Source organism: Anoplopoma fimbria, chromosome 4 (genome assembly GCF_027596085.1).
Source record: "Anoplopoma fimbria isolate UVic2021 breed Golden Eagle Sablefish chromosome 4, Afim_UVic_2022, whole genome shotgun sequence".
Lineage (NCBI taxonomy): Eukaryota > Metazoa > Chordata > Actinopteri > Perciformes > Anoplopomatidae > Anoplopoma > Anoplopoma fimbria.
The window spans coordinates 10725364-11300200 of record NC_072452.1 but is presented as its reverse complement, the minus strand read 5'-3'; the positions used below and the strand labels follow the sequence as shown (position 1 = coordinate 11300200).

Sequence of the window (574837 nt, the reverse complement as noted above, 5' to 3'; positions counted from 1 at the left end):
TTGTAATCTCATTGATGGGGGATCAGCAGCTGGGGTGTGAATTTCTCAAATTACACTAATTACAAAAATTTCACTGTAAGAAAACTGTGAAAAAGAAATGGCCTTATGAACATCTCATCCTACTCCTGCACCACAATACACTTTGTCACGTTTTATCTATAAGCTCAGTTTGTTCTTAAACTTATTTCTACATTTGCTCTAAAATATGACAAAACAATATGGCCTATTATATTCAGCGTATTTTTGGCATTCAGATGGCCATCAAAGAGATGGATAATGCTGCAGGAAATATGTGATAAGTTCATATGGTGTACTTGATACCCTTTTTCCATTGTGAAAATGGTAAAACTATATATTCCAATGTAAGCGATTGAATTCAAGTAAACTACTGTTCTCCAACAATAAGGACACTTTTGAAAACACATTTTGGATGGAGTATCTCTTTAATAACCAAATAAATCTTTGGTTAATGTGATTAACTAATTGGCCTTGCCACCAGACAAGCTGTGCAGGAAAAACATAATGATTTCAAGTTGTTGATGAAAAATGTGTCAGAAATTGGCCCCGTCTTAATCTAAGGTATTTTCCACCTTCAATCTATTTATGTCTCGCAAATACATAATTCAGTGGCTGTGAATCTAATTAAGAATTGAACATGCACAGATGGTGCTCTTGACCTTCTGTGAGTGCAGTGCGTTGTATGTATATGCTGCAACAACTGACACACGTGTCTATGATTGCATGTGAACATACTGCACTTGGGTGTGTCTATGTGTTACTGTATCTGAAGAATGGCATTCACTCTCAATGGCAAGGACACACTTTTGTGTATGTAGCCTATTAATGTTTTTCAGTGTGTGAATGTACATTCCTGTATGTTTGCGTGTGTTTCACAGCATGTAATCATAGTATGAATTTTACGCTGACAGATGAAGAGAACCTTTTCATTTGCTGTCCCCCTCCATTAGATTGAACTAGTTAATAAGCCATCATGCCAGTGACAGTGACATTTCAACTACCTGCTCTGTGAGCATAACACACTTGAATTTGTGACTCTGTGTGTTTGTGTAAGTGTAGGTGTGTGTGTAAGTGTAGGTGTGTGAGTGTGTGTGTGTGTGTGTGTGTGTGTGTGTGTGTGTGTGTGTGTGTGTGTGTGTGTGTGTGTGTGTGTGTGTGTGTGTGTGTGTGTGTGTGTGTGTGTGTGTGTGTGTGTGTGTGTCTTCCCCACTGTTTTACACTACCCACTGAACGGGACAAACAGTACAATGACACAAATAGCGTGTGGGGAACGGGAAAGGGAGACCAAACTAATGGATGAAAGAGAACGGATTGATTGAATAGTAGATGTATAAAGAGTCCATGTAGTGGAGGCACACAGTGTTCACAGCAAGCTCAAGCTCCCCAAGGTTGTTTTGATATTTTCGAGCCACTTCCTTCAATCCTGTTGCTTCTGTATACTATAGTTATATGGATTTATAAGTACACCTTAATTGTGTGTGTGTGCAGGCATCTCTGTGTGTGTTTGTACACAGTATACAGGGTTTGTGAGCATGGGCATTATCAGAGGTTATCACTACCATTTAAATGCTTCAGCCCAAAATGCACCTACCACGTTGTGCATTGAAACAAAAATTGTTTAGGTTTAGGATACAAAACAACATAGTTATGTTTGGGAAAAGATTGTGGGTTGAGTCATTTTAAGTAGCCTTTGATTGTTACATAATTTTCATATTCTAGGTGGCTTTTTTACAAATACTTGAGAATTTCAAGCGTGTGAATTCAGCCAACCTCAGAACCCTACTCAAATCCTTACAACCAATCACAAAACACAGAACTTCCTCTTTTCAACACCTGGTCACTAAGAAACAAAAGTTTAATCATCAATTAATTCATTACTGACAACTACCTTCATATCCTCTGTTTCACTGAAACTTGGCAAAATATCTGGATTATTATCATCATTATTATGAATTTCTGGAAATGCTTAGATGCTTAAACTTCACACAGCTCTTCAACTTCCCCACCCATAACCGCGGTCACATCCTTGACCTGGTCTGTTTCACTGGAATCACCATCAACCACCTCTCTGGCTCTGACCTAACCAACTCCGACCAGTTCATTGGTATCAATAAATTCAACTCTGACACAGTCAAGTATCTCAATGTGTCCCCCAAGGTTTGGTACTCGGCCCCCTCCTCTTCATCCTCTACATGCTCCACGTGGTAAAAATCATACGACACCATGGTCTCCATTTCCACTGCTATGCTGATGACAGCGAGCCACTTTCAGAACTGCACCCAGAACTCACGTATTTCAATCTGCTTTTAACCTGCTAGTTATGTATGTTTTTTTTTTTATTGTTAAAATGTAATCTATCTGCTTTATTTATATTGTTATTGCTTTTATTGTTTCTAGTTTTACCATGTAAAGTGGCTTTGAGTACCTTTTAAAGCTCTATACAAATGAAATGTATTAATAATATTTTTGTATTATTACTTTTACTTAAAAGAGCTGTATTAACCTGCTGTACATAAAAATAGCAACGAGCACAGGGCTGTGATACGCATGAGCTTAACTCTCCCTACGCGCTCAATATTGCTCATCACTTGCTCATCACTTGCTCGACAAGTTCACTTTTGAGACATTGAAGGCAGCGATGGAATAGACAGTGGCTGTTATCTATGCTACTTTGATTGCACTAGCCATGCCATGTGCTGTAAATCTTTGTGTGCCGCGTAAAATACATTGCGAGTGCGTATGCATTGTTAACTCACGTTAACTCATTGTTAACTAGGTGCATGTTCACACATGAGTCCATTCAGAGCGCATTGATGTGCAACACTGCAATGAAAAAACTGGGAGCATACGAATCTGCATGCTTTATGTTACAATGTTAAGAAATACAATTTTAAAATGTATGGAACCTTTTTTCCATGCTTAGTTAAATCTTTAAATTAATTCGCATTTTTTTAATCTAAAATGTTTGGCCTTGTTCACATTATATGCCAGAAGGAAACATTTTCTGCCTGCTGCCAGCTCCTTCCTCTTTTATTGCAATCCATCACTCTCTCCATCTCCCTCCCTGTCAGCCTCAGCCTCTACTCTTCTCATTTAATGTCTGCTATGTGCTGACCCGATCAATAGTCTAAAACAAACATGCACAGACACAAACACATAAACACACCTGCACACTGACGTACAGGCTGTGAAAAGAACAAACCACACACACATTAAGGGAAAATATCCGGGTCCTTCAACTATAAAGGGCTCTTACTGTGGGGACAAAGTTGTTTCTCACTGATGTTTGATACAATTACAGCACCTGAAAAATAAGCAGGGGAAAAGTGACCTGAATTAAAAACAACAACAGGCAGATAGGTCGACTAAAAACCATCAACCAGCAGCACACATCCACACAGACGGCATCAGCCAGAGAGTGCAGGGCACCATTAGCATCCTGTGAATGTGTATGATCGGAGTGGAGCTGAGGTGAAATGACTTGTGTCAGGTCTGCGGGACCACTAGTGGCTGACGGCCTCATCACACAGCCCCGAGCGGCCCGCATGCAAACTGTGCTCACCCGCTTGTGTAAGCTTAAAAAAAACAACTGATAATGACTTTTTAGATTTTCAGATTTTCCCTTTCCCTCGCTCTGCAGCGGATGCGCCCAGTCACAGTTACTCAATCCAGGCCTCTAGACGATTAGGCACCATCTCACTCCAAGCATGACCGATTCTTCTGCTCCCCTCTCACACACTCTTCACTCCGCGGCGAGGTCAAGGGACAGACGAGCCGAGGACTTCATTCCTTACGCTTCTGTCGTTTAAATCAGGTTAGATGAGTGTCATCCTCCCCTCCCCTTTATGGTAATTTGATTCTTTGTACTTGTGCCTCTATCCGCTCTATTCTCCTTTGCCTCCAACTCTGGGTTTATCCCCCAACTCTGTCTCTATGTCTTCATCACGGTTGTGTTATGATTGAATTATGGCCTCTGGAGTGGCTCTATGAGACCCTGTGTGGCTGCTGGGCTGTCAGCAACAGACCTTCATCTCCACTTCATGTGCCCTGGCCGCTCTCTCTCTGCCTTTACACTATATGCTCGCTTGCCCTATCCACCCCAGCGCTGCCCTGTCACCTCGGATCACAAGGGAAGAACGAAGAGACGGACAAGAGGAAAGAAAACAAACACTGACCTCATGGCAGCTTCGTTGCCTGCAACTTTTATGCATGTGTAAAACTATGACCTGTGGAAGGAATGGAGAAGCCGTCTGGTTGTTGTTATCAGGAATATAAAACAGTAGAGCAATGACCATTTTCTCCTTCTCTGTCTCATGTTCTTAATCTGTTACTGTAATTTCTGCAATGCCACATAGCTTGACCCTGACTCGAATTTAAATGGCTCATAGCTGCATCCTTCTCATTCTGTTCCCTCAATTAGATGTTCAGGATTAACAAATGGAGTATAATATATTTTCCTGCTATCTGTTGCCTTTGCTTGAACTGTAAAAGTAGATATAATATCTGTTACACTCTGGCTTGCATCTCTAGTTACATGTTCTCTGTGATACATACAAAGTACAGACACAAAGAGATTCATATGCACAAATGCACCGATAGACATGCAGCAGTAATTTGAGGAGGAGGAGATAGTATGAGGGGCGTAGGGAGGCAGAGGCTATCCAAACAGGCTGGTTAGAAAATGTTGTCTTAATTAGGCCTGACAGCATCCTCAAAGAACATGAATAAAAAGCATGGAGCCCCAGACCTGGACTCATGCATAATGGTCTAGTGCAAGGAGTGCCAGGAGAAAAAAAAGTGTGGCTCACATTTCAGACACATGTAATTAATGCACAGATTAAGGCATTAATAGTGCAGAGAGCTGCGAGAATGAGTGTGTATGCAAATTAAGTAATGTAATCTTTTGACTATCTTTGTACATGAGAAGAAAAAAAATATCTCTATTTTTCCTATTGATTCCTCCACTTTAAAAGCTCTGATAGCAACACAATACTTGTTTCATTGTGTTCAGCTATTTTCCAAGCTCTCAGAAAAGAAGCAACTTATTTTTTTCTCTCTCTTGAATCGCAGGCATCGCAGAGTCGTGGCCTTTGATTTTCATCACACTTTATCAGGTTGACCAGAGGGTCCTTGTGTGACTTACCTTTACTACGCTCGCTTCCTCTCTCCCTCACTACCGTGGCTCAGAATAGTCATATGCTCGTTTCCAAGGCAACCAAGCAGGACCTGTGTCCAGGGAGGGTTTACAGAGAGACATGAAACAGTGGCTGCTCTCGCAAAACGCCAATACCTTTTTATTAGACTGTTGCAAGTTAGTTATATGTTTTTGTGACATAAAGAGTAGCAAAAGTTCTACTTAATTGCTAACATTCTTTTATTCAGGATCTATTTATATTAACGCCTTAACAAAAGTGCCTGGTAAAATACATTTCCCCTCGCCAAATGAATAACGCAAACTAGGATTTTCGGGATAAGCTGCAGCCTCCCCAGAGGACAAAATACTTCATTTTCCTTCCCCCCTGGGTCACTTCACCAAGTAAGCCCCATTAATGTAACGAGAGAAATTAGAGGCTTACAAGAAGTGAAAAGAAAAACAAAACTCAGTGGGCTAGCACTAAGAGAAAACACTGCTATCAGTTGTCTAATTAATCTGTTGGCTCGGTGATGTCCAGGGAGCGGAGGGAGGGCTGAGGAGCTGCAGCGACAACGAGAGACAAGAAGAACAATAGCAATCTCAGTCTCACACTTCTTCACTGGGGTGTTGTATAATCCTGTTATTTTCAGCAACAGAAGGGGACAATTAATAACAGTGTGCTCAGTGTAAAGCGCTTCAAGGGGTCAGAGATTTTTGGATTATTTTGTGCCCATTCCCACTAGGATGGCAACACTTATACACAAAATTAAAAGTTCCACTTAACTTAACTGGGGTTGATGTAGACCAACAAACAGACAAATAAATATGAGCTCAGATCATTTTCAGGTCTTCCCTCGATGAAATGCTGTTACTCTCCAATAGGGAGTGCTGTTTTCTGTCTTCTCTCGTCGCAGAACTGTGTGTTCAGGCCCCTCAATTAGAGAGAGAGAGAGAGAGAGAGAGAGCACAGGAGCTGGTGGACCAAGTTACCCATCGAAAATTTATCCCAGCGGCAAAGGTTACACAAGTCCCCTAATGGACAATGTAAGTCATGCCTAAAATGTCTGTTGATTCTTCTACTCATTCCATTAAATTGGACATTATGTAGGGAGAACAATGGTGTGAGTAGGCTGCTATGGTGTCAGTGCAGGTGCAAGTTTTGATATATGTCTCTTTTTATTTTTCCAAAAGCACAGGGATACAGGGATGAGGAAGGGGCCCCATCTCTCTTGGGACTGTGATGCTCGTTTTTAATGCAGTTGTTTTGTTTTATTTTATGTATTGAGTTGATATTTATGTGTATTTGTGATGCATATTAAGTTCATTATTCAATTTATTTAAATTGTAGAAAGTGGTAAGATCTGCCCACTATTTTTTATTCTTGTTTTGTTTTCTTAGTATTTGTAACATATTCATTAAGAAATCTAAAAATCTAAAATAACTGCAGACAAAAAAGGGAAAGTTCACTAGATGTGTTGCTTCTTTTCTTTCTTATTTAGGTGAATAAAACAAAAAGTCCCATAACGACCAAAACTCAAACAGGAAAAGTATCAGAATCATTAACATTTGGCTCTGTTTTATCAAAGAAGCAATACTCACCACTGGCTGAATACTATTCTGTGAAGCATCATCCTGTTTTAAAGATAATAATCATGTTAAAATCATGTTAACAACAGCCAGGGGACCCCATAAGACCAACACAGTGAAGTCACACCTGGTGCAGTTAAATCTGAGAGAGGGGTGAGGGAGAGAGAGAGAGGCGAAGGAGAGAGAGCGAGAGAGAGAGAGGAGAGAGAGAGAGACATATAGAAAGTGAGAGAGGACGATGCTGGTGGCTAATTTCCCTGCTGTTGTTGAATGGTGGCTGATAGCTGATATCCAATCAGATTTAATTTGCAGGGGATGTTTTCATTATGCCTGGAACATCAGTCAATATGTCTGGCCCGGCTCCGGGAGATAAGACCTTTGGTGCAGACCTGGGTTCAGGTGCACACACTTGCAGAGATCCTCGTACGGATCTTTAGAGAAAACTTTCCCCCAGCTTGTGAGTAGTTTTAATTACTGAAGCAATTATAACTGAAATTAATAAAAAAAAAAATAAAAATAAAAAAAAAAAAAAAAAAAAAAAAAAAAAAAAAAAAAAAAATGATGTCTTCTTTTCATTGTCTCAATAATTAATTGGACTTAGTTTCATTTAATTACCACGTTATATTTACATTGACTTGAACAAATGATTCAATTGAGCCATTCTGGAGTGGGGAGTGCAAAATGAGAGAAAATTCTCCTTAAATTTTTGCTGAACTGAAGTTCTTTGGCACGAAAGTTAGAAATGATTAAGGACAGCCAGACCAAGACTTTCTTTTGTCAATAAGGTCCTCGGGTTTCTTCTTTTTATCCAAATAAAAAATAAAAAACAAATAGAAAAGATTAAAATTGTGAAGGAGAAAAGAGAAGCTGCTCTAAAAAGACGCTGTGTTCTCAAATTCAGGTCTTGTACGGTATATTAGGAAGTCAGAGTCCTTCAGTTTTCTTAGAGTAACCCTGCATTTCCCTGTGATGAAGTCTTAAAGATCTGAAGAGCATCAAGAGACATATCTAAGAGAGCTGCCTTCAGTTTTTATTCATGTTCCTTCCCCTTTTTTTTCAAGTGATCTGCAGCTTCAGAGAGAGAGAGAGAGAGAGAGAGAGAGAGAGAGAGAGAGAGAGAGAGAGAGAGATAAAGAGGGAGAAAGAGAAGTGTTTTCCAATAGAAATGAGGCGAGTCGAAGAAGACTCTTCAGTCGGGCTGAGGCTGTCACTGTTCAGTTCAAAACATTCTGCCATGCAAAACAGCCAAAAGCCCCCAAAACCTGTTACATGACTTCACTTTGAACATCGGGGGAAACTCATTCACAAGCAGGTCAGACTCTTTCAAACTTTGAGAATTTTTAAAATCCCGTTCAAAGAATCGGTTAAGGAAGGTTACATTTTTTGTGGTAATATCTTTACAGCTATACTTTTATTTATTCGTCCAGAATTTTGTTTGCCGTTTTATTTTCCTTTGTCAATGAAGATCATTGTCTCACTTATTGGCAAGCAACGAGGAGTGAATTTGTCATAACCGCAAAGCATTCACTGCACACACACACACACACACACACACACACACACACACACACACACACACACACACACACACACACACACACACACACACACACACACACACACACACACACACACACACACACACACACACACACACACACACACACACACACACACACACACACACACACACACACCTCTCATATTCTGGAGGACAGCTGCAAGGGTGTGGAAGCCTTGGGAAAATGGATCATGGAATAAGGCCAATCAACTTCCTCTGTAGCCAGCACCTGTTTGTCTCTATCTGCTGCTGACAATTTCACAATAGGAAGTGATTATGAAAATATACAGAGATTAATACACACATTCTGTAAGAAAATACAATAGATTAGTATCACAAACATGCCTTTCTTCATTTTTTTTTAAAGATATGTACAGCGATCGTGTACGATTTTCTGCTTGCGTGTTTGTCACAGAGGTTTATTCAACAGAGATTATGCAAATTTGAGACTATTACACTTCCTGCCCTAATTCACTAAACCCTGTTATAATTAAGACACACATCCACCATGGAGAAAACCACACACACACGCAACAATAAAGTGTTACCTTGAAATATTTCTCTCGACCAAAAAGAGAAACGCTAATACGCCTTGATGTTTTTGTCACATAGAAAACAGGCAGGCTGACTATGTGTGTGTGTGTGTGTGTGTGCACATGTGTTAGTGTGTTTCATGAGAGAAGCTGTGCATGTGTGTGCATGTGTGTACGAGCCGAGGCAGGGGGGTGGGTAGACGATCTTCTCTGAAGCGGCCCAGGCAGGCATCAGCACTCAATCATCCCAGATCTGCCAGACGACACCAGCAGAGAAAACACATTACCCGTGTCGTGTCGCCTCGTCTTCTTCTGTTGTCTTCTCTTTATTATATTTAGGGCTGCCTTGCCTCAGGGTCAGGTGACAATCTGCATTCTCTTTCTACAAGTTTTCTCAAAACTGTCTGGAGTTTTTTTATTTTTATTTTTTTTGTATTTCTTTTTTCAACATTTTTTTTCCTACCTCTCTGTGAAAGGGGAGCAGTTGATGGTTTTTAATCCCTACATGAGTCCCTTTGCAGATGACTCTGCTGGCATGGTGTCAGAAAGAAACTAACACAGAGCAGCGCTACGCATTAGACAAAAGATGAATACCCTCAGAAGGGAGGGAGGGAATAGAAAGAAGAGGCAAAGAGCCTATTTGAAGTGTCTGTCTAAGTTTTAGTAAAAAATGAGTTCTTTATAACAGCATATAAATATATAAATGAAACACTTAAAGACATTATCAGGCACTTTCATTCCCCAAGCCTTTTGTGTGCTGGTTGAGGTGGGAAACAGAAGGGAAGTAAACACATCTGCATATCTGAGTCATTGGTTCCAAGGGAGCTGTTATGGGCTGTCTCTGCAAATCTCTTCTCTGCGTTGCTTACAGCCCACCAGCAACAAAATCAACCCCCTGCACCGCTGATGCCAGGTCAGATAATTCAACCGACCTCTTACTGATGTGGCTAAAATTGAGGGTGGCAAATCTGATTTCAGATTTGAAATGGCAGTGCACACTTTTAGTTTATCTTTTCTCAGGTTTGAACACACGTGCCCTCGGTCTACAGCAGAGGAAGGCGTTGTATGTGTCGCTGCTGTTTAGTGTCCACTTGACGGTAAGTTGGCACAGTTGGTGTAACAGAGTGGGCCAAGACCGGTCAGGCCCTCTGTCTCCACGGTAGCCATCACCTGGACAACCAAGCGTGCCAAGCCTGTGGTCACATCTGAGGGATCAGAGTAACGGCATCAACTGGCACCACCTGCTTCTTAGCATGCTCATATATACAAACCGCTCACACAACTTTGGTAGAACTTACGATTATAGCCTTCAAGGTACAGCGCAATCCAGGAACCCATCGGCTTTCAAGATTGTATTTCAGCCAATGCGTTCCGCCTCTTTTGCTCTCCACACCGACAGTTTCATGCATGCAACCAAAGTCCACTCAAACATGATTGGTTGCTACTCGGACTACAAACAGTATACAAATAAAACCAGAACGCTTCAAATACCAACATTTTGACCCATTGCCCACAAGGTAAAGCGTAACTATATCCAGTGTTAGCAAGTACCCTATGATTTTGAAATTAATAACAGCAGATTTAATAAAGTGCTACCAAATCTTCCCCAAAACTTCCAGCTTTGCTCTGTACAGGTCACACTGTATCTTGTATTATTAAAATAAGTACAATGAAGTTATAAAGTTCCTCCCAAATGCCAGATTGTTGTTCAGTAGGTCATTTTTTACCCAGAAATAGTGGTCACAGTTAAAAAAAAACCTATAGTTTAACTCCCCTGCCCAGTTCACATTGCGTTTCTTAGACATCCTCATTCCAACTCGTCACACACTGCCGCTTTGGGTAGCCCAACGCACGCACAGTCGCAGTAAACATGATTTTGATTATAAACAAAACATTGGGAATTCATACAAAGACACTTGCACAGATCTAGGCCAAAACACTCTTAGTTAGGTTGAGGAAAAACATCATGGTTAGGCTTAAAATAACTATGTAAACTAAGTAAAGCGTGAACTATGTAACTTCACGTCACCAACATCACTAAAGCAACTTCAGAATAACTCAACACTTTGGGAAAGAAGTCCGGTCTCCTGTCGTTGTGTGACCCAATCACCCCCTCTCACTAGTGCCCTGTGTGGGTTATTTTCACACACAGGGCCATCACATCACACAGAGCATTTTCCTCTCAGCCTCTAAGAAAGCCCTGTGCATCTCACACAGACGGATGTGAGAAAGCTTCAGTGTTTGGGGTGAAGCTAAGTACGACCGAACGTTGAATAAGACAAATATAGGCGATGTTACAATTAACTTTCATCAACTGGAAAAGGGTTAAAGTTCAAAGAAGAAAATGCAGACAACTCCAAGACCAGACAACACTGTGGTAGAAACCTGACAATCCCAAGGTAGCCACTCCCTAAAGCCAACCCTGCTTTTTGGTCTTCGTTACTCAATATGGGACCATAATTTACTAAATGAACATCATGCTGTATTGTGAAAGACTTGAAACTAGCGATTGCGACCACAAACTCTTGTTTACAATGTTTTATGAGGTAATAAATCTAGTAGGAAGAATGCAATCAGACTTCTTTTTGCAACCAGAGGAGCCTGCACCTGATGGCCAGTAGAGAGAATGCAAGTTTAAGGGACTTCTGCTTTCACTTTTGCAAAAATGGAGGTTGCCCCTTGGTGTCTCCATGTATGAATCTGTACGGCTGAATCTGAATCTGTATGAATCTTGAAAATTGAAAACGTAAACTAGGAAGAACTACGCTGTGTGTTGCGGGCTGAAATCTAAAGCGTGACAACAAATATATTTGCAGTTAGTTGAAAAAAAAATACAGACTGATTGATTGATTCTATTACTGTACATAACAAGATCTTAGATCTTAGCTCCTTTATGTGTATTTCTTCTAACCTTGAGATCCTTCGCCGTGTCTCTTGTTAACTGTTTGTAAGCATTTGCCTGTGTGTGTGTGTGTATGTGTGTTTATTCCTTCTGGTCAGTGAGAGGACTCTTTCAGTATGGCTGTCACCCCCAGGACCAGGCTCATACAACAGGAATAATGAGCAACTATTCTGCTCCGTCGCAGCAAACCAAACAAGGTGTACAAAGAGGAAGGACTCCGGGGGTCAAGGCTGAGCGCTGGCTCTCTCCCTGTCTCACATAAGCCACACACACACATACACACATTTCTTTATGACTTCCACTTTCTTGCGTATGTCCCCAGTGTGTAGGGGTCACCATGGTAACCTTGTCCTCTGCGGCAAATGGCTGGGATGTTGTTATGGGGTCTCGACCAAAGTTTATTGATCGACAAGATTTGGTGCCTGTTTCAAAGAAAAATCCTGTTCTACGTTGTTGAGACTTGCGATCGATAAGAAGAAATCCCTGGGAACAAACTTGATGAATTCATACTCTTGAGATGGTCATAGTTTATGGGCTGTGTTTATGTGTTATTTCTAGCCTTTTGTATGTTCCAGCAGATTATTCAGAGCCTGTTTGGTTATGCTTTTGTATACTGGGTGTGTATGTACAAGTGTGTGAGTATGTGTGTTCCATGGGTACTTCCTGTGGCTAGGTCTATGCAGCAGAGATGATTCATGACTTTCAGTGTTGTTTCAGAGAGAAAATTCTCTCTCTCTCTCTCTCTCTCTCTCTCTCTCACACGAATAGACAGAAATGAGTGCATCTTCATTTATGCTTTTTGGCACAAATGAACCATAAATATCCTTAACATGCACTCATTTCCTGTAGCTAGGAGCTCATGATTGTAGTTTATAAATATCATAATCACATAACACAAGGCAAGATTTACTCAGTGGTGTCTTATAAATTCATTCACATAAATAAGCAGTTTATATAACTGATTACTTTCAGAAATCTGTCTCTTAATTCAACGCTCTGCTGTGCTTTATCAGGAAACTCTGCAGCACATTTGTGATTATAGTACAAAGGATAAAGTCCCTTTTCTGTGTTCTTCTGTGCACCCTGTGCTTAGCGGAGGTCACAGCAAACAATAGCCTACGGGAAGTGAGAGCAGCTAGAAAGGCACGAGAGTTTGTGAATATAAAAGACAAAAAGAAAGGATCTATATGTGTTAACGCTCGTTAAAAGTTATTTTGGTGTCGAAAACGTTATGCAACAAAGCACAGAAATTATTCCAGTGTTAATCAAAGTAACAACAGTAATAATAGCAGCAGTCTGGTGCTCACCTTATCACCACTGCCTATCCTGTTATCTTAAAGGGGAAAGTCCGCACACAGGAAACTTACAGTATCCAATTACAGTTCAGTCAACATATTTTCCTTTTTCAAATGAAGCCACAACTTCCTCATTGCTGATTTTCCACGCCTCTCTGTTGCTCTCTTTCTCTTTTTTCCAAACGACGCGTCACTGGGTTGTGGTTTTCTCACTACTCACAGTGCACAGGAAGTGTGTTGTGGCAAAACAGGTCCTTGTCACTGTTTCCACTCCTCACTGAGGACCACAGAGCTAAATTTAACACCAATAACAAGATCACAGGTGCCTAAAATACTCACTTCCACATACATAGAGGTTTAATTTACCTACTCTGAGCTATTTATAGCTAACCATGTTAATATACTTATGTCTAGGCTGAGGCTAAGTTTACTGTGTGACGCAGTCTGCCACAAAGGAAACAGACCAAGCCAATTAGCGCGCCTTGGGGTTAGAGAGGAGCTAGTAAAGTCAGGACAGTTAGCCACTAAAGCTTAAATGCCCAAGATGATCTCATGAATGAAGTCTGGTCAGCAAATAGACTGATCGGCAACCTGACTCTTGACGGCGAGCCAGCGCATAGTTTTGACGTAAATGTGGTCGTCACCAATCAGTTTATGGGATTAGTCCTTTACTTCAGCTTATAGTCTCTTTAAGAAAACACAACTGTTGACGTCTGTTTGTATGTAGAATAACGCGCATCATTACAGAGTTCAAGTCAGTCCTCTTCACCGGCAGTCAATTTTGGGGAACTGAAATTTCAGCCACCTCAAAACTTGGTCTGGTGTCACATGTGTGTGTAAGAATAGAATGTGATCAGCTATTTTAACGACATGTATGGTTGCTGATTTTCATACAACAGAAAAAAAGGAAAGGAAAAAATGTTAGCTATAAGTAGCCTACGATGGTAGTAGGCCCTGAATGGAAAATGCAAAAACGAAAGAGAATGAGTGGAAAAAGAAATATGTGAAATAAATAATATACAACAAGCTACAGGGAGAAGAAAAATGTGAAAAAGACCATGGATCAATCTCCCTAAGAGGAGACATGACTGAAGCCGTGTTACATTGTTGAACGCCTTCAGATCAAATCATGTCTGAATATATCTGTAAAGGACCGGCCGTATCAATATCAGCCCCTTAATCTGGAGCAGCTCCTCTCTCCACTCTGTCTTTGTGTCGAGGGTATTGTGAGCCCTCGACTGAACCCACCTCTGTGAGCTACCAGCGTTTGCTCAGTATCAGTGCAGCAGAGATGAGGAGGGTTGAGAAAGAGGCCAGTGGACTTGGACCGCAGCCAGGGCCAGAGTGGGTTTAACTCTGGCTAAAGTTACGCACTGCTCACTGTGATCTGGCTGGGATCAGAAGCCAATAGCTGGACAATTACCAGGTGTAAGTTCAGCCACGCACACCTACACCCTCGCTACACATTTGCTGATTGCTACAAATCTGAGAATGTGTTTTGACTTTCCTACTTAGTTAGGAAAAATCCTCTTATTCCGAACTGTCTGACATTGTCACATATACATTTTGTATACTGTAACAGCTTGTTTTTAGATTTTCACTGAAGCTCTCTGATGTTTGCACTATACTACAATATTTAAACCCATCTATTTTTGGCTTCACCATCTATGAAATGGAAGATTTGCTATATATTGTGCAAAATTGTATACACATTTTCCCCAAATTCAGCCAGAGATACCTGGTATCTTTGAAAATTTTGGAATCTCCATTGAAATAAATAAAAAAAAAATCTTAAAAGTCCCTGAGAGGAATGACTGTCTAACTTTAGAGACAATCCAAGCGCATCATTTTGGTTTTAAAAAATAAAGAAAAGATGAACATGTAATCAGAGGCAGCAATGCCTTTTTCTCTTAGATTTTATTTCTTTGTTTTTCTCTTTTTTTGTCTCTGTTACTTCCTCCCTCCTACACATTCCCTCTCATTTATTCCCTGCTCTGTGTCTCCATCCCTAACTCTAACCCTCCCTTTCCTTATGCTAGTGTGGGTCTATAGATGTTAGGTAGATGTGGGGGGGTTTTGGAGAAAGCAGATAAGCTCTTTTTGTTACTGGTAGAAAATGAGCCAGTGGGCCTGCTATAAATAGGCAGATTTAGTCCACCCCACTACTCAAAGCTCGGCAGGAGATCAGACTTGAGAGTGCAACTTTAAGGCCAGGGTCAGTGTGTTACTATGGCGACACAGCCACAGCTGTGTGTGTGTGTGTGTGTGTGTGTGTGTGTGTGTGTGTGTGTGTGTGTGTGTGTGTGTGTGTGTGTGTGTGTGTGTGTGTGTGTGTGTGTGTGTGTGTGCGTGCGTGCCCCCCCACCCTTTTCTCCGGGTCGCTCCAGCATCAGCAGCAGTCTCCCAGCCCCTGTTGAGAGAGAGCATGTTGGGTAACGGCAGTCTGGAGTTCCCCTGGCCTCGCTCCAGACCTCCTTTCCCTTCCCTCCTGCCTCTCTCCCACAGTCCTCCCCTCCTTCTCCCCTCTCACCCCGCTGGCTTTTTCACGAAGGAGAGATATGGGTTATGCATGTGTGTGTGGAGAAGCTTGGCTATTCCCAACCGTCCATACAGCACAACTGTTGGTTTATTTGTCCTGTTCACAGCGGGTCGTCTCCTTTTGACATTTTCAGTGTTTTAAACACCGCCTTTCCTCTGAACTGCTGTTGGACCATCTTTCCATTAACCCCTCTAGGCAGAATCTCCCAAATTAAACCATTATGTGGAACTGATCTGGAGTTGGTGTCTGCGTCTCGACACATCTGCTCTGACTCATTTTCTCTAGTTCCCGATTCAGAAAATGAGAAATGAAGCCTGCTTTCAAAACAATTTGTGCCTATTTGTGGCTCTGACCAAGCCCAGTCAGAATACCATCATCAACACAATCGCCGTCATCATAGCAACAAATGTTGGGTAATGGATGATGAAACACATGAGCTCAAAGTGTGTGTCTCGGGGGGGTTGGCAGAGTCTTTCATAAGTCCCTTCAAAGGGATTTACGGTAACATAATTCAGGTACTGAGAAGGATGTTACCTTTTTTGAGCTGAATCAAAAGTTCAACATTATGGTGACATTGAGATTTTTTCCAATTTAAAATGCTGAAGTTTGAATCATCTAACCGCCAGATCCCAAATATATAAAAGTAGAGATGGTATGATGTTAAATACTGAGAAAAAGTAGGTGTACAAACTTGAAAGCTGTCAACAAGGCAGCACAATTACCAAGAGGGACCTGTTTTAGCATGTTTACCTGCACCCACTCCATTCGGTGTTTAGCCTCCATGCCAGAGGAACAAGCTGCCGCACGCTTCTGCCACAAAAGCACACAACAGTAACTCACCCTGCCTTGCACCCAGCGCTGACAAAGCACAGCGTCACAGTTTCCGAAACCTCTCCTTCCCCGTTTGCATCACCTTGCATGCGAAAAACTGAAATGTAAGTGTGTTTGGTGTGAACTAGCAAGTCACCGGATGTTTGACAGAAGACTGAGTTTTATGGTTGCATACAGTACATAAAAGGACTGTACAGAGGATATTGAAAACACACATAATCTCTCATTTATTTTCCTTTTTCATTAATTCCAGTTATTGAAATTAACACGGGAGAAACACAACTGAATTAACTGGAAGTTATTTAGAAGTTACACAACGTGCAAGAAACAAGAGACAGATATAAGATTTAGCTGAGGAAATGTCTAGCAACTGCTGACGTCAGCAGTCTAGTCCAAAAATATGTATGATTATAAAGTTTTCAAAAATAATCTTTATACGTGTTGATTCAAGACAGTCATCTGAGGGTAAAGCGGGAGATGAAGACAGTATGTTTGTAGCCCCACTGATTAAGTAGATAAGTGACTTAAATTGGATCAGTTTATTTGTCTGGCTGGCCTTAAACAAGACCACAGAGTCTGGGATGTCTGAGCCACAGCCACTGAATGAGAACGAAACACAGACAGCTTCCTCTTTCCACCCATCAGCCGCTCAGCCGCTCTTCTCTCTGTCTCTTTTCTTCCTTTCACTCTATCGTTTTCTCCGACTAAGCTCAGTGATATCACGGAGCAACGGATGTGAAGTCACTTCCTGTTTGGTTTTCAGTCGCCCTGCCAGTGACTACAGAAGTAGCAGCTTGCTGACAGCTGTGAGTGGAGCTCGGAACATGCAAATAAACGGGGTCAAAGGTGACGAGTTGCTGATTGTAAGTGTTTGTAACCTCTCGCAGCTGCTTTTCAACGCCACATTAAAGTCACTGAATTTTTTTTCGTTGGTGTTTGGTATGTGGCTCAGTTTAATCTTGTTTTCTGTGAGTGCACAGCTTTTATACAGGTGTCTCCTAATCAACTTCTCTAACAGTACAGGTGCACAAAATCATTGAAGGTGAACTTTATGCAAAGCACAACGAGCAGGGCCACATAGCTGGAGGACAATACTCTAATTTACTGTATAAATCTCTCCTGTATTATCTCCTGTATTATCTATTCTGCAAAAAAGAACAGCAGTAAGAAAAAACTGCAACTCCTTTCCCCATCATCTGTCGCTAGTTGAGAGTCTCCTGGTGACAGACAGGCTGTGACACCCAGCCCTGGTAATAGAAGGCAATTATAAGCCCTGGCGAGAGCTGTGGCAATTGGGAAAACTTTTATACAGCCCCCCTCCTGGGGCGCTGACATGCAGACACACTGAAATTAATTGCTACAAAACATCAGGCGAGCTTGACGCACACATGCGCATAGTCAAACTCCTGGAAAGGAGAAGAATGAAACAATACACATCATGCAACGTTGCATTGATGCTCGTGAGGAGGAAGAAGAAGAAAGAAAAGGCAGCAAAGAGAAGTAGCAAAAAAACAAGTAGATCTCTTCCAACAAATCATGTTTTCATCTAAATAAAGAAGCCAAAGACAATAGACTCGGGTACCTTGGAGACCAGGAGGACTATTTCTCCATGGCAACCAGTGTGGTGTGTGACAATGCCGCAGTGCGAGGGTTTGAACTGCTAAAGCTGTCTGGGATTGCAGAGATAGATGGGGAGAGAGAAAGACTCGGAGAGTGAGACCCATGGAGGGCTGTCTGTGTGCTCGTAATGAGAACACACACTGTCACAATCCCACTGCGAGAAAAATGGAAGTTCACGACTTTCCAACTCACGCTATATTCTTTCTTTGACTCTTTAAGTCAATACAGAGAGAAATCCTGTTCCTAAGTAAATTATGACACTAAGCATGTTTATGTTTCCAACAGTGCATATCCAAATATTCTCACACATAAACATTTCTCTAGTGTTGCTATGGAGTCGTTCCCCTGTTTGGCTGTTAAAAAAAGCAGCACCATGTGGCCTTCATAGGAGATTTATTTTAATTGTTTGGTGTATTGCGGCCAAGAGAATGTCAGGCTATATGCTGGGTGTGTGCCGTCAGCACACTTGTGGATACATGTAATCATGTCGGCCCTTGGACGTGATCATGTGTGTGTGTAAGTGGGTGTTTGTGTTCAATACGCCACGTGCAAGCTGTGTTTGGATAGTAAGACAAACACAAATAACGGAGCATGTCAGTGTGTGTCTTTGCAGCAACCTGTGTATGTATTCTTGTTAAAAAGTGGGCGATGAAGATCATTTAAAAGCTTTCCACTTCCTGTTTGATGACTCCTCCTAATACATGCGTTAAAATCCTGGGATTTATTTGAGATTACTGTTCCAAAATCTCAACTCTTTTCAAAACTTCAAGTAGACTGAGGCTTCTAGAAGTCTTTCACAAACTGTACACTACTGCATGTCTCAACGCCGTCCTCACCCTTTTCTCCTTGTCAGCATCACCCGACAACCATCAACATGCAATCTCCTTTGTGTGTCTTTATTTTTATTTGCAGTGCGCTTTATAGAAATTCATTACACTGTCTGCCGCCAGCGTAGGCAGAAAACGATTCCCTCAGCTCAGCTGAACTCTCACCCTCCTTTAATGTAAACACTGCTCCTCAGTCACGTTTCTCCCATTAAGGTAATGCCTGCATTATGTATGAATCTAATCTCCTTAATCCAGTTGCACCATTAACCTCCAAGTCCTCACATGAAGAGAGAGAAAGAAAGACAACTCTTGGTACTTTGTAATAGATAATGTTAATTTAAAGCAATAGAGCAAATTAGATTACTTATAATCACTTATCACTTAAGATGCTTTATTGTCTGGCTGGTGCAGAGTTTAAGTATAAAAATATGTTTGTGTATATCTTCAGTCCAACTAACCCTAAGTGACATTTGGCCCCTGAGCCTAAACTCTTTAAAAAAAACCATAGTCCCATAAGCCAAATGCTTCTGACAGTTATTCATTTATTCATTCCTTCCTCCTCCCATTCTTAGTTTTTTTCCCCCCATTTTCCTTGGAAGCATATAAAGGGTGTTGCCATTACTGTTGTTTGTCTGTCTGCCTCGTCAGCCGTCATCTCTGTTGACGCATGGCACTCGGAGTTAAATGATTACCGTACGATTGTAAAGGGTTGCGGGGCTTTCTGATGGAGACCTGTCTCCTCAGCCCTGTAGGCTATCCCACGTCTGCAGTCTCCAGCTGGGGTGGAGGGGAGGGTTGAGGCGTGGGGGAGAGGTTGGGTGAGGGTGGGTAGGAGGGAGAGGGGCTTACCTGAATCAACCTGTCTTACCTGCCCTGAGGCCCCACCTGTCAACAACCCAGCGACAGTCACTTTCTCTTTCACTCTCTGTCACTTTCTGGCTCTATCTTTCCATCACTTCCTCTGCCTCTGTATCTCTCCTTACCCATTTATCTCTCTGCCTCTCACCCTCTCTACTCTTTCACTTTACCTTCACTTCGACACTACAAAACAAATAACTCTCACCTGAGCAGATGTGCCTCTCAACGCCTGTCATTTTCACTTCACAGCAAGTTATTGGGAACAGCTTTGGCCATTGGACCCAAGGAGACTATTTGTCTTGGCAAGTTCTGATCTAACTCAAAACTCAAATAAACTCTGGAGAACAACTTAAAGGTTTGTGAGCCTTGCCTGTTTGTATAACACCAAGTTTAGACAGGTCATCCTTTGAGAGACAGGGTGATTTCAGGGTAGGTTTACCAAATTTTCAGTAGCTCAGGCTCTGTGTTTATAGCTCTTGGTTCAGAGAGGAAAAGATAAAAAACAAACTATCTGACCTTTCTTGCCATTCTCTCAAAGCATGTCAAGGGCCAAGGAGTGAGCAAGGGTGATGCCGTGACTGTTTGATGCAATAATAAACCCACAATGCATAAAGCCGCTCTTCCACATAAACAGATGGCAGTGGCACCGGCAGAGCGCTACGTGACTCTGGACTAAGGACTACTAAAGCAAAAATGTTATTCCCAACAATAAATCTGAAGACCGTAGTAGAATAAAAACTGGTCTGTGAGTTTGGATGTTTCCTGTCTGCTCTGAGTACGTATGCACATGAGTCACACTCAAACGTGTTCGCTAAAGAAAACAAACCAGTTGCTGCTCAGTCTGGACGCCGAGGCCACATCTTTCTGCCTCCCTCGCTCCCGGTTTTTTCCTGTCTGTCTCTCTGTCCACATGAAGACGTCAGCAGTGTGGAGAGCATTTGGTTTGGGTCAGCTCAGTCAATCAGTCGATAAGGATCTTTGTCACAGTGCAACAAGGTGCAACATCCAGGCAGCTTTGAAGTAAATTTAGGAGGAATCTGGTCTAGTCTGTGACTAATTTTCTCCTTCACAAATTGACAGACGGCTGATGACTTAAGTAAAAGTACCAACGACACAATGTAAAAGTATTGATTTACAAGTAAAAGTCTTGCATTCAAAATCTTACTTTTATTATCAGTTTTTTAAGTGTAAAAGTACTTGTTCTGCAGAAAAATTGCCTCTTTAATTGATATATATTATAACAATATATTAAGAACAGCATTTCACTCCTTTGGATGGTAAAAGTGGAGTTAGTTTTAACTACTATTTTGTTATTATAGGTAGTTTAGTTCACCTCTCACAATCATCACAACATCGATACCAGCACAACAGGCGACTTTAGGCTATCAAACAAATTCAATAGCATTTTTTAAATAGACGTTTTTATTTTGAGCAGTGGCCTTAGAGTTCATTGACTTGGTCTGCTGAGCTAATACACTAGCTTCTCAAACCCCAAACAATAACTTAAAAAGGACAGTAACACTGCAGATACACACCCACATGCATCAGTTATATCAACATGCTTGGGTCTTGCCACCCACAGATTATGGTATACAAGGCTCAGACAAACACAGAAAATTGTTTTGTGGCAACCTTTAAATGTTACCCGTTGTTGTACTGTGACCGCTACACGGTGTGGGGAAGCCCCGTTTTTCAGTGCACTGCCGATGACTCATCAGGAGCTGAAAGGTCAGAGGTCGGATCTTTTGTCACAAGCATCAAACAAACAGGCCGGGGGCCCAGTGAGTCACACATCCTCTGGGACGCGGTGGGGAGGGCTTTGTGCTGTGTTTGGTAATTGTCTCTCTGTCACCTACCACCTTCAGGAGGCGACAACAGGCAGATAAGCAGACAGAGCGGCCATTCGATGCCAGGCCCTGTTTCTGTGTGATACGCTAACACCTATCCTGCTCCGTAGCTTCGGGGGTAATATGACAGAGAGGGACGCCTGCAGTGACTGTGAAATGCGAGCAGATTGTTTTTCAAACATCGTCACCGGGGCCTTAAGCTTTAGTAGGTCAGCTCCCACAGTAAAAGAACTTGTGATCTTAGCCACATAATCATAGCTACGCCGCTAACACAAGGCCAGCATTCCACGGCGGCATTCCTGGACTCCTCTGAACGGAGTAGAAAACTGTCTGGCTGCTTCAGCGCAGCAACAGGTGGTGTGATGTAATCTCCTGCATTGTATTGTAATGGGCTGTCTTAGATTTCCAATAAGTGAGCCGAAGTTTATGATGAATGCTGAGTCGACGTGTCAAGTATTTAAACAGATAGACAGTAATGGATGTCTGCATCCATGGTTTCCAGAATCCCATTAGATCCATTTGGCTTTTCATGCATGTCAATTAGTCCAAAGATTTTCACCAACCCCCTTTACATTGTGTCGTACTGCTGGCAGATTTTTATCCCTCTAATGCCAGTTTGTCTTTTCCCTGGCGCATCTCACCCTGCGTGTAAAAGGTCAGGCCGTACATTCCTGCTGGCAATACTTTAAAAGCTGGGAGAAAAATGACATTTATCAAATAGCCTCCTAACTGTTCTCTCCTCCTCTTCACATCACTCTAAGGCTATGGGCTAATAGTCAACATGTCACTCTGCCCAAGACGATCAGGCCTCCGCTTTTCTCCCATTTAATTATCAACTCTCCCTGTGTGTTCTAGGCCCAAACATTTCATTTTTTATCATCTTAAAATCCTCCCCTCTCTCCCCATCCCGCTCGGCAATATATAACTGTGATAGCTCCAAAATAAGCAGGTCCTCTCTCTCTCTCTCTCTCTCTGTCATCACATTATTCCCTCCTCCCCGTCCTCTCTCGCTACATTATGTAACATGCAGGCTTTGGCAACTGTCATCGTCCACCCTCTAATCTTGGTCCGCCCATCATGGGAGCACACAAAGCTGAACACACCTGTATGCTAATACAAGGGGATTGCACCACTGGCCGGTGTGGGAGTCGCCCAGGAGGAGAGGAGGTGTGACGGAGGAGAAGGAGTGTCTGTCTATCTGTCTGTCTCTCCTGTCTCCCTGACTGACTGCCTGGCATTGGCTGCTGACAAATGCCAGCAGAAAGCTTGGTATTTGCTCCCACGTACAGTATGTAGGTGTGAGGATTCTCTCTCGGTCTCTCTATTTTCTATTTTTCTATCGCCCTAACCCTTCCTGCCCACCTTCTCCATCTCTTTTTCTAAACCTGCCTCAATCTCCTCGAGATTTATACATCTCTATTCTTTCATTCTCTCTCTCCCCCTCTCGTTTATGTTCCAATTCCTCGTTCACCACCTCTCTCTTTTTTTTTGGCTTCCCTATCTACTTCCTCCAGTATCCACCAGCGCTTGTGCAGGGTGTGTTTGTGTATGTGAACAGGGGCGTGGTGGCTGCGTAGGTAAAGGGAGAACCTTTCTTTCTCGCCGGCTGGCAGAGCGTTGGAGTTTCATCAGGCGAGGACTCCTCTGGCTGGTTTGTGTGGGCAGCAATGGGGAACACACTAAGGAGAATGAACTGGCTGACTCAAACACACACACACACACATATCATGCACATCTACATCCATACACACGCAGACTAATTCTCCTTCCCCTGCCCTTACAGCATCTGGCTTCCACCCCCTCTATGCATCAGAGTGAAGGGAGGCCCAAACAGCCAACGTGAACTGTTTATCATCTTTATTACTTTATTACTTTTCCGACAGTTTTCCCTAACCTGATTTTATTACATTGTCATCAGATGATGAGTTTCTCATCTGCTCTCGCTGCTCTTTCTTCTTTGCTTTGCCACAAACTTATCGACCTTGTTATAACTGACGCAGGAAAGCAGCGGCGGATGCAGACAAGAGTTTAGATTTGGAATCACCACCGTTGCCACGCAGTTACAGTCTCTTGGTGCAACTCACCATCATTACGTCCGGAGCTTCTGGACTTTGTTTCACCAGTTCTGGAGACACACTGGCTTCTCTCTCTGCTGAAAAACAAAACACAAAGTCAGGTTTTTGGAGCAAGTGCACAGGGAGCACCATTTTCCTTCTAAAATCCGACAGTGCTGTGCAGTGCCACATTCCTTCCAAGGTGATTAGATTTGAGCATTTATATGTATCTCACTGTATGAATAAACAACATTACACATCCTCCAGCTGCGCCCTCTACTTCAGGCTTATTTGGATTTTGTGACTGAGCCTCTGCTCCACATCATCCATAATATATGACAGAATTTTGCTATCAGTCTAATGGGGGTAAACAGAAAGATTTGCCAGAGGCTCAATGGGAAACGCCTGGGAGGGAATCCAATCCAGTAAAGACCAAAAACCTTCAGTGGTGTGTGTACCTGAATCATGTCTTGTTTCCATATCCGTCCACTCATCCAGTGCAGTGAAATATTATTTTATACAGGAAAAGTCTTACTGTGATAATTGTGACACCAGCCCCTGTAGATGAAGGGCAGTTAAACGGTTTAAGGGCAATGCAATCACTTTTTTAAAATCTTAATCAAATTATATTAAAAGAACGGAGAGTCTCACCTGCACTGCCCTCTCCAAAGCAGCATCCCTCTTCCCCCCCTTTCTCTCTCTCTCTCTCTCTCTCTCTGGCCACTTCACAAAGTGTCCTGCCCGCGATGTTTCCCGATGAGGTTGCTCGCATATAGATCCAGTCAGCAGCAAGGGAAACACATTGATTTGCCGTCAGCATCCACCGAGGAGTGCTGGCGCGCCAGCCGTAGCTGGAGCAGCCGAGGGGGGACATCGGCATCCCGCAGGCGTCCTGGCAGCTGTGCGCAGCGTTGTTAATTCGGCCCATTAGGCCGCTGAGTGGCAGAGAGATTCCCCGAATATTGAGCCGGGGACACCCCTCAATTAGACGGATCGCCCCGCACCTCGTCAGCATCCGCGGCTATCTGTTCTCATTAATCAATGACACAGCCGAGAGAGATGGAAAGTTCATTTAGAGCAAGTTTGCTACCAGCCAGCAGATTGCACAGTATTATATTTTTAAGCTCGTAGCCTAAGAAATGCACCCGCTAATATCAAATGAAAAGAAATACATTGAAAAAGTCAGCTTATTATTCATAATCAATAAGCCGAGTCCTATATGCATGGCAATATAGCCTGCAACCATAACACCGTGTGATAATATGTTACAGTGTTAAAAAAAGAAAAGTTAAGTCACTTATTCATCGACTTATATATGAAGTTGTATTGTTTATTATGGCTTTCTGGTGTGTATCATAACATAAATGTTGCATTGGTGGTTAAACACGTTTTGTTTGGCGCACAAGCACGCCGACTTCACCTTTCAAACATTAACCAGATGAATTGAGTCTAAAGCAGTCCGTCTGCTGCACAAAGTCTTTCACATAAAGTCGCATAGTTCAGCTGAAGCTGTGCTTTTAAACAGAGAAGCGGGATTCTGCTGCTGACATTAGTTATTATGAGCGCTGGACATGATTTGCACTCCAGCCTCTCATTCACTGCCAAGCAGCGATCAGCGCTGCCTCAGGAAGTTCCAAATAAGGACAGGGAAATGGAAACCCACCGGAATAGGTCCTTATGTAGTCACGACCTTATAAGGCACGGCGGAGCCGGGCTTTCCGGCAGCAGCGGAGCCTGCTGCACAGATGGGAAATCCAAATCAAATCTATGGTGCGACGGGGACAGAGCAAGAGTTATGCTGCTGTCTCACGGAGCTGTTCGGCTATGAAGATACATTGATTCAGGGCAGAGGAAGAGCGGCTTTGTCTTCGCAATTTACTGCTAGAGCTTAATATAAAGTCTCTCCTCTCTGCTTTCCCCAGGCCAGCGTCATGTGTCCTCCGCTGCAGTGCCTAAATATGGGCTTCCTCCACTCCATATATGGACATCTACGTCACAGCAAGAGGGTATATAACGAGCAGGGAAACCTCTCAGCTCAGAGAGAGCCCTGAGAGCCCACAAGAGCAACTGTTAGAGCAGAGATAGATAGACAAACACATAGAACTCCCTTTCTGCGAAATATCACAACAAAAGTACAAAGTCCATTCAAAACAACATCCATCCAAGAGGGTCAAAACCTAACTGGATAAGTCATTTAATAATTAGATTAAAAAGTCAAGATTTATCTGTTGATTCATTTCGATGGATGTTAGGGAATGAGTATAAAGGACACTTTTGATTTTTTCTAAAAAGACAAGTGGATCTTAACGCATCTCTGAGAGAAAAAGGAAAACAACAGGACAACTGGAGAACAAGAGTCACGGAGCAAGACAGAGAACGGCATCTTCCCCGACATCAGCAGAAGTGTGCAGCGCTCCCTGAGCTGGGCGAAGTGATTACCTCCACCTGTGAGGCACCGCTCTGCCAGTGTGCGTTCAGCCTCCCCGCACTTATCACCAGCACCCAGCGCAGCTCCAGCACCAGCAGAGGATGGCTGCAGCCAAGACCGAGATGATCCTCCCAGCCCTGCAGATCTCCGAGCCTCTGAGCTTCCCTCACTCCCCCATGGATAACTACCCCAAGCTGGAAGAGGTGATGATGCTCAGCTCTGCAGGGACCCCCTTCCTCACCGCCTCTGCACCCGAAGGCGCAGGCTTTGGCTCCGGGGAGCCAGGAGATCAGTACGACCACCTTGCTGGAGGTAAGATCTGGAGATTTGCCTCTTTTGCCTCTGGTTGTCTGTGCTGCATGTACAACTGAGTTTAAGATTACAGCACATCTGCTGAGCTAAACTAAATCAAGAGAGGAGTAAAGATGAATAAACAGCCGCGTAACTTTACTTACTTACTTATTTATGTTTTGCTGTGTATTATTAATTCACATTATTAATTGATAATTTTACTGCAGCTGACATAAGATTTTTACTTATAAGTCTAAATTAATTTGTTTCATAATGGCTTGTGGTGGGAAATTTTACACATTTGGATTTTAGCTGACCAAACACATGAATATAATAATAATAATAATAATAAAAATCCACAAGTGAACAGAGACAAGGAAATTAAAAATACATCTTAGTTAATATAAATGTATTGACAGCTCTAAATCCATGTCAGCTCTTGTACTCAAACACTGCTCAGTCACCGCATGCCTCTAGACACTCCTACAGCTCAATTCAAATTGCATTCCTAAAACCAGCTGAACTGCAGTTTCGGTAATCAATTGCCTCGGGCTCTGTGATGGGCTTCAAGAATGTGTGTGTGTGTGTGTGTGTGTGTGTGCAAGACAGGAAGACAGAAAAAATAAAAGAGAGATCGAGAGAGTGTGAGCATAGGGAAATGCACAGCAGCTCTTGTCGAGGTTTGGAAGTGTCCGTTTTAGAGTTTAGGGGGGAAGAGTTTAGTTGTAGGGGGTTTCTCTGCGTGGGCACCTGACTGATCCGTCTCAAAAGAGACGAGTGACACACTGTCCATCGCTCTGGCAGGATTCCCCCTCTACCTCCCTCTGGATATTGACAGTTTGATTAATGTCTCCTCTTTCTCCTTGCTCCCTGCAGATACGTTACCTGATATCCCCTTCAACTGTGAGAAGTCAGTGGGAGAGCAGACCTACTCCACCCAGAGGCTCCCCCCCATCTCTTACACAGGCCGCTTCACCCTGGAGCCCGCCACCACCTGCAGCAACAGCCTCTGGGCGGAGCCCATCCTGGGCCTGTTCACTGGTCTGATGGGCAATATTACCCCCAGCTCTTCCTCTGCTGCCTCACAGACCACCTCGTCCTCCTCTTCATCCATCCCGTCCTCTTCCTCCTCTTCTACCTCCTCATCTCAGAGCCTCAGTTCCTCCATTCACCACAGTGAGCCCAACCCCATCTACTCAGCCGCCCCAACCTACTCCAGCCCTAACTCTGACATCTTCCCGGACCAGGGACAGTCTTTTTCCAGCTCAGCTGGATCAGTGCAGTACCCTCCTCCGGCTTATCCCAATGGCAAGACCTGCAACACTAGCTTCCCTGTGCCCATGATTCCTGACTACCTCTTCCCTCAGCAGCAGGGAGAGATCAGCCTGGTGCCCCTTGACCAAAAGCCCTTCCAGAGTCAGTCAAGCCAGCCGTCCCTCACTCCTCTGTCCACCATCAAGGCCTTTGCCACCCAGACTGGTTCCCAGGACTTAAAAAGTGTCTACCAGTCCCAGCTAATTAAGCCCAGCCGCATGCGCAAGTACCCCACCCGGCCGAGCAAGACACCTCCTCACGAGAGGCCCTACGCTTGCCCCGTGGAGACCTGCGATCGCCGCTTCTCCCGCTCTGATGAGCTGACTCGTCACATCCGTATCCACACGGGCCAGAAACCCTTCCAGTGCCGCATCTGCATGCGCAACTTCAGCCGCAGCGACCACCTGACAACGCACATCCGCACTCACACTGGTGAGAAGCCCTTCGCCTGCGAGATCTGCGGACGCAAGTTTGCCCGCAGTGACGAGAGGAAGAGGCACACAAAGATCCACCTAAGGCAGAAGGACAAGAAAGCAGAGAAGGCAGGAGCAGTGGTGGTGACAGCGGTGCCGGTGTCAGCTGCTTCGCCTGCCTCCAGCTACCCGTCTCCCATCACCTCCTACCCATCTCCAGTGTCCTCTTACCCCTCTCCCGTCACCTCCTGCTACTCTTCTCCAGTCCACACTTCCTATCCATCTCCTTCCATCGCCACCACCTACCCATCAGTGTCCATGTCCAGCACCTTTCAGTCCCAGATGGCCTCCTCCTTCCCCTCCTCAATCGCCTCCCACATCTACAGCTCCCCCATCCCCACCCCGCTATCAGACATGCAGACCACTCTCTCCCCAAGGACAATCGAGATCTGCTAAGAAAGAGAAAAACTTTTTATAGTCTCTCCGCACCTCTCCTTCCTTAAGGTTCTTGGAGGGGAAAGAAATCAGCATCAAAAGACTTTGTTTTTTCTCCTCCAAAAAGCACTTTTTTTTGTCTGCTCCCTGTGCAGTGTTAGGTGAATTTTGAGATTTACCTGAAAGAGAGAAAAAGAAACACGTCAAGGACTGGGCAAAGACAATAGAAGATGAAAAGGGATTTCTTTTTGTCTCTGTAAAACAAATGCAGCTCTTCAAATGCGTAAGGGACTCAACAGATAGAGCGTAGAAACCGCCACTGACAGGTCTCTACTATTAGGTACACAGAAACCAAGAGACAAACAGATTGCCAGCGGTGGTGGTGCTAAGGCACGAACGCCCTTGAAGGCACTCCATACAGTAGGCTACAAAAGACATTGAATGATATACATAAGCTACCATATATGTATATTGTACATGTGCCATGTTTCGTTTTTATCATTCTTTGGTACCATTGATGTGAAAAATGATTTGCATATTTGCATTGTATTATTTGAAGTGAGCAGGGCCATATTTTCTACATACTTTCTCTATTATGTAGTGATGATGCTGTGATACGTTTTGACATTGTTTGAAAAAAAAGCACTTAAGTATTCAAGCATGAGTAAGAGTGATGTTAGTTTCTGTTTGTAAATATCATCCACTGGTACTATCTCTTTCTCTCTTTCTCACATGTAACGTATCGCTCGGTTATATGGAAAAATAGAGAAAAGAAAAAAAACATTTAAAAAAAATAACTAAACAACACAAACGCTCCCGTTATTTGGTGCCTTTTTGTGAAGCCTTGCTGATGTTGTGACTCGGCTGCGTGCGAGAGAGGATGCACTGCATCTCGCCTTAAGGTTGAGGGAATATTTTTGTTACAGAATGTAAGTCATACTCAGAGGGAGGAAAAGGGACGAGCTATGAGGGCACCGCTTCATTTCATTAGAATGTAAGCAAAAAAGGAGAAAAACTATAAAGTATATTTTTGTAAAACTTAAGTGTAAATATCCACATCTTCAAGAGCTGGAATGTTGAAGTTACCTACTGAGTAGGCATGGGATTCTTTTGTATGTTATATACATGCAGTTCATTATTTTGTGGTTATCTTAATTTTGTATTTGTGTTTGTTAAAACAAGTGACTGTTTCTGGCTTCTAAACACATTGAATGCGCTTAACTGCCAACGGGATATTTGGTGTAAGATATCCTCCCAGAAATGAAATATAAATAAAAATATAAATATATATGTATATTTGTTCTCCACTTTATTGTCCAACTTCTGTCCTTTCAAAGATTTCCACTGATACTTCAAAAAATGTCATACGGAGTCATTACAGTACATCCTACCCTTCATTTCATCATGTACATCCTCATACATTAACATCATACATTCCGTCATCTTATACGTTAATTGCATGCATATTATAAGTGTAGATTAAAACCACAACTTCCCATCACTGAGCGACACCCTTTGATTTGAGGAAAATCTGCACAGCATGATCTTATGGAAACTCTGTTTCAATCGCTGTTCTCCAGTTGAACCCCTGTATTAATGATAAAACTAACGCATGACTCCCATGCCTATAAACACTGGAGATGAGGAATTCTTATCTAAATCCAATATGCTCTTGAAGATATTAAGCTTATCTAAATTTCCATTTTATTTAAGATTTTATCATTCACACTGGTCCTTACTGTTGAGCACATAGTGTTGCAGCAATATGATCTTAAGGCAAAAAAAATTATAATAATATATATATATTTTTTTCATTTAATTTGGAGAGGGATATTTTTAACCGACTAGGCTTAGACATGCACAGGGTTATTTTTCACAGAGTGCAGGTGAAATCCATCACATGATAATTACCTTCTTTACTGCAAATGTGCTCGGAGAGAGGCTGTCACCCCGTAGCGAATGAGCTGTAGCACACAATTGGGCAATATCCGCGTAGGTTAGGCTGAATTGTTGCACGAGTGAAGCTGAACAGACTGGCCCTGAAGGTTTAACCGCTGTTTCTTTTGGTTTTTCAAGTAGAATATAATAACAGCCTCTTCGTACTGTCATTATTCATCTGCCATTGTTCCCTGGGCAAGACATTCTTTCTACATGTTTTGTTATGAAAATAAAACAGCTCAGGTTTTTTTTAGCCTATGTAGACAAGAACCCTAAGTTTTTCTTTTGGTGATTTGGAGTAATTTTGTGTTGTGAAATGCACTAACCAAAATACTCACAAATGCAAACACAGCTAAAATAGAAAGCTGGAAAACAACTAGAAGACAGTGATGGAGGGAAAAGGAAAATAATTAAGATAATTGGTCTCCTGATCCCAAATTGACTTTCTAAATTGGGTCTGATGAGGTGTGTGTGTGCGTGTGCGTGTGCGTGTACGTGTTTGTTTGTGCGCACACGTATGCAGGCATTTGTGTGCCATATACATTGTGACCGCATATAGACTCTGACTAATGTAGTTGTTTCCTGCTGTGTGTCCTCATGCTGCTGCGATGATGTGTAAGTGTGTAATTATTTGGAATTTGCCATGTTGGCAGCCGCTGTTCTGCTCTGTGTTTTTTTGGTTAAAGCTCAGCATCCCCATGAAACAGATCAACCTGGACATCCCCCGCTCATCTGCTGACACAGTTTGCAGGTGTGAGTCTGCGTATGTGTATGTACGTCTGCTTGAGTACGTATAAATACAAATGATACAGCGAAAGGTTGCAGAAAAAGCAATGGAATGTAACATTTTCTTGGATAAAATCTTCATTACTGCTACAATTTAATAAATTAATTAAATGCAAGAGGATGTACAACAGCAAAACACAAATCAGCACTTTGGCTGACCCTCCGAGTTTAATCATCTTGATGTTTAAAAAATGATGCTTCTCACTCAGAATCATTTACAGCTTTTCTGGGCAAATCTCAACCCTCCTTGTGTGGATTAAATTCCTCAGCAGCTTTTGCTTCAAAATTTACCCATACTGCCATGTTTTTATTCAAGGTGAAAACCACAGACTGTGCTTCTCTCAGCCTCTTCTCATGTAAATAGACAATATTTCAACCAGCATTGTTATCGTCCATTACCAAAATGCTAGAAAGACAGACAACCAATATCCCTCAAAGTACCAGGGAATTGTGCAGCCCGTCATATCTCGCTCTAATTTAAGGCTCTTCCTTTCATATCAAAGCTCACGCGCTGAGCCTGTTCTGTTTAGGGAGGTTTGAGAGGAGCGCAAGAGGAGTTGGGAGTGCAGTTGTGTCGTGGCTTCACTCTGTTGTAACCCACAACGGAGCCACCTCACGCCCCCAACAGGCTTCAACTTCAAGAGCCCTGCCTTTGTTCAAAAATGTATTTGTTCTCTTATTCTTTTTGGGAACTATGTAAAACAAAAAAGGACGAATGGCGAAGAGAACCGTTCCTTCTCCCACAGCCCTCGAACCCCACCCATTACCGACTTTCTCCCTATCTCCCCTTGTCTATCTCTACCTTGCTCTCCCTCTCTGGTAGTGCATATTTTTTGCTGGAGATGCTAATGATCCCCCCCCCGTATTCTGATGCAAGGTCTGTCTACACTTTTCCCTTTCATCCACATACAAATGTGCTCTTATTGCCTCTTCGCCCTCGGGCCTTTTAAGATGCCTTTTTGAAATATGCCGTTTGATAAGCACATCATTGGCGAGGTCCCCGCAGTGATTAGAGAGCTCTTTAATGTGAGCAAGTTAGAGAGTGAATGAGGGGCTTCGGGGCCGGTAGCTATCTGTTCTCCTCTGCCCTCACCCCTTGACATCTCCCTGGCCGCTGGGAAGAGACCAGTGTCGGGAAGGACGACCCTGAGCACCGCCGGCCATCCTCCCATGCTTTAGCTCCACATGGAGATGAAGCATGGGAGGAAAGATACTGGAGAATCGGCAGCATAGAGACACGGTACTGTATGCTGGAAGGCTAGATTCCTGTACTTTGTCACAGAGTTATGACAGGAGGACTGCTCTCTAATGTCTTTTAAATATGCTCCATTGATCTAATGTTCAGAACCTTTCTTTTGCCTTGCTGGGATGTGCTTTTTATCTTGCCAATAGGGAACGCTGATACAGTCGTCAGGTGCTTTCTCCTGCTCTGCGCCGAGCACTCGACACCTGTTGAGCCTTTTGGGATAAGTAGGTTATATTTAAACTGCTTGATTTCCAGCCTGCTCGCGGTTACATTTCAGGTAGATTGCAACATTTACCCAGACACAGCGTTCAGGAGACGTGCTTGGCATATTTCTAAACAAACATCAGTCAAAATTTGTAAGTACGACAAAACTGGACGAAATGTTGCAGTCCGTCTCAATTCAACGATCTCCTCCTGCTGTGAATGAAACACACACAGACCAACCTGAAACAACCCATGCTCAGATTTGCACATAAAGACACACACACACACACAGACATTAAAGATGATCAAGATGTCACAGATTTGCTCTCCATTTTCTAGGCTAAGATGTGTGAGTCTAATGCATGTGTGTCAGCTGTGTACCTGTTCAAACCACTCCAGATGTAAGAGCAGCACAACTCGCAAGCATCTTTGAAATTATTTGTGGCACACAAAAGAGATTTTTGACGCATCACTTCCACAATAATCTACAGGTGTCCTGGCAACTTTAGCTCTACTTAATAAGCCATGCTTGTTTGAAGTACATGGCTTTGAACAGACAACAAAACAGTGCATGCTTAAGTACTTCCAAATATGACACCTCTTCAACTCAGCATCAAGCACACTACCGCTTCACAAAAGGCACCTGGGTGGCTCTGAAATGCAAACAGGCCCTCATAAGTCTTTATGTGTTAAGGCTAGTAAGTGGGCTCGAGTTGTTTTCTTTTCTGTCTGTGAGTCTGACTATCATATGCAATCCCTGAGCAGGGTCTCTCAGCCTGGGTAAATAAATTCAGTCATGCCTCTCAGAGACTTGTCTGTTTTCATCAGAGGGGTGCATGTTCTACAGCAGATGGCTTCCTACTGCAAATTAGAGGCTTATAAAAGCCCTGTGCAAAACATCCATTCCTAAATAATTCAGACAAAACAATCATAGATATATTATAGTAAATATTTATCAATGCTAGTAGATTAGCAGCTGTTAGGGCCTTTATTAGTGCTGTACTGTTCTGTTTCTATTTATACCGCTCCACATGAAGCAGTAGAAATGCATTTCAGGTTCACTGGTTTTGCTTAAACTGTAGTTCAAGAGTTCAGAACAACCACCCATTTGTCACAACTGCCCAGATTAGAGGTGAGAGCTACAGTGCTTTGAGCATGAGTGAGTATGTGAGTGTGTGTGTGAGTGTGAGAATGTGTGTGTGTTTTACTTGCTTGTTGGGACATACATGTGATTATACAGTCACGTTGTGGGGACTCGCCTTCCTTTTGGAGACAAAACAGGGACAAAATGCACATCCCTGTCACATAAATCATTATATTTTAAGGGTGAAGACTTGGTTTAAGGTTAGGGCGAGGTTAGGCTTATGGTAAGGGTTAGTATTAGGCTGGTAGCGGCTGTGGTTAAGGTTTGGATAAGTCTCCAGGACATGTTAGTCAATGTAATGATTGTGGTCAGATCAGGGCTTCCTTTGTCTTACTCAGATAGATCAAAAGCTGGGGAAGAGTCAGAGACCCCCCTCCAAATGTGCCTTGTAGTGACTTCACCACCTGTCATTTAAAAGGCGGAGGCCAGGTGTGTGATCCATCTCCACAGCCACCTGTTCTGAAATTGCACACACACACATACAATCCTGTAAGTGCACTTTTCCTCAGTATAACTGCACTGACCACAACTTAATCAGTATTTTGTCCCTTGTACTGCCAAAAATAATACATAACTCTCTTATTAGGTAATACCAGTGGCCAATAATAAATGCAATCTGCCTCAGAAATGAAGCTTTAGTCACACAACTGAAAGAAGAAAAACAATGTTACTGGTTTGAGGCCAAAGATAATAGAATCAGGAGGAACAGCGGTGGTGAGAGACATCCTTTGTCTTGGTGTTTTATAGTTTTGGCTTACACTGAAAACGCTTCTGTGTGCTGTCGCTGCTCTGCTTTCATAATGCAGCACCAGGTATAACAAAAGCAGCGCTTGTCATTCTGCTGCTGCTAAGCCTCATTTAAAGGATGACCCATAATCACATACAAAAAACTAGGAGATTGCTGTGTGGACAGTATGTAGAATTAGAGTGTGTGTGTGCGTGGGTATATATATATATATATATGCATGTGTGCCTGTCAATGTGCCTATATGCTGCAGACATAAGGTGTTATCAGTCTCAGGGGTGACAGCGTGATCGTGAGGGAGTGGGAGAAGCGGGATTTGGGGAGGTGGGATACAGCGAATGTGTATCATCATCTGGCCAGGTTTCCTTTCCCGCCCCCTCACTACAGCTGTCCTCCACGTCTGATGAAAGCCTTGCACTGCTATATTTGTCCCACAGTGATGAGGTGGAACTAATGGCCACTTTCACACCAGCCGATGTCATCAGTGTGCTGCGCCTGGGGAGCAGGAGAGTGGGAGTGGCCGGGATACCTGCTGGGTGGTTGTGTTGTCCACCAGCACAAACATGTTTAAATGCTTTACATCAACTTGCTCTATATAATGTTCTCAGGGTAGACTTTCAAGTCTGCACTCTCCAAGGGTCTGCAAATGTTTCAAGGAATAGTGTGACACTTTGGGAGTGGCTTACTTGCAGAGAGTTAGATGAAGACTGATACTGTCACAGACACTGTCATGTCCGTTGTAAATATGAAGAAAGCGCCAGCAGTCAGTTAGCTTTGCTTATTATAAAGACTGGTAGCCTAGCTGGCTCTGTCCATGGTGACAAAATCCACCTCTTCATATTTACCGCACAGACATGAGAGTGCGATCAGTTTTCTCATCTTTTTCTCGGAGAGAAAGCAATAAGAGTTTTCTCCCAAAATGTCAAACTATTCCTTTAATGTAACCTAATTTACTGACAATTTATTTAGATATAAATCCAAGCAATCCATCCTCTTTACCTCTTTCTCTCTCTCTGTCTATCTCTCCTTGTCTGCCTCCCTAACAGCTAGTTAACAGTATCAGTGTGCCATGGCGAGCCGAGCACAGCCACATCTCTGTCACATCCACACCGATGGGTCCTCATTTAGGGCCTGTGACTGCATGCAGTGGCATGTCAGCATCTGTCAGCTCTGTCAAGTATATATGTAGGCTTTTTACGCTTCCTAATGTGGAACAGTTGACAGGTTATTACTGCCAAAGTGAAGTCGTGAGCCCTGACCACGGCTATAACCCAACTTTAACCCGGGAAAATTTTGGCTCAGCATTGAAATGCTTTGACAAGGTGAGGCAAGCAAAGTTTTCTATATAGTTGACAAACATCCAGCCTAGGGTACGCTGTGCATTATTGTATGCTGGCTATCTTGTTTCCATTAGGACACATCTATGATCAGATCATGAACTCGGTACGCTTTTAACGCTTCAATCGTTTGGCTATAAATACCTCAGATGCCCCCTCAGTGAAATTACCCCTTCAGCGGCCCTGTCTCCTCCTGCCCTCCATCATTTTCATCCTCTAATGTACGTGAAGCCGCCAGTAATGGTGCTAGATTACAAAGAGCGTGCGTGACTTGTGTGTGCGCGTGTGCCTTTTTTTGCAGCTCGGAAATATCCCTGCAGTTAAGTATTATTCACACACAGAGGGCCACACATTTGACCTATGCACATGCACACACACACACTTTAGTGGGCTCTCTCTTCACCTCAGGGTGTGTGTGTGTGTGTGTGTGTGTGTGTGTGTGTGTGTGTGTGTGTGTGTGTGTGTGTGTGTGTGTGTGTGTGTGTGTGTGCATTTAGCTCTGTACGCTGCCGCTTAATAGAGTCCTCCATTGTGAGTAATGACCCCAGCCCTACTCTGTTATTCTATCCAGACCAGCGGGCTAAAAGTTGCTGTGAGGATGAGAATGAAAGTATCTCTCTTTCTCTGAAGCAGTAAAATGAGAAGAAATTGCAGTTAAATTAATGGTTGTTTACTCACTGCGTTGTTCCCAAATACACCTCATCCATCTTCCAGCACTTTTTACACCACTCTGTCTGGCTTTTACCTTTAACATACATTATTGCTCTTATTTGTCTATGCTTTTAGCCTCACCAAACACTTTGAGTGAGGCCCAGGACACATATCTTTTTACATCCATACATGTTTAACAATATGCTACCTATAAAAGTCTGCTCATGACTACCCGTCCGACACACACACATTTTCCCTGGCAGCCACAAACACCACCATCACCACTCACTCACACTTTGCCGGTGATGCTTTGAAGCAGCGGGGCACCACTGCTGTGTATTATGAGGTAATCACCCAGAGAGACATGACAGCAAGAAAAACACAAGTGTGTGTGCCTCTTGTTGAAGTGTGGATGTCAGTGTGTATAAATGTGTGTGTGCACGTGTGTTTATTTGTGATTGTTTGTGTCTAGGACTGTATTTCACACCCTGCTGTCTGTCTACTGTCCATCCTCTCTCTTTAAATGCCTTTTCCTCAGTCTGCTGCTTTTCCTTAGTGTGTGTGTGTGTGTGTGTGTGTGTGTGTGTGTGTGTGTGTGTGTGTGTGTGTGTGTGTGTGTGTGTGTGTGTGTGTGTGTGTGTGTGTGTGTGTGTGTGTGTGTGTGTGTGTGTGAGAGAGCAGGTGCAGGACCTAACTTGTCACTTTACAGATTTATGTCTGATTGGAGCACTCACTGTTTACCAGGAAACATCTGCCTGTCTATCTATCTGTCCATCTGTCTGTCTGTCTGTTTACCTGTCTGTCCGGGAGCAGTGGAAGTTTATTGTCAACACAAATGCACAGATGGCCAATCAATAAGCAATGAAGCATGAGCTGCCAACAAGGTTTCAGGCATTGACAGAGAAGTGCCTGGGTATGATTTTTTTGTAGCCATTTTCACAGCTTCAGAAAAGGCAAAGTGAGGAGGAGAGCGACCAGGTCACCAGCGTCATGAACGTCAGTTTACTGAGATAGAGAACTGAAACACAACAAGCACATGTGTTTCTGGACGTTGCCGCAATTTAAATGAAAGCAGGATGCACTTTGAATGTCAGGGCTAAAAATACTCTACAGTAGCAAGCACTTAAAAGGGAAATTTGAATAATTTTCCTTTTCATCATTGAACACATTTTAGGAAAATAAGCGGGCCTTTCCCACTATCTAATAAACTAACAATCCAAAATCATTTCATACAGCGACTGCCTTTAAGTAGTGGACATAGTCATCGTGACCTTACCCATTGGTTTTGTGGACAACGTTTTTGAGTCACTGCCACTGTCTTGGTATTTGGCCGTCACCATTTTGGTTTTTTTGGCACCAAAAGGGGGAAACGAGAGGGTGGAGCTTAGTACAACCGAACACTGAACAAGACATTTTTAGGCAACAAAAATGTTACATACAACTTTCATGAACTGAAAACACACTGAAGCTGCATGAAAGGGTTGGAGTTCCATGAGGAAAACACAGACAACTCCCAGACCAGATAATGCCGTGGTAGCAACTTGTCAATCACAAGGTAGCCACGACCGGAAGCATACCCTGCTTTATGGTCTAATTTACTCTAAATGGGACCATCATTTACTAAATGAACATCAGGCTGTATTGAAGAAGACTTGAAACCAGCGATTGAGACCATAAACACATGTTTACAATGTTTACTGAGGTGATAAATCAAGTGAGAAGTAAGGTAATTTTCTTTGGAAAAACTTAAAACTTAATTTTGCAACCAGAGGAGTCGCCCCCTCCTTGCCAGTAGAGTGAATGCATGTCTAAGGCACTTCCACATTGGGTTCACCTTTTGAGACCCTGTGATGGCTGCCTGCTTCATAACTGTGGTATTGCAGTATCAAGTCAGGCTGCCACAATTCTGGTGTTACACTAGAGACAAAATAAACCAACTTTTGCTGTAGCCACATGTCATGGGCACACAGAGTGTTTCTAGTGGTATTGACGAGTAAGGAGCAAACCAGCAGCTAACCGGACCAAAGTGACATTTGCAGGTAAGCTTACATGAAACTGATGGGGATGTCATTAGTTTAGCCCATTAGGTCATAAACCAAAATATGGACAAATAAAAATGTTGACCTTTAAGAAGAAAAGTCAGAGGATCACCAAAATCATAGGATTCATCCAAAAGGTGTGGACCATCAGAACAAATCTTGAAAACACATGAAAAAAATCAGTGAATGCAAACGTTTTTTGCACAACTGTCATAGTAACACATTGTTATACGCAGATCCAATCCACATGTTCACCATGCTGTCTCTGCCCCCCTATCATCTATGCAGTAAATACATCATTATGCTAATAAAGCAACCCTTGTCATGTTACATTACAGACTGCACAGTGGTTTACTGTATGTCATCGACGCAGAGAATGAATACTGCCCTGTGAAGTGTCTGCTACAGCAATAAGCCACTAGCTGCAGGCTGAATAGAGAGCGAAGCAGAGCAGAGGGAGGGAGCGCTGGAGCTGAAACCAGAGAGCGGGCCCAGCCCAGCCCGACCGGCGGCCCACCACCACCTCTGCAGCCTCCCTCAAGCCTTCATGTGATCCCCTCTCCAGAAGCCAGCCAGCAGAGGAAATGTCAGTCTTCTAGACAGCCAGGAAACCACTATGCCCAAACAAGGAGCTTCCTGCCCTGACACAGCTCTTCCTGTGGGCTATGTAAGGACTTTCCTGCCCTCTCTCCCTCTCTCTCTTCCCCTGTTCTCCCTCGCTCTCTCTCCCACTCTTTTGGCAGGCTGCCCTTCGGCAAGCTGCCTCAGTACAATCCTTTTTTTCCCTTACCCTCATACTAGGTGTGTGTGTGTCTGGTGTGTGTGTGGTGTGTTTGCATGTGTGTAATATTATGTTACGCTGGTCCATCCACTTGCAAAACAATGCAGCAGGTTGCAACACAGTTAGAACAGAGAAAGAAGAGACAGAAACTTTATACATTACATACAATAATTTACTGTAGATGGGTTATGTATCTTAAGGGAATATCTCAGGAGGGCCTGCTGTGTTAATGGAGCAGTTAACCTCATCTTGCTCTTTCCAGTCTTCTGTTGGCCTGTTTTACAGACTAGTTAATGTATTATAACACCACAGCTCAGGGTGGAACATGCATGCTACTGTCTATAACATAACCATAATATACGGAAACACTTGTTTTGGCTAAACTCCCGCCCACCTGTGGAACTGTCTGATGAGGCTTGTTTTGAGACAGACTTCGTAAGTCCCTCTGCGGGTTACACTGCACTGTCCTTAACTTGAAAAAAGGCAATTATTTATGTTTTTACTTCTACACATATATTATCGAAACTTGAGGGTGTGTATAGGACGTTTTATAACCAATTATGACACCCAGGTGTTCATATTATTAATTGGCCAGGTCTACTGTCTTCTATGTTATTTACAGCTGATGTCATTCCCTGGTTGGCACCAACAGTTTCTGCTTATATACTGCGAGAAATTGCTGGAAGAGATTTACTTTTTATCCAAGTTAGCGGTATGGTTCCACATTCATGGTCCCCAGAAGAGGAAGCCTACTGACTTTGGTGTACTACTTACTTTTCCTTGCCAGCATGAAATCAACATTTGTGTTCTTGATTTAAATGTCTCAACAACTATTTGATAGATTGCCATAAAAAAACTATTTCAGTCATAACCACTTCATGATAAAGTGTAATACATTTTGTGATGTATTCATTTTTTCTCTAACGCCACCATCAGGTCAAATTTATTTCCAATACTTTGGTTTTTCACCAAATATCTGCAAAACTATAGACATTACCATCAACCTTAGTTGTCATTTTTGATTTATGCGAATAGGCAAATATATATTGCTGACATGCTGAACTTAAATGTGTTAGCGTATAGCTCAAAGCATAACTGTGGCTCGGTACAGCCTCACAGAGCTTCTTTTGAGTGTTGATTACTTGATCCCAGATGTATGATTGTGCCGATTTTGATTATCATTTATCTGAAGATAACAAGTGAATGCTGGAACACTGGCCTAATGTACTGGACTATAACTGTTATCAGCTATCAGTTCCTCAGTCAGTCACAAGCTCCACACGATTAAATATGATAGTCCACACACAAAGACATGCTGTTGTGCGTGTGTGCACACTCAAGGTCTATCACACAGAGACAAATCCCTGTCTGCCACCACAGCAGTATGTGGCACAGTATTTATCTTGCAGCTGTAGTTAGCCCCGAGTGGTACATTTCATCTGTACCACTTTCAATTGTATTCAGACGTGGGAGTGGGAGCACCGGGTTGCCTCGCTGTATCTCTATCTCTCTCATAAAGCACAGCAGCGTGCTACTGTTACATTATCTGATTTATGGTAAAGGGGGGCGAGTGAGAGGCTTTGCAGCTCAGAGCAGGTTGGCAGTGTATAACAACTGGGTCTTTTGTACAGAACAGCGGGGTCTTTTTCTTCTGAAATCCATTACTGTAAACACTATTGATAGATGGATGGATGGATAGATAAATAGAAGCATTTTATTGGCCAGGACTTGATTGTGAAAGAGTGGAAGGCAATTCATCCACTTCTCATCCACTAGTTTGCTGTGCTGCGTGTTCATGCACAATACTTATAGCAGCATCTTAATAATCAGGCTGTTCACCATTAAGCACTCATGCTTCCCTATATAGAGTAGGTCTGCTCTAAGGTCTGTGGTCCTGATCAGAGCTATTATGTGACTTCCTCTCACACTCTCCTTCATTGCCAAGTGATGCCTTGTAAAAGCAGTGAGGAAATCATGCAGCCTCTACCTTGCCTGGATAGTTCGGGGAAACACGTAACATGACAAAAGGAAACAACAGCAAACTTGGTATGTTTCAGTCTGCAAAGGCGGGGGATGAAACCAATAAAAAGGGAATTTACATGGCCTTTGAAGAGACACATAACTCCCGCCGCAAAGAATCACAGAGCTCCACTGACCTCGAAATATTTATATGCAGAAGAGCGAGATGTAAACAGGGACGCCTCCTTTTAAAACCACAGCAATGGTACTTTGCTAGAATAAACAAATTAATTAAAATCCAAAGGAAGAAAAAGATCTTTTGATCTGTGCAAATGATTTTAACAAAGTGGTAAACAGGCATTTTACAAAATGCAGCCGTGTGTAGCATCAAAGCTGTTAAGATTTTGTTCTGAAGGTGTTGTGGTTTGACAGGACATTAGCTGGCATACTGTTACAGCACCTTGGATGGCATCACCATCACCATCATCAGACTCTTTCTTTCCTTCCCCCTCACACTCGCGTGCACACATTGTCGACATATAGGCCTACAGTACTCACACACCCCGACGCACACATAAAGTAACATGAGTTCTCTCATATGGCTGCCTGTCTTGCTGCAATTACATGATGTACGGTAATTGCCAGTCTCTGAAGCGGGCTCTTCAGACACACTTCAAAGGGAGCGGAGCGCGTCCACGGACGCAATTAACAAGATCAACGGAGCCCAGATGAGCTGGCGGGCCCCGCGCTCCTCTCTCCATTGTTCTCATTTTCACTCTCATTAGCGAGTGCGCGGTGTGTGGTGGGTGGTGTGTGGTGGGGGTGTGTGTGGAAGGGTTGGACACCTGCGGAAAAACGGGGTGCATGGTGTACGGTGCCGGGAGAGAGAGTGACATGGAGGAGCTAACACTAGTAGCAGCGCAGGGACATTGGTGTTAATGATGGTTGTCTAAGCTACTGGAGGGAAGGTCACAAACAGCCAGCTGTGGGTGTCGAGGCATGTGAGGAAGGGGAGCCGACTCCTGAGAGACAGAGGTGTGTGTCCCTTTGTGTGTCTGAGAGAAGGAGGGAGACGGAGTGTGTGTTTGTGTGAATGTGACTGATGCACCTGGGAGAGGATATCACCACGGCAACTGGATTTAGGCTGTCAGTGCACCGGAGAAGCTGCAGCTTCACTTTTCACACACGCATGGACGCACACTTTGAACACATACTCCAAGATAAGTCAGCCTCGTCTGGTCCATGAACATCTCTAGTGACACCTAGGGGACACCAGGCAGATACAGACAGACAGGCAGGTATACAGACGGATGAGGAGACAGCTCTGGATACTGTTGATTTACTGTCCAGCACTCATGTCGTTTCTCAACTGAAACCAGTGAGGATCTTCATATTTTCCAACATTTCCCTGGTGAAATGTGTCATTGCTCCTGTTTGGGGTAACTGGAGGTGATCCTTAGTGTTGAAGACAGTTAAAGTATGTGATGATACATCACCGTTCATCAACAGCTCCGCAAACTCTCCATCCTTCACTCATCTGTCTCTATGGCCGACCAGCCACGCTGAACCAGCCCCCTTAAGATCTGAATATTACATCTTGGTGGCACCAATTCAATTTCTGCAAGCAATAAACCCAAATGAGTATATATATATATATATATATATATTATATGGTACACTACAATGCATTCACCACCACCAAAAGGGAAAACATTTAACTTCAGTTGTTGTATTCTTTCAAAGCTGAATTTCCTGCTGTCTAGACCACTTTAGTCTTGGTTTTATTCGAATGCAGCCTTGCAGGCTTGTAAAAGCCAATTGGTTAGAGATTTTAAGAGAGCCTTTCATTTGTTTCTCCTGAATGTTTAATGCTACGAGGCCCAGTGGTGCATAGGATGACTTAGAAATGTGGGGGGATGAATACTGAAATGTGACAGCAGCAGCCGGTCAACTTTTATCTTGTAGAGGTGCATTAAAATACATTACTGCTGTTCTGCTTCAGAGTACCTCCGAGATAAATGGACTAGAGTGATGAGGGGAAAGTAATCACACTAACCTGACGCTTTTCAGCAATTTCCATCCTTGCCCACTGTGGGGGAAACCATCCAACTCTCAAACATTCAATGTGCAAGAATCCTGCAACAAACACAAAGGTGTGATAAGGAATGTGGGTCATTTTTCGCACAATAGCAAAACTGGACTAAGCATTGTATTCACATTGTGCAGTGCAGACAAACAACATCAAAACATCTAACCCTGACCATGCTCTTTCTATCCAGTCTTACCCTGCCCAGACCGCACGCTTCTGGTGCCAAACCACAATTGGAGGAAGAGGGTAGGGGAACAGGGACCATTGGCCTTTTGCAATAACACCAGCCTTAAGAAGACTTTAGTTTAAACCAAAAAAGGCTGGTTTTCTTGTACATGCAATTGTTTTTGTCATTTATAAGCTGGAGTGAGAAACTGCTTGTGTGAAAACAAGGTATTAAAACTGTTGGATGTGTTTCTTGTCTTGGCAGTTGGCCTGTTGATGGTAATAGACTGAGCTAGCTATAGTTGGCTGCCTGGCTGTGATTTGTACAGCAAGGCAAGTGCTTTGGAACAAATTGTACCATGCGGCTGAGAGTATAGAAATTGCAGCGTTATTCTGGCTGCTTAAAGCAGCTCCGCTCCATGTGTAAGAAAGAAAATCTTGGCTGATGTACGAACACGTTCCTGCCTGTGTGTACACAGGTACACACGCACACACACACACACACACACACACACACACACACACACACACACACACACACACACACACACACATCTTGGCTGGTACAGATATGCGACATACAGCACAGTTTGGTAAATGTCTGTCTCTGCAGCTTAGCGAGAAACAGAACACTGTGTGAATGTGTGTTTACATCTCAACTCCAATGCTGTGAACTTCATTTCACAGCGGCCAGATGGAGATTTAGAATGTGAACATAGATGAAAATACACATAGCAAAAAGGACTAAAAACAGAGAGTCTTGCTACTCTGATCAGGTATGACTGAGTGCGGCTTTTGAACTGGGGGGAAATGTAGTCCATTACAAGGTTTTGGAAACTCATGAACAGCTGGGCCACTCTAAACTCAAACAAAATTTCTCCAACCAACGGATTACAAACTTAAACAATAACTTAATGTTCTCTAATCAATCACAAACACATGCATTAAAAAAATGAATTAGAGTATAACACACACAACTCCAAAGTGATTCTTTCAGGCGGTACATCTGTAAAGAAGAAGGAAAAAAAGAGCCGAAGAAATGTTGTTTGTTTAAATACTTAAATTATGTAATAGACCGTCAGCAGTCACAACATTTTAAAAGTCCTGACAGATGTAGAAAAACAAAACTTTTGAGCCACATCCAATCTGAAAGTTTTCTGGATTTTTATGAATGTGTGTGTGTGTGTGTGTATGTGCACGCTCGTGCATGTGTGTGTTTGGATGTGGATGGGAGTGGCCATGACTGGTAAGGGGACCAGCAGACAGACAAACAGAGAGCGCGCCTCAACTTTAACAGGGCCTGTGTAATTATGGTCAACCACACTCCCCACCGCCACCTTTATTTATAGGGTTGCAAACACACTGGGGCTTCAGAGTGCTTTTCCCTGCGCATTCCAGCACTTTGGGACTTTTTGGTGGGGGGTATAAACAAATGATATTTTAAGTAGACTGTAAAGGGAATGGGATTGTGTGCATGTGTGCTTGTGTGTGTGAGTTCTCAAATTTGAGAGTTAGAAACAAGATCTAAATGTATTTGGGATTTCCAAGATTCCACAGTATGTCAAGGAAAAACTTGGCTAGTACCAGATGTTAAAACTGAAATGTATGTTCAGTGGTTATCACAAGAGTGCCTCTCTATGTTCATCGGCTTTGGGGAGAACTTTGATCGAGATGGAGAGTAACTCATGCTAACTAATCTGGACAGAACTCATCAAAGAAACATGGCGGTGAGGTTCGGTCAGAATCAATTGGGAGGGACGGCCTCTGGCCACTAAGGGAAGAGGGCCCTTTCGCCTTTAGGCATGAGCCACAGTAGCCCGAGCCAGCCGTCACCTTGGGGATGCGGCAGAGCAGAAGCGAACAGACATGCCAGTTAATGTGAAGAGAAAAGAGGAAACACATGGAACTGTGAACTGGTAGCCGGCTATTTTTTCATTGGTCGATTGATTGAAGTTCCAGCTCTCCCTCTCTTTCACTTTGTGCCAGTCGAGCACATCTGCTGCACAACTGAAGGAAATGTAAAATGTTCAGGATATCCTGCTGTAATGAAACTCCAGGTTCAATGAAAGAGAAGAAGGTGGGTGTAGGAGGGGTCGCTCATGTGTAATGCCTGCTGGTGGACACACGTCACACTGGTGACGAGGCTCAGGGCCGCTTTGGAGCACAAGAGCAGGTCCTGCAAACTGTGTGTGTGTGTGTGTGTGTGTGTGTGTGTGTGTGTGTGTGTGTGTGTGTGTGTGTGTGTGTGTGTGTGTGTGTGTGTGTGTGGTGTGGGTTGGGGGGGGGTGAGTGGGGGGGCTCATATTGAGTGCAGGTGCGCTGTGTGAGACTGAGATGGGGGTGGGGTTATAAGATGTGAACAGGGAAAATTAGGGGCTTTGATGAAAACCAAGGACATCTGTGATTATGGTGTATGTGTGTGATCATGCGTGCCTGACATATGCTTGGCTGTAGCAACCTCAGATGTTCTTTCCTTCTGTCTGTCTGTCTATCCATCATCAACTTGTCTGGGAGCAGTGGTGTTCTTCACAATCAGGCAAACCAAGAATTCTTTATCCCAAAGGCGGCTCATATTCAGAGGGGAGTGAAAGAGATGGAGATGAGGTGTCATGAATAAATCACTTAGTATCAGTTCAGTCTCCTGAGCGAGGCTAAAACCTCGATGCTCAAGCTGGTGGCATCTCACCTCGGCCAATGAGCTGGATAATTGATGGAACTCGAAATGATTTCATGTAATATCAAACTCCTACGCTCACACGCACCGCCGCCCCTTCCCAAGCCCTCTGAGGACCGGAGCTTTCATTCTTGCGATGGTGTAATTTCCTCTGTAATGCACTGACAGAGCAGCTGACCCAGCTGTAACAAAAGCTTCTCTGGATTTTAAACCAGAAGGTGTATCGCGTGTCTCTGGGATGTACTGCTTCGGCACAATGCTTACTCGGCTTTGTGTTGCAAATACATAAAAAGAATACATGCAGTCTTTATAGAAGACAGATGGCTGACAAATAGGAAATCATACGAGCCACACAGATAAACACGGGAAAGAAAGACAGGGAGGGAAAGTACTCACTATAACAAGCGGTGTGTCGTGAGCCTTTTTCTCAACGGTTGTGTTTACCCTCGCTCAGTCCTCCAGGGGTAATTTGGGGAGAGGAAGAGAGACAGAAAGTTAGACAGAGCACAGAGAGACCAAAACTAGCAAATAACTGTCAGGAGGCAGCCTGTCTCCTTCAATGTTAGGTGTTTGTGCTGACAAACACACAAAAGCAAGAACACAGCGGCACACTGATACATCACTGCACGCACGTACCATACTTTTTTACTTTCTCTTTCCAGACACGCAAACTCTCAGAACTGAGGCTGAGCTTTACAGTACATGAGAACGAGGGTTGCTCTGTAGTTGTCGTTTGGCAGAGAGAAGTTAACGATGCACCTTCAAACTTAAGCATCAGTGACAATGTCTCACTCCCATCCATCTCTTGCTGCTGGCTCGCAGAACTGAGCACAGATTCTCACCCTCTCCTGGCCTGTTCTTAACCAGCAGGAGGATGAGAAAATACCCAGACCGGGGTCAGCCGTTGGGTCAAGCCTCTGCCGCCAACTTGGTCCTATCTGTGTGTGAGCCAGTCAAGGTGACATGGCGGGGGAGTTTTTTTTTTTCTTTTCTCGTTTCCACAGAGAGACATTGAGACGAGAGTCAATATTGACCGTCAACTATCCGTGAGCTTGGCTGGACATTGCTTGACTTTTCAGACTTCAGTTCATTCTTGTTTAACAGGGGGAGGGAAAGTCAGGGGAGGGGTCTCCAGCAGGGAATAAAACCAGGATTAACAGCACACATACATTCACACTCACACACTCACATGCACCAGTCTCAATCTGCCATCTGGCGAAGACAGGCAGGTATGAGGAGGCTTCGTGGTGAACTGTGTGGGAGTTGCAGTGGTTTGGGCACAGTGACAGATAAGGTGACAGAGAGAGAGGGAGAAAAAATTAGAGGGAAAAAGAGAGTGTTGGAAGGAGAGGAGGAGGAGGAGGCAGTGAGATGTAAAATGGGATTATAACAGCATCACTGAGGCCTCTTATATTTGTTTTAACTGGACACGGTCAAACCATCTTGGCTGCCAGTTTGTCTTTTAGAGCGCCTTTTAAGTCTGACCTGGCAAGCCCCTCACCCACCTTTTGGACATGCATGCCCTCGACACACACACACACACACACACACACACACACACACACACACACACACACACACACACACACACACACACACACACACACACACACACACACACACACACACACACACACACACACACACACACACACACACACACACACACACACACACACACACTTTTGTGAGCCCAATCCCTCCTGAGACCACAGTGTTGCAACCTCTGAGGTATGGCCCATAATGCTCTCCTCTCACTAGCAGAAAGACAGAGGGAGCAGTTCTTGGCCAACAACCACACTACATAAAAAAATAAAGAAAACACTAAAGACACCGCCTCAAACCAACGCCACTCAAGGGGAACTATGCTATGGCTGTGCTGGGACAGATTAAGGTTTTACTTAACATTGTCTGAGCAAACTGAGGGGTTCAAAATAAAAACGGACACGCCGGCTGGACACCCGCAGCTCTGATCTGTGAGCTCTTCATAAAAGTTGTTGCAGCTCAGACTAAACAAGCGGTCTGCATTCAGCCCCTTGTGAAGCCTCTGACAGTACATGAGAGGAACACATGAATGGGATGAACGGTCATGTCTAGATGATAATCCCGGATTTGCAAAACTCTTACGGAGATGGTTGAGGTTAGGCATTGACCTCGAATGGTTAAGGTAAGGAACGGTCGTTGGGCAGCAAGAGTTTTTACACCTTTTTGCAAAATCTAGGGTAACCATCTAGACATTCACCAGGTGAAGCAAATAAAAATGAATCAGATGCTGCCAGACTTCATCATTCAAGGACATTTTGGCGTTGCAAGAGGGCCAGAATATCCAATGTCAAGCCTGTTCCCACTGCTTGATAAACTCCTTTCAATAACTTCATCTCTTCATACCATTTACGAAAGTTGCGTGTGAAGAAAAACAGGAAAAGATAGAGAGACAACAGAGAAGGAGGGAGAGGATGAGGAGTTACGATCATCTTGGAGGGACTGCTCCTTTGTTCTGTTGCATTAATCTGCTTTTTTCCCGTTCCCCTGCTCGTTCTTTTGATCCGCTGTTGGATCATCCCCTTGATGATTCACTAACAGCAAAATAAATTAAATACATCGGATTGACGACCAGCTCCCCCCCCCCTATCCCCGGCTCTCTCCCCTCTTCGCCACCACTACCTCCCTCCTCATCTCCTTCCTCCCCTCTTCTCCCCGAGGCCCTCATTTCTTCAATAGATAAGCAGCGGATCCGTTCTTTATCGCTTCACTCTCCATCTCTATCCTTTTCCTTTCTTTCCAGTTTTTTTCCTCTGCGCTGTGTTTAATCCCAGCCTTGCGGTGGATGCATGTCAGAGATGTAATTCCATTGTTTAACATGCTCCTCTGAGCCCCCACCCCACCCCAAACTCAGTCACTCTTGGGGCCACATGCATATTCATCAGCTATCAAAAACAAAAGGCAGATCACACTGTTTGTCATGTACCGCAACCAGCGCTATTCAATTCTCTCCCTTCTTTGCTGCTTCTGGCGGATTAGTGCATGTTAAACATATCTCAGACACACAAATCCTAAGCACTAACATATAGACATTCAATCAGAGAAAGATAGTCTGTAGTTTTCTTAACATGCAGGCGAAAGCTCCTTATGGTTCCTCTTATGTGAAGATACTGGGAAGTCTGGGAAGAGTGTGGTGCGCAGTGATAGTTGGAGGCAGTAGACGACAAAATCAAGAAGATTTCAGAGCAATGTAGGAAAAAGGGTCAGTTATGCAAAGGGACATGCATGGCTCTGTGAGACTGTAGGCCATTCATCAGGCAGTCCTGCACACTCGGAGCTGGGGTGAGATTCGGTCCCCGGGGTCCTGCTACAGTCTTCTGGCTGATGTCCACGATGCACCGGCGCACAGCTCTAGGTTCCAGGTTCCAGGCTCCAGGGCCAGACAGATGTAAACACGGCCTGACCGCACACAGAGGCGCAGTGCCAGCCTGCCCTCACCTCGCACATAAACAACCAAGGAGGCCACACTGTGGGCCAGGGGACAGACAGCGCTGAACTTGGCTGGAGGGAAGGGAAGAGAGAGGGGAGGGGGGGATGGAGCATGGAAGAGGGAAGGAAAGAGAGCGAGGGAGGGAGGCAATGATTTTATGCTTGTTAGAGCAGTTCACATTTCTGAGAAGAAAAAAAAAAACTGTGGCATCTCGGGTTAGTTGCCTTAACATTGTATACATTCTATTATTATTATTTGCCTTCCTAATTGCAGTTCATGCCACCAGCGGAGTGTGCATTCAGGTTGATCTGCTTAGATATTCTTTCTCCAACGCCCTGCCTTGACAGATGCGCTGGGCTTCTCAGCGCCTGTTTGATTCATGCGTCAGGACAAATATGGGTCAAAATGAAACATCCAACACGGTGGCTTCTTCTTGCTTGTTCTTCTCTTTTCTTTTTCATTCCCTTTGCACTTTCTTCTTTTCAAAGCTCGGCTCAGCGGGACCGTGTGTCTCTGCTGCACCACTACCAGGTTGTGTGTGTGTGTGTGTGTGTGCGTTTGTGTGATGAGACGTGACAAGCGCCTTCATCCTCCCCTCAGACGCCGCATTCCACAACGCTCCGCCACTCGCTCCGTGTGGCGGGCTTTTCATCTTTCCCCTACCCGCTCCTTCCTTATTCTTCTTCTCCCTCTCCCTTGCTCTTCCTCTCCTCGCTCTCACAGGTGTAAGAAAGGCGCATGGAGGAATGAAAGGGACAAGATTCTAATTAGAGGAGGAGGCTGAGACAAAAGCAGGGGGGATAACGAAGGGAAGCAACGATAACACATGTAAAACACAAAGCCTTAATCTTAGAGAGCGTTTGGAGGGATCTCTCATTTCTCTCCCTCTGCTGTGAAGCGAGGCGGGGGGGGGGGGGGTTGTGTGCACGGGAACGCGAGGGGATATGATGTGATTATGAGCACAGAGCTGACAGACAGAGAGATTTGTGTGTGTGTGTGTGTGTGTGTGTGTGTGTATCCCCACAGGGCCTTTGGTTCCCTCTCTTCATAGGGACCAACTTAAAAAAACAGCCCTGTAAAAACAGCAGGCAGTTGTACTTTTAGCATTGTTTACTTAGTAAAGTGCAACAAAGTACCAATTGATTTAAGTAACTACATCTTCATTCAACAAGGTAAGTTGCTCTGCTTTATCTACTGTGTAAGGTTATCAAAAAATGGCAGTAAAGAAAGACATCAAGTCCACAATCCTGATTATACTTTTCATCGCCACCTCCGCTTGGCCAAAAGGAACCGCTGGCTGCTTCTCAAACTCTCTTCATCCTTCCCTCCAGTTTTGCTCGCTCTGCATGTGGATTCTATCTATTTACTTGTTTGAGTCGCCTCTGAGCTTCTCTGACATGCCGCTGCACCTCCAGGGTCCTTGGGTGATGTGATAGGGCTCAGGGACTGTGGTTTCCTTGCCACTGCTGTGAAACTCCATTCAGATGATGAAACTGCGGTGCAGCTGTGTCTGCGGCTCACGGTGGGATGCTGGTGTCTTTGTCGCTCTCTGCGAGACAAATTCTAACTGATGAAAGAGCCTGCAAATGTGCCTCTTTAGCCCAGGCCCATATATCTTCTCGCTGAGAAGCCACTGTGACTGTCATCTGCCTCTCTGTGTGTGTGTGTGTGTGTGTGTGTGTGTGTGTGTGTGTGTGTGTGTGTGTGTGTGTGTGTGTGTGTGTGTGTGTGTGTGTGTGGATTTATACAGGCTAAAAAGTCCACATCATTCTCTTAAGATCTTCTTTAACTGCCTCACACACACACCTTTAGTAGCCACACGTGTTTATACGCATGTGTACATTGTTAATTCATGTGTGTAGGCATTGGAGTGAAGAAACAGGCTGGACAGTTTGTCAAATTGTGTTTCAGTGTACATTGCACAAATGACAGACAGGTGTCGAAAATATATATTTTTTTTAACAAATCTTGCCACAAAGTTTGGATCCTGTGAGTCACAGGGAGACTGAAAATAACAGCGAAAAAAGATAACCTGGCAAAGCACATTTCCACAGAGTCTTCCCTGAGGTGATGCAAGACTTTAGACAAATGTCTTGTTTGTTCACCACTGAATGGCCATCTTTCATGGAGTGGCATGCCAGTGCACACACACAGATTTACACACGGGAGCAGATCATTTTTCTCCCTCATGAAGTAGGTAGTGAGAATATTACAAATCAAAATCATAATGCATTGCCTTAGGCCAGAGGTCGAACGGGGAGATGCAGCTGTGCAACAGACAGACAGACCGACAGGCTATATATGTGCATCTGTGTGTGTGTGTGTGTGTGTGTGTGTGTGTGTGTGTGTGTGTGTGTGTGTGTGTGTGTGTGTGTGTGTGTGTTAGAGAGTGACAGCAAAGAGCCTTATCCTCCATTAATAACAGCCACTAATCCCCTGATGTGATTACCTCTCCCTCCCTCCCTCCTCCTCTACTTTACCCCCTCTCCCATCATCCCTCCTCACTCTTTCTCCCATTCAACAGCGCCAGCCACTTGTCTTCCATGGCAGAGCTCAGCTGGTCCAATCCCCTGAACAGATCCAAGACTTCCACTGTGTTCAGCTGCCAGGACGATGGAGGTCTTCCAATTTGACGCCTCTCCTTACTAGAACTCGCCTCTGGGCAGGTGTCTAAAAAAGCAAAAAGTCAGTGGTGTAGCGCAGAGAAGGAAGCACATTTAAACAGATTAAGACCCATGTCTCTGTTCAAAGCTCTGACACTTAATGCTGCCTGAATGAGAGGTGACGTGTGATATGAATCGTACCAGATATGGTTTTGGATGTTCAAACGTTTATGGAAATATCTGCAAGCATTAAGGATTATGGGTGTGCAAAGGGAGGCAACAAGCATGTCAGTATAGCTATTTCTGTCCTCAATGAATGGCTGCCAAATTATTTTTTTCAGCATTTGATAAACTCGCTACATCAATACAAAGTCTAGTGTGTTTCTATGGAAACTTAGACCTCCGAGAAGGTTGAAATTTGCCACTTAGCACAAGATATGCTCTATAGTAACTTATAGTAACATATGATAAATCTGTAGAACATGTTTAGATAACATATGCATACTAAGAGACAAATAAATAATGTCGACTTTATGCATCCACACACATGCGTAACACACAAAAGCAGGCGGTTTGAAGGATAAAAGCATGCAGTTACATTTATCTTTTTTTTATGCGTTAGTAACAAGCAAATGTCATTTGGATTTTTTCAGACAACTTTAAAAAGTATTTTGTTCAAAAGTTTTTAAAAGTCTCTTCATGCTGTAATTCTCTATTTGACTTATTAATAATTTCTCCAGTAAAGGGCTGAGGAGCAGTAAGAAATAATCAGAAAATGAATCTTAATGCCTGTGTAGATGCTCTAAAGCATACTGCAGAGTGGTAACTGAAAATGACAGACAAATGGTCTTATACTGGGCACACATGCACAACCATGCAGACACACACACACACACACACACACACACACACACACACACACACACACACACACACACACACACACACACACACACACACACACACACACACACACACACACACACACACACACACACACACACACACACACACACACACACACGCTGATGCAGGTCCCTCGGGGGAAGCGACAGTGCAGTAAAACGCGTACTTGGTATACTTGGTCTACTGGTGGTCTCCATGGTAACTGTTATGTCTGACCTTCAACCATGTGCGCTGCCTTCCATCTGGCTCAGGTTGGCTAATCAGATCACATCAACACACACACAAATGCACCGTCAGATTTCATCAAGAATGGAGAGAATTTTTGGCAGATTTTTGGAGCGTTCTCAACAAGTTTCTTAGCAGTCAATGTAATATCAAAATTTCCTTCCCAGCTCTATCTGATTTTGGGTTTGCTACTTGTTTTCATTCTGACAGGCATGCTGTTGCACTAACAAGATGAAACGTTCCCTTTGAGCTGCAGTAGTTTGCAGGGGGTTTGGAAAAGATTTGATTCAATTAGTGTGTCTTTCATCAATAAAAAGGCCATACCCCAGCACGTTTTTACCAACTGGCCCCTTTCATTTTTGTTCAGTTCAATTCTTTCATCCGTGCTGCTGTTCGCAAATTCATAGGGCCCTCCAGAGGGGCCAACATCTGGCAGCTCCTTAGCCCAGAACCGTGCATCCGTTCTGGAGCAACAAGGCCTGCAGACCAGCCCCTCCTGTTGAGCTCAGCCTTTGGTGTGTGTGGTACCGTTCAGGGTCTCCACTTCCTGAATGCTGGTGCCTTGATGTGGCCAGAACCATAGTGCATGATTTATTACAGTACTAACTCTGTCCCCAATGCTAATACTGCCATTATTATGACCATACACTCTCCTCTCCCCCTTCCTCAATCTCCCACCTGCAGTCTCACACTGAAGCCTTTACCAGATACAGCTGACACCGCTCTGGCTAATGGCTTACATAAGGAGCGTAGTTTTGTTTCCTTGATGGATGTTTGGTCTCAGAGGATGTTTGAAAAAGGGCGGGGTGGGGGTGGGGGGGTCCATGCTGTGAACGAGGTGACAGAATTGTTGGGGCAATGACGCATTTTTGAGCAAGATCAGCCGTTCACATTTGTCTCCCATTTGTTGTATTGGCTACTGGTTTGTTGCCTTGTGTGGTTTACGGGTAGCAAGCATGGTCCAAGGGGAAGGAAGAGAAGTGGGGGTGGAGGTGACTGGGAGGTAAACAGTTTTTTTGGCTGTGTGGCCATGAAAGCGACCTCATCAAAGCCACCAAACCATCGCTTCCCACAACCTTCCTTGCCTCTCTTCCTCTGTTAATGTAAGTTCTACACATTGCAATCAGCAGGGCTTAAACTGGGAGGGAAATGGATAAAAAGAGAAGAAGGTGAAGAGGTGTGGAGATTGAGGAAAGCACCAGAACAGAAGGGCACGGGTGTTTGTGTTAGCAAAGCCAGAGTGAGGAGGCAGAGGAAAGAAGGGAGAAGGACAGGGGACAGCGGAAGTGAGGGGACCTAAGAGGAGGGATGTGGTAGCGTTGTGTTTACAGGCCTCTGTCTCACGGCGCACTGTGGCTTTGTTCGTCAGCAGCTCCGAGTTTGTGATGTATAACCACCGCAACAGAATAATCAAGCCATATTTACAAAACTGTAGGCAAAAAGTCAGTTTCTCAGGAAGTGTGACACTTTAGCATGCAAATGCAGAAGCAACAAAAGCAACAGTTTTCTTCATCGGTAGCTCAGTCATCTGCCTCATTTAGAAAAAGATTTTTAAAAAGCAGAAAAGGAAGCTTAAGGCCTTTTTCAACACTCATTCATATATACATCAATCCATACACATCCCTATTGTGCCATGTAGTCCCCGCTGAGACACAATCTCGGGTATCCCCCCTATGATCCCCCATTAGTAAGAGACTCCCTCGCAGGCAGCTGCCTCAGAGCCCCACAGAGGTATCAGATCTCCTCCTCTTCCTCATCTCCTTAATTAGGACAATTAAAAGATTTACAGGACAGATGGATGGAAATCCAGCTGGCTGCCGTGCCTGTCTCTGAGGACGACTCTGACGCTGATGAGGTGAGATCCAAGTGATCTGACGAGCGCTTTAGAGTATTAGATCAACTCACTGGTGGCACTCTGGCTCCATCTTGTGGTTTTAACTGGACACTGGTGGTCAGTGGTTGTGAGAAATGCAGGGATAAAATGGCTGCTTTTATTATTTATCAGGAATTGGTTGGTTTTGTCCAATAACAAGCAGTTAAGGGTTTGGGGTTAATTGAAAGAACCGATTGGTTAAGAACATCAGTTATGTGTGTAGGCTTTTTGACAAGATTTTAGTCGGAGGAGGAATTTGGATAAGTTTAGCTTTAATTTAAAGCAAAGAATGGGAGAGATTTTCTTTAAATGCAACTTGATTTTTTCTTATCTTATCTCAACTTCATAAACTACCTTTCATCATGTTAGTATCTGTGGTTGGACTGTTTACACTTTTACCATTTGATTTCATTGAGCATATTTTTAAACAGTCACATCTGGTACAGCTGCTGCTGGTAACTTATAAGTAATGATTCATTTTCGACATGACACAAAATGTTTAACCCAATAAAATAAAGTTTTGCTGAACAAACGCTGTGGATGTTTATTGTTATAGCCTAAAGCAAAATGGTATTATTTCATTACACAGGAAGTCACATAAGAATAGTACTATAGTCATTTAATGACCTGTTGAGGGTCTTTACTCTCTGCTGCTGTAAGCCTGCAAATTTCCCCGCTGCGGGACTAATAAAGGATTATCTTATCTTATAGTGTTAATATAGTGCTAATATATATTGTAAGAAAGAAAGGAAACAACAAGAATGACAAACTAATACAACAAATGCTGCAACATAATATTGGAAATAAAGGCAGATCTCATCTTAACACTGCATTCGTGTTGTGATTTTAGCTTCTGTTTTGAGTGTTTAGAAAAAAAGATTAGTTTTCTTTTTGATTAGTTTGATCAACTCAACACGCAGGGGAAGTTTCATATCTCAATGACATAACAAACAGATGTATATATAACCTTATTTGACAAATTTCACAAAATGTAATCTAGCCTACTGCTTATTTGTGTTGTCGTAGCCTGAACTGTGGAGTAACTCATAGTTTTACAGCTCTTGTAGTGGCTCGGACCCTCTGTAACGTAGAGATTCATTGGTCAGCCACCTGCACACAAGAAAAAGTTATGGTTCAATCAAGCAGAGGCAATAACAGTTATTTTTAAATGACTTAATTCTCTATACAAATGTGACAAATACTGCAAACAAATACTACAAACAACTCACATGCTCATGCTGCCTTTTTTCTGTTTTATTCCTATATGGACAGAGACAGTAAGGATCAAATCAAATAAAGAAATTGGTCGGACTTGTTAAGTTTTTATTGTTAGGAATACTCACGTCTAAGCTGCCACATGGTTACTATGGCAACAACCGAGACCAGCAGCACCACTGGCACCACGATGGCTGCTCGGTGACCATTCTGACTCTCCTCAATGCTGGCCTAGCAGAGACGATTCAATGACAGTTCACTGGAGATCTTATTTACACTAAACTTGCAATAACAGATATTTGCCACTAGGGGGCAGAGCATCAAAACATGCTAACAGATAAACAGCCTCAAAGTCACCAGCTTCATCAGAGCTGCTTTACTATTAACGCTGCCAACAGGGGATGATGTGCAGTGGTGAAAAGTAACCAAGTACATTTAATCAAATGTACTAAGTACAATTTAGAGTTACTTCTACTTTACTTCAGTATTTCCATTGTACACTATTTCATACTTCTGCATCACTATGTTTCAGACGGAAGGTTTGTATTTTTTACTCCACAATTCTGAAATGGGACATGCTGCATAATGAGTTTGTTTACTTTGGGTACCTTAAAAGGTGCAATGCGTAGGATTTGGCAGCATCTAGCTTTGAGGTTGAAGATTAAAACCAGGCGTGTAGGAGTGTTCTATGGTGGCACATGCGATAAAGTGACAAAAATGATGGCTATAAATAGAGCCAGTGGTTGGTTTGTCCATTCTGGGCCACTGTATAATCGCAGCAGGTGCAACACAACAATATTTTGATGCTAATACTTTTACTTGTAATAGATTAAGAGATTTCTACACTTTGGTATTGCAACTTTTACTAAGTGAGTACTTCTTCCACCACGGATTGTGAATGTTTAAATCTCAAACATATACAGTAAATGTGCGGGCTGTAAAACCAAAACAATGCTCTATCTGTGGGTTTGTCACTGTAAACGAACCCTTTAACATTAACTTGAACATGGTCTTTTGATTTAATGTTAAAATCCACATTGTTTGTTTGTGAAGTCATTGTTTTCATACTTACAGCAACATGAGTGTCAGTAGATATGGTGGTAAGGACGTCAACTCCCTGATGACCTGTCAGACACCCACAAAGGAAAGTAGCTAAGAGGAAGTTTTGCTTTTCAGAAAACTACTCAAGATGCAAAAAAAACAAAACATCTATGAAAATAATTAACAAGGTCACTTTAGGCGTGTTTCCTGTTCTTTGAGGGAACTGTGGTTGTGTAATAATGAAAGTTTTATTCATTAATATTTTTGGCTGACTCGGTGAGTGTGACCAAGGGCCACAGAATCACAGTAACACTAAAGGGTGTAGCAATAGAAACACCAGTCCTGTTCCGCCTGATGTACCACAGTCAAAAACAACAGACACAATAAGACTAAAAATAAAAGAAACATTAGTTAGAATCAATAAACAACACCTGCTTCTCCAGTGGTGATGGTGAGGACATTGCTAGCCTTACTGGTGCCCAGACTGTTCTTGGCAAACATGCGGATGTTGTATGTTGAGGGATTTATCTCTATTATTGTGGTCTCTGTCTGGTTGGGGCTGAAGAAAACAACTGTCTTCGTGTAATCCCACGAGGCTGTGGAGGAGAAGAAAGATACTTTTTTTTTAACATTATATCACCAGATGCCAAAGGGATTAACAATGTGAATTTAGTGTCAGCAGTTTAGTTACAGTGAAGTGGCAATGATCAAATGACTCCATTAAAAATGTCTCATACCGTTAACTGCTTTCCACTCCAGGTAATAGCCAGTGATAGGGCTGTCACCTTCAAACCCAGGAGTCCAGAAAAGGGAAATGGTATTGTCTTTGACCTGCTTTAATTCAATCACAGGGGGATCCGGGGGCACTGGAAAACACACAGCAGAGACATTTAGCGAAGAATAACAGAATCTTTCACAATGATCATGTCATGTGCAGACAAACTAGAGATGTGAATAACGGATCTATTCTTATGGGACACTATAACAGCACATGTGATCTAAATTGGATTTGGGCACATTTTGTGATTCACAGAGACTGTGGAGGATCTGCATTCAGATAAAGTTCATGCCAATGTAATGTCTAAAATGCAAAAGTATGTAATAAACAGCAACATTAATTCAGTGTCAGTGGAAAAAACTTATGAAACCTGATGTGATACTTGTGGTTCTTTCTCCCCAAACAGTGGCAGCAGTGACAGTCTCAATTGTTGATGCTGTTCGAACTTGGGACAGAATGAAAACAAAACAAAAACATTTTTAGTCAAAACATATTTCTATAATTCTCAAGATGTTTATAAATGATTTAGGAATAAGATTCATCTACACAATAACACATACCTGAAGTGAAACTTGAAGTGTTTTGTATCCAAATTGTGGCCGCAGTGGAAGAAGATTTGATTGTTGTAGCCGCAGTGGAAGATTTGATTGTTGTAGCCGCAGTGGAAGAAGATTTGATTGTTGATGCTGTTGACGTTATGTGAACTTGAAAGAAAATAAAATCCAACCTATGTAAATTACTTGATATGAAATAATAACAAAATTAATGTTTGCGCCATATTTTGGCATCTTCTTGTGTTTCCCATCTTACCCTCATCAAGAGTTGAGCAGAGAGGTGCATTTGAGGAAGGTCCTACTCCTGCACTTGTTATGGCCTGTATCATCACTCCGTATTCAGCAGAAGGCTTCAGGTTGCTCAGGACGACGCTTTCTAGTTCCCGTGTGGCCATCACACTTAAGTGCTGCCACCTTTTGTACGTTCTGCCTGCAGGGTCATACTGTCTGTAGCTAATGCTGTAACTCCGGAGAACCCCGTTTCTGTGTTCGAGCCTCGGAGGCTGTTCAAGAGAAAACACTCTTAGAGTTGTAAAGTATTTGCACACAATTTTCTTTTCAAATATATATCATGTAGGATCAAATCATCACAAAGCCTGGGCTAAATGGGTATAATCCATAGCCCTTTTTTTTTAATGAGAGTGTTTTTTCAATGTGTCTTTACCTTCCAAGTGACCTTGATACTGTGAGAAGTGAGGGCCTCCAGCTTCATATCCAGGGGAGGACCGTCTGGGGCTGTAAGGAAAACACATCTTAAAGAGGCCATCCGTCAAAAATGATGTTATATTAGTTCTACACGATTCTAATCATTGCTAAAATTATAAATAATGAAGAAAACTACCTGCTTCTTTAGTTGTGACTGTCAGGACATTGCTGGATTCGCTCATGCCCACACTGTTTATAGCAAACATGCGAAGGTTGAAGGACTTTGCCGGACGCAAATCCACCAAAGTCAGCTGAGTCAGTTCAGGATCTGAGACTTCGGTACTCACTGCAGTATCCCAGGATGCTGTTCAACAATGACCCGAAGAAAAGGTCCATTCATCATTCTCCAAAGTATATAATTAGCTGCCAAAATGTTCTGATTCTATTAAGATTATTGGGATAATTGTCTGCTGCTTACCCTGTTTGTTTTTGAGATCAATCCTGTAGGCTGTAATGGGCTTGCCGCCGTCAAACACAGGAGTCCAGCGAACAGTGACAGTTCTCTCCTTCACCTCTCTCGTCTCCACCGTCAGAGGATTAGGGCGTACTAAAAGAAATAAAAACTAAGTTGAAGGCTTCATAGTGCTTAAACAATTAGTCGATTAATAAATCACCAGATTAAACCATGTGCAAAGCAAATCAAAGCATGTGCTTGTTCCAGCGTCTCAAATGTGAGAATTTTCAGATGACGTCTTGGTTTTTGTGAAGTCGTGAGGGACGTTTTTCCAAAAAGTAGGGAGTCCCTAAGTATTTCCAGTAACTCAATTTGCCACAAATGTTAGAGTTTGGTCTCTCCCTTACAGATTATACAGTCTCCCTGTTGGTCTCACCTGCCACTACCGTCAGAGTCAGCTGGTGCTTGTGATCATTGAACCAGCCTGGTATGTCCACACGGCAGCCATACGTCCCGGAGTCGCCCTCCTCAACATGCCTGATGGTGAGCGACACATCTCCCACACCAACATCACCCTTGAGCAGGTAACGCTCTGACAGTCTGCTGATCACTGATGTCCCGTCTGTCTTGAGCACCTCATTGGCACAGCCCCTGTTGGGGATGTCTCCCCGACCCCAGCATGTAGAAAGCTTGCCGTAGTACTTGGCGTCATAGTTGCATATCAGAGTAACATCTTCTCCCACTGTGGCTATGATGCTTTCTGCAGACACACAACCTGAAAAGATAGCAAGCCCCAATGGCATGAAGGAATATTTGGGAAGGTATATAAAAAAAAAAAATGTAATTTTCATTTTAACAAAAATGCAAATCATACTCATGACTGTCTTACCCAGGAGAAGACAAAAGAGGAGATTGCAACACAGAGAGAGGTGTCTTAAAAAAATCATTTTACTCCCGTCTAAGAATCACTCAGGATTTGGTCCACCTGCCAAGCCACACTGAACCAAACCAGTGTGGTTTCGGCTTTGAAATCCTTCTAAATCACATGATACTGTCCTTGATATGCTCACACAAACAACTTCTGCTGGCAAAAGAGGAATGTAGAAAGAGACGTTTCCTTTTCTGTGGTTTTGGTTCCTTATCCTAGAAGTAACACACATGTTTCATTCTTAGATTAGACAGAGACAGAATCAAGGTTATCAATATACTGCCTTCACTCCTGTTGTTTGTTCTCACTCCTTGTAGTGACTGAAGGGAATTTAGGAAGTTTTAAACATTCAAACTCTTAACTTATTCTTTGATGAAGAGCTTCCACAGAAATGCTGCAGTAAAATGTGCTTCTTTTTTAACGGAGCACACACACCAAAAAATGTTTTTATTAAAATATTCAAAATAACTCTAAAGACTATAAAAATCTCTGAAGCTAACTTTAATGCTAACATTTACCGTTTACATAAAACGGTTGTAGATACATAATCTTCATCATCAATTCCAGGAACATGAACTCAATATGTCCTGAAATATATCTCTTTCAGAAATAGAACGTCTGGTTTACTCAAGGGCCATAGACATGTGTGTGTTTCTGCCGAGTAAGCACTTAGGTCTGGTGGATGTTTAGTAACCAGCACAGAACTTCCTCTTCTTATTTGCAGAGTGAGATGACCAACTCTATTGTACTTGTGAACCCGGGTACACTGGGAAGAAACTTAAGAGAAACCGCTACTATAAGAAAACTTGCAGACTTTCCACAATTCAGACAATTTTCTCATGAAATTTCAGTAAACACTATCACAGCCATCATTTCCCTTGCGGCCTTAATAAAGATGCCTTCCCCTTGATTTAGTGGATTTTACACTGGTATACTAATTCATAGAGGGAACAAAATCAGTATTTATAAGGACTCTTAGATTAAATCAATATTTGCACAGGTTTCACAGTGAGATCTTAATAGAAAAAAAACAAAACGTGTTTCTTAACACAGCATTGGTGTTGTGATTTAAAATGTACAATCAATCCATTTTGATCATAAACAAAGAAGTGAAAAATGTGATTAAAATTCAGCAAATCAACATTCATCATTCTTACATAAAAATGCACCAAGAAACTGGGGACATTGATAAGGGCACACTGTACTCAAAGTGAAACACTCTTCTCTAATATGTTGACTGTGTGTTAAACCCAGTAGGTGGCATTGTGTCCAAGTATAAACCATCCCCAAGATTTTCATGCTGCAATATGTAATTTGAACAACAGAAATAAAAGCAAGACAAGGAATTAATTATTCCCCAGGATATTTTTGCATCTTCTGAGCCTCACATGACCCATATTTGCCCTTTCTAAGTAAAGTGGGACCATATAAGCTGCTTCTGAGAAAGTTATAGTTTTTTTCATATTGATTTAACAGACGAGTGTTCAAAAGGCTTCCCTCTAAGGCTGAGGACATAAATTAATTAAACATACGTCATGACAGACATGTCTTTATTCAGGTGATCCTCACTCAAGCTTTTGGACACACAAAACTGTTCTCAGGATGTTAAAGTAGGTTTCAGAAAAACATTAATTCTCATAGAATTGTCGCTAATCATTATATAGCTTTATCGGTATCGCAATAAAAATGAGGATGGTGTTTCAAATGAAAGAAGAGTGCTCATAATCATACTCACATGCCTGCGTAGCTGGTGGGAGGGGTTTAGGACAGAGGGGAGAGAGCTGCAGGATGAGGGCTGTATTTTTTAATTCTGGCGTATTTTCGCCTTTTCCAGAAAACTGCCTACGCTGGGGTAGCAATTTGATTATTCTGAAAGGCCATTATGGAATTTTTGCCAAATGAAAAAACTGCCAACCTCAGCTTTATAATTACATAATTCTGCAAAACTGGATACGGACAAGTTATGACTGTTCAATGCCAACTGTTTATGTATTGCTACAATGTCTGCGCACAGAAACTATGTTGGAACAGTGAATCTTTATTGTAAGGGAAAAGATTGCAGTTATGATAAATAAACCATGGTTAGCTTAAAGTTAAGGTAACTAAAAGACTTGGCTAAGGTTATTGAAAGATTGTGGTTATGGTAAACGTAGTAAAACATTTAAACAGGAATCTGATGGGCTGAATTTACGTGCTGCTCTGCACCCAACCAGACCCACTAATGTTGGCATTGGAAGTGAATTATACTCTGCAAAATCATCCACTATGACCTGTGTTCCTAAAACAGACGAAAGAAGGAAGGCCCACTATCTTTAATGTGTAAAATTAATCTGAATGGCGCACGAGTCACAAACTATAATCCATTCCACACTAATGGAAAATAAGGTTGAGGAATATGGTGAAGAAAAATAAATAGCTGCCAACCGTTAATGTTTCCCACTTCCAGGCTTTGATTTTCCTGCAATGAAAATGAACCTCATCATGAGGGATGGGTCGATAACAATTGGCACATAGTCTTATATTTGTGCCATACATATGCAGTGTATTCAAATATATTGTATGTTGAAAACTTTAATATCGCTCTGCACTCTATTTCTTGCTTCCAGGTTCCACACCCACATAACTGCACATTTAAATGAAATTTAACAATTATTGAAAAAAAAAAAGTATGATGGGAAAGCTCACTGTACTATAACTTTAAACTGTCTCTCCTCCAATCTTAAATCAGTCCTACTTCCTGTGGGAGGTAAGTGGGTTGAGCAAGTCCTTTAACCAGAGCAGTGGTGGTCCCGGCTCCAACTGTCCGTATGTCAAGTGTCCTTGAGCGAGACATTGAACTGGAGTTGCTACCCAAACGCTTCACAGCAGCCTATATGCTTAAGAAGGGTTAAAAGCAGAGGTCAAATTGAATTTATGTATACGACGTGTAATAAAGTTTAAGGTTGATGTCGGCTGCATACTGTTATCCTATGCATGATTTGATCTCTTGCTGCTGCTTTTTGTTTTACGTTGCGTTTGTATTGCCCAAAGCCTGTGTGCTAGTCTGCATGTCTTCATGTAATGCTTGTTGTCACATGTACTCTTGTTGTGACTGTATGCCAGTAATGGGTGAGTTGGAAATGTTTGGATAGGTCTTCATTTGACCTCTGTTAGCCCCACACCATTCCCTGAAGAGGCTTTGCCTTTTTCAAACCCGCCTTTGCAATTAAGAATTTTCTCTTAATGACTCGCCTGGTTAAATAAAGGGTAAATTTAGGGTTTTTATGTTTCCAGCATGTGCATATAACCACACATTGTTAATCACAGATAGAACAATATGAACTGTTATTTTATTATACAAAAATAAGTTTTAGGAACACAACACAGAGGTTTCAAAAATATTCAACTGAGAGTACATCACCTGTTTTTTCAAAAAAGTAATATTATCTGTATAAATACTAAGTGCGTTACCAAAAATGCATCCATTGTATCCAGAGACTGATGGAAGTTGAAACTCTGGACTTCTGTATGTTTCTTAGACTGCTGAGTAAAAATTTAGGTCCATTAGATGTTTAGTAACCCAGCACAGAACTTCTACTTTGATCACTCCCACAACTAACTTCTACAATATAAAAATACAAGTGAGTATTTAGATTTTTCCATTTCATTAACTTCAGATTAAGGCAGAAAAAAAATATTAAAATGTATGAATAATTACACCTGTTAAGTGTAGTTACAGACCAGATCCAAGGAGATCTATATTGAGGTAGAGGTGATAACCTTTGTTTAATTTTGCTCATACAGGGTATCAATAATGAACCTCTTTTTTTATGTAAGATCTTGTAAAGTCACAATATATGTATGCTTGTAAAGTAGATAGGTGCATATAGCAGCAAGATTTTTTTTAAACATGCAAAGTTGAAACATTGATATTCTCACATCAGCCATTGAATATAAAGCTGCTGTGTGCCCAGTCGCACTTTTCATTTTGCTTACATAGCCAAACAAATTCCTAGAAAAACTGCACGCCAAAAACTGGAAGAAGATTTGTGTTTGAGTGACTCCTCATATTCTATAAATTCTCATAACAAGGAGGTCCAACAGACAGACCAAATATCTTTCACCTCACTGGGACAATTTTCATCCAGTGTTTTACTGTGACATTGAGTCATTGATAAATTTCAGCATAAAATAAATAGACATAAATGTGGTCCAAATGTAATTTATGTGGACCTGAGAGTTAAGAGAGGATTTATCATTTTCATATATCAGAACAAAAATTTTGTTTTTTAGGTTATTTTTAATTTTACTCTTTGCTGGTCAGTTTTTCAATATTCTGTTATTTCGACTTTTGAATAAAGTCGAAATCGAGTAGGAACAGACATTTAATAGCTTCAAACTGCGTGTACAGTGTATTCATGGTGGAATCTTCTCTAATATTTTGATAATGATGCATTAAGTCCAATAGGTGGCATTGTGACCACAATTATAAACCATCTGACAGCACTCAAGGTCTGTGAGATCCATTTCGCTATGAAACAAGACAAACGGCAAATAATTTAATCTGCACAGTATTTTTTGCATTTTCTTAGCCACATATGACCCACATTTGCCTTTTTTCAGAGCAATCTGAGAGTGGTGGGGCTCAGTAAGGTGCTTAAAATGGGCTCAAAAGGCTTCCCTTTAAAGCTGAAGAGGTGGATCAAGTCAGCACGTGACAAGCAGACACATTCAGCAAGCAGTCTCTTATAGACTCAGTTATCCTCATAATGTTGGGACCTTTCATTGTATTTCATAAATGTTTTCAGCAGTTGAGGTGTGGAGATGTTGAACCATCCTCTTCGGCAGAAATCGTCTCCCTGGTTTGAAGAAATACAAACATTAAATTACATTCTCAGTTTATAAAAGGAAGACGCACTCAGTGACTTCAACGGCTCGATAGACGCCCACTTGTAATGTGTAAAATGAATCTGAATGGCACATGAGCACAAATTATAATCCATTCCACACTTACTGAAAACAAAAATGAGGATTATGATTATGCCGGAAAGGGAAATAGCTGCCACCCTGCCAATGTTCCCCACTTCAAGGAAGGCTTTGAATTTTTCCTGAAACGAAAATGAACCTTATCATGAGGGATTGGGTCAATTATAATTGGCCCTTAGTTTGTTATATATGCCATGAATATACAGTATATTGATAATACATGTAATATCAAAAACTGTAATATATCTTTGTACTATTTTCTCACATCTCACCCAAACGTGCAAATCCTAGCACCGAAAGTTGAGGTGAAATTCACACACTTACAATCATTCTTTAGACAAAATGTTCCTGAAGAAGGCCAGATGTGCTTTAATATTGGTTGCAAAACATGTACTATTGCAAGAGTCATGGGTGTGCAGCTTTCTTCCTCTGTATTTTAAAGTTTCATTGTTGACAAATACCTCCTGAGATTAGGTGTACATTTTTCTTCAGTTGTTTACATTTTTTTACTAAAACAGCTCAGACTCAAACCACTATATTTTTTAATTTAAATAACATCCTATGCGCATTGTAGAAAGTATAATGATGTGCAAACATTTTGTAACATATTACATTTCCTCACTTTTGAATAAATGAAAAAAAATTGTACAATACCACAGTTGTTGTGAAACCAACTTCTACATTTTTAGTCAAGGATGTTGTCATTATTTCTGTAAGGAGTTGAAACTGTCAGTTACTACCACATATAAAATTAAATGTATCCTTCAAAATGAAATGCAATGAACAAAATTATGTTTTATCCCCGAACACAAAACATTGCCAATAAAATAGCTTAAAGGCAATTCTGATCAACATGACCACTATTCAACATTATCAATTTGTTCACAGGTGGTTGCTCACCTTGTCTCTCCGCTGCAGTAAGTGTCCAGTCCTGGGTAACGGGTCGTTCCACAGGAGCTTGAAAAACAAAATACCTTAAGGCTGGATAACAGAGCTCATAATGAACCTGGATGATTTCCATGAGTGTTACCTTCCTCCAAGACCAGTTCTGTGTTGACCTTCTTGTCGTTGAACCACCCTGCGATCTCAATCCTGCAGCCGTACACGCCGGCATCACTCCTCTGGGCATCCAGGATGGTCAGTGACACATCTCCGTCTGTCACCCTGCCCAACAGCTGGTACCTGGGCATCTGCCTGGAAAGCACAACCCCATCCTGTGATGAGACGATGGTTTTGGAGCATTTAGACGTGGGCACCATCCCTCGACCCCAACAGAAGCTCAGGACGCCGTGAGTTTGGCTGTCATAACTACAGGCCAAAGTGACATTGTGCCCAAAGTAGCCAATGACTTTGAGGGTGCTGGAAGACACTGTGGAGCACAGCAATTGATCAAACTGGATGATAGAATGCAGATTGTAATTAATAAATGTGAAGCCCACGAATGCATCCCCACATGCACGCACACATCAGCACTCTTACACCCACAAGGAAACAGAAAAGCGCAGAATATCGACTCACCTTGGGTCAGGATTGAGAGGTAAAAATAACAAAGACCACGCATCTGTGTAGGCTATTGTATAACAATGTATGGAGAAAATAAATGTATCCCCCCACACACAAACTTCAGTCTGGATGGTACCATGCACTGAAGTTTCAACTTCCCCTTTTTGGAAAATCAGGAAGGAAATCAATACTAGTCATACTACATTGCATTCTTGTGTTGTGCAATGGGCTCACATGGCATCTGCTGTTATAGATCTCATCTGAGATTGGTGTTGTCCATAGACACATCAGCTCTCACCTATTACACATTTTAACTCACAACATGCAATCCCACATGTATTCATTGGAGAAGAAATTTTTTGAAGCCCTCAGCCTGTCCCTTGGAGGATATTTCATACAAAGTTTCTTTAAGATATATTACAATTACTCAGTGCAGCAGTCTGGTTACTGTCCATCTTACCAAACCCCATCTGAACCCTTCTTTCATCCATTGTTTAAAATACGCATTTTCTATCCTTTATGAGTGAACACAATACCCCTTAGCCAAATCCTATTAGGTTTAAGAGATTTCTCAAAGTGACTAATAAAGTTGAAATGATCCATTTTATTAGTTTAGACCCTTAAGATACTGTAGACCACCATGTCACTTTTTATGTTGTGGTTATATTGTAGAATAAAGCTCTCTACCGGTCAGTTTCTGTCTAAAGGAACAATTTGGATTAACAGTCTGTGAAAAGGCATAGTTTTCATCTCTGTCTTACTCTACTTTCACACTTTGGTAGAATATTTATTTTGCAAACATGATATGATTGTTCACAGGTAAACCAATACACTTCACAAGCAGTCAAGTTTTAAATGTATGGCAAGATAAAAATCACCATTGAGGGTTCCAGTTAGTGTCTTTGTGTATATGCATGTGTGGATGTATGTGTGAATGCTCAAAGGCCATTGTTGAAAGACCATTACTAACTGTGTGTGTATGAGGACTGCAGCCTAAGAAAAACAATTTGTCTTTGCCTGCCTTTATCTGCCCTACGTTCTCCTCTAATAGGCCTATCTCCACCTCCACTTGTCAACACTGTCAGCCAGCATTGAGCCGCTATAGTGCTCCATAGATCACTGTCCTCCCACAATGATGTCCTGTGTTCTGTCACTTCTCTTTCTCAATGCTCTTAGCTGTGACTCTATTCTTAGATTGTCCCAGACTTCCAACAAACATAAATAAACTGAAACTGTTCAATAGATAGGAGAGGGCATATTTCATACAAATAGCTCAATCCCATTCAAATTAAACCGTAGATATGATAAAAAGCAGTTTGTTTTCTATAAAATATCATGAAAATAAATGCCAATGTGCCTGCACTACAGCAGGGTGTTAAAGACCACTGCTCCCTCAATTACATTACATTACATTACAGTCATTTAGCAGACGCTTTTATCCAAAGCGACTTACAGGAAGTGTATTCAACATAGGTATTCAAGAGAACTACTAGTCACCAGAAGTCATAAGTGCATCTCCTTTCATAAACAAGCATCTCAAAGCATAAGCCAGAGCAAAAGTATAGTGCAGAGGCAGATTACTACGAAAACAATAATTGCAACAGACTAATCCGAATATAGTAAGTGCTACAAACTACTACGAATAGGATAAGTGCAGTAAACAAATACAAATTCAATAAGTGCAGCGAACTGATACGAATACAGTAAGTGCAGCAGCTAATACGAGTGCAATAAGTGCTACGAGGAAGGCTCCGGGTAGTACTTCTTGAGTACTTCTTGAGTACTTCCCTCAATAAAACTTTTAGTTGCTTGCTCAACTTTGCAAGAGGAGTCTTGTTTACTTTGATTTCCTATTAAGGTTCAGATTATATTGTCAATCTTTATCTGTACAGATAAAGGTTTAAAAATGGCATTTAAAGCTGAATTCCTGGTGTGGTTCAAAGCAAAAAGAGCCAACACTGGGAAATCTATAGCTGGGCGACCTGCTGATGTCTGATAAAACCTGCAGCAAACAGAAAAGGAGAATTGAAAGTCTGAGGTCAGAATTTAGACATTGTGAAGGAGGCTGGTGGTTGCTGCATGGTAAGCTCTATCTCTGGAGGAACTGAAACACAGAGAGACTGAGCTTGAAATGTAAAATAAGTGAAGAATTATGGGGACACTAATACAATACACTCATCATAGTTTCATTCTTTGTCAATTTGAGGTTCATAAGTGATTCATCACAGCAAGCAGACAAGAGAACGCTTCGATTTGCAATACTGCTGACATTAGAGGATCTTTATTACCTTTGGAACAAATATGCTGAGCTGTCAAAAACGGCTTCACAGTCCGTCAGATGACCTCTAATCCCCAAATGTGTTCGTCTGATGAGACACCAACCCTCTGTTGGACGAGATATGGGACAACAGCATGCTTGACGATGGAAATACTGCCCCCTATTTTTCCATTATACCTCCTCAGACCGATTTAACACGTTTACCGCTTTGCATATCAAGGTAACGTATATAACTTAAAAAAAGGAAAAACACTGTCTAATGACATTCCTTTGGTATGCATGTGATGTTTAATATGCCCATATATACTGTAAAAAGGTTGTCGATATATGAGCATTACTAATGGAAAGGACTTTATCTGAGAAAAAGTAAATATTTCGACCTAAAATAATGGCAATGGAGGTTGCACTGCAAAAGGTCAGTGTGAAATGTATTTATTCATTTATTCAACATCTGATGCCCTGATGAAGACCTTGCCTTCGCTGTGTTGAACAAATATTTTGGTATGACAGCTCTTATCTGCCTTCTGCCCCTCTCCATTGACAGCTTGTTTTTGCCTCCACTTGTCAATGCTATCAGTGAGATAAGATAAAGAGGCCACAAAGACCACCACTGAGCTCCTAGAGTAAATATTGCCTTACTTAATATTGTGGTCAGCTTCACAATATTGAGCTGAGACCCTTTTGAACACTTTCCTCTCAGCTATCTCATGGTGTATTTATAGTTGTGCGTTAGGGTGGTTACAGTGTAGCTTTGGAGCCTAACACAAAGTGCACAAGTGACCAGAATTTTTACATGTTAAAATGACAAAGCCCTTTAGATGTGGTAGTAATTATGATGGTAGCAAAGGAGAACGTCAGTTGACAGAAATAAAGAGCAACCAAGTGAGGTGGAAAGATCAACAAAACATCAGACTTTTTGTCAGATTAGCTGTCTATTTCCAGTTTCAAACCCACAGTCAACAATGTGTCTTTTTAAGCATGACCACAATCGTCCCCTCACCTCCACGAAGTTAAACCCAAATTTTAACCCATAATCTTTCTGTAAACTTAGCCATGTCAGTTATACGGCAGCTACAGAGATACGGCATGGTGACAACAAAAGCTGGGATTGGTCAGCAGGGCCACTTACGTTTGTCGTACAAGTTGCCGGTAGAGATTACTGACTGAAGAGAACATGAAGCCAGTGGAAGGAGAGTCAGTAGTCTTTGGCTTTCCAATAACGCACATCTATCAAAGCCATGTTCACAAACCTCTGAGACAACTGATCAGAATATTCAAATATTAAGTAAAGAGTCAAGACAAACATTCCTCCTGTTGCTTGTATCATAATGTAAGTGAAATATAGTCAAGCAATATATACAACCGGATTACAATACGATTCAACATATTTGTCCAGTGCTGCATTGGTCATTGGATGAAATCCAACAATAAACCAAATTACAAAACCTAACTCATCTCATGGTGGAAATAACCTAGAGGTTGAAGTCCCTGTGGCACAGAAGTTAAAGCGTCTCCGGCTTCTGTTACTGTTTCAAACATTTAAAAACTCATCCTGCACACTCAGACTGTGGCCGACTAGCTAACCACAGCGGTCATAGAAACCCACAATTCTACGTTTGTGGATCGTAGTGGCTAACAGAGCAATATGAAGAAATAGGCAGAAATTTGTGTTTGGATATAAGTGGAAACACATTTTAGCAAACAATGTGGCTGAGGTTTAAATAACTGAACGGCAACATTGCAGTTCTTCAACCGCTCACTGCTGTACATGCAGAAAAACGTTTGCCGGTTGGCACAAAACGACCAATGAGCCCTGCTCATCTGCGTTAACTGCAGTGACAGTGAGCCGGTTGGAAATAAAATAAAGTTACATTTTTATCTCTCATTCGTCCTCCTCCTGACTAACAACAGGTGAGGCAGGTGTGTGGAGCCAACAATCCCGTGTAGCTCCGAAGGTTTCTTTGTCTCTTATTAGTCAGTCAATCACTTTCCCTCCATTCATTTATTCCTCATTTCCTCTTTAAGAACAATCTGTGTGCGCTGTCTGTGTATGTGTGCGATTCACGATGGATTTATGGCTCCCGGCGACTCTGGAGCCCCAGCCCTTTCCCCACTTCTTCCTTCCCACCCTCAGCCCTCCTGGGAGTGTGTCTCAATGCCCCCTCCCCTCCTCTCTCCTATTAATATCCCGCTAGGGAGACCAGAGCTCATGGGGAGTTTGGGAGCGGAAACGCCTCCAAGCACTCCTGGAAGACACAAAGCTGGGTGAGGGCGACGAAAACAAAGAGCAACAAAGATTAAGGCGAGCGAGGAGAGAATTTCTGTCTGAATGCGTGAAAGAGGATTAGAAAGCGTGAGTAAGGAGAGGAAACAGGATAGAAGTGAAAGAAAGAGGAGCTGAATTGAGAATGAGCAAGTTGGCACAGGACAGGATGTGGAGATCTGTCCCAGATAGAAATACACCTTACACTCACCAGTACAGTTGAATGTAGGTTTTGTCAGTAAAATAAATAGTATTTGCATTTTCCTGTGTTCATTTTCTTCTCTTTCTCCTCCCTCCCACAGTGTGCTGGGACGCTGCCATGAATACCGTTTCTATTACTCATTGCAGCATCGTCATGGGATACGGTTGCAAACAGTGTTTTCCCACAAATAATCTTTTCTGGATCAATGCCTTATCACTTGAAGATGCTTGCAGTCATCCGTGTTGTGCACTTTGCAGCAGACTGTGGTCTAAAAATGGGCGTGAGAAAGGTAGGATGCTGAGACCGTGTCTCCATGCACAGTCTCTTCTTCACTACACAGCGTGAGGAAGAGAGCTACTGCAGGATATGAAGATACTTAGCCAACAGCATTTCTCATGAGTTCAGTCTCCTTCGGCACAATCGAAGGAGAAATATGTGCAAACATAAACATGCCCTTAAAGGAAGATAATTAGGGATGTACAGAAGAGAAGAAGTTCTCCTGACCCGAGGCTCCAACTCTTAGGCTCCGCTGGGAAACAAAGTCCTCTTTTCATTTCTCACATGGCCTGGCCGCCCCTGCTACTAACACAGGACGGAGAGATGCTGAGAAAACCATTCGAGGACATGAGTAGGAGACCAGTATGGGAAAGATTATCCTGGAGCACAAAGTCCCCTAGTGGTAGTGATCTTAAATGTTTGGAATTCTTTTGTTCTTACAGGTTTTTGGATAGCTAAATCTCCTAATTCAAGTTTTATGAGTTTAGTTTATAGTTTCCCCTTTCAAGACAACTCTAAGCTTGAAACAGGGAAAACAGTCAACAGCAAGTGCAGGTTAGAGGTTTAAGTCTTGTCAGCTTCTATCAGATTGTTTTTTCCTGTCTTTGCATCTGAGCAGACAGGGCCTGACTCGGCCACAATACTGTGAATCATGCCAAGGCCATGAGTCCTCATCACTAAACACAGCAAGAGTCAAGGTTCATGAGACAATTTGTGTTCTATCTCTGTGCAAGTGTTCATGCACACACATTCTTCTTTGCTGGTGTAATGCATATGGTGCATATTTTTAAAGTCTATTTAACAAGCACTGCAGGTGTTCAAAACCATAGAACATGTACAGCAGTGCGTACTGAAGGTGACTGAATGCAACATGTTCTGTTAAAATGTAGATGCTTTGATGAGGTCTTGCAATATGATGTGAAAATCTCAAGGGACTGTTATGAACCACAAGACAATGGTTATGCGACAGACATTGGCAAAGATTTTAGGTAAGTCGTATGTGGAAACATCATCTGAATGGACAGGATAGCTGCTGATAGTAGACAGTAATCAGTGAAGAAGCACATAGCACAACTGGTCTTGAAAAATAATTAAAACTCACTATAGGAAAGGGATCACGCAGCAGAGCTCGCTCAATTGTGTTTTGACAAAGGAGTATATTATCACTCCAATTTAAATACAATCAATACAAACAATCAGTGATAGCTTCCATCAACCAGCCATTAAAATGTCATTTTGAATAATCCTTGCACCGTTGTATTTTTTTTACATTAGCTTGCATAGTCAATAATGTTCAGCTGTCAGTAAACTTGCGGGCAATTACCTTGCTATGGATGTACAAACAAATCTTCAACATCCAATCTTCAAACTCACATTTTATTGAACTTTGAATTAGCATAAAACATCACAGAAGTATGAACGCTGATGTGTTTACTGATGTCTGTACTTCAGTGCATTTGAATGCTGATAGGATCTCGTAGCTCTTGAAAAAAAGTGAACAAACTACAAAGTCATCATGGACTACAAATCTTTGAATGAACCCCTGAAATGACACTGAACCGTAAGAAACAATTTGAAACAGCAAAGTGACCCCCTCATTGAAAGTCGTAGCAGTCCCTCAAGAGTCTATAGAGAATATGATTTCTTCATCAAGGTGTCAAGGCATAAATAATGTATTTTTTCTATCAAAAGGTTTAAACTTTGAATTCCTACCTTTCTGACTTGTCAATTCCGATTCTGTCCCTTTTACTATCCACACACGGCCACTGGCTAAAGAAGAGCAAACAACAACAACAGTCCAATCAATAGTTGCATGACTGAGAAAGATTGCTTCTTTTTTTGCTGCTGTTCACCCAGTTCTATAATCATTCAGACCAGACCAGTGGGAGTAATAGAGTCATTGTTATAGACAACGGGTGGGCTGATTTATTTTTTAATTTTGTCAAGTGAGACATAGGGATAGAAGGTTATTAAAATTCCAGACTGAAACTTCAATCAGCAGGGCCAAGATGTAACAAGTCCAACATTATGGTGGGAGGCTTTAAAAGAGCTACAGGAAACAATTTACTGCCACGCCTTGTCAAAGGTTAAATCCAGGCTCATTCCAAAAGGTATTTTAACATAAAGTGAGGTTTTTCTAGAGCTTCTTTTAAATTAGGATATGAAATCTCTGATTTAAAATGCCTCTCAACATTGCCCCTCTTTAATGTTATGTCAATTCTCACATCACAGCTGGTTGTTCCTGCTGTGACAGAGTCGGGGGTCAGACATGGAATCTGTACTTGGAACAAGTTTACCTCCTCGAGGCATTTCAGAAATTTTCACACACATTTGATCTTCCTCAAGTCGTCTTGCGTACTGACAACATCATCCATCTTCAGCAAATACTCCCTGTTTAATTGGATAAATATGGGGACCCTACACAAAGACAGGAAGGAAACATACTGTCTGCATGGACGGACACAATGGGGAGCTGGAGGAGAGGGCACAGAGTCAGTGGGAAAAAAACTCACCTGAGGGCAAAGGTGACATTCCACGCATCTAAGAGAGGATAAGGTTTAGAAGAGATGTAATGACATTTATTTTATTTTTGTGAAATGTTTTAAGAGAATTTCAGGTTACTTATGATTAGTTTCAAATAACATTTTAGTCACCAATTTATTTTGGGGAAATTTGGAGTAAACAGCTTTAAAATGTGGAATCTGCTAGGGCATGAAAGACAATTTAAAGAAATTCCTAAGTTAATGCAATTATAAAAGCCATTTATTTGCATCTGAAAACAGAAATAAACATATCTAAAATGTCCATTTCAATGATTTACGGAACAGTGTGTAAGTTTTAATGGCATCTAGTGGTTTTCGGCAGGTTGCAACCAACTAAATACCCCTCAGCTGAGCCCCTCCCTTACCAAGCGTGTTGGAGAACTACAGGTGTGGATAAGTGTCTTTATGATTTTAGAACAACTAGGAGCTACTCTTAGCAATATTCGGTTCTTTTACATGCCTAAATAATTTATTTTAACAAATACAATTTTAAAAACAAATTAATTCAGAACAGAATTACAAGTTATTTATAATTTTGATATAGAGCAGCAACAGTTATGTTTACAACAGCAAAGTCCCTATATAAAGTAATTAATGTCTCACTATTAATGTCAATAAATTAATAGAATTTCTGAGTGAAGTTTATAAAGAATGAAGAACACAGACATCAGTTAGATCAGTCTAGATCAGTGGTGTGTCATTATAGTGGGAGTGGATGAGACTGCCGACAGAGCTGATTGAATTAGGTTTCACTTTCATTTACATGTCCATGGTCGTTGCACAGATGTATTGATTGAGTATCGGCTTTTTACTCGCAGATATTTTTATTGCATGTACAGTAACAAGCGTAGTTGCATGGGTACCCATAAAAATAGGTTCTATGGGTACCAACGAGTCAATCAGACTTCATAGAAAGAGAAAATCAACAATCAAGCAGAGGGGTTCTCAGAGAACAACCTAAAGTTCAACGTCAGTAAAACCAAAGAGCTTATTGTTATAAAAGAAGGCAAAGACACACACACCTGTCTACATCAAGGGAGCTGAGGAGGAGCAAGTGAACAGTATTAAGTTCCTTGGAATCAGCATCACAAACAACCTGACATGGTTACATGGATGGAGATTACACATCTCCATCCTGGTTGAGAAAGCTCATTTAGGGTCGTCTTTCTTGAGGAAACTTTAGAAGGCAAGAACTGTGCCAAGTTCTTGTTAACTTCTACAGAGGAGCAATAGAAAGCATCCTGACTGGAAATATCACAATATGGTATTGGATGTGAATGGCCCAGGACAGGAGGACTCTACAGCGGTTGATTTTAACCGCCCAGAACATCTTTGGTACTCATCTATTGAGAATCTGTAAGATTTGTGAGAAGAGGTGCCTGCTCAAAGCTCAAAGGATATAAATTGACAATGCCCACCTCAGCCACAGCCTATTCAACCCGCTGCCGTCTGGCAAGAGATACAGAAGTATCAGCTGCTGTACCACCAGACTACAGAGCAGCTTCTTTCTTTAGGCTGTGAGACTCCGTAATTCATCCTTCACATACAAAACAGTATTGTTTGTTTTTCTTATGTAGCAAAATGGGACTACAAACTTAATTTTGCTGCACAACCCTGTTGTTCAATGATAATAAATGACGCTTGATGCTAATCCCATGCAGTTTGGGGGAAATAAACAAGTAGTTTATTGCATGCAGAATAAATGTGTTATTTTCACCTATTCTAAAATGGTATATTTGAATATTTCTGCATAACGTATCCCCTAAACAGTCTTGGAATTGCATAGGTTGAGTATGGCTATAAAGCTGAGACTCTCGTGGATCCAATGAGCCCCATTGTATTCATGTGTGAATATTTTAGTCCCCATTGTGGCCATTTCAAGTCAGTTAAATTGGATTGACAGTAATGAATAAGACATTTAAAGTTACATTTTAAATTACGCTGTTTGGTTACATTTCTGTTCTTTACAATGAAAAATTGCATGCAACTATGCAGACATCTCTGTATCTCTGCAGAGTCAAAATATTGCGAAATATATTTAGTGATACAAAGTGATTAAAAACTTGTCTTTCAGCCAAAAGTTAAGGCTACATTAATGAGTTTCTAACACTCCATCAGCACATGGTGGGTCTCTTTCTCTCTCTTCTCTCAGTTTCTGCTTCATGTGTTCCTCGTTAAGTGTTTCAGGCTGGACACTAAAAACCGACGTCGAGTTATGCAATCAACCTCGCGGCTCCACTGCATTGTGCTGCGCCCTGTAGACAGGGTAAAAGTATGAGGGCACTTCTTTAGAATCACGATGCAATCTCCTTGGAAACTCTGTAGCTGCAACTATGCAGCTCGCTTGGCCCCGGGTCTGGAGAGAGTTTCTCACAGACGCCTGTTGCATTTCAATTAGGCAAAAAAAAAGGCTTCCACTAAAGACACACTGGCAGCTATTTAAAAAACAACTGAGTTTCTTGTATGAGACAGGCAAGTGGGATAGCTTTTTTTTTTTACAGACACAAACGATATCGTTTTTACACCATCATATGAACTAAACCAGAGAGAGTATCACATCACAGTACAAATCCAAATGATGTGTCCCCGTGCAGCATCCAGGTTTACTCCACACTCTTCGTTTATGGCTTCAGATATTAACAAATCATTAGAAGAAAAGAGATTTGACCAATTGCTGGCTTCTCCTCAACAACAATTTAATTTGTCTTAAAAGCACAAAATCCCTGGAAGATATACACATCTTGTGCTATAAATTTCTTACATCTGTCAAAAATACACTTTGCTATGCTTTTTTTCACCTCCTTTCTCATAATAAACACTGCTGCCAATAAGAGCTGAGGGGGAGCAACTGTGAATGAGGGATGATATTGTACGACCTTCTATTGTATTGCTGTTTATTCTGGCAAAAGTCTATGGATTTCAAAAGACAGTTTGTACAAAGAGTCTGCAGTATGTCTCGTCTGTGACTCTTTCATCAATGGGGACTTTAAACAAAGGTCTTACGGTTACACGGTATGTTTCCGCTCAGAACATTTTGGACTACATAGTCGACTTAGGCAAGAAGCTCACGGAACGCTCTAATGAATAAAAGATTGTGCAAAAAACCCATTTCATCTAAGCTATTGTGTTATTTACACATGTGGTACCAGAAGGCTGGATAAAACAAGAAATAGAGGCTACGCTTTTTTTATTTTACCGTCTCTTATTAGGGTGAAAAATGGTGTAACAATAGACCCTATATATTTAATACTGTGAAGGGAAATGGTGTGCAAAAGAAAAGTTAGGTTAAGTAGAGAGATGCTGGACAATAAAACATGCCAAATTTTGATGAATAGCCAATTAATTAAATGATTAACACTATCTGTCACTATTAATCGTGCTGATCTTTACTTTGGAAATATTGCTTGATTACCACGAGAAGCAAAAAGCTTCAGAAACTTTTATTGTTTAATAAATGCACTTGTCTGTGCTCATGTTTACATCATGTATTATATATAAAAGGACTCATTTTTGAAGAACTGTACAGCCTGTTTAGCGGCTGCCCTTTACAGCTTTCTCCCTCATAAGAGGACCATTTTCAAATAAATGTTGTGTCCATTAGTGACTTTGATATAAAAACATGGGTTAAAAAAGTTAAAAAATACTGATGTTCCTTTAAAAGGAGAGTCCACCTTATGTGAGCCTGCATCAGCTAAAGTTGTTTTATTTCAGGGCTCACCTCCTTCACTTCAATCAGCAGGTGGGCAGCAAGACACAGGAACTTGGCTTGGGTCTTTAAGAGTTGCAGCATTTATTCATTGTGAAATATCCTAAACCGCACACACACTGTACCGCTACATTCATAGCTAACATAACCTTAATGCTTACTTTTAACTCTCCATCACACACTCTCGCTAATGTACGCACACAACCTACGCACTTAGTTATTCCCTTAAAAAGTTTAGTTAAAAAAATCAAAAAATTGTAGAAATACATTTTACCCAATGCTCAGGCCCGGCGTGCCAACGAGCTTGCATCACACTGGCGGAAACCTATATGATAGACACTTGTGTGAATAATTAACATATTTCTATGCATTTTTTTCCGACAGATTTCATCGGATCCCATTTTTTGGGCAACTGCGCCCAAGTGTCCCCATGGTTACTGTGCCAACCATATAACCCTATTTGGTTTGATTGTTGCATGTCACCCCCTTCTCTCTCCTCCTGTCAACTTCTTTACCATCCAACTGTCCAATAGAATTCTAGGTTATCTAGTAGACAGTTGAGACCGATTAGATTTCCTTTTAAGATCAGCAATCATAATGACTAATGGGCGATCTGTAAACTCACTGATCAGCTTCAAAATGTGACAAGCAAGTGTATGCTGTAAAAGCAGCTCCACTGTTTTGAATGCTGTATCTAATCTTTTAGAAAGTACGCGAACATACACAACATTCTGGGAAATGACAAAATGTCAAATGTTTGACATGTTTTTCTTGCTGACAAGCCTTAATTTTTCAAGCAGATATAGTCCGACTGTGATAATGTAATGCTGCAAATCTGTGGCCTTCTTGCCGTCAAGGCAGTGCTCACCAGTGCTGAATATGATGGATGATTTAGCGAGGCACCCGGGCCTGGGAACAGCTCCCCTGCATTCTGTTTGTCTGGGTGAAAGATGCAAAGTGGGAGAAAACAACACAAATGCTTGTCTGCACTATTTCCTGTAATGACAGTAATTAAAACAGAGAGAAGATAGCAGCTCTGCTCCCAAATGGCATGCTGGCACATTTTAAGGTCCAGTGTGAAAGTGTATATGTGTGTGTGTGTGTGTGTGTGTGTGTGTGTGTGTGTGTGTGTGTGTGTGTGTGTGTGTGTGTGTGTGTGTGTGTGTGTGTGTGTGTGTGTGTGTGTGTGTGTGTGTGTGTGTGTGATGAGTTAACTAATGCAAGCACGAAAGTAATCGCCCTGAGGTGTTAATTGCTTTTGGATGTAGTGTGAGGACTGTCAGACAGATAGCAACAGCACAATCTCAAAAACTGAATAGTTTCTTTGTCAAATCGCTCACTCTCACATTATACTACTTTGTGTGTTCTCCTAATTCGTTCTACCAAGCACTTCCTTGTTTGTTCTTGAATAGATTAAACAATAAAATTGCATTGATATAATTGGTTCCATTGACTTGCTGCAAGTCTGGCTCACTCTTCATGTGATGAGTGGGCACTTCAGTCAAGAGGATCTGGAAACAGCCCAGCTCATTAAATTTCAGCCTCTCCCATTGGAAATCCCCCTTGTCTTGGCTTCCACTTTATTATGAGTGTACACATTAGTGTTTAAACAATGATAAGAGCCACTAAGCTCCTAAGAGTGTTTTTGTTTTATTCCAGGTTCATGTGGGACATTTATCAGACACTGACATCCTTCATGGCATCCTCCATAACTTTTGACAATTGTCATTTTTATTTTGACAGCAGGGCTTTTGCCAGTAATGTTTAATATATACACAATGAATTAAATGTATCTATATGTATAATTAATTTAAATTAAATATTCTGGATACCTTTAAACTGTTGCTGATAATGGATTTGAGATTATTTTGCATTTAGTCCAGGCATAATTAGGCCTCTCACAATTACTGATTTAATTGAAAGATATATTGTCCCAGAAATATATATATATAATAATATAGAACACCACTAATACCAACAGTCACATCAAGTGTTATGCTCAACAACAACTAAGGAGAAATAAATCTGCATAGACGGGCAGGTCCGTCCTCTCTCTCTACTTTGTGCCGTCATTTTTACTTGTACGGTTAATCCGTATCATAGCAACCGACGAAACCAAAGTGTCTCAGTTTAAAAAAAAAAAAAAAAAAAAACCTGCGCCTCATTGCCTTTCTGTGTTCTGCATTTAACAATAAAAAAAGCAACAATATACCTTATGCTAATCTAACAAAGCACATTTATATAGCACTACAATTGAGTTAAAGGAAGTAATTAGAAAAAATAAAAAAGGTGATGATACAACAAATCGTGCTGTTGAGCAAATCATCACCACCACAGCAGAAATTCCTTCATTGCGTTAGTCCTAATTTGAAATTTTGTTGTTGGTATATTTGAATATACTCAAAATACTTTCTTCATCATTTATTAAACATAAAAAACTAATGCAAGTAAATACATCTTAAAATGAAGAACATTATGCCTACACTCATATTTCACTATTATTTTGAATATGTCAATATTCCGAATTTGATATGGCTCATGTAAACATCATATTCCGTTTCGGTATTCTGAATTAGGCCTTATTCTGAATGGAGTATTTTCTGTGTAAGACATGTGGGATTTGCCAATATTATTTGGGTTTAGGAGCATTTTTTGGACATGTATACATCGCATTTGGAATCTGCGCCTCAACAGTGATTTTAACGGCATTTTGTGACACGACATCTTTCATGTTTACGACCAGCTCTTTGTGTTAAACACTTACCAACTATCAAATAGTTTGCAAAGCTGGAGTTTGAGATGCAAGCCCAAAAGAAAAGCCCACATTTCTGGAAGAAGGGGGTTAAAGGAAAGGAAAATGAGAAGCTGTCCAACAAGACCGCTACTGGTGGAAAATATTGAAAATAAACATTTTAAGCCTCCTACCATTTCACCTTCCATATTTTGATATATTGTGATAAACGACGTGTTAGGGCATTGACCTATGTCAAAATCTGCTGAGAATGGCGTCCAGTGGGATTCACTGGCCCTGGTGATGAGGATGCAGCAAGAGGTTGTTTTATGCCAACTGAAATATGCACGGCTGCATGTAAACGGGAAAATTTGTGGATTATTCATTGTCATGAGCCATGTTAATAGCTTATTAGGAATATTGTCCTTTTCGGAATAAGGGCAAAAACTGAATTTATTTGGTGCATGTTAACGTAGTCAGTGATTTTTTTTAAGCCCACACTATCAGTATTTCCATGATTAAGTTCACCCCCCTTAAAGCAAAATCTGGGTAGGACCAGCTTGGTGTAATGGTGGGCCCCAGGGGGCCTCGCCCGCCCACAGAGCTGCTGTGCCCACCCAAAGAGTCAGACGCTTGTGGTGTGTGTGATCCCGTGCTCTGCAAACTATCAACATTAGCAGGGGGAGGGCATGTGGAAACAGCTGTTTGCAAGTCTCTCTCTCTCCCTCCCCCTTTTGTTGACCGTCCCTTCACTCCCCTAAAGTTCTCTTCTTATATAGGGCCGAAAGTTCTATTTATAACCACGACAAGCAAGCATACTTCTGCGGTAAAGCTTGCGTAGAGCTGAAGAGGTGATTTGTGGGGCTCACAGAGAGCTTGTAGAGAGCTGCAGCACCGCGCACCTCCCAAAAAAATTAGACTAGGCGCCAGGCACTGCGGACACCTCAGACGTTTGATTGGACATCAGAGCTGAGAGATGGGTTTTCCGGACAAGTACCTCACATTCTGATTATTAATTCTAGACACGGGAGATCCTTCTCATCATCCAACACTTACATCATTTGTTTTTTCCAACAATGTAGGCTTGTACGTTCCCTGAAATACTACTAAAAAGGAACTTTTGGTAGGATCATATCTAGGCGATTTTCAAAACTTTCCCTTCATACAATTCCTTTTAAGCTCTCATTCAGAACACAAAATCCATTGAATTTGATATTGTTGCATTTTGTGCGAGGTTGGCCCACCACCAGGAAGTTGGTGGTGCTTAAAGTTGCCCATTGATCAAATACAAACCTGAGGCTGCAACATCTGCACAGATTTATTTACACCGTAATCAAGTCCTGGGTTTCATGAGAAGGACATGTTTATTGGAGTTAAAAGAAAAGTTTCTGATTCTTTCAGCCTGGAAATATTTGATTGAAAAGGGGCGGTGGAGAAAAAAAATATATAAGATGCTCATGGGAGCAACAGCTTAAGTCCGTCCTGTACAGAGAGTTTAGAGAACGGCATTTTGTGAAGAGCGAAGGGAAAGTGTTGCTGCAATCTCTCATAGAAAAAAAAAAAAAAAAAAGAGTTCAGGCCTGCAAAGACATTTGGCACCACATTAGACAACAATATTCCTTTTCATATGCTAACGCACTTTTTCTTCGTTTTCTAATAACATACATTCTTATTGGCTTGCTAATTACATTTGTGAATTAAATAACTTTTAAAAGAGCACAGAGAATAATGTTGACATCTAAACATCATTTGTCTGTTTCAGTTTATTATGTACTCTGTCATTAGCTTGTACATTAGTATTACTGTCACTGTTGGGTTTATGTGAGGTCAACCAGGGTAATAAGAAAAATGAACTGTCAAAAAGCAGCATGTCATTTTGTTTAGAATTTCCCTTTAATCACTTGTCAACATTGTAGTGGGGTTTTTTTCTGTAAGGAGTTTATATGGTACATCATAGATGGTCCAAATCTGTGACAAGTTTCACTGCCTTTACGCCAAGTTAAACTTAACCTCGGGTGGACTTGGGTGACCCTCTGCTCTTAGCAAACCAAAAAAACTCTTAAGAGTGCCCTTTAACCCACTGAGTTACTACTTTAAAGATAAAGCTCTCTCTTACATTGATTGGATGCATGTCACAGTTTTTGGAGATAGAAGGTTTTTTTTATCTTTTTTCAAACAATCTTGTAAAAAATTTAACAAAAAAGACCACTCTTAATCTCTACAAAATATCTTATTTTTTATCTGATCTCTACATCTGTATGTTTCTGTGTACTGAATGCAAACAAATATCCCTCTGAGACAAATACATTTAATACAATATACAATCAGTTGGTCTGGAGTCTCATTAAAACTTCACACTAATAATAAAATGACACTGATCAGCAAAGAATATACGCAACAAAATGTGGAGCAATAAAATGTGGAGCAATAAAATAAATAAAATACACCCCTAAAACATGACACAAGTATTCATACAAATCAAATATTCTATATGAAATTGACTTACTACTTTAGTATATTATGGCATATTGTCTAGGATAATGTTTCCCAAAAAAGTGTGGACCAACTTTTTTAAAATGATAAGCCATTGGGACCCAATCAGGAATTTGTGCATAAATGAACCACCCTAACCATTTTCACTGTCATTAAGTCATCACTTATATTATCTTGAATAGGTATACAAGTCATCTCGGAGAGAAGTACATTTGATAAATCACATCTTCGGCACAGACATGGCAGAATTAACTTGATGTTCTCATTGATTAAGATAAATGGGATGTGATACGGGTCCACACAAAAAAGACATCGGTGTGTAACCGTGCTAGATTTTTGCAGTTTACTGCCCTGTTTTGCTAATCTCTCTCTAACAAAAAGGTATAAAATTAACCTTTCACTGCTATGCCTGAAATGTAAAATCTCAGTAAGTACCTACACTCACTGTGTCTGGTCCGGTCCTCAAATCTAGGTATATTTGGCAAGATATGGAAATATATTTTGCGTGGTTTTGCATATGAATCCTTATCTTTGCTCCTGGATCATCCAAATCCAGATGCAATTGTTGGTGCTAATTCTGTCAGACTGTACGATATCCTTGAATATACTGCAAGGAAGCATTTTTGATCCTGCAGTGTTTTACTGTGGAATATTTGACCTGCACACTTCATCTTCAAAACACTATCCTTTCATATCAGATTCAATGTTATAATTAGGCTACAATTATCAGAACGATACAAACATTCAGGATCCATCACTTGGCTCAAAGGTGTACTGCAGATCGAAATGTTATATGATAGGCAAATTTTTTTGCAGCGCCTAATCAAATCTCCTGTAGATCTCGACCCGCTCTGTGGGAATGACTGGTCTAGAACAATAGTCTCCATTTGTAGCACCTTGAAGCTGTCTTTAATCATCGCTCCAGACACTTTCACTTAGTTACACCAAGTAGTACAAATTCAACCCGTCAGCAGTTTTTTTACACATAGACTCATACTCAATGTTTTATGCATTTTCTATGCATTACATTGACATATATTTATGGAATATCAATTGTGTGAATTGTGGGACTGTTTATGCTTTAACTTATCATTTTCTTGGACGTTAACAAGGTATTTAAGCTTATTTTTCCAAAATATGTCTGCTTGAATTTGACTTGCGCTTCTCTGATCATATTCCTTGAAATTATACAAATTCAAATGATGTATGTGTATTATTTCTGTTTTTCATAATATCAATGATCTAGATATTATAAATGCACCTTATATAACATAATAACAAAGCCTCATGGTTGACCTAGAACATAGATGTTTGACAAAATTATCCCCATTACTGATCTTTTCCAGAGTTCTTCATGAGCAGATCACCAGGTTAGTGTGGTCTAGTGCTTGCGATGCTATGAATGAAGTCATACTATCTCTTAGAAGACAACAAGTAAACTCCATCCACCAATGGAAACAGTGTGACACGGTTAAAAATGACAGGTGGGCCATTTGGGATGGTTTTATCAAACTAATTTCATTATGTGTTTTTTTTCCTGTATCTCATATGCTGCATTTCTGTAAAGACGTATATTCTTCACAAAATGAATGGAGCCCTGTTCAAGAAAGCAGGTTTAGTGAAAACTCTTGAGTTAATAAACTCTGGGATGAGGGAAACTCTGGGTTTTCAGTTCCAGAAAGAGAGGTCCCCTTTAAGTCTGGGTCTGTTAAACCTCCTATTCAAACACAGTATTACACAGTGTCAAGTCACCCTCAGCTCAAAACCTCTGCATGTCCTTTCTTTAGTGAGTGGAAGTTATATAAATATATAACACTGTGTCTCTGTGCACATAGATGATGTCAGCTGTAACTGATGAACATATTTCTTACAATATTGGAGATTATATGTTAATATTTTTGAGTGAGCAGGATTATGGTGCTGCTGCAGAATTTAATTTGAAAGTGCTGTTTTTTTTTAATAGGGTGCATGTAGTAAATGTGCTTTAACAGCATTTCAGTGACGGTGTTTAACTTTTCTACACTTCTCAAAAGTAGCTGAAATAAAAAGTGAATGATGTTGAGCCAAGATCCGAAAATATATGTCTAACATTCAAAATCCACTGCATTTTAACTTTTAGATCACAAAACATATTATTACTGGATCAGATTGTGAGTTTACAATCATGTCTCTTATGTCTATTTTTTTTATATATTTTTCAAATCTTCAACTATATCTTTCATCTAAAGCTGATCTAATATATTCAGGATGTAATGAAGGCTGCAGCCTCATACACAGTCAGGTTTCACCACTAAAATAGTCTGGTTAATGATAAAATAATGGACAATACTGAATAAAAGTTAATTATGTTGATTTATTAACACTTTTCCCCTCTCTGACTCAAGCTATTGTTTGAATACAAATGTTAACAGTCCATACATAGTTTACATGCATTAATATCTCTTATTGATTAAGATGGAATCTCTGCCTTTTATTTACCTGTTGCCATGGTGAATCAAGGTATCGTAGGTCCTTTGATGATGACTTTTTTTTATTCACCGTTCCCGAGCTTAACCCAGAGTGAACAAACTCAGATCAGCTCTTCTAGAAGCGAGTGTTTTCCATCTCTGGTAAGTCAACTCAGAGTTCCGGGTTATGCTCAGCATTTGTTAAACTTGCTTTCTGGAACTGGGCCTCGGATCTATCGAGCCAGTGTTGTATGTTTTTATAAATGATTCCTATGAATTATGGCAGCCGTACAAGGAGACAAATTGATTAAGACATCTGTGGAAAAATCCTGTTCACTGATTGCCAAAATATACTCTAAAGACACATTCTTGCTCAGTGTATTTTCGGAGACAAAGTCCAAATATAAACCCATCTTGGAGGGAGGGGAGGGCACGTGTTACATATGCACGTACAGTCATCATCTCCTCTATTTGTAGTGCAGCATAACAACCACAACACAAGAACATGCGAAGTTGTGTGTTTGATTGGAGAAGTTTATTTCCAGGATTACAAGCTGCAGACACGTAAAACACATCCCAGCTTGGCAAATAAATAGACCACATGCTGCGTGTGAGGAATGTACACTGCTGAGACGCGGACTTACTGATCAGAGACATTATGACAACAGAAACAAAATATGTTGATGCACAATCCTCCTGCACTGTTAGTTAACAAACCGAAACGAGACACATTTATTCTAAAAGCATCAACAAGTCACACTCACAAATGACAGGAGAAAAAAAATTACTCTCTATTGATCATCACAGAAATGTTTGATTTGTCCTGCTTCACTGGACATGAGGAAAATAAATACTGGAAGCTCAGTATTGTTTATTATTGGGAAACAGTGCTGGACAGTGTGCACAATCCCTGTTGGCAATCGGGTTGTTCCCCCTACCTAGTGCTCCACTGATGAAGTCTACACAGACGCATTGCGCAACAAGATTTTATAGACGCAAGCCAAGACAATCAACTAGGCTATCAAGTCTGTTAACAATGAGGCCACTCGCACAAATACACAACCACGCTACGCCCCGCAACAGAATACACACAGCACACTTGCCTCTCTCTCTACACACAAACACACACTTGAACCAGACACACACATAACTTGGCTCGGCTTCCTATCGTTGCCGTGCCGGTTTCCAAGACGAGGAGAGACAATGTCCTGCTTAAATACAGATTCTCACGAACAGCATTAAGTCTACAAACAGAAGAGAAGACTAGCTCTCTTTGGGCAACCTGTTGGGCACTGTCTGGTTGTGATATTTACTGTATTGTATGTAAATAGAGTAATGAACACTTCTGGGTATAAGTTATCTTATAAACAATGTTTTTTGTGACAACTGCATATGACAAATACTTTAAAAAAGATTTTACAGACCCCCCTAAATTTTCTTCTTGAGGCTTTTATGGGGTCTCAAGTGTCCAGTCAAGTCATGCTTAAGTAAAAGTAGTAATAATGCAATGTAGAAATACTCAAGTAAAAGTCCTGAAGTATAATAATCAAAATATAGTTAAAATGCCAAAAGTTAAAGTAATCATCATGCTGACAGGCCCATTTCAGAATTATATATATTTTTATATTGTGTTACAAATACTGTAGACATCATAATTTATTTGTATTATCTTTTGTATTAATGATTTGAACCTGCTAAATGTATGTAGTAACTAAAGCTGTCAAATAAATCCAATGTAGTTAAAAGAACTATTAATATTGGCCTCTCAAATGTAGTAGAGTACAGGAACAGTATAAAGAAGACACAATTCACTTTTACAAGTCATTTCAGTTTTCAGGGACATTATATTCCACTAACTATCCAAATACTGTTGCACGACTATGCAACTTTATTCTTCCAACTTCCTCAAAAAGAAATTTAGATCTACATCATCTTCTCGTGTCGTTTGATGGATGGTCGCTCAGGTAACATGCTAAAGTGTCGGCTATGCAGACTCTTGTATTAGCCAATGGACAGTTTTCACAGAGTTTAAGTACAGCAGCTCCCTTTGTGCCAGTACAAACTTTAAAAGAATCACTTAATTGGCCAAGTATAGTTCGACACACACCGAGGGATTGATTCTCTGCAATCCAATATAACTATAAGTAAGTGGTGGTCAGCCCTTCTCTCAAAGCCTTGAGCAAGAGCGACGCCTCCAGACTCAACGGAGCCTATTAGAAATTCAAATTTAAATAATAAAAATAAATAAAATCTGCGGATACCCAACGACAAACCGACTGCAGTTTCTGTGTTCTTAAACTCGTAGCTAATAGGAGCGCTGGCTCTGGTTTCACAAAAGTCTAATCATGACGTCATTACAATATTTCTGATATTTTATCTACATCCCCATTAGTTTGATGAACTAGAGACCTGTCTACAAAAGATTTGTGCAACAGTGATGTGAAACACAGACTCAAGAAGTCAGAGTTCAAATGTATGTGGTAGCAGTTTTAAATGCAAAGCTGTCAACACATTTAACAATTACTATTTAAAGATTCTTAGCTGTATTGTTGTCTCCTTTGGGCAATAAAATGTGAGATACATTTTTTTCTAAAACTATGATTGATTTAAAGGAGCTATTTAAACAAATCTCGTAACTTCCCTCTGAATGTGTTTAATAGCAACACACTAATGTTGTACACAGAAAGTAAGAGATTATTTGGCAAATTTACTGTATGTTATGGTCTCTTCCAGAACGAAAAGGTTTTCCTTCCTGAATGTTTCAACATGGAACTGAAGGGTCAATTCTGCATTGTCTGCAGGCCAAACACAGGCCTGGATGTTGGTGTGGTTTTATGGCCCACATTAATCACTCATTATGTTTGTCCAGGGCACTCTGTGACCTAACATTGTTGGAACTAATGAGGACGCAAGAAAACAAAAAAGCCTCCTGCTGTTCTTTGTCCTGATTTCACACAGCTAGTGCCGGTGCTCAAAGGGTAATTTCAGCTGTGAGTCAGTGATGTTCAACTCTGAATGGCTCAGTTTACTTCAGACCACAAACACGTGGAGATTATAATTCCTGTTGTTCTGCTGCGTTTGTTGTGACCAACGGCAAAATGAAACCATATGCTATATTGCCACTTTTTAATTAGACATTTCTCCAAAAGTTGTTTCTAATGTTAACATAAATAAACAGTTTATTTATTTTAATAAATAAATAAATAGTGAATGAATCAGCTTGTAATGCTTTATTGATCAGTTATAACGCATTAATAAGAACAACTATTTGGATGCCAGGTTTTTTAGCATAATGCTTTGTCTTTTTATTTGTTCTTTAAGTCCTCAAAAAGATCCTCCAATGAACAGTTTGATCACTTACAGTCTAGAAAAACTTTTACCTGATAAATGTATTGCTCACTAAACCAGTCCCCCTTAGATACTGTTAAAAGGTCTCTTTAGGGCGGGGTTACGAACTTAAATAAATGACATAGTACCGACCGAATTGTTTCAATAAGTATCGAGTATCATAAAAAGCTTGGCCTTCAGTACCAAATTTCAATACCTAAGGCGTAAATCTCTGACTCTGCATCTGTGAGCCCATAAGCATGGAGCATGCTTGAACCAAGATCTTAAAGCTGGTGATTGGCATGCCATGGGGCTCACGTGTATGTTGTTTTGTTTTCAGTGGCTGGACTGAAGTGTGCGTCATATATGTGTAGAAAATGTCTTAGAATAGATCAAAAGTGGGGCTAGATAGGTTCATATATTGGGTCCTGAAATTACTTTTAAGTGTTTAAAAATACCAGGCTGATAAATAAAGCTGAAGATCTGTACCATAGTGTATGTTATTTTATTTTTGTTAAAATAGATATTCTAAAATTGGTATCGAACAAAATATCGTTCAGGAATCAGTATCGAAGTCAAAGTATTGGTATTATAAACAATAACCAGCCCTAGGCCTGTCAAGCTTTCCATTCTTGAACGTCATAAATGCAGTTCACAGTAATAACAGTGGCAGATTCAGCAATCAAAAGTCTTAGTAACGCTTTCAACACTGGGTGTTAAATTTCACACAGAGGTAGACAAAAGCAGGCGTCTCATTAGCCGGCTGAAATGAAAAACATTGTTGCTGGCAGATTTTATTAGCTGTAGCTAGCTGGCTAAGTTAAAGTTAGCTCAATGAGGTGGTTGGAATGCTGTAACCTGCAGACTTTTAATGTTTCCAGCTGACTGATTTCAAAGAAAGGCAACAAGCCAACATCAAAATGACTGCGTGCATAACTGGGGAATAAAGTTGAGTTGAATTGAGTCCGCGTTAAATTGTGTGGAAAATGTGAATAAGTGCATTATATCAAATTGCAAAATTGTGTTTCTGGGTTTTGCATCCGTCCAAAGGAGTTGTTGCCCCGCCATTTTTCCCACCTAAAGAGAACACTGAGCAGAGCCATGGCCTTGGCAAGCCCAGTCAGTTTTCATATGGGAAGACTCGAAGAGACAGGAAGCCACAAATGAAAACAGAAGCCGCTTATTTGGCCTTGTGCATACCAGACTGTCCACGTACATGCTCCGATTACCCTCAGGGCAAGCGGTCAGAAGCCCCAGAGCCATAGACGACTGTTGTGCATGTAAACATATTTCCAAATAATGTAATGTCAGCGTCTGTGTGCACTCCCAGCAGGTGAAATCAAACTTTGGGGCCTCACAGTACATTTTTACCCAGGGGCCCTTCAAAGGTTATTCCACTTGTATAGCTGTGAAGAACAAATGGCTCCTGAGTGACCGTTTGGGGTTTAAGGGTTGAACAGGCTCATGCAGCTGAATGCTTATCTCCTCAAGCATCATGCAGAGGAAACATTATAATGTGAGAGCCTCCGAGGTCACACCGTTATCCACAGGGGCAGAATGTAATCTTCTCACTCTAAAGCAACATTTTTAGATGGACAGATTGATTCTAGGCGCAAATCAGTCAAAGCCAAAGAGCATCTTTTAGAGCTTGACATATTACACTTCTGTCTTGTGAAGCGGGGCAAGTAGCAGACAAGAAAGAAGACTATGCTTGTTTTGCTCGCTGCAGTTTTAGGCAGGAAAATGCATTTTTGATTTCTCAGCCTTGTCTAGTTGTTCAAAAATCAGTTTCATAACGAGAACACAGATGCTTAACAAGCTTAAGAATTTCCGTAGTTTGGGGCCGGATGCTATTCCAGTGTATCTCGCTCCTAAGGGAAACCAAGCTGATATATCCCTTGGGGTTGTGTTTTGAGAATGTCAGCAGCAGCCAAAGAGGTTTAAAGGGTGTTTTAAAGTATCTCTGTAAAAATGTACTTCCTGGTGTGGACATCGGATAAAACAGCCCAAAAAAAAAACAAAAACACAAGACAATGTTTACGATCGTCCAAGAACTTTTGAAAGTTTAGGGTGGTAAGATAAGAGCATCCTCTGAAGGATCAAGGCCAAAGACATGTGCTTAGATTACGATCAAGTTGGCTAACAGTTCGTAAAATTCAACAAAACAAGCAGAGGAGGAAAAACCCAAACTGGTCTCAGTGCAGCTGCTGCCAAGTCTTGCGAGTTCAGTTAATCACAGTGGCTGTGGTCTGGAAGCAATTACTGCTATCGCCCTCTGACACTGAAATTACAACTATTACTAAATGTTGGTCTAGAATAGTAGATGTTGAAGGTAGCAATGAAGTTCGCTCGTTATGATTAATTTTGACCAATTTCAGAAATATGAAAGGCAAATGAGTGAGGCATTAAGTGTGTGTACAGACAATCATGCAGTCCCTGTTACTTATATTCATGTTTCGAATATTGCAAGGCCCGGTGCTGAAATCACATGGAAATTTGCTAATAAGGAAGCCATTAAGGGGCCTACTGTGTGTAATCGAGTTCATAAGCAGTGCAGATGGGTGACAAATTACATTAAGTGTCCAACTCAGCTGGAAGATGAACTCCATTCTTCCAAAATATATTCTCCCATTTGGTGTTTTGATGATGGTGTTCAAGAGCGCTGTCTAACAACAAATCTCACATATGTGTTTGGTAAGGTTGAGAGCCGGTGGCAAAGAACATAAAAAACAGCAGTAGGCTATAACAAAACAATGGACAGCTGATGCAGCCGTGCCACACGTTATATTTAATCTACGTTGCTTTAAATTGAAAGGCTCCGATGCAAGGAAGTCTCCATTTTTTTAAATGCCTGTTGCCTTGACTCCTCTCAAGCGCCTCTTTCCCTCGCATCTCCCCTCGGCGGAACCAAGACGCGACGAGAGGAGGCAAGGAAAGGAATTAAGAAAATACACACTGGGAAATATCCCAGGGAGTACTGCTAGAGAGGGAGATAACAGCAGTTGAGCTGAGAGGGAGGTCGATGACAAGATGTTTTTTGATTTACTTATTATTATGAAGTAAATTTTAATTGCACAATTACAGAATAATGTCACCATCGGCGTCTAGATTTGCTCCCTATAAGCCTTGCTTTCACAATGCAATTCTGTCTGCATCCGAGTACAATCTCCCAAGAAAATGAAGGCTTGATTTACGGCACAAAGGAGGTGTGTCAAAAACTGCGGAACCAAAACAGGAAGAGGAAGGCTTTTGTTTTCCCCGGTAGGCATCGGTAGCTATGCCCAGTTACCAAAAAGTGTCAATGTTCTTTGCAGTTAATAAGCCCAGTGGAGTAAATGGAGGAGGGTGGACCAACCAAAGTAATTGTGGAAAACTTAATGCAGTATGTCCCGTCTTTGTGTGTTGGTTCAAATTGCGACAGGGCCGTTTTTATTTTCTAAAGGTATTCATCAGTCAAACCAATGAACTTCATTCCAATATATCAAGACTTTTCTACAAAGTTTAAAGGGAGCAATATATGATTAACCGTTTTCCATTTCCGTCAGAAATGTATCACTTACACGCTGTTAATGAAAATGAATTTCCAGTTATTCAAGCTCACACTGCCAGCTCTCCAAAAACCAATGTTCCTTGAAATTAGCCGGTTGTCATTGCTATCATCCAGGGCATTGATCCATTACCTGAGCTCAAATTGAACGCCACCTTTTTACTGTAATTAAGAAACAGCTTAATAAGCACACATCTGCCAAATGGCAAAAAGAGACCAGAGAAAAGAGAAGGTGTGGTACAACTTTCAGAGAGGGAACAGCACAACAAAGAGGGAGGAAAGGAAATAAAAATGTTTGAAAGCCATTTTGTACTCCTCATTAAGCGTTCGTCAAGCAAATAGCATTAATTCTTTTTCCTTCCTCAATCGCCCAAAGTGACTTTAAAAAAGGAATAGAAGACGTGCTGTCAATCAGCGGTTCCATTATATGAGGCTTGTAAGGACTGAACACAAAGCTCTCCAAGTAAATCAGTCTTTTGAAAATGAAATTAATCTGGCGTGAAAAGAACGATTTCTTAGGAAACTGTCATCAAGTCAAATCAATTGTTGTGTTAAAATCAAAATCACAAAGTAAACTGATTGAAGTGCTGCTTTACTGTTCATTAATTATATAAAATCTTATTCACTCGCTGAGAGTTGAATGAGAATACCACTCTTTTGTCTGTACATAAATATGAAGCTACCCGCACCATGTTAGCTTAGCACAAAGACTGGAAAAAGGGGGAAACAGCTAGCCTGGCTCTGTCCAAAGCTAACAAAATCCACCCACCAGCACCTCCAAAGCTCAACGGGTTACATCTAGTTTGTTAAACCTGTACAAAAAAGGTGTGAGAAACAACAAGTGCTGTGTCACAGGAGGTTATGTATCTGACCATTTCTAACTTCCAGGAGTCACATTGGCCAGTAGTACGCACACATACAGTACCCATGCACACACCACACACAGGCAGCAGATGCACTCAGTGCTGGAAGAGATGGCAGACATGCACAATGGCAAATGTGTTTGTATATGTATGTATTGTTTATTCAAGCCTAAGTTCAACCATGTCTCCTAATAGAATCTGAGCTTTTCCCAGCTGATATATGTTAATTTGGTTACACTGATGAGGATGTTCTCATAGGGAAGATGCACTGATTTCTATGAGCCCATATAAATGCCTAAGCTACTCCTGAATTGTGGATGAAGAATTACTTCATCATGGCCCGAGCACTTTTCCTCACCCCTCACTCCTGGGAAGAGGCATAAATTACCAAAGTGATGAATGACACTAAACAGGAGTGGTTTGGATATCTGTGATTTATCACTGGCAAGGAGCAGCACCTGAAATGAGTTTCCAGTGGGAGCTGAGTTTGGAAACTTTGCTGCATGTCTCAAAATTAGGAATTCAGCACACGCTGCTCATCCATCTCTGAGCCCTCAGTGGCTTTGAATGGGTCCAGACCTATTTTTCGCTCCTCAACAGAAATACTCTTAAGTTCCCTGGTCCTCCTTGCTGACCAAGGATCTCATGGTCCACAACAACTCTCAGGATGAAAATATCCCACTCCTCACAGAGGTTTGGCCATGCTCAACGTCAAGAGAGCTATCTGTTTGGCATTATTTTGGGGCTTATTTACAAACTTCCACGAGAAGTTTATTTTGACTCATGTACTTTTTCCCCTTTTGGCAAGGCCTCCTCAAAGATTCTGAGATTATCACAATGTCTCACACAAACTTGTCTGCTATTCATGTTGTGTGTTCACATGTCTCTTATGTTATGTAAACTTTTACAAACGGCAACACAGAAATTTAATTTTCCACAGTTTATTGGAACGGCTACAAATCACTCACATCATCATCTCGGCTCATGATTACTCTCAGCAGCAAATCCACATAATCTATTGTCAGTTATCGACTCTGCTGTGAGGATGCACTTCATCCTGGGAGCTGAGATGTATAAAAGCAGCAAAAACATATGACCCTATAAATATACCGTCTACCTTTGGGAATGATAACTCTTTCCAGCGAGGAAAGCATCTCTCTTCTCAGACTTTATATGAAGAGGTCTTCCAGCTGGCGGTTAGGGAACATCAAAACACAGCGCAGCCTCTTTGCAAAGATTCGAGCCACAAATAAAGCTTCCAAAAGACAATCGAAGGCATTTAAACAACATTTGGAAAGATACAGATTGCCTGAGGGTTATTTATTTAAAATCTAATCACACTTTATAAACCAGATTATCAATTAAAGGAAAATTCTGGTTTATTCTCCAAACCTCGAGCACAAAAATGTATATCGTATGTATAGAATTGTATTTAGCCTAAGGCTTTTGGAGCACTTGTATGGATTGGAAGAGCATGAAACTCTTCTGGTTTGCCATGGCCACAGGGCCTGAGGTTCACGGGTATTGTAGTAGTTTGAGCTGACGACAAACTTGATTTCTCAGAAAAAAGATATTACTTAAATTCATCAAAAGGAAAGAGTATGACTTCATACTAATGCTCATGTTGCTTATGTTTGACATTACCAACATAGAAGGTGGTAATATGATGGTATGGTAATATTTTGTGTTCACAGCTCATTTCTGCCCCAAAGTGGCCAAAAAGTCAGCATTAACCATCAACACTTTTCAAAATATAATAAAAGCGGTTATTTTTGGAGCAACCAAGCTAGCCCTTCATCGCAATAGTTAACATTAATCGTTTCCTTTGCACTGAATGTAACAAGATTCTACTTTCAGGTAAAGTAACATTAGAAAAATGTCCAGAATGGCTCATTAGCAACAAAACATAATAGATTGTTCCTTTACATAAAGCATGATTTAATCTCGACAGTAACTACTTTAACAACATGCTGTTAAGATTAGAGCCTTACATTAAAGTACAGCTTCTTAGGATGTGATGAAAAAATGCTGTAAGGGCAACGACCTCCAACTCAAGCTGAGCCACAGCTGTGTTGTAGATATTATTTAATACAATGAAGACAGCAGCGGCTTTGAAGAGAATCATGTTTGATGAGGAAAAGCAAGTTTTATATACCAACAATTTGTCTTTCTAGTCAGGGGGCCTGGTGTGACCTCACTGCATCTAAACAAGCCTATACTTTGAGAATCAGAATCACTTCCCATAGAAAATGTATCATTATCTTCTGCAAAAGAGCGTCTTGTTTTTGCTTTTAATAACAATGTGTACATTCCTTTTAAATATATAAGACATTTTCCAAAGACCAGGAAACCATTGATGGGTTTTAGTATCTTAAAATGAACCAATTCTCCTGAGAAAAGAAAAATGAGTGTGGGAGGACCACAGTGTACCTGGACCTGAAGAAGGACAATGTGTTCCTTCTCTTCTGTGAAGAAAAGATTATTTGAATAGACATCTTCTGCAGGTCATTGCTCATCTGTATTAACCTCTCTGCCTGTTTCCGGAGGAGCAGTTGTTTCACTTGTTTGTTATGTCTGTTTGGCTTCCTAGAACACTGCACACCTAGGGACGCATCTACTAGTTTTTACAGGATGTTCTTAGAAACTGAGAGCCATTGACGCAGTCTGACTCACCATCCTTTTACCCAAACTCAATAGGTTGTCATTAAGCCTTCAGAGCTGAGGTGATGTGACCCATCTTGGCTCTGTTTTCTTTTGGATCAATGAACCGAAATGGGTTCGCTCACTTTAGTTTGCTGAACAAGTAAAGCTTCACAGCAACTGATGTGGTGTGCACAGATCGACTATGCTGACAATTAAAATGTTTTTTCTACATTTTGTGCATGTAAAAAAAAAAAAAAAAAAAAAACATTGAAAGGACAAACCTTTCTAGAGGGATTTAAGAGCAACCTGTGTCACTCCTACGGGGTAAAACAAAATGATGAACAAAAGTCAATTTGCAAATCATTTCCAAAGTGTCCACTTTGTTTATGCACATTGCTTGACTCTTAATGCATAATAATGACCCATGAGTTGCAACAAAGCCAATCACTATTAATCATGAGTCATTTCAAACAGTATTACAGATAAGAAAATTAATTTATTGGAAAGTAGAACAGTGGACTATTGCAAAACTGTCACCAAATCCAACAAAGTCAGCCAAATTCTACAATGATCCATGGCACACAATTTAGGCAGAATACTCTTAAGATGTATTCCATCTCAGCCAAAAGTACACTAAGCACTTGCCAAAACCAAATAAGTGTGCTGAAACAGTCGACCAATACAGACAGTCAGATGAAAACCTACAATCATGATAGTTACTCAAGTCAATTTATTCAATGCCGTCACGTGAACCGACTTTAAGAAATACTAATAATTCATTCATTCATTTTAATAAACACTGCGAGTTGAAAACATAACTTACAGCTACACTAGCAGCTCTATGAGGCTTAACTTAGCACAATGCTAACATGGCCACAAATACAATGCTAACATGCTGATATTTAGCAGGTATAATGTTATATTTAGCAGGTATAATATTAAAAATTTTCACCATCTTAGTTTAGCATGCTAGCATGATAACATTTGCCAACATTTCAGCCTGTGGTGGAAAGATCAACCGACCGACTGACATTGTCATCCCTACAGTGTGGCAAAGAATGCTAGAAAAAGAAGCACATAATTGACTTTCATGATGAGAAATCCCTAATGTGTATAACTCTTTGTCTTTCTCTTCCTCTTCCTCTTCCTCTTCCTTTCTCAACCTCAAGTCGTTTCATGCTTCTTTGTTGTAACGAGACAAGCGGGACAACATCAACATTTCCTTGATATATTGTGAGTGCATAATTTGAATGAGTGGCTTACACTGACGCAATTCATTTAACTCAGAAGGCCCTGTACCAAGTTTAAATTAAGTTTGTGGCACAACATTAATTAATATACAAGGAGAGATGTGCTGATCATTAACCAATCGATTCACAAAGGTCTTTACTCCCTTTTAATTTTCCTGATGGGCTGAGAAACAGGTTGAAGCCGGATATAAGCACCAGAGCTGAACGTAACTGTTTGAGTCATAGTAAAGTCCCAAATGTGTAATTGTCTTGACTTAGTTTTCAACAGTTTTGATGTCAAAGAAAGATGAATAAAGAAAGCTGGAACACCATCATTTATCTGATTTGTTCTTATTGTCAAGTCAAGATTAGTTTTTCAGCTCCAATTGTTCTACAAAGTACATCTGACAAAAAGAGCACTACGCACACACTAAGAGGCCAACATTTACATGCTACGCTCTCCTTAATCACAACCTGTGACAAAGTGACAATCAATCTTAAGTTATAAAGACAAAAGGAGGCACCTGCTACTTTGAATATGGAGAAAACACTTCCAAGCACAAATTGCTAGTTACTTCCAGGTGGAATAAGATGGCATTCAAATAGATTGCTAGTATTCAAATTAGATGATGATGTGCAGCTCAGAGGCTTGCCTGTGGAGCAAAATTGCCATGAAACACATTTTTTTTAGATGGAGAGCCTGAGGTAGCTACTAACATACTATTTGATAGAACCAATCATCACGTCTCTGCAGAGGTGAAATGGTAGTTTCAAGACTGGGAATTTTTTCTTTGATTTTATAGGAGCAGTAATTTCATTTAAATGCCATACACCAAACAATCACCTGAAGGCTTCTCTCATTTGAAACCAAAACATAACATATATTGGCATTTCTTGCACAGTGGTCAGAAAACATGAAGAGGACAGTTTAATGAAGTTCCAAAGATGTTGTGGTGGATAAGAGACCTCATCATCAGGATCCTGGGGGGGAAAACATTGAAAATAAAAAAAGTCTCACTCTCCTCACAAAACCTCAGAGGCAATCATCTAATGGTTGGGGCTCACCGCACTGTTAAAGTGCCCACTCAGCAGCACTCTGTATGTAAAGCCTGGGCTCCTGCCAGGCCATTTCCAGCTTCAAGCATCATTGGCCAAGAATCTCCTCCAATGAACGCTCCTTCCTACTACAGTATAGTCCAACAACATCACGGTCAACCCCTGCACCGGTCCTGTTTCGGTCTTTGTAAAACTACCTGCACCGACACAGTGTTTTTGCAGCGATGGCCGTTTCTGATGGGGTCAGCCAAGAACCATGCCAGTCCTTTATCAAATTCATGTGATGCGGCTCTCCCTTCACTGCTTGCGATTCCCTTCTGTCACACATATATAGTGCTTAAGAAAGTGCTGGACTTGCAGTTCTTTCTCACCGAGGGAGGAAATCACTTCTTTGCCAGCTGTGCATTTCCAGCAAGGCAGGTACCATATACAGTGGGTACGGAAAGTATTCAGACCCCTTTAAATTTTTCACTCTTTGTTTCATTGCAGCCATTTGCTAAAATCGAAAAAGTTCATTTTTTTTCGCATTAATGTACACTCAGCAACCCATCTTGACAGAAAAAAACAGAAATGTAGAAATTTTTGCAAATTTATTAAAAAAGAAAAACTGAAATATCACATGGTCATAAGTATTCAGACCCTTTGCTGTGACACTCATATTTAACTCACATGCTGTCCATTTCTTCTGATCCTCCTTGAGATGGTTCTACTCCTTCATTGGAGTCCAGCTGTGTTTAATTAAACTGATTGGACTTGATTAGGAAAGGCACACACCTGTCTATATAAGACCTTACAGCTCACAGTGCATGTCAGAACAAATGAGAATCATGAGGTCGAAGGAACTGCCCAAGGAGCTCAGAGACAGAATTGTGGCAAGGCACAGATCTGGCCAAGGTTACAAAATAATTTCTGCAGCACTCAAGGTTCCTAAGAGCACAGTGGCCTCCATAATTCTTAAATGGAAGAAGTATGGGATGACCAGAACTCTTCCTAGACCTGGCCGTCCAGCCAAACTGAGCAATCGTGGGAGAAGAGCCTTGGTGAGAGAGGTAAAGAAGAACCCAAAGATCACTGTGGCTGAGCTCCAGAGATGCAGTAGGGAGATGGGAGAAAGTTCCACAAAGTCAACTATCACTGCAGCCCTCCACCAGTCGGGGCTTTATGGCAGAGTGGCCCGACGGAAGCCTCTCTACATTCTACTAATTTCTACATTTCTGTTTTTTTCTGTCAAGATGGGTTGCTGAGTGTACATTAATGCGAAAAAAAATGAACTTTTTTGATTTTAGCAAATGGCTACAATGAAACAAAGGGTGAAAAATTTAAAGGGGTCTGAATACTTTCCGTACCCACTGTAAGTGTGTGACGGTAAATGTCCCATCGCATGGTGTGTATAGCTGTACGAGCAGTCATTGTGACTGTGTGAGTAGGTATGATAACTCATCCTGGATGGCAAAGTGTGAGCCAGAGAGAAGCTGAGCTAAAAGATTGTGTTTTTAGGTATAAACTCCATCACGCCACAGGCTCTTTACAAGCAAGAGAAAAGACTATTCATCTGCTGTTTTGTGCAGCCAAAACAGTTTGGTCTTATCTGGCACACTGGCAGCTTTGAGGAAATCCATTTTCTTCTCTTTTCATTACTCTTTACTGACTGATTTCTGCTGCTGAGCTGCCCTGAAGCTGTGATGTAACCACCAGGATCTTGTTGTCTTTGAATTATTGTACTGCTCTGGTCCAAGATCCACAAGTACGAGTTTCAAATAGTTTAAACTACTCCGATTAACATTCGACAGAAACGAATGAACGGATCTGATCAGATAGATAACAGTCATTGTGTCAACAGTACTGTTGCTTTGGATTTCAAAGTCCTAATTTATTGCCATAAGCATAAGCAAGGCATTTGCAAAATGTAATCAACACACAAAAATAACAAGAAACCAACAGCAATAATAGGACAAACTAACCCTAATGGACATACATACTCTGTGTCATAATAATACGTGTTTTTAAACATTAGAGAAAAAAAGGAAAATGAGAGAGAATCATAAGCAGGATCCTCCTCCAAGTGTGTTTTAGAGCGGTTTAATGTAAAACAACTTCTCATAGGCTTTAACTCCGCTGAACGAATCCCAGAAACTGGATAAGGAGTGTGAAATGTAAGAAGATTGTCTGGTTGCTGTTAATACACAACTTTCGGATAAGGTGAGCTGGGAGAGTAATGTGTAATGCACACATTGTAAAGTATATTAAATCATAGCTTGTCACGGCTGTGTACATAATATCCACCGTCTCTGCAGGTATTTCCATTTGCAGCAGAGGCAGCATAAGCAGATCTGCATTCATAAAACATTAGCAAGCAGTTTGACTTTTGAAAGGTGTGTGTGTGGGGGGGGGGGGGGGGCTTCTTCCACAGCAATTTAGCATTGCAGTAATCATACCAATGATACAGTGCTGTGGACTGTAACTAAGTGAGACAGAGAAAGACAAGTATGTCTGCAAGAAAAAAAATATGTTTTGGTTTAATGCAAAAGACGCTAGAAAAGAAAGTTAATGCTGCACGTGCTCAGTTTTTCTGAATAGTTTTCTGATATGTTGGCATTATTAACCTTCTCTGCCCATCAAATTAATTCCCAGCTAAGTCCCAAAGGACACTTTGACTTCACTTCCCATTTCAAGTGACAATCTTTGGAGACTTGGACAGATATGTGGATTTCTTGTCCAAAATATTTCATGTTGTCCCAAATAAGAAACATTCAGCAGCAGCTCCAGATGTCAGTTGTCGGGAAAACAGAAAAATGAAGTCGGCTTCTGACCCTGCTCTGGTTTCTAGGTTGTTGTTATTGGGAAAATATGCTACCAGGTGGCTTTGCCTGTCACATCCATGAGCTGAGGTGTGAATCCTGATCCTTTGATGGAAACCAGATGGGATCGCCTTTCTTTTTTCAAGGGAGAGTAAGAGGTTTTGAAAGACAGAAAGGAATGTCATTGTTCAGTCCAAGTATACTCTAAGGAAAACTTTATGCAGCAAAATGGCATTAAATATTGGAGACACATAACTTTATCAGATTACAAAAACTAAATTTTGCCAAGAAAGTTTTGAAACTTACTTAAAGCAGCATTAACAGATTTTTCGGCCTTATTTATCTCTGTTTTGGTGTCCTCTAAATGCACTACTATGTTGACCAGCTAACTTCAGTCGTTAATTGTGTCTGCACTGATCCTAAAGTCATCACTAGTAGTTGATACTAACCACAACAAAGCTATTTATCAGCTCCAACCCAGCTCCCTTCTTGCCACATACACGAGGTAACGCTTCAAAGACACCTCCCTTTTATTTGCTCTCTGTTCAGGGAGGTGAACAGGGTCACCAGCAGAGGAGATGAAAACAAAGCTTGAACTAAGGTCATCATGGTCATCCACAGCCCAGTCTGACGGATCACCTCAGCGTCGGTCAGTGAAAGAGACGGACGGTGTGTGACACTCTTTAGTGATTTACTGTAGCAATGCCCCGATACTGACACTGATAACGGCCTGATACTGACTCAAATAGCTCGATCGGGTATCGTGATAATAGGCTAATCTGGTATTGTATATCAGTATTTTAGTACACAACAACTCAGTACATTTATATCTATGGATTAATTTGTTATATTTTATTTTACAGAGTTAAGAAAGAAAAAAGAATGATCGTAGTCCATTCACAGTAAGGCATATAGCTTATTAATAAAATACTGGTATCGGATCAGTACTTCATATCGGCAATACCCACAGCCCAGGTATCGGTATCAGTATCTGGGCGGGACTGAAAAAGTTGTATCGGGGCATCCCTTATTCGGTTTGCTTGTGGTTTTGTCTAATGTGGAGTTCATGGACCAAAGTCTGTTCTGTTTTTCTCACTTTCTGCCCTTCATGCTCTCTGTGCTCAGTTAAGTCAAGTTATTACATGTAGGTCAACACTAAACAAACCTGCTGTGAAAATGAGACTGGAGAGGTATAAGATGTTGGTGATAAGCAACACACTTCTAATTTCAAGATTATTTCTCTGGTGTTCGGGAATTTTGTTTTCCTAAATGAAGATGACGGTAAGCAAAGCGTATTGTGAAATATGTGAATGCCGATTAAAGATTTGGTCTCTCGCACAATTGCATTACGGTTGTATTAACAAACATATCTAAAAATGCTGAAATACAACTTCCTCTGAGTGATGGATACAAGCTTCAATCCTTTCATTACTCAGGGTATCCTGTTATGACTTTGAAGGGCCAAAATTTCACTCCGATGGAGTACTTGAAGAAAGAAAAAAAGTGACAAAACAGGAAGATGTAATCGTGTTCTCTATGTTTGAGTCTATTTATGGTCTTTACAAAATCATATTACTAATCCCACAAAACAGTTATACAACAAAAAGTATTTTCTGGCTCTCGGCTTATTACACAACGTTATCCATATATGGTGTGGGAGAGACTACAGGACCAGGCAGCATGAGCCCACTCACTCAGGTGGGCCGCTATAGATTAGATCTAATGTGTGGGCTTCACTGCCAGCTGGAATCTATCTGCCTACCCATGGGATAAAAACATCACAACTATAAGAGGAGTTTTGCCAAAAAATGAGAAACTTTGGGTTATATAAATTCATGCTGATGGTGGACCACTTCCAGACTTATTTGCCTTCTTTGAGTGGTCAGAGGACTAGAAAAGTACAAGTCCGCTTACCAGTAACCATTGACGCCACATTTTTTGTCAGAGTCACTGTACCACAGGCAGGTCAACAGCTAATAAAAAGCCCATCATTATTTGACTGTTCACAGTGGTAATAAATAGAATATTGAGGTACTATACTTTTTATGAGTATTTCCATTTCGTGCTACTTTTTACCTCTAAATTAGTATATTTCAGTGGTCAATATTGTATTTTTTACTCAATGACATCTGTGTTTCCCGATTATAATATCTAAAAATAAAAAGTGTTACTTCAGTTAAGCAGTATCTAGTTGGAGCCCCTTGTCACATTTCAGATGTACGAGTTGTTGCAATTCTACCTTTTCACCTCTAACCTTTTCAGATGTTTTCACTTAAAGAACAGTTTAAGGCCCAAAAAGGGAAATTAGCAAAGATTTGAGAAAAGTCTTATATAAATACAAAATTTGGGTAGCAGAATTTAGGGTCTTTCCTACCACATTAATAAATCAAGTAAATAATGGCCCACCGAATGTATTTTGTGAGACTTTGGAGGGCTTCTGACCCGGAGTTTGCAAATCAATGGACATCTATTTAACTGTATAAAGTAGTTTAAAGATGCTCCACCAATTAGTAGCCACAGTGGCCGGAGTATTTTTACTTTTGATATTTAAAGTACATTAGGCTAATAATACTTCTGTACTTTTACTTAAGTAGGACTTTGAGTGCAGGACTTTTAGTTGTAATAGAGTATTTTTAGATCATAGTGGTCCTAAATCAGTCCTGTGTGATATAGGTATTTTTCTCTTGTTGAACTGGATAATGCTCAACATGAGGAGTCAGAGGGAACATTACTGCTGTGACCGGACTCGTTTGAACAGAAGCACAAGGTCAAAGAGAGACGCTGACCTCTCACAGCAGGAAAAACATTCAACGAAAATCGTTAAACTCAAACAGTTTAATGGACAAGATCTGGACATTGCCAAGAAATAAAATGACCTATTGTCCCACGTCAAACTAGAAACCTCCCTCAGTCTCCCAAGCTTGACATAAACCCTTAAAATATTAACCTCAACAGAATAAATAAATAAATCTCTGACATAACAAAACAAAACTATTATAAAACATGGAAACAATTTTATCTGCAGTCTAGACAAAACATCTCAGAATCTTAATCTTATTTGATTAATGTTAAATGGATTGAATTAATGACAAATTACTGTGTAAATCCAGGAGCCATGTCTGTAAAAAGAAATTAAATGCACCATGTCTTATGTAATTCAAGATTTTGTTTTGCCCTGCCGAGAAGAAAAGTTGATCCTCTTGAACAGGCGAATCCTCACCACTGAAGCTCACAGAAAGACCGTGGATGCTCTTGTTGCAGTCAGAGATATTCATCTTTTCTCTCACCCGGAGCACTTGGCAGCATGCTAAGCAGCAGAAGCTTTTATGTCATGTGAAAGCTCAGGGTATTCAATCAAGTGAAATGGGCAGTGAAAAGCACTTCATCCCAGAACGAAAATCCAGTTTAAGATATGAAGTGTTATAATTCCAAGTGATTCATCTTTTAAGAAAGACGGATGCTCATGATAACTGAGATCTCTGTTGTCTGTTGAAGGGCTGAAAGGCCGTGTGTTAATGCCAGATCCTCTAAAGGAATGCTGTCCCACACTGTATAAATGTAGGGATCACTTAAGGATTGGGTTACAGCTATTATAGCCTGCGGTATCTAAATTATGAACTCAAAACATCCCTTTACCTGGACATGACACCAAGAAGGAAGTTTACTGGCATCACTTTCGCGTTTTAGTTGCACAAAGATTCTTCCATTCCCAACAGGATTCCTGAAAGTAATGATGCTTTTATTATGAGCTGACTTTGACATGATTATTGGAAATAAAATGTTTTGCCTCTACTGTCTTTTATTAAAAAGGACTTATCCACAGAGGATGGAAAGAGTAAAAGTACTGTTTAAAGAAAAATGTCTTTGAGCACAAGTAAAATTTACTTAGAAGAGGTGTACTCTGAGTAAAGTACTCATATGATGATGATGATGATGATGATGATGATAATGTTATGATAGAACCATTAAATAAAAATAAACACATGTCCATGCACACAATAGTGGAACAACAGAGCCCCTATTTCCAAACCAACAATACATTAATTTCTATTGAAAACGTTCACAGTGCAGCCTCACAAGAATTAAAACAACGATTAAACAAAAATAATAAAATAATAAATAATAAACAAAAACAGCTGAGTACACCACGGCGGGTGCAACAACGTGGAATTAAATAACCTGACATTTATTATGGAATCAACAGCGGAATAAAACTTTGCCAGAGGAGAAACACAGATGTACACACAATATTAAAGCAACATCAGAGCCACAAACACACAGGAGAGACGCACAGATTTGTTGCACAACCTGTAGGCCACTTACGTTAAAACAGACACAATGTCTCGTTTCTAGCAAACACAGGGGTTGTTGAGATCTTGTCTGTACAGTGAATGGCTTTCATGAATCGGTTTGTTTGTGTACTCACCTGTCTGAATGGCATCCTGCGTGGCCCCTGCACAGTGAAGTCCTCCTCAATCATGTGCAACACATGACCTGTCCGCTCAGCCTCCCTGGTCCCTGGAGATGCTGATCCTCGTCACAAACACACCTGTAAGGTAAAGCTCCAAATCAAACGGAGCAGTCAGTGCCGGACGGGCCTCCACCCAACAACAGGAGGGCTCCTCGTGTGGCCTCGTGTTGGAGGTAACATCCTGGGTGTGTTTGATTTGCGTCACTTGCCGTGCTCACCGGGTGGCGCGTTAATCAGTGATCAACAAGATGCGACCACCTTTTTGTAGCCTCATAATTTAGAACAAATCATATATACTGAATGAATGCTTAACTAATTCAATTTTGAAAAAAGCATGAATTAATGCAGATTGTATTATAACCTCCTGTTCCTCACAATTAGTCACTATGACTTGCGGCTGTGGCGTAGTGGAGAGCAAGGTAGTTCTCCAATCAGAGGGTCGGTGGTTCGATACCCGGCTTCGGCAGTCGATGTGTCCTTGGGCAAGACACTTAACCCCAAGTTGCTCCCGAAGGCTTGCCATCGGTGTGGACTGGATGTTGCATGAATGTTAGTTAGAGTCTGATGGTGGCACCTTGCATGGTAGCCTGTCATCAGTGTGTGAATGGGTGAATGATATGTAATATACTACTGATTGTAAGTCGCTTTGGATAAAAGCGTCTGCTAAATGACTGTAATGACTTGTAATCAATCACATAATGTTACTTCACAGTTACTTCATTAATTGATGTGGGGCCAAATTAGTTGGATTCCAGTTAAAGTTATTTTCCTACCTGTGCATTCGCTCAGGACAGTATAGGCTTCCTACTCTCATTGAAATATCTGCTTTTTTTTATCAAGCTGGTCATCAGATGCAAACATGCTAAATAATAACAGAATATGCAACAACATGAATTGTTGATTGAGGGTTTTGATTAGTTTATGTGTTTATTGTGTTTGTGTAGTGGTAGAACAACCAGAACGATGCACTGCAACCCAAATCATTTAGCGGGTGGACAATTACAGGAGAATAGACAAAGAATGGAGTGGAATTGGAGAAAAAAAAAGGCTCCATATTCCTATGAGAGTAGGTCGTGACAAATGCTGGATATGCAGGAGGTGGAAGCTGTGAATTTACAGCTTAGACATGAGGAAACTATTCATGTTCATTTTTATGACAAATCATCTTTTATTAGGTACATCATCAATCCTCAGCCACAAGTAGGCCTACATCTCTAACAAAAGCACATTTTGGTTTTACATGTGTTTTGTTTCTCCTAGGCCTATAAAAACTGAACTTGATGAGCAGCAGAGTACAGATGCTTTAAGTGATTCCATTATCCGGAAAGAATGTAAAAGTAAAGAAAAAAAGTTTTCATTGGATAAAAAGAAACATCTTCAACCCAAAAACATTGCCTTGAGAGAGACTTAATATTATAAGATAAAGACTGGAAATTGAAAATTGTGAATAAACATATTATTCTGATTTAAAATAAATGAATTCAAATTCTAACATCCCAGACTTTTGTGATGACCTGGTGTAAAAGATGGCCTGATCCGAAGCTATAAACATTCCTGGTAAAACAGACAAATGTGTACATGCACTCTGGTGAGTGAATAAAACAGCTTTAAACATTCTGTGGCATATAAGAGTTTTGTTTTTTTACACTTTTACACAGTTGCAATTCTGTGACAGGCTATCGAAAATAAACTGTTCGCTAGTATCCGCCCTGCAGTGATACATCATGAGAGGGGAAAAGGCTATTAAACAGGAGGAAGCTCAGTTTAAGGAATGTGCTTGTGTCTGAACTCAGCCCATTAAATCAGTCACTCCTCACTAACTCAGATTCAAAGTGAGGTTACTTTCAGGAACTCCTGCATTTGACCAAAATAGGCAAGATCTATTTTGCAAGAAATGCCTGTGACAGCAGAGGAGATATGTGATTTTGGTAACTACTTTTGAAGTTAGTCAATTTGACCTTTAAGGCTTAACCTTTTAAGTGTACTGGCTGAACATCCTAATTAATTCTCCTGCACGACAAACTGAGTGGATTCTATTTCAACGTTCATTACACTGAGAGGTGCTCAAACATACCTGAGCCACATGTTTGTAGTATCAATTATCATGTTCTCTATGCTCAGTAACTATACAAACTAAAAGATGACATCAAAGTGAAGGTAGCTTTGGCACACACTTCTCTCGCTGATAGTTGTCACGTTAAGCCCCCTCCCACAGAGGACAAACCAAATAAGCAACAACACACCAAAGAGGCTCCTCTCCCAGAACGCGCATATTTATTAAAATGAAGGAAATGTCGCCTATAGTATGCGTTTTGAATGAACGGTTCTTCCATGTAGTTATGCGTAATGCGTGCCAATAGGCTGGTGTTTGGGTACATTTGGCCATCAGGCCTACATGGGAGCTGTGTGTGGTGCAGAGGAGGCAGGGGTGACTGCTGCCCCCCTCACTTCTCACTGAGCCCTCAGGAGAGTGGAGGGAGGACTGCACGGGGACAACACGGCTGCACAGTGAAGGCTTTTCCTCTGACAAACACCTCGGCAGTGATTAGGAATCAACATGTCAAACACGCGGTGAAGCCATGCAGACTAAAGGACATTTAGGCAAGTTTTTTTGGTTTTGTTTTCATGCTCAGTAAAGCTCTTTCGTGAGTGACCGTTCCTAGTGATCTGAAGCCTGCTATGGAGGACCTCTTGAGTCAAAATGAGTCTGAGCACTGACAATGTCACAAACTTGTGGAAAAATGGTTCCTCGGAACTCGGCGGGATTTCGGGCGCGTCCTCCTCGGTCAACTTCACCAACAGCTCCGGGGGGAACCACACGGAGGTGGACCTCACCCGAGCCATCCCGCTCGGCTTGGTGCTGGGGGCTTTCATCGTGTTTGCCATCGCGGGCAACATCCTCGTCATCCTCTCGGTGGTGTGCAACAGGCACCTGCGGACACCGACGAACTACTTCATCATCAACCTGGCCATCGCCGACCTGCTGCTGGGCACCACGGTGCTGCCGGTGTCCGCCACTCTGGAGATCTTAGACTACTGGGTCTTCGGCAGGATCTTCTGTGACATTTGGGCCGCGGTGGACGTGCTGTGCTGCACCGCGTCCATCATGAGCCTGTGCGTAATATCCATCGACCGCTACATCGGAGTGAGCCACCCGCTCCAGTACCCGGGCATCGTGACAGAGAAGCGGGCTCTGCTGGCCATGCTCGGCGTGTGGGTGCTGTCGGTGGTCATCTCCATCGGACCTTTGCTCGGGTGGAAGCAGCCGCCGTCGCCGGACGACACGGTGTGCCCCATCACCGAGGAGCCCTTTTACGCGCTCTTCTCCTCCCTCGGCTCCTTCTACATCCCTCTGATCGTCATTCTGGTCATGTACTGCCGGGTGTACATAGTCGCCAAACGGACCACAAAGAATCTGGAAGCAGGTGTGATGCGTGAGAGGATGAACTCCGGTGAGCTGACCCTCAGGATCCACAAGGGTGCTCAGGTGCAGGAGGAGCCCGGCAGCTCAGGCACCGGCAAGGGCCGCGCACACCAAGCAAGAAGTTCCCTCACTGTAAAACTTCTGAAATTCTCCCGGGAGAAGAAAGCAGCGAAAACTTTGGGAGTTGTGGTCGGCATGTTTACGCTTTGTTGGCTGCCCTTCTTCCTCACCTTACCCATAGGTAGGTACAATAGGCCATTGTGGTCTGTTATAGGGCTATACAGTCATGAATGAAACATTTTCCTCACAAACCAATCCAATTAAAAAAACGTCATTGAATTGAATTTATGAGATCTGCAGAAAAGATATGACAGACATCTCAATGTGTGTAGGAAGTTAAACTGAGGGCTACGGGCCTTGTTAATCATACCTATAGCTGGTCTCCTATTTACTGCTCTGAATCATCACCAAACCTAAGAGCGTTTTTGATATACTGTGGTGGTCATTTTACAAGCCTACTGCTGGAATAAAGAATAACACCACCCTTATATTATCGAGGCATCCTATATAGTGCAGTAGGACTGGATCTATATAATTCCTCTGACTGCATAGCCTCTGTTTATGTAATTAAGTTAGAATGCATCATAATTTATGATATAGACTTTGAATTTGGGCCAACTTTAAAATTGTCCAACCTTTCATTGCCAAAGCCAACACTGATGTTGTGATTTATAAACTCGGGGCCTATAATGTGGGAGTAAACATGTTTTTCAGAAACAGAGGAATTCTTGACAAGCGTATTCAATCATTATTAGTGTTATCTTTGCATTACTCCCCGAGTCTCAGTTAATCTGCTGGTGCAACAATTACGTCAAGTGAATAGTAGTGCTCTGGTCGCTGTAATTGAAGGCCTGATGTCACTGAGACACGCAAACGTTCAGCACTGTCATGGCTGTTTAAAAACTTGCAGAGAAAATTAAACAATATATTCTGAGGTGAAATGCTCTTGTGTTTGTGCAGTGGCGAAGAGGTTGAAAAAACATGAGGTCTTTTATTTTGTGATGGAGGCGCACTGAACAAAGTCTGACCTACAAGCATGGCTGCTGTGTTTTTAATGCGTGTTTGGATGAATTCATACTATATACTACTTGTTGTTGTTGGATGTGAGTGAGTATTGGCATGAGCCTGCACATGGACACATGTACGCTGGTCATATGGGAATGTTTTTATTCCCCCTGGCTTTGAGCTGCAGTTTATCACCTCCTGACGTAGACACTCACACAACACTACCTAGGGCAGCATACGCAGTGTCATATAGCAAAGTGTTCTTAGTGAGATACCAAAAGCATATAACAAATGTCATTTTCCATAGTTTGAATTAGATCTGACAGGCTTCAGAGGGCAGATTTATTGTACACTCATTAAAATGGTGCCAAGAAACTCACAAAGGGTATACGTTTCTCTGTACAATCCCTGGTGTAGCACACTGATACACTGTGACAGAGCAACAAACAGCCTTATTTCAAGCTAATTTTGAACTGGTCAGTACAAACATATAGTATATATATACAGTGGACTTATCCATCCACTACCAAATCATGACACTGAAACTGCATCCCAGAGTCGCTGCCCATCTTTAGGCGCAGGCTGAAAACTCACCTCTTCAAGAAGTACTACCCGGAGCCTTCCTCGTAGCACTTATTGCACTCGTATTAGTTGCTGCACTTACTGTATTCGTATCAGTTCGCTGCACTTATTGAATTTGTATTTGTTTACTGCACTTATCCTATTCGTAGTAGTTTGTAGCACTTACTATATTCGGATTAGTCTGTTGCAATTATTGTTTTCGTAGTAATCTGCCTCTGCACTATACTTTTGCTCTGGCTTATGCTTTGAGATGCTTGTTTAAGAAAGGAGATGCACTTATGACTTCTGGTGACTAGTAGTTCTCTTGAATACCTATGTTGAATACACTTCCTGTAAGTCGCTTTGGATAAAAGCGTCTGCTAAATGACTGTAATGTAATGTAATGTAATATTGGCTAAAGGAGATTGTAGGAAACCTGGTTGTTTATCAATTTAACTCTGTGGCCCTGCTCTCTTGTGACTCTTGTCTGAACTTAAATGCTAAAAGTGTGAAAGGGCAGCGTCTGCCATCACATTGCTCCCTGAGTATTCATTAGCCTCCACCCACAGTTTGTGATTTCCTGCCTCACACTTGTTATTACCCTGCTCCTTCCTCTGCATACCGTCACTGATATGTAACGTATGTGGAGGTTTGGTTGGCGGTGTATGTGCGCTGGCGTCAGTGAATGGCACGTGTTTTGTTTATGTGTGTGTGAGTTGAGGGATTTTGAAAAATGTATGTGTTTATGTGCAACTTTTTCCATGCGTGTTTTGGGTGACTATGTCAGTGTGGCTGCAGATTTTTAAAGAGTTTTAAAGCCGGCAAAGGTGAAATTGAGACTGATAGCTGCCAGCAAGAGTCACTGTGACCTCTGAACCCTGAACTCTCAACCTCAGCACATGTGCAGCCTAAGAAAATATGTGAACTCTCACTTTCACAACTGATCTGACCTATCTGATCCAAATTCTGAAAACACCTTGTTTTGCTTTTTTTCACAAAATGGCAAGCATGCAGCTACCAATCCCACAGTCCTTCATTTTTCAGGTTCTGAATTATTGTGTCCTTTTATGCCTTTTACTTGGAGCAAAGTAAGGTATACAGACCTCAAGATTATAAACACTACATCAACGTTTTTCATTTACTGTTGTTCCAGGCAAGTCTCCTTGGACAAAAAGCAGCCCCTAATTGCACACACACTCACTGAGCGCTGTCTAACTTAACTTGTTTGTCAGAAAGGGTGACGTATCTAAACTTAAAGTTATTTCAGAACACATTCTTGCATCGCATTATGAAAAAAATGACACTGTAGCATTTTAATTTCACATCAATAAGCAGAGACTAGTGAAGAAATTCACCAAAAAGGCTTTTTGAGGGTCACAAAAGCAGCCAAAGTTTAACAAAAATGCTTGTAGACCTTCTATATGATGGAGCAGTTTTATCTTTGACAACGCCAATGTAGTTTCATTGACACTCTTTGTTGCCTTTCAAACTGCACCTGTATCACCATCAGCTCTGTATTACAACAGTATGTTGAGCAGCTAAACACAGAGACATTTATTCTAAATTCCAGAAAGCAAAGTTTCCAAACGTAAAGATAGATTAGGTTAAGAAAGCTTCCGTTAAGCACAACATTGCTGCAAAGAAATACCAAAAAATCATGCAACAAGTAAATAAAATCAGACTCAGGAGACTCCAGTTGTCAGCTGCTACACCTGCACACAGAGCGGAAAACAAATGAACAGGAATATGTATGCATAGGGTAAACATACAACTGGGGCTGCAACTGTCTCCTTGTCATTGCTAATTATTCTGCAAGTTGTTTTCTCCATTAATTCATTCATGAGATGAAATATGAAATATTTAAAAAGAGTTGTGCTTTCTGTTTGATAAACAAAGAAATTGTTTTATTATCGAAACCATTTCCAATTAATTTCCTGTCCATTGACTAATCAATTAATTAACTATAAACAAAGATAAAAGATAAGATAAAAAGAGTAGAAAGATGTTCAGTTTCACCTTCTAAAATATTAAGATACACTGTAGGGACTCGTCTAGATTCTACGTGTTTCAAAAAGCTGTTTCCTCTTGTTCTCATCTCAGCCGGATTAAAAAAACTTCCACGGATACGTGTTTTATTTCATTGCCCACATTGTCCCACGGCTCTTTAACACCCAGCGCAGGCACTAATGTGCTGTGAAGGCCTCGCATTTAGCAACTGGTGCAAGCAGTGGGAACCAACACTCTGAGGTGTTAACCAATTGTTTCCGTGTAGAAGTGTTTTTGTAAGAGATACTGTGCATGTGTGCATCTCACACAAGCATGTGTGTTTTGCCTTTATGAGCTGGCCTGCCCCTGCACTCAGCCTTGGGGGTAATTGAAATGGTTTTTGAAGGGGAGAAATAATGAGATTGCTAAGCGTCAGAGCGCCAGAGAAGAAAGGGGTGTCAGGTCTGAGCTGGAGGGGCCACAGGGCAGCAGGGGTGAAAGTGAGGGTCCTCAGGATGTCAACTCAATTTTCCAAAAATAGCTTCATGCAATGGTTCAGTTGAAAGCAATATGCGGGGACAATAACTTCTGTCCTTTTGGATCAAGACATATTAATCACATTTATGTGTGTGTTATGAAACAGGATGTGTGAGTTTTTGGAGAGCAGAGTGAGTGAGTGTGTGTGTGTGTGTGTAGTATAGGCATCACTTCTTCCAATTAGTGTGAATAACAGGATGCCTTGTTTTGTTAAAATGTTCCTGTGTTTCCTAGTGTGATGTACGTGTGTGTGTGTGTGTGTGTGTGTGTGTGTGTGTGTGTGTGTGTGTGTGTGTGTGTGTGTGTGTGTGTGTGTGTGTGTGTGTGTGTGTGTGTGCGTGTCTGTTCTCAGGAAGGAGTGTAAACATGTCTCTTAACAGAAGGGACAAGACCACCAACACAAATTCGTCCCACAGTTATCTCTAAACCATTGTCTCGCATCCTCTGCTGTTTTTACATTATAGCCTTTCAACATAAACACCTTCAAGGAACAAAAGTGGACCACCTTCACACAAAACTTAAACATACAAACATGTACCATGTCTGGCAACAGGAAGGTCTGTTGTTAACCAGATTTATTTCTGTGTTTCCTGCACTTTTATTCTGCACTTTTGTAGAAGGGAGGCACAGTGTCCCACCTTTTGGTCTCTGTTGGGGCCTCTAGATGTTTAAAGGGCCACACAGCTGTGTTTGCCTGTGCAGATGGCACTGTTAAAGCACATCTGAGAGGCTTATAAATGAAATGCAGTAGTTTTTCTCTCAAACATCTTAACTATTGACTAAACCAAGAGAGCCACAACCAATGTTACAGCTATGCCTTACCCATTTCAAACCAACATAGGTGTTAATCAGTTTGTTATTTACAAAGGAAAGAAAGAAAGACAACAAGGTAACCTAAGGATTTATCATGGTATGGAATAAAGCTGATTAATCCCTTAAGTAAATGTGTAAGTTAGAAATGCAGCAACATTCTGGGGCGACCTCTGGCTCACCCGGTGGAGCAGGGCCCCATGTAGACTGAGGCCCTTTGCTGCATATCATCCCTCTCTCTCCCCCCTTTCCTGTCATCCTCCAGCTGTACTAATAAAGGCAATAAACACCCATAAAGAAAATCTCCAAAGAAAAATGCCACATGTTTCTCTGGTACTGGCCTGTTCAGTTTGAGTATTAGCTGCTTTTGTGTGTTGTAAATTGAATATATTTTCTTTTGGGGGGGGGGTTTACACAGACAATGGAAAAAGATTTACTTTGGAGTGGACCACATTTTAAGAGAATTGCCATTACAATGATTTACTATAAAATACAATTATCTTGTTAGAAAATAAATTTTTGATTAATCAGTCAATCATCATGCTATGCAATAAGCTTAATTGACTGATCATTTTAACATTGTTTTAGTCATTTATCATGTAAAAACACAAAACATTTGATGATTATAGCCTTACAAATGCAAATGCTTGTTTCTTTCATTCTATATTTGTGATCTGCTAGACCATAAAAAGAGAAAATAGACAAAACTAGAGGGAGACACACAATCAAAGGGAGAGGAGAGGAAAGAGTGAAAGGGAGAGAAATAATAGAAAGTCTAGATTCAATTCAGCTCCAAACCTTTGCATCCAAATCACAAGCATAACTCACACGGTTATGTAATCACATACAATCACAAGTGGCTGTCCAGAAGCTAAAATAGCATGTGAAAATACCAGCCACTGAGAGGAAACCCATTCATCTAAAGAACAGGAGGCCAAGACAAATTCAGACAGCCGTCTCTAGTTTTAACTCACAATCTGGCAACCGGGACACACACACATTGTTGTGCTGCCATTTAGGAGCCACTAATGATAGTTGAAAGTGACATTTCCTCATGCTGTTGCACTCATAGCTTTCCTCCAGGTTAATAAATTGACTGGTGCATTGTGTGGGTGTGGGTGTGGGTGTGTGCGCGTGCATGTGTGTTTTCTATTTATCTTGAATTTAAGAAATCTGTGATATCGACTTTGCATAGTTGCAGGTTTGTGCACAGGGTTTTGTGCCATCAAACCAAAACAATGGAGATTTTTGGGGGAATTTCCATCTCATAAAATGGACACAACTATCAAGCTCCCATCATTATATGCAACTAGTAATATATTTGGCCTGTTGGCTATTTATTATATAATGAAGGTTAAAGCTGCTGATGTGGTATTCATGAAGAAGCAAGCTGAGATGTCTGTCTGCCTATAATATTACCAGAGCTAATTTCACACTTGAAAGCCTGAGATATATATATAGTGCACCTTTAGTCTCCTGGAATGCAATATTAATTTAGGAATGTGAGTTTGTGGAAAGAAACACAGTTTTTACTCAAATCTGCCCACACACAAACACACAAAGTCCTTGTTTCTTTTACATTAATCCCCCACTTGCTGATTTTTTTTTTCTTCAAGCTTCCCTCTCTCACCTCATTAGCTTGTAAGATATGCTTCCTCTGCTTAAGCTTGGCCACAAGGGTCAATGAACGCAGTGTAATGCAGGACAAATCTCATTAGCCAACATGTCAAGCCAGCTTCAGAATCTTTTGTAAAGTTGACCTTTCCATGATTAGAACTGCCTCTTCCTGAAGAAAATGTCTTGTTGAGTCTTACAGAAGGCGTACCTCCCCAAATGCACACGTGCATTCAGCCGTGTGCTGTTGTGGTAGAGAGACCTCACTAAACTCTCGGAGAGAAGTGGGGCCATTTAATTTCAACTGTCTGCCCTTTGCTCAAAGCGAAGCATGTCTCCCACAGTGTATTTATCTAAAAGGGGACTCAGGGTCATCACACTCTCTCTCTGTATTCTTATGAAGGTTCTCCACATGAACTGCAACAGAGTGACTGCATTGTTTTTTGAAAAGGGTGCACTTTATCTGCCTCTGAAAGCTTTCACATATACAAGGTCTTTCCTTATTGATAAATAACATGTGGAACTGACCGTCTTTAAAGGCGCTCTTAGCCTCACATTCGGTCTGCAGGCAGTCTGACTGTGAAGCCCGGTGTTATTATTAATCACTGCTGCCACCTACTGGGTAAAATACAAACTGCAAGACTCATCATCAATTTATTATGAGCAGGGATGCACTGATCCGATACCGCCCTGATTAAACAGATCAAAGATCAGTATTTGGAGAGAAAAAGTTGGATCTGTGCATCCCTAATTGTTTTCCCCTTTTGGTAGCCTTAAGGTTGGCAAAATATTTTCTTTCCAATGAATGAAATAATCAAACAAGATGGTAGTCATGGTTTTAAGGCTGCATCATTCCTTTAGATGGAAAAATGTTTCGTGTGTCAATTTATACACATTTCCCCCAAATTCTGCCTGGCTCTAGCTTGGTACTTAACACACATACCAAAGAGTGATTTTCCTATACCTATGTCACATGGGTTTCACCACTGGCCCTTAACTCCAATGAAATAAGTGAACTTGAACACAGATTATGATTTAACCTTTCGCTACATAGTCAGCAAAGTAAATATTAGACATATTTTACACAAACACCATATTCTCAGAACATTTTGACACTAAAATGGCATTTTTCCAACACACAAATCAGGAGAAATTTAGATCAAATTTGATCTAAATGTTGCTAAATTGTGACTATTGCACAGAAGTAGGTGACTTAACCTTTTTCAAACTGAGCCCTCATTGAAAAGAGCACAGAGTAAGGATAATAAGGATGATCTTAGCAAGGAGCAGTTTGGGAAAAAAGGTTTCCGGGACCTTTAGGAGGTTAATTTGAGGTTTCATGACTAAGCCATTGGCCACTAATGAGAGTGTTTCCATTTTCTCTCTTTGTTCCACTGTTTCCAGGGTCTTTTAATGTGAACTTGCGCCCACCTGATCTCCTCTTCAAAGTGATCTTCTGGCTGGGCTACTTCAACAGCTGCCTGAACCCCATCATCTACCCCTGCTACAACCGCGAGTTCAAGTTGGCCTTCATCCGCATCCTACGATGCCAGTGTCACCAGCGTAAGAATCCCGGCTGGAGGGCGTATAATTACCGCTCCTCCAACTTCAGCTCCTCCGGACACTCGCGCAAAGGCTCAGCGGATCACAACTCCAGCTGCTTGAACGGTAGTCAGCGTACTCTGCCCTCCTCAGCCAGCCCGAGCCCCAGCTACCTGAGCAAGGGTCTCCCACCTTGCCCTGAAGGGGAAACATTGTACATCTGGGGGGGCACCACTCCAACTCCCTCCACACCTAACCTGCTGCCTGGCAGCCCCGCTGACTGCCAGCAGGGAGCTCTGAGAGGGGAGGTAAGAGGAGGAAAACCAGCTGAGACCACTGGTGGTATTTTCTCTTTCTCCTTTGGGAGGAATAAAGACAGGAGAGGGATCAACAAAGACAGCATGGCGCCTGATGACATGGTGTGACTGCTGAGAGTAACTGACATGTAACTCCTTCATTCCTTACAGGGATTTAAGTCACAGAGCATGGATGTCTGATTTCACAGGTTTGCTGCATTCACTGTACATGTTCATTCATCAGTGGATTGTCGCTTTCATTAGTGCTCCATGTAAAGGTGATGGTAACTGAGTATTGTCTATGCTGCTGTATCAGAGGTATTTGTGTACTATGTAACTGTATATGTGGTTTACATAGACAGGAGGGTTTCGCTCAGTGAACAGTAACGGGTTCAAGATCTTTAGGACGGAAAAAGACACCAGTGCATGCATTTTGATGAAACAAAATACATTTGAACTAAGAGGACACATTTCTTTTAGAAACACAACAGTTTTCCTCTCAGTTAAAGCCCCATGTCTGCCCTGTAAAAACACTGACAAGAGCCTGACTCATGATGTAAAATGTGTGACAAGACAAATGATCACCTTTCTGTTGCAGTCACTTGATATCTTCATGGTATGTTGTGAAAATAAAGTATAACCTGGTTTATCTGCCGTGCGCACAATAATGAGATGTAATTGTTTGTATGTTTGATGTTCAAAAAGTTCTGAATATCGATATGAGAATCGTGAGTGATACATGAATAAACATAGAATGTTGATCAAATGTCGCTTGGAGGCATCTCTGTAACTTGCACCTTTTTATATGATCAGAGATGGATGTTAATGTTGATCTGGTGATAAAAGACCTGCGTTTGATGTTGTGTGTGTGAGGTTGGGATGTGTGCTGAGTGAAGAGACGGGTGTCTGAAGTACGGAGCAAACATAATTTAAATATGGTTTATGGCTTAGACAGACAGAGAAGTTCGATCTCTGCTCAGCTACTACTTACGTCACGGTCCACTGACTCCTGCTACAGTAGATGCCATTTAATAATTTACCCCCGATGGCATTTGTTTCAACAATGGATCAATACTGAACATTTGCACGCGCACACACACACACACACACACACACACATGATCAGACAAAGAGTCACATCACAAGACATGCAGCTCCTTTGGGTGAATGAACAGAGACATATAGATTAAGCAGTGAGATAAGAGCCCACTGAAGGGAAATGCATCCACTTGATGAACCCCGTGGATTTATATCGATTGGCTGAGGTTCTTGCTGCATCATGATCTCAATGCAGGGGACTAACACCTCAAACAATCACTTCCTGACTAATGACTGCAGCAATTCTGCTTTGCTTCAAGGCCCCTCTGTTAATGTCTGTGTGCTGCACCGGCTCCCACCCATCCCCAGCTTTGCCACTATGGGAAATCTTGTCATCAAGGCTGCAGCGGCACGTTTCTAAAGCCTCCAGACGCCCACCAATGCTTTTGTGGTTTCCCTTCGCTGTGGTGGACTTTCTGGTTGCCGTGATGATGCCTTTCAGTGTTCACATTTCTCCCTGGATGTCGCCTTCTCTCTACATGCTCCATTTCTAATCTCAGCTGTGTGACACTTGATCAATAAATAGCAGTTTGCAACCAGCTGCACTACTCTGCCCAAATGTTTCCCAGATGTGTGGCCATGTTGCTGCTGCTCTGCATGATTCTGCCTCTGGTCATCTCTTTCCTTTGCGTCTCTCTCAGCATGATGCCTCCTGCTGAGGTAAGCAGCAGCACAAAGCATCCTCAGACCTGTTAGAATGTGTTTACTGTCTCCTACACATTTGCAACCTTGGCTATTTCCTTCTTCATCCAATGGGTTTCATGCTCTTTGCCTATAGGAAAAATCTTCAAGGCTGCACAGAGACAAGCGAGGCAGAGCAATGAAATCAACCACCAAGCTCGGCAGCTTCAGCTGACTACCATGAGGACAAACTCCACCAGAGTAAATATCTTATATGGAAAGATATTTTTTGGATGAAGGAGAGGAAGGCTGCTATGACATTGGATCCTTCTTGTTCTGTTGGCTTCCATTCTTCTGTGCGAACGTGGTCCACCCTCTGAAGGACTACTGGGCCAGCCCCTTGGTCCTGTAGGCCTCCATGTGGCTCCGATATGCTAACACTTCTCTCAACCCTTTCCTCTGTGCCCTCTTCAACAACTATTTTCATGATCATTGTGTATTAGCTTGATAAAATCAGACAATGTCTTACTGGGAGGGAGGCCTTTGCACACCAGGGGTGTGACAAATAAATGAAACAAAAATTTGAAATACTTCAGAACATTTTACATCAAAACTATTCATATTGCCAGTGATGCGGTTTTGCTAGAGCTACAACACTTTTTTAATGAAAGACTTTGAATATATTGATGAAGGCAGAGGACAGAATACCTGGATCCTATGAACCCAGAGCAGCGTCTGGCAGTCTGACTGAGGTAAACAGTGTAAATGTAAGGACCCTATGGAAAAGTAACAACACTGTCTCCGACTGTGAGCATGTTGAAAGAAGCAGAGTAACTTTCTCTTTAAGCACGGCCACAAAATCAAGGGTCAAGGGTCGTGCAAATACCATGAATGATCTTCTTCTTCACAGATGTTTTTCGACAAATGGTGAAAACTCAACTTCTTAACCCACCAGTGACCTTTTTTTTTAACCTCTACAGAGCTTCCAAAAATTCCACCTCATTTGACAAAATGTTCAACTTCTGACCCCCATGTCGACTGACAGGAGGAACACCTCATAACCTTGCTCTGTTTGTTGTTATGTGAATAAACCATATACTTATACTTTTATTTGTTTTCATTCTGTAGCATTAACCTGTGTAATGTGTTGTACTGTCACAAAATACAAAGGAATACCATACTGGTACCATAGAAGTTTTCAAAAAAATGTTTATAAAATATTTATTGAAATGGGATTTCAAAAGTTACTGCAAACAAACTGTATTTTAAGTACATGTAAGGAGTGAATGTAATTAGATTTTAAGTCAGCTTCTATATAACTATATATATATATAAGTATATATATAATTTCAATAAAAACCTCTTTCACATTATTTTATCCATTGTTAATACAAACATATTGCTTAGTGAAGCTTTAAATCAATTGCTTAGAGTTGATAAAACATATTATCAATAAAAACATGAATCATGTCTTTTACCTGATATGGCATTGCGTAACGACTAAGGGCCTCTTCACTTTCTCTGTCCACATTGTATCAGCAGCATGGATGAGTATTGATCCTCTCCTTGAACACTGTAGGAACACCAAAGTACAATATCACTGCTGTTGAATAATAAATACACTTTAAACATTTTGATGTCAAACAATGAGACAATAAAGGCCCCTCTAGCTCAGGCACTGAAATATAAAAGACCACAACCTAGTTCATCAACGTAGACCAGCTCTGCTTAGAGGGACCTCACCTGGCTAAACAGGAAGTCCAGAGGGGAGCCCCAGCTGAGTGGAGAGTGTAGTGTCTCTGCTTTGAAGATGAGTAAATATCTTCCTGCTGTGTTCTTTTCTCCTCACCATGTCAATGAGGCAGCGTGTCCTGTCTGCACTGGTGTTTTCCTCCTGAGTCTTTCTCTCTTCATTCAAGACACGATCCTTTAAAAAGGTCAGCCAGAAGCTGATTAATCAGTTCTCTGGAAACTTTCTCCACAAGTTTAGACCCTATTTGGAATCTCCTCTTCTAAAAGAGTAACGTGAAAAAAATGAAACAACTCAATTTTGGACTCTTAAGGTGGTTCATGTTGCACAGATACTAAATAAATGTAGTTACACTGTCATACTAGTGTTGCCCATGTGGAAATTAATCCTTAATGTTACTGTTTATTTTCAATCTCAAGATTCAGCGAAGCACACTGTAAGCTATTAAATAATTTAGGCAGGATCCAGAGGGAAACATGTAGTGTGAGGAATGCTTTGTTGGTCTTGTATGCTCTTGTATGGTCTTGAAAGCTGAGAATATATTTAAAATATAGCATACAAAATGAACTGTAAAGTGTTAATAACTTTACAGTTAATTTGTATGCTATATTTTGAATATTTTCTTAGTTTTATGGGGCGTCAGACAATTTTTCTAAACTCTCTTCAAAGCTACAGACTCAGTTGACAAAAAAACAGTATAGATAATTTACAAATATACAAAATAGCGTACACTTAAAAGGATATGTTTTTAAGGTGGGCCTTTTTTTAAGGTGGCTAAAAACGTTTTGTTGCTTTCCCAGTCCATAACAGCATAATGCTTTAGTCTTGTGCTTGTACTCCTGCCTGCTTCTCTAAACTGGGGGCGTACCGACTGCTGTCTACTGTACACAATACACTGACTATGGAGATGCTCCTCATGCAACCCCACTTCAAAACACCAGAACTATCCCTTTAAATTAAAGTTGATTAATTTTGGCACTTAGGCTGCTGTCTGTGCTGATCAAAGACTGGATGTCGAATGGTTCTGGGATGTTGAGCCTCTCCATGGTGGCATAGCAGTTGTCTACTTTGCTGTAACAACCTGGTTATTAACAAAGTCACAAAATGATACGAAGCGGGCAGTGGAGGCAGGCAGACCAGATAAATTGATTGATGTCGGGATGTAATCAGAATTTCCACAAAACGATTTTTAAGGAAAATGATAACCCTTCCTTTAAATAATCTTGTTTCAGCAGGGCTTAACTTAAATTTGCTCTTGTCAATATGGAAGATGGTTAATACAAAATAAATTGAGATAGTATATGTCAGCAACCAAAGCACTAATATCAGAACAAACCTGCACCTGCACATGAGCAATTCCCCCCCAAAATTGTGAAACGCACCAACATCACTCAAACCACAAAATAGTCACTATTAAACATTTTAAATAAAATCAGATGTTCATGAGGTAGGCCACTAGGCGTAGCTCCAGTTTCATCCAGTGAAGGTTGTTCATCAGTTTATTCTAATGCGATTCATGCCATATGAGTTTTACAGCCCTTGAAGGAATGACACGTGACCACTGGAGCAAAATAGATTATGTGTTAGATTAAGTGTTTCGATATGTTTGAGCACGTCAATTGCAAGAAAGCATCCGTCAGATGTTTGAGTTGGTACCATAAAGTTTATAAATGACCATTATCGCTTAGAACTTGCTTCAGAGTCCGGCTTCAAGTAACACTGGTCTCATTCTGCATCAAAGTATTTAAAAAAAACTTTATCTGACGTGGTGGAGAGTCAGTTTTTACCCAACTAGGAAACTCACGCTGCTAGATAACAACAACAACTAAAGTGCACACAGGATGACACGTATGGTGCCTCCAGTAACTCCAGTTATATCAATAATGCCAGCAAATTGGTACAGAGTGATTGAGGCTACTTCAAATCTTCCTGACTGTCTATGCACATATTTAAGGTTACTTTTAAAGTTTTTTTTTATTTTATTTTAGGAGATTGTTTTTGTTGCTGCATGAATTGATATAAAAAGGTGCCTATACATTACTCAGAGTGATTTATGTTCCTATATTTTTAAAAGACAAAAAAAGTAGGCTACCTGCAACTCAATAATATATTTATTGATGACTGACAGGTCTGTACGGTAAGTAGCTGAAACATTTAGAGCTTATCATAAAGACTGGAAACAGATAGCCGTCTAAAAGATAGAAAAACTGTTTACCAGCATCTCTATGCTCTCTAATGTACTTATTATAGGCAATCTTGTTTGTTGAAGCCATACAAAAACAATGGATACACAAAAGTGTAAAAAGAAAAATGTACCGCCGGTACTGGCTGCTGCCTCAAGATAAATAGCTCTTGGTCTATTTACCATTGAGACATAAAGTGTAATCAATCTAGCTAACTCAATGCATCGACTATTCCGCTTGTATTTAGATCTATTTGTCTCTGTGTCTGTCTTTCCACTTATGTAATCTCAGTCTTGAAGCAAACCAGTACTACTGTCATGACTTTGTTCATGTACCAAGGGAATATTTTTCAATTCAAACTCCTCCATGGGAAAGATAGATGGCTCTCCTGAAAAGTTCCTAATCTTGGTTCAGATGGGAGCCATTATCATTTCATCTAACACCTTTCAGACACATGGTCTCCTTATGTGTTGCCTCCACTTGCACATTTCCAGTGTACTGTAAGGTCAGACTGTTTGGAATTTAGCAGCTCTGTGAAATGGTGGTTTTTCACTATAATATCTCACATTCTATTGACCAAAACAGTAAATCAAGAAAAGAATCAGCAGAAACGCCAATAATTAACATAATCATGAGTTTCAAACCTGTGCAAGACGGACAGATAGGAGAACTCTGACAAATTGCTCAAATGCTAATTGTCCACCACGTTATGCTGGTTAAGGTTTATTCATGAGTTGTTTTGATCTTTTTCCAAGCACTTGTTCGCCTTAAATACCTTAACTAAAAGTGCCAACTTCAATACAAGGATGTTATTATTAGTAAGATGGTATTTTCGTATTTTGAAGTTATTATGAATCATTACTGAAGAAAGAAAAAGAGATATCAAGCTGAAAGTACATGCATGCCCCCTTGGTAACCTGTACAAAGACAGTGTATTTTATATTCGAAGTTTGTTGCTGCACCATACATGTTCCAACTTGCAATCTGGGGCAAAACCGGGAGAAGGAGCAGGGGCATATTGAAACATGGTGAGGAATGACAGGAGAGAAAGAGGTAGTTAATGCATTGGTTCAAGAAGAACATAAAGTATGTTTAGCAGGCCACTCCTTGTTCACTCCTTCCTCATTTCTTGAGGTCTCTTCTCTTTCACCATCATGGCTTTCGCTGGAAAATATGAGCTGGAGAGTCAAGACAACTACGAGGAGTTTCTGGAAGCAATTGGTATTAAGATTTTTTTTTTATTATTGATACATAAATCATAAATGTGAGTCGTCATTCTTTTACAGTTCTGTATTTGGAATTTCACCTGCTTTTCACAGGGCTTCTCAATGCCAAGACAGACCAGAAAGTGGTAACAGAGGTGGTTCAGGACGGGAATGACTTCACCTGGACACAAACCATTCCCAACTGGACCTGGTCCAATGAGTTCACCGCTGGTAAGCAATGTGAGCTGACAACAATGACGGGCAAAAAATTCACGGTGAGTTAACAACCGGCACTGGAGAAAATCATAATTTAACTGCAAATCTTCCCAATCTCCACAACTTGTGAACATGTAACATAATAAGACTCACTGGACATTTACCTGTTTGACCTTTTGTGACCTGTAGGCTACTGTCACTGTGGAAGGAAGCAAGATGTCCATTCCGTTTCCTCAGTACCACCTCACAGCAGAGGTCATTGGGGATAAGCTAATAGTGGTAAGAGAAGTAACCACCTCACATGTGCTAAAGCTATAAAAAAAATACTACTCAGTGAGACAAAACCTCTCAAAATCTTTTCAACAACCTGAATTGAAATTGTAGTTAGTAATATTTTCATCCAAGATCATGTTTATCTTTCCTTTGTGTCCTCTAGAATTGCATGACTCCAGGGGAGAAGGGAGTGACTTTCAAAAGGATTAGCAAAAGGATCTAATGCTGACTCAACAGGCTTTATTGGAAAAAGAGGCTGCACGGGGGGGGGTAAAACAGGTCATGAAAGTGCTCGCAACAATGACTGAGGCAAAAATAATAAATTAAGCAGATCTCTTGGCTTCACAGGATTGTATTCTGTTGTTTAACCTTCAGATTTGAACCTAATCGAAGTGTTGAAACTATGTAACGTATTACTACAAGGATGAGATAATATACCTGTACCAGTGTCAATGTTTGATCCAATATAAATCACTGAATACGGCATGTTACGACCCGCACTGAATTTTTATTTCATTTGTATCACACCATTGATGTTGTGTTAATGCTCTCTGACATTCTGGGTGTAAAAACGTTTTTCCTGTGTAACTTTCAAACACATCCACTGCAAATAAAAAGAGTTATGTTTATATGTGTATTATCCTGGGCATTAGATTTATTTAATGGTAAACATTTAAAATCATGTTTAGGATAATAACTGATATTGAAACCTCAAACTTGACACAGACACACCCAGCTAATTTGTGCTGAATAATTGGAAGCTGGTGTTATATGCATCATCTTCAAGTCATTATTTTTTCATGTCTAATGTGCTGTAATACAGTTTTCTACAGGATATTTTGTATTCCCTTTTAGTTTGAATTGCCATAGTTCCATTACTTTGAATAATAAAGCAGATATATCTGGTCAAATTTGTGAATGTGCTTATTTAGTTATCACTTTTTCATTGTGGGGGATGTTTTGATTTGGATGTCTATTATTGTATTTACCTAAATTTAAAACATGTTAATCAAAAGAGACCCACAGTAGGATGCAGCATAAGTATTTGTAAAGTTGAGATGTGGCAACAATAGCTTAAAAAAAAGTGTCATTAAAATGCTTTATTAAAAACAAGTTGAAGTCAAACTGACGTGAAAAAACATGCAGACTGTTTACGCCATGATCTGAACCTTTAAATATTACAATACATAAGCAAAGCTTATTCTATTGCCATTATTATTATAGTCAATTATTCATCACCATTTCCTTTATTTGTAGCCCTGTAGGACAGTGCACATGGTACAAAGCCATTGATCAGTGAGCTGGTTCAAACTTATTGGGCTGGTTAGAAGCAGCATGGACACTAGTGGCTACTAGCAAGGCTTTGAAAAAGGGTGTAACTGGAAAACAGTGTCTTGTGAATGGTTTCCACATTCTGTATCAGAGATTGTTGATTAAATCTCCAGCAAATATGCAACAGCCCTTGATATGTATCAGTTTACACACTGTAGTCATTTGCAACTGATCCGTTAAAAGACAATTAGACAAAAAAATGCAAAGATAAGAATATTGAATACTTAAATTAAATGATTTATTGGACATTAAATTAATTTGACATGACATAATTTTGTCTTCTTACTAACCATCTTTTTTGTAACCATAATGGTATACAAAAAGCTGTCACATCTCTGACACACACATTTTAACATTTCTCCAGAGTAAAGTTGTACGTACCTACCTCAACAAGCTTGTCACGAACCACCTCAGCAGTATTTGACAAACTGAATCTTGAATTTACCTCCATCCAAAGTGACAGCAGTCTAAAATAAAGACAACCATGATCAAACACAAGCTGAACAAAAACTGTTTTTAAACATCTATAATATAATAAAACATTTAATATGAAACAAATTAAATGACCTTGAATGTCTGACCATCCAGAGTTTCCAGTTCCCTCTCCTTCCCAATGAAGAACATGTTGCTCCAGGTCTTGTCTATTTTACATTTGCTCAACATGAATTCTTTATTCTGATCTGTTGTGATGTCACTCTTGGGGTTAATTCCTACAGAGAATACAACGACACACAAGTTATCAGCACTAATCAACACATTTAAATTCAATACTTCTTATATATCTATTTATGTAAGTAAACACATGTCTCTTACCATGAACCTCATTTGAACTCATTGCAGTTCTTCTGGCTCTCCAGAACATATTTCCCTGTAGAAGCCATGATGAAGCTGCTGCCTACTGCTGACAGTTAAACTTGGACCTCTTCATATGCTGGTCCTTTTTTTTCACCAGTTTAGCCAAATTAATTGAAATATTTAAAGAAAAACATCTCTAATTGTTGGTCTGCTGTCCGTTTCTTCCCTAACATGCAGCTTATCATGCAAATTGATAAAGGTTTTCCATATAAATGCAAGGTAACCCTTATTAAACTTTCAGTACATAAATCATAGAACACTTGCACACAGAGAGCTATGTGTCACAACGATTTGTTGAGCTCAGGATTTAGATCAGCCTTTTTTTATTTTTTTTATACTAAATAGAAATTGTTTCTTTGTTTACTTCTTTTTTTCAAATGTAAACACAGAACTTCATTGTCTTAGTAATAACCTGATTGGTCACACAGAAATCCACAGTACAAATAGCCCACAACCGTAAGCAAGTAACACTAGCTTCTAAAATCAGCTGTCATCTCTCATGACACCAACATGCCTGCCTGTGTACTCGTTATTCTGGATCAGCATGCCCTTCGAATACCAAACGCTGGAGTGAAGGATGGAAATGCTGAATCGCACAGCTCCATTATAAGCTCAACTGGCTGTCACAGCTCGAAGAGAGAGACAGCCGGTAGATGCAACTCAAGCAAGAATGCTGTTTGTAGACACATGATTAGACGCAAGCCAATACCTGCTTATACCAGTGCGATATTAGGAATCCAAGGAATCCAAGCCCCCCGTGGCCTGCTGTAGCAGTACTTTTGGAATACAAAAGGCAACATTTTACACATTAATTATAATACCAAAGCATTCACTAGACACAGAGGGACATGCAGCTTCTCCTTTCGTTTGCATGGGACAGAGTGTACCAGTATGAGCAGCAAATAACAGCTGGGAATGTCAGTCCCTATATCTAATATTAAGCAAAAATGAACCGCTGCAGTCTGAGGAGCTGAGCAAGGCTCAGGTGTTAGAATTTATTTTAATAGATATTTGACTAATGAGAACTGTACCTCAGGAGCTGTCTGGTGTTACAATATCACCTATGCAAACAGATACAATGCTAGACAAATGATTGCGACCAAGTTAATTGAGACATGGGTGTCGGATATATTATATTGGCAGGTTAAAACCTAATTCACTTTCAATTATGTCATACCGTCTTAAATGAGGCCTATCTGCCTAAGAGCTTGCCTCTCTCTACCTCCTGTGGAAACCGGCCCTTCAGCTTTCCTGTCAATGTTGTCAGAAGCAAAGTCATACATTTAGGCCTTCAACTGTTAGATCCCAACAGACAGAAGCAAAGACAAACACAAAGACACCTGCCTGGGGCGAAATGTAGTAATAAGTATCTTTACCTGAACTTCCCAGACCAGCGGGGTGGGAAATCTACATTTGCAAATGTTAAACTTATTTATTGCAATAAAACTCTAAACTCTAAAAGGACAAGCTCACTCTTTGTGAATTGATCATTGAAGTGCCAACACATTTACTGAAATGTGTTGTGTTGTATTGCAGTAAATTGTATAGTCTCATATTCAGTTTTTATTTTATTTTAAATACAACATACACACAGCCTGGTTTCAGGTTTGTGGAACTTGATATTGGAACAAAATTGGTATAAATGAACACTGTTAAAAAAAAATTCTCATCCGACCTGCATTAGGAAAGAATACTTCACCTGGGCAAAACGTTTGCCCTTAACAAGACCATCTGTTGCCATGACTACACAGCTGCTGATACTGAAATGAATTAGAAGTGTTCCAATCAGCTATATTCACATATTACTGCTGTTGAGCATTTCTGACATCGACGCTTCTCCTGGTGAGGAGCTGCACCTTTCCATTGTCACCACTAGGTGGTGCCCTCACCCCTCAATAACACACCAGAGGGAGTTTGCCCCTCAGAAGTCTTTGAATGTATTAAGAGAGAATGGGTTTCTACTTTTTGCAAAAGCGATTATAAAATGTTTTAAAATAAATAGCTGTACAACAATGACATTTGGTAAGGTGTCATTTATATTGTCAATGCTAATAATAATCACTTATTCCTCTGTTCTACTAGAATTGTGGCATACAAATCTTCAACTTCTACTTGTTTAGTAGTCAGCAGTTTGCTTCTCTTCAGGAAGAAATGTTGCTGCACGGTGGAAAAATGAAGGACAAGAAGTCTCCACTTATTAATGTATGTTGTGATAAAACTAACACGTTGCTCCCTCTGTAATAGATAGTCTTGTTGACGTTTACCCACTTGTCCTTGACATTTGATAGGCGTCATTTCACCATGAAAAAGAAAATGGAGAACCTGCTCTTCAAAGAATCTGTGGCTAAGCAGCTTTTGTATGGCAAAAACCTTCTAATGGCATCATATCACAAGGTTCCTGTTTCAGAGCTGTGACATCACACATGGAACGGAAGGAGGAATGTTGGCTTTATTTTTTAAGGATTAAAACTGAATTTTAATTATACAGACTGGACATTTTCTTAACTGAAATTCAGTGGCCTGTTTTTACTGTTTTCATTTTCAAATCACTGAATTGGAGAGGGGACATAGTCTCCTCCTTCTCCTAACTGAGAATAACAGAAACATCACCTAACAAAGGCAAGAGTTTAAGAATTTAATAAAACCACTCAAATTATCCCTCAAATACTAGGATGATCCTTGTTGACTTCAACTAAAATGAAATAGAGAAAATGTAACTAAGCTTATAATTTGCTTAATAATGTTTTCTTCATAGCAACATGAAATACATATGTTCATTTTCATCATATCAGGTTCACTGCACCGGGCGATTGCATCCACTACATCTAAAGGTTTACCTGTTGAGTACAAGATGGGTTTCATATAAGCACCCCTGCTGATTAAATGTTGTATTGTAGGTTTAAAGCAAATGTATCAATACCCCCGCAGCCCCACCCAACACACACACACACAAACAAACAAAAGGTGAGCAGCCCTCGCTGCACCCCCAACGGACCTTTTCACAAATTCTTCCTGGAGGACACATAAAAGGAAGCCATCAGCTTCTTCGGACCCCCGAAAGCTTACAGGAGACTGTGAGAATAATCCATTATCAGACTGACAGCCCCCTCGTCTCCGCCCCTCCAACTCTCCTTACAGATGGGCCACTTTACATAAGAGATCTCGAAAAAGTCTCTTCAATCTCAACAGCAGCACACTTTTTACCAGATGTTGTTCAAAATATACAAGTCATGGAAATAGTGTGCCTAATACTGATTACTCTTTAATCTGTATGCCAAGATATTTATGTTTTGATAAGCCTTAAGTAGAGGAACATTGTACTTTTTTTTTTTTTTGATTTTGTTATTCAACTTAACGCTAATGACATGATTTGTGGGCTGATGTGATTAAGCATTTGGACATGGTTATTTTGCTAATGTGTGACTCGGGGGAAAAAACAACTGAAAAACAACTCCTTAGTTTCAAATTCAAGAAAAATATTCTGCTGTGTCCAAGAGGACAGATCTGAGGCAAAAAAATGTCCTCAGTCCACTGTGCTGTGTCCAACACAAGAGATTATATTGCATTATATTGGAGTATAAAGTCTCATGTGTGAGGGAGAGCCCAATCACTGAATAGTTTTCTATACATCAAAATGCTTCAAAACATAGAAAGCTCTCACAGAGCTGTGGAGGCGGATTTAAGAGGCAGACGAGACACTGAGCTTGTTTCTCAAATACTGAATAATAACTTTGTCTGCAGTTGGAAAACCAGTGCTGCTCATGGATGTACTATTCCACCCATAGTTCCCACAAGTGAGGGAATGAGAGATTAAATTATTCGTTTTTGATTTGACCTCAAATACAAATCAGAAAAATGTAAAGTAAATACAAAACTTTAGTAAAAGCAGTTAAAAGAAAAATATAGTTAAGAGTATAAAAAGTTAAAGTACTCCTTATACATCAACATTGCCCATGTTTGTTTAGTTATGCATTCATTTTTGTTGTAGCTGGTTCAGGTTTTAAGAACCTTTTAAACAGTTTAATCTTGAGAAATGCTTCACATTTGATAAACGTTCAACACTAACAGCTGCCATGCAAAGGTAGAGGTGTAAAGAGCAGAATATTCTCTATGAAATGTTAGGGGAACATGTAAATAGAAGAAAATAGCAACATTTAAGTTGTTGTTTTTTAGCTGAGCTTGGATAAATATACTTAGTTATAGTTCCCCACTGCTTCAGTGTGGTTTATTGAGACACTATTTAAATGGATAATGTGTTGCATTGACAGCATGCAGTCACAGCTGGAGGATTGTGTGTAAAGCCTGCGGGGCTCATCGCTGGAGCTGCTGCATTGTCTTCCCTTTGAACCAATTGGAGCAATGCAGCGGAAACCGTCATTTCCCTAAAAGCTGCAGGCACTTCGGTAAAGCTTCCTCAGAAGAAACACGCCCCTCACAAACTCAGTTCACTTGTGTGTTTATTTTTCCGTGGCACATTATGATAAAATAATTCCTTCCATTATTCGGTGTCACATAAACCAAACCTACAAATTGTTACAAAATAATACAAAAATATAGATTGGAAGTTTGTGAGTTTCATTACTATCACATTAGAGAAGTGTTGTTTTGGTGCGAGTGACATCAGCACCTTTCACTGGAGGGAAAAATGCATCTTCTCAAGCTAAAAGACAAAAGCATTCAGTAATATCTATCACTCAAAGAAGGTGGCTGCAATATGCAACATATTAATTGTGTTCAGAGCCCACTGCCCTCTAGAGGAGATCAAGCTCCAGCAAGTCAAATCACACAATTATCAAAAATAAGTTACAAAAGATGAACCAGTGGTGTACACGAGACAGTGATGGCTGTGGTCAGTTTAAACAGGAAAAAACAACATATTGCACCTTTGACACCTCAGTGAGAAGTTGCTCATGAATTATGAGGAAAAGAGCAAGTTGAACTCTATAAACAAAAATCTAGTTCACACCAACGGAATTCATCAGGAAAATCACAAAATGCTTTTAACTAAAATACACTGAAAAGGAATGTAAAAAATATAACAAAACTGTACACAAAAAGTTAAAACAAAGGCATAGTATCTTAGATCAAATCACTGGAAGGAAAGCACATCATCATGTCCTTTTCAGTGGAGGGAAAACAAACGGATGTTTAGCTGGAAAAGGTTTGAATTGGTCTGAGTGTTAAAGAAGGCTTCATGTAGTGTTATCTGAGAAAAGCACGTCTTACTATGAATTTAAGCTTCACAACTGCTTAGGACAAGGCATGACATGGTACGATGTACAGTGTCCGGAGAAATCTGTCAACATCATTCCAGAATTTTGGGTCCACAGCAGAGCTGTAAGGATTATTGTACTATTTGATTAGACCATCGAAAGAAAATAAATCAATTTGGTCAAAAATGCCCCAAATTCTCTGGTTCCAGTTTCTCAAATATGAGAATGTCACACTTTCCTTCGTCATACGTTTTTGGGGGGTTTTGGACCGCTGATGGAATAAAACAATCCTTGTGAATATATCACATTGAGCTTTGGGAAATAGAACTGGCATTTTAGACCATTTTCTCATTTTCAGACAAAACAATTAATCAGGAAAATAATTGATGGATTAATCAGTTATTAAAGTCACTCATTTCATCCCTAATTCACACAAAAACATCCCAGTACGTGTGGTCCACGGTCATTCAAGGTATCACCATGGTAACCAGTGGGCAGTCCTTGTGACCGACACTGGGAATCTGGATGTGTTTATATGTTAACAGGAAGTGGAAGATCGGGGATTGCAGCTTTAGAAATCTGGGAAGCAATTACCGTGGACTGCACACAGATGTGTGAATGCAGTGACCACGAGGTTGTTCCACTGCGATACTAACAGACGGCTTCATGCATTCAGTTACTGACTTGTCAGCAGAGTATAGTCCAGTGATGAGGAAGGGGAATATTCCAGCCCCCACAGATGCTGCAAACGCATCCACTTTAAAGCATAATAGCACAGAATAATGGGAAGGCTGCTCGTTTCAGCCTTGAAACCTGAGCCTGAATAAACAGTTTCTATAGACAGGTAAAAAGAAAACTATAATTAATCAATGGTGTGTTTCTAGGTTGGTATAAAAAGCTACACTATATCAAAACAAAAGTGAAATAGGAAAAAAATAAATGAGTCATCATAAATAAAAAGCTATGGCATGTTTCAATGGCATCATATTCAAGTAATCTTGTTCAAGTCCCTGATACTTAGTGGTTCATGTAAACATTGGAGTCCTTAACACAGACACAGAACCAACAGTTCATAAGAAGGCAGCAGCAATTCATATGTACAATACACTAACAACATCCACGTCTCCTTCACCATGCTGGTCCAGTTTGTGTTAAATTCTTTGAGTGGTGCCGGAGACACTGAAATTAAAACTTTAGTATGACAAAGCCTGCAGCTGCCCGAGAGACACATTTTCACCCGAGTGTGAGACGGCTCAGCCACAAGGCTCGACTTTGGAGATGGAAGAGATGATGAGGGCAGACGGAAGAGGAAAGAAAAAAAACCCAGAAAAAAAACAAAAAACAAAAAAAACAGCTGCGGACTTTACCTGCTGTGCTTGAAGTAATAAATTCTTCGTCCCTTCTGAGGGCTTATGTGATGAGGAATTCCCAAAGCGACCGTTCAGCTCCAACCGACGCTACAGGAGTTAGATCAATGTTCACTGACACAGACGAGAGTCAGCGACAAGCCTCCATTTATTCTTCTTCCTCTCTTAAATGGTGGCTCAAGAAAAAACACCAGCCAATTTTTTTTCTCTCTAAAATGGGTTAAATTTTTGGGATTAGAAAGTAAAAAATAAAATAAAAAGATCATGTCAAGCAGCAAGATATCCTAAATCACAGATACTTTGCATTCTGTGCACTTCTAAAATTGGCTCAGCTATCACACGACTGAGAACAGGCACTGAATGAGGTGGGTGTATGATCACACTGCTGCTGCTGCTTTCATCTCATTCACAGTGATGACAGTCTCATAATAACACAGATCTATAAAACCAGTTCAGAATACGGCAATAACGTTTCTGCATTGCTGCAGTATTTCAAGGTGGTGAAACATTTGTCACGTCAGTGTGATGACTTCCACCGGGTCTGTCTTTCCTTTGGACCTCTGCTTGCGTTTGAGGCGTCTCTGTGTGAGGGACGGGGGAGCTGGACGAGCTGGAGGTGTCGCGGAGCTGACGGAGAGAGAGAGGAGGTCTGTAAAGGGATAGTTCGGGGTAGGGAATTGAGTCGGAAGCATAGCAGTGCACTCCCGCAGGGGTTCGTGTTCCCTCTCCGTCTCCTGGCGTCACCTGTCAAAGCAGCCCGCTGTGAACGTGTGATGACCCCCCAGGTAGCCCCCGCTGTAGGCCATGCTCAGACAGTGGCGCGGCTCTCCAGCGAGGGCCATCTGCACAGAAATGGGGCCCTGGAGCGGCAGCGCGCGAGGCCCCGGCTGGAGACCCGAGGTCAAGCTTGGGTAGGAGGGGAACCCACCCACGGGTGTCATGGAAGCAGCGCCAGTGAGGAGACCCATCCTGTGGCTCTGAAGGAAGTCCTGAGACATGTTCACCACAGGCCCCAAAGCCTGGGAGTCAGCTAGCGCCTGTAGCTGGGACAGGGACGGGGAATGCTGGGAAAGGTGTGGGAAGCCGTCCGGCTGAAAGAGCAGCTGTGGTGTGGAGGATGTGGAGGAGGAAGAGGAGGCTGGTCTCTGGATGGCTGACATGGGAGAGAGGTGAGAGGTCTGGGGCTGGTGCTGCAGAGAGGAGGGCCGGTGAGGAGGAGTGGATTTGGTCTTGTTGGCCTCCTTAACGTCATTGTCATGAGCACTGTGGAGAGGAAAGGTACACATAAAAACAAATTAGAAATGAAACAACAAACATGAAGGCAATTGTATTAGAACTAAAAGTATCCTTGCATTTCAGGGTAAGAGCAAAGTGTGTGCATACCTGAGCAAAAATGGATGCTCAGTTAAATCCATCTTTTTATTCCCCCAGAATTAGTGAGAACTATGTAAACAACAACATTTACACAGATGCACACAAACAACCACACACAGCTGCTGACCAAGAAATGTAAAACTGAATTACTTGGGTTAAATTACACAGCATCAGCCAGGATTATGAGATAGACAGGCTTTGTCAGATGATACAAACAACATTCAAAGCCTCATCTGGTTTAAGCAACGGGCCTCGAATAATCCTAAACCATGGCAACCAAAAATAGAGAGAGATAAGGGCCTCATGTCATCTACCTTGAGCAGCCCACTACAATTTGAGAGGCTCGTGTTCCAGCCTCGCTCTCCGTTTGCACCTTTTTTCTTTATGTGTGTGTGGTGTGTGTGTGTGTGTGTGTGTGTGTGTGTGTGTGTGTGTGTGTCCCTTACAGCAGCATGAGCTCAATGCACTGGGTCAGGTGGTCCCACGTGTAGCCCGTAAGCAGATGCAGAGCGGTCGTCCAGCTAGGGGAAATCTGAAGGCAAATACGAGACGCTGCCACACACGCAGCAGCAACCTGGGACGGTCGGAAGCTCAAGAAGGCGTGGTCTAGAAGAACCCAGAGACAAGAGTTTCAGGAAATATTTAATCAAACGTTCACCACAAGCTGATACATTCATGTTCAACACCTCTGGAACGAACCAAGCAAAGTCCAGTTCACTTTCTTCCTCATAACTCACCTTGCAGTGAGACCTCCAGAAAGTAGTGAGTGTATTTGTCCATGAAAGCCTTGGTCTTTGAGAGCGAAGAGAGGGGCCAGCCGTTGTATAGGTCGCCCTCCTGCACCGAGGCATGGAGGTAGTAGTCAATAAAGTGGGCTGGTGTGGGCATGCACAGATTCCAGCCAAATGTCTCGAGCAGCAGAAGCTCCATTTTGATCAGATCCTTCTTGTTGAGAACCAGGTTCAGGCTGCACATAAAGCCCAGAGAGTTCAGCTGCTCCAGTTTGGGGACCCGGTCCTCCTTTTCCTCAAATTTACCTGGAAAGAAAGATGGGAGATGCAGTGTTTAGTGCAATAAACACAGTTTGACAAGATATGTCACCTCTGAAACATCAAATACACATGAAAAAGAAATGTTTGCAGGGCAAAAACAATCCAACAATTCAAAAGGAAATCAGTCTGCGATTTAGATAATCAAATTATCATTTTGGTCAAGTATTAAGCAACATTAGCAGACATTACAGCTCTTAAAATGTGAAACAGCAATTTTTCTTTAAAAAGTGAAAAATCTGGTATTTTTGATCGAACTAAAAAGTAATTGTTTAAACCCGTCTACTTTGGCTCTGGGAAACTGGCATCGCTCTAATACAATTGCCTTCATATTTGTTGATTCATTTCTCTTTCGTTGTGTGTGTACCTTTCCTCTCCACAGGCATTTTTCACTATTTGACATTTTATTCACAATACACAATTAATGGATTCATCAAAAAATAATCAATACATTAAGCAAAAATGAAAACATGTGTTGCAGCTAAATTATTGGTAAGATGATATTTTGGAAATCATAGCCACAGAGGTCAAACTTACTAACAATTATTTCAATTAGCAAATTAGACAACTAGCTGTAGAACTTAAAAAATAAAAAAGGAACAAGGAACATGTTAACAGAAAATGGTGTCTTGTTCAGAGCCAAAGTTAGAACCAGTCATCTTGTGTGGTGAAGATGATGCGTCCTTGCTTACTTTCAGTATTACAATGAAAATGAGCACCGGTAGCCACATGGAGCAGGTTTATGGTCAGCCCTAAAGAGCCTTACTCCAGCTTCCACAAAACCTAACAAGTGCCTGCAAAGCATTAGCAATTAAGCTGGCTATTACTGAACATCTGGCTATAAAGCTGAGCTATTACGCTCACAGGGAAACATCACTATAGGCTTGCAGAGTGTGGGGCACTAACTGTGAATCATACAAGCTTAACACTGTGAACAAACACCGTCAGCTGGATCCCTGATATTTCTCAGCCTCTCACTCACTCCATATCTTGGAAGACATTGCAGCAGCATTACTGTGAGCCCCCTCCCCATCCAAAGACATCCTCCTTTCCATGGCAACAGCACTGAGGCCTCAGGGGTCTGTGTGACCAATGGAGAGGGGTGACTCTGCCTTTAATCCAAGGCTCCAACAGGCCTCCTCTGCTCAAACTTAAAGAATGAGGGCGAGGAGGTGTCAGGTTACTCCGATACAGGCTTCCCTCTAAAGCATGTGGCTCAGCTACACACAGCTTTAAGAAGGCCGAAGCGGGGACTGATTGTAGATTCATAGTGAGGCTGAAAATTGTAGCTCTGCCCTTACTGGATTTTTTTAGGGTGATGTCAATATTTGAGAACACAATAATGATATTCAGACAGATGGGTATTTTGTTAGATTAAAAACAGTTGCAAATATTATATTTTTCTATGATTTGTCCAGGTCTGCTCAGAGTTATTGTGGAAAAGCATGGATGCTAGTTGTTCAAGTGCTCAAGAAGCAAATAATTACTAATCAAGGTTTATAAACCCATTTACAAAAATACAGCCAAGTGGGGCCTTCAAAACATCATATAAACACACAAACAATCACGTACATACACACTACTGCCCGCTAAGTAAGTGCCACTTAGTTGCCGTTGCAGAATTAGTTGGCATTATATCCACTGAGTCAGATTATAAAATTATGTATTTGCTTTGTCAAAATATGCACCCAGTTGGGAATAACAACAACCCTTCTGTTGGGGGTAAATCTTGCCCTCTAAGCTGAAACCATGGCAACTTAAAAAAAAAAAAAGTGGAAAAAAAGGGCTTTATTGACTTTTCCTAGCTGTAGTTAAAAGCGGATACATTGGTTACTCCATGCAACAATTGTCTGCAGTGCCTTTCATAAGGACCTCATTTACCTCTCAGTAAGTGGAGTGTCTTCCTACCAAGTGTGAGTTTTACCACTGGTGTTGCGACCCACCATTAAGCAGCGCAGGAGAGAGGATAGGGGGGGAATGGTTGAGAGAGTATTAGGGGAGGGGTGGGTGGAATCTACAGCCCAACAAGCCAGAGGGGTAATTAGCACAGAGGCAATAATGGGAACTCTCCAGCAGAACAGGAAGCACTGTGAAACAGGGCTGATTACACCCACCAGGGCTCGTTACACAGCCCAGCCCACACTTGCCCCATTCTCTTACCCTCATATCCTCTGGATCGGGGCTCTGTCTGCCGCTAGACTGCTATGTCCACACGGACGCTGCCATAAAAAGGCCATCAATGTCCCCAATCTCCACACAACCCCAGCCTCTTTGATCTTAAAGAGAGACACGGCGCAAGTCAATCTCCTCTTTGTGCTCTGTGATTACTCCTCGGGTTTACTACTGTGGGTGAGCGGGCACGTGAGAGACATGGGATGCCCAAAAGCTTTGAAAAAAAAGAAAGAAAAAAAAAAAGCAACTTCAGAGGGACCTACTGAAGTACAGTATGATTAGAGCCACAAACCGGTTTGACTCCTGTGTGCATCGCAGCCTGTATAACAAAACAGTGCTCCCATTCATTTCAATGAGTTGCCACAGCAGGAGTGCAGCAACAGAGCGCTCCGGCAAAGAAAACAAGTTGACTCTGGTTCCACTTTATCTGCAGCACAAACCAACAATAGATTAAAATGCTAATTAGGGCTGCCACTATCTATTATATAAGTAGTAAATTATCAAAATTGCTGCTGATACATTTTCTATATCCACTAATCGGTTCATCTCGTGCCAATGTTTCAGTACTGATAGCCAAATAATATTAAGGAACAAACTGTTTTCTACCAGACCCTTACGGTTGTCAGTGTGAATGTGACCTGAGAGGGACGGTGCATACCTCTCCTGTGAGTTCAGACTACCTGGAATGCAGGCAACAAAATGATCATATCAGTACACAAGTAAGCGAGCAGGGAAGAGAGACACTAAGGAAGAAAAGGTCAAAACAGCTTTCCTTTGTTCTACCCAAACTATCTTTCCATACACTGCAACTACAGGGCACCTATCCTTCCTCATGGCACCCGCAGGTGATGGCGACGATGAGAAAAGGCCAAGTAAACAGGGAGAAGTTAGAGGTCAGGGGTTATGGAGAGGTAAGGTCAGGATGCAGGGCCTCCTCCCAGGTGTGCTGTTTGGGGAAGAGGTGGAGGTGGGGGGGCAGGGAGGGGTTTAGAGTGATAGGGGCTTTTAGGAAACCTGAGAGCTGTATTCTCAAATGGAGACAAAGACCTCAGTTTCTGTTGCTAGTCCATTTTAATCACAACTAAAAATAGTAAAGTTACACTTAAAGAAATGTCAGGTGACTTTAACAAAGTTATCGTTGGCACCCAAAACACAGGACAAGTGGCTAATTTCTTAGGGAAATGTTCTAAATGGAAAAACTGACTACGAGACGCACAACTGGAATAAAAGTGAATACAAAAATTGATGTCATTAAAGATTTGAAACAGGCTAAAAATGTATCCAATGTGAAACAAATAGATGGATGTATTTTTCAAATGTAGAAGTTTTTTTATGTTACCTACTGTTGACATTTGATGTTGATACTATTTTGCCATCTAGCGGTGAGGCCCCGCTACCTTTGTAGATATAAAGGGCTCATCAAGCTGCCGAAAACATAACAAATTCTCAGTTAAAGGTGATCATACACTAATGAAAATAGATCCCCCTAAATGCTACACAATGGTGCTTTCATTGGAGGAAAAAAAAAAAAACACTGTAGGCAACCTTCATTTTCTTCCATATTCTCTACTTATTTTTCGCCTTGACTTGACAGCCATGGAGGAATTTCTTCTGCTGTTTAAACTCCTTTTATTTGCTGGTTCATCTTTCATTGGGAGTGTGAAATTGGTCACAGCTCCATCACAGAATCCCCATGTTACCACCCCTAGCCCCCGCATCTCTCACAATGCAGACCAGGGCCGACCCTTGACCCCTGATGCTAATGCCTGGATGACCAAGGAGAATCTTAGAAACCCAGCTCCGTGTATTTGTGTGTGTGAGTATGTGTGGTGTGTTTTGGGGGGGGGTGCCGTATGGGTGATGAGGGCTGACACAGGGAGAGTGTGGGCAAACAGAGCCTCAGGCATTAGCCTATATAACAAAACATGGAGTATGACTTCATGCTAACACTTGCATAATAGTCTGTGGATTACAATTAAACACGAGAACGCAAATGAACACACATGTGAACGGGTGCTTTGTTGGCGTCTGATGGCAATAAATATGTACTTTTTCAAACCCATCCGAACATCTTTACATAATTTCTTTAAATATGAGAACCCCACATGACAATAGTTCAATCAGAATTATTGTCAAACCTGTGAGAGGGGATAAAGGGGAAAGTGGGTTCTACATTTCGGGGCACCCTGCCGGGTGATTCAGTTCTAACATGTCCCAGTTTGCAGACCACCACCTCTCCCTCCCTTTCTACCCTGTTTAACATCAGCAGTCGACCTGCCTTTGAAGTACCGCTCCACTCGTTTCCCAACCCCCCAGGGATGTGGGGCTGCTTTTACTGGCCGTCCTGTCCCAGGCCTCGCTTGCTTTGCCCGTCTCTGACAAGGTGAGCCAACGAAGAGGAAACAGAGCCAGCAGCCAAAGGTAAAAGGACACCACCAGAGCCGGTTAAATGGTAATGTGGCAGTAAAGCACTGCCTTTCCAATGAGAAATTCTCTAATGGATTAAAATTTAATGTGAATCTTAATTTGATGTCCATAAAAAAATAATTCATAGGTTTATCACAAGGTTGCCAAAGCAACCATCTCCCCATTTAGCAATGTTAGCTTACAGCAAATCTATACACACACACACACACACACACACACACACACACACACACACACACAACACACACACACAACACACACAAAACACAACCTCGGCTCCCCTCCCCCTCTCTGGGAAGGGTCTGGCTGCAAGGCTGGCTGTCCTGCTTGCATTGACGAGCTTTTGTTTGAGGCCTGACTCGGAGAGCATATGGCAGGTGCCCCTCAGCACACAGCTCCTCCCCACCCTCGGGCTCCGAGGCCTGTCCTAAGTGCACTATGTAGTCAATACGACTGAGCTTCTTGTGCGATCCACAGGATGCTCTTTTTATGCTGTTAGGAGGCCCTTTGCTGAATCAGGTTCACTAAATAAAATACATTTAATCCATTTTCAAACAATAACTTGGCGCAGTACACCAAGCACCCACTGATTGTAATCAAGAGCCAAACAACAAACTTAAACAAAATTTATAAATAAAGAGTAAAACATTGTGACAACGTATACTAGCTGGCAGCAGAGACACGTCCATGATGTCATTTAACATAACTAATAGACGCAATATGCAGAGCTCTGACTTCAGGGACTGAGATCTGGCAGGAAGACTGATGTGATCACTGCAGGACTCCATGGAATGTAACACAATAGAAACTTTAGTTTGGGGATTTGGGCTGATTTTTCTGTGGAAATTTGCAGTGCATTCAAATAGTGAATACTGAAATTCACATTAAATTCCACAGGATTTTGGTTTCCTGCAGTAATTGGATTCTCTGGAATGAAGTGAGGTCTCTAAATAAGCTCCCAACAGTCAATAAAACTGAAAAACTGACCATAATCTCACTCCTGCAAAAGAAGAAGAGCTCATCCATGAACAAACACATGCAGACAAAGCATCCACAAAATACACACACACACACACACACCCACAACAGAGTAACAGGATTAAGCATCGACTGCTGAGAGGCACAAAAGAGGTAGCGATTAATTAACAGAGCGCGGAAGCCAGACAATTTTAAAAGAAAGACAATGTATGTGCCTGTCAAAGGCAGGCAGTGGGACCTGGGGAGGCCGTTCAATAACTAGGCCAGATTCCAAAGCACCTCAGGACACATAAAAACCCAAGACAACTTTGAATCAAACGCCCTTTCAAGCCTTCATCAATCATGGCTGCGACTCCCTTGAGTCCTGGAGGAGTCAGAGGCAGGAGAGCAGAGAGAAGAGAGCCCGACTAACAGAGCCACAATCAAGATGTTCAATAGACAACCACATTAATCTATTAGACAACAGAAGAAGCACCTCTGTCCAGATTGGCTTGATAATATTTATATCACTCCATGAGCAAACTCTCAAAAGCTATTCTTGGATTCTCATGAGATTGCTTTAAAATAAAACCTCTTTCAAGTCATATTCAAATTCATCCCACCACAGAGACTCCTCTGATTGCAAAGATGGCCTGTGTGCGACTACTACACACACACACACACCCTCACATACACATAAACACACACACACACACACACACACCCTCACATACGCACACATAAACACTTACGTACACAGAGCCCTCCCAAGTGAGCGAGCCCTATTCCAGACTCCCACTTTGACGGCATCATTAGTCTAATTACCCATGATGCCAAGGGCTGCACCAATGTACAGAAAACCTCACAGTCTGTTAATCACAAGACAGACACAGAGACACTAATAACGACCACATAACCTGCACCATGCATCAGCAGGGTGGAATGATTAACATACCTGCTTCATACAAAACACATTTTAGATTTTACAGCAGAGAAACATGGTGGTTACTATTCATCATCAGTTCTGCAGAAACACACGAAAAGCAAAAATTACCATCAACCAGTCATCAGTCTTGGGAAGAAGAGATATTTGGGAATTTAAATCCAAAGCTTAACTTGATTGCTTTAAAGCTGCACAGTCCAATAACCAAGTATTTAAAGGACAAGGCTGGTGATATTTTTATCTTTTTTATAACCAATACCATTTTCTTAGTTCGTCTCTAAATAGCATTTATGACAGCCAGACAGTGGATGTGCTATTGAGTCTAAATACACTACAGAGCTTAAACATGTCCATCATAAGGACGAAACATGACTACCAGCAAAACAGTGTGAAACATTCATGTGTTTTTCATAGATTTAGGACAATAATGGAGCTGCATCACACAGCGGATTAAACTTCATCATGCTTTGGTTACACAGGAAATAGCTGTAGATAGGATCAATTCATTTTTGGCAGAAATAATCTTTTTTTTTTGTCTTATTGCCAACAGCTAATACATATTATCCTTTAAGTATGAAAAGAGGCTGATTGCAGAGAAAAGTGCCATTGGAGAATTAGCCTGTCGACAAAACAGATTTGTATGAGGATTGTGGTTACGAAAATCCTCTGCAACCAATCAGATGTATTCAATGACAGGGGGAAAAGGAGGGGAGGGAGAGAGAGAGAGAGAGAGATAGAGAGAGAGATAGATTACTTTGCATTCTGTGGCTGCACATTTCCTTTAAAAAACGACAACAGAAATAAGCAAATGTGCTTATATCACACCTTAAACTGGAGGACATTTTGACCGTGGCAGGTGTTATACTAGTTATTTTCAAACTGACTGGATGGGACTAAAGTAACAGCAGCATCTCCAGACATGTTTTTTGTGTAACCAAGATCAAAGACACCAGTATAATCCCCAACAGTTCCTCCTAAAACAATGACACACTCATCCTTCCACAAAGGAAACCTTGTTGTTGTCTTTTCCAAACCAACATTGCAGCAAATTGTGGACACAGGCTAACAGATCTGTCTAAAAAGTGGAGCTGAAGAGAAAAAATACCCACATGGTCTCTAGAGCATAACTTAAATTAGCCTGTTGGAGGAAGTGTTTCACCTTGTGCCATCTGTAAATACACTGTCACCGCTTTACTCCTAGCACAGACGTTTCACAACGTAGCTCTTGTGCATTTACAGAAAAAGCCACAGTACAATGGTTTTCAAGGCGAAACGTACAACCTTATCTAAGTTAAGCACCTCTGTAGTAGACTGAGGTCTAGATTAAAGCAATGGAAAGGATGGAAAATGTATTTAAAGATAGATTTTTCATCTTGATTGTATAAAAGGGAGGAGGTGGAAGGCTGAAAAATGGACTTACTGGCTAGGAGCAGACACGAGAGGGCGATGACATAGAGCTGCTTGACGGCCACATCGTAGTGGTCCATGAACAAGTCCAGCAGGTAGACGGCGAGGTGACGCGCTGTAGGACACAGCTGGTAGCGATTGCTCAGGATGGCCAACAAGTCAGCAAAGTAGCGCCGCATGCCAATCTGTGGAGAGTGGGCTCGGTAGACCGGTAGCTTCAGCTCCTGTAGAGGGAGAAGAGAGAAGGAATGAAGGGGGTAACCAAACAACAGGGGTGTGTGTGGGGGGGGGGGGGGCAGTGGCAAGACACGGGGTTGTAAAACAATATGCGTAAAAAGTGAGCCATGCATTTCCCCTGCTGACTGGGTTTAACTGCTGTCAGGAGTGCTGCTGTGTCTAAGATACTCAAAGAACAAACCGTCAGAAATTCTTGATTATGATCCAGTCTCATTTCAATTTCATTTAATTCACCATTGCTGCAGAGAAGAGGAGCTAATTTGGGTCATTGCATGGGGTCTCAGAGTAATGGAGGGTGGCCGTGTGTTTGTGTGTGTGTGTGTGTGTGTGTGTGTGTGTGTGTGGGTTGTGGGGTGTGGGGGTGGGAGGCACAGTCCTTCCAGTGGAGGTTGAGTAGTAGATAGGATTAGGTTTAACCCCTAGCACATCTCCTATTCATGTTCAATTAGCTGCATGCGTTTCAAAGTGGGAGGAAGATACTCGGGGGCATTAGCATTCAATCAGCCTCAGGTATCTTTACAATCAGCGACAGAAAACAGGAGCGCAAAAGGCTCCGGTTTCAAAATCTGCCTCAGAGGAGAAACAATAACTATGAAGTACTAGATGTACAAATTCACAGTACATACTTTCTATGTATTTAAGCTGCTTATGTGAAATTGTTTTTCTTTTTTTTCTGTTGCTCTCTGGGAATCTGAATCAAAACAAGGGCTTTTGATTTGGATTTAATAAGAGATTTAGGATTGATAGATTAATCTTCTTAAACTCAAAACAGTGAGGGGTCCTTACTAGAGGAGATCTACAGAAAACATCCCCATCATGTCAGGACTGTTGCTTAGAAACATCACTCACTTGAGGATGGCTCAAATAGTCCCAATGTGGCTTAAGAGCTTCATATTTCAAAAGAAACACATTCTACAGTCAGACAATCCTTAAAATAATACTGTTTACTGTGAGGGACCACTATTTATTTTGAGCTGAACTAAGACAATAAGGACTGATACTTCAATGGAATCTAAAAATAAAGCGTACACCCCTCCCAAAACCACATATATCCTCTCACACCCAGTACCAAAAACCAACCATACCACCCAATCCTCCCCAAACTCTCCTCTCCTCCCACTGCTTCAGCCTCTGCCTCTGGTCCATCTGTCTGTCTGGGGGTACAAGGGCAGCAGGAGAATGGGGGGTGGGTGTGTAGGGTGGGGGCCTGCCGGAGTCTGGAGGGGCTCCGGGGGGGTCTGTGTGGGGTGGAGAAGGTGCCTTTGTGGGGGACCCGCACCATAATTAAGGATTCCACAGCTGCCTCTGCCTGATTTGCATGTCTGATCATTTGCCACATGCTACACACCACAGCTATCTTCCACATCAGGGCACTACCGCTGCAGCAAACGTCTTTACGGCTGGATGACGCGGTGGGGGAGCAGGCGCCATGCCGGAAATCTGAACACTGTGTGAGGGCCTTTTATCACACAGCGCTGATACTCATTTCAACATTCCTTTCCATCACAAATGTGACTTTGCTTTCAGCTTACCCACATCTAAAAACAGCCAGCCATCAAATGTTTGTGAAACCTATGAAGCATTTTGAGCACTTTTATGGTCAATTATATTATATTACATATTAAAACAGAAAATATAAGGGAGGCAACTGATAATTATTTTAATTTTCAAATAAGCAGTTTTAATGTTTTTGAGATTAATTGTGTGTATAAATATATTTTATTGACCAAATCCTTTATTGATCGATCTAGAAAATAATCGACCAACTAGCAAACACAACAACAATTTACAGTCATGTAGAGAAATGCAGCAAATCTTCTCATTTAGGAGCAGGAACAAGAAAATGTTTTTCCTTCACAAATACTTCAGTGTTCAGTAGCAGGACAACCTGCTGTTATAATAAATAAATGTAAGCTTATAGTTGAAAGAAATAAAGCCTTTATTCCACTGAGGCATGAAAAGTATCTCGCATGCATCGTGAGAAGAGCTCCAACAATTAATCGAGACAATTATCGGCAGATTAATTGTTATATGGCGGTCAGTAGCAACCCCCATTCGTGAGTTACACGATCAAAAGATATTGAGAAGCTAGAAAAAAAACGCTCTTAAATGATCCGACAGAACTTCTGTGAGTTAAAACACAGACATTAATGTACAGCATGGCGTTTGCTACAGGCGCAAAAATAAAGAGATCTACTCTAATCTTTTAAGAGTCTCAAGCATTTCTCAATCCAACACAAGTTACTTTGCAGTATTGACAATGAGGGCATAGCCTGCATGTACTGTGGTGAGCCTGTTGTTTAGGATTTCACCATAATGCTGAAACAGGGCAATCAGACCTAACATTAGACCGACTATCTCTCTCTCTCATTACAGTATGTGAGAGAGGAGTGGGTGTGTCGTTTAGTTTCCAGCTCTGCATGCAGAAACTCCGTCTGCTTGATGTCTCACTCTGAGTCAGACTGTTCAGCATGAGTAACCTGTGAGTAAATGACAATCATATACTGTATATAGGGCTCAAACAATTGATGCCCAATCTGATACACTGCGGATCTCACTCTGCACATGAACACAATCTGGGGTGCATTCAGGCACCTGATATCTAAAACCTGATCTGCATTCATCTCCCTAGCCATGAAGCTGGCAGCACAGTCCCAGCCCAAAGATGCCAGTCGAGTGACAGATGTCTCCATTAAAGTGACACATGGGAAGAAATATGATCACGCTTCCGAGGTTAATTAAGCGATTTTCACTTAATGAGCCTTGAATCCTCCATGTAATCTAATTCAGATCATATTTAAATATACAACAGGACCATGTAATTCTATTTACTTCCGAACTTTCAATACATTGTGAGGTGTATAACATGCTAAGATGCTGCGGTTGGATATCAACACAGGCCTGTTGGTTCAGGCTGTAAATACCAAGTGTAGGGCTGCTAATAATTATCATGAACAATAAAGTTGCCAGTTAATTTTCTCAACAAAATCATTTTATCCCTTATAAATCAGAAAATAGTGAAAAAATAGAATGTGTCTCTATTTTCTATCAATTAATTGGCTGCATAAACGATACAACTAATAATAATTTGAATTATTGGAATATCTACTGATTATATTCTTGATTAAATCGTGTGGTCCTTAAAATGCTACAAAAATTGTAAAATAAATGTTCATCACAAGTTCCGTTTTGACTTTTTAAAATGTATCGTTCTGTCTGGCAATCAGTCAAAAACAAAGATACCTGAGAAAACTGAAGAAAAAGTGTATGTTAAACAATTCATGTCTTATCAAAATAGTGGCCGATTCATTTTCTTTTGGTAGACGAATAGAAAGGATTAAGACATGTAATGGTGTTAATGTTTTTCAATACAAAATACCAGGATCTGTTCACAATCAAAAACAGGTTTATCTCATACTGTCATAAGAAAACAACACATTCCCATCAGTGATGGCTCACCTTGATGCGGAGCGACTGATGGATGTCGGCAGCTAGCTGTCCTTTCCACCATTGCAGCTCCCTCTCCATCTTTCCCATCCAGAGGACACTTCAAGAATCAAGTTTTACCTGCTGAGACACAAAAAAACAAACAAATGACACAAAGTTCAAACACTGCTGAGAGGCATGCTGAGTTGAGAGGGGCCATAACAACTGGAACATGTATATAGTTTAAGAACAAGATATGTACTGAGAAAACTGAGTGTGAAGTTACATTACAAGTGTTTTCATGAAATGGATTCTAGGATTTAAAATCAACTATATGTTTGTGTTTATTCTTATAATCCGGAGATTAAATGTGTTGATAAAGCCCGCAGCAGAGGTCTCTTTCCCTGCATAGGCCATTTTCTCTGCTGGGGAATTTAAATGGCTCAGACCACGCTGTAGGTCAACTCAGTCACAGCTGGGTTTCCCCCACACACACACACACACTAACACCACATTTCCACACGGTCGTTCACTTTCAACAACAAATCCTTAATAAATATCACACTTTGATTATCATCTAACACGCGTCGGCGCCACGAGACAGCGGCCAAACAAGTTGACTGCCCCCTCGAGCTCACAAAACACTCGCCTTCGTTATTAAACAAACACACTGCGATCACACCGGACGGATCACGTCTCTCCACCGCGGCTGCGACCCGGTAAACTTTTCCTCCTCGGTGGTTTAATATCTCGTGTGCCACTCACCGCTCCGACGGGAATGCCCCCCAGACCCCTTTGTCTCAGTCCGACATCCTGAACCAGAGAACTCCTCTTCGGCTCAACTTTGAGAAAAAACACCTCCTTTTTTTTCCTCGACCAAAAAAAACCACAATGTTCGAATCCCCTGATAAGTTCATCAAATAGCTGCCGCCGTCAAATCCCGGCAACAGGCTCGTCTCGAGTCCCCCGACTGTGTGCGCTTTTTTTTTTTTTTTTTTTTTTTTATCCGAGAGGTCTCCGCTGCGCCGTTTCCTCCCCGGTAGCTTCTCTGTAACAAAGTAGCGCTCGTGCTCGTCCTCGGCTGCACCAGCTGCTGCTGTTGCGGTGCGAGGCTTGTGCGGATCTACGTGAAGGGCCCTTCCTCCGGCCTGGGAGTTGTAGTCCTTTAGTCTTAGAGGTCAGTGTCGGAACTACAAAGGCTCACATGTTCACAAAAATGTTTTTTTTGTTTTGTTTTTATTTGTTTAAATTTGAGCATTATTTTATTTTCTATTATTTCATTTTTACATCGATTTTTATCACTTTGGTATTTCCACAATTATAACATAATTTCCATTTAGAAGCACCCCAGATTGTGTTCATGTGCAGAGTGAGAGTCGCAGTGTATCAGATATATATACAGTATATGATTGTCATTTACTCACAGTTTACTCAAGCTTCTGTAGAAATCGTTCAATTGATTAATGCCAATAACACGGTTTACCTAGAAAAATAGTCAATTAAAATGCTGTTTTCTTTACATTTTTGGACAGGCAGGGTTGGGTCGGATTACTTTGAAAAGTAGTCGTTTACTTAATGCAAATTACATGGCATTTTTGGAAATAGGATTACTTTCGGATTACTTCAAAAATACACGTTGACATTGTGGCAGTTCGTGGTAAAACATGCATACACATAAATACTTGCTCTTATCACAAGAGGAGCCCTTACTCAAAGTGCTGATCTTATATTTTCAATATAAGTTAAAAGAAATACAAACCCCATTAGACATAAATCATCTTACTTGTAACATACATACTGACATAAATGTATATTTTAAAGACTTTATTTAAAAATGTAACCAAGAACTCCTCGCCAATGTAACTATAATCTGATAGAACATTTTTCAAATGTATTTTGGTTAATGAGTTACTACATTTTTTAATCTTATTATTATATATTTTTCTTATTATTGGATGTTTCATTTTAGCTGTGATGTATGTGCGTTTCACTCTAATACTTATAATGTGGCAACCTTGGAGCTCCTGTAAGATAAATAACAAACAAGATGGATGATGATTATTCGTATTATAATCAGGTTGTATCCCAAAGATATTTAGTCAGCAAATGAATGATACTGCAGATGAATCAAAGGGCTAATGAATGTTAAACATTGGTTCCTCAACTGAGGTTGACTTTTCTTTCCTTGTGTGCCCCCTGGTGTCGGATTTTGGTTTCAAAACATTTTAATATGAGATCCACCAATATTTAAATAAAAGTTAAATCATCTCAGGATTAACCATCATCCCGAGCGTTCGCTTTTCTATCAGCCTCATTGAGATAGTCCTGGTCAGCATAGATAAGAAAACCAGTGAAGGTGCTGTCCGTCCAGAAAGGGTCAAAGAAGAGTCCGTTCTGCTCGGAGTAGAAGATCTGCAGCCAGACCTGGTCTGACTGCTGCAGGTGGAGAACAGTGGAACCAGAGGCCACATCGTGGTTCCCTGTGTTTGCATCAAATGTCTTGATCTTGTACTGTCCATTGTGGACCAGCCCAATGGCCAGGTGCTTGTTTGCCAGAGTGATATCATATTTGAAATAGTAGACCCCGGGGACAGCACAGACGAACTTCCCACTGCTGGCGTTGTAGTGATCCCCCTCGTTCAGCAGGATCCGGCTGAAGCGGATGGGCAGTCGCTCTTTAGGGTAGCTCTTTGTAATGGCCACAGAGAAGGCGGATCGGGCCACACTGCCACAGTTACATACCCCTGGAGCTCCTTTCAGGCCCACGTCACCCAGCTCTCCTTTATGTCCTCGTTTTCCAGCTAACCCAGGTGTTCCTCGTGGTCCCTTCAGTCCTCGAGGTCCATGCTTGCCGATGACACCTTCACGCCCTTTCACACCTGGCTTACCTGGGTTCCCCGTCCTCCCTGGATCACCTGATCAAATGATGCCAGAATGCTTATGATGTTACAGCACCCTAATCTGATGTTTATTTCACATTTCATTTGCCCCAAAAGGAACCTGCATAAACATTAAAACGGCCTCTATTGTAATAAAAATCATAATTTACAATGTGTGAAATGATAGATAAGAGAACATGAGGCATCAAACTTATATATGGTTAACAAAAAAAGTACAACTCCATTCATACTGTACATTCACATCATTGTATCAGGACATGTGGTTATAAAGCTTTAAATAATAATAATAATAATAATAATAATAAAAACAAAAAAATATATAAAATGACAATAATATAAATTATAGAAACACAAACATGAAAGAGTATGTAGGCAACACATCACATTTACTTCTCCACTAGCAAACGTGTATGAATATATTTCCTATTTCCTATCATTTGGATAGACTCATAGTACCTTTAAAATTCAATCTTGAAGGGTTCAAAAGATGGTCGAGAACATGACAACTTTGCTTTATGGATGTGAAATTTCCTCAATAAAATTAATAAATTGACAGTATGCTGAATTTTCAGGTTTTTGTTTTGATAGTATTATATCACATCCATGGCTTCCCACTTAATTAGATGATAGGCTTAAAAAAAGTCTGCTCAATTATTTTTCAGAATCCTAATGTGTACTGACTTTCATAAAATAGATAGTTAGTTGTTTCTTCTTCATTTTTACAAAGTTCACATTTGTTGTTGAGAACCAAAAATCTTGAGACATATTTATTAGTTTGAACAGTGGCTGTACTTCCTAGTATGTTTCCTTCATTGTGACGTTACTAATATTTGGGGTCACCAGACAGGTCGAACACTTGACGTCCTTTTAACAAATGGTTCTAAAACTCCAATAACAGAAATCCAGATAGACTTGATAGATTTAGGAAAAGCAATTATGTTTTTTGTTTTTTTTAAACTACTGTTTACACCAATCATAGATGTAACGCATAATTAAAGTTAATTGTATTTAATAATGTGTTTCAGCTGGTGTCTCTAAAAGCCCAAACAGAAGTAATGTATCTTTGTAGCAGACTTTTAAAACATGTCATCAGTTCAAAGCAGTTCTCAATAAAATTATTAAAAGACACAAAGTATCAAGTTGATAAGACAGTGTGAAGTATCTTATTTGAGCTGTTGAACATTGGGGTTGGCATTAAAACAGAAGAGAGTCGATCGATAACTACCTCGATCTCCCTTTTTTGCCTTCTCTCCATCCTTCCCATCCGGGCCATCCTTCCCTGGTGGCCCCATGGGGCCCATGGTCCCTGGTGATCCTGGCGCTCCGGGGCTTCCGGCAGGACCCGCTGGACCTGGCAGACTGCAGACCAGCTGGGAGGAGTGGATGGTGATGTTACGTCCCTTCTTGGACGAGGAATTTGTTGTTTGGGAGAGGACACCTGACAGCGAACACAACATCACCAACATCTGGAGCATGATGATCACTGTGATGGTCATTAGAAGACAAAAGAAAGTAAATGTTTACAACAACAAATGTGTTTTAGTTTGTGAGTTAGATGCAAACAGAACTATTTAAACAAAAACATTAAATCTGCCAAAAAGACTGAAATGGAGAGTGGTGCCAGAGTACATGCATGCTATCTACAGCTAGTATCCGATTAAAAAACAGTTACTGTCTTAATGGTGTAGTCAGTTTAATGCCATGAATCAGTGCCTAATAAGAAATATGATACATACAATTATACACAAGTTAAATTAAATCAAAGAATGCTGCTTACAGCATGTTTCTGCAAAGGGATTATATCAGACATTTCACAAACACAAAGAAAGAACTCACCCATTGAGAATTTAGGACCCATGGGCATTATTCAACTCCTTTTTCTTCACTATTCAACTCCTTTGTCTGCACCAGAGTGCACAAACATGATTTTACAATAATCGGACTAGATAGCATTCTTCAAGAGAAGAGCTGCAGAGAAATGTGCTGCCCAGTGACTCACGGCCCATAACATCCGCCCTGTTTAGCAAATAGGCCTACTCTGCCAACAAATACTTTAACCATGATGTCATTAAATTCAAGTCAGTGCAGCCGTTGTGCTCAGCTGAAGTGGTGACACATCAATCGTTCACAAATCAAACTGTGGGAAAATAGTATGTTTAATAACAGACATGATTAAAAGTATGTAGCGTGAAGACATTTAGGTTTTGTTTAAAATGCCCAATGATTATTACCAGATGTGTTTGTGTTTATTCCTGTGCTGCAGAACCAAGAGACCAATAAAACTTTCCAGCTGCTGGATGAAGCAGTGCCTTGTGTTTAGAGATCTACAGTATTCACCTTTAACTGGAACCATGAGAACGGAAATTACATAACAGGTTATGTGTTGCCTGTTTTCAATGAGACAGCAACAACAAAAAAGAGATGTGATCACATAAATCTGCTTATAATCAACATGTACATTTAGTACTGTAATGTATTCTTGTGTTTAGCTTTATCTGTGAAAGACTGAATATGAGTTGGAATGATATTTAAATTTTGGGACGGTGGAAAAGAGTATTGAATATTAAAAGAGAGAACATGAGTTAACTTCTAGATTTGCATCCTATGCCATTTATGAAGCAGAGAAAAAAAGCATAGAATGCACACATTGATCCACTGCAGCTAACAACATCTACTCCTAAAGTCCCAGCAAGAGAGAATTTATTAGATATATGTCAGAAAAATATTACCAGTGTCCTATTTCAGTTACTTTGACATAAAAATACTTTCCTATCCATCATTAATGACCACAATGACAATTATGATAATCCATGTGCATAACATAAAATCTTCCCAAGACAAAGTATCCAGACGAATAAAACTGTATTTTTTATTATAAAAACGATGCATTCCCCCTAAAAGTAATTACACTGGGACTGAGGGAGGCTCCCAGGTCTAAGAAAACTATCTTTTCACATGAAACTGTTTAAGTAAAAACAAAAGCATAGATCATCATTGTCGTATGGTCTTTGGACCTGTCGCATCTAAAACAAGTTTTCAAATTGATATGAACAAAACACTGTACACGGTTTCTGTCACGGTCGTAACCAAACAGAAGTCTCCTGCTGTAGGTTCACAAGATGAAAGTTGAGTTGTTGTTTTTTTTAACCGAGCAGCAGCTCTGGCACGAGTCCTTGAGGAGACGTTAAGGGAGTCAGCAGGTCACTGTCCCAGGAAGGAAGCCATGGGATCATCTTCGCGGCAGCGTTTCATGCGGAAGGCCTCCATCTCCTCCTCAGTGGGTGCCTTCACTTCCTGTAAGCTGGTGTACGGCCTCTTTCTCTCCTCCACCTGCATTATTGCGTCAACGTGCTTCACCCGCTTGTCCTCTGCTTCTAGTGCCTGGGAGGTCGACACAGGTCGGAGGTCAGTCACACAGTAATCAGTTAAACCAGATATGGAGAATTGATCACAGAATCACTCTTTCTCTAAAACACAAAATATAACTACCTTTCTCAGCTTCTCCTTCTTCTTCTCTTCATCCTCTGAATCGCTGCTGTCAGAGCCGTGCTTCTTGTTCTTGTTTTTCTTATTTTTCTTCTTCTTCTTCTCTTTCATCATCTTATCTCGATGCATCTGTGGTTTAGAAACATCGACACAATTAACATTCTACGTTAACAATCTACATTAAAACTGACAATAAAAACACAAACATGATCATTAACGACAATATTATCTCTCCGGCGTCACTTACTTCCAGCAGAGTCTTGGGCTGCTCTTCCTCCTGTATCTCCGTCAGTCCCTCATCGAATGGAACACAGTCTGAGTTGTTCTTCAGGTTACGAAGACAACGAAAAACAGAATGTAAGTAACAAAACAAAGCCTGTGTATAAAACCAAATCTATTAACACTTGTAATGCATCTACTTACAATTCCAATTCCACTCTCTCCTGTGCAGTAACTCTGTTTGACCATGGAGTGACAACACTTGTATCCCCAGAAGCCATCCTTCCAGAAGGAGCCCCAAATACACTAAACAAGAGATTTGTTTTAGAATACAAACAAACAAAATGGGACAAAAATATGGCAAGATATTTTCTTTCAACAGCGTGTTCTTCCGTCCTCACATTGTGGTTATTGATGATCACGTCCTCTTCATACTTGGAGCGAGCCACGGCCTTCTCAAGTCCCTTCAGTACAGCACCGTGACGAGAGTACTCCACGTAGTCTTCTGTCTGGGCCAGGAGCAGCTCCCGAGGCGGAGCGTCCAAGTGCTCTTCGCCTCCATACTGATTGTCACACAAAAAAGCAGAAACATCTGTGAAGTTTTCACCCAGAATGAATACTTAAGCCCCTATACAGATGTTTGGGCTGAAAGATACCGCAGCGTAATTTAAGGCTTGAAGGTATTATTGTTAACACAATTCACAACCCAAAATCTAATTGTTTCTATCTCAAAACCATTCCCAAACACACTTTAGTTGGTTCACATTTCAAAAGAAAACTTAATCAACACAAAGAAGTACAATGTCCGCTTAATCATCACAACAAAGTACACAATTACAGCACAGTGGGCCTGTTGCTCAGCTGTTTACCTTCTCTAGAATGCCGTCCCTCTGTTTCTCTTTGAAGTCTTCCTTCTTGACTTTGAAGGACCGATGGAGCAGCTCAAGTTTGGTGGGGTCGGCTTGCAGATGCACCTCAGAGCCTCTCTCATAGGCCTCCCAGGCAAACACTGTCAAAAGGGGAACAGTTGAAGCATTGGTGATTATTTACATCTTACAGAACCTGTTTGAGAGGGAATGTAGAGTGAGTGAGTGAGTGAGTGAGTGAGTGAGTGAGTGAGTGAGTGAGTGAGTGAGTGAGTGAGTGAGTGAGTGAGTGTGTGTGTGTGTGTGTGTGTGTGTGTGTGGGGTCTATCTGGTGTGTGAAAGCAAAGAATGTATTTATTAATAAACTGTGATCAATGCTGCCTTTGATGTCTCATCTTATTTCTTTCACGGTATTTATCAGAACAGTAGACATGCTTTGGCCGGGAATATAATTCCCATAACATTTACAGTCTGGATTTTTTGATTTCAGTAACATGCAAACACTATGGGTACTTTGATAGTAAAATGGTTTAATTTAGTTGTGTCTGTGACTGCAAGTTAAGGCCATGTGACTACAGGCTGCTGCTGATTAAAGTAATTACAGGATTTACCTTTAACAATGTAAAATAAGTAACCACAGGTTGGAGCAGGCTTAACCTGAGATAACACTGTAGCCTTTAATCTTAAAGTCGTTGCAATATTTCCTTTCTTGATCTCACTCTAATCCGTTTTGGAGGCAATGTGACTAAAGCATTAGAGGGGGGGAAAACACGCCAATGTTGAAGAGGCGCTGACCACAGTGAACGAACAGGTAAAGGAAAATAGTTGCACACTGGTGGCAAAGATGTAAATTAAAAAAAGAAAATGAGTAGTGAAATCTTCTTGAGACTACTTTCCTTCTCAAATGTGACAACTGCAACCAATTGTCTTGTCTTTGAAGCACATTCAAACTTGCAGTGTGAAAATGCCCCTTTGCTAGAGAACACATTATTTATTCAATAGCAGGGGATTTAATGCCACCAGTGCTTTTACGTCACGGATGTACCAATAATCCCTGCAGAAACTATATTCTCTTATCACTGCAGTAGTAAAAGTATAATTACAGAAACAAAAAAGCCTTTTACTACTATTACTCTGATTTTGCAATATCAGGAAATTACAAAACTTAGAGTGGAGGTTGTGATGGGCTGAAAAGAGATGGAAAATATCTTGGTGACTTACACTGTGTTTGAGCCATGGTGATGGTGGCCCCACTATAGCGAGCAAAATTGTCTCCAGCATACCCCACCCTGTCAGACAAAACAGTTAACAAAAACATTTCAATGTAGGCCAGTCACAATGTTTGAGCTATCGGGAAATACAATAACAACAACTTACTCATCGGGATTCATGCCGGTGTTGGAGTACGGGTTCTCTCGCATAGCTCGAGTCTTTGGATCATAATATGCTGAATTTGGATCCAAATTCCTCAGGTACTGTAAGAAACAGAAATGAGGAATTGTTTAAGTAACAGTCACCTCCCACTTAAATCAACAGCTTTCACAGCGAACCTTAGAGGCAACCAAACGTAGTCTGAGTATCATTTCAGAGACAGATAAATAAAGGTGTTCAGCATTAAGCAGTTTAACTGTGTTTCCAGATGTGTCTCTTACTTTAGCTGTGTCTTCTCTGATACGCAGATTCCTAACAGTGATTCGTCTCTTGGAGTCAAAGTTCTGACCCGGCATGTCGATGTCATCTGCATATTTATCTTCATCCTCATCCTCGCTGTCGTGTTCCCGCTCCTGTAGAGAAATGATTAAAAGAATTTAAAGTAAGTCTTCTAGAGAAGAGACTCAGTTTTATCTCATAAAGTAGACAACAGTGTAATTCATATTTGTTATGATCTTGACCGAACACTTACTTGATCCAATTTTCCAGAGGCCAACTCATCCTGAAGCTTCTGTGCTTTCAATGTCCTTTTGGCCTGAGAGGCAGAAATAAATACAAAGTCTGATTCACGTGGTGACGGAAAAGTAGACGACAATAACAACAATTTACTCGACACGTTATAATGACTTTGTTCATACTGGCAGAGATTATATGGTGCCAGCAAAGTTGGTTTTTCCTTTGACTCAACAAACCAAATAAACCAAGCTTTATTCACTACTGCTTACCAGATCTACTTTGGCGTATTCTTCCACGATGCGATGGTGGTCCTCAGGGTTATACCCATTCCAGCGATCTCGCTTCCCATCATAGTCCAAGTCAAGCTGTACCTGACTGTGTTCATCTGGGGCTATGCTGGTACCCGTGAACCTCGCCCCAACTCTTCTGGGTCGCTGATGAGACAAAAGGGAAGGTCAGGTTAACTTCATTTATGCCAGATATAACATTATTTTAATGCACAGTATTGGAAATGAGGGAAAGCTCATCTCTTATGGAAGATGAAAGATGAGTTATCAATTTTACCTCCAAGCAGTCCTTCTTCTTGTGAGTTATGGCACCACAGTTCTCACAAGCCCCCTTACGAAACTTAGTGGTGACAGCATTCTGTTTGGGGGAAAAAAGAGCTTTAACTTTGAAGTGCTTTTTGTAACGACTGCATGAAAGTAACTCGTTGATTCCTCCTCACCTCTTGCACTCCTCTCTTGTACCACTCTCCAACACTTGAATATGGCGCTTCAGTTTCATCCTGTGGTCTCTGATGCTTTAGTGTGGGCCTTTTGGACGGGTCGATGTACCATGGCACCGATGAAATATACTGTGGGATGTGAGGGTTTATGTCCCTGAAGAAAAGAGGAAGCAGCATGAGTGGGTCACATTAATATAACAGCAGCTTCATTGAAATTATTTCAATAAAAGTGACTGGTTGTGTAATTTCTTCTGTGGCTTTGTCTGAGGAAATAATGTTAGGATTATCTCAGCCTCCGCTTGGAGACTTCAAACTTGAAAAAAAAAAGTCTGTTACAAACCAGGGTCTTGTGGGCTTTCACACCAGAGTTGGTTGTGTGAGGGTCAAAAACATTGTGCATTGAAATATAGAACAATTTCTAGACAAAATAAGAGACTTTCGGTGCAGGCTGAAAACTCACCTCTTCAAGAAGTACTACCCTGAGCCTTCCACTTAGCACTTATTGTATTCCTATTGGTTTGTTGCACTTATTGCATTCGTATTAGTTTGTTGCACTTATTGTATTCTTATTAGTTTGTTTCTGTACTTTCGCTCTGGTTTATGCTCTTAGATGCTTGTTTAAGAAAGGAGATGCACTTATGACTTCTGGTGACTAGTAGTTCTCTTGAATACCTATGTTGAATACACTTATTGTAAGTCGCCCTACACTTATTGTAAGTCGCTTTGGATAAAAGCGTCTGCTAAATGACTGTAATGTAATGTATCGCTTTTTTTCTTTTTTTAAAGCAGTTCCATGTTGTGCTTGTGTTATTCAGATGAGAACAGTATTGATTTAAGTCAGAAACTGTTATTAATATAAATCCAATAGGACATAAATGTGACATTTACCATGTAAGAGCTAAGACAATATACTCTGAAATGAAAACAGTATCTACCCAGTGTTTTAGGCCTTTAACACAAATTAGGAAATCAAGTCAGAATATCTCAGAATCTGCACCACTGACGTCGACCACTGCTTATTTTTGTTAGTGTTTTTATCTATGGAAGTGCACATGAGTCATTTCTGAGTGAACTTTTGTTGAAGTTGTATCATGTCGCTTTGCAATGCCAGCCAGTCCTCTCAGACATCCAGCTGAGCTGCAGACGTGAACTCACTTCCCCTCCTCGTCCACCTCAGCTGGAGCGTTTCCCAGCTTCCTCTGCTCCTCCAGCTCCTTCTTCTTCCTCCAGTCCTCCCTGGTCATCTTCTTGGGCTCATCGAGGCCCACGATGCCCTCCGAGGCCACCGTACTCTCCTCCGCCATGGCTGAACCTGTGTGTGTAATAGAAACATTCATGTGCATTAATATATACTCCCATGTGAGTGCACGTATTTCACTCTATCTGTTCTGTTATTGGTTTATTCAACGAGTAACTTTCTCACCTTGTTAAGGTCCAACAAATGACACAGTGGTAGATAATGTTGTAGTGCTTTTCTCTGTGTTTTAACTCTTCCGTTGTGTTTTTCGACTAACACACGACCGACGCCATTTTACAGCAACTGCAGCTACGTCACGTCCTCTCTTCTTCTGTGGTGTTTAAAAAGTCACCGCTGGAAAGAGCGACGCCAAGTGGACGCTTTGTGCCATTGTTCGCTAAGATTCAGCACCTCGACCCTGTTGTTTCTGTGTGGTACAATATTTAGATGTTATTGGATTTGTTCACAACACTTTTGTGAATTTGTCAAATTTAAATGACTGTCATTCACAAAAGTAAATTGGAGGCAGAGATCTATTAACCCTTTGTTCCTCACAGTGTCTGCAAAGTGTTGACTTTGTCTGTGCTATAATACCGCTTGGCTTCATTTGCTGTGCAATAATTTAATTACATACATTGATTAAGGCATTTGCAAAAAAAGGTGCAGAAACTGTAAATGAAAATGTCTTCAAACAAAAACTAACAAGCGCACTTTGCCCTGCTGGATTATTAAATTCTGCAAATTTCCCCGCTGCGGGACTAATAAAGGATTATCTTATCTTATCTTATCTTATTACCAGCAGTGGAAAGCGTGCAACAAGGAATTAGACTTCCTTGTTTTTGTTTGAAGACATTTTCATTGTGCAGACACTGAGGAACAAAGGGTTAATAGAGCTCAGCAGCTCACTTTCCCAGGGATCCCTTGAGAGATAACTCTGACCATGACTGATAAATAGAAACAGTCAACATTAAGAACTGCTCCTTATCAATAGTGGCTTATTATTATTATTATTATTATTATTATTATTATCTCTATTTCCTTCATTAACAGTCTCCCCAGACTGGTGCAAGGTTTATGATGGTAAACCATGAAATGCGGGTGAACAGGAGAAAATATATTGTAGGATGACGCCTAACTCCAAGTCACAGTTATCAATAGTGTGCCATACTTAATGTGAACATTTGAGCCCTTGAAGACACAACTTGTAGAGGAAATTTAGAAGTTAATACCTGCAGTTCTTTAATTCCCTGTGCTGACTGCTGATTTTGCTTGCTTATCTATCTAACATGTACACTGACAAAAACTGTGAGGTTGCATTGGCAAACATAAATACAGTGTTGTGATATATTGACTTGATTCTTTGAGAAAAGATGTGTTTGCCAGATGTGACTGTAAGGGAACAAAATACCAGATACCAAGGGGATATGTACTTTGATTTAATTTTCTAACCTAGTGAATGGGACCGAAGTGATGGATGCAAAACAAGTGTTAGTTATATCTGTGATTAATTTAGAAGATGTAGAATGTCATGACGTTACTTTATTTCTCTGATATCTGACCCAACTGTTGATAGAAACTGTAAAACACAGAATGAACAGGCTGTTTTTGTAGTGAGAAGAATCATCTAAAGTCTTGATGACTCCAGTGGGTTTATTTTTGCATTCCTCAGAAGCACCAAGCAGGCATTGTTGTGCCCGACTGTAACATGGACCAGTGAAAACTCCATTTTGATCACTCTTGTAATTAGAACTACAAGGTTAAGACAGTGACAGTAACATAAGATGCCCTTATGATGACAGTTTGGTCAGGTTAAACTTCTCACCTTTTTCTTATATTCCAAACATTAAAAAAAGGCCAAAATATGTAAACAATGTTGAAAGAACAAACAAAAGAACATAACAGCACCAGACACAAACATATCGACATAAGTATAAAGAGACGGACTGAGTCAGTTCTCCAGCCTTAGCACCAGTACACATCCCCACTGTGAGTCCAGCAGTCTGGGGACAAGGCAACGCGGTACCAAAGTGAAGGCAGTGTTGCGTTCAGGTAGGTACCAAAATATCAAATCTCTCAAGTCTTTTCTTAACTTTTTAGTCCTTTGAAAGTCAGTTGAGAGATTTTGCTGAGTTGTCATGTAGGAACAGGTGGACTGAGTCACTTGTCATCGTCCTCCACTCTCCCCCACTCCTTCCCCTCCACTTCTCCATCCTCATCATCATCATCCTCATCATCATCCACATAATCAGCCCAAGTGTCATACACATGCTGTCCTCCGTCCTCCTCTTCGTCCTCGCCTTCCTCCTGCAGATCATCTCCATAAAGCGGCTCATCCTCCTCATCTTCCACCACCTCCATCTCCTCCATGTCATCATCTTCTTCCTCTGCTTCTTCATCGTCATCTTCCAGGTCCTCCACCTCCAACCCACACACCTCCCCGTCCTCCACCTCACCGTCCTCTCTTTCGTCCTTGGAGGAGGTGGGAGTGGAGAACCCTTTCCCTTCAGTCCTGTCTGAGCGGTAAGACCTGCTGGAGGGGACGAAGCTCGAGGTAGCAGTCTTTGTGTTGATATAGAGACGAGGAGGAGGCCCCTGCCCGGCCAACGCAGCCTGGTCAGCAGGGGAAGCGATGGAAGTCGAGCTGGCTTCTCTGGAGTCTGGGCCCTGGGAGAGAGAGACAGGCCCGGCCGCGGCCCCCGGCCTCATGGAGGTCATGTTGGGCACGTATTCTCGAATCTCCCCCGGCTCCAGCGGGTCGGGGCCACAGGGGTCATGTTCACTGCAGGACAGCTTGCCGTCCAGTTTGGAGATGAAGAGCATGCCTTCACGATGCTCCTTACAGTAAGAGCTGGGACACATCTCACAGAACGAAGCTGCCTCTTTACCACAGGCGTCACACTGGTGCCACGGACACTCCCATCGCCCTGGAGACAAGATCACTGTCATTAGCAAGCTAGGAAAATATATTTCTTTATTATGGTGCCAATGGTTAGATTTTTGACCAGAGAGAGATAAAATGTAGTAAATCACTTTATTTTGCATAACAGCTGGCTTATGGGGCGGCTGTGGCGCATGAGGTAGAGCGCGACCCACAACCACAAGGTCGGTGGTTCAAACCCCTCTACAGGCAACATGCCGAGGTGTCCTAGAGCGAGACACCTAACCCCAAAAATTGCTCCCCGGGCGCTTCATTGCAGCCCACTGCTCCTCCGGGATGCAGAGAACCGAATTTCCCCATTGTGGGACTAATAAAGGCTTAATTATTATTATTATTATTATTATTATTATTATTATTATTATTATTATTATTATTATTATTATTATTATAAAGCTCATGGAGGTATGATCATAATCTCCTTTGGGATAATGACACCATAAAAATAAAAAGGCATTCAACCGGATGCAAGTTTGAAAATGCATGTCTCCAGTATCAGCATGATATCTGGTCTATCTGTCATCTTAAGAATAAAACAGAACAAAAATGTTGCTATTTATTCCACTCTCATCCAAGTTCAGCCCAACACTGGCATCCAAATTTGTCCATACTACCATTACGAAAATCTGCAAACAACATATAAATATGAGCAAAAATAAGCAAAAATATTTTTTTTTCTAATTTTACATTCCACCTGGCAACTCAAGAATTTAGACTATTTAGTGTCACTATAGTAGAATCATATGGGCTCCTTATATAAACAGTACTTGCCTGCAGGCCTCTTGGCCAGGTTGAGACAGTCAGCGTGATAGACTTTGGGGCAACCCGGCTTCTTACAGGACACTATCTGGCCCCCGTCACCACAGCTGAAGCACTCGTCTTCCCTCTCCTTGGTCACTTCTTGTTTGGTCTTCTTCTTCATGGGGACCCTCCTCTTACCTTCCTTCAGTTTCTCAGCTGGTGGCTGGTTCTGATCAAGAAAAAGAGAGGTTACAAGGAAGCTCTTCTTTGAAGTTGCAAATTTAAAAAGGGATGTTTTTTTTATTTTTAAGGCTTTTACCTTTGGCCTGACCCCCAGGAAACCACTGCAGTTGGGTGCTCCACATTTACAAGCAGTTTTGCCATTTCCAAGACACTCTAGGTTGTAGTTGAAATTCAGCTCCACCCCTAAAGTACACGTTGTCTTAGATCAATAATGCACTCAGATGTGTAGATTGTAAATGAATGACATAATCGGCATTCTTAATCCTACACACTACAAAAGAACCAACAAATTAGAAGTAGGCTGTCACTCAAACCTTTTGGGATGTCTTGTAGAGCAAACAGCCCCACTCTGGTGTCCCCATTCACAGTCCACTTCTGAGTCTCACAGTTTGGCTGACAGCAGTGGTTCATGAAGCGAGCCTGGTTCCCTTTGGGCCCGGCATCAATGATCCGGTCCTGAAACAACAAAATACAAACTGGTTTGCACAAAGCATCAGATTTACATTATGCATCCAGTGTGTTGCTGAGCAGTGTCACATACAGAGTGTTGTGTTTGAGACCAATGGGCTCAGAATCACCTTGTCCAGTGTAAGCATGTAGAAGTTAGAGATGTCGTTCTCCTGGGCGTGTCTGATCCTGGCTCGGCATTCTTCTTCATCGATCACCTCTCCCACATATTCACTCACGAAGGCTCCCTGAGAAGCAACAGAAGAAAGAATGGGACAATTAATTAATAAAGCAGATGAATAAATGTATCATCACACACACACATTGGTTATTTTCTTCCGACATACCTTCTTGATGTCCGACAAACCGACTAAACCCCAGCCGCGGGACAGTGTTCTGAAAATCTCCACAGGCGTGTACTGGCGCTTTGTGAAGGCCTGGTTCTGACATCGCTCCCCTGCCGCGCACACCTGAGGGTGGCACTCATACATCAGCATGCGGTTAATGCACTCGGAGTCGATCCCGCACGGGTTCTCGTCAGACGCCTTACAGTTGCAACGTGGGATCTCAGACATGTCGGCAGTAACGATCTGCACTTTACCAATTGGCCGGTTGACCTAAGAGACAGACACATGGGAGGGATTTTTTTTACCGTGTATCTCAGGGAGCTGCTCTTTAGTCGGGGGAGCAACGTACAAATGAGCACTACCACTACCTTAATGTGCTTGTATGGAGGAGGTTTCTTGTCATTCTTTCGGTTTTCCTGAAGCTGCTTCATCTCCTTTTCTTTCTGGAGCTCTATGAACCGCTCTGCTGCTTCAGCCAGCGCTGTAAGGAAAGAAAGTAACAATTAAAACACAACCTAAATATCAAAAATAAAACAGATTTTCTTAATATCAAAAGCAGGAACTTAGATCTAATATAAAATACAGTAATGGACACAGGTTCATACCATTTTTGTACACTGCATCTGCTCCCTTTCCCATTTTCTCTATGTTGTGAGTGTCACCCTCCATGTAGGGGAAGACTCTGGCTTGGTACGTCCACACAAAATCTTTTGAGCCAAAGAATTGCACCGGAAACTCTCCCACCTCATGTTTCATCCTCAAGATGTTATTTGGGACGTCTTTGGCCAGACAGACTTCTGCAGGCCACCACCTGAAGAGTCAGATCAGGTTTCAGAAAGATCAACACGGGTACATTTAGCTGTTGCTTAGAGACACTGTGTGTACGGGGAAGGACAAGTTGTGACCTACCTATAACGTCCCCATTTGACCCACAGTATGTCCTTAATGCGAGACCTCTTTCCAGATTTGCAGTCGTTGCAGAACCAGCTGCCCTGTGGCATTTCTATATTCAAACATTCCTGATGGAAAGCAGCAGGACAGGACTCACAGCACAGCAGACTGCCCCCTGAAAGATCACAGCAAAACACACTGATTAGGTTATTTTCATTGTCAGTAAGTTCAGCTACACATTGTCCAATTATTTTATTTAATAAACACTCTAAAAACCTCAAAGGTCTTGGATTTACAAAAATATGAAACAAACAAGGAAAATCAAGCAATTGTATTTGAGAGGTGTAACAAGTAACTAAATGACAGTTTTATCTATTACCACACAAGGAGATCCGGCAGTGAAATCAAATTTACTCAACAGTGACTGTGCCAGTTAAAGTCATAACATGTGGTAATGTAAAGACATATTCCTTTAAAAGCAGCACTTTGACCAGAGGGAGCATTTAATAGCCGGACAGGATGCAGCATACAAATTAATTTACAACACATTATGAGGTCTCACAGAAGAACGAACAGTGCATTTTATAAAGCAGACACTTATGGTTTGTATTTACATTTAAAACATGGAGACAGTTTGGAAAAAATGAGACAGTTTCACATCAACGCATATTATAATGTGTTCATGATCACAGTAGTAGAGCCGGTTTGATGACCAGTTAAAATCACCATGAAACGAGACCAGACTTACCCTCAGAGCACACAAAGCACCAGCTAACGTTGATGTGTTCGTGGTTCTTGCAGCCCTTGCGGGGAGTAAAGTGGTTTGGACAGAGGAAGCTATTGTTTGCCAGCACCAGGCTGCCTGCTGCCATACAGTTGTCGTTGGCATGATAGGCCACAGGGCAGCGAACACATCGAGCCAACCGACCTACGGAAAACACAGAGGAGCAAAGGCATCTTCATCCATGCACATCTGGACATTAACTTTTCAACACACAGTGCTCTCAGTGGAAATAATTTAGCAACAAAACACCTAGAGCGCTCCATAGTGACACATTTACAGAGACTAGATCCTGTGCAGGAAGTGTTTCAAAGAGCCAGGTCAAATATGCAGAATCCTAAAAAAAACACCCACTGTTTGGTGCCGTTTGTAGCTTGCTGTAAGGGCAAAAGATTTCATGCTACTGGCACGGTTTCTAATAACACATGATAAATAGGCCAAAGAGTTATTACTTAGAGCCACTATATTTTTTGGTACAGCAGCTTTGTTCAACAGCTCACCGTTCAGACAGTGAGTCGCACATAAAAATGATTTGATCACCAAACAATCCTGATATCTGCGGTCAGAAAGCTGAATGCCCTTTTATAATGAGTTTAGAAGAGAAGCTCTGTGCTTATCCAAACTAACAGGGTGACATAAACTAACTCAAGATTGTGTGGTGATATAAAAAAAAAAAATGAGAGCAACAAAAGTCATTGATGGTCTCCAGGAAGGTCAGAGAAGAAGACAGAGATAAAGCTAATTGGCACACGATCAACACAAACAGTGAAGAAAAAAACATGGATCAATTAAGCTGGACAGTCAAAATTACAAGTGGTGCTCAGGAATATCTTATTAGCCCCTAAATGCATACTCATTGTTGCTATGGAGGTAAAAATGTTGTCACGGCTACAGTATCATCTTTTACTAGTGGATTCAGTGGCATTAGGTTCAGTGACTTTACTCCTATTGTGCCCAGTTCTTCACTAATAAAGTGTTTAATGTATGACGCTGTGAAATCAACATGGCTTCGAATCTTTGTGGACCGTTTCCAACAAATCACAGTTATCATATCATGTGGATTATATCCACAGGCAAGAGGGGAACTTACCTTTAGTGCTCCAGATGTTCAGAGGGTTGGTGATGCGACAGGACAGACACACATGCAGAGGGCAGCGGAAGCCTTTGTTATGTTGCTGGGTGGCTGAATATGCCGATATACAGTCGGTGTGGTAGAACTTCCCACACAATGGAATAATGCAGCGCTTTACTCCATTACCGGACATCTTACACACAAAGCATGTGTGAACACCTGAAAGCAACAGAAAGAAAATAAGAAAAATTATTGTGTTTAAGGTCACACATTTTATGATCAGTGACAGATTCGGTCCTTTGTCAAGTAGACACAAGTAGTTCCTACCAGCATTGCATTCACGACAGAGGAATTTCCCCTTGGGAGCCACAGACAGGCCAATACACTGCGGGTGAAAGGCTCCGTAACAGTGGCCGTCACACACCAGCAGGTCTCCTGTCCTCTCACACACCTGCACAAACACACACAAATACACTATAAGGACCATGCTCATGGTGTACCTGTAAGCAAAGCCATACAAATCAAAAAATATATGTATACGTTATGGTAGATTATCTCACCTGACAGACATTCTCCTTCAAGGATGTAGCTCCTATTTTCCCCTTTACATCCACTGGAGAAGAGAGGCTGTCATTCAAACTAACAGACAGCAGCACCTAGAGAGAGGAGGAAAAAGATACTGTTACACTCGTGGATGCAAGGCTGCAGGTGATTTTCCTCTTTGATTGATGATGAACGTCTTATGAGCTGATCAATACAACATGCACACCTCAGGTTTGGGAGTTAGTGTTCCAGTGTGTGCATTTTCTTTCTCCTCGGTGCTGCAGGCCTCCACGTCGGCCTCCTGCTGGGGCATCTTGGATCCCTGAGGGCTGGGAGGCCAGTTTGGAGTTTCGGGGAGGTCTTTGCTTTCTGATTGCTGGGGGGCAGCAGCAGGAGCAGAGGATGCACTGGGTGCAGGCTTCTCTTTCTTCACAGATCCAACCTATCAAATGTGAGATTTCATTGTGCTTAGGATGGATAAATATATTTTTAGAATTACACTGTTTGGTGGTTTATTAGGATAGTGATTGCTTTGAGTTGTGCTTTTGTAGTACCTGAGTTTTCTTGACTGAGTTTTCTTGTCGCTTTGGCTCCTAGAAAAACAAAAGATATTGTGAAATCATTCAACATTCCCTCATCCAAAACACTAACTGGAACACACACCCCTCCCCCCCACTGTCATCTCAATCCCAACATACCTTCTTCTTTGTATGAGCAACAGAGACTTCTTCTATGGTACATTCAAGCACCTTGTGAGACAGCTTCCTTGGCCTCTTTCTGTCTTGGACCGATAACCCTGTGTCTAAAGTAAAAAATACACAATAATGCATTATTTATTCTATAAAAAAATATCACATCTCTGTGACAAACAGTTATTTCATTCGAACGATTTTAAATATTCTGTCCAGCAACAATAAACCATCTAACATTATACAAGTAAACAGTGGATATTGGATTAAACACAATATTAAACACTTGAATATATTTACCAGAATCAGGAGGTAGATCAGTTTCTTCTGCTGTCTCTGCATCAAGGGAGGTTTGTGTTGTAGCTGGAGATAGTGGGGATGCTACAGGAGAAAGTTCATCCTGAGATGGACTCTGCTCCAGCTTTTCCAAAGCCTCGATGGGCTCAACAGAAGACGAGGCTGAGGTAATTATTCCCGTTGCGGTGCTGAGATCATGGAGTGCTATCGTCCCTGATGGCGGCTGCGTACACACATTCAAATTAAGCATCAAGTTACAATGAAGACCATAAATGATGTAACAATACGTCTACTAGATTCTCCTGGTGTGTAATGATATCAATTATCCCCTGATAATTGATATCATATTTCAGAACAATTTGCTTCAAGCATGACTGAATGTATTTAGTGTTGTTAAGGAGAATAGTTAGTTTAATGCTAGAAGAGAAAAATACCCTGAGAGCAAATCTGGATAATTCATGTTTCTCTTGAAGACAGAATATTCAAGAACCAAGTGAATAGAAGATACTTCATAAATACACAAGTTACTGCTTTGTACTTTCAAATGAATGTAAGGAAACCAACCGTTTTGGAAGATTCTGAGGTGTGTTTCTTTGATTTCTTTTTTGGGGAAAATATTTGTTCATACTCTTCAGTTGACTCCAGGAGCCTTTTCGTTGGTTTCCGGAGACGCTTGTTCTCTGAATGTCCTGTGTAAACACACAGAAAATACATGTCCATTTACACATTCATTCATTTGGCAGATGCTTTGGTTCAAAGTGATGTACAAATGAGGTCGTATCCAAGACACAGTAGATCAAGGAGAAGTCTTCTAGAAAAAGGTATAACATGTTCCTACTAATTTTAGTAAACAAATTAAACGGCAGCAGTTTGCGTCTTACCGGATGTGTCTGAGAAGAGCGAGTCATTCTCTGCCTGCTTCTCCACTCCCAGGTCCAGTTCTGGTGATGCTCTCATGTTGTAGGACCCATTCATCTCAGCGGACTCCTCACTCATAACTGCACCCTTATTCTCAGCAGCCCCCTCGACCATCTGCCAGCGCTTCTTTGGAGCCACTGTGGATCCTGAGTTTTTATCGAGGTAGCTAGCCGACGGATCAGCGGTGGCGGGAGGGCAAGACCCAGGAACAGCTAAGTCAGCGTGGCCACTAACAAACTCCCTGCCATAAGCCAAACCAGCCAGGTCTGAAGACAGCCCAGGTATGCTGAGATTTAGTTTGGCAGGTAGTCTTTGTTTTCGACGCTGCTTGTCCGAGTTCACAGTCCGAGAGCGAACAGGAAACACTTCACAATGGTAGGTGTCAGCTGACATGATAGCTTTGGTCCTATTCTTGCTTCTCACCGCTGTGTTTTTGGGTGTTGAGGATTTCCCTGACCTCCCGTTCTCTTTTTTGATCCCTTGGGTGAAACCATCACAGGAACCCTTCTGGTGTCCTCCGGCAGACGTAGGGATGACCAGGGGTTCCTCCTTGATCAGGACTGGGGACGGCGGGACAGACAGGGGTTTACCTTCTTGTTCTCTGGTATCATGCATGTCTTTCAGGAGCATCAGGAAGGTGCTGAATTTATAATTGGAATCAGTCCGAAATGCGGTCTGCTCAGAGTCACTGTGGTCCTCCTTCACAAGAGATTTAAACATGAGTTCCTTGACATCTTGGAAAGCATCCATTGGAGACAGAGATGAGGACGGGGAAATAGAAGTTGACCGATCTGGGTTTTCGGTCTTGACCTTGACCGGTTGCACACCTGAGTCCATGCACTTAGTCTTCATCAATGAGCCATTACGAATTTGTTTCTTATCAGGCTTCCTAGCATGCTTAGTTGAAGAGCTGTGATTTTTAGAGGATGACGCATTGCTTGCTGATTCCCGGTTAGGAGACCTTTCAGTTTTGATGGGTGCATCAGTAGGTGTCTTGTCAGGACAATCATCAGCGTGCGCATCTGTTGAGATTTGGCTTGTGGCCAGTGCATCTTTGAGATCGGTCTCTTCCTCTGCTCTCAGAGCCCTCGTCATCAGACGGCTGCTGGCAGGGAGATTCATAGAGTGCTTTTCAGTTGAACTGTACGACGACTCATTACAGCTGCCCAAACTCTGTCCAGAATGTGTGTCTTTAGATGTCAACCCTAAGTCTGTAGAATGGTTCACTTTTTCAGGAACCTTTGTTTTAGCTTTTGCTGAACCCCGTTCTTTTCTGACCAATCTGTTTATATTGCGTAATGGAGACTCTAATGTGCGTTTGGGACGATGCAGTATTGGAACTGAATCCAGGTCTGCATAAGGTGAGTCCTTTGGCTCATCTTTCAGTGTACGAGTTGTTGTATGAAACGTTTCCGCCATGTTTGTGATGGATGATGAGTCCTGTGTGCCACCAACTATATGACCAAATATGTCTGACAAACATTTCTTTTTCCTCTTACAAGCTTTGCTCTTATTGGACTGAACTGAAGGAGAGTCTTTGATGAGATCGTGCTCTTTTCCGTTGGAAGCCATATTGGGTGATGGAGGTCGACCAGTATCCACAGAGACAGAGGGGGCGTCCTGTTGCTTTTCAGCTGGCAGTGGGCTTGGCACACGCTCTTCTCCATTGTCAGGTATTGACAAACCGCTTTCAGTATTCCTTTGTTGATCTGGGAGCAGACCCTCAGCTTCTGCCACACTGACTTTCCACGCAGTCAGTAAACTTTTGGGTATCTGCCAAGAACCGAAATAACATTCAAAACAATGTTCACAATAACGTTGTATCATATCTTTCAAGTAATGCCATGAATTTACCGTATACTTGTAGTCTTTCTCCTTCTGCTTCCCTCTCCGTCTGAGCACAGGTAGGTCTTGAAACTGGTGGCCTCCCTCAAAAGGAAGAATGGCATTTCCGGGGACCCAGGCACATTCTGCAATCTCCCCAATGGTTTTCAGGAAATACATCCGACAAGGACGGGGATGGGGAACTGAAACCAAGTAAATAATGTTCAATTTACTAATTAACGAGCGCAGACACAGTTTAAATCCTTTGGTTGGTGTTAACCTTTCAAGGTTGAGTTGCAGCAAACCATTTGACTATAAAATGCATAAATCAGATCAAACTTACTCTCCTTCACTAGTTGTTCTGAATGAAACCTCACCTTTCATCTTAGTGTAGATCCCCTGGTCTGGGTCACAGCTGATCTGGCAGGGCCACCAGGGCCGTCTGTTGAATTTAGCCCACACGAAGTCCCTTTCAACGTATTTCACTACAGGAAGAGGCTTCTTCTTTGGGCTATTGGACTAACCAGGACAACGAAAATACTTTAATAACTAATACAGAGAACGTTGGTAATGTACATCAAAATCAAAATTCAAATTTCTGACATTTTTGAGTAATAACAGAGTAGGAGATTAGATAATCCTGTGCTTTACTTACCTTTGTGTCCTAACGTAATATTTACACTTTTAAGAACCTGTATTGTTTGACCACAGATTTCTAACTGTTCCCCGTCCATATTTTAAAAATATTGCTTCATACACATTGTACAATTCATTTCTGAAAGATCAATTCAATTATACTTAGGATGGCATGGTTACAGGTCTACAACTGGTAGCGAGCAAGTTGTCCAGGTACAATGATATTATACTTAATCATCACTTCAACTCATCGGTATGGCTTATTGCCTTTCTCAGTGGAAATACACAACCAAGATAAACTTTGACATCACATTGGTTGTACAGAGGTAAAGATAAAGAAAGTATCCCAGGTGTTTCAGACTCACATTCGAGTTGGTGCCAGCTGGTGAAACAAGTCCAGGGTCAACAGGAGATGCAAGTTCACCATCACTGTCTGATTCCTCACCGAAGCTCCACCTGTCTCTCATAGTGATTTCTGGCAGTGCGCTGGGGCTTAGTGTAGGGTTGAGCTCAGATATAGTTTTTGACATCAGGTTAAAGACAGTAGGTTTGTATGTTCTTTTATCCGCCCCTGAGCTGCTCGTGGTCTTACTATTAGCCACAGTTCGGTCCCGACTTTGCTTTGGGGAGCGGTGCAAAGTTGCCATGTCCTCACTACTACTGTCCTCCCCCTCCTCCTTGATGTCACTGCTGTCAAACAGCGTGGATTCAAAATGCAGGTAGCCATTGGGGATGGGAGAACAGCGCTCCATGCTGTCAGGACTGTGAGGGGAGAAGCCATTTCTGTTCACGTCCTGCAGAGTCTCAAAGGGCTCCACATCATCGTTGCCCGGAGAAGTGGGCACCTGGACAGACGGTGCCTCAAACTCATCATCGTCGCCGTCGTCGTCGTCGTCACTGATTGGGCTCGCACAGTGCAAGTGGCTCCTAGGATGGAGGTCCCTCTCTGGGTCAGGCCTGTTGACCACAGAGTTCAGGTCCTGCAGCCTCTTCAGCGGGCTGAAGCTGTGAGATCGGTCCGGCTGATTGTACCCCAGTGCAGCTGGCTGTTTGAGGCTGGAGGATGGCAGTTGCGCGGCCGAAGCTTGGTCCGACCCACGTTTCACAATGCCACATTGGTTCCCAAGACCATTGCGGGGCCTCCGCTCTGGCTTGCCTGAGCCAAACACTGAGCCCACCCTAACAGCCGGCCTGTAGGACTGGTTCATGTTGTCATGACTATATCCTGTCAAATACACAAGAGAAAAGAGGCAGGTTAGATGAGGGGAATGTCCTATTCAAGTTCATCCTGAAGTATAATCTGTGGAGGTTAACAAACTGTTTATACTGTAAAATGCAATCAAGCATGCTGACAGTAAAATGAAAAACATTGCGGAAATAGAGCGACAATCACACTAAACAGAAACCTAAACAGGAGCATAACAACCACGAATTGTCACTGTGCGCGCACACACACACACACACACACACTCACACACACACACACACACACACACACTCACACACTAATAAGCCGACATTGCATGGCCTCCATACTAGAGGCCGGTCGGACTGCATAAGACACAGCCGCTGGCCCTTTCCTTTCACACATTTCATTGAGAAACTATCAGAAAACAGTGGCCTACCGCTTTGTCTGACGGCTGTGGGTCATGGCGATCGCTGACTAGAGGAGTGAATGGAGGAGCGCCGAGGCTGTAGTAGAGGTGGTGACACTGTGCCATCACAGAAACACAGTGAGGGACTCACACAAGCGAGCTACAGCCGCACACCGACATAGGAAGCTACTATTAACCCACAGAAAGAAAGAGCCTGATCGGCACTAAGTTCACAACACTACCAACACGTGGGTAAAAACGCGTAAAACTCACCATTTGGAGGTCGGTCAGCGTGAAACCGGCAGCGGATGTTTGATAATGTGGCACAAAGCGAGTGTTTTCCTCGGTTTGTGGGAGCGGATCTGCACAATCCCAGCTGCAGTAGGCCGAAGCACAGCTCTCATTCTCTGCACTTCATCGCCTGATCAGCGGCGGCCCCCCTTTGGAAAAAAAAAAAAAAAAAAAAAACTGTCACCTTAAATACAAAATAACAAGGAAATAAAAAAAATAAAAAAAATAAAAAACGCTGCAACCTCGTACAGCGGCGGGATTCAATGTGCCAAACCAGTCCCTCAACAGCCACAGCAGCTTATTTACTACATGGCTTCTTCTTTTTTTTTTGCCTGCTGTCGAAGTGCCCCCGGTTATGTTAAAACAAGCCCAGACCGACTGTGATGGTGAGCTGCAACCAATCGGCACAGCTACCCAACCCCCGTCTGCTCAGGGCCGTGACACTCACCCTCCCAACGCACGCACGCACGCGCACGGGCACGCACACGCACGCCCAGGTACAAAGTTTATAATAGACAGTGGTGGTGAAAGCCTGTATTAAACAGCTATATGACATCATAATCACCATTGGATGTTTGTTTTTTTTTTAGAAATTTGACCCCATTTCTGCGCGTCTGTGCCATTGTTTCTGTGCCAAACGGTGCTGACAGGCCCCTTGTGTGTGTGTGTGTCAATGTGTGTGTCTGTGTGTGTGCGTGTCAATGTGTGTGTACGTGTGTGTGTCAATGTGTGTGTGTGTGTGTGTGTGTCAATGTGTGTGTCAATGTGTGTGTGTGTGCAATCGAGGATACAACATGATTGCGCAGCGCAAACAACCACACGGCCTCTCCGGTCAAACCAACTCGGCGCGCCATGTTGCCTTTCCACAGTCCTCTGACATGAGGAAACAGGCCGCTAGGCGCTCAGGAAAGCAAGATAAAGGAGTCAGTGTAAGCGTGCATCAAACCTAGGTTTTGCTCCGATTAAAAGCTCCAGTGGTCGTCTTCCAGCCTGCCCTCACGTCACCCTGATGCGGATTTTACGCGCACTTTGGAGATCAGAATGATGCAAATCCATAAACACGTGAATTCAGAGAGCACTATTGGCTCCCAGTCCTTGAAGATCAGACAAAGACCATTCAGATACATGCCGCCTTGACAGCAGAGGAGCTTAACGTTACCTGTGTGCTGATTTAGATTTAAACACTAGGCTTTATAAGGGATGTTTATTCAGATCTTTTGGGTGGTTTATTTCTTTAACCTTTTGAGGGAATGATCGAGTAGAATTAAAAAAAAAGATTGGAGATGTGACTTATTCAACCACAATAATAGATGAGCTGTCTAGCGTTTACATTACAGCACCACAAATTGTCTTTTTAAGCAATTCTGCGACCACACTATGTAACAACAGGTCCAAAAGTATACCATGGATGGATTATTTAGTTTAAAAAGGGATAAATATAGGTATTATTACAAGGTGAGTATATATTGTCTGGGGACACGGGCCCTCTTGTGTCCACAAGGGAGAATTACATGCTTTTAAATTGACAGGAAATAGTTATGTGAAAAAGACAAGTTCTTATATTTTGGTTCCATGTATAGCACATAATCGTTTATTACATATGTCACAAAGCAGAAACTGTTTATGAAGTCATTTATTTCCTAATTAACAGCATCAACAACATACATGTAAATCTTGAAGTGCTTATCAAGTGAGTTTGGAGACGAAAACAGGCCGTCACATGGTAGAAACTATATTCACAAAGTGCAGAAAATAACAAATACTGTGTTTGAAAGGATATAATGCATTTAGTTTTACCAGCTCAGGCTAAATAAAAATGTCAAAATTTCAGTTCCCATTTTAGGTATGATAATATCACAAAATAAAACATATTGAACTAGACAACACAGAAAGGACAACTATACATCCACATATTTATGCCTGGGAAAAGGCCGATTTGACTGGCTGTACTTAAATGTTTAAGAATGTAAAAAAAAAAAATCACCAGAAACCAGCCATAGAAATGTAAAAAGCAGAGTAAAATAACATGTTACACATAGGTACAAAATGCTTGAGGGAAAAAGGATGTTACGCTCTAGTGAAGTTTGAACCACAAACTGCTAAATTCTTTATTTTACCAATACTGATAGGTGAGATTAATTCATACGCATGCATCTCTGCCAAACTGGAATAACATACTTCTAAGTGACATTATTATGAGAGGATGAAGAAAAATGTCAAACACTGTACAAACACTCATTCAGAGCCATTTCTAAATGGTGAAAAAAGTTCTTTCCTCCAACATTTGTGAAAAATGTTTTCCGCAACTTCAGTCAATTGTTTTTTAAGCACTGGGGAGTAACCTGCAGATCTATTCGCTGCTTTCATCCACTTTGCCACTCGACTCACAGAGGGGTCTTTTCTCCATCATAGCGTACGGGAAAGGTGGAACATCACAGTTGCTAAAGTCCAGTTTCTTGGCGCTGTCACAACCAAACTCCAGCTTCTTGAGCCGAGCTAGACTCTTGATGCTGCCGGGAGGCCTTCCAGGACTGACCTTGTATCCTGCTGCTTTGGTGGTTCCAAGGGGCCTCCCTGGGCTGGTTTTGAACCCAGCTGCTCTAGTCGTCCCAAGTGGACGTCCTGTACTTGTACGATAACCAGCTGACTTTGTGGTCCCCGATGGCCTCCCTCTACGCCCCGACTTCACTATGCCCTTCTTCTTCTTGGAGCCGTCGGGCCCCGCAGCCTCACTGCCCCTGATTCTCACTGTCTGAGTCTGGAAGTCGTTCTGGGTGTCTTGGATTTGACATACCATGGCTTTGTGCATGCCCTGTGGTAAAGGGGCAAGGCCGGCCAGGGACAGCTGCAAACCAGGGGTTGTCTGAGATGGGTAGAATTTGCTGGATTGTGTGCTACATAAATCAAAGTGGCTGGCTGGATGACAGTCCTCTGCCAGTCCACTCATACAGTAGTCACTGTTGCTGCTGGTCACTTGATGCATCATTTTCTGTTGGGAGGGCAGATTAATATAAACATCAGACAGAAAAACTAAACGTGTACCAAGGCACACACAAACACAAAGAAGCTTTTTAGTTTACTTTTCGTGGAGCCAACAGGCCTTTTAGCGATACAACACAAAAGATAAGTGATGGCAAGACAAAGCGAGATAAACTAGGCCTACAGTCTGCAGGAAAACAAAGAAGATGGCATGCACACACATCTATTTTACCCCACGCCAAAGCTCATCTATTCAAAGTAGGTGAAATATATAGTTCGTACCTTATTTGTTGGTGGATGTTAGATGGAAAGGGTTAATTTCGGATCGCATACACTTTCCTTCTCTGGCAGCCACAACATCTTTGTGAAGACGCACAGACTACGCCCTGGCGTCCAGGACTGTCGTCTCGAAGCGGGACAGCGATTTCAGGACCCTTTTTCATTTATTTCATACTCATTTAATCCCTAAGCAGAGGTTTAGATCAGACTGGCAGCCATTTTCGCCTGGAAAAAAATTTAATAAAACAGGATGCGCTGAGCACGCATGCGCACAAAGGCCTCCAGGAAACGCAGGAGCAGATCAGTGTCACCAAACGTGGCTTTGTCAAACAAAGACGCATATTAAACGTGGGCCTTTATTTACAATGTAAACACAATTATAAATGAACAACTCCAGAAACTTTAGAATTGCTACATTATGCAAAAGTTCCTATTACTGTAATTAAACCAGGAGTAAAGATCATCATCACTGATAACAGAGGAAACATGAGCGTGCATATGCCATATATACAACAATGACGACAAAGACCATTCTCCATTGTTATGTAGGTTTATTAACATCCATATCAACTTAAGTATAGACACTGGATTTTATGGAGCAACTGCAATGCCAGAACAGATAGCAATATACATTAATCAGGGTTTCCCCGCCCCAAATGGTCGCTTTCAAACTCTTGCCAAATTAAGTCCACAGGACTTAAGTTTCCTTAATGATCTTAGTCAGCTTCTGAATCTTTGTTTTAGTGGACATGTCCACATACTTGTCCCCAATACTGACGATCATGCCACCCAGGATTGAAGGATCCGACTGTGAAAAGGAGACAGTTGAAATTACAAATTATTAGTATCAGAGTGGTTTATAAATCACCTTTACTAACATGTTAAAATGCAGTCAAACCAACTGCAAAACGGTAATTTGTACGTTTCTGGGATCATGCATTCGCACTGTACCTTTGTTTCCAGATGGATAGTCTCACCCTTCTGAAGGAAGCCCTTGAGAGCTAATTTCAGGTCAGCCAGACTAGGTTCATCCAAAGGCTAAAAAGGATAAATATTAATTAGTTGATTGTATAACAGGTTTACAGTATAAAGAATGCAATTAATTACTTTTAATACTGCTAAATTATATGAACTGTTTTATTTAGGGTGACCAGTTTTCCAGTGTAAGAGATTCAGTGATGATGTGGTGGAACATACCTGAGCAGTGGTGACGGAGCAGATGACCTCTCCACGGTGTGCACTCATCATCTTGCCAAAGGCAGTGATAACACCACCAGTTAGAGTAAGACGACCGTTGTCAGACAAAACATCTGCAAAACAAAAAGCAGGATACGTTCGTGCAAGATTGAATACTTTGCTTCTCTACAATAAAAACGGTCTGCAGTAAGGTGCAGTCTGTAATGCACCAAAGGACTGTGTACACATAATCTAAATTTAGTCATCAATTATGATTTTATTCTATTTATTTTTTTCAAAGCCGACTACTAACTAACAGTAGAGTAATAATACACACAATACATCCAAACTGCTGAAAATCTGAGAGATGGTCAAAGTAACACTGCTATCTTATAATCTTCACATTTGGCATCGGTTTATAGTTTACATCAGTCACTTTATATTCTGTGCCACTAAACGGGGTTTGTACAGTCTGTGTGCGTTTTGATTGTTTATTTGACAAAATCCAAAGTGGCTGAAATGAGAAAATGACACGCACCTTCATCTAGTTTATCTACACAATAATTCATACAACACTCCTACGCAGACTGAACCATGTGGACTGTGGAGGCTGCTGTGGGGAATGCATTGTGGAGCTCATAACTGGCCTATTGAAAAGCTATTTTTAATCTCATGTGTATTTTGGCACATTTTTTATCCAATTAGTTTTTCCGCTTAATTTGCTAATGGTTCACATTTGTGCAAACAAATGTTCCTAACCCCCAAAAAACATACTTCCAGAGATCAGAGGAAGACCACAGAAAGATTTAAACATACATAGGCTGTATAATAGTCACAAGGTCTGTGACCTCTATGGAGGTCAAATATATTAAGAGCTACTGTTGATTTCAATTTGAGAATGTGCATAAATGCTAAACTATCTATAGTTTATTTTAAAGGACAGAGTAAAGATTTTGTGAATATTATTGAAGTAAAAATAGTTTTTTCTAAATTACACTGCACAAGTTGGTTCTTTAGCATGGGTCTTGTAACAATGGCTACAGAAAAGTTTGTGTACAAGATATTTAAATAACATTGCATATTTAAGTGTAATTGTGATATTTCAGCACAAGTTCTGAGACTAAACAAAACGGTATAATGAGATTTGCATGTTGGTTCCTGTACGCACACTCAACACACAATAAAGTGCAAAACATGTTCATTACTTTGGCTTCTTTGTAGTAAAATAATTAAAGTGTTTGTATTTCATCTGGTGTGTGCTGGTGGACTCCTTTTATAATTCCTGTAACCTCTATTGACCTTAACAAATAGGCTCAGATTTATTTTGTTTTCACTATGATATATACACAACACTACCACATACAATCAAAGAGTCTACCTATGGTCTACTTAGCTATGATTAGGATAATACCATGCTAAACTGCATAGCAGCATTCAGTGATCACTCACTGATGAGGTTGACAGTGATGGTCGAAACCTTGCTCTTTGCAAGAGCATCATGGAAAGTCTTCTGCTTGATGCTGCGCTTTACATGAGGATTCATTACAATACTCGAAATTCTGGGATCCTTGATCAGGGTCTGAAAAACAAGACGGCACACAGCAAAAGGCAATTGAATTTATGTGGTTTATGCTCTTAGATGCTTGTTTAAGAAAGGAGATCACTTATGACTTCTGGTGACTAGTAGTTCTCTAGAATACCTATGTTGAATACACTTATTGTAAGTCGCTTTGGATAAAAGCGTCTGCTAAATGACTGTAATGTAATGAAATGTGCTTGAGTTGGAATAGTATGGATTCGTAAAATTTAAAAATGATGAGATCATTATCCCAATGCAATTTATTGTTTAATGTCCCTGCTATGTAAATTACTTAATCCTCATGACATTGTGATTGAAAACATTGCAGGAAACACTACATTCATCATCCATTCACCTACAATTGACATCATTAAACTGCAATTTAGGGTATTCATTTTAACTTACAGACACTTTTCCCATCTCCTGCTCCACTTGGTCCAGTTTGTTCTGCTTACTGGCAGCTGAGAACAGAGCAGTGGCATAGCGGCCCTCCACTCCATAGACCTGGATGGGAGGCTGTAAGGACACACACACACACACACACACACACAGATTAACCAGACTGCAAACACTACTACTAAACGAGTTAAGCTTCATGCAGTGTGACGTCATTTACCCTCATCAGTTTTGGTCTCACCACAGACGTGCTGAACTGGCGGACCTGAAACAGAGAAAAATGCATAATGTCAACACAGAGAAACAGGAACTGAAATTGATTTAGCTTTTGGCACGCTTTGTACCATTCACGTCCATGTCAGCTAGCTGGTAGGCTAACATGTTAGCAGTCATTCAAGTGCAATGCCTCGTGTGGGTTTGCTGGACATGTGTCTTTAGCCCCCGGTCTCCAGAGGGGATACAATACAATAAGAGATTCTTTCAAGCATAAATATGTCGGTCAAAGCAACCATAGAATGATTAAAATCACCAAAAGGGTTGAATGTCTTACCTGCTGTCCTAGCATGAGTGCTGCCATTTTCTCCTACAGCTGTGCAGAGTAGAACAGACGACTGCGCATGCGCTGTTCAGAGGGAGGCGTCTATGGAAGCTTGTGGTTAATGTAGTCTTTACAGTGGGGCTCGACCTGACAGGCTTTCTGAATGGACAACAACATTTTTTATTTTTTTATTTTAAAATGTCTCACTATACTCATTCCAAAAGAATGGAAAAATTATGTAAACTTGGTAAAATGTATGTTTTATTCCATTCCAGTAGCATTTAGCCTCCATGTTGTTTAATGTGACCTTCAGAAAGGTTATATTTTCCATTTGTGGATTTGTTTGTCTGTTTATCGGCAGGATACGGGAAAACTACTTGCCCGATTTTCATGAAACTTTGTTGAAGAGTGTACCATGGGCCAAGGAGGAACACATTACCCTTTGAAGTGGATTGGCCTTGGCAGAGGTCTGCGATTTCCGAATGACCTCTAGTTCTATATAAAGCATAGTTTTACAACTGGTAGTTCATGAGGTATCTCCTACCTTTAAGAATGAGTATTCACATGTTTACAAAGCAAACTGACTCTATGCTCCTTTTACCACTTTACAGATTGAACCCCCTGACTTACAAAATGATCTGCCTTAATTTAAGCATGCACACTGCACTCCAAATCACATTTTTCTTTTAACTATTAATACATACTGCAGCAGCTGTTAGGAAGTACACTCTGTTGGATGCAGTATGTGTTCAACTATTTTGTCATAACATTGCACCTTGAACTTGAACACACAATGCATTGGGACATACTTAATAATTTTCTATTATACTAAATAGTATGGTTGATATGGATATTGGAGCACACAGATAATAATAATAATAATAATAATAATAATAACAATAATAATAATAATAATAATAATAATAATAATAATTAAGCCTTTATGAGTCCCACAAATGGGGAAATTACAATTCTCTGCATTTAACCCATCCCGGAGGAGCAGTGGGCTGCTAAGAAGCGCCCGGGGAGCAACTTGATGGTAACCCATTTAGAAAGCTATGTCTCATGTGTTCTCCTGAGAAAGCCAATCAAATAAAATGATTTATTTTTTGCGGAGATAGGTACACAAATTAAAACTTCAACAAAAACTGAATTTTTGACATTGAGACAACTTTACTCGTTACAAGATATCAACCATTTTTTGGGGGGTGCTCACAGGATTAACATCAAATCAAATAAAACTTAAATGAAACCATTTTAAACTTCATTCAAATGTAACTGTGTGTGGTACCACAAGGCCATCAAGCAATATTTAAACAACTAAATTAAGAAAACTAAATCACTGTAACTTTTAACAATTGCTCATGTCACACTTAAGATGAGATAGAACTGTATCTCACCCAGTGGAAATTGCTGTGCTTTCCAGTACAAAGTAGGAAAGAGTGCTTTTCCTCTTAATCCTCCACTAAGCTACATACTGACTAATTAATTAGTCTAGTTAATTAGTCTAGTTATTTTTAATTAGTTTAGTTAATTAGTCTAGTTAATTAGTCTAGTTATTTTTAATTAGTCTAGTTAATTAGTCTAGTTAATTAGTCTAGTTAATTAGTCTAGTTATTTTTAATTAGTCTAGTTAATTAGCTTTAAAACTGCCAGTCACAAATGGCAAATAGACTTAACAAAATGTCACCATAACTGGTTAAACCTCTGCTACATATGAACTTTTATTTGCGTTATAAATGAGTTAACTGTTTGGGGTGTAGCTACTGTGAATGTGGTCGTCTTATTTTTTAGTGACGTTGACGTGACGTGGCGTTGACGTCACGTACGTTCAGCCGCTGGTCCTGACTGTTCCCGTTTTCGTCCAGCAGATGGCAGACAAACTATGAATATCACTTTTTTTAAAATATCCGACATGCACAAAAACAATAACTCATCAAGATAAATAAAGATGAAATAAAAATAAAACAAATTCAATTTCAAACCGCCCGGACAAAGTAAATAAATAAATAAACGGGACACTTCTTTGATTCCGTCTCTTGGGGCTCCTTGGGATGCGATGACGTAGAGAGGATTTGTTGCTCTGGACCTGGACCAGAGTTGGCAGGGTTGGGTCCACCGTCTCTAGTCTGAGCTGCTCTCATAGTATGCTCCATACTAAACAGGCATCTGTTTGACCTTGGAGAAGACATTTCCGTATCATGTGAACTAAACACTTTTGGTCCCCATCAAGCTGCAGGGACTCACAGCCTTTGACGCATTTGGTTTGTTTTTTTGTCGGAGCGCACACACACACAAGCGCGCACGGACACACACACATCCAAGCTGCGAATGACCAGAGAGCCGGGCCGTCAGGACGCATCGACACAGCGAGGTGTTTTTATTAGAAATTGTTAAAGCTGGTCGGCTCTGTAGCTGACGGCATAAACCATGGACGACAAGTCATTCACCAAGGAGCTGGACGGATGGATTGAACAGCTGAACGAGTGCAAACAGCTGAGCGAGAATCAGGTCAAAGTCCTATGTGAAAAGGTAAGGTTTGCGCAGAAAAAGGCAAGTCATTTTCTTTCTGCACTGCTAGGGTTGCATCTCCTGAGTCGTCGGGCTCAGAAAAAAAAAACATGTATTGGTGGAGACTTAACATGTAAGCTGATGCATGTGGCCTTGCGTCGGAGCACCATTTGACTGCAGCTGCATGCAGGGAAGCAACTCGCCAAGAAGATGGAGGAGGATGCCTGCAAATATGTTTTTCTCTAGCTACGCCCACTCCTGGCTCCTCACTGGAGTGCATCGGCACAACCACAACAAACTATAATCATATTCTTTACATCATAACAATCTGAAAATCTGATGCACATGTATTGTTATAGAGTAATAATAAGGCTTGTGTAACACACATGCTCATTGTATACTCCTACATTGCACCATACTGTTGTGTTACCTGTTAATCTGCAGCATCCTGTGTTTTCTTTGGTCCCCCATTTAAGGCCAAGGAGATCCTTACCAAGGAGTCCAACGTGCAGGAGGTGAGATGTCCGGTGACAGTCTGCGGAGATGTCCATGGTCAGTTTCATGACCTGATGGAGCTGTTTAAGATTGGGGGGAAGTCTCCAGACACCAACTATCTCTTCATGGGAGACTATGTTGACAGAGGCTACTATTCTGTGGAGACAGTTTCTCTTCTGGTTTCTCTTAAGGTACATTTTTTTGTTGTCATTTTGCCACTGATGCTGTGATATATGTCAGCTACAACTGGAGCAAGAATGTTTGTTGTTGATTATTCTTACATTTAGTTATAAACACATCTTTCTTTGTAGGTAAGGTTCCGTGAACGAATCACGATTCTCAGAGGGAACCACGAGAGCAGACAGATCACACAAGTGTACGGCTTCTATGACGAGTGCTTAAGGAAATATGGAAACGCCAATGTTTGGAAGTACTTCACAGATCTGTTTGACTATCTGCCTCTTACTGCGCTGGTGGATAACCAGGTACGGTTGTGTATTCAGGTGTAGCATGTGACATACAGCAAAGATACAAGGACTCACCATTTATTTTCTGTCTCTTCCATAAGATTTTCTGCCTCCATGGAGGATTGTCCCCTTCAATAGACACACTGGAACACATCAGAGCGCTGGATCGCTTGCAGGAGGTTCCCCATGAGGTAAAGTGAGGAAGCCATTCTAGATTATGTATTATTCTGTAATTTACTGTTACAACTGGATGTCACAACATTTATTTTAAGGAGTATGATGGTTCATGTAGCTGTAAGGATGCTCCGACAATCATATATATTGCACATTCATCAGATTAAATTTTAAAGTTAGAGCTGAAACGATTAAATTATGATAAATTCAGCGATCCAGCAAAAATGTGAATCATTTAGTAATCATTTATATGTTTTTAGCAAATATTCACTGGTTTAACTTTCAAATGTGAAGTTTTTTTCACAATTTTCTGACAATTTATAGATCAAGCAATAACTCAATAACTAAATAAAGAATTATAAAAAATTTCGGTGCAGCCCTAGTTAAAGTCTATAGTTTGACAGTATCCTAAAAGTTCTAGATATTGGACAGATTTTGTGTTTGAACGTGTAAGAGACTGAACAACACTGACGTTTCCTCCATTTTTCAGGGTCCAATGTGTGACTTGTTGTGGTCCGACCCAGATGACCGTGGCGGCTGGGGCATCTCACCCCGTGGTGCTGGTTACACCTTCGGGCAGGACATTTCTGAGACCTTTAACCATGCAAATGGCCTAACTTTGGTCTCAAGAGCCCACCAGCTGGTGATGGAGGTAATTTAACTTTGTTTATCTGCTGAAAGTAATTCTGTTTTTTAAATGGAGACACTGCAGATGCAGCTTTGACTTAACATGTTGTGGATTTAAAGTAAATAACATGCAAGTAATCTTTGATCTAGGGTTACAATTGGTGCCACGACCGCAATGTAGTGACAATCTTCAGTGCACCAAACTATTGTTATCGTTGTGGAAACCAGGCAGCAATCATGGAACTTGATGACACATTGAAATACTCCTTGTAAGTAAATGTTGTTACAAACATGGACTTTTGGCAGGTTCATAAAAAGGTATTATTATTGACGACAAATCTTGCTTTTTCTTTGCTCTAGCCTACAGTTTGATCCTGCACCACGCAGAGGGGAGCCTCATGTTACGCGGCGTACGCCAGACTATTTCCTGTAAAGATCACTGCCGGGATGGCAACAGAAAAGAAGCATTCATAAACTCATGGACCAAAAAATGTTTGCCATAATCACAATGAAATGGAAACTATCACATCTAGTTAAAGACCACCATCCTTACAACTTTTTCCTCTCTGTGCATGATGTTTTTATTGCTAGAAATGATTGCTACTATGAACAATACGGTCACAATACCTGCTGGTTTGTCAGGAAACATGAATGAACTGATGCAGAGAATAACAAGTAAATCTAAGTAATCTTTGTGTTGATAACGAGCAGAGTGTTTCCATATACAGTATGTAAGCCGCATCTTTCACTTGGCATGGCCTCAAATCAAAGGTTGCAGTAAATATAATGTCAACTCTTTCTTTTTGTAACTGAAGCACAACAGTTTACTTTGTGAAGTGAAATGATAGGGTTAGACGTCGGAAATGAGTATGTTCTCTTTGCACTTTTGTATTTGATTTTTATCACACGGCACTGACAGACTTTGTTCTTTTTTAATACCCTGTTATAGTGTAAGTCGCTCTCTTTCTGCCCTGCTGTCTCTTATGGGAGTTAATGTAATTCATTTAAATAGGCAATATTGGTACCAATTACATCAGTTGTAAAAAAAAAAAAAAAAAAAAAAAAAAGAAAGAATAACTTAATGTTTTGCAGCCACTAATATACGAAATAAAGACTGAAGTTGCTTCGTCATTTTCTTCATTTAAGTACAGTTTGTGGCATTGTTCCCTCTCACCAGTCACCACTAGATGGAAACAGACACCCAGAAGCTGCTGATGATCAACTGATCATAGTGATCAGTGATAGTGATGCTACTGTGAATGTGTGCAGGGTATTGGGTACTTATTATACATGTATGTATGAGAGGCGTTTGGTATATGATGATTGTGAAACGTGAAAGGGATACAGGACTAATTTAGCTTTTCATTTTGTTTGATGTTTTCCTTATTTCTTTTTAATATATGAACTAAATAATGAACAGATTGTTTTAAGGGAAACTTTTCACAAGACATTAGTGTCGGCCATTAATCTCAGGCTGTTGTAGAGTCGTGTGTGTGTGTGTGTGTGTGTGTGTGTGTGTGTGTGTGTGTGTGTGTGTGTGTGTGTGTGTGTGTAAATCCAAAGTTTTTACCAGTTATTAATGATTTACTGCCTGGGAATCAATGTTGCGAAAATGTCAGAGCTTTAACGGATGTGGTGCTCAGATAGCTTCTAAAAATAAAAGCCTCATTTAAAGGACGGGGTGAAATGAAACCTGATTTGCCACTTCAAGTGTTTACATAAGATTGTAATATTTTATTTAGGAGAATAAAAAAAACATTGTGCATTTGTCAATTCCTTTTTTTTTTTAATGTGTTACAGCTCCAATCTTTCCCAGTGTGTTTAGTTTGTTCCGCTGTGAGGAGCGGACTTTTACTTTCTCAGTGAGGAGCTGGTGAGGGGCTGTGCCACCGTGCGCTGCTCTGTGGATGAACTGACGCTGCTGCGCGCAAAAATTAGCCTGTCTGCAGTCTTTCAGGGACACCTCTCTTGCGGACCGCCGGAGCCCACAGTGCAGTAAGTAACCTGCCCATCATTTATTTTCTTCTCCCCTAATGGCTCCATCAAGACGTCAACGTAGAGAAGACCAGCATGCACATTGTGTCTGAGGTCGGGGAAACTGTCATTAGACGCGTGGGGCTCCTGGAGAAGCCCGCTGGATGTGTGTGGATGTGGCAGGCTCATACTAGTTGAATCTGGGGCGCACAGCTGGACAGTCATCCACGCTGGACAGATGTCGTGCCTAATTAGACGTCTTTTTTTTTTTTTAACAATGATGATACTTTGCATTTGTGTCATCTTGCAAAGTCTTGATCGCTTTGTTCAGATGCAGAAACACCTCCAGCTACAGTCCAGATCTGACTGGTCTGCGTCGGGTTGAACAATTAACCGTATCCAGTCCCAGAGCATGTTTACCCTGCGGCCACAGACACAAAGCAGCTATTATTGTGTAACAGATGCACAAGAACATAGGCCATGAAGGGTAAACCATCTACCACAGGATGCTGTTTTTGGATGACATATTTCATTGTAATGTGTTGTTATGAATTGCAGGTTAATGTGTAGCCAGGCAGGCCGCCCTTGATTGGTTGAGAGTGAGGGCAGAGGCAGCTGAGGGTTTAAAGATCAGAGGCCGCGTCAGTCCAAAGTTCAGCCCTCTGATATCACTGATCAGTATTATGTATATGATATTATCGGGGTCTGACCTATTGTTCAAAACCAACTCATACAGTGATTTCGTGTTTCATTGGATGATCTCAGAGTTGGGGGGGTGGGGGGTGTTTTGTTGTCATCTCGTGAGAATCTCATGGAGTTTAATTCAATTTTAAAGAGACCGCACGCCTCCTGCACGCCACAGATATACCAGCAAACAAGGCTTCTCTGTTTGGTTATCAATCCAGCAGCCATCTTTGGTGCAATTTCAGGTGGAGTTTCATCATTCATCATGCTGCTGCCCTGTGGCTGCTGCAGATTCTTGCATGGACTCGTTGTGTCCCTGGTCCCCACAGCAGTTCCAACAAATGGTTAAAAACCAGATCAGACTGGGTTATGTGGAGACACACACACACACACACACACACACACACACACACACACACACACACACACACACACACACTGAGGAGGATGAGTGTGCTACATTCACATCCACAAAGCTGATGTTTTTGATAGTCAGGCCAGTCTTATCTGGTTTTGGATTGTGAGATGATAAATACATATCATTTTGAAGAAATATTCACTAGTGATGTTGATTAAAATGAGTGCATAACATACTACTCTTTGCTCACTTATCCCTAATACCATTTGTATTGATATAAATAAAATAAAAACGTTTGCAGTCAATCACAGTTGTTCACAATGCACAAGCAGAAAGCGTTGGCCCTTTCCAAGAGCTGCTTTTCAGCCACAGTTGGGGGTTGGTGTTCACCCATAATAGGGCTTTGCGATTTAGTACTCCACAACTCTTGTGTCAGGTCAGCCATCACCATAGCAACATTATGCTGAATAAGCAGCATGGCAATCTAGCGAGGACCATTGTTTTCAGGAGTCCTCCCTCACTGACTTGTGTCTGCAAAGAAAAACAAGAAGTGAGGGACTGTAACCATTTGGCTGAGTGATGGAGCAGGTCCCCGAAATCCTGGAACAATATCAGTCAAGATCAGCCAAATACAATGCAGTTATGAAACATAGTTATTTTAGATAACTAATCCGTAGACATTACTGTTGTTGTACAGAGAACTTGCTATTTTTTCCCTGCGTTGTTCTATTCACTCCAGAACAAGGCCACTTAAAATCCTTAAACCTTGAAGCATCATTCTTCATACTTTTGTGCACTGCAAGCACCAGATATGATTATTAAAGCATTTGTCTTTCTCCAGATAAACATGGCAGCAGAGCTATCCACCTCCATAAACATCAAGGAGCCCCGGTGGGACCAGAGCACGTTTGTTGGTCGGGCTAAACATTTCTTCACTGTCACAGACCCCAGGAACATTCTCCTCACCAACGAGCAACTAGCACATGCACACAAAGTCATCACTGACTACAGGTAAACCTGCAAGTAGCAACACGTCAGTAACAAGAAATACATCATCTGCTCTTATGAATGGGTTTGCTTTAAATGTATTTTTTACCGCCTCTTAGGAAAGGTGTAGTCTCCCCAGGACTGACAGAAGATGAACTCTGGAAAGCGAAATATGTTTTTGATTCGGCTTTCCATCCCGATACTGGGGAGAAGATGATCCTGATTGGCCGCATGTCAGCGCAGGTTCCGATGAACATGACGATCACTGGATGCATGATGACATTTTACAAGTAAGAACATGTAGGGTTTTACTCCATGAGACTGTAACACCCAGGCTTATAGATTTAACTATATCACTACACTGTTCCCAACTCTACTGCTGAAACTATTAACAGGCCATTTGTGACAGAGCACATTGTTTGGTTGGTCATGGTTTACTGGGACACGAGAATAGAACAGAGCTATGCTTTTATTAGTAACACCTGTGTTTTTCCACCTATTACAAGTAAAACTGACTATTATCTTTTAGTACTTGTTACCTAACTTAATGTCTTAAAATATTATCACTTGTGCATTTTTACACGTGACCTGCAATTGATTCGACTGTTTTCAAACTTGCAGGACAACTCCAGCCGTGTTGCTCTGGCAGTGGATCAATCAGTCTTTTAACGCAATAGTCAATTACACCAACAGGAGCGGCGATGCTCCAATCACGGTCAGGTAAGAGACGGGTGTTTTGGCACTGACAGAGATTCATATTAACTCCTTAATTAAACCGCTGGCTTTTTTATTTTATGGACGGTTTTTGTGTGATGTGACCGGTGACTCTTCTGTTCGCAGTCAGCTTGGCACGGCTTATGTGTCTGCCACCACAGGGGCAGTGGCAACCGCTCTAGGACTTAATGCACTAACAAAGGTACCGCTTCATCTAACACCCATTATACATCTCGTTTTTTTTATGTATCCGTCTCAGCTGCATGGGTGTGCTGATATGAGTTAGCCCCACACACACACAAACAGTCTCTCTGTCTTACAAGAGCTGTATTATTTACAGGGTCATGGTTCTGGTATCAGAATGTTTTCCTGCCATTTTTTATAGTGACTTTGTGCTTAACATCCTGATTTATGGTAGAAAAGTACATGTACAGCATCTGAAACATTAGCTGCAATATCTTCTTTTGGACTAACAGATTAAATTGGTCGTGCTGTCAGAGTACAGCAGAGCCAAATGATACAATTCCTGTTTTAATGCCTCCTCTCTCCTGCTGTAGCACATCTCACCTCTGATCGGACGGTTCGTTCCATTTGCTGCTGTTGCTGCTGCTAACTGTATCAACATCCCTCTGATGAGACAAAGGTAAAGAGGACATGCAACACTCAGCAGAGAACCTCATGGTTTTGAAGCATGTTTACGATTAAATTACATACTGGCTCTGAAGTTGATAAGACACAACACTAGTAGTGAAAAATGTCCCTGGAAACATAGATTTTATTATTATTATTATTATTATTGCTCATCTTAGGTGTAATGACAGCTCAGATGATTGTGATTTAATTAGCTTTGTTCCTTCATTTCAGAGAACTTCAACACGGCATTCCCATAACAGATGAGAATGACAACAGGTTAGGAGAGTCGACGAAAGCGGCAAAGCAGGCTATCTCTCAGGTCGTGGTCTCCAGAATCCTCATGGCTTCTCCAGGAATGGGTATGAATATATATTTATCAGTCCAATAAGACATGCTTTTAGGTTTGTTAACTCCTCCTCTGGCAAGTGGCGTCACTTTAAACCACCAACTTTACTGTATTTTCTTCTTTTTTTTTTTGAAAATGCATTGTGCATTGATATTTTATTTGTGTCTTTTCAGCCATTCCCCCGTTTTTAATGAACCATTTGGAAAAGAAGGCCTTTCTGAGGGTAGGCAGGTTTCTGCTTATGCTTTAATACAACACAACCTCGAACATCAGCTTCATCACCATAGGTTTAATGTGTTAAATGTTAAATGGTGGGAACCTCATGTTCCTTACTGTGTCTACCACTCTCTTTCCATTTCGTAATCACACATCAGAGGAATGAAAGGCACTGGGGACATGAGGCCACTCTACTATGGGAATTCACCACTGCTTTTGTGCCGCTCATTCTCTTTTCTGCCTGGTCTTTTCAGAAGTTCCCATGGATGAGTGCACCTATTCAAGTCACCCTGGTGGGATTCTGGTGAGTCGTCAGAGATGGTCCACCTGATAAGCAGCCATGTCAAATTCCATTGACATTTTCCTCAAAAGGATATGAAATTTCAGTTATCCCAATGTCACTTTAAACGTTGCCGTTATAGGTATTGTAAATAATTTCAATATGAATGTGCTCATAGTATTTTAGTGAGATCATGAAGCTCTCTGGCCCTTTGATCCACATATCCTTCACATGTGTTTTGCTGATGTTTCCCATGCTCAGATTAATTAATTAAAACCACGTGTAACATTGCTTCAGTTCAGCTCAAATCACATGACAGTGTTTTGAGTAGCACACAAACACAAGAGCAGACCTGTTATATTAGTGGTTGTTATGACAATGTAAATTTGCCAGATTTGAGATTTGCCATTTTATACCAAGGTAGCTCTCCCTTTAACATCTCTGGTTGTTTTAGGCCATTTTGTGCAAATCAGTGAGCAGGAGTGTTTTGTGTCAAAATTTGATTTAATATCATTTTTGCCATCACTTTGAAATTGTATTGGTTTGTCAGGTATTTAATTCTCTGAATTATAAAAAGTCACTTTGGGCCAGTCTAATCCATTAACTTGTCATTGGCAAGTGCCTTCATCATTTCAAGTGGTAGTTGTAAAAATATATGTTATCTTTGCAAATTGGAAGTTGGACTGCCATTACATTTTTCACAGACATTTATGGTCACCAGAGAATCAATTCTTCTGACTTTGATGGTCCTTTAACTTTTCATACAGCGACATTATCAAAATAAATACATTTTTGCAATACTTTAAGATAAGATAAGATAAGATAATCCTTTATTAGTCCCGCAGCGGGGATATTTACAGCTTATTTGATGACCAAAAAACCTGCAAAACTAATGACTAATCTCATCAGCCTCAGCTTTCGTTGTCTTTAGTGTTCATTCTTAAATGTTAGCATGCTAACATGCTCAACTAATATGTTATTTTATTGTAACAATAATATGCTAAACCAATATTTGTACACATGAAACAACAAGCTTGCACACAACTGAATTTACCCTCGCTCTTCTTTATCAGGTGTCTTTTTAGCCAATCGGATGAGGTCAGAACATGAAGCTCTGGACTGCTTATCTGTGCGGTTTGTTTCATAGATCTGTGTTTCTTTTCCAGCCTGGTGTTTGCCACTCCACTGTGCTGCGCATTGTTCCCTCAGAAGAGGTGAGTGAAAAGTTCAAACTTGACCCTGAGATGATTGTAACCAGTCTGTCGTAGCTACAGAGCCATGCCCTCCTCTGTCTGGATGAATATATGCAGAGTGTGCATGATTCCTTTCTGCCTGAGAAGATGCATAATACGCCTACAGTGTATGTGTTTGACCCATTAACCCCTTTGTGTCTCCCATTCTTCCCCCTGATCCAGTTCCATGTCAGTCAGCGGCCTGGAGCCGGAGCTGCAGGAGAAAATCAGGGCCAACCACCCAGGAGTGGAGAGGGTCTACTTCAACAAGGGGCTATGAGTGAGCGGCCCACTCATCCAAACACTGCCATAACACAGCTGCAGGCTCAGTCCTCGCCTCTCTGCCAGCCCTCCTCATTCAGTGTGCCAAAGTTAAGTTTGTGTCTCCTCATTTCCACCATTCAGATGGATATCTGGGGACTCCCTCTCTTTGTAACGAGATGTTTGCTTTTGTCAATGTGATTGTTGATTTTGTTGTAACTGCTAGGGAAGATTTTCCGCGACTGGGCCGGATAAAAAGTATGATGTTTATCATGACAGAGGCTGTTTAGTGGGCAGTGTGAGATTGTTTTAAGTGGACATTTTTTATGTACAGTACTTTTTTGAAGTTGGTATCTAGCAGCCAAACCATTTCATACTCTCCTACCTGAGGTTGGCAGTCAGCTCATTTCTTACCGGCATTATAATTGATTATAATCACATTTTAACATTGATTATACAAAGACCTCTGCAGTTCAGGCTTATGCCATTTCACTTAATCTCCCTTGAATTCAGTTTATTTTGCCAAATGAGTGACATCCAGTGAGCCTTAAGGCCTCTTGACATCTAATCATGAATCTGAAAACACAACTCTCCAGGGATCCATCCTATAAAATGTGATGCTATGATGGCGGCAACCATTGATGGGCCAACACGGTGCTATTTTATGTCTTAATAATCGGTGTTTATCATACTATTTATTCTGCTTGCCAAACATGCATGAACAAACTACTAATATGATTCAACCTCTGTGAAATATATGTTTCTGTATATTTAGTAACTCCGAGAGCCACAATCAGGAGAGCTGAACGGAGGTGACTAAAGTGTTAGTAATGATGAACACACTGGTTCTCATTTACCTGATCCATAATCTACAATAGTTAATCAAGGATTTGGTGATCATAGTATTTGATAAAACCTGAATTCAACTTCTCATTCAAGCTTTACGCAGACTTGTATGGTATCTATCTTCTGTACCTTAATGCAGCATCCTAAGAGGTTTGATTATTACTGCACAAAGACACATCTTAGATTTAGGAGACAGTTTTATCACATATTTTTTTTTTTATGTGTTATAATTCATATGTTAGATATGGATGTCAGTATTGGGGAAAAAACGCCAAAAACATTCTCAAGATAGTATTTTTCAAGGCAAGGGTGATATCAGAGGAATCCATCTAAACAATATGTGTTTTAAATGTACATTTTGCCTTTATGAACTTAACCTGCTCTTTGGACTCATCATACAGAAATACTTTGACCTCAGCCTGGTGAGTTCCCAGTTAAATTCATGGATCATTAACAACCCCCTGCTCATTATATCTTGCAGTTAAAGTGAGAAATATGCAGACCTTAGAAATTACAAACAGTCACATCAACACACACTATCACAGAGAAAAAGCAGATGCAGTCTGATGTTGTAACTTCAGTTCTGTACCCGTCCTTCAGTCGTTAGTATTCAGACGATAATGGACACAGTCTGCGTAGACTGCATCGCATCTGTGTGCCACAGTGACAGGGGATTTATCATTGATTTATCAGTGGACATTAAAATCAGGGATTAGAGTGAAAAAGATGGAAACCAACAAACTGTATTTAGCAAACCTACCCTCATTTTGAAACTTTAAGAATGATTTTTGTATTTGAAAATCATCAAACTCTTGTGAACAATGATGAACAATTAGATTTCATTGCATCTTTTGCTCATCATGATGTGTGATTTCTGTAAGGTGTTAAATGTTTAATATACTGTAAATCTACTTACATATATTGCTGTAAAGGTAATTTTATTTTAGATTGTCAGTGTGTCCAGAGAGATGTGTTGGAGGTGAAGCTGTTCCAAGTGAAGTTTGGTATTTAGTGTTAAAGGTAACTGAATGTAGCATTTTCCAATTTCAGCTGTTTAGGTGTGTTAGTCCAGAAAAGCACAATTATGTAACATACTTCAAATGCTGCACAAAACCTGTTAAACCTGTTCAGTTTCCTGACCGCAATACTTTTCAGTACATCCAAGAAAAGATGATAAATATTAAACTTCCCCTTTGGTAGACACTATTTCCGAGTGTCCCTTAACCTCTGACTGCATCTAATGAGAACCAATTCCCCTTTAATGGAGTTCAAAAATATGAAATAAACTACCTAATAAATAATGTAATGTTAACAAGCTTCTATCTACCAAATGAAATGAAATGTCACTACAGCCAAAGCGATACAAATCGACTCAAGAGGAAGAAGTCATTTACAGTTTGCTTTCATGGCAATGAATATTTTTTAAAAGATAACAAAAACATGGTATTTGTTATGCAGTACACTGAGGTGATGTGATGTTTAGACTAACTGGAAGAAATAAAATTGATGAAATCTTGTACCTGGTGTTGGTTGATTATGTTCAACTGCAGCTCCACAGCGACATCTTCTGGTTCAAACGGGACACAGCCTAGTGACGTTACAAAAGCGATTTATTCCAAGGCACATAATGTTCAGAAGAGCTATGAAAGACAGAAAACTCGCTCCATTTCACTGCACACAGATCTGAGGCCCTACGGACGTCTTTACAAAAGCAATGCACAAAAACACTTGCACACAGCGCGCTTTGACAGTTACAGAACAAAATGCATCATGGGAGAGCGGCAGGACAAACTGATTGCTCCTTTCATCATCCAAAAGAATTACTAGAGGGGTTCAGACACAAAAATTACAGGAATAGCTGGACTGTAGTGATTATCTCCTGAGTTGACACAGTCAATAGTAATGCAGAAAATCTTTGTTACACTTTTACAGGAGCAAAAATAAAGCATAGACAGTTTAACAGTAGCTGTCTACGATTGAAAGATGTCATCTCAATTATACAACTTGTATCGTGTGATTAATTCATCAACATTTGTCACTCAGTAACTTGCTCTGTGGTACTGCTGAGACACAGCTGTGTTATTCTGCTGATCCTGCTGTGTTGTTCTGCTCCCCTGGGTTTAAAGATGTTTCTTTGATCAAGGGCAACAGTGTGATTCACATAAAAAAAAGCACAAAGACTTACAGCAATGAAAGATAGTCCTGGAAACTATAACATTGTGTCTAGTGTGATGACAGAAAGAAGACAAATGCATTTGCAATAGGCTATTTTTTTAACAGCAGACATTTTGACTCGTCATAGTAGGTGAAGAGTTACTTGTGTTAACATTAACGACGGCTCTGTTAAAAGCACGTGTCCCTCCACAGTGAGACAGCATGCACAATATGAAACTAAAGCAGCTTAATAGGAACCAGCCATCATTCACTTTAGTCTTTACACCTGTAAATGTCCTACTGTGACAAGTCAAAATTTCTCCTGTGAAAAAGGCCCATTTGGCTTTTTCGTAAAAAAACTGCATCAAAACACAAATCCTTCACTTTGCAACGGGCAAATAAAGTAATTCAAGCACAAACTAAGTCATCCATGTAACAGTTTCCGATTGAGTTTAAACAGCGAATAATGTTCACATTCAGTGACTGACATCCTGTGTCATTAGGCAACAATGCAGAGAGCAGACACACCTATAGAAACGTTTGACGAGAGGCTTCTACAGTTGCCATCACCATTCACAGTCTGCGCAGTGATTCATTGACCTTATCTCTGTTCAAACTTTTTCCACATTAAGTCCAAGGTAACCTCTGTACGGTGCTATCTTTGGAATGTGATGGACTTTGCCAAGGTGGCACTTCAATTGGCACTTGGGTAACATTGACATTTAAAACTCACTCCATTAGCACTCCGCACCAAAAAAAATTTCAGCAAGTTACAAGACTTCTTTTCATTGACTGGGTTTCTCTGCTTCACTCAGTAATAACACATTTTGGGAGATTGAAAGTGAAAATTTGCATTTGATTCAACAACTTCATTTTTCACAAAGGATATAATGAAAAAAAGATAAATAAAAGGTAATATAAATACTCTGGAATACAATTATACAACAGTGTTATTATAATTTCTCATTTATGGATATGAGTTAAAGTATAACTCAGTAGCGTCCACTCTTATACGGGGCACCACTGTTACAATGTCTTTGGATAAGTGTTAGAGATTGTCCTGGCAGCTGAGCTGATCATCGTTGTGCTTCCTGGTTGTGGAAGGCTCTGTGGATGCTTCGTTCCCATGCACACACACAGAGTGTCAAAGGGTTGGTCGGAGTGAGCCCGAGGGCGATGACCTCAACAAAAGACAGACTGCAACTGAGGGACAGAAAGCCAGCCCCTCAAGCTCTGTAGTGCATGTGATCAGCTGGTTGAGCTAAAAGAAAACCAGGGACATGTAACTCAACGGTGCCACCCTGAGGCTACAGCAGATGGATGGACCGGAATTCAATGTAACCCTTTAAGCATATCACGGCAGAGCCTTGAATAAACGCAGTCACCATCTATTTCTTCGGCGTATAAAAGTCGTATGTATTCAGCAGAACTCCTCCTCACACAGCGCCTCCCCCACCAGCAGGGAGTGTTTGTCGGGCTCACTGAGCACCAAGCTGTTGAGAGAGTGTTTGTCGGAGCGCAGGGAGTTGATGGAGGCGCGACTGTAGTTCACAATGCGGTCCAGCAGGCTGAGTCTGGGGGAGGGACGACGCATCTCGCCCATGCCGATGTGGACGCTGACGTCTGACAGGCTGCCCTGCCGTCTGTTGTTGCCCAGTCTGGCCTCCAACATCTCAGCTGTGGGCTTAGTGTAACTACACGAAGACAAGGAGAAAGAGGGAGGCACATATGGAAAGTGATTGGAAAGATGGTTTTTAGATGAGTATTATCAAAAGGATGAAAAACAAAGGACACAGATAAAAAGGCCCCAGCAAAGCATTAAATATCTCATTACCATTTGAGTAGAAGGGAGGACAAAACCACAGAGACAGACGACAGAGCCATCGCAGCAGAGCCCATCCACGGCTGTAACACCAGACCGATGGGAAGGAACACACCTGTGGACCGACACGGCTCAGATTAGCGCCGTGGTTGAGATTATTGCAATGAATGATGTCAATGTGATGACATCATTTAAACAGATCTTTTGCAGTGACCTACCAGCAGCAATAGGAATGCCAACCAGGTTGTAGATAAGAGCAAATACAAAGTTGATCCTGATCCTCTTGACAGTCTTTTTAGAAAGGTCAATGCTGGCCACCACATCCAGGAGGTCATTCTGCAGATTAGAAAAAAGGGTAAATGAAAAGGGTTGTAATAAATTGTGCTTAGTACAAAAAATTAAAACCACATTACAAGTAATAACTGCAGAGAGGTTGACACATTTGAGATGATAATAATAGAAGCAATAATAATTTTTGAAAACGGTGCAAAATAGACAAATCATTTTTGGGTAAACAAAACAATTTTAAATCTAGAAGCTTTATTCTGACACTGCACCCATTATGGCTGCATGGTATGAAGAACATATGCAATATGTATGAACAATATTAGTTGTGATAAAAATACTATTAATAGAATATTATTATATTCAAATCTGCTTGATAAAAAAATTAAAGGAAATTATTTTGTTGAACACATGGAACTGAATACAAAAGGCATTTTAAGTATGGCGCACCACACACACATGACAGGGTATTATTAAAATGATTGTGCCAGAGGGAGCAACGCAGCACCTCACGTGGTGTCTCTCACGTTTCAAGAGATGTTAACCAAACAGAAACTGATGTGCATACAACTTGCTGTAGTGATGCTTTACAGTGAGAAAAAACAAAAGCAGAAGGCAAGTCTGGCTTGAAATTACCCAACAATGTGTATCTGTGTAGAAGTTAAAGCACTTCTACAAAGAGAATGTATCTTTTTAAGTTGCTCCCGAAGGCTTGCCATCGGTGTGGACTGTATGTTGCATGAATGTTAGTTAGAGTCTGATGGTGGCACCTTGCATGGTAGCCTGTCATCAGTGTGTGAATGGATGAATGATATGTAATATACTACTGATTGTAAGTCGCTTTGGATAAAAGCGTCTGCTAAATGACTGTAATGTAATGTAATGTATTTCATAGTTTCACGGATAATGTGAAATATCATGTGTTGCCGTCTTGCAAAATATGGCATATTTCAGTCTCACTTGTATTACACGTTTGGTATCATGATACAGTGTTGCATACTGTGCGTTTTCTGTGACATTGTGTTAAGCCTGATCCTGAGTTTCACACTGCCTCTATGCTGCGGGGCAGACATATCATGTTTGATGTTTTCATGTTATGAAACAGCTGATCTGTGACCACAGACATGAATTCATGACAGAATTAAAAAAAAATAATAATAATAATCCTCCAAGCACAAATTCTCACCCTGATCAAAACCACATCTGCTGCCTCTATGGCCACATCTGTCCCGGTTCCTATGGCAATGCCCACATCAGCCATGGCCAGAGCAGGTGAGTCGTTGACACCGTCGCCCACCATGGCTACTCTCTTTCCTGCCTGCTGCAGCTGCTCCACCTTTGCCACCTTGTGGGAGGGGAGCACCTCGGCAAACACCTTCCTGATACCCACCTGTGAGAGAGGCAGAGACGGACAAGCTCACAAACCACAAAGTACAAAGCAATAATGAAATGGCTTTAAAAACACATTTGAGACTGGGGTAACAAATAAAATGGAGCCAGGGGAGGAGGGGTGATATCCAGAATATGAAACTCACACATTTATGAGAGAAAATATTGTAGGGGGAGGGGTTTTGTCAAGAAAACACATTGCTTCACTTTGCAAGGTTGGATCAACCAAACACACCACCGGTAAGGTGAGCTGCCGAGTGCAAAACATTAATCATATTAGTATTTACTGATGTTCATAAAAGAATACGCACATATGTATCTTTCAAGACTGTCGCCTCGCTCAGAGGCCATCCTTACCATAAGCGGCTGGTGGTACCACACTTTTGCATAAATTGTTAAATACCACACTTTTGCATAAATTGTTATATAATATAATACATTTTTTCTCATAACTTTCTTGAATATAACCAACCTCCACTGGCTCCGTAATTTATTTATTTTGACCTACAATGGCCCTAATACACCGTCATAGAGACTTGAATTTAGGTATCACAATATTGTAATAATATGTTCGTATGAGTGTTGGGTTTTTGGGGGTTTATAAATGCAACATATTAGTTTTACATCAACATAACTGAAACGAATGCTTTGTTCTCAGACCATATCACTCTACTCTCCAGATTTTAAATGGTTATGGTTTAAATTTGTATTAAAGCACAGATTTTCACTCTTTATCATATGTCATATCATCTAGCTCTTTATCTTTTTTCTGTCCACACCTGAGCAGCAATGGCTCGTGCCGTCTTGCTGTTGTCTCCAGTCATCAGCACGACTTCCAGACCCATGTTGGTCAGAGTTTGAACTGCCAGCTCAGCCTCCGGTTTCACTGTGTCTGCTATGGCTATCATCGCACACAGCAGATCTACGCACAAATGAAAATACTTTGAAATGAAAATATTGTATTGTATTGTACACAATGATAAGAATACAAATAGTTTTAGACAATTGCATAACTGTTGGCAGTCAGTCAGGAAATGATGGCAAACAGATAAAAAGACTACATTTCTTGTTAAACGGTACTACTCACTGTCTACAGCTACTAGAACAGCGGTGCGTCCTCTGCGCTCATGGTCTATCATGGCCTCATCTATATCCGGTCTAATCTGCAGGCAATTCCTCTTCATCCACTCTCTGTTGCCAATCAAGACAACGTAGTTGGCTGTCTGGACAAGGCCTACACACACACACACACACACACACACACACACACACAGACCATTCAAGTTAGACAACAGCAAGGAAATATAAAAGGTGAATGACATTTACTGTATCAGTACCTAATTAATAATCTAAGGACTAAATTAAATGTTTCAGTGTTTCCGTTGAATACACGCCTTCAACAATGTTTTTCCCAACATACTTAGCGGCTGTGGGTCCATGATGAGTGGATGGGAGCTGGTGGACATCCTGGTGTCACTGATCTGGACGAGGACGCTGTTGCGCTTGTTGTTGTCATCGCTGTCGCTGTCTTCCTGTGTCAGCAGGGCCTCCGTGTTGCTGACCTGACACCGGATGCCACAGCCCGGCACTGCCTGAAAGTCTGTGCATGCGCCAAGAGACTCTGTGCTGAGCTCCTTCACACAGAAAGTAATGAAGGTTTAATAACTGGAGCATATGGAGGATCATGTAGTGATTCTGAGATTGTAGAGTGTGGACGTTAAAGTGAAGGTAGAGACCAACCTGTTTGCAGTATTTGGTGATAGCTGCTCCCAGAGGGTGTTCACTGTTGTTCTCCGCTGTACCCACGATGGCCAGCAGTCGGGAACGAGGCATCTTGTTCCCCTCCACAACTATCTTGACTTGGATAACCTTCGGAGCGCCATACGTGATGGTCCCGGTCTTGTCGAACACCACTGACTGGACCTGACAATAAAAGGAGATATGAGAAAAATGAAAAAAAAACATCCACATCTGAGTTGAATTCATTAACCCTTCCAACCTTCCATAAAACGTATTCATCAGCAATTAACTTAACAAATTCTACGGAGAAGGCAACGAGTGTTAGCCATTCAGAGGCCGAGTAGGGCGGGTCTTCGTGGAATGAGTTTGAGGGAAATTAAACTACCGTAAATAACAGGCCACACAACTGCCAATGGCTGTGTAAGAGGTCATTTGTCATGTGTATGGGAGGGCACTTCAACATTAGCTAAAAACTCTCTTGCACACTTATAGCTAGTGAGCCACTGGTTCAGCTTCCACGAGCCAATTTAGCCCAATGTGGTTTTATAACCTTGTAAAGGTTATAAAAGCCATTTCATAATGGGTACAAATTGACAGTTGGTCTGTTACATAGCTTGCTGACTACACAGGGGTGTCAGAATATCATTATTTACACACCTTATGCGCCATCTCGAGTGGCTCTCCTCCCTTTATCAGGATGCCATTTTGGGCCCCGACCCCTGTGCCCACCATGACAGCTGTCGGGGTTGCCAAGCCAAGGGAACAGGGACATGCGATGCATAACACTGTTATGGAGGCCTGGAAGGCGAAACGAATCACTGCCTCGGTTTTGGAAATGCTCTTGTCGTAACCCTGCAGGGAGGAAATGGGGCTGTTAGATTTTCTTCCTAATAAATTACGAATCCCTTTTCACATCACTGAAAAAAAAGAAAAAGGTAAACAGTAATAAGTAAGGATATCCGATGCATAATGTTTTAAATCAGTAAAAAAATGAATGTATGCCATCTCCTGATGCTGTGCTGAGGAGCTTGGTATAAATATCAAGATTGATAAGAAGACTCACAGGAAAGTATTCCTCCACTAGAGCGAAGTCCAAAAACCCAATGACGATCCAGGCGATGAGCGTGAGGAGGGATATGCCAACAATGAAGGGAACAAAGTAGCCACTGATCTTATCTGCGTACTGCTGGATGGGAGCCTAAAAAATGAAATGTCATACATTTAACACCTGAGCAATTACCATCAAAGCATGTGTGCACAGTGCAGATCTCAAACCAGTTAATTCACCTTTGACGTCTGAGCCTCCTCTACAAGTTTGACAATCTGAGACAGCGTGGTGTCCGTGCCAACATGTGTAGCAGTGACGAGCAGAGAGCCATTCTGGTTAATGGAGCCTGCAATCACACAGCTCCCGGGCTTCTTAGTCACCGGCATGGCCTCACCTGGAGTCACAAAACAACAGCTGTTCAGAAAACACAACAGTCCGAGGCAGCAGACACAGTAGCAGGACATCTGTAGCAGCAAAGACTGCAGTTCTGGCAGACTACATGTTCATTGGTGCTGGCAATTTATCCTTTCATATTAAAAAAAAAAATTGTGATTGAATATTGATACTAATGATGTGACAAATGAATGCTCATAATTGTTGTGGTAAACTGTGTCAATATTGCACCAGTAGGTAACACAATACAGGCCAAACAGCTTAAAAAACACACATTTCAAATTGGAGCAAGAGTGTGTGTCAGCAAGTCAAATCTCTTGCATTGGCTTACTCCTCCGAATACTTACATTTTAGTATAGTATTGTCACCAATAGTGATACAGGGTTCCTACTATCTTTAAGAAATCATTTTCCAGGACATTTTCTTTACAATACAGGAGAGCACTTGGTCACAAACGGGCCTAAGATTTACCGGTCGGCCTTGTAGTGACACATTTAACCCCAGTTTTATTCCTCTTTTATTAATGAGGCAGGGTTCATGATGAAGTTTATTCGGTTCATTACCAGTGAGGGGTCCACTCATCAATGTAAACTGTACAATAAGGCAGTTTTCATAATCAGCACTGCAATTATCTATTTATTTTTTACTTACAAAGCTCTCCTAAACATAAAAACACCTTCTTACACTAACTTGAAATGTAAAATGTAATAAAGCAGTATATCACACCATAATGTACTCTGTTTGGTGTCTTTGTTGCTTTGTTTGTAATGGTTTGTTGCTGTTTTAATGAAGACATACACAATCTTAATTTCAAACCAAATATGCACCTAGGTTTACATAGGCCATCTGAGTGAAGGACTAAAATACAATTAAAATGTTCCTGAACAACGTAGATCTTTTCCAGGATATTAATCACACTTACCAGGTGTTTCCATGACTGGAGAACTAGTTTCCAAATTTCTAGGTATTCCAAGACGTGTGGGAACCCTATGATAGTGAACCCTCAATCAATACTAATAGATACTTGTTCCTTCATTCACTGCAACCAACCTGTGATCAGCGACTCGTCTGCCATGGAGTGTCCCTCGATGACCCTCCCGTCTACTGGAAACTTCCCTCCAGGAACGACTTTCACCACATCGCCCCTCTGCACCAGCTCAACATCCACCTGCTCCTCACTGGAACACACAATGCAAATGTTGTAAACTATGCAGTGTTGCTACAACGCTAGACTTTAAGTACACTATTGCTGTAATCATATTTTACAATACGGCAGAAAACTATGCACAATTTTACCAAGCAGATTTCTTTCAGCGGGATTACCGGATCAAAATGACATTTCCAGTTGTATTTGTCATTTTTTAAAGTAAAGTTTAAGTAACTTGGGATTTTTTCATTTCACATATTAGCATTGGGCATTGCCTAAAATCTGACTTCGTTATTTTAGGTATGACTAATTGTGTTTTCAGACGACATAAAAGATTAAAAACGAGATAAAATCTGGATCCCAGTTGGAATCGACAAATGTGCTATTCCAACTTGTATATGCAGTCTTTGTTTTGTCAAGTGAGACCTTCAACTGACATTTCAACTGCAAACATTCCAATTTGTTGTAATCTTAAACCAACTAAAGATATGAAAGGCTCATGTAAACAAAGTGAGGATAAAGAACAATGAGTACCTGAGAAGGGACTTGTCGCTGCCGAGCGTGACCACTGTGGCCTCAGTGGCTTGTAGAGACATCAACTTGGACAAAGCTTCAGATGTCTTGCTCTGGGTGGAGGAAGAAGATTTCCCAGTGACTAATACATTCAATTAAAGTCCAGCATTTCAAGTAATAGATATCAGTAATGAGCTAAACCTTGGCTATCTGTTCCAGCCAGCGCCCAAGGGAGATGAAGACAAAGAGCATCGGCGGTGTGTCGAAGAAGGTGATGGGGTTGACCTTTGCCTTCTCCACCATGGCAACTATTAGGACGATCAGTGAGTAGGTGAAGGCTATGGTGGTAGCCAGAACTATTAGCACATCCATGTTTGCAGATCGGTGTTTGACTGCTTTGTAGGCTTGAATGTAGAAGTAGCGACCTCCAATAAACTAAAGAGAGGAAAAAACAGAAAAGCATGTATTCACTTAACAGCAAACATTTCATTCAGAGTCTCTCCCATCTCCTGAACAGGCGCCTCTTTCAAAATCAAATCTGTATGTGATGCTGAATGGATCAGTCGATCCCTCTGATTTACCTGTACAGGCACACAAAAGACGAAGGAGAGGAGGTTCATGATGGAGAGGCCTGGGAGCAGCTGTCTCTCCAGGAACATGGCGGCGTGGTAGTGGTTGCGGTCCTCCACTGTGGCATTGTGTTGATGTGACGCATTCATCTGGTGGTCCATGATGATCATGTAGGTCATCATGCCCATAACAGGCACACAGAAAAACAAGCTCACCAGGAAAGATTTCCTCCACCTTAAAGAGCAGAGACAGTTGTGTGTTAGAAATGAATTCATTTTATTCTGCGATCGAGGTTTTATCTCTCCTTACAAATGTGAATGTACATTCTCCAGCACTATAGAGAGCACCGACCCACAAACACTGCATATACACTGCACATAATGCTGAGCAAACCGTCGACAGCCAGTATGCTTGTTTATGAAGTACTATGTAGATAACAAAAATCAAATCATTACAAAGCCCCTCATGACCTTCACTCCCATCGTATTTCCACATATATTTAAATATAACCGTGAGAGATTTTACCGTAAAATAATTAAATAAGTAAATACCCCTTTTGGGAATTTTGAGGCTTTTAGGTGTCTTAAAAAAAGACGCTTGCTAAAAAGTGGCAAAATGAGACAACTAATCGAGTCCACCTTTACAGCCTTGTTGTGTGTAATCGTTCTCATCAACCGTGGTGTAGTTCTTTTGAAATCTAACGTTAGTTTTTTATTTCTGGTGATTTCTTCAAAAGTGGTGTTAATTTATGAAGATTATTTTGCTGAGACAAAAGTTCATAAGCTTGTGTTTTCCACAGCGCTTATTTTTTTGCAATAATCCAAAAACCCGTTTGCTCTTTGGTGAGGGAACTCTTGCAATGCTCGATTCCGAGGCTGGCCTGTAAAATTACGTAATCACTGCTGCACTTTATATAGAGTTGGGTGTTGTAATAACAGAATTCATTGAGTAATGCTGAGTGGGGCTCTTTCCACTTGACCTAAAACAGAACTGTTTTCTGAGAAAAAGTCAAACTAAATGTTTAGTCATCATAAAAAACAACAACATTTGGTATAAAATGGATTCAATCTACATTAAACGACACACTTTTGGTTAGAAAGATTGATTAGAATCACTATAAATACATAAATGGGGGCATGTTCTTGGTGTACAAAAACAAAACGATACTTACTGTTTAATCTCTTTGCTGTGGTCCAGGTGACTGGCAGTGCGGTCACGCTTTACCAAAGATGCTTCAAACCCCAGATCCTATAAATAACAAATTACTGATCAAATTTCTTCCTTTATAATTAAGCACTTTATATAGAAAACAAAAGGTGTTATTTAAGTGGTAAAGGGCTCGCAAATTCTCTGGTTTGCATGAAATAACTGAACCATTAATTAAAAATTATTTAAAAAATACCTCGATCAGCTTGATGACATCTCGCGGCCCTATAATTTCCGAGTCGTACTTAATGTGTGCTTTGTTGGTTGCCAAGGCAACAGAGGCATATATAATCCCCTTTACTCTCATGAGGCTGGATTCAATTTTGTGAACACAAGAGGCGCACGTCATTCCCCTGACCTGAAAGAAGGTGAAGAGGAGCAGTCAAGTAGAATAGAAATATATTAAAGAGGGTATAAAGTTAGGAACAGATGTGATTTATTACATCTGCTGAAAAGAGGTTGATCTCTTTTTCAGACATACATGTCTACATATCTTCTCAACTAGTGATAAAAATGTTTATCCATGGATTTCATATTGTGGAAATAAATGATAAGTTGAATGCATCAGTTCTTCTTAATGTACAACAAACTTAATGTCAATGCAGCCTTACGGTGACTCACCACTAGTTCTAGGTTTCCATCTGAACCTTCGTAGTTCTCCATAACGGAGGCGGTGAAGCCCAGCTCCTTCACACACTCAGCAATCTTCACAGGGTCCATGAGCTTTGGGTTATAACGCACCTCTGCTTTACTGGCCATTAGTGCTACCAGCACCGAGTAGATACCTGCACAACATTAAAGATGTTCCATTTAGCTACTGGAGAAAGCAATGACATACGATTAGTCCTTGTTATTTATTTCAGTGTTTTTACAGACCAGATTCATTCTTGAGGTTTCTCTCGATGTTTGCCACACAGGAAGCACAGGTCATCCCTCCTATCTGGATGTAGCATTTAGAGTGTGTGTCTCTGTCAGGTCCCTGTAGGGTTTCTTTGTGTAGGTCACTGTCCAACTCCTTATCTTTCACATGTGAAAGACTCGAAGACTTTGAGAGACTGGGATTTAGTGCAGGCAGCAGAGAATTGGTCTCTGTGGAGAACAAAAGATAGCTTTTAAAAGACAAATTCAGCTCTGACGTCTCAACCTCACAGTTCAACTACTCCCACTAGCCAAGGAGCATCCAGAGGTAACAAAGATAAATAAGTTAAACTGTTTGATCCATCACCCTACGTGAGAAAGTAGCCGTCTCAAAAACCACATCAACTATCTTACCTGGCAGGAATGCATCAAAGCCCATGTCCTCTATGGCCTCCCTCAGCTCCTCTGGTGTGGTCAGGAGTGAATCATACTCAAAGGTCCCCTGGTGATCAGACAGAGAGACCTGGGCTGAAATCACCCCCTTCCTTTGGGAGATCATGCCTTCGATGGACTGGACACAGGAGTTGCATGTCATGCCCTCGATGTGTATATTAACTACAGATGCTAGAGGCTGGGTAAAGCAAGGCTGAGAGGCAGCAGGTTTGGCCTGGGTTGCTCGTGCAGGCCGAGGTGGCGATAAGGCAGGCGTGGGCGATGTGGAAACAGAACAGAGAGGGCCAGAGGAGTCCCAGGGTTGAGTCTTGAAGTTTCCTGGAGGCAGAGCCTCAATGGCCTGCTGCAACTGAGTCACAGTGACCTTTAGAGGATCATAGCAGATGGAGGCCTGCTCCTTCTCCAGAGAGACCTCCACAGAGGAGACACCAGGCAGCATAGAGATATTGTCTTGTATATTGACCACGCATGAACGGCAGTGCATGCCTTTCACCCTGAGCTCGACAAGTGTCGTGTCTATGAAGATTTCAGTCTCCTCTGACGGCGAAGAAACCGTTGTTTTTTGAGAACCAACCAAACGTTCGATTTCACTGGGGGACAGCTGCAGGGGTCGAGGCTTGGACTTGACCAACGCCTTGAAGCCGGCCACAGCAATCTGGTCTGTGATGGTTTGGACAGTGATGAGGTAAGGCAGGTACACGATTGTAGCTTCCTGAGTCTCTAACCCAACTGTTGAGAATAAAAGACATGACAAAGTTAAAATATGCAAAGCAGGAAAGAGTTTTTAGAAAAGTGACTGTGCATGAAAAGATGACGCAGATGTTTGCAATCAAAGAGGCATCAAAAAAAAATCACCAAAAATTCAACCGGTATGTTGGATCCTCTTCTTTTAAACTAAAGACGACAGAGCTTTTGTGGTCACGGAAACTCAAATTTATTAGAATAGCCTCTTATCACAGGTGGGTGGGTTGAATGTATGTGGGTACTGGGAGATTGTCTCATGGGGGTTGAGGGGTGAGTGGTGCTTACAGCTGGCAGCTTATACAACCAGTTCAAACACAATGAAAAATTCTATATTCTGCAAAAATTATCCTGTCTGTATTCATCACAACACCACCAGTGGAGGGATTTCATTAGTCATAGTCAAAACCCCACAGAGCAGCCTGTCAGTGGTGAACATACAGAGAGACAGACAGACACAATGACATGACAGACTTGTTATCTTTAAGATGTGCATTCCTGTGTATTGCAACAACTGTGCTAGAACATCACTTCTAGCTGAGTTTGGTAATGCATAACTAAAAGCTTGTGAGCAGTTCAAGAACATCACCTTTGATCTTTTCAATCCCTTTCAGTTTTCCGATCTTCCCTTCAATCGTGGTGGTGCAAGAGTGACAGGTCATTCCTTCAATGTTCAACTTGAGGAGCACCACCCCGTCTCCCGTGGCATGAGATGGAGACAAAGCTGGGCCTTTCTGCATTGGACTGCTGGGTGTGGGCTTCTCCAGAGGTGTTAAGACCGCCACCACCTCACTCAACTGCTGCGCAGAAGTCAGGGAAGGAACAAAGGTAACAGTGATGCCCGTCTGGGCTGGGCTCTCTCTGACATCCAACACCCCCTGGGACTGGGACAGCTTCTCCAAAGCCTCCTGTTGGGCTTCAGGTGTCAGGCCTGAGGTGGGGATCAGCTGGGTATCTGTAGAGACGGGTGTAGCTGTGATGGAGTCTGATAGACTTGATTCAAAGCCCATGTCCTCGATGGCCTCTGACAGAGACTCTGGGCTGTGTTGGCTGTGGTCAAATATGACAGTGGCATTCTTCTGCTCTAAAGACACCTAAAAAATAAAAGGTGTGGGTTGAGCAAGTAATAAAGTTATTACAGAAAGTACATCCATAAAATGTGAAAGGAATCAGGCTAAGCTAAATCAGTTGGCTATCACTATTGACTTGAGTTTTTTTATACTACTGATCATTTGGTAATTAACTCAAAGTTAAAGCTGCAAGCAGCAATGAACGAGCCCTTGCCCGTTCCTGGCGAAGCGGCCAAGCATTAAGAAACATTCAGCACGATTGACGAGTGAATTTTTATTCACTGGTCAATTACAAACCAGTTGGCCGTCACTCTTTCATGGATCTGACACCGCGCATCTCTGTTCTCAAAATGCCTGCTCACCAAAACTTTGATCTGCGCTTCATAGGAGTAGTAAGCTTTGTAGGGCTGCATTGATTTTTTGATTTTTTACATTTGAAGCTTGGGTTTAGGTTTTCGAACATAGTCTGTCGTCATATTTTGTGACATTATCAATCTCTAAAAAGGGGGGAAAAAAGAGGATTTTAAGTTATTGTGGTTATATGAATGTAATTAATGCTGCTGTTACATGATGCTAAAATGTCCCGTCAATACAGGTGTGTGAGGGAGAGTAAACAGTTTTTGATGCAGGGAAAATGTCGTTTATGAATATATTTTTTTAATCTTTTCTCCCAAAAAATTGACTTTTGGACTCGGACAATTATAGCGATGAGAAACGCCCGTCGCTTGCTGTGTGTGTGTGTGTGTGTGTGTGTGTGTGTGTGTGTGTGTGTGTGTGTGTGTGTGTGTGTGTGTGTGTGTGTGTTTAAGAGAAAGGGGAAAAAGAAGGTGGAAGGTGGACTTTTTGTGGAGTCTAAATGAAACATGATGATATGTTATATAGTTGCACCAAGCACAGACAAAGGGAGGTGCTGTTTTAATAGAGGAGTCATTGCTGAGTCATTGCTGCTTTTTTTTACAGCCAAACTGTAAAACTGCATAGTGTCAAAAGAGGACCCTATATATATTTATATATGACATGGCCCAAGCTCACATTGTGTATTGTCAGCATGATGACCCTTAACTAAACCATTTCCTCTTTAGCAAAAAGGAAACATGTGACACACTGCAGGGATCACTTGACTGAACCATGAGTTACAAACCACAGTGGGGATTTAGTTGTGTGTGAGTGGGCCTGCCTGTTGGATTAACTTTTCTTTTTCTGAGAATGAGAGACGGGGGAGGGCAAGGAATGAGACAATGACTGTGGTTCCAAGGAAAATCTATTCATTCCTTCCAGACACTGTCTATATAAATTAACTTAAAATGACCCAGGAACTAAATTCTCTTAAGACATAAATGACATTTCCTGTGGGTACGGACTGCACATCGACCTGCTGTCACAGTCCTGCAAAGGGCAGTGCTTAATCCGAGCACAATATTACGTTATCTTCTCATTTAACCCCAGCCTGAGGGGTAAACACACAATAAACAAAACAGAAGACCACAACTATTGCAATTAAGCTATCTCTCATGGCTTCATTGATGCTACTTTGTTGTAAACCAGACCAGTTAGTCCTGAGGGAGTAAGACTGTGGGATTCATCAAACTGCATTACCCTAAAATGGACAGGGACCTTTAGTTAACATAATAATGTCTATATATCTGCCTTTTTAACAAGGTTTTAATACTCTATTCTAAAATACAGATTCATGGTACAACATCCATGGTATTCATTTTAGATCCGGTTTTAAACTGTGCCAGCAAGACATATAAAGTTAAAAATATAATTAAATTATATATTAATTATGGAAAAGAACACTGTTTGACTAGAAACGAAAAGATTTTCTTATATCCTTGCAAAGACTGAATTTACCTTTATATGTATCACTCCAGGGAGCAACCCGATGCGCTGCTCGATGGACTGGACACAGGAGCCACAAGTCATCCCCACCACTCCAAGGGAAACTGAACACAGATTGACTTTCTGTGTCATGATTGGTTTCTATAAAAGGACACAAAAAGGACAGAATTTATTCAACATAAAAAATTGACATGCATCGTGAAGTCTGGGCAAATGCTAAAAGAGAAAGGATGGCTCTTCTCACATAATGAAACAAAAACAACAGGCTACTAAAAATAGATTATGACAGTCACTTTGGAATCCGGGGCGGATAAAAACAACACAAGATTGATTTATACATTTTCAATATAGTTAGAGGCCCTATGCTTTAAATCATTTATTTTATTGTATTCAAAATCCAAAGAAACATTCATATCTTACTGAGAAGCACAGGACCTGATAGCGGTGAAAAACAAAGTGTTGAACTAAAAAGCGATATGAAAGCACCTCACAATGCTACTTATTTTAAAAGAAGCCAGGATATCGCGCCCTTTTTAAAAAATGGTTAATCAAATTTATTTTTTCTATCTAGGAGATTAAGGTTCAAAATGGACAAATAATCATGATTCAGCTGTGAATAAGCAAAGAAAAAACTGGGGGCTGCACTAATGCTGCCAAATTAGATTCATTTATATAACCTGTGATCAGCGTTTTGATCGTCACTTGACAAAAAACAAAAATACAAAGATTCTTTGTACATATTGTACAAGAATGTAAACAATGTAAAACCACAACAGGAGGTTAGTGTTTCCTTGTTTCCTTGCTTTGATGGAATGATTTGGTTATGAAGCCACGGCAGATTAAAGCTCTGAAGGTTATGCCACTTTCTTTAAAACTACAATCACCTCCAGATGTTTAAAAAAGCCAGGTAACATAAACCCAGATCTTTACCACAAAGTCAATGTGTACATGAAATATGATAATAGTCACCTTCTCTTGAGTTTTGAAAGACACCTGCCACACCAACACAAGGTCATCTTTGTTGTCGAGCTTGGTCATATGGACTACAGCCCCTCTGGATGTAATGATATCTAACCACAAACTGATGAGTTGCATAGTCAAATGCTTCCCAGGTTTGAGAAGACACTGTGCAATTATAGTTATAATAGTTTTCTGTCTGTATATATGATATTTCAGTTATTGTAGATTCTTTACTGTTTTTACTGCTTATTTATAATGCTTGTTTTTTTATTTTGTTTTTCTTTTACTATGTCTCTTGTTCGCACTATAACCTATGCTGCTGTAATCCTGTACATTTATAATAAAGGATTATACTATCTTATCTTATCTAAGAGTTTACATCCGAGTCACCTATCTAGATGAAACCCATTCAGGGCAAAACAAATCTGCAAGGCTAAGAATCAAGTGAAATATCTGACTCAGTGAAAACAAATGCAATTCATCCACTACAACACTACAAAGGTACTAAGGCTGTTAGTAGTAGCTACATTATCTGTGTGTGTGTGTGTGTGTGTGTGTGTGTGTGTGTATATATATATATATATATATATATATATAATGCAGTACCAGTCAAAAGTTTGGACACACCTTCTCATTCAACTACTTTGAAGAATGTAAAATATAAAACATATTCTGGTTTGTTGAGCATTTGTTTGTTTACCACATAATTCCATATGTGTTCCTTCATAGTTTGGATGTCTTCAATATTAATCTACAATGTAGAAAAAAATGAAAATAAAGAAAAACCATTGAATGAGAAGGTGTCCAAACTTTAGACTGGTACTATATATATATACACACACATACATGTGTGTATACATATATATATATATATATACACACATATATATATATATATATATACACACACACACACACACACACACACACACACACACACACACATATATATATATATATATATATACACACACACACACACACACACACATATATATATATATATATATATATATATATATATATATATATATATATATATATAGTACTGTCTGCTTAAAGTCAGCAGGAGTTCAGTGATTCTTCCCTCAACATTTGTAAACACAACGTGTCACCTGTTAGCATGCTAACGCGTTAGCATGAACGCTGTCTTACCTTCCTCAGGGAGACGAGCAGCTAGCTTCAGGCTAATGACGTCGCCTGTCAGACTGCGTGGCTAAGCTAACTAGCTAGCGAGCTTCTCCTCTCCCCCCTACGTTACAAGCAACGACGCGGGCCCGTGGTGGCATCGTGAATGACGGACAGGGCTCTGGTGATTGTTTTCGTCCCCTGTTATCACGAACATCGGCTTGTGAAGCTGTTTTCTCTTCTTCTTCTCATGCCGACGTCACTGACGTCCGCACACCGACGCGTCACAGCCAAGGGGCGGGGCTTCAGGGCAATGTATGGGGTAAATATTGCCTTCAATTTGCCTTGTAAGGCTGCATTTTCTCCCACGTAGCATTCGATTCCTACAATGATTAGGGGTTATATGAACTGTGTTGAGACTTATATAAGTTAAGACTTATTGTATATCTAAGTCATGAGTTGTTCTGTGTGTTTGCCAAACACACTACAAAGATGAGGTGTGAGCCTAACAGGCAAAACTCAGGGTGATAATTTAGCAATATCTAATTCCTTTCACCATTGATTTGTCTGATCATTAAGATAAGATAAGATAAGATAAAATAAGATAAGATAATCCTTTATTAGTCCCGCAGCGGAGAAATTTACAGGCTTACAGCAGCAAAGAGGATAGTGCAAACAAGAGACATAGTAAAAAAACAAGATCAAAAATAAGTATTATAAATAAGCAAATGAGCAATAAAAAAACAGTAAAGAATCCACAGTAACTGAAATATTATATATACTGACAGAAACTATTATAACTATTGTATTGCACAGTGTATTTGTATTGCAGAGGTTTTTAGTGTCATGTGGTCTTATGACACTAAAAGTGTCATACTTTAGTCTCATATTACTCGTTGACATCATTCAACAGCTTGTATGGTGAGGATGGCATTTAAAGGCAAACCCCGTTATGTGACATAAACATATACCCTGGTAATATAAATTAACTACCGGTACTCTCTCTCTGTGAGTGGCTGCTGGTCAAAATTTTGATGAGAATTAGAAGGATGAAGAATTCAATAAATGGCTGTGTGATATTTGATATCTGTGTGAGTCAGTCCCTAATTAAGATTCCCGGGAATAGACCCCAGGAGGAGAATTTGTTTCCAAGGTAATGACTAATAGGGATCCAAATAAACAATAAACACGTCCTCTTAAAGAAGCCTTGATATTGTGAAGAAAAAAAAAACCTTGAGTCAGTTATATTTCTATTTAAGGCATGGCTGCGTGCATTTGAAGGTCTAAAGATGCAGAAGGCAAACTAGAAAAATTTACACTGGAGTAAAGCTGATTTCAAACATCTACTATAGATACTAATAGCTTTTCTGTCACCATTTATCACTGCCCGTTCAATCACTTATTATATGATACTGATCGACAGTGTTTACAACACCATCTGTTAAAAATCATATGGGAGTTAGATGTTGTAGTAACCATGACATGATAAAGGGCATACAATATGGGAAACATTTGCAACAGAGAAGGGTAACAGTGGTTTATATGGCCACACACACACTCTCTCTCTCTCACACACACACACACACACACACACACACACACACACACACACACACACACACACACACACACACACACACACACACACACACAGTATGCAAAATGGAAAACGCAACCAAACCAGCATCAGGGCTGCCAAGTCTGTAAAAGTACACATGTCCATACCAAACTCATAAATTAGTCTTAATGACAGTGAGTGCATTGCTTTATGTGAACCTGCTTTTAAAATCAAAACTAAAGACTGGCCATGTAGTTAGGAGCAACAGAGAGACTATACTGTTATATTGCCCTCATGGATGCAATACAAAGATCATAAATGTTTAAAGGGCTTTAATTAGCCACATGAAAAGGAAAATAAAACATGAAGAAGCACCAAAGACCAACAGTCCAAAGACATGCAGCTTAGGTGCATTGAAGACTCTAAATTGCCCGTAGGTGTGGATGTGAGTGTGAATGGTTGTTTGTCTCTATATGTCAGCCCTGCGACAGACTGGCGACCTGTCCAGGGTGTACCCTGCCTTCGCCCATTGACAGCTTCCAGCACCCCTGCGACCCTTAACTGGATAAGCAGGTTACGGAAAATGGATGGATGGACACACACTTTGACACATTGACCTACTATCCCAGCACGCGTGCACATAGTATCCAGTGCAATGTAAATACATGTGTAAAAGCACAGGTAAAGCCACTTTAATGAGAACAGGAGCGTGTTTTCCCCCTTATTATGTAGATATCGCCTCTATTTCTCTCATCACGCATGCTGGTGTTTAGAGATGCAGATCTATGGTTTGCTCACGTGTACCGGCTGCCAGCCCGTCAAGCTGTCGTTAAGGCTGTGAGGAGAGCTTATTGTGGGAGCTGCTCCTGCTGCCCTATATCAGGAACACACAGCTTTACTCCACACGTCTCCAGCCATGGCTCCAAGTGAACACTGTCTCGTCCAACGGCAGAGCACAAAACCGGGAGGAAAGTGTTGTTTGTAAGCAGTTCATGTAAGTAAAATGTGTTTTTATTGTCTAATGATCATAAAGTGTCAGGATTTCTGTGAACTCCTACCTGATGCCACAGGTGATGCTTTTTTTCACTTTATTTCAGCTCATATCAATGGACTGGTTGATAGGAATGATTTAAACATAAGCAGTGCAGTATGTGTCTACAGTATTAATCATGACCTTAACGAGCTGTCTGAAGCAGCAGTCACCATAGTATCACGCTTCAAAATATGTTGTAAATTATTATGTATATCCCGGACCAACATATCTGTCTGCAGACTTTACAAGCAATTTACTTTTGAAACCTGAATCTTAAACCTCAGAACAGCTCTGGTTCATGAAACGAAGATACAATTAAACTGTATTTAGAAGGGTTTTATAAATAAGCAGGCCAATGTACTTTTGCTCTGGTTTATGCTCTTAGATGCTTGTTTAAGAAAGGAGATGCACTTATGACTTCTGGTGACTAGTAGTTCTCTTGAATACCTATGTTGAATACACTTATTGGAAGTCGCTTTGGATAAAAGCGTCTGCTAAATGACTGTAATGTAATGTAATGTAATGATGATTCTGAAATTAAAATAGCTCATATTCAGGCGAAGACTGAAATGCTGAGGAAAATATGAGTCCCCAGTTGTGAACCTAAGCAGTGTGACATTTCACATTGGTGGTTCATGCATACGTATAGATTACATCAGTTTATCCTGGGACCTAGTGAAAGATTGCTTTGAAAATATCTGAAAAAAGGCTACAGCAAAACTTTTAATTTGTCCTAGTGTTTTGACAAGTTCTTCAGGTAAGTTTGCTATTCTTCAATACATGTAAGTATTGGCTTCTCATAGACGCTAAGGTCCTATATCAGCAGAGGCAGTTGTCCTGTTCATGCAGGCAAGCTTGCTATGAATTAACTCAGTAAACGATTGGAAGAACACAAGCAGTGCACCCTGCATTTTCACTGAAATTACTGGTTTATTTATTAAGTATGTACTATCTGACAGTTCATTTAATAAACGTTTATTATTATTTATCATTGATTTATTGGAGTCAATACCAGTCAGTGTGTTAAAAAAACATCACGTGAAAGATAAAAATAAACATTTTCAGTAATGACACTGAATCAAATTTAACAGCTGATGTACACTACTGATGTGGTGTTAAAAACAAGGATTTTACAGAGGGGGAGATGTTTATCATTAAAACGCCTGCCGAAGAATTGACATGCAGTGTTAATATGCTTATTGAAAATGTAATGTACGTCTTGAGGTCTTATAATCAAATAACTACATATGTTATGTAGGCAGGGAGGGAGAAACTAACCTTATTGTAGATGAAATTAACAAACTTTGCCTGGTTTCAGCCACAACGTTAGAGTGTTAGATAGTACTGTCTCTCAGATCACAATACACTGATAGTAAAGTATAGTATGTACTGATATGCTGATGTACACACTGTGCATTGATCCTTTTACTGTTTGCATTTAAACGTTGAACAGTTCCTAATCTCGTGATCCCACTGTGTGCGGATTTGTTTCAGAATGAAACGAGGAAGGACAGGTCTCAAATCAAAGTGCCAGCGCTTCTCCTCTCAGGAGGGGAGGGCTCAAAGACAGAAGCGAAGGACATCCAGCTCTGCCCCGTCTTCAGCAGAGGACTGGGGAAACCTGCCCCACTACGTCGTCTTGCAGATCTTCCAGCATCTGTCCCTCGTTGACCGGGCCAGGGCCTCGTCGGTGTGTCGCTGCTGGAATGACGTCTTTCACAGCCCTGATCTGTGGAGGAGGTTTGAGTTTGAGCTCAATCAGCCGGCCACGTCTTACCTGCGCTCCACTCACCCTGACCTCATTCAGCAGATCATTAAGAAGCATGCCCAGCACCTGCAGTACGTCAGCTTCAAGGTAAGAGCCCCTTCCCTGCTGTCACCCACTACTCATCTCTATTTCACTTCCTCCTCCATTTTCACAACACAGCTGCCTTGAAAAACATATGTTGCCTCCTTAATCCAAACCATCTGCTGCAGAATTGATCATGACGCATCAGCTGCCGAGGCATTAATGGCCTTAACACATCCAGGGCTGAGATTATTCGTACAGTACACCTCCGCCTTTCCGTTCCTCATTTTTTGTGTGCTTTCTTATTTTTACCCAAATGGTGAATCACTGCTGCTAAATCAGGTGGACAGCTGCACAGAATCTGCAGAGGCGGCCTGTGACATTCTCTCCCAGCTGGTGAACTGTGCCATTAAGACCCTGGGGTTGATTTCCACAGCACGGCCCAGCTTCATGGATATATCTCAGGTAAGAGACTACCTGTGCTCCATACGCACATTTCGACACTTTCACTGCTGCCATGTTTGATACATGCAAAAAGCCTGATTAGTTACATCATGTCCTCCGTTTGCATGTCAACCTGAGGTCTGCTATCATCTCCCTTATCCCTCATAATTAGTGGCTGTACAGTGATAAAAAAAACCTGCACATTTATTCAGTGTAAGACATTCTGGTTTAATCAGCTTTGCTTGTCCCTCCTCAGGCTCACTTTGTGTCTGCACTGACGGTGGTGTTTGTCAACTCCAAGTCCCTGTCCTCTATCAAGATTGATGACACGCCCGTGGACGACCCATCCCTGAAGGTGCTGGTTGCCAACAACAGCAACACCCTAAAGTTGCTGAAGATGAGCAGTTGTCCTCATGTCTCCCCAGCAGGTCGCTGCACATTTTTAATAAATGATGTGTTTTGTTGTGCTTTTGTTAGTCAGCAGAGTAGAGGGCGGGCAAGAAATGAGAAGAGAGCGATATGGGGAATGATGTTCAACAAATGTGTTGGCCGGGCTTGAAGTACTACTACATGGTCAGTGTATTTAATTCCTAGGCCACCAGGATGCTCCATCATCTTCTTTACTAATTTACAGGTCAAGATAGATGTTATTTCAGTCTGGACCAAAGCGGTGGACTGAATCCCTAGAGCCACGCTGATTATTTGTTTGATTATTTGTTTCTGTTCCCATTCTGATGTAACTCGGACTTGTCTTTCTGTCCTCAGGTATCCTGTGTGTAGCAGACCAGTGCCATGGACTCAGGGAGCTGGCGTTGAACTACCATCTCCTGAGTGACGAGCTCCTTCTGGCCCTCTCCTCTGAAAAACACGTCCACTTGGAGCACCTGCGCATTGACGTGGTGAGCGAGAACCCCGGGCAGACGCATTTTCACACCATCAAAAGAAGCAGCTGGGAGGCCTTGGTTCGACACTCACCCAAGGTCAACATCGTCATGTACTTCTTCCTCAATGATGAGGAGTTTGAGCCATTCTTCCATGAGGAAACTCCCGTCACCCACCTGTACTTTGGCCGGACAGTAAGCAAAGAGATGCTGGGCCGCATCGGACTGAACTGCCCACGGCTGGTGGAGCTCGTGGTGTGCGCCAACGGCCTGGAGCCCCTGGACGAGGAGCTGATCCGCATCGCCGAACGCTGCAAAAGCTTGACTGCCATCGGGCTAGGCGAGTGTGAAGTGACCTGCAGCGGCTTTGTGGAGTTTGTCAAGATGTGCGGGGGCAGGCTGACTCAGCTGTCAATCATGGAGGAGGTGTTGATCCCGGACAGCAGCTACAACATGGAGCAGATCCACAGTGAGGTGTCCAAGCACCTGGGCCGCCTGTGGTGCCCTGATATGATGCCCACCTGGTAGGCTGACATGAAGCCAAGGCTGAGGGCTGCAGTGTGATAGGCTCTCACTTGTATTTCTACCTGCAGTAGATTTGATGTAAGACTGAAAATGTTTACTGACTTAAAAAGTGACTGTCTATCTGTCTGTCTGTCTATCTTGTAAGCTTTGTCTCTATGCATTGACACTGTGATGTGAAATCTTGCAAAGGTTCTTTTAGTCTGTGAAGGATGCTCTGAATTTACAGTCACGCACTGCAACCTTTTAACTATTGTGCGTAAAGGATGTGGATCTTGCATCCGTTGGCTTATATTAAAAGCATTAGGGTTAGGGTAAGGGGGGGGTGAAAATGTTATTCTTTATCTTATTGCTACATCCCTGTAAGTCTTAAATCACCTCATCTACTCCTCCTTAATTCAGCGATTTCCTACATTTACCAGGATACAGTTTGAGGCTACGTCTGGCATAGAGGACTCAGAATAGTGATACTAATGCAGCACAGGGAGAACAAGAGTTTCCAGTTTAGGCAGAGCAAGAGTCACAGCTTGATTTAAAACACAATTGGTCTTTTGTATTCTTGTGTCGGTGGAGTTTAATAATTGATCCTGAACTACAACTATTTAATTTGGTTTTCAATTGTCAGTAAAACATCTGAAATAACTTAAAAGGTGCTATAACATATTGAACTCATCTAAACCAAACATACTACTATCCTCTTTTTTCCCAGCTAAAATTATTTTAATTTCCTTTCAAATTGTCATTTAAAGCCCATGTTCTATAAGCTTATAGTCTGACATCTAAGTTGATGAGACAATATATATAGAGCCAACAAACTCCATTCTTTCTGCACTAAAAATATCTCCATGTAATGTTTATCATTAATGTCATCTTCTAAATGTGCCCAGTAATTCTCAAAAATAAGATATAATACAACCATCCACAAAGGACCCCATAATACAATGAACATCACCTATAGTTAGTTAAAGTAAAAACTGTGTTCGGTGTTGTTCTTATTATGTTTTGTTGTCACAGACTTTCATGATGAAATATTCATTATATATACGTATCCATATAGATTCACTGAAGAGTCATTTTTTAGTTAGTTTTTTTCTGATTTCAGATGCACTTTATTTTTCTATTGATGGATCTCTGTTCATCTAGAAGCACAGCCTATACAGATGAAGGTTTTCACACCAGATGTCTTTACTGTGTTCAAAATAGAGGCCTTCGTGCAATTTATTTTGTGCAAAATAGTTCTGTTGCATTAAACACAATAGTCCCACAGTATCCAGTGCCCCACTGTAACACAATACATTAACACAGCTGTAAAAAAGCCTTGTATTTACTAATTTCACACATTTGTGTATGTATGTGCAGCAGTGACAGGGTTGCACAGGTTTGGAAGAAGTCGGCTTAACTGTAACTGCACTTTCTTTTACTTATGCTGTATTTATTTAATTTTCAATTAAAATATATGTTTAATTAACTAAAATGTTGCATATTCTTGTGACTTCAATGTGATCAAGCCTTTCTGACTTTGTCCCTTTTGACCTTTCCGCAGCTTTTCATTTTCAACACTAGAGAGCAGCAATGATCTAACGGGAGGCAGTGGGACCTTATATAAGCAGAGCTGCTACTGTATAATGAAGTATGCCAATGATAACTCAGCCCTTTTTACAAGTGGATTCGGCTTGTGCACACTCCATTTCCATAAAAAAAGGCATCAGACTTTGTAGCTCAGAAGCCTTTTCTTCTGATTCTTCTGAATTTACCTTTTTGCTTATTTGGTCTAGATGCTGCATCGGAAATAAGATGACACACACACTTGTGATAGACACAATTTGATTGTGTATTTTCACAGCAAATCTTACAGATGTAAGATGTACAGAAAATGCACACAACCAGTCACAGGCCCAGCCTACAGTATAAAAACATACATTTTTGTATAAGGCAGAATCTGTAAACAACACACGTGTGTTCGCCTCGGTGACAGGATGCATTGTGAATGTTTAGGGTATCTAGGTGAGAGGAATATATTAAACCAGCTAAGCATTTTGTTCTGGAAAAGTGCCACGTTTTGGAGGGGTGGGTGGCATGACTAAGTGGGTTACCACTGTGCTCTGAAAACCCATCAGGAAAGTAACAGGCTTATGTGTTCACTATGGCAGCTTGTTATGAGGAGGGTAAGGAGGAGAGGGCCTACATACTTTTTTTCACTCATCAACCCAATCGATGATTTGTCACAAGTCCGAAAGGAAGAGTATTTCCCCAAAAAATGAAAACATACTGCGATATATCCAATCATGAGGAATATTTACCATTTTCTGAATAAATAATCATCTTGTTCCTTCAAGTTGCCAACGAGTCTGTTTCTCATGTCTGTACAGGCCTCTGATAGTTTTCTGTGAGGTCATTCAGTGTGAATTCATCCTCCATGAAATCAGAGGGGCTGACAGGCTGGGGATAAATGTCCGCAGGGGTCTCCAGGGTGGGAGTGGGTGGGGTAGACAACCTGTGGCGTTTGACCGGGCTCGTGCTCCTGAAGCTCCTCCACTCCTTCATCCACTCGTCCCGCGTGGATTGGTCCAGCCGGTCCAGATGCCTGGCTTGCACGAGCGGGGAGGGGGCGATAGAGTTCTTCAGCACATGAAACATGTACCTGGGGGAGAGAGTGTGGTGGTGAGAAAGTAGGCCAGAGAAAAATATGCGGCTCTTTGATGTAAATCAGAGCATTCCCTCTAAATATCAGCACTTTCAGACGCATCAGCAACCAGGAGGAAAGACCGAGCCGTGGTGCAGATCATTCCTGGACTTCACAATTGACATGATTTCATAACAAATCTGCCGAGACTGTTTATGCACCACAGCAACCTTACAATGACATAGCAGTTCATGATCAGCACAAGTCAAATACAATCTTCATAATAACACTTACATAACATAATTATGAGGTTGATTAGGTGATTTTGTGTTCTAATTCATAGTGAGGTTATGGGACATCTTTGGTTTTTGGACAGTTGATCGGACAAAACAGAACATTTGAAGACGTTGCCTCCAGCTCTAGGTGTGAGGTGGTAGTTTCTGTCTTTTTTAACAATGAATAATGAATTGATTTAAAACAAATAAGAGTTAGGCACCGCTCTAGTTAGAGAGTGTCATCTGTAAGATTCAGTGGGGCGTCTGATGATAACCTTATTTTCTTTATCATACATCGTCTTCCTGTAAGTCGCTTTGGATAAAAGCTTCTGAGAAAAAATGTAATGTCTTCTGGTTAAGAGATTAACATTCTCCCGACTGTTAATTACCGTGTGCTACACTCGGTGTACATTAGCTGTGTACACTAGGCTTCTTTTTAACTCTTTTCTTTCCAAGTGCAATATGTGATAGGACATTTCCTGAGGTTTATATTTGTTTATTATTTTAGTTCCAGTAATTGTCAGGGTGAAAATTGTTGACATTTCCCCTAATTTAAGTATACATATCACTTGAGATAAAAGTAGGAAGATGGGACAGTTAAAAAACAATCTGCTGTTTATATGCTCTTCAGAGGTATGCAATAGAGTGAGGCAGAATGTATTCAAATGAGTACATTACATTTTGTGACAAACTGGGAATAACAGTGATAGTACCTGGGCATCAGAGCCACCACAGTAGTGATGATGCAGAGAAGGTAAAACATGGGGTCGGCCATCTGGCTCTGGAGGATCCAGTACGGGTTGGATGGAGGGTTACAGGTGACACAGATGGCGCTGTAGGCAAGCGTCACAATGAAGTACAATGCCACACTGCCCAGCATGATTACCCAATGAACCACCGTCTGCAAGACAGATGCATAAAACAGCAATTACATATTTTCATAACAACCCTATTCGTCATAAACTGTCTGTTAATTTTGTATTGCATTTATTTACAAAAAACTGGTTAAATGTAAATAATGTTGCACATACAAGTTGCGTTAAATCAATATATTGTTGTTGTTGTTGGTGTTGTTATCATCATATCAGTATAAAATGCAGACCAGACTGAAACAATTTAATGATAGGAGTTTGGCCCACAGGGAGTTTATACCATGATTATATCTAGAAATAGATATCCATCAGTTCAGCACTCACCCAGGCTTTGATCTCTATTGATAGATGCAACAGGATGGTAAATAAAGAAATTGTGTTCAAAGGCGTTCCAAAGGTGAAAATATCAATGTCTGAATCCTGGTAAGCCTGGAGGGGAGAAAATACATGTGGTCAAATTTTAGGCATAGAGGCGCCATAACAGAACTGTAACTTTGCACAATATTTTATTGAAGACTGAGAATCAAATGTTTCTCTCACCAGATATGGAATAAAGAAGCACACCAGACTCTGATAGAAGGCATCGAGCATGGAGACCCAGAAAGTTAAAAACGTGTATTCCTAAACAAGCACATACACACACAAACCTTTTAAAACATAAACTACGCAAAATATTTGGTGCATTTTACTCCTGACCCAATCCTATAAACACGTAGCTACTATTGTCACTGACCCCTTCACCCTGTCCGGTCCTGTACAGTTCAGGAACACCCAGCAGCATCTCTGCAGACACGTCTTTGTCCATGATCCCAAACATGATGGGCGGTAACGAGGTGAAGAAGAGGTTAAAGAAAATCATCAGCCAGTAGTCGATCATGGCAGTGCCAGAGAAGCCGCAGAAGAACTGATACCAGAACAGCAGATTTACGTAGGCCTGGGGGACACATTAAAGTTTAGATGATTACATGAGAAATCCAGGAAAGATGTTGATTCAGACAGCAAAGCGCTCTAACGTAGACACGACACTCACCACGTTCTTATAGAAGAAGTAAATGATCATGTTGGCAAGTCGAGTGTAGCACCAGTGTCCGTGAACCAGGAGAAGTTTTTTCAGGTGCTTGAAGCGAGATATAGCGAAATCACTCGCCATGACCGCCTGCAGATGACATGGAGTTTTGGACAGTGAGAGAAGAAACAAATAACTATCTTTGAAGCTAAAGACCTCTGTTCAGACCTGCATGCCCTCCTGACCGGATAGCCCGATGCCGATATCTGCTGCTTGGATCATGTTGACATCATTTGCACCATCACCTGAAACCACAGAGTGAATATCAGTTTGACAACAGTGTCCTATTAAAGAATAACTTGTATTCAAACCCACTGACTTGATGGGTCTTAATACATTAATACAAATGAATTGAGTGAGTTTAATGCATTTGTGATATTTTGACTACATACATTTCTCAGGACCTGAATTTACTTAAATTCCCGTCCTAATAGAACAGAGTGAAGGGACTATGTGTCTCATCAGGACGCCAATTCAACAACAATAAATTTCAATAATACATTTCTTAGAAGGTTCAATGACTCAAAGAGAATAAGATCAAGAGCCTTAGAAAACCTGAAAGAATGACCTTTTTATTCCCCTGCAACACTTTTTGCATTCACTCACAAAACCATTTATTTCCCATACAATGTTTTATTCGTGTCATAAATTTTTTTCAGAGCAAACATTGTGACTTGTCATAGTAGCAAAAGCACAGGTTTTACTAATAACATTAACTAAGTGTCCCAGTATGTCCTGACAGAGTGACACTGAGCCAGTATGCACAACACCAGAACCCTGAAACTGAAGCAGCTAAATGGAATCCAGCCACCATTCATGTCACACCTGTGCTTTTCCTACTGTGTCTTAATGTCTTCCATGGAAAAAGCCTATTACATATGTAAGTGTAACAATTTCCCAGTAGAATACAATCATAATAAATTCATTGATTTGTTTTGTTGAAAAGTATAATCTTAGGTCCTATCTAAGAAATTAAGAAGACATGCAAAAACAACAGATTTCTTTGTCACTGTAATTTGATACTGTTGATAGATTATTGTTTCTTCTCTTTTGCATTGAAGTAAGATTAAAAGTCCCAAGTAAATGCATTTTGAATTTCTTGAATAGCTCAAAAACATTTTCTTACCTACAGCAAGGGTCATGACCTTGAGTTTCTCCCTGACCACCTTCACCACTCTGCTCTTCTGTAAGGGCGTGACTCTACAGCAGAGCACAGAGCGGCAGCGCGCTTGGCCAGGTCCACGAAGCGGTCCTGCAGGTCTAACGACAGAGCCATGGTCAGGGTGCGTCCGTCAATCACCAGAGATATGTCTTGGGTTGTACCCACATTGCGAGGGTCCTCGCTGTACCTCCTCACCTCTTCCAGAGTGCAGTCCAAGATGGACGTGCACTCGAGCTGCAAAACAACATCTGGCTATTTAGCTCGTCACATTGTTGTTTTCAGTATAATGAAACTTTCCAAACTAGAGCTTAAACAATGAGTTTTGGAGAAATAAGTTTGACAACAAATTAAGTAGTTAATAAGTCATTTTTCAATAAAAATGCTAAATAGTTTTTGTTCCAGCATTTGACATGTGAAGATTTTCTTTGCTTTTTTGGTTTTATGCATTAGTAAATTAAATAACTTTGGTTTTGGACAGTTGCTTGGACAAAATACATAATATGAAGATATCAACTTTGGTTAAAGAGAACATGGAAAGGGCATCTTTTTTTTTACCGGTGTACTCATTGTATAGCCAAAACAATAAATGTATCAAATAATCATCAAATAATTCCATTATAACAACAATTATCTGAAGGCAACTCTATTACAGAGTTTAAATTAATTTGACTAAGCTGCATAAAAGGTGATGTGGTGAACTACAGAAAATACAAAGTAAAAGAGGATAACTGTTAACTTGGATGAGACATCTCTTATAATCCATAAAAAGAGGACTCTCTCTGCTGTTGAGTAATGTTCATGATGTCTGACTAGAAGCAATTACGAGGCTGTGGTCCCATCAGACTCGTCACTGTTGTCTGTAAATAACTCCAGCCTCTTAGCCAAAAGGAAAAGCGACGTGATGAAAAAAAATTGGGTCACATCCTGTTTTTAGATCATCTATCTAATGCTGGTTAAATTTCATTAGGTGTGGTTGGGAGATGACTGTGGGAATGCATCCCTCAGGTGGTCATCGAGTTAGAGTGGTAAACAAGAAAAAAAAAGTTCATTACCAATATGAGCAAAGGGGTATTTCCCCCGGGGGTTGAAAATTAGACTGGTAATTAGATATGAAAGCAGTAGATATTGTATTGGGGGTATCTTGCTCCATTCATCATCAATGACTAGTCCCGTCTGAGAGGAGCGCAGCAGTGCCTTTGTTCCAGAAAGCTCCCCATGTATCCGTTAGAGCCAACGGGTAATTTCAGTCTATTTGAGGCCGGAGACGATTAGGACATGGTCAGGCTGTTATGAAGGGTCTTTAATGACCTCAGAGAAGCAGGGCCCACACCTGACACCTTATCTTTCTCCGAAGAAAATGTAAGGGTTTGACCTTTAGTTAAATGTGAAAGTCGTCAAAAAGGTTGGGCCATTTAAATTGGAGGGAGACGGACCCTCAGGTAAAACCTCCTGAACTTACAGCTTGGAAAACACAAGTCTTGTCCTGAATGACCATCAAAAACAGCCAATATTGCCCCAAGAACCAAGCTATATGTGTGTGATGTGTGAAAAATAAAATCATGTAAAAAGACAAAGTTTCAAGAGGAGTTATCTTCTAATGCTCCAGGTCTTTTCTATATTTACTTTTGATTTATTCACTTGAAAACTTCCTGCACCTCATATTGAGTGGCTCAAATATTCAGGGCTACATGTAAACAATAAGTAATTTAATATTTTGTATTTAAAAAAACAAGAAAGAAATGAACCGGTAATTTAAGTTGGAAATAAATATTTTTACAGCCCTATTGATCATGATAATTCTTCTCGTCAGGTTTGCCCTCCCCCACCATCACAAATATATCACAGTACATAACACACCCAATTTTATACCTCTTTATTCAAATGTTATTTCACTTTATTTTGAAAAATCCTGCCACATTAATACTAGCTTTAATATTATTTGACAGGTCTGGAAAGATCTCCTTAATGTAAGATTAACTAACTATCCCAAAATAAAATCTAATGTTTCAGAGTATATGCTAAAAATCATTAAGAGATGCAAGTTTAGTATATATAGAGACTAAACCTCAGTATGTTTAATATGAAGATACCGCAAATAGAGATTAGCTTAGTTTAGCATAAAGCTTGGAAACAGCTAACCTGGTGTTGTACAAAGGTAACTAAATTCACCTACAAGTCTAAGTCTCATTAATAAATTGAACTGCGTTTGTCTAATGTGTAAAAATGAGGCTGACTATCTCTTGGACTGTTAACCTCCTGGAGTCTCTGCTTGTTGCCTGGCAACTACTAGTGGGCAGATCTTGTTACCGTTGGACAGAACAAGAAAACTGTTTCCCACTGGTTTCAGTCATTGTGCTAAGCTAACCTAACTGGCTTATTTTCAAAAATATTGCTTTAAGTACGTTAACATTTTCGTACCATGTTCTCAATTTTCCAAAACAAATTCTAATTGTGGTGTGAATGAATCAGAGATGTTCCATCATGCATCACTTAATGAGTAAAGAAGAGCAGCTCTGAGTCAAACAGCCAGCCCTCAGTGAGGCAGACAAATCGGCCTCCTCACCTTGTTTTTGCAGCTCATGTTAATCACCAGGTCTTCTTCTTCCAGTAGCCTGCAGGCATAGCCGATGTTGACAGCTGTCTCCGGCTTGTCACCAGTCAGCACCCACACCTGGATCCCTGCCTCCCGCAGTGCCACGATGGTGTCTGGGACACTCTCCTGAAGACGGTCCTCAATGCCCGTCGCCCCTGCAGGAGGACATATATCCAAAGTCCGGCATGACTCAAACATAGAGCTTATCACACAGATACACAGTATGTTTTTTCAAGTGTTTGTTATGAATGATGCGTGTTAGGCTGATGTATGTTACCCAGCAGCGAGAGGTCTTTCTCTAGCTGCACTGCACTGTCCATAACAAGCTCCTCTCTGTTGTCTATAGCAGCCAGAGCTCTCAGTCTGTTCACTGACCATCTTTCATACGCCTTGTCACTCACAACCTGCGGCACACGCAGAAAGAAGATGAACGGAGCTCATTTAGTGTTAGAAAATGATGCTGGTAAATATTAACGAATCAGACTGTGCACCTTCTTTGTAAAGCAAAGTGTACGTAGCCCATCTTTAGCGTAGCAGTCCAGGTGATACTGAGTACCTGCTGCTATATTCTTCTGCTTCCCACTGAGATGTTCTGAAAATAATATGACACAGATTTATTTATATGGCTGCATAGTGAATTATGAAATGACCCAGGGTATCTCTGTGTTGACTCATAGAGATAAATCATTTATTAAATGTGTGTTTGTGTAGTTACACCTGCAGGTACCTGCATACGGTGTACCGAGTAGCTCCATGATGGCGTAGTCTGCACCTTTAGTGTACAACACATACTCTTTGGTGAGTGGGTGTCGCACCAAAACAGACATTCTCTTCCTGTTGGCGTCAAAGGTCAAGGTGTCCAGCACCTCAAAGACCAGGTTGTCCCCAGACGGGAGCCTCACCGTCACACTGTGAGGGGTGCGGTCCAGCAGGGTGAAGCCATATGCCTTGGCTGCGTACACCAGGGCTGCCTCATCTGGACTCTCTGCCTCATAGCTCAGATGATCTGGGGTCGTTGCAGTCGTGTCGGATGGAGCATGAAGCGTACACATTTGGAGCCCATTGGTGTCTCCAGACTCCTCTTTTTTTACAGGGGGGTTAAAATGTTCCTCCTCTACAACTGAGTCCTCTAATATGGTGCGATTTTTCTTGGGCTTGGTGAAAATATGGCGAAGAGAGACAGGAGATTTCACCAAGTTGGACAAAGTATTCAGTGAGTTGTTTGCCTGACCAGAGTGCGAAAACTCACTCACCTGGAAAAGTGAAGCAAAGGAAACAGAAATTTGTGTGTTATATAGTGTTTTTATTTCACCATTTTTCCCAGACGCCCATATGGTGATAACAGAAAAAACCCTCTTAAAACCTTCCCATCCATTTCCACTCCGTTTCTTTTTGTGCTTTTACCTTTAATTACAAACTCAAGGGAAAACCCACATATTTCTCCCATCTGCCAGACCTGAGAACAGCACAGTCAAGAGCAGCGAGCACTAAAATTAATAAAGACAACCCTGATTGCCCCTTCAAATCTCCCTTTACTATGTGGCTAATTTAGTGAGGACTCAGAATCTTTACAACTGGGGCTTTAAAGATGAAAGAAAATTAGCACTGACTACTACTGATGAACGAACAGAAACTTGCAGCTAAACAATTGAAGGGAACTTTCAAAATGAAACTAATTGTTTGAGGTTAATAAGAATAATTTAAACCTAATTGTTGTGTGTGTTACTGATTAAATTATGGAGATTTTGCTGCAGTACTGCAGCCACATTGATGGACACCAGGTTTATAGATCTATATTATATAATGAATGACGCAATTAATAGATTCTTCACAAAGTTTTCTCGTAGAAAAGTTTTTAAAATAAGTTTGTACTGTGGGAGTTTCAAGTGAACGAATCCTTTATCCATCTTTCCTCTCCTGACTGCAGCCTCCATCTCTACTTCCCATCCACAGTGGCAGTAAACGAAGCGCTCACCCTCTGTCTCTGAGCTGTTGCCATGGAAACCATCACCGTGTTGCAAATGGCGAGACCCAGAAAAAAGTCCAGGTAAGGATCTGTCTTCCAGCTGCCGCTGCTGCTCCCTGCCCTGCTAATCTGCTGAAGCAGCTTCCTGTCTGGAATCACCTCAGTTTCCTGTTGGAGTAAAAGTTAATCAGTTCTTTTTAATTAAAAGCTCACGCCGATAAACCGTTTACTGCTTACACTCAGCTTTGACTGTTTTGACGGACGGGATAGGAAAAAGTTTTAGGCTTTTTAACTGTTTAATCCAGTTTTGTTTGCTCATGTAGCTACAAGGAACTGTTGCAGGAAGGACAAAAGGACAGAAGGAACGGAGGAAGTTTTCATTCATACAACCATTCTGCTCTGTTAGAGACACAGCATGAGGAAAACCAAAGATGGGCTTTGTGCCGCCTTGCTGGAATAAACACAAGACCTTTTCTGTCTCAGCCTGTGTCTCCAGGCCTCTCTTTGCCCCGTGGACGAAAATAGACATAGGGCTACTGTACTGTATATCAAGACGACAATGACTAATCTATAGTGCACGTTTACAGTTTACGTGACATCAGTGGTCTGTGCCGAACGGTGCCCAGCATGACCATATGTCCCGTCACAGACACAGCGGCAACTTTGAGCCAAAATGGATGTGCTTATCACTGACACCTAGCAGCTCGGCCATCTGCGGCGGGGACAGGGACCATGAGGCCTTTTGACACAAGGATGGGTGAGATTTTGGTAAACAAATGACACTTGGAGGTCTTTTGAGTGGGTGTTTAGATATTGAAAATTATATTTTAAATCAGGTCATGGGTTAAAAGTTCAAATTTCTAGATCTTAGAAACACATTTACACTAATGTCATACTTAAATACTGATTATATAATTTTTTTATACTGATATAATAATGAACTAAACTGAAACCACCAAATTAATACTGTTACTTTTTATCATAATGATCATGTGATAGACCATCAGCCTGTCCAGTTTGTATCCTGCCCCTCGCACAATCCATGAGCGGGATAACAAGTTTAATAAATGGATGGATGGATAAAGTTACATTTCCATACAGATAAATGCATTCTTAATACAGTTTTATGGTAAGACATCATCATAAACTCAATAAGGACACTATGATTCATTTGCCTTTACATGAGAGTGGTAAGACAAGATGTGTCAGTATCCGTCCCAGCTCCCTACATTAGGTTGATAACAGTGGGCCAGTTCACAATAAATGCCCTATCATGTTTGATTTTGAGCCATTTATTTGTGCTACTCAGTCATGATTATAACTGCAAGGACTCTTGTTAATCAAGAAGAATGAGTCTAATTGGTGGGCCCCTGTGGGTGGCCTTGAGTCAACGACCTGACGACTACACCTCCTGCATGAGCAAACAAAATGCTGATCACCATTTTCCCCAAGGTGGCTTCTTGTGACCCTGCATTATAATATAAAGCCGGACCCCACTCTGAATTAAATATCTACCTTTTCTTCCTGACTAAGCGATCATCTTACCAGCGGACTGCTGAAGGCCACATCGCTCGGGGCATTTCCCTTGACCTTGCTCTTGCATTGGTTGTCATGGTGATGTTGCATGTCGTCAGGGTTGTCGCCCTCAGTATCCAGGGACCATCCAGTCTGTGGGGGTTGTGGTCGCTGGTTGAAGATGACCTCCTCCCCTGAGTCTGGTCCATCAAGAACAGCTAGGCGGATGGCTGCAAATCCCCCCAAAACATGTTGATACATACAGTATGTACTTTATACTTTATGGACTTTATATGTCAGGTCAAGTCATGTTCAAATGCAGAGCCCTTGACTACAACTCCAGTGTAAAAAGATCAGTAATACTATTAGACAGAAATCAAATTAAAGCTAGTCAGCACACATATGGAAGCAAAAAATGGACGTGTCTCTGATCAGAACACAATATACAGAAGATGGGGGACAATATATTGACAATGGGCTCATGAGTATCCAATGTATGCCTTAACTCCACTTCTTTATATATAAACCTGTATTCTGTACGGCCAAATTTCAATATTGTAAAGAATCCGGGATTGGATTCAAATGTGCAAGACAGAGTTATATTGATAATAACAACTATTTATACAGCAACTTTAAAAACAGAGTTTCTAAAGTGCTTTGACAGACAAAGCAGCAACAGCAAGGCAATCAAACAAGAGGAACAAAAAGCAGATCACCATCATCATATCATGACACAGCACAATGGGAAATTAAGTTTCAAACTCAGGAGGAGCCAAACAGGAAGTGCATTTCAACTGAACAGGTGACATACTGCTCAGAATCCAAAACATATTATGTAATCTCACAAAGTCTTTACCCAGGTGAGCACCTCGTGATACTGGGACACCACAGAAATACATTTATATATATACGAGATAACTTTCCTAAACTTGTACCACTAGTAGCACAAAAGGTATAGTTCGGCCAGAGGAAAGGCTGTGTTGTTAGCCAAATTATATCAACTTTACTTTGCATGTTCACATACTAACCTGAGACTAACGCCAGCTAGCTGGTTTGCTGATTCCAATTTCATGCTAAAAGTTACAGAAGTTGAGCGCACATGGGAGAAGTTTGCCTCTGCCAGATATCTCCTTTGGTTAAGGCAACAAACCTACTTTGTACGGTTTAGGAAAAGATCAAAATGAGCCAAAAGGTCAAAGCAACGAGTTGGCCTTCTGCCTACCAGCCAATCACAGCACAGTAGGTCGGCACAAGGTGGAATGAGAACCCCCTTTGGGGGAAAAAAATAATGATTCCAATTAGCATGCTACCATGCCAGGACTATCTTGCTATATGCTGAGTTAGCATTAGTCAAAGTGAGTTTAATTCAGTAATGAATAACTCAGATATAAGTGTTTCACTTAAGTGTTTTTCAAGTGGAAAGTGTTTTTTAAGCTAATTACCACAGTAAGGATTAATTCTCTGGTGACCTCTGGGAAAGTGCTATGCCTGAATATATATATATTTTTTTTTTTCATGAGCGTATATATAAATATTTAGGGGCCTTTGATGAAAAAGCAGTCCTGCAACAGCTGTTATTGGTTTACCATTCTCTTTGTGTGGGTACTCGGTGCCCATGATGCAGCATCTGCGAAACACCATCTTGTTCTCAGTGAGGGTCCCCGTCTTGTCGGAGAAGATGTATTGAATCTGTCCCAGGTCCTCTGTGATGTTCAGGGACTTACACTGCACGCGCCTGTCTGTCTTGTCATCGTGCAGATCGATGTCATTGGTAATGAAGTATATCTGACCGATCTTGACCAGCTCAATGGATACATAGAGAGAGATAGGAATCAGGATCTGCAAGTGAGGAGACGAGGGGAGGAGGGACAAAATAAGGAAAGGAAAGAAAGGGAGAGGAGAGCAGAAAGTTGAAATATAGACAAGAGAGACAGGAGAGAGCGAGAAAGAAGTGATCAGAGAAAGTGAAAAAAAGGAAGTGACGGGATGAGTGTTAAGATGAGAGTGGACAACAGAGAGTATAAAGAGAAGATATTTGAGGAAATGAGGAGAAAGTAGACAAAAAAGAAAATTAAGAAATTTAGAAAAACACACTAAATATTTTCTTTCTGTACAGACAGTAAGACTCCTCCACCTGCAGCAGGATGATCATGGTGAAGAACATGTAGAAGCCAGACAGACCGGGACTGTCCAGGTGACCGTTGCTGTCGGGGACGAGGTAAGGGGGCACACTGGGCAGCGCCTGCAGCCATAAGAAGTGACCTGCATGTGTGAGGACAGGGGAATTAATCATACAGACTGTCACGCAGGGAGGAAATCTATTTTTGGCACCACACCCTCAACTGTCTCCTCCCTTTATTACTAGAATATTTTTGGGCCTGTAGCCAAAGTGTTTTTTTTATATTTTATTGGAAATTAAACGTTTTCTCATCATTTATGAACCAGTCTGTGTAGTGATTTTATGATTACATTATGTAATTCATTACTGACCTAGTGCTCCGACAAGACACATGCTGAAGAGGAGAATGACGCAGAAGATGACGTCTATGTTCAGCTTCCGCTCTAATTTGCTGCGCTTGTATCTTGGCCTGTTGATGTTGAGCATGGACTTGGTTTCACGGCCTTATAGGTGGGATCAGAAGATGTTGATTGAGTTACAAACAGGTTCTCCATATGGTCAGTGAACACCAAGGGAAATAGATTGTTATGTTTTTAAAACATGCTTATTCTGTGTCAGCTAATGTAAGGACAAAAAACAGGACACTCGGACATCTCGGAGGTCATGTCCTCTGTAATTTAATTTAGCAAAATTAATGTTATTAGTTACACCTTTCCTTACCCTTCAATAACATGTCAACATGGCTCCTGCAAAAAACACTTTTAACAGAATTCACATTACAATCAAAGGATGTGTTCTGCAATATGATGAAGGGCAACAAAATGTACAGAAAGTATAACTGGACATTTGCAAGGCTAAATCGGCAAAAATACTTGATATTAAAATGTTTTACAGAGATGGTTGGCAGTGAGATGAAAAAAACTTTGGGTGGGGTTGTGATGGGGAAATTTGGCCTCTTGACCTTCTTAAGCTGACCTTCTAAACACTAAAAGCTCAAGGTCAAAGCAGTCTAAAAGCTGAGAAAATGGAGAATATACCTGCATACACCACGATGCCAACAGCGTGGTCTGTGTTTCTCATTTTGCAGCCTCGCAGCAGCAGACTCTCTATTCCAGCGCCCACCTTGTCCTTATCGGGTTTCTCTCTGCAGCAGGAGAAAGTGAGAAACCTCCTTTGTACTGTCAGATCTTGTTAGATATTCATTACTGCTTATATATTCCCCATTAGTAATTCCCCTCCTTTATGTCCATAGCTGGACAGCATGGTAGACCAGCTGCAAGAGCTGTGGTGCCTGAGGAAATCGATTATAATCTATTACAGCCCCAATAATGCCTCTGGTGGCATAAGAAAGTGCAGCGAGTGGGTTGGAATTAGTTTTGCGCGGCTTCTCTGAAAGGCTTAAATGCACTGTTTGGGATCCATGTGATCTGGGTAGTTGATACTCACACATAACACTTGAAATGATTCAGGTTGTTGTTGGGCTTTTCACACACCACAACAGTGTTGAAGTTTTCAGGTTCAAATTCAGGATCCTGGGAAACACGAGGAGGTATAAAGTATGAATGTAAACTTTCTTAATTTAACTCAATCCTTTCCCCCAAGCTGGCATGTAGTATACACATGAAAGACAACTATGTTCTAAAAATATAATTTAAGTTATGTAATCCAACAGGTTTGTGTTTTCTGTCTGTCATTACAGCCTTTGACATAATGATCTGCATTTACCGCAGATATTCAATACATTTTTTAGTTGTTGTGGTCAATGTCAATCACAAGAAGGAGGAGAAAAGTGACGCAGCACAGAGGCAGTGGAGATAGAACACTATGAGGAAACATAGTACAGAAGTGAAACTCAAATGTGGTAGGTATTCCTTACTGAAATGCAGAGGCCAGACATCACCATCCTTTGCTTCAGGGTGGTCTCTCCATCCAGGTTGGATGTCTCTATGTGACACACACCGTTGGGGTCCGATGTGTGCAGCAACAGCAGGTCTGCAGGGACGATTTCATTGCAAACCACCTTCACAAAATCACCCACTCGCACATCCTTCCAACGTCTCTCTGTGAACCTTTTTTCCTTCCTGAAATCAGACATGTCAGATACCAACAGTTATTACTGATGATTTCATAAAGATACACAGTCCCTGGGTGGCTTTTATATTGATTTTTGTCACATGTATTAACAATATTGGCACAGAGGGCGTATTTTGTCTATGTTTGTGCAATCAAATGAAATATTGACTCACACCGTATGGATAAAATAATCACAGCGGCTGCTTAACTTAGGGAATAAACAATGCAACCAAATGAAAAATCAATGCTGTTTTTTTTGGAGAGCGGCCCAGGTGTGTTTATGTGCTTTGGAATAAGGAAACTTTCAGAGAAAGACAGTACAGATTATGAGCCGAGGCTGTTCCAAGTGTTTGAGGCTTCCCATAGAGCCACATGCGTTATGGGTTGAACCTGCAGGTCAAGCTGGCTAACCACCAACGACAGAGAGCTGCAGGCATGCTGCCCTGCATGTAGGACCTGATCGGGTAGCTGTCACATGACACCACACCTCGCCTCAAACAAAGCCGGGGGGGTTATGTATTTTTAGTATGTTGTGTTAAGATTATACTTACCAGGTTGCATTATTATGTTTTCTCCTGTCAGAACAGCTTCATGTACGTCTGCCAAGTGCCAGGCAGCGTAGTTAATAGTTTTATACTTCATTTCTCAAAGTGAATTGCCTATTGTCACATTGCATTGAGTACATTTCATTAAAGATATAATCAGAAAGTTTAAAAATGTTTGTCAATGATCATACACATACATACTTTGACATTTTGGGAAATATGTTATTTGCTTTAATTAAACTTCTCATCAAACTCTTTGCGAGAAATAAACACATTTCCAATTGCCTTAAAGATCTCACATTGCCAAATAATGTATTTGTCTCTCTCATCATCAAATTTAGCTGCTTTTGTGAATTTGGCTACCTGGTGTGTCTCTTGAAAATGTAGTAATTTGTGTAGAAGACAATTCTCCAGAAATATAGTGACACTAAAGATAACCTGTTTGGTTTGATTGTAGGTTTGTTATGAGTCACATTCATACAACAGATTACTGCAGATTAAATATGGAATCTCAGGACAACAGACAGGAACTGTCAGGTGTGGCGACTGCATGTTCTGCAGAGAGCAGACGATAAAATTAGAAACGTTTAACAATTCAATGACGTGTTAGGAGGCAGCATGATTAATAGCCAGCGTGTTTGGACATGAGTTTGAGATAGATACAAGATAGATAGGATGACACACTTCACACCTTTTGAAAACAACATGTGGATGAAGGGTGATGGGAAATAAAGACGTGCATCAGAGAAGGTCTGGTGAATTACAGTGAAATCTTAAAACCTTCCACGTGGACCTTAACATGCGCTGCAAGGATGTGTGTTCCTCGAGCTGTCAGGTGGATAAACTTCACCTAGATAGAGCAAAAGAGGAAGTGTGTGGAAGCCTAAAATGTATTCCTGAGCTTCTTCTGGAAACATTTGTATGCTTCAAAGAAATCCCAGTCAATCGATTCTGTTCTAATCTTTACAAGCCCAAAAATGGAGCTTTAGCATCCCCACCCAGCGAGCAATAAGAGACCCACAAGAGCCCGCTCGCCGTTACTTAACTGCTGTTTATCTGACTGTGTGAGGCTAAGATGACTAGCGTCCTCTAACAGGCCCAGAGGGACTGGAGCGTTCTCAGAAGTGTCCGAGACGCTACATCTGGGTCTGCACTTAGGCCACCTGGACGCTATCAACACACACACACACACACACACACACACACACACACACACACACACACACACACACACACACACACACACACACACACACACACACACACACACACACACACACACACACACACACACACACACACACACACACAGAAGATACAGGGTTTTCCCCCAGCTGAGGCTGCACTTCATAACAATGGTAAAGCTGCTGGTTAATAAATAAAGAGGTTGACTGTGTGAGGATTCATCAGTGGGGTGGCCTACAGTCTCACATCACATCCTGAGGAAATCCACATCCCACCACTACAAAATCACAGCAGTGAAAGGTTTTGAAATGACAGTGTTTATCCTCATTTGTGAATAATTCATCCTTCACCAGTAATTCAAAAATAGATAACCGCTAACCTTACTGTCTCTGCTGACGCAACACCCAGATGAGGATTTCATCAAATGTGCACAATGCGATGGTGAGAGATATTGTTGTGAGGCTCATCAAAAGAGGAATTATCTCCCTCACATTTTTTATTTTAATTCAAAAAATTGTCACAGGGTGCTGAAATGCAGAGGAGGTAAAACACACACAATCACTCAACGACACACTCACACAGACATCAACATGCTAGATGATAAGAATCATTAGGCACCATGACTGTTTCCACTCGCCACATCATGCATGAACCGCAAAACTGCACTGTTTCCATATTTAGGACATGATTGTCTTTGAGTCAGTTACCTGCTGTAGACTAAGCATGGCGTGTTGTTGAGCTTCCTGTCCGACTGGTACCTCCTGAAGTCCTCCCAGGCGTCCTTTAGGGCCGTCAGAGAGAAGATGACACAGATTGGGATCAGAGCTACCTCGGGCTGGAAGGCGTTCACTACCGGGACAAAGTTCAGAATAGCCAGGCCCACAAAGTAGATGTTAGCCAGACGGTGAAACTGCTCAAAGAGGTTCATGGGGATGAAGAGGAGGAGGGTGTATTTGGTGGTCTTGATGGCGTTGCCAGGGAAGTAGCGGTTGGGTTGCTTCGCCTTCCCCAAGCCCTCATACGGCAGATTGGACACCACGTTGCGGATGTCCTTGTCCCGCGCTCTCTGACCTCTCAGAGCATCTCTCACCCGGTCCAGAGGACTCTTCAACGTCATAGCTGCTCCGTGTGTTTTTCTTTTTTCCCTTCTTACCAGTTTTTCCTCCACATCTTCTCAATACTTACAGCTTCTACGAGTTAAAAATACTCTCTGCAGGCTCATCCTGTCCTTGAATGACTCTCTCTTTGTGTGTGTGTGTGTGTGTGAGGCTTAATACCGGGTTGAAACAAACGACAGCACACCTAGTCCTCCTCTGAGTCCGCCCTTTGCATTGACAGGTGTGTTTGCATTCCTTGCACTGGAGCAGTTCAAGTCTCACATAGCGGGGAAATGAGGTGGCTGATTACAGTCAGACATTTAGCAGAGGTTGCTCCAGTGACTTAACTGATTTTAACTTTGCTGTCAATACGCTTGTTTAAGTAGAAACCAGTTTTCAAGCCTTTGTAGTTATTCATATGGCAGAATTATGAGTTAGTGACCGGCATTATAAAGTAGTCTTTATTTCCATTAATAATTTACACATTGATGTTGTCCTTTAAAATTAAACACAAAAAAACAAAGAAAAAACACTAAAAGGGTATACACAGCTGACAATGTAATATTCCCAGAGCAGAAAATTGGTGCAGTGGGTCATAAGGAGATTTGAACTGACAACACAACACCGAGCAGAGCGCAACGAATGCTTGGGGCAAACATATATGAAGAGTCTGCAGAGTGTGAATGAACACAGCAGTGGGAACTTAAAGACCCCATTAAGAAGAATATAGATGAGGAATACAGTCCATGGGGTTAAATGACACTGAAAACCTCTTTATTGCTCTTAATAAGACTGAGGATGATAATTAGAATGAGTCTTTATTGGTGCATGTAAGATAGCTCCATGTTCACTTTCCCCTCGTCCACTGAGAGGTCAGAGGTCAGAAGTCAGAGTACAAAGCATGAAAGATTTCTTGCTAATAAAAGACATTGGTGTTGATGGTTCAAAGTTTGATCATGATCATAAAGGATAGCGTGAAAGAATCTGTTTACATGCATGTGTGTTAGACTCTCACGTATGACGAACTACAACAAAGTATCTTCTTGCACAGATGGCATGCATGTAGGATGCCTTCCACTTCCTCATGTTGACATATGTTGTCTTTTCCAGAGCAGGCTCCAGAACCTGTTTAATCAGGCCAAATTTGCACTGGGTCACTAATTTTTTGTACTTAAAATTTAAATTTCAGACACAGTTACAGCCAACGTAATGAAACTTTATGTACCTGGTTAGTATTTGATGCACAGCATATAGAGGTCTTACTGGAAAATTGCCTCCAAATGGAGATAGATTATTACTTTATTGTCTTTTTTAACCGATGCCATGTGCGACCTTGAAGGTGATTCATCATCAATCAAAACATGTAAATTGCTTCCTGTTTTGTCCTTGGACAGCTGACACAGGCGGGTTCATCTCTGCTGGGTAGCTCGGCATATTTTTCCATCCGATTCGTGTATAGCAGGGGGAGTGGCGTGACGCGAGTGTGCCAGACTCACCCTCTCACCCGTCCCAGTCAGCTCTGGCTGGGTTTGACTTGGCTGGCATGCCCAGTGCACAGCAGCGCAGCTGTGAGTCCACATTGCACACACAGACACACTCAGGAACAAAACACACTCTTGGAAACAAAACACACACACCACTCCACAGAGCAGAGGTCTGTGCATTCCTAATTACTCCAGTGACACGGAAACACTACAAAGTAGAAAGCATCTGCCTCGTCCCCCCTCTCTTACATGTCAACACTAATGCCGTTTTTGAAAAGAGGAAAAGAGGAAAAGACAGAGATAGAGAGAGCGGGCCAATTTAGCACAAACCATCTGTCTACTGTAGTGAGATAATACATCTGTTATAGTGAGGGGGAACAGTATTGTAGAGCCCATTTTTACCAATGCATGGAAGAACCTGGAACAAGGGTACATGTCGCATTACATCAGTTTTTACACCATTTTGTCTTTTTACGAAGTTTTGCACTGAGTTTTTACACCCAGAAGCATCACACACACACAGGCCATGTGCCGTCCCATTTGGGGCTCTTCTGTTATCTTAAAAACAAACTAAATCCATAAACATGATTCTCTTTGTATTCAAAGCTGGACAGAAGCATTTAACAATCTCAAAATCCTCATTTCCTGCTTTTATACATAATTCTGATTAATAATGTTCATCAGATATTTCCTCAGTTAAAACAGCCTCCCTCTGTTTCTCTGTCATTGTGTTCTCCCGGTCTTATTAAGTTCAAAGTCAAACATTAGCTGCACATTAGGCCATGCTAGAACAAAATCTTTTTAAATATTAAATATTCAGTGTTTTGCACCATCAAAAATTCAATAGCATCCATTTAAGGGCTGTAACAGTGGTCAGGACAAGGAGAAAGTGTAGAGTGCAGCGGGTTTGCTGAATGAGGGGAGGATGCAGGAAGAAGTCGAGGCATGGATGGATGGCTCTCTCTCTTTCTTGCCCTTTTATTTTCTTTCTCTTCCTGTCTTTTTTTTTGTAGCAGGCGCTGTGGCCCCTGCAGCCAGCGGGCAACAGTTGCGTCCACAGAGTGCCTCCATATCTACAGCTCTCTGCGTTAATGTCCCCTGAGGCCGGCGCTCAGCCCTGTTCAGACCCCGGCCGAGACCATCTCTGCCAAGACCACCACCGCGGCCTCTCCCTCTCCATCAGACTCCTCTGCCTCTCCATCCATTATGCAGCCAATAGTCCCCAGCTGCTGCCCTCACATCTCTCTTTCCCCCCCTACATGTTCTGCTCTGGCTTTCCCACTGACTCTGAGTGTGCGAGCGCTGTTCATTCGCTCATTCAGACACTCAATCAGCCGTGAGCCCCCCAGTCAGCCATCATGAACCGCACATTCATCCAGGACACATAAAACCGCCACCCGTGTACTCTGTTATTGAAGTGATAGACTGAATTGAGTTTTAATTGAATTTAGATACATCTTCATAATTGCTGACAATCATTACACAAGATATTTACAGTCATTATGAAATATTACAATTGGAATTTACAGAAACTTTGTACAAAATATGCCTGACTTCAATGCCTGGATAGTGGGGTCCTTGTTAAGTCATCTCTGGAGAACAAAACGTTGACCCAAAAGTCACTGGTGTCTGGAAGTGCTTTAGTTTCAGCAAGTAGATGCTTTTAGAGTCCATTAAAAAGAAAGTAAAGAGAGAAAAGTCCAAAAAGTACAGAGTCAGCAAAGTTGTGAATTGTGTTTTTTCATTTTTCCTCAGTTAAATTGCTCTTTTCTTTTTTTTTGACTGAATGGAACATTTGATCTGTAATTCAACTGCAAAAACAACAACAGAGACCCATTTAAATAGAATAAATCCATAATATTTACACAATAATGTGAGTATTGATTTATAAAAATGAATCATCTCTTTTTCTTTAAATATGATTTATGTTTATCTACAGTTTTTTCAAAACAGAAACCTAATCACAATGAAACGCATCATACTTCTATCATTCAAATCTACTGATAATGATGATTGTGGATTGCCATATTTATGCAGCAACTCTGGTTGCAATGAAACTCAGCTCATCAATCAGCAAAGTTCTTACACCAGCTTCGTGTTAAAGCCATTCTCCTTCTCTGAAGCTCCTCACGCGATGGCAGATAGTACGGAGGAGTCAAATGTTCTCTTTAAAAAAATAACACGTGGTGAAATGGACTTGATTCTGTCAGCACAGCAAAAGCAAAACAAAAACTTGGCCAAAGCGTCAGTGTCCAACAGTCCCGCTCCTTCACCGGAAAACAAGAGACCTTCAACCCAAATGAGGAAGCTTCTTCTGTTCAGCATTGGCACCATAAAGCCCCACAGGGATGTCCAGAGAAAAGAGCGCCCCCTGCTGTTCACCTGTTGTCATCCAGCGATGCTCAAACCATCCATCCGGGTGGGCCATCCTAAGCCAAAGCTGCAAAATAGTAACTGACAGACTAACCTCAACTAGTGAAACTAAAATGCTTTGCGCTCCAAAGTCATCACGACTGAGATGCAAATGAAATCAAACATAAGCATGCTTTTAAAGGATGTTTTTGATATACAGTAATTATAGGAAAATAGACTATCAAGGATGACTCCTTTAAAATCATTTATAAAGCTTTCCTGGATGCAGACAGCTCGGCTACGAAGTAAATAGATACTAAACAAAACAAATCCTTAAAGTATATGCAAACACAAGCATAAATATTTGATCCACAGAGAGTAAGCTACGAATGACAAATATTAGTGATATATTGAAATTCTGGAACAGGCACCATTTCTGTCTTTTTAAAATTCGCTCTTCTTTTTTTCGAGTGTTTGTCAGACGTTTAAAGGTGTTTCCCAAATCCTAAAAGAGTCACTGCTGACTGAAGTGTTGGGTGCTGCTGCAGTCCATCCAAAAGTCTCTTCTTTCTCTTCACTTTTTCTGTGAACCAGCTAAAAAAAGTTGGTGCACTGTTTATCTCTCATTCTCGCTCTCTCTCTCTCTCTCTCTTGATTTCTCTCCTCTTTTCTAAACCCCCCGTCCCCCCCTCCCCCCATCTTTGCAAGCTGGCCACCGGACGCCGCCGGGCTTAATGGACGTAGTAGAGCCAGTAGACGACGTTGAAGAAGGAGAAGACGGTGGGGAAAATCATCCTGGACCACTTATCAATAGAGTTCACGTCGGACAGGTCTGGGATATTCACCTTGAGCTGGGAAGCCCGTCTCCGTAGGCGCGACTTTTTCTGGGCGTGGCGCTCCAAGGCGCTGTGGCCATAGTTCTGGCGAGCCATGGCTGCCCTGCGGTACTGCAGCGTCGAGCTATCATAGGCCAGCATAGTGTTGCGAGGGTCCCCGGGTGCTCCCAGGCCCCGGGACAGATCCCCGCCACCGCCCATCTCGTTCTTCATCTCCAGGGTGCTGAACAGGATGTTGTCGTCAGGAGTCATCTGTGTGAGGGTGTAAGAACAGGTGGAGCCATGAGAGGTTACTGCCTAGGGGAAATCTAAAGGTGTTTATAAGGTTCAGACTGAGTCTAGTAAAATTATGAATAGCTACGATGATCTTTAAGTCATTCACTGTGTAAAAAATACTGATGAGGTGCTAGAATGGGTAATGCAAATGAGTCAGAAACTGTGTTACTTACAGTGAAGACACATTTTAAGCACTTTAAATCATTATTACTATTATTGATCATCTGTCAATCAACATCTGAGTGATAATACGACCACAAGACTATGAGATAACATTCCTGGAAGAGCACAACGCACTCCACAAACTAACTCTCATGGAGAAATCTTCATTGTCATCTCAGAATTTCAACCAGAGTGTGGTTAAAATTCTGTCGATTCACAAGACAAACTGAATAACAAAAGAGAAAGCAAAAAGGAAAAAAATGTGACAGGAGAAGGTTGAGAGAAATAGTAAGGACTTTGCAAAGATGGAGGAGAGGCTTAAAAGGTTCGGGGGCAGGTCAGGAAAGACGTTGTGGGAAGTGAATTCGGATCAACATTTCTTCATCCATAGCCTGACTTCTGAGGAAAAACGTCCCTATAATCCAATGCTAGTCTCGCTGTAAATGGAGCTGGTTGTATTTTGTTGTTTTCGTGTTACTCACTTTTAAAAGCGAAGCCACTTAGTTGGCACTATTCATCAAACTGCAAATGATCTCTTTCTCTTGTATGACCATCCATGTTTTTCAATTTCTTCACTTAACCTTAAGGTAGATATCAATTTCCTTTGAGATTGTACAGCATTTGTATCTGAATGATTTTATCTAAAGAGAAGCTACTGATGTTTTCTTCTCTCTTGCCATATTTGTCATTTCCCATCAATTTAGATGTACAGCCCAAGTTAAGATTAAATATTAATGCCTGCAGAAATCAAACTGCTAAGCCATGTTTGTCAGGAAAATGCATGAAGAGCAAACCAAGAGAGGGAAAAAACACAATGGTGGGAGTGATGATCAAAGTTGCCTTAAAAATCTATAGAAATCAAAGAAATGCACAAAAACTACAGCATTTGCCTCTGATCTGGATTGATTCAGATTGATGACATTGTTAGTTTTGACTTTCAAAACCTCCAGTACCTTATTTCTTTGCTCGCCTAGTCCTAATGCGGCATCGTCCATAAAGATGGGATCCCACATCGAGTCATATGCGTCAATTTCCCTCTGTTTCATTCTGGCATACAGAGCATCATCTCTCTGAACTACATTTCCCACCAGCCACTGCAAGCATACAAAATCAGCACTGTTACTTAGGGGAAATCGTAGCTTGCCACACTCAGAAGGAAAGGGTGTTTTATTTTTTTATGTTGTTGTTGTTCCTGCTAACTTTAGCAGCTGAATAAAAATCTAAAGAGAAGGCTTTGGCACCACAGCCAGTGATATTTCCGAGGCGCCTCGCCCTTTGAGAGACACAGACATATGGAGATAAAGAATAAGCCAATCATTGCTTCTGCATTCACTCTTTCAGATCCTAGTATGAGTAATAAAGTTGATACACAAGGCTAAACCAGTGAGAAACGGAGAGCTAGAGCAGGAGTAAAGAGTGCTGGTAAAGGACATCAAGCATTGATCACAGCATCACATTGACCTTGAGAGGAGAAGAACTCATTTGCTGCCACAGAAACAAACACACACACATATTAACTGACAGCACAGATACCTCTAGAGGAAGATTGGCTGCACATGTACCTTGTTGGGGTCGGGTCTCAGCTTCTCGTTATTGGCAGTGGCTGCTTTCTCAGCCGCCTTCTTCTGCCGCTGGGGGCCCTGGCCGAAGAAGATGTAGTTGACGAAGGCGTACTCAAGCAGGGCCAGGAAGACAAACACAAAGCAGCCCATCAGGTACATGTCAATAGCCTTCACGTAGGGGATCTTTGGGAGCGTCTCTCGCAAGTGGGTGTTGATGGTGGTCATGGTCAGCACCGTAGTGATCCCTGGATACCAACGGTCACACGGTTAGAAAGAAAGTGAAGTCTTTAGATGCTGAAAGACATTATAATCATCATCTGTACAGTAAAAGAAAATAAGATTGTTAATTTGACTGAAGTTTATATTTCTAAACATTTAAGCTACACGGCTCTAGGAATGGCGATGTCCAATCCGTTGGTCCAACACTTTGGTCCAGATTGAAATAACTCAACTACTACTGGATGGATATTATGATGACATTTTGTACAGACATTCCGGGTCCCCAGAGGATGAATCATACTGACTTTTCCTCCAGTGCCGCCTGAAGGTTGACATTTTCTGGGTGTTGGTTGGATGGCCACGAAATTTAGTACAAACATTCACGAGCGGTTCAGGATGAATCATATTATTTTGGTGATTCATTAAATTCTTATATACCCTCATCAGGGCAGTATTTTAATTTGTCCAACACATTATAAACAAATACCTGCAAAACTAGTAAACACCTCTTATGCTGTTCACTATTCAGTAAACTATCGAGTGTCCATTATAAAGGAAGTAATGAATGAAACAAGGTTGACTTGTTTGAATTTGGCGTACATCAAAATTACGGAGATCAGATCTTCAAACAATTTGATTTGTGCTTGTGAACATAATGATTCATGTTTATCACGTACATTATATAGCATTTAATTATAGCAAACAGACGGGCCTGAAATAATGTGAACCCATATGGATAAAAAGATCCCTCGAAACCTCCTGGGACTTTAATGTGTGTGTGTGTGTGTGTGTGTGTGTGTGTGTGTGTGTGTGTGTGTGTGTGTGTGTGTGTGTGTGTGTGTGTGTGTGTGTGTGTGTGTGTGTGTGTGTGTGTGTGTTTCACAAGGTTTAAATCCAATCATGTATTTAAATGGACACGGAACAAACTGCAGGCTATATAAAAGCATGTTGTAAACATCTGCTATTAGTCACAGCACAATTCACCTGTTTTCTTTTACATACACACACTGTGTTTGATACATTAGTCATCTGCATGCACAATCTGCATTTGGTCAGATTCACACGTATTATAAATAACCCAGCAGTGTCCCTGTAGCATGGAGCCTCATCTCTCATTGGCTGTGCTCACTCGCTGCACGTTCTCAGGACCCTGAGCGGAGACAGATCTTTGATTCACGTTACCCTCTGAATGCATCGTCTGGGGCTCCAACCCGCATGTGTCCCACTCCAGAAAACAAATGGTGTGTGACAATAACGACACACATGAAGCTCAAAGCCATTTCCTCGGTCATGCCCACGTTTAACACTAAAGGGAGCTTTCATTTCAGTGTCAGTGCTACTTTGACATTTGTGTAAAAACAGTAAAATGTGTAGGATGCATTTATGCAAATGTTGCCGCCTTTCGTTCAGCTGAAATTTCGCTGTGATCTGGCTCTGATTAGCTGGGATCTTCGACCAATGAGAGGCTCCGATAGACCGACAGGCAGAGAGAAAGACAGCACGCTTCAAGGTCGAGCTGCAGCGCATCCCGCTCTGTATGAGTCATGCATATAGTCATCTCTGAACAACAGACATTTAGCCAGGCAGCCTATCACACACACTGCTATCACTCACATGCTTAGAGCTAATGAGAAAAAAAGTAAATGCTGGAAAAACAGTCAAAACAGAGATCAGGCAAACATTATAATGTATAGATCTAAAACAAGTCTAAATGTAAAAGGCTCAATATGTGTTAAATGGCTCTATTTATGCTCTGTTATCATTTAGCTTTGGGTCGTTTCCCAGGGTCACTGTTCAGCGGTGGCAAGGCGATCCTACCCAGGGCCACTCTGGCAGCCGAGGCGTCGTAGTTGATCCAGAAGGAGACCCAGGAGAGGATGGTAATCAGGATGGAAGGCATGTATGTCTGCAGGATGAAGTAACCAATGTTCCTCTTCAGTTTGAAGCTGAGGGACAGGCGGGGGTACGAACCTGAAGGAGGCACATGGAGAGAGGAAGAGGGATAGAAATAGATTTTCCTCAATGGCGCTCACTTAAAACTATATTTTACTTTGACACCAGGGAGCCTGCTATATCTAGATTTTGCATCCATGTGGATTTTATTAATTAAATTATAACTATGGAACATATTTAATTTACCGTAAATGTTCTTTTTGCTAATAACCTGTTCTCAGTGCACAGAAAACCTGCTGCTACAAAGTCCAGTACTAAAGACAAAGTTGACTGTTGTACCTGTAGAGAAGACCACATTCTTAGAGATGAGTTTATAGTCAACAATAGAGAACTGAGGCAGCTCTATTCTGTCGACCCCGGACACGGCGCCATCTCCACCTCGCCAGTAAAACTCAATATCATCTGTGGTGTAGCCATCTGCAGAGGAGAAAACAAAGAGAAACATGAACATCGCCCAGTAATGGTCTATATTACATCATTATGTAGTGTGGAAATGTTAAATGTCTTTTTCTTTTGTCTTTTATCTCACCACCATTTTCTATAACAGAAGTTCAAAACCTTAGGGTTGAGACCCCAAAAAGGGGTCAGAAAGTACATTTGAGGGGTCACAAGATTATTAACAGCTAATTTTAAATGATCGTTTATTTTTGGGGATGTTTTTTGTATCTTTTTAAAAAGATTGTTAAATAGGACAGTTTTATCATTTCAGCCTCTAAATATTTTTGAAGAATTACTGAAGAAGAAATATTTTTTAATTTTAAAGAGGTGTCACAAGTTGTCTTTGCTTTCTTTTAAAGTGCTAGAAGCCTAAAAAGGTTTGGGAAATCACTGTTGTAAAGCATACACACATTCTAAGATGGATTGGTTTACATTTGTATGAGTATACTATGAAAACTAACATGATTTGACACTTCAGATTTGTAACTGATCAAGGAAAATATTTAGCAAATTTTGTTTTGTTTGTCAGAGATAAACTATAAATGTATGTTAACACAGCAAGAAAGTCATTTTTAAAAAGCTTTTTTAGTGGTGCAAAATAAAAAATAATGTTTTTTTCTATCTTTGATCTTCCAACAAGATAGGTAATTATTACAAAACTGTGCAACACACTCTCAAAGATCGTTTGTCGTAGCTTTCTTGAACAAACTAACACAGAAGAGTTTTTAAAAAGGCCTCCGTCCTCCACAAGGGCATCACCATAAAAACAAGCGACGAATAAATGCTTCATATTCACTGTGATGGATTACAATTTCCAGCAGTTTTTTGTTTTTTTTATAACAAACAACTTGAAACAAGGGTTGTAACTGTTAGGTAGGTCATTGATTTTAGAAATGTTTTAGAGAATCACCATTAAAAACAACATTTCAATTTTTGTAAATGATGTATGGTGAGTCACTTAAAGGCTTAACGCTTTGAAAGCTTATATACAATACATATACAATTTCAATAGAACTGCACATACATGGGGATCTACTGGATGTTTATAGAGAAGAAAATGACTCAACTCCAATGCATATGAAAGATTAAAGAGTAATGTTTGTAACAAAACATTGCATTGGCAGCTCATTTGCTATTTTAAAGCTACATTACAGCAGAGATTTGGTGCTTGATGTGTTTGTTGCACATGGATGCAAACCGTTGCAGTTGAAGTCAGATCAAGTGTTGCAGACTGTCTCCGACATGAACAGTGACGCGGGACAACAAGGAGCAGCCATCTCTATTCTACTTAGTCTGCCTCACACTCAAAATAGAGGCAGTGTCCTATTCAGATGTGATGAATAATTAAGCTGCAAGGCTTTGATTTCTAAAAAATGAACACAACATTCTTCTTGCTGAGGCACTGACATTCAAGGTAAATTAAATCATGGTGCTCGTGTTGGAATGTTATTGGTTGGAATACAGCTAACTTCACAAATAGCTCTTTTTCACAGCAGACATTTTGACTTGTCAAAGTAGGCAATGCACAGGTGATACTATCAATATCAACAAGAACTGTGTTCTACATGAAGCTGCATGCACAACACCCTGAAACTGAAGACTGAACAGCCATTATTAAACATACTATTTACACCAGTGTATTTCCTTCTCTGCAGATCAATGTGTCTGCTGTCAAAAGTTTGACGTTGTTATATTTCCAACAAATTTTTCTTCTCTTCACAAATTCTGACTCATTTATCCTGCATGTGGCATTCAGCTACCTATTGAATATGTAAATCAGGAACAACAGGTCACATATAAAGATAAATTATCATTTCTTAAAAAAGCTGAGTCCTGCATCTTTAGCAAACATTTTCCAAACTGTAGTAAATTCTGTACTTAAACCACATTTGGGGCTCTAGCAGGACAGTGCATGTGTGATTGACTCAAAATAAATGTGTGTGTGTGTGTTTATGGTAATGGGGGAACATGTCACTTCTATCTACACAAAGGAATAATATATACTTTGGCTACAGAAAGCAATACTTGTTAGTAGGATCAGTTAATTGTTGGTTTTGACCTTTTCATGGGATTTGTTGAAAATAAGAAAAATATAGATTATGGCCAGCCTCATTGCTTAATTGTTGCCAGGGTGAAAAGAAACTCAGAACACACTGAACACACTGTGGTGCAGCTGTGAAGCATAATGTGGTTAATGTTGAAATTATACATCAGCAGATACACTAAGCTCTCCCTCCACGCCTGCATTATCATCATCCCAGCGTTGTGCAACCCCGCATCACCCCAATTAGGGCCGAGTCCACCATACTGCGGTTTTGATGTGCAGCTCAGTTCAGTTCTGATCGGCCGTGACTGGCTGCCATTAGGAGGGCGTCGAGGAGTTTGTGAAAGGGAGGTTTTGGCACGAGGAATGTCGTAAGGGAGCATTTTATGGCTCGTACATAACTGGTCAGTCAGTTTGTAGTTGCATTAGTTCTGGACCATTGTCTGTGTTTGGAAAGATGTCAATATATTACATCACTGTGTTCATCCTGAGCTGTCATGTGAGAGAGACGATGCAGTATGAGCTCTAAGATATGCGCACATACGTGGGTGTGTATTTGCATGTGCATGTATGCGCTAGAATAGATCTTTAGTGTTGGAGAGGTAGAAATCAATTATTGCTCAGTGCAGTCCAGCATGTTAGACCAGTGGTCTGAGCCACAGCAGTGAGCTGCTGATGTATCACAGGATCTGGGATTTTAAGACTTGTGTCTGTTAAAAATGCATCAGGTTTATCAAGGGAAGTGAGAGTTCTCTGGGCTCATTAGTCTGAATAAAATAGCATGCTCTGGCATGAAGAGATTCCAACGTTAAAACCATTGCCAGTTAATCCATATGAGAGCAAATACTGCCTGGTGATCAAACTGGAGCTGTGTGTGTGTGTGTGTGTGTGTGTGTGTGTGTGTGTGTGTGTGTGTGTGTGTGTGTGTGTGTGTGTGTGTGTGTGTGTGTGTGTGTGTGTGTGTGTGTGTGTGTGTGTGTGTGCATTTTGTGTTGGGCTGCCTCAGAGAGGAGGAGGAGGAGGAGGAAAAAAAAAAAGAGCGTGAGTGATGGAGAAAGAGATAAAAAGGCTGGGAGAAAAAAAAAGAAGAGGATGAGACTGAGCATAAAAGGAGATGAGAAACGGAAAGAGAGAGTGATGAAGAGAGAGATGGCGAGCATAATGGGAGAGAAGCAGCGAGAGGCGGTTCTGACCCGAGCTGTTTTTGTGCTGCTTAACGCTGCTGGCAATAGCGGGATCAAACCCGGAAAGACTGAGCCCTACACCACATCCCAGCCCCATAATCCTTTTCTCCGGGGACCCAGATAAAACACGCAGAGGACCTTGTCTTTCCTTCTCACATTCCCCCACACTCCCTCCCTCCCTCCCTCGACTCCAGAACGCCTGATCACGTACAATTACAAACTCCATGTGAAATGGGCTCTTTGTACTGTACAAACATGGAGGCAGTTTCGGGAGGAAGCTACACATAACATCCACGATCAGCACACCCCTGAAAACACTGGACCTAATCAGGCTCCTCCACGCCTTAGGAAGCTACTGCAGTTGGAGTTGAATTAATTAGGCTGGATGTTATCAGTCAGTGAGCCATTAGTGATGTTCCTCTCCTTGATGCGTATCTCTTGATATCTCATCAGCCTTTCTCAGCATTTTACATGCAGTCCTATCAGCCTTGCTTCTACCTTGCTGCCACCAAGCCTGACAGACTGCTTTAAAACCAGATTTCAGAGCCGCATGTGTACGTGGGATCTGTTTAATTCTTCGTCTAGGTGTGGGCGTGAGAGCTGGTTGTCAGGGACAACGGTACTTACAGCTTTCAATCTCCAGGGTGCAGTTTTGCTCATCTAGCGGGTAGCGGCGCAGGTCCATCATACAGGCTGCAGTTGTGGTGATCCTACACACAGAGTGGGATAGAAAATATAGGATTCGTCAAAGAGCCGGCTGAGGCAGCCCAGTTACTTTCATTTGACCTTCAACGCAGAAATCCTTATACCTGTGGATATAGAACCATTCCTGCGAAAACAACAGGTTCAAATGGAAAAATTATCAAATAGATGAATCAAGATCAACTCACAATCCAATGATGTTTGCCAAGTCTGAGAAAGTCATCCTAACAGAAGTTTGTTTAAATAAAATATACATGTAAATAAAATCATCGGCCCTAGCTATGCTCTGTCTGCCCCTTTAATATGTATTTACTGTTTTAAGGGTCTTTAAAGAAACCTCCTTCTGATCCCTGAACACAACGCTTCTCCTTCCCCCATTTATACCCTGGTATGTTTTAACGGGCATCAATGCAACAAAAAGCCCAGTTTTATTGTTGGTTTAATGCCCTTTGACCATTTTATCCTCATATTTTATTTGCAGTTTTGTTTGTTTTATGTTTGTCTGGATGTTGGATTTATTGTACAAAAGGTTGTCCATGGAAAAAAGAGTAAACTGCTCTCAGTGGACCACCCAGTATAAATATAGGTTAAATTAATAAATGAATACATTTTGGAGCAATTGATTTACCATGTGAAACATTTTTTTCTCCTTCAGATGTCCACAGACATCCAGGGATCCTGGACTGTGACATCACAATATCATTAGCTTGAGAGTTTGCAGCATTTCATAGCTCTTTAACACTTTAACACCATTTAACACTAAAAACTAATTATAAGCAGGTTCTCAGTGTGCAGTGCGTTCACACTGGAAAAGTGACTAAAATAAATGAACCAAAATACACTGCTGTTGTACGTTTTTTTGTCCCACAATGCAATGAAAAGAGAAAATGGACTATCTAATTATATCTTTTGACATGCATTGTGAAAATTGAACCTCTTCCATCAGTGCACCTATTGCATCATTCCCTGTTAGTACAAAATGTTACAAAAAGTACATTTACTTCTTAACAGTAATTGCAAGAACAGTATACTATTGAATTGAGAACATAATATATACAAGTACTACTGTATGCAGTATGGACTTGGGACACAACACTGATTTTACTTTTAAGTAGATAAAACAAGAGGAGGGTTCAACCTTTGGTCACACAATCCTGTAATAAAGACTTGCTGAGTGCCAGCCAGCTGCATCCGACAGGTTCACTCAGAGCGACGTACTTCCTGTTCTACACACGACAAGTTGGCCAGAGCTGAGACGGGCTGGCACTCGGCCGTGCCAAACCCCCGAGGCTGTCTGAGAGAGACTGGTCACACAAATTAACTCTTGGGACTAAATCTTGCATCCTAGACTTGTAGTATAGACAGGAGATTATACATTTTGTTGTGAGTGTGTGCATGCAGATGTGTGAATCTCTTTGTCTGTCCATGGCTACTACTGGACCCATCAACCTAATATGTTTTGTGCTATAAATATACATGTGTGTGTGTGTGTGTCTGTTTGTGATAGATATAGTCAATTTTCTGTAAAAGAATTGGAGAACCTTTTTCATCAATAAAACAACCAGGAAGATATCTGCTTTTGTCCAGTAAATGAAATACTTTATCATATTGTTGGAAAACTCATATATTACATCCAATATTTCCATTACTCAGTGCTGTTATTGGGTTTCAGCTTTGAACACAGCGGCACACAAAGATATTAAAGGGATGGCTTTTGTGAAATAAAAAGTATGATAAAATTAAACTGTCATGAGTCATGTTTCCAGCATATTTTTATATTCACAATTTGAAGAATCGCATATGGAAAGCTGTATGGAAACAGCAAAATTTATAAAAAATTGTCAGTTTCGGAATTAGCTTGCTTGAGGTGGTTTTTACCTTTGTAAAAAAAGAGTTGATGCAATAAGTGGATTATAGAAACACATTTGCTGAATAAATTCTGACGTAACGGACATTAACTCAAATAACTCATCAGCTGTTATCGCTCTTGACGTCTTCCTGGATATTCCCATAACATGTAAATGTTGATGGAAACAAATTCACATTTCTCTTTTTGCAACATTCCAAAAGTTCGCTAAAAATGTGCTTGACAATTGAATGGTAAAATGGCTAATGACTGCTGACTCCTCACTGCTCCTAACCAGGCGCTAGGGGACTCAAGTAAGATCACTGGTCTCATAACTCTGGAACAGCTACGGCAATCACAGTTAAACGTGATAACGACAGCTCAGGAAAAGGAAAAGCTTAACTTCATGTTTTGATGGTTCGACAGTGTCGAAGTGTCACTACATTAAAACATAACCACAAATGTGCACCCAAAGACAGATGGAATATGATTTTCCAACAGATAAATACTATATCATATCGTTGCAAAACAAATATATAATCTCCAATATTGCCATTACTCAATGCTGCTATTTGAGTTTTAGCATTGCACACAACGACCCCAACACACCCAGAGATATTAAAGAGATGGCTGTTGTGATGTAAGATTTGTTAAAATCTCTGCCGCTAGACACATTTATGTTGTCTGGTGATATTTATCATCATGTCGCCCAACCCTCCTCGGTGAGAGGAAGGTTTTGTTTAATGTATAAACAGCAGTGCCGACTTGAGCCAGTCTAAAACAATGTTTGGGAGCTGTACATATTTTGGAACAAAACTCTTCCCTGTTTTGCTTGAGCATAAACTAGAATACATAGGGATACTGTAGCAGTAAAAACTAAATCACAATATCTTTCCTCTATTAACTTCATCATAACTACAAACTTATCTTGAAGAGTGCTTTGTCTTTAATAATTAAGAGCAGAAGTTTATTTGAAATCTGTCTACATAAGACTTGGAGCTCCCCTGGGCCCAGCCTGGCAAGTTTAGGATTTCATTTTTTGAGATGTCGAGACGCACAGTCTTTCTTTCTCACACACTCTGTCTCGCTCTCTCTGCCTCCGTTTTCCTGCTCTCTGGGCTCTTATGTAAGAGCCAGTTAGCAGGGCCATGGTGCACTGGGGGATTAACACAGGAGTCTTATATCTGTCCTAGTTTTACCCCTTTTATGGCCACAACTTACTGGGATGGTGTGCTCACCAGCCAGCCAGTCATCACTCACCATCATCACCACTAACTCATCACGGTGGCAGAGGAAGCACAGGGAAAAAAGCGGAAATGAGGCCAAAATGGCAGGGGTAAAAATAACAGCCTATTTATAGCCCACCTACATCATCAGCACAAGTCTCAAAGCTTTTTTGTCTGAGACTCTGCATCACTGATCAAGATCCGCTTCTGCATCCCCTGGCCTAGCTAGCATGTTTAATATCCATGCTAACAATTAATAAACAGCTAATAACGAGAGGAGGAGGAGAGACGGATGAGGATTTCTCTGCAGGATTCCCTCCCTGTCTTCGCCTCTCCTCCTCCTCCTCCTCGTCATCTCCGCTGCAGCGAGAGTCTGCCGTGGACCTCTGCAGCAGCAGCAGCAGCAGCAGCAGCAGTGCTCATGAAGCACTGGCTTGTTTGCTCTTCATCAACATCAGGGCCGGTCCCTCTCTCTCATCCCAACCTGCCGGAGGAGAGGCCACGCTCTAACAGATCACACAGATTCAAACACGCTACATTTGCTCTGCGTCGGAGCTAATAGGACATGGAGCTCTAAAAAAAGGCTGTTCTTTTTTTTCCCCCGTCTGTGCATGTTCCGTCACAGTTTAGCCAGTGTGTGTGTGTGTGTGTGTGTGTGTGTGTGTGTGTGTGTGTGTGTGTGTGTGTGTGTGTGTGTGTGTGTGTGTGTGTGTGTGTGTGGACCCCCCCTAAGGCAGCCTGTGCACCTTTATTCCAAATGACCTTGTTTACGGACATAACACAACCACCACAAATTCCCAGACAGAATCTCATTTCGAGGGAGCATCACAGCAGAGGCCGAAACCAGAGAGAGCTTTTCGCAAGCGGGTTACAAATCCTGCGTACCTTTAATTAAACTGACAAATTATTACGTGGACATTGTAATGGAGTTAGAAGTTAAATTAAGATGGAGAAGCTTCCTCCATTTTGGATAGCGAGCCTGTGTTGAGCTGAGGAAACATGGCATGCAAGTCTGTCTCTCTCTCTGCTCAGGCACTGTTGCCAAATTTGAAAATAAAATGTCTGCAGTGGCAACAAAAAGAGTCCAGCGTGTGCCAAAGCATGCCAAATCAAAGGAGAGGTTTCTTAATTTCAACATACAGGCACGTCTGAACACATACAACATACAAACCACCCTGTCTGATCAATAGTTTGAGAGAGAGATGGATAACTCTTAAGGCGATGCTAAGCCCATATTGATGGTATTGACAGGAAAAAAGGGCTTATTTAAATCCCTCTCTTCCACCACTCAGCAGCTTTCTCCTCCTGGCCATGCCATGTCATCTATTGAGCTGCAGAGTGGAACACTCCTCGGCCAGACAAAAGAGGACGCCAGTCTCCATAGCACAAGGAAATGTCCTCTCACAAAAGGAGTTACAATATTCACAGAGAGGGAGAGCGAGAGGAGGGAGGGGGGAAGACAGGAAAGGGAGGGAGAATCCTAATAATTTCTCCATTTTGAATGAAGTCTGACCTTCATGTCTCTTTCTTTCTCTCTGGCTCTCCCTCTTTTTTTCAATTCCTCTCTGTGAATACCGGACGACATGCATCAGGAGTCGTGCACCGAATGTCTTTCCTTCTTTCCTGCATAAAATGAAAGGCTAAGTGGAAGTTTGTGTTTTTATTCTTGTTGTGTGTGTGTGTGTGTGTGTGTGTGTGTGTGTGTGTGTGTGTGTGTGTGTGTGTGTGTGTGTGTGTGTGTGTGTGTGTGTGTGTGTGTGTGTGTGTGTTACTTTTTTTTGCAGCCTGGGAGGTATCTGTGTTATTGGCTGAGCCTTTTCAGGAGCTGGGTAATTAGATCAGACTGACTCTCCCCGAGAGTAGACTGAGCTCTAAAGTGACAGTTGGGAGCACTGTTGTAATTTTCTGCTCCTCCTGGTAATTGAAGACCAGGATTTGGCAGGATTGGGATGAATATATCAAGGGAAAAAGGAGTAAACATCACACTCACCCTTCCTCTTCGCCCTGCACCCCAACAACAACACCCACCCACAGACACAGACCCTACACCCACAAACACATCTAATGCCTCCTGCAAACTAAATAACACTGTAATCTGTTGGTGTGTTCCCCAGGTGGGGTGTAAGCTAATTTCAGTTAGTTTGCACAAATCCACGTTCACCTTTAAGGCCAATAATATATCACTTTTACCCCTTATTATGCAATCATTTTGTGAGACAACATCGCATCTTATAGCGTGAAATATGTACTAGAGTTTGAGGTTTAAAAGGAAGCAAACAAGCAATAAATGATGCTGGAAACTTGATAATAAATTTGTTTTAGTGGGTAATTTCAACTGTTTATTGTAAATAGGTAGTTTGATTGGCTGGGTTTTGGGGTGCACAGGGTGTTGATATTGTGTTGAGTTGGACAAGAATATAGAAGTCCTAATTCAGTATTTCCTGTATTTTTCCGCATGTATGAAAGTCTAGGTCATGGCTTAATATGCTACAAAGCATATCCACTCTTTTTTGATAACCCTAACCCTACACCAGTATAAGATTCCATTAAGATAAAGGTACTCAAAACAGGCTCATTTACAGAAGAAATGGTAAAAAAAAACACATCCTGGCTCTAGCATATCAGAGATATCTTAATGCTTTAAATAAAAGTACATAGATGGTGATAATTAGATTTTAAACTGACTTTCAGCGGTGGAAAGTAGCATTTACTCTAGTACTGTACCTCTTTACAATTTAGATAAAGTACTTCTACTCTAATTGAGTACTTCTATTTTGTGCTACTTTCCACTCCACTACATTTCAGAGGAAAATATTGTGCTCTGTGCTCCACTACATGTGTTTTACAGCTGTATTCACTATTGTCACTTTATAAATGACGATATCACAAACAAACAAACACATGATCAATGAAATGTGATGCCTTTGTTTAGATACAGTATCTAAACTGGATTACTTAACGCCACATTGACCATACACATCAATAAAAGGTTGCAAACATTTTTATGCGTCAGTGATAACAATTAAATTATAGAATATAGAATAATATAACTTTTTGCGGACATTTTATTGTTAATGCAGGACTTCTAGTTGTAACAGTATTTTTTTTAACATTAAGCCATTTCTACTTTTACTTTACTAAATTATCTAATTACTTCTTCCAGCTTTACATTTATGATACGAAATATATGAATTAATAGCCGAACAGATAATGGCACAGTCTAGCACCCAGGCAGGACGTGTTTTTTCACACAACCTGTTTTCCCGTCGAGGACTCCGAGTCTCCTCTCAGTTAGCCATCCCATCTACATCCACTAAAGGCCTGCTGTTGTAACCAGCCGGCCCGTCTCTACAGGTACGTGTCAGCGTGCTCACAGCACAAAGGCATCTGGCCGGGCTGACTCTGACAGAAGCTTGTGTCTGGACTTGCTAGCATCAAAAAAAAAAAAACCTTGACCAAACCCACGAACCAAATAATGGAAAAGCCGGGAGGCACCGGCACTGACAAGGACAACGTATCTGAGGTAACAACCACATCTCTCTGCTGCACGCACACCCTCAAATTCACAACAACCCTTTACTAGCCTCCTTTGCTTTGTGACTGTTATGCAAAAAACATGTGTTTGGGCTTATATAATTGCGTCAGAGAGTTTTAAATTATATTTCTCGACTGTTGAAACAAAATGTAGCGATGAATAATCTGGTGCAGTGCAGATACTTAAATTTTTTAAAGCAGTCTTTGCGCAAGAAGGGCATCTCGGTCTAGAGAGAGAATGACTGAATGCTGCAACATCTTGAATTAGCAACAATAATCTCATTTATTAAACACGGGACACTAATCTGAGATCATTTGAACACACACACACACACACACACACACACACACACACACACACACACACACACACACACACACACACACACACACACACACACACACACACACACACACACACACACACACACATATGAAGAGGAGGCGACAGATCAGAGGAGGCAGCAGCACAGTGATGGACGGGCTCTGCCAGCTTGTGAAGTAAAATACGCAGCATCAGTACAAATACAGATTCAGTGTTTGTATTGAACTGCTACATTATTGATTATGAGTTATCAATTATGGATGCCAGTCTCCTCAGAGGCATCACAGTCCAATACCACAAAGAGACGTCTTGTAGACGGGTTGAACCCTCCTGCACAATCAAACTCAGTTCGGCTGTTTGCACCACCCTGCTTTATTATTGATCACAACCATTCAATTATTGATATTGATGAACATCAGGGGATGTGGAAGGCTTAAACATGGAGCCATATTGCTCCTCCTCTACACAGTTGTTAAAGAGCGATTTGGCTTTATTACAATTTAGGTCTTGTTTTCATAGCTGTGGCCATTCTTTCTAACAGTTATGAAAACCCTGAAGTAAGTGCTGAGATCTGGAAACATGGTGACAATCCAACAAAAATGATGATCAGACAGTTTAACCAGATTATCTAAACCTCTTCTGTCTTGTAACCACATGGAAACCACACAGTCAGAGTCTCAGGTCTCTGTGTGCTGTAACTGACTTCAATTTCAATAGTTTGAATGGCGTCATAAAGAGGTCAAATTATCCAGGATTTAAGGAAAATTTCAGCCAAAATGTAAGAAAAGAGACTGAAAACATATACATTGGGTTTCTTTTGTCTGTCAGAATTGCTTATTGTTTTTTTTCAAATAAACTTTTCTGTTTGCCACTGCATTTTATTAATTTAAATATGGGACCGTTCACTGCAACCGCACTGTAATTTCAACCTCCTGTTTAATCTGTTTTTTTAAATCCTGTTCATATGTGACTGTTTATTTTGTTGTGTTCATTTCTTACCTTCATCTCATGTATTTTTATGTGCTAGAAAAATGAATTTCATTTCTGTTAAAAGGTGCTACACAAATAAATCACCATGCCTTGTTGTATCTTCTCTCCAATCTCATTATTCATGTCAGAATTACCTTGCAACCTTTTGGGCGGTCCTAACACCCAGGTTGCAAACCTGAGATCTTAAACCATTTTGGGTTTGAGATGAGCGCACCAAAAAAAAGAATATAGTTATCCCTCATTGCACGGGAAAATTGTGTGCCCTCACAACTAGGATATTGTTAGTACAGTTGGCCAGTTACTTACATGCAGTTTGGGTTGTAATTTTGCCATTTAGCTTACATGGTGAATTGTTTTATCTTCATTTGACTGCTTGAGTTTCTTGCCCCATCTATTTTTAAAAATGTTGCTGCGTTCCAAGATCTCAGCTATAAACTTGGTGTGTAGAATATTATTAATACCAAAAAACAAAAAGATAAGACCCAAGTTGTAAACAAATATTTTAAGTGTATGTAACTGTATGTTGTGTCATGCTGAGCAGGAAATTGAACAGCCACGATAGTTTAAATGCAAAGTTAGAGTTCATTAAAAAAAGCTCAGTCAGACACAATGCATGTGCTGCAATCACATTACTTCATTATGCATCGTGATCAATCCACTAATAGTCATGATACGATAGGAAGGGCAGTTGTAAAAGGCTTACCTGAGTCCATAAAGCACCGTGCCGTCAGGGTGAAGACGAATCATCCTGTTCTTGACAGTGACGCCATGAACGAAGGACTTCTTGTCGTTGAGGAAGTAGGTGTCTGGGACCCACAGCTGATCCGCCACCCGGTTATCCAGAGTCAGGTTGTATGCGATCTCCGAGTAGGACAGACGCTTGTCCCGCCACGCTTGCTGGAAGTACATCGTCAAGGTGTAGTCCTGAAGGACAGAGAGAAGGGGGGGGCTTCATTAAACTGCCATTTAATGAAGCCAGTGCAGCACTTCAAAGACAAGCTCATGGTGAGAATCAATAATGCTGACGTTAATTCCACTATGGAGCCAGAAAACACTTCCAACTGAATCTACTGACTAAATCTTTCAGGTGGTACCCGATTATGTTTTATTTCCACAAACACCTCATACTGGGGAACATGTCACCTCACGCTAACATCTGAACATGACTCCAAAGATGTGTCACAGCACGTTGTATGGACTCTGCATAGTGAGAAGGTCAGCCAAAAGGTCATTGGGGGTCTGAAAGGCCACGGCCTGTACTAGGGGGGGTTGATACTTAACCATACTTAATTTTGAGGCCATAACCAGAGGGGAACTTTCTCAGCTGGCTCACTATTGTCTCAGGCAAAACATATCTACTTAGACTGGAAATGAATCAGCCACTTACTAGTTTACGGAGAAAATATTACTACTACTCAGTATTATGCAAATTGGGCGTCATCCTGAACCCTTTTTTGCTTGGTTTTGCTTCTAATACTGTATAATAAACGACCAAACTACTGAGATTTAGGGAAGTTTTCCAGATTGGAAAATCTGCATTTATACTGTACAGTTTGTTTTTACACATGCTCATGAGATGTAGCAGTAAACTGTATCTCCTCCTCTCTCTCTCTTTTTTCTGCTTCTCACTCTTAAAAAAGACTAACACCCACACAGCCACAGTAAAACACAGCACTGCAGTTGGATTTGCTCTGTTGCAGTGTATTGCAGTGCCATCGATGAGTAGGAAAACAAATAAAAAAATACGGTCCGTGAAACGAGGCCCTTGAGCTTTTTACTCCAGGCAGCCATCATAATTACTTATCGTCGTGTTTCTATGTTTCTAAGCCTTTTTTTTTTTCTATCATCACACATTGATGTGACACTGTAAAGCCACTTTTGCTCTTTAACTCTTATCATTCATTACATGCAGTGTGCACGACCAAAGCACTGCGTAAAAAGGGCATCTAAAAATACACAAGCTGCTGCCATGTTGATTTTTTCAGGAGTGAAAAGTCAAGCGAGGACGGCTGTATCCTTATCCTGTTTTACAAGAGTTCCCACTGAACCCTCCTCTCACACTCGCTCCCTCTCTGTCTCATTATCAGCCTGTCGATCGGATATCTCTATCACCTTTTGGATCGTTAGCTGCTGCCTGCAGTCTCAGTGTACATCACCCACCGAGGCAGCATCTCCTGCAATACCTCCCTGTCTTCTTCACTACCATCCTTCCCCACATCGATGGAGGAACACAAAAACATAAGCAGCTAGAATCCTCCGAGAGGAAGAAGTTAATAGCAGAAGCTAAACCTCTGACTAAATTAGAAAACTGAAGCTAATTATATTAACTGGAGCCTTGTGGTAACAATCTGAGCAACATGAAGCAGAGATCATTTATTAAAATGGAGTCACAGACTCTCAGCAACAAGCTTTCTGTATTATTTTTGCTACACACTGTTTTTTGATACAAGTGGAGTGAAATGTAATTTGACATCTTGTTGGATATGGTAACAAAGGAGCGAGAGTGCGTCTGGTGCGTCACATACGTTTGCATTCATAGGTCTTAATTTTTTACTTTAACAGGATTTATTGCTCATTACAATTTAGGGTGAAGCTTGAGATTATTATCTTAATTCTTTAAGTTTTTAAGATCCCAGAAAACTAGGAAAATCAGAAAATGATTCCCTCATTTACTCACTTCTTTAAGTCAATTCTAATTTATAAAACCTAATATCACACATTTGCCTCAACAGGGCTTCGATGAGATAAGAAACAAAATTCCATAATAGGGAATAAATGGAAGAAAGCTCAGAAAGTGCCACAGAAGATGGATCTTGCTCCACATACAGACATGCAGTAGATGTCATGTGTACTGAATGGACCAAAATAGCAAAATTACAGTATGGAAAATCACTCCCTACTCCCAATATAATTCAATATTTTACACTCTAGTGGTCAGTAAAATTAGATATTTGGTCACTTGTCTTTCTCATTTGCCTGGTCATTTTTGCAACTTTAAAATGTAGAACATTGCATTGTAGCATTATTAGCAGAAAGTCGGACGCTACTATTTTCAACATATACACATGTGAATACATTTCACATTCATAACTAGAGAGGTGCACTCAGTAGAGCGCAGATCTCTGCCAGGTGTGTCTACAATGACCATTGCTTTATTGTGTGATTGAATGAATACAACCCACAACTGTTTAAACCCCCGTCTAGACACTAATGGGCTGTAAGGCATCTTAAACCACACCTCAAACTCATAAAACAAGCAGCTATGTATTCAGTCAATCGTCTCTAAGTCGTCGTTTAACACACGTCTCACAATCTTGCCAAAAAACATAATTAAACTCACCAAGCTGTCTGCCCGTGTAGCAGTGGCAGCAATGTACTCAGCCACGTGTGTACTGGTAGTTCTTACAGCTGTCCTAAACCATAAACATGCAGAGTAGTGTCTGGGGGTTGGCGATACACTTGGCCGATTGAGATTAGTGAGTGAGGAGTCAGTGTGCAGTCGATTGCAGCATGAAACAGGCAATAAAAGGAGTTTAGAGAAAAAGTGAGTCACTGCAACTGCGAGCAGTCCTTGAGCATGTAGCCATAACTGACCACCCAAAATATTATACAGTTTGCTGCAGCAGAATGCGAGATTAGCCTTGGACAGACACAAAGGTACACACTCGCTCACAGATGCACGCACACACAGAATGGATCACATGATCCTCCTGGCAAAGATAATAAGTGATTTTGGACACAGCACAAATTCTGATTGTTATAGTTAGAAAAGCACTAGTGTTACTAATTACATCAACGAAGGCTCTGTTCTATTCAAGTGTCCCAGTTAGTACATTTTTGTTTTGCGTGTGTGCATTAGTGTGTGTGCATTAGTGTGTGCAGTGCCCCGTTGTGTACGTTTGATTTAAAAGTATAGCGATGCACAGCTCCAGCACGGAGAACACCTGGGCCTCCATGCTGCCTCCTGGCTGCAAAATGGCAGCATAATTACGACCTCACAGATGGTGCCGTTTACCTTCGCTCGGACATCAGATGAGCTCAGAGAGGGACCCAAAATACAGCTGCCTCCCCTCTCGCTTTGTGCCGCCACAGTTATTGTTCAAAGGCATTTCTGCAACGTAAAGTACTGTACTGCCAGGGAGTACATTTTGTTCTGTGCCAAGTGAAAGGGTTGTACTACTATGGTGTTCTCCAGACACACAAAACAGGAAAATCATGTTGTTTTCATGCAAACAAAGCAAATCCTCTACCTCTGCATATTCATTTTTTTCTATTTCTTCTTAACTGCAAATAAAGAATTCTGCACATATAATATTCATGTCACACAACATCAAGGAAGACTCTGAGATACACACAGCCCTGAGTCTAAACCATGAGAGTGAGAACCCCCAATCAAAGCTTATTTTAACACAAAAAAGAAAGATTAAGTTGCAGAGTCTTAATTCAATTAGCGTTTTGTCTCCTGGAGAAACAATAATTAATGAGTAATACACAAGACATTTTCTTCTATGAGCCTCTTCACTCCACACACAAAAGATGGAGAACGAGAAGCAGGTGAGGATTTCACAGCACACAGGTCCAAAAAAAGCAGAGAAGTGCGAGACAGACCGTCCCGTGCCCGAGTGTCGGTCTCCACAGCGACCTTCAGTCTCCTTGTCACAAGCACTCCTCAGAAACTCCATTAGCATCACACAGGCGGACCAGTGAGCATCAGTGAGGGAGACATCTTGTGGAGAGCACCAACATAAAAAAAAAAAGAACTGACAGCAGTGAATTTATAAAAACAATGAAGATACAAACAAGGCCCGGCTAACTTAAAACACATCAAAGCTGGTTGCACAGTGACAGAGCATCCCTACAGATCTGTTTCTGGGCTAACAAACTCCCATTAAGAATCTGACAGAGTGACAAGGAGTACATTTGTGTTTCCCTCTTGAATCTGACAGGCTACAGTTGTTACAAGCTCTCTATAACAACACAATAGATACAGCTCTGTTTGATTTAAAGACACAGAAGACTTTAATTTGCTCACTTTCTCCCTGTAATGAAACCATCATGCCAGTTTTCATTTATATGTTGTCCTTTCTGTTTGCTTTTGTTTATGAAAAGATGTGTCAACCAATACTCTTTCTTATTATTTGTAGGACCTTCAGATTTTCTGTACCTGAAGAAAAACAGGATGTGCACACTTTGTCTTCTCCCGACCTCTTTAAAAAGCTCAAAAAAACATACTTAACATTGTTTTATGTGATACTTTATGACATTTCCTGATTTGATGAAGATTTCCTGTAAACATGATTTTTAACTTTTACCATATGTCAGACTGTTTGGGGTCTTAGAGACTCCGGCTGTAAAACCTGGTTAAATAAAATAGATTTTCACATCTTTTATTATTATTATATTCCTTTATTGATCCCATGGGGGGATTTGGGTGTTGCAGCAGCTCAACTACATAGAAACAGATAATAAATACAACATATTATACAATAAAAAAATAATAATAATGTACAGTATATCCACATGGGGGGGATGATCTTCTTTATCTGTGATTGGTATTGACCGTACTACTAACACTATGAAATCCACAAAAAGTTCATTTGAATTTATATAATTGTAGTTTTACACAATTTTGTGTTTCTCAGGGTGAGTTAGACCTCTTTGGAGTCTAATTGACCCCACACATAAGAAAGGTCAGGATAACATCTACATTTGAATAAATGTATAAATAATTGTTTGTATAAAGCCCATACACATCCTAAGCCTCAAAATGTTAACTTTATATCTTTTTTTAACGGCTGAAAATGTAAGACACCTGCATTCATTATTATTAAATTAGGAAATGTATAAACTAAGTATTTCCTTATTTGGGGTTAGAACAATGCTTCAAGGTAATTTCTCGTCTTCATATTGTTTTTTTATATAATAAGGTTAAAAGAAAACATATTTAACGGGAAAAATGTTTGATTTTGCAATTGTTATTATTATTATTACTACTACTACTACTACTACTACTACTACTATGTTTTTAAATAATATAACATTGTAGTGTATGGTGGAACGTAAAGCCAATTTCAGCAAATAAAAGGGTCGAAAAACTTGTTTAAAGTCTACCAATGACCCGTTGGTATGACAGTTGGTCTGTGTGCTTCTCTTTCTCCTCTGCAGATTTATTAGAGCAGACAGACGTCCACCATATTGCATATCGCTTTCACCCTCTCTGTCCCACTCCAGCAGGAGCAGAGAAGAATCTGCTGATAATGACAATGTCTATTGTGCACAACTACGGGGAGACGATTCGACGTTTGGGCAATAACAAGCTCGTCTGCAGACTTCTCCGCCTCTTGTCTGTTTGCTTCCCATCTACAAGCTGGAGGAGACGCCACAGCACATCAGCTGGTGAAGCTGAGTTTATTCATTTGTTGTGGTCTTTGTTTCCAGTTAAGTATGGGCTTCAAATTAAATATGAGGGGTCAAGGAGGGAGCTAGCGGATTCTGAATGAGTTGCCCGCCATACACATCCTGAGGGAAGTGACAACATGGACGCCTTTATGACTCTTTCCAATGGGTCATTTTTCAGCTACTTAGCTTCAGTGGAGAAAGTGCCTGACAGAATCATTAAGGGAGTCATCAGCACATTAAAGGCTTTTAATGGAGCTGGCTAACTTACTCCCTGTTTTAAGTCACGCAGCTTTTTTTGTTCCCTGTGCCGGCCATTATGAAAGAATGTTACGACCAATTTAAACTTGCCGTAACTTTGCTCTTGCAGTGGGAGTCCGCAAGGGTAAGTTTTGATAATTAAAGCAAAGGACAAACCAGCAAGTACATGAAAATATGAACACCCTTTCTTTATTTTTTTATCCGTACGGATTCATTTTGATAAAGTGCATTTTGGGGAGCCACCATTTGATTTTCAAAATTGCACATTTTAAAATATGACACTAACTTCCTAGTGTTTAAAAATATGCATGTTTTGTGAAAATGTTACAATGAGCATTGATAAATGATATGTATTAAAAACTTTTCTTTACCAGATTTTCATTTTAGATATACTGTAATTATGTTTTCTTCAGCTCATAGTCTCCTCTGACATCTTTAAATGAACCCAGTCTCTGTGGACTAGACATTAAACAAACAACAGGTGCAGGATAAAGTGTTGTTCTTTTGCTATAATTATGCTGCTGAGCATATTAATCTGTTACTTTGTGTGTCCACTCAGCAAAACTAATGACATTGTTCTGGACAACCTGTATTCTTGTCTTAAGCTTTTTGAGGAGCAAATAGAGCAGGCAATATCAAAGCTGCACAAGACGAACAATGAGACAACATCTGAAATATATTTGTATAAAAATGTGCATGGGTCGCGGTTTTGATAAAAATCTTTACAGCAACCTCAGAAAAGTCACAGAGAAGAAGTGACAAAGATTTAAGATTTTATGCTATTTCAGATTAGATAATTATCAATTCTGATAAGTAATTGTTTAAGTCTTCTATCGTGCAAAAATGTCAAACAATTTTCAGCTTTTTTATGTTTTGTATATTTGTAAATAAAGATAAATTGTTAAAGATGACTGTTGTGTGAATGTGGCTCTGGTAAACTGTGAAAGCATTTGAAAATATTTTCAGAACTGATTAATGTAAAAAAATTATCAACAACTCAATAACTAAAATAATCGTTAGTTGCAGCCCTATCTGAAATACTATAACCATTAATACTATGGAAATAGCTGTATCATCAGCATTTATTAAAAAGTCAAAATATCAACAAAATGTCAAAAAATCCTGCATCTAGAAACCAGAACAACCTTCACCTGGATTATCAATGTTAAAAACCTTGAAAAAAGTCCCTAGAAAAAGAGGCCTTATTCGCTTTTCCTTGACTTCCCTAGATCCACCAAAAAAAAAAAAGGAGCCTGCGTTGTCATGGCAACACTGAGTAAAAATAACACAAGCTTATTTTTCCACAAGCTGAAAATAAAATGGAACAGGATCAGTTTGGACAAACAAGATCAAAATGGTTGCTAATTCACAGACACAAGAAGCTGCATCCTTCACACGGATGTAGCGTAACGTCGTGTTCCTTCTGGTCATCGGCTCTCCCGTTATCTGACGGCCAGATCCCCTTACTCATGTAACAAAAACCAGCGCTTGTCAGGATAATGATCGTAATAAAGAGAACGCTCACGCCCCACTAATTCCTCCATCCCAGAAGCCTCCACAGCTGGTTTGTTTAAATCTTTTAATTCACAGCCAGCTAATTAACATTCAGAGAACAGCATTATAGAACAGGCAGTGCCTCTTAACAACCATCAACCTCAGGTATTTTACATGTAATTAACAAACGGGATGAAGAACAGACGAGGAGTGAAAATTCTCATTTACCTCCCTCCTTATTCCAGCCTTGGAGTGCATATTGTGGCTGTACTCAACATATGGATGGAATGCTGAAGACCTTATTATGCACCGCCGATGCATTGCCGAGACAACAGACCCGACTTTTATTTCATCAGCTGCACTGTCTGTGTGCAGAACACTTTTTAATGCACCGTTACCAGGGTTCGGTTCCTGGATCTGTGATTTCAGCAAAAACAAACAGCATTATGCAAATGCAATTTCAGCTGCTAAGTGAGGGAGATGAGTGATGGGTCGGGATGCCAGCGCTGAACAGACAGACAGACAGAGATAAACAGGGGGGTCGGAGGGTGAGGGGGGTCTCGGCCATGATATCATATCTGTGCCATATTTTGCACTAACCCCACTGAGTCAGCACAGCCCACCCAGCAAGGATGTGTGGTCACACCTCGGACTCGGAGGACACTTCCCTCTCAAAATAGCACATTTGTAATGTCATGCAGGCGAGGGCTGCTACCACGGCGCCGACTGACCTGCACATTTTTTATTGCCCGACAACACGGCTGACCTTTGAGCCTCAACGGGCCATCGTTGTGGATCACAAGAGAATGCACCAAAAAGAGTGAGATCACTGTGGCACATACACGTGTGAACCAACCTCTTACATGTGCACAAAGAAGGAACAAACCCCATCGAGTACTCAAACAACCATCCTGCCTTCATGTCAGCTTAGAAATAAAAAAACGCCACAATGGCTTCAATAAGCCTCGACCGAAATGCAGAGTTCATTCTCCACCAGAGGCGTTTTTATCTTTAATTAGAGGAGTGAGCAGCTGTCTACAACCCAAACCTGCTCACAAACACTGATTTCAAACCCAATCATATTCTTTCATTACTGACAGCAAATGACTCCATTTTGCTTCAGGTTCATATATTGTAAAATTCTGTGTAACTGCAATAGTGTTTTCACATATATAGGGTTCAGTTATCTTTAGAAACAATTCACTTCAAAACCGGTCGACATTTTAACCAAAGTGCCATTGGTTCTCCTTGCTCTGCCTGAAGAGCATTTTTATTCATGTGACCAGTATCTTTCTCAATTTTCAGAAAAGCATTCTACGTAGAGGTCATTCTAAAAAAATAAAGTAATGGCCATAAATCCCCAGCTACAGCTGTTCATTTTTTTCTGGTTTTCTCAGTTTTTTTTTATGATAGTAAACAGAAAGATTGAGGGTTTCTGACAGCTGATTGGACAAGACTATTGAAAATGTGGGCTTTAGGAACTTAAAATTGACATTTCAAATTTATTGTCGAAATTTGTGAAACGAAACAATTGAAAAGTGAATAATTAGTAGATTACTCGCAGCCTTAGACTGTAGAATTTACGTTTTTTTATTCCCTCAATCCTCACTGAAGCACTACTGGTCATTACAAACTCATGCGTTACAGTCAAATATTATTAATAATTTTAAATTATTATGGCATCCCAACGCTTTCTAAAATACCGAATACTTTAGGCTTATATTTGAGGTAAATTTATAAAAAATGATGCACAAAAGATCTAAAATATCCATTTGATGATTGAATGTTATATAGCTTCAATAATGGGCTGGAACAAGCTGCTAAATATTCAATATGTGAAATAGTCAGGCAGTGTAGAATAAGATGTTTTTCCAACCTTAGAGCCACTTACTTAGAAAAAGAGGTAAACTATATGTTGAGGGGTTACTGAAGCTCTGGCTGCAGCTCTCCTGTGGTAACACAGGGTCTGCTGTTACTCTTCTTGGGCCTCCACCAGGACGTAGAAATCATTAGAGGGGACGGTGAAACTGATGACAGTAACCTTCACCTCTCTCTCACATCTCTCCTTCTCTGCCTTCATCGGTTTCATCCTCACCCCTCCGTGTTGTTTTTCCTCTCAGCACTTTAATCTCAAAAGCGGCTACCCCTGATGAGGAAGATCAAAGCAGCCCGGCACTGAGCACAGGTCACCAACTCCCCCCTCGTGATCACGGTGCAGGGTGATATTATTGATTTCTCTGAGATCAATCTCGTCAGCTGCTGTTACCCTCTATTGTACCAAAGAGAGCTGGACGTGAAGAAAGGAGGAGGAGGAGGAGGAGGAGGAGGAGGAGGAGGAGGAGGAGGAGGAGGAGGAGGAGAATCCTGTTATGTAAGTCGCAGGAAGGATTTTTCACAAGGTGACAACAACGTGTGGAACACAAGACCGATGAGGTCTTGGATGTTTTTTATTTTAACTTTTTCATCTAAATTTGTCTGTGGTGTCAGAGGGACGCCTGTGCAGATCTGGCAGGGAGAGCTTTTCTGAGAAAGGAGCGAGATGAACGCTCTCTCATAGCCACAGGGAGTTGCATGACGTCAGCCGCCATTCACTGTTTGAGCACAGTTTAGTGCTTTGCTACACACTCACACGGATGTATGAAGCAGTGTTTTTTTCCAGATGAATGCTCGCATAGATGTCCAGTTCTTAAGTAAGATAACCCTTTGGAGCAAGGCAGAGGTGGATTACATGGCTGCTGAGCCCAGAGTCACAGCCAGGGATCCAGTCAAAGTGGTGGGAGGAGACGGATGGAGGAGGGAGAGGGAGAAAGAGAGAGTCCAAAGCGAGTGAGGGGTTTCTATTTCAAATCTCCCCGGACCCCCAAGGCACTTCCGCTCTGGCTGCATCCTCCACCAAAATAAATCATTTCCATCAAAGCTCTGACCATATTCAGTTATTTTCCCTCATCCAAGGCAAACTCACTCACACTGCTGTATTTATGTGTTAAAAACTCATTCAGTGCAGTCTAAAATGGCCACACAAATTTGACAGGCTGCCAAATCAAACTTAAAAAAATGGCTCAATTAATAATAGAGGACACATCTCTTTCAATTCCTTGTGGCAAACTTGTTTTTCATGCTCTTATATAACATCTCTATTGTGTTGCTCCATGGAGAGGCTGCTTTGTAAAATGATCTTTTCTTACACTCCGAATTCACTGCAAAGACTGTCCTTAATATCATCACGAGCAAAACTAGTTGTTCAACACTAGAAATAGAGTATATTTAACGCAGCAGAGCTACTATGAAGTAGTTAAAAACTGCCGTCAGTCCCCCTCCGGGCTGCGGTCCGTCTGTCTGTCACACGGATCAATAGGTGGTGCTCTTGCATGGGCTGCTGAACTTTTCCCCCTGTCCTCTCCAAGTCGCCCATAACGTTCATGTTTGTGCACCATAGCTCAAGACGGGGTTTTCTTTCTTTTTTTCCATTATTATTATTTTTCTTTTTTGCAATGCTGTGACCTGTGAACATGTATTATTAACAAATTGCTTACGTCATCTGACAAGTAAGGGGGGGGGGATCATTTACGTAGACGGTGATGATGTGATTGGACGCCCGAATTAATAGCCCTAAAAAAACACCAAAAGATGCCGGTTTGGGCAGGATGATGTTTTTATTTATATTGTAGGTAACTGCATGGAGAGGGGAGGAGGAGGAGGGGTACATGTCAACCAAATAACACCGACGAGGCTCGACAACGTGAAGCAGTCACACACACACACACACACACACACACACACACACACACACACACACACACACACACACACACACACACGCAGCTCTCCGCGTCCGAGTGCGCCAGTGAGTGTGTGTTTTGAATTCAAATGCAGAAACACACCAGAGCTGCAAATGCGGAGACTGAGAGAAAGGATGGCGATGATGTGTTTGGGAACGGAAGCCTTTACGCTTTTCTTTTTTTATTTCTTTTTTTTTTTTTTTATAACCCGACTTAAAAAAAAAAAAAAAAAAAAAAAAAAAAAAAAAATTCACAAGACGTGCCTTCAGCCTGGCTCACATTATCCCGGCTTCTCTCACATACAATCAAACACACTGACCCGTGATAGGTAGCCCACTTCAGGGGTAATCCAGCCGTGCCGTGCAATAGGCAGCATTAAGCAGGGCTAATAATCATGAAGATGCACCTACCATATTGACTTCAGAGACCATGTCTATGCTGGCTATGTCTATATTCATCCCCACGGCCACCGGCGCACCTATGAAGGGGAAAAAAAGAAAAAAAGAGGCATTAATAAAAAAGACATATGAATAATTATCTCATCATGTAAATTTAACAAATTCGTGACGCGAGCTCAGGTTCCTCGGTGCTCCCCTCCACCTACAGGAGACCGGAGCACCACCAGCCTCAGCCAAGGAAAAATAGATATCTTCTGTTTCACACGCAGATGCGCTTAAATGCGGTTCATTTCATCCTTTATTGGGATAATCAAAGATAAATGAGCGGGATCGATCACGTTAAAAAAGCCCCGTCGTATCTCCTCCATCAAATAAAAATATGCACATCATTTATCATAGCCTAATTGCAAAGGCCTATTTGGCTGTGAAGGGGATGATGATGTAAATTAAAGGAGATTTTGCGATTCATTAAACATGTATTTCACGTCAGGACGGTGAGACAACATGACATTCCGTTTTCAATTTGCTCGTTACCTCCGAAATCTGGCCTCAACCGAATGTCGTATCCTTTCATCAGCCTGTCCACTGTCTCTTTTACCAGAGGCATATTGCTCGGATCTTTGAGATCCTTGGCGCTGTTGGGAGAAAAAAAGGGTGGTGTAATGCAAAACAGCTTATTAATATCACACGCCAGGCACGCTTTTAAAAGATGCTACATGGCATGCAAGACACGGGATGAAAAATAAGAAAACGAGATTACCTTTGAGTGCAGACAAAAGTCACTAGTAAAGAAAAAGTAAAAATCCCAAAGTGGTTTTTCCTGATCCTCCCCATCGCAACAGTTTTTGAGGCGGTTTCGGGATGCGAGTGAGGAGAGCGCACATCCAACTTACTCCAGACAGTGCAGAGGAGCCAATGAGAGGCGCATGCGTGCAGCCAGCCCAAGATCAAAGAGTGGAGACTGATGATGGTGGATGAGCAGTTTCCATTGCAGAGAAAAATATTAAAGGGACAAGTGGTTGTGCGTAATGAAGAAGCAAGCGTTGGTGCCAGGAGTGAAATGAATGACAGCAGTGATCATTTTCAGAAATGTTTTTATTCTCATGTTTATCACTTGGCAGATGAGTTTGTTTATATCCTGACAAGGTCAAACTAAAGGATACACTGAAGGGTTAAAGTGGTCAAAATGTCAACTTAAGTTTGTTTATTCCCTCAGCCTTTATGTTACTGGACATATTAAATGGCTGCAAAGAGAACAACACTCCACCTATTTCAGGTGGACACTTTAAATGCAAACATCTGTTCCCAACAATCATGCAGCATCCATACAAAAATAGAAAAATTAATGCCATCAACACCCACGGGTATCATAGCCTACTCTTCCCTGCAATGTTTTCAGAGAAGTTGCGGTAGATCTGAAAATGCAGAAGGAGCACCGGAGCGCCAGAGCAGAAAGGTGGGATGGAAAACACAATCCCACAATTCATTTTCTCAGGTTTGAGTACATTTTCGAAGCCGCAGGGAGGGATGCGAGCCTCCTCTAAATTGCCTTTGATCTTGTTGTAGTGGGAGCTGTGCTTCTGTAGAGGGCAGGCTTCTGAAAGCATTGGTTCACTGTTGCATCACCACCAGTTACAGCCATCATAGATTATATCATGCACTTCTTTTTGATGTGTTTTTAAGTGTGTGTCTGAGCGTCATGCATGCTGTATGTGTGTGGCGTCTGTCTCGGTCCAGGTCCCGAGTTGTTGTTGTTGTTGTTGTTGTTGTTGGCGTTGTTGTGTGTACGTGGCGGGCTTTAAAGTGATTGGGGGCCCGTGAAGGGCAGCTCTTCAGCTACTGATCAGGACACAAGTGGGCAGTGGTCACAGCCTGTGAAATGAGTAGATGTGCGGCAGGAGCATAAATGAGTTTCTGAATCATTTCCTCTGTCAGATGAGAGCAGACTGACTGCTGAAAGCTTGTTCACACACACAGGGAGAGGGAGGGAGGGGGAGAGGGAGAGAGAGAGAGAGAGAGAGAGAGAGGAGGGTGAGGTGAAGCTGGCTGGATGCTTGATGTCTCTCCGGCTGCACATGCCCTTTTCCAGGTCCTCTCAGTTTTCAAGAACCACGTCCCTGCAAGACCAGAATATGGGAAAGCATAAAATGTGAGAGGAGAATACAGAAACCCCATCTCTTCCCACATTCAGAGACTCTCTATCTGCAGTAGACTACTGCACAGCCCAAACTGTTCCCGTGCTCCCTGTCCTCTCAGAGCATTCTTCAAAAGTACCGAACGACGGACGTGGCGGAAATATGTAAAAGGAATATATGTGATGCAGCTGTTCTTGTGCTCTCCATCTTGTCTCCCTCATTATTCTGCAGAACATTACAAACAAAACAACCATAAAAAATTATCTGATAGGAACATGAGAAGCATGATGAGCAGATTTGCACTCCCCAGTGTTGCATAACACATCTCGCTCTCCACCGTCTCCCTCTCTCTGTCTTTTTGCACTGTATCCCGCTCTTTCTTTCTTGGACATGGAGCTTTGTGTCCTATAAGTGGCTCACTTATAAGCGGGAAAGTGAATAGTCTCTTTTTCATGTACTTAGTGTACAAAGTAAGCTCTGGTTCCTTTTTACTTTCGAGACCTCCATGGGGGGCATGTAGAAACAGTTTTCGTTAAAACAGCTGGGGTTTTGCCAGCCCTCAGGTGAACCTTATATAAAAGAGGAGAGAGCTTGTTGCATATTTTTCTTCTTAAATTAACTGAGCTCGGCCCTTTTTGTATCTTAAATCTATGATGATGAAAGCCACAGTGCTGGCGTCAATGCAGCAACGACGGGACCTAACATCATTCTCGTTTTTTCTCCCCCCTACAACTCCGGGGGCTGTTTCAGCATTACAAATTATTGATGTCTTTACTGCCTAGATAAAAGTCAAACAACAGACAAAAACTGTGGGTAGCTATTGTTCTACTGAAGCTATCATAATTACATCAGAGGGAGACAGATTTGTAACTCTTTGAGATACAAAGTAAGTATGGATAAATATTCTGCAACCAGACAATGGTTGCAGAATATTTTTCTTTTTCCTTTTCACTTCATTTGTACAAGAATCCCGGATACCTTCAAGTATGTCTCTACTATTTTAACTATTTAGCATGAAAGGCTTTTTGGATCTGCTGCCTTGTCACCAGAACTCAAAAGGTTAAAGGTTAAACTCCAAAAGGGAAGCTCTCTTGTAAGTTGTGATCATGGGTAAAAAAAACTAGCAGTGTGTACATTCATGTCAGTGGTTCAAAAGGGTGGGACTGGGACCTCCCCTCATGGGTCACAGCATAAATCTTACGGTTTGCAAAAAAAATATACGAAAAGGTTTTCTGTTACCCCAAATAGTTTTTTTCAAATCTTAATTTTACTGTGAAATACAAGACAGTTTTCCATCTTCAGTTCTCCAAGAAGTATTCAGATTCAGAAGAGATACTCATCACTCTTTTATAACTGGTTAACAAATTAAACCTGTATATGAGGTTGCTGGTCGTATTGCTTTGTTTAAGGTGATCACAGGCCAAAATGGTCTGGACTGATTATATTCGATGTTTGTCGAGTCCAACTCATATCATAAAACAGCTGTACACTGCGATACGTTACTCTTACAGGAGTAAATTGAGTAACTGTGTTGTGGATTATATTTTCATGTGTGGATTAATATACATTTAGTGCTTAAGTGAGTATTTATGGCACCAGAACAGTGTATGGTATCTGTGATAAACTCAAAAATAAACCAGAGCTTCCATAGTTAAAAAAACAAAAAAAACATGACGCCTAGTGTTTCAGTGTGGCACATTCATGTGTTTTGAAGTTCTTGGAGGTCTAAGATATATTAGGCGTTGGCTACACAGACAATACTTGTTAGTACAGTCAACTCATTATTGGATTTCGGTTTGCTGATAATCAGAAAAATATAGATTATCGTCAGGCCCTTAGCAGTACCAGGACAGATGTAACTGTACCGAGCTAATTTAATTGACTGAGGTACCTGGCTCTCTCCATGGTGTCCTTGGCCAAGTAGATGTACCAGTAGACTAGGTTGAAGAGGGCAAAGGCCAGGGGGAAGAGGATGCGGGCATACTTGTCGATGGGGCTGGTGCCGGCCAGCTGCGGGATTTGAGGAAAAGCTGAGCCCTGCTGGAGGAAAATCGGCAGCGGCAGAGCATCTCCTGGCTCACTGCGGCACACTGAGTGGTTTCTCCTCTTCAAACCTTCCTGAGGGCTGCTGTCCATCTGCTGGGAGGGGGGTGGGGGTGAGATGAGATGGAGTTAGTATGGGTTTTCTGCTCAATGAGAAAAAAAGGGGATGGTGTTGTAAATAAAAACAAACTAGGAATTTTTGGCCAGCAAGTATATGAATAGTGATATTAACATGCTGGAGTCGTGTATATGATGCCTGAAGTTATGTTGGTTCCCACGGGAGCTTTCTCTCAATGGCATGCCAACATCCCTATAGAACGCAGCAGGTAGTTTGCTGGATGCCCATAGGATGGTTAAGAGATTATGCAGGGAGGAGTGCTGGAGTTATTCTCTGTTCTCACATTGAGGCTATTTTTAAAACATCTAACCATGAGCCCTGCACGTGAGACAGATCCCAGGAGGACTCTGTGGTGGCTTACTGTATTAGCATAAAGCATATAGCTCCAGATGAGAGCACTACAACAGCATGTATTACTATTTAATGTGTGGTGTGCCCTGAATGAGGAGAACGGAACAGGCAGGGTGGCTACTTGGAAATTCATAGAAAAAAAACCTGTCTGTGGCATGATTTCTTACTCTGCACACATGAGTCTGTTACTTGTACTGCATAATGACCAACACTGCATCATCAAATGCTGCAACAGTGAGACTGTACCTCCACTCACATTTATTAGCAATGTTAATGCATTTGAGATGTCACGTGATTTGATTCTTCAAGTGATATCATAAGATGATGTTGCTGAACAGGCAGCTTTCATCCTAAGATTGAGAACTAAACCTGCTATACATAAATCAGTTATTATGGTAGACAATCAGGTTCAAATAGTAATACATTGGCTTGTCAAAAGTGAAAACTTCTTTGTCTCTATCTGGTGAATGAATTGTGGTACTGCACTTATCCTAAAGGCAAGAGCCTTCAAAACAGGCCGGGTTCTGCGCTATTTTCAATGGTTTGAAGTGAGCAAGGCTCTGTTGGATAAACATGACGTTGCACCCATCACAGTTTGTCCACATTTTAATCTAAATGTAATGACGTTTTCTTTTTTTATATTACATTTCTTATGTTAATATCAATGAAATGTGATCAAACCACACCACACACTCCAAAAACTTCAATTTACTGAGATATTGACTGTTGAAGTCCAAACTTTAACTCTAATTGCTTTAGTTATGAATATTTAATGTTAAAAACTAAATTAATATCTTAATACCATTTTCCTACAATTTCACATTGTTTTATACGAATATATGAATTTAAACAACAAAGAGAAACAATAAAACTATTTTACTTCTAATAATTAATTCTGGTTCAACAAACATTGATATAAAATTGGCACAGAAAGAAAATCTGTTGCACTCAATTTATCTATCACCATGATTTAATGATGACAGATTACATAAAGTAAGATTCTCACCGAAGCGTTTTCATCATCACTGCCGGTAGCCATCACCTCAAGCTTGTCTTGTCTAGCTTTCTGCTTCTGTAGACGGTTGGCCTGGAGGGTGGCGAAGTAGTTTACCGCCGCAAACTCCACAAGAGCCGATGCCACAAAGGCAAAACACACAGCGATGAACCAATCCATGGCCGTGGCATAGGCTACTTTGGGAAGTGACTCACGGGCGCTGATGCTCAAGGTTGTCATGGTCAGCACTGTGGTGATGCCTGGAGGAAGACAAGCACTTATGAAACACACATGGAGATGTATAACAACATAAAACATGACTAGTAAACATTCAGTGGTGGGAAGAGGGGCGTACCAGCAACTGTGCGTGCAGGAACAGACTCTTTGTTGATCCAAAAAGAGACTTGGGAGAGCACAACAACCATTATTAGAGGGATGTAGGTCTGTATGAGGTAGTAGCCCAGCTTCCTCTGGAGGTGGAAATGGACCACCTGTACAGAGTAGTGACCTGCAAGATAAACAGCACGTGTGAAGAGAGAAACCCCGAGGGACGGAGCAGGGTAGCACAGAACGGATGCCCTTGCCTGCCCTTGAAACAGAATAGCTGCTGAGAGAAATATATAGATTTATTGCTGCTGTTAAGGCTGGAATAGCCTGCTAACTGTAAGACAGCAAATGAGAGGCAAGAGGAAGAAAGAGAGGGAAGGACCAGAAATGAGGAGGGAAGGAGGAGGGAGCACAGCAGACATTTATTTAGAAATGGGATAAAGTCAAGAGGAATGTAGCGAGTGAGGAGGGGGGCGGGAGGAGAGCATGCAGTGTCAGTATGCGTAGCTACCCTGCTCTGTCTGAACACATGCATGCAGACATTCACAGACCAAAAACACGCTGCACACACACGCACACATACAGCCGTTTTCTAAATGGCTATCATTGCTACGTTTTGGAGCCTGCCTCATCCTTTTCCTCACTATTCTAGGAATATGCTGGGTTCACAGCAGGGGAGCCCTTCTCCTACTTCTGGTGAAAAGAGAAAACGCACACACACACACACACACACACACACACACACACACACACACACACACACACACACACACACACACACACACACACACACACACACACACACACACACACACACACACACACACTACTCCATCCTTCCTCCTCTCTCTCTCTGTCAGTGCTTCGTTTGGCTTTAAATCCATAGTTCTTTTTAAAGGCACACCGTACGCATTAGGCCTGACCACTTAAGCATCTTACACTAGATGACTGCTGAAGGAAGTCTTTGCTTTTATATCGGCTCTACTCTCGGCGAGTAATGGATAGTAGTGCTGGGTTTGAAGAAACTCATCTGACCTCTTCCTGCTCTCAGATTCATCTGCCTATGAAATTAAATAAAAAAAGGAAACTTCTAAGTGTGGGTAGGACTGCATCAGTGTACTTATGAAAGAGCAATGTGATAGCTGACAGTGAGCATTACCTGTGTTTGATTTGAATATCTCACTAGACAAAATCTGTTCCACCAGGTCATACTGCAGAAGACTCATGGACTCAGCGGGACAATCGACAGATGCTATTGGTCCCTTCCTCCAAGTGAAAATGATTTCACTGCTTGTGTAGGCATCTAAAAATGCAGAGACAATTAGAAAAAAAAAAGAACTCACAGGTTAAACACATTCATCAATCTGGACGTTATCATTCCTTCTGTTTATGAACACATCTGTCATACTTACAACTTCCAAACCTAAGAGGACAGGCGTGGCCGTCCATGGGGAAGTCCATGAGCCTCATCGGACATTCTGCAGTGATTGTCAGTCTAACAGCAGGAGAACACACAGACACAAGTTATCTTTCACTATAAACAGAGTGTCCACAAAATATCTCATGAACAAAAGGAGGAGGTGTTCAATGTAGAATCACCTCATGGTGTAGAGAACAGTCCCATTCTGCATGATGCGGAAGAGTTTGTTTGGTGTGGTCATGTTATGGGAAATGGACTTCTTGGAGTTTCTAAAAAAAGTGTCTGGTGTCCAGATCTTGTCCACCATGCGGTTGTTCAGCCGCAAGATTTCAGAGGGGCCTTCAAATTTTAGCCGCTCGTCAACCCACATCTGACGGAAGAACATGTCCATGGTGTACTCCTGATGCATAAACATAACATGTTAGTGGATGTGAAACAAACCAAACTACCCAAATCTTTGGATTTAAATCTTTGTCCCTGACATTTATCAGTATGCATAATACTGGGGAGACATTTCAACTTGCAGTGGAAGGTACGGAGAGATGACGAGGCAATGATGGATGCCACTCATCCCAGATAATCATTAATCAATCCATTCAGCCATTCCCTCTGTCTGACGTGTTGTCATATTGATTTAGAGGCCATCAATAATGGAGTTATAGGGCTGGTCAAACAGATTAAAGCTCATTAGATGGTCTCATGGCAGATTGCCCATAAGGCAGATTCAGTGGTCACTGGAGCGCTGTTCTGTATATGTGCTGCTCTCCCTGAGTCAGCACATATACACCTCCTTACAACAGTGGTATCTTACCATCTCAACATCTGATACCGGTCCAAAGCTGGTGACAAAGATGTCTGTTTTCACCTCTGTAACACCACCTATAAAAGTAATAAACAACTGTACAATGAACACAATAACACAAGATGCACCAAAATAGTCTAGCACAATCTTCTTAATTTATCAATGATTATATACGTCTTAAGTAACTAGGCTTTGGGATTTACAGTCTAAATTACCTCCAGATCCAGGTCGCAATCTGTTGTCATAACCATCCAAAAGTCGATCCAAAATGAGGGTGATGTTGTCCGAGTAAATCTTCCCAGCTCCAGATACACTACCAAGACTGCAGAGAAAAAAAAGGTTCAACTTGTAGGCTCATTGTACTGCTGACCCCTGTTCTAGCAGAGAGGGAAGACTTACCTTATACAGCAGATAAAAGTAACAAAAGTTAATGTCAGAATGGCCATCCTGGGCAGCATTTATCACCAAATTTGCAGTCAACCCTCAGAGCGACTCATACTTAATAAAAAAGCATGTGAGGGGAGTCAAAAAGAGTTAGAGTCCTTACTGGTGTTGCTAAAGTGACTGTTAGGTATGCATAAGGACACTGCATGAGGCACTAAGTCAAGAAGAGTAATCTAATTAACAGATTAGTAAATCCACTCCATTTTTAGACAAACAGTGGATTCTCTCTGGTTTTATTTAAAGGTCTCCAAAGTAAATTAATTAAGACAAAACTCAAGAACGACTTAAATGAAATGCAACTCCATTGATGACAATAAAGCACTGAAAAAAGTCTCACGTGTATCTCCTAAGATTAGTTTTTCTTGCTGTAGTTCATCTCATCGGACGGCAGATGGCGCTGCGGCCATAATGTTGTTGACAACCGGAACTGAAAGCTTTACTGAGAGAAGAAGAAGAAGAAGAAGCTGCAGCATGTCGGTGCACTTTGAGGAGAGGAGCGGTGTCGTCCCCTGCAAGACCCCCTGGGGCTCCTGGTACCAGACCATGGAGGAGGTGTTCATCGAGGTCAACGTGCCTAATGGGACGTCTGGCAAGGAGGTCAAGTGTCATTTGGGATCCAGAGACATCGAACTGCATGTCAAAGGGAAGGAGATGTTCAAGGTAATGTTAAACTCCCAAACTCCCAATCAACATACTTTTAAACTAAGAGAAATAGTGCGTTGTTTTTTTTAAAGTTTATGAGATCTCTTATAATTATAAACTGAATTTCTTCCTACTAGATTTTGTTTTTGATTTCCAGCTATCTAAGGGAAAGGGAAGCAACATCAAATTGACAAATGACACAAAAACAAATGAGGCAAACTACAAAACACAGAGGGCCTGTGGGTGCTGCTCAAATTATACACAGTACCAGTCAAAAGTTTGGACACACCTTCTCATTCAATGGTTTTTCTTTATTTTTTTTACATTGTAGATTAATATTGAAGACATCCAAACTATGAAGGAACACATATGGAATTATGTGGTAAACAAACAAATGCTCAACAAACCAGAATATGTTTTATATTTTAGATCCTTCAAAGTAGTTGAATGAGAAGGTGTGTCCAAACTTTTGACTGGTACTGTAAATACAAATCACAAAAAGAAGACTATCAAACCAGAGCTTTTTACAAATACAGACCAACTAAAAGAAGTCTTAGAAATAAAATCTGTGTATGATTTAACCTGTCCAAAACCCCATCATTCTAAACAGCACAGCTCCTCCTAATGTTTTATACAACAGATGATCAATATGTATATGTGTACTTTCATTAAACAAAACTATTCCTAGGATAGGATGAACTTGGGTCGCCACCATAAACAAAAACGTACACGATACATTGTCAAAGAAATAAACACAATAAATACTAAGTCATAGACACACAATAACAATAAACACCGGGCGGGGTCACTGGAGGGAAGTGCACAGCTCTATTGCAATAACAATAGGAGGCTCAGTAAAAGTATACAGTCAATAAGTAACATCAAAAACAGAATCATAGAAACATAAATTGCAAATATAACATTGCACCGGTACATCTCAAATCTGGAACATCAGGATGCCAGTCAGAGATCATACATCCTACTGTGCATACATAAAAAACACTGACCTGTTGGTTTTGACATCTCAACGCTAGAATCAGTACTCAGACCGTTTACGTAAGTAGCAGTACCACAGTGATACTTAAAAAACAATACAAGTTTAAAAGTAATAGTCTTGCATTCAAATTGTAACTTAAGTAAAGTATTATCAGAATATGGTCTGTTCTGCATATTCTATTATTAGATAACAGTAGATCACTTTTATGCTGCAGCTGGTAAAGGTGGGGCTCATTTTATCTGCTGAACATGCTGCAGTTTGACTTGTGAATATCCTCCCGGTGATCAATACTCTTATCCAAACTCATTTTAAAATATATGTATTTGTTGATCATATTTTGTGTTTTTAATTTCAAAGATTCAATTACTTGATCTCGGTCTACTCAGATAAAAAATGTGGAGACAAAAAAAAAAAATCTTCCTTCATGGAAGAGAAAAAGAGTTCTACCTTAATTAATGTTGGTACATCTTATTTTGTGACCAGTACTGAAATCAAACACTCGTGAAAAGTTTGCCTGCAAAGTGAACACTCGTATTAACTTCATAAACTCTTCTTTTACATTCTGTCAGGGAAAGTTGTTTGATACAACCATGTCTGACGAGGCTACGTGGACACTAGGTAGGTTGCATGCTCTAAGTAACACACTCATTAACTTCGACTTTAATGAACCAAAGTAACCCTTATCTCTCTTCTTTTTTTCTTCTTAGAGGACAAGTGTCTCATCCGGATCATTCTGATGAAGACTAACAGGGAGGCAGGGAACTGCTGGTCCTCCCTGCTGGAGGGGGAGTACTGTGCGAATGCCTGGGTCCAGGACCAGATGCAGAGGAAGCTCACACTGGAGAGGTTCCAGCGGGAGGTTAGTTTAATTAAGTGCCACATGAAGGGTCATGGAGTATGTGGCCAAGACATTATTACAAGTTATCAGATGCACACCTGTCTGCCTCTGCACATGGCCACATGAGGGTTACTTATTTAGCCTTGTAGATACCTCATTTTTATAAGCCAGCTCATACAAAGGGTTAGAAGTAGTGACTCAGCTTGTGTTTCCACGTTGTGTAAATCTCTTTGGCTTGTTTCTGTTTGGTATAATGTAGTTATGAATATTAATAAGACATTTATTAAAACAGAGATTTCTAATATTCTAATAAACCATCAAGTCTGTTTTTAATAAGATACTAATTAATATTTTTTTCAGAGGAAGTTTTCACATATTAGCAACCAAAAAGTTGTTCTTATTAATGACTTAACTATTCTATAAAGCATCAGAAAAGGATCTATTGAGAATTAATAAAGCCAATATTTACATTTAAGAAACTAGCTTGATTATATCACTTTGCTGCAAAAATAAAAAAGGAGAGGATAAAAGGAAAGCTGGAGCAGATGTGTCTTTTTGTCCATTTACACTTGAACAGTGCTTTCCAGGTGGTGTGAGAAATCAGATATGAATTCAGCCTCACAGCAATCAAATTCTTTGTGCATTTGTAAATTAATGAAATGCTTGCTTGCCGGGAAAGGTGGCTGCTTGGCTCCTGTTTATCGATTAATTCCATTCCTCTTTGCTAGAATCCTGGATTCGACTTCAGTGGTGCGGAGATATCTGGGAATTTTGCTGGTGGTGGTCCGGACTTCTCCAGTTTACAGAAGTGACCAGTGTCATGATGCCAAAAACCTGCAAGTTGCTGGAGATGTCACCTGTCTAATAAACACTACTGAGGACATCTATTGTGTGAAGAAGAAGAACAGAGGATTAATCAGAGCTCCTATGACGAAAAGACAAAAGGCCACACTTCAGAGCTCAAACACTGGACGGGCTACAAGACGACACTGTTTGACAAAGATATACTTTTCACAGCCGCCCTTTTATCCGGCTCGTTTGTTGCAAGCTTCATTATACAGGCAGAGCGATGGTTGATTGCCTCTGTGATGTGATGTTTTTAAATAATGAGAAGAATGCACAAGCAATAGCTTTTCAATAAAGTTTTATTGAAAGGTACAAGTACATAGGTCGACGAGATGGTGTATTCAGTAAGCCATTTTAAATTTGGGAACAAATTTATTTTTGTCACTAAAAGAAACTTCAGCTAGACAGGGAAACGCAGTACAAATTGCAATCCACATTTCCACTGCAACAACCAATTTTTTTTTTTTTTTTTTTGCTATAAGCCTTCGTATAATTGACATCAATTGTGATATATCACTCTGTGTACACAAATTAAGAATTGGTGAAAACAACTCATCTGTAACCACTGGCATTTCAGTTCAAACCGTATGGTCAACATGACAGGATCGTCATTAGCCTTACTTCACTGGAGAAAACCAGAGCTCCCTCGCCGTATCAAAATAAAAACAAAAAATCATCACCTTGGGTAGGAGTGTGCGATCAGGACATTTTAGCAACCTAGGGTGAGAGTTAAGGATTTTGGGCCCGATTTCTTTGTTTCATTTTTGCAATTCACAAAATCCTTCTCCCTCCTCTTCCACATAGTGGACTGAGGACCTAGGTGGTTCTATACTTATTTGCTTAAAACCAGCAACCCGTTCCAGGAAATACCAAACACCGTGGTACGGATTTTTTTATCAAGAACATGCTGTACACTTGTGCAAGCCACTCAACCAGGAAAGTTAAACTGAGCAGGATGGCGGTAGATAAACCTATCTGACGAAGCATTACTCCTCGTCATCGGGGCAGATCAGGAAGATTTTTAAAGCTTTTCCTTAAAGATCTCCATCATCAGTGATGAAGATCTGTAAGGAAAATAACTGGAGCTGTACGTGGGTGACCATACTGCAGGAAAATCACCCAAAAGTTACATCCATTAAGAGGACTCAGACAATTCAGGGACAGTTGCAATTTTCCCCTGCATGTAAGGTCACCCGTTCGTACCCCCAGGATTAATAGGCTGACTCAGGTATGGTGGGAAGATGAGTGATCTTGTAGTAGCTGTGCTTCAGCTGGCGTGCAGTTCTTCCCGAAATAGTCCAGCGAAGCCTCTGGCTGTTGGGCTTGGAGCACCTGGTGGTAGAATATTCAGCCAGGCATTTTCCAACAAACTCCCGCACACAAACCAGGTCCCCGTCTCTGATCTGCATAAATGAAACAACAGGTGGAAAATAAAATAAAAATGTATGGTTAATTATTGCCACTAATCCTAACATCAAGCAATCTTTGGGTTCAAACCAGACAAAGCTACCCAAAAAGATAGAAACAGTTGGTACTTACATTCAGCTGCTGCTGCAGTCCTTTCAGGGCCTCTGCTATTTTCTCAGTGTACTCAGGGTCGTGTTGTTCCTGGGCCTCATAACACAGGAGAGCCATGGCCAGCAGAGATGGCTGCAGAGAAACAGATTAAAGGTTTTTCATCACAATTCAACTTTAAACAGTTAAAATGTTGTCTAAGAAAACACAACATTTAAAAAAAATGACTATGCTCAACACAGATTGACTACTTTATAGCTGTACTACCACTACAAATATGAAAGCTTTTTGAATTTAAGTCAAATGGTTGGCAAAGTGGATCTGCATGCCACTTAGACATTATGAAATAGTCTAAAACAATATAATTCCAACTGGATATGAACCACCTTTTAAAATGTTGACAGACAGGTTATTTTGGCCTACCTTTATTTTGGAGAAGACAAATGAGCAGTGACAGGCTTTCAGTTGAGCCTCCAGTCTCTCAAGGCTCAGTATCTGCTGGCTGTGAGAAAGAGAATGCTTTTAGTGTCAAGATGGCAACTTATGTTGGAGGCAGAGATCAGTAGATTAGACATAAATCTTCCCACGACAGTTTAGTGGAAAAATTACAACAACATAATATCACTATTATTATTTTTAACAGATTTTCAAAATTGTTTTCTAACACTGTCCGACTCATATGTCTATACATTTACATGGTTTTCACATAGGACAGTGTCTGCTGGCTTTAAAACATTTTGCCTAGTATTCTCTATAAAGCCAAATAAGAGAAGACACATTTTAGTAGAGTAAATATAATCGCGTTGAGTCATGGTTCAGCCCTGCAGGTTGATGTGACCGTCTGTCCTTACCTCTCAGCGTCGAGCTGCTTCTGGATGTGGCTGTGAAAGAGACGGAGAAAGCGGAGGGCTGTGGGGGCCTTCACCTTCCAGTAGAGCTTCTCCATGATGATCTTCTCCATCCTCATCATGTCAGACACTGTAAAGCGCTTCTGACTGATGCGGATCAGTTCGTTGGCCAGGGGCACGTTCTTCTCCTCTTCTGCAGACTTCACAGCAATGTAGAAGCAGCACAAGCCCACGCAGGACAGGTGCTTTGGTTGAATCTGGGAAGGACAGGGAAAGGAAATTAGAATATTAAACAACCGTTGCTATTTCTAGACAGCCAGCAAAATGTTCTTTTCAGGCATTAATGTATTACAAACCTTCATCACGGAGAGGAATCGATCCAACAAGCTGATGGCCAGTGAGAAGGTCTCCGAGCTGAAACCAAAGAACCTGGTCAGAGAGAGCAGGTCCTTCACCTCCAGCTCCCTCAGTCTGCTGGTCATCCTGAGTCCGTTGTCCTGGGAGCTCTCGATGAGCCTCAAGCCGCTCAGCTTTGGTTGGTACCGGCCCTCAAGATCTGTCAGGGACTTCAGCTGAACTGCAAAGGGCAGTGCTCCGGGTTCTGTCACTGTGTCAAGCATCTGTGCAGATAGGGAAACAAAGCTGAAGAATACTGACTGAATCCAACTGAAACACAATATTTTGACTGCAGGTCTCAGTACCGATAATGTGACAAAAGTGTGTTTATGTCTATAGAAATATGTGAAATAGGTATGGCTATATCTACATATGGTAGAGAAGGAACGCTTAGCTGATTAAATGCCTATTAGCCTATATATATATATATATATACATACACACACACAAAACTATATAGTGTGTCCAATACACATATGGATGCTTTCATAAGACATTGCGTTCGTGGATACGCTGGCCAAGCAGGTAGACATAAACAGTTTAACTCTGCTATAACATTAAAATAAGTTAATAATTTGCATTTGTAAACTTAGGCCAGAAAATTATAGCAGTGATAACATTAAGAAAAACCAACTCTGTAGCCTTTTCTCTTCGAATATCCTAGAATAAATGTCAACTATCCAATGTATTTATACCACTGCCCCTCGCATACATGAAACATATACAGTACCAGTCAAAAGTTTGGACACACCTTCTCATTCAACTACTTTGAAGAATCTAAAAATATAAAACATATTCTGGTTTGTTGAGCATTTGTTTGTTTACCACATAATTCCATATGTGTTCCTTCATAGTTTAGTCTTCAATATTAATCTACAATGTAGAATAAAGAAAAATAAAGAAAAACCATTGAATGAGAAGGTGTCCAAACTTTTGACTGGTACTGTATATAAATAAAGACTGAAGACGAATTGTAAATGTATTATTGCATTTTTTGTATATTAACATGTAGTGATTAAAAATGGCCATGAAAACAAATCAAATATGATAGAATTCAACTAAAGTAGAGCTATATGTGTATGTTTTTTTATTATAAATTGAGTTAAGTTCAACACTTTATTACATTATTTTCAGTAATACACATAAACACTTTATTTTCCTCTTTACTAGGCCTTTATGTTAGCCTAAAGAATAGTGTTTCAAATTATGAAAAAAAAATTCCCCACAATTAATCTTTACAGTAAGCCTAAAAGTGTAATGTTGTTGTGACATTAGATAAGAACCACAATCAAATTCATTGCCAAAGTAATCAAATGGTTGCTTTACTTCAAAAGAGAGATAGTTAAACACATATATGTACAAATGGATTAGGGGTGTGTGTTGCTCAAGAGTCACAGACATGGGAGTGTTTCCAAATTTGTAAGTTATCCAGTAACAAGCCTTCCCCTAGCAGCTGTCCTTGAACTGGACTGAACTGGAAAAGGCAGGGGAGGGGGCTGGGCTGGGTGGGGGGGAGGTAACTTTAAACATGGGAAACATTACACAACAGACACATATCAAACTATTTGTAATAAGACATTAATACAACTTTCTTATAGGAATCACTCATTGAAGAAACATGTGTGACAGTAGTGTGGGCTTCCCATCAGAGGGGACCAGGCCATGCTGGTTACAGGGTGTCATGTCGGGGCATGTCCCTGCAGCACACACCCATGGAGAGCAAACGCAGAGCCTGGTGACAACAAACCCGACGAGAGAGCATAGTTTAAACCTATCAGACACGGGGATGTGTGCATTACATCCATGTCACGTGGTGCTCCATGGCAGTGAAGGGCTGATCTGAAGCTACAAATGCTAATGCTAACACCACTTCCTATTGGTCACAAAGTAAGGTCTTTTACAGATGTGTTTACATAATCCCACTTCAAATGAACACGTGATTAGTCAACATGATAAAGAAGGAGGTTAACTTACCTTTGGTGAAGTTACGTTGCCTTTAATATGATGGAAAAAAACAGGGAAAAAAACAGCCTCCACGCACTTTCAATGAGGGATTGAACAGATGTTTAAAAAATAAAAAAATTTAAGTGTGAACTTTCACTAAAGAAAGTTTTAAGTGTAGTTAATTTCTGCCTATGCACACCCCCTACCCTTGGAGTGAAGCGATGGGGAAAAGGGCAGTCTGGGTATCTATGCAGGGACTAAACCAGACCCGTGATCAAACACGTCGAGCGTTCATTGGTCAACGGCGGACGTCATTCCTGGTTCTACATTCCTATTGGATATATTTCCTGCCATCCACATTTAAGTCCCGCCCTGTTCATGCTGGCGGCCAATCGCAGATAGGGAGGCGGGACCTTAGGGAAAATTGCGACCTACTGTGTCTAATCTAATGATGTGCAAAAATTAAGGAGAAGGCAATAACAGAAAACAGCTCAATTGATGGGGAATATTTTTGGAAAAATGTGCAGGATTTATTAAAATGTAATATATTGTTGTTTGTTTTCTTAAGCCAGGCATTATTATAGCATGCTGCCATTTTTTTTTATTTTTTTTTAAAGGGCGTCTGCTGGAAGGTTTCTGGAACAGTCCAGATGGACCCTGATCCTGCTGGACTACACCCTGCCGTCCCCAACCTGTGGACACATTTTCTGTCTTCAGTACAATGATGAAGATGACGAGGCACGTTTTCAAAAGTCTTTATTACATCAGGATATACAAATCTGCAAGTGGTCCCACAAAGACTCACCATATAGATCTACTCACATAAAGAGATTTAATCCTGAATTTCTATACATCCAGGCTGAATAAAATATTTCTAAGTAGATATGTTTGACACAACATAAGGGTTGACATGTTTGCATGATAGGACAACTTTTAAAATGATTAAATATAAGGTTATATTTGTACCATGACAGATTTAAAGTGCTTGTAAATCATAATGTAATGTATAATCCCTACAACATTTTACAGCAATATCATGTCACTTTATAACATATATGTCACAGTGTAATTTGTCATCAGTCAAAAACTACAAGCATAGAATAGCGGATAAATAAAGGTAGCACATTTAGTACAAAAAGATTAGAGATTTTGGCAATGATCTTTTAATACATTTAGGAGTGAAGGTTAGGAGCCATGCAGAGACCATGCTACGCTGCTTAGAAGCTTAAATGTTAATGTTAGTAGACATGGAAGACTTCTGGCTGAATCACTTCCAGGGATTTTAAGTGCATTTCTATAAAATTGTTATTTGACATTGTAAAAATAATACACTTGATTGTTAATCTGTGATCTTTTGATGTGGTAGAAAGTCTTCTAATTCAAATTCCTTCCTGAGGTTAAGGAGCACGCAGATGGAAGACTAAAGAAGCTATGAGAAGGAAAGAAAAACCATGTTATTTATCCGAACAAACAGCTCTAATCATTAAAGTCATTAGACAAACCTCGACAAGATGAGAAATATTAAAGTTTAGTGCAAATGGTAATATGGTGTAATGAGCATTTTGTTATTTGTCCTATTTGCTTCCATCGAGTGAAGGCAAAATCACAACTGAAACTTGATAATGCTTTTACAGAAACACTGTTAACCGAACTCAATCAGTTTTGGTACGTCATGACGAGTACGAGTGAAATATGAAATGCTTTGTATCATACAAATGACTGACGTGATGGGTAGTCACAGAGAACAGAGAGTTTAAGAGGAATGGTTCAGCTGACAAACACATAAACTGATGCTCTGTTTGGTTTTCCATTGACATTATTTATTTTAATATAAATAATGGCAACATATTTGCTCATTTTCAGACTCACTGTAAATTAATTATTAATTAATTAATTCACTTTATAACTGTGCATAGAGTGGTTTTAGACAATTCAATTATCTCACCACTGCTTACTATCTAAAACTACCAACAATTAAAAAAACAATTATCAATATTCATATGTACATTATTAGAAAATTCATTCCTAAAAAATCCTGATGGAGACCATTCAACTTGTGAATAATTGCACATGTTAAAACATAAAATAGAATACAGTCATAGGTTCAAGTCAGTCGCTAACTAAAAGTGTGATGTTCCATAACAGGACATGAACACACATTCATGGCAAGGACATAAAACAACACAAGCTACATGTTATGAAAACAGTCCACGGATTGTGTGTCTAGCAGACTCATCATTAGGGACAAATCAAATACACTTTGATCCATAAATATACAGTGGCTTATAGCCATCACATATTTCAGGCTGACATACATGCAGAGTCACTGTGAATGGTCCACACATACAGTGTCAGTAAGAAATGTCAGATCAGACATAAATTACTGACACTCTCACTCTCTCTCTTCCAATGCTGATGGCAGACACATTCCTGGTTTCCTGGATGTTTGATCCATAAATCAACTGAAAGGGGAAAAGAAATAAGACAGAGTATGGGAAAAAGAAAAAATGAAGGATTTGAGGAATGATGAATGAATGAATGAAATGAGTATGCTACAGTATTTTGGTGGGAACTTATTTAAGAACTTCCTTTCCATAGACTAACAGTTTAAGCTATGTTTAGAGTCAGACTGGCAGCCCAACTCCAGTTTTTGACATTAAAACATTTAAATCAGATTGTTAAAAAAGATTATTGTTGAAAGCAATTTCTCCAAATGAGATTTAGGCTACATTCAAAGGTGAAATAAGAAACTGAATTTGTGGAAATGCTTCTCAATGTTGTCACTCAAATCAAGAGTTTAAACTCTCTTTAATGTCATATCCAACAAAACACATGACACTGACACCATCCTAGAGCACAGCTAACTAACCATGAGTTCACCAACGAAAATGGTTGCATATATAAATCATCTTTTTCCGGTCACTAATGCTGCCTGGTGATACAGAGAAGAGAATGTCAGCTTTTTTGTTTGCATCCTGGCAAAACAACCCTTTTTTAAACCACAGCAACCAAACCAAACCAACTTTAACGTTTAATTTACACATGAAAGCTTTTCCTCATTAATTACTCATCTTTCTCTAAAGCACCTTTTCTCAAACTGGGTTATAAGGCATAGCCAGAAGGATCATCAGCTACAGTATTTTTAGAGGTAAAACAAAAGAAACCTGTTGAAATCACATATTGTGCCTTGTGCGGCATTACACTGACTTAATGCATTTGGTACTCTTAACATTTTCACACCTGGTAGGACATTAAAGCCCGTACAAACTGCCATTAACAGGGAAAACCTCTGAAGGAACTAGGCTTTCATTTTTATTAATGTGTTTCTATTTTACTAATCATTAAGACAGCTTTGTGATTGAGGATTTTCAAGGATAATCTTGAGCCTTAAGCTGTGTATGTACATTTTGAGCGTATATAATTGATCCTGACATATAATGCTTCCACCTGCAGAAATGATTACGGCTCTATGTAGGATGTCTAAGTATCATCAGCGTTGGGCTTGGCGTGAGCATCGGTGAGACCAGTCGAATGTAAACAGAAGTGCCCCTGCCTGAGATACAGTCTGGCAGGTCAGCCTGCAGAGACATAAGCATCAGGCTGTGTCATGCAAGCTGTGACCCTTTCTGCTATGTCTGGGCACACGGTGTCAGTCTGAATCTGTTCCTGTATCAGTTTCTGAGCCAACATGGCTTCTGGGAAAATAACAGTATCTCATTAATCACATTGTACACCTCCCCCCTCTGTCCGATCATCGCTACATAGACTGGCTTAGAGAACACAAGCCCATAGCTTGTGAATATAATATATGTGTGACATTAAACAAATTATTCATAAATTGGCTGAAATATTTTAGTTTTACTATATAGTGGTTTTACCGCATGCTCTGACGGCAATGGTGTACGAAAGGAATCACTTGAGCAGCACTGCAAAACAAATACCAACAGAAAATTTGACTTACTTCTTCTTGTCCTTGTCCTTCTTGAATGGTTGCGAGCAGCCTTGGAGAGCCTGTCCCATCAGCGTCTCAGCTGCAACCTTTCTTCTGTTGAAGGCATTCATTTCTTCCTCCAGTTCTCGTCTTTTCTCCTCCAGATTCCTCTTTTCTTCCTGGTGCATCCGCTTGAGCTGCTCAAACCTATCGTGAAGCTAGAGATGATGATGTTGATTAGAATGGGAAAAATGTGAGACAGACCAAATATGGTATATTTTGAGATAGTAGTTAATTTATGATCATGTCAATCCTCACCTCTTTTTCCTTTTCTTTCAGCTCTGCTTCTGTTTCCTTTACTTTGTTGACAAACATCTGTCTCATTTCTTCCTCTTTGCGCTGCAGATCCACAAGGAACTCCTTCCTCTTGGCTTCGTATGTCTCCTGAAGGCTTAAGATCAGAGTAAAAGCAATGTTAAGATCAGTTTAATACCTTAGTGGACAGGTTAAGTCCAGGAGCTGGTTGCTCCAGGCAGAACTGGAGCAATAAAAGTAAAAAACAGTCTAAAACAAAAATGTTATTTTACAGTTGGTGATGACTTACTGTTTACAAAGTTGATCCGTTTTGACTGGACAGCACTACCGATGTTCCCGGGTAAGCACATTACTTTAGTCTTCACTAGCTATGACATTCCTTAAGCTTAAATGATGCAACCTGATTAAGTGAATAACTAGTGAGTAATTAAGCTAGTAGTCACTAAGAACTTACAAGGGGCTTTACAAACAAACAGGTTTATAAATAGCTGGGTCAACCTAATCTTGAACTCTATCCAGGGGTAAAACAACTAACATATCGTGTGACATTTCATGAATGCAGAAACTGGGGTTACTGAAGCCTATATTAGGAAGATGCCAGTGACTAATCTCTGGATGAATTTATGAAGGCACTTAAATATAACATAACTATAATAGTAAAATATATAACCAAATAAAAACAATTATTTATACTTAAGTTAAATAATTCAACTAGAGTCCAGATTGACAAGAAAATCTCATCCTATTCTAAATCATATAAACAATGATTGTAATGTGCTGTTCATCGAACCAAGTAATTCATCAGCACGGTTTTATACATCATAAGAGAGCATAGTTTTTTTGCAGTCCCAAAGAAGTAAGTTGTCCAGCTGCATTACATCACTTCTACAGCTAATTTCACCTGAACGACTGGCTGTCCGGGTCTGTGTCCTTGAAGCCCATCTCTTCTAGCTTGCAGCGACGGTAGAGCTCATAGTGTCGAGCGTGTGTTTGCTCCCGGAGATCCTCCATGTTCACACGCAGTAGCATCTCTCTCAGCTTCACAAAATCACAATGGTTTTCATTCTCCACTGGATAAAATAAAAAAAAGAAGCTTGGTCATTTTGCACTTACTGAAAATCTGAAATGAAAGCTCAAGCTCATAAAAACAGAATCATGATATCATGTTTATATCTAAATAATTCAGCAGCATGCATTTTTATTTAACGCTTGCTACTTTATGATGCTTGTAAGATCAGTTCAGCCAACTCACCCTGTACTGATCCCCAGGGGTACAGCCTTGCTTTCACCATCTTATTTCCCACTTTTACGTCTTCTAAACTACCGACCACAGCAAAGGGAAGATGAGTCTGTAATGTAAAGTAGTGAAATTGTTACAATATGTTTGAAATGATATTACTGTTGTTATGCGGTAGAATATCAACACAATACTTGGTTGTTACGATATTGAAGAATATAGTGTTGGAGAAAGTGAAAATGCATATTATTTTGTCAAATACACAGTATGTGCAAAATATCTTGTTTTAGACATTGTTTTATGTCTTTGTGTTTCTAGGACTCACATTCATGGAGGTGTTTATCTCTGCAACAGCTTCATCCTCTGTGGGGAACTGATAAATCTGTACTCCATTACTGACCAGCTCACTCATAATCTTGATCTTCAATTTGTCCAGTTCGCTCTTGGAAACCGTGTCTGCCTTTGCAATAACTGGGATGATGTTCACCTGCATGGAAAAACCAAAATATGAGTGACAGACTGAGGAACAAGTGACATTGACTGCTGAAATACACAGAGAAAGATTCTGTATTATTCACCTTGCTGTCCAGTTTCTTCATTGTGACGAGATCAAGAGACTTCAGGGAGTGTCCGGTGGGAGCGATGAAATACAGGCAGATGTGGATTCTTGTGTCATGGCAGTTAAATAAGGAGCGTTTTATTTTTAGCTCCTCCTCAAGAAACCTTTCAAACTGGGTATCAATATACTCAAGAATGGGTTTGTAGCTGCACAGAGAGACAGTACAAGACATAAAACATGAGCATTATTATTTTATCCTTTCATGCAAGAACAAAAAACTGCACATCACTTTCCTTGTTGTTTGAAGGCATGTTCGTATCCTGGATACAAACTCTGCAACTACAGTCTCAAAGCCAAGAATGCCCGCTTTCCTACTCCCTGCTGTTGGAGCGCTCAACTGCCTATTTAGTTTGCATTAGTTCTACCAGTCATTCCCATATTTCCCTTTTTCCCACCCAATTCACATGCCAGAAACAGCCCAGCTCTCTTTCTCAAGTCCATACTGTGTCCATAAGTGTGTTGGCAGCAGTAACAAGGCAAGGGGGAAATGATTAATAGCTGTTGCTGAACTAACCAAGAACAATTCTAAGAATTGTTAAAGATCAGTATTAAAACTGCACTTAAAATGCCTGTAAAAAGTTTTCTATAACATTTAAACAACATTGCATATTTTCCTTCCATCATGCAGGACAGTTTAGTAATTTATTTTTAATATCTCCCTGGAAAGCATTCATTCTAATTAAAAGTCAAACAAACATCTCTGAGAATCTGTACCTTTGTTCTTTGTTGATCTGGTCTCCAAACCCTACAGTGTGCACAATGGTCAGCTTGAGGTTGACATTGCTCTCCTGCAGATCGTAGGTTTGTGGGCGTAGCTGCACCTCACTCTGATAGTGGCTGGCTTCCTCATTTTCAAATGTTGTATTGAAAAGAGTGTTCATTAATGTTGACTTGCCTATCCCGGTCTCACCTTTAATAAAGAGAAAATGACACATGGTGAACAGAGATGAGGGAAAACTGGGTGTAGTATTACTGCTCTAAATTCCAAAAGAATGCTTGTCATGTTTATAGCACTAACTTTGGATCATGAACTCCTCCTGGGTTCAGACATACCTACGCAGAGGATGTTGAAGCAGAATCCCTGTGCAACTGATTTACTGACCAACTGATCTGGAAGACTGTCAAAGCCCACATGACCTCCGAGCTCCAGGTTTCGCTTTTCTTCATGCTGTTTGAAAAACAGGCAGGACATAGAATCAATAAAACAAACAACATGGCAGCAAAATTTTTAACATATTCACAATAATGACAAAAGTCTATCAAATAAAATGACGAGGTTAAAGAGCTCCTTCTGTCAGATCCCATCCCCACATTCTGCCTTCAAGCTTAAAAGCATTCTTTGCAAATGAGGTCATCGCTCCCTTTCACTTTACACACTGAATAGTCCGACCTATAAAAAGGTTCGGTCTCAATATCACAAACTCAAATCTCACTTTAGAGACACGCTAATCTGGAAAAAAAAAAAAAGCTATGAGAATCATATGAGTTGTGCAGCACAGATGTCATTATTTACATTGTGTGTCTTGTGTCTGTTTATAAAGCTTCAGTATCAGGGCTTAGCGTAAGTTCAAAGCTGCTGACAGTAAGGGTTTTTGATTATATTCAGGCTGTACTTATGTATTAGAAATATTCATATCATTTATTAGTTTGTTGATTGATAGATTAATCAATTACTCTATTAAATGTAAAAGAATAGCCCCAAAACTATTTCAGAGTCCAGATTTTATGTTTTGCTTTACCAACGGTAAAAAAAAAGAGCTATTTAATTTATAATGATTGAAACAGGAAAAACTAACATTTTGAGAAACAAAAAAAAGGTCTTTGCTTAATAATGACCTAAACAGTTAATTGATGATCAAAAAAGTTGCTGATTATTTTTCTCTTGATCGACTACTCAATTAACAATTGACAGCACTACTTTTACTTGTGTTTGAAGAATTGATTCTAAGCTAATACAAATATGATGACACTCACTGTGCATATAACCCAACCATCATATTGTCTGTCATATCCATGTTCATTATATATAACAAGAAATGCATCAAGGCATTTGAATCTCAACATAATATCACAGACTATATATACGAATGTATTTCGCCTTGGCTGTATAAGCTGAGAGCTGTTTTATCCCTCCTATACCAGCTACATCCTGATATACTGGCATCTTGTTAAAGGGCTCAACATGAGGATCAGGATGTGTTCAATACCACAATCATCCGTTTTCTGGCCCTCTCTCTTCACAAACACACACACAAAAACACACACACACATACCCACACAAACACACAAAGAGCTCTTTATCTCGATGCTTCACTGGGTTGGGAGGACATCCAAACTGCTTGCTGCCCTGGTACCCATAACTCCCCTTCACAGACAAACACAAACACACCACCTCAACAAAGTCCTCCATCATTTCCAATGCAACCTGTAAACAGGAGACTTAATACCATGATGGCTTTTTTAAACAACACATTTCATACATAATTACTTATTTTTTTTGCAGAGCAGTCTTGAGGAGCTATAGCTGCCACTTTAGGAAGCTGCTACTTATGTTTATCCTCTTAACTTCCTGTCTTACTGCCTGCTGTCCTGTGTTTCTGCTCCTGTCCACTCAGCACCCGTGTCCACCTGTCCCAGTGTTGACATGGTAAACAGCAAAGTGTTGATGCACACGCTGCGTGCGGGTTTCATGCTGCACAGTTGGATGCCGAAGTGCGCTTTTTTGTTGTTTTTTATCATCCTGCACGGCTCCACAGATTGCACGCATCATGCACGACAACGATGCATCGTTTCTACTGAATCAAACTCCGTCGTTATCCCGCGTCATCACCACATCTCATTACCACCACCTTGCCTTCACGTACACCTTTCTATTCTGACGACACCGAGTCATGAGTCAGACAGCAGACCATCATACTTACTGCGAAAACATCTACATCGTTGGCCGCCATCGTCAGAAGTGTCTGTGTGCAGAAATGATCCCTCTTCCAGCAGACCTGCTCTCCACATTGAACACGGACGGAGTAGCACTGCTTTCAATATGGCCACTTGGAGGCAACACCCCCTCGGTGCTGGAGGGCGACACTACAGCAGCTAAAGCATCATTATTATATTCCTTTATCCAGCCTTCATTCTAACTATTTATTTTTGTTTGTCTGTTTACTTGGACAGATTTAGGCAAGGAAACGACAAGGTATCACAGAAATAATAGGTTAGGCTGCAGTAATAGCCTACTTTGTAACAGATTATCTCCATTTTTAGTTCAGAATTTTGTTTTATTATTTTATTTTAATCAAGCTTGAAACTGAATGATAAGCCACCATGAGGATCAGGATGTGTTCAATCCCACAATCATCCGTTTTCTGGCCTCACAAACACACACATATACAGTATTACCTAAATGTAATTGACAATTAGTAATTCATTTTCAAGATGAAGACTTTACATTCAACATGTATTACTAACTAAACTCTCTAAAATTAGCTTCACACCAGTTACAACAGATAGACATAAAAGCATAAATAATATTCATCTTATAATACGCAGAACCTCCTATAGGTTCTCTATAATATATTCAGAACCTATGAATGTAGGACTGAATGAAGTATTGTAACATTGAGGTTTAAAAATAAAAATATTTTCACACATTTGATTGTGGTTCTTATCTAATGTCACAATTCCACGTTTAGGCTTACTGTAAAGATTAATTGTGGGGAAACATTTTTTCATAATTTGAAACACTATTCTTTAGGCTAACATAAAGGCCTAGTAAAGAGGAAAATAAAGTGTTTATGTGCATTACAGAAAATAATGTAATAAAGTGTTGAACTTAACTCAATTTATAATAAAAAAACATACACATATAGCTCTACTTTAGTTTAATTCTATCATATTTGATTTGTTTTCATGGCCATTTTTAATCACTACATGTTAATATACAAAAAATGCAATAATACATTTACAATTCGTCTTCAGTCTTTATTTATATACAGTACCAGTCAAAAATTTGGACACACCTTCTCATTCAATGGTTTTTCTTTATTTTTATTTTTTTCTACATTGTAGATTAATATTGAAGACATCCAAACTATGAAGGAACACATATGGAATTATGTGGTAAACAAACAAATGCTCAACAAACCAGAATATGTTTTATATTTTACATTCCTCAAAGTAGTTAAATGAGAAGGTGTGTCCAAACTTTACACTGCTACTGTACATATCATTTGTGATATTGATCCACTTTAAAGCAGCCAAGCTTTTAACGGGGAGAGTCCTAACAAAAACCGGGTGTTTTTACTGGCGAGTCGCCGGAAGCAGCAGGTTGGAGGACAACAGAGAGCACGGACAGAGGAGAGATTATCCCCGGGTGTTATATATATATACATAAAATATCTGTGATATATAAAACCACGTTTTTACCCCTTTTTTGGACAAAATGGCTTTGACTCAAGAATGTCTTTTGTCTTTTCTACTGGACCACGGAGGCAAAGTGAAGAACTCGGAGCTGCTGAACAACTTCAGGAGAGAGATCAGCTGCGGTGGTCCGGAGGAGAAGCAGCACAACAGAGACCTGTTCAAGAGGCTGGTGAACAGCGTGGCTGTGGTGAAACAGATCGACCAGGTCAAGTTTGTGGTGGTGAAGAAAAGGTATCAGGACTTTGTTAAAGAGCCGGCACAGGACGCCGCGCAGAAAAGCCCGCAGATGGATGACAGTCTCTGCAGCCAAAACGCGAGCTTTTCCTTCACATCTCCTGATCGAGCCCGGTCCTCCGGGATGAATCACTCTGACGTCGAGGACAATAACGTGGACTTCCCCTCAAACGTGAATGGCAGCAATTATATTGATACAAAGCGTGTGTGTGTGGGGAGGGAGCAGGAAAGGAGAGACATTAGTGGCGAGGATACAACCACCGTTAGAGTCCTGAACATCCCCGGAGATCAGGCGAGCAGAAGGGGGAAATCTGGAGCTGTGTTCGCTGTCATAGCGGTCAAATCCCCTCCGAGAGACCGTGCACCAGGTACACTGGATGGATTGCACTCTAAAGTGCATTCACACAAACCAATCACACTGGTAACCAAAGCTTCTACACCATTAGTGCCAACTCTAAATCCCAACATTCCAGTTTGCAAAGAGAGGTCTGACTCCCAATGTTGGAAAAACAGACCGACAGAGGACATGCAACCCCCAGGTTTCTCTCTGGTAAGGCCCCAAAACAAGAGAGATGATGCAAAGTACACAGAGTCTGTACCTTTGGAGCCTTTAGCTCATGAGTGGCTGGTGAAGTGTGCCGCCGGCCTGTGGGGACAAATCTATGGTTTACTGCTGCAGGATACACGGTTGGCACAGAAGAAAGACTTCATGTCAGGGTTCACAGCGCTGCACTGGGCTGCAAAGAACGGCAACATGGAGATGATACACAAGCTCATGGATGTCTCTACGAAAAGAGGCACTTATGTTGACATCAACAGCAAAGCACACGGAGGATACACGCCTTTACACGTCGCAGCCATGCATGGGCACAGTGAAGTCATGGTTTTGCTTGTGCAGAGTTATGGTGCAAATGTAAATGAGAGAGATAATGATGGCAAGAAGGCCTTCCATTACCTCGGCAGTGGTGGGTCAGCTGAGGTCAGAGCACTTACGGGAGGACGGCAGCGGAGCAAGTACAGGGAGAAGATCGAAGATGATGAGTACAGAGAGCACGCGAAGGGCTTCAACACGATTAGTAAACTGTTCCAGCCTCACAAGAAACAGAAGACAACAACAAAATGTGCTCATGACTGGTGAGAATGACATGGATCACAAAAGAAGCATTGAAATGGAAAATATTGTGGTGGATAGTACTTTCTTATTTGTGGTAAATAATACAGTCTTATTTTATGTATTATAATAATATTAGAACAACTTAAACCGCTATTTATCTTTTAGGTCACTTCAAGTCTATAACTGAATTACAGATGTGTCGTCTCTCAGTACTTATTGTACCTCTCTGTACAGCCTGTCACTGCTGGATGTGCTACTGATGAATGTTATTTATAATTTAATCGTCTTTTCCTTTTTTAGTTGATAATCTGTGTATTAACAATGAATATGTTATTTGTCAAGTCATTTAATTTATTTTTCTTACTAATAACACAAACAATCACTGATATTGACACATATCTTCATAACATTATGTGTAATAAATCTGTAGACTTTACCTCTTGATTAGTAACTTCAAGGTATAAAGAAATATGTAAACAGACCACGCCTGTGAAACAGTTGCTATTAACACTGGTGTGAATCATGTTAATGCTTATTGCCTTTGTGCACAGCGGATCATGTGTTTAGGATATTCTGATCATCAAAATGTAAGTGCTCTGCAAACCAGTTGCAAAGAAAACATTGAATACTTTTGTAGAAAAGAAAAAGTAGTAGTAACATTTTGAAAAAGCTACAGTACCTCTGAACTTAAGTAAAAGCAAAGGGGACCCTTGTGGGGCCCACTTATGCAAAGCAGGCAACCAGACTGGGTGGTGGAATGTCTCCTTTATCAATCTCTTTGTGAACTTGGGCTGTAATGGATGAGAGAGGCCTCCCTTTGTTTTCTGTGGTCTAAAAAAAAAAAAAAAAAAAAAAAAAAAGGAGGTCTAAATAGATCAAACTAAGCTATGCCCCAAATCAATCGAAGTATTAAGTACTAAGTATTGATGTCTGCCAAATATACGTGTTTACATGATTTCCCATTAACTGCAAAAGAGAAACCAAAGAATACATTTTACGGTAGGGCAAAAAAATAAACTTTAAGGGGAAAACTAACAACTCATTTAAAATGTCTTATTGGTCATGTTGTCATTGATGAATAAATTACCTTTTCCAGATCAGGAATGCTCGAAAACAGCAATCTGCCTTTTTTGCACCCTGTGTCCTTAACTGACTCAGAGACAAACAATCCCAGATGACATGAAAGTGTTGGAGCTCATACAATGAAGCCATAAGCAAAACTGTGCCAGAACAATGTCCTTTGTCTTGCTATCTGGAAAAGACGCTGCTTGCATAATGATCCTGACAAAGGAAAGCTGCACGCACACTGACAATTCAACAAAGTAGACTGCACTGTGTTAAATCCCACCACAAAACTTTGCAAGGCAACTGAAATATCATAGATATGTATATACCGTCTTCCTATGTTTCTTCTTTAATGGTTCAGACAAAAATGTCAAGCTTTGAAAACTATCAAACAATACTGTGGAGTGGGCCAGGTCTTGAATCATTTCCTGTCAGTATAAAATGGAAAAGTACATCATATTTTGGTACAATTTAAGCTACTTCAAATCATTATAATGTAGAGATTTGTATGCCTTGTAGTAGAAGTACATGGTGTGGAACTGAGACACAGCTACAGCCTAAGTTTAAAGCCAAGCTGGTGTTCCCTAGAGGACACAATTACCCTTCATAATATGAAAATGTGTTGGCACAAACATCATTCTTCACAACCTTGCAAGTAGTGTGGCTTCATATTTTAAACCTGTTCTGTGGGTGATATTACAGAAAAAGCATACAACAACAAAATGATTCATCCCCTGAAAAGCTATCAACAATAAATCATTGGTAATCCTATCCAACCCTATCCAAACAACCACAGTAACAAAGACTTATGCTTATAGCATGAAAATGGAACTTCACTTGTGTGGTGTTTTTAAAACAAAGTAAGGCAGCAAAGTCATTACAATAAACACAAACACTATATCTGTGTCCAACCAGTGGCCACAGCATGAGGACCATTGCTTTAGCTGGCAAAATGTATTCATCATATGTCTTCATTTTAAGTCTTAATATATCCCATTGCATATTGTTTTAGTATATCTTATATTATTTTAACAGATGATGGCCGATGTTCCGTCCCATTATTTGTTCTTCATATTTTAGGCCAGTAGAGGGCAGGGCTTGCTAATATTATCATTAACAGTTTAAATGGTCACTGAAGTAGTTATGCAAACCGGATTTATATGGAATTGAAACAACTTTTTCATGGGGTTAGAAAGCCTATATTGGTAACCTTATTCTAACGTGCCCATATTGAAATGTTGAAAGTGTTATAAGATTACAAAAGTTGACAGTTTAAGTAAGATATTTGTTATATCAGCTTGAGAAAAAAAATGGTGACTCTAATGTCTGCCCTCTAGTGGTCAGCAGCTGTACAGCAGCTATATGCTTCAGTCATTTTTCAACAATGAACATTGTTGAGTATGTTATTTTCTATAAATCTACAACTATGTCATTATGTTACCTGCTTGTGAGCCAATCTTGCACATGTGGTTTGAAATCATAACCCTGGGACAAATAATATTCCTTTAGCAATGCAATAGTCTATTTTCCCTAAACTGTTGGTCCCTGTTGAGTTATACATTATGTCAGCGGTAGTAAAGTGTAGCTATAACGTTAGTCTGAACTTAGTTTGTATTGCTTTATGCGGTTAAATTGAGGTAGCATTACTCTGAATAGCACCAGACGTTGATCTTCAAAATAAAGCGCAAACTCTGACTAAATAAAGGTCCTTATTTTTTTTGAAGGCCATGACTCGGAATCCTGCACACTGCTGTGCATTTTGTGTGCATCTATGCGTGTAAAAATATGTTGGTGCAGGAAAAAAAAATATTTTTTCAAGTTTAATCTAATTATGTCGAGATGTACATTAAAGTGGCAACAATACTTTAAATATCAAATGACATTCCTGTATCCAAAATACACTAAACCTGATTAAGCTACACTTTTTTTTAAAATAACTTTAAAACGGACTTTGTGGAATGTGATATCATTAAGTTATAAATTCTGTCTCTTTACCTGAGAAATGAGTGGGAGCGTTGATTGCAAACACCTGCGCATGTTGATCAGCAGCAACACGTGCTTGCGGTCCTGTTTACCTCGAGCTCTCAGCGGAGGCTCTCTCTAAGTTTGGCCTGGTTTCGTTATTTATCATGGAAAAACAAATGCTGATGTCAGCTGTCCTTCGTTTTTTTCGCACGATTTCCTTTCTGCTGCTGATCACCTGCGGCTGCCCGCTGGTCCCAGCTTCTCTGGCTGCCTCCAATGCGCTGCACAGCCTGGGAGGCTTCACCTACCCGTACGGCAGCATCTTCTCCCCGCTGCTCAAGGCCCTGTCACAGCACGGAGGGTCGAGGTGGAACCCAGGACTGAAAAAACAGAGGAAACCCGAGCACAGGTACATGACATATCTCACGGAGGTTTACAAGAAGTCCTCCAGGGTGCAGAGGAGTTTGGACGGGAATAAAATCTACAACACAGTCCGACTGATCAAGCCTCAAGATGAATGTCTTGAACGAAGTAATAAAGGTGAGCAAGAAATACCATTATATAATATCAGAGAGAAACAAAAGTAAGCAATGAATAAAGGCAGAGAGTAACTTGGTCCACGGGTCACCATTTCAAAGTTGTTGTGCAGGACAAAGCTGTATTACCAACTGCTCAATGGTCCCAGACCTCCAGCTCCACTGTGCTTTGAATGGTTGGGTCATACAATTAACTGCATATTTGTAAGGTTCATTGCACCATTTAAGAAGAATATAAACTAAGAATGGTCCTGCATTAAGTATATGGCTCTGATTTGGGGCTCCGTGTCTAAATTCAGAAAATCCAGTGTTTTCTGGTGGTGTTTGTAATGAAGTTGCAATGTAAGGTCTGGGATTTACTACTTAAACTTAGATGCTGTAGAAGTGGAAGGAGAGTCAACATCAACAAGGTCACAACAACATTTTTCATCTCGTCATTAGTGAGGTGATAATACAATCATATATTTCTAGGGTGCCAGACTGAATTATTTTGTGCTGTGTATGAAGGACAATACAGTACTCAAACCAAGAGCTGCTTGTCTTTTGGACCTTTTAATGGTTTTGAGTAAATCTCTTGGATTAACAGGATGCTATTTTCAGCCCTATGGCAAGTGCAACGGTTTGTTTCATGACTGTGATATCTAATATTTCATTACTGCATGGAAATTGGACAAATATTTCTAAATTGAGCAAATCTGTGTGTTTGTTAAAAATGTAGTTTCCGAAACTCTAGTAATGAAGAAACACCGTTTAAAAAAAAACCTTGTAAAACTTGATTGCAGTATATGAAATTCTAAGCAGATACCTAAATATGTTATCTGTTTTATGCAGTTTTTCTGTGTTAATCGTGCTTTTGAACATGGGGAAAAAATAGTTGAGGAGGTTTGTGGTGTCTCCAAACGGACCAATTTGATCCAAAAATTGCATTTTTCCTGTGGCATCTCCCTTAAAACGCATGTGTCATGTTGTAAAGGCATCAGTGACATTGTGCACTTAAACAGGCTTATGTACAATAAGGACATTTTTTATTCAGGATTATTGAAATTTAGTGTAATCATGAGCACACAGACATTTGTTTGACTGATGTATAATGGTAACAAAGTGCATTTATGTTTTCTCTTTTTCTCCTTCAGATAACTTTATGCAGGATCTTTCCTACAGCCTTGATCAAGTAAGAAGAAAAGAACAGCTTCTGAAGTCGGCCCTGCTGTACAATTTTGACCATGCAGCACCTGTCAACTCTAAATGCTACCTGAGTCTTGGGGAGCAGGAGCACTCAAACCAGTGTCAGCTGTGTCCTCGGGTCCACCACGCTGTGAACTTCACAGTCAGCACAGATGCGGAGAGCAGGAGGAACTGGGTGGAGGTCGACGTCACCTCCTTTCTCCGGCCTCTCTTAAAGTTTCAGAAGAAGAATGTACACCTGCTCATCAATGTCACCTGCCCAGAGGAACAGAGAGCCAATGGTGATGGGCGCAAAGCCCCACTGAAGTTCACCCCGAGGTCCCCTCTTCTGCTTCTTTACCTCAATGACACCAGCAAAATCGCCCACCAGAGGTTTCTAGTCAATTCCAAAAAAGGTGAAAGGTCAGCCGCTGCGGCAAACAAATTTCACAAGCAGATAGTCTTCAAACGAGAGCAGAGGATCGGCCGGAAGAGGAGATGGAAGAGGGAATCTCATAAGAGCAAACAGGGCGATAAAGGTCTGGACATCCGCCTGCCGGAGCTTCTTCCAAGCTCTGAATTCCAGACAAGCGACTGTGACTTGTTTGACTTCAGGGTGCGATTCAGCCAGCTCAAACTGGATCACTGGATTGTTTTCCCACCGAAGTACAACCCCAGGTACTGCCGAGGCATATGCCCGAGGACCATGGGCTTCATCTACGGCTCACCTGTCCATACCATGGTGCAAACCATCATCTATGAGAAGCTTGACTCCTCTGTGCCCAGGCCCTCGTGCATTCCCTCGCAATACAGCCCCCTGAGTGTCATGATCTTTGAAGAGGATGGCTCCTATGTCTACAAGGAGTTTGAAGACATGGTTGCCACCAGATGCACATGTCGCTAAGCCAGCTTCCAACATGTCAGTGTTTTTTTCCTTCTACTTTACAGGCTGAATAGAACATCACCACAACCCTCCTCAACTGTCATCACAGGTGAACTCTATCCAAGTATTGGATATTCTGACCAGGCTCAGTAATTTCATGAATTTATAAAATCGTTGCGCATGAAGTTTGATCTGCAGCAGGTGTGTTTACTTAATCAAGTGTGTTTACTTAAACAAAAAGTATTTTATCCTAGTGAAAAATGTGGAAAGATGGCATTTATTTCCTTTTTGTTAAGGCGAGACAAGAAAGGGTGCCAATGCATCCAACTTACTGTTTGCAACATAGTATTGAATATGACACACTTGAAGAAGAAAAATGAGTGTTGTATGATTTTGTATATTTTTTTTAAGTTGTATTTTTGTTAACTTATTTTGGGTGGCTGGTCTGTCATTATTATTTAATTTAACACAATTGCCAAGTTTTAAGTAGCCCTGTTCTGGACAAAAAGATGAAAAAGCAGTCACAAACTCTTATCAAACCTTTTACATATCGTTTTATTCCTGGGGATTAGAGACAACTGTCTGAATGGCAGCTGACTTCATAATGTCCAGAATGAAAGTTGTCAAGGTTTCAGTGTGTGTTTATTACTTCTGGTCACTGCATGACTGCATACGTATGAATTTGTACTAGTTGAATGTGACTAATTGCATCACTTGTCTATTTATGCAAATTGAATGAATTCACTGTGTGTCTGTGCTCAGTTTAGGGATATTCAAAATGGTAAAAATATGTAGACTGTCTGAAAAGTTGGAAAATAAAAACAACAACATGCATAAATGTTGTCTGCATACAGCTGGTTGTGAATGTTCATTAATAATAATACATTTTATTTATAGAGCGCTTTTCAAAGTACTCAAAGATGCTTACAGACATTTAAAATCAGCATTAAAAGCTACACACTAAAAACTTAAAACACACAGCATTAGTCAGACATTAAAAGCAGTTTTGAAGATGCAAGTTTTGATTTCTGATTTGATCATTGCAGTCTCGGATGTGTTTGGGGAGAGAGTTCCAGAGGGAGGTGGCAGCTAAACATGGGGGAAATGATTACGCACCTTGGAGCAAGATTTAGATTCTTGCAATGAAGTGTTCAGTCTAAATAGTTTTGCTGCCACATCACGCTATGCACAGACTCCACTCTCTGTAAGAGTGTGAAGGACTCCCATCACAGGAGAGAGTGGGACTCTGGTTTATGCTCTTAGATGCTTGTTTAAGAAAGGAGATGCACTTATGACTTCTGGTGACTAGTAGTTCTCTTGAATACCTATGTTGAATACACTTATTATAAGTCGCTTTGGATAAAAGCGTCTGCTAAATGACTAATGTAATGCAAACAGAAGTGTTTCTCATAATAAAAAGCCACATGTTGGGTCCAGCTGCAGAAAAAAACCCTCAGGATTTCTGTGGCCTTCCCCTTTTCACCAATGTCAACCTCTGATCACTGGCTCACTATGTTTATCACGACCACACCTCCAGGCCGCCAGGGGGCAGTAAGGCCCTCAGTGTAGGCAGCCAACCGGTGCCTGCATAAAAGGGAAGCACTGCGGACCTTCACCGGTAGATTGTTTTGAAACAGCACGGTAAGCTTCAATGTCACCATTTTAACAGGGTAGTTTGGACTCATTCGCTTTTATAAACGTGTTTGTGTGGAGTTTATCTGGTTTATTGTAGGAAAAGTGACTTAAGTTTGTTGCTATTTTGACTGAACGGCGAGGTTAACGTCCGAGGAAGCGTTTCAAGGACCTTAGCAGCTAACGTTAGCAGCTAACCTTAGCCTACTGGGAGCTAACGTTAGCCACCGATGCTAACCTTCAGCTATCATGCCTTTAGATACTCTGATGCATGAATTGGTGTTTCTTACAATTTATGCTTGGCAGCTTTTATGATAAACTTTATTAGGCTTATAGTAAAGTTACAGATTTATTTAATCTTACTGTAATATAGTAAATCTAATATAACTTGAGATTAATTCAACACAAATGCTTGTGATCACTTAATATACAGCATGCATGGAAAGAGAAGAAACCCCAAATATCATTGTTAAAAAGGCAATGTCAAAGAAAGTCACTCAGTTCTGTATGAAAACAGTGAAACCCTTTGTTATATTCTAAATGTGTTTATTAGCCCAAATAGTTAAGCTGCAAATTAAGTGTTTTTTTATTAAACAGTTGCACTAAATTGTTATTTTTTTAAATACTACGATACACTAAACATAATTGTGCCTCATTCTACCAAGATGCTGTGAGAGTGTCATGATACAACTATTTGATTGTAGAATTCAAAGATTATTTATTGTCATTATGCAACACAGTGATCAAACGACAACATTAACCAAACAAAAACAGTATCGCATTCCTGTAGTACATTTATTTTTCATTTGCATCATAAGAATATAAACGGTAGCAAAAAAACAGCCCGACAACTTAACATTAAGAATTCGACATCAGGAAAAACGTGTCCATCAACTTTGACTGTTTTCATTCGGTGCTGTGGTGAATTACCTTTAGTGAATGTCTTCCTGTCATTTCAGGTCAGCTCTCTCGTTAACATGGGCCGCCACTTCGGAGACTTGGCCAAGGTCAGGCATGTAATTACATACAGTCTGTCCCCCTTTGAGCAGAGGGCCTTCCCCAACTACTTCTCCAAGGGAATCCCCAATGTGTGGAGACGGTTCACAACCTCTTTCTTCAAAGTTGCCCCCCGTGAGTTTTTACGTTTCTATTCAGTTGATCTTTATTTTACATTAGGAGGCAGTAGTGATACACTTCTGTATTGTTTATTGAAATATTTTACACTATCTCATGATGTCAACAAGAAAGTAAAAAAAACAAACCCTAATATTATTATAAATAACAAGAACATGAAACAAAAGTATGCTTGAGATATCTAGATTTAAATGGCAAGAAATGTGCACAACACTGAGTCAGCCTAAATGGCTTTTTATTTTTGAATAAACTGTCGCAAGATGTTATGATTATTTTGACTTTACATATTTCATCGGTAGTTACAATTTTCTTAAACCACTAAACATGTTAGACTAAAATGGGGTAGAATAGCAAAGTTTTTTTAGTTCTCAGGTTGGAGTGGATGATTTGGATACAATCCTATATTCAATTAATGCAAAAATCATGTACCGTCATTATAGCAAGTGACTGGGTGTTGGGCTGGGGCCAAGTCATATGATAGGCCTGTTATCTGCTTTGACCCCAACTCCTGCTGTGGTTTGAATGAGTCATAGTTGAAGGCAAAAATAGCTGAGCATTTTTTTAATGTTTTTTTCGTACTGTATACAATGTGTCTGTTTAGAATATAAATGTGATTTATATTGCTTGTTTTTCAGGATCTCTGCAGGGATTATATGATATTTACCAATTTGTTTAACGATTTTACTCATAGCCTTTATTGCCAAGCAAGGTGTGGCTAAACTCATTTAAATATAGAGGGATGCTCCTGGTGCTAATCTGTTTTATAATCTTGCTGTTGCAGCAATGACCATCATGTACCTGACATACACCTGGGGAAACGGTGTCCATGAGCAGGGCAAGAAGAAGAATCCAGCTGACTTTGAGAACGACGAATGAACTCCTCACACCCTTTATGAAAGCTGCCCTATTAATTCCAGCTGTATGTTTGACCAATAAAAAAAATATGATATTTATGTGATTTCAGTCTTGAGTGATTTAATTCAGCCATCTCCTTTTTGATTGGGTTAATGTTCATTAAATGTTGGTGTCAAATGAATGCTCGTTTTTTTTACACGTTATAATGCACATTTATTGCTGATGTAACTAGTCAATCAACAGAGAATTAAGAATGACATTTTTTCACTATTTTCTGACATGCTAAAGACTTAAGTGATAAATGAAAGTAATTTCGGCAATGATATTCAACTTAAATGCTGGAAATCATTATTGGTGAGAAACTGGAAGGTATCTAATAAATCAAATCACACTGAAGACGATGAGGCAAGTGGCAGTAAGCATTTGCAATTATAACTATATCAAAGAATTGATATAGTTACTTTGTGTACATTACATTTCGAGTACTACCCTGAGCCTTCCTCTTAACACTTATTGCATTCGTATTAGTTTGTTCCTGCACTTTTGCTCTGGTTTATGCTCTTAGATGCTTGTTTAAGAAAGGAGATGCACTTATGACTTCTGGTGACTAGTAGTTCTCTTGAATACCTATGTTGAATACACTTATTGTAAGTCGCTTTGGATAAAAGCGTCTGCTAAACGACTGTAATGTAATGTAGTCAATCAACAGAGAATTAAGGAGACTACAGTTTTGATTATTGCTAAGTCATTTATCAAGAAAAAATGGTAATGATTGGTAGTTCTAACATCTCCAAAGTGATGATTTTTGCTTCTTATCTGTTTATATTTTTTTTGTGAATTTAATATTGTTCGGTCTTGGACAGTGGGTGGGAAAAAAATAGGAGAGCACCTTGGAATTTGGGAAAGAGTGATGAGGATTTTTTCACTATTTTCTGACATGCTAAAGTGATAAATGAAGGTAATTTCGGTAATGATATTTAACTTAAATGCTGGAAATCATTATTGGTGAGAAACTGGAAGGTATCTAATACATCAAATGTATGTGGCAAGTGGCAGTAAGCATTTGCAATTATCTACAGTAGTTGGAATAATAGTAGAGGACGAGGGTTTTTTGGGTGGTGGTGGGTCAAAGAATTGATATAGTATATAGTTTAGTATATAGAATTTTTTTGGGGGAAAGTGTGATTATAGATAAATGAAGGTAATTAATTTATAGGTAATTCATTCAATAATAATGATATTCAACTTAAATGCTGGAAATCATTATTGGTGACATCAAATGTATGAGGCAAGTGGCAGTAAGCATTTGCAATTATCTGCAGTAGTTGGAATAATAGTAGAGGACGAGGGTTTTTTGGGTGGTGGTGGGTCAAATAATTGATATAGTATATAGATTTTTTGGGGGGGAAAGTGTGATTATAGATACATGAAGGTAATTAATTTATAGGTAATTCATTCAATAATAATGATATTTAACTTAAATGCTGGAAATCATTACTACTCAATACACTTATTGTAAGTCGCTTTGGATGAAAGCATCTGCTAAATGACTGTAATGAAATGTAATGTAATGACTGTAATGTAATGAAATGACTGTAATGTAATGTAATGTAATGAAATGAAATGTAATGTAATGTAATGTAATGAAATGACTGTAATGTAATGTAATGACTAATGTAATATAACATATCTAAAGCTGCTGTTGCGGTGCCTCGCCGCTAGGGGGCGCGCGGTAGCAGCGTGTCGCTCTCCGCAGTCGCGTCCTATTGGTCGGCGGGACAGAGAAGGTTCCTGAACGCTCTCACGCATCAGCCGGCGCACCGCATGCTGCTACCAGCTTCATGGAACAAGAACAAGGGTGTCTCACCGTGCGCTGACTGACCCCTCCGTAGCCCGCCGCTGTCTCTCTCTCTCTCTCTCTCTCTCTCTCCCCCCTTTCAGCCTTGTGCTCCCGTTCCTCCCTCGTGGTCGCTGCTCGCCGCACGGAGCCAAGATGTCGGTTGTCGGGTTTGACGTCGGCTTCATGAACTGCTATGTCGCGGTAGCCAGAGCCGGGGGGATCGAGACGGTCGCCAATGAATACAGCGACCGATGCACACCGTGAGTACGGGCTGATCCGTGAGTGTTGTTAGTGCTGTGTAAACCACCACAAGATGGCGGATAGGAGGAGGAAACACCAGACTCTGCTGCTCCTCCACGCTGGATGTAGCCACCATGCTACGTTAGCATGCTAGCGGATTTCGAACCAGGAAACGGCATGTCAGCGCTAATGCTAATGCTAATGCTAGCGCTAGCGGAGATGGGGACCTTTTGTGGTGGTGGGGAGAACACACACACACACACATCTTGTATCACATCACGTGGTGGGGTTATGTTTGTGGTGTAGTTTAAGGTGTAAATGATAATAATGAATGTTGAGTCAGGTGATGGAGGTTTTTTTTTTCCTGCAGGCATGAATGAGCGCATGATGGGAGGAGGCCGTCTCGTGCCTGTCAAACGGCTTGGCCAATCCATTGTACCTCATGACTCATAACCCAATGAAGCAATATAGGAAACATATGTGCAAACATGCATTTTACTCGCCATCACCATCAAAAGCCGTTTTGTTACAGGTGACACAGGCCCACTGAAGGAAGCTGCATCATTGTTGAAGACTGACATTGATTTTTTCTGTTTTTCTGTTTTTAGAGCTTTTGTTTCTTTTGGACCCCGGAACCGATCCATCGGTGCTGCTGCTAAAAGCCAGGTATGTTTACATGGGAAGTAGTGGGACACTAAGACAAGAGGAGCGTGGGCGCAGCAAACATCAAATTCAGCTCCATCATGAAGCAAGTCTTCAAGTCAGGATGTTGATTGACTAGAGAGATGTTTGTGTTATTGTTCAACAGATCGTCACAAACTGCAAGAACACAGTCCAAGGGTTCAAGAGGCTCCATGGCAGGGCATTTTCGGATCCCTATGTGCAGCGCCTCAAAAACAGTTTGGTGTATGATATTGCACAGATGCCCACAGGAACGGCTGGCATCAAGGTAAGGAAAGAACGAGGAGCATTCACAGTTAAAATGATGTGATAGAATGTTTAGTAACAGCCCAGACACACTGGATTTACTTCCAAATAATCCTTAAAATCAAATTCTATATTCACTCTAAGAATACTGTAGTGATTCATATATCTTCTTATCATTAGGACAGACAACCCAGGTAATTATCAACCTGCCAAATACATTTTTAGAGAAAATAAACACTCCTCAGGCACCCTCTGTCTGAGCAGTGAGACAGAGGGTCTTTACTTAGATGGTTTATAACAATATCTAGTTTCTACCTCCCAGTGACTCATAAGGGCAGAGATGATAAAGAGAGACTGATAATCTATGAAGGCAGTACACCTGAAATAGACATTTTTATGTCACATCAACAGATGCAAAGAAAACTAACTTTTCCATTATATCAAAACTTATTTGCTGTAGTAAAGATAATAAAACAATAGACAAAACATGATACAGTTCCATGGATGGATACAATCACAGATGTTTATTACAGTGAGATACAATCTTTTTTTTTCAGACCTGAAAATCTTTTGAGTCTGTAAAACCAAATTAGTATTTTTTTTTTTCTTTCTGTTTTGTGGTGTTTCTGACACCCAAGGATTTTCTTTAGAAAAACGTTTAATGCCAACAAGCACTAAAAACTTGTAGATGATCAACACTTTATCGCACCCCTGACGCAGCACGTCTGCTCCTTGAAATTGTGAAATGTCTGTGTCATCACTAGCTGACACAAGGAAGTTTGAGATATAGCCTTGATGATACAGTGGAAGTATAGTGGATACTTTTACAATTGACTGAGAGACATTGGTACCTTGGGCCAACCATTCAGTCGCTTGCTGTACAGAACACTCAGTTTGAGTCGACATAGGAGGAATCATCTAGAGCAATGTAATAATCTCCTCATGTCTGACATTCTTTAAAGGTGATGTACATGGAGGAAGAGAAGGTGTTCAGCATTGAACAGGTCACTGCCATGCTGCTGACCAAGATGAAGGAGACTGCGGAGCATGCCCTCAAGAAACCTGTGGCTGACTGTGTTGTGTCTGTAAGTATTCCATATTGATTTTTTTATATACTCTCCTTGCTCGTGATAAGTAGAGGGGCAAGACATTTAGTTCTGGCCAGAATAAAAAAAAAAAGCTTAAACTCCACCCACACAGGTGTTTTCACTTGTGTTGCCTGGTCATCATTAGTCCACAGAAGTTGGGTGACATCATGTCATTTACAGCATAGCTCCACCCAACTTCAGCTGACTGGTGGTTGAGTCAGGCAGGTTAATTGAAAACGCCTACATTTAAAAAAAAAAAAAAATGCTCTTCTATTGTAACCAGGTTCCATGCTACTACACGGATGCTGAGAGGAGATCAGTTGTAGATGCTGCTCAGATTGCCGGTCTCAACTGCCTGAGGCTCATGAATGAGACAACTGCAGGTTTGTACTCGGGTTTTATGTGGCAGAGCATGGGCAAGGATATGCATTTTAGTCATTGTTGACTGCGGCTGCCAAAATTCACAATTTGACATTTGGTTCCAGTAGACCTCACTAATAATTGAACACGTTTTCTTGCAGTTGCACTGGCGTATGGGATCTATAAACAGGATCTCCCTGCTCCGGAGGAGAAGCCAAGGAATGTGGTGTTTGTGGACCTGGGCCATTCTGGATACCAGACATCAGTGTGTGCCTTCAATAAGGGCAAAGTCAAGGTGCGTAGCTAAAGCACAACACTACAAACATTCACTATCAACCAGAGGCTTTGTCTCATTCCTTCAACTCTCTCTTGGCCTCTTGTTCTTGTCTCTCAGGTCCTTTCTACTGCTTGTGACCCAGAGCTGGGAGGAAAGGACTTTGATGAGATGTTGGTGAGGCACTTCTGTGAGGAATTCAGCAAGAAGTACAAGATTGATGCCAAGACCAAGCCCAGGGCTCTGGTCAGGCTTTACCAGGAGTGTGAAAAACTGAAAAGAGTGATGAGCGCCAACTCCTCTGACCTGCCACTTAACATTGAGTGCTTCATGAATGACATTGATGTCTCTGGAAAACTGAACAGGTACACAAACAATAAATCATATGTTGCTTTTAGTATCCATGGTTCTTATCTGCCGCGTCTTATTTTTCCAATTTTTTAAGTTTCCTGTTTTTAAAGTCATGTTTTACTTCACCTTTCTGTTGCACCAGGGGTCAGTTTGAAGAGATGTGTGGTGATGTTCTTGCCCGAGTTGAGGCTCCACTGCAGCGTCTGCTGGAACAAACCAGTGAGTATCATTTCCCCCAGTTGTGTTGTACTTTCTTATTAAATCAGTTTTAGAACTTAAATGTATGCATGTCTTGGCTTGTGTGACGATAATACTGTTTTTGTTCCATTAGAACTGAAAAGGGAAGACATCTATGCAGTAGAGATTGTGGGCGGAGCTTCCAGGATCCCAGCCGTCAAAGAGAGGATCAGCAAATTCTTTGGGAAGGAGTTGAACACCACACTGAATGCGGACGAAGCTGTGGCCAGAGGATGTGCCCTGCAGGTATGTGATACTTTGATTTTAAAGCTGGTCTACACCTCTCCAAGCATCTATTGGCATGAAAGGGAAAGTTATTGTTATTGAACCCTGGGTGTGTCTCCACAGTGTGCAATCCTGTCACCGGCCTTCAAAGTGCGTGAGTTCTCCATCACAGATGTTGTGACCTATCCCATCTCCTTGAAGTGGCATTCTGCTGCAGAAGAAGGTCTGAGGTAAAAAATCTAAACAATTTTTATATCCACACTGTTATAATTTTTTTCCTGTCTGACCCTGGTCTTTATTATTGATTTTTATTATTATGAAATATTCATTTGTTGCAGTGATTGCGAGGTATTTCCAATGAACCACGCGGCACCTTTCTCCAAAGTGCTGACCTTCTACCGGAAAGAGCCTTTTTCTTTGGAGGCCTACTACAATAAGGCTAATGAGCTGCCTTACCCCGATCCTACTATTGGTAAGCAGCCAAAGCTTCCCAAGTGATGTCTGACAGGGGAAGAAAGACTCCAAAACAAACATCCTCTTGTGTTTCTGTGCAGTATTGATTCTCCTTTTAGCGCTGGTTTTGTGCACCAACTCCTGAGAAAAATATCTTAAGTTGATAAATGGGATCAAATTGATGAGCAAAAGCAAATAGCTAACCTCAGCTCCCAAGACTAATAGCATCAAGAGAGGCTGAAAATCTGTTTCGCCTGGTTCATTTTTTGTTATTTCTTTGTTCATTCCTTTCAGGTCAGTTCCAGATCCAGAAGGTTATCCCACAGGCATCTGGGGAGAGCTCCAAGGTGAAAGTCAAGGTGCGAGTGAACATCCACGGCATCTTCAGTGTGTCCAGCGCCTCCCTGGTTGAAGTGCAGAAGTCTGATGAGACAGAGGAACCCATGGAAACAGAACAGGTCAATGAAAAAGATGGAGAGGTACTAAGTGTCCCTTTTTTGTTCAAACATAAAGTGTCCTTTTACACATCAGATCAGTGTGTGTACTACTATTTGTACTTCTGTTTTGAGACCAAAAAACATGTCAGGTTTTTAATACTCTTCCGCAGAGCAAGATGCAGACCGATCAGGATGAGCAGCAGGGTCAGGGAGATGGTCAGAAAGAAGCAGAAGAGAAGACGCCCCGCGAGAATGAGGAGATGGATGTAAGATGCTCACTTTTTGGCCTGTAAATTTTCTTTTTTCTTTTTTTGAGAAGCTTGTAATGTTCAACTTTTCATCCTCGTGTATTTCATTTGGGTTAGACATTTGTAAGACAATGTACAGCATAATACAATACCTGTAATTACGGCCTGACGCAGAGCTAACGCACTGGATTTCATGAAATAATAAACGTCTAGGTCAACGCATGTCTTGACTCATTTTAAATGTCAATGCTTATTCTTTTACCCTTTTTAGACTACCACAGAGGAGGGCAAAGGCGAGAAGAAGTCCGACCAGCCCCCACAAGCCAAAAAGCCCAAAGTCAAAACAAAAGTGATTGAGCTTCCGATTGAAAACAGTCCACAGTGGCAGCTAGCTGATGACATGCTCAATCTTTTTGTTGAAAATGAGGTAAATAAACTTTCAGACATCACGTACACACATTACAAAATCAGCCCATCCTTAATTACTTGAATCTATTTGTAAGCTTTTAGCAGTTAAAGTTGCTGTTTGGGTTCTCTTTAGGGTAAGATGATCATGCAGGACAAGCTGGAGAAGGAGAGGAACGACGCTAAGAATTACGTAGAGGAGTACGTGTACGAAATGAGGGACAAGCTGCATGGCACACTGGAGAAGTTTGTCAGTGAACCTGTGAGTATAACAGTCAGTCCCGACTCATTGTTTAATGGATCACAGGTTTATAATCACTGCCCAACAGATTTGTCTGTCATTTACATGGTATGAAATTCTGTTTATATTTTCAGGACCGAGATGCCCTGTCATTAAAGCTGGAGGATACTGAAAACTGGCTGTATGAAGATGGAGAGGACCAACCCAAACAGGTGTACATTGACAAACTGGGAGAGTTAAAGGTAATTGTTTCTTTAGAAATTGCTTTTTGTCCTCCAATGTTAAGTGCACTTATGGACTTCTTTAACTGACATATGTGTGTTTATGTTTGCTATAGAAACTTGGCCAGCCCATCCAGGAGAGGTACACAGAGGCCGAAGAGAGACCTAGAGCCTTTGAGGAGTTGGGAAAACAAATCCAGCAGTACATGAAATTTGTGGAAGCCTACAAAATGAAGGTAAATCAAAATGCTTTATTCAAAAGAGAGCGCTGGCATTTTTATTACAAAAAAAAGTAATGACGCCTGCGGTGAATACTACTTTTGTTTCAATCAGTTTGTTTCAATCAATTTACTTTGATTTCCAGGAGGAGCAGTATGACCATTTAGATGAGGCAGATGTTAAGAAAGTGGACAAACAGACCAGCGATGCAATGATGTGGATGAACAGCGCCATGAACCAGCAAAGCAAACAGAGCTTGACAATGGATCCCTCCGTCAAAGCAAAAGACATTCAAGCGAAAACAAGGGTGAGTGTTAACTCCATCAGAAGAAAACAACACAAAGTACTGAGAAATGTGACTAGAATGCAGTGCATTTCAAATGGAGAATCCCATATATGTAGAAATAAAGATGCACGTTGCTTAAGACCACTAGATTTGTCCAATAAATGGAAATGGAGCCACTGTTGAAGCTAAAGTAAAGTTATTAGATGGTAAGCTTTACTCATGTAGCATTGAATCAGCTGTTATTACTTCTCCCTGCACATGAAATCTATCCCTTCTTCATCCCATATATTAGTGTTGCAACAAGAGACACTGAGGTCAACTTTCTACCAGGAACAAATGAGTAACTCTGGTGCCAGTTAATGGGCCAGGATCTCCCACGCAACTGTATTTCTTTTAATAAACCATCATTACATGTTATGTCCCTTTTTTATGTAATTTTCCAGGAGCTGTTCTCCGCTTGTAACTTCATTGTGACCAAGCCCAAGCCCAAGGTGGAGCTTCCTAAGGAGGACACTGCTGCAGAGCAGAATGGGCCTGTCAACGGACAGGAGAAACCCCAGGAAGAAACCGCCACCAAGGGAACAACCGATAAAACGGGCAACCCCGGCTCAGAAACCACAGAGAACAAGCCTGAGATGGACCTTGATTAAAGTAGCCCAACGCCCCGCTAAGCAAAGCTGACCGGGAGCTGGTGGTTTCAGATTGAGATGCAGCCAGGGTGTATATCAGAGCAGGTAAAATGTTTCAGGAACTGCACTTCAGTTAAAAGCAGGCAGGGTGATTAGCACACTGAGCCCAGCTCCTGGCGGTAACTCTGTCTGATGACATAGCATGCCCTCTCTCTTTCTGGATGACATAAATCAAAAGCCAGCCGCAATAAACCTGTTTGACAATGAGCGCTGTACACATAATGGTATTTATTTCTGTTGTGTGCCCTGTAACTGTTCTTGTCTGTGTCACAATATGGTTTTAATAAAGTTATTGAAAATCACTTGTACCATCTTTCTTTGGGCAAATATCCCCAAGGCTTCTCAAAGGCATTGCTTCTGCCCCACTACCATTGAGGACACAGGTCATGTCCTTGGTCATATTTCTGGGAATTTGGAGGGTTTGATGGCATGAGCAGAAATTTACAATGCACATTAAACTACTGACTGATTTTGATGTGTTTTTAGACTCAACATCTCATAAATAATTCTGCTTTTAAACAAACATTGGTACAAATCTTGGTTTCATTAGGGTTTAATATGTCGCTTAGCAACCACAGTTAATATTCTGCTGGTGTCTAATTTTCGTAAAAAATATCTTATATAATATCTTATGTGTGTGTATATATATATATAGTATATATTTATAGCGTAATTATGAATAAGGGACTGAGCTTTCATTGCTCAACTCAAACTAGCTTCTTAGCTAGCGTTAGCTCACTAGCTAGCATTAGCGGAAGCTCTGTACACGTCACTTCCGCTTTGGTCGCTCTGCATCCCACAGTCACATGATCCATTCAGTCTTCTGCGAGTGAAAAGCTTTAGATAACGTTACGTCAACCAAGGTACAGTGCAAACAATTATGTTATTATTCTGGTTCTGTGTTTTTAGGCCAATTATGCTGCAGTAAAAGTTGTCACAAAGTTTACTTTTTGGAAGCTTGTTGAAATACCAGTGACTTCATTTTACTGTCTCTGGATGGTTTAATTACCTTCACCAGTCTAAAGTCTGATTTAGGTGTGTTTTTTTCCGGTGTCACTTCGAGGTTGAACTCCTTCAGACAAGCAACCAGTTCCTCATTTCTTCTTTTATTTTCCAGGAACATGAAGCTTATTATCCTCAATGAGTACGACCAGGCCAGTGAGTGGGCTGCAAAGTACATTAGAAACAAGATCTTGTTGTTCAGACCTGGTCCGGACAGATACTTCACCCTGGGGCTTCCCACAGGTGAGTAGGACCTGGCAACCCCATATGGCTGGGTTTATTGGTTAAGCATTTACTTTATTAAATTTGCTTGTATAAAAAGTAAAAGTACTTATATTCTTGCAGAAATACAAAATAGTGTTGCATGAACATGTTCTCCAGTGTTTTAGATTGTCTAGATTAAACAATAAATAATATTTGTATTGCATGTAAACGCTATATATTGCAAAAAGGCAGTACAACCATCGCATAAATGTGGTGAAAGAACACTGAAAGACTGAAATACCGATGCCGACACAAATAAAGTACTTTTCCACTCTGTTATTTTTGCTTTATAAGCTTTTCCCTGTCTTCAGGAAGCACCCCCATGGGTTGTTATAAGAAACTAATAGAGTACTACAAGATGGGCCAAATCTCATTCCAGTATGTAAAAACTTTCAACATGGATGAATATGTAGGTAAGTCTTTGTCGTTCTTTCTCAACACATATTATGCTTACACATTAAAGTACTACTTAAAGCAGTGATCTTGCATAAGAAACTGCCATCAAATCCCGTATAGGACTTCCCAGAGATCACCCTGAGAGCTACCACTCCTTCATGTGGAATCACTTCTTCAAGCACATAGACATAAAAGCAGAGAACACCCACATCCTTGATGGCAACGCTGCTGACCTGCAAGCAGAGTGTGCGGCCTTTGAGGAAAAGATAACAGCTGCTGGGGGGATCGAGCTCTTTGTCGGAGGTCAGGAGGTCACAGTGCTGATCATGAATATGCCATAACCAACTGCACATTTCAGATTTCCCATTCTGGTATCCAGAGATTTTGCAGCAACGATAGATATTTAAAATACTCTTCCTATCCTGTCAGGTATTGGACCAGACGGCCACATTGCCTTCAATGAACCTGGATCAAGCCTGGTTTCCAGGACTAGGGTGAAGACCCTGGCAAAGGACACTATCGTGGCTAATGCTCGGTTCTTTGACGGAGATCTCTCAAAGGTGCCCACCATGGCACTGACTGTGGGAGTGGGCACAGTCATGGACGCAAAAGAGGTTAAAAGCTTAGATGATAAAATATACCATTTGTTAGGAACAAACATTGTGCGTTGATCAATAACCTTGTAATCTTCCTAATGATGCAACAAAACAAAAAAAAACATTTGCAGGTTGCTCTTGCTCAATCACAGAGGCCACAGGTCACATTTTCCGTTTCTTCTCAGGTCATGATTCTCATCACTGGAGCACACAAGGCATTTGCTTTATACAAAGCTATAGAGGAAGGTGTGAATCACATGTGGACAGTGTCTGCCTTTCAGCAGCACCCGCAGACAGTTTTTGTATGTGATGAAGACGCCACCCTGGAACTGCGGGTCAAAACTGTAAAGTATTTCAAAGGTGAGTCTGAAAAGAGTTACAAAGCCTAAACTCCTACATTTCACTTTTAATAAATCGAAATTAAGCCTGAATATTTGCAATGAAGGCACTAATCACAGAAAATATGCAAATTCTTTCCCTTTCTTTAGGGATGATGCATGTTCACAACAAGCTGGTGGAGTCTCCTCCCTCAGTGCCAAAGAAGAACTGAGGATATCTTGTCCAAACTTTGTTGATTTGTGAGGCATTTTTTCAAAAGCTTAAAAGGGACAGTTCAGCCCAAAATCAAAAAAATGATGTTGAGGAACAGGGTATTGAGTTCTGGAATAAGACAATACTGTATAATTTTTTTTATCTTTCTTTTGGGTGCTTTGAGCGCCACAAGCCGAGTGCCATATGTGTCCAAAACTAGGCAACTCACACCATATCAATGTAGATTGATTAGTTGCACTTTAGGTAATAGAACATATTTGGGATGTACTGTCCCTGTAACACTCCAATGATTCCTTTTTTCTTCTGATGGAAATGGTGAGCATCACGCAGTGCTTGGAGTTGACCTCAGCTAAATCTTGTTGAAATAATCAAGTGCTTATTGTGCAGGCTATTCAGGTTTCCATGTGATTGATGTGCTTCTCTTTTGTTCTTTTTAATAATGTTCATGTCATTTTTTTTTATCTCTGTATATCTGTGATTGTGGATAGTGTGGTATTCTGTCTGTTCCATGTTTGTCACATGACAAATACGGAACAACTTATGTGGCCTTTAAGTGCTCCTTGTAAGTGTTCCTTTCCAGATCAATGCTAGAAGCAACGACCCATTCATTTAAATGTTTTAATTGTATGTTTGAGAGAAAGGTGGTCAACACAGAGTCCTTGTCCCCATCTGTGAATAAAACTTAGTATATTTACTCAGACAAGTACTAAACTTATGTCCAATTTCAAGGTTCTTTTTTTTATTGGAGCATTTTGATTTTCTACCTCTTTATAGGCTCTTTAAGCACACAGTAATGCCCCACTACATTTTAGAGGCAAATGTTGTTTCTACTCTATTACAATTATCTGACAGCTATAGTACATGGCTACATAACTGTCAGATATTTTATAAACTAATCCTGTGATTATCTCATACAATATGCATAGTTTACGAATGAATTAACCAATGATAACTGTTATATTTCTACACTTCGACAAGCTAGAGTGAGTTCTTGTTGTTTTACTTTTCATATTTGAAGTACATTTAGCTAAAAATAAAGTTTTGAATATATTACTTTTACTTGTGACTGGCTATAATTTACATTGTGGTAACTTTTACTTGTTTATGCGCGATCATCTTTTAAGCGAATATTCCGACAGCACTTGAAGGCACCATCAGAGAATGATGACGAAGGCATACCCCGCCTTACTCAGCCTCTGATTGGCTTAGCCTGATATTCTTACCCTAACCTTAACCAATGGAACAACGAGGGATTGTTATTATCCAATCAGAGGCCGAGTAGGGCGGGCGGTGCCTTTGCCTTAGTAGGAGTGTCCGGGCTTCACGATCGGAAGGGGATAAGGAAGGAGATGGCCGAATAGCTACTGCATTGGCGAGATTCCTTTTATTGAACACATATTCACAGTTGACATTGGAAGAGGACTTCTCACAACATTTCTCTCCTCTTCCACAATGGCAGAACAAAACGGCAACGTTAGATATCAAGAGGTACGTAACGCAGTGCTGGCGCCGTGACGTGCAGTGAGCTAACAGCTAGCTGCTAGCTGCTGTCAGCTAACAGGGACATGAGCTAGTCTGCGTTAGCCTGAGGCACACAGCAAAACAACCAGCACACCAGACATTTGTTAGCTTGCAGGCCTCGATTGTGATGCATATGTTAATGTTTATATGAAACCAAATGTCTCACACTGAGTAAACAGGAGTGCACAGGTCACAGTTGTGTTTATGTAACACAGATTACTGTGTGGCCACTGATGGAACAGAGCACCTCGTTATTTACGTCTGCAGACATTGTACATATAAACCATTATAACCACTTGTTACACGTTATGCTAATCAAGTGCAGCATCAGTGATATTGGTTGCTTTGTTAGGAGTTGACACTGTTTAAGGATGTTTCCCTAAAGCACTTCAGTCCTCTATTGTGTTTGTTCAGTATCTGGTTTAAGTAAACATGGAGTGTGCAAACCAAGAGGTACTTTGAGGTACAGGTGACCAATATATATATATATATATATATATATAGTACCAGTCAAAAGTTTGTACACACCTTCTCATTCAATGGTTTTTCTTTATTTTTATTTTTTCTACATTGTAGATTAATATTGAAGACATCCAAACTATGAAGGAACACATATGGAATTATGTGGTAAACAAACAAATGCTCAACAAACCAGAACATGTTTTATATTTTACATTCTTCAAAGTAGTTGAATGAGAAGGTGTGTCCAAACTTTTGGCTGGTACTGTATGTGTGTATATATATAAATATAAATATAAATATAAATAAATAAATCTTGCTAAATTGTTATACATGCAATTTGAAATTAAAATGTGTTAAAATGTTATTGTCCTTTTTTGGCAGAATTAAATGCATGGAATGTAATGTAATGGAAAACAAGGAACTTCCTCACTTTGATGTTAAAATCCGAAGCGCATTCCTCACTAATTGACTTGCAACATTGTCTGTAATACCTAATAAATACAATCTTACAAGGGTAGTTACCACGGAAAGAACAACATGGCAACGGTCTGACAAATATATTTTCCTTTGTCATGTCCGACAAGTACAGTTTTCCTAGATCTTGTAATTCATTGTGTGTTGTCATTTATTAACATTTCTTCAGCTGGTGAATGAGGAGGAACCGTCCCAGCCGCCCCAGGAGGGTCCAGCCCAGGACGCACCACCACCCTACAGCAGCATTGCAGCAGCAAATGCAGGTTAGGAACCTTTACATCTCCATTTCACTCGGCCAATTAACTCAGAACAAACACAATTTGGATGTGGGAGTAGTATTTAAATGTATAATACCGTTGCCAGTACATTCTAACTCTTTAAGTATTGCATTCAAAAGTAAGTAAGAGTAGAGAAGCACTTGCAGTGAAATTTGTCTATTGCCTAAGAAACAAAAGCAAAAGTAAACATTATAAAGAATAGTTCTTTCCACATTCACAATATTTTCACTAAGTATGAACCTTCTCTGATAGCTATTTCTTGCGTTTGAATCTTTTATGATCCCAGCCTCAACCTGTATGAAGTATTTTAATGTTGAAGCTGTTTCAACAACTGCTGCTCACTACTGTAAACTCTTCACGGCGCCTCAGAATATATGATACATGTGAATTTGCATCCAGAATCTTGTTGTGCAAGGTCCAAAAAATCAGTGTGAAAAAACCAGGGCAAATGTATAGTATTCCCCCACTGAATTCTCACAAATGAAGTAAAGTAGCAGTGCTTTCTAATGTGTGTATTGAAGTACAGTACTTGAATAAATGTACATAGTTGTGTCAATCCCCTGCTCTAGCTTGTCCAGCACTGTTAGCCTGGTAATGAATAATGTAGAGGGAAAAGCTTTTGTGCAAGGCCTTTTAGAAAGGCCTGATGTTTGTAATCTCCCTTCTTAAGGGGGCATAGGTCAACACGTTGCATAAGTGGGTGTAGCTTTCAGCTCTTCTTGTGGGAGTATATTGATCTAGTCCAACGCTGTATGTGTTTGAACAACACATAGGGGAATTCTGGATATTTGCCAAACGACCCAGATAAAAGTCTTTGCTTATATGGGACAGAACATAAACAGTAATGGATACAGATACTACTAATGACTTTCTTTCTGCTGTAACTCATCCTCGGTCCGGTTTTATAATTCTCTGCTGCTGTCGCTGCTTTTCTTTGTGAAGGAAACGAAACTAGATTCTTGTCGGTCAGCAATCAAACCTTCGTGACAGCTGATAAAACAGTCATCATTGTATAATGTCAGTTCTGCAGTCATCAGCATTTTTAGATACAAATGTAATTCAATGTTAGAATACAAATCCTCTTACTTTTTTATTTAATTGTCTATTACTGTGTTTATTTGTGTCTGTCTGTTAGTGGAGAAAACAGATACCAACCATTGATTAATGTTTATTTTGCCTATACATATGTGCCTAAATCACAAACTCATGTTTTATCAGTTGCTTCTAAAATCAGTATTATTATATAATGTATATTCTGTTCCTAAATCCAGCTTTATAGTGAGGGTGGTGAAACACTAAAATGTCACACTTGCTGTGGTTGACGATGGACTTGAAACTTTAAATTTAGGTTTGTTTGCTCAAACATAACAGTTAACAGTGAAAATGCCATCTTACTGCAGTAAACATTATTAATATTCTTGTACCAGGTCAGTTGATGACATTTTCACCTTAAATCGTTACCAATGAGCTGAGACAACTTTGCAAAAACAATATCTCCATAATATTTGGTTTAGAAGTGTACAATTATAGGGGTATTGCTTAGATGAAAGCCCAATCTACATATAAGAAAACAACGCTAAAGATACCAAAGAGGATTTTATTAATCATGTATAAAATACATTGTTTTGAGACAAGACCTGTGTCGAATGAATAGTCATTTGCTTGTTACCTCCACAGCTTTCTTTGAATACAAGGAAGATGGAGGAAGATTTCCAAATCCTCCATCCTACAGTGTTGCCACCACTCTGCCCTCCTATGATGAAGCTGAGAGAAACAAAGAAGAGGCAGCCGTCCCCCTGGTCCCTGGGAGAGTCACGGTAGATTGATGTCATTTTCAAACGCGTATAATGGCATATCGGAATACAAGCAAAACATAAAAAATAAGTTGAAGCGAAACACAAGTTATTGTAATGTATCTACACATTTCTTGCTGTTTGTGCAGGAGGACGACTTTGTGGCCCGGGATGACTTTGAGGACGCTGACCAGCTGCGAATAGGAAATGACGGCATCTTCATGCTCACCTTCTTCAGTAAGAACTTGTTCAGGGTTTCAACAGTTGAACTTTGTACGAGAAATCTGAGCACTGAACATGAAAAAGATTTAACATTTGTTGCGTTGTTGCTCTTGAATAAAGGCACTGTTTTCTAAATTGAATTGGGCATATTCACATCGGCTGTCACATGATGTGTTGGATGTAATTGACAGTTCACTCACTGCAGTAGTTTGTTTTCCCGCAAAGTATGAAGGAGGAGGAGAGGTGTGCCAGCCAGTTTGATGACTTCGTAAAAACGAATGACTTCTTGGATGAAAAATGTCCCACGTTCTATCGGTCATGCTTGACAATGACTTATTTATTATCTTTTGTCAACAGTGGCATTCCTCTTCAACTGGATCGGCTTCTTCCTGTCGTTCTGTTTGACCACATCAGCCGCCGGCCGATACGGGGCCATCTCTGGCTTCGGTCTGTCCCTCATCAAATGGGTTCTCATTGTCAGGGTAAGAGCTATTTAGGGAATATTAACCAAAACCAGTTTGACTACTGAATAGCAGTTAGATGTTGTGATGGGGAAGGATTGCCAGTTCTTGTCTGCATTACTGTAAAAAAAAAGACTTAATCTCTGAAAATGACTTTCTAGGATCAGGCCTTATGGGTTGATAGAATTGGAATCAGTGCACAGCTTCTAACAGGAACTTCTTCTTTTATGTCTTCCAGTTTTCTACCTACTTCCCTGGTTACTTTGATGGGCAGTACTGGTTGTGGTGGGTGTTCCTGGCCCTGGGTAAGTGAGAGATAATACTTTATTTTTAATCCCCCATGATTACATTTGGGTAATTGTCTTATGTGGCATTGTATCTTTTCTTTGCCCTGCAGGCTTCATGCTGTTCGTCAGAGGCTTTGTTAACTACTCCAGAGTGCGTAAACTGGCTGATCCCACCTATGCCACTCTTCCCCGAACGAGGGTACTCTTCATCTATTAGAGGTAAGGTGTGTTTGTTTGGCCACACTCATCATGGTTTTGTCTTTGGAGACATTAACATGCACACACGACTCCATTTACACTGAGTGATGAGATCAAGGCACAATGGCACTAAACTGTTTAAATACTTTCAGCCCACCAAGTGATAAACGCATTAACTCTTTCTTTAGTAAATAAACATGTCAGGGCATCACTCACCCAAATCTCTGATGGAACATTAGGCCTTTAAGTTGCATTGTGGGTAATGTTAGTGCCATGGCTTTGATAAGGAAGAAGCATGCATGGAATATGGACAATGTTAAATTGTTGAATTGATCAGTTTGTTGGTCTGTTTTTCTTTTACACTGTTATAGATATATTATCAACTAACATTTAAAAATGTGTTGGTTGACATTTATGGGAAAATGTTTTTTAGCCAATATTAATAATTCTTGACAGGAAAATGACTCGGTTTACCTCCCAACTCGTGGGAGACCCTGATGTCATATAAACATGGTGTACACTTGGCATCATCATGATGATAACTTAAGTAGATAAATATAGGACATTAAATCTGGATTCAAGTATTGCCTTGATCTTGTCAGAGTTAATAATGTGCATGTAAACACAGCCACTGACAACCACACATCCTTAAATGTTTCAAGTAATATGTCTGAAATCTATTTTCTAGACTTGATTTGTTCGTTCTCCCTTAACCTAAATCCAGGATGTCGGATGAGGCAGAACTGGACGTGACCAACACAAGCAGTAACTCTGTGAGGAGTTTCAAATCTGAAGTGAAGGCACTTAACCAGAAATCAGCCAGACCAGTTCTAGATGAAGACAACTCTCAATAAGATATTCAGGAATTATATCACTTGTTTTATTTTGTTTTGAAACTTTATAAATGGAAAATGGTTAACAGTAATATTCCCTCGATGTATTCATTAGTGGCGAATGTTAAGTGCTATTTTACATCTCTGTCTATATTGTATAAGTAATGCCTTATATCATTTGATGGTAGAGTACAAGCATGCATCTGCCCTTAAGGTCAATACATAGGGAGCGTCTCATGTTGGTGACACTTGAAGCCAACAGGTATAAGTCAATACAACAGGTAGATTTTCCACAGCATGCAACACACTTTATAATCTGCACTAATCATAGTTTTATTGTGACTACTATGGGCTGTATTTAGATACCACATACACTTTAAAAAAAAGCAAGCTTTCATTGGGCTGTAAATGCTGTTTTAGCACATATTTCACTCACCTGTTGGCTTTAAGTAGTGTTGCCCTTTTTTCTTTAACCAAGAGGGGGCAGTGTTGTTTGCTGCTTTTAACTTGTGAGAAACTGTTCGTTAGGGGCATGGTCATATTAAAACACACATGCTTGTGATTCAAACACAGTGTCAGTAGAGCACATTAAAATGACATCCATGTATCAGAAGTTATGATTTGCCTGTTAGATATTTTGTTGTACATTAAATCAGGTGAACTACCAACTCTGGAAATGTAATTTAGGTTACAAATATGATTTTTAGAAGCTCCAGTTTGAGCTTTTTTCATAATAAACAAGCCAGAAACCAGATGACCGCAAATGTCAAAGTGATAAACCCTGCAGCCTTGAGGGGTTGACAGTGAAGGGATGCAGAGTTTTTGGGCGGAGGCAGCGACCAAGAGGATTTTTATGGGCGTGTGAGCACATTTTTCTAGTCCATGTCCTCAAAAAGCTCATCTAGATGTAACAGCCTGACCTTTGCACGGCTCTTCAGTGAGTCAGTGGTGTCAGCATCTCATTCATTGTCAGTGGCAAAGCTCTGTGACTTTATAAAAAAAGAGTCTTGGCTGTCTGGGTTTCTGCTGTTAATGATCTCACTCAGACATTTGGATCAAATTATCTCCGAGCATAAAAATAACTCAAATTCCATTTTCAGGTAGGTTTTTGCCTTAAGATTTAATTGACAGATGGGGAAAGGGAAATCTTTCTTTAAAAATAATTAATAAGGTGTAAGTTGTTAGATATCTTGTGGGTATTAAAACTATATCAAAGAATGTTGTATGCAGGTGCACTTTTAGAAACATAGCCAATAAAACCAAGAGGATGTTCCCATAATGGTTTTAGGTCCCAGAGATATGAAACAAGGAATGACTGACACAGTGGTTTCTGTTTTGTATTCTGGAGGAAATGGAATGACAGGATGATGCAGTTTTTCATTATCTAACCACCGCTATCAATGGAAGGAGATGGATTTTAGTCTGTTGCCTAATCGGTTAACTCCATCCTTCTGCCATGGCTTTGATACAGACCCATTATGCTTATTTCTATGTGATGTAGAGCTACAACCTTGAGGTTTTGTTGTTATGAAAATGTACAGAAAACGTTAAGTGTTAAATAAATGTCACTTTTAATGCGTCATTTCTGAGTTTGTCTCTATTACGTACAAGATTGTATTATTTACACGTCAGCATTGTGGAGCTAATTTGTTGGTGCGGAAAAGGCATGAAAATGAAAGTGTGTGTGTGGCTCAAGATCACGACAGAGTCAGAGCTTGTATGTCTCTTTAATGGTGCACTGGGTCATTTTACACATTGGTGGAAGCCAAAAGTAACTGCTGCTGGAAATGTAAACACAGTTTTTTCACCTTCACCCGTGACACCTTGTAATATAGAGAAGTGAGTATAGCTCAAGAGCTGGAGTTGGTATTTTGTCTCTTCTAATCTGCCGAGTCATTACTCCTCAGTAGCAAAGCATAGGTTGCAGAAAAGTCAAATAATCAATTGTTTACAATGTCATTTTTCACTCGGGTAAATGCAATATTTAATGAGAAAGTTCCTGCCACTGGTCTAGACAATATTTTAAGATAATTACAATTTAAGTCACTAAAATTATATTACTTAAAACATTACTTTTTTTTTCATAATAACAGAATATATATTAAGAATATATATTTTTGATCAGTGTTTTCTTCTCATCCCTCCAACATGCCCCTCAGTCTGAGAACCACTATTTCCGATGTAATGGATAAAATCCATACCTCAGTTAATTAGACTGTCTTCTTGGTGGCTCTTTGCGTGTTCTTCCCGCTTTCAACTAAGATGGGATGCTGCGTTAGTGAAGACAAACATGGCACTGCTGTTTAGCTCTGATGCAAGCTGGTGCTTGAATTAATAAGTATGCATTAGATTAACATTAAAAATAATTTGCAGTTTCTCCTCCTTTTAGGCGCCAGTGTCTTAACTATTTTCACCAAACCTCCTCATGTCTTGTTCTGGCCTGTTAGTGAAATAAAATAGGATAACATCTGTTTATGTTGAGCATCGTCTTCACTCCCCGGAGTCACTCAGCTGTCGGGGCAGAAAGAAGATGGCCTTCTGTCCGATGTGAGTTCTTGGACCCAGTTTAGATCTTCCGTTCTTTTTCAGCGCTACATACCAGTGCCCCTCCTCGTATTTCTGACTTGTATATGTGTTGTAGTGGTTCTCCTCCAACTTCTCCAGGAAGTAACATTCATCAGTCACTGTGGGCTGAGACATACACACAAAAATAAGAACAGCTGAAAACATTTTGGGGGGTTTAGTTGTTTGGTTTGAGATTAAATGTTAAGAAATAGTCACCAGAGAGTAATGAATGATTAACAACATATATCATGGAGTTTTCATCTACATTTGCCTGCATTATTAAGTTTAAAGTACTGATTAACAATCATATAACACCATCAGGTCTGTTGTAGATACTCACTGAACTAAACAATCGTCCCTCGTCGTTCATGGCCAAATATCGCCCGGCTTCTGTTCCTTGGATGACCACTACACCTCTATCCACGGCTTTGAGCTTTAATACAGCTGAAAGAAGAACAAGTTTAAAAGAATGTGAAAATGAATAACACAGCAGCTCACCTCAACAAATGTGTTGAGGTGAGCTGCTGTGTTATTAAAAAGATTCTTTGTCAGTTTCCTCTTTCCGCATTCGTGAGCTGACAGATGAACGTTCAGACATTTCAACAAATTGAAATCTTGCTCTTTAGTTGAACGGGTAAATGAATGATAGCCAGAGAAGAGTCTCATGAAAAGCATTGTTCAGAAATGAATTTTACGGGCATAAGAGTAACGTTTATGTCCCTTAGCAGTTACCATCACCATGGCAACATCTGATTGATGCCAGATAGACACAGGTGATCGAAATGAGCTAATTAGTGCAGTGACACACACAGTCGCTCTTAAGACATCCACATTTTCCACGTTTCTCTACTTATTTATGCTTTCAGATATAAAATCATACATTATTGGTATTTTTTTTACTTTTAAAGCCAGCAATAGTACTTCAAGTCTTCAAATGGTTTGGAACGCTGCAGATGGAATCCCAGCTAAGACTAAAATATTTCAGTAAATAGGTCGTTTTCCCAGCAACCGTTTTGAAATGTCATAGCAGGGTAAACAGGTGTAATTGATTAATTATGGTCCCATTCTATGTAGTGTGTCATAGACATTCCAGTGAGCCAGCATGCAAAATACCTGGGCCTAACAGGGCCATAATTAACGTTATCTATTACACCTGTGATTACCCTGCAATGACAGGCTGTGAAAAGGGCCCATTAAACCAGTTTCCCTTCATAGAGTGCTGCAGTGACGAGCCCTAAAACATAGCAATGAATCAGCATTTTTGCAATTCTGGTTCCTTCATTTTAAAGACAATGTTTTTCTGGTTGGATGCTTTAAATAAGGTGTTTCTTTTTGCTCTACAATATAAAACACGTCAATATAAACCCCTCTTGTGAATTTTGAATCCTTTAAGTGTTGCAAAAAAAGTAAAAATAAGCTTGCAAAAAAAGTATTGTTTTGTTTGCCACAAAGCTTATTTTCTGTGAGAATCCTAAATATTATGGAAATATTCCATTGGCTTTATGTTGAGGGAACTTGTGCAATGCTTACTTATGTGGATGGCCAAACCAAAAAATAGGTCATCCTTGCCGCCCTCTATTGATTACCAATCCATGTATGATGGGATGGACACGCCCCTTCCTACCTGCCTGATCTACTTCAACCTTTTACTCCAATCAGGACTCTCCACACTCAGAAAACAGAGCTCCTGACTGTCCCCAGAGTAAAAGAGAAGTCAGCAGGCCAAAGAGCCTTTCCCTATTGTACTGTTGTTCTTATGGAGTAATCTCTTTATGGTCTGATTCTGTTTGTATCTACTATTTCTGCAGACTTTTATCTGCAGACTTCATTTAAGCTTTAAATGGGTCACAAAGGGAGTTTTCTTTTCTATACATTTTCCGATCGACTGCTACCTCTGCATACGATCACTACCTGTTAAAGTACAAAGCATTTCCCTTTTCTGCATTTTCACTTGATTTATTTCATCTTCCAACTTGCAGTTCAGCAATCAATTCTCCCAATTTTCATTTCAGATTCCAGGTTTTCTAGCAGTCCAGTGTAATGTCTTCCCACTTTAATACTTCTGTATTTTCAGCCACACTCAGCTGTCACCATTTACACACATGTTCTGCAAGAAAACTATTTTTTTTAGTTTTATATTACTAGTTTATTTGACAATGCTCATTTACACACAGAAAAAAAGAAACTGCAAATGAGCCAGAGTAAGCCTAATAAGCTCATTTCCATCTGTATTCCCCGACCAGATGATATAAAACATAAATAAAATATCTCAGAATTCATATGCACAACATATCGCCAAGTAAGAGGACTGATAAAGACAGAAAACTAGTATCCTAATGTCATGTTTGTGGCATGACCTTTAATATGCATAAAGGTCAGACATATGATTGAGAAGACCTATATATTGATATAAATGCAAGCATCTCTTTTCTCTGGACTATAGCAATTAAGGGCAGAAAGATTGGCCTTCTAGAAAATAAATCTTCACAAATAGGCCATACCTCTGAATTAAAGAGCACCATGTGTCCTAGTTCTCTATATAATGTGTTTTACAGGTTTATAGTTGGAACATGCATAATTCATTCAGCTGTCAGTACCATTGCATCGCACGTCTCTCCTACTTAGTGATGTTTTGCATCTTATTCCTCCTGCAGTCAATTCCATAAACATTATTTTAAAAAGCAACTTGTGCAAAATAACTTAAATGTTCTATCTTTTCCAGGCTTAAAATGAGCTGCATACCCCCTCAAATAAATTTGTAGGACACACATCTCTTTTCCTCCGCCTTGAACGTGACACGCCTTGCAGCAGCCTGAAGGCAGTGAACGCATCATGCTGCAGCCTTACTGTGAGCGTCCCCGTCCTCCCTCCGGCCCTGCACCGTCCCATCGGGGAGGATCTGGAGGTGATGTCCGCCGTTCATGCAGTACAGACGGGTCAGCCGCCTCGAGTCCCACAGCGGGCCGCGGTCCCCCGTCTGCCCCTCTGGTACGGACATCTCCTCATCCGTCATGCCGCCCAGAGGACACACAGCTGGGACATCAACAGGGGACTTTTCCCCTGCAGTGGTCAGGTGTTCACATGCTCGTGGACGAGCGCAGAGATATCACAGGGCAGCTGGATGCGCGTGCCCGACTCCTGGTCTCAACCCTCCATGGGACAATGGTATGGAGTGTGATCACTGACCATTACAGACCTCAAGCATAAGCTTTTATAACAGTAGTAATAATGCATTGTTTTTGTTTGTTTGGGTTACTTACTGGATACTAAGTCATTTGTTAATGCATCATAACTGAGGCAATAAGAACAGACGTGTGATCATAGATGGGCCTTACAATTGTAATTTTAGTAGCGAGGAAAGAGTACTCGGATACTGTTACAAGTAAATGTTATACTGTAGCCTCTGTACATAGAGGTAGTTTTATCTAGAACAATGCATACGTTATAAACTGTTTGACATAAAAAGATCTTTAACTTAAAATGAACTAAATTTGTCAGATAAAAGTTGTGTAAAAAAAGTCTAACATTTACCCGAGATGTAGTTGAGTAGAAATGTTAGGTAGCATAAAACGGAAATACTCTTAAAGTAAAAGTACCTCAAATTTGTACACATCTCTAGTAGTGATGGGGATGGAGCTGCTGACGCCAGATGTTTACATGTGCTTTAACACATTGGACATAAAGGTCGACTTTCAGTAAATCTTCTTCGGAGTCAATGAACCAGGTGTCAGAATGGAAAAGCACATTTATTTCAATGAACAAGTGCTTGCTGTGATAATGAAAAGTGTCACACAACAAGCTTACCGTTTCCATAGTTCAGTATCATCGATAACGGTAACCTTATTCATACAGTTCCTTGTTTGGAGAAGTACCACACAAAGACGTACAGTTTGACCTTTAATCAATGGAGGAAAAGACCAACAGGAATCACACTACAGAGGAGAAATGATACAGAGGGCTAGGTATAGAAAAACTATTATTTGGAGACACATACACCACATTTTCTTTACAATGGATTATATATACATATTCTTTTTTTTTTTGAGAAAGCATATACCAGTGAAACATGATCTGCCCTTGATAATTCTGAGAAGTTAATGTCTGCATATGCTTTATACAAAATAGATTTTCAAACAATATTTGGGTAGTGCAAATCTTTTTTTTCTCTTTTTTTTTTTTAGATTCAAGCTGGTTGATTACTTTCACAAACAGTTCGTGTGTGAAAAAAGACTGACTCCTATTCTATTCACAGTATTACACAATTTGACCAAAGCCGTCACGTTAGAGTAAAAAAAAGTTGTTTAAAAAACAAAAACAAAGAACTGTACATTTGTCTTCCAGGAGCTACTTAGTTTACACTGACACATGTTGAATATGTCTGTGCTTGCTTTGGTCACCTTGTAGTCAAACATAAAATAAGCTTTGTTGTGTGCAGTCTGTGGAGACTGATTACCGACTAAGTGTATCTTTTCCTGAAAATCTGGCCTGCAGAGATAATGATAAAAGTGAATCTCCTCTATGCAAATAGCTTATTCTGGAAAAAGACTGAAAAAAAAGGAAGCTACCACATCTTGTTATGTGATGGTGACAGATAAATCTGTCGTTTCTATTGCATATTCAGTTGTTCTCCTCAAAAATGTACAAGAAAGTAAGCAAGGATACATTTTTGAGTGAGAAGAGGCAAGTGTGCAAATGTGTATATATAAATATATATACCTGTTTAAATGAACAGCAGCAGAGATTTGGATACACTGAATGTGAAAGTAACCCATGGGTAACCCCTATGCAGTTAATGAGGATGGTTGACTATTTTGAATTAACATTAAAAATAAAAGGTATATGAATGACGACAGTGGCAGCGCATAACTACAACTTTCCTAATTATGACAAAATAATACACCATAAATCACAGAAGCAGACACATTCTGGGAATCCAAACTGACCGTTTTTGGTTCTTAAAGTCAGGACATAAAACGACTTCACATGGACTACCACACACTGCGTGAATCGGACATTAAATTTCAACAACCTGAGCATGGGAAGCGGTTCAAAATGTATAATGAGTGCTTTCATATTTGTAGTGAGGATTGGTTAAGCCAGAGCCAAACAATGTGAGATTTCCATATTTAAATGAGTACTTTGTAGTCGCTCACTTGACATATTTATCCAATTATTTTAAACTGGCACGGCATCATCTGTCAAAAGCATTTTCTTTTTAATTAAATGATTTCCTCTAAGGTTAACATTCATTTCAAAACCTGGATTATATTGTGCTTTAGACGCACGCATCATGACAAACTGAGCTGACAACCGATGAAAATGTTGCAGCAAATTTAAAATCCCCCACTTTCCCCCACACAACACACAAAGAAAGGGCTACTGACAGACTAACATGATTCTGTGTGATTACACAACACATCTGTGAGTGCTTTGTGTTACAAATACAGCTCAGTTATCACTCATTAATAATGACCTCAATCCAGCAGACAGAAGCTCAGATAATTGGACAAATTTATAAGCCTCAATACTGGAACTAGTTTCCCTCTACTTATGCAAAACACTGATCAACTTTCAGCATCACTGAAAACAGACAAAACTGGAGTTTGGCACGGAAATAGTTCCCAGAGAATAGAGGATCCATTTTGCCTGCCTCCCCAGTCAGTGACGCTACACTTCCACTGTGACACGACTCCATGAGGTGAACTGATGCTAAGTGCCTTCAAACATGGGGGCTCGACTACCTAACAGACACACAGACAAATGAACGTGTAAATGCACTAAAGACAGACATTTGGACAAGGTGCCTACAGGGTGATAAAAGAGCATAAGGCTTAAACAGGAAGGGTCAAAGGTTATCAGCAGCTGTGGGAGGTTTACAGGGTAATGAATCTGCCAACGCCTGATCCAAAAAGCTGTTTACACAAACTGTCGATCATACAAATCATTCAGTTTAAAGGAATAGTTAAGACGTTTTGGAAAAACGTGTGGTTTCACTTTCTTGTTGAGAAAACGTAAGTGTACGTTAAATAGGAAGCTACAGCCAGGAGCCTGTTAGCTTAGCTTAGCTTAGCATAAAGACTGAAAACCAGGGGAAACCAGCAGCCTGGCTCAGCCTGAAGGGAACACAATCCGCTTACTAACTCCTCATTTTAATTATTACTGTTATCTTGAACCGTTGCCAGGCAACCAGCTGTGACTCCAGGAAAAGAGTCCGGCACATTAGACCCCTTTAAACCGTGAATTGTTGTTTTTGTACAGATTAAAAAAAACAGATATAACGTGTACTACTGAGCTTTAGAGGTACTAGTAAGCAAAATGTTGTTACCTTTGGACAGTCAGGCTACTAATTTCCTAATTTCCCTTCTTTATGCCAAGGTGAACTAACAGTCTGCTGACTCCAGCTGCATATTAACCGCTCAGTCGTAACAGAGTAGCATCAATATTCTCAGCTAGAAAGCGAATAAATGCATTTCCCAGAATGTTAAACAATTCCTTTAACAAATATGGCAAAGCAACAATGCAAAGACTTTCAATAATTAAATATCTAAAGTCAGACGCTTGTAGTGACATGAATATGCTTTTGATTAAAGGATCATCAGTGGCAGAATCATGACTGCATGTTTGTCAGTTTAACAAACTAGATCGTAAAAAGAACTTTAAAAATGAAGGACGGTTATTTTCCAACCAAATTTGAGCAGTGTTAGAAACACAGAAATGAGTCTTCCGGATGAATTAAACATGACATAATCTTGCAAACACAACAAAATAAGCCCTCTCTTCTCTGATTGGTAGACGCAGGTATTCAACACATTCCATTATTAGACTATTTGGGACAGGAGGGGGAGGGGGAGGAGGTGGGGCAAAGCTAGCTATTTCCTATAATAAAAGGTTTATGACTTCCATCTAAAGTCATTTAATAAAAGACTGGTTCAGCATAACAGTCTTTCTTCACAGTCCTTTAAAGCCTTTAGCAGGGTACAAAGTGCTCTAATTGCAATTAAGGAGTTGAGTGTGCGGATATCGCATGAAAGAAAGCAGGTTTTGAATATTCATCATTTCTACACATCGCGGATGGGCCGAGCTGCAGCTTCTACCGCTAAACACAGCCATTGTACAAAAAAAAGAGGAAAACTTGCAACTGCATGTAACATAAAAAGTACAATCAACATACAATGAAGGTATATGACCATGTTGGGTTTAAAGAGCACGACTTAAAACAGGAAGGAAGAAATGGCTAAAATGAGATTTGAAGCAAAAAAGGCACATATCTTTTCCCTTTTATAACAGACTTGTGTAAACCTGTAAGAGGTCAGCTTGTGTGAGAAATCTTCCTTTTTAACGAAGCACGTCCACTAATAATTGAAAGGAAAAGTTTTGATTTACAGAAGAGGTTTTCCCCTCCCATATGACTGATAAAACATTTTGTTACAACCTCCTATAAAAGCTAAAAGAGCAACACACAGTCTAAACGCCTGCTTAAGAGCATGTAATATTAATTAAGCTTGGTTACCTTCCCAGGTAACACCGACCTGGAAAAAATTGTATAAACTGTTTCAATTTGAAAATGTAGAAAATACTATCAGAACCTGTACATAGATATTTGTTTATCTATCTTAGATATTGTTCTGGATTTGAAGGTAAGAAACCTGAGACAACATGGATGTTAGCCTATATCTCTGTGATTATCTTCTATCTTACAAACATTTCCTACTTGTTATACAACATCTTAGACTGCTCAACCAAAAAAAAAAAAAAAAAAAAAAAAAAAAAGAAACCTCTGTGCTCGCTGTCTCGTTTCTACACAAACGTCTCCAGTCTCTCTGCGCTCTCCCTCCTCACCTGGGAGCCATTAACACAAAGTTGCATACTCGCTCTCACAAACATCATTCACTCCCTCAGATCCTCATTCCTTACATCGTCGCTCCTCGGGGGTTGGGGGTTGGGGGTTGGGAGGGATTGGTGAGGTGATGTGGTGAGATTTTAAGGCATTGTGTCTGTTACGGGGCTCAGTCATCTCTGGTGGAAGAGGAGGGGTTTCACGCTCCCAGCCTTGAATTTTGGTAACTGGTTGCTGATGATCTCCGCGAGCATCTCCGGGAACTCCACACTCAGGGATTTATTCACAAAGGTGTAGAAGCAGAAGCTGAGCAGTCCACCGACCATCTGCAGACACACAGAGGGGAACGTATTAGTGGATAATAAGCAGTAAAAACACACATTCAGCGTTTGGCGATATGAGAAAAAATGTGTTGCTATTTGGTAGTAAGATGGTACACATTATTCAACTACAACCATCGTTTAGAGCCTTTAGTTAATCCATTACATATGCAGAGGATACCAGAGAGAGAGGAATATTTCTTCATTAAAACATTCTCAGAACAGAAGCCAGGTTTAATAAAATAAGCACAAGGCAGAGCGATTACAAACCCATTTGTTAGAACCTTTTTTAAACAAATTTCAATTCAATTCAATTCAGTTTATTTTGTATAGCCCAGAATCACAAATTACAAATTTGCCTCAGAGGGCTTTACAATCTGTACACATGCGACATCCTCTGTCCCGGAACCCCAAATAAAAAATACTTTGCATTATAGGAAAAAAAAAAAGTTCTTTAAACTACGTAAATGCATTGAAATAACGAACCAGCTCAATAAAAGATGGTAAATCACCGTTCAGCTTTGATTCGGTTAAGAAAGCCGCGGAACAAAGGTGATCAATAACCACCTGCCGATAACATGCACTGCAGATGTCTAAGGATGCTTTTTCGTGCAGTGGATCTCTGTACCTCATGCATGGAGTCGAGCAGCTTGGTCAGCTGATAGAAACGCTGCCAGTTCTGGCTGGAGTTCTCCTCGCGCTTCACTATGGCTTTCCCCAGCTCCTTAATGTACGACATCCGAATATCGTCGAACACCGCCTGGCTCTTCAGGCCGTCCTTTGGCACTGCGGGAGAAACTAAAAGGTCAACATCTGGGACAGTGATAAGGACAATGTACTGTAAATCACAAAGGGAGGAGGGACTTCCTTTATGTTTTAAATTACCACGTCCAGGCAGTGAAGGGCGAAAAAGGGCAGCTGATTAATATACATCAGGTCATTTTCAGGGTGCACTCTCGGTAATATTTAGCAGCTCAGAGCAATTACAAGTGCAAGAATAAAGCTACACACCCAAAGGGGGGGACGACGACACACTGTAAGCTGTGTTAAAGCAGCCTGCAATTATCGTTTAAATTGTTTTTTTTAATCCATTTGATTATGGAGACCTGCACTGGATTACCTTAGAGATAACGTGAAGTGGAGTTATGAACTTGAGGGGAAATTGGGTGTGTGCATTTTTCTGTATGAAACTAGTTAGCCCTGTGAAGATTTAATTATAATAATTAAATGTCAGTTAGTGAGCTGGTAAAGTGCTGTGATGTGATGTCTTTGGTCCTGCATGCATCAACGTTATCTTTCAGCCACCGTAGACAGTATCAGATTGGAGTAATAGCTTCTGTAATGATTGCACTAACACGGCAACACGTTCAACATGTGATGGTTCAGCTGCTGGAAGGTAAAAAGTCTGACCTGTGCTGAGCAGCAGAAGGACCTTCATGCACAAATACTCGTCGTGGGAAACCTGCAGCCGGACGAACTCGCTGGAGATCTTCAGCATCTGTTCGCACTGGTCGGCCATGTAGGGCAGCTTCATCCGCTCCCTGGTGGGATCAGACGGTAACGGTTAAATGGCTCCTTAAGTCATAAGTGATTTATAAGGGCGGTTGGTGCAATCTCAATCGGGGGGGGGAGAGGAGCAGCTCTCTGTAGATTAAATGTTCCAAGGTCTTGCTACAAACAATTTGGTGAATCCCATTTTAAATCAAAGGTTGAGAATGCATATTTCAGATGAGTGAGTGTCATGTCAGTGATGAAGTAATATTGTGGGGGAAAGTGAAAGTGGGGACAGACTTGAGCAAAATGTCTTGACATGTATGCTTAGGGGTTGCTTTTTCATTCCTTAATTTGAGTCACAGTAAACAGAAAATGTATTTTAAAAAAAGCATCACTAAACAAGAATTAAGCATTATTCATATTGAGATCACCTTAAAAGTATTTTACAAAATTGAGAAAGACTGTTTCAAGCCTGTCATAACCGGATGCGAATATAACAATCTGAAAAAAGCTGTAGTTTAATTTTGTTTGGAGTCTAATTGGCAATTATGATCATATTAACTGTCAGCTTGTGATAATGGAAAATGAAGGGAAACAAATCAAAAGGCCTATTACAGCCTTACGCATGGAAGCTGTGCCGACACTCAGAGCGCCGTTTATGAACGGAGTCATCAAGACTATAAGCGGGATGAACCACTGATTAGTGATGACAGCTGACAGACGAGGTTTGATTCTCTGGAGATACCACACACACACACACACACACACACACACACACACACACACACACACACACACACACACACACACACACACACACACACACACACACACACACACACACACACACACACACACACACACACACACACACACACACACACGCTGCCCTGAGAAACGTAAACAAACAGATGTATGCGTCGGCAGACTGATGGTGATACAAAAATCATAGGCTTAAAAAAATATCACTTCATAGCCTGAATTATGTGAAGTGCAAATAAAGAATCCATTCACCAGGCTGTTATATTGTTATATTTTTACGTTAGTGGTTCATAATACTAAAATACGGGCGCTATGAAACATTTGATCTTAATATATTACTGTGGTTAGACTGATACGTACTCGTTGATGACCAGGTCTGGTGCGAAGCAGAGCATGTTGCCGTTGCACTGCTGGTAAGATCTCCAGCCCAGACCGAAAGACATGAGGAAGAGCCAGGAGCACTGCAGCAGAGTCATCTGGTCGTCCAGGTGCAGGTTCCTGAAACCTGAGGGGGGGAGGACGTAGACGATAAACGGTCTCAATGTGTGAGACGATGTGGGGGTGAAAGGGACAATAAAGAGTAACCAAATACAAAAATACAGTAAATAATTTAGATGTGCACTACAAATGTCTTATTTAGCAGGTGATACTTGGTAGAAAACCAATAAAAATGTGTAATGTGCATTGTTGAAAATAAAAATGCATCACACTGGCTGCATTTTGGGTTGTGTGTGTTGGGTTGTGTGTGTTGCGCACAACGCCTGATAAACCAAACAAGGAGGACAGCACTAATCATAAACGTCCCGCTATGCAGGTTTTACTTTAACACATTATTAATGGAGTTTACATGTACTTAGATGTCATTACAGAAAGAGAAGACAAGTAATAATATGGAACAACTGTTCTAATTATGTTAGAACTAAAGAAATGTTTTCTTTTGAAATGTGTTCTAACTGCAAACTAACCTCAATGTGTCAAATCCTTCTCTTTGCAAACGTAGCACTATAAACTATTTTAATCTCAATATTCATAGTCTACACCCACTGCAGTGGACAAGTTTACACTCCTACTGGCAGAGTAAACTACCAACCTGGCAGAGCCTTGGCCCACTTGACGGCGGAGATGACCTGCCTGCCGCCCAGCCTGTTGAGCGTGGTCATGAGGCGGGTGGAGGTGTCAGGCAGCGTGCTGTCGTAGCCAGCGTAGATGGTGTCCGGCTCGATGGCCTTCAGCAGGGACAGCATGGTGGGAATGAGTTGAGGCATGCACTTGGGTAAAAGGGAGCGAGTCTCAATCGGTGGAGAAGGGGTCAGCTCCTTCTTGTCGCGGTTCATCATCTTCCTCTTGGCTTTGCGCGCTACAGAGGCGAGAACGGGGATGAACACGCAGGGAGGAGTTTAGTGAAATAAAGAGAAAAATGTGAGGAGGAGACAGGAGCAATGTAACCAACTAAAGGGTGCACAATGTGGCGTTATGGGTGCGGTTAATACGTACCTTCCAGGTTCATGCCAGCCATCAGACACTTGCGGAAGCGGCAGGCCGGGCAGTTCTTCCTCCTGATCTTGTCTATTATGCAGTCGTTCCTCCCAGCACACAGGTAATTATGCTGCCCTGAGGCACACAGAGGAGGAAGATTAATCTGTTATTTACCATCACTGCCGCAAACACTCCAGGGGGAAAAACTAATTAGCTGTATCCCAGTCCTTCACTTTGTAACGATCATGCCTCCATTCTTAAAATCATAATGATTCCAGCATTTGAGCAAACTTATGTGACAGGTCAGTGATGAATGAGTTTATCACAGGCGATGAATAAATCAGTGAGGAAAGGATGATGTCTCGTGGATCTGTACCTTCCACTGCTCTCTTGAAGAAGACCTTGCAGCTTCCACAGGTGAGAACGCCGTAGTGGCAGCCTGAAGCCTCGTCTGAGCACACCAGGCAGATTTTACGAGTCCCGCTCTTTCCCTGTGTTGAGGATGCAGTGATCGCTTCCTGTCTGGAGGTAGAACTGGAGGGAGAAGGTGGAGACAGAGAAGATAAATGTAGAGGACATTGAGTAACTCCCAAAAGATCCCTGTTGAGGTTTTGACCTATGGAGCTGATTTTCTATGAGTGGGGTCCTTGTCTTGTGTACAACGATGCACACGCGGGTCTAGGGTGGTGATGCGTTCACAGTCCTATCACTGGTTTAACATTATTCCACTGATCAATGGGTGGTGTTGATCCCAGCTATGCAGAAATGCACCGGCAAGCGCAGGAAAGAAAATAACTGTTCCCTAGTAATTATGGATTTAAGCAATGCAGTTTTCAAACTTTAAAAGGAAAATTCAGCTTTATAAATGTTATATGATTATAACTAGCTAGTCCACAAGGATACACAGAAACTGGTTTTGGTGAGTAACACTGAATGTTAACATAAGTTTTGCTTGTTTGCAAGAAAAAGCCACAAGGCTCCTTTTAACCATACAAACTTATCTTCTACTATCTCTGAGAAAGTGTGAAATGATCTTAAGTATCACAAAATAGTTGCACCGAAATTGAAGTGCAATCCATACCAGAAAAATACTGTAAGTCAGTAGTATGTCAATTATGCTGCCCAACCCCCACTCCTAAAAGCATCCTCTAAGTTTTGAGAGTTCAGCTGTAGTTCATATTTACAACTCTGCACCAAAACTTTAAATAAATAACCTACACAGATGTACTACTGGTTTTTCCTCAACTTTGCCTTCATTCCCAACACCACGGGCAGAAGAAGTGAGTCCTGTTGTGCCCGTTCGGGCCTTTAAAGCCTAACTTATCTGACCGTCTGTGGTCACGTACTAAATCCAGTTGTTGTCATTAAAACAGCTCCTCTTCCTTGGAGTGAACCTCAAAACGTTTCCAGACCCAGTCAACGGTGGTCTGAAATACACTTTCTCAAAACTACCACTAGAGGATGTCAGGGTTTGCAGCATCCATGCACCAGAGGTCCACACCCCCTTTCTAACCCAGTGGCCACAGCAACAACAACGCCCACACTGAGAGGATATTGAGCCTGAGACACGCAACAACTGTGTCTGTCTGACTATGTGTCAAAAAGTCTGCAACCGCAATGTTCTATTTGATAAGGGCTGCTCTGAACTGTCTCTGCACACTAACACATTTATGCAGATTTGATCCAGGGAGCCAAGTTCACCCTTAGTTATACAACATGGGGGTATTAGCATGGAAGCAGGGCAGGTCCCAGCAGTCAGTGAGCATAGCAGGGTGGGAAAACCTGAGTGAGACATCAAAGCATCAAGTCCAGAAGCATTAAGGAAACTCATCAGGGACAGACCTCAGAGGAGGCCGTCTAGCCAATGCAGCACTGAGAGCCTTCAGAGCGCCACTGAAAACACACTGTGGTCAATAACTCTGTCTATTTACCTAATACACAATACAATTGTGTGTTGATATTTAATGAGCTTCTATATCCTGAAAGTCTTTGGCTGCACTCTGCATTGTTTCGTACTGCTAAAATTCAACCCCCCAAATCTCTGGGTTGGTTTTTGGAGGAGATACCACCACTAAGTGGGGGGCACACCGACCTCTCGGTTCAGCTGTGGGAGGGTGAAACATGGGGCAGATCACATTCTGTAAAGACACTTTTACACCAAAGTTTTATTTCAGTTCGGTAGTTACACCCAAGAAGCATCACACGGAAGCACTAAACAAATCCAAAGTGGGTTGTTTAAAGTTGTTCAAAGTGGGAAACCAGAGCAGAAGGAACATTAGAATAAATATTTTATAGTTACAATGAAAATCTGCCTTCTAGTCTTGGGAATTGGATTAATCATTCTAAATTTTCTCAAGACTGAAAACACATTAATCATTCATTTGTAAAAAGACAAGAAGATGAAACATAAAATGTCCAATCCCATATCCAAATACAACAAATACAACACATACAACACACTATAGGTGAACCAATAAACATCCTTTTTTTAAGTTGCCATGTCCTAATCAGAATATCAGTGTTTCCCAGCATAGTGTCATCTTTGGTCCAACAAAAGGTTTTTATATGATAGCCAATGAATCATAAAAAAGAAATCTAAGAATCTTAATATTGATAAATAAAGTTGGACCATGTTGTGCACGATTAACAACAGCAAGGTTAATTAATATTAAGAACACCATTTGTTCTGGACAGTACCTGAGCAGAATGACAGAAGGGAATTTGTAACAGTCACCAGCCAGTCACCTCAGCATATGTGCCTTCTCAAGGTCGTGCTGTTATGTTGAATGTAACAGGGACTTTGATAAATGCAAATGCAGGTTCCAATGTTCTCATTGCATTAAAAAAAGTTCAAAAATGACAGTATCGCAAATTTTTGAATTATAACCCCTGTGTCATTAATCACATCATGTCACCAGATTCTTGCCAATATACAGCCCGAATTTGAATTCCTGCTGTTTGGATTACAGCCAACTATCGTCTAGAAAACACTGCCTGGGTGAAAGGTCACCCGATATACACAATTCAAACCAAAGCTGTGCCACTGGGATGACGTAAACCAGCATGCCATCTGTCTCACACACAGATTCATGTTGGGTGCCCTAAACAGACTGCCATGAGATATGACACACACACACACACACATACAAAGCATGAACACACACAGAAAAACACCCTTCTAGCTCCAAAAGAAGCATGTTCTAACAACCGGGTTGGAGGAGGCTGATGAGACCAGAGTGATGATGTTGATGATGTCAGAGGGTGTGATGGGGTAACCAGTTTATCCTTCATTGGCCCACTGGGATAGAGACGTCAGGACAGCTTCACTAGAAGGCTGTAGGCTACTGGTGCTAATCCAATTACGGCAGCGTCTATACGTTTCCAACACCAAAGTAAGCCTGAAGTGATGTCACTTATTTTCTGTGTTTCCTCTAAACTCTCTTAATTTGGAATCAGTCGATGGCATTCAGCAAAGCCGTGAAACAAGTTACAAATCTGTTTTTGTGGACTGTCAGACATTAACCAATCAAAGCTGCACAGCAGTGTGGGGAAACCAAATTTCCTCTTTCTGAAACCATCTGCTGAAGCGAGTGCATGCCATCGACAGGAAGCTCTCGCATTCCCTCAGAGTTTACTATCAGCCAGAGCGCAGTCACAGCGAAACAGGCAGAGACACCCAGAGATGGGCCTCGACTTCAACAGGCTGAGAAAGTTAACTGCTTACGTCCGTAGGAGCGTGATCAATCAGCCTGAGTTTAACTGAGGCAAGCCACTTCACGCACTTACCGTAATGCCAGTGGCCCAGTGCCCTGCTTAACTATTCATAATCTCCTTTTAGCCGTGAGTGTCACGAGCAGCGTGGCAGGTTTCTGCTCTATATAACTGTCTCTTTGTCAAGCCAGACGAGAGGCGGTTAGAGCTATATCACTGCAATGCCCAGCTGTTTATTTTTAGGTGAGGCAGATAATGTTGTCTTTGTGCATTTAGTGTATTCCACATATTAGTCTACATCATCCTACTTGACTTACGGCAGGCCCAGCCACTATCAATGAGTTATTTCACAGAAAAATATGAACTATCATTTCGTTCAACCGGTTAGTTGGAAATAATAGAATAAGGATTTGCCCGTAAAATCTGTCTGGGCGGCTGCAAGCTTGAAACCTAAGCTGTGAGTTTCTGTAAAGGTTATCACTGCTACTGATATGGTTGAACACTGCACAAACATCTCATCTTCATCAAAACTCTGTGAGCATAAAGAGAGCAGAAGGAAGCGTTCCCTCCCCGAGGTGAGGGCCACCGAAATAGAACGGGAACTGGTCTGTACGCTCTGAATCATGCTCGCGTGCAGAACAACAACGCAGCTTCTATGAGGGAGTGGAGTGACTGGGTATGTTTGGCCAAAGACTGGACTTGACTTCTCTAAAATATCTGCCTCCTTCACCCTCCGATAAAAACAGACAGTATGTCTTTGAAGCACTTGTCATAGTGCAACAAATTCACTGAACCGTGCTGCCACAGAAAAGGTCATCAAGAGTTTTTATGGCCATTGCTTTAGTTCATGAAACAAGCCATTAGTGAGATATTCTCACATGTGTAACTCCCTCAGAGTCACGGCCTGCAAGGAGCCACTGTCTCCCGTTCCATGTTTTATTGACAAACCCCCTTCAATAACAGCTACATTTGGTTCCAAGTGCAGCAAAGGCTGTTTGGCTTGAAGAATCAACATTACTCTGGCTGAGCACAAGAAAAACAACCCCTAAGGATCTGAGTTTCCACATTAGTTTCCATAATTGGAGCAGTAGGGGACTATATGTATAGGTGGGAGGTGGCTTCCCAGCCTATAAAATGAATTTGGAGGCTTGCTGCTGCTACTGTGTGCATAACTGCTGGATGTGGGAGGAACCCACTCCCAAAGTTAGGCTTTGCTGACTCGAAAAACTGCACACAAAAGTAGGAAGAAGGGCACAAACAACTCACAGACTTAGCTACATCCTCTTAACCTCAATATAGGGACTTTCTATAAGCCTATTCAGGATCAAAACACAACAAAAACTAAATGCAGAAAACTGTGGTAACAGTAGAATGCTGTAAAAACGCTAAAGTGACTGGAATGGTTGGCATTTGATCTGGTGCCGTAACTCGGTGCCAGCTGTGGGCAGGACGGAGGGAAAGTAGGTCAGGAGAGTGAGAGCTTCGCAGCAGCCCGCTGTGGTCCGCCTGCCTGCCTGCCTGCTACAGTGCTCATGACGACACACCCACATGCGCACACACATGCATAACACACACAAGCAAAAATCATAAAAAGGTGATTTGCAGTAGCTGGAAGCTTCTGCTGACAGTCAAGGTCCCTGCCCTTGGTTGCAGGAAGCAAAGACAGGGGGCGAAGAGAGAGAGAGAGAGAGAGAGAGAGAGAGAGAGAGAGAGAGAGAGAGAGAGAGAGAGAGAGAGAGAGAGAGAGAGAGAGAGAGAGATAGAGAGAGAGAGAGAGAGAGAGAGAGAGATAGATAGATAGATAGATAGATAGATAGATAGATAGATAGATAGATAGATAGATAGATAGATAGATAGATAGATAGATAGATAGATAGATAGATAGATAGATAGAGAGAGAGAGAGAGAGAGAGAGAGAGAAGACATCACACAGCTGTTTTCACCAGGCACGACCTATCACTCTGGTCACTGCAGAGGTTTGGGGCTCTACATTCTGAGACAGAATAATTGTCTGATAAATACAAATCTCTACTCCTGAGCTTATGCTGTCATGAAAATCACACATTCAACAGGTTGTTAGAAAGTCCTGCAGGCACAGCAGCTGTCAAACAAAGCCACAAGGGAAGGACTCAAGCCTACATCTCATCAATGGGACACATTACATTGCGAGACTATTGCAACTTAAAGTAATGAAAATGTCAGTGCCTGAAATGTGTTTCCCGGTTAGGAGAAAGAATGGTGGGATACTTTTTTTCTCCAAACTTTTAAACGCTTGTTTTTTCATTGGTCTCTAAAGACTGTGCACAAGAAAACAATTGCCAAACTAGTCAAAAAGAATCCAAGGTGATATGAAAATAACATGAATAGCCTATTTAAAAGCAGAGCCATTTGAAAACGACCCCATACGTGTGTTCCAGCATAGTATTTGGCAATACTATGCTGGAGTCAAACGCCTCGAAGAAATTCCAGGAACCTACGGTGTGCTTTATAAATAACTTAACCTAAAGTCAGGAGCAGGATCAATTTCTTAGCCATTACATCTAACCGACAAAAAAAAAACTTTAGTTGGAATGGGCTGGGCCAGGAGGAAATAAAAAACAACGCTACATACCACAAGCCTACTAAAAGGGCTGTGTGATTATCTGCTAGAGGAATTACATTTCTGAATGTTTTCCGCCAGTCAAAGAATGCATTTCCTTTGACTGCAACCGAAAAAATCAATCAGGTCATGCATCATTAAAACCAATTATCATATTATGAGGGTGTGTATTTTCCAAAATAGAAACTATCCTGGAGCAGTACTTAATTATGTGAGTCAGACTGAGTCAGATCGTGAAACTGCGAGGCCTTAAATGAACAGCTAAGTTATGGGAAATGTAAGCAGCGGTTAACTGGAGACGTGTGGGAGACAACTGGTAAGGTTAAGAGTCCCAGCTGACCTGCACAGTGCAAAGAAGCAAACCGTGGAGCTATGGCAGCTCAGGTACTCGGTGCCATGCCACAGCCTCAGCAGGAAGTAGCAGCACCGTTGCGTGAGAAGCTGGAGGACATGGTGACCTGATGCCAAGCGCCTGGCCACAGTGCCACGCTCAGCTAATACCAGGCGGCTAAATGTCACACAGGTTGAGAGCGACAGGCACCGCACCAAAACAAAAAACTCCCACTCTCTGGAGACACACACACACATGAAGAAATGCTAAGATTTCACACAGATAAGCCATCAAACAGAAACAATTATCTGGGCTCACACTTGCATATACACAGACATAATGATATGCTTAAATACACACACACACACACACACACACTCTCTACAGGACAAAAAGACGGGGCAATTAAAGCCACATGTTATATAAATCTGCTCCGGGTCACCAGGCATTAGGACGACTGTAAGACAGTTGTGAAGAAGTAACCAAGCATAATTATCACAAACAATAGAAACGCAACAACCACATCATTGCCACCCCTTTGTCGAAACGTCGCATTTCTGCATGCCAATCTTTGAGCTGATCACTCCCCGTCAGATACTGTGTGAGAGACACAAACAAAAGAGCCTTTAAGGCACGTGACTGCCGGTGGAGAATTTCCATTCAGCCGCTTTACGACCTGATCTCAATGCCACACTCACAGCTGAACCTGTAAAATTCTACAGGGCCTTTTAGTTATAACTGTACAAAAGACACTTTGTTGGGCTGTGTGGAGACAAAATACTGTGACTCTATATTTTATACTCTTCTGAATGTAAACTCACTGGAAACAAATTAAGACTAAGCAAAATCACACGAGTAAGCCAGTGGAACATGCAATGTTTTTTACTTTTCTTTGCTACCGAATTTCCTTCTCACTGTACAGGCCTGACCTCTCTGTAAAAGGCCACAACTCATTCATCCCGACTGCTGAATGAACTGTCTGTGCGGTTGCTTGGGGACAGATCTGCTTCAAGTGGAGACAGTGCATGTCTCAGGTTTATTTTTGGCATAATGCAACTGAAGGATCGAAGGGATCTGCCCAAAACAACCCCATGGACCCCATCTGTGAGAGGCTGAGCAAAGCCAACAGGCTGTTACACTGAAACGTAAAAGACAGTAAAAAAAGAAATAAAACATTATCTGTTTTAGAAAGAAAACTGTTCAAACATGGCTACTAGGATTTGCCATAAACATAAACTGAAATACAGTCCTTTCCAGTAAGAAAAAAAAAAAGATGACATGTCTAAATTGGATAAATTGGAATTCCCCTTGCTTTTCTACAGCACATCCTTTCTGCAGATCTTGGGGCTAACTGCTGCAGCCACGTCCTGTAGAGCACACGAGCCTGTCTCAGAAAAGCACGGTTAGTGGGTTAAATAACTAACCTGGGGGTTAACACAGGCATTTTTGTCTCGGGACGATGGCATTTATTTGAAAACTAACTCTATTGCTATGGTAACACACACCGCAAACCAAACCAGTAAGGAGATGTTTTTTGTCTAATAGGCTTATCAAAACGTATAAAATGTCCACCTACTCGTCCATCAACTGTGAGGGAAAAATGGAGTCTGAAATCAGTAGAAGTTTAACTATAAAAGTGAGATGACACTATCCAGGAAATAGGAAGTTCCCCCCACAGTGTTCTAACGAAGTGCACTGATCATCCTTTTAAATTACAACAAGGCAGTTAATCTTCACACTGACAAGTACCTGATTTATGTGCACTACAGGTTGGTAATGCACAACTTGTTTTCTTAAAGCCTTTGTAATTACACGTCATCAATGACATTTCCTGTACTCTGTTCCAAACCCAATCCAGACTTGGTATGAGAAAATGCCTTTTATAGATCTGGTATTTTTGTATTTCATGACAATCTTCTTTTCTTATATTTTACTTTGTTTACTTTTGAAACTGCAATGTCCCAATTTTCAATAATCTCAACATTTTTCAGATTCCTTGTGTTTTATCTGATGCTGCTGCTGCATGTGACTGGCTGTTTGCTAGAAAGCCTAACTCCGTCATTTGTATAAACTCATAAAGTAGAAAAATACTGGATGAACGTCACCAGCTGACAACCACCTCTGTGTGAGCTGTAATCCAGAATCGCCACTGTTTCAGTGGGAAACCAGATAACAGAGCCTGCCTAAGTCCAACTGTAAACAACACAAGTAGAACTGAAAAAAAGAACAATTTCTGCACTGAATAATACTTTTGTCAATGGCAGGTCAAAACTAATGACGATCACAAGTTACTAAAGCCCTAGTACTGTCTCTAAATTAGAGGCTGACAAAGTCACTTATTAAAAAGATTGGTTTAGGGTGTATGAAGCCCTATCTACTTCTGATCCTTTGTTTACTGCACTCAGGTTACATGAGCTGTCAAACACACCTCATTTACACCGAAACCATTTCCTCACACGTTTTAACACGTCAACCAGCGTAGACAAAGACTCATCGGTCTGGTGTTTCAATTAAAAGTCAGTTCCAAACAACTATTCAGGTCACACTTCAAACTGACATTTCCCAGGTGAACTATTCCTTTATAGGCCGGTGGCTCAGAAACTACATTTAAAATGTCAGAGTTGTGTTCATGCAGAAAGTAAAGAAAGGCTGTCCAAACTTGCTGGCAGTACAGGAGCACACGACACTCCTCTATCCATGGATACTACACAGGAAAATGTAAGACGCTAAACACTGAGAGGACTCAATGAAAAATACAAAAATAAACAAGGAGCGCTGTGATGTAGATTATATTTTCTTAATAAAGTGCTATCATACGTCAAATAAATTGGATTGGCTTTACTTATTGTAATATAAGCCTTCTTCAGGCAAAATGTGCATTGTGCAGCTGTATTATGGGTGGGGGGGATATAAATATCAGAAAATATCAGAATAGACAGATATTCAACATTAAATAAGTTACTGGAACCCAGGACAAAAAAATGTGCAACACACTTGATTAGGGTTTCCCAACACTAAATTGATTTTGTTGTCTGACTAACACTGCAAAAGCCCAAAGTATGTAGTTTGCAATGATATGAGGATTGAGTAGATACTAAAATGTTTACATATATTTCCGATTAACAATCTGTTATCCACAGTGTCATGAACTTATATCTTGCTGACCATCTCAGGACAGGGATTCGAGAAGCTCAAATATTCTAGAAGCCACTGGCCAACTGTGGTCTTTGAGCAAAGCATACAAAATAGGATAAAATAAGACATAACTTGGATCACCACGTAAATATATTAGCTCAAGTTAGTTAGTGAGACTAAAACTAAAGTTCGGTTGAGACCACACGCTACAGTTCTTACCTAGCAAAGCTGGTGGGGTAAGAGGGAGAGGCTGAGAAAGCCTCGTTGGCCCTGAGCATCGCAGAGTTGTCCCCGACACCTTGGCTTCTGTTCCAGGCCCGGCCAATGGTAGTCAGTGGGAGATACAGGCTGGACACTAGCTTCTGATCCTTCTGCTGCTCAGCATCATTGCTGCTGGTGTTGATTCCAAAGTGGTAGCTCGGTCCTCCGGAAGTGCTGACCCCACGGATGGAGATGGGGTTAGAGCTGGGCATGTCCGTGTTGGATGTGCCACTCATTTGGCAATAACTCTGGCCTGCAGACGTCTTCTCCTGTTTGATCACACCTTGGGTGCAGAGCTGAATGAAGCCAGCCTCTTTTTCTTTTTTCACCAATGCAGACAAAGTGGTTGTAGGAACAAAGGAGGCGGTTGTGCATATGCTAGTGCTGGACTGTTCTGGACTCGTCATATTGCCGCCATTGAGAGCGACAGAGATCGTCCCTCTGCTGTTGACGCTCTCAACCACAACAGGCTTTATGTCCCTTTCTGCGCTAACGTCCCCAAGCAGAGAATCATCCCCCAGAGTGGACAAGAAGGCATCATCCCCTACATAAAAATCTGACGGGGACCCAGAGAGCTCGAAGTCTTGGAGCAGGTCCAAAGTGTTGTCACTGAAAAATTTCTGGTTCACGTCCACATCTTTCCCAATGTGATCAAAGGCATTATCAAGGTCAATGGGATCCTGGTCTCCTTTATCCATGGAGAAATCTTCTGTTTTCATGTGGAAGAAATTGGGATCTGATCCCCCAATCAGTGAATCCATGCAGGACTCTGAAATGTCTGCTATACTTGCCTCCAACTGGGGCAAATTGTCCCTCAAAGTCTGACGACCGAACGCAGTAGAAGCCTGCGACTGGAGTAACTGCTGCTGCTGAAGCTTCTGGTCTTTGGCCAGAAACCTGGACTCTTGGTCTTCCAACAAGGGGCCGACGGAGGCTGTGATGTAGGCGAGTTCCTCTGGAAGGGGGCTGTAGCTGAGGCCGTTCGGTACCTTTCCTGGCTGCATCAACGAGCTGGATGGAAGAGCGACTGATGTGGCAGAGGTGATGGACATGGCACTGTGAGGAGCCACTATCAACAGACCTCCCTCTGGGGGCTTTCACAGTAGACCAATTTGCTCAGATGATCATCTCTTCTTCACTCCACCACTGTCCATCTGTTTTGTTGTTGTTGTTGTTGTTGTTGTTTTTAATGGAGAAAGAGAGGAGAGGATAGACAGTTTAATGTGATTATCAAACATGCACTTCACCTCTAAACTGTATTATTATTATTATGCAACATGGCTTCAGGTCATGCATGAGCAGGAGTCCACATAAGAGAAAGTTGTCAAGCATGCCCCCCCCTCTGCGCGCCCTTGAATGCTAACGAAGCTAAAGAGAGCTAGCTGCGTTAGCATGTCCCAGCAGCAACATGTCAACACGAGCGACGTCCTCCCTTCACACACACATCCCCGTCACCACACACACACACACACACACACACACACACACACACACACGCGTGTCTGACCGTAAAGCAAACTCACACAGCCACAAAGTTGACCTGCTAGCAGTTAGCTCAATGCTAACTAAGCTGTCATGCTAACGTAGCAAAACGTGGCTAACAAAAGCTAAACGCCTGGATGCGGTCGCCCGTCACGGCTGCCTTTCCGTCCCGCGTGGGCCCCATCGGTGCACGCGCCCGAGAACGGAGAGCGCGTGCGGTTCTGTGTCGGTCTGCAGCCCCGCGTGCAGGAGCTCATATTTACCGTCCAATGGCATCCGTCCACAGGTCGTCTGTCAACATTGTTTTGGTGGAAAGTGGCAGTCCACGGACACTGTTACCCGTCTCGCGTGTCGCTGCGTGACATGGTGGACGCAGAGCTGCGTGCTTCAGGGGCTGCTGCTCCCGTCCTGTAGGTCTAGATGTGAGTTGTCATGCAAGCTGCGTGGATCTGACCCGGCTGTGGAGAGTCGCAGCTATAGCCATTAGGAAAGTAGGCGCTCACCTCCAAGAAAAACATACAAAATGGAGATCCGAGAGAGCCAACCCCGGAGAGCCTGTTTACAACGTGCAGCGCCGCCTGCTGCCCGTGCGGGAGGGCTGCAGCTTGTTGTGTGCAAACTCTTGAGGATTTAAAAAAAAAAAAAATAACCCCCAAAAAAAGTGGAATTAAATAACACAGAGATGCACACAAACCAAGACAGCGTTTGAAGTGCAGAGACAATCCTGGCTAAAGGGTGCATCAGCAGTGAACAAGTGGTGTGATCAGCAAAACGTCACAGTTTCTCTCCTCTTTGAATTATTGTTCATGAAGCTGCCCACTGTGGGGGCCTCACTGCCCTGTAGCTGTGAATGGAGCTGACAGAGGGACAGGCAGACATCTGAGGCAGAGGACAGTTAGAGCAATCAGGAAAGGACATTACATTACATTACATTACAGTCATGTAGCAGACGCTTTTATCCAAAGCGACTTACAATAAGTGTATTCAACATAGGTATTCAAGAGAACTACTAGTCACCAGAAGTCATAAGTGCATCTCCTTTCTTAAACAAGCATCTAAGAGCATAAACCAGAGCAAAAGTACAGAAACAAACTAATACAATAAGTGAAGAAACAAACAATAAGTGCAACAAACTAATATGAATACAATAAGTGCAACAAACTAATACGAATACAATAAGTGCAACAAACTAATACGAATACAATAAGTGCAGAAACAAACTAATATGAATACAATAAGTGCAACAAACTAATACGAATACAATAAGTGCAACAAACTAATACGAATACAATAAGTGCTAAGAGGAAGGCTCAGGGTAGTACTTCTAGAAGAGGTGAGTTTTCAGCCTGCGCCGAAAGGAAAGGACATTGTAGTCCTTCGTAAAATGTATATTATGAGACTACAGTTTACTTGTTGGTCTACTAATACTGTCTCCAGAGGCTCAAGAGGACACTCAATGTCACTGAAATTGCTGCATCGAGAAACAACAAAACAACTATTGGATGATTATTATTCATTAAGTTGTAATGGGTAAACCTATCACTTTACTTTTGGGAAGGAAACAATCGATACGTGCATTTTCAAAGATACCATGAAGCAAATCATGTATTTATTCAAACAGAACAGACAGCACTGTGTTTTTAAGTTGTTACTTTCATTTAGATTTTGGCTGGAAAACTGTAATACATTTTGTTTCTCAAGACATGCCAGTTCATACTTATGCCTCTTTCATCTGGAAATATGAGTGGTTGAAAAGTGCCTGGAGAAGAGGAAATAGAGTATTACTGCATGCAAAGGGATAATAACTCTGCAGAGTGGTTTGGGCCTGTATTAGTTGTTGCTTCCAAGGCTGCACAAAAGTGCACAGAATATTTTCAGCAAATCCACTGGCTTGTTTGCATTATACACCACAGTGACAATGTTTGGATACCAGAAGTGTAAAGATATCAAAAAAATATCATCATAAATCATGTACATTTGTTGAGATTTCGATTTTTTTTTTAACCATTTCTCACTCAACAGATGTGTTTTTTTGTCACATGCGACACAACCTGCCTGTCTCAAAATGTCTTAATACCCATGCCGCACACTACAGATTATAATGCAAGAGCTTGCAAAATCCACAATTGTCTTTTTAATGTTACAGCACATACAGACTTTCTTACTTCACTCTCAGCTGGGACCCATATAGTCCTACATTACCCATGCTGAACCCTCTTCCAAAAGATACAATCTGATCCTGGAGTAGCCACGAACAGGAAATAAAGTAAAGACAGGAGGCTGGGAAATTGGCTCTAATGGGAGGATAAGTGAGATGAATAAGAAACAGGGTTTATAGCATATATGGGAAGATAATCATCCCCAAGCAAGGGACAGGGAATACACTTCTGTTATACAAATCTGACACCAGAGATACACTCTGGTGTGGGACTATGAATTAATTAAAACATCAGAGCACATAAATCCCCTCAAAATAATCCATATTGTCAGCATCTAATGATAGCAAACAGTATTCCCTACACTCCCCTGTTAAGGTCACATAATCCTCAAAACATTACTACATTATGTATGATGTAAGCAGTGGAACCTCACATCACAGAAACAGAGAACAGTGGCGTGCTCACTGTAGCTCTAAATCCCCCCTGTTTGAATCCCACTCAGTCCCCTGTGGCTGCTTAGCAACCCCTCTCCAGCACAATATACTCTGAATTAACAGGGTAAAGCGTGACCGCTGCCTCCTCAAAACCAGAGTCAAGGGTGCGCTCCCATCATCAACGCCTTCTCTCAGCACTGCAGCAATAAAAAGGCTCTGATTTATTACAGCGTGGCCTCTAAAAACACACACACAAAAAAACAACAACAACAAACAATCTGAAAAGCAAACATGAGATACAAAAACAGTCACGGATCAGTGATAGTACATGTGATGTAGCTGCTGGACGTGAGGGACTTATACTTCATATATAAAATAAACAGGGCCCACAAGTCTCCCAGATTCAGGTAACCATACATCTTTGAATGCATATTTTCAGACGTCCACATACATCATTTATATAGCTTATATACAAATCTAGCTTGCAGCCATATACACCAGCATGTAGACGATGACATGGATTGTCAAGCCTTAAATTCGGCCCTGCATCTCACTTCTTCCAAACTTTATTTTCCGCCCAATGGCTTCACTGTAGAGTGTAAGGACGGCTCTATGACAATTTCACTGAGCAGGACCTAAGCAATAACACAAAAGTCCCCAAAACCTTGTCCTCCTGTTATAATCCACAAATAATGACTCAGTAATAAGGGGTTCATGTTTCTTCCCCCCACAAACATTACTGAGAAAACTGCAACGAACAAGCACTTTATGGGGAAATGGACTTCAGGACCTTAGCATCAAAACACATACTTTTGTAAAATTGCAAGATATTAATCAATGCAAACTCTAATGTCAATTTATCTGAGAGGATGGAGCATCAAGCAGCTGAGACTTGGAGCGTGCAGAGATCTGTCCGTGGTCCTGAAATAGGAATTCTCTCGGTCAAATCGATGAGGAAGGGATCAATTTTCATATTCACTCACTTTGTTCTGGTTGTTGGAAGTGATACTGCTGTCTGATGCCAAAGAGTGAGACTGCGACTTAGATTTGTTTCAGTTTATTTCAACATTTGAGCCATTATTTTTAGTTAGATATGAAAGGAGTTAAGGAGGAGTATCCTGTGTTTCCACGTATAGCTGTCAGTGCCGAGGATGGGACCTAACCCCCTCACCCGTCTCTCGGGATAAGCACGTCAGCTAAAAGCGTTAAATGTAAATGCGAAAGCCTCTGTGAAGACTCAGAAGAAGGGATTATAAATCCGCAACGCTGGATGTTAAAACTACATCAGACCTGGATCCACTCCGCCAGCTGCGCGCCGCCCGCAGCCTCATCACAGGCTCAGGGAAAACTGCACAGACGCACCCACATCACTCCGCTTTGAGTCGTTCGTCTGCAAATGTCATTTTCCTTTAAGATGATGTAAGACATTACTTCATGGGACGATTTTCTCTCTCTCTCTCTCTCTCTCTCTCTCTCTCTCTCTCTCCACCCCCCCCTCCTCTCTCGTGCACAGCTTGGAGCATCATTAGAGGTTTATTTGAGCTTCTGCCGGACGCCAAACGTTTCCGCACTCAGCAGTTTGGAGAGGTGGGTGCGCACAGGAGTCGCACCTTCATCTTCCTCTCTGTGAGCATCCTTGGAGCATGTTTCAGCATCACAGTTGTCAAGGAGCGACGCTTAACAGCAGGATGAAGGGATGCACGCACGTTCTTCAATTGATTTTGGGCTGATTGAAGCAGAAACCAGAAGCAAGACGGTGACCCTTTTCCACAGAAAACTTAACAACAACAACAACAACAAAAAAGGTTGTTTTTTTTACTTTTTTGGGGGGAAATTTCGGAGTGAAGTGAGAATTATTTCTTTGAAATCACAGAAAATGATCCAACGCAGTGGATGTGTGTAACATGATGCGCTCACTGGTTATGATCATCGATGGACAGGCACACTTGGGGGTTAAAGGATATACTGTAAGCACACCTTGGGAGTGTTTGACACTGGATACAAGGACTGCAGCTTGAATCAAGACTGTGCTTTGGGTCTGAGGGGCATCAACGCCATGCAGCTGCACCCCACACCCTGAACTTCTGGGACGTTTGCGCTCCGTGATCGAGACTCAGGATTCGTGCATGATCTGGGGGAAAAAATGGCACTGAGTGAAAACTGCAAAACGCAACCTGCAAAAGAGCAAGGGTCGGTTCAAAACCCTCCATCGGATGTGATCGAGCTGAACGTGGGTGGACAGGTGTATTACACTCGCCATGCCACACTGACGAGCTTTCCAAATTCCTTACTTGGCAAGCTGTTCTCTAACAAGAAGGGGTCTTCAAATGACTTGTCCCGGGACTTCAGAGGACGGTATTTTATTGACAGAGATGGCTTTCTGTTTCGGTATGTATTGGATTATCTTAGAGACAAGCAAGTTGTCCTCCCTGACCACTTCCCCGAGAGAGGAAGGTTGAAAAGAGAGGCGGAATACTTCCAGCTGCCAGATTTAGCCAAACTTTTGTCGTCCGAGGATTCAAAACTCTTTCCAGACGACTTGTGCTACAGTGATTTCGATGATGCGTCGCAGGGCAGCGACCAGAGGTTTTACCCCTCTTTCTCCCTGGACCGGAGGTATGGCTACATCACGGTCGCCTACAAAGGCGCCTGCGCTGGGGGAGGCAGAGAGAGTCAACTTGATGTCAAAGCTAAAAAGTTACCCAGGATCTTCATCAGCAGTAGGATTGGCTTGGCGAAAGAGGTATTTGGAGACGCCCTGAATGAGAACAGGGACTCGGACAGACCCCCGGACCGTTACACCTGCAGGTTTTACCTCAAGTTCAGGCACCTGGAGAGAGCTTTTGACATGCTGTCAGAGAGCGGCTTTCACATTGTGGCTTGCAATTCGGCCCTGACTGCGTCCTCAATCGGTCATTACGCGGATGACAGGGTCTGGTCCAATTACGCACAGTACATCTTCTACCGTGAGTGAAGATTTATTCCTACTTCGTACTTTCAGAGGTGATGAGAGATTAACTGATGGCTTTGACCTCCAGGAATAATTAGAATGCCAACAACCAAGTTAAACACAAACAACACCCAAGTGCCCCTCTCTCCCCCTTATGACTGCATCCAGGCAGTAGTACGGTGCTGCATGCTGACCAGAAAGGGTCCTTTTCCCATTAATTCAATGGTGTAAACATTTTAAACACACATGTTTCCATATGAAAACCCCATGCAATGTATTTCCAATGGCCTAGAATAAAAGATGATTTGAAGAAACTGGTGTGTGTTGGCTCGCACCACCAGGAGGCATGGTCGGGTTTCAGCACATCCACCTTGAATACTTGCATCCCTTGCAATGGCTAACTTTAAACATCTGTTTTTGGGCCGAGATTAGAGGCAAACTTGCCCACGGGCCTCAGGGGAGTTGAGTCACAATGTTGCTACACTTCAAGTACACATGCGTCATGCGTAAAGATGGGTTAAAGCCCAGCTGCTGATGGGTTATGAATAATATAGCACCGGTGGGCTGCACACAATTCACATGAATCCTGCCGCATTCTCTTGAATCAGCTTGCTTTTCACTTGAAGACAGGTTTGTTCATCAGCAAATGCCTTAATTAGCTGCAAATATGGTTCATTCCACTCTCTGCAGAGAGAGGGTCTGGACCATATGGCCAGTTAAAAATCACTTTGTTCATTACTCTTAATGGCTCCCTTTGGAAGAGCTGAAGAAAAGCCCAGTTGGTGGGTCAAGGTTGGAGGTGCAGAAGGGTGGACTGAGGAAGACATGACATATGGTCTGCTAATGATTTACCAATAGTATCTTGAATACAGGCTAATTATAACAGAGGGCTCTGCCTTGACTGGCACAAACATCCGGCCAGGTTGGATTTTCCTGAGTCATTCAACTTTCTGGAGCACAGCATATGGTGTAGATGTTCATCCCCCCTCCCCATTAACAGACACTGCCCTAGAACAAAGACAAGGACGGTGGGAGGTGGATGAAAAGAAGGTGAGAGACAGGGGAGAAACAGCCAACAAAGTACGGCATGGAAGAAAAGAAGATGCAGAGTAAGAAAGCACAGAAACCAAAAGACGGAATTTAAGGAAGCAAGCTGAAAGGAAGTGAAGAAGAGAGAGTCGAGCAGATGGAGGGGAGAGCGGCTGAGGAGGAGGGATGAGGGAGTAAAAGTTGCATGAGACCTGGCCATGGGGAGAAAGAACTGAGGCAGAAAGAAGAGAGAGGGAGCTAGCGAGGTGCAAAAATAGATTAAAGTAAGTATCAGACAGGAAAGTTCATCGGGTCTGAGGGAGCGGAGCAAGAAAAAAAAAAAGTGTTTGGTGGTTGAGACACGGAAGAAGGGGGAGGGACTGGGTTTTCATTAAAAGAGAGGAGACAAGGAAGGGTGAAAGGAAACACACATATAGATAGCGAGCGTTGGGAGACAGAGGCCTAGTCAGGATGATGGATAGACATATCAGGGGCAGACATGCGTGAGAGCCCTTGCTTCACAGCAGCACAGCGGCCCGCATCCACTTTCAAGACAAGTACTGTAACCTGATTCTGAATGTGGGACACTGGCTGGCCTAGGGCAGGTAGTCCGAATGCATGTAGACAAATGCACCTTCGAGGTTGGCACTAAACAGATGTGCTTTATTGTTGTTTTCAGCAGAACATTTCACTGCTCTCCTTTTAGCCGCCCCATCCATTCATCCAATCACAGGCTCATATTGAGTGTAACAGGAAGTCTGGGTTTGTTTAGGGAGTAAAAAGAGCAATCTGGCGCAGTAAACAAATTGAGAGACTTTCTTCCAGCCCGTCGGTTCCTTGGCGTCATCCATGTTGCTCTTCTTGTTAAATGCGTCAGTTGTTTTCTACAGGCTCCACTGACTCTCCCTAATAATGTGGGCTCCAGTCAAAATGGCAACAGTATAGATATTCATCATTTTACTGCATGGTAAGATCTGCAGTCAGGGGACTCATACACTCACAAAGTTTAGACACTCTACTCTCAATTATTGTCATCCACTCCTGCTCAGTTGGATGTACGCCAATGGTTTCTCCACAGACTAAAACAAATGATTCTTTCAGGAAAAGGGCACGCTCCCCATGCAGGAGGCCGCAGAGTCCCAGCATTCCACATGAACAAGAGTTTTTGAGCCTGAAGGCCATGATGAATGATTCACGTGTATGACCGGGAATGACTTGTTCACCCTTTGAATAAAAAACGTCTAACCAGCACACATTTAAGTGAATGTGACAGAGAGTAGAAGCTGGTTTGGTCAATCAGCTGGTTGCAGCATGTTGCATAGCGTTGCATTCACTGCTGGAATATTTATGGAAGTCAGGAAATAGACGCAAAGCCATGTTTAAAATAAAAAGTCAAAATCAATTGTGATGTTATTGTAGTTAGATATGAAGATAAAAAGTAAAAGGTATGAGAGTCAAAATTATGACTTAGCAAGTCAAAATTTTAACTTTTTTTTATTTTACTGGCAGACATTGTCTTCCATAGATGATGATTTTTGGGTTATTTGTCAAGCAGACATGCAGGTTAATAATTATAATTAGCATGATAGAGACATTTAGTTTTTTCAATTGGCAGTGACAAGATTATTTCTGTAATGATTAACAACTCTAACCTCTCAGTTGGCATTTGGGACTAGTCTCCTTATTGCTTATCATCTCTGGGGAAAGAGGAGCTCGCTGGCTAATTAAAAAGCAATCTGTATTCCCAAAATATTTCCAATGTCTCCAGCCATGCGGGATGGAGATGCAATTTAGGAAGATAAATGCTAACCTATTTTCAAGGCAATTTGAAATATCAGTCATGTTTCAATTCATAGATGAAAATGATTCGTCGTCATGGAGACAATATCACCATAACCTGCTTTGACATTACCTCTTCCACTTTCAATTGCTTGGGTGTAATGGAGGCAAAGATTGGGCCGTCCCCGAGCTCCCGGAGAGCCTGTTGGAGTGTGGATGGATTGGCAGTGCCTACGAGAGATGGATGGTGCTCCCATGAATAACTCGTATACTAAAGAGCAGCGGGTCAGGAGGACAGTCAGACGAAGGATCAGGGTGTGTGCTTGTGCCTTTATTCCTCACAATGCTTGCAGCACCTTGTGCACTTCATCAGTTCGAGTAGACAAGCGGGATCACCTTGGGAGTAAATCTGAGCTTATTGAAAAGCTGCAGATGCAAAGGGAAAATGTAATTTTTGAAAGCAACCGTTCATTGAAGCCTAATGCACTGAATTTTTGATTATAGTGATATTCAATGCAGCTGTTAGTTTACATATCATGGTATTTAAATGAACTTGCATTAATGTAGAACACACGTAAGATAGGCAATCTGTCATTATGAACATTTCATTTTTTGGGGGGTCAAAGTTTTCAGTTAAGGGCACACTGTTGCACACTACACTCAAAATTCACAGATGTTGGGAGTGCCCTTGAACGCACCGACAAGGAGAGTTTTTAAAAATAGTCCCTTCAAGTAACTTCATTACCAAGTGATGATAATGCAATCTTGATGAATAAAAAGACTAAACATGGACTTTGATGGATTACCCACATTAAGCAATTTGCAGTTCCCATATTGAGATGAGTGGAAGCAAAGGTAATCCATCAATTTAAACATAAAATACTTATAACCTCCAGTATGTTCCTTTAAAATAACAGTTAGAACCTTGTTAATTTACATTTTTCAGATATAATTTGAATATATATTTTATTCTTGGCTCTGCCACTTCTGTGCTCTGTAGCTGTTTGAGAACGAGTATAATAGCTCTTACCATCAGACATCCAACACCTTAATGATCCCTCCAGGGACAAGTAATGACTACTCGGATGGGGGGAGCTCACATTGTGGGCAGATCTGAGAGTTTCCTGATGACAGGGGATCCCGTGTGTTAGCAGGCGGGAGGTTGTAAGGTCGTGATTGTTTTGGCGTTGGGGGTCGACTGTGCATAATGAAATGAAGTTTGTCTCAAATAATCTATATATTTTGAGTCAGTGATGGAGAAATTAAAAGAGGATCGGATCCTTAGGCTTAGAGTTCCCTTTCCTTGGGCGTCACTCTTTGAATATCATCTAGTTGACAGGCTGAGGGACCAGCATTGTCCCTCGTCTTTCCTGCAGCCTCTTGACACTTCATTCAGGTGATGCCAAGAGCTCGGTGAATACTCAGGACACCTTCTTCGCTGTCTCCTCGTCTCAGCTTGCTTCATCAGTGCTTGTGCAGTGGAGGGGTGTGGCTGTGGGTCAGGGGACAGGCCCGCAGGGAGAGGCTGTTATAGACATTTCAATCCGTCTAAGTTGATTGTTCATCTCCCTGTCAGGGACCTACTCGGTGGGGCAGCAACCCTGTGACTCTGGGAGGGGACAGCACCCTCTTGTCATCAACAATCAGCGAATGAAGCTTTCACTCTAGTCATGGAGAGCAGATAATTTGGGACAGGGCAGTAGAGGGTCAGTGCGAGAGTAAGAGTGTCCTTGAATTATCATGTAAAGCTTGTTGAGATGTTTCCTCTCCAGCTCTCTCTCATCACTGCTGCTGGCTGGGAGCAGGTAATTAATATTGACAAATTCAATTGTATGCAGATATTACAGACATTATTATACGGGGCAAGAGGATGGCTGTAGCCATCAGTTAGGCTGGACACAAACTGCTGAAGTGATACTTTTTCAGCGAATAGGACTATCTCGGTGAAATGGATTTCCCTCACCCCGTAAGGACGGTCACCGCCTTTGCAAGACAAGCCTTTTTTACTGCTGCAAGGACATGCTGGCCTAATTTGTGAGCTAACAAGCATGTAAACTACACTCCTCCTGAGGCGGTGTCAGAGTAAAAAATATTTGTGGGAACTGCAAAAGAGTGTGTCTAAGATTAGAGCTTCTCCTCTCATATGACTTTAACTCCCTGAATGGCTGCATGAATATGCATATTTAACCTGCCAGAGAATATTAACCCTAATAAATATATATATATATATATATATAAATAATTATATCATTAATATATCATTTGTCTTTTCACTACACCATCAGGGCTGATACATTTTCTCCATATTCTGTGTGTATCATACGGAGCCCCAGTAGTGACATTTGGGGGGAAAAAGACGAGGGACGGCGGGATGTGCTAGTCAGCTAATTCTTGCCTCATTTATAGTCTGATAACCAGTAAAACCACTTTAAATCAATTTTCATTGATTTAGATTGAGGGCACAGTTCAAATCACTGCGGAGATTCAAATTTGAAAAGCAGACTGGCTTTGGGTCACTCAAATGCAAATTTGAAATAAATTGCGTTATGACCTCCTGGTTATGTGCAATACCGACATGAAATTGCTGAGTGATTGAGTCTTTCTTGTTCCTTGCTATTTGTTTTTTGCCTCTCAGATTACATGACTGGAGCACAGAGTTGCTCCACCTTCAAAGTAATAATCGTCACACACCCTTGATGAGTCAGTTTGGAGGCACAGATTAAAACAAACTCACTAATGTCTGGCAAAAAAAGCCACTGACATTTGAACATGAGTTTCGTAGGGCCCTCTGCCCTCAGCTTCCATCATGTCCTACTTTTCTGCCATTTAAAAGCTCTCAATGGATAAAAATGTGTTATTTTAATCCAATATCCAGGCAGTTGAATTTTCATAAACTCTGACTTCTCACATGCACGAGGACAAACATCCCTGCTTTCATTAGAGATGGAGAGCAGTTTGAGGATACCCCTTGTGAAACGCCCGCATACCTCTGTGCCGAACTCGACTCCTTCTCTCTATGTTATTTATGAGAAGTGCAGCCTGAGTCCGGTCTGAGGACCAGCCCCAAGTCTTTTAATGTGGTTGGAATATGATCTCTTAGACAGGCTATATGGATCTGAGGAAAACACAATGCAATCAATGGCTTCCCTGAAAAGATACCAAAGAGTATTGCACACACCCACTTGTTTAAATGTACCAGAGAATGACTATGTTTCCTGACAAGGCTCTTAGTCGTTTCCTGTCTTGGCTTTAAAGGGGACTGTAAAGCTTGACACTGCACTACATTTATCCAAAACACACAGTTTGTGGTCGCGTTGTGACACTATAGATCTGTTTTTGTACTATATGCTTGTATATGTCCACGCTTCATTGAGACAAATTATTGTATAAAACAAAATGCTTGCCCATGTCCTTCTCAGCCTCATCAGTGGCTTTAATACAATTCATTCTCCTGCATGGCCTAAACATTTTATGATGCTATTATTGGGTGTTGGCTAGTTTCCTAAATGGGTTGCCCCCCTGGAATAGAGCATCCATCCATTTAGAAACAATGCTCAGCCTGATCCTCCGTGCTAAAGCGCCTGCATCCATTTGCCTAGTGCTGCTCGTCGGCTGGATTCAGCTAGATTCATTTTCTGCGGGGGGAAACTGGTGCACTGATTGGCCCCTTTACTCATGGATTAGCCATTAAAAAGCTGTTAGTGACTCTCTCACTATCAGCTCAATGCAATCATTGAATTGGAGATAAGGTCATTATTACAGTGGGCGCAGAGAGGTTAAAATCCCCCTTAAACTCTGTTTAGTATAAATTGGTGCAAGCACTGGAAGGAGGTAATGGACAAATTATTACTCGCTCTGAGATATCATTGCCATTGAGTCTGCATCATCGCATTGGAAAAAGCCATTAAGAGGTATTAAGGGCCTGTGTGCACCAGTTTATTTATCATATTCTGTTGTTTATATCACATAGAGCACAGCAGCTTTCAACGCTACATATCTACCTGTTAATAAATCGAAATGAGAGCATAGTTCAGGGATATTTCTGGAAATGAAAGCCCGCTACAGTGTGTACTGTCTTTACTGGAACACTTCACAAGCCAGCAGGCATTACAGCAGAGTATTTCTGGTTTATAATGAGGAGGATGTGAGACAATATAAGAAGCAGGTACATGAGGCAGAATGAAGGCTACTAAAAACTTCTGTTACTACCTGGTTGTGTGCCTGTTTAAACTTTATGACAGGAGGTCAGCACACCTGCGGGTATATCTATTCACTGACCCAGTTCTGTTACAACCCAAGATGAATTATACTTTGTTTACAGGCCTTTTTCTACTTTGCTGCCTCCCTAAAGATAGAAAGCACCTTGTCAGAGTTATTTGACAGAGTGATCTGAAAGCACAAAAATAATACACCGCCTTCTTAATACAAGGCAGTCAGGTAACAGTTCTAATAAGAAACTGTGGCAGCTAAGCAAATAGTTTTGGCTCTGAGACAGGCTTTGCCTTGGGGGAATGGGAAAGGTCTTTTAGGGAGCCTAACTGAACCGCACTGAGCTTTGGGGCCTCTCCTTATCAGAAGAAGCAATATGCACAGCCCACAAGCTCTTTGAAATTGAGCAATTAAATGTCAAAGCCAATAGCGTGCATGTTCTTACGTCCGTACCTCCCTAAATATCCCCCCCCACACACACAAACTCATCTGATGTTCCTTTAAATATATTTGTATGACATTGAAACTGCTGTGTAGGCATTTGTCAGCATTTGCTTGATCAGTGCAACTGTTTCTTTTGATTACAGCTTGAATCTGTCACCATACAAACAGCCAGGACATTAGTTTACAGTGCATTACTGCGTGAAAGAGCATCTTGCTGCAAGAGAAAATGTACTGCATGTGGTCAAAACAAGAGATAAATGAGTTTCTGTGTTTTGTTTTCCAGGTGGGCCTTCCAGGTGGTTGTCGTCTCACTGCGACTGCTGCTGCAAGAGCCACAAAAGCGAGCGTGAAGGAGAGAGCGGCACTTCCTTCAACGAGCTCTCCACTTCCTGTTCTGAGACCCAGTCAGAGGCCAGTTCCCCTCAAGGGACCGTGATCTGTGGCCCTGTGAGCCGGCGCTCCAACATCCAGACGCTGGACCGTCCCGTGCCCAAAGGATCAGTTCACATGCTGCAGCAGGCAGAGATGCGCCGCAAGACTGAAATGCTCCGTGTGAGAACCTTCGGGGTCAGAGATCGAGAGGCTGCGAAGAGGAAAGCCAACAAGGAGAAGATGACTCCGGAGCAGGAGCTGGAGAAATGCATCCAGGACTTCCGGCGCATCAGGATTCCCGAGCGTTTTCCGGAGAGGAAGTACATGTGGCAATCAGAGCTCCTGAGAAAGTACCGTCTCTAAAATGAGCGTTAAAAAGAAAGAGATGGTAGTCATCTTTTTACCATCAATGAAGAGTATTATCTCCATAGGCAATAGACTGCACCATCTATGGCACATACTGTATTAGATAAAAAAAAAACTTAAAACTATGGACACTTTCCTGCCAGCATGACTAGCTGAGCACACACTGTACGAAGCAGTGGGAGTCATTGATTTGTGAAGTATGCACAGTGTTGTGTATGATATGCACATGTGTAAATCAGGTTACTCCTGTTGGGGCTTACATCACTAACCCTGTTCTCTCCTCAGAGAGCAGCTACTATATAAATAGTTGAAGCAACAATGCAACCTCAGGGGCAACATCGTGTCAACTCATCAACCTGTCACATACTGTATGTGCAATTGCCCACAGTAGCTGATTTTTAAAAATGGATGTACCCATACGGTGCTGTGAGTTAGCAATGGAATATCACTTTACTCCACTGATAACACATATACTCATAGTAGGCTTTGATATCAGCACTGCATGTCATTTCACCCTTAGCATAATTATGCAATATCAAACAAATTTTATTTCACTGTTTTGTGTGTTGGGTAAAAATGGTGTGTAACGACTGGGGCTAACTTAAAGGAAAGCACTGCCTAGATCTGTTTGCAATTGTGAAACTTTTGTCCGATGTTGTCATTATGTGTTGGATAGATGATGTTGTGTAGGTAGAGTATATAATGCCATGGATATTTGACTTGATTGTAAGTGTGCAAAAAAGCTAATAAATGGGTTCAAATTGTATTAATTCTTAGTAGACCTTCTTGTAATCTTCAATAAGCTACAATTAGATTGAACATGGACATTCCAGGTATTTTTCAACCTGGGTCTTCCTGTCCCGTTGACAGCAATAGTCCAATCACAGATTAGCAACCATAACAAAAAGGCCTGACAAGCTATAATTAGAGAGAGAAAAGAAGATCCAAAAAGTAAGAAATGGATTAAATTGCGTTTATTGGCTCAAGCTGTCGAACGTAACTCAGCTTTAGGCACCAAGGCGCTTTTGATCATTTATCACAACATTTGTCACATGAAAAAAAAGGTGTGAGCTGGAAACCTGAAAAAGTCCAGCGAAGATAAAACTGACTCGTGGTAGTAAGCCAACTAGCTAGCAAAAATTTCTCGTTAAAGCTCTCTGGGTTTATGGCCCTTTATATTTAAGATATTTTGACATGTTACAGTAGGAAAAGCACAGGCATAAATATGTAAATCAATGATGGCCGAATTGTAGTTATGATATTGTGCATACTGGCTCACTGTCCCTCTGGCCATCATTCTCTAAAATGTTTACTTATTTGGCAGATATCTGTTGTTATTTTTCAAGTTGCATCTTTCAAATCTCTACAATCGAGGTGGCGGTTGCAAAGTTAGCAACCGCCACCTCGATTGTAGAGATCAAAAGCATCTTTCTTTGTGTTGCACCCACCACCACCACCACCACGGCTTTATTGAAGAAGTGAAATAGATCCCTCCTTGTTGACATTTCAGTGTGTGCCTCATCCCTTTTGGGAGGATCCCAAAGAAACAGGAAGACAACCATAACTGTGCATCACAAGCCCCATTTATAGAGAGCACTATTTTTAGCGAACAGATTTCTGCAGTGTGGCCACATTGCATCCATAAGGAGCGAAGCTTGGGGACCGTATTGCTGCAACCCCAAAATCAGCCCGTGTGATGATAGATGAAGAGCTGCTTCTCTCCTGGGACAGAGAGTGTCCTCCAACACAAGTTCAAAGGGGAAAAAAGCTTTGTTATGGCTCTGTGATACATTTTGCTCCATGTGCAGAAATGCATATGACAGTAACCAGATTTTGAGACATATAAGCCCTTACACCTTTGTGATCTAGAGCATGAATGCAAACTGAAACCTATAAGCCTGGTCAGAAAAAGACAGCAACTATTATGCTACAAAAAAGACAGTAAAATAATCTCAGGGCTTTTTAAGGTCTCTATTGGCTACTATTTAACTGAAAAGAGATATGGGTTAGGATGTGAATGGACTTCCAGAAGCTCATAAAAAATGGCATTCGATTCTTAATACTCCGGCAGAGAATAGAATAGCAGAACCTGGAAGTGGAAGGTGACATAATGAATTAGTCAGGGATATAGTGGCCTCTCCTCCACTCTGCACCCGAATCCCATATCTCTTCCTCTCAGCCTCCATTCAATAGGAACACAGCATGAAATCCCTCAGTTTGAAATCCAACGCCCCTTCCCCCGTCTTTGAAAACCAGATCCGCTCTGGATGGTGTTTCGCCTCGCACTTAGAGCGATCTAAATCCTTATGCCCCGATGAAAAATCAATTAATCTGTTTTTGCACATCAAATATACACCCCGTCACGGCGTAGCCTGACCTGGCCTGGCCCGGCCTGGCCCGGGTGACCTTGCTGGCCTATCCCACAGAACCACTTGAACGACGCCGTTGCCACTCTGCTCTCCTTACAGATCAATAGCCTCAGATCTTGCCCTGGCCTTACAGTCTTTATAGACGGTCGATAAGCAACATCCTCTTCTAGGATGCAAAGTAACATTAAATCTTCAATCAAAAAAACATCACTGCCACTGCTAACCGCCTTCAATTATCCAGCAGGGTTGCCTGCTTGCATTTCCCACAACAGCTTTGTTTAGCATGAGACAGGTCTGACAACGTGATTACAGCCCTTTTATTAGAAAATTACTGCAAAGCCTGAGAGTGGGAGAATTACCCTTCTTATCAGATATTAGGTGACCAGAAAAGACTGTTATTCACACATTGAATAATAGAGGCATGATGTAAAACCAAGCAAACAGGATTTCATTTTTCATACATTGAATATAAGGATTAGACTCTGTATTATGCAAGGTTTAGAAGAGACTGTAATTCACTTCTGTTGTAATGTTATAAATCCGAGGTGATAACCGGTCTTATTGTTGCATTGTAGAAGATGACTGGAGCTATACATCAAGGCAGGCGCAGTATCATTTCTGCTAAGCTTTACATCTGGAATAGAAAGCATGCAATTTATTTCCTTCCTCTGAAAACGTACACTTACTGGGTGGGTCTCGTTGCATGCCGCACGTCTCCATAAATATCCAAGACCAACATGTTTTTCTGCTCACTCATCTAATTTTAGATGACTGACATCCCAGGAAGTGAATAGAAATGAGGCGGACTAACTGTGAGACTTAAGATCTGTCTCCCGGGGTTTACATCTTTGTTACTTGCATGTTGGTTCACCATGAGTCCATGACAAGGGTATTCCTGTAGTGCAATTTTCAGGAAAAAGGACAGATGACAATCATGTGCAAATGCTTTTGGCTCACTGAAAATCTTAAACTTGTTTTCCCAGAAGATACTTGTATTAATATTTTTTTTCAAATGAGAAGACAGCACAGTCACAGCAAAACATTGACATTCTTGCGCCACAATCCTGTGGCCCAGTTTTCCCATTTGTGTAACTTAATTTATTTATTTGTTAAAAAACATATTGAACAGACTTTTATGACTGCTAACAGGGTCAATCTCTCATTTTTAAGCCACATTGTGCTCCGAGCTGTGGGTTTTACTAAACCTACTTTGTGCTCTTTCATGAGGAGCCTGCAGGGACGTAGTTAGAGAAATGGGAGCCAATTTACTGCCTTAGAGAACATTTGGGGTCTTACTCTGACCTGATTCTGCCAAGTCCAATGTGTGGAAATACCAATGGAACATATTACAAATGAGTCCAGGGGAATAAATGACAAAATCACAGTGAATGTCATCACCGTCACCCCCTGCAGAAAATTGGGAGCGATATCCTGCATGGTGGGAGGACACACACAAACACACATACACACAAACACACACACACACACACACACACACACACACACACACACACACACACACACACACACACACACACACACACACACACACACACACACACACACACACACACACACACACACACACACACACACACACACACACACATATGGACACAACACGGGCTCACAGGGAGGTAGATTCATGCACATTAAGTCTCTGGGCATCATCTCCTTTCATCACATCCCACAACCACAATTATCCTGCATTTCACTACACATCAGGATCGGTTATTGGACGTATTCCCTCATGAAATTTTAGCTTTTAAAGACTTAATTTGAAAGCCCCATTACCATACTGTTCTCAACTTTAAACCCTTTAGAGTGAGTCTTTGCAGGGGAAAAAACTCAAACTCAAAAGGACGGTGCACCCAAACCGCAAAAAAAGAACATGCACTTTTTTCCTACTTACCTCAGGTGTTATCAAGTCATGCATGAGTTGTCCCGGTTTTGAGATATGTGTCTCTAAGATTTCTGCCGCCATCCCAGTACAAAAGAGGTAAATAAAGTTTCGTTTGTGTTGCTCAAAGCACTAAAATATATGTTTAAAAATGCAACAGAACATCTCTTTCCACTAACAGTGTCCTAGTTACTCTGAAAAAGATTTCTCAGGTTTCTTTGTAACTTTCTACTGAAGAAATAATCCCCCTAAAAACTGGTGAAAGTCAATTTTGTAGATTATTCAGGATAACAAGGGTCTGACTCCAGCAGTGACAGGTGTCAGTCAATAATGCTGACTTCAGCAGGCATTGAGTCCACAGTGAGTCTACTTTTGCACTCCTTTGGCGCCCTAGCTCAGCTATCAGCTCACTGTTCTGGCGCCAGCGCTGAGGCCCGACAACGAGCACACAATCATTTCCCTCTGTAGACATCCGCTGTCAGCATTACAGTTAGTTATATGTACTGTCTTATCTGTCTAGCTCTACACATTCTTCTGGGATCTATCCAGCATTTCTGTGAAGAAAGGGAGAATAATGAGAGTGCAGTGGAGAGGCCATGCAACTGCCTTGTCATGAGGTCAGTCAAGTGAACTTGAAGCTCCATAGCATCTGTGCAGGTGTACTTAATGTTTTTTTTTTTTAAAGCGTTTCCCCTTGTCAGCTGTAAGGAGGCTGATTTACAGCCAAAGTGTCTTCCACTCGTCATTTTCCCCCTCATTACCTTATCCTTTTCTCAAGGACTGCTCTGGAGAATATACAGGCTCAATTAAGCTGTTCTGACCGGAAATCCCATTGCTCATAAATCACCTCCAAGGGCTACTGATCAGCACTGCTCCACCACAGCGTAAAGGAGCTCAGAGCAGTGTGTGTGCTGCTCAGCAGGGCAGCAGCTATTATAAATCAAAGGAAGAGTACAGAGTATATTGCAGAGGATAAAATACTGTACAACACTATATCGTAAATCTGGAAAATAACCACTGATCAGACAATGAATTTAGCGGGACAGGTAAACAGTTATGATGTTATGGGACAATGAACAAGGACCTACACTCACCTTTTTACGTCTGTTAGGGGGCTGAAATGATGGGCAAGAGCCTTTTATAGAGTTTCATGATGGAGTTTGTTAAACAGGACATTTCACTTTTCTGTTGAGCCAGATTTTGCACAGTCAAAATGCGCTGTGCTCAGCAGATGTGTCGGCCTATTAAATAATCAGTAGGGGAACATTGTCTTAATTCCTCCCAACATTTTCCAAGCACTGCGCAATTAGCATTGCATGCCCGAACCATACCTTGAGGTGTCGTTGCTTTATAAAACATCCTCAAATAGCTTAAGAGCACAAACCCATTTTACCATATAAGCGAGATAAAGACTCGCTGTTAATTTATTTCATGCCTCTTAACGAGTGCCTAGGGAGAAACCCTGTTCTGAATGCATTGCAGAGCTATTACTGTATAAGCAGATAATCTCAGTATTTTAGCATTCAATTTGACTGCAAGGCAAAAGAGGGGCTTCAGTGTAAAACCACCTTAAAGAACAAAAATCTTTGTTGGAGAATTGGTCTGTGGAATTTTCCGTAATTGAAATTGAGCGATTCAGTCATCTCGGCTTCAGGTGATCATATGACACACAGGGAGGAAGATTCTGTCTCTCTGTCACAATTCTTGGAGTGTAATCCAATCTCTTTTCAGTGGTAATCTGTTGTTTCTAAAGGAGGGGGGTTATTGCACAACACAACAGAAGCTGCATATTAATGCCAAATACATTTATTTCCCAGCTACACTTAATAAAACAACATTCTTTTCTCTGGAGAAATAATTATCCCATTGTCACCTTCCAGTGCAGGACTGCAGGATGTATTTTTTAAGGTGTACCATCATATTTTTTACAAAGCTGAGTGCATTATGCATCTAAGAAACTCCTGATGTTACACATGGAGCACCAGATTAATCCTCCCTGAGATTAAATGTAGCACACAGATGGTGGGCATGTTGCGTCCACATCGGCTGACCTTCTAGCATTGCTCTGTGATTATCAACAGTGCACTCAACATATCTGCACAGATTACTTAAAAGCACATCAGGCCTGAAAACATGAAATTCAGGGAATAAAAGCTACATGTGAATATTCTAGTGTTTGCTGTGGTGGGTTAAAATAAAGCATTAATGTTCTCAGGTCATTTTATTAAAAAGACAACAAATGTGACGTCCCCTTACCTTCCATTTGGGGTTTGTGTCTTGTTTGCTGGCTCTAATTTGTTTTTCAGGTTGTTGATCATCGGCTGGTGAGCCACATTTAGCCTGGTGGAGTTTCAGCTATAGACTCACCTCCTGAACATGGATGGCTCTCTTCCTTGGCTGACACGGCTGCTGTTAAGTTTAGTTTGTGTCAGACATTTCCACATATCCACACATGCTGACATCACTGATGACTGACTTTACGTGTTTGTTTAGTTTAGTTAATGTATTTCTTTAAATAAATGTGCTTATTTATTACCTTTAACTGGTCTGGTCTCCCATTTATGTTGCAGACTTTGAGCCGGGTTGTAACACAATGAACACGGGCAAATTAAGTTATATTGCTTGAAACTAAACAGCCTGTGGAGAGAAAGAAATAAGACTCTTGTAGAGATGCCAAGGGTGCGCACACGAGGGCAAAGATACTCAGGTGCAAGACAAGAAATACTGCAGGGCACAAATGAGGTCTGTACTCAAATAAATAGCTTATTCCTCTTTTTCTCTTTTCAAGGCAACGTTTCAATGCGTCTTACCCAGGCAACTGACCTTATAGATTGAGATGTTGCCTGAAAAAGAGAAAAACATTAACATAGACTTTCGAAAAACAATTGCTTTTTAGAAGTCATGCCACTTACACTTACACTTGGAGGGTATTTTACATACTGATTCAGTATTTTTAGACTCAGTCTATTTAAATATTAAGCCAACAAAAAAAAGGATTCAGTATTCCCCCATCTGAGTTTTATACCTGGCAGTTTGGGAAGGAGACACCATCCAGACTCTCTGGTGAGGAAATAAAATGTACTTAAAATATACTTTAATAATTAACTGAAACAAGACAAAGAGTCTACAGCATGCTAGTGGCTCTGTGAGGCTGTACTGTACAGTGGTGCTTTAAAGCCCAAGAGTCACTGATGTCACAATGACAATGTGCTGATGTCTGGCATGTATGATGTTGACATGTACCATGTTCACCATCTTAGTTTAGCATGTTAGCATTCTAAATATTAGCAACATTTGCTAAATAGCAACAAAAAGAAAGTACAGCTGATGTTGATAGGAATATTTTGGTCATAAACCAAAGTATTGGAAACAACGAAGTGTTGCCCCGGTGATGGCACTAAAGAAAATGTGTAATAAGGAGAAGACCTGAGTTTGCGCAATTATTGTGTGTATGATGAGTGAAAACTTTGTCAGGGGATCACCAAAGTCAGAGGGATTCATCCTCTGCAGACCATAAATGTCATCAAATAAAACTGACTCTCAGTCAGGAAGTCATGGATGGTAAAGTTGTTATGGGGGACTTGGACTCATGAACTACAAGTATATCTAAAATCCTAGCTGTGACTACAGTCCCATCTGTACTCTGTTCTTTTTCACAGTGCAACAATATAGGGCAAGTTAATGGCTGTTTGTGAGTGTAAAAAGCGTAAACAACACAAAGCCAAGCAGATGCTGTTTCTGTTGAAGCAATGAAAGTGTTAAGACCCCGGTGCTTTCATTAATCTCTATTGGCCTATGTCACCGCTCAGAGAGAGAGGCGAGATTACTCCCATCCCCGACCTCAGACTCTCATTTAGCCACATACTTCAAGCCATTATTCAGCCATCATAGGAAAGCCACAAAACAAATGGTATTTACCTCAAAGGCCATATTACCTCGGGGGGTGAGAGGAGGTGGGGGAGGGATAGGAGGCTAGGAGGCCAAGAGACGGGAAAAGGAAGTGGGGTATAAACAAGAGTTTGAAACTCATCATGGAGCAGCAGCACGCTCGCCTCCTCTTCCAGTGTCAGGCTGTCATCTGTCATCTGAGAACACGACAAATGGCTGAAATGAGCTGGAGAAGGATTTGACACAGATGTCTGACATCACCATCTAATCCTTCACTGTACACTGGAAACGACACGATGGCATGGATTTCATTGCCATGGCAACAAACTCAAAAATAATCCTGCAGACCCTGAAAGCCTGGGTGATTGGGTTTGATTTTGATTGTGGCATTAAATCACGGCCCGCTTCCACACCAAAGAATGACTGATTTACAAATTAGGGCACTGTTAATTAGTCACCCTCAGTCTATCGCAGTCTATCACACAATCAAAGAGCTTACTCATGTGGTTTTAACCTACAAGCTTCTTACACAGCTGAACCAAAGCCTCAAGAGTAAGACTGATTAAATCTTCTCCGTCTATCATTTGTTTTAATGCCTCAAGTCTCATCCTGATGGGTGAAATATCAACATTTGGAGAGCGTTTTTTTTTTTTCAAGTTACAAGAGGTCAGGTTCAAGTAAGTGAAGTCAAGGTGAGAGAGGACGAGGTGCAGCCGCAGGGTGATACTGAGCTGTCCGTGTGTGTGTGTGTGTGTGTGTGTGTGTGTGTGTGTGTGTGTGTGTGTGTGTGTGTGTGTGTGTGTGTGTGTGTGTGTGTGATAAATCCAAAGTTTGGGTGCCAGCCATGAGTCAGGGACAGGTCTGCTGAGTGATTAACTTTAGATAAAGGAGACTGCAGACCTGGCCAAGCAGGAGCCGAGATCCTTGAGAAAATAAAGACGAGACTGACATCCAGGATGAAAAAACAACTCACGCTCCACACACAGGAGCTTCTTTTGAAAATAACACACCAAGCATTGAGAAAAGACTGCTTTGCAGAACTTTTGCTAAAACAGTCAAACCATGACAGAATCACTTTCTGTCATGGTTTGACGGTTTTAGCACAGTTGTCTGTATGACAAAATAGTATTCAGTGACTGCTGCTGAGTGTGTGTAGCTTACTATCTGTGTGTGTGTGTGTGTGTGTGTGTGTGTGTGTGTGTGTGTGTGTGTGTGTGTGTGTGTGTGTGTGTGTGTGTGTGTGTGTGTGTGTGTGTGTGTGTGTGTGTGTGTGTGTGAGCCAGAGAGAGCCTGGAGCACATACGTAAAGCCCTCCAAGGGACTAGTGACATTTCTTGGTTTTGTGCGCCATACAGATTATGTCCACGGTCTAACAGGAGTCGTGATCTGGCATCTAGATGGCATTCACCTCAATCACTTCTGACACACTTTTCATCACTGCCATGACTGCGACATACACCCCCTATTGAATAATGTCACAGGATAGTGACGCTTGACTGACAGAAGAGCTTTACTAGTGTTTCCAACTTGAATTTTCACATATACTGTATATTCATCTTTTCTTGCATCTTCAAACTTCATTTTTATAATCATCCATTGCATATCGGCCCAACAGTTAATTTCCTAAACAACATCATTTAGCTGGAGCGCTGTATCGTAGATGTGTTTTTGTAATGAATGTGCATGAATAACGATGAGGCAGAGAGAGAAAGGAGGAGGTTGCATAACCTATTTTGAATGCTCCGAGTCTTTCTCCAAAATTGATACCAAGCAAACAGTGTGACACATGTATCTGCCTACTGAATGGGAATTAGAAACACACAAAAGCACATCAAAGGGTGATTGAGGGGGTTTGTTCCACAGGAGATGAGTGAAAGAAACTCGGCCAGTCATTTCAGATGTGAATTCCTTTCATCATCCGCACACATGCAGCAGGCCATAATAATCATGTTACTGCGTTTACTTTGTGAAAGAGAATTTTCTTGTTCACAGAGTCTGGAGGGACGATAAATAGAGGCTACTTTCTTATTCATAGGCCATGCAGCATACATGCGCCTTCTTGATTTTGGTCCTTCATGGAAAAGAGCCAAATCTTTGTCTGCAATGCTGCTTCACCTTTGAATTGAGGCTCTGCAGAATCACAAGTACAAAAGCCTTTTGGGGTGTTGCTCTACTTAGAAGACAAAATCTACAAAAAACAAAGTCCATCTTTCACTACTTATTGTAGCGCACATTTTTTCCTACTAACACATTTTTTTTTAAAATGGGTCACAGTTTTATATTTTTTTATAGTTTATAAAAAGGGTTTAGTGATTTCCTAAAACAGCTGCCTATTGTAGTTTTTTTATTAAATGTTACTCAAACAAAAACAAAATAGTGAAACATAAAACGTAAAACATTTTTATGCCTGTGAAAATAAACCACAGCACCTACAGTGGGTACGGAAAGTATTCAGACCCCTTTCAATTTTTCAGTCTTTGTTTCATTGCAGCCATTTGCTAAAATCGAAAAAGTTCATTTTTTTTCGCATTAATGTACACTCAGCAACCCATCTTGACAGAAAAAAACAGAAATGTATAAATTTTTGCAAATTTATTAAAAAAGAAAAACTGAAATATCACATGGTCATAAGTATTCAGACCCTTTGCTGTGACACTCATATTTAACTCACATGCTGTCCATTTCTTCTGATCCTCCTTGAGATGGTTCTACTCCTTCATTGGAGTCCAGCTGTGTTTAATTAAACTGATTGGACTTGATTAGGAAAGGCACACACCTGTCTATATAAGACCTTACAGCTCACAGTGCATGTCAGAACAAATGAGAATCATGAGGTCGAAGGAACTGCCCAAGGAGCTCAGAGACAGAATTGTGGCAAGGCACAGATCTGGCCAAGGTTACAAAAGAATTTCTGCAGCACTCAAGGTTCCTAAGAGCACAGTGGCCTCCATAATCCTTAAATGGAAGAAGTATGGGATGACCAGAACTCTTCCTAGACCTGGCCGTCCAGCCAAACTGAGCAATCGTGGGAGAAGAGCCTTGGTGAGAGAGGTAAAGAAGAACCCAAAGATCACTGTGGCTGAGCTCCAGAGATGCAGTAGGGAGATGGGAGAAAGTTCCACAAAGTCAACTATCACTGCAGCCCTCCACCAGTCGGGGCTTTATGGCAGAGTGGCCCGACGGAAGCCTCTCCTCAGTGCAAGACATATGAAAGCCCGCATAGAGTTTGCCAAAAAACACATGGAGGACTCCCAAACTATGAGAAATAAGATTCTCTGGTCTGATGAGACCAAGATTGAACTTTTTGGCGTTAATTCTAAGCGGTATGTGTGGAGAAAACCAGGCACTGCTCATCACCTGCCCAATACAATCAGTGAAACATGGTGGTGGCAGCATCATGCTATGGGGGTGTTTTTCAGCTGCAGGGACAGGACGACTGGTTGCAATTGAAGGAAAGATGAATGCGGCCAAGTACAGAGATATCCTGGAAGAAAACCTCCTCCAGAGTGCTCAGGACCTCAGACTGGGCCGAAGGTTCACCTTCCAACAAGACAATGACCCGAAGCACACAGCTAAAATAACAAAGGAGTGGCTTCGGAACAAGTCTGTGACCATTCTTGACTGGCCCAGCCAGAGCCCTGACCTAAACCCAATTGAGCATCTCTGGAGAGACCTGAAAATGGCTGTCCACCAACGTTCACCATCCAACCTGACAGAACTGGAGAGGATCTGCAAGGAAGAATGGCAGATGATCCCCAAATCCAGGTGTGAGAAACTTGTTCCCAAGAAGACTCATGGCTGTACTAGCTCAAAAGGGTGCTTCTACTCAATACTGAGCAAAGGGTCTGAATACTTATGACCATGTGATATTTCAGTTTGGTTTTTTTTTAATAAATTTGCAAAAATTTTTCTGTCAAGATGGGTTGCTGAGTGTACATTAATGCGAAAAAAAAGAACTTTTTCGATTTTAGCAAATGGCTGCAATGAAACAAAGAGTGAAAAATTTAAAGGGGTCTGAATACTTTCCGTACCCACTGTATGTTCTTCGTAATAAAGGAACCAGCAAAGTATTCCGACAAATTACGTCCACAATGGATCATTCTGCACATTTCACATCCAAAGTCAACATTTAGTACCGACTCAGGAAATGGTGTACCATAACCAGATTTTATTAACATAACCACAATGTTTTCCTTACATTAAACCATACTGTATTTGCCATTCCAGATTTTGCAAAAATCAAGAATTTAAAAAAGGTTTGTATTGCATAAAATCAAGGGTTTTGCCAAAAATCATCCATTAGCATTCTTGTCTGGAGATATATGGTTGTAGGGACATGTCCCCGATTAACTTCAGCAATGATGAGTCACCACAACAGAAGAAAATGTTGAGTTTTTAGCTAAACTTTCTTTCTTTCTTTCACACTGTTGTGCCAAAATATTATATATAGACATTGCCAAAAATGACCATTGTCAGATGTCAGATGAAAATTCTGTTGAGTTGGAATGAAGCTTTTTTTATTCTTAAGTGGGAAAAGAGAACAATGATAGAGCTCCAACTGCACCAAGGCAAGCTTGATGTCCCTCCAACCCGGGAACACAAATATGTTTGGCATTTTTCAAAATTGATATAAATATCCTTTTTACCACCAGATCGTCTTTATTTGGGATGGCTATAATCTTCTGTGTTCTTCTCAAATAATTGGATCCAACACTCATGGGACAGTAACTTCACATTCTCAGTTCTGTGCCACAGTGTTCTAGTTTCCCATCAGGTTGGATAATGGACCTTAGTGAGGGGGAGCGGTGTCCCGTTTCAGGTCTTTCATGCCAGTGCAGGAATGGCCAGACACACAAGGACTGATTGAGTCACTAAGAAAAGTAGGAAAATAGAGAGAGAAGGGTAACAACAGCCACTCTGTGAGAGGGAGGAGAGCAAGAGGCCTGAAAGAGGAGAGAGGGGAGACGCGAAGGTAGTCCCAAAGGCAGTGAAGAGGCAGCTGGCTCAGAGGTGTGCGCGTCCTATTTTTAGTTTCCTACCAACTCAAACAGCTGCTAGAGCATTTGCACACCAAAAGACTTCAGCATCATTGCTCCTGCAGACAAAAAAAACATTCAACGGAAAAGCTTAAACTTTACTCTGGCTCAGGTGTTTCAGCTCAAAGCTGAGGGCCTGCCCTGCAGCACTGCTTCCCTCAGGTTGTGTTTTTAGTTATGTTGAGTTACGTCACGATCACAGAGGTGAGGTCTAGTGTAAAGTCACATGACCCTGATGCACACCGTCTGCAGACTGACAGGTAAGACAGCTGTGAATAGCATAGGTCCCATTAGGGTAATGTATGGAGGGGCCCTACAGGCTGAGAGAGCATTCGAAGGAGGTCATTCATGACATCATGGGCTAAGGTGTCACTCTGGTGTCTTCTGAAAACACATAAATGAATGTTGTTTATTTATAGAATAGAACAGAATAGCATACTTATTAATTTCCTAAGGAAACACTAAGACACTTTACAAAATATTTAATTCAGGAGCACCTACTATTGAAAAATAAATGTTTGATTGTTACAAGCAGAACGGATGCATTGATGCATTGTAGAAAAATAAATTGTCCCTGAGCCAAACCTCATTTAGCAATGACTGAAACAGTGTCAGAACTGAGATAATAAGCGCCTGCATACGTAGGTAGAGGAGCACCTTAGTGCGTTACCCAGAAGTAAGAAAAGAGGTTGTTTCATTTATTTATCAAATATGAAATATTTATAGGTTTCAATCTGCTGGCAGAAGAGGATCATGCAGAACAAACTGTGGGTGGAAGAATCTCAAAGTTTATGGATGGATGTTAATGACAGCATCTGGTGGAGGCTGCCTGCTGCTCTGAATACATTTTCTTCCTAAGTCACATTACAAGGCTTTCAGGCCTGGTATTCATGACTGAGTCAGTTCTCTTGGGCTAACGAGACACTGCAGCCCATTAACAAACCACTCTTTTGTGAGCTGGACTTTGTCTGTTAGTCAGTGGGAGTGGACACCTCACCTGCATGAAAGGTGAGGTGTGTGCATGTAAACACATGCGATTATCCCAAAAACTGCAGATGTTCCGGTTGAGCCAGTTTGACTGGACTAATGTGTTTTCCCTCCGAACAGACAGCCCCACCTCACATGCTTACTTTGTCAGAGAAAGCTGGCTTTTATTGAGGCTATACAACACATATTTAAGACAAGAATGAGAAACAACAATAATGTGTCACATAATCAGCACCTGAGAACTGCTGCAACTATGACAGCGACTAAGTTTTGGGTGAAGGATTAGTTCCCTCTGAAAGAGAGAAGTTAATTACATGGCTTTGATGCACCTAAAGTGCTGTTCGATTTGTGGTTAATCCTCATCAAACTGCTGCACGAGGATTAGGCATCTTGACTGACACCGTGTTCAAATTAAACTGCTGAAACACATCCTTGTACACTTTGAAGCACATCTGCACATACACCGAATGATCAAGCACAGCCAAAGTCAGAGGGGGGGGGAGACAAAAAAAGAAAGGGAAAGGGAAAGGCAATGTTGAGACAGATCACATTCAATGAGTTAAGACACACTCTGTGAGTAAGACAGCATTTTAAATAAAACATGAAAGCTGGAGAAGAAGGCACTCCTCCCTATACAGCAACTTGTGACAAGCCATGATATTCTGAGAGACAGCACACCAAGCTCAGAGGCATCCCGGGGGAAACCCTTCCCTCTTCATCAGATAGACTTTGTATCAGAACCATCAAACACAGGCCCTCATCCCACGACATCCGAGGCTCCTCAGTGGAAGCCAGACTGACCGTCGGGCTGTAAGAAGCTGATAAGCACTTATGCACTGACTTCCTCTGTGCACTCCCTCCTCTGTATCTCTTATTGGATGACAGAAGATAAATCACTCACAGATGGGAGCTCTACAGTCATTAAGAAGTTATCTTTCAATAATAAACATTACCGTGACAGAACTAAAATCAGGTCCTGTTTAGGCTCCTTTTCTGTGCCAAAGCCATTAAACTGCGAGAGGCTTGAGAGAAAGGGACTGTATCAACATTGATATGAACATGTAAATAAGTCATGGCCAGTCCCTCTCTCTCTATTTCTTTGCTCTCACTCTCTCTCTGTAAAAGCCTATGCACATTTTTAGAATTCCCCGAGTTCTGCTGACATGAAGAAAGAGATGAAAGATTCATGCTTGTTTAAAAAATTCAAACAGATGTCCTGAACTTTCGGTACATATGGATAAATTATTTAGTCTCGGGATGCCAGAAAGGGAATGTGGGGTTTGGACTGTGCAAATGAAATCCAAATAATAATAATAGAGCAAATGGATAAACCCTGTGATTAGGACTACAACCAATTAATGTGACTGCTTAACATGTCCAGCAAAGAATAATACGATGTAAAAGTCAGGTTTGTTTTCTTTTTGTTAGCTGATAGTTCCCAGTAGGCTTGATGTGGACTGTGCTCACAACTGCAGGTGAAGTTGCAGAGTTAGTCAGTGAATGCACCAGCAGAGGGAGACCATGTCACATGACAGTGCAGTAAAAACTGCTCTGCTTTTATTTACCCTTTTCCACACATATAAATTAATAAAAAATTATAGAAATAGTGGGGGTGTATAAATACATCTAAGTCTTAGCCTAAACTATTAGGTTATAAGACTGAATAATGTAGGTATTCAGGCTTAATTTAAAACAGCCCTTCAAAACTTTTTAGATTTATAATTATTTAAAATCTAATTTAACAATTCCTAAACTGTTGTCTTGCCATATATACATTTTTTATAATTATTTAACTTACTTTATACTTTTTTTTATCATAGTGTTGATCAAAGTTAAATATGTTGTACATTTAAGAGCTGCTCAGCTGTTAAGGGTTAAACTGAGTCGGACATGACACTGAAATCTGAGTCAGAGCCAGATGAATGAGGCTGGTTGTGGTTGAGACCTCGTTGTTGGTTTGTTTTTAGCTCGAATATCCACAGGTGGTTTTCGTGTCGTCATACATTTGACCATACAGGTTGTCAATGTAAACCTCACGCCTGTCCTCCATCTGAGCAGCAGCGTCCCGTCCACAGCCGACTGCGTCACGGCGACAGCGGCGGAAAAGTTACGCATTTCCTCACCGGAGTGCGGGGAATAACGCTGCGGCGGCCCGCAGACACATGAGTAAGTAAATAAAGTTTCTGTAATATGTTTTAGCGAGACAAATGTATGAGTGTTTCATCCTGTGTGGATATTTCCTTGTTATTGTCTTACCTGTGCGGCCAGGTGAGCTCACACCTGTACGCAAGCAGCGTGCGGTGTTTACTACAACGCGTCTTACCTAAGTAGTTCCACCTTATCAAAGGTTTGAAGTTATTATATTATCTTCGAGTATTGTTGCCTTTTATACAGTAAAGAAGACTTTGGACAGCAATGTTGAAACTCATTCATTGTAGGATTCCTGTTATTAACTTCTGGTGTGTCATTCTTCTCTCTCTCAGCATGGTGGATTACAGTGTTTCAGATGCAGCAGGGGCCCTCCTCCCAAAGAGAGGTGGCCCTTTTAAAATGGAGGAGCTGGCTCTAAGTGACCTGCTGGAATGTCCTCTGTGTTATGAGCCACTGGACGTGTCAGCCAAGGTCCTGCCCTGCCAGCACACTTTCTGTACGTCCTGCCTGCAGAAGCAGGAGGCAGCCCACACCCAGCTGCTCTGCCCAGAGTGTGGTGCTCCTGTGCCAGCCAGGACGGTGGAGGAGCTTCCTGCAAACTTCCTGCTGGTTCGGATCCTGGAGGGGCTCCGTGGCTCACCGGGGCCCGGCAAGGACAGGCAGGCAGCCCGCTACGCAGTGCCCTTGGCCAGGGGCGGCTTGACAGTCTGGGAGGGTCAACACGGAGAGAAGCAAGGGCACAATGAGGTCAGTGGTTGACCCCGGCCTAATCCTCTGCATACCTATAAGAACAACTTTATCTGACAAATGATATTATTATATATCATTTTTTTCTTTTACAGTAAATTACACAATCTTTTGATGGCCATGACCAACTCTAATTGACTACAGTAAGAAAGTACACTTTGTTAAACATTTGTTATTTAAACACTGAATGCCGCCCATTTTCCACAGGCCCCAAATTTTTTGGGGATTTTTAATGCATTTGTTCCTCTTTACTTTGGATTTTAAACATGACCTCCAAGGGTATCTCACGGTATAAATGTATATTTAAAGTCATTTTATATCCCAATATACTGTATTTTGTACATTTTCTGGAAACATTTAGTGGATGAAATCGCTAAACATGAATGTATTGGCTAATCCAGTAAATTGATACCAGAAAGATAGAATTTTATCACATTGATCCAAAAATATCAATATTGCCATAGAGCAATCCCTCTCATTGATTCGCAACATTGCCCACAATGTCCTAATACGCCCACACGTGTTAAAGCTCACTGTAGACATTGTGTTGAAATCCCTTGACAGTTGAGAAATGCATTCATTTATTTCTTGGAACTTTGTTGGATAGGACCTCGTCTCTCACCGCTGACCTTTTTAAGCTACTTACTCAGCACTGTGTGTTCACCAAAATTAAATGCGATTCTGTGGCTAGAGCTGGAGTGTCATCTGACCTAGCATGACCTAGATTTGTTGGTCTGTCGAAGTATGATTCTGTGTTCCTTCGGGCTTGAAGTGATGAGATTTCCTCAAACCCGTATGAAGGAGTAGGGTTTCATTATTGTGTCATAGAGAGCATAGGAAACCACATTACCCCTGATTCTTCTGTTTCTCATACATGACCCGACTGAGGAGAGCTCTGTTACAACTTGTAACACCGACTATACAGGGCAATACCGTACATTATGAATTTTGTCAACTTTTAGCAAATGTAATGGGAGAAATGTGTGTGTTATATAAAATAAGTTAATAAATGAAGGACAGGACTAAAACAAATGACCAACAAAAAAAAATGTGCACCATCTATAACATATGGTGCTCACAGAAGCACAGCTCATTGCTAACAGACTCACAGGCTAGATTTTTTAACTTACTTGTTATTGGAAAAATGATTTAAACCCTACCATACCTAATGCTTATTGTTGTTCAGTAGTACTGTTTAACAGCTGGATGATATTATCACAAAAAAAAACATCTGCATTGATAATGATAGAATAAGAGTTTTTGTTGGTGCAAGTTAAACATTATTTATGTGGATAAAGCAGATCTGTGCACCTCATTTTGCACCTAATGTCACCTAATGCAAACCCAACAGAGATCTAAGGATCATAAAGGTGTCTCACGGTCAGTAAATCATTTCACAGTTTTTATTTGATGCCAATGTTTTATTCTCTTAAGGGGTAATGAGAAACACAGAAACCTGCCCTCTCTTTGGTCCCGTGCATAAACTGCTCAGAGCGTTTAAGAGTTTACTTGTAATCTGTAGCTTGAGTTCAGCCAGAGTTCAAAAAGCACAGCCAAGTTCATGAGGGTGAGTTTGTGATCATTCGGCTGTTTAAATGCATACTTCAGAAACCTCTAGTGCAAAATTATATACCGTTATTTCCTCCACCATCATTCTTTAACTAAGGCCAGGTATCACAAAGGTTAATTGCATTATAGGCTTATCTCAAAAGAAACAATATCTGGTATGTAGATACATTTATGGGGATGAGCCAGATAAAAAGCAAGCTCGGCCTGACACTAAGAAGGAATAGTAGATCAATGCAGGCGGTTAATTAGGACCTTTGTTATTATTTGCAGCACTTAACTTCTTGAAAACCACTATTCAAATTACTTATATAAAGCAATATGCAAAATTCTTTGAAAAGCTAGGGATTACCTGCATCTTCAGTTAACACGCAATACTGTGAAGATGTGGGGAGAAAGTACACTATAATTCTTTTTGTGAAAAGTGGTACAGGTTTTTAACTATTATTTTATTTACTGTATTTGATAGGCGCAGAAAATGTTGTCTTTGGGCATTCCTGTGTTGTTTTCTGTCAACGACACTGAAAAAGTGTCAAGACATTATCAGTAAAGCTTGAGTCAATACTTGACCTTAAAGGGAAAAAGGATGTGTCATATGATATCTAGTTAAAAAGACATCACACATCTAAGTCTTATCAGCATAAAATCTGTTGCAGCATAAAACATGCAGAGGTTTATCGGCCCGCATTCTTAAATTGAAACTTTCTGGTCGCTGTTTGTCAAAGTAAAGGAAAAAATAAAAAGCATTATTTCACCTCCTATAAATGCAGTTGCATTGGAAAGACACAATATTTTTGTGTTTATATTTATCTTTAAAAGATAGCACAGCCTAGACAGTCTATACACAGAAACATCTAGAAGGAAATTATATTAACAAAATCTGAAATCCATATCATCATGTTTAATAAATTCACCACTTTATTTGAACATACAGAAGCTGATGTGTGATTTTTCTTGTCTGTTCTCCAGCTCGCTCTCAGATCTTTGATGCGTAACCAACGAGGTGATCCGTCAGGAGAGCTGGTCCTCGCGCCTGGTAACGGTATCGCCCCGAAACACAAAGTGGATGAGAGCTGGCACCACGGAAACGGTGGCGACAGTAGCGGCGCGTCTGTCACTGCCAACACGCCGCAGGCCGTCAGCCAGATGCCTCAGCTGCAGCAACTCCAGCAGTCCCAACCCCAGGCTCTCTGCAGGGCGCTGCACGACTTTAACCCCGAAGAGAGCAATCTGGAAGACAGTAAATATTGTCTCAGCTTCCTCAAGGTCTGACTCTCAAACTGCTGACTTAACACAGCAGGAAAACTTATTTACTGTCAAAGGTTTCAGTCGGGTATAACTTGATCTTTAAGAATACTCACAGGGTTTCCTTTTTTTTTAATGAATGCACAAAGAAAATGATTACACGTAACTTTAACCTTCAGGGAATAATGAAGCATTAACCTTGTGCGGAGAAGAGCAAAGGTGCTATTTCACCTTTATTATACTGTGTGAGTGTTCACAAGTGAAGGCAAAATGCATCAGGATCTTGGTAACCAACATCCTCTGATTAATCATAACGTGGGGGAAGCCCTAGTGCTAAGATGTCAATTGATGGATCATTTCAGTCGTGTATTGAGGAAAAAATACCAAATATTTTATGACCTACTGATTTTATCGATTTAATCATCTGGTCAATAAGAAATCGTTGGGATTATAAGTGAGCAAAGGTGGCGTCTTCAAAGACTTTTTGTCTGACGTACAGTCCAAAACCCAAAGATTTTCAATTTACTATCATGGAAGAGTAAGAAAATTAGAAAATATTCCCACGTGGGAGACTGGGACACGTAGAGTTTTGCTCATCTTCTCTTGAAAAAGACTTTTACCGATATTATATAATCAAAATTGTGGCAGATTCATTTTCCTTCGATCGACTTGATAAACTAATCATTCCAGTTTTCAAAATATTTACTCATCATAGTTTCATGAATTCTAAAAACAGCTTGATTTTTTTTTTTTTTTTTTCTTTGGGTTAATATCATGGCTTTTTAGTATTTTCGCTGCTTTGAGAGACTTGTGGAGCTGGAGGCTGAGACCTCTGCTGCAGTGGTTGTTACTGACCCTGAAGGATTTCTGAGGCAGTTATATAAGGGCCTCAGCACTTGTGTGCTGTCCATTAAAGCACACTTGCGCTTCTGTTTTTTTTTCAGCTTTAATGCAGATGGTCAAATGTTTTTTTAGAGCACGGCTGCCCACAGAAAAGACCGGCCCGGTAGACACAAAGGCAGTTGATGTCACATGCTGCAGGAGAGATGTAGGGCTCAGAGAGTTTCTGAGTGCCCAGTCTCCAGGGCGAGCACACTCTTTTATTAGCACCCGGCATCACTACTTCCTCTAAGTCCAGTTGTGTGTCTCTTACTTCTGTTTTATAGGGAGACATCCTTACTGTCATCAGACGGCTGGATGAACACTGGATTGAAGCCAAGCTAGGGGAGAAAGTTGGAATTTGCTCTCTGCAGTATATAGAGGTGAGTTAGTCTCAGTTCTCTCTCTCTTTTTCCCCTTCCTTCATTGTTTGAATGTGGGTCGTGGCCTTTTCACCATGATCAAGGTTGACACCTGCCATTTGGCACTTTGGTCTGGCGGTGTAGCTCTTCTAAATGAATTGAACCGTAGATGTCGTCGCTGGATGTCATTAATTCCAGGTCACTGGCGGGGCGCTACCTTGATTTTCATTCAAATGTTTGATTCATCCGTAAATGTCACTCCTGCGCTGCAAAGTGCTGAGGCAGAGAGATAATCTGTGAAGCCGTGCTGTGTCTGCAGCTGCTCATTAGTCTGTGACTATGTGGCTTACTCAGGTTGGCAGCGCTTTCTTCGCTAGCTGACCGTCATTTGTTTTCCTCTGTACTTTCTGCCTCCAGGAATTAACTTCATCCGTGCCGGGGGGAAAAATTGTAATTGTTGCTCCAGTGGGCTTAATGCGGTTCCTTTAAATCAGCTCTTGTTTACATCCCTCACTTGTCATCTGTTTTTGCTTGAGGTTTTACATAATATTTTCTTTCTCTTCCCCTTCTCTTATTAGTCTTCTCCCCCTCATACGCCTTCTTCGTCTCCTGTCCACCCATGTCTTCAGCTGAAGCCCCGCCTCGGTGGTGCTCCTCGTCTTCTTCTACCTCTGTTCTCTATTCTTCCATCCTCCTCTTCTCTGCACTCCCATCTCCTTTCTGAGCCTCTCCTGCTGTCGTTCAGCCAGGCGTGAAGACACAGTAATGATTTCTTTGCTTGGGTGGCATAACAGCACATCACTGTGGGGAGTGAAAGCATTAACCCTGCCATGCCTGTCTGTCTGCCTGCCTGTCTGTGCAGCTTCTCTCTCAGCACCAGTCAACCCTCCCTGGCTTATTGGCTGGTACTTATGCTCCTGCCTGCCTGCCTGCCTGCCTGTCCAACAAGTTGTAGGGGTGAGTGGAGTAGAGATAAGTGGGTGTATTTAGACAGCCGTTTCGCTGATCAGCAGGAGCAGAGGTTGACAGGCGCAAGTCGCAGGTAGGAGCAAGTTGGAGAGAATTTCCTTGACTGAGGATTGACTATTCTCTGTGTTAGGATGTATTCACCAATTTGCACTGTGGTTTCTCTTGATGTGTTCTTCTCTCTCAGCCAAACTCAGTGGCTGCCAAACTGCTAGAGGGAAAGAATCGGAGGGGGAGTGACTCAGCAGAATTTCACCATCGGACTGGGAGTGGGGGCAAAGACAAGGCCACGGAAGTATCCAATAGGACCACTCATTACGGAGTCCCTCAATTGCCAGTGAGGACACCCATCATCAATGCTTTGCCCCTCTCCAACCAGCGGAAACAGCCCGCAGCCAGCAGCATCCGATTTTACCCGGCAACCAAAGGAGAGACGACCAACTACAGCAGCTTCAGCCGTCAGGGTCAACCACACCAACTCTCTGCGACTCTTGTTGCCCGGGGCCACTCTCATCCCTCCAGAGTGAACTCTCAGCGAATTAGACGCCACTCTGACTCTACACTAAGATATCGACAGGTGAGTCGTGTGCCAACATATCCTCCTTTATGCATGCTATAGTGATGATGTGACAACGTTTCTTACTTTTATCAGATTCTTCTTTGAGCTAAACTGTGTTTGGCTTTGTTTTTGTTTGCTGTGATTGGATGGAACAGAAAACATGTGGCTGGCAAAAGGCATGACTCCTTTCTGTGAGATAATGGATGTTTTTATTTGAGTCACTGAGGGATCAAGTTGTCCAAAGGGATGCAAAGGAGGGAGCCATGACACTAAGCTCCAGGAATGAATGAGAGAGAGAGGCATCGCCCTTATGTTGGCCGCTTCATGATTAAGACAACACAGATGTGGAAAAGGGCTAGATATGAAAGGAGTGAGGGCTGGAGGTGTGTGGAGTGAAACTCTGGAAGGTCTTTAATCAAGAGTTCTGGGCCATAAGCCAGTGTTTCCCCTCACAGATGAATAGCGATCTAACAGGGTGTGTGTCCTTTTTCTTTCTTCAGCTCAGGGATATATAGTTCTTTATGGAAGTTGTGTAGTTGTCTTATTGTGTCTGAAAACTCCTTGGCCATAACAGTTCAATAGATGATGAGTGTTTAAGTGTAAAACACATACAGGCCTCATAAAAGTACTACTAATAACTTAAAAGAAGCACAACAATAGTGAACAACTGAGCTTTGCCTTGACTGCTATAATGTCGTCTAAATTACTCACAAGAAGAGTGTGTGAGACTCTGATGCTCCTGAAAACCGACTCTCGAGACTGACTATTAGTGCAGTTTTCTTGTTTCTTGAGGCTATTTCAGGGCCACTTTTGGCATCAATGAAACCTCTGATTATAAGTTTAGAAAACATGTATTCTCAAGCTGTCAGGATGAATTGCTTTGCCACTCTCTTCATGTGACCAACCTGATACCTGCTACATATTTTATACAGCCTGTATCGCTTGGCAGGATAATAGACGGATGATGAACATCTCCATGAGTATCATTTTGTCAGCATTTCATTTTTTTTGTTATGTTAAAAGATCAGCAGAAGCAACATGATAGAAACACTGCAAAACAGTTTGCTGTGAAAATGCTAAAAGAATATTAGTTATGATCACCTTAGCTTGGAAGTTTTGAATGATATATTTCATATCAATAATTCTATGTGCACAGCCGGACACATTGCCATTCATTTATGTTACATGATACTGTGAATACTGCATTAAGTCATAGCCAGCTAGTGTCTGAGTACAGTGCCAACATAAAAGCCTCTGCAAGGTTTAATAATGTAACCTGCTGCCAAAAGCCCTGCCCCCTGAAATAATGATTTCCTTTGATTCAGTTGGAATTTCACAGCTCTACCCTGCAATTATCCATGTCAGAGCATAAAAATGCTCCTGCAGGTTGGAGGGGAAAAAAACAGTAAAGGAAGGGAGGTTGAGGAGACTTGAAAACAAGATACAAATGTAGGAAATGGCAGAGATAAGGCAGTAAGAGGAAAAGGTGAGAGGGAATACTGAACTTAAAATGCCATAGAGCTGGGAAGAGAAACAGAAAACAAAATGTGTTAACTGCAAAAAGGCAAAACACAAGAAGAAGGGAGAAGGGTGAGGGAAATGAGAGATAGATGTAGGGAGTGGGAGGCTTGGAGAGTCCCCCAGTGTGTCTGCTTATCTCTCTCATGCTGATGATGATGAGTCACTGGTGAAGGTGGTTACATAACAGACTCCTCTCTCCCCTGCCTTCAAACTCCTTCCTCTTCACTAAGCAGGTAACACTCACTCTCACATCAGTGGGCCAGTAATGGCAGACAAGCCACGCACCCTTTTTAAAGGAGCCGAGGGCTCTGTCCCTCAAGCCGAGGCCGAGCTCTCCACTGACGGAGCCAGCGTGTGTGCTATTCTTAGAGCTGCATCCCGTCAGCTCTCACCTCTGGCTCCACGGTTTCACAGAGATATGTTTCTTCCCACAGACTATGGATGAAAAGATGCGTATTAGTGTGAATATTGGCACGGTTATGTAAGAGCAGACTTTAGCATGGAAATGAGCCCAAAACAAAAACAAATCTTAAAATGCAACATAGAAAAGTTAAATTATAAACATTATATTTTACTAGTGAACCCAAATACCTGATATCATTGTTACAAAAGCCTATTTGTAGGTAGATCCTCCTAGACGCCTGTCAGATATTAAGTCCAAAGGGAGAGAGTTAACCAAGCACAGTGTTAGTTAGTTATTAGCCTGGAGCGAGGAACAACCAACAAACCCTGATCAGAGGACCTTAAAGGCCTGCTGGCTAATTTAGTAAGGTGCCGGACCATGCAGAGCTCTAATAATTACAAAGATCACTCTAATCTTGAATTTAATTCTGAATTTGATTAGGAGCCAGTGCAGAGAAATAGAGATTGATGTCACATCAATCAGAATCTGGTCAAAAGTTATTATATTTGAACTGCAATGATTTTAAAGCATGAATGAATGTTTCTTTAGTGTTTTTTCAAGCCACCATTCTCTTGTTCCTACCTCTCCAATTTGAGGATTTGCAGTTATTGTCACTGACAGTCCAATAGTTTAATTGGTTGACCAAGAAACTAATTGACAAATTTATCAATAACAGAAAATAAGCCTTAGTTGCAGCCCTACCATAGTGCAAAAAGCTGCAGTCATTGTAAATCAGCCAATTTCCCTTAGTCTGCCCAGAATCTATTCTAGAGTGTATATACTTTAAAAATGAATAGTTGTCTCAATCAGATCCCTATCCCAAATAAAAAGCTTTTACTCAAAAATATTATTTTATTAAAAAATCAGTATATCTGTGAAACATCAGTATATCTGTGAAACATGAAACATCAATCTTTAATAACTTATTTTAAGCCTACATGAAATATTCATGCACTGACTCTTTCCACCTCAAACTCATTCAGAACCCAGCCCCTGGCTCATCAATCAAAAGAAAGGACTTGCATAATTCAACATGTGACTAGAATGTGAATAAACTTCCTCACTGGGATCATGCATTTTCTAGTCATCGCTGGTGGCCTGGCTCATCTCGGAACACGCCTAATGTAACTAGCGTTTGGTGACACCCTGTAATTCAGGAATAAAACAAGTGAGGTTGTGCAGGGCCATTACTTCAGTAATTCATTTTTGCACGTTTTTACTTAAAGTTAATCGCACAGAAACAGTATTGTCTATTCCTTGTGTCCAAAACAACATTTTATTTACTTTTTAAAACCTTGTCTTGGGATTTGGAGATTTCTCTTCCACTGTTTTCAACGGGAAATATTGCTGTCTGTGTCTTTGTAATAAGACAAGTTACAAAAATGTGCCTATAGATTTCTGTTACAAGAGGGTGTTTTAGTTTTTTGCTATAGGGGCAACATTGAAAATTAGGCCTCTCTGAGTTCTGTATTCAGTTTGGACATTTGATTTATTTTCATGCAGGAGGTATCATGGTCTTAAAATGATTACTAGTAAGGAACATTGTCATCTTCTGATGAAAAATGTAATTCAGCTGGCATAAACAAATCTACGGAAACTCAAAGTGTTAATATATTTAACATAACTATGAAATCCCCTCATTAATCCTCACTTTGACTATGTGGTTGCTGGTTGGCCGTTCTGGCGTGCACAAGGACACCAAAAGGTGGACATTAATATTCAGTTAATTTATGTATTTATGGCAGCAGTGATTCTGATTGCAGGTATATGTAAACCATTTACACCAAATAAGACTTTATTAACCGCATGACCAATAGCATAATTACTCCCTCCATGTAAATATAGCATCTGCTCCTGGCCATTGCGTGACTGCAGCATAAGTGAAGCTGTATCTGAAAAAATTCATACCAAGAATAAAGAAAAAATAAGTAAATGATTTAATGCAGGAAAAAACAAGTTGTTGGGCTTTTTTCTTTAAAGACTATGGCAGTGCTTTGCTGTTAAAATATAATGATTATTGCACATAAAGATGTCTTCTGCTTTCTGCCCTTCATGTTGCTTTAGCAAAGACAGGAAGTTATCTTTTCTTCAGGAAGTTGCTTTTAGTGTATATGTCATGTTAATGTCACAAAAGACTCATAGACAAAAAAACTTCAGATGACAGTAATGCTCACCCATACTCTCCACTGTATATGACGGAAGGCTGGTATGTCTTCAGGACATTATATCATAAGTTTATCTCGCTTTACTTCTGCATCACAGCACTGCCTTTGACAAGTGAGGCTCTGCTTTAAGCAATGGCTTTCTCTTGTTTAGGACTTCTTTTGTGCTTCTCCGAGGCTGAGTGTAAATAAAGCTCAATGGTGGCAGAGCTGCAGGATCCAGGCGCATGCTGTATAGAGGGAACCCACAGGCCGGCATTAATGCTTTAAGCAGTAGTTGAGTGGTAGTGCTGTTAATAGCAGCAACACTCTGTAGATGTCACTGTGGAGATAATAGCACTAGGAGAGTTATCTACACCTTCCTGGAAAGTTAACAATAAGAAAACATTATGTGTGTGTGGGGGGGGGTTTCGTCAGAGGACAAAATAAAACATATAATAAAGATGCCACTAAAATGCCCTTTTCAGTATGGCAATTAAGTTATTAGGGATTAAGTTTCATACTGTGTCATTGACGGTTGTGAGACACACCTCAGTGTCCCTCCCTGCTGACTGTCAGGTCTGAGTCACAGCCAGCTGACTTCAAGCCCTTCAGAGTTACTCAGTATTAAAAAGAGCAGCAATTATCTATGACAATAAAATACAAAAGAGGTCTGCCAGGCTATAACATATATTTTTACTGTACTGTATTATAATTAAAAAAGTATAAATCATCATTTCTGTATTAATGAAGTTGGAGCTACATGAGCACACGAGGGGTCACTGAATAGTTGATGAGCAAGCAAATGACATAAAGCATATGTTATGCCATTGACTGTCACCATGTCTCAAACCAGTTGAACACCTATGGGAGTTAGACAGTGTCTCCACTAGCATCATTAAAACGCTAATCGGTTGGTTAAAGATGGGTTCATGGTCTTTGTCTGAATTGAAACAATATACATGTGATAGAAGATCCTTTCTTAACATGCCTCCAATGGAAGTGATGGGGGACAAAATCCACAAAACCTGTTCTGTGCTGAAATACATCCCAAAGTTTGATAAATCAAGTGGATAGTTACTGTCTTTTTACCACAGACTTCTCTGGTCAGTCCACCACTTTGGTCCATACTGAAATCTCTTAATAACTATAAGACGCTGAATGCTAGTGGCCTTACGGATTCCCTGACTTTTCCTCACCAGCAGTTTGACAGTTTGGGCTTTTAGTGAAACGTCTTGCCAACTAATGGACGGATTGTCTAATGTTTTGGTAATGTCTAACACAATGATGTAATCCTGGTAAACATTATACCTGTTAAACATCAGCTTGTTAGTCATGCTGAGTATGTTAGAATGCTGATGTTAGCATTCAAAAGCACAGCTGTGCCGAATTATTAAATTAAATTCAAAACAATTTATTCGTCCCGTAAGGGGCAATTTGAGGCAATCCCGTTTGCAAACAGAAATGAAATACACTGAATAATGTGCCATGTGAAACCATTTGATAATACATCTGAATCCATCCCATAACAGAGTGAGAAGAAGATGACCAGTGACACTCCGCCCACCATCTCTATGGCTCTGGTGAACCCCCAAATGTCCTCTGCCTCTGCAGACAGCAAAAACTCCTCCACGCAGCAGCTCTCCATCAGTGTGTGAGTCACTGTTTTAAACATTATGTTATGATGTGATAATGTCAGATTGCAGGCGCACTATATGAATAGAAACAGAGACAAGAAACACTAGAAAACCCTTAAAAAGGTGTCATAATATATACATGTTGTAGAAAGTGTGGGTGCCACATAGACAAACCCCCTGTGTGACTCCTCAGGTGTGCCGTCCTGTACTCCTACAAACCACGACGGCCCGAGGAGCTGGAGCTGAGGAAAGGAGAGATGGTGGGAGTGTATGGAAAGTTCAAAGAAGGCTGGCTGCGTGGGTTATCGCTCAAAACGGGCAAAGTGGGCATTCTGCCCAGCAACTACATCACACCTGTGCTCAGGTGAGAGGCTGTGATCCTTGACTGCTGAAAGTGGGAGCTGAATGACATGTGGATTCAGACAGTGATTTAGTGTGGGCAGGACGACGTGTCATCATGCATACATTTTAATGAATCATGAAACAGAAATAAAACACTGAGCCTGGTTCTTGAAAGAAACTTTAACTACAGTGTATCAAGTGATGTTCAAGGGGTTCTTCGGTATGTACTAAGTGTCTCATTGCCTCACTGCAGAACCTCGGCCAGACTCCTAGAGACCAAAGCAGCTAATGTGTCCTCACAGAACAACACAGTCGTCGGAAAGAAACCCACAGCTGCCAAGAATCCTGCTGTGGTCCTTGCTCTTGATAGGGTGAACTCTGATGGAGCGATGTACTCAATAGGACAGGTCCCTTCTGTGCCAAATGGAGCGCAGCATGCAATGTCATCCACTGGAAAACCGTCTCTCTGTGGGGCTTCACAAGGTTGGGACACTGTGAGGCGCATCTTTAACCCTCATAGAGGTGAGTGATAAACAACCACATCGACCTTCTTATTGTTTGATTAAAAAAGAGATTTAGCCAGATTGTCAATGAACGCCTTTTAAATGTTTTTTTTTCAGGTTCAAACTATTCCTCCCATACGTCCAATCTGAACGTCCCATCCAAGTCGCAGCACTTTTCACAAGTTCAGGCATCCGGCTACTCGCCTGCCCTGCAGAGGAAGAAAAACGGCATCCTCCTTTCTCACTCTTGCAGACCTCGGGGCTGGATGACCGTGTCAGCAGCGCCCTCTGCTGCTGCAGTCATTAAGGACAGGGACTTCAGTGCTTCATATGAGCGTGACAGACAGCCTCCCGACGGGCCTCACTCAATTCTAGTCAGACCCAATCCGCACAAGAATCATGCAGACAAGGTAATGTCATTCCGATGAGTTCTTACGAGAGGCATGAGCATGCATTTGTCTTAAGATAAGTACTCTGTGTGCATTGGTCCTATACTACTGATCCTTTTGAAATATATGATCACTGTTCTGCATGTGCCTTACAGTAAATATTTTACTCCCCTAGCCGGCAAAGTCAGTGCGGTTCTTAACAGATGAAGACTCCCCTCCTCCAAGACATAGCACCTCCTCCTGGTCGTCAGGAAATCACGTTCCCTCAGACTGCGGCCCTGGCCCCCCTCCATTAGAAGTATGGGCCCCGTCGCTCACGCTGGGAAGAGACGGACCGGGGATCATTCTCAGAGAAGGAAAAGCTCCTATTCTCAGGAAAGGCCTAGAAAATGCAATTTCGGATTTAAACCTGCAAAAACCAATATTGTCGCAGCCGTTTCTATCAGCCGTGCCTGCTCAGTTCAGCCCCAGCAGGTACGTTGGATTTGTCTTTGTCCTTGAAAATAAAAAGCATATTGATTAACAGACAAGGTAGACTTGAAAGTTTTCATCAATTTGACTTACTGGAAAAAAACCTACTGCATCTTTTGCTTTTCCCCCAGACACAGAGTGACCACATCACATTTAGCCCAGACGGACTCAGAGCTCAGTCTGCTTCAAGGAGACCTTGTCCTCGTCCACAGACCTCGACCTGATGGACGAGTTCTGGTGACTCAGGAGAGCAGTGGGCAGACCGGCTTATTCCACAGCATTGTTCTTCAAGCCCTCGAGAGGCTCAGCTGACTGTGTGGTACTCTAGTTATGTTTATGTCTATATTTCATGTGTTCAACTGCCAAGACTTGACTGACCTGAGCAAGATGCGGGTTGAGGTCCAATGGGTTAATACTGCCATTGACAATCCTTTGAAGGATGTGTTTATTTTATGTCCTGAGTGCATATGAGAGTGTGGATAAATTCTCCAGAGATTTATTGTGTGTTCTTGAACATATATGCATGTTTGTTACACATGTACTAATATAAGATTTTGCACAAAAAAACCCATCTAATGACTGTTCCTTGTTCAATACCCATGTAACGAGCATTGGTGAGTGCCTTTGTCAAAACTCACATAGAAACAAACTATATTTAAATATATTTAGAGAAATTATGAGTTAAAATATATGTACTGCTTATGTGGTAATAAACTATACTTCCAGAACTTTGGTAGTTTGGTGTCTTACTTTAGATTTAAACTATAATCCTTAACCAACAACAATAACATAATGGAGAAACCCTTGCCTAAATGCAAAAGTCCTGCATTCTTTACTTCAACTGCAAAATAAGATAAACAGTATAACCAAAAGAAGGCCTGCCTGTTCTTGCAGCATGTTGAAATACATTTTAGTATTGCAGATGAGTTAACAACTCCATATTATATTTTGGGAGTGACTCTTATGTTCTACATGTTCCAACTTATTCTGCAAACTGGCTGGCTCCAGCAAGGCTGGACTACCTGCAACCCAAGAGGCCACACTAGTTCACTGTGTGTCAACTGGTTTGTGCTAATGTAAAGACCTAAAAAAGTTATTGGGAATATGTGCCTCTAAAGCACAAAATTAGTTATAATTATATTATTATACGATAATAAGGGGCTTAAGGTGGTTCCTACCTGATTATGTCTTGAAGAGGGTCCATTTGTCAAAATTAGAGCCAGACTGATATTGGTTTTTCAAGGCCAAATATCAATATATAAATATGAATTATTATGATTATTTAAAAAAAAAAGTGTATCAATATTTAATTATATACATAAACACATATGAAACACATTTTTGATGTGGATCCCTATTATTTTGGTATTAAATAATTTTTACTGAGGGGGAAATTTTGCAGTCAAAAAATAAACTAATTGTTTTAAGATAAGATAAGATAAGATAATCCTTTATTAGTCCCGCAGCGGGGAAATTTGCAGACTTACAACAGCGCAGAGTAAAGTGCACACAAGAGACATAGCAGAAGAAGACAAGCTAAAAATAAAAATAAAATAAAAAATAAAAAAATAAAAAATGAAAAATAAAAATAAAATAAAACGAGTATTATAAATAAGCAATAAAAAAACAGTAGAAAAACAACAATAACTGAAATACTATATTTACAGACAGAGAAAAAAAAACAACTATTTCAACTACTTTTAACTTTTTTAACCATTATTGCACAGTGCAATGTGCAATGTATTGCACAGGTTTCTATTGTCATGTTATTATGTTATTATTGTCCTGTGGTCATGTGGTCATGTGGTCTGCTGGGAGCAGAGTTGGTTGTGCAACCTGACAGCAGCAGGAAGGAAGGACCTGCGGTACCTCTCCTTCACACACCGGGGGTGAAGCAGCCGGTGGCTGAAGGAGCTGCACAGAGCTGCCAGGGTGTCCTGTCTTCATTTATGTCACGAAGACACATTTATTTGACGCTTTGAAGATGTCTTCCCTGCAGTTTGTTGAAAGTCCTTGATCTGCCCACGTATACAGTACAAAATGCTGATATAGCTGCAATAAGCTTCTGCAATAATCTGCCTGGCTCATTTTATTATTCATCAGCCTATCGCTAGTCAAAATCTAGTATCAAGACCTTCAATAATTATGTGTGGGCCACTCATGTGCCAAATGAATGTGTGTGTGTATAAACAAATTAACACACAGTCATCTTGGGGCCAGGCAGAGATCTAGCATAGGAATGTCACACAATCCACAGACAGCGGGAGTAGTAGGGGGTCAATGTGAAACTACTTTTTTTCTTTTTTTTCCACAAATTACCATAAATTTGCCTATGAATGTCCCCTATTTATTAGATATATGAACACACCGATGCTATCCAGTAGCCTGCACTGCAGCAGTTACTGTAAGTGAGAGGAGTGGGGGTTCAATGTGGCACAGCAACTACATTACATTACAGTCATTTAGCAGACGCTTTTATCCAAAGCGACTTACAATAAGTGTATTCAACATAGGTATTCAAGAGAACTACTAGTCACCAGAAGTCATAAGTGATCTCCTTTCTTAAACAAGCATCTAAGAGCATAAACCAGAGCAAAAGTATAATGCAGAAGCAAATTACTACGAAAACAATAAGTGCAACAAACTAATACAAATACAATAATAACTACTTTTTGGAGGGTTCTTTTTTACCACCCTACTTTTATTTCATTGCACTGAATTGAATCCCCTACAGTAGGCATAAATGCATTAAATGCATGATAAATTTTCCTTTGAATGTCCCCTATTTATTAAATATATGAACACACTGATGCTATCCAGTAGCCTGCACTGCAGCAGTTACTGTAAGTGAGAGGAGTGGGGGTTCAATGTGGCACAGCAACTACATTTCATTACATTAGTCATTTAGCAGACGCTTTTATCCAAAGCGACTTACAATAAGTGTATTCAACATAGGTATTCAAGAGAACTACTAGTCACCAGAAGTCATAAGTGCATCTCCTTTCTTAAACAAGCATCTAAAAGCATAAACCAGAGCAAAAGTACAGAAACAAACTAATACGAATACAATAAGAGCAACAAACTAATACGAATACAATAAGTGAAGAAACAAACTAATATGAATACAATAAGGGCAACAAACTAATACAAATACAATAACTACTTTTTTTTTACCACTCTACTTTTATTGCATTGCACTGAATTGAATCCCCTACAGTAGGCATAAATGCATGATAAATCTTCCTTTGAATGTCCCCTATTTATTAAATATCTGAACACACTGATGCTATCCAGTATCCTGCACTGCAGCAGTTACTGCAACCATCCACTGAAGACCCTCCTCCCCCCTCCTCCTCCCCCTGCCACGCATGCGCAGTCCAGCATCGAGCTGACAACAAGCTATCGGATGTGAGCCTGTGATATGGGCACTGCGCTGGAAATCATTCGAATAAGAGTCAAACGAACAAAGCCTTGCAAACATTTAACCGTCATTAAACACATACTATAATAGCCTCTCTGCATCCCCACTATGCCGGTAAGTCGACGTGCATGGTTTGCGGTTTTTATTTGGTTTGGTTTGAAAGGGTTCCTCCCTTTCTGCGACCCGCACGGATGTGATGCTAACCGGTTAGCATCGTTAGCTCACCAGTGTCCACCAAGGGGATTGTGCATGGCTAGTTTAAATCAATTAGCACCAGATGACAACAGTGTGGTGATTTTAATAAAAAACAATATTTCCCCGAATTTGCTATTGCACATTGTGTGTGTGTGTGTGTGTGTGTGTGTGTGTGTGTGTGTGTGTGCTAGTCAGCTAAGGCCAGGTAGCTCACGTCATCTTCAGCGTGAGTAAGGTGAGCGTTTGTCTGCCTAGCAACCCGGAAGTGGGCAAAGCGAGTCACGTGGGCGAGCTCTGTTTTGACTGAGCCAAGCTGCAGACTGACAGCTGCCCTCATGCACATGTTGGTTAACTGTGCCTGTTTATTATGGTCCCTTCTTTTTCAGAGCAATAAGTTTGAGAGACCTGACAGGCAGGAGGGCAATGACAATGTCAAGGTGGTGGTAAGATGTCGTCCCTTCAACCAGAAGGAGAAGATGATGAGTCACAAACAGGCCGTCAGTGTGGACGAGATCCGTGGGACCATATCCGTCAGCAAACTGGAGACCCCCCATGAGCCTCCTAAGACCTTCACGTTTGACACCGTGTTTGGACCAGACAGCAAACAGCTGGATGTCTACAACCTCACTGCCCGCCCCATAGTTGACTCAGTATTAGAGGGATACAATGGTAAATTGAATTCAACATCAATTATTATTTTTATTCGTAAACCATTGCTGTAAAATGAGCCTCATCAGTGTAAAGACTGAATCACCCGTTTCAACACAGACACTCAAACATACACTATTGCCTCTATTAAATCTAATCCTCAATTTTGTGTTTTCATGATTAAACAATATAATAATTACTTAGGTGAAGTTAAGCCTAAATCTTCGTATTCTATACTGTAAATGGAACTGGGATTGTATGCTCTGCTGTCCATTTCAGGCACCATTTTTGCATACGGGCAAACTGGCACAGGAAAAACATTCACCATGGAGGGTGTGAGGGCAGTGCCAGAACTCAGAGGGATAATCCCAAACTCCTTTGCTCATGTTTTTGGTCACATTGCCAAAGCAGAGGGTGACACAAGGTAAGAAAGCAAACATTCAGTAAAGTCAGGAACAAATATTTTGTCTACACACATAATTAGTCTAGCTGAAGATTCCAAGTGTGTGAATCATTATCATCAATTTAAGTGAAAACTTTGGTGTCTTGTTTAGTTTTATAATGTGCACACTCCACCACAAGCAATCTTTTGAAATAAAGTAATCTTTGGAAAGGAGGCATTTCTTTCTGATTTGGGTCTTATTAGCAGAATAAAGGTTTCCATGTTAACAGAGTTCCATTTAAGTGTTATGAGTGGTGTATTTATAAAGCCTGTTGTGCCAGTTGCAGCTTAACATTTCAGCATTTATCTGACTTTAATAGACATTTAACTTCCACAGGTTTTTGGTTCGTGTTTCGTACCTGGAGATTTACAATGAGGAAGTGCGAGACTTGTTGGGCAAGGACCAACTGCAGAGGCTAGAGGTAAAATGATACTTAAAACTAACACTAAAACATAGAGTTCAGTGATTCATATTAAAACTGTCTTGGAGGATCTGTTATAAAGTTCACTAGAGTCATCTTTCCAAACCGGATGTTTGCAGAAGATGGCTGCATAAATTTGCTCGTATTAACTGTTTGATGCTTACAGCAGTTTTCCATGATAAAGTTCAAGTTTTTCATCACAGGTAAAAGAAAGACCGGATGTTGGTGTGTATATCAAAGACCTCTCTGGTTACGTCGTGAACAATGCCGACGACATGGACAGGATTATGACGCTGGGCCACAAAAACCGTAAGAGGAATAACTTGACAGCATGAACACAGAAATAGATATCCATAGACGACCATTAAAGAGGCCTCTGGAAGCATTTTTCTGTTCTTGCATTTTATACACGATAGGCGTTTACATTTTACGACCACAAGCTTCGGCTTCAAAGCAAATGTAAGCGTGATGACACACTGTGTGTGTGTGTGTGTGTGTGTGTGTGTGTGTGTGTGTGTGTGTGTGTGTGTGTGTGTGTGTGTGTGTGTGTGTGTGTGTGTGTGTGAGAGAGATTTCCTTTTTATAAAAGGAGATAGCACAGGCCTTTGTGACAAGGTTATATATTACGCTGCCACGTTTTTATTGAGTAGCTTTTCTTTTTCACTAGCAGTACATGTGTTTGCATCCATGTATACATCGTTGTGTGAATTAAGCTAATTGATGCACATAAAAAATGTATTCTTAATTTTTAAAATACAATGCGTACAAACTGTTAAGAAATAGGATTATGTGCAATGGAAATTTATGAATACTTGTACTGTAAATTGTCAGAAATACTTTCTAAATAATTAGATCAGATTTCATAAGTTAGTTATCACACATACTTCTATGAGTCATGCTGTTTGATTAATTCATATTTCACTGTGTGAAGGGTCTGTCGGAGCAACAAACATGAATGAACACAGCTCCCGTTCTCACGCTATCTTCACCATCACCATCGAGTGCAGTGAGAAGGGTGTTGATGGAAACCAGCATGTCCGCATGGGAAAGCTTCATCTGGTTGATCTTGCTGTATGTATCTGTGGCTAGAAATTTCTGAGTAAAACTTAACTACTTCCTTGAAAATGAAATGATACAGATGCGACTAGGAAATATGCTTTATCCTCCCCAATCCATCTGACCATCACCAATTAACCTACCCCCCTACCCCTACAGGGCTCGGAGAGACAGGGCAAGACTGGAGCCACAGGTCAGCGTTTAAAGGAAGCGACAAAGATCAATCTTTCTCTCTCCACACTGGGCAACGTCATCTCTGCCCTGGTTGACGGCAAGAGCACTCACGTGCCCTACAGGAACTCTAAACTAACCCGACTGCTGCAGGATTCATTAGGAGGAAACTCCAAGACCATGATGGTAGCGTGAAAGTTTGAAAACTGTTCTAGAAGCGTTGCGTTGTAAGCAACAAATACATAATTTCAGAGAGCAATAAATGTCCAGGTCAACATTTTCTAAGCATTTGTAAATTCCAAGTATTTTAACACACTCAATTTTGACATCACATTTTTTGACTCACTTTTAAATGACATGCTTCTCTTCAACAGTGTGCAAATATAGGCCCAGCAGACTATAACTATGATGAGACCATCAGTACCCTGCGCTACGCTAATAGGGCTAAAAACATCAAGAACAAAGCCAGGATCAACGAAGATCCTAAGGATGCCCTATTGCGCCAATTTCAGAAGGAGATTGAAGAGCTTAAGAAGAAACTGGTGGAAGGTAATGAGCCAGGCAGAAAAAATAATCATGCCGTTTGGTTTCCAAGGTTCTTTTTAAATGTTTTGTTTCGATTCTAGGTGAAGAGATCTCTGGCTCAGAGGGCAGTGGATCAGAAGAGATGGATGAAGGTGATGACGAAGGAGGTGTGGCAGGAGAAGGCCGCAGGAAAAGAAGAGGTAAGAATTTGTAATAAGATAAGATAATCCTTTATTAGTCCCGCAGCGGGGAAATTTGCACACAAATTTGCACAATTTATGCACACATAGATGGATGTGTGCATTAGAGGAAATTACTGAAAATCTGTTGATGCAATCTTCATAAGTGTTGGGAGAGTTTTTTTCATTCAGTGGTTTGTGTTTTTGTAAATGGTTGGATATACATCTGTAACGTTTGCAAATATTTATTTTAATCTCTTGTCAGCATGTTAATTGTAATAAGAGTCAGCATTCAGTTCCTCAGGTGATTATCAAGCTGAAGTTACTTTTAGCTCACCACTTAGGCTCAACTCTGTTAACAGGCGTCCATAAACATAACACTGTTGTCATTTGGGAGTTTCCCTTGTATTCTCACCTTCTCGCCCTTTCTGTTTTTAAGTGGAACTAGAAAGTTTTAAATACAGATAAAGAAGCATAATTAGGTCATTCGTTATGTTGCAATACTGACACTAATGTTCCGGTGAGGCCATGTTCTTATATATTGATATCTCTGAATTTTCCAGTTGTCATTATGATTCTTTCCAATACTGTAGTATCAGGTTATTTGGAATTTATAGTAACCAAGACATTCAGATCTGTGAGTACGGTGCTGTGCTGTATCAACAATTTGCATGTGTTCACCCGCAGCTGCCTAATTTGTTGGACCAACATATAGCTCCGACATTCTGCCTTACGTCCTGCAAACTCAATGGCTGTCTACCCCTACGTGTTTCACACTGTGGGCTTTGGTGGGAGGGGTGCTTCCTTTGCTTCTTTTCCAGGCAGTAGCAACAGCAGCAATAGTTCAGAATTTGCCTGCTCCTCCTCAGTGCCACTGCCCACTGAGGATGAACCTCAGAATAGTGAGTTGGAGCAGCACTGTGCTCTAGCAACCCACCTGCCCACAAACTTGAGCCTTTTTCACACATGGATCCGGTAAAATTGCTGGTTTTGAATATAGATGTAAGGCAGGGTTTCTGGCGCCAGCACCGAGCTCCTCTATACGGGGAAAAAAACCCTCTTGACTCGAGGGTTTTTTTCATTCCGTGGTGGAATCACTGCTAGAGGATATTTAAAAAATGACACCAAGGATTAAGAGTGTATCAAATCTCACACCGTGCAGGCTGTCTAACTGATTGAAGCATATTTTGCAGCTGAGTGGCTGTTAATCTCCATTACTTGATTGCTGACCACAGGCAGTGCTTTGGGGGGCTTGCTCCTACTTAAGTATTGCTAATCGTTGTCAAAACACCCTGTAGCTTCCCTAGAGAAAGTTATTTAATAATTTTAATATGACCAGACATTAAGCTTTTTTTCTCTCTTCGATTCCTGATTTGCTTACGTGGTGTTTGTAGCTTCAACAGGTTTTCTGTTTTATGGTGTGAACAGTTGACAGTGAAAAATGAAGGGCAAATCGATTGATGTGTTTGAGTGTGATGATTAGAAAAAAGTTGTGCTGTGTCATTAGGGGGTTTTTCTAACTGTTATTTTCTTTGGTTCAGTCATTCATAGAATTTCCTCTTTAAAGTTGTCGTGAATAACTGTCTAAAGATGGGCGCTCATGATTCACATCATGATACAACAGGCCTGCATGAAAATTTGATTAAACTTAACATCGCCTTTTTTCATTTATTTTTTTTCATTTCAGTACATCTTAAAAACTTGCAAAACAGATTTTAGTGGTATTTTAGTGGTAAAAAGTTATTTTTTTACATTTTTACCAAGGGAGAGGTTTTTTGTTTTGTTTTTTGCCGCACGCTCAGATCACAATCTGACTTATTGCCAAGAAAGTTTCACATAGAAGAAATTTGCTTTGCTGTGGTTGGCGCATAACATAAACTGTGGCTGTGTCTAAATTGCTGCACGGTGGTGTAGTGGTTAGCACTGTCGCCTCACAGCAAGAGGCATTCAAGAGTTCAATAGCCGGACTAGACGGCCTTCTGTGTGGAGTTTGCATGTTCTCCCTGTGTCAGCGTGGGTTCTCTCCGGGTTCTCCGGCTTCCTCCCACAGTCCAAAGACATGCAGGTAAGGTTAATTGATGACTCTAAAATTGCCCGTAGGTGTGAATGTGAGCGTGAGTGGTTGTCTGTCTCTATATGTCAGCCCTGTGATAGGCTGGCGACCTGTCCAGGGTGAACCCTGCCTTCACTCAATGACAGCTGGGATCGGCTCCAGCACCCCCGCAACCCTTAACAGGATAAGAGGTTACGGAAGATGAATTAATGAATTAATGAATGTGTCTAAATTCATTCACTGATCTACTTACTCCCTAGCTATACCCACTGTCTAGGGAAGTTCTATGTATTGGCCTATATAGTGACCTCATTCACAAAATTAAAAAAACTATTTTTGGACACCTCGGGTACTTTTCTCTATGCTGTCAATTACGTCATTGTTGTCAAGCCTTTAATATGTGCCCGATCAACAACAGCTGGTGGACCATCCATGATAAATATCAACACAATTTTTTTGTGATAAATACATAATGTAAATGATTTGTCTCTTAGCGAAATGGTCAGATTGAATTTAAGTTCCCCCTGGTGAGAGTGATAAAGCGTGCACTGTTTAGGGTTTTCATTGTGAACTTTTGTACTTTGTTTCCGTTTGTGTTGGGATGTGCTTCTCTTTTCATATAAAATATTATTTTGGCGCCAGAACTCATGGATTCGTCTCAGTCGCGCTGCTCTCTCTTTATCCTCGGATAAAAGCAGCACGGCTGGCGTTTTCACACGTAACATGTAAACATATTAAAAGATTTCGTTACATCTTTTCTATTTATCATATGTATCCATTAATTGATACAAATCCCAATGCGAATTAAAATTGCTACATGTTTCCGATCAAATTAAATATATATTTTTAAAATGAACACCTACAGAGGGTATTGCAGCCTAGATATAAGTAGACATGACCTCTTCCTAGTTTGCATTTTATTATTGATTCAGGAATTCACAGAAGAGATTTTTGGTGAATCAAAGTAAATTAACTTAATGTTTACGTTTGTATTGTCCACTTAATTGACACTTAAGATGTTCAAGGTCCTGAGTTGGCAATTTGCCACAGTGAATTTTCACAGAACATTTATGGAAAACAGTGCATGTGTGAAAAGGGCTTAATACATTCCCTGTGTCTGTGCCACTCCTGTGTGTTCTCACAGCCAAGAACCCCCCCCCCCCAATATTTTTTAAAGTGATTGCAAAGGTTCCCGGTGTTTTGATATGGATGTCTTGGATGGATGGATCCATGAATTTAACTGGGACTGTTGCACTGTTGAACAGATCCTTCCAATGAATTGGCAAAATCTAATGTCGAATTTCTCCTACTTTCTTCCAAGCATGACCTAAATTAACACAGTTTCGAAATTACAGACTGGTTCTGCATTATGATTTCATGTCTCCAGATTCAAGTTACACCTCTGCCAAGCTGTGTTGTGTAATCTGTAACTTCTGTCTCTCAAAGACGTAATTCATCCACATCATAATTCATAAGTGATGTTTCGCATTTCTTTTTTTCGCCTTACATCTATCTGCTGTCACTACTCTCTGCCATTTTGTGATTGTTACGGAGTCTTCTCTTTCTGTTGTTTGACTTGTCTTTCTCCCACTCCTTGTCCCGTATGTGGTGTTCCACTCTGTCATCATGAGACTTTCATGATCACTCTATAATGTGATGCTCTTTGTCTCTCTCTCTCTCTCTCTCCTCCTCCTGGTGCAAATGCCGCCTGTCTGACTTGCTAAACACCTCTTAATTCAAGAAGAAAGAGGTTGGTGTAAGAATCTACATAGTCCTGTTGTCCAATAGCAACTGGCATCTCTAGTCGCACAAAGTCGCCGTGTGTTAAGTAGCTCTTTCACTAACTCTGACGCATCAGATAACAGGTTTATGGTATAACTGCTGCTAACATCTTTCTGTTCATCCATATATGACTACCACCCATGTGTCTCTTGCTGTTGCATCTTCATAGCCGCCATGTTGTTAAAATAATCTTTCACTTTATGTAGTTTCCCTTGTTTTTAAATTTTGCTTGCAATAACAATGATTCATTACTGTGCATTAGCAAGACAGAACTTTGAGCAGCTGGCTCTCTCTGGCACTCCTTCTTACGACATTAATTTGACTTAAACATTGCACATTTATAATCTAAAACCGAAAATATTAAATAATACTAATGCTGATTTAAAAACCCAGTATAGAATTAATCTGCATTGATATAATTGTAACTTATACACTGACAAGTAATATAGTATTAGAAGATACATCTAAAACAACCTGTAAATTAAAGATAACATGGTTCCCTGTGTGTCTTTCAAGGGAGGAAGAAGGTTTCCCCGGACAAAATGGTGGAGATGCAGGCAAAGATTGAAGAGGAAAGAAAGGCCTTGGAGGCCAAGCTCGACATGGAGGAGGAGGAAAGGAACAAGGCAAGAGCAGAGCTTGAGAAGAGGGAGAAGGACCTTCTTAAAGCCCAGTAAGTCCGGGAAAAAGACATTTGTATTTTTGATTAACTTTGGTATTCATGATGATACAAATCAAATAATCTATGTCTTCTTTAATTGTTACTGGATGTGGTAATATGTTATCCACTCATTTAATACCTGATCCTTCTCTAAACCCTTAGGCAGGAGCATCACCTTCTGCTGGATAAATTGTCGGCCTTGGAGAAGAAGGTAATTGTGGGTGGGGTGGACCTCTTGGCCAAGGCTGAGGAGCAGGAGAAGCTTTTGCAGGAGTCCAACAATGAACTGGAAGAACGTCGCAGGAGGGCCGAAAAGCTGCGGAGGGAGCTGGAGGAGAAAGAGGTATGGATACTACCAAATACTTCAATAAGTGGATCAGCTGATATCACATATTTCCCTACTTTGTCATTCTGAAAAGATTACATGGATGTGTGCATCAGTTACATCATATTGGATACTCCAACTATCATGCTGTAACTGAAGTAGTATTAACCAGATAATGTCTACTGATCATGCTGGAGTAAAATGCTTTATGCTGTATTTGTTCATTTGCTAAAATTGTCTTCACTAAACAGCTGAATGAACAATTTGACCGATATTAAGAAACAAGATGATGTGTTTGCATAAACAGTTTCATTTCTGAAATTAGAATAGTGCCATCTTCCGATGTGCAGCAGCTGTCATCAGCTGATTACAACCAAGATATGACATCAGATATCACATAGTCTACAAGAGGTGTTAACCACGACGCCAGCGGATTCGTACTGCAATGGCAGAATCTTTGTGGTTGGAAAGTCTGGTTAGAAGCTTCTATGTACTCTCTCACTTTCTCTGTGTTCAGAGAAATGGAAATGTGTCCGTTCTCTTTTGTTATGATCCAAATTAATTTCTCACACTCGTATAAAAAATTGACATTATTTTGAATTCTGCTGTTTATCTATGTAGGTATTCGCAGTCATGACCACAGAGTAAAGCTTGCTTGCTTCTGCATAATCACTGATCCCTCTCCCTCCTTAAACAGCAAGAACGTCTGGACATAGAAGAGAAGTACACTAGTCTGCAGGAGGAGGCTCAAGGAAAGACCAAGAAGCTGAAGAAAGTATGGACCATGCTGATGGCTGCCAAATCAGAAGTAAGCATTACAAAAAAAGAGTAACACCGAGAGAAATCATACAATGTCAGGGCTGCAGGGTGGTATAGTGTGTAGACTGTAATGAGTTGCCCAGTTCCTGTAGAAAATGTTATGAAATACTTTTTTCAATCAGAGCTTTAATTCATAACTTATGAAACTCGAGCCATGGTTGAAGTTTGTCTTGATTGATCAGGGGATCAAAACAAGTTGAACCACTGTCGCTGTTGTGCTTTTTCTGTTAGATGGCAGATCTACAGCAAGAGCATCACAGAGAGATCGAGGGCCTCCTGGAGAACATTCGCCAGCTGAGTCGAGAGCTGCGACTCCAGATGCTCATCATAGACAACTTTATTCCCCAGGAATACCAGGTGTGAATGTGTACTTATATTTGTAGCTTTACGACTCTTTGACTTAACTAAATGCCCATGACTTGTATTGTTCCCTCGCATCAGTACACAAAGAAGAGGCATTCAATGAAATAAAAACATGCCTTGGTCCCTCACAGACTTTCACCTGATTTAGGTTGTGTTGGAGCAAGTCATTTGTATCCATATCGCTGTTATTTCTATTCTGTGTATAATAACCCGACACAAGCTCTTGGCAGAAAAGCAGCGAATACAGTTGATCAATTGACTCAATATAAAACAATGATGCATTATCAGATTTGGGTAGAAACATATGCACCTAGCTTGTACATCGCTCACAACCTCACAGACCTTCTAAACCATGAATATGTAGCATAGTGCACACATTGTACAGGCACTAGTGGACTTCCCTCCAGAGGAAGAGAAGGCCCAAAGTCACACAGAAAAGGATAGTTGCTGATTTAAGGGGCTTTGCATCAGTGACGATGTCTTTCCTTGATTCTAGTTTTTATATTTTCTCATGTTTTCCTGTTTAGGAGATGATAGAAAATTACGTGCACTGGAATGAAGACATTGGAGAATGGCAGCTGGTGAGCACACTTTGCATATCTCAAGCACAAACTGTGGCTTGCAGTTCGAATGCCATCGGTTTAAGGTGCAAATTCTGATTTGACCACTAGTAGCGTGTGTCTTTGAGCTGTACCTTATGTCTTTCAGAAATGCGTGGCATACACTGGCAACAATATGAGAAAACAGACCCCTGCTCCAGACAAAAAAGAAAAAGATGTGAGATTTTTGCACATTTCTTTTCCTACCCTTGTTTTAGTGTAATGATATTTTCCCCTTTCCCTCCTTGACAATGTATTGTTGACCTCTCTCTTCCTCGGGTCCTGACCCCCCGCAGCCATTTGAGGTGGATCTTTCCCATGTGTATCTGGCCTACACAGAGGAGAGCATGCGGCAGTCACTGATGAAACTAGAGAGACCCAGAACCTCTAAAAGTGGCAAAAGTGGCCGACCCAAGACTGGCCGGAGGTAATCTACTTTCTACACACACCATAGGCAACCTGAAGCTTCACATCCTGTTGAGCTTTACCAATATTCCAGTCCACTGTGTAGTGTCTCATGACTTATTCTTGCATCAGTCGTTAGCCTTTACATTATCTCTTATGCGGATGAATTTACAGATTGACTCATCGACACAGCTCCCTCAACCATACAGATCATAACCCTGACCCTAACCCAAATAAATGCCACAAAGGCACTTTAGCCTTCTGTTTTAAATTACAATTTTTTTAGGTTTTCAACTGAACTTGAGTTACACTACATTGGTACTCCTGTGAGTAAACCGAGTAGTTATTGGTTATGGATGTTCGGCCACTGTGTATAATTAGTCAATTAGCATAGAATGACGATATGAAACCTTAGCGTGATGGTAAATAGCCGTTATCATTATATACTGTCGTTCTGAGAAATGAGAACGCTGAAAGCTCTCTGAAGTTGTTGATAACACTTATCGTATACCTATCTCCACACAGGAAAAGATCTGTGAAGCCAGAAGCCGTGATCGAATCGCTTCTGCAGTGAAAACAGCAGCGTCAATTCACCGTATCTTTTGTGTTACTTTCAGAAAAGAAGTCCTTAGTCGAGTCAAATTAATAATTGTTGATCATAATTTAAAAGATTATCTGAATACACTGTATAAATAGTATCGTTTTAAATGTGACGGAGCTGCACCTATGATTGGAGTAAGACCTCTTGGCCAAGAGGACCTGTTCTTTTTCTTGTAGTGTAACTCTTCTTTGTGGATGTCCAACCTTTTGGTGTCGCTTTGGAACACATTTTGTTGGCAGCAGCTTCTGATCAAATAACGCTCTTCTACCTTAGCACCTCTTTAGCATCAAGGAGGAATATACACTAAACATTTTTCACATGCAACACATTTGGTTATGAAAATGACAAACACTCTGAAAGAAGATTTCTTAAACAGAGTTGTGGACATGAACTATAATCTGCATCCATACCCTTTGAAATGTGTTGTGTGTTTTAAAACACTAATTGTTTTGCAACAAATATCACACCGTTTAAGTTGTAACTTCTTAATTACAGATTTCCTGCTATGTAAGAAATGGATTCATATTAAACGGCCCATGCTGATAGGAATACATTGTAATGGAACTCTGATTAAGGGTGTTAATTTACTTGCACAGGGTATGTAGTATCAAGTATGAAACTGTAAAGTGCATTATAGCATTTTTTCTTTAGGTCAGAAGCATAGGGGCATGCATGCCAGCCAGCTCCTATGTTAGTGCCATTTGTTAATCTAAGCAAGTCATCTTTTTATTTATTTTCAAAAGTCAGAACCCTTTGTGTTATATTGATTTACACCATACATACTGTATGCCTTAGTTTAATGCACTAGTATGAGGTTTTTGTGAAGATCATTTATTTCATGATGTTCTGTAGATACAAACTGACTATTATTTTGTATCATAATGTGTTTCAAATGTTTACATGCACCAAACCCCTGGATATTTTATTTATTAAATTATTTTACACCTTTTATCTCACTTTCTTGTCGCTGTTTGTCAGTTTCATTATTAAATCGGCAATATTACTAATTTGTTATTGTTGCTTTTAAAAAAGGTTATACGTACCGAAACGACAATCACCACATTCTTTTCAATTGCGTGTCCTACTGTTGGAAAATCTGTAAACCTTAAAGCGTAGTCCCATGTTCAAATGTTTGTTCTTCAGTGTGAAACTGCTGTTAGGTTAACCGCACAGATTTACTTGAATACTGAGGATGGATCGCTGATACCCAAAAATTGATAAGCAGGCATGATGTAAAAAAATATTGACTTTACAGACAAACCACTGTGCCATTATAATTTATTGATTTATAAATACAAATACTTCAAAAATAAGATGCATAGGAAAATAAATATTATGTTTCACAATGAATAGATTTAACTTTTTATGTTACATCTGACTTTCGGGTTAAGTGCTTTTTTTGAACAACACATGATGTCTTCAAAAAATCTTGATAGGAGATATTCTTCATTTTTCAGGGAACAGACTTCATTCTCGGTCTGAATCAAAATAGTTATGACAATTTTAGTTATAAGCACACAAAGATCTACTGAACACAAAACTAAAGTGAAGAAGAACATGTTTGACATTAAAGAGCATATACATTGTTAGCAAAGATGCCTTATAGAGTCACTGTAGCCGTTGGAAATGTAATTTATGAATTCTGGCTCAACGCATGTTCAATCACATTGAATTCCTCTTTACCTTGCACCCTTTCAACAGCCTGATGAGTGTTGATACATTTAAGTTTTCGGCTAACTTATATTTGGCCTCCTCGAGAGCCTTCGCAGCCAAACAGAAGAAGTGTTCCTGTGAAGAGAAAAGCAAAATTAGTACAGTAGTGGTATTTAACACGTTGGAGTTAGCACTGAATCAATCTAAAGAAACCAGCTAAGCTTCATCTTAGGGAGTTCACAAGTTCCATGCAAGTTTACATCTACTATGTCAGACAAATGTCATGTGTACATTAATTCCAATAATTAGAAAAGGTTCCAAACATACCGTACATGTTTCATAACCTGTTGATATCCTTTTTATCCATACCTCATTCCCCTTAAATGACAAGATAAATAAATCAGTATATTATAAAACAAACAAATCAACTGTGTAGTTTTGTAGTTTTCTTACCCCTTCTTTGCTCAGCCTTTCTGCCTCGTCATGAATCTGGGTCAGCAGCGTATTTCTGTCATCTTTGTCATCTTTGTCATCTTTGTCATGTTTGACATGTTTGACATGGTGTAATGATGTTGCGTAGACCGTTGCGGCCATCATCATCAGTGTAAGACTTTGAATCTTCATGTCTCTAAAGCAGTGTGAGGCAGTACTGTTAGGTTGAGCAGAGAAGTTGAATACCCGAGACACTCTGTTTTGCCTCTTATATATTGACACCCTGACACTACAGTATACACACGTCAGAGGAAGAAGACACCAAAGAAGGATCAAAGGATGATTTGTATCTGTTTTACTATGTTCCACAGGGGGCATGGCGTTATTACTAAGCAATTACCTGCTAATCCCTTATCAGCAAAACTCTCACCAAGAATTGCTTGTCATCACCTTTTTTCAAATTTGATGAAGGTTTTCCTAATGTCTAAGGGTGATATATAATTTCAACTTTTCCATTGAAGAAGCACTACCCTGAGCCTTCCTCGTAGCACTTATTGCATTCGTACTAGTTGTTGCACTTACTGTATTCGTATCAGTTCGCTGCACTTATTGAATTCGTATTCGTTTACTGCACTTATCCTATTCGTAGTAGTTTGTAGCACTTATTATATTCGTATTAGTCTGTTGCAATTATTGTTTTCGTAGTAATCTGCCTCTGCACTATACTTTTGCTCTGGTTTATGCTTTAAGATGCTTGTTTAAGAAAGGAGATCACTTATGACTTCTGGTGACTAGTAGTTCTCTTGAATACCTATGTTGAATACACTTCCTGTAAGTCGCTTTGGATAAAAGCGTCTGCTAAATGACTGTAATGTAATGTAATGTAATGTAAAATGTATTAAGTGTGTTTTTGTAATGTCTGTGAGCTCACAGGTCAATGTAACATCCTGCTGTGAAACAGATGCCCACAAACCTTTTTCACACTAGACATTTTGACTTGTTGCAACAGGTAAGCACAGATGGAACTGATAAAATTAATGATAACTCGGTTTATTTTAGGTGGTCGACAGTGACATCATTAATGTCGGTTATATTTTAGGTTCACCTGTGGTTTTTCTGTTATGACATGTAAAAATGAATGCGTGGAGTAAGTAAGGAAATATCTGACTCAAGCTTTTTCCTTTATCCCACACATGAGAAAAAGGAAACTGACTGGCAGAGACAATTCCAGTCCTTCTTCGGTGTTCTTTTTACTCTCATTCTTATAATGCAGAGTTTTAAGAGGTACCCACGCCACAGAACAGGCAGGAAGGATCATAATTTAAAAGATTATCTGAATACACTGTATAAATAGTATCGTTTTAAATGTGACGGAGCTGCACCTATGATTGGAGTAAGACCTCTTGGCCAAGAGGACCTGTTCTTTTTCTTGTAGTGTAACTCTTCTTTGTGGATGTCCAACCTTTTGGTGTCGCTTTGGAACACATTTTGTTGGCAGCAGCTTCTGATCAAATAACGCTCTTCTACCTTAGCACCTCTTTAGCATCAAGGAGGAATATACACTAAACATTTTTCACATGCAACACATTTGGTTATGAAAATGACAAACACTCTGAAAGAAGATTTCTTAAACAGAGTTGTGGACATGAACTATAATCTGCATCCATACCCTTTGAAATGTGTTGTGTGTTTTAAAACACTAATTGTTTTGCAACAAATATCACACCGTTTAAGTTGTAACTTCTTAATTACAGATTTCCTGCTATGTAAGAAATGGATTCATATTAAACGGCCCATGCTGATAGGAATACATTGTAATGGAACTCTGATTAAGGGTGTTAATTTACTTGCACAGGGTATGTAGTATCAAGTATGAAACTGTAAAGTGCATTATAGCATTTTTTCTTTAGGTCAGAAGCATAGGGGCATGCATGCCAGCCAGCTCCTATGTTAGTGCCATTTGTTAATCTAAGCAAGTCATCTTTTTATTTATTTTCAAAAGTCAGAACCCTTTGTGTTATATTGATTTACACCATACATACTGTATGCCTTAGTTTAATGCACTAGTATGAGGTTTTTGTGAAGATCATTTATTTCATGATGTTCTGTAGATACAAACTGACTATTATTTTGTATCATAATGTGTTTCAAATGTTTACATGCACCAAACCCCTGGATATTTTATTTATTCAATTATTTTACACCTTTTATCTCACTTTCCTGTCGCTGTTTGTCAGTTACATTATTAAATCGGCAATATTACTAATTTGTTATTGTTGCTTTTAAAAAAGGTTATACGTACCGAAACGACAATCACCACATTCTTTTCAATTGCGTGTCCTACTGTTGGAAAATCTGTAAACCTTAAAGCGTAGTCCCATGTTCAAATGTTTGTTCTTCAGTGTGAAACTGCTGTTAGGTTAACCGCACAGATTTACTTGAATACTGAGGATGGATCGTTGATACCCAAAAATTGATAAGCAGGCATGATGTAAAAAAATATTGACTTTACAGACAAACCACTGCGCCATTATAATTTATTGATTTATAAATACAAATACTTCAAAAATAAGATTCATAGGAAAATAAATATTATGTTTCACAATAAATAGATTTAACTTTTTATGTTACATCCGTCTTCCGAGTTAAGTGCTTTTTTTGAACAACACTTGATGTCTTCAAAAAATCTTGGTAGGAGATATTCTTCATTTTTCAGGGAACAGACTTCATTCTCGGTCTGAATCAAAATAGTTATGACAATTTTAGTTATAAGCACACAAAGATCTACTGAACACAAAACTAAAGTGAAGAAGAACATGTTTGACATTAAAGAGCATATACATTGTTAGCAAAGATGCCTTATAGAGTCACTGTAGCCGTTGGAAATGTAATTTATGAATTCTGGCTCAACGCATGTTCAATCACATTGAATTCCTCTTTACCTTGCACCCTTTCAACAGCCTGATGAGTGTTGATACATTTAAGTGTTTGGCTAACTTATATTTGGCCTCCTCGAGAGCCTTCTCAGCCAAACAGAAGAAGTGTTTCTGTGAAGAGAAAAGCAAAATTAGTACAGTAGTGGTATTTAACACGTTGGAGTTAGCACTGAATCAATCTAAAGAAACCAGCTAAGCTTCATCTTAGGGAGTTCACAAGTTCCATGCAAGTTTACATCTACTATGTCAGACAAATGTCATGTATACATTAATTCCAATAATTAGAAAAGGTTCCAAACATACTTTACATGTTCCATGACCTGTTGATATCCTTTTTATCCATACCTCATTCCCCTTAAATGACAAGATAAATAAATCAGTATATTATAAAACAAACAAATCAACTGTGTAGTTTTGTAGTTTTCTTACCCCTTCTTTGCTCAGCCTTTCTGCCTCGTCATGAATCTGGGTCAGCAGCGTTTTTCTGTCATGTTTGACATGTTTGACATGGTGTAATGATGTTGCGTAGACCGTTGCGGCCATCATCATCAGTGTAAGACTTTGAATCTTCATGTCTCTAAAGCAGTGTGAGGCAGTACTGTTAGGTTGAGCAGAGAAGTTGAATACCCGAGACACTCTGTTTTGCCTCTTATATATTGACACCCTGACACTCTGAGACCACAGTATACACACGTCAGAGGAAGAAGACACCAAATAAGGATCAAAGGATGATTTGTATCTGTTTTACTATGTTCCACAGGGGGCATGGCGTTATTACTAAGCAATTACCTGCTAATCCCTTATCAGCAAAACTCTCACCAAGAATTGCTTGCCATCACCTTTTTTTCAAATTTGATGAAGGTTTTCCTAATGTCTAAGGGTGGTATATAATTTCAACTTTTCCATTCAAAATGTATTAAGTGTGCTTTTGTAATGTCTGTGAGCTCACAGGTTAATTTAACATCCTGCTGTGAAACAGATGCCCACAAACCTTTTTCACACTAGACATTTTGACTTGTTGCAACGGGTAAGCACAGATGGAACTGATAAAATGAATGATAACTCGGTTCATTTTAGGTGGTCGACAGTGACATCATTAATGTCAGTTATATTTTAGGTTCACCTGTGGTTTTTCTGTCATGACATGTAAAAATGAATGCGTGGAGTAAGTAAGGAAATATTTGACTCAAACTTTTTGCTTTATCCCACACATGAGAAAAAGGAAACTCTGACTGGCAGAGACAATTCCAGTTCTTCTTCGGTGTTCTTTTTACTCTCATTCTTATAATGCAGATATTTATGTTGTTATTATTGAAATAAAATGAACATTTCTTTTTTTATTTCTTCACTTTTAATAGTGTTACTTAAAACAATTTAAGTAAAATATGACCGGGGATAGCTGCCAGCAATCATACCAATGATTTGAAAGACAGACCAGTTGAGCAGTACTTAATTGAAATTGCAACATATTTCATTCGACAAGTTCTAAAACCAATTGTTACCAAGATTGCAGAGTAAAGGAGGGACTGAAAGTCCCACTCAAACTAATTAATTCATGTCTCCACATTTTACATACTGTACGTACACTGATAACCTTTGTAGAGCAGCCCCATCTTCAGGTGATATTTGTAACTTTTCACAATAATCACTCCAGTGCAGTTTTAAGAGGTACCCACGCCACAGAACAGGCAGGAAGGATCATAATAATCATGTTATTTCATTTCACCCTGTCATAATTCAGATGTTGTAAGCAGTTCCACTAAAAAAGACATGTCCACTCAAACTCTATTTTCAATTGAATAACTGTTTGAGGAACAAATATTTAAAATGACCCTGCATTTCACATAGAAAGCAAATGAGTGAGGAAACTTATTTTTTTCCTCTTTCTCCATTGATCACCTCATGACAGATGTGTTGTGTGACCCTTTGGAAAAAGCCCAATAAGTCGGTCACTGGCCCACGCTACTGTACGAAAAGTTGCGGAAAGTAAATCAACCTAAATGAGCTAACAGTAAAATACTGCTTACTAGTTGTGGAAGAAGTACTCAGATCATTTACATGAGTAAAAGTAGCAATACAACAAAATAATCTGTAACAACTAAAAGCTCTGAATTAAAAAAAATCTGAAGTAAAAGTACAAAAGTATTGGCATAAAAATATACTAGAAGTACAAAAAAATAAAATATATTATTGGATTATAATACTTACGATTATAGATCCAAAATAAATCTTAGTACAGGTATACAGGTATACAGTTTAGCACAAAATGGAAATACTCAAGTAAAGTACAAGTACTTCAAATTTGTCAATGTATTTGTCAATGTACTTAGATATGTTCAGCCACTGCTGCTTTAACGCTGATTCATCAGTATTACCAATCTAATAATGACATATTAAGGCCTATACATCTGTGTTCCTATCTACTAATTTTGCAGCATCATGTTGAGAAATTATATTGAAGTGCGAACTGACCAACTATGCTTTGAGAAACATAGAATATCTGCGTTTTAATAATGTTTTAGAGCTTGGATAACAGATGGGCCATTCTGCTAAATTACTATACTGCATCAGGAAATTACATGAATAGCATTTCCTTAGATGGTAGTAGGGTCTTTTCTAAAGATAGTTTTTGGTAAACCACATGAAGGCTCCAAGTGTTTTCATGCGTTTAGCATTGGTGTGGCCACATTACATGTATTTGCTAAAAAGCCCTGTTCCTTTCAGTCCTGTTTCTCATATAAACCATCTTCCATGTAAGAACAACTTGTAAAAAATAAATGACCATTACTCATTCTAAATGTGTGTGATTAGGGACAGTGCTACAATACAAATAAAGAGTGAAGTTTGATTTTGAAGTGTTACAACATCTAAAAGGCAATGATTCGCTGGAAGGGCCCAAAAACAAAACAGCGCGCCTTTGACTGTATCAACAAATGAATTCAGCCAGCAGCACTTTACTTCCTACACAAAATCATTCCCTCGCCGGCTCAACCAATCAACGAGCTCCGGTGAGCGTGGACCAATCAGAGCAGGAGCGCGTCAGAGGCGCTCAGCCAATAGGCGGCCGCACAGGATTTAGGCTAGTGCGCCATTTTGCTGCGTCCACAGCCATCCGGCAAGATGGTCCCCTTGCTTTGTCTCCCCTGACCGGAGTTGTGTCGGTATTCTGAGGCTATTCTTTGCTTATGCACCACCATACGTCTGCGAATTACCCTGAACTTTACCCCCGAACCAGAAACGAAACGTGTCTGTGTCAAGTCAAGAAATGACGACGGTGAGAAGCAGGTAGGAAGACTGTCCCGCCTGTTTGTTTAGACAAGTCGATTGTGCATTGATTACAGTGAGCCGGCCCTTTGCTGCCTGTGGCTAGTTAGCATGCTAGGCTAGCTGAGCTGTAGCTACCAGCTGCGCAGCCGGCGATGTTTAAACTCGCACACGTGCAGATTCAGGCTCGTGACGCTGCGTGTGTCGTGTCCCACACGTTAAAGCGAGCCGGCGTGTTTCAGACACGCAGTGACTGTGGTTGTGTTGCAGCTCTCTGCACGTCGCAGCGATACTTTAGTGGAGGCTGCTGCGGGGAGCGCGCAGGCTCGTGCCACGGTATCGTCTGAAAGGAGGGCCTGCGCGTGCATTTTTCTCATTGCGTGCACATGCATTGGAGCTGTCGAGGTTGCAAATGTAACAACCCCCCTGCCCCACGTTGCAAATGTTGCGAATTAACGGGGAGCAATAAACCTGCAGATGGGGGCGAGCTTAAACTTGGCTTTGATAGTCAGGAGTTCCTGTGTTGACAAAACATGGAGGCTGCGATGAGGATGAAGAAGCAGCTCGGAGGCATCACATGCAGAAGGGCGAGAGGACTCCTTTCACTGGGCTTCACTTGGGTGCATTTAAGGCTGAGTGGAAAGCCATCCAGTCAGCACGTTGTGCATCCTCTGTCTCCAAATACACGCGCGTAAAGCCATGTCACGTTAGGTGATGCACATGTTTAATTGCATGCATATTTAGTCACACAAAAGCTGTAATCAGAAGATTGTCAGTATAAGTTTATTTTTTTATGGAGTAGACTAACAGCAACCAAAACATTTGACTTATTGACCGAATATAATAATGTGTATTTCAAATAATTACAAAGCTATGTTTTGTAAATGCAATTTTCTTGTATATAGTGGAAACATGTTTTATTTGTCACGTACAATACAAACATGATATTTGGATTTTAAGCATTGCATATTCAATCAATTAAGCATAGTAACACATTTCTGCCCTGCAAAAAGTAACTTTTCCCCCTTCAACAGAAGTTGTTTAGCGTTTCCTTTGGTTTAGATGTAAGTGGAAAAAAAAAAATGTGTGTGTGTGCATACACACACACATACTGCCTAGGAAGTAGTTGTTACAGTAGCATTATGGATATTTGGTAATAGTTTCCTCTATGGCTGCTGTTTATTTGACCTTTTATCATGGCCTGTTTATATTTTGTTTCTGTGCTTTGCTGTCTTTTTAAAATATATGAGTAATTCTTGCTTGTAGTTTAGTGAAATAATTGAGTCTTGTGCCAGGCAGTCTGTAGAAAAGACTATAATCAAATATATTTTATACGTTCAGCTGCTTTTGAAATGAGTTAAATACTGGTGGAACCTTAAACACAAACTATGGTGATGTCATGTACTGATCAGTACCTAGACTGTAAAAACACAGCTTGTTTGTATTTGGTCAAAAAAAAAAAAATCATATCTCCATGTATTTACAAACTAACATCTCTGAAATTCAGACACAATATTGTACAACACCTTTAAATACCAGTGTGTTCATCGGGTAACACATCTCCAAATGTTTCCCCAGGTAAAATGAGTCTGGCCTCTTCTGAATCACACATTGACCAAATGTCAGAAAAAGCAGAGGAGGTAAGTCTGCAGCTTCTTTGGTTGTCAAACAATGTGTTTTGACCTCTGTATATTTATAATACCGAAAAACATGAATTAATCATTAAAGGTACATGTTTACTGTTTTTGTTTTTAATTCTCAATCTGTTTAATATGTCTTGTATTCTCGTCAGCCTGGAAGCTCAACAGAAACTATGAAGCCCTCCTCTTCTCGCAACAAGAGGTGAGGAGCCTTAATTCTTAAATGTGGCTGTTATTGTTTTGTTTGTAGTTTCATGATCCCAAAAGAGTTCTCACAGACACCGCTTGAAATATTAAAGCTGTGTGTCAACTCATTTTAGGAAGCCCGCTACTGTATGTAAGCACACTGGACTGAAAGAATCGGACGCCTCAGCTGAGAGTGAAAATGAAGGGGCCACTTCTGACAATCCTTCAGACAATAATACAAGCAGCGCATCTAAAGGTATGAACTATGGAGGTTCTACTACTTGTTGGTCTTGATCAAGATACTGTTGATGCTGACTTGTGACTTTTCTGCTTTTGCTTTGGTTTAGGCACTTTAGTGATGAGGCCTGCTGGGAATGATAATAAAGGCGCCATGAAGCTCAGAATAGATTTCAAACCGAAACATACAGGTGAATTAATTCAGCTATATTTGGAAACTATTCATTTTTAGTATGTAGATGTTCACAAGAGAACATGCATAGGATTTTAATGTAAATTAACTGTATTTCCTTAACTGTTTTAGGGAGTGAAAGGAAGAAAGTGACAAGTATTCATTTATTTTTTATCTCCTTATCACAGATGATACCCTGCAGAAGAAGGTAAACTGCACTGCCTGTGGTAAACAAGTCAACCAGTTTCAGCGCAACTCTGTGTACGAGCATCCTGCACTCAAAGTACTCATTTGCAAGGTAGGAAAGTTCAACTATACATTCCATCTACTTTCATAGCTATTATAAGGAAGGTCCACACTGATATTTTTAGGTCTTCCCATGCCTAATGTATGATCAAATAACTTCCTCTCCCTCTAGTCATGCTACAAGTATTACACAAGTGATGACATCAACAGGGACTCTGACGGAATGGATGAGCAGTGCAGGTGAGGCGTTTTACACATTTTATTTGTTAAACTAAAGTAAGAAGAAGCACACTAGATGTAATGAAAAATTGTAGGCTTGGCTGGGGATCTCAAAAGAACATGACATTGCATTATGTGACCATGATGATTTTAGTTAGACATGGAACTCACACAAAAAAGCTTGCTTTTTGTTGTGCTCAAAGTGTATGACATTTTATTGATATGTTTTTGGCTCGGTCCCTTATCCAAGTGCCAATAATTTTAGAAGCAATATTATATTACAAAAAGTCAATTGCCTTATGGCCTAAACCATGTTGAACTTTTCTTCCCCAGATGGTGTGCTGAAGGTGGCAAGCTCATCTGCTGCGACTACTGCAACAATGCCTTCTGCAAGAAGTGCATCCTGCGAAATCTGGGCAGGAAGGAGCTGTCTGTTATAACCGATGAGAACTCAAAGTGGCACTGCTATGTCTGCAGGTCAGAGCCCCTCCAAGATCTGATCTCCAAATGCCACAGCATCATGGAAAAGCAGGAACTCAAGGAACGAAAACCAGACAAATGCGAGGAACGTGATAGCAAGAGACACAAGAACAAAGCAGTCAAAGAGCACAAAGCCATTGTCAATGGGAAAGAACACACCGAAGGCTCAGGGACCATGACCTTCTCCTACAAAAAATTGCAAGTGCCCAAAGAACTTATAAAGAAAGCAAAAAAGCTTGTTGAAACTACAACTGGTCTGAATAATACATTCATCCAGTTCATCCAGCAGGAAGCTGAGGAGCAGGGAGATAAGTCTATCAGGTATCGGCATTTGAAAGCCTTCAGGGCCGTGCTTGCTGATTTGAAAAAAGCCCACAGTGCTTTAGAGGCGGCTTTGGGACCTGAATTCAAAATCATGGAGTTGCAGAATGGTAATGAAGGTCAACCTATTGTGAGAACGAGCACTTGTGGTGTGGCCCCTGCAGAAAACGACCACATGGATAATATGGCTGATGCAGTGGAGCAGTCTGACCACCTAGCAGCGAAGGAGGCTAATAACCTAGCAGCGGAGGAAGCTGACGACCTAGCAGCGGAGGAGGCTGACGACCTAGCAGCGGAGGAGGCTGACGACCTAGCAGCGGAGGAGGCTGACGACCCAGCGGCAGAGGTGGAGGCCGACGACCCAGCGGCAGAGGTGGAGGCCGACGACCTAGCGGCAGAGGTGGAGGCCGACGACCTAGCGGCAGAGGTGGAGGCCGACGACCTAGCAGCAGAGGTGGAGGCCAATGACCTAGCAGCAGAGGTGGAGGAGGCCGATGTAGTGGCGGAAGAGGTCCAGGAAATAGCAGTGGAGGAGGCCGGCGACGTAGCGGCTGAAGAGGTCCAGGAAATAGCAGTGGAGGAGGCCGGCGACGTAGCGGCTGATAACCTAGAAATGGATGAAGATGAGGAGGCTGACCACGCAGCGGCTGAGGAGGATGACCACGCAGCGGCGGAGGAGGCCGATGTAGCGGCGGAGGTGGCTGATAACCTAGAAATGGATGAAGATGAGGAGGCTGACCATGTAGCGGCGGAGGCAGACATGGTGCAGCATAACAAGCAGGAAGTGCTGGATGAGACTAAAATGAAAGACAACCAAACAGAAACTGATGTAACCAAAAAGACAATTAAAACTGAAGCATGTGAAGATGGGCTCGTGTCAGCTGGTGAAACGTCTCTAGATCAGGACATTATGTCCGTGCCTCCTTCGGTTCCCGAAGAGCTCTTTCAGATGGTGGAGAGTCTTGCAGATTCCACCATGCTCTCTCAGACTGATGCCGATTTGGCCACAGACCCTGTTAAAAAGTCAAATGGAAACTCAACAGACTCTCAACCTCCCCAGCCCAAGGTGAAGAACCTCATAGTCAAACTGACTCCTGTGCCAGTTGTGACGACACGCGGGTCAAGGTCCTCCTTGTCTAAAAACAGGGAAAAGGCTGGAGAGACACAAAAAAAGTGTGAAGGAGAACGTGAGAAGGAGAAAGGTGATGTTGCTAAAGCAGCAGTAGACAGGACAGACAGCCCACCACCAAGCCGTCGCTCTAGTAGACTGAAGACCACTCCCTTGAGGAAGCAGGCTGAGAATAAGGGCAAGGTAGAATCCTCAGAGTCAGAAGACGATAGTAAGAGCAAGGCCAAATCCTCAAAGAAATCCAGTAACAACAAAGAGAAAGTGAAGGAGACCAAGGATTCAGAGAAGAAGACAATGGATTCTGACTCGGACGAAATTCCTAACATACTGCTGGAGAAAGCGGCAGAAGGCCACAGCACAGATGAGGAACAGGAAAGCACAAGTGCTAAAAAGTGTTTATTCAAACTAAAAAATACATCCACACAGGATACAGACAAAGCATCCAAACGCAAAAGGAAGTCTGAAAGCTCTGATTCAGACTTGACCATCAAAAGTAAAAAGACATCCAAGAAGAAGAAGAAGAAGAAGCAGACTGGCTCAGACTCAACCAACTCTGACTCTGACCAGGAGAAGGAGGCTAAGAGTAAAGCGGCCACAGCGAAGAGGAGATCTAGCCGTGTAAAGAAACAAGATGAAGCCAAAGAAGAGGAAAAAAGCTCACCTGAGAGGAAGGCAGCCAAGCGCAAAAGGTCTTATGAAGTTAAGCGCAAGGGAAGGAGCCCAAAAGCAACCTCAAAGCTGCAGTTGTCCTCCAGTGACGAGGAAGAGGAGGAGCTGGCTGAAGGTGATTCCGGAGAAGACAGCGACGAGCAAAAGATCAAGCCCATTGTGGAGGATAACGTGATCGGAGGAAGTGGACCTTTCCATCAATCCTCGGGTAATTCTTTTAGGAGAGTTTAGTGACCCTCAGCGTCCATGAGTTACATAGTTATAAGTTAAACATTTTGGGGACTACACTCATTCTCCTTCTGGCCGTCTGCATGTAAATCTGTAGCTGGAGCCAACAAGCAGTTGGCTTAGCTTAGCATAAAGCTAGCCAGGCTTTGTCCAAAGGCAACAGAAGTCTGCCTACAAGCATTGTAGTGGATTAAGTAACTTCCGAGAGTGTTTCTGTAGAAGAGAAAAATAGGAATTCTATGGCTGGTTCATATGTTTTTTTTGCAACGATGCTGTACATTTCTATCTGAGCTGAGCTGTGAGTGTATCTACATAGTACTGTAATGACAAAAGACCAGAGGGATGATTGTTGAGGTGTGACTCCTCATGTAACACCATGCATTACATTAAAAGGTCAGGCCTTTTAATGTTATTGGCGCACATGTTCACCAAATAGCCAGTTTTCCTGTGTCTTAACTATTTATTACATTCCTCGAGGCACAACAACAACGACATTTTCTTCTACACATGCTGTGGCAACTCTAGGGAAGACAGCAAATAGGCATTTTCCCCAAATGTCAAATTGTTCCTTCCATTAACACGTTTGCTATTTTGTTGTTTAGGAGACGAAGAGGATGATAAAGAGAGAGCCCCCCAGGATTGTGAAGATGATGATGACGACGACGATCCTGAAAACAGGTACTTATTGGGTGTTGTAGGAAATTTAAGGATTTGAATAGTCCAACAGGTAGAGCTGTTTAACCTCAATTATTAGCTCAGCTCTGACAGCCTATTGCAATATTTGCAATATAATTTAAAATATGATTCTATTTTTTATTTTTATTTTTTTAATTAATTCTTTTATAAAATGTGCGTCCACAGATATTTTTAGTTTATTAAGTTAATTCTGTAGAAGCACATTTTATGTGATTGATGTGAACCTCCTTCTCATTTTTTCTGTTTGTGTCTCTTTCTTTTAATTTCTCCTCAAGGATTGCAAAGAAAATGCTTCTCGCCCAAATAAAATCCAACTACTCTTCTGGAGCAGAGAGCTCCTCTGATAATGAAGGAGCAGATACGGATGAAAAGTCCTCCAAGAAAGTTAAAAAGGAGGAGGAGGATGATGATTATGATAATGAAGAAGAAGATGAAGAGCAACAAGGTAGTTTACCTGAGCTAGACATACCTAGTTTTGATATAAATAAGCCTCTTTTATTGTGCATCATCTCAAACTAATAGTTTCTCTCTTTGAAGACGAAGATTCAGAAGATTCTAGTTCTGAAGTTGAAGTGAAGAAGCGTGGAGGACGCCACAAATTGCTTCGTCATAAACTCTCGCTGAGTGAGGGTGAATCAGGAGACGAGAAAGCTTCCAGTAAAGAGAAGAAGAAGGGGGACAAGAAGAAGTCGGGGCAGAAAGGTAATTCAGAATTTTTCATTTGCCCTGTGTCATGTCCAACAACATGGGCACAGATATTATGAACTGAATATCTGTGCCCTGACAGCATACCGGCGAGTGACCTTTGCTTCTTTGTCTGTCAGTTCACAGCGATGACTCTTCAGATTCAGACTCAGACTCAGACTTTGAGAAGTCAGAGTCCAGTGAAGAATCGGGGATAAGCGAGGAGCTAAGTGAATCAGAGAATGAAGGGAAGCGTCGAAAGACCAGGTGAGAAGAGAGAACTTAGACCAATCAATAGTAATTTACTACCGCCACCAGATCTGGATTGATCTCCTGCTGCTCTTGCTTAGATGGATTCTGTTTTGTGTCTGTAGATCATCTAAGAAGAAGGATGAAGCAAAACAGAGGAGTTACAAGCAGCAGCAGAAGAAGAAGCGACGCAGGATCAAAGTTCAGGATTCCTCTTCCAGCAATGAGAAGGTGTTTAAAATGCAGAGCACTTGGTGGTAGTCTCCAAAGTTTCATATATTTTTTTTCTACAGCAGGATTTGCCAGGTGGACGAAATGGAATCCACATAACATTTACTAGTCAAGTCATGCATGACACATAAAATGTTATTTGAACTTACCCCTGGAGTGTGTTGTGAGGATTATTGAGGGCACAAATTAATCATGGGGTTGCTGGGCTACTGATCATAGGCAGTGAATTTTTTTCCCTAAGGGCTGGAGATCAGAGGGCTGAATTTAATGCATATTTCCACAGAGTGGAAAGGAAGGGGAAGATGAGGATGACGAGGACCGAAAAGGACGCAAAAAGATCCGCAAAATCCTGAAGGACGACAAGCTGCGGACAGAGACGAGAGATGCACTGAAAGAAGAGGAGGACAGGAGGAAACGTATAGCTGAGCGAGAGGCACTCAGGGAGAAACTTCGAGAGGTAATACTGAATTCTGTTATTCTGAAGCACAAACTTTGTTCACAGAGCCGTTTCCTTCCAAGTAGAGATGCACTGATCGAAACCGGCTTTTTGGAAATTGGAATGGGCCAAATAATTGCAATAAATAATAAAGGAATAAATGTATCTGGCCAGACAATTAAAAAGCCTGATAATTAGCAGAATTTCTTAATGGTCCATCTACTGTGGTAAATGGTGCTGCTTTTTTCTTAAAGCTTTATTTTAATTTCATCAAAAAATACAGTGACCTGTTTGTTGTCCATTTATGTGTATAATAGTGGTTCTACTAATGCTGTTAGATTATTAGCTTCCTTGCACTAATTACACTGTCACTTAACATAACTGCAATAGACTCTAGTAGTTGAGCTTTGAACAATTGCATTTAATATCAATCATTTAAAAACAAAATCTGCGGTTGTGTTTATTAAATCCTAAACAGTATATCAGGCACTCGTATAGACAGCGGATGTGATGAACTTGATGACGCATAGTGGATGTTTGTAAGAAATTGATATTAGAATGATGAAAGTTGGCCTTTGTGAGACACTTGAATGATGACGGTTATATGATAAAATTGTTTATCCCAGAAAATGGAAAACCCTTATTGAAAGGTTTTTTTTTTTTTTTAAAAAAAAAAAAAAGGTTTTTCTTTCAGGTAATATTTGATACTTTAAAAAGAAAAATGACACTGACATATGTGTGTGTTACTCCTCTCTCTATTGCTTATCATTCTTCAGGTGATTGTGGTGAAGGAGTCTTCCCAGATGGTCTGTCCCATCACCACCAAACTGGTGCTGGATGAGCATGAAGAGACCAAGGAGCCGATGGTGCAGGTGCACAGGAACCTTGTCACAAAACTCAAACCTCACCAGGTTGACGGTAAGAACAAAGTGGTCACAAAACAAAAGTCATATTTTTGTCCATATTCTGTTTTATATTTTCCAAAATTCCCTGTCTCCATTTTAAATTTTCTAAATTCGGTTTGACAATTTTTAAGCACGGTTTGACCTCAGAAAAGAGTTACTATGTGCTGGATTAATACAAATTAAACAATTTGGTGAAACACCGAGAAAGAGGAGCACGGGCCTGTAAATGAAACCCAAACATAGTGCCATAGTTTTTCTTTCTATTCATTAGGCTTAGGTGCTTTGCTCGTAATGGTACGAAAAACCCAGATTTTTATAATTCCATCCACATTTGGGTAAATTTCATGACATTCTGCTTTATATAGCGGATTTCATTTTCATCATGAAATCAAACAATTCTGTCCAGGTAATCTGCATCACGGGAATCACAGGGCCGTATATTAGCCAACATAAGCCTGCATGTGACGCACAGAGATGCTCTGGACTGATCGACCCCTCTATTTTTGTGTTTTCATTTCAGGGGTGCAGTTCATGTGGGACTGTTGCTGTGAATCTGTAAAGAAAATCGAGAAGTCTTCTGGCTCAGGCTGCATTCTCGCCCATTGCATGGGTCTGGGGAAAACTCTGCAGGTATGGAGGAGAGAGCAGCATGCACTAAAGCTGTGCAATATGAACAAAAGCAATACATGAATTTTAAGCTGTTTGATGGGGAAACACTAGGGATGTGTATCTATCCCTCACACACAATTTGGCACATATTGAATTGTTTATTTTATATTAAATTCATTAAACTATTGTTTTGCCTGAGGTAGTTAAAAGCTAAAACTAATTTTTAAATATTATATATTTTTTCACTTTTTCATTCAAGTACTGTATACCAAATGCTTTAAAAGTGTTTGATGCAAATAGAGTTACTTGGCTTAGGTTGGCTGCTTTTACTTTCAAGTACTGTCAGTCTTTTACAAACTGTGGCATTTAAATCCTAATACAAAATCTTTAGGTTTCACAAACCTGCAATAGTGCATGAAAGAATTGTATTTGTAAACTGCCACTTTGACCCTGTTAAACCCGATGAGTTAATCAGTCTTTGAAGACCTGTGTGGTTTAACACTGTTGGCCACATTTAACCGTAGTTCTCTTTTTGCCCTGTAGGTGGTGACGTTACTTCACACTTTGCTGCTTTGTGAGAAGCTCGAGTTCACCACAGCCCTGGTGGTTTGTCCCCTGAACACTGTCCTTAATTGGCTCAACGAGTTTGAGAAGTGGCAAGTAGGACTGAAGGATGACGAGAGTTTAGAGGTAAGGAGTTGCCTTGGTAACTCATAAAATGGTTTCTATTTGACAGTGATGCCGTTGTTTGTTTGTTCCGAGCATTTATTACACTCCTGATTTATGGTTTCTATGTCTCTTGTGTTTACCAGGTGATTGAGCTGGCCACAGTAAAGAGGCCACAGGAGCGAGCATATGCCCTCCAGCGATGGAGCGATATGGGTGGTGTAATGATCATCGGCTACGAGATGTACAGAAACTTGACGCAGGGAAGAAACATCAAGAGCAAGAAGCTCAAAGAGATCTTTCAGAAGTCACTGGTAGATCCAGGTCCAGACTTGGTGATCTGCGATGAAGGTCACATCTTGAAGAACGAGGCGTCTGCTGTCTCCAAAGCGATGAACTCTATCAGGACGAGGAGGAGGATTGTGCTGACTGGAACGCCTCTGCAAAACAACCTTGTTGAATGTGAGACTGCCAGGTTATATGGATGGTTTCAGACAAATATATTTCATGGGGTGGTGTGGATGTATGTAAAACTTGTGATCTATTTCTCTTCACCAGACCACTGCATGGTAAACTTCATCAAGGAGAACCTGCTTGGGTCAGTTAAGGAGTTCAGGAACCGCTTCATCAACCCCATTCAGAATGGCCAGTGTGCTGACTCCACACTACAAGATGTCCGGATCATGAAGAAGAGGGCTCACATCCTCTATGAGATGCTGGCTGGCTGTGTCCAGGTAAAAAAAAAAAAAAAAAAAAACAGCTTGAAGAATTAACTCTTGGTTTCTTTGACCTCCCTCTCTTTGCATGCTAAAAATAATGATTTATTTCTGCTTCCAACAGAGGAAAGATTACACAGCGCTCACCAAGTTCCTGCCACCTAAACACGAGTATGTGCTGTCAATCAGAATAACTCCGATTCAGTGTAAACTCTACAGGTACTACCTGGAGCACTTCACAGGTGAGAACCACGCTCTTATGAACAGGAACATGTCACCTTTCTCATTTCTCGAATTTTGTGCCTCCTCGTCTCCTTGCGGCTTGCTCCGACTTGTGACCTGAAAATCGATTTCAGATCTCCATTTTGAAAGTCAAAACTCTTCCTCCATTTGCTTCAGCTCTGTCTGTCTTTCGTTGTTCGAGGCCAAACTAGCCTGAAGGAGTTTTATGTCACCTCCGTTACATTGTGATCTCATAAAGTTACGGAAGTGAAGGAGAGAATTCATTGGAGCTGTTTCAGACAGCTCAGGAGCTTCTGGGGGGAGGGTAACTCCTTTTAGGCGTGGACTTCAGGTTTTACACTCTACGGACCTTTTACATGTAAAAAAAAAAAAAAAAATTATATATATATATATTATTTTATTTTTTTATTTATTTTATATATATATATATATATATATATATATATATAAAAAAGAAGGGGGGAAAAAGTGGAAACGCATAATAGGGCCACTTTAAGTCTTGTGCAACCTTGGCAAATAAAAAAGGCTTGACACACAGCTGGAATAAGCTCAAACTATGGCAGGACTAACTACAAATGTAATTGTTCATTTTTTTTATTCATAAATTGTAATTATTTTAGATGATCAGATACACAATCAAACTTTCTGCCCTCCAGTTTGTGCAGTGCCTCTTAAGGGGATGTTCTAACTGCATTCCTTAATGCCATTTTACCATGTTATTATTTGTGTTGCCTCACCTCCTCGCTCCTCTGTCTCCTCTTCGCCTCCCTCACTTGCATCTCCCATGGGCAGCGCTTAGACGTGAGGAAAGGAGGCAAGGGAAGGAATCGAGGATGAACAAACAAAAGGTGTTGAGAAGTGCAGTGCCACATGCTCAACTGACTCAAACTATGTTTTGGGTGTTAGGAGCAGCAGAGCCTCTAGGGGCTTTTACAGTGTCAAGTCTGATTGCCCAGACAGGAATTTAGCCGAGTCTCAGACTAGAAGAATATTCAATTGAGAATTCCACTGGAAAACATGTGTAGCTTCGTACTAGGCTGAATCCTTCTACAGGAGTCTTGTTTCTCCTAAAAGTGCTCTCTTGACTGGCTGTCTTTTACTCAGACAAGGGTTTTAGATAAATGGAAGGCCTTTCTGGTCTCACTTTTTCATGCTGCATTGTTAAGTCGTTTAGTGGACTTTCCTCTCAGAATGTGGCCAGTGTGTGTGTGTGTGAGTGGCAGCTGGCAGAGTGCCGCAGGCAGGGTTTAAGCCCAGTTTCCCACGTCTCCCTAATGAAGAGCTCTGGGAGAGAGGGAACATAGGGTGGGGGGTAAAAGGGGGGAATGTTGGGGCATAAAGGAAAAGGAAAGAAACGTAGAAGGAGAAGAGGCCAGAGGTTTTACACCAAAAGCGAAAACAAAGAACAGGAGAGCCGGTATTTAAGGACCAGTGATTGGGAGGGAGTTGGTGGTATGTGCTGTGACTCATTAGGCCAGGTTGTCCACAGGGCAAAGAGACGAAGTTGTGACTGTGGCTCTGGACCTCCACAGCGGTGTTTTTGGACCCAGGACCACCAATCGGTCAGCAGGAGGGGGGAATAGCCACGATTGTTCTGTCCTTTTGCTGCTGCTTATGTAAACTTACCGTAACTTCTGACCTCCCTGGTTCAATGCAGGCCAACACACAGAGCAGTTACAACATTAACATTTCAGCAGCTGCCTCTTACTTAAGTTCATGCTGTTTGAACAGATCAGATAAGACAGGTTGTAGCTGCTGTCAAAAGGTTGACTGATTATGTATGTGAAAATGATTTTTGAAGACTTCACTCCAGTTTGTCCATAGTCAGGTGGTTAGGCAGACGTCAATGTTCAAGTTTTGTTGCATTATATTTAACACAGAAGTCTGAATATGAGAAGAGTTTGAGGACACGCTGTCAAGTTCATAATGCATGCATCCATCCTCCTCCTCCTGCTCCTCACACTCTTTCCCTTGTGTGCAGGTGTGGGAAATGCTGTGGAGGGGGGCCGGGGCCGCGCAGGGACCAAACTCTTCCAGGATTTCCAGGTGCTCAGCAGAATCTGGACCCATCCCTGGTGCCTTCAGCTGGACTACATCAGTAAAGAAAACAGGGTAGGGCTCTAGAAGACGGGACCAAACCACACTAAACACTAACTCAAATACTGGGAATGCATTAGCCGAATCGCACACACACACACACACAGCGGGAAAAACAATAGAGACTTAGTGCTGACATGTCATGCAGCAACACACTTATTGCCACTGCAGCAAATATGTTCCCATATGCATCATTTCTACTACCCACGATCCAGCTCCTGTGTTTGGTTGACCTATATCGTCGCACAGACTCACACACACGTGCACTCTCTTGCAGGGGTTCTTTGACGAGGACAGTATGGACGAGTTCATCGCTTCAGAAACCGAAGAATCGTCCATGAGTATGACATCTGAGGATGAGAAGGCCAAAAAGTAAAATAAGATTTCACTTCCATTTCCCCTTTTGTGTACATTTATACAGAGATGACCTCATTTAACTGCCCTTCTCTCTTGCATCTGTTACTCTCACTGACCCTGTCTCCTCCACCGCTGCTCCTTCCCAATAGGAAAAAGAAGCAAGGGAAGGGAAAAAAGAGAGGATCTGATGACTCGGACAGTGATGACGTGGAGGTCATCAAGGAGTGGAACACCAGCTCTCGGGGCAAAAACGGAGAGAGTCGACCCAGACCAGAGCCTGTAGAAGAACGTACGTTTTGTACACATATGGGCAGTGTGTAATTCTTTTGAGTCCATTAATTTAACACACTTGATCCAATCAAATGCCTTTTGAGTGTGGCCTAAAGAAAAACAATTATGGTAAAACCAAACACTTGACCTAGCTCTGCGCTGCTTTAGAGGTCACAGTATTATAGGTATTCTTGTGTCATTACATCTAAAATGTAATTTTATAATGCATGAATAAGTTCACTAGAAAGTACACAAAAGTCAGGACAGCAAGGGTGAGAAATTTATCAGATTAATGACATTCTTGTTTAGGCAACTAACATCTTCACATACTGCAGCTGTAGCATAGCAGAGGAGCATTAAATGGTAAAGCTCTGTGTTGTAAGCTAGATGTCTTAAGACAGCTCGTTGTGAGACTATACCTACTGCATGAAGACTAACGTGTAACTTATTCATGCCAATCACAAACAGCTCGGCCCGCTAACTCAGCACCAGGGAGTCCCACTCATGACTGGCACAAGGAGTTTGTCGTTGACGCTGATGCCGAGATCCTGGAGCACTCTGGAAAGATGATGCTCCTGTTTGAGATCCTGCGCATGGCAGAGGAAGTGGACGAAAAAGTGTAAGTGTGTCTATAATCTATGTGCAAATAAGATCCTTTGTTCGCCTTTTGTGATGGCAGTTTGTCTGTGCTGTTACTGGAAAGTGTTTGGGTTCATCAGAGTGACCTGTAGCTGTGGTGAAGTGACACTGGTGCATCCTCTGTCCTCTTTCATCCTCAGGTTGGTGTTCAGTCAGTCTCTCATCTCTCTGGACCTGATCGAGGATTTCCTGGAGCTGGCTTGCAGAGCTAAAGATGATGACAAGGTCTCTCCATACAAAGGTACATTTCTTAAGGGTTGTCTGACAGGGCCTCTAATTCATGAAGTTCCAATGATCCTCTGGTTGTCTGGTGATCAGCTTCCCTCATTAACGTTTGGATTTGAGAGGTTGCTTTTGGTTTCCTAATGTGCTAAAATCCTAGAGCAATTTTTTTACATTATAAGCCAGCTACTGACTTATGGAGCTTGTGGAGCCCAGTTGTCTGTCTCGAGGTTTACTTTTGTGGTTTTACACTGTAGTCTTTGAACCGACTCAACTGTGTGTGAGATGTAAAACAAAACGTTAACATTTGCTTTGGAGAAGGCTGAAGTATTTTCATATGGAGATGCAGGTTTCACACTTGTAAGAGAAACCGCATGCAACATGTATTTTTGTTCTTGCTGGTGTGCTTATTACCCTTAAACACACACAGGCACACACCGCCGCTGGTGTAAGGTCATGTTCCTAATTAAACTCCAGCAGCTGTTTTTACTTTCGTTTTGAAAATGATTAGACCTTGACTTTTTATTCTACAAAAAAATGTTTGCTCAAGGGTTTGTAATTTGTAATGAAAAGATCACAGTGCCGTAATTGGAAACACACTGAAATGTTGGTTATGAAGGCTGTTAGGGGGTTGGCCATCTTGAAAGCTAAACGCGGCTGGCCTCTAACCAACTCAACCATCTATGTGCTGTCTGCTAATACCCAAACTCAAGTCTTTTTGACAAGGAAAAGGCCAAGTTGATGGTGGCACATGTGGTTATGAAGGTTTTGTGGAGCATTGATGTAGATGTTGATATGTGACGGCAGATTTCTTAACTGTAATATGTCTGTGAAGGGGAAGGCAAGTGGTTCAGGAACATTGACTACTATCGTCTTGATGGCTCCACCAACGCCCTTACCAGGAAGAAGTGGGCTGAAGAGTTTAATGACACCAGTAACATAAGGTATTATACTTTATTTTATTTTATTTTTTTTTTAAACAACAGAGAACAGCAATAAAACCAAATTACCAAACATTTGAAATTTAACTGATGCGAAAAATCAAAGTGCATTTAAAAGCATTACCTCTACGCTTTCTTTTCCCAGAGGTCGTTTGTTCCTAATTTCAACGCGAGCCGGCTCTCTTGGTATCAACCTGGTGGCAGCAAACAGGGTCATCATCTTTGACGCCTCCTGGAACCCGTCCTACGACGTCCAGAGTATCTTTAGGGTCTACCGCTTTGGCCAGATTAGGACCGTCTATGTGTACAGGTTCCTGGCCCAGGTGAGCTTCTCAAACTGTTTTGGTACTTTCTGTCAGAAAATATGTAATTATTCTTTGTTGGCTGTTTTCTAATTGCATCCTCTTCTACCAGGGTACAATGGAGGAGAAGATTTATGATCGGCAGGTAACCAAACAGTCTCTGTCATTCCGTGTGGTGGACCAGCAGCAGATTGAGAGGCACTTTACAGGTGTAGAGCTGGCAGAGCTCTACACCTTTGCGCCGGAAATGCTGGATGATCCCTCAGGGAAGAAGAGCAAGAAAGCCACACCCGTGCTCCCTAAGGTAAACATATATATATGATATATATGCACCCAGATTGTTCAAATTTGATTCTATGTTGGACCAATCATATTTTTTAAACTAAAATTTTGAATAAATCATACATTTTAATGGGCTTTGGCAAACATTTGCCTGAGAGTTCATGGTTTTCTTTAAACTGAGGAAAGGAGGAGATAGAAGGAAATTCAGAACAGCAGGCTGAAACCTATTAACAGTAGTAAAATAGTCTTTTTTTTTCCCTTCAACAAACATGGCACAAAATGCCAGTTTAAATGCCAAGCTTGTTTTCCCAAAATTGCAACAAGAAGTATGTTCTTCCTTTTTGAAGTTTAGCACTTCAGTGATAAACTTCAGGGATAAACACAATGCCAGCTTGTATCCGCCTTGACCTTTCCGGGATCTTTCTATTTCTTCATGTTTCCTTTCATAATCCGGCGCTCACCTTTTCTCTCCTCGATGCAGGTGCTGTGTCACTATTTGGGCCCCCTGGGGTTTAATAAGAACACGCAGCCCTTACATGGGCCATCCAACCCCGCACAGCTGCACACATTTGTGTGTTTACTGCTATTTACTAAATAGTCTTCTCATTGCAACACTGCTTCTGCCCCGTTATAAACCTGCACTCCTCTTTTTTCATTAATCCCCTGCTGTCTTTTCCCTCTGTTGATCTTTGAATTACTCCCATCCTTTTCCCCTTCTTCCCTTTTTTGCATTCCCTGGGCTTATTCAGATCATCTTAAGTGGTTTTAACTCTTTGTTTTGGTTTGACCTGGGTAACTTTGCAGAAAACTGTAAACAGAACCGTTAAAAGAAACACTGTGTATCCAACTCGCCTGCTCTTTTTAAAGGACAGTCGAGAGGCCTTTTGGTGCACCTTGATGGAAAATCTGTTTTCCATTTACACTGTCAAAAGATCTTTATCGCTATTCCCTTCATGGGTATTAACAGGTATGAGCGCTGCATGAATCCACTCAGCCGGCAGCCGATATCATTGCTCTCACCTTCCATATTCCTTTTAAACCAGGAGTAGCTTACTTGCCGTGCAGCGGAGCACAGTTGGAGATTTCAAGAGGAAAGATGTGTTCATTGAGCTGCGGCCTGTTAGATGTGTATGATCTTTTAATGGGCCCAGTGACATTTATGTGACACAGTATTAAAGACGGAGAGGCTGACAAGCTCTTTAACAAGCTGACCTGTTTTGGCCAGGGGGTGAACTATGATGTGGCAGCAGGACTGTAGTATTACGGAAGGAATTTGCCGTCTGGAATGATGTGAAGATGAGTCAGACACCCTCCATCACTTTCAGCCAACAAACGCTCGGCACAGAAGGAGAGAATGATTAGAGCCATGGCAGAGGGAGTTTTGCACTTATACTTCTAAACTCTTCTCAGTGGCAAGTGCGGTTTTCTCCTCCAGACAGGGCATATGACTTTAAAGCTCGTGTCACACAGGCCGCAGAGGCAGTTTTTTGATATTTGTGATCAAGAAGCACTAAGTTCTGGTCTCATCTCTTGCTTGACTAAAGCCTTGTAGTAAAGGAAAAACTCACTAAAGATTCTCTGATACTCTATCACTCCCACCTACCTTCTCTCCTGTTCAGCCCCCCTTTTATGTCTGCTACCTGCCAATATCCTGCCATGATTATTTCTTCGCTGCTCTCTCCCCTTTCCTCCCCATAGTCTTTACTGATTCTCACTCTCTTTCCCCGTCCACCGTTTCATCCCCCTGACGTCTTCGCGGCCATCTGTTGCACTAACTCGCCACTCTCTCAGAATGTTCAAAGTGAGCTCAGTAAAGTTGTTTTTCTTTTTCTCCCTCTGGCCTAGCCTGCATGATGAAGGGTCATTATTTAAACCCCTCTCTTAAAGATGTCTCTGCGCTCTTCTGAGAAACTAATTGGAGACAAAGAAAGCGGGAGCACTTCCTCCTAATGACAAAGAAGGTCCTCGCAGCCCAGACATGAGACTTTTGACTCCCCACCCATCCTGAGCCTCCCCTCACCAATTTCTTGTTAATCACACTTGTCCCTTCCATCTAGCATGCGACCACTTGTGAAACGATGAGTCAAGTTTTTGGACAATTTTTGAACAACTCTGCTGCGTTCTCTGCAAACGTTGCTGAATTTTGCATTTTTGTCGGTCAAGCTGGCAGGCTGTAGGCGTTCCTCAGGGTATGTGCTCTCAGCAGGTGATGGCCGCAGTGGTCATTAGGCTCTGTCAGGTACACCGAAGGGCTGTGGGGAGGCTGCACTCAAACCACAGTATAGGCAGGAGCAGACTGGAGCAATAAGCAACACCATGCTTGTCTCATTACGGGTAGGAAGTCACTTTGACCTGAAAGGAAAATCCCCCCTTGAATACTCTAAGCTTTATATATCACCAGTCAAGGATGTTCAGTGGTTATTTTGTGCTGTAAGTTTTGTAAATTAGTTGTTGCTGTTGTATTTTCTTTTCAATGAGCAGGATAAAGTGAAACACATCACCAGATAATATGATTGTCTTAGAAATGCACAGAACTCTGAAAATGCTTGTTTTTAGACAGTGTTGTACTGAAGCCTCACAAAGATGCCTACATTCTGGGTCTTAAGGCGGCAGTATACTCCTTCAGAAGATCCCACACCTTCTGAAATGGCCCTCAGCCCGAACCTTCTCGGCATTGAAATTTGGGTTCTATGTCCAACTCATTTCTGTATCCTCTCTGAGTCTGACAATCTGACATTCCCACTTACTTTGCGCCGTATTTGGCCAGCTGTGCCGGGGTGAGAAAGTAGCCAGGGTCTCACTTTGTTATTTCTTACCGAACTATTTCTGTCTGTACAGATGTGCAATACTGTGAATAACTTCATGAAGAGTCTGTCTGACTGAAACTGTGTAGCATTAGCACATTTAAGGGATATTGCATCTCCCCCTCTCTATGACAGCAGGATTTTCATCCCGCCTTCCAGTGTGCCAGTTTGTAACGGCTATGAGCAATCACATCTTGTAAACCTCTTCTTTTTAAGCATAAGCCGGCCCTCAGTCTGTAGTACATCTCATGAGAAACAGCCAAACCTGCCAACTATAGGCCTGGCCAGTCAATGGGGAACAGCACTTTACATCGATTTTTAACTGCAACACCTCGCCACCTCTACACTCCCACACTTTGTGATCAACTATTACAACTAGAAAACGATTCCCATTTTTTCCTCTTTCACCTCTGTTATACTCTCATGGAGCCTTTGTGAATCCCTCCTGACTTGCTCGTCCAGCCAAGTCTGGCTGGTCCGTGTAGCGAGCTCTTGTAGAAATGCCCCCGCCCCCCTTCCCTACTGCTGCTAGCTGAGGCTTGCTTTTATAGGAATGTGCTATGTTTATTGTCTTTGTTTAGCCTTTTGAGACATACATGATTTTGTCTCATTGTTAATTGACTGACAGCTAGATAAACCCTCTGACTCGTGTGCAGGCCCTGGAGGGTGTAAAGACATCGTGGTCCTGAGGGTTAGGGGTAGCCTCCTGATGTCAGCTTCAGCGCCCATAGTTAAGTGCGTTTCTGCTGAGAAACTGTTAAGAGCAGGCCAGTAGGGTTATGTGTATCATTTGTGTGCTGCTGGGGCAGAGAGAGTTTTGACATGCTATGTTTAGGTATTACAAATATCTCAGCCGTTCACATTCCAGCCGTTCGGGATCCTGTCTTGGCCCCCGCTGTTGCTATGGTTAACGCACCTGTGCGTCCAAAGTAGTTTTTGGCACGGGCGGACACTTTGAATACTTTCAAAAACTCCTTGACAACTGAAGTAAGTAGTTGCTAGGAGTCTGACAAGTGGGGATCTCTGTCACTTTGCCACTTTCAGACTGGTTTTCTTCTTCTTATGTGTCTTTTTCTTTCCCATAACTCTGTATTTTCTTTTTTTTTTTAATGTGTTGGAATCCTATCTCCCAAACTTTAACACTTACACCTTTTTTTTTCTGTAATGTAGAGTTTTATTGTTGTGGAAATGATAGAAATAAAATAGAATCATGACTGTAAAAGCATGTTTAAAGCAGTCTCTGCAAAATAAGTGGCCGTTTAGGTGCAGGAAATTGGGTTAACATGGTTGAGAATGTTCTCAGCGCGAGAAAATATCTGATAACGAGGCCAAAAATCCTTGTTCTTTAATTGCATCAGACCTTTTACAGTTAAGCGTCACCCAAAGTCTATTGGTAGAGTACACGTTGGGGCCTGTGCCAAGTTGTAAAGTCTACATGAGGCCCATTTTTGTCAACTCCCAAGTTTTTCATCTTTTTGATGTGAGAGCTGCTGAGTTTGAAAACTGCTTTACATCATTTATGGACTGCTGGCAGTTTAGCCATTTTCATAATATATACAAGAATGTGGCTAAAGGGGGGAATAAATGGTGGGAAAAAATCCATACTGTGGTAAATGTCATGTATGTTAGATGCCTTGTGTGATAAGTATACTAATTATAATATATACAGCTCTTTTTCTTCTATAAACTACTGACAACATTTCTCCCAAATTTCAAATAAAAATATTGTCATTTAGAGCATTTATTTGCAGAAAATGACAACTGGTCAAAATAACAAAAAAGATGCAGTGTTTTCAGATCTGGAATAATGCAAAGAAAACAAGTTCATATTCATTTTTAAACAACACAATACTAATGTTTTAACTTGGGAAGAGTTCAGAAATCACTATTTGGTGGAATAACCTTGATTTACAATCACAGCTTTCATGCGTCTTGGCATGCTCTCCACCGGTCTTTCGCATTGCTGTTGGGTGACTTTCTGCCACTCCTGGTGCAAAAATTCAAACCGCTTGGCTTTGTTTGATGGCTTGTGACCATCCATCTTCCTCTTGATCACATTCCAGAGGGTTTTCAATGGGATTCAGGTCTGGAGATTGGGCTTGCCATGACAGGGTCCTGATCTGGTGGTCCTTCATCCACACCTTCACTGACCTGGCTGTGTGGCATGGAGCATTGTCCTGCTGGAAAAACCACTCCTCAGAGTTGGGGAACATTGTCAGAGCAGAAGGAAGCAAGTTTTCTTCCAGGACAACTTTGTACTGTGCTTGATTCATGCGTCCTTCACAAAGACAAATCTGCCCGATTCCAGCCTTGCTGAAGCACCCCCAGATCACCTCCGATCCTCCACCAAATTTCGCAGTAGGTGCCAGACACTGTGGCTTGAAGGCCTCTCCGGGTCTCCGTCTAACCATTAGACGACCAGGTGTTGTGCAAAGCTGAAAATTGGACTCATCAGAGAAGATGACCTTACTCCAGTCCTCTATGGTCCAATCCTTAGGGTCTTTTGCAAACCTCAGCCTGGCTCTTCTTTGCTTCTCGTTGATGAAGGGCTTTTTTTCTAGCTTTGCACGTCTTCGGCCCTGTGCCTGAGAGCCTGTTTCTAACCGTCCTCGCCGTGCACTTCACCCCAGCTGCCGTTTGCCCTTCTTTTTGGAGGTCACTTGATGTCATCCTACGGTTGTTGAGTGACATTCGAATGAGTTGGCGGTCATCCCGGTGAGTGGAGAGTCGTTTTCGTCCTCTGGCAGTCTGTAGCTTTGTTGTCCCTAATGTCTGCTGCTTGACCTTGTTCTTATGAACCGCAGTCTTTGAAATTTTAAGGATGGAAGCAACCTGACGCTCACTGTATCCCTCTGCCAGTAAAGCCAGAATTGAACCCTTCTTTTCCTCACACAAAACTTTTCTTTTTAACTCTTTTGGCATGGTCAATAGTCACTTTTTATTCCAATTACTTCTGAGGTTGTTATACTTTTCTTAATTAAATAAGATTTGGTTCAGGTTATCACCTAATCAGTACCTCATTAAGTAGAATCAGGTGTGCCTGTATTGGAATTCAACAGACACTGGAATGGAATGGCTGCCATACACGTAGAGATGCTGATTTAAGAACAATTTGGAGCGGTCTCTTAATTTTTTCCAGAGCTGTATATATAATTTTTTTTCTCTGCTGCTTTTTTGCTTTGTTTAGCAGTCAGCTGAGGCCAAGACTTACAGCGTAGAGCTTGTTTTTTTTACATTTATGGTACATTTGCAGACCCTTTGTTGAATAAAAGGCTTTTCTTTTTGGCACAAGTGCTGTTTATAGTCAAGACAGCAGATTATCAGCCATCTTTAAGACCGAAGCTGCTGAGATTGTTTTTCTTAAATGCAATTCTAAAGCTTATCCTCGGACTTGAATAGCCACTTCCATTAGTAACACACACACTGGGATGCAAAATCTTTCCTAAATTTCACCCCCCTCTCTGCCACCACCAGAAATACTCGCGCTGCTCCCCATTTTTTGTTAAAATATACAGAGGCAAGTTGAGTGGGGTAATTTACCTCTTTCTGTCGGAGCATCTGCCCACCCAGTCCCTCTGACTCTCTCTCCCCTGCAGTAAAGTGATAGGCTTTACCATGCAGCTCCATGAGGATGACAATAGCCCAGGTCAGTTTACCTACAATCATTAGTGCCGGCTCAGGACACAGACACACACTTAGTGCACTGGGAAAGGAGATGGATCGGACCACCCCAGAGCCCTTGCTGGTGGGGATTACCAGGGTATCCCAGAATGCACTGGGTTCTAGTGGGAGCATCTGTACTGTCATGTTAGAGTTCCCTCTTACTTCAATGTAGCTCTCTGCTGGCCCTAACACAAACACTCACATACATGTCTGCTACCATGCAGTAAAATTGTGACGGTAGTAAAGGTAGTAAAAAGGTAGTAAATTCCATGAGCTCTGATGACAATAGCCCAGGTCAGTTTGACCTGCAGCTCCACTGACCCGTTACCAGGTCGACAATCAAAAGTGCTCCTTTTTTCATGAATAAAACCAGACACCTTTTCAACAGGCTCAACAGATTGAAGCTTTCATTCCATGCATAGTTTAAACTTGAGTAGTTAACAGTAAACAACAGCTTTAACCTTTCTTTTCCCCCCAAGTCTTTAGCAAGTCTGATTTTAAGCACGATCGTGTCTTTTTCAGATGAGGTGAGCGACTGGGGTGTTTTTTCACAGCATGAGTTTCTGTTTATGGCAGCAAGAAGCTGCCAGCTCTTGTTGTGGCCTTGTGCCTGTTGGCCTGTAGATGAAACTGATTTAAAGAAGAATACAGCTCAATCAGTTTAACTCAGAATCCACTGCAAGCTGTACTAAATATTGCAGCAATTGGTTTATCATTTTTAAGCAGTGGAAATTTGTAATTCCATGATGCAAAGGACTGTTTGTTTTTGTGTCATAGTCAAAAGTACCTCTCAACCCTCTACTCCTTCAAACCGGACAACTAGACACTCCTTCAGGCCAGTCGCAAAGCAGAAAAGGGATTTTTTTTTTAATTTTTTATTTGTTATCATTTATGGTGAACTGACAAATCATCTAACCCAGTTGATCCTATGGGTGGCCACCGGGCGATTGTTATTGTCACCTCTGAGTCAGATTCGGACTTTGTCATACAATGTGATCATAACAATTCACGCTGTTTCTATAACAGTGCTAACTTATGTTTCTGTGCTGGCATCTACGGCGGCCTTTATTTGACCTTGTGCTCACCTATGTTGGCAGAAAAGAACACGGATTGATGCCAACAGACTCTTTCTTGTGTGCTTTAATACCCTAATTAGAGAGCAAAACATCAGTTGAATCGCTTGCTGTGCTGCTGCAACAAAATGTCTGGTCCTTCAGGGGTGGCCTGGTTTTGTCCTGATTGAGTGTGATGGCAGGGAAACGTAAACATGTGTCAATGATGAGCATAATCAGGTTCATGGCCTCAGTGTTGGAGGTTGGTAGGTGTGCAACTGTGAAGCTCTGTCTGCTCCTACCCGTTTTACCACCTTATCTGTCACTCTGTAGTTGTGAGACCTAAAAATATGTTCTTGTATTTTTGTGCAGCACACTTCTCCCCCCCCATTCTAGGGATCCAGTTTCGCTCCGTCTGGTCTGGTGTTTATTTTCAGTTTCTTCAATAGAGCTCTGCAATCACTGCTTAATTTTGTAGTTCGGTGTTTCTTTTTTCCTCGTAATAAAAGTGACATCTATGATTAATTTTGTACACAACTTCACACTAATTGTCACAGTTCAAAGTGAGACGAAAAGAAGGGCTAGAGAGGAAAGCGAAGCCCCTCTGGGAATTTGCCCGTGTGGAGGTTAATGATGCAACTTCTGTATGACGTTGTTTCCAGATTGCAAAGGTTCAGCTTAATGTAAAGCTGAGTCGAGACAAAGAAAAGCAAACGTGCTGCAGGATGGGAAATTTAAACCATGTTTGTGTGAGCAGAGCCTGGCCTAGCTCTCTTAATTTTACTCTGGTATTGTTTTTCAATAACACTGTAGTCATGGAAACCAGAGCCCTGAAAAAAAACTTCATTTGTTTATTTATTTAGTTTTATGTTTTTTTTTTAAAGGTCTTTCTACTCTCCTTACATGGAAGTCTGAGGTTTTCTTTTTCTAAAATCCAAATATTAGAAATGAGATGAGTTTGGATTTGTGTATTTAGGTCTTGATGGCCCATTTGTATTGTTTGCCACAGTGACAATGCAGCTGTACACATGCTAACTGGTGCCTCATTTTCCAATATTAACATGAAACTGCTACGTGCAGGATGAATACAGAATAAAAATCTTCTTGCTCCTCAAAGCAATGTCTAGTTTCGGTGGTTCCAGCTCACATTGTTTTTAAATTCAGTGCTAGTTGCATTGTGAAAGACTTTAGGTGTGTCTTGGTGGCCCAGTTTTTAAGACGCATATACTGTGATTGCAACACCCTTAGTTTACTTTGGGGATCTTTGTTGCATGTCATTTTCCATCTCTAACCTCTCATTTCCTGTCATCTCTCTACCGTGGACTACTCAAGTCTTGTGAAGAAATACTGAGGCACACATCTAGAAATTGGATTTTAGTTGGGTTTCAATCCACCTATGTATTTGGCTTAAATCAGTTTTCCATGTAAAAAGTCTGGTTGCTATGATACAGAATATCCATGGTAGTAAAAATGTTGGCACAAGGTAAATAGATTACTTGCTGTGGATGAAAGGAAGGCTGAAATGTGTAGGGAGAGAGGGTGGACCCTGCCTATAAATATATATTTATTTATTTATATATATATATATATATTTTTTTTATATATATATATATATATATATATATATATATATAAATACAATTTTTTTTTTTATTTGATTTTCTAATTTTGTTGTTCAGCATTTTTACATCCAGGATGTGACGGTTGTTTTTTGTGGTATTTGTCCCATGTAAAAAGTGACAGGCACAGTTTTACCCAAAACAATGCATGAAATCCTGGCACTTGGCCATTTAAAAATGATTTCCTAATGCACTTTGAATTAAAGTGCAGGTAAATTGCTGTGCTGCCAGTCTATCTATCTATCTATCTATCTATCTATATATATATATATCTATATATCTATATATATAAACATAAACCAGGTGTCAACTTTCGGTTCTGCCGAATGAAGTGAATGCAGAAGTGTCTTAAATCTTGCATTCTCTCTACTGACCATCAGGGGGCGTGTCCTTCGGTTGAAAACAGAAGTCAGATTGTATAGAAGTCTATGAGAAAATTACTTTACTTCTCATTTGATTTATTCCCTCAGTAAACAATGCTAACATGAGTTTATGGTCTCTAGTTTCAAGTCTTCTTCAATAATGCATGATGATCATTTAGTAAATGATGGTGCCTTTCAGAGTAAAAAGGACCATAAAGCAGAGTACCGTATTTTCCGCACTATAGGGCGCACTGGATTATAAGGCGCACTGTCAATGAATGGTCTATTTTCGATCTTTTTTCATATATAAGGCGCACCGGACTATAAGGCGCATTAAGCGAAACAAAACAGTCAGTCAGTCAAACTTCCTCCACTTCCGTACCATTGATTCATTAACGTTGAATTCTCTCGCAGCTGCTCTATTCCCATGTTCTACTGCGTGACTGATAGCCTTGAGTTTGAAGTCCGCGTCGTAAGCGTGTCTCTTGACAGGAGCCATGTTGGGGTCCTTATACACACACACTGTAATATTATGGTGAAGCACAGTATGTATTACTCCGCGACGCTCCTGACTACGGTGGCCGTAATGCTGCTGCGGTGCGGCTTTGTAGTTTACCAAAGTCGTACTAAAACATTTTGACAGAGCGCCGTGTACCACACAAAACCGCTTCGAGGTCAGTAAACACAACCAGAATTAATCCATATATAAGGCGCTCCGGATTATAAGGCGCACTGTCGTTTTTTGAGAAAATTAAAGGCTTTTAAGTGCGCCTTATAGTGCGGAAAATACGGTATGCTTTAGGGCGGGCTTACTGTGATTGACAGGTCGCTACAGCTACCAGAGCCGTCAATGGCGTTGCTACGTCACTCCTCCGCATTCAAAATATGGTAACTTCTGTTTATCGGATAAAAAACAACAATATGACAACAGCCGTAATCCAAGATGGCCACTATGCAATCGCCAAGGCTTCAAAGTGGAAGGCCACAAACCGCTGTGTGCCGTCATGACAAGTACGTCCACTTCTTATATACAGGCGATGCTTTAAACACACCGTGACCCTTTCAATCTTTTTGTCATCCTTCCTGCTGTAGGATCCCTTCCTGGCTGAGATGTTGCAGAATAATAAGGACCAGATTGTGTGTTACCATGAACACGACTCCCTGCTGGACCACAAGGAAGAGGAAGCCCTGAGCGAAGAGGATCGCAAGGCTGCCTGGGCCGAGTATGAAGCAGAGAAAAAGGTAGGCGAGGAGGAAAAACCAGACGGACAGACATGCATGCTGCACACTACGCATATATCCACCAGTTCCAAAGTCAAAGGCACACACATGCAGCATTTAGCCCTCGTGCCCAGCATTCCCTAAATCAGTGACATCAAAGTGCCAGGTGAGCTAAGCGAGGCCCCACTGTTATTTGTCAAGGTGTGTATGTATGTATGTGTGTGTGTGTGTGTGTGTGTGTGTTGGATCTGTACAATCCTTTCATCACTTAGAGTAAGCAGATGACAGGGCTAACCCCCCTACTGCTGTGATTGTCATTTGGACCAACCATCAAACTAGAGATCTGCTATACAAATCCCTTTAGAGGTTGTCCAACCAGTGTCAGTACTACTGCGAGTACTTAAGTCCTCCGAGGGTTAGGGACTTTTCTCCCCTTTCCTCTTCCATCTCCCCCATTGTCCCCTCCGTCTCCCTCTGCTTTCTTGTGGGACAAATCAATGGGCACTTAGTGGGGCTTATTTGGACAAGTGTATAAGGGTGGTGGGGTGGTTGATGTTGTAAGAGACCAGGAGCAGCCCCCACCCCCACCACCCACCCTGTGTAATCCTAGATTCTAATTCAACCTAATGATTATTTTTCCAACACACTCTCACTCTTCTGCCCTCTGTGCGCCTTAAGCGGCTTTTCCCTCAGAGCTCCTCTGCTTTTCAAGAGAACAGAGGGTTCCCAGTCGCCATGGAAAAACGGTGGCGCTGAGGTCTAATGCGAGGAGTTCTATTGCGCTCGCATCACTGCAATCTGTACATTTTTCTAATGTACCACTTGTGCCCTAAAGATGCGCAAGTAGCCACCTTCATCCGTGAGAGGCTGTTCAGAATCACGTTGTATACTCTGAGCTTTCTATGAGAAACAACTGGAACGTAACTCAGCCTCTGCTAATGTCTTCACAACTTAAGGGTTGGCCGGCAGTGGCCAGGAAAAGCTATGTGTATGAATATCAGATTTGCAACTCAGGAAATGGGAAAAACTGTGAGAACATGATCAGGCGCCCAAAACTAAACTGAGCCCGGGAGCCCTCGTCCTCACTGGGATGACTTCAGCTCGGTACGGAGCTTAGAGAGGCTCATGTCGTAAAAAATTTTTGGGTTTTGGAAATGAAGTCAAGTCTAGATTTTGTGTCTGTCTGAAGATGAATGAGGTCTGCAGAGCATCTGAGAATGCAGCTAAGGGCCAAGAGTGGCTGTTTGTTAATAGCAAACCCAAAAGTGAGTGTGTGTGCGTGCAGGTGTGTGTTTTGCTTTTGGGGTTGTTTTGTACTGTTTAGTCCTGCACACCTGTCTATCTGACAAGGTCCCAAAGATCCCCCAAAACACACACACACACACACACACACACACACACACACACACACACACACACACACACACACACACACACACACACACACACACACACACACACACACATACCGGATGGCCAGATTACAGGGCACGGGAAAACCATCTGCAGCAGAGGCTCAATTACACACAAACATCGACATCCTGCTGGCCTTTACTGGGACAAGACTGTTTACCTCAGGTTGAAGAGTGAAGTGAACTGTCGTCTCAGGTCAAACACACACAGTGGTGGCATTCAGTCTCTCCCATCATGCCCTTGGTGGCTCTTAACACCTGCCCAATTAAACCGTACTAATCCTGCTCTTCTCCTGGATTCCCCCTCTGTCTTTAATCTTTCAGGGTGTGTTCATGAGGAACAACTACCAGTCATACCCCCAGATGGACATGGGCAACTCCAACTACTTCTCCTTCAACATGGCGGCTTTGGCCTCAATGACCAACCAGCAGCTGGAGGTAAGTAATGAGCTCCACATGCCCCTCTCCTGCCTCGCACTCCTCCCTCTCCTTCCCCCACGGCATGGCGCCCCACATTCCTCAGTCCCTACTGCTAATTGTGACAACAGTCTAGTAGCCGACGTTCCCGGCTCTGCCCCGCTCCTCCAGCCAACAGTCCGTAATACCCCATGTCTGGGGCAGCAGCTATTTATATATACGGTGGAACATCTGAATGACGGGAAGGACAAAGGGTCCAACTTTTGTTTTTCAATAAGGACGTGGAAATGTAGAAATACTTTATGCTGGCTTCAATTCTTGTAATCATGCCATGTTAGCAATTCTGTTGTTGCAGCTGTATCTTTGGAAGTAGACAGACTGATTCAATCTATACAAGGCTCTGTTTTACCGTCATCTTCAGAGCGCTAAGTCATTTATGTTGCTTTTATTCTTCAATTTTCTGTTCTTCAGAGTATTTGCGTGAGACGACAGAGTGGTGTCTACAGACTTAGAGAGGTGGCTGCAGCAGAGCCAAAGTAGCACATTTTAAAATGAATTCATTTCAACGACAATAGGTTTTAAGAAAAAACAAAACAGTTTTGATTATTTTTTTGAATGTTGAAGCAGATAATTGGCCAGGTTGATAAAAAGTTAAACCCTATTAAATGTTTGCCTATAAGGTATGTATCCATTGCTTTTTGGTAAAAATTTGAAAAGCTAACCTTTCTTCCTCGTTTGTCTTTAGGATCTTATAAACCAGGGACGACAGAAAGTCATTGAAGCAACAAATGCACTGAAGAGTCTAGCACGGGAATCACTGGAAGATACAATCGCCAGACTGGTGAGTGTCTAAATCCGTCTCAGTCAATGGAGATACGCTTCATCACTTCTCTTAGAGATACATTTTTATTTGGCCCAAAGAAGTGCTTTTAATGAAGTTACATTTCTGTCACAGCTCTGCAACACGATACAAGTGGAGTGATTTATAGTTGTGATGGTGGTGCACGTTAACATGTGTGCGCTTTCCTCAATCCCCACAGTGGAAGGAGAACCCAGCACTCACAGAGAGTCAGGTCCAGTCCATGGCTCTGGGGCAACAGGCCAGTGTGGAGATGGAGATTAAGCGCAGGGAGAACGTGTACAGGGACGTCCTCACCAGGCAGCAGACGGTAAGAGCTGCTCTATGTGTGTGTACGAGCTGCTCTGTGTGTGTACGAGCTGCTCTCTGTGTGTTGTGTGTACGAGCTGCTCTGTGTGTGTGTGTGCTCTGTGTGTGTGTACGAGCTGCTCTGTGTGTGTGTCTGTGTGTGTGTGCTGCTGTGTGTGTGTACGAGCTGCTCTGTGTGTGTACGAGCTGCTCTGTGTGTGTGTGCTCTGTGTGTGTGTGTCTGTGTGTGTACGAGCTGCTCTGTGTGTGTGTGTGTGTGTACGAGCTGCTCTGTGTGTGTGTGTGTGTGTGTGTGTGTGTACGAGCTGCTCTGTGTGTGTACGAGCTGCTGTGTGTGTGTGTGTGTGTGTGTGTACGAGCTGCTGTGTGTACGAGCTGCTCTGTGTGTGTGTACGAGCTGCTCTGTGTGTGTGTGCTCTGTGTGTGTGTGTACGAGCTGCTCTGTGTGTGTGTGAGTGCTCTGTGTGTGTGTACGAGCTGCTCTGTGTGTGTACGAGCTGCTCTGTGTGTGTGTGTGTGTGTGTGTGAGCTGCTCTGTGTGTGTGTGTCTGTGTGTGTGTGTGTGTGTGTACGAGCTGCTCTGTGTGTGTACGAGCTGCTCTGTGTGTGTGTGTGTACGAGCTGCTCTGTGTGTGTGCTCTGTGTGTGTACGAGCTGCTCTGTGTGTGTACGAGCTGCTCTGTGCTGCTCTGTGTGTGTGTACGAGCTGCTCTGTGTGTGTGCTCTGTGTGTGTGTACGAGCTGCTCTGTGTGTGTGTGAGCTGCTCTGTGTGTGTACGAGCTGCTCTGTGTGTGTGCTCTGCTCTGTGTGTGTGTGTGTGTGTGTGTGTGTGTACGAGCTGCTCTGTGTGTGTGTGTGTGTGTACGAGCTGCTCTGTGTGTGTGTGTGTGTGTGTACGTGCTCTGTGTGTGTGTGTGTGTGTGTGTGAGCTGCTCTGTGTGTGTGTACGAGCTGCTCTGTGTGTGTGTGTACGAGCTGCTCTGTGTGTGTGTGTGTGTGTGTGTGTACGAGCTGCTCTGTGTGTGTGTGTGCTCTGTGTGTGTGTACGAGCTGCTCTGTGTGTGTGTACGAGCTGCTCTGTGTGTGTGTGTACGAGCTGCTCTGTGTGTGTGTGTGTACGAGCTGCTCTGTGTGTGTGTGTGTCTGTGTGTGTACGAGCTGCTCTGTGTGTGTGTACGAGCTGCTCTGTGTGTGTGTGTGTGTGTGTGTGTGTACGAGCTGCTCTGTGTGTGTGAGCTGCTCTGTGTGTGTGTACGAGCTGCTCTGTGTGTGTGAGCTGCTCTGTGTGTGTGTGTACGAGCTGCTCTGTGTGTGTGTGCTCTGTGTGTGTGTGTGTGTGTGTGTGTACGAGCTGCTCTGTGTGTGTGCTCTGTGTGTGTGTACGAGCTGCTCTGTGTGTGAGCTGTCTGTGTGTGTGTGTGTACTGCTCTGTGTGTGTGTACGAGCTGTGCTGCTCTGTGTGTACGAGCTGCTCTGTGTGTGTGCTCTGTGTGTACGAGCTGCTCTGTGTGTACGAGCCGTAGTAGCTGATGGCTAGAAGACTGCTGTCTTCACCCTTTTTAATTAACAAACTAGGATATTTTGTTATGAAAACTAAATGGCAGCAGGTAGAACCTGCCGTATTGACAAAATCAATATTTGGTTTATAGTATTTTAATATTAACATTTAATTTATGTGCTTAAAGGAAATGTGTTTATGTTAAAAAATGTAATTGTATGGTCATTGGTAGTATGAAAACCATGACCTAGCCGATGGAAGCATTTGTTCATTCACTCTTCAAGAACAGTTTAATAAATTCAGAAAGTGTTATAACCTGAATGAAATGCAGTCTGTTAGACCAAGAAGGGCAACAATTGTATTCACATATTAAAACTTTCGATTATGTTTATTCGCATATCACAGGTACTCTGAATTGCCCTCCTAGCTGAATCATTTTACCTGCACAAGCTAATAAGTTGGATCTCAGTATCTGTTTTTTCCTGGCTTTAGCTATGAAAGCAGGATTTCTTCAAATAACCTGTTCTTTTTGGGGCATAACATTTGCTCTCTTGTGTTTTGGTTTAATAATTTATTAGGCCATAATATTAAACCTTAGTTATGTATTTTGTCATGTCTGGCAAGTTTCAGTGTATATAGTTTTGTTTTTCTTGCCTCCTATCTTCTCGTGTACTTTAAATATGTGAGGTCTTGGTTGGTCACGTTACTAATTAAATGATCGTTGTCTGTTTGAAGTTATTTTAACCGTCACTCTGTTTGTGTCCGCCCAGCTGATGATGTACGTGCAGAAGCTGATCACCAACAGGAAGGTGCAGGAGCAGCAGCTGGCCATGGCCAACCAGGCCAACTACCTGAACCAGATGGCCATGCAGAACGGCATGATGGGAGCTGGCGGCCTCAGTCAGATGGACCTGGTGGGGCTTTACCAGCAGCTCCACGGTCTGGGCTCCCATCAAGGCATGGGCAAGAACCCTGGGCCCTCCAAGGGCCTGTAGGTCAGAGGGACTCTTCCTCAACCCCCCACCCCCACCCCCCACTCTCAGCTAGCTGGCTCCCAGTGGGCCAGTCCAAGCGAGGCCCAGTTCTCTGTGACAAACGCACTGTGACACCACCGCTCGGAGCTCGAAGCAATCTGGTGCCTCAAGCGGAGGGTGGAGTCGTTTTTGAGACTAGGCTGCTGTCCACTGGGGCCTCAAGTGGGATAGACTCTCAGTTCTTTATTCTGTAGTTCACTGAGAGAAGGTGGAATATAGTGTATAAATGACTGTGTGAAAGTGGTCAATTAGGCATTTCAACAGAAAAGAAAAAAAAAATGTATATACAGCCTTAATGTTATTCAAGTTCTATATCTTCATTTTTCATGTATTTAAAGACAAACTAATTTTACCCCCAATGCTTTTAAGCATTGTATTGTTTTTTTTCTCTTAAAAGAGGGAGTCCTTATGATTTAAATTCAGTTTTTTATACGGTTTTAAATGCCTAAGTAAACCTGAGTGGGACCAGTGTCATTGGTGACGGGACTCTCTGATGTAAAGCTCTACACGATTATTAGCCCAAGTAGATTCCTTCATCAATATCTCCCAAAGCAGACAGCTGATGGTGCCGCTAAGTCCTGCTCTTTTTTGGGGGGGATAGAAGAAATTGATAAGTTAACAAAAACAGAAAAAAAAATATGGCCTTATATTCATTTCCTAAAAAAAAAAAAAAAAAAAAAGCTCTGTAAAGATTTGAGATTTGTTGAGAATCTTTTCTATTATGCTTTTAAGTGTTTACATTAGTTGTCACTTAACATGGTAATGGAATGCTTGTGTTGTTCAAAACTGCCTGCCCGGTTCCTATGACCTTTTTTTGTAACATCATTCTCATTGTCACGTGTTGTCTAGCATAGCACTGTGCGTCCTGTTCATTGTTTATGTTCCACTCGTGTTGATCCCAAGTTTGGGTGAGTGACTGGTTCTCACAAAGCACAAACAATTTCAGCCAGATATCACAGGGCCCAAAACTTTTCCCTTTACATTGTCGGCCAAAGTTGGAATAATGTGTTGACGGTGGATTTGATGGAGTAAAGAAGGAAATCTTATTATATATCTGGTTGATCTGTGTCCTCTGCTTTGTGAGAAATGTCTCCTGGACACTAGTCTCAGCAGACATGCCCCCAGACTATCTGTATTCTACTTTGGCACATTTTTTTGCTTCTAAATGCTTAAACTGGTGTAGCTGTTAATCAAGAGGAATATGTACATTTCTCACAAAGAGATGTTGTCTCTAGTTGGCTCCTGTGTTTGCACAAGGTGTATTTCATAAATGTAAAGAAACCTTTTTGCCCTCCTCTAAGAATGTTTTTTTTTTTTTGTGTTAGCAAATACACCAACATGATTTGCCATGAATCTGATCTGCTATTATCTTGATAAGTATTTAATATAACATTTAATAAAGTGACCAAAAGGATGAGCAACTCCTGTGTTTGAGTCATTTGTGTTTAAGGACAGAAATACTGACTGATGTTTTTTTATTTGACCGTACATTCCTTTGCACTGACTGACTTTATGAAGGGGAACGTTGGGAGGAGATTTGGTCGTTCTGGTTAGCAACACAAACTTTTTATACACCTGTATGACAACATGTCTGAAGCCTGAGCCATGGTGGTTTTTAAGGCTTATACATATATTGATAGATACGGGTTTAAAAATGTGATAAAATATCTGCCAGTATTTTGGGGGGCATTTAATGAGACTTTTGACAGAAGAAGATGAGAAGAAAGTAGTGGAGAGAACAAAGGTACCAGCCAGGGAGGTTGTATTTTACACTCAGTGTTTTAAACCTCTAGGCCACAATGACACGGACACACAAAATACATGTTATTGATATTGGTCCCATTCATTTTATTATTAAAGAATTGGGTCCAATTCACGTGTTTTGAGCAGGAAATGTGGACATTAAAATGGAAATGTCCGTGCTTTGTGTAGAACTAACCACAAAAGAGGGACCGTTTTTAATTTTACCTTCAAACAAAACCAGGTGAGCCGTTTCCCCCGATTCCAGTCTTAATGCTAAGCTAAGCTAACTGTCTCCTAGCTCCAGCTGTATAAAAGTATCTATATTGTATTGATCTTCGAATCTAATTCCATGCAAGAAAGCAAAGCATATTTCCTAAAATGTAATGCTCTTCCTCTAACGGTAGTAAAACACGTAGCTGATCCGTCCTGAGCAGCGTCCCTGTATGTCACGCCCGCCCACAGCACTAAGTGCCTTTTGTCCCACTCTCTTCTCCCTTCAATCTTTCATCTATTTTTCCCTCTCCTGGTATTGTTTTCATTTCTCTGTCTGCCAGGGTTTTCCCCTGCATGTCTTTGACTTTTCCATTCCCTCCCCCCCGGGGGAGCTTGCTCTCACAGCTTACAGATATCTGCCAGTGGAGAAACATTACAACTATTGCAGATGTTGAAATGTTGATCCCATCCCCTCTCAGCCCCAGATTACCACCACTCCAGGTTTGCGGCACATCCCTGCTGGTTCTGTGTGCAGCAGGCAGCTGTTTCTGTCCATTTAAAAAGTCTGTGGGCCACACTACGGTGGAGTCTGTGAGGCCCCTGCAATGAACAGCCAATCACCGCTCCAAATCCATGCTGATGTGTAAAGCCAATTAGGAGCCGGGATCCAGTTGCATAAGGAATCTGATTTTGTACGGTGGGTGTAGGCGGACTAAGACCTTATGGAGACAGAGAGGGCCTGTGCACATTACTTGGTAAAGGGTTTATGAGGGCAAATTGGCATGGGATTGTATCGTGTTCAGCTCTGGGAAAGAATCTGCTCAATCTTTTAGACAGCAGGACACAATGCCATGCAGTTATTGCTTTTCAAGACACTACATTTGAAGTATTTTAATATTGAGTGTGCAGCGTAATAATGGTCTTACATCAACTTATTGTACAATTAATCAGTATAGCCTAAATCGAGGATCACCAATATCATTAAGATTTGTTTTGGGGACCACGAATCTGTCTGTAGATAATCAATCCAACTGTTGTTAAAATATTTCAGTCTGGACCAAAGTCCGACTGGCCAACATCGTCGCCCTGCTAGCATGGCTGAAAATAAAGAAGTAAAGAAATGCAACATTCACATAGATTCTATTTCCGGTTTTAATTGGTACATCAGATTTTTATCCAAGCAAAAATAGTCTCTCACAATGAGTTCTCAAAAGCAGGACAATTTTATTGTCATGTTCATTGCAGTTTTTTTTTGTGTAATTTCAGTAGAATCTACAGTCCAGATAACTTCAAGTTCATTACAAAATAAAGACTTTGCAATAAATAAATATATAGATTTATATTTATACTTTATATGTAGAAAATAAATATATTGTACATCTCATAAATAGGATCGCCCATATGTACACACCTCAGCTGCTTGCATCTTAAGTAATGCTCCTGATAACATTACAAGTCACCACCATTTAAAAAAAAGCCCATCACATTTCTTAACAACCACAGTCAGAGAAGTGCTTTTGTCCCGAGCTTAATCGCTTGTTTTGCATACAATTCCTACACTACGCCGCTTGATATCTTATTTAAATGCGATGAATGAGATCGTTAGACTCTGGTGATTACATGGAGACCGGGTGAGCCTACAGCTGTGACTCGGGATGTGCAGTAAGTGCTCTTTCATCTCTCACACATTCTTCTTAGAGATTTTATTCCCCTCTTTCATCTTTGATTTTGAAGCCAACTTAATAAAACTCCAGTTCGCCTTGTAACAGTTTTTTCTCCGTCTCACAGACATTCTTCTTCTTTAGTACCTGACCATCCCAACCTGTCATTTAACATGCATGTAGCGCATTGTTTCTTCTTCTCCTATCCATCTCCCTGTATGCGGAATGTGCGCTTACTTTCAATGAACCGTGTAAAGCGCACGACAAATGCACAAGACAATGTGACATTTGCAGCAGTCCTCCCCATAATTTTGGTCACATAAAAGTCCCTTCTTGGTGTTCTCACAGTCTCAGCCATTCATTCCCTCATCCCACCCCACCCCACCCCACCCACCAGCTTAGTGCTACTCAAACCCCTTTGTCGTCGCATGTCGCTTCAGTATCTACGCATTTACCTTCTAAAAAGTGGTTATTGAGAAAACATGGCACCTGATTTTGATCAAACCACAGCTGGGCAGGCATGCGGGGCCTCCTCCGTCCGTGTCCATGCAGTGGTTTTAACAAGATAACCCCCCCCTCGACATCCAGGAACATGCACAATGTTTATGTCAGTGCTCGGCAGTGGGCTGAGGCGCAAACAGAGTGACCTCAGGGGGAGCTGAGGGTAAACAGTTCTGTCCTGTCCGACAACCCCCCCTCTCCTCTTTTTTTACTTCTGTTCCACTGAATGTAGCCAGTTCCACAACTGTAAGCGCTGGTCACCTGTACTGGAAAAGGTCCCTGTACGCTTGAGGGATCTTTTCAATCTCCACTGGCCTCGGTAAGAAGTGAGTGAGTTTCTGGTGTTTTTTAGTCCTGTTGCCCTCCCTGGGCGAGCCGTCTTTGTTTAGGGCCACGTAGTAGAAGCGTCCCGTGTCTGTGTGCTTGTACATAGTCGAAGCGTAGGTGTTGTACCAGTTCTCCTCAAACTGCTCCCTGAACACGCATTCTGCTGTCAGCTTCTTCTGCAGGAGAGAGGGGGAAAAAAAGAAAAAAAAAAAGTCATGCGTGAGAAAAGAAGAAAATTTGCAACAGTATCATGATTTTACAGAAATGAAAATGCAGCTGAGATTGAAATGGATGATGCCACTTGGCATGCAGAGTCCTCTCTCCCTTATGGGCCTGTTTGTGTGTTTCATTGCGTGTTGTGGACTGCACTTGAGAGCTGTAATGAACCCGTAGAAACTCATTAATGCAGGTGCTCATTATGACAGAACAGGGGAAGTCATTACGAGCTGCTTTCCACTTTACGCTCCCACACTCATTCTTCAGACCTTTTAACCTCTTGGTGTGCATGGAGAATTGTTTCCCTCCCCGTGATGCAACAAGAACAGCGAGGCAGGCGTACAATTTTCCCGTCCCTCTCTAACATTGTTACACACACACACACACACACACACACACACACACACACACACACACACACACACACACACACACACACACACACACACACACACACACACACACACACACACACACACACACACACACACAGCAGCTCTCAAAGCCTCAGTCTTCACTGACAGAGCAGCATGAGCTATGGCTGCGGGTTCAGCAGGTGAGAGTGTGTCGGCTGAGTGAGTGTGTGGGAACAATAAGAGACAGCAGTGCTGGAGCTGCTCTCCTGCCAAGACCAGCCAGTCATGCAGCAAGAGGGTTGAACCTCATTCGAGTCAGGGGTATCACCCAGGGCCATCGGCCAAATGTTTCGAGGGTGTCGCTATCTCCCACTCTCCCTCCTCAACACTCCTTTTTCCCTTGGACTCATTTTGGGGGATTTGGTAGGATGTGCCTTCTCTACAGAGCAAGATAATGTTCACTATCAGTCTGTTCCGTTAGCAGATGTTACAGTTCTGGCTAAGTGTTTGTGCAAACATCTCTTTTTTTAAATTCTGGCAGCAATTTTGTTGATAAGCTGTCAGGCTCTGCTTGGCTGTGGCTATGTGGTGAAGCTGTTGTCTGTAAACACAGCCCTGAGGGCACATGACTGGGCCAGCTCCATCCGAATACACACACACACACACACACACACACACACACACTCATCGGATCAAAAAGCTCGTCAAGGTCTGGCTGTTATGGGACGGAAGCACCCTTCTACCTGTTCTCCTCCCCCTTCCACCTCCTGGCCTCTCAGCTCCAGACAGACGTGTCTACATCGCTCCTTCTGTCAGTCAGGTGACTCAGTCAGGTGTGCAATTACCCCCCCCCCCCACCCCACCCCCACCCCCACAAATCACTGACTCCCACCGTCACCCGGCCCCAGGGTCAAAGCTCCCAGGATGCCAGACTCTGATAGCGCGCGGTAACAATATCTGCACCTTCAAGATAATGCCCGTGCTTAAAAAGTGGCCTCTGTTCGAAATGTTCAGAGCCAGGGGGGAGTCTGGGCCCCGAGAGGCCCTCAGGTATTGCCCTGGGACACCTGATACAGGTAACCCTCACATACTTCCCCTTCATTGTCTTTATCGCTTCCCTTTCCTCTTTCCCCGACTCCAGATACCGACCACGAATGACAGAAAGTCGGCCAGGATGACATGAACCTAAATGTCCTCCAGATCGGTGGGAAAGCAAAGTATATTCTTCTATACTGTAAACTGCAGTCCAAACTTGAGTCCAGCTGTGCACAGAGAGGTAATCTCCACTGATTCACCCACAGCACACATCCAGAGTGACTCCAAACATTCCTGTCTCCACTTTAGGGAAATATGTAAATATTTCTGCATATCTCAAAACTAAATAAAGAAGTTGGTTTGCTCTCTAAAGCTGCACACTCTGCTTTACCTTGAATCCCTTCAAATGGAAAACAAGTGAATAAAGTTTCTTCTTTTGTCTTTGCTACTGTTGTTTTAGGTCTTTATTTATTGGATCTATTGTCTTTATTAATGTCCCCATACTGAAGGAAAGCTGCGGTAGAGGGAAGTATGTGACAGAGAGTGTGAGACTCTGCAAAAGATCACACTTGTTTTGTCTCACTGTGGTTTTCCCATCTGCCCCGTACGGGAACCTTGATAACAAACTGACTCTCAGAGTGCTCCTGAAAACGTATTTTTGATAGCTGAGCACTGACGTATGTTGTACAAAAAAGAAAAAGAAAAAAAGTTAGATTTTCTGAGAGGGGCTGTGTCGAGTGCCAGACTTGTTGTGAATGAGACCCTGGGCTGAACGGTGAGGGCGGGGTTGTAAATGAGAGGAGGAGGTTTTTTGACTCACCGACCCATAGAGCTCTCCTTTCTCACTCATGCCGAGGTAAAGTCCGGCGTCCACCCCTCTGATGCTGACCAGACTCACTGCCAGACTGATGAACTCCAGGATACCTGAGGTCAAACACACACAATACAACAACAAAAACAGTCAGGAAAGCCCACAAACAGACAGCCATCCCCAGCAACAAGTGGCCTCCGTTTATGTGACAGCAGACCAGTCAAAATATGCTTCAGCTGACTGGTTTTGGCAGCTTTATTTGCAGCTTTTTTAGTGACTATTATCCCTGTATGCTTGCATCTCCATTCTACAACTGAAAAATTGCTGTTTTAAGGCCACTACATAACTTATCTTGTCATTGATTCCAGCAAAAAAGACACGTGCATGGAACCGGATGCGTCAGAGAAAATCTGGTCTTAAGAAAGTACATCAGTCATAAAAAAGGTTGTGGTGTCTATAAATGTCTGCCACCTGTCTCAGGGACTTCCCAGTAGCTACTAATACAGACGGAGAAGCCACTTTTATGAAGCTGAGTTGTGGGTTAAGTTGTTTAGAGGGCTGCTGACTCACTGGAAGTTACAGTAAAGTAAAACATGTACTTCAAAGGCAGGGAAACAAGCAGTAAAAATGAAAAGCTATTGGATGTTGTGATGCAGAGAGGTTAGTCACAGGATCCAGCTGGCTGTGCCGGCTGGCAGGGGACAGCTTACAGCCACCTGGTCCCCATCTCCCCGACCTCATGCGATGCCAGAGGATGACAGAGAAGATCCCTCTAATTTCTTGTGGGGTGAAGAGTGTGTTTCATATCCCTCTAATCAAAGCCATGTCTTCCTTGCAGCTCTGACAAAGACCTTGCATTTGAAAAAAACTAAGTGGAGCCAGAAACAAACACGCCGGACCACCCATCCCCTGTAAACCGGCTTGTTTTGGCTGAAGTCAAGAACATTAAACCTTCCCCGAATTCCGCAGTGGTCATGCTTTAATTTAGGGTTATTCGGCTCTTTCCGCAGCGAGCGAGCGAGCCGGCCTGCACCTGCGAGATGACTGCATGGGTATGAGGCGCGAGACATGTGCGTATCTTGGCCCCCTGACCTCGTTCTGTTGATCGTGCTCTACCGCGAGCCGCACCTCGCTCCATTTACGCCCGAGGAGGAGAGACACCTGCGGAGGAGGAGGTGCGCGGCTCTGCTCTCCTGCGCGCCGGGTGACAGCGACGCACGGACGGGGAACAGTCACCCTGAAGCGTTAGGAGCCTCCAAGATGTATTCCCCAAACCTGTGAATGAATCATTCTTTTTCTCGAGATTATTGGATGCCATAGACTTCTCTAACAATAAGTTGTTGATGGTTATAAATGGGGGGGAAAAAAACAAAAACCCAAAACGCCTATTCTGTCAGTGGAGACAGAGAAATGATGCGACACATGGGGCGGCTGTGGCATAGTGGAGAGCAAGGTTGTTCTCCAATCAGAGGGTCGGTGGTTCAATACCTGGCTTCGGCAGTCGATGTGTCCTTGGGCAAGACACTTAACCCCAAGTTGCTCCCGAAGGCTTGCCATCGGTGTGGACTGGATGTTGCATGAATGTTAGTTAGTCTGATGGTGGCACCTTGCATGGTAGCCTGTCATCAGTGTGTGAGTGGGTGAATGATATGTAATATACTACTGATTGTAAGTCGCTTTGGATAAAAGCGTCTGCTAAATGACTGTAATGTAATGTAATGTAACATATTCTTCCATATTTAGAATTTCTCATACCTAGAACAAAAAAAAAAAAAAAAAGTGAAATGCTCAGGAAATAGCCTCACCGAATCTGCTGTGGTCCTGTCTTGTCCCGTGCACAGTGCCATTGGGGAATATCTCCAGCTGGAAGCCGGTCCTGCAGTAGAGCTGCCGTCGCCTCAGGATCCCCTTCAGGTGCCCGAACTCCGTGGGCGACCCCCGCTGCAGCCTCCCCTCAATCTGCCCCAGCCGCTCCGTCAAGCCCACCGGAGACTCCGGCACAGGCATATTCCCGAGTGAAGGAAAGGTTTGTAAATCCAAATCGAGCGTCCCCAGAAAACTCCCGACCTCTGCCATCGTGTGCACAGCTGTCAAATTAAGCGACAGCATTTAAAAAACGTTCTCTGATTCAAGCAGGGAGAGAAAAGTTTACGCTTAAGTCCAAAGCGTACCCGGCGCGCCGTGCTCCTTCAGAAAGTCTGCTGCGTCCCTTTCAGTTTATTGGACGTCCTTTGCTATAATCATCAGTTTGATATCTCTGTTTATCAGATGGAAAGACTCTATTATATACATACTCCCCACGCATTCTCACATTGGATATTCAAACACAAGCCACGCCTGGCTGGCATCCCTTCTTACGCGCATCAGTTTCTTCACTGAATGTGTACTTTCAGTCCAACTTTTACCTCTGATGATGCCGCTGTCTGTGCGTTTCTGTCACTGCTCACTTAGTGAAGCTGGATCTATCTTTCCGAACAAGCAAATCCAAGTCCAAGCAGTATTTTCTTTTCCTCACAGCTCCCGCGCTCCTGTTTGCGGTCCGAGGCTGTCTGATAAAACCACATCGCCCATCCTCACGCAGGAAACTCTGGCAACAGTTTGTGGTGCATTAAAATGCGACACAGACGCAAGAAGAAAAAGTTATCATTGCTCAAACACAAATGGTATCTGACACAAAGCCTAAACTGTAACAACCACTCCACCACAAAGGCAATCCATGATTTACTATGACTTATTTTTTGGTCACACCAAAAAAAGGAAGAAAAACCACAAAGCATCAGGCTGACGTTTTAGCCCACAAGATTATCAAAATAACCTGTGCATATTCTCAGAGCAATCCAACCTCCTGCACAAGTGTCAGTGCCAACCACTGGACGTTTTCATGAGAGCATTTTCTCCACCTCCTCGCTGGAAGCAGGTGCTTCCTCGCCCCTCTGCTCAACGTTTGCAATGTGCCCCAGCAAACCAGCAGCTCAACCACTTGTACAACTGGAAAGGAAGGGGGGGGGGGGGATCCAAATGTTGATGACGTGTAGTATCAAATCTGACTGCTAGCAGAGACTGTATACACTTTTTGAGTCATCAGAGGGTCTTTTAGAAGTATTATTTGAAAAAAAAAACATTTATCTTCCATAAAGTTGATTTTCCCTACTGACTTTTGTGCAAAACAACAAATAAGCTGCAGAAGAGAAAGCACAACACACTGTAAACATAAAGATATTAATGTGTATCGTTAACTACTTTACGATTATAATTCACAACAAATGTCCCCCTGAATTATCACTAGTATCCTTTGTTTGAGTTAAAGTAGCAATACTGAATTGTAAGAATACAAGTCAAAGTCCTGCATTTAACATTTTACTAAAGTAGTAGAAAAAAATGGGCCTACTCATTATCTAAAAAAAAAAAATGCTTTTTAATGTGCAGGCTACTGTAGCAGCATGTTTCTGTCCAGATACTGATCATTTCTGTATTACAATTTATTTTAAGATAAGATAAGATAAGATAATCCTTTATTAGTGCCGCAGCAGGGACATTTACAGGATTACAGCAGCATAGGGTATAGTGCAAACAAGAGGCATAGTAAAAAAACAAGATAAAAACAACCAAGTATTATAATACTTATAATACTTAAATGTTCTCTATGGACTTTCAGAGCATTAGACCTAGTAATACATCAAACAAATATTTGCTATCTACAGATATAGTGGAGTACTCTCTACCGGAGCAGAGAATGACATTGTTCTCCTTTTTTGTGAAACAAAATCCGAGTTTCTCTGTGCTTTGTTTACGTAGCCGGTCCGCGACATTACAACCCTACAGCTCTGCCTCTGATCGGCTCACTCCACATGCCTATACCTCACCGATACTACCACCAATATAGCGAGTCCTAGCCAATCAGAGTCAGTTTAGGGCGGGTCATCCTGACAGACAGGGTCTTCCCGGAAGTGCAGCCCATCCTCCGGGCCCTGCTCAGGTAAGCACTGTTAGCTGTGAGCCGCTGGCTTAGCCATGTTTACGGCCATTGAGAGCCTAAAGTCTAGTGTTGAAAAGTAACCAGTAACTATGTTAAATATATAAAGTGGCATAACATCTGAGAAGACATTTATCTCAGAGCTGTAGGGTAATGTACTTAAGCACATTGCTTGAGTAAATATATATATATATATATATATATATATATATATATATATATATAAAAAAATTTAATGTGAGTCCCACATCTGTCTTTCAAATGATCTTTTGTATATTTAAACAGTTTTATGTCTATTCATATTTTTTTATTTATTTAATTATTTGTGATTTTAAATGTAAAATGGTTTCCTGTCTTTATTCATCTGTTGAATTTTTTTGATTGCAAAACAAAAGTAAGTGCAAAAAGCATGCTCTGTAAAAGTTTTTTTTATTTTTATAAATGTACAGCACTTTGCGCTGCATAGTCTGTATGAAATGTGCAATATAAATAAAGATTATTATTAGTATTATTATTAATTACTTTACATCTAATGTCAGCTGAAGCAAGAATCAGCCTGCTGCCGCTGATTTCAGGTGCACAGTGAGCTGTGCCACCATGCACATGAAAGAGAACACAGAGAAAACCACAACAGGAATAATGGATAATAGGTGTAATTTATGATTGAACGGGGATTTTGAATCTCTCCTGTGCACAGTAGGGCAACAGGTCCCAACTTGTGGCTTTGAGGGGGGAAAAAAAAAGAATAACGCAGCTGTTTAGTGAAGACTTTATTTCTGTGTGAAGAGCGAAATGAAAACAAACTCCAGGAGCGTTTTAATTAGTTCACTGTTCCTGAGATATCAGTGACAGCAGGACAGGTGGGAGGGGAGGGCATGATTACATCAATAACAGCGTTTAACTATTAGGCATGTTATTTTAGACCTCCTTCAAGCTGTTTCAGAAACCCCCGTCTTGAGGGGGAGATCTCTCCTCAGCAGTGCTCATCACAAGCAGCAGCAGCCGCTTCCCTGTAGAGCAATGGGAGTTATGACAGTGTCTCACTTCTATGAATGGTGACAAATAGTATGTTAAAATCCCCCAAAGTATGTACAATTGTTTTGATGTCACTGTGAGGCTTTGATGAATTCCCCAGCTTCTTGTTTTTGGGCTAATTCATTAACTTTTGTGGTGGCGGTGCATTCTATGCATCTATTTAGAAGCAGATGTGACTTTCTTTGAGAGCTCCTCTGAGTGGGAAACAGTACGGTTGACCCTCCAAAGCAGGCGGGCCTTTTTTCACTGCTACTAATTATGCCACTATAAATCTTACGGGCGTGTCATGGCTGCATTGAAGTCAGAGGGGGGACAGTGGCTTTCAGCTGGTGCAGGATATGAAAGGTGGTGGGGGTGATGAATGCCCATGGGCCTCAGCTTGATGAATTGGGCACAGGGGTTGACGAGGAGTCAGGGATGGTCAGGCTTTGTACAAACAGACACCAGGGCCCTCACTGCAGAAGAGGATGAAAGGAGGATTCGTCTCAGGGAAGGGTGGAAGGAGAGCGATTAAAGAAAAGAGAGAGAAGGGGAGAAAGAGAGAAAGGGATTGAGCAAGTGAAACAGAGTAATATAAAATTAAAAGGAAACACCCAACCCCCTTTTCTTCCCTCCTCATGAGCATGTTCTGATATTTTGCTCACTATCCATCTCCTGTGTTCGAAACTGAAATCAATCTTGACGGCTATTAAGTGTTAAAATAAAAATCTAGAAGTGGTAAATTTTGATTTGATTTCTTTCTTTTTTTTGCCAGCTATTAGAGCAACATCTGTTGCTGGTCAGCTATATTTTATAGTTGACATGGCAGATTTATGGCGGCAGACAAAAAAAAAATCCAGAGTTAAAATGTTCCCATATGCTGAGAACCTGCAGAGGATACAGAAATAAAGATAATGACCTCAAGTGCATGGCTGCAGCTTTGAAGTTGCTCTCCCAGGAGTCACAGCCAGAGATTCGAAATTGTAAATGTAGTTACACTTGCAGCAGGAATTGGGGGCTAATAAGTGCCTCACCTGTTTATTTGGATTAGACGAACTATATATGTGTCCTCTTCAGAGGGTTGAGCAAAGGTCGGTGTGTTGAATAGACTGAGGTGTGTTTGATTCAATTATGGAGCATGCTGGAGGGACTTGTGTGTATGTGGCAGACTCATTGTTGGAGTTAAAGTTTTTAGGGAAACCGCCTTTTTTTTTTGGTATAGTTTGTGAGCTTCAGAGGCGCCTGGTTGATGTATTTTTTGCTTTTGGGCGCTGTTTCCCCGTGTTCCCAGTCATTATGGTAAGCTAAGGGGACCAGCTGCTGGCTGTAGCTTCCTGAGAGTGATATTGATCCACTTATCTAACTTTTTTCAAGAAAGCAAATAAATGTATTTCACAAAATGTCACGCAATTCCTTCTGTGATGTCGTTGCATATTATACGTGCAAATTTCGTCAAGAACATACTCAAAAATGTCATCTTCGGCATATAAACAATGTGAAAGTCTTGAAACAGAGGAACCCCTCATCTCATCTCATACTGGTTATGGTGGAGCCAGTTGCAGCCTCCATCTCCTGTGATGGATGGCAAATTTAGAAGAAGGCCTCCTGCTGCTCCTGATGGCTCACACATAATCATCAGATCTGGGATCAGGTTCCTCAAACCCCTCTTAACCTCAGCCAGGTGAAGGCATGAAACAAAAAACGGCTGACTCAATGTCAGCGGCTATTAGGAATGAGCCCTCGTATCTCATACCACCAGGTTAACAAGGCGACTAAAGGGGTCAGACCCCCGCGTCTCCCGGCTGGCAGAGCAGCACAACAAAGTGTGAGGACTGTTGAGTGTAGCGGCAGAGCGGCGAGCGAGCGAGAGGAGAGAGAGAGAGAGAGAGAGCACATCATCTGTTCTTATTTTACCTTTTGTCAAGCAGCATGTGGAAAATGATCTTCTCTGTGAGTTATTTGCAGAGCTGGATTCCGTGTTATTTCATTCCCTAGCAGAGACATAACAGAGAGGGTCTCCTCTTTCACGCAGGTGGTCCTTCGGCCTTGTTCAAGGGCGCAGTGTGCACTGGGGCAGGGGGTGGGAGGGCGTGCAGGAGGGGGGGTGGACACAGACAGATGCATGCGAATGTAGGTAATGGTGTAACATATCCGCGCCTGCTTTCCTTGGCCACCCCGTGTAAAGATAGTGTTAATTAATTTGTTTGCTTTGCTTTTAAGCCCTAACGAATGGAGCCCTGCAGGTTTGGAGAGCCACTAGTATGCAAGGAACACAGGCTAAAACCAACATTTGTTGTACAAATTGCTTGCATATGTTCTTGGGAGAGGGAAAAGGATCCTTGTCATGACACACCAACATCGATGTCCCACTGATTTCTTTTGTTTTTTTCACTCAACATTTGGTTGGAATATTTTAAGTTTGTCTCCAGCATTTTGGTTTAGCAGTTAATTATCCGTACTCCAAACTTGTGGTTTTGCTGTTTTCATTAGTCGGCTAACTTGAACACTAAATGCTACATTTCATGGTGTCGACTTCCCACTTAACCATAAGATACGTTTTTATACATTTTTACTTGCTAATTCCTCAGATCATTGCCACAGCCACTGATTCGTCAGTGCATTTAAATCTTTAGGATTGTACTGCCTAATGAGTCTGATAGATTGCAGCCTCACATCAGTCTGCTCCCGCTTCATAAATGACCAGCTGAAAAGGAGCGTTCACTGTCTGAGCGATGTTCCACCTGTCCGTCCACGCTGATGACTGAGGTGCGGCGTAATAACATCAAGAACAGCCCGACTTGTGTTTCTCAGCTCTGCAGGGCTTGCGGTCCGATGTTAGAGAGTGTATATGCGTGATCATGATCCTGTCTGATGAGGGAACAGGCCCTCAGAGCGAGACTATTATTCTTACAACAACACAGAGCAGGAATCTACCCTCAAACAGATGTTAGGAGCCCTTTGTAGAGCCTCTGGCATGGAGCCCAACCCTACCTATCTGCACAGCTATTTACATGGCAATCCAGCTGCTCAGTCTCTTTTTCTTCTTCTCTCTCTCTCTCTCTCTCTCTCTCTTTCACCCCTCCCTCGCCCCTCTCACTCTGCCTGTGTCTTTACATTTACATTCCCCCTCTCACTCTTCCTCCCTCCTTTCGCTCCCCTCACTGTTTGAAATCAAATACCCCCTCTCGTATAAACTTTGATCAATCAAATGTACTAATTTGTTTAGCTGAGGAGACAGTGACATACTGATGCAGGTTCAGTTACACAGAGATGAAAAAGGCCAGGCGTCCCGTCGTCCCGTATCTCAGAATATCTTGGACCTGACGTAAACCTTTACCCCACGCTTTATATTTAGTCTTTCCCTTTCTCAGAGAAGTCAAATATATCCCCAAAAGTTCTACCTGCTACGCTGACTTATTGTTCCATCTAGTCCAAGCAGATGTGGGAGGGAAGGATTTATAACGATAACCGGAGTTTATATTTGCTTGCTCACTAATCTTGTGAGTTGATATAAAATGCTCTGCACTTCTATTTTAGCCTGAATTGCCTTTGATATGTGCAAAGCTGGAGGAAAGTCATTTGTTAAAGTCATTTATTTCACGTGATTTAACTCATCTATCAAGTTCAGAGAACTTAAGGGACTGTACAGAAATGATAGGAGTGGGGATGAGGGAGAGAGGCTGAATGTTATAATTTGTACATATCCACACATATATATATATAAACTACCCTCCACAAAAAAACCTATCCCTCCCCCTTTTCTGACCTGATCCCTCCCTCTAATAATTTGTACACAGTCCCTAAGAACATGAGCCAAATTGTGGTTGTTTGAAAGCAGTGCGAATAGACTATACTTATCCGCTTACTTAGGACCTCCTTAATGTCTAGCTGTTTTGTGGTTCTGACTCTTTTTGTTGACTTTATTGTCATTTTCATAATCCTTAGAGTCTAGTAACAGCCCCAATGATTTAAATTATGCAAAACAGCACTGTGCTTCTTCTAGCTCAGAGGATGGATCTGGTACTCATTAGCAGGAAGCTCGGCGGCAGCATTATCATAAGACGATAATTAGACGAGCAGCCTTCATGTAAACGTAAGGAAAATGACATGAAAGTCCGCCGGGGCCCTGAAGCTGGTCGGCTCGTCAGTAGAGGGTGCTGATGTTTTCTCCTTTCAGAGCCCAGCCAACATCTCAGATTGCCTCAGAATCATGCAATGTCACGCTATGACAAATGGAGATGCATTAGTTAATTAAAGTGGGGAGTTCAGAGCGGGGTGACGCAGGTTGTCCCTTTTTTTTTTTTTTTTTTGCATCCATTCCTAAACATTCTTCCGTGTCACGATACGAAGGCAGAGTCCAACTCGCTGACTCTCTTGGCGTGATTGGATGAGTTCTTTCTCGGTTCCTGTAATCAAGGCCGCCTCAGCCTCTGACGTAGTTTTGCTGTTATTCTCCCCTCAGTTGACTTAAGTGAACACTCAGATCTGGTTTATTAGTGGAGGTAATTTACTGTCTAGAGTGATTAACAGTTCGGGCTGCCTATGCGGGCCTGTGCATGTGAATGCTTAAAACTTGTTTACCAAATAGGATTAACAGAAGGCATGTCTTTCGTGTTCGCATTGACATTAAACAGGCCCTCCACCAGAGACGTTTTAATTGACTTGAAGTGATTTTTGGCAAATGAGGAAATGCCGAACGAACTAATGGGAGCAGCGGGTTCATTTTTGTGATTTGTATTGGGAGGCTTAAATGGAAAAGAAAGCACAGAAACCCACTGTTTTCATCCGAAGTCTTTAACCTCTCCGTCTTTGATGTCACTAGGGCATATCGCTGTTCGGTTTGAGACAGTCACTCCGCTGCCAGAAACGAGGCTGGATGCTGAGACAGGTGCACGGCGTTCATCACATCCTGATGGAGGAGGTTGAGGGCCAAGATGTTGTTCTCAACATATTGGAAGTGTTTGTTAACAGATGGAGACATTTGCTGGCGAACGTTACTTCACTTTGTCCAGAAGGCGGGGAGAGAGAAAAATGATGGGGTGGAAAGCAACATTTAATTTACAATGGCACGAAGGACATCGAGAAAGAGAGCGATAACAGGAAAACCAATAAAGATATAAATGAAATATTTGCGTTGCGATAAAATATAATCTATACTAATAAGAGCAACCACTAAAACCTCTTTATGTGCTTGTCTAGTAACTGTCAATCTAGTCTCATTGAAAATGGTCGAGACCTTGTTTATTCCCAGGTTTTCGAATATAATATCCAGCTGCAAATTGTGCAAAACCACAAGCAGGTTAAGGATTTTCCCTCAGGAAATCTTTTTTTATCCAAAGTCTGTCATACCTCTCCAGCACGTCTAGTCACATATGTTCTTCCCCATTCCACTCCTCTATCTGTGTTTGTATCGCAGCTTTATTTCTCTTGTAAGGTCATGCAGCTACAGCTGGCATCAATATGGCAGGGCTTTTTTTTTTTTTTTCTGTCTGAGTCCAGCACTGGAAAGTTATATTCATAGGGCTAATCAGTTTAAAAGATAATGAAAACAGAGATTGTTTACAGAGATTAGGCCCTTGGAAATGGAGTAATCAGTGCTTTGAAAGGGCACTGACAGCGGTGGGCTGGATTACTGTCCGTTGAAAGTGAGCAACGCCGCTCTAACTCTCCATCACTAACAAGCTCTCAAAGCCCTGATGTCATCACAGATAGAAGATAGAGTACCTTATCCTCCACTCCTCTCCATTTGCTCCTCTTTGCTGGAATGAGATTACTCAACGTTTAACAGACGGGGCACCTGTCAGCCAGATGTGTTTGAGTAATGAACAAAGTGAAGGATGAAGTAAGCGTTTTGACCAAAATGTCTACAGCAAAATTAATCATTGGCTTAATTTCATCTCAACCCACATTGTTGAATATGCTGTATGATTTATGTGACGATAGATTGATTGATTTCAGAGCAGAGATGCTGGAATACTGTAGGAAAGTCACCAATTCAAGCCTCTTGAAATATTTGTTTCACACTTTCATAAACACATGGATTATATACTTTGATAAAGACTGCATTGTTAGAGGCCAGCTATTGTGTTTTTCTCTCCAGAGGGTAGGTTTTAATTGAAGTGGCTTACATAGTGTTGTTTGTTGGCCGAGCTATTCCATCCAGTTGCCATTTAATTGATTGGAGAGACACATGGGGCCCCAGTTTAATTGGGTAGGGGTTCCCTCATAAGAGCTCCCCCCAGAAAAGCCATGAAAGTAATTATCAGTTTCTCAGATCTCCTCCAGCGAGGGGGGGAGGGGACATATGTTTAGGATTTGGTCTTATACATGGTTGCCCCCTTCACCAGCCAAACAAGACTTGTCTGCTTTCGCAAACTGGGCGGGCGCAGTGCAAGTACGTATGTAGCAACATGTCTTCTGACGGAGAAAAGATCTGGGACAAAGATAGATGGAGGGTTTCTGTCCAAGAAGATAGTGGGTGCGATGTGCCATGGCAAGATGTAGGGCAGCTTGTTTTTGGCTGAGGATTTGACTCAACATTTGGCAGTTCTCGAGTCTTTCTTCTTGTTATTTAGGGAGAGAAGACAAAAATCAAGTGTACTTGCTGGCTTTGTTTGCCCCATGAATGATCAGGAAGACTAAAAGGAAGGAATCCTTCTGAAGAGAAGAGAATGGGTGTGAATCTTTTGGCGACGAAGCGCTGTCAGTTGAGCCGCCCAGCGAGGCTGACCCCCGGCCCGCCGCCTCTGACCAATGGCTCTGGCATCCTCGGCTCTGGCACTGCAACGTCCTGAGGGAATCTTTATTCTGATCAGAATACAGGGCAGGAACTTCCTATAAAGTCCCACAATAAAGTGAAACAGAGACTCCACTGGAGAGGCGAAGGGGACAGAACTCCATAAAAATGTAATTCATCATTCCGGGATTCTACTTTTACTGATCACACTGTCCTATTTTTTTCCTACAAGATCCCTTTCTGTACTTCAACAGAGTCCAGGCCATGGCCGTTTATTTTCCTGTTGGTGCTGCTGCTGTCACATTTTAAGCCATCTTAAGACTGATGTAAGGTTCGGGTTTGTAAAGCACTGCGTGTATTCCAGAGGTATCCATTAGTGTAATGCCCTTGTTTAGGAAATCTGGCTGTTTGATTGCGAAGGAGACCCTGACAGTGTACTTGACAAACAGTCGGCTGATCCATTTCCCTCCCAAAGGAGAATGACAGGGGGCTGCCTTTGCTGCGAGCGGCCCCACTGTGCGCCCGAAAGAGCCGAGAGTTGGGTGGTCTGTCCATCAACGGCAGATTTGGGGTTAGGCCTGAGAAAAGCAGCTCACCCATATCAGTTTCAAAGAGTGAAACCCTAAGCGCTGGTCGCTCTCGGCCCGCTGCAGCCTCATATGCACAAAGACACCTGTTGTTCGGCTCTCATACAAAGGCTTAATCAGTCTAGGTGTTTGCAGCCAAACAAACACAAATGCCATCTTTTATTCAGTTTAAGTTTCTTTTGATAAAAAAAAACTGTAGATGCTTGTGTTTTGCTTTTTGGCCTTTTGCAGTGATTGGATAACAATGCCAAAGCACTGATTAAACACAATTTTTAACATCGGGCCTCACGATATCATGAAGCTATTTGAACCAGATATGATTTTCCATTCACCATCAGCCTGCAGCACACATTAGACACCAATGCAGTGCTAAGCTGGAGGTCGCTCATAGTAAGCTAATACATTTTCTTAGCATAAGGAAACTTCAGCACCGCAGGACACCAGGATGCACTCGCTGTCCTCAAACTCACAGCAGCTTTGTGCAACTCCCAAAGAAAAGGGAGTCTTCCAAAACCTTGTGGCTGCTCGGTCCCTGTGGTCCACGCTGAACAAGCGTGTCAAAATGAGAAATGATAATCACTTCAAAAAATTCAGCCAGGCATTTTGATTCATGTTGAAAAGACCTGCTGGACACCATATTTGTCAGAGATGTATTTTATACTTGTGACACTCCAGATAACTCTTTCATAGTCGGCAAGCGAAGCCAAGCTGAGATGATGTTTGCTAGTTGCTATTGCAAAGACACCATGGTGCTTGGTTCATGGCTAATTATCAAAATGTTACAAAATGTTTGTTACAAAAATGTAAAGACTTTCAAAAAGAAGTTTGCATTTTAGGTCATTTTTTATTAGAGTTAGTTGACATTCAGAAAGCCTAATTTCACCCCCGCTAGGTGTACGACTGATGCTGTTTAATCCAGCAGTTAAACAGTGGACAATTAAGAGAAACTGAAGATTGTTGAGGAAAGATGGGATTGGGTTCTACCTAAATCTTTCCAGTAGAGGGGAGGCAGATATGAATAGCTGTGGTAATTTGATAAGGCGCTGCCTCTCTTTGGGATCTCACACTGAGAGAAGGCCTTGTATATGTGCCAAATGGATTTGTGGAATCAAATAGGAGTTTTTATTTCCTTGTTTGAGTCGACAAGCAGGGGATTAGGAGGGGGAAATTTTGGGCAAAGATAAAAGTAGTTATAGAACACACCGTGGTGGAACAAAAGCTCTTTGGTTTACTTGCAGGTTGTTCTGGTTTTCCATTTTGCTTTGAATAGTGTCTTTATGGTGCACTATTGGTTCTGTTGAGAGTTCACAAAGGTTAGATTTTCCATGGAATTTAGGATCAAGCCATGCTTAACTGAGAAAACAATTTATTTAGTTTATGTATTTGCACAGGTAACGAAACCTCAACACCCCCATGATAGGCTAGATTAATTGATTAAAAAAAAGAATTGATCTGGTGAGATAAAAAAAAAACATTGATTATAAAGACAATCCCAAAAAGAGTAAAATCAACTGAAATTAAACTACAAACAGTTTGAGCAAAAGATCCCTGTGGAAATGCAATATATCAAAAGATCATGAGAATTCATGTTATTGATAACATATATTCATGAAAAATGTAATGCTCTTTGTCTGCTGCTTACTTAATATTCTGCTGATCATAAGACTTTGCATTTGAATTCTTTCTATGATCAGAAAAAGTAAATACATTTAGAAACCAGCAGAACTTGCTACTTTGAGACAGAAGCTGTTTCCCCTTGTTTCTAGTGTTTATGCTAAACTAACTCTGTAAATGTTTTTCTCATAATGTCCAACTATTAAACTGTGACCTGATAGATGTGTGATTTTACTGCACAAATATTCAAGACTGTTAAGTAGGGAATGCCTGTTTTAAACAATGCTGCCCTCTTCTCTATGATGAAGACTGTGTGTAGTTTGTTTTACAATGAATGCAGTAAGTTAGAATCAAACCCTCTCTCTCCAGGCTGGTTTCATACACTGTTCGTAGTAAAAAAGTAATCAACCACAATTCATATATAATGTTCGTAATCAGATCGTATGTAATCCATGTAATCCAGGTGACGTAGTATAAAGAGCCACTAAATCTGCATAGGACCTTCTCCCAGGAGACCGCTGTTCGTGTCCCGTGTGAAACCAGGAGTCAACGTTGACTTATTTATCAACCAAACCACAATCTTTTCCCAAACATAACCAATTAAAAAAAATGAAAAGGTGGAAGAACTGGAAAAAGACAGCAGGTATTTCCTTTGACAACTAGTCCAGTCTAATTTATAGTGGCCCTATTATGCTTTTCCACTTTCCCCCCTTCTTTAGTGTGTTATATATATATTTTTACATGTAAAAGGCCCGTAGAGTGTAAAACCTGAAGTCCACGACTAAAAGGAGTTACCCTCCCCCTCAGAAGCTCCTGAGCTGCCTGAAACGGCTCCATTGAATTCTCTCCTTCACTTCTGTAACTTTATGAGGTCACAATGTTACGGAAGTGACGTAAAACTCCTTCCGGCTAGTTTGGCCCTCAAACAACAAAAGAGGGAGACAGAGCTGAAGCTCCGGAGGAAGAGTTTTTGAAATGTGAAACGTTGACCAATCACAACAGAGCAGGCTAGCTGACCAATCAGAGCAGACTTTGCTTTCTGGAGGGAGGAGCAAGCGCTACAACGGAGCATTTCAGAGAGAGGGTGAGAAGAGGTGCTGCAGGACAGCCAGGAGAACAACAAGGCGGATTATGAGCATTAACACATGTAAACATGTTGTAACTGTAGCTTGGGATAAAAATATGCACCCGGAAAATAGCATAATAGGGCCTGTTTAAGGCATAGATATGAGATAGACTACACATGTATGTTTTCTGCCTTTTGCATGCTTGGGATTATGTCCGCATATTTGCTTTTCCTACTTAAAAAAGAAGACTCAAATTCACAAATGGTTTTGTCGCTCCGCCCTTTTCACACTCAGAAAGTCTGACAGCATCCCTTTTAAATCCTCTGATATCATCGATCTCATTTGATGTTTCCAAAAAGTTAGAACAAATCAGAATCAAAGCAGGCTACGCACCAGCTCCCTGCCAACCACACCAGATTGGATATCAGACTCTGCTGGCCAAATCTGACTAAAACAGCAACTTCATTGATGAAATATGGAACTGATTGTCATGGCATTGTTTGTATTTTGACTTTAAACATGCTCTTATTGGCTTGCAAGCGTGTGAGGCACAAGCGAGGTTGTTAATTATAACAGTCTCTGAGCTCTAGTAAAGGCAACAGCTGCATTTCATAGAGGACTTGGAGGCTGCTTTGTATATAAAGAGAGAGACAGAAATAGACTTTAGCACCTCAGAGTGATGTGTTTCCCACAAGCTGCCATCAGAGAGCTGAAGGGACTAAGAAAAAAGGGACAGTCAATTGTAAAAACAATCTTATTGTTATGTTTCTCCATTTCTGCTCCCCTTCTTTCTCCCCACAATTATTGTCCCATCTAAATAATGGAAGAAAAACATATTCCTGCAGTTAGCTACTTCCCTGTGCTATTTAACGACAAAACTATATTGACAAGCGCTTGAGCAACATGTCAACTGCACTATGACTGTCAAGCTTAAAGTTATAACAAGGGCAGGTTTACCAGTAATTAAGCCAAGATCACTTTTTAATTATTTTCTAACATAACTTTTTTGGCTGCTCAGCTACAGACTTTTTTCAAGGGACTAATCAATGTGTTTGACTAACTATAATACTATGTCAGGTTACATCAGCTTGGGTTGCCGGAGTGTTAACTGCTAATGTCAGACTAAATTCTGACAACATCAACACAGTGTTGCATCTTGGCTAGATTTAACAACTTTTAAGACCCGGTTAGTAATTTCTAAAAAGTTATAAAAAGTGACTGGCGACTTATTCAGAGCATCAGGGGAAAAGCAAGAAATATACATGAATACATTATATTGTAATCTGTTCCCATATATACCACTCAGAGTAATCAAGATCCAAAGCTCTTCAGCCAGCAGGATGGGGCCTCTCCCTCTGCTCTCGTGCCGTACACAAACAGTCTCTCCCTCGCTTTAACCTTAACCCTTACCCAAAACCTAACCTCTATCCTTTATGCAAATGTATGCGCGATGATATCACCAATATGCAAATGTTGGAATGACGTCATCTGGCGACTTTTTCAGCTATTGCTAGCTACTGTCATTGGAAAAGAGTTGACAAGGAAGGGTAGGAGAATGTAGTGTGAAATATGCAGCCAGTGGCTGGCTTATACTTCTAGTCTGTGTCTGGTGAGTCCAACTAAAAAGCTATTTAGCTGGACATGCTAACGAATGCAGCTTATGTTAGAGCAGATAAACACACCATTTAACGAATAAGTTACCCTTTTCTTCTTCTGTTTTCATTTTTTGGTAAGCTAACAAAAGAACATCACCCTCCCAAACCCTTTAGGTGTCAGATATTGCTCTTTTTTAAGAGTCTTGCTCACAACAATTGTGGAGAAATCCAAAGCTTGACAGACATGCCATGCCCGGCTACAGCTGCTTAGATTTGATTGACAATCTCTGTTCGAGGGAGGAGATTCATGGAGAGTCGGGTAGCAATAAAGAGAAGTACTGATATTGGCTGACTTTAATATTTTGTGGTAAACAGAGGAGACCCTATAGGCCTGGTGGTTATAAGTACATTTCCTTCTGTTGAATTCAGTATACGGATAGTGGAGACCACACACGCACACGCACACATAGCCGCAGCTTCTTCGGAAGATATGAGCATAACCTTTGAAGTGACTGGTGACAGTAGTTCATATATCTGGCGATGGTTTTGTCAGGTGGACTCCCGTCTATAAACACATTCCAGAGGTCCAGACATAAGTCATTTTCCAGAAAAGGTGGAGAGCAGCGATGTTAAAATCACAGGCTTGTTTAGGTTTCGCCGAGTGATCACTGCATTATGAAACTTTACATCTCTGACCCCTGGGTCTGGAAATGCCCACGTTGACACATGGATTTTTCATTGTCCTCACAAAGCCCGACTATTGTCTGCCTCCTCTCTCTCTGTGTCTCAATCAGAGACTCTGACGCTGCTCTGCGGATGCACCTGGCCCATAAGGTTTCACTCATACGTCCTCCGCCTTGGAATATTAAAACGCTGACAAAAAGTCCAACCGAGCGGTGCTGTCGTCTTTTAGCAGACTCCTCCGTGGTGCAATATTAGGTGCTTTTGTCCCGACAGGGTGACCAGCCAGTAAGATTTAAAAAACAGCATGGTCTTTATTGGGGGATATCAAGTTTTTTGGGGGATGAATACAGGCTTATTTGAGCTGGATGGGCTGGGATAAGGGGGCGAGGTGTGGAAGAAGTCTGAAGGTGGTTCTGACTTTTGCTTTTCGTCTCAGCTCCCACGTAGAGGCACGGACTCGGTGTGGATCGGCCCAGTCATGAGCCTAACAGATGTGGCCCTCTCTCTGTTCCTCGTCCAGGCGTTCAGTCGTTCAGTTATTCTCTGTCAGAGCTGAAGTCTAGAGTGCACAGGTTCGGGGCCTTGCGTGCGCCCTCCACCAGTGTTTATCCTTCATCCTGTCAGCATGACTGGATACTTGGCTAAAAACAGCAGGCAGCTGATGATGTCCAGGACTGATAGATGTATCTGCTTTCATTAGGGACGACTCTATTAGCTAATGGTGTGAATTTAACGTTTGTTCACAGAGACCATGCCTCAGATAAATGAAGGGTTATCTATAGCTCTCTAATTGAAACCACCTTGACTCTTGTTTCTTTCTCTCGCTCCGTCGCTCCCCGCCTCTCTAGTGAGTGATTTCATGACTTTTGTCCGTTGGCGTCACAAGAAACAGATGTGAGCGAGATTCCTGCCGGTTTCTGTTTTCACTCGGAAAAAAAAACCTGGTAGATGGTTGGATTGATGACATTTTGTTTGCCTGTGAACATGTTCTTCATCGGATTTATGGAGTGTTCCTCCGCTTTCACACACCTGCCACGTTGGGGCAGATGGAAAATCAAAGATGATTATTTCAAGTCTCTGACATTTTCGTACAAAGTAAAGTCAAACAACAAAATAAATAACAGGAAAGAAAACAGAGTGAATAATAACTCTTGGTAGACATATGGTTTGTGAATATTTTGTAATGCTCATAAAACAGATAAATGGGTGCCATAGAGGCTATGCATTCATTATTAAGTTAAGCCTCATAAAAAGTGTTATCTTGACAAATTATGCTATTTTCAGCACAGTATACTCAGGGATGAAATATTGCTCATCTATCTTGTTGCTTTATTATTGCAGCTCCCAAGAATGCTGTACTTTCTCCTCATGATTTAGCTCTGCATACAGTGTCACATCTGTGAAATGAATTAAAAACGAGAGATCTGCGCACCAAGTAGCTCCAAGCACCCATCCTATGTAATTTCTTTTAGTATTTATCAAAGAAATCTAGTGGCCATTTAATCAATTGCAGTTGAACTTGTCAGGTATAAAAACAATTAATGTTGGATCTAAGTGTTCTCTCTGATTTGTATTTAACCTGTGGTTAACCTGATAACTCTTAGAGCAGCTCTGGAAAGTCGAATGATCCTCTATTCTTTCCCCGGCTTCAGAGGCGCTGTCACTTCACATTAGCGCTAACAGTCAGCTGCACCGCGGCCTCCTCTGTCTGGCAATCAGCCTGAGAGTCTGAAACACCTGCTCATGTTAGGCAGTTTCCATGGAATAACGCAGTAATTCCAGCAGGAATTGATTGGGATGGGGGGGGGGAGAAGCAGGAAAAGGGAAAACAAATATGCGCCTGCACATACAGTAGACTCGATTGGAAAAGAATGCCACTGTTTGTTTTTTCAAGCGAAGGAAAAACCTCTCTTCTCTTACCATGGGAGATCAAAGAGGTATGGTTATATGATATGGTCTGCATGCACGGCTTCCAAGTCAATTACTCCCCCCCCCCCCCTTGGTGCAGTCTGCCGCCCCCTTTGATAATTGTGAAGAAAATATGAGCTGTTTTATCTGCTTTGCCATGGGTACCTTTCTTTATTTATGGGAAATAAGTCAAAGTTCAGGCTTAAAGCTCTGTATTGAGATAAAAAAAACAGCCACTTGCTTTTTGAAATTCCCTGAATATCCAAGAACGTTAAATCAAACGGCCGAGCAAATTATACATGAAGTTTCTCAGCTCCTCACACAACTTTATGTCTTTGCGGTATTTCCTGTTAGCTGTTTTTGGAGGACATGAGTCTCTTTTAATTCGTCCCAAAGCCCGAAAAACTCCCTCCTCTTTCAGACACTTTTACAATCCATCACTTTTCTTCAGACACCAACTGTTTTTCATCAGCGGTATCTTTATTGACACAAGAAAAATGAATTTGCTCATACATATCAGTCATCCACTCTGGTTTTAGCTGTTGCAAGAGTGTCTCTTCAAGGCTGCAACACAGATCTGTGGGAATAATTCTCTTTCTGGCTTCCATGTTTCCACCATTTTGACAAATACAAGTATTCCCTCTCCTTCCAGAGGGGAGGATAAGTGTTGCTGTACTTTCCAGGGTCGAACACTGCTGCAGGAAAACACATGATATCAAAGGGCTGGGGAGGATTTGGAGAGTGTGGAAGCACACCTCTTGGGCCCTGCAGAGACACAACTTTTCACACATCCATCATCCCACAAGAGCACCGTTAACATTGTCATTCTTCACCCGGTGGAGGACAGAGGGTCTGGCTCAAGCTGGATTTCTCTTTCCGAACATGCAATCTGAATTCCTTCATTCCTTTCAGAGCATCCCTCTCATAACCTCTTCCTTGCGCATGTGTAATTTTTTCATTTTTTTTAAATTGTACCTCAGAGAAAACTACGGCCACTAGTGGTTACCAACAACACACTATGATTAAGTGACTGAAAAGATGAAACAAGCTGCGTGTCTTTTCAGCGATTGCATGTGGAAAAAAACAAGTTTTTCCATCGCATTGTAAGTCTGTTTGCAGCTGATTTTTCCACGCTATTCATCTTCCATATCAAGGGGATTGGTAATGACTGAGAATTAGATCTTTTCTGATAGCAATCTAGATTAACTGATGGAAAACCATGTGTGCGCGTGTTGGAACTTTCCGCCTGATCTAGGAAGAGGTTGTCATGTTACTTGCTGTTTACTTTGTCTCCTCAACCTGCTAAGACACGAGATATTGTCTCCCCACTCGCAGGTATTCTACGAGCTGTCTCCCCTGAGCCTGCACACACACACACACACACACACACACACACACACACACACACACACACACACACACACACACACACACACACACACACACACACACACACACACACACACACACACACACACACACACACACACGTGCATGGACAATTTCCCCCTGTGTTGATGGGTGAGCGAGAAAAACATTCCTCAGCCAGGAGGTGGAGGTGCCCTGAAGGATTGTCTGTGTGCGTGTGTGTGTGTGTGTGTGTACGTGTGTGTGTGTACGTGTGTGTGTGAGAGAGAGAAGAGTAAGACAAAGGAATCATTTCACTGCAGTATCTTCGCTCGCAAGACAGTGAGCACAATCAGTTGTAATCCCTCCTGTTGCAGTGCAGGAGACACACACACACTCACACACACACACACACACACACACACACACACACACACACACACACACACACACACACACACACACACACACACACACACACACACACACTCACACACAGACACACTCAGGTTAAGAAATAGGAACAAGCTCTTCCACTTGTTCAGACACACGCACCCACACAGGCCACAGAGACACACTCGTGCTGCAGAGCGAGGCCAGGTGGATTACATCAGGAGTTGGGTATTACTTCAGGTGATGCCTTGTCATCTGCAGGGTGTTGGTGTTGTACATGGACTTATGCTGCGAACTCCGGGGAGAGGCATTTTGTCAAGGCGAAGACAAAACGGCAAAGAAATAAACATGTTGTCAAGGCAATATCAAGCATGTTCCCTCACGCCTGCGACCGGCGGCGGCAGTGGGCCTATCGCCGCTGTTTCTCTACTTAAGCACCTGTGACACACGATATGAGCAAAGCCTGGGAAAAGCATGGTTGTGGTTCCCTTGGGGAAGTTGGGGAGGGGGTACAAGGGTGGGGATGTGTGTGAGGGCCTGAAGAAGTGTGTGTTCCTGGGGTGTTTGCCATGCGGCCCAGTGTGCGGAGCTTAGGGCTGCTGGGGACTCCGGTGTGTGTTCAGCTGGACCTGCAGGATGTTTTTATAAGGGAGGCGATCCCCTCCTGCACAATACACCAGCATACACACACACACATACACACGCACACATACACACACAGGTGCTTACAGGCTTTAGCTCTGACTGCACAGGGTTACGTGGTCAGTGCACCAATGCGTCACTGCACAATATGTTCGGTATGCAGAGCGTAGGTCGCGGCGGGGCCTTTCCTGTAGCCTCTGTCTGATGTCTGCTTCATGGCAGCCGGGCTCGTACGCCTTCTCCCCTCCGCTGTCCGTCTGTCAGAAGGCTTGTTCAAAAATCTGGAGGTTTGGTCTGGCCCACCAGGCCTCCGAGGGACCTCCACTCACATGTTTCCCACAGGCAGCAGCAGCAGAAAGAGGAGGAGGAGGAGGAGGAGGCCTGACGCTTGCAGCCAATTTTGTGCAGTTACAGTAAGTGTCTGGCTATTCACCGCCAGGAGGAATAAATAAATAAATAAATAAAGGGAACTCCACTTCATAACATTTTAATTGGCTTTGGGGGCTTAGCTGTGGCTCGCCTGTGGTTACCGCGGTCAGGCAAGTATGGAGCGCAGCAGCCACTGGATGTTTTAGGCTCCCAACACACACAAATGCTCTCGGTGAAACATACACACACACACACTGAGCAACTACGCTCTCTGTCTCTCACTCTCTAAAGGCCAAGAGTGCTGTACTACAGCGGTTGGCATTTACTTTGATGAAACCACACGTCGAAATTCAACTCCCTCATTAAACCCTGTTAGAATTGCTGAACATTGCGGCGAAACAATCCCGGTGAACCCTCCAATAGGCCAAACTTCTCTTCCAAACAAGTCAAATCAGACTGTAAACACACTGAGCTTGTTTCTGTTCGACCTCCCGTTCTGCTGCCTGTGAGTGTTTTGATGTGTTTTGACTTGGGGCTTTTGCGGTGTGTGTGGTTCCCAGACCATTTGGAGCTGCACTGGATGGGATCCTGTCAGCATGCACAGCCTCGCGTGATGAAGGGTGCAAGTAGCATCTGATGATGTCATTACCTGATGTCGTTAACCTTCATATGTGCATGCAACGTGTGCATTCCTTTACGTTTGCTTATAACAGGAATTAAGTGTCGTTTCAGAGTTCAGATGAGAGGATATGAAGGTCTGGACAAGAGGGTGCCCGTGTTTCTCCTGGTTCCCCTCTGATTGATAGAAAAGTCTCCAATCAGAGCCGGAGTTCATGTCACACATCTGCTGTTCCCATCCACCCAGCTCCAGGAGTTTCCTACCTATTTATGAGAAAGCCATCCATCCGCCTTCACGCCTCCTAATCCCCCTAGCCTCCATTATTCCTTGGAAGCGCACTGTCTCCATAGAAATCAAGAGAGAGAAACAGAAAACAACTATGATCGGGAGTGGGGGGGGGGAATGTTGAAGAAGAAAACATGAAACAAGGCAGGAAACAATTGGGAAAATCCTCCAAAGGTCACAGCACTGTTAAAATATATGTATATAAAAAGAGAGAGAAATGAAAAAAGTGAAGAGAAAAAAAAAAGAATCGGCCATGAAAGTGTCAAAGTGGAGTTTGTGACGCATTGTCGGTGCGGGGTTTGCCTGCTCGGGCGAATGGGTCTCAGGGGCTCTTTATTTTTGAAGCTTGACTGCAATTTGGATAAGAGAGCCAGAGGTCCCAGGGAAGGAGCCGCCAGCCCTGACAAGCTGCTGGAGGAGCCCTGCACGGGGTCACTGAGCGAACCCCATCCCTTTTCAGACAATACTCACACGTGCTCCTCATACACTCACACATGCACTATGGTGCAGATTATCAGGATGGCGCACACTTACGGTACATATCCTCATATTGTGCAGAGGCTCATCAGTGCGTTACTGTTTACTGTGTCTTCTCCCCACCATTGTTGGCAGCCTCTCCTCTCCTCTCTGTCCTCTTCGCTCCACCTTAAAACAAAGCAAGACACTCACTCGCCTTATTGCTCTGACAAGAAATGTGTCAAATAATCTGTGTCCATAGAAACCACAAAAATAATAAAAAAGCAGAACGCTGCGAACAAATTCAATCCTGCAAGACAACATCAAATGTCCTGACTATTATCCTGTTCAAGTGCATTCAGACACATGTGAATTGCTCTCCTAATACCGGTCTATGCATGTGCTAATTTGTCAGACTGGTGCTTGCTGTAACATAATAAGGACAGCGAGTGTGTGAGAGAGAGAGAAAAAGAGAGAGGAACCTGACATGTTCCTGTTTTGATCGGGAGATTCCATTATTACAGCAAAGGTTAAGCCTCCAGAAGGTTGGCTGCTGACTGGATGATGGGATTAGAGAATACATAATTGTTCGCCAGTCACATGTGTCATAAAAACAGACGCCAAACCCTTTGTAATGAGGATTAGGTGTCTTTTCCATGGATTCATTTCTCTGCTGTTGGACATTATTGTGTGTTTTGGTGAGCTGTGGGAGAATCTATCTCTCCCATCCCGACTGTCTTGGTCTGATTGCACACATGGGCCAACTACCTTGTCTTTCCACTGTGCACTCTGAGGTTTTTTACTGGTCAGTGTGGATATAGGGCACCATTGGCCAAAACCCGTAAAACTAGCACAAGCATGCTTCATTGTACTACGAGGTGTGAACTAATAGAGTCTTAGAGTCTTTGGCAGCAGAGCAAACTGGAAGTGAACCCCTGGACCGTGACTAACCTCGGCAGATAATTGTCTGATATTTTTGCGTTGACTCAGGAGAAGTCATAGTGCTTTATGAAACCTTCTGTTTCGGTGTTTTATGTGCTGGAATGATGAAGGTCATTGGCGTAGTCTTCTTTTAAATGCCTGTGTGAAGCTGTTTATTGTTTTAATATATTAATTGACCTTAAACGCTCCCGCAGGCACAATAAAGTCAAATGAAATAGCCACATTTTCAATAAATCCTCCATCATGAGGTGAATTCAAAGATAACAGCAGATTCATGCAAGATTTTCAAACAAGGCTGATTATGACACAACTTACTAATAAGGTACTGATTAAAAGGGGTTTACTCATTGATAACTTTAATATGTTTAAAATATCATTCACTAATGCTTTTTCAATCAGAAAAACTCTTTTTCCAAGGACATCTTTTGGGTTGCCAGGTTGTGGAAAATCCTCTTCCAGGATGTTGCTTACTTTGTCCTTTCAGCTAACCCTTAAATCAATCAACAAGCCCCTCAAATCGAAAATTTGACCCCCAAAATCAATCTATTAACTATTTAATCAACATCAGCTTATTAAGTTTATGTATTAAACAGGCCCTATTATGCTATTTTCCGGGTGCATGTTTTTATCCCAAGCTGCAGTTACAACATGTTTACATGCATTAATGCTCATAATCCTCCTTGTTTTTCTCCTCCTGGCTGTTCTGCAGCACCTCTTCTCACCCTCTCTCCGAAATGCTCCGTTGTAGCGCTTGCTCCTCCAGAAAGCAAAGTCTGCTCTGATTGGTCAGCTAGCCTGCTCCGTTGTGATTGGTCAACGTTTCACATTTAAAAAAACTCTTCCTCCGGAGCTCCAGCTCCGTCTCTCTCTTTTGTTGTTTGAGGGCCAAACTAGCCTGAAGGAGTTTTACGTCCCTTCCTTTACATTGTGACCTCATAAAGTTACAGAAGTGAAGGAGAGAATTCAATGGAGCCCTTTCAGGCAGCTCAGGAGCAGTGTGTCTGACGGGGAGGGTAACTCCTTTTAGGCGTGGACACTCTACGGACCTTTTACATGTACAAAAATATATATAACACGCTAAAGAAGAGGGAAAAAGTGGAAAAGCATAATAGGGCCACTTTAAGTCAACTCAAGGGGTGTTACTTATTGAGACAAAAGAGACACAGAGACAAAACTAGTGTTGTGCTGTTTGAGGATTTTATATGACCTGGCAACACCAAAAGCGTTCTTTATAATTTATACCTGCTCTATAGCATTAGTGAATTATGTCATTAGAGCACTGGCTGGACGTATTATGATTTCGGAATGTCCATCCGTCCATACATCCAGGCCATTCTCTTGAATGCTATAAATCAGAAAGGCCAAAAGGAATTTCTTCAAATTAGGCACAAATGTCCACCTGGACTTAAGGATGAACTGATTAGATTTTGGTGATCAAAGGAATCACCAAAATCAGAATGTCCCATTCTATTAGGAATGCCTTGAGTAAATCTAAATGTGGCACAAACATAAACTTGGACTCAAGACAGACTGACACGTTTCTGCCCATATCTCAAGAATTATGCAAATGATGGCAATTTCACACAAACGTTTAATAAGGAGGTGATGACATTTAGGACAGTAGGTAGGGTGAAAATTACAAAGTTTACTAGTTTTAACGGTGGACACAGTAACGAGAGTAGAGAATGAACAAAGATTAGACAGTCAGAGAGAGACACACAAAGCTTTCAATTCATCCAGAGAGCAGTGAAACAAGTAAAGGTGTACGGGGCCCCTGGGGGCCAGTCGGCATTTCTCTGCTGCTTTAACTGGGACCCTTCTGTTTGATGTTGTTGTTGATTGATTTTACAATTTCATGCTTTCCTTCCTCTCTACTTTTGGTGCAAATTTACAAAGTCTCCCTCCATCTGCTCACACGATCACATTTGATGGTCGATTCTAGATGTGTGTCTGTGTTTGGAACAAAACCTCTGCTGAGTGTAAATGCAAAGTGATCACTGGAGCATGCCCTGAAATAAGGTTTGGCTGTGGTGGAAGGAAACATTAAGTCTTGCGCTGCACAGCAAACATAAGAAACTGCATTAAACATTACAGTCACATTGTAATTTTACAGCCTGTTTTAGTATTGCTCATGACTCTAATGTAGGAGTGAGGCAATCAGTGCGCCTGAAGCTCAGGAATCTAAATGAACTTTGAAGTGCACAGTCGTGTAATGACTTTTCTTGCACGCCAGGCAGTTAAATTGTGGGAACTGGTGGTCAGAGTGAGTCCACGCGGCCCATCAAGCTGTCTGAGGTGTTTGCAGGCTGAGCTGTTAGCCTGCTCAGATCTGACTGCTGCTATGTGGACTGTGTGTACTGGAGCGACGTCGGTCATGGAAAAGAAAAGTGTGTCACTGATCACTGAACAGTGATGACAGTCAAAGCAGTTGGTTCCCTGAACAACCTTGTTCATCATTGTCTGACGGGAATAAGTAAATAATGTGGTCCTTGTTGTGATGTCAATCTAGAAATCTATGCTTAAATTGAAAAGTTCATGTGTCTGACTTTGGACTGGACAGCTGGACTTAAAGGTCCCATATTTTAAAAAGTGAGATTTACATCAACTTTATGGATTTTTAAAGCAGGTCCAGGTGCTTTTTAAGTGCTGTGAATGTATCAGAACCCTCAATCCACAGAGTAATAAAAAAACTGTGCCTCTAAACGAGACGTCAGGTCACAGTTATGACAGTTGACACAGACAGTGAGTCCACGACTGCGGGGACACTGTGTACACGGTGACAGCGCAGATGAGGAAGATCGGAAACACTTTTCGAGAGGGGGTCTTAAAGAGACAGGTTCTTGAACAGAGAGTTTTAGACGTAGTGTGAATACAGGTTAGTTATTTAGACAGACAGTATGAACAAATAATGCATTTTTAAAGCATGTAAACATGTTCAACTAGAAACCCAGAATACAAATATGAACCTGGAAATTAGCATAATGTGTCTCCTTTGAAAGCAATCTATGATCAGTATTTTATATTAACAATAGATAGCATGACTATTTATTGTGAAAGGAATTGCTGGTAGGGAGGAGGCCTCAAAGAAGTATCACCTGACTTTGCAGTTCCCCTCAACTATATGAGGCATTTCAGCATCTTTCACCTCTTTGTTTTGGTTTTCTGGTCCTCAACTTTACTATTTTGGTTTACTGTTCTTACCGCTCGCATCAGTGTTGTTTCAGCAGTAACAGTCCCTGGATTTCAGCACACCTTCTGACTAGCACCAAATGGAAAAAAGAAAAAGTTATCAACTAGCGGATGAGCATCATCAGTGTTGTGTCAAAGCCTGTTTCCACTGTCATTTACAGCAGATTTCAAAAGCAATTTATCACCAGGCTGTAAAGCCAAAGCCAAATTTTACTGCCCTTTTTGAAAGTTGCAAACCTGTTTCACCTCTGACCAGCATCACTGCTGGGTGTGATTGGTTGCGCTGTGCTTTAATGCACCTTTAACCACACCCAACAGTGATGTCATGGCGTCCTGGAGTGCACCTGTACATCATTGCAGCAGAATGCAAAGTAACACCAATTACTCAGTCAGTCAGCAAAAACAATATGGTGGTGTGAAGTTCCTCTTCACAGATGAATTTATTTTGAATGTCCAGCATATATTTATGTATCAGTTCTGTTCTGTTGTTGATTCTGTTCGCGTTTGAACGGTTTCTGTGTTTTGTGAGAAACAAACAGAAAAAGCTGTGAGTGTGTGCGGTCCTGCTAGTGTACTTCTTCAACACCCTGAAAAAGCATAAAATGGCCCTCAGTGGAGCGAGCCTTCACACTGGCTATCACTCCATTACCAGTCGCGCCGCTTGACTCAGGCCAATGTGCAAAACAGCTGTGGAAAAGGCCTCATGCCTTTTCTTTAATAGAGTGTCCCCTTAGAAAATGTTTTTCCTACTCCCCAATTTTATCAGAAGCGCAGAAAGTACCCACCCACTTCTGTCATGTAGGATTGGTTCGCCTCCAAGTATGACATGATGGAGCTCATCTGGATTGAGTTAGGGTGGGGCACCCTGTGGAGATAGAGTGGACAGGAATGTCATTACTAAATTGATAAAGCCTCGTTAGCAGCTCAAACACTGGACTCTTAGGATGTGGTCCCCGTGTTCAGACGGAGCCCCTGTACCATGACGGTGCACCGTTTTGCTTTAAGGAAACGCCTGTCTCCCCCCTCCACCCCACCCCAGCTCCTGTTTCTGGTATGGTACTTGTGCACCACATGTTGTGCAACCTTCAGCACCATAAAAGTGATTTCTGTTGCCATTCGGGCTGTAAGGCACAGATAATTCTAGCAGGAAGCTACAGATTTGATCGTCTCTAGTATTTGGGGTGTTGCAGAACGTAAAAGTGTTCACTACATTTTTTGTAACTGACTTCATTTTCCTTCAAAACTAATTTAATATCTGTACTTACTTATCCTTGAACATCTACAGTGACTTCATACAGTCCCCGCCTCTGTTCACACACTAAACATGTTCTTTAGCCTCATTCAAGAAAGCCAATAGAAACAGCTCACGAGCCATGTGCTGCGGCTTGTGTGCTAAGGTAATTCAGTTTGGTAATTGGTTGCACATTACATAAGCAAAATATCTGATGAGAGTCTCTGTGAATTGTGTCAAATAATGGGAAGCAACAGAGATCAGTAAACAAAATATTAGCGAGGGAGAAAGAAAGAAAAGAAGAAACATATGTGGTCACAGCATAACAGGGGACAGTGAGATTGAAGTGTGTTTTTCAAATTAGTGCAGAATCTTTGTGATCATAAAATCAGTTATCATGGCTGTTGCAGGGTTATAATCAGGTGTCAAATCATGTTGAGTCTTCTCAGTTTATTGAAAATTATTCTTTATATAACATTCATGTTTTTGATGCAGTTTGAACTGAATGGATTAGGCAAATGATGCACAGAAGAGAAGGTGTACTTGTATATGTTTCCTAAGGCTCAGTAAGTATTTGTGTAGTTTGAGTTTTGTTGGGCAGTCTTTTCCTGGTTCGGACACCTCGTTTCCTTGTGTCCTTTTGAATGACGTTTTCTTTTTGAGTGACATTTCCTCATGAGGGATTAAATTATGAAAAGATTTCCATTTTACATTTTAATCTATCCAGCCATGTGATAATGTCTCTCAATCAATCATAGCACATTTGAATTTCCGTGTAATGAAAGGTGACACCTCATCCCTCTACCTATGCGCCTCTACATCAGGGAGCTCTCTCATATCTCAACCCCACAGTTGCTATTTATGGCAGATTATAGAGCTCGTAATCATTTATGCAAGCAGACGTAAAAGCATAGTTGAAATAGCTGACATTTTCCTTCAGATTTGTCTGATTACGTGAGAAGGGTTCTAATGAGAGACATCAGGTCTTGTTTTCCAATCTTCCTTGTGCATGTCGAACACTCAGCCCAGGACCCATCAGGCCCGGTTCTCCCAGCCGCGCTTTGATGCCAGCGCAGAGCAATCAGACTAATTGGCCATGGCAACACTGATGAAAAATTTCAGAAGGAGAGGAGGAGAAAAACACGGGCTTGGAAAACTGAATCAATATCATTAATCACAGGCAGGAATCTGCTATTAATGGTGTCTGTTTTCTATTAGGGGCCTGAACACAGACGTTAACTGTGCGTGGGGATGGGGATTATCTTGCCGGTGCCGTGACCCCGGCTGTCCTCGGCACGACCAGACACAAAAGTTCACAGTGGAGTTTGCAGCAGAGTTCCCAGATCCATCACCCCAAACACAAAAAATACAAAACACAGCCTCATCGCTATCTGTCAAGGTTACAGTGATGGTACAACACACACCTGCAGGTGCATGGAAAACTGAGAACTTGCATAACAGCAATTTCATCGCTGTATTATATGTATCTGAAGAAGGAAGTGTGTGTATGTGTTTGTCTTTATTTGCTTTAGACACAGCAGAAGAGATGTCTTTGAAGGGCAGACGATATGAGTGTCTCTCAGATACAAAACAGACGTAATCGTCCTTCCTTTGTGCAAGGCTGTCTGGAGAGCTGTGAGTGATGTTCTTCCGTCTTTCTTTGTCAACCAGTTCATTATGAGCTGTGACATTCAGTCACGACACTAAGTTGAACTTTACTTAGGCAGCATTCACACCAAATCAGGCGATGCCGAAAAAAACACGGCCTGTTGTAAAAAGTTGAAACAGAATCAGCTTTTGGAGAAACAACCCGATGTGGCCAATAACATAACCGATGATTAATGGACCAATCAAATGAAATGCCTCAATCAAATGAGTGTCACGCCATTGGGCCATTAAAGTGACACTCCCACACCGCTGCACAACCCTGCACTTATCGCCGCAACTCCTGATTTGGTGTGAATGCTTTAAATCTGTGATAACTATTTTTTTGGTCCACTTGTGACAGCAGAACCAACCTGTAAACCCCAACACTGACATGTTATCTGTTCAGTTGATATGGCAACATGTTAGCTAACAGTTGTCCATTTAAACATCAAGCAAATCAGCAACATTAGCATTCATTTGGAGCTCTGGTTTTGGGCTCCACCAACCCTTGAGGGAAATATCTGGCTGTTTAGCTCCTAAATACTCAAGTTGCTAACTTTGTCTTTTGTTAGTTCTGGCCATGTACCAGCAGGGTGTTTATCAGAGCTTTTCATTGAAAAGTGGAACCATGCTGTTACAGCCGTGAGAGTGAACCAAAACAGTAAAGTTATGAACTGGATAACCAATTCAATGAGCTAAAAGATGCTAGGAAGCTATGTACTACACATTACACATAGCTGAACTACACATTTTATGTGGTTCTGTTGCTATGAGCCACCAGTTTTTACATAGAAGTCAAATGATTCCTTGTTAATATAAAAATATTGGTTATAGCAGCTTTAATATCATTTACTGCACTCACATTGAAAAAAAATCAATTTTATTACTAGATACGATTTGAAAAATGAAAAAGTACCAGGTTTTGTGTTAGAGCATGGAAAGAGTGTGAAAAAAAGCAGGCTCCACTCAGCACTGCAGTGAGCCAGCTAACATGAAACATGAAAGGCCCTTCACGAGCTGGTTGGGACTTTACAAGACCAGTAAGGCACCCTGGCCTCCAGTGGCACATACGGACCGTAGCGGCTGTCCCATCAGTAGCCGTCCATCCACCAGAAAACAGACATTCCTCGAAGAACCTGCTTAAAACCAAACTATGAGAAAACTACCTCAAGCGGAAAGTTTGTGATGCTAATGTGGTGAGGGACTGCATTGAGAAGTGTCGAGAATGAAGGGTGTATGGCTGCAGAGGTTAAATAGTTGGGTTTCCCAGCTCATAGCTTCAGCGCTGGTGCACTGAGGCAGTGCGTGCCTGTTCCGTGCCAGAGGGCGGTGAGAGGGAGTGGGGCACACAGGAGCAGTTTGCACCGTACCCCTCCTCCCTTCACTCGCTTTCTCTCTCCCTCTCCTCCCTGACTTTGATGTAGTGCTGCTGGTTATGCCATATTTTTCTTGGCTATTGAATCCGAATGGAAAATACAATGTAACAAAGTCCTCGTTGCTGCCCAAGTGCTTAGATTTAACTTTTTATGTGACTTTAAAAGATGGAGGAACTATTTGGAGGTGACACTGGTACTCTAATTCCCCCCTAATCCCTAACTCAACACAGAGCTCTTTTGCGAATGAGAAGTCTCTTCCACACTCTATTTAATGCTGGAGCTCCCCTTTGTGTGGAGATGGTGACATCATCACTACAAGACGGGTCCATTATCAGCCACCTGATGACATGTAGGCAAGTTGAATTTGTTGTCATGGAGATGGAAACACTGCTGTATATACAATGCATATCTCTGTCTGTGGGGCAACAACATCCACTGGCAGTTTGATTTTACATTAGTACGACTTTTGCACTGTGAATTTTGATGTATGACGTAAAAACAATTTTCACACAAAATGCATATATTCTACATCTGGTAATTTATCTCCAACACTATAGCTGATGACAAAAATCTGCTAAAGATTAAGTGAAGCAAAATAATGGTATTGCCATTCTTATTAGCCTGAATTAAATCCAAGGAAGAAGTGCAGCAGTGGCTCATAATATTAACCTTACATGACTATTAAAGTGAAACTTGTTTTTACTCGTTCAGTTACTGTTTCCCATCAATGATTCACACACAAACATTATCAAGTATTTGTGTTTGCACTCTTTTGATAGTAATTGCTTATGTTGTCAAATTGATATAGTCTCTGGAATAACATGCCATAGTATATAGCATTGGGGTCACTGTAGGTGTAGTCTGCAGTCTGTAAAATGTATAGGTGTGCTCTGAGAACATCACAGACTGGATGAGGATTTCCATTTCATGAGGATTTCACCCTGAGACCCGAAGGACCCCAACTGAGGTTCTGTTTGGACCCACGAGAATCTCTTTCCAGGCAGCTGTCGGTCTGGCCGGTGGTCCTGACAGCAGTGGGACTGTAACAATGGAGACAAAGTCAGCTGCCAGGGTTTACATGATACTGCCAATGGAAAGATGGAGCGTTTAAAATACATCAGTGGAAAGCCCTTCAATGAAACCAGATTTCACCTACTGATGAAAGAAGATTTGGTAAAAAAAAAAAAAGTTCTTTGAACATACTGACAAAAATCATTAGGTGGAAGGTTTTTTACTCAGAATGATTTTTGATTTCATATAACATAACAATTTTACTTAATACATTTTTTGCCATAAAACTTTTTTACACAAAATGTCGGTCATTAAGTCCATCACTTTGATCCAGACTTAAATATATCCTGGGTAGATTGCCATGATATTTTGTACATTCATGGTCCCCAGAGGATGAATCCCACTGACTTTGTTGATCCTCTGACTTTTCCCCTAGCACCTTAATGTTGAATTTTTGGTTTTCTAGACAGACAATCATGTCTCCCTCTGGATAAATTGTATAAATTTCTGTGTTTCCGCAAGTTTTCCTATAGCACCATAATCAGGTCAATATTTCAATATCTGCTAAACAAATTCCCACTTTGAGTTTAGTGCTAATTAGCAAATGTTAGCATGCAAACGCACTTACCTAAGATGGTGAACAGGGTAAACATAATACCTGCTAACCATCAGAATGTTAGTTGTCTCTGTGACTTAATCTACCTGAATGGCTTCACTACTTGTTTCCAGGAGAAAAAAAATTAAGGAACTGTTTATAATGGCAACAGAGAGATTCTTGCTGGTGTTCATTTCTATCATCACGACTGATTACACCGTGTGAACCCTCAGGCGTAATGCAGAGTTGTACAAATTGGTAGGGGATTTCTTTACAGAATGAGTAAGAACTTGCACCACATGGTTTATGTATTCTTTTCTATTTATATGCAATGCCAGATAATGAAGTGTTCCTGCTGGCATAGGCAGTTATTTGAACAGATTTATTCGGCTGCCTGTCTGTCTGTCTGTCTGTCTGTCTGTCTGTCTGTCCGTCTGTCAGTCTGAACTTCAAAGGCATGTATGTATTAGATACAGCGGCCTGGTCCAGGTTTCTTGGGGGTGCAGACAAGGTCAACAACATGTGCTATGACTACCAACCAGCCCCCTGCGGCTCCAGACTGCATCTGTTACATTCCTCGCAAAACAGAACAAAACACGGTCACCCTGTTTGTTTTAGTAACCCGGAGCATGAAAACACATTGATGCCTACATCAGGGGGCTTTAAATGCAGTGGTTGAGTTTCTTTAATGTGGTTTACAACTCTGTGCCACCTTTGTCTGCCTTTCTCTCACAGCTCTGACTGCATTACTAACTCAATAAGCCCCTTTCCACTCCCATACTCTTTCTATTTGCACTTTATACCTGGATCTTTCTTTGCAGCATCCGCTACATTCATGTATCTTCTTAATCTCGTCTACCTATGCTTTGTTTACCCTCCTGTCTGCTCCTCGCTCTCATTACTTCTCAGCCGTCCTGCTCTTTCTCCATCTCCTCCCACATTCATCTCCCTGTTCTATTTATTCCACTCTCGCTGTCTGTCTCCCTGCCCCTGTCTGTTAGATTGGAGCATGGAAACAGATTCCCTTAAGTACCTGCTCAGGAATCTCCTCCGCGATGATAACTCCAGACCCTTTCCATGCAGAACTGGGAAAACAGTCAACCCAAACTCACATTTTTTCAGACGGGGGAAAAAAGAAAAAAGAAATAAGCCGTTCAAGTGTTTTTGCAACCTTTTGAAATGTAAATTATTGTCACTGACGGGGTCACCTCTTCGCTTAAGGCTTTCGTCAGAATATTTATGAGCATGTAATCTTGGAAAGCATTCATTTGTGTATGGTTCAAATGAGATGCTCATAACTTACCGCAAACTACTGCAGTGGGAGACAGATGAGCTGTTGTCACCCAGATTTTTTTTATGCCACATTACTGCTCTGTCAGAGCTCTGTGCTTTGTGTGAACTGGCTCTGGTAGAGTTGTGCACATCTGGTACCAGAGTGCTGACACTTGAGTTAACCTTTGTCCTCTCACCAACCAGGCCCATGTCCTCAAGTGAGTCTGATCTCAGCAACGTGCTCAGGTATGGACGGCCATCTAAGGAAGGACAGGTAGAAAAAAAGATAGGATTGATGATTAGCACCTGGATTATTCATTATCGCTGTTCATACTGTAGGCAATAAGTCTTAAAAGTGTATGTATGCTTAAGTAGTTCCATATCATTAATCCTGAGAGCGACCGACTGACATACTGTGTCCATCTTGTGTGTGTGTATATATTGCACAGAGGTGTGTATTCATGAGGATGAGTGACGGACACCCATGGTGGAAGAAGACTGATTTGGTCCCACATGAACCTGACATGGTTTGCGTCAGTCGGACTGGATCATCAGAAGCTAATGAAGCCTTCCACTGTCTAACTTTATTCCCTGCTGCACCATCAGTGAGTGATCGGTTTTGTGAGGCAGTATGGGGGGAAAAAAAGGGATGTCTGCATATTCCTGTTGTGGTTATTGCTGTTCTCAATACATTCTCTGTCTTGACAAAGTTTGATACAAGAAATTCAAAACTTCCCGAGGGGGGGGGGGGGGGGGGGTTGCTTAGTACATCTTTCCTTGTGTGTGGTATTGTGTATGTTGTGACTGGTAAAGCTTAAGCGTCCTTGGGGGGACACTGGAGGCTGACGTACAACACAAGGCAAACAGTATGCAAACCTGTGAGATGATAGACTTTCCAGCTGCCCTCTGTGTCCAGTTGCTGCAGTCTTTCTTTATCCCCAGCCTCTGTTTGTATCTCACCGATGGCACTTAACAACGGCTTCCTTTCCACTCAGCCAAATAACACATATTGATACAACCAATCATATTTATGGAAAGTCCTCTTGAGGTGATGAAAACGAGTCTGAGTGAAAGGATCGCCTTTTGTTCTCACTATCTCCGAGGAGAAAGGGGTTATCTCCAGATCACATTTTCCATGAGGTGTTTCAGTTGCGAGGAGGTGGTTTAGTTCAGACAGAGCACAGGCGGTGTTTTAGCTTTCAAAAGGGCCCTTGAAAGCGACAAAGCTGCTACAATTGCCCTCTGATGTTCCACTCCCAATATTATCATGTGGTTAGACACAATGTAGTATTTTTATCACTTGGCAAAATGCAATTAATCTGTTTGATGACAAGCGCAGAGATCAAGAACAATGATCCTGATGAAATATGTTTTCAGTTTATATCCTGTTAGCGTCAAGGCAATGAAAAGAGCTCCACGCAGGTTTCCCAAGGCAGCATGGGATTTTCGAAATCGCCCATGAGTGCGTGACAAGAACACGGCGTAACGAAATGCCTTTATTAAAACGTGTAGCCCTCCTTCATGGCGTGGCCATTGAAATTTCCATGATTGTCGAAGACACACAGGTCTCCACCCTTGAGCAGATTTATTTTCACACATGCTGGGTGAGGTGTCTGTAATTCCTCCCCGCCCTGTCATTGTTTGTTCTGCTGTTAAGTGTGAATATGAGCAGAGGCCAGGCAGAAATGTAGCCTTGTTTAAGGGCTTCTCCTGCTCCGCTGAGTGCCGTTTGCTGATGTCACACTAACCCAACAGCTTTCCAGACGTCCATGGTACGCCGTGTCCACCAGTGGGGTGAGAAGCAGACCTTTAAGCTCTACAGTCGTCCTCAGAGTCAGAACAATTGGCTGTATGACGTAAAAACAATGTCAGAAAAAGCATGCTTTAGTCTCCCTGATTCCAACATGACTTATTCATACATGCATAATGCACCAAAAACTGTTTCTCGACAGTACTAATGGGCAATGCATTGGTGTTAATAAGTTAATGGTAGAATGCATAAGGTCTTATTCTGTGTTGTGTTCAGCTAAATTGCAAATGACGTGTGTGACCGTGTTCTGTGAAGTCATAGTTGTGTTTTCTGGTACTGGTCTGTCTCTCTAATTAATCCTGTGCTCAAGTCTGATTTTTGCACACATACCTTTTGTCTAAATGTGGGCAACTAGGAAAGGCTACTCTTTGATCACCTGGACGCACACCAATGACAATATGTTGAGATGAATGCAGACTTTCCAATATGTGCTCCATATTGACTTCAAACGGATGCACACACGATGAATTCCCTGTCCAGACACTGAAGCATGCAGGGAATGAAATGGAAATCCTATCAAACACAACACTGCATCATCTTGCAGTATTGCAAAAGAATAGTAATAATAAAAAAACGAGATAAACATACAGTGTGCAAAACAAATAGTACCTCTGTTGCTCTTCCTCACACATACACACACACACACACACACACACACACACACACACACACACACACACACACACACACACACACACACACACACACACACACACACACACACATCCCAAATGAATCACCCTCCCAAGTGCTTAGCATCATCAGCATTCCCTGAACCAGCCGTGACTGCAGAGCACAACTGCATGACATGAGAGTCTCAGGGGTCAAATGAAATGCACACTCTAAGTGCCACTTCATCTTCAAGGCATAGCAGTGAGCAGCAGCTCAAGAGCAAACTCCAATAACACCGCATTGTGTCGGCCATCGTGCTCCTCTCTGCAGATATTACGCCTCCATGGTGGCACATTGTGAAGCAGGGTCCTTTCACACATTTCTGCAGCCATGCATGACTTCCCCCAAAACAGGCTCTCCTCCAGCCCTTACTGTCTATTTACATAGACTACCACCAGGGCGGCATGGAATGCACCTCCACCACGCTCCACTCACACACACACACACACACACACACACGCACACGCACACGCACACGCACACGCACACACACACAAACACACACACACACACCTTTCAGACAAGGAGTCTGCCTCAACCTGCTGATATGAGCTGTTTGTGTTTTTACTTTTATGTGGAGGAAAATGTTTTGATTAAAAGGCTGTTACTATTTTGCTAGTCACAATGGCTTTGTAGTGGAGAGGTTTGCTGCCGTGCTGACGGATGGACGGCCGCTCCCTGCCTCCAGTGAGCGGTTGAATGAGAGAAGAGCTGTCATCGCCCGGCTGCCGACACCGTTGCCTGAAGAGAGGGGAAGACAGAGGGGGATTGGGGGGCGGGTGGGAGAGAGAGAGAGAGAGAGAGGAGAGAGAGATGAATTTGGATGGAGAGCCAGCGTCGGACGATGTGTTGAAGTGGGAGAAGATGTCAGGGAAATACGCAGGCCTTAAGAATGAGAGGAGAGAACATGTGTGATGGAGGAGAGAGAAGGTCAGTAAAGGGCGCAGCTCACCTCACACCCATATCCCAGAAGGCACTGCAAAGAGGGAGTCTGCATTACGTAAAGGAGTGGAGAGCAGGTGGTACTGTGGTGGAACACAAAGCTCTCTACAACGCCTGTGATCAACAGTCCCTCTGGGCTGTTAGGGTCCGCAGTTAAATGCTCCGGTGACTCTGGGGTCCCGTGACACGATGAAGAGTTTCACAGCATTCAGTAATGGGGAGACTGAAACACTGGTTGTTACGCATTGTGGTAGACAGCCACGTCAGAGGATGACGGCATGTCGAATCTTTTTCCGAACAAAAGGAAGCAGCATCTCTCTGAAGGGATGGAGGAGGAATTAATGGGGTATATTAAAGATGAGTTTGCACACTCTTAGACAAAGATCAGTGCTGTGGTGACATCAGCCATGTTAGGCTTTAACGCTTTAGATCAGTTTGTTTCTCTGCTGTCTTTCTGTCTTACAAAGACGACTGTGAACCAGAAAAACACAAGTCTATGTTCAAACAAGTCTAATTGGACACCTTGTTTTTCACACAAACTATTGAGCCTCAGTTTGCCTTGATGCAGATTTTGAAACTTGCATAGTGGGATGAACACTGCTATTGAGCTCATGTTAAACTGAAATTTGACTGTAAGCTAATTTAGGTTCAAGTCTGAGATTATTTTACGGGTGATGGTAAATGTGTGTTATGAGCTGCTCAGATGATTTCTGTGGCTGCAAGAATCCAAGTAATTTGTCTCACAGTGCCTCCCATTGGTGACTGCTGCACAGTGCATGTGGTGTTGATGTCGTTTTAACCCAGAATGTTCATTTAAACACAGACATAAACTAAATGGCGCATTTAGGTGCTGGAAATTTCCCCATTTCGTGGACAGAAATGTTAGCTGGTTCTTGGATTGCCACTCTATGATCCTAACTGAATTCCTTTAACACACTATTTGGAACCTATAACAGCAGAGAGGACGAAAAACTTAAAGAAAAAAAAACAGCAGTGGTGCAAAACCTTTATTTTCTTGTCTTTAAAAGTACTGTGTCAAGGTTGTGGAGTCGGAAGGTTTGCAATCACAAATCGGTTGGCTGCAGTTTTTTGCCTTAAGAGCAGGGTAGATACCGTACACTCTTCTTCTCACGCCTCAATAAAAGTCGATTCAAGTTTCAATCATTGTTGCTACAAGTTCTCCGATTGCCCCTCTATTTAAGGGTGATTGTAGGAGCCAAACAGAGACTTTCAACTATAGGAGTATAATCTGCAGCTCAGCCTCAGTTAGAAGGAAGCTGTAGGTATATTTCCAACCGAGCGATAGGAGTGACATCTGTCAGCATCTAGAGTGAACAGCTTTTTCTGAACCAGCGCTGAGCAGAGAAAAACACAGCTCTTGTTCATGATGAGTCTTCTCAGCCCACAACAGTAAATCGGTCCTTGAGCATTGTTAGCTTTGGTGTTAAGCGGAGGCGACATCGAGACATGGGAGGCAGTCAGGATGAAAGGCTGACCGTCGTAGGGTTGAACCTGACACCCTGAAGACTTTAACAGACGATCCTTTTTACCTCCGCGGTGAGGAACTAATGCATGAAGCACCTACAGCATCTACTTCATACCACAAAGGTGTGACAACTTCTAGAACATTCTGACCTATAGACTAACTCTAAATCAAACAGGGGGAGCTGAAGCAGCTACATACAGCTCGCAACACAAGTACAAGCTAAACTACCTCTGACCCAGACTGTACTGCAGTTTATGACACTGCTTGCACAGTTCATCTATAATATATGATATCTTGTAACCTGTTAATGTCAAAATACTGCACATATAGCTATTCCCACATATTCTAACATAAATAGATGTTAAACAATACTTCGATGTTAACCACAAAACACTCACCTCCCTGGTGAGGAATTAATGTGTGTGTGAATTTGCTGCCACTTATACGAGTGGTTTTATTTTTTGTCATCTTTACTGGAAATCCAGATCCTTCCATAATACAAACAACATGTTGAATTACTGGGTTTGTAAGCACTCATTTGTGTTTTTCTTTCTTTAAATACATGTTTCCTTTGATGCATCTTGTATTTGTGTGTTGGTGCAATGCACAAAATGACCCCCCAGTATCTTTTAATTCAATCCAGTCAAATTTAAAAGTTGAGCTGTAGTGTCTAAATTGGGGGAAGGTAAGGATGAAAGAAACTCGATGCAGTATTATCACATTAAAATCAAATGAGAAACAACCGAAGATGATGTAATTCACAGATTGTTTTAATGGAGAAGGTGAACATCAGTATTTATGTTAAAAGTAAATGAAGTGCAGCAGTTTTCATGGCTTAAACTCAAAGAATGTTGATCCAATTTTCTCTCTTGGGAGGCAAACAATAAGGTTGTCTTGTGTGTGTGTGTGTGTGTGTGTGTGTGTGTCTGTGTTTGAGAGAGTGTGTGTGTGTGTGTGTGTGTGTGGCCTGTAGAGATTTTGACCAGAATCCAGCTGGTTGTGTAACCTTCAAATGAAGCACACAGGAGTAAACAAGAGCATTTAATTGAAAAAAGTATCCTTAAAGTTATGTTTTGTTTTTTACAATTGCCAAGACACAAAAACAGGAAAGTGTGGTGGGAATATTGAAACCATGCATGTAGCCGATTGACCAGGTTTGCTAAACCATAAATAAACTGTCTGCTTTACACTAACTTTGAAACTCTAAACCACACAAAATAAGAACACATAGTTATCTACATCACACACATCATTCTAAAATTAAAAGCCTGTGTGGTGTTTGCTAAACACTGCCATTTAAATACCATTAGTAATCTCCTGCACCCAGAATGCACCTGTGAAAACACTTGTAATCAATTAGAACACAATTAATACATCTCAGATGTGTGCAACAAGGGGGCACATTTTTGAGAGACAATTAGAGGACCTTGCCTGCAATATAATGTATTTTGTTTACAATACAATATAGTAACTATGTTCATGTCATCTTCAGTTACAGTGAGTTAAAGTGAGTATTGAGAATAATCACATTGCATTTGTGTTGAAAGTCTTTATTTACAGCATGACACGAATGAAAAGGCCAAAGGCTCTAGATAATAGTGTTTTTGTTGGCATGTGGAAAGAGCTATTTATTTGGTGTTGTGTGTGAAGTTGTGATGCAAAAACGTGTTTATGTTTTGGGATCTTGTGTGTAGAGTTTCAACAAAGAGGGCCTGCATACTTTCAGAAATTGTGTTTTAGTAATTGCAAAAGAAAATATGAATCAATCCCCAGTTCTTGTCTAGCTGGAGACACATGTTGCTTGTTATCCTCCATCTCTCTCCCCCCTGGTCTGCTCTCTGCGGTCCACATTCTAGTCAATCACGTAAAAAAAAAGTGCTGAGTTGTGCTTTTTCATGCTCGACCATATACAAGTCATGTTAAAAGTCTGCACTTGTCCCTGAAATCATCATTCATTTTTATATGTAAAGCCTACCTGTACTTTTTTTTATTACTCTGTGGTGTGTCAAAATGTATTATGTGAAAAAGGAACAATGTAGCTTAACATCTGTAAAATTTGTTATTGACGTTGCATCATATTTTATTTCTCAGTTCAGTTCAAGTACACTTGACTGTGGAAACATCAGGAATCCTTGTGTCTGATTCTTCTTTCTTCATATACAGCAGGTAAAATAAGTATTGAACACGTCACCATTTTTCTCAATAAATATATTTCTAAAGGTGCTATTGACATGAAATTCACCAGATGTCGGTAACAACCCAACGAACTGAGCTGAGCTGAGAAATAAAATATGATGCAACATCAATAACAAATTTTACAGATGTTAAGCTACATTATTCCTTTTTCACATAATACATTTTGACACACCACAGGGTAATAAAAAAAAGTACAGGTAGACTATACATATAAAAATGAATGATGATTTCAGGGACAAGTGCAGACTTTTAACATTTTACATTACATTACAGTCATTTAGCAGACGCTTTTATCCAAAGCGACTTACAATAAATGACGTGTTCAATACTTCTATTTACCCCCTGTATGTATCACAATTTTTTTTTGCCAATGAACTAAACATTTTGGGTTGTTTTTTTCTTCAATTTGTCCTTTTTTAAAAAAAAGCATAATAGTTGTACAATATATAAAATGAATAGTTGTATTCACATAATACTGTAATAAATGATCATTTTACTGCCAGGACACCGGTCTGTCGCTCGGGCTGCGGTGAATCGCTCGCCGATGTCACTGATTGGATGAATCCCAGGAATGGTAGTCGAGCGCGGATCGGATCAGAGGTGGAACATGGCTCTCTCCAGAGGGTTGAGGTGCTGTCAGAGGGTTTTCTCCTGGATACCTGTCCTTATCATCACCTGCGTGGTGCTGTGGTCGTACTACGCCTACGTATTTGAGCTATGTCTTTGTAAGTATGAGACAATGTTGTGATTGTTAATGGCTTCTCTCATTGTGGACGTCGCAGACTGCCGCACAGCAGTGTTGACAAATGTCGTGTTAGATAGAGCAGAGCAGGAAGTGGTTTAGGGTGTGTGTGTTTTGATTAAGTTCATGTGTATTTTAGCTATTTATATATATAAAAAAGGATTGGTTATTGCATTTCTCATTGCCACCAAGAGGTTAGTGTTCATACACAGGCTTATGTCCTGTCTCCTTAAGCTAGCTCCTACCTGTGATCCTGCCTAGTCCTGTTAGCCAATGAATGTTGTTCCTCTTTTGAAAAATCAAAACAGTGTTTGTGGTAACAGTTGCTACACTGTGTCTGGTCTGATGCATCCTTCTTGTGTTTTGTTTTTTTAAATGCCATATTCTTTGTTTTTATAGTTACACTCACCAACACACTGGAAAAAGGTGAGTGACCCTCACATCTGCCGTATTGTCTATGCAATACATTGCGTTTATTTTATTCAATTCAATTCAATTCAGTTTATTTTGTATAGCCCAGAATCACAAATTACAAATTAGCTTCAGAGGGCTTTGCAATCTGTACACATGCAACATCCTCACATACACAGGGAGAAAAAAGGAAGAAACCTCTGGGAGAGCGACAGAGGAGGGATCCTTCTCCCAGGATGGACAGAATGCAATAGATGTCATGTGTACAGAATGAACAACAAAACAGAGACACAACACATTCAATGTATATGACATGAATGATTCATATAATAAGAGTAGTAAGCAGAGTAACGAAGGGGAAAAAATTAAGACTACTTATAATAACAGCAGCAATTATTATAGTAGAATTATAATTATGAAATAGGGAATAATAATAGTAATGTGACTAATAATAATAATGGAAGTAGCAGTGGGTGTCAGCCGGCTCACAGCAGGAGGCACGACTTCAGTCCAGGTACCACAACGATTCATGGAAACCTGCAAAGCGAGAAAGCAAAAAGGGCTTCAGAGTGGAAGCAAAGCTAATATGCGCAATGATACAGGTAATAGTAATAGTAATGTGACTAATATTTATGGTTGTTTAGTAAATGGATGTACCTGTTTGTTGTGCTTGCAGTGGCCTATCTGCTGGTATTTCATGTTTGCTTTGTGATGTTCTCCTGGACCTATTGGAAGTCCATATTTACCCCTCCTGCATCACCATGCAAAAAGGTATCCTGAACTGTCAAAGATGACAGGCTGAACATCACGTTACTGATTAATTTTACCATATAACAAGTCTGTAATGTGAAGGAATATGTATTTGATCATGCATGTTTGTCGCTCTAGTTTCAGCTGTCATACTCAGACAAGCAACGATACGAGATGGAAGAGAGGCCAGATGCTCAGAAACAAATCCTGGTTGAGATTGGAAAGAAACTGCCCATCTTTAGTCGAGCTCAATCTGGAGGTAAATTGTCATCTGAAGTAATTTCCTTTTTTTCCTCAGCAAAGATAGGATTTTATATGGAAATATGCACTTATTTTTTCATATCTCAAAACAAGAGGAGTAGCAAGGGAGGTACATTAGCCACAGTCCGTCATCTTGCACATAATCTTTGAATGTTGAAAAGAAGCATGCTAGGGCAATTCCCTCCATCCAGAGTAATCAGCCAATGCATCTCTTTCATTAGTGCTGATTGCTAAGACTAAGTTCTAGGCTACAGGAAGTAAGGTGAAGGGTAAGCTCATCTCAAATGTCTTCATTCAACTGGCCATCATGTTGTCTCTAGCTATCAGGTTCTGCGACCGCTGCCAGGTACTGAAGCCTGACCGCTGTCACCACTGCTCGGTTTGTGAAACGTAAGTCACTCTTTCCTTCTCAATCCATTCATCTAGAGAGATTGCCCAAGGCAAGGAGATATTTGTTAGCCTGGGTCTGTTGAGATAATTAGAAGGGGTTGATTTGTTGGCACACTATGTCTCAGAGAGAATATCTTAAGGATCAATCAGAGAAGATGTTTACCACAAGGAATCAGACTGCAATCACATGACATGTAAAGAAGGTCGTATGACAAGTTAGAAATGTATGATATAAAAAGTGGTATTAAAGTATTTACTGCTTTAACATAGCTGCTCTACTGTAAAAAAAATGATATACAGAAACAAAATGTGTGGGTTTTTTTTTTAAAAGGTGCGTCTTGAAGATGGACCACCACTGTCCCTGGTAAGTCACTTAGTCTGTTTCACCCTGTTTTAAGGAATGTATGCATTAATCATGTGCTGACCCCCAAATTATTTTTCTTTTAGGGTGAACAACTGTGTGGGCTTTTCAAACTACAAGTTCTTCCTGCTTTTCCTCTCCTACTCCATGCTGTACTGTGTATTCATTGCAGCAACAGTCTTTCAGTATTTCCTCAAATTCTGGGTGGTGAGTGTCATTAGTCACAATGATCACTCATGCTTAACATCATAATGGAGTCATATGACAAAGATCTATTTGCACATAGACAGCACTATTTTTACTAAACCCTGTGTCATGAGTTATAGCTCTCTCTTTTTTTAAAGCCAACAATTTTCTCAAGTTTCTCACTCTCCTGTTTCTCTCTCCCAGGGTGACTTGCCAAATGGGCCCGCAAAGTTCCATGTCCTCTTCCTCATGTTTGTGGCGCTCATGTTTTTTGTCAGTCTCATGTTCCTCTTTGGCTACCACTGTTGGTTGGTGGCCAAGAACCGATCCACTTTAGGTGAGGATTTACATATTTATCAGAGAAATCCCAAGATTAAAAGTGAAGCTGCTCATGAAGCTTCTCTCTCACTACCTGGTGAATGTATTTCCTTTTGTAAAAGTAGATGTGGAGAATTGACATCATATTCTAATTGTTTTTCCTTATCTAGAGGCCTTCTCAGCTCCAGTTTTTATCAGTGGACCAGACAGAAATGGCTTCAATGTCGGCACACGCAGAAACCTGCAGCAGGTTTTTGGAGAGGATCGGAGGCTGTGGTTCATCCCTGTTTTCACAAGGCAAGTTTTTGTCAAAAGACAGCAAGTTAAGATGCATAATAATCCTCAGGTTCTCATTTTGCATTAGCATTTCTTAAATATTAGACTTAGCTCTATAAAAGAAATGGTTTGCATTTGACATAATTAAAATATAGAACCAGAGAACATAAGACCACACAACAAACATGTGATTGTAATTAAAATAGTTAGTTATGTGATAAAAAGGATATGGTTAGTGGATAGGATGGACAATATTAATATGACTGTCTGCAGAATACAGAGTTGTGTTTTATAAGTAGCAGAGTTGGCGCTAATGAACAAAATGTAGAATGAGGGATTGGATCAGTGGCGGGGACGAGGTAAAGGTCATGGTTCCTTAACTGGCTTCCATCTTCTTTTATGCACTGGACACGTCAGCCAAGGGAACGGCCACTACTTCCCCTTGAAGAATCGGAGTTCTGAGTCCCACAACCCCTTATTAGCTAATGAGGACATGTGGGATGAGTCGGATGATGGCTCTGAGGAAGGAAGCTTGGGTGAGTCACTTTAATTTTGTCATATGCATATTTAAACATCCACCTTTCTTCGAAGTTCCTCAAATGCAAACTGCTTTTCAATACCTCAAAACTGAAATAATGTTGAATAAAGTTGAGACATCACCTGATAAACTGGACCAATAGTTGTTGAGTGTGTCTAACCTCAGTAAATGTGCCAATACAACGAATATAACTCCTATTCCATGAAAATGTATGGATTACGAACTTTTGATTGGTAATGAATTTTAATATGTGCTCTGAATTCGTGTTTTATTTTTTAAATGTCGCTTGAATTGGCTAACAAAAGCCTTTCCCCAACTATCACAATATTGAAATGATATGAAAGCCTTATGAAGTGATAAATAGAATCCCCTCAATAAAAACAAAATACAACAAGAATTTAGAGCCTGGATTATCCGATGTCCAGATTTATATTCAGGAAATGTATGCAAATTAGCACAAATTTCAAAATAGAATTCCTCATTTGTATGTTATAACATTTCAGAAAACTTGTAATTCAATTTTTTAAATATTTTTTTATATAAGCAATCAACTGAAGAGGTTTCATGGTGATGTCTTTTAGTAAAATGCTTATTTTAACTAGAAGTTATTAAGCTTCAGTAAATAACCAAACAAAAAGTTTAATTTGTCTTCACATAAAACGTGAGAATGTCTATTATAACTCACTTGTTTTCTCTAATTCCATTATACAAAATACTTAAAAATTTGAGCAGTTGACGTGGATCCATCTTAATAAATATATATATACCTCCCACCTTTGCATACTCAGACTGTACTAGGAACACACCTAAAAACAATAACTTTAGTCTCCACCAAAAGCAGTAAGAAGGACACACTTTGTCACTGAAGTAAAAAATACATGTGATTCTGACAGTGAAACCGACCAAAAGAACAAATGTGTTTGTGTTCAAACTTTCGTGTTCAAATTCAATAGCCTCTAGGCACTAATCTCCACCAGCACAACAGTTTTAACCAAACTATTCTGCTGCCCCCTGGTGGTCATATGCAACATAACGTTAATTACTGTAAGAGCTGAATCAATTTCAACAAACACTGATGAAATATTGTATGCTGAAATTTCCTTGTTTTTGTCTTTCTTTCCAGTTGAGGACCAAGACCCCTCTGTTACCATAGAGATGGAAGGATAGTAGTTTAATTTAGGGACAATCTACAATCGTACAGAGGACACAGATTAATATCACACACACACGAGGCAAATGCATTCCAAATCATGTGGATGTTCAGACACTGAAAAAAAAAATCTGAAGGGGGCCAAACGTGTGGATTAAAACCTGCAATTGGGTTGTTTTTGCCCACTTTTACCCATGTGTTTTACATAATGATGAATAGAGTAACTTAATGGACAACCAGTAGCATCACCTCTCCTCTCATGGACAAACAGTATCATTGTGATCCGGTCAAAAAACTTGTCAAATATTACCTGTTGTATATGTGTATCCTTCTGGTTGTTCATCTCAAGGCACTGGCCTCTGTGGGATTATTAATTAGTGTTAATTGGGAAGCTTTGGTCTGGCACTGTACTACTTTATATGCCTCTGTTTCATTGTTGGGCCGGGGGTTTACAGTGTTCACACCTTCTATCTGTGAAGGGTGGTATTTAAATTGACGCCCGTAATGCTCCAGACGTCTCTTATAGTGATTCAGTTTTCTGGCCTCATCCAGTTTGGGTCTTAAAGCATATTAACATAGGACCTTTTCTTTTTTTTATGACCATAAGCATATTGTTATACCTGACTTGACAGCCGCCTTATTAATATATTTATTCTTGTGTTTTGGGAGTCCATGTCTCCTAAGAATGTATGCAGCACCCTGCTTGTGAATAGACGGTGCCAACATTCTGGGCACTTATTTAAGAAATAACCTCTCATATTATGCTTTAATACAGTACTTCAGCTGATCTGATCGGAATGGTGACAGTAATAAAAACAGAACCAGTATATATTTGTAGCTTTGGTTCACAGCTACAGCTCACTGTGTTTTAAAAATGAATCCTGAAATCTAAACCAGAGAATTACAGCAAACTTAAAGGTATATTATGCAGGAACTTCCCAAAAAAACAATGTATAGACTCACAAAAAAAAAGTAATCCATCTCAATCATCACTTATGATTACCCATGAGAAGTTTGTGTCAGTGTCTGTATCTGTAATTTATCTTTCCCTCTTACTTTGCTGTGTTCGTTTCTGGGCGTCAGCTCTTGTGCACAGGTGTGAACCAGTCAGCCGATAACAGCGTACAAGTGAGGTCAGGACTTTATCAAAAGGTAGTGAGCAGGTTAAACTGCTGTGTCCATCTCTCTCTGTCTGTGACATGAATGTATAAAGAGCTGCAGGTCTGTGTGTCTGTTTGACCAAAAGCCGGGGTGACACACATACACAAAAGCACACACACACAAACGCACACACAGGCACCTTCCCGCAGAGTTGTACGGAGTGTGGGTGTGTTTATTAATGCTTCAGAACGTCACCACAGCGAAACAATTGGGATATAACTTTTTATTTCTCTGTTTCACGCCACTCCCTCTCTTCATCACTCTCTAGCTCGCTTGACCACCACTGCTCTCTCGCTCATTTGAATGTTGTGTTTACAAACAGTCAGAGAGACTTGCTGCATAGTATACCTTTTTAATAGGATAATAATAATTTATCGTTGGAGTCATATCCTGAATATACTGTATAGCTTGACATCATTATATGATGTTCGCCACATATTGCTTACTAAAATAATTGCAGTGAACAGTTTAATTTTACTATATGGGATGAGCATACAAGACAAACTGTGATATACAGTTTTTTAAATAATTATCATAAACTTGTTTTCTACCATATCAGCCATCCCTAAAGTAACACTTGGAACGCAAAATGAAATTAGCTTTTTATCATAAAGGCACAAATAAATTATAGTAGGGACACACTAGGTTATTCTACTGTGTCTGTTTTCACTTTTATCTTTTTAAACATGCAGATAACTGTATATACATATATATATATGACTGATCCTCATCCACTGGTTGGTAGAGGTCAGCGCTCTTCTGCAATAGTATGTTTTCATTTTTTTTCTACATGTCTTTATGTATTGTGAAATTTTTAATACCAATGATACAGATTTGTCTCATGGAGAGCGTTTGGTTTATGGGGTTGTGTATTTATCCAGTGTACTTAGTTGAAAACTATGTCTTTAATGGAGTACACATATTCATTTAGTATCAGTAAACAGTTAGGCCTTTTGTCAAACCTTGATGCTGTTAGATCTTCACACATCAACTTGCCTCACCAGATCTGTTTTTCTACTATGTTGGGAAAGCAAAATCAAATGCTGCTCAAGTCTGAGCAATACATAACACTAATAATTTCTTGATTCAAACTGTGGTTTTTATCTGAGGTATGATTCAGTGTTTGAAAGCATGTATAAAACATTAGGAAAGATGTGGATGTTGAGTGTTTCATGTAGTCTTGCGTCTATTTATCATTGTAATCTTCAGCTTTTTTTCCTGTGTATTGAGTTTACTGATTCATAACTGCTGCAGGCAGTGTTTGTATATTTTGCCCCATCAAGTGAAACTTAAATTAAACTGTTGAAGCAATGTGCTTTTATCAAGTAGTAGGATATTTATAAAATGAGAAGATGACAAATTATACCCATATTGCGGACAGGAGTTCAATATTGCTAGAGCACATACAGTACGGTCTCTTTTGAATTGTCTTTGGAGTATGTGATTGTGGCGCTTCCCTTTTTAAAAACTCTGAACTATTAAAAGAACTGATATTGTTTCATTTTGTCCTTTAACAAATATAAATTCTTTATTTTCCACCAGTTGTAACATGCAAAATAAAATCATCTAAGTCGAACTTTTTATATGGTTCAGTATTGTCCTCTTTCTTTAGCATGAGAATACACAGCAAAAAATTAATAAATAAAGTCAGAGTAATAATTTTTTATCAAGTTTTGGAACTTTGGAGAGAGAAAGTAGCAGTATTTGGCACAACACGGAGAACATGAGATACATTTAAATAAACAAGACAAAATATACTCAAAAACAATTTCATGTTCCTCAGGTTGTCCTCCGTTCAGTCAGTGCCAAAGTACCTCTGTCCAAAATGTGTCGGAGCCACAGGGTGAACCTCCGTGGTCAAGATGGTGATGTCAGGGAACTCCTGGATTATAGATTTGGCTCCTAGGAGAAAAAGTAAAGAATATTACTAACCTGACCTAAGATATCCAGCAACACTGCTGCTAATAGTAATTAGTAAAGAATAGTGTCTGAAAGTGATACAAAACCTGAGAATCTAACAGACAAAGTCAAACATATTTTCTAAGATCAGGTTGCCAGAGGATGAATCCTGATGTATGTGTTCCACGTCCATACTGACGTTTTCAGCTTGCCTAACAAAGGAGACAGGCTACCTAAAAAACTAGTGACCAAATTCGTGCCAGCCTCAGTTATACTGTACAATAGCAGAGCCTAACTACTGTTGAGGCTGATTAAAGCTGAAAAAGTAAAAAGGCAGTTGAGCCCGGGCTTCTTGATAATATTTGGAGTCCAGTTCAATACATTACTGAAATGCTGAAAACACGAGTCATACAGAACCAAAAAAGTTGCTGAAAACCAATTTATCCTGAACGGCAGTTGACCGTATGGTTAACAAATACACACAAAGAGAGAGATAATAAACATGTCTCTGCTAATGGATATCCTTTTTTAATCCTTTCAGCTGGTATACAAGTACAATACATCTAATTTGTTCCAAGGAAACTTTTTAAGAGACAGATTTGCCAGTTTGTTAACCTAATGGACTAAACAGAAATTCAGATTTATTTTGTTGTAAATGAAAATGATCGTAGTGAATGGTGTGCCAATTCCTTAGGCATCCTACATTATCCAACATGTTGTCGCTAGAGTGCTGAAAATGTTTTGGCAACATGCCGTTAAGATTTTAATATTTCTTGTGCTAAAGAGGACATTTTGTCACAATGTTGGCACTAGAAGCAAGGTCAAGGGGTTAAAAAAATGTAATCTTTCTCTTGTGAACCATGAATACCAACATTAAATGTCTTTGCAATCTGGCTGATATTTGACAGAGAGAAACCTACTCCAGTACAACACTATTTCTGCTCCAATTTAAAAAGAATCTGCTTTGTTTGTTGCACTGCTGAGCAGGATCTGCAGTGTGGTTACCAGCAGTATATTGTAAGGAGACAATGATACACCAGGAACAAGAGTGGAGAGGAGATTCGAGACAAAGTGTGTAATCTGATGGGTAAACAAAAGTAAATTGGCGATGAGCTGGCTGCGGTGGTTTTACCATGAGGCGTGGAGAAGAGGCTGAGGAGGATAATGTGTCTGGGCTGGACTCCGTGCTCTATCAACACCTTGACCGCCTCAATCACAGTGTTCCCAGTACCTGCAGACACAGAAAATGTAAGGTTTGACACAAATGTGTTCATTTAAAACTCACTCACTTTTACCATGTTAAAGGTTAATAATGCAACATGATTTTTAAATTAAATTAAAAAAGGGTTAAAGTAGACGGTTTGCACATAACAAAATGGTACTGGAGCTGTGTGCTGATCGATCTGCCCATGAGTCAGTGCACTTGGCAGGCTTTCATTTCTGACGCTTTTAACATGCATCAGTGTAACCATATGTTCCGTCACTCTGACATGATGAAGCATACCTTCAAACCGGCTTGGTCCCCGTCACATTTTTTCAAAAACAGCAGGAAAATGCTGCTTTGTCACACTGGGAAGCCAGGGCTATTAAGATACTATTTCTGCCGGCCCTCATTATGCTATTCAGCAGCTTGGTGGCTATCTCCCAGGCAGTGTATAATTTCCCCCATGAGAGCTATAATTATCAGAACAGTGTGAATGGGCCGGTCTGATGTGGTAATGCAGACTTGCCGGTGAAGGTCAATACAAGGGAGATTTCTCAAAATGAAAAATACATGAAAACGTTTTTTTTAGTTTTTTTTACATTTGCACAACAATAGACATTTCTTGACATTTATGTACAACTGAGGGCCGTAAACTGGACTCATCAGTTAGACAAACGGTGCTCAGCCCTGTGTTACTTACTAAGGATGGGGTACATGAGCAGCACTTTTCTTCTGTACACGTCTGGAGGGAACTTGGCATAGTAGACCTTGGCTTTCTGTGTCTCCTCATCACTCTGGATGAGGATCTTACCGATGCGGATGGAGCGGCAGCAGTCCCGGAGACCCTGCTCCATGGCCTCACCTGTTGGGAAACACGAGGAGCACAGCTTCGATCAAAAAAGGTGTGTATTCAAGTACAATTGTTGTTAGGAACCAGTTTGGCAGCATTTCTTTTTTTAGACATTTTACATTTTCTGCCGTAGCATTGCTGTCATAAGAGGATAATATAGGGTTTGCAATAACCGCATATGGTTTAGCATTTGACAGCGATAAGAGTCTCATTAAATCTGACGGAGAGAGAAAGTGAGAGTTGCTGACTGCTATGCCTTCAGAGAATATGTTCTGCAAAGTACAGAATTGCCCCATTATTTAATATCAACATTTTCAATAAACTTCCAGAGCACACAGTGACCTGACCTGATGAATATGTGCAGAAAAGAATGTACAGCTCGAGTGCAGTCGGCACAAATCACATGTTCATGTAAGACATGATACATGCCTTTACAAAGGAGACTCTAATTTGGTAGGTGTGTGACGGCAGGTTTAACTTACCACTCCTCATTATGCTGACTCCACAGTTGCCTCTTTCAAACTTGACTCCTTCATACTTGTACCCTGAAGAGACCAGAAAAGTACGAACATTCACAAATGTAGCTGTATTGAAATAGCCCACTGGTCATACATGCTTGAGGGTAAAACACTGGATGGGAGCCCTGCACCTTTTTTTTTTTCATTTTCGTTATGATAATCTGTGAGCTTTTAAATGGTTATGAAATGCTGGAGCTCAGTTTTGACTTGGTTATTAGAGAGAGAGATTCTCACCTGTTGGCGTGGTTACAGTGCACTCTGAGTAGGGGAGCTGATTCAAACCCTCTTCAACTACTAGTCTGATCTGTTGTTGGGAGAAAGAAAAAAGCTTACAGCTTGTAGTTTCTAAGCATAAGCTTACAGTATGTAGTATAAAGTCACAATCTTACCAGTCGATCAGCACAAAACACAAAGTCTCCTCTGCTGGTTGTCCTGAAGAAATGAATATAAAAGTTTGGTTAGATAGTTATTATGTACATTTCACAAGGGATGCACCAAACCGTCTTTTTGTCTCCTGTTATGATACAGAAATGAGGAACTGATCCTATACCAGTGCCCTCTTCCAATTCGACTTCCCCTCACAGTGTGGAGCCAATTGGGAACATTCCTCTATGTGTAAGGTGAGGTAAATGAGGCTAAGACTACACAAAACATTATTTTGATGCTTATTTTGATGCTTGATGAAAATGTTAATTATATCATTCTAGATAGTTTTTAAAATGATTATTTATTAAAACAGTGACCATGAAAAAGTATAGAACCTCTTAACATCCAGTTGCTATTATTTTGCCTTTAAGTAGTTTCGAGGTGGGAAAATCAGTTTGTTCCACACCGTCTTACCAGTATCACATAAACTGGACATCCTTCTTGAGCTTGTTCGAGTTCTTCGTATACGATGTTCACACTGTGTGAAATATTTGTCATATATGGTATTGTTGTTAACTCTGGGACGTCCACTGGATATTAAAGACAAGCACCAGTTTCCATGAATTTTTTGTCTGGCAAAATAGTTGAAATAACTCTGCTCCCAGCAGACCACATGACCACATGACAATAATAACATGACAATAAAAACCTGTGCAATACATTACACATTACACTGTGCAATAATAGTTAAAAAAGTTAAAAATAGTTAAAATAGTTGTTGTTTTTTTCTCTGTCTGTAAATATAATATTTCAGTTATTGTTGTTTTTTCTACTGTTTTTTTTTAATTGCTTATTTATAATACTTGTTTTATTTTTTTTTTCATTTTTTATTTTTAGCTTGTCTTCTTCTACTATGTCTCTTGTGTGCACTTTACTCTACGCTGTTGTAAGTCTGCAAATTTCCCCGCTGCGGGACTAATAAAGGATTATCTTATCTTATCTTATCTTATAAAGCGTTTGACAGGATCAGTCATCACTACCAATGTGCTTATATCCATCAAATACACAGACCGATATATTATTAATTTATTCAAACTTAGGGCAGGCAAGGAAGACAATATATGTTTCAAGTATAGTGTATATGTTTCAATATAGCCCACTGTATGTGATACAGTTATATGAGACTTGACTGCAGAGTTATGATACTGTGGCCTTGTAGCAGAGGCTCAATAATTACAGGCTGGCTACTCAAAGTTGCAATTGCGGAGTGTGCATTTGTTAGAATGATCTCCATATGTTCCCCAACTCTTGATGCGAATGATGATGCCTGAGACAAATGATCAATTTGCTGCACTTTAATCCAATACACATTTGCCTGTGTATGTGTGTTAGTATGTTTGGGTTTGTGTGGTTCTGAAAGGTAAACAATACAGTGTTAACAATAGTTCACTTGTAATGCCATAGCCTTAAATAGCTGCATATCCTATGGATTAACAGCTGCCCCCTCTCTCTGGAACTCTCTCCCCAAACACATCCGAGACTGCAATAATCTTTCAATGTTCAAATCTGAAATCAAAACCCACCTCTTCAAAACTGCTTTTAATGTCTGACTAATGCTGTGTGTTTTAAGTTTTAAGTTTTTAGTGTGTAGCTTTTATATGCTGTTTTTAAATGTCTGTAAAGCGTCTTTGAGTACTCTGAAAAGCGCTCTATGAATAGAATGTATTATTATTATTATCATTATTATTAAAAACAGGCCTTTTCCTTTAATCAAAGGCTGAATACAAAGTGCACTGCTGCTCTTTGCACATGAGCATCTGACCTTTTGTTTTGAAAGTGACTTAGAAGTATTGTGTTATTCCTATTGGTTGTGGTTTGCATGCCAGGATGGGAGAGTAGGGGGGGACTCACTTGTCTCTGATTATGGTCTGTAATTCACGGATCTGGTCGTTCAGAGGGAGCAGTTTAAGCTGAGGTCCCAGGTTGTCCTGGCTGTCAGTCTGTATGGAGGCATCTGTGGGTTCAGAGCTGTTCACTGCAGGAACAACACTAACACTACCAACATTACCACCACTGCTGCTGCTGCTGCTGCTGCTGTTTGCAAACCGCACTTGCTTCATCGGATGCTCCTGTCCACTGCTCACATTGTTCAGCTGCTGATTGTGGCATGGCATCCTGAGTTTGAGATCTTTTCCCCTCCTTAATACTGAGCTAAAGCCGGACCACGTTCCCAGTTGAACCGCAGTCTGACAAAGGAGACAACGTGTCTGTGCTTCAGCTGCGACCTGCTGTTTAGAAGTGAGGTTATCGTGGTCACGTGGCTACTTTAACAGGAAACACTGCTCGCGACACATTCACGTACCTGTCCCCGCTCGATCCTGTCGTGTTGAACTCTAAACTACAGCTTTATCTTTCCTCTAAAACGTGGTGTCAAGTGCTGCGGCTCGCGGGCTAAGCTGTGACACTGACAGCATTTGGCGAGGACCGGATGTGACGTATATCCGGCGCATGAACCCGACTTCCGCATTCGACAACATGGCGCCGATGTTGGTGCCGCTAAAATGCGGCTTTCACTTCCAAAGGAGAAGATTGGCGCTTCTCCTTCGACAGACGAGCTCGTACCACAGCTGGGACAGAAGCCGCCTTCACAACGGGGCCGAACATAAACGACAAAGCACATATCTGGTGAGTGGGGAAGGGTCGGTTAACCGGAGAGGACACCGTGTTTCTGGTGGGACGGTCACTGCGCATGCGCAAAGACGGGAAGCGGCTGTAACTAACTTTTAGAGAGGATTTGGTTGCTTTGTTTACAAGAGCGGTGAATGTCATGTTAGTGTGTTAATCAGCCTTGAACACCAGTTAACTAGCAGTGTTATTGAGCAGGGTGAATGGTGAACGTCACATTTATTAGTCACATTACTATTATTATTCCCTATTTCATAATTATAATTCTACTATAATAATTGCTGCTGTTATTATAAGTAGTCTTATTATATTACATTACATTACATTACAGTCATTTAGCAGACGCTTTTATCCAAAGCGACTTACAGGAAGTGTATTCAACATAGGTATTCAAGAGAACTACTAGGTAGATGATATGAATCATTTATGTCACATACATTGAATGTGTTGTATCTCTGTTATGCTGTTCATTCTGTACACATGACATCTATTGCATTCTGTCCATCCTGGGAGAAGGATCCCTCCTCTGTCGCTCTCCCAGAGGTTTCTTCCTTTTTTCTCCCTGTGTATGTGAGGATGTTGCATGTGTACAGATTGCAAAGCCCTCTGAGGCAAATTTGTAATTTGTGATTCTGGGCTATACAAAATAAATTGAATTGAACTGTAGGATCTGCACTTTGGACCCTAGATGTGACTGTTTGCGAAGTAAAACAATAACCGCAAGAGTCCCACTGTCCGCTGGAAACTGTCACTATTCACTAATCTAGTGGTGTGGCTGGTCAGTGGCACCAGTCACGTGTTATTGTGTCAGTCAATGTAAGATAAGACGGTCTGTCACGTGATGTTATTCAGCACACACAGTCTGTTATTGATTCTTCATCAACTTTACTTTTAGATAATCCTTTATCAGTCCCACAGCGGGGACATTTACAGGTTTACAGCAGCATAGAAGATAGTGCAAACAAGAGACATAGTAAAAAAAATACAAGATCAAAAATAAGTATTTTAAATGAGCAATAAAAAAACAGTAAAGAGTCCATAGTAACTGAAATATTATATATACAGACAGAAACTATTATAACTATTGTATTGCACAGTGTATTAGTGTCATTAGTTATTTTTACAACAAGTTGACTGCCACATGCATAGATCCATCTGGCTGAACCTGATGCAGTCTAGTGTTACAGCTCTGCCATGCGTCCTGCCTTCATCAACGTTGGTTTACTTATATTTTCATTTTGAAGACTGTCGTTTTTGGTTGCTCAGTTGTTTTGCACAAACCACAAGTTGGTCAAAGTAACCCTAAGTTTGAGAAATTCAAGTGTATTCTCAGACAAACAAATCACACATTTACAATGAATATAACGTGTGACATTGGTTTAAGATAGCAAATATACAAACTTACTGTCTCGTAACAAATAAGGCTTTGTTTCAAATATGTTGTTTGTAGTATTTGATCACATAATGTAGAGCAGAGGTTGGATTGCACAATGTCCTCATGGAGATATATAAGTATCTAATATTTGCCCACTCTCATCAATACAGATGTCTTTGTATAAATGTAGGTTTAACACCGGGGGAGTGTAGGCTCAGTATGGGATCTTAAACCACCCACTGTATCTTGCATGATCAAGCACTTGGCCTCTGTTGGCAAGTTGATAGTTTCATCACTCTTAAACAGTGTTTGAATTCAGGTTCAGGTTCACAGGCTCACAAAAGATGATGTAAAAGACAGTATTTCTGAACATCATGTCACTAGTTGTGAACTTGCTATAACTGATTTCATGTTGGTTAAAATGAGTAGTATAAGGGACATATATTCATGGTCAAAGTTATCAGTTATCAACTACTCCTTTGATCTTATATTTGTTCAGAATGTCCCCTATCCTCCTGTAATATTTAAACCCTGCCTTAGGTGACTTTAATGTGTGAGACACATTGATGTGTTTAGTGCTTGTTTTTATTTTAATTAAATGTGTTTGCAGTTTATCATACCCTTTTTTGTGTTTCATTCTGATTGTGTTTCAGTGTGTCTGACTATAAAAACATCCATACAAATAAATCAGCAGAAATTCAAAACATTAGTCAAACAACACTCTTATTTTTCTGATATGTTTCAGCTGAGTTCCCCTCCACACCTACGAACAGCAACATGGAGTACAAACAGGAGCGAAAACAGTCGGCAGATTTTGGAGGCCGTAAAAGTAAGTATGTTTGAGAAAGAACCGTGAATCATTTGTGTTATCAAAGTCAAAAGGATAATAACAACAATGATGTTTCCACAGCATTTGCAGATTACAGACAAAAGAACATGTTGGCACGGAAATGCAGGAGGAAGGCTAAATGCAGATCCCAAAAATGTGGTGAGTACAGGACCTTCTCTTCACAGCTAATGGGTTTGGTTTGGTTAAAATTAACTCCGGTCCTTTAGCCAGGTTAGTATGTTTCATTTTGGCTAGTGTGAAAGCTGTAACTCGAACCCTGGTAGGGACTAAACAACTGAACCTGGACCTCTTGGAAAAAGGTGTTAAAACTGCTTTTATTAAACACGACTCCGTATACATTGTCAGCTCATGAATTCCATTAAAAAGTCCCACAGTAATAAGACCCGAATCGTTACTGTACAACACGCCTCCTTTTCGTCCAGTCTGCCAGTTATTATATATAATCAACATAAATATACACATCAGCAGCATTATAGTGCTGCATCCACTTCAGTCACCTATACATCTATTCTTTATGCTGGACTTTGATTAAGCCACGTGGGTCCTGATGATGCAGGATGACAATCACCAACACTGTCCGATCAACAAGTTACCTCTCAGTGTGTATAACTTCATGTTTACACCTCTTGGTTTGTATGTAAAAGTCAGTGTGAACAGGAACCGAACCAATACTAAAATGCAACAATGTATAATTTGTTTCTTGGTCCAGACAAATGAACTGAACTACAGGTGTGAGAGCCCCCTTATAGTCTTTGGTCATTAAAACTGTTTTGGATGCTATTTTTAAGGACCAATTTATCATAGGCACTTGAAACAAAACTCACATGTGAAATGAAAATAATGCAGTTGACTCAAGCTGCAGATAAAAAAAATTTTCAGTATTGATTCATCGAATAACTACATTTTGGAATCTAAAAGTTAGGGACAAGAAAACGTATGAAAAACCATTGACTAATTGATTTTTTGACTTATCATGTGAGGTTTGACTTAAACATTGCTTTCCTAACTTATGAAAATCATATGTAACAAATAAATACATAAATATTCATTTAAATATTTATTATTAAAAAAATAAGAAACTTGGTTTAAAAAATTAATCTAAATTATTATTATTTATTTGTTCTTTTTTTATTTTCTACACTATATATGTTTAGTGTATAAAAATACTAGCTACGATGAAGTCAGGCATACAGTCTTAAATGATACATTAACTGGTCTCCACATGTAGTACACGGACCTCAGTTGTGCATTCAACTGCTAATGTTAATCCTCTCTTTGCAGTGTCACGTACTGCTTCATTGTATTTGATTAAAGGCAGGTGTTGGGCACAATCTCATTGTAATTTGCTTGGAGGCTCTGCCATACAGCAGCGTTGTAACATGGTGCCACCATATTGAGTGGATTAGAGGAATTACTGCATATTCTTTGGCCTGTGGAGAGTCCCTGTGGCAGGTGTGCGGTGGAGCATGTGTAAACAGCCATGTTGGCACCAGTGGGCTCTCAAACTCAGCTGGGATGACAGCCCAGGTGTCTCCTGGGACTTGTAGTGTCAGACTGGACCTCCAGGTCCACCTGGAGACTCTGCTGTTGTTGTTCCTCCCAGGTCTCCCAAGAGACTTCCATTGACATTTGATGTCCCATGTGTCTGCCCAGAGAGCAATCTTCAGGTTATTATGATTGTCACATTAAAATCTAAATGGAAGGTTGTTGCCAATATTGGCAAACATTAGGTTGGTTGAAAGCTAACATTGTAGTATAGAATTGGTAACGTAGTTTTAATCGTTTGCCCTGTATATTACAGAGTAACTAAGGGTATTGGGATCTAAGAAGAGGCTTTGCTTTTGTTTTCTTCTTCACAGATGAAGGAAGTGAATTCAAGAGAGATCCTGTCTGCGATGCTGTCTTACGTGTGGCCAAAGGATAGACCAGACCTGCGGGCCCGTGTTGCCATCTCTCTGGGCCTGCTTGCTGGAGCCAAGGTAAGTTTACAGACATGTCATGGGTAATACAGTTTATAACGCTAATTTGATCTGTTGGATCGGTGATAAGCGGTATTATTAATGTTTACCCTACAACTGAATATAGATTAATTCAAAGTCCAGCTACCTCATATTGAGGAAGAGGCTCCAGTCCCCTTCTCATATTTTGTGACACAACTGTTTCAAAGGTTATGCTTAGATTCTCTCTCTTCTATTAGAAGTAAATCATAACAATTGATGGTGTAAATAAGAATATTCTGTATCTCATAACATGATCAGAGCACTAATCTTAAGTGATTAAAACAAATAAGACAATACAAATAATAACCCTTTAAGTCACAGTAACAAATATTGCTCACACCTGAATGTTTCTATGCCACGGACGACATTGCTGATGCTTTTGACGGTTACAAGTATTAGGGGGAAAAAAGATGTGGACTGCCATTAGCTAGGTTGATGCCATGTAGGTCATTGCAAGCTTTGTGGTAACTTGAATAACATACTCTTCACACACTCCAGCCTTCACTCATCATCCGCTTCCACAGTTTCAGAGTCCTTTTTGCAAGCTGCTGCTCGTTTCAATTAGTCCGTGTTTTGCAAGAAAGTGTAGAAGTGATGCGTCATAGACAATTGGAAATTTGAAGTGGTGATTATTCATTTTTACTCAGGTAAAAGATATAGAACTCCAGAGATGGGTGCCTACAGTGAGGCACTAAAAGACAATTCAAGGCTGCTGCTGACGTCATTTAAACCCACAGGATTATCAAGTGTCAGAAATCAATCTTTTAACTTTGTACTTTTGTCTGGTCATGTCTGGTTTAGTTATTTGTCAGTGGCACATCATTGCAGTTTGCCACTGCTGACAGAAGAGAGGCTTGATATTAAAAGCCTGGCTGTGTGGTGGGTTTGCACTCAAGTAAGGTGCTCTGTTTATCAGCTGAGAGTTGGCTGCTCACTATTTATTTCATTCATGACCGACAGTATTTATGTCGGTTGAAAATTAACCTTGGAGGGGAAAAAGCAGTGACATTTGTGAAAATAATAAAGGGTTAATGCCTCACTATTTGCAGTTACACAGTTTAAGACTACATACAAACCACTTAATATTTCATCCTCTGTCTTTTATTAATATAAAAAGTGGATAGTACATTTGAGGTGTCTTCTAGTCACACCAGGACATCAATCAGGCATCTGTTCTTCCAGCATTTGCATATAAGTCTACCTCTAGTTTCAACACCTTTGTCTTATTTCTAAGCATGACATTTGAAACACTCACCTTCCCAAATGACTATAGGAAATATAGCTCATGTGAATAAATGTCAACTGCCAATTTATTCAGGTAGGTTTGGATTAGTGCTTGCTGCTCATAAAAGTCCTAAATATAAATATTCTATTGCTTCAGGAGCGTTAGAAAAGAATAGCCGGTGGTTTTAGCTTAAGAGAAAACACCAGGGCTGAACATTTCATTATTTTGTTGTCATTGCTGGCAAATGTTGGTGTCTGAGCTGCTGTCGTGGCTCTTGGCTATTTCAAGATCAACCATCACCCCTAATCATGGCTTTATAAACTGCATACCTCAGCTTGTTGTCCTTGAGAAGGTTGATAGTCTTGTTGTCTAAATGTCCGACTCTGTCACAGTACAGTGTAATACTACTTCAGTACAGTCTGATGCCAAAACACATCAAAGCATGGGTCTAATTCCGTAAAATATTTGCAATCAGGTGTAAAGAACCTGTGTAGAACTAACAACTGTGTACTTTTAAAAAGACTTTTAAATAATTATTTGCAAGCTTCAATCAGTGTGTGATATCTTTCCTCTTTCTATGTTGATGGTCTCTAATTTACACCCTGGAAAACAATCACAAAATCACAGCTCCTAAATAAGCATGTACTGCTGCCACTCAGCATGTTTGAGTGAATGTGCTGAGGAGGAGAGAACACGCACACACATGCCATCCAATCTCCTCCTCCTATTTCCCTGCTTGGCTGGAGTTAGCCTCGGTTTCTGCAGTGTGTCTGTTTGAACTGAAACCACCAGCAGTGTGGAGACAATTTTTAAATCAACTGAATAATTATGTGGTTACAGTGCATCACACCTTTGCACTCCGCAATATCAGGGACATTTTCATTTCCAATAACTGATTATATATATGCTCCTGTTTTCCTTGGCCTCAAATGAAGCCCTCTTGCTTCTGTGTGTCATACTATAAGCTAAGGCTAATTCTATATAGCCTAGAGCCTCTCCGTCACTACTTGACACAATATCTCTATTTTGAGATGACATCGGCAGGTACAGATTGACATGGTGTTGATCTAATCTCCAGTTGGCCATTATTGGATTAAAAGAGCAGATCCAACCTTATCATGTATTAGTGGTAAAATTGAGGGCTTGTTTTGTCCCTGTTATAATAGGCCCAGGCAATTTTTTTTGTGTCATATTCTGTTGTCTAGGTAGCAAATATATTGTTTCCCCTTGTGGGGGTCAGAGGACCTCTATTGTCTGAGTATAATACCCAAGTGTATTAAGCGAGAAGCCCCGGGGATGGAGCTTTTGAAGTGTATTATTAGGTGTCCTTTTACATTAGCAGGGTCGATGGGTTTATTTTAGACCCTGCTAATGTAAAAGGGTCTAAAATAACCCATTTTATACCCTTGTTTTTATATAATTGCTATACTTTTATTTTTATCAAATTTATATCGCGCAAAAGTTGACGAGAGTAAAGGAACAAAAAGAAAAAGTAAAAAAACGCGCCCTCCCCCGTGTTAGAGGTTGAGAGGTTCAAATGAAATGGGTTTCAAATGAAAACAATCTGCTGTGTTCTCTGGCTGTCCTAATGTGTTGCAGAGCGCCTTCCTGAGTCACACAGCTGTCCCTGTGCTTTTAATTAGCCCTAATAACCATTTCTATTCCATTAGCAGGAAGCCCCAGCTACCTCAGCAGCATTAGCACAACCAGTCAAGAAGAATACACGCTCACACAGCATACAATAAATACATACATACATCCATATATAGCTTTTAATGCACATGAATGGGTAATGTTTGATTTAATAATAGTGGAAATCCATCTTCCAAAGCACATGGGGTGCACATACACACAAACACAGAGGTACTACAGAGGGGTAGAAAAATGTCACAGCACTATACTGAGCATATGTCCGTCTATTAGGCTATATGAAACAGTTTTATTCTCCTCCTCTCTTAATGTTTTCTCCCTCCCTCTCTGCCTTCCCAGATGACCAATGTGACGGTGCCCTTCATGTTTAAGTATGCAGTGGACGAGCTTAACCAGATGTCGGGACACATGCTGCACCTGAATGACGCGCCAAGCACTGTGGCTACCATGGCAACGGCCATGTTGATTGGCTGTGAGTCCCAGACTTGTATTGCAGGGGCAAGGGCAGGTGCCGTGCTCATCAGAGGAGACTGTGGGCCTGCCTATTATCTGCAGGCTGACCTTTCCCAACGCATTCATATCAATGCCGCTCCGCAGCCCCCGCCTCTCTCTCATTATTTACATTATGCGCTCCGTTCTGCGTCCGAGTTCACTTCTGTCAATCCTCGCAACCCTCTTGTGAGCGCTGACGACTTTGCAGTATGATACCTATGTGCTCCCAAGGCAAACCTGGATGCATTTCTTAAGCAGTAGGGCAGAATTTGCCAATGTCCTTTTTTAAAGTGGTTGGATATTTTTTAATGTTATGCAAAGGCCAAGGATGTTGCTTTCATTTCATCCCTTGAGAATACTCTTTTTCTTTTTTTCTTTTCTTTTTTCTTCTCTCTCTCTTTGTTCAAGCATCCCCCGTAGTACAAGAGGGGTCAAATGGGTGAAATGTAGCATGAATGTGAAGTTTATTCCTGCTTAGCTTTTTTTTCTTTCTTTCTCCGAGCTGCTTATGAAGAGCCAAATTAAATAAATAAATATTGCGAACCTGATACCTACTGAAAGTCACTCTGGCCTTGAGTAAGATCCGGTTGGATGCAATGTACACTTAGCCCTGCAGCCACTTATTTTAATGAGTCCACTTAGGTCTTGCACACTAATGCTGCCTGTCGAATAATTGGAGCACATGAACAGGACTCTGGACAGGACGAATTAAGATGACGAGGAAGAATGAAGGGGATGCTCTTCAAGAAAGGAATGGTATTTTTTGTTCCCTCTTTGCGACACTCGAGGCCCGCTACTCGGAGCCTGCGGTGACGGGTGTAATTTGGCTGAAAAGGTTGCACAGTGCTCACCCTACCTTGTCAGATGTGGACATGTTCATTAGATGAGCATTCCTATTTAACGCCACATTACAGCCCCATGAAAACCGGCAGACAGAGCGATTATTACCCTGACTTTGGTCTCAGCAGACAAATCGTGTATTCACACAAGTCGCTGAAATCGCCAGAGGAAGGCTACGTGCCATTCAAACACAGACTATTAATTTGTGACAGTCAAGCCAGCCATCTGCTTGTATAACAGTTTATGAGAAGTGTAAGGGATCAAATAATTGACTTCTTTGGGAATGAGATTGGTTGTTTTATTGAACTTGAACTCTGCTTTGAATTTTGCTGCACATCAGGAAGCGCCCTTAAAAAAAACTGCTAAAATATGCAACATCTTTTTTTTTTTAAATTTTTTTTTAAAAGTGATGCTATGTTGCTTGCATCCACTCTCATCATACAGATTAGCCAGACAAAAGTCTAACCTCAGACAATGGTGAAATTAAGCCTGTTCCTTGACTCAACTCATGGTCACATCTTCCTGTCCCCCTCTTCTATTATTCTGCTCACACACACACTGAACACATATGTGTACACTCACATACTCTCCCCCTTCCCCCAGTCTGCAGTGTGCTGGCCTGCCATAATAGTGAGGCTTCAGACAGCATCCTGCTCTGTAATTACAGGCTAGGGGAGGCTGCTGTTGTAGCCCTGCAGTACTTTGCAGACCAGAGATGATGTAGTAAAAAAAGCTCCCCCGGCCACCTTATACTAGCCTTCACTTTAGAGCAGTTAACAGGAAAGTAAAGGGTTGCATTCTTGTTTTGCTGCCTCATATCGCTTTAGCGCTACATAACAGTCCTCAGTGTTTAGGATGAGGCTATGTTCTCACTTTTATAGCGCCCAGCCCAGCTGTTTGAACCTCCTAGGTTTTCACAGCAGGTGTGCTAAAATATCTGTCTCCTCCGCTGTCCCAGATGGCGCATCACGGGCTTGTGCAGCCCTCTTCAATGAGCTGAGGAACACTGTGTTTGGCAAGGTGGCCCAGAGCTCCATCCGACGCATCGCCAAGAACGTCTTCCTCCACCTGCACAATCTGGATCTGGGTTTCCATCTCAGCCGCCAGACGGGAGCGCTATCCAAGGCTATCGACCGCGGCACGCGGGGCATCTCATTTGTCCTCAGTGCACTCGTCTTCAATCTAGGACCCACAGTCTTCGAAATGGGCCTCGTCAGCGCCATTTTGGTGAGTCTCATGGTGACATAACCAGGCAACACAGACACTAACGATTGGTAATTAGGGGCTTTCGCCATTATTGTAGGATGCTGCCAGAAACGCTGCTTAAAATGTTCTAGCTTTTATTCCTTGTTGCTGTTACTGTTTCAGCCTTTAATGTTAGCACAGGACCTTCCATCACCTTGACACTCTCCACAGCAGATTGTCTGGAAATTAATTTCAGGGATATTGTCTCATTTACTTTCTAAATGGAATATGAATCCCTGTGAACTTTTGGTGGCAATACAGAGCCCATTAGCGTCAATGACGAATCCCAAAGCTTTGTAGCAGCATAATGTCCTCATGTGGAGTGTGCCCTGAACAGATGCCCCCCCTCCTTGGCCACCACTGAAAGAACGTTTTTTCTATAGCTTTGTGCTATTATTACACTCTGGACCATAATGTCAGCTTGCCTGTAATGAGGGCAGACTCCATTGCCCAAATAGCTAAAGCATTAGCACGATTAGTTCTTTTAGATTCCCCTCCACTTGTAACACTCAATTTCATAGTGGAATGGTCAAAAACAGTATGTTCGCCAAATGCCTCGTGACGCCAACGTCGGAACCTGGTGGTCTGACGCGGCCGCTTGACTTTTTATCACAAAGCCTTTCAACCACAGTATTTAAAGGATGCTTTGCTTTGTCTGTGCTTTTTTTCTTCTGCAGTATTACAAGTGTGGTGGACAGTTTGCAGCAGTGTCCTTGGGTACCTTATCCGCATACACCCTCTTCACCATTCTCATCACTCAGTGGAGGTAATAACGAGGATGTTTGCACTAATCCTCTGTCTGACTGTAATTCATTCCGTTGTATTATTGCTATTGTTTGTTATCACGTGAAAATGATTCAGTAAATAGTTCTGTTGCTCTCTGTGCTGACTGTAACTATGTTCACTCGTCGGCTGAAACGCGTGGTTGAGAAAGTGCTCACGTTGTTGTGCATGTGTCTCTACATACAGGACTCGTTTCCGGATAGAAATGAACAAAGCAGATAATGAAGCCGGCAACGCTGCTATAGACTCCCTACTTAACTATGAGACTGTTAAGGTGAGATTCAACCCCCCCCACACACACACACACTCAACCACACATATACAGACATTAACACCTACCATAGACTCTTCTTTTAGCTCCTTCTCATCCCCACCCCCCACCTTTCCTCTCTTTCTCTTTTATCTCCTCCTTTCAAGTCTTTTTCTTATTTTCACTTGAACAATATTTACTCGGCTTTGATAATAGTGCTTCACTTGCGTGATTGCCACTGTCAGAATTTGCCTTTTAATCAAGGAATAGCTCTCTCCAACTCTCTGTCAATCTGTCTCAGACTCTCACCACTATCACACACAAATTCCTTGTCATCATAAGTACAAGATAAAAGTCAAGTTTACCTTTCTGAGTAGAATTTATGACTGAAAGAATGTAAAGTCACTTCTAATCTCTACTATACTTGAAGGTTATCATATTCTCTCTAGTTATTATAGAGCAGTGTCAGAGGAAGGCCATGAAACCTGATTTCAAATGTTCCTGTACTTTAATATTATTCTTGTAAGAGTCAAGCGACAATAATAATGAACCTCATAGCTAGTAAAAGGATTGCAAATGTAGCTTTTTTTTTTTTAGAGGTGCACAGTTAATACAATTTCTATCGGAATAACAATATGAATGCCATTTAAAATTGCACATTGTTGGGCTACATAAATGTCCTGGCCTGCACATCCTATCGTACAATCTTAAAGATAGACAAGAAAACGTCCTTGTTTGTTACGTATGCCCAGAAAAATGACACCATAATCAATTTGGTGTGTTTCAGTAAGAATGACAATAATTATGTAAAAATGATCATTCTCTCTAATATTGCAAATCATTTAATAATAATTAAGCCTTTATTAGTCCCAAATGGGGAAATTATTTCTCTGCAATATCTGCAGTCAAAATAATCGGCATGTTGCTGGTAGAGGGGTTTTACCTCATGTGCCACAGCCGCCCGAAATCAAAATTTCTGATCCCTGAGCCCTACCTCCTCTGCTGATTTTCATGATATGTGAACTGGACCCAAATACTCACATTGTTTCCCTTAGAACTGCAGTATTGATCAGAACCAATGAAGGCTTTGAGAGATTTGATTATTGTCCCTATATAACTGTTTTGTAATGAAATTGTCATGGTTGTCATGCCCTGAATAGATGACACCTACTTTATTTTAGTTTATTCAAAGGAATGGACAGTTGGTAATGTGATACCTGAGTAAATACAAGCACTTATTAATGTATTCAATGAAGACTTCTTAACATTAAGATAATGCAGTGATAATTATCATGATAGTGATTCTGCGCATATTGACCTAGTGCTGCAACTAATGATTGCGGCTGTGGCACATGAGGTAGAGCGCTTGTCCCGTAACCACAAGGTTGGTGGTTCAAACCCCTCTACCGGCAACATGCCGAGGTGTCCCTGAGCAAGACACCTAACCCCAAGTTGCTCCCCGGGCGCTTCATTGCAGCCCACTGCTCCTCCAGGATGGGTTAAATGCAGAGAAATAATTTCCCCATTGTGGGACTAATAAAGGATTGATTATTATTATTATTATTATTATTATCTATATATCTATCTATATATCTAGCAATTAGCTTCTCGATAAATTGGCATCACAAATTGTGAAAGCTCAAGATGACGTCTTCAAATTGCTTGTTTTGTCTGATCAACAGCCCAAAAACTTTAAGGTATTCTGTTAACTATCACAAAAGTCAGAGAAAAGTATCAAATCCTCATAATTCAGAAGGTTGATCTAGAGAATGGATGACATTTTTGATTGAAAAATGACTAATGACTATTGCTTATCAAAATAATATGATTATTTTCTGTCAAACAGCTTATCAAGTAATCTATTGAGCTTTATATTGACCCATCATAAACACATAACGTCCTGGGTGTTTATTTTGCCCAATTTTCTGTGTTCACTGTTAAATTGTCCACTCTTTTTTTTTTTTTTTTTTTTGTAAATATAAATCCAGTTCTTGGCCGATCGAGGCTACTACTTTAATTATAGGATAATGAGATATATTGTTCAATAAATAATTGCAATAAACGATATTATTGTCATTTTAGACCGTTTATGCCACTGATATATTTATACATTTAACATTATAGCATAATAATGCAAGTAAACGCTTTCAAAGAGCAAAGAACTCAATTCAACTCAAGTATATTCAGACATTGGAATGTGAAGAAATATTACAATTCAATAAAACATAGATAAAATAAAACCACTCAACCAAAACAATAAATAGAATGGATTCTCTGTTCACAAAAATGCACAATTTAAGTGCAATTCCCAAGTTGTATAATGGTAGGGAAAAACCCTGCTGTTTATTCTAGTACCACGTTTTCTAAAAATGTTATGTTTCCAAATAAGCATGTAAACACAACGGGCAATAACGAGGTCAGCAACAATTCAGTCCATATCTCGTACTATAAATCGATAACGTAATTATTGTTACAGGTCTAGCCGCTACAAACAATGAGACATTCATCACTGGACATTTAGGACTGTTCCTGCTGTAGTCAATGACCAAAATAGTTTCTGGGTTATAGTTTTGGACTGGAAGTGTTTGCCACGGGAGGACTAGAAATGACTGCTGCGAGCCATGGTAGTTTATGTGCGAGTGTTCTCTCACAGACACCTGACTGATGCGATATGATGCGGATGTAAACATTGCCCTATACTTCTCTCAGTGGCATGTTTATGCCATATCTTCATCCTTGCTGTTTTAAGCCTCTTTCTAGGTAACCTCATTGTACATAGGACACATACAAACATAATCACCATTCAGTTTCTGATGCTTTGTTAGGCTGTTCTATATATATATATATATTTGTACCCATGTTATTTTCTTTGCTGTATTTTTTTTTTGCGTCCTGTTTTTCTCAACGTTTTGTTCTGTGTTATTTTGTGTCATCTGTGCCAATGCGGCCGGATTTAGCATCACTCTGAGCTGTGAGTGTGCATATGTAATTAGATCTCCGCCCACTCAGAAATCCGTTCCACTTTCACAAAGGGCTCGATGAGAACCTGAACGCGGTGCCTTGCACTGCTTCTGTTTGTCCTCCATGTGCTACTTTCTTCTCTCTCTTTTTCTCTCTCTCTCTCTCTCTCTCTCTGATTTCCTGCATTTCCCTATATGCAAATCAGTGGCAAGTCTGTTGCAGCACAGCATCACTGCCGTTAGCTGGAGAAGCAAATCGCCCACTTAACCAGAGCAGAGGAACAATAGTGCAAACTAAACAAACAGCAATATTAGGTTATTGGCAGCAGAGTTGAGGAGGGTCGTTGTGATGATCATGGCGTAGTTTTAAACGCTGAATTTAAGAGATGTGCTTGTGGCTGATTCATGAGGCTTTTTCTCTTTAAATAATCGCTCTACGTCTTAATCAAAATTAGTGCCGTTTGTGTGGCGTAACACTTGAGAGCTGTCTCTGCTCTGTTGGTAGGTGTCTGTGTAAGCCATAGTGCCAATGAAGGATTCTCTGAAGCATTTCTTGTTTAACTTACAAGTGATGTTAAGGCTTTCCTTACAATTATAATTGCCTAATATTTTAACTTGTTCTATTGCCCTCCACACCCTTTAAGATCAGTGGGGTGAAGATGACGATACTGAGACATGAAAAAGTGCTTTAGAAGCCAACTGAGACCCAGACTAAGCCCAGAGCGGTCAAAGAGAACAAATGCAGCCTTGAGGCTGCGCTAAAGTGTCTGTCTGCCTGACACTGCTCTCCATGCTTCCTTAAACTTTAACCATAACCATATTTTGTGTCTCTCCCGCTTTCTCTCTCAACTTTCCTTACTTTGTGGTCTCCGTGCCCTGTGCTCCCTTCCCTCCTCCCTCTCTGCATGTTTCTCATCTCGGCTGCAGTACTTCAACAATGAGAAGTATGAAGCTGAAAAGTATGACGGATATCTGAAGATCTACGAGTCATCCTCTCTAAAAACCACATCCACACTCGCCATGCTCAACTTTGGCCAGAGTGTCATCTTCAGTGTCGGCCTCACTGCCATCATGGTGCTGGCCAGCAAGGGCATTACGGCAGGTGAGTGTGTTTGTTTGCGTGTGTGTGTGTGTGTGTGTGTGTGTGTGCGTGCGATAGGTGGAAAAGATCTATAAACCATGAAAACAATAGATAGCATCCTAAAGGCTCAAAATATATCGCCTGACCTGAATTTACCTCTTCATTCCTGTGATCTGTGTCCACAGCACAATAGAAAGAACAAAACAAAATCAAATGGACAGAAAATGACAAGTAAAACTGGATAATATAAACTAAATGAGAACAAAGCACAGCAAGCATGAAAAAGTGGCATGAATAGGAAATAAAACAGCCTTGATGTAGAAAATGAAATCACAGCGGGGGAGAGAAATTCAGAATGAAACATGCTTTGTCTGCCTTCACCACTTGAAAGAAGAAATGGTTTGAGTGTTATTTTTTAGATCTTGTATCCACAGACACATACATGATACAATAGAGCTGGATCATGTGCGTGTCTGTAAGTTCTGCCGTTGCTGTCGTGTAGGCACGATGACCGTGGGAGACCTGGTGATGGTGAACGGCCTGCTCTTCCAGCTCTCCCTCCCGCTCAACTTCCTCGGCACAGTGTACAGAGAGACCAGGCAGGCCCTAATAGACATGAACACGCTTTTCACCCTGCTCAACGTCGACACCAAGATCAAGGTAACTTGTCGGCCTGACGTGCACTTCTCTGCATTGTAGAAGTAAATTGCAAAATGTGTTTTTACTTTTTTTCTTTTCTTCCTCTATTAAGTGATCAGTAGACTTGTAAAGATTAGAAGGTGAACACTGAGTTACATTTAAATCTGAAAAACTAGATTCAACTGAGATTTCTTTTTCCAACGGCATCGTTAATGGTGGTAAAAAGTAGAGCGGTAAAAGATTTGAACCCAGGACTGAGTTATTTTTGTCCGTATAACGTAGCTAACGTATCCACATGTGCTGTAAAAATGATAGGTTGTAGTCAAACATAGTAATTACATGCTTGATGTGACTCAAGCTTACTCATCTGTTGCATCTTGTAGAACATTACATTACTCGCTGGTCGGGATGTTATGACAAGTTCCAGCAGAACTGTGATTTTTGGTGGTTTATTATCATTAATTTCAGTAAGGTTTTTTAAAATAACAAATCACGATCTTGTTTTATTTGTCTAGTTTTGTTTTGTGTTCCAGAGGGATAAGATCTTATGAAAACCACACAGACTAAAAATGACTGGGATAATATATGAGTGTTGTTGTTGTTGTTGTTGTTGTTGTTGTTGTTGTTGTTGTTGTTGTTGTGCTGTTTGTGCAGATCATCTGCTCAGTCAGTGATGGGGCTCATTCCCCCTCTGTTTAGAGGACCTAATGATACAAACCTGTTCTGAGGAGAAACTGTTCTACATGTTCTGTTTTCAGCTGTTTTTGTTGAAGCACCTGTGCTTAATTTTAAAGTGCTGAGCTGTTTAACATCCCCAATAGGACGGCAACAGAGGATTCTTTTCAGTATTGATTGATCTAGCAATTATGTTCTTGATTATCAATTAATCGTTTTTTCCATATAATATAGGAACATATAAAAAATATGCAAATTGTTATTTCCAAGAGCCCAAAGTGACATATTCAAATATATATGTATATATTTTATACAGCCAACAGTCCAAAACCCATATATATTTAACATACTATCACATATGACAAAAAAAATTTGAGAAGCGTTTTTTCCATTTTTCTTGATAATTGAAAAGTGATCATCAAAATAGTTTCTGATGATCTCGGTTCTAGTGCCAGAAACAGGCACTGCCCTTTATGTGGGTTTGTGACACTACATAGTGTTATTTATACTGTATTAGTGAATTTACCTTAAAAACGCAGTCATAATTAAAGCTAGATCCTATTCTTTAACTTTAAAAATGGCTAAAACTGTTCAGATCTTAGACATGTAGGTCTTTCGTTTCTTCAATGTCAATGCAAATTTCCCCGCTACTAATAAAGGATTATCTTATCTTATTTATAGCTATTTGTTTTTGTTGGACATTTCATTGCTTTTATCTTTCTTTTTTTTTTTTTTTTTTTTTTTACTCAGGATGCCCATCTTGCGGCAGAAGGGCACATTTAAGGCTCCAGCCTGTAATTATAGCAGGATAAATGAATCTGTCCAGTTACTCTTCACTCATCAGTAACACTCCACTCCATTGTGATTCCCTGTGGAATGGCACTGCCCAGCAGGCCATTACTGTCTAAATGCTTTGTTTTTGTGGAATACATTGGCCTATTATGTAGATGTTAAATAATTTAAAACACCCCCTTAGTTGAAACTGCTTCACAAGATTAAAAACAATAATAATAATTTTGGCTTTTTCCCCATGTTGGGGGTGTGTAAAACAATCATTTGTTTTTACTAATGGACTATGTATTAACTGGCCGAGGTGGATTGTGGGTGATTATGTTGTTATCAGATAGCATGAAAACTGAACAGAACAGGCTTTTACTCTCAAGGCAAGGACAGCGCTTTATTCACTGCTGACCTTGGCTGCATTTCAGCACTATGGCTCAGCTCAGTATGTACCAAAAGTTTTTCACGCCTATTGATCCTTCAGTTACCATGAAGGGCAGCGTCTGAAGATTCAGCTGAAACGACCTCTGGAATGTGCTGTGAATGTCTCTGCTTTATGCAGCCCATGGCTCTGTGCTCCACCATTAAACCCCTTTACAAGGTGTTGGAGTAACGTTGCATCATGCCGGGCCTCGTCTGCCACTGGCTGCTCTGTATCCGTCTCCTCTCTCTCCGTTTCGTCTCTCTCAACCCTCTGATGGTTTCCTCTAGGAGAGGAATCTCGCCCCAGCATTAGCCGTCACACCACAGGATGCCACCATCCGCTTCGAGGACGTCTATTTTGAATACCTGGAGGGCCAGAAAGTCTTAGAAGGAGTGTCCTTCGAAGTGCCTGTTGGGAAGAAGGTGGCTATAGTTGGTGGCAGCGGGTCCGGGTAGGTAACCTTTCATAGAAGTACACTGACTGTAAAAACCTTTAGCCAGGTTTGGATTCTCTCATGTGTGTGTGCAGACAGTCTAATCATCAGATATCATCAGTAGATTGTGGGGGTGCAGCTCACGACAGAATGATGCTGACGATTGGTTTCACGTCTGGTTGCAGGAAAAGCACCATTGTGCGGCTGTTGTTCCGCTTCTATGAGCCTCAGCGGGGGAACATCTACATAGCGGGGCAGAATATCCGAGACATCAGCCTTGACAGCCTGAGGAAGTCTTTGGGGGTCATACCTCAGGTCTGAGACACACCCACACAATACAATAGACATAAACACAAGATGTCTGTCTTTATTTGGAGGTTTTTCCCCACAAAGGAAATTATTGTTAAATATGACTTCTCAATAGTAAATGTAATGTATATGATTTATTATTGATCTGTATATACAACAAGGGGGCAGCATACAGCAAAACAACTTTTAGTAGTTAACATCAGCATTAGACATAAGCAGAATTCTGTTAGGTTTTCACTGCAGTAAGCTCAGAGGCTGATCTGAACAGATGGTACATGAACAGTATTTTTGTCATTTGCGTTCGTTCTCTTCCTCCCTCCTACCCTTGTCTTTGTATCTGCAGTCCTCTGCTACAATAATAATATTCTCTGAAGCCTCGTTTTTTTTTTTTTTTCTCTAACTGTGTTGTTGTCAGGATGCGGTTCTGTTCCACAACACCATCTTCTACAACCTGCAGTACGGGAACATCAATGCTGCTCCAGAGGAGGTGTACCAAGTGGCGCGTCTTGCAGGCCTCCATGATGCTATCCTCAGGATGCCCCATGGCTATGACACCCAGGTTGGGGAGCGGGGCCTGAAGCTGTCAGGTTTGCTGCAACATTATGACTACTGTTTGAATGTGGGCTCCTCTGGAGAAGCAAGTAAAAGAGCTGTGTGTTTTGTGTATTTCCCTGGATGGTACACTAAGTTAAAACATCAGAAACCTTCAGAAATAATTTCAAACCCCGTCATCATCATCACATCATGTTTTTTTGTCACCCACACAATCATACACAGTACACCTTGTTGTGAAATACTTTTAAGCCTAGCTCCAGAGCAACTAACAAATAAATAAAAAATAGTATTAAATACTAAAATATAAAACAAAAAAGTTATATATTTAATAATATTTACAAAGAGCCAATTACAGCACATTTCAGAGACATGTAACAGTACACATAAGTGGGTTTCAGAAGAATTGAAGCAATATGGCTGGTGCATCTAATATATGCAATGTTTGGCAGGTGTATGAATTATAATTATAAGTCAGATGGTGAAATTCAGTGGTTCAGGACCCGGATGGCCTGAGGGAAGAAACTACTGGAGCATCCGCGACAGCTGTCATACTCGAGGCGCCATTTTAATTCAGTGTATTGTTCTAGTATAGGGCTGCAGCTAGCATGACAATTCTCTTCTTAAAATAAATGTTTTTAATTTTTTCAATTTCAAGTTCAATTTACAGTGAATTACAAAGTACAGGAGCCTAAATCTTCCACTCAATATTCTTCTATACTTATGCAGGGATGGCGTATTGTAGTCTTGTTTAGCCACTTGTTACCTTTTTTTAGACATGTAAAAAATAATCATTTTCGAGAGGGTTATTTACTGACGTATTTTATGTCGTAGAGCAAAACTTTTATTATCTCTTCTATCCCTTATTTCAGGCATCAATCCAAAATCCATAAAAAAAAAGGTTTTAGCACTCCTTGTCTTCCATCTGCTGCCAAGAATATACATGGCAGTTTGCATGCTTTGAGAAATACATTTGACTGTAAGACACTGCAAAGTGCTGTAAGGAATATTTAAGTTTGCACAGCTCTAGATTATAGTTAGTTTCAGTCCAAAATGACTTTCAAGGCTACGATTATGAGCTGTTGTCTTGTAAAAGAAGATGATTATGATTCAACTTAATTTTTCATTAAATTTGACCTTATTATATGAGGTTCATTATGAGACTTAATCTGTAGCTGCTCCATTGTTATTTAGTTGTTTTCTTCAGTATTGTGTGTGAACGTGTTTAATGGCACGTTGCCTCATTTGATCTGCAGTGATAGCAGACGACTGTGTAGTATTTGGCTCCTAGCATCACTCTGCAACTCATTTAGCCCACGTTAACACACAGCATTTAACACACATAGTGTGTGAGTGCCTTCACTCAACATTCAAGATGCAATTACTGGCAGCACAGATTTCTTTTTGTGGAGTGACTGAGTGAGTGAGAGAACGGACAAAATAAAGACATGACTAACTTCTCATTAATTTCACTGTACGTGACAGCTGCCAGTGAGGTTTTTTTTCTTCCAGTGGGGAGGGGGCAGTCTGGGCTGTGAGGCTACTAACTTCCTTCACTGCTGTTCTCCACTGCCAGCAATGTTATCTGCTGAACGCTGCTTATTTTCGAGAGGCCACGCATAGCTCATATGTAATCTGTAATATGTAGTCAGACACAGTGGGAGAAGTCTTTGCGTCCTGCTGATTTTCGTCACAGTTAAATGAAAGTCAGTTTTGCAAACCATCCGTATGAGGTCTTATGAGTAGGGCCAGTGAGATAGATGTGTTGTGTCTTCAAATAGTTCAAACATTTGGCTCTAGCCTGGTTTGCTTTTATTCATGACATCTTTCATTTTTTTTTTTTTTTTTCAGGAGGGGAGAAGCAACGTGTCGCCATCGCCCGTGCAATACTAAAGAATCCACCCATCCTCCTGTATGACGAAGCCACATCCTCCCTCGACTCCATCACAGAAGAGGTGGGTTTGACAGCGTACGAACACACACACACACACGGACAGACACAGGGATGCATACCTTACATGCCCACAAATGCCCGTTGTCTGCTGCACGTACAGGTTGACACCACCCAGAGCCTGCATACACATTTAGCAGAACAAACACCCACTCAGTCACCTGCTCTAGGTGCACAATAATTCAGCTCAGTCTTGCGTCACATACCTGCTGTGACATACCCCCCACCCCCTCTACACACACACACACACACACACACACACACACACACACACACACACACACACACACACACACACACACACACACCACCCCCATGTTCTCCCCTGCCACCTGCCACTGTTTTCTCCTACTTAATCTCCAGCTCAGCTTAAACCCAACAGTCTTTGTAAATGTTACATTTAATGAGAAAGTTCAGCATGCCCTCTCTGAACTTCAGAAAAGAGAGTCGGGCAGTAGATTTGGTTGTTAATTGAGATTTTCAGTTGCTTTTCATCACAATGGTGTTTTAAAATTATCATATGTAAACAAAGAAAGAAAAAGCATATGAAGGTGGATGTTGCTGAGCAACATTCTGTTGATTTAGCTTCTTCAAATCAAAGTTTGGGAGTACATTTCAAATTAATCTTGTCATTCATGCGCTTTTTTTACTCGTTCTTTTTTTCAAGACACAATTATTGCAAACCTTGGGAAGTACTTTCTTTTGGAATAGGGGATACTCTTTTTAAATCCTAACAAAGTGATCAAGCTGTTGCCTTTTGTGTGCTTCCAGAACATCATGACTTCCATGAAGGAGATGGTGAAGGACAGGACATCAGTGTTTATCGCCCACAGGCTTTCAACAATCGTAGACGCAGACGAGATTATAGTGCTCAGTGAGGTAAGAACTCATCCACTTATTTTTTTACTTGATCCCATACCTTCCCTGATTAACTTTTCCAGTTGTAATGTCAGGTTCATAAAAAGCAAATAATGCGATGGTTTAGAGTTTGCCAGTAAAAACATGCGCTGTGTTAATTGCCAGTCCAATTAGCATTGAAGGAAAGGACGATGACCTGCACTCTGCGTGACCTTCAGCGCACTGTCTCTGCCAGCAACAAGAATTTAGCGAGCAGCCTCTCATTTATTTTGAGTTACCTTTTTTACAATGTACGTGATAAAAACATGCTTTGTTTAGCTTTTCTCAGCTTTTCTCATTAACTTCAACAACAACAGGACACCGTTGGTAAAAGTGAATGTATTATTTTCTCCATAAGGGCTCATTAAAGCAGTCAGACTCGACTTGCTGTTTTGGTCAGATGGCGTGTCTTGTTTGTCTCGGTGACTAATAATGTATGGGCCAGCTTCCCAGACACTGATGAGGCCTCATCCAGGACTACGCATGTCTTATAATGGAGGAATGATTCGTTTATACAGTTTTTGGTCAGATGTGTTTAAGTCAGGCTGAAGGTGCCATGGAGACATAAAGTGTGTTTAAGAAATGTGGAGAAATGTGCATTGTCACCATTTTATATTGCATCAGAGAAATAACCAAGGGAAGAGAAAAATGCTGCAGTATGTAACGGATTGGGCTTGAGACCCTGCGAGGCACAAAAACACAGTGAAGTCAGTTATTATCCTGAAAGTAAGAGTTAATGTGAAATGTAACACAGATGAAGTGACATTTTCCTCCAGTACTGGAGTCGGACAGGATAAAATGAGAAGAGGTTTCTTTGAACTGCGGCGAGTGAGCATGTGTCGTTCCATGTTTCCAGAGTCAGATGGCAGGGATCAGAGGGTCGTGGCGAGAAGGCATGTTTGCGTGTGATGTCGCCATGCCGATTGCTGGTGGTGTCACCAGCAGAGGACTGCCTGGGGTGCTCATTAAAATAACGAGCGAAAGCAGTCACGTGCTCATCTCGGGTGCACTAAAGACGATGCCAACACCCCTGCATGCTCACGGGAGGTGGGGGAAGGGGGTGCCTTCATTTGTGTTGACTGTGTGGGAGGGGTGTGTGTTTGTTGCGTGCGGATGCGCATGTGTCTGCGAGTGCGTTTTTTATGCGAGGGGAATTGCAACAGTTGTTGGGGAGGCGGCAGAGATTCTAGGGGGGAGCTGACTCTCCGCAGAGAGTGTGGTCAGTGTTGTTTGGTCATGACGAGATGCTAACTATAGGGCTCCATCTCCATGGTCTCTTCATTTTCACTTCATGTGCTCTGCGTTTTCATGTCTTTCTTTTTACCTTTTTTTTTTTTTTTTCTCTGCCAGGGTAAAGTTTCAGAGCGAGGAAACCACCACGCCCTCCTCAGCACCCCTGGCAGCTTGTACGCAGACCTGTGGAACACCCAGAACAGTAAAATCCTCAACAGCAACAAGAGCTCGCCCGAGCCTCCGGCTGAACGCCTGTCCCAGAAGGAGGAGGAGAGGAAAAAATTGCAGGATGAGATCCTCAACAGTGTTAAGGGATGCGGGAACTGCTCCTGTTGAGAGGAGCTGCCTCCTCCTCGTCTCTACATCCCTCACAGATGGCCTACACTGGAATCCCTGCTCTGTGTAGCATTATGGAGGGAGCGGAGTAGGGGTACATCCCCACTACCCACTCAAGCCGAGCCCCCACCCATGTGACTGTCCCTCCTCCCCCTCAAAGGAATAAAGGCCACTGCTCGCCAAAGTGAAGGAGGAGGAGCAGAACAGGGAGCAAGTGTGTTTAGCACTGGCTGGTGTCCAGAGATGGAGCTTCTATGCCAGTTGTCTCAGCTGAAGCCAAGCATAAGAGACCTTGTATATCACATACGTGTGTGTAAGACATCTGTTAGTCAACATGGTTGCCCCTCTCCTCCTCGTTTTTTTGACATCAGGTTTATTGACATCTTCCACTGCACTGGGAACAGACGAGAGTACACGTAATGACTTGCATATGCCTTGATATTAGAAAAATTGTATTGAATTATTTTTTTAAATTATTTTCAAAATAAACTCAATCTCTAGTTTGCTTTTTTTTATATATTGGGGATGTGTATATATTACATTTTATTCTGCGATTAGACAGATTGATTTACAGATTGTTTTGCAGTATGTGTTGGTTTGGTTCTTTTTGCAGATACTGCATCCATAATATGCTTTGCCCATGACGTTTTTAATGCATGTCCCAAAAATATCTGATACGGCAGATAATCAAGTATTTTCTTAATTTGACTCATAACATAACATGGATGTTTGGACTAATGAACATGCAATATAGCTCCCTTGTGAATTAGCAGTATGTCACGGTCACATTCATGTGAAATATAACACTCTGAGAATGACAAGAAGTAACTCTAATACATCATGAATGGTTTTCACCACAATAGGAGCCACATTAAGAAGCAACATCTTGAAAGTCTCCTCTGGGATCAGTTCACTGTCATATCTTTTAGTTATTACAAGACATTTTAGCAGTGCTAAGACAGCTTTTTGGATTGTATGACCAGAATACAGAGAGACTTCCTCCTGAAGCTTAAATGTAAATGTTAATATTTAAACACTGACAACACACGTATGTCCTCATTTTTCTGAGGGCTGTTTTTGCTGTGATATTCACATTATGTTGGGAACCTTGGTATGTTATTGTATCTATAAATGAAGTTATTGGTCTTGTACAATGCACACGATGTGAAGCCTGTTTTATAATGATCTGGACTATGTTGACTGGTTACGCTGCAGACAGACTAATAAATGTTGTATTTTGTCTCAATAACGAGGTCTCCATGCTGATTACTGTGGAGTTAAGTGATATGAGGATAATTAGCACAAGATATATATTTCGTTTACCATTAAAACAAGAAAACTATCTTTATTTTCTGTGGTGTATTAATTCCCACATTAGGGGTCGGAAACCCTCTAAGTGGTTTTTAGATAAGTCTGAGGGGTCACAAGTTTATTAATAAGTAAGAAGAAACATCCTTGTATTTAAAGGAAGAGTTCGACATTTTGGGAAATGCTTTTTGCCGGAAAGTTTAATGACATCCAGCAGGTCTGCTTAGCTTAGCCTAGCAAAAAGGGGTAAACAGCCTGCTGGCTCTGTTCAAAGGCAACAAATTCTGCCTCCAGCAATAAAATATATCTTGTTTGTTTAATCTGTCCATACACCAAACTAAAGAAATTGGCACATTTTGGACAATATCTTGGCTCCCTTTGGTTACCAAGCAACCAGGGGAGACTCCAGGAAGTTACTGGTCCCGGAAGTAATAGTCAAACACAAAAACCTCCTTAAAACAGCAAATTGTTGTTTTTACACTTTGGTTATGGATTCAACAAACAAGATATAAAGTGTTTATTAGAGAGTTTCAAAGGTGCTTGTAGGCTTATTTTGTTGCTTTTGGACTGTCAATCTAGCTGTTCCCTACTGTTTACTGTCTTTATCCTAAGCTAAGCTAACCAGCTGCTGACTTGCTTAATAATTTATGTACAGACATGACAGTGGAGTCCATATTTTCCTCTAACTATATGCCAGAAAGGGAATATACAAAAGAAATGTCAAGCTATTGCCTAAAATACATGCTTATTTGTTCTCTTTAACCCGCTAAATATATTCAAATAAAAAAAATGATTTGGGTAAACTAAAATAAAAAACATAATTACCTGAATTCATTTCAGACTATTTTTCAAGACATTTTCAATACACCAAACTGTGTATCCCTTGATTCATAATCAGCAAGATTGGGTACATATTGAGTGTTTAACCAATGAAAGCAGTCAAAGAGAGAAATATTTTGAATTTAACAGATTATTGATCCGTCTTCCCTTAAATACAAGTGCATTAGAATGTAAAGTGTTAAATCTAGGAACACATTAGTGATCCCGACACTCTCTCCTTGTGCTCATTGTTTAGTGGACAGACTGATAGCGAGTCCAGCTCATCAACCCCTGCAGCTCCATGGATCCTCCTCTGGGACCAGATACTTTACACGCCACTTTCTGTGAGGCCTTTCGGCAAGATAATAATTGAAACCCTACAATAACAAACACATTCACATAACGTGACAGACCAAACCCTGCTCTGCAGCCATTATGCTGAATCAGTGCCTTTTCCGTCCCGCGGACATTACATGCATAAATATGCATGAAAGGTTTCTGTATAACCTGTTATATCATTAAACAAAGTGTACCCTATTAGTATTGTTATGATTGCAATGGAATGATGTAAAACCTTAATAAAAACACTTCAGGAAATAAAATGATCTGAAATGTTATTTTTGTGATTGTATTCTCAGACTCTATTTCCAATTTAGACATAAAATACAGTTTCTCATTTAAAGATAAATTCATAATATGTAAGTGAAGAATAAAAATATTTGTCTCGAGATTTTCACTCATTCCTTTTACCATGACACTTACCTCCCTTCCTCTAGATATTTGGGACATTACACGTCACATGATCAACAGGAAGTAGCATCATTTGAGTCTCCTGAAGACCATGGGAATACCAAAGTAAATTTTCTCACTCTATTATCTGTCATTTTGATCATATTGTAAGTATGATTTAGAATGTCAATCTCAACGTACAGCCCTGTTACCCAAATCATTTGTTATCAAGTGTTGTTATCATCAAGTGTTGTCATCATTTGTCATCAAGTGTTGTCATGATGTTAGCATTGATGCTACATGTCATGTAATAGCTAAATCTGTGCTAAAAACAGCCCTGTTACACATATAACATATATAAAAAACCTTGTGAAAAAGTAAGTAAAAATGGCCTGAGATTAACCATTACATATTTTGAATAGTTAATCATGTAGGTTATCAGATGGACTAATTGAAGTTACAACATGCAAATGGGAGTGATTTGGTGGAATGGCCTGCCAAAGTGAGGCCTCCACCCCCTCTGGAGGAAGTCACACATTACAGATGAAAGTGGACTTTGATAGTGATCTGCTTAAAAGGAAAGCAACTCGATGATTACTGGTTCGATGGCTCTCCTTTCATGCGTCAGATGTCCAGGCAGATGAGTTGATGTTAATGGCGTCCTTCTAATCTAACCTAGGAAGAGATTATTATTGGAGACTATTCATTAGCGACTCACAACAACATCCAGTTGCTCCTAACAGGTTCACTGAACATAATTCATTAGGATCTGCTCGGAATTGGTGAGAGAGCCTTGGATATTTCACTGAGCTGTTTTTTTGCTTTGTGTGTGTGTGTGTGTGTTTGATACGGTCAAGGACATAACACTAAAAGTATTGAAGTAACTGAGCAATCCGAGATGGACGTACACATAGAGGGCGTTTGCTTTCTGGCTATTTACGTTTAAAAACTGAGTCACAAAATCTGTTGTTCAATGACCCTTAATTGTTCTGTATTTGGTGCATGTGATTAGCGCTGTTGTGGGCTGTTTGCTTGCATGTCCTTGGGAGGTAATGAGGAAGCCATCTCTCTGTTTACCATGCAGCATTCTGCTAAAGAAAGACAGACACACAAAGGCCTTTAATAACGTCCTTAATATGGACTGCAGCAGGAGATTCAGCCTCTAATGCAAACCACGATCTTCTACTGAAGGAGAGATTTTCAAAGAACATGCTGCTGATGTGCAGATAGGATGATATCTTCTTTTTAAACGCACTATTTCTGTCCTTGCACGGCTATATCACATTATCTTGCATGTGGATTCAGTAATGGATTCAACATGTAAGCCTAGATTTCCTAAAAAACAGAGCTGCATCCCTGGTCCCACGAAAGCTGTTAACAGTGAACATGTGATTAGAGGAGTTCAGCCACACAGCCACACACCTTCCGTGGCCTGTTGCTCAAGTCCGCCACGCTTTTTTTTCTCCATCATGATAACTGAGACTAAGGGCCATCCCTCTGCACCAGACAGTCAGCTCACTCCCAACCCACTACAATGGAACTAGTATGTGGCCAAGGGCATCTACGCCTTGATAAATATGCATGGATGCCTCAGAGAAGATGTAGTTATTTCCACCGTTTTGTGTGAGAGTGTAAATTTATGTGTGTAATCCCTGTGTACTATATCAATGCTCCTGGTCAAAATGAGAATGAATATTCATACATGTGTGAACTTGCACACACACACACGGCTGATCCTTTTAAAGTCAATAAACACAGATAAAGTGGTATTGCCATGTCTGCACATGTACAGTATGCTGCTGATGATGCAACCTCTGAGCAGAGCATGGATGAGCCAGGCATCACATATATATCACAATATATATCACAATATATATATAAATATGCATGCTGCAGATACACAACTTATGAATCTATTATGAGTTTAAATGTGCTTTAAAGGTCTTCTTCCTTTTTTAAAGCAACAAAAACAGCCGAATATTTTTTCGCTTCCGATCAGGGTTAAATGCTTTCTTTTTTCAAGGGAACTATACAAAAATGTTTGAAAAGTTATAACTCCACTGAGAAGTCTTAAAGTCTATTCCTTCTTTTTTCTACCAAACACTAGGTATCTTGTGTAAGGTGCTACAGGCAGGATTATAGAGATGGAGACTGAAACCTGTAGGGCTCTAAGAAGGGGTATAAAAGGGATAAACCACCATAAGAATATAAATCTAATAGTTAATAATCCACTGATTTTGGACAGGAAAGTCACAAAGTTGGTGATGTCATTAGATGTCACAGGTGAAGTGACACTGAATTAGTGACTAAATCTGTGGACGTTTTTTACTCTGCTAGCCGTGAATAAGAAAACGTCCCCATGTCCCAGCAAAAATGACTGCGGGTGCTGCCAACGAGTCCCACAGGAGTTGTTCCATTATTCACTGTCTGTGGAGCTGCTCTGGGGGTCTGTGCCTGGATGACATCATCATCATCACTGTCTGTCGTAGACCAAGCATTACAGAAATAACTCCTGCTGTCGGAGGGATTTTCTATTCAAGGGTTTGGTTTAAAATCTCTCAAAGAATGTGTAGAACTGTTTTTGTCGTAAAAAAATATATAGAATCCCAGTAATATAATAGGTACATTTTAAAAATGAAATACAACTTTCTAAAAGCTAGATGTGCCAGGCGATGGTGCTGAAAAATCCCAGAACTCTACCTCTGAATTTGTTGAGGAGAAAACTGTTAAACTGCATCAAATGCCTGAGGGTCTTGTTGAACAGGATACATGTGTTTGTTCTAGTCTGTCCTTCAGTGGTCTTTAAGACTTTTAGACAGAATCAGTGTGAACCTGTGTACATTTCAGGACTGCTTTTTGAATCAAGCTCACCACATCTCAAACCGAGCTGACAAATTCAGATCAAATGCCCCCTTCTTAGACTGTTTGGTCAGGCACACTGGTGCTAATACAAAGATTGATGCACGCAGGTTACAACTGTCATAATCTTATTGGAGATTTTACACCGACTGTCAGACCTGGTGAGCGTCAAAGCCAGAGATTTCAGCATTTACATTCTGCTCTCAACTCCTCTCAGCCTTTAATTTTAAATGAGCTTGAATGCCAGAGTCACCTCCTGTAGATCCATTTAAACTGTGTTACGGAGAATCTGCACATTTTTCACATTCAATTCAGATTACCTTTTCAGCTGCTCGGCCTGGAAAACCTCACTTTATTATTATAGTGTAAAACATTTCATCACCATGCTAAGTCTGTCAGTAAAGCTCCTGCCATTATGTTAAGGCCTTAACAGTACATATCCTAACCTTGACATTCACTCTATTCATTTTGCTGTATTGCCAGTTCAGACTACCTTTTGTCAGAAATCTTCACAAACATCACAAAACAGAGCGTTTTCAGTGGTCTTACTGCATCAAAAACATTTGACTAAAATTCAGCTGAATAACAACTCATGCCATCAAAATAATAAAGACAGAAACTAAATTAACCCAATCAACCAAATAATTCATTTTGATTAGAGTATTTGGTCAAATAGTACACACAGACTCAGTTATCTGTACTGCAATTTGCCTTTATTTCCACCGTTTGTATGTTCATTTATTTCCTATACAGTAAAACAAGTAAAGGCAACATCATATCACATGGGAGCTCTTGTTTTACAATGCAACAATAAAGGAAAAACAATATATGACTCATAACTCATAAACAGAAATCCTGCAAAACCAAACAGAAACAACACCAAAGTTCTCAATACTAAAACACAGAAATGTCACTCCACATCTGTATTAAAGGATTTGACCTGTTAAACTTCCAGCTGTGATGGACAGCTGTTTGAGTGTTACATTAAAGGTGCTAAATTCCAAATATACAATTGAGTTATGCCTCTGTGACAATGCCGTGGGTCGGGATGTCGCTATCAGCTGTAATCGCTGAATGAACGCAGTGCAGAGCGGACAGCTTTATCTAGCCAGTGGTGTACACAAAAACTGGCTTGCTATTTGAAGAAAGAATTTTCCTTGAATGCATTTTGTGTCAAATCAGTTCAAATGTTTTAGTATCATTTTGCATTCACTTGATGAAAAAGTGAAAAATACTAATATTGGCCCTTAGAAAAGTGATATTTTGTACAGCTCCATAGTTTAGTTATTCTTTTGTGCTGTGTTTCTGACATTTAAATAAATTTAGTTCAACTTCAAAGAGAACATTTGCTTTAAGGTATATTAATACACAAGGATAATCTTTTAAATAATGCTAAATTTATAATAATGGCAGGCAAATATATGACAGTTAGAAATGTTAATTCCCTAATGTTTAAAGAAGATATATTAAGGAAGCTCGATATGAAACTTGCTAAACAAATGTTTTAACAGCCTTTATGATAATAACATTATCTTTGGTGGTTGATGCTTTGTATTAAAGCTACAGATGATGGATGGATCTTCACATAAACAAACCATTTAAACCCTTAATTCAAGATTTTCAACAGCAATATTCATTATCAACATGTAAGTTTAAGTGTTAATTTGTGTAGTCGAGCCTATTATTTCATAATACACTTGTCGCACTGCAGTAGTGATTACCTTTGTTTACCGCAAAGACATGAAGAAACTGTAATTATACCAGCATGAAAATGTTCCTCTCTCGTCAGCTCTCAGTTTTGCTATCAACTTGATGTGCTTAAGAGAAGCGGTAAGCCAATTTGTCTCCTCTGTAAAAAACATAATGATGACTGCAGTTGAAAAGGTATTTTAAGAAAGGTGGATATCAATTCAGTCAAGGAGTCACTATTGAGTTTATTAGCATAACTCTTGTACTTAATATGGAATATGAAAACATAGGTTGTAACAACAATGCTACTGATCTATTTCCAAGGTTATTGGCTGTCTGTGTGTGTATATTTCAGAGAGTTATAGATAGATACTGCAGATCAAGACCACACATGTATAGTCGTTTGCATGTTGCATGTGTGTATGTATGTGTGCATGAACACACAGAGCAAGTTAAACGACAAGGAATACCAATGAATCTTTACATGTGACATCAGTAATAATGTGTGTGACCGAGCTGCAGCAGAAGGACAGATTTTGTCTCTGTTTTATTGGAGGCTATTACAGCTCAATCGTTTATTTGCACAACAGGAAAACAACTGTTTATTATAAATAAATTGTTTAGTTTAGCGGTTCTGTTGCATTGGGCATTACTGCACATTTAGTCTGCACACATACTTTCACACCAGTGAAGACGGAAACTGACGAGCCTCAAGATATCAGAGTTTTTATATCTTTATAACATGCTAAATTGCTATATTGCTGAAACATCAAGTTGGTTAATTGAAAAGTGGATTAACAAATAATCAATTTACAGAATGTATAAATTATTTTAAGGTACAATGCACAAACTTCACTGGTAACAGTTTGTCAATTGTGAATACTTTCTCCTATTGCTAAGATAGTCAGTGGTGGAAAGTTATTAGTATATTAATTGATTACTGTACCTGAGTACAATTTTGAGCTACTTGTAATTTAAGTAATTCTTTTCATTTTATGCAACTTTTATCTTCTACTCTACGCCAGAGTCCAATATACTCCAATACATTTCTATAAGAAAATGTGTTACTTTTTAGATTCAGATTACTAATACCAACTATGAATAAACTAATAGATGATGATATATTATTAAAGACTACACTGCCCAGCAGTAAATAAAGTAATTAAAATGAGCTCCACCTATACCAGCTGCAACATTAAAGTGATGAACACATTAATCCATATATAACTAATTTAAAATAATATCATTTATATCATTCTGAAAGGTGCCATTTTTTTGCTAAGCTATTTTTACTATATTTGATGCTTATACTTTTTTTTACTTTTACTTTTGTAACATTTTGATTGCAGGACTTGTATTTCTAACAGAGTATTTCTACACTGTGTATTGCTACTTTTACTAAAGTTAAAGATCTGAGTACTTCTTCACCCAGTAAACTGAATATCTTTTGGGTTACAGTCAAACAAGCAAATTAAATATGTGTCCACTTGGACTTGTGGGAAATATGATGGAAAAGTTTACAAATATGTTTAGACCAATCAATTAATTGGTCAATGGAGAAAATGAACGTCTGATTAATCAATAATTAATATAATAGTTAGTTGCAGCCCTATAGTCAATAAAAGTGACCGTCATATCTTCCAAGAGCCCAAAGTAACGTCTTCAGATGTCTAGATTCGTCCGACCCAAATCCCAAAACCTACATATTCAATGTACAGTGATATAAAACAGAGAAAATAAGCAAGTCATTACATTATAGAGGGTGGAACAAGCACATTTTGGGCATTTTGCTTGATAAACAGTTAATAGATTATCAAATGGGTTGTTTCTTTTGTCCATTGTTTAATCAATTAATCAAATATGCATTAGGATTTTTACTTGCAGGTATTTATATTTAAAGAACAGTGTAAAGTGCACTGTGTACAGCTTTCCAAAAATATATCAAGGGATGAAAATACTGGTGTTTGTGTACTGACTGGCATGTTTACAGTACATCAGGTACTGGGAGATCTCAGAGGACATAACTGTGCATTGTAACTGCAGGACAGGTGACAAGATCAAATGATTAATTGATATTTGGCTAGACATATCCGAGTTTAATTTTCATTACAATTAACTATGTATGTTATCTATGTTATCGATTATTCATTGATTTTCTCTGGGGTTTTTTTTTTTTTCTTTTACAATGCACATCGAACTTATATCAGAAAAAGAAAGAGAGAGAGAGAGAGAGAGAGAGAGAGAGAGAGAGAGAGAGAGAGAGAGACCAAATATTGCCTCCAGTCCGGTAAGTGTTATGAGTGGGCCTATCATCCAGCATAGGCATACATGAGTAGCCTATTCATTATTCATGTCATTGCAGTTGCCCTGTTATGATACAGTCCTATTTGGAGTGGGCATACCTGATTTGCTCAGCGCGTCCGTCAAAGCAGTGCGTGGCCCTGCGTCGGCTGGCTGTGCGCGCTCATAGGTCGGACCGAGAAAGACTCGGAGGGGGAGCAGGCAAAGTGCGCGCCTACGAGACTGCGCGCCGCAAGGAGGGGGAGAGGTCCAGCTGCAAAAAAAAAAAAAAAAAAAAAAAAAAAGAAAAAAAAAAAAACGGGAAGAAAAAATACGCCGTGACAATGGCAACATCAAGCATCTCGTAGAAGGTAGATAGCAGGCGAGGGGGGCGCCGCGAATCGGGGAGTTTGAGAGGCGGACGGCCCCTGTTTGCTCTGAGGAAAGCGGCGACATTAGGACATGCTGGCTGCCCTATAGCGCGTTTCCTGGAATACCAATTCTTCCGTAATTGAAAAAAATGGAGCGGCGGAGGAGAGGAGAGTCGCGCTGTCTCCATCATTGAGAGAGAGGCGCGTCCACCTGCTATTACTGGAGGCCCGGGCTGCTGCTGCCGCTGCTGGTGGCGGTGGTGGTGGTGGGGTTGGGGTTGGGGTTGGGGGTGGGGGTGGGGGGTGGGTTTAGGGGTAACATGCAGGGGAAGTGTTTGCATTTCGGGGCAAAGACGCATCTCTGATACTACCGTCCGACGCGGCTGAGAAGGATCCCATTGCGACGGGGGAGAGAAAAAAAAAAAAAAAAAAAAAAAAACGCAGTTCGGGCGCACACGCTCTGGAGGTAGGCAGTGAAAACGTTATTATGCTGCTATTCAGCGTGCCGTGTGTGTTTGAATAGGGAGCGAGCTCTATTAGGTATATGCACATGACAGCTTGATTTATACACACGCTGATTTATTTGCCTTATGTGATCTGATCGGACATTTTTATTCTAAGGGAGAACACACCAAGCATGCGGTGTAGTAGCTGCTCTGCCTCCTTGGGACAGCTGTCGTATAATCTACATTCTATTCGTCTCTGCTCCATCGATTACCTATTCCTTCAGAAAAAATACCCTCACTTATTTTAAAGCACATGCACTGACCTATTCGTTTAAGGTTTGGAAATTCAACAGGAATACATATGCCACGTGTGGTTGTTCATATTGAAGCCTGCTTACCCTGCACTGTTTGTGTGTTTTGAAGGCAAAACAGTGGCCTGTGGACGTCATTTTGAATCAACGCTGAGCATCCCGAGCAGTGCTGCCCCAAAAATGAATAAGAAATGAATAAAAGGGGGGGATAATCTATAGTCCAAAGCGAATGAATGATGCATGAATGAGGGCTATTGAAACCCAATGGGAGAACACATCATCTTACAGCTAGGCCCCTTAACTATGATAGGATGAATAAAAGATTCAGAAACGGTTTATAAGCACACATTCCTAAAATTGGCCTAAACACCATGATGGCAGAGCACACACACAGGTGCACCAAGGAATGTGTGAATGCCTGCACTGTCGGGTCACTAGATCAGTGGCGTGCTGTGTCTGTGCTCCCCTTTAAGGATGCCTCATGACAGATGTTTACTGGATGTCCCAGTCAGCCACACTGCGAGCCAGACAAGCCATGCCCGAGAATAATGAGCTGCAGCCCATAATAACAGCCTCTGTGCTGTGGATTTTGAGGAGGTGTTGGAATCAGTTGTTAAGTTTGTTTTTTAAATCGTGTTTTAATTGGATTAAATTTGAACTAGCTAGACGTTTCCCTGGCTGGTGTTTATTGGAATGCCTTGTAAAATGGGATTTTCAATTTCAAATAAGAAATTAGTGAAATGTATTGCCACAATTAATAATCTGCACTGCACTGAGCTATTATTGACCTGACACGACTTGGTTTGATTTCTGTTTTGGAGCTTTTATTAGCCTATTTGACAGGGTGTTTTGGACTTTTCAGCATGCATTGGGTACCTGTTGAGATGTGTTTAGTAAATGAAATGTTATGCTTAACCGATGGGGCAGCCTGTCACTGCCCTCTCCTTCTCTAATGTGAGGACAGCAGTGGAAACCAGATGGAAGGCCATGAATTGATTGAGTCAAAGAGAGCCTATAAGAGGGCCAAATTGAGTTGACACGTTGATGTGGGTGTCATTAACATACATGATAATGTGTGCCGTCATTGGGGCCTGAGGCTACGTGACGCGTGGAGGGGAGAGAGTCGCCGTGCTCTGGTCGCCTGTCCTTGTTTGCAGATCATAGATGCGGAAAATAACAAGAGCTATCATATCAAACTGTGTCTCCATTCTGTGATGAGCCACCGCGCTCGCTGTGGAGGATCGCCTTTCACATCTTCTCCTGGTCAGTCTCATTGCTTTCTCATGTTCCATTCTCTGTTCAGTCTCCAATTGGGTGACAAATTGAGCCCAATGACACATTTCAACATCATGCCTCTGTTCCACAGTAGCAAGGACAGCGCTGGAAGGTCCTCTGAAAATGTGTTTAAAATGCTTTCTGAGCGTTATGTTGCAGCAATAAAACCAGCAGCTTGTGTACATAGTCTCTTATCTTCCCGTGCCCATGTGTGCTCTGTGGCTTCTCCTCTGCTTCAGCCTTGGGGTACATGTGTTGGGCCTCTAGTACCTCTAGTACGTATAGTCTGTTGAATGGGAGAGAGTCTCAATTATACAGAATGAACTCATCCTCATCAATCATCCCTTTCCTTAACAGTTAGTCATAAATTAGGGTCAAGTTTCTAAATGAATATTTTACACCTTGCATGTTCTAATTGCTATAAGGCACAATAGGGATGAGGATACAACACTGCAGTGTTGCAAATGTTTTTTGTGTGACTGATTCTTTTTTAGTAATTAGGATTTGTCTGATAGTTAGCCCAACAAGTTCTGACTTTTACAAATGTCAGAATACAGGCGAGAACATCTCGTTAAGTATACAGAAAGGGCTTTTCCTTCCGCTGTGTTTTATGTCTGGAGCTCTGCAGTCTTCTCTGCACATTGTCTAGCTACAGTATGGAAGCACCTTGGCTCCGTCCCAGTCTATGCAGAAGCACGCTGAACTCATATGTTTTAAGCACACTGTGTTTATGTCAGGCCACTGTATGCAGATGGCCTGCTGCGTCCACCCGGCCCTGTGTTTGGGCTGTGACATGCTGGCTGTGGCCCAGTGGAGGCGGTCTTTCTCTGTGCCGCTGCCGCTGCTGTGTTCTGTAATTAAAGGCAGAGGTAAGTCCAGGGGAGAAGGCTGGGCTCTGATTGCTTTTCATGGCCGCGAGGAGAGAGCTGCAGCGTGTCCTGAGGGACCGAGGCGCTGCTGAGCTCTTTGCTGCCTGCTCTGCCCCCCAGACGGGAGCTGTTCCAGGAAGACACACACATTTGTACTCACATGCTACCGGAATACTCATGCACACACCTAAACTCACTCAAACACGTCCTGCTACGCACACACAAACATACACAGGAGCTGAGAGAGGCAAAAATTGCATTTGTAGCAGACAGGCAAACTGTGCTAATCTACTTTAAAGAATGCCCCGTTTTGGAAAATATGTGTCAGTACGAGGTGTGAGGCACTGAGGCAAAACTGTTACAGCGGAGTCATGTAATGAATTAAAAACAGCGCAATCAGAAAGACATTAAGGATCCCTCCCTCCATTGGCTGCTGTCCGGCATTGACAGAGCCGTTGATGTGTGATTGGGCTGGGTGTAGATGTGAGCAGAGGCTGCCTGTGGTTGTCTTGGACCAGCGCTCTGCAGGGGGAGCTGTGTCTCCCCCTCCCTCCTCCCTCCCCCCTCCATAGCAGCAGCCAAACCGACGAGGGCTTCTCTGCACTCTGAGGGGCCTGGCAAACATGGACATGCTCACATATAGGATCATGGCAGGCCCCAGCGCTTTTAGGGGAAAATGGCTAAGTGCTCCCCTCTCCTATTTCTCTGAATTCATTCATGACAGCTGGCTGGTTAAAGTACACCGAGGGTTTAAACCATCACTTGCCTTACAAGTCCTATCAGATAAATTCCTGCCGAAAGGCAGAAGCAAGAGTGCTTTGAGGATACGAGGTTAAAAAAAGAGATGTGATTTAAATGCCAAGTCCAGACACGTTTTAGCACCGTGGTCATGAATTAGTTCTGCCAGGATAATTAAAGTAATGCATCAGGATTTCTGCCATTAACAAATAAAAGTCCAATTAAAATGAGGTCTATTAAACCACTTTCCGCGTTGCCTACTTGATCTCAATATGTAGGATGGTGGCCACTGGGACCATGAGCACGCGAGCCTGACGTTCATAGCTCATTTCCTGCTTCCACATCAGACCCTTATATTGCAGATGGATAGATAATGCGAAATTTCCCCTGTTCTGCTCACACTCTCCTGGGCCCCCTCGTATTTCAACTCGTGGGATTCTTGAAACAGATAGTGAGATGCGATGCTGGGAAATTTGAGAAGGAGCAGAAAGAGGTTTGGATTTAATGCAGTGGACACAGGTGCACTGACATGAATGGTGTGAAAGCAGCATATTCACAACATGACTTGGGAGGGAGGAAGCTATATGACGGGGCTGGATTTTAATTGGTTTCACACAGTGCGCTCCCATGTATTGTTCCCTTTGTAATGGCACACACAGTGGCAATAACAGCTCTGTTTTTTGTTATATAATAACACTAATAGATTCATCGCCCCTTGTCTAATTTGAACATGTTTTTTTTTTTTCCCCAAATTCCTCATGTTAGAGCCGGAGGAGCTGCATATCCATTTTACGCTAGAAGTGTATACTGTCTGTCAGGGTCCCGAATGCCGGAATAATAAGCCACCTTCATTAGCCTTATCTTTGATTTGGTGGATGGAAAAAGGGGGGGAGGAGAGGAGGGGAGATGAAAAAATTGGTTGATGATGAAAAAGAGAGCAAAAGCATAGGGTATGTATGGTGTACTATAAGAGAGGAGACAACAGAGGATCTGCAGAGGAGAGGGGGATGGACCTGGTGGGAAGATTAGAGGAAGGGCTGGACAGACAGAGGGAGAGGTGACAGGAAAAAAGGGAGAGACATTGTTACTGTTGGTGGTGGGGGGTTCAGGGTGCGTCCTCCCAGCACAGCCAGTTGGAACAAACAAACGGTCGTGAGACAGACAGTGTTGTCTCTAATGGGAGAGAAGCTGGCTGTGCCCTGGATGTTTCCCTGCACCTTTCATTTTCTAAATGCTGTTTTGTCTGTTCACCACTTAACAAGCCACCAGTGCCTCAGAAAGGAACCACGCTTTATTTGCTGCTGTACATAATTACCAGCCATTCAAGACAGGCTTGTTTGCTACTCCAAACGATGTTGTGAATTTATGTACAAATAAGAGACAGGCTATATTTTGCTGTAAATCTTTTTCACTGCGCACAAGTTGAGGATTTGAAATGTATGGTATTGCCAGCGTTCGGTCTAAGATTCGCTGTAATTCATTTCACTTTAATTGTGTTGCTGTTTGTGGAGACTGCACCATTTGTGCCCTAATCAAACATTAGTGATAATTGAATTGAATAGCTGTTTTTTTCAGTTTTTTTATACTGCAGCGGTTCATGTGGAAAGCAGAACGACAAAAGCCTGTTGCAATAGTCTTTCTGTCAGATACAGTCAGGTGACGAATAGCGCTTTACTTTCCATTTATGGTAGCACGCCACAGGCGAAACACAATCCATGCGCGACACATCTAAGCAGAAGTCAAATGAGAAATGTTTTTGAATATCTTATCACAGAGAATGTGAATTGGATGCATACATGAATTTCAAGTTGGATTTGACCCTGATCTGTTGGATGATGTTGCTGATGATACAACAGCATGACTGCTATTCTACTACGGGTAATAATTATAATCATTCACAGCTAGTGGTCCTTGTCACAGGAGTGGGGCACAATGGAAATAATAATTAGGACTTCTCATTTCGGATGCATCGCAGAAGGGTGTGTGAAGTGTAGTGTGGGCTCTTTGACTTCTAGGATGTACAGCTGTGTGTAAACTAGCTTGTTTCTCTGTGTGTGTTAGCCCCAGTAAGAATTACTGCTGGCTCTGGGTTTTCTTCAGCTTAGTGACTCCTGTTATTTTTCACACTCACACACACACACGCACACGCACACACACAAGCATGTTTTACATTATGATAGTGACCCAGTCTGTGCTGTCACACACAAATAGCCGATTGTAACATGAAGATACACGAAGGGCCAGGATGCCCGCCTCACATTCATTCTCAGTGACGTACTGGAGCTCTGTCATGCCTAAATAGACATTTTTCAACTCACCATCTCTCAGTGCTCTTCTTACCCATTTGCCCAAATCATCTTTCAGCTGCACTGTCAGAATACAGCCCACATTTATCACAGCTGAGCTGGTAAAATGCTCTTCAGAAAGAGTCAAATATGCATCTCAGCGCAACAGCCGCTAAAAAAAAAGCTAATTCATAATTTAGTCACACAAAGCCTCTTTGTCATATCTTGTATACTGTTGGAATTCAGGATATTGGAATTTTGCTGAATAATTTCAAGGCTTTAAGTGTATACCAATTTTGGTATTTTGAGTATTTAGCTTTTTGAATAAAGTAAAATATTTATTTTGCAATTTTGTACATAATATTTCATTTTATAATATATTTGCATCTTTCATGGTTTTCTGTTGCTCTGCCAAAAAAAAAAATCAAAACAGTGAAGGAGATGTTCTACAGTTATATTACATAATAGGATGAATTAAAGACTATTATGGTTCAGGCTGGGTTTAAAGCTTTCTGAACTAACTTTTTTGAGTACCCATTCAGTTGTCAAGATTTGAACGCTGGCACTGAATGCTTTGTCAGATCCTTTGTGTTGTTTACTGAACTTCTTATCGGGTATTTGCTTTTTAGATTCATACTTCTTTCTACACTGTATTTCCACGAAGTAAGGTTCTTGTTTGTTTGCTTTGTCTTAAGACTATAGGGCTGATAAATCAATTAATTGCTTAGTCAATTGACAGACAGATTATCTACTTTTTTTCGCTAAATTGTCAAATATTCCCAAGTTTCAATGCCTACATTATGAGGGATTGCTGTTTATTCTTGTCTTCTTTTAAAGGAAACAAAATATATTTTTGGGATTATAATCATTGATTTTAGTCAAAGTCAAAACAAACATGTTGAATTTGAGAAGTTTGACCTTCTTTTAAACCGATATATCTTTTTATATTTCATTAGTAAAATAGTGGAAAAAAGATTTTTAGATAAACTTTGGTATTTGTACCAAACCTCAGGTCAAAACACAGTTTTAATGTGATGTTCACAGTATGAATGTGCAGCAGAGAGTACATCATTGCCCCTCATCCATATAGTCCAGTAATCTCATATTTCTTTAGCTGTTTCCATTACGGTTATGATACAGCGATGTTTCTGTCACAATGGGCTAAATACTTCGGGAGCATCACAACAGCAGGTATTTTCCTTTTATATTCAAATGACGCTGTGTATAACCTGCTCCTTTGATATCTGTCTCTGAGGTGTGTATATATGCTCGCGTATGAGCACGCCTTTTTTCCCTTTTGTGTGCACTATTTGGGATTTGCTTATGGTTTATTTATGCAGGTAATTCCGCTGAGAGAGAGTCTTTGTCAGGGGAGAGCCAATGTACAGTCTGCATGCATACTTTATAGCCATATGATCCAGTAGGTTTAAAACTCACTATCAAAGATGTATGCTGCTGCAGTGTTTTTGCTCCAGTGATGAGGCCTCTGGAGAGGTGGGGTAAGGTATCTATGTGCATACTGTGTGTGTTACAGTGTGTGTGTTTACGTGTATGAATTAGCTGCTTAAGGGGCAGCCAGTGCTTACAGAAGCCCTCTGTGCTGACTGTTAATCCCGAGGTGCGTCGAGTCTACCTGGACTTAGTGAACCGACAGAAAATTAGCAATAACAAAACACCCGTCTGTCTCTCTCCCTCTTATACTCTTACAAATCTGCCTACATCTACTGGGACTCCACGGTGAATGCAGTGACAGTCTGCCAAGACGTTAAAAATATGAATGTGTATGTACGCATGTGCACATGCTTATTTGGCCCTCTGAGCTTTTATGTGGGCATGGATGTTTGTTTATGTGTATGCACGAGTTCGACCGCATTTATATAATGATAGTGTTTTTATCATCTTACACTGTTCAAAAATGATAACAGTGTACACTGTTATTTGGATAACACAGAGTGCTACAGTACAAGAAACACTTATTCATTGGACGAAGGCTCCATTGTTGAGGAATAAGTAAAAAAATTAAGAAATGTACAATTTACACTTTGACTCCATCTCTGGGGGCTTGAAGAAATGTTAATTTAAGTTCCCATTATAAAATGTATTTAAATCAGACTAAGAATTAATTCCATTATTCTTGGAGGCAGCTGGGGTTTCTGTATCCGTCGAGACGGTTTGCTGCGCCCTCCTGAGACCTGTGGGTTTTCCCATCACTTTTAAAATCAATTACCTTTCTACCTCCCTCGCCTCTCCAACTCTCTCTAAGTACTCTCCTCATATTCTTCATTAGAAAACCCACCACTTCACCTATAGCTCAGTGTGAACACCTCAATTGGAACTCTGTGTATTTTTAAGTGTTCATGGCATTTGAGTGCCTCTCTCTGATTTATTAATATGTCTTACATACAGCTGTTGGCCTGCGCAGATTGTTCTCAGGCACCTTTTTCTAAGCATCTAAACAATGTTGCTGCCTCAGATAAAAATAGGAAGACAATCTGTGGCTGGGTAAGACCTGTTAGCCTTATGTGACACTAAAGCCACAACAAAGACACCGTTGCTGTTGAGCGGCTGCAGCCCTCGGGGGGGGGTCACGTTATTCTCCCTTGTGCGCCATCTCACAAACATCTCACCGCACTAACTGAGGGGAATAAGCATGGATGGGCTTGACGGCTGCTTCCTATTTTAGTCACCGGCAGGTAGGCGGATGAGTTGAACTGCGGAGGATCTCTGTGCAGCGAAGTCTTCGTCTAATTAGTTTGTCTAATTATGTCTTTGTGCTGGAAATTTCTCAAATTAGTGGTATCGTGCAGAATGTGAGCATGCTCATTATGGTTGTCATGAGAATTGTTGCGGTGGTTGGAGAAGAGAAAGGGAGAGGGAGTGTCATTGGAACCAAAAGCTCTCCGCGGTCCAATTCCCTTTATCCAATACAAATATCTTGTAATGGGAGATGCGGCTTCATCCCAGGAATTCACAGGGAAAATGTTACCTGTGAAACACTCAACACCCCCCATCTTCCTTCCTCCCTTCCCTCCTGTGCAGGGGGGTGCACCTATTTGTGGCAGACCACAAAAAGGTCCCCTTTGATTTTCCCACCCTGTGCGTCAGCTGCAAGAGTGTCACAGCATCAGGGATGCAAGTGTCTCACATGAAGACACTTTTTGATTTTCTCTGAGGTGCCACTGACCCCCCCCCCCCCCACTCCTCCTCCCGCCTCCCCGTCATCACCCACGACTCTGAGCTTCTTCTCCCGGCCACCAAGTGAGGACAAGCCTCCTGGATAGCCCTCCTCTCCGCCCCTTCCCCCTCTTTCTTCCTTTTCCTCCCTCTCTCTACTTCCTTGTCCTCATCGCTTCCCCACCGTCCCTCTTTTCTCCTCTTTCTCATCCTCCCTTTACTTCTACCTCTCTCCCTCTCCTCCCCCCACTCCTGGGCCTACAGTAATTGGTATTCCGAGTGGCAGCTGGGATCCATACAAACACAGCAGACAGAGGGAGAGAGCGAGTGTGTGAGTGTGAGAGGGGGGAGAGAGAGAGAGACATGGAGGCAGAGAGAAAGAGAAAGCCAGCAAGTCAATACGCTGGTTCATTAGAGCACTGAGTCACAGTGGCCGCTGCCTCGTTTGTTTGTGTTTGTCCAATACTCTGTCTTAAGCAGAGCCCACCGCCTCTGTCAGCTCACACTGGCAAACCTGACAGCAACACACCCCAGGCCGCCTGGTCGCCTGTGATAGGGGCTTTTCTGTGTCTGTGAGTATTTGAACATACCAGCTTATGAAATAATTACTGAATCAATAGCTCTGATTTAAGCGAGGCGAGGCCTTTTCTGATGAGTCTCACCAACACATTCATGCCCAGAACGGGGGCCAGTACGAAAATTGCCACGATAAATATATATGTTTGCTCTGTTATTCCATCCGTTATATATTCCATGATTGATTATACGTCAGCAATATGCAAATTTGTGATGGGTTAAACGTGAGGTCCGGACGAGACATTCGGCGGCATAACAAATAGCAGGTGTGATGAAGGTGGTGGATGTAAAGAAGACCGGCCAGACCTATGAAATTAAATTAAATTTAGAGATGAGAAAACAAAAACAAGAAAACAGAGCAGCTCCATTAGGAAACAAAAATAGGATCCTGCAGTTATTGAAAATATGAAAGTGGATGTTCCAAAAAAACAAGAGGGAGGAGTGTTCTCTGGTCACGGCGAGCTGAGAGCAGACCACTTGTCAGGATATTGAAAGAGAGAGAGAAAGAGAAAGAGAGAGAGAGGCATGTTGAGAGAACGGACTGAAAGGACCTGTTCCTCTCTTCAAAGCTTGTTTATTTTGGAGGAAATAGTAATATGACGGTGGCTGTGTGGTTGTCTGGCCGGGGCTGCTGGCTGCCAGGGCCCTCATGGTGCACAGTGACCTCTCATTACCACTGCTTGAGGGAGCGTGAAACGGAGGAGATCACTCCAAAGGGCAGCTGTGTAGATGCGCCTAACCTTTTAAACCATCGGAATACGTCAACCATACAAATAACTCATTAACCTTATCCATTTAAATGAAAAGCTCCTACTTTTATCCCACACCCCCTGCTTCGCTCCAGTATTAGATTTGTTTAATTGGCCAATGCACACAATGAAAATGGCAAGTCCCTTTGCAGTGTGGTGTGGTCAATGTAAGCCTTACAGCAGGGTTATAATTATTTGGCCTCCTTTGACCCCCTTTGGCCCCCTTTGGCCCCGACACTTAACAAAGTTGGTTTAAGATTCGGGGGTTGCGAGAGGAGAAATTGCGGGTTGGGGAAATTATAGTATATTAGGGTGTGTGTGAGTGTTGTTTGGGAGGTGGCCTCCAGCTCAGTCCAGCAGCACAGGAGGGCATTGATTGGAGGAGCTCAATAGCTCGGGCCTTTTAATCACCTCGCTCAGAGGCTGTATTGTCCCACAGGCCCGGAGAATAAGCGCCGCTAATACCCCTGTGCATATGCACACAGCCACTGGCTCCCAGGCTTCTGCGGCCCCTTGCAGACCCACACAGCCACTAATCAATAGGCCTGATTACCTACAGGGAGGCTGAGCGGGCTTTGTTCTCATTTGTCAATGAAAAGCTTGCCCCCCTTCCCAAACATCTTGCCAACTTCTCTTTCGTTTAGACACAATATGGTATCGTTTAAAAACCACGACTGCAGTGTGATGAGAAATGTGACTTGCTGCACCGAGAGCTGGATCGGCTGGTGGTAAAAGACTTAAGCGCTTGCTTGTTCTCCGAGCCGAGAATAATGGGCTGTTCTGACCCAGTTGTAAAGAAAACATTTAGACTAACACATCAGGCTTCTAAAAATGGCATTTTCTCTCACTCTCACTCTCTGCTTTGCACTCTGTCTCCGTGTCTTCTCTCTCTCTCTTTCCCTCGCTCAATCTGTCTCTCTGCCTTCTTGGCTGTCATATCTCTTTATACCGTTTAGAAATGCTGTACATTGTGTTACAGGGTTGTGACTGATAGCCTGCCAATTTCAGCTGTGGCACATCAGAGAGGCTAACCCCCCCCCCTCCTGAACACAGAGAGACACACATTAAAACCGTGACAGTGTGCTCCTTTTACCGCTCACACTGATTCCATACCTCCTGATTAAGTGTTTCACAGCAAAGCTGGGTTTTTATTTATCATTGGCGAAGTCCACTGGAAACATGGTGGCCTATAAACTGCAACACTCAAGAGTGTCTTGACGCAGGTAAACACAGAAACTCCCCCCCGGCGTCGCCTGAGTGTCGTAGATGTGCTGCAGCTTCACACGAGCAATAGATGTGATTATTGTTCTCTCTCATCAGAGATTCTGAGGCCATTTATATTTCCATCTGCACAGCCTATCAATAAGCCTGTAAGCCGGGTTTCAAAAACTAATAACATCAATGACTTTAAAGGGGAAAACAAATATCAAAGAAAGGTGGCGTATTAGCAACCAGCGATGGTTGGTGAATATTGAGATTTGAGTTTGAGGACGGTCCAAAGGGCAGAGTGTGGCAGTCGTTGTCTCCCATACCCTCCTCACTATTACCCCCCCAACACATACAAACACACTGTCGTCTCTGACTGACGACCCTCATTGCCTTGTCTCTCTATCTCTGGCCTTTTCCCCCCTCTACCCTCCCTTTTGTCGTCCCCCTCTTTCTCCCTCTTTTCCTCTGTGTATCTCCTTTCTTCTCCTTCTGTCCTTTACCCCCCCCCCCCCCCCCCCCCCCCCCCTTCCCTCCGACCCACCTGCCCCCGTGCTTTGGTTTTGAAGCCAAGCAAAGGAGTCGCCTTCTGAAGCAACAGGGAAATAATTTGTGGCTCAGAGAACAAAGGGAAGTCTTCACTGTGAGAGTAATGGAATGGATTTTGTGATGTGGATGAAAACGTTCATCATTTTAGACTCTCATTTTGAAAAACAAAATACTGATGAAAGATCGCGATTTAAAGAGTAGAATGATAAGGGTGTTGATGGATAAGACCTATCCCTTTCTCAGGATCATGAGACTTTAAAAATATTTAATTTTTTTTACAATACAACTGTGTGCATTTCTTATTAATCAGCTGCTTATTATTAATAGCTCTATTGCGTCTCCGTCATTGTTATTGTATTGTGGTAGAGTAAGCAGTGTTGTAGAAGTTCGCAAATTGCACCTACTGCATTTTCAGGACTACATTTCTGTTTTTAAAAGGGCCATGTTCAATCTAATGTGGTCACATATTGACTGGAAATTCCTCAAAGCCCTCAACAGTCCTCCATGCCCACTTATTGAGCTGTTATCAATGAGCTGCTTTTGTCTTGGCTCAAGAGACTGTGGATGTATTAGCAGGGCATTTATTGTGCTAGAAAAAAGGGAATTGGGAAGCAAGACATGCCATGGATCTTTCCTATGAACACTTACTCGTCAGTCTCTGCAACATATATATGTGATTATTTGATGTCTCTAACTGTGTACATTTCTTATCGTTCCTCATCTCGTAAAGTTATTTAATTTTTTTATTTCTTAATAGTATATAGACCACGTTGTTTTGCCTGAAACTCAATAAACCGAGCTCCGCCTCTTAACAAAAAGAAAGAAATTTCACCACTTGTTAAAGAGAATCATGGTAATTCTTCTGTATTCCAGATTCGTAAAGATACCTGAAAGTGAGTCATTATCATCATCAAAAATATTTTGAAAAATAACATTTGCAATTATTTCCAAAGAAAGTGAAGTGTGCTCATGATGCATTCAATGAACCCTTTCAGCTTACTGCTTGTAGGCTTTTTGTTTGCTGCAGCAAATCTCCTGATCATTGTAGTGATAATGGCTGACTAGTTTTCAACAAACTGAAAAGAAGTGTATCTTGACTCTTAGGAACAACTGGACGCACCGACTGATGAAAGTGAAAGTTATTTAAGCAGCGATTAGTCTGTTCTTTACCTCACAACCTTGAACAGGAAATAGACAAATAGCTGAAAGTATTGTTGTTATTACTAACCTGTTAGCAAACAAATACCTATTCTCACATCCAGAAATTGGAGCAACATCAGCATTCATTTGGAGTCGTGTTGCGGTTCATTTGACCTGTGAGTCTGATTTTCAGTCTCCTTTTCTGTCCTTTTGTCTCCATCAACTGCTGAAAAAACTGCTGGCCTTTGTTCTCCTGCTAGTTGTTAACTTGTTTTTTGGTCCGTCTGGTGCCACGTGCTGAAGCAGTGTTTTATCAGATCTTTTTTAGCTTAAATGATGTTGTTAGGTGTAAATTTGAACTTTGGAGCTTCCAGTGTTTATGTATACGGACATAAGAGTGACATTGATCTTTTCATCTCTCAGAAAGAAAGCGATTAAGCAAATTCCAGAATTATGAGCAGTTAAACTAACACGCTTTTAATTAGTTATAGCGTAACAAAACATTAAATCTGACCATTGTGAAACATTTATTTGGTCTCATGTTATAATACATTGTACTCTGAACTTGGAAAAAAGTTACCTAAATTTAGAGATGGTTATTTTATACATTGTTTGTCTTCGCATATGGCGTTTAGGTAATCGATGTTGTTCCTCTGTATATGACTGTGAAGCTTAGAGACTTGCCATTCAAACATCAGTTTTCTGCAGGCATCCATGTTTTCCTGAGCAGATGCACTGGGACACATTTGGATAGGAAGTCGGGAATAAAGACTCGGAACTATTGAACTACGACTTGCAATGGATTGCAGCATTATACCTATCCCACCAAACCCCTACTCAGCTGTCCAGAATTTCCCCCATTCTCACCTGGTCACCAGACTGTATCTGCTAGCTACCCAGTATATAAGAAAAAGTTGTATTACAATTTTTAATACGTGCTTCTCTGACATTGTCTTAGTTAGAGAACGAAATATATACTTACTCTTCACACTGACCTTTAATGTTGAAAAGCAGAAATTATATCAAAGCCAAAAAAAAAACAAGTATGTTGAAGTGATCCATTGGTATACCAATATTACCAATATGAGCCCCACAGGTAAGCTATATTATTGTGTGTTATTTTATGATGTTGAAAGTATAAATCCCACTTATTGAACCTCTAGGTGAAAAGCTAGTCAGACAAACGTGAGGATTTGTGCAGCTATCAAAGCCAGGGCAGATTCTGTAATCAGTGCAGTCCTGCATCGCTCCTGCAGCCTCCTTCCCCCTTGACACAAAGCTGATAGAGGCGCTTTGGGGGGATGACCTCAGCTTCCTCTCTGGTAGATGCTCGAGTCACAGTGTTAGTCATCTTTATCTCTCATCCTTCGACACAGTTGTCAGGGGATACAGACCTATCAGTACAACAACTTCACTGTCCTTTTGTCACCAGTAATTACAGCGTTTTACTGCATTGTTTACAACAAAACAAAAGTTATCCAGCTTTAAAATACAAGCTTGCATTTATTGAATTAAGCACAGACATACTTAGAAAAATGCATTAAGCCTGAAAAATATCTTCAGTCCAATTTATACGTTAATATCAAATCCATTGAGACAGATGCGCTGCTTTTTTCTGTCTTCAGTTTGGTTTAAATCTGCATTACAGGATGTAAAGTGGGAGTTTTTCTTGATTCTGGTGCAATCAATGATAAACAGTTATTGCATAAGTGTCTAGCACTCGATGCAGACACTGGCCCATCACGCTGCAGTAGTAAAGATGTTAATGGAAATTTCTCTACATGCCCGTTCTGCACAGATTGCTCTGTGAATTTGTATCTTATTGTAATCCCGACGACAATGGTCCCCTAACCTTTACAATATTATGATCTTTCTCTAAACTTTACCAAGTTTTGTTTGTGCCTTAGCTTATAACATCACTTAGATCGGTGTCATATCATAAAACACATTTGTTTTTCAACCCTGATTTGTACAAATTAACAAATAATGTCCTGCTGATAGCAGTGTAAGATCTAAATCAACATATATTATTGGTATTTGTTTGACATAACAGAGAGGAGGTTTTTAGTATGTCACAAAGAAGCAGCATTTAGAACATCTCGTCATTTATTTCCTATTCAGGTGTAATGTTGAAAATAAGTTTTATTCGTTGGGAGGGGGGGACTTATTCACAAAGCTTCTTTTCCTTGCTGTCATGTAAAAACTCCAGATATGTTGACTTTGAATTTAAACAATAAATGTCCCTTTGTGTATTGAGAAAATTCCCCTACCTCTTATGTTTTATTAACCATTTAAAAACCCATTGGACTAACTGAAAAAAAAACACTGTCAAGAAAAAAAGGGCTGTTTTTCTGAGAAGTTAATTAAATTTTTTCCGCTCAAGGTAGTGCACACTAAAAGGAAAAACAATTATTTACAATCAGAACGCAATGCTATTTATACATTCCATGATTGAAAAGGAGTCGGAGGATGAAATCAGATTATATGGAGATACTTGGTTTATACACCTACAAGAGCAGCTCGACCTTACCAGTAACAATACTGGGCACCATGTGTTCATTTTGTGATAAAAGAAATACCATTTTGTGAAAATACATTTGTGTATATTGTAGCATGTACATTTAAATATATTATAGAAAAATCTATCATTCATTTTTATTAAAGCTAATTTAATTTATGTGAAAGCAACCTGGAGTGTTTTGAATCAGCTGCATCGTCATCCATTCATTAAAGCTACAAAAGCAGAATGATGTTTTTTATCACAGGTGTGTATAATATATGTACTAAATATTAGATACAAATTTGTCATAGAAGGGGTCAGGAGGTCAAGCTGGTCATGTCCTAAAAGATTCAACAGGAGCATTCAGATTCCCAGCTGTCAGTTGCTACACATCTCTTTCACCGTCCCCGAGCACGAGCAGAGAGGATTAATCACAGGCACAGAGGTAGTAAACACTCCTGATGGTCATTAGAAAACAGTTCTATTACAGAGGTTACTGTTTCTAGCGGTTAACCTTCTCCTCTTTGATGTATAGAAGCGCGAGTTTTTAGAGCGGGAGGTGGCGGCAGAGGAGGAGGAGGAGGAAGAGGAGGAGGAGGAGGAGGAGGAGGAGGGGCAAGCATCCTCACCTAGGCAGGAATGTCCCCCTTCAGCAGCTTTTGAATCGTTGTGCAATCATAATGCAACCTTTTGTTTCCTTTCCCCAATGCTCCTCCTGCTAGCCACCCCCCGCCCCCAATCATTCCCCTCCTCCCGCTTTTGCTCCCTCCCTCCTGTCAGCTGAAATGTGCCCTGCATAAGTGGAGGCAGCTGCTTAAGTGCTGAGAAAGGGAGGAGAAGGGGAGAGTGGAAGTGGAGGGAGGTAAGGGCCGAAGAGGGAGAAGGAGAAGGAGAGAGTCTGACTCACAGTTAGCTTTGCTTTCCCTCCCTGAATGCTGCAGCATCTACTCCTCCCATTGCACTCAAGGTCTCTCTCTCTTTCTCTCGCTTACACACATACACACACACACACGCTCGCTCACTTTTGCAAGCACAAATAAGCTGGATTCAGTATTTTACGTGAGGTTTCAGGGTTGTTTAAAATAATCTTGTTTTGTGCCGCCTTGGTGCATTATTGACTTGAGAGGCTTTATTGTCATCTTGTTTTTTTGTTATGAAATTTTAATGCGGACCCTCATAATTAGGGTGGCTGTATGTGTGATGCAGCTACCGGCCTTATCTCTTGCTGTTGTGCATTCATTGTTGCTGGTGGTAAGCACAGGGCTAGTGATGCAATCCAATAAATAGCACACGGTTAGAATAGTCACAATTGTCTCTGTCAATAACATGTCGGATGAAATGCCTCTGGAGCTTAAGGACAATTTGGCAAGGCTTGGTGCCTGTGTCTTTAGTGCTCTTGTGGCAGCGGGCTTCATAGCTAAAAGCACACTCCCCTGCAGTGGAATTACATAGTGGCGGTGATGCCAGCAAAAACCCAGAGCTTTTATCAGCTGTCATTCACACAGGAGAAGCCGTAGACAGGCAGCAAGGCCACCAGGCATGGCACAGGACAAAAGCCTAATACTGGGCTGTAATTGTCGGGGAAAAGGGCATCTAACGAGGTCAGAGAGGCGCTGCGGTGAAGTTGATGCACTGTTCAGATGACAAAACTACACTGTGGCCTTGATTTGGATCAGCAAGTGCACTTTCAAAGAAAGCTTAGATGATATTCTCGCAGCCGTCATCAGTTGGATGATGTTGTTTAATATAGGGATGTATTATGAGATCTGTGAATAGAACAGGGGTGAAATTATACAATATGAGCCTATATATCATGATTAAAACAGAAATGTGATTTTCTTGTTTTGTTTATATGAAAATAAACTGAATACCTTTTGGTTTTGGACTGTTTCACCATTTCCTGGCAATTTATAAAGCAGCTTATGAATCAATTTATCAAGAAAATAATTGTCAGATTTTTTGATAATGGAAGTAATTGTTAGTTGTATACATCCTTTTTTTTCTCTTGTAGCATCTTTGTTTTGAATTAAAGCATTAATACCTGTGATTTATTATCTGTAATATCAAATATCAGCTACTTTTGTAAGATAAAAATTTAAATCAAAATGCTGTAGGAAAAAAAACATAGGTTGTGTGCTACTTTATAGCTGCAAAATCACAGAAAAGGAATATAGGATTCAACAATAACTGATATAGACTGAAGAGAGTTACATTTTTTATCACGTCAACAACAATTTTGTATTCATTCTGTAGCAATGATATAGGAATCCTAAACTATTATCATTATATGCATAAAACTGATGTTAATCCTTTCACACCCAAGCAAAGAGTGTTAAGTGTTAATCCCAGTTTGGGAGAAACACCATGGACTTGGGTTTATACCAGGTCAATGCATCACTGAATGTATTGTAGAAGTATTGCACTGCTGTGGTTATACACCCAGTGAATGTTGTGCATGTATGATAACTACACTATGTATAGTAATTAATAATTGAACTGCTGTTTTGTTAAACTCATGTTTTTTTAGGCCAGAGGTGAATTTAAATCGTCATGCTAACATTTACTTTGATGTTTCAACCTGAGATGATTAGGGTGAAGGTTTCTGACTTTGCAACATCAAATTGAGACACACGCAAGGTCTGTGGGATGTTATTATGGATGTATTTCTTCTCCTTGTTTCCTCATAAATATACATGATCAAGGGGCGGGCCTACAGGTCAGTGCGGGATGCGAGACTCTTGTGTCAGATCACTTAGAAAGAAATCCACAGAGCAGATAAAGAACACTGTAAATATGCATTCATTTTTTTTAAATTCACTTTACATGCCAAGGACTGTGTCATGCCGTCGTAGGCCTCTTAAAAATCAAACCGATTTTTCTTGAACTGTTGTATTTTAGTCATAGGTTAATTGTAGGTACAAAAATTCAGTTTTAAAAGGCTATACAGGATGCTCAAGCAAAAACGCTTTAACCAGTTTTTTCCTCCCAACAATCCTGTTTTCTTAAAAACATACAAGTGCGAACTCCTGATCTCCGTGGGTGTGGCCCAAGGACCAAAGTATACATTGGTGACCAGAGATCAGTAATGCACTGTCTGGATGCAACAGGAAAATCAAAAGCAGGCTCTAGTTTCCTGATGAGCTCTGAAGACAGTCCAGGTTGGCTACTCCTATGTGAAAACTAAGGCATACAGAGCATCCTAAATATACATCAGAGGACAGATGATGTTTCTTTCCATGCGTAATGATGTACACTGAGCTATTTTCAAAGAGAGGGATGCCTACAAAGATTTCTGTTTTTTTGTTATTGTACTTGGATCCCCATTAGATGCTCTATCACACCAGCTATTCTTCCAGGGATTTATATAAAAGTATACAAAACAAATGATATAATGACAATACAACACTGTGTCTTGTGTTAAAGCAATTGTCTTGTTTTAGTGTTGCAGTTTACATGATTGCATTTCTGCTATTCCCACAGCAAAACTATTTTGAAGTTGGAAAATAATATGTAGGTTATCCATAAATAAATGGTGTTTTGCACAGTATGATATACTGTGGAAAAACTTCTGCTTCTACTCTGTAGTGCAGAAAAGTGCATAGATTTGTGTTTTAATTTTCCTGAAGGAGTTGCTTATGTTGCACAACGACAGACGATGTAATGCACACACAACAGTTGAATGACTTGACCTTATGAGATTGTGCCAGAGATGCATTAAACATAGAGTTTTTATAAGCATGCAAACACATTCAAGGGATTCTGGAGTTTGCATGTGCGACAAAACCAACAAATGCTATGATAATGGCTGTTTAGCCTAGTGTTAACAATAGTACAATAATAGAGTAGGCAGAAAGTGGAACTGACTTGCTGTATATTTTAGTTGGTGCTGACTTGTGATATTATCAGTCAACTAGTAGTGAGACTGATTGGATGCTGATACTCTTTTTTTCTGAGTAGCTAGTGATCATGCTTGTATTGGACTCTGCTTTGTTGTGTGTCACATTTTCTGTGGCACTAATACAACACGCACCCACTCACTGACACGCCCCTTCTAAACACAACTTCATCAGCGTTGTAACTAAATCGTGCCCAGTTTACACTTAAAAAGTAATGTGCCATTTTCTATTGCAATGATATGTTGCAGAATTAAGATGCCAAAGCCACAGGCTCATTACTCTGATGCGATTATTTATTTAAATTACTAGAGATGAACATTTCTGTAAACTGACTTCATCAGGATAATATACAATGTCCACATATCAAGAAAACACAGGATTAAAAAACAAAAACAAATTAGTGTATTAGTGTATTATCTAATATAATATATGTAATGCTTCAATTTAATATTGAAGACCGGATAAATACACAAATAAAATACACTTTGGTGGATACCTTTCCAAATTTGAGCCAAATTTCTATTCACTTTCATCCTGCATTTCTCTACATTTTTCTTGTTGTTTTATGTATGTGGACATTTTTGTGTCAGGCTTACCTTGGATTGGCCTCTCAAGTTGATTTATCTGATGTCAAACACCTGTGTAGTCAGTATGAATACCAGCCAGGTAACTGTTTGCAGAAGTGTTGATCTCTTTAACTCTAAGTACATATAACTGCATTGCCGGTAATTAGTTTGCGGCTTTTCCGTTTTCCTTTTTGGATGTCAATCTTTCGTTGTTGAAAAATTGTCAACAAAATGAAGATTAACAGAGTCAAACCGCCTGACAGTAAAGAACTCTAAACTAAAGTGTTTCTACCAGTGCGGTATGCATGAGACACAGTCACTACTTCTGCTATTACTACTCCCCCTGAATAAAACAGTGAACAGAATTGGTACCTTTTGCCACTGCGCAAAATATTGCTGTTTAATTGACAGCCCCTGTGACAAAAGTTTTGTAGGGTAGAGCCGGTACGAAAGTAGCACAGGGTAAAAGTAAAGCAGCGATTTTCTCTGAGCCCATATGAGTACGATGTGTCTAACTACGTCAGCACATACAGCATGCAACAATTATCAGGACCACTAAAAATAACCTAAATAATCAATTACCTGCTTGATCTATTATGTACAATGTTAGTCATAGAGCAAACGGAATGTATTATTAACAATAAAGTTGTCTTTATATGAATCGTGAACACTGTTATATTGTTGAATTATCTATCTCTTAGGTTTATTAAAATTGAAAAATAAAATAAAATATGATATTTTTTTATTAAGATTAAGGACATACAATTGTGCAATTACATTCTAAGAAGGATATTGTTTGAGCTTTTTAAATAAAAGTTATAGCAACAAATCAAGTTTATATTGTTGTTTGACTTTTGACCAGTCTGACTGGGTAGAAAGCAACATGCGCAACGTTCGTTCAAAATCAATTTATACCGAAGTCATTCCACATTTGCACAAAATAACACCTGGTATTTAAAGAACACATTTGTGAGTTGTTGATCATTTAAAGTGAAGTTGATTTTTGTTTTTCGTACCAGCTTTCCCCCTGTTTTCTTACACTGTACCACCTTCAATATTTCCTGAATAAATAACAGTAAGACTGTCTGTATTAACATGCTCATTATAACCCAGTTAAAGAGGAAAATAAGATCAAGGTAATTGCTAAATTAAAGCTTACTAACAGTAATGTTCCCTAGTAACCTGAGTTTACATGATTCTTTTTTTTTGAGGATCGGGTTTGTTGTTCGAAGGTTTTTTTGCAGCCTGCAGAAAATATTGTTGCCTCAAATTAAGAGAGGGAAATAATTAATGTTGTTATTGTTGTTATACTATTAGTATTGTATTGGTGTTGTTTTGCTGTGTGTAAGTGAGACGCTTTTCTATGATCAGAATCAGAATATAGACAGAAGTTAGACTAAGCTCTCTTCGTGCCACATACATTCGAAAGATTGACATGTAATCCAAGTTAATCGGGTTATTTCTACCTTAATGTGACTAACATGAGCCTGGATGTTTACATGACATTTGAGATAATTGTAGTATCACCTTAATCTGGTTCTAATGATAATGGAAGGAGGCGAAGGAGGAGGCAATTACCTACTGCCCTACATTTAAACATAAGAATAAGCCAAACCTAACACAAATATGCTGGAAACGTTCTCTGAAGGGCTAATGACAAAAAAGGGTCGCTGTGAAGAAAAATGTGAGCCTCCTCTTTGAATTTCTCTACCCTGGCTGTGTTTTCTCGTTGCAAGGGCTCATCAACAACAGTGCCATTCTGTTGGAGGAACTATTTGGGATATGAGAGTCTGTCTGTGCTGTTACTGGGGGAGAGTCTCTGAATGGCTGCCCTGGGCATTGAGCAGAACAAGACACAGAGTGAGCTGAAGCAAGCAGCTCTGGAGAAACAGCAACACTCTGTTATTCAGCCCTTGGCCTGTGCTCCAGAACATTGTGTGTACATCTGTAATCTTACCTACCCCCTGGGCTCACAGAGACACCTCCCCCCCTGTCCTCTCTCACCACCATGTTCTCTCTGCCTCTCATTCGCTCTCAGCCCTCACGTCTATACACTTTCTCTCCTTCTCGCTCAGTTGCTCTCATCATCGCGTCATTCCCTTTTTTCTCTTACACAAAGATATAGTCAAGCAAATACACCCACGCACTTTCTCACATTGACACCCATACACAAACACACCAAGGGCCTTGAAGATACACCCATGTGTGAAGATCACGCTGTCCTAATGTGTCAGAGCCACTACAGCCTGCTCAATTTTTCTATTAATTAAAATGCAACAATGACGTAAAGGAAGAAAAAAAAAAAAATCCTCCCCTTCCGGGGTCATCCGCGGCTTTGTCTTTAAAACTCACTGCTATGTGAGACTCGCCCCGAGACTTTATGTATATGTGTGTGTGTGTGTGCGTGTTTAAAAAAGCAAAAATGTTTTTTAACTGAAATTGAGCTGGAGCTGCGAGTGTTTAAATATACATGAAGGAGAGGGCTACATGAATGCGATCCTGTCCTGGATGGCGAGCAGTTATGAGCTGTGTCATGTGTCGATGCTTTCGACTGCTCTGTGCAGGGCTTTCATCAGCCTCTGTCGCTGACACATTCCCTTCTCCCTCCCTGCTCCCAGCTCCACTTCACACACTGTAATAAGGCATTCATACTCCCTCTCTGTTGCCCCGGCTGTTCTGCCGCACCGCTACATGTAAAAGTCTAAAAGCTTGCTGTTGTTTTGTCAGTAAAACGCGTGCAGCTCTTTTAATGTGCATCGACGTTATATTGCTCCATAGATACATTAACCAGTTACATTTAAAGGATTCTTTTAAAGCAAATATGTTTCCAACATCTTCTAATCCTTTGTCTTTTCTCTGACACTTCAGCAGCTGTACAAGGTGATCGGCTTGTTGGAACAAGGATATCTTCCATGTGATATATTGTCATCACTTGCTGGTTAATATGTTTCCTTGGTGATTTGATGTGGCTGTCATGAGGTTGACGTTAACACGGGATCACGCCTGCACAGATCTTTATTATTTTCGATGCATCACGAGCATACCAAGTGTACTGTTAACTAGTTTTCAAGTTTCATGGTTTGTGTTTATTTCTAATTGGAGGCATTATAAAACACGTCTTTTAAGCTCCCACAAAAGTTCAAAACAACAATGTATTTTCCTCTTAGGTCTTTTCTCAGACGGCAGCAGCTTTCGCAATTGAATTTGAATGCCATGCTTTTAGCGCCAGGGTTGTTTGATTATCCACAAAGAGGGAGCTGTGCTGGATTCCATTCCTTTCATCCTGCTTTAACCAGTGTGAGCTGGCTCCCTTGTCATATTTTATGAGAGGTGATTTTAGTGCCTCTCCTTTATGCAGATGATTCGGGCTGCCTCTCCCCAGTCTAGTCTTCAAGAGGTGGATATTGGTTTTGACAGGAGAGCTAACCTCGCTACCTTCGCTCTCACCAGGCTGTCGTCCTGACTGCTTCACCAGGCTAGATATTCTGGGCCTCATGCTAATGCGAATTACTCTTCGTGAAAGGGAAGATGCCGGATGCATCTACAGGTGTTTTCAGAATGAGGCTCAGTGACAGGAATATTACACTGGGCTGGAAACCCCATTGACCCTCCACACTCCCACATGGATGAGAGTGGATTTATATGCTGCCACTGAGCCATATATGCTCTTTATATGCAGTAATACTCCCAGTTAATACCCACATCAGATGACAGGGGTCCATGGGCAAAGAATTCATTCAAATATATGGATTACAGGTTGGCGCAGAGCCTTTTTACGGGATCATGCGCTGCCATTTACAGGATTTTTTCCTTACACCGATAAGTGTTCCTGCTTTCTTTGCCCACTGCCACTGAATGGGTGCAGGGCTTTCTCCTATAGCCTCTGGTAAGCTGCACACCTCCGCCATGTCCCCACACAGGAGGCTTTGATGGTAGTATGTAATTGTGGTGAATAGGGATAATGAGCAATGTTAAATGGCAATATTTCTAGTCCTGGTTCAGCTCTGCCATAGCTTCAGCCTACATAATGCCACATATACGAACCCTTAACAATATGCATCCACATCTACCTCAGAGCTCTTTGCTACACGACTGAACTTAAGGTTAAAGAAGTCACAGCATTCACATAAGAGGGTGATCATGTTTTTGTGTTGATGCCGAAGCTGGAACGATAAAGTCACTATTATAATCACGTGTGTCCTTTCACTCTCCCTCTATCCTGTTTTACTAACTAAGTAGAGGGCTTTGCATGATTGCCTGGATGAGTGTTTCCCCTTAACGCTGCATTGCTTTTGTCCACTCGTCCCTCCTTCATCTGCGTAATTGTATGCATGACGTTTCAACTGTAAATCCCAGCTGTTGGCAGGTTCTCTGCTCCTGCAGTGCTGGGTATTCTGGTAAGCCATTGGTTGAGGGCTGTTGGTTTTTCTTAAGCTGGCAAACATCATGAAAGATAACACAAAGAGGAGCTAGGTAGTTTTTTATTTCCTCCTTCGCCAGTCGAATAGATTGGAAAAAAAAGCAGGCGGCATTTGTCTCTCCTCTCTCCCCGCTGAAGCAGATAGAGTAGCTGTGTGGAATAAAGGAGATGCTTCTCTCTCTATCACACTCCATCAGCATTATTTACCAGACCTGCCAGTTGCTTTGTACAGCACCTCTCCCTGCCAAGTAGGCGACTGGCGTACAACCAGGGGCTAGTGACAACAGGCTACAGTGGAAAGCAAGGAGAGCTGTGTGGACGAGCCAAGTCTATTCATTCCCCTAGGCCGCTGAGTGAAGCACAGAACTCTATCTGCTCTCACTGAGGAGAACATAGCGCTTTATGGATTTATTTTATCATACTCTGCTAGAAATGATCATAAACCCGGCCTATCTTTTTGAATCAGGGTAGAAATGCCACAGAGAGAACAGTGTTGCAACACTGATATGGTTATTCACTGCCATTATAAACCTATTTGTTAACCCTTAGCTGAAGTTAAAAGGCTTTGAATAACCGCAAGGCTTTGTGCGTGCTACGTGTATATAGCCTACTGAACTGGAGGTGAATTACACGTGTCAAAGAGGCTGTTATAAATGCGTGGTTCGTTTGTCATCCCCAGCCACACTCCCATCAGCCCCCCTCACAGAACCTATGGAAACATCAGCACTCGGGGCTTGGAAACAGAAAAGTGATTTTTTTTTTCCACTGTGTGTCACAGATGGTGGGAAAGCCTTTGTAATGCTAATATAATATCACACTGTGTCGGCCTAGCTCTGCAGTTCGCTCTGTGTGCCAAGCAGCCTGGCTGTGGAGTGATTTACCAGTAAGGAGAGAAAAAGACCTCCCTCGGTTTACACTGAAAGGCTGCGTGGTTTGCGGGTCCTGCCGCTCGGCCTGCTGCGACCGGGCCCGCCTTTACATTATTGATTCCGTGGTCCGTCCAGTGCTATGCACTGTTAATTAACTCTGTCTCCGAGTGTTTGTCTCATTGTGTGTGCTTATTAAAAGGGATATTACTAAGAGGGGCTTGGCATTAAAATCAGCAGGCAGGATATAGTAGATAGTAGCGAATTTAGGCCGGTTATTTTAGACAAAAAGAAAGTAAACCTGCTCACCATATTGTAACATAAATACACAAATATTCTTACATAAAATATTGTTTCATTGTTCTATAAAAAGCAGGTGTTTAGAGTAAAAGATGCCTTACTCTCTAAAATTATGCCTCTTACTACCAATGTTATGCCACCTCCCAACAAACGGGCCAATAGCAGGCCACTTCCTCCAGTGTAAACCAATGACTTTGAGCCTCCTTCCATGGCAGCGAGTCAGCTGCCGGAGAGGAGGAGACGGGGGCATTGATGTCTTTCTCTAGCTGCGCCACGTCACATTGTTGTCTATTCGTTTTCCAGCCCTCATCCCTGGTATTTGAATCACAAGGGGGAGCGTTTCATATCCTTGCTGGGAGAAGAAGGGTGATCTTGTCTATCTGAAAGAGCATGCTGGATTAAGGGGGTTATTTCCCCAGAGGGGGGGATATGAGAGTGAGTGTCACTCAGACAGCACTCACTCTCACACTGCCTCTGCATGTTGCCAGGGAGCCCCGGCTTTGACTCCCCCCCCACCCCCTCTACTCTCCTCTCCTTCCTCATGTAATCCTTGGCTTTTTGCTTTCTCTCCCTCTTCCCTCTTCCTCATCGTCACTACCATCTCGTCTTTCCCTGCTGTTTCAATGCCGCCCTACGGGGAATGGAGAATTGCGTGGTTTAGAGGATGGTTGTTATTCCAATCACACCTCCGATGCAGCAAGGGTCCAGTAAAGTACAGAATAATTGGCAGGTTCCAGCAGCTACAGACTGGCATTCTATTCTAGTATGTATGTGTGGCTGTGATGAGAAGGGGCTGCTGTAGGTGCAGCATT

General features: G+C 41.2%; 37 protein-coding genes across 48 annotated transcripts; 19 read left to right on the top strand and 18 right to left on the bottom strand.

Annotated features, from left to right (window-relative positions):
• The first annotated feature begins 25673 nt into the window (after positions 1-25673).
• egr1 (early growth response 1) lies at positions 25674-29758 on the top strand. Its single transcript, XM_054597496.1, has 2 exons — positions 25674-26346; positions 27202-29758. The coding sequence occupies exons 1-2, from the start codon at positions 26136-26138 to the stop codon at positions 28506-28508; spliced, it is 1518 nt and encodes a 505-aa protein (XP_054453471.1). The 5' UTR covers positions 25674-26135; the 3' UTR covers positions 28509-29758.
• A 25864-nt stretch (positions 29759-55622) lies between these two features.
• LOC129090061 (cell adhesion molecule DSCAML1-like) lies at positions 55623-61023 on the bottom strand. 2 transcript variants are annotated; one of them, XM_054597553.1, is made up of 14 exons: positions 60901-61023; positions 60448-60786; positions 60036-60164; positions 59754-59921; positions 59577-59647; positions 59169-59415; positions 58919-59062; positions 58741-58803; positions 58318-58446; positions 58012-58176; positions 57612-57664; positions 56668-56770; positions 56554-56584; positions 55623-56434 (listed from the first exon to the last, which is right to left on the bottom strand). In XM_054597553.1, exons 1-14 carry the CDS (start codon positions 60956-60958, stop codon positions 56377-56379), a joined length of 1758 nt encoding a protein of 585 aa, XP_054453528.1. In that variant the 5' UTR covers positions 60959-61023; the 3' UTR covers positions 55623-56376. The 2 variants fall into 2 exon arrangements, with proteins under 2 accessions (XP_054453528.1, XP_054453527.1); XM_054597552.1 differs by having other exon boundaries at positions 55624-56434; positions 58729-58803.
• A 3245-nt stretch (positions 61024-64268) lies between these two features.
• On the bottom strand, positions 64269-67568 carry LOC129090119 (T-cell immunoglobulin and mucin domain-containing protein 4-like). Its single transcript, XM_054597641.1, has 6 exons — positions 67423-67568; positions 66935-67273; positions 66805-66861; positions 66559-66614; positions 65933-66026; positions 64269-65777 (listed from the first exon to the last, which is right to left on the bottom strand). The coding sequence occupies exons 1-6, from the start codon at positions 67463-67465 to the stop codon at positions 65701-65703; spliced, it is 666 nt and encodes a 221-aa protein (XP_054453616.1). The 5' UTR covers positions 67466-67568; the 3' UTR covers positions 64269-65700.
• Positions 67569-108282: 40714 nt separating this feature from the next.
• LOC129089887 (alpha-1A adrenergic receptor-like) lies at positions 108283-118869 on the top strand. Its single transcript, XM_054597297.1, has 2 exons — positions 108283-109945; positions 117682-118869. Exons 1-2 carry the CDS (start codon positions 108982-108984, stop codon positions 118242-118244), a joined length of 1527 nt encoding a protein of 508 aa, XP_054453272.1. The 5' UTR covers positions 108283-108981; the 3' UTR covers positions 118245-118869.
• A 6052-nt stretch (positions 118870-124921) lies between these two features.
• On the top strand, positions 124922-125700 carry LOC129089886 (gastrotropin-like). The gene is made up of 4 exons (XM_054597296.1): positions 124922-124988; positions 125087-125247; positions 125378-125467; positions 125625-125700. The coding sequence occupies exons 1-4, from the start codon at positions 124922-124924 to the stop codon at positions 125682-125684; spliced, it is 378 nt and encodes a 125-aa protein (XP_054453271.1). The 3' UTR covers positions 125685-125700.
• A 6397-nt stretch (positions 125701-132097) lies between these two features.
• On the bottom strand, positions 132098-149375 carry ccnjl (cyclin J-like). 2 transcript variants are annotated; one of them, XM_054597294.1, is made up of 6 exons: positions 148986-149375; positions 148254-148364; positions 144571-144781; positions 136340-136639; positions 136049-136208; positions 132098-135491 (listed from the first exon to the last, which is right to left on the bottom strand). In XM_054597294.1, exons 2-6 carry the CDS (start codon positions 148329-148331, stop codon positions 134969-134971), a joined length of 1272 nt encoding a protein of 423 aa, XP_054453269.1. In that variant the 5' UTR covers positions 148332-148364; positions 148986-149375; the 3' UTR covers positions 132098-134968. The 2 variants fall into 2 exon arrangements, with proteins under 2 accessions (XP_054453269.1, XP_054453270.1); XM_054597295.1 differs by having other exon boundaries at positions 148254-148361.
• A 138-nt stretch (positions 149376-149513) lies between these two features.
• c1qtnf2 (C1q and TNF related 2) lies at positions 149514-153140 on the bottom strand. Its single transcript, XM_054597741.1, has 3 exons — positions 152957-153140; positions 152346-152603; positions 149514-151135 (listed from the first exon to the last, which is right to left on the bottom strand). Exons 1-3 carry the CDS (start codon positions 152982-152984, stop codon positions 150495-150497), a joined length of 927 nt encoding a protein of 308 aa, XP_054453716.1. The 5' UTR covers positions 152985-153140; the 3' UTR covers positions 149514-150494.
• Positions 153141-153827: 687 nt separating this feature from the next.
• On the bottom strand, positions 153828-159871 carry slu7 (SLU7 homolog, splicing factor). Its single transcript, XM_054597740.1, has 15 exons — positions 159729-159871; positions 159461-159617; positions 158306-158459; positions 158143-158223; positions 157848-158012; positions 157595-157657; positions 157344-157475; positions 157069-157166; positions 156913-156980; positions 155695-155834; positions 155227-155388; positions 155030-155131; positions 154854-154931; positions 154610-154735; positions 153828-154501 (listed from the first exon to the last, which is right to left on the bottom strand). The coding sequence occupies exons 2-15, from the start codon at positions 159607-159609 to the stop codon at positions 154322-154324; spliced, it is 1698 nt and encodes a 565-aa protein (XP_054453715.1). The 5' UTR covers positions 159610-159617; positions 159729-159871; the 3' UTR covers positions 153828-154321.
• Positions 159872-161057: 1186 nt separating this feature from the next.
• nsd1a (nuclear receptor binding SET domain protein 1a) lies at positions 161058-173941 on the bottom strand. 4 transcript variants are annotated; one of them, XM_054597451.1, is made up of 24 exons: positions 173775-173941; positions 173532-173618; positions 172272-173131; positions 171648-171789; positions 171301-171473; positions 169410-171219; positions 169093-169217; positions 168532-168751; positions 168241-168344; positions 168097-168135; positions 167769-167984; positions 167560-167655; positions 167327-167450; positions 167018-167218; positions 165895-166074; positions 165165-165321; positions 164861-165066; positions 164624-164736; positions 164256-164525; positions 164040-164156; positions 163776-163917; positions 163538-163644; positions 163249-163447; positions 161058-162466 (listed from the first exon to the last, which is right to left on the bottom strand). In XM_054597451.1, exons 3-24 carry the CDS (start codon positions 173112-173114, stop codon positions 161700-161702), a joined length of 6351 nt encoding a protein of 2116 aa, XP_054453426.1. In that variant the 5' UTR covers positions 173115-173131; positions 173532-173618; positions 173775-173941; the 3' UTR covers positions 161058-161699. The 4 variants fall into 4 exon arrangements, with proteins under 4 accessions (XP_054453426.1, XP_054453424.1, XP_054453423.1 ...); XM_054597449.1 differs by having other exon boundaries at positions 167018-167450; positions 173532-173661; XM_054597448.1 differs by having other exon boundaries at positions 167018-167450.
• A 1424-nt stretch (positions 173942-175365) lies between these two features.
• On the bottom strand, positions 175366-177270 carry si:ch1073-44g3.1 (uncharacterized protein LOC797133 homolog). Its single transcript, XM_054597979.1, has 2 exons — positions 177054-177270; positions 175366-176781 (listed from the first exon to the last, which is right to left on the bottom strand). The coding sequence occupies exon 2, from the start codon at positions 176776-176778 to the stop codon at positions 176143-176145; it is 636 nt and encodes a 211-aa protein (XP_054453954.1). The 5' UTR covers positions 176779-176781; positions 177054-177270; the 3' UTR covers positions 175366-176142.
• Positions 177271-177581: 311 nt separating this feature from the next.
• atp5po (ATP synthase peripheral stalk subunit OSCP) lies at positions 177582-180833 on the bottom strand. Its single transcript, XM_054597551.1, has 7 exons — positions 180752-180833; positions 180422-180466; positions 180211-180321; positions 179676-179805; positions 178248-178360; positions 178002-178088; positions 177582-177858 (listed from the first exon to the last, which is right to left on the bottom strand). The coding sequence occupies exons 1-7, from the start codon at positions 180776-180778 to the stop codon at positions 177748-177750; spliced, it is 624 nt and encodes a 207-aa protein (XP_054453526.1). The 5' UTR covers positions 180779-180833; the 3' UTR covers positions 177582-177747.
• A 2041-nt stretch (positions 180834-182874) lies between these two features.
• LOC129089662 (serine/threonine-protein phosphatase 2A catalytic subunit alpha isoform-like) lies at positions 182875-186054 on the top strand. Its single transcript, XM_054596956.1, has 7 exons — positions 182875-183271; positions 183727-183936; positions 184057-184230; positions 184314-184403; positions 184877-185038; positions 185164-185282; positions 185374-186054. The coding sequence occupies exons 1-7, from the start codon at positions 183170-183172 to the stop codon at positions 185444-185446; spliced, it is 930 nt and encodes a 309-aa protein (XP_054452931.1). The 5' UTR covers positions 182875-183169; the 3' UTR covers positions 185447-186054.
• An 865-nt stretch (positions 186055-186919) lies between these two features.
• Positions 186920-192803, top strand: sfxn1 (sideroflexin 1). Its single transcript, XM_054598028.1, has 11 exons — positions 186920-187008; positions 188871-189040; positions 189136-189306; positions 189638-189736; positions 189857-189932; positions 190288-190373; positions 190595-190722; positions 190883-190932; positions 191180-191229; positions 192372-192419; positions 192621-192803. The coding sequence occupies exons 2-11, from the start codon at positions 188877-188879 to the stop codon at positions 192715-192717; spliced, it is 969 nt and encodes a 322-aa protein (XP_054454003.1). The 5' UTR covers positions 186920-187008; positions 188871-188876; the 3' UTR covers positions 192718-192803.
• Positions 192804-195136: 2333 nt separating this feature from the next.
• Positions 195137-213130, bottom strand: atp7a (ATPase copper transporting alpha). The gene is made up of 23 exons (XM_054598026.1): positions 212891-213130; positions 210788-210916; positions 208453-208957; positions 207084-207851; positions 206688-206900; positions 206433-206596; positions 206008-206169; positions 205777-205853; positions 204617-204839; positions 204237-204470; positions 204057-204148; positions 203426-203553; positions 202222-202376; positions 201998-202132; positions 201592-201786; positions 200935-201117; positions 200615-200828; positions 200282-200428; positions 199974-200116; positions 198992-199195; positions 197739-197856; positions 197533-197635; positions 195137-197392 (listed from the first exon to the last, which is right to left on the bottom strand). The coding sequence occupies exons 2-23, from the start codon at positions 210905-210907 to the stop codon at positions 197119-197121; spliced, it is 4557 nt and encodes a 1518-aa protein (XP_054454001.1). The 5' UTR covers positions 210908-210916; positions 212891-213130; the 3' UTR covers positions 195137-197118.
• A 3819-nt stretch (positions 213131-216949) lies between these two features.
• On the top strand, positions 216950-219096 carry fbxl3l (F-box and leucine-rich repeat protein 3, like). The gene is made up of 4 exons (XM_054598061.1): positions 216950-217309; positions 217586-217708; positions 217944-218115; positions 218453-219096. The coding sequence occupies exons 1-4, from the start codon at positions 216950-216952 to the stop codon at positions 219094-219096; spliced, it is 1299 nt and encodes a 432-aa protein (XP_054454036.1).
• A 2349-nt stretch (positions 219097-221445) lies between these two features.
• Positions 221446-240866, bottom strand: atp10b (ATPase phospholipid transporting 10B). The gene is given in 24 exon segments (XM_054598188.1): positions 221446-221731; positions 222702-222889; positions 223185-223289; positions 223401-223481; positions 223594-223794; positions 223891-224016; positions 224095-224171; positions 225053-225152; positions 225155-225322; positions 227652-227836; positions 227959-228085; positions 228173-228273; positions 228409-228934; positions 229657-229815; positions 231193-231392; positions 232749-233001; positions 233297-233424; positions 233653-233784; positions 234319-234425; positions 234728-234813; positions 235158-235362; positions 237792-238123; positions 240621-240693; positions 240805-240866. Coding segments are annotated over 24 exon segments (4008 nt in total).
• A 1882-nt stretch (positions 240867-242748) lies between these two features.
• Positions 242749-272476, bottom strand: gabrb2a (gamma-aminobutyric acid type A receptor subunit beta2a). 3 transcript variants are annotated; one of them, XM_054597475.1, is made up of 10 exons: positions 272403-272476; positions 272177-272277; positions 271655-271722; positions 260018-260238; positions 251319-251401; positions 247305-247442; positions 246891-247043; positions 244854-245098; positions 244245-244385; positions 242749-243105 (listed from the first exon to the last, which is right to left on the bottom strand). In XM_054597475.1, exons 1-10 carry the CDS (start codon positions 272474-272476, stop codon positions 242749-242751), a joined length of 1581 nt encoding a protein of 526 aa, XP_054453450.1. The 3 variants fall into 3 exon arrangements, with proteins under 3 accessions (XP_054453450.1, XP_054453451.1, XP_054453452.1); XM_054597476.1 differs by lacking the exon at positions 244245-244385 and having other exon boundaries at positions 242749-243150; positions 244848-245098; XM_054597477.1 differs by lacking the exon at positions 244245-244385.
• Positions 272477-273737: 1261 nt separating this feature from the next.
• Positions 273738-280278, bottom strand: gabra6a (gamma-aminobutyric acid type A receptor subunit alpha6a). The gene is made up of 10 exons (XM_054598187.1): positions 280232-280278; positions 280048-280154; positions 279842-279909; positions 279210-279430; positions 279023-279105; positions 278770-278913; positions 277639-277791; positions 277296-277543; positions 275669-275916; positions 273738-273759 (listed from the first exon to the last, which is right to left on the bottom strand). The coding sequence occupies exons 1-10, from the start codon at positions 280276-280278 to the stop codon at positions 273738-273740; spliced, it is 1341 nt and encodes a 446-aa protein (XP_054454162.1).
• Positions 280279-280728: 450 nt separating this feature from the next.
• On the top strand, positions 280729-283783 carry nudcd2 (NudC domain containing 2). The gene is made up of 4 exons (XM_054597481.1): positions 280729-280936; positions 282485-282533; positions 282623-282774; positions 283482-283783. Exons 1-4 carry the CDS (start codon positions 280748-280750, stop codon positions 283563-283565), a joined length of 474 nt encoding a protein of 157 aa, XP_054453456.1. The 5' UTR covers positions 280729-280747; the 3' UTR covers positions 283566-283783.
• Positions 283784-283880: 97 nt separating this feature from the next.
• On the bottom strand, positions 283881-288538 carry ccng1 (cyclin G1). The gene is made up of 6 exons (XM_054597480.1): positions 288333-288538; positions 286319-286582; positions 285966-286219; positions 285538-285616; positions 285139-285249; positions 283881-285002 (listed from the first exon to the last, which is right to left on the bottom strand). The coding sequence occupies exons 2-6, from the start codon at positions 286580-286582 to the stop codon at positions 284811-284813; spliced, it is 900 nt and encodes a 299-aa protein (XP_054453455.1). The 5' UTR covers positions 288333-288538; the 3' UTR covers positions 283881-284810.
• Positions 288539-289049: 511 nt separating this feature from the next.
• On the bottom strand, positions 289050-297405 carry LOC129090010 (septin-8-A-like). Of its 2 annotated transcripts, none has more exons than XM_054597478.1 (10): positions 297326-297405; positions 295458-295572; positions 295119-295314; positions 294364-294550; positions 294111-294272; positions 293801-293897; positions 293450-293618; positions 292552-292684; positions 292264-292451; positions 289050-289731 (listed from the first exon to the last, which is right to left on the bottom strand). In XM_054597478.1, exons 1-10 carry the CDS (start codon positions 297353-297355, stop codon positions 289677-289679), a joined length of 1332 nt encoding a protein of 443 aa, XP_054453453.1. In that variant the 5' UTR covers positions 297356-297405; the 3' UTR covers positions 289050-289676. The 2 variants fall into 2 exon arrangements, with proteins under 2 accessions (XP_054453453.1, XP_054453454.1); XM_054597479.1 differs by lacking the exon at positions 289050-289731 and adding an exon at positions 290349-290764.
• A 1437-nt stretch (positions 297406-298842) lies between these two features.
• sowahab (sosondowah ankyrin repeat domain family member Ab) lies at positions 298843-300195 on the top strand. The gene has a single exon (XM_054598186.1). The coding sequence runs from the start codon at positions 298843-298845 to the stop codon at positions 300193-300195; it is 1353 nt and encodes a 450-aa protein (XP_054454161.1).
• Positions 300196-303230: 3035 nt separating this feature from the next.
• gdf9 (growth differentiation factor 9) lies at positions 303231-306627 on the top strand. The gene is made up of 2 exons (XM_054597817.1): positions 303231-303741; positions 304871-306627. The coding sequence occupies exons 1-2, from the start codon at positions 303366-303368 to the stop codon at positions 305803-305805; spliced, it is 1311 nt and encodes a 436-aa protein (XP_054453792.1). The 5' UTR covers positions 303231-303365; the 3' UTR covers positions 305806-306627.
• A 710-nt stretch (positions 306628-307337) lies between these two features.
• On the top strand, positions 307338-309508 carry LOC129090287 (cytochrome b-c1 complex subunit 8). Its single transcript, XM_054597887.1, has 3 exons — positions 307338-307425; positions 308376-308547; positions 309332-309508. Exons 2-3 carry the CDS (start codon positions 308394-308396, stop codon positions 309424-309426), a joined length of 249 nt encoding a protein of 82 aa, XP_054453862.1. The 5' UTR covers positions 307338-307425; positions 308376-308393; the 3' UTR covers positions 309427-309508.
• Positions 309509-311156: 1648 nt separating this feature from the next.
• Positions 311157-318448, top strand: hspa4b (heat shock protein 4b). The gene is made up of 19 exons (XM_054597045.1): positions 311157-311505; positions 312094-312151; positions 312294-312434; positions 313375-313497; positions 313784-313883; positions 314022-314155; positions 314255-314499; positions 314628-314704; positions 314817-314968; positions 315071-315177; positions 315286-315419; positions 315695-315879; positions 316008-316103; positions 316357-316512; positions 316627-316752; positions 316866-316973; positions 317069-317188; positions 317317-317478; positions 317901-318448. Exons 1-19 carry the CDS (start codon positions 311399-311401, stop codon positions 318105-318107), a joined length of 2538 nt encoding a protein of 845 aa, XP_054453020.1. The 5' UTR covers positions 311157-311398; the 3' UTR covers positions 318108-318448.
• A 480-nt stretch (positions 318449-318928) lies between these two features.
• Positions 318929-321978, top strand: gnpda1 (glucosamine-6-phosphate deaminase 1). The gene is made up of 7 exons (XM_054597457.1): positions 318929-319009; positions 319264-319391; positions 319724-319825; positions 319929-320111; positions 320238-320422; positions 320590-320764; positions 320893-321978. Exons 2-7 carry the CDS (start codon positions 319268-319270, stop codon positions 320952-320954), a joined length of 831 nt encoding a protein of 276 aa, XP_054453432.1. The 5' UTR covers positions 318929-319009; positions 319264-319267; the 3' UTR covers positions 320955-321978.
• A 282-nt stretch (positions 321979-322260) lies between these two features.
• On the top strand, positions 322261-329065 carry LOC129089859 (NEDD4 family-interacting protein 1-like). The gene is made up of 8 exons (XM_054597248.1): positions 322261-322444; positions 323583-323676; positions 325369-325508; positions 325634-325721; positions 326064-326188; positions 326406-326472; positions 326565-326673; positions 327377-329065. Exons 1-7 carry the CDS (start codon positions 322409-322411, stop codon positions 326669-326671), a joined length of 657 nt encoding a protein of 218 aa, XP_054453223.1. The 5' UTR covers positions 322261-322408; the 3' UTR covers positions 326672-326673; positions 327377-329065.
• Positions 329066-329815: 750 nt separating this feature from the next.
• Positions 329816-333063, bottom strand: fgf1a (fibroblast growth factor 1a). The gene is made up of 3 exons (XM_054598045.1): positions 332898-333063; positions 330391-330494; positions 329816-330176 (listed from the first exon to the last, which is right to left on the bottom strand). Exons 1-3 carry the CDS (start codon positions 333061-333063, stop codon positions 329976-329978), a joined length of 471 nt encoding a protein of 156 aa, XP_054454020.1. The 3' UTR covers positions 329816-329975.
• Positions 333064-337990: 4927 nt separating this feature from the next.
• nr3c1 (nuclear receptor subfamily 3, group C, member 1 (glucocorticoid receptor)) lies at positions 337991-353130 on the bottom strand. The gene is given in 10 exon segments (XM_054598040.1): positions 337991-338213; positions 338836-338993; positions 339618-339748; positions 340824-340968; positions 341554-341820; positions 341958-342074; positions 342316-342473; positions 351935-353066; positions 353069-353112; positions 353114-353130. Coding segments are annotated over 10 exon segments (2322 nt in total). The 3' UTR covers positions 337991-338060.
• A 5058-nt stretch (positions 353131-358188) lies between these two features.
• LOC129090395 (BTB/POZ domain-containing protein KCTD16-like) lies at positions 358189-367197 on the top strand. Its single transcript, XM_054598037.1, has 2 exons — positions 358189-359017; positions 366746-367197. Exons 1-2 carry the CDS (start codon positions 358195-358197, stop codon positions 367195-367197), a joined length of 1275 nt encoding a protein of 424 aa, XP_054454012.1. The 5' UTR covers positions 358189-358194.
• Positions 367198-383262: 16065 nt separating this feature from the next.
• Positions 383263-397984, top strand: sh3rf2 (SH3 domain containing ring finger 2). Its single transcript, XM_054597754.1, has 11 exons — positions 383263-383546; positions 383864-384278; positions 386814-387110; positions 388256-388351; positions 389484-389873; positions 395453-395574; positions 395751-395921; positions 396153-396421; positions 396520-396812; positions 396967-397265; positions 397394-397984. Exons 2-11 carry the CDS (start codon positions 383865-383867, stop codon positions 397572-397574), a joined length of 2532 nt encoding a protein of 843 aa, XP_054453729.1. The 5' UTR covers positions 383263-383546; position 383864; the 3' UTR covers positions 397575-397984.
• Positions 397985-400610: 2626 nt separating this feature from the next.
• Positions 400611-412868, top strand: kif3a (kinesin family member 3A). Of its 2 annotated transcripts, XM_054597053.1 has the most exons (19): positions 400611-400797; positions 401265-401547; positions 401806-401950; positions 402306-402390; positions 402594-402699; positions 403322-403461; positions 403606-403803; positions 403992-404166; positions 404244-404342; positions 405143-405223; positions 408116-408124; positions 408673-408829; positions 408980-409160; positions 409840-409950; positions 410193-410318; positions 410852-410905; positions 411033-411101; positions 411220-411350; positions 411854-412868. In XM_054597053.1, exons 1-19 carry the CDS (start codon positions 400792-400794, stop codon positions 411900-411902), a joined length of 2205 nt encoding a protein of 734 aa, XP_054453028.1. In that variant the 5' UTR covers positions 400611-400791; the 3' UTR covers positions 411903-412868. The 2 variants fall into 2 exon arrangements, with proteins under 2 accessions (XP_054453028.1, XP_054453027.1); XM_054597052.1 differs by lacking the exons at positions 405143-405223; positions 408116-408124.
• A 7179-nt stretch (positions 412869-420047) lies between these two features.
• Positions 420048-453952, top strand: atrx (ATRX chromatin remodeler). Of its 2 annotated transcripts, none has more exons than XM_054597328.1 (33): positions 420048-420224; positions 421793-421854; positions 422007-422056; positions 422175-422296; positions 422388-422468; positions 422638-422747; positions 422868-422935; positions 423248-425721; positions 426344-426419; positions 426713-426882; positions 426975-427139; positions 427262-427388; positions 427496-427601; positions 427885-428058; positions 428814-428955; positions 429463-429572; positions 430095-430241; positions 430364-430679; positions 430776-430951; positions 431058-431175; positions 433158-433288; positions 433551-433645; positions 433780-433919; positions 434369-434519; positions 434680-434780; positions 435597-435705; positions 435848-436025; positions 436117-436308; positions 446879-447028; positions 448744-448857; positions 449582-449677; positions 449877-450005; positions 452274-453952. In XM_054597328.1, the coding sequence occupies exons 2-33, from the start codon at positions 421798-421800 to the stop codon at positions 452496-452498; spliced, it is 6600 nt and encodes a 2199-aa protein (XP_054453303.1). In that variant the 5' UTR covers positions 420048-420224; positions 421793-421797; the 3' UTR covers positions 452499-453952. The 2 variants fall into 2 exon arrangements, with proteins under 2 accessions (XP_054453303.1, XP_054453302.1); XM_054597327.1 differs by having other exon boundaries at positions 420048-420235.
• A 2960-nt stretch (positions 453953-456912) lies between these two features.
• Positions 456913-461509, bottom strand: fgf16 (fibroblast growth factor 16). Its single transcript, XM_054598044.1, has 3 exons — positions 461206-461509; positions 459410-459513; positions 456913-457158 (listed from the first exon to the last, which is right to left on the bottom strand). The coding sequence occupies exons 1-3, from the start codon at positions 461507-461509 to the stop codon at positions 456913-456915; spliced, it is 654 nt and encodes a 217-aa protein (XP_054454019.1).
• Positions 461510-501665: 40156 nt separating this feature from the next.
• On the top strand, positions 501666-509159 carry zdhhc15b (zinc finger DHHC-type palmitoyltransferase 15b). The gene is made up of 11 exons (XM_054598011.1): positions 501666-501783; positions 502200-502226; positions 502888-502982; positions 503100-503220; positions 503543-503612; positions 503944-503976; positions 504060-504180; positions 504364-504496; positions 504648-504774; positions 505171-505289; positions 506415-509159. Exons 1-11 carry the CDS (start codon positions 501666-501668, stop codon positions 506456-506458), a joined length of 1008 nt encoding a protein of 335 aa, XP_054453986.1. The 3' UTR covers positions 506459-509159.
• A 90-nt stretch (positions 509160-509249) lies between these two features.
• uprt (uracil phosphoribosyltransferase (FUR1) homolog (S. cerevisiae)) lies at positions 509250-514893 on the bottom strand. Of its 2 annotated transcripts, none has more exons than XM_054598012.1 (8): positions 514802-514893; positions 514351-514727; positions 512463-512505; positions 512308-512377; positions 512038-512100; positions 511406-511567; positions 510634-510732; positions 509250-509504 (listed from the first exon to the last, which is right to left on the bottom strand). In XM_054598012.1, the coding sequence occupies exons 2-8, from the start codon at positions 514611-514613 to the stop codon at positions 509398-509400; spliced, it is 807 nt and encodes a 268-aa protein (XP_054453987.1). In that variant the 5' UTR covers positions 514614-514727; positions 514802-514893; the 3' UTR covers positions 509250-509397. The 2 variants fall into 2 exon arrangements, with proteins under 2 accessions (XP_054453987.1, XP_054453988.1); XM_054598013.1 differs by having other exon boundaries at positions 514351-514685; positions 514802-514887.
• A 54-nt stretch (positions 514894-514947) lies between these two features.
• On the top strand, positions 514948-539515 carry abcb7 (ATP-binding cassette, sub-family B (MDR/TAP), member 7). The gene is made up of 16 exons (XM_054598010.1): positions 514948-515124; positions 517245-517328; positions 517410-517487; positions 519209-519328; positions 522564-522696; positions 524515-524783; positions 525479-525567; positions 525771-525858; positions 529722-529896; positions 530378-530535; positions 532681-532844; positions 533012-533141; positions 533551-533722; positions 535539-535642; positions 536410-536517; positions 537886-539515. The coding sequence occupies exons 1-16, from the start codon at positions 514948-514950 to the stop codon at positions 538102-538104; spliced, it is 2268 nt and encodes a 755-aa protein (XP_054453985.1). The 3' UTR covers positions 538105-539515.
• The last annotated feature ends 35322 nt before the right edge of the window (positions 539516-574837 follow it).

Coding starts and splice junctions, on each gene's coding strand:
- egr1 (XM_054597496.1), top strand. CDS start 26,136: ATGGCTGCAGCCAAGACCGAGATGATCCTCCCAGCCCTGCAGATCTCC. Junction 26,347..27,201: donor GTACGACCACCTTGCTGGAG/GTAAGATCTGGA, acceptor TGCTCCCTGCAG/ATACGTTACCTGATATCCCC.
- LOC129090061 (XM_054597552.1), bottom strand. CDS start 60,958: ATGATTTTTTTAAGACACCTCTCTCTGTGTTGCAATCTCCTCTTTTGT. Junction 59,648..59,753: donor AGTCACAACTAAAGAAGCAG/GTAGTTTTCTTC, acceptor TTTTCCTTACAG/CCCCAGACGGTCCTCCCCTG. Junction 56,585..56,667: donor AACCATGTGGCAGCTTAGAC/GTGAGTATTCCT, acceptor CTGTCCATATAG/GAATAAAACAGAAAAAAGGC.
- LOC129090119 (XM_054597641.1), bottom strand. CDS start 67,465: ATGCGTGGTCTTTGTTATTTTTACCTCTCAATCCTGACCCAAG. Junction 66,862..66,934: donor AGAACTGGTCTTGGAGGAAG/GTAACACTCATG, acceptor TTGTTTTTCAAG/CTCCTGTGGAACGACCCGTT. Junction 66,027..66,558: donor TTGGTTTCACAACAACTGTG/GTATTGTACAAT, acceptor TTTTCGTTTCAG/GAAAAATTCAAAGCCTTCCT.
- LOC129089887 (XM_054597297.1), top strand. CDS start 108,982: ATGAGTCTGAGCACTGACAATGTCACAAACTTGTGGAAAAATGGTTCC. Junction 109,946..117,681: donor CTTCCTCACCTTACCCATAG/GTAGGTACAATA, acceptor CACTGTTTCCAG/GGTCTTTTAATGTGAACTTG.
- LOC129089886 (XM_054597296.1), top strand. CDS start 124,922: ATGGCTTTCGCTGGAAAATATGAGCTGGAGAGTCAAGACAACTACGAG. Junction 124,989..125,086: donor GGAGTTTCTGGAAGCAATTG/GTATTAAGATTT, acceptor TGCTTTTCACAG/GGCTTCTCAATGCCAAGACA. Junction 125,248..125,377: donor TGACGGGCAAAAAATTCACG/GTGAGTTAACAA, acceptor TGTGACCTGTAG/GCTACTGTCACTGTGGAAGG.
- ccnjl (XM_054597294.1), bottom strand. CDS start 148,331: ATGGGAAAGATGGAGAGGGAGCTGCAATGGTGGAAAGGACAGCTAGCT. Junction 136,209..136,339: donor TCTGGAGGTCTCACTGCAAG/GTGAGTTATGAG, acceptor GGGTTCTTCTAG/ACCACGCCTTCTTGAGCTTC. Junction 135,492..136,048: donor TGCATTGAGCTCATGCTGCT/GTAAGGGACACA, acceptor TCCTCTCCACAG/TGCTCATGACAATGACGTTA.
- c1qtnf2 (XM_054597741.1), bottom strand. CDS start 152,984: ATGCCCATGGGTCCTAAATTCTCAATGG. Junction 152,604..152,956: donor GGGTCCTAAATTCTCAATGG/GTGAGTTCTTTC, acceptor TGACCATCACAG/TGATCATCATGCTCCAGATG. Junction 151,136..152,345: donor GGCAAAAAAGGGAGATCGAG/GTAGTTATCGAT, acceptor TCATTTGATCAG/GTGATCCAGGGAGGACGGGG.
- slu7 (XM_054597740.1), bottom strand. CDS start 159,609: ATGGCGGAGGAGAGTACGGTGGCCTCGGAGGGCATCGTGGGCCTCGAT. Junction 158,460..159,460: donor GAGGTGGACGAGGAGGGGAA/GTGAGTTCACGT, acceptor TCTTTTCTTCAG/GGACATAAACCCTCACATCC. Junction 155,132..155,226: donor TGATCATCAATAACCACAAT/GTGAGGACGGAA, acceptor TCTCTTGTTTAG/TGTATTTGGGGCTCCTTCTG.
- nsd1a (XM_054597449.1), bottom strand. CDS start 173,114: ATGAACCAGTCCTACAGGCCGGCTGTTAGGGTGGGCTCAGTGTTTGGC. Junction 168,345..168,531: donor TGATCTACCTCCTGATTCTG/GTAAATATATTC, acceptor TTTTTACTTTAG/ACACAGGGTTATCGGTCCAA. Junction 167,656..167,768: donor CACTAACTCCCAAACCTGAG/GTGTGCATGTTG, acceptor TCCTCTCTCTAG/GTGCTGCTGTCTGTTAGTTT.
- si:ch1073-44g3.1 (XM_054597979.1), bottom strand. CDS start 176,778: ATGATGCATCAAGTGACCAGCAGCAACAGTGACTACTGTATGAGTGGA.
- atp5po (XM_054597551.1), bottom strand. CDS start 180,778: ATGGCAGCACTCATGCTAGGACAGCAG. Junction 180,467..180,751: donor CACTCATGCTAGGACAGCAG/GTAAGACATTCA, acceptor TCTCTGTTTCAG/GTCCGCCAGTTCAGCACGTC. Junction 180,322..180,421: donor TGAGACCAAAACTGATGAGG/GTAAATGACGTC, acceptor GTGTCCTTACAG/CCTCCCATCCAGGTCTATGG.
- LOC129089662 (XM_054596956.1), top strand. CDS start 183,170: ATGGACGACAAGTCATTCACCAAGGAGCTGGACGGATGGATTGAACAG. Junction 183,937..184,056: donor CTCTTCTGGTTTCTCTTAAG/GTACATTTTTTT, acceptor CTTTCTTTGTAG/GTAAGGTTCCGTGAACGAAT. Junction 184,231..184,313: donor CTGCGCTGGTGGATAACCAG/GTACGGTTGTGT, acceptor CTCTTCCATAAG/ATTTTCTGCCTCCATGGAGG.
- sfxn1 (XM_054598028.1), top strand. CDS start 188,877: ATGGCAGCAGAGCTATCCACCTCCATAAACATCAAGGAGCCCCGGTGG. Junction 189,737..189,856: donor GATGCTCCAATCACGGTCAG/GTAAGAGACGGG, acceptor TTCTGTTCGCAG/TCAGCTTGGCACGGCTTATG. Junction 190,933..191,179: donor AAAAGAAGGCCTTTCTGAGG/GTAGGCAGGTTT, acceptor TGGTCTTTTCAG/AAGTTCCCATGGATGAGTGC.
- atp7a (XM_054598026.1), bottom strand. CDS start 210,907: ATGACACAGAAAGTCAATCTGTGTTCAGTTTCCCTTGGAGTGGTGGGG. Junction 204,149..204,236: donor GGCTGGAACAGATAGCCAAG/GTTTAGCTCATT, acceptor TCCTCCACCCAG/AGCAAGACATCTGAAGCTTT. Junction 199,196..199,973: donor CACGAGCCATTGCTGCTCAG/GTGTGGACAGAA, acceptor CCTCTCTCACAG/GTGGGTATCAGGAAGGTGTT.
- fbxl3l (XM_054598061.1), top strand. CDS start 216,950: ATGAAACGAGGAAGGACAGGTCTCAAATCAAAGTGCCAGCGCTTCTCC. Junction 217,310..217,585: donor TGCAGTACGTCAGCTTCAAG/GTAAGAGCCCCT, acceptor CTGCTAAATCAG/GTGGACAGCTGCACAGAATC. Junction 217,709..217,943: donor GCTTCATGGATATATCTCAG/GTAAGAGACTAC, acceptor GTCCCTCCTCAG/GCTCACTTTGTGTCTGCACT.
- gabrb2a (XM_054597475.1), bottom strand. CDS start 272,476: ATGGGGAGGATCAGGAAAAACCACTTTGGGATTTTTACTTTTTCTTTA. Junction 245,099..246,890: donor GGCTGCCAGAGTGGCCCTGG/GTAGGATCGCCT, acceptor GTTGGTATCCAG/GGATCACTACGGTGCTGACC. Junction 244,386..244,853: donor TGAGACCCGACCCCAACAAG/GTACATGTGCAG, acceptor GTATGCTTGCAG/TGGCTGGTGGGAAATGTAGT.
- gabra6a (XM_054598187.1), bottom strand. CDS start 280,278: ATGGCCATTCTGACATTAACTTTTGTTACTTTTATCTGCTGTATAAG. Junction 278,914..279,022: donor TCCTCTTAGGTTTGGAAGTT/GTAAGTATGACA, acceptor CTGCATTTTTAG/ATGCCTACACAAGCAGTGAA. Junction 275,917..277,295: donor GTGATGATGAAAACGCTTCG/GTGAGAATCTTA, acceptor CCCCCCTCCCAG/CAGATGGACAGCAGCCCTCA.
- nudcd2 (XM_054597481.1), top strand. CDS start 280,748: ATGTCGGTGCACTTTGAGGAGAGGAGCGGTGTCGTCCCCTGCAAGACC. Junction 282,534..282,622: donor CGAGGCTACGTGGACACTAG/GTAGGTTGCATG, acceptor TTTTCTTCTTAG/AGGACAAGTGTCTCATCCGG. Junction 282,775..283,481: donor TGGAGAGGTTCCAGCGGGAG/GTTAGTTTAATT, acceptor CCTCTTTGCTAG/AATCCTGGATTCGACTTCAG.
- ccng1 (XM_054597480.1), bottom strand. CDS start 286,582: ATGCTTGACACAGTGACAGAACCCGGAGCACTGCCCTTTGCAGTTCAG. Junction 286,220..286,318: donor GATTCCTCTCCGTGATGAAG/GTTTGTAATACA, acceptor TGTCCTTCCCAG/ATTCAACCAAAGCACCTGTC. Junction 285,003..285,138: donor GACTGCAGCAGCAGCTGAAT/GTAAGTACCAAC, acceptor TCATTTATGCAG/ATCAGAGACGGGGACCTGGT.
- LOC129090010 (XM_054597478.1), bottom strand. CDS start 297,355: ATGGCGGCCAACGATGTAGATGTTTTCGCA. Junction 293,619..293,800: donor CCCCTGGGGATCAGTACAGG/GTGAGTTGGCTG, acceptor TATTTTATCCAG/TGGAGAATGAAAACCATTGT. Junction 292,452..292,551: donor TGAAAGAAAAGGAAAAAGAG/GTGAGGATTGAC, acceptor CATCATCTCTAG/CTTCACGATAGGTTTGAGCA.
- sowahab (XM_054598186.1), top strand. CDS start 298,843: ATGGCTTTGACTCAAGAATGTCTTTTGTCTTTTCTACTGGACCACGGA.
- gdf9 (XM_054597817.1), top strand. CDS start 303,366: ATGGAAAAACAAATGCTGATGTCAGCTGTCCTTCGTTTTTTTCGCACG. Junction 303,742..304,870: donor TCTTGAACGAAGTAATAAAG/GTGAGCAAGAAA, acceptor TTTCTCCTTCAG/ATAACTTTATGCAGGATCTT.
- LOC129090287 (XM_054597887.1), top strand. CDS start 308,394: ATGGGCCGCCACTTCGGAGACTTGGCCAAGGTCAGGCATGTAATTACA. Junction 308,548..309,331: donor TTTCTTCAAAGTTGCCCCCC/GTGAGTTTTTAC, acceptor TTGCTGTTGCAG/CAATGACCATCATGTACCTG.
- hspa4b (XM_054597045.1), top strand. CDS start 311,399: ATGTCGGTTGTCGGGTTTGACGTCGGCTTCATGAACTGCTATGTCGCG. Junction 315,178..315,285: donor GCTGCAGAAGAAGGTCTGAG/GTAAAAAATCTA, acceptor CATTTGTTGCAG/TGATTGCGAGGTATTTCCAA. Junction 316,104..316,356: donor GCGAGAATGAGGAGATGGAT/GTAAGATGCTCA, acceptor TACCCTTTTTAG/ACTACCACAGAGGAGGGCAA.
- gnpda1 (XM_054597457.1), top strand. CDS start 319,268: ATGAAGCTTATTATCCTCAATGAGTACGACCAGGCCAGTGAGTGGGCT. Junction 319,826..319,928: donor CAACATGGATGAATATGTAG/GTAAGTCTTTGT, acceptor AATCCCGTATAG/GACTTCCCAGAGATCACCCT. Junction 320,765..320,892: donor AACTGTAAAGTATTTCAAAG/GTGAGTCTGAAA, acceptor CCCTTTCTTTAG/GGATGATGCATGTTCACAAC.
- LOC129089859 (XM_054597248.1), top strand. CDS start 322,409: ATGGCAGAACAAAACGGCAACGTTAGATATCAAGAG. Junction 325,509..325,633: donor TGGTCCCTGGGAGAGTCACG/GTAGATTGATGT, acceptor CTGTTTGTGCAG/GAGGACGACTTTGTGGCCCG. Junction 326,189..326,405: donor AATGGGTTCTCATTGTCAGG/GTAAGAGCTATT, acceptor TATGTCTTCCAG/TTTTCTACCTACTTCCCTGG.
- fgf1a (XM_054598045.1), bottom strand. CDS start 333,063: ATGACGGATGAGGAGATGTCCGTACCAGAGGGGCAGACGGGGGACCGC. Junction 330,495..332,897: donor GGAGGACGGGGACGCTCACA/GTAAGGCTGCAG, acceptor TTCTTCTTTCAG/CTGTATTAAAGCTCAAAGCC. Junction 330,177..330,390: donor AGGGACGATTGTTTAGTTCA/GTGAGTATCTAC, acceptor TGTATGTCTCAG/CCCACAGTGACTGATGAATG.
- LOC129090395 (XM_054598037.1), top strand. CDS start 358,195: ATGGCACTGAGTGAAAACTGCAAAACGCAACCTGCAAAAGAGCAAGGG. Junction 359,018..366,745: donor CGCACAGTACATCTTCTACC/GTGAGTGAAGAT, acceptor TTTGTTTTCCAG/GTGGGCCTTCCAGGTGGTTG.
- sh3rf2 (XM_054597754.1), top strand. CDS start 383,865: ATGGTGGATTACAGTGTTTCAGATGCAGCAGGGGCCCTCCTCCCAAAG. Junction 387,111..388,255: donor ATTGTCTCAGCTTCCTCAAG/GTCTGACTCTCA, acceptor TCTGTTTTATAG/GGAGACATCCTTACTGTCAT. Junction 395,922..396,152: donor TACATCACACCTGTGCTCAG/GTGAGAGGCTGT, acceptor GCCTCACTGCAG/AACCTCGGCCAGACTCCTAG.
- kif3a (XM_054597053.1), top strand. Junction 402,391..402,593: donor ACCAACTGCAGAGGCTAGAG/GTAAAATGATAC, acceptor TTTTCATCACAG/GTAAAAGAAAGACCGGATGT. Junction 410,319..410,851: donor TTATTCCCCAGGAATACCAG/GTGTGAATGTGT, acceptor TTTCCTGTTTAG/GAGATGATAGAAAATTACGT.
- atrx (XM_054597328.1), top strand. CDS start 421,798: ATGAGTCTGGCCTCTTCTGAATCACACATTGACCAAATGTCAGAAAAA. Junction 426,420..426,712: donor GACGACGATCCTGAAAACAG/GTACTTATTGGG, acceptor TTTCTCCTCAAG/GATTGCAAAGAAAATGCTTC. Junction 431,176..433,157: donor CTACCTGGAGCACTTCACAG/GTGAGAACCACG, acceptor CCTTGTGTGCAG/GTGTGGGAAATGCTGTGGAG.
- fgf16 (XM_054598044.1), bottom strand. CDS start 461,509: ATGCTGTCGCTTAATTTGACAGCTGTGCACACGATGGCAGAGGTCGGG. Junction 459,514..461,205: donor ACAGGACCACAGCAGATTCG/GTGAGGCTATTT, acceptor GTTTGACCTCAG/GTATCCTGGAGTTCATCAGT. Junction 457,159..459,409: donor AAGGAGAGCTCTATGGGTCG/GTGAGTCAAAAA, acceptor TCTCTCCTGCAG/AAGAAGCTGACAGCAGAATG.
- zdhhc15b (XM_054598011.1), top strand. CDS start 501,666: ATGGCTCTCTCCAGAGGGTTGAGGTGCTGTCAGAGGGTTTTCTCCTGG. Junction 503,221..503,542: donor TAGTCGAGCTCAATCTGGAG/GTAAATTGTCAT, acceptor TGTTGTCTCTAG/CTATCAGGTTCTGCGACCGC. Junction 503,977..504,059: donor ATGGACCACCACTGTCCCTG/GTAAGTCACTTA, acceptor TTTTTCTTTTAG/GGTGAACAACTGTGTGGGCT.
- uprt (XM_054598012.1), bottom strand. CDS start 514,613: ATGCCATGCCACAATCAGCAGCTGAACAATGTGAGCAGTGGACAGGAG. Junction 512,506..514,350: donor CAGACCATAATCAGAGACAA/GTGAGTCCCCCC, acceptor TCATTTCTTCAG/GACAACCAGCAGAGGAGACT. Junction 512,378..512,462: donor TGTTTTGTGCTGATCGACTG/GTAAGATTGTGA, acceptor TCCCAACAACAG/ATCAGACTAGTAGTTGAAGA.
- abcb7 (XM_054598010.1), top strand. CDS start 514,948: ATGAACCCGACTTCCGCATTCGACAACATGGCGCCGATGTTGGTGCCG. Junction 522,697..524,514: donor AACGGCCATGTTGATTGGCT/GTGAGTCCCAGA, acceptor CCGCTGTCCCAG/ATGGCGCATCACGGGCTTGT. Junction 533,723..535,538: donor GCGGGGCCTGAAGCTGTCAG/GTTTGCTGCAAC, acceptor TTTTTTTTTCAG/GAGGGGAGAAGCAACGTGTC.